The 576716-nt window shown below is 38.3% G+C and overlaps 20 protein-coding genes, 1 long non-coding RNA gene, 2 other non-coding genes and 1 pseudogene across 43 annotated transcripts; 9 read left to right on the plus strand and 15 right to left on the minus strand.

Moving 5' to 3' along the window:
• Window positions 1-624: 624 nt before the first annotated feature.
• On the minus strand, window positions 625-33053 carry LOC130552248 (uncharacterized). 2 transcript variants are annotated; one of them, XR_008962700.1, is made up of 4 exons: window positions 32985-33053; window positions 28566-28610; window positions 28367-28443; window positions 625-871 (listed from the first exon to the last, which is right to left on the minus strand). It is a non-coding gene; the product is annotated as an uncharacterized LOC130552248 (long non-coding RNA). The 2 variants fall into 2 exon arrangements; XR_008962699.1 differs by lacking the exon at window positions 32985-33053 and adding an exon at window positions 32218-32331.
• A 10589-nt stretch (window positions 33054-43642) lies between these two features.
• On the plus strand, window positions 43643-47218 carry zgc:172145 (Ferritin light chain, oocyte isoform-like). Its single transcript, XM_057329877.1, has 3 exons — window positions 43643-43989; window positions 44616-44762; window positions 45919-47218. The coding sequence occupies exons 1-3, from the start codon at window positions 43822-43824 to the stop codon at window positions 46213-46215; spliced, it is 612 nt and encodes a 203-aa protein (XP_057185860.1). The 5' UTR covers window positions 43643-43821; the 3' UTR covers window positions 46216-47218.
• An 880-nt stretch (window positions 47219-48098) lies between these two features.
• myod1 (myogenic differentiation 1) lies at window positions 48099-50141 on the plus strand. Its single transcript, XM_057330128.1, has 3 exons — window positions 48099-48792; window positions 48982-49060; window positions 49185-50141. The coding sequence occupies exons 1-3, from the start codon at window positions 48283-48285 to the stop codon at window positions 49421-49423; spliced, it is 828 nt and encodes a 275-aa protein (XP_057186111.1). The 5' UTR covers window positions 48099-48282; the 3' UTR covers window positions 49424-50141.
• A 575-nt stretch (window positions 50142-50716) lies between these two features.
• On the minus strand, window positions 50717-59229 carry tnnt3a (troponin T type 3a (skeletal, fast)). 2 transcript variants are annotated; one of them, XM_057330129.1, is made up of 12 exons: window positions 59195-59229; window positions 58878-58891; window positions 57328-57345; window positions 56502-56520; window positions 56358-56403; window positions 56144-56260; window positions 55918-55995; window positions 55718-55831; window positions 54659-54771; window positions 53390-53480; window positions 52804-52844; window positions 50717-51200 (listed from the first exon to the last, which is right to left on the minus strand). In XM_057330129.1, the coding sequence occupies exons 1-12, from the start codon at window positions 59212-59214 to the stop codon at window positions 51164-51166; spliced, it is 708 nt and encodes a 235-aa protein (XP_057186112.1). In that variant the 5' UTR covers window positions 59215-59229; the 3' UTR covers window positions 50717-51163. The 2 variants fall into 2 exon arrangements, with proteins under 2 accessions (XP_057186112.1, XP_057186113.1); XM_057330130.1 differs by lacking the exon at window positions 57328-57345 and having other exon boundaries at window positions 50718-51200.
• A 4180-nt stretch (window positions 59230-63409) lies between these two features.
• On the plus strand, window positions 63410-70356 carry prr33 (proline rich 33). The gene is made up of 3 exons (XM_057330134.1): window positions 63410-64262; window positions 64577-64620; window positions 66917-70356. Exon 3 carries the CDS (start codon window positions 66932-66934, stop codon window positions 69878-69880), a length of 2949 nt encoding a protein of 982 aa, XP_057186117.1. The 5' UTR covers window positions 63410-64262; window positions 64577-64620; window positions 66917-66931; the 3' UTR covers window positions 69881-70356.
• lsp1a (lymphocyte specific protein 1 a) lies at window positions 65476-97837 on the minus strand. Its single transcript, XM_057330136.1, has 13 exons — window positions 97599-97837; window positions 88614-88760; window positions 84088-84466; window positions 83867-84006; window positions 82339-82597; window positions 81447-81587; window positions 78881-78924; window positions 78417-78498; window positions 77880-78020; window positions 76339-76437; window positions 75713-75796; window positions 75477-75585; window positions 65476-66436 (listed from the first exon to the last, which is right to left on the minus strand). The coding sequence occupies exons 1-13, from the start codon at window positions 97655-97657 to the stop codon at window positions 66411-66413; spliced, it is 1710 nt and encodes a 569-aa protein (XP_057186119.1). The 5' UTR covers window positions 97658-97837; the 3' UTR covers window positions 65476-66410.
• A 22105-nt stretch (window positions 97838-119942) lies between these two features.
• LOC130551608 (troponin I, fast skeletal muscle-like) lies at window positions 119943-123453 on the minus strand. Of its 2 annotated transcripts, XM_057329337.1 has the most exons (7): window positions 123340-123453; window positions 122428-122460; window positions 122127-122163; window positions 121703-121831; window positions 120737-120826; window positions 120321-120497; window positions 119943-120188 (listed from the first exon to the last, which is right to left on the minus strand). In XM_057329337.1, the coding sequence occupies exons 2-7, from the start codon at window positions 122433-122435 to the stop codon at window positions 120099-120101; spliced, it is 531 nt and encodes a 176-aa protein (XP_057185320.1). In that variant the 5' UTR covers window positions 122436-122460; window positions 123340-123453; the 3' UTR covers window positions 119943-120098. The 2 variants fall into 2 exon arrangements, with proteins under 2 accessions (XP_057185320.1, XP_057185319.1); XM_057329336.1 differs by lacking the exons at window positions 122428-122460; window positions 123340-123453 and having other exon boundaries at window positions 122127-122198.
• Window positions 122428-136064, minus strand: LOC130551611 (troponin I, fast skeletal muscle-like). Of its 2 annotated transcripts, none has more exons than XM_057329341.1 (8): window positions 136005-136064; window positions 126736-126770; window positions 126611-126647; window positions 125439-125567; window positions 124654-124743; window positions 124385-124561; window positions 123340-124268; window positions 122428-122460 (listed from the first exon to the last, which is right to left on the minus strand). In XM_057329341.1, the coding sequence occupies exons 2-7, from the start codon at window positions 126741-126743 to the stop codon at window positions 124182-124184; spliced, it is 528 nt and encodes a 175-aa protein (XP_057185324.1). In that variant the 5' UTR covers window positions 126744-126770; window positions 136005-136064; the 3' UTR covers window positions 122428-122460; window positions 123340-124181. The 2 variants fall into 2 exon arrangements, with proteins under 2 accessions (XP_057185324.1, XP_057185323.1); XM_057329340.1 differs by lacking the exon at window positions 136005-136064 and adding an exon at window positions 127792-127876.
• Window positions 126736-145940, minus strand: tnni2a.2 (troponin I type 2a (skeletal, fast), tandem duplicate 2). Its single transcript, XM_057329338.1, has 11 exons — window positions 145835-145940; window positions 144250-144280; window positions 143470-143506; window positions 143213-143341; window positions 142895-142984; window positions 142647-142823; window positions 140989-142410; window positions 140635-140745; window positions 138386-138473; window positions 136005-136085; window positions 126736-126770 (listed from the first exon to the last, which is right to left on the minus strand). Exons 2-7 carry the CDS (start codon window positions 144255-144257, stop codon window positions 142315-142317), a joined length of 537 nt encoding a protein of 178 aa, XP_057185321.1. The 5' UTR covers window positions 144258-144280; window positions 145835-145940; the 3' UTR covers window positions 126736-126770; window positions 136005-136085; window positions 138386-138473; window positions 140635-140745; window positions 140989-142314.
• An 8873-nt stretch (window positions 145941-154813) lies between these two features.
• Window positions 154814-158941, minus strand: tnni2a.1 (troponin I type 2a (skeletal, fast), tandem duplicate 1). The gene is made up of 7 exons (XM_057329339.1): window positions 158878-158941; window positions 156168-156198; window positions 155947-155983; window positions 155749-155877; window positions 155548-155637; window positions 155289-155465; window positions 154814-155136 (listed from the first exon to the last, which is right to left on the minus strand). Exons 2-7 carry the CDS (start codon window positions 156173-156175, stop codon window positions 155041-155043), a joined length of 537 nt encoding a protein of 178 aa, XP_057185322.1. The 5' UTR covers window positions 156176-156198; window positions 158878-158941; the 3' UTR covers window positions 154814-155040.
• A 1982-nt stretch (window positions 158942-160923) lies between these two features.
• On the minus strand, window positions 160924-170471 carry LOC130552131 (uncharacterized). 3 transcript variants are annotated; one of them, XM_057330248.1, is made up of 6 exons: window positions 170363-170471; window positions 169840-169928; window positions 168338-168424; window positions 167229-167288; window positions 166858-167039; window positions 160924-165762 (listed from the first exon to the last, which is right to left on the minus strand). In XM_057330248.1, the coding sequence occupies exons 2-6, from the start codon at window positions 169916-169918 to the stop codon at window positions 164890-164892; spliced, it is 1281 nt and encodes a 426-aa protein (XP_057186231.1). In that variant the 5' UTR covers window positions 169919-169928; window positions 170363-170471; the 3' UTR covers window positions 160924-164889. The 3 variants fall into 3 exon arrangements, with proteins under 3 accessions (XP_057186231.1, XP_057186229.1, XP_057186232.1); XM_057330246.1 differs by having other exon boundaries at window positions 170232-170419; XM_057330249.1 differs by lacking the exon at window positions 167229-167288 and having other exon boundaries at window positions 160926-165762; window positions 169840-170418.
• A 7579-nt stretch (window positions 170472-178050) lies between these two features.
• Window positions 178051-185680, minus strand: syt8 (synaptotagmin VIII). Of its 2 annotated transcripts, none has more exons than XM_057329767.1 (9): window positions 185483-185680; window positions 183581-183716; window positions 183201-183367; window positions 182522-182617; window positions 182237-182404; window positions 181833-182000; window positions 181537-181654; window positions 181023-181156; window positions 178051-180928 (listed from the first exon to the last, which is right to left on the minus strand). In XM_057329767.1, exons 2-9 carry the CDS (start codon window positions 183684-183686, stop codon window positions 180689-180691), a joined length of 1197 nt encoding a protein of 398 aa, XP_057185750.1. In that variant the 5' UTR covers window positions 183687-183716; window positions 185483-185680; the 3' UTR covers window positions 178051-180688. The 2 variants fall into 2 exon arrangements, with proteins under 2 accessions (XP_057185750.1, XP_057185751.1); XM_057329768.1 differs by lacking the exon at window positions 185483-185680 and adding an exon at window positions 184943-185078.
• A 1698-nt stretch (window positions 185681-187378) lies between these two features.
• Window positions 187379-190297, plus strand: LOC130551650 (cytosolic 5'-nucleotidase 1B). Of its 2 annotated transcripts, none has more exons than XM_057329438.1 (6): window positions 187379-187956; window positions 188045-188149; window positions 188236-188314; window positions 188467-188589; window positions 188728-188885; window positions 189608-190297. In XM_057329438.1, exons 1-6 carry the CDS (start codon window positions 187942-187944, stop codon window positions 189881-189883), a joined length of 756 nt encoding a protein of 251 aa, XP_057185421.1. In that variant the 5' UTR covers window positions 187379-187941; the 3' UTR covers window positions 189884-190297. The 2 variants fall into 2 exon arrangements, with proteins under 2 accessions (XP_057185421.1, XP_057185420.1); XM_057329437.1 differs by having other exon boundaries at window positions 187381-187956; window positions 188236-188368.
• On the minus strand, window positions 189983-208145 carry LOC130551649 (ras association domain-containing protein 8). 6 transcript variants are annotated; one of them, XM_057329431.1, is made up of 6 exons: window positions 208033-208145; window positions 207875-207943; window positions 196836-197040; window positions 194488-195452; window positions 194025-194169; window positions 189983-191172 (listed from the first exon to the last, which is right to left on the minus strand). In XM_057329431.1, exons 3-6 carry the CDS (start codon window positions 196936-196938, stop codon window positions 191051-191053), a joined length of 1335 nt encoding a protein of 444 aa, XP_057185414.1. In that variant the 5' UTR covers window positions 196939-197040; window positions 207875-207943; window positions 208033-208145; the 3' UTR covers window positions 189983-191050. The 6 variants fall into 6 exon arrangements, with proteins under 6 accessions (XP_057185414.1, XP_057185415.1, XP_057185416.1 ...); XM_057329432.1 differs by having other exon boundaries at window positions 208028-208119; XM_057329433.1 differs by having other exon boundaries at window positions 207875-207939; window positions 208028-208046.
• A 2197-nt stretch (window positions 208146-210342) lies between these two features.
• Window positions 210343-219606, plus strand: kras (v-Ki-ras2 Kirsten rat sarcoma viral oncogene homolog). 2 transcript variants are annotated; one of them, XM_057329648.1, is made up of 5 exons: window positions 210343-210712; window positions 212667-212784; window positions 213265-213443; window positions 213563-213722; window positions 217349-219606. In XM_057329648.1, exons 2-5 carry the CDS (start codon window positions 212674-212676, stop codon window positions 217463-217465), a joined length of 567 nt encoding a protein of 188 aa, XP_057185631.1. In that variant the 5' UTR covers window positions 210343-210712; window positions 212667-212673; the 3' UTR covers window positions 217466-219606. The 2 variants fall into 2 exon arrangements, with proteins under 2 accessions (XP_057185631.1, XP_057185633.1); XM_057329650.1 differs by lacking the exon at window positions 210343-210712 and adding an exon at window positions 210751-210971.
• Window positions 219607-242292: 22686 nt separating this feature from the next.
• Window positions 242293-479417, minus strand: LOC130551831 (zinc finger protein 469). Of its 5 annotated transcripts, XM_057329784.1 has the most exons (5): window positions 479329-479417; window positions 412796-412842; window positions 337161-337235; window positions 288882-289090; window positions 242293-254955 (listed from the first exon to the last, which is right to left on the minus strand). In XM_057329784.1, exon 5 carries the CDS (start codon window positions 254768-254770, stop codon window positions 243431-243433), a length of 11340 nt encoding a protein of 3779 aa, XP_057185767.1. In that variant the 5' UTR covers window positions 254771-254955; window positions 288882-289090; window positions 337161-337235; window positions 412796-412842; window positions 479329-479417; the 3' UTR covers window positions 242293-243430. The 5 variants fall into 5 exon arrangements, with proteins under 5 accessions (XP_057185767.1, XP_057185768.1, XP_057185769.1 ...); XM_057329785.1 differs by lacking the exon at window positions 412796-412842 and having other exon boundaries at window positions 479329-479396; XM_057329786.1 differs by lacking the exons at window positions 337161-337235; window positions 412796-412842; window positions 479329-479417 and adding an exon at window positions 315914-316027 and having other exon boundaries at window positions 288886-289090.
• A 4860-nt stretch (window positions 479418-484277) lies between these two features.
• On the minus strand, window positions 484278-519678 carry banp (BTG3 associated nuclear protein). 2 transcript variants are annotated; one of them, XM_057329638.1, is made up of 13 exons: window positions 519578-519678; window positions 517883-517961; window positions 517720-517799; window positions 517417-517613; window positions 516316-516420; window positions 515711-515880; window positions 514170-514409; window positions 513658-513819; window positions 511381-511508; window positions 505266-505337; window positions 502583-502633; window positions 494998-495138; window positions 484278-485220 (listed from the first exon to the last, which is right to left on the minus strand). In XM_057329638.1, exons 2-13 carry the CDS (start codon window positions 517953-517955, stop codon window positions 485098-485100), a joined length of 1542 nt encoding a protein of 513 aa, XP_057185621.1. In that variant the 5' UTR covers window positions 517956-517961; window positions 519578-519678; the 3' UTR covers window positions 484278-485097. The 2 variants fall into 2 exon arrangements, with proteins under 2 accessions (XP_057185621.1, XP_057185622.1); XM_057329639.1 differs by lacking the exon at window positions 519578-519678 and adding an exon at window positions 518386-519568.
• Window positions 503642-503750, plus strand: LOC130552334 (U2 spliceosomal RNA; annotated as a pseudogene).
• A 1053-nt stretch (window positions 519679-520731) lies between the features above and the next one.
• pdcd2l (programmed cell death 2-like) lies at window positions 520732-524339 on the minus strand. Its single transcript, XM_057329979.1, has 6 exons — window positions 524066-524339; window positions 522749-522912; window positions 522213-522635; window positions 521370-521483; window positions 521047-521204; window positions 520732-520963 (listed from the first exon to the last, which is right to left on the minus strand). Exons 1-6 carry the CDS (start codon window positions 524168-524170, stop codon window positions 520833-520835), a joined length of 1095 nt encoding a protein of 364 aa, XP_057185962.1. The 5' UTR covers window positions 524171-524339; the 3' UTR covers window positions 520732-520832.
• Window positions 523542-523614, minus strand: trnar-acg (transfer RNA arginine (anticodon ACG)). The gene has a single exon. It is a non-coding gene; the product is annotated as a tRNA-Arg (tRNA).
• A 200-nt stretch (window positions 524340-524539) lies between the features above and the next one.
• On the plus strand, window positions 524540-524612 carry trnar-acg (transfer RNA arginine (anticodon ACG)). Its single transcript has one exon. It is a non-coding gene; the product is annotated as a tRNA-Arg (tRNA).
• Window positions 524613-530646: 6034 nt separating this feature from the next.
• On the plus strand, window positions 530647-554358 carry ces2b (carboxylesterase 2b). Its single transcript, XM_057329260.1, has 37 exons — window positions 530647-530780; window positions 531111-531300; window positions 531379-531517; window positions 531841-531974; window positions 535259-535412; window positions 535631-535735; window positions 537932-538030; window positions 538142-538288; window positions 538368-538445; window positions 538793-538940; window positions 539060-539209; window positions 539404-539476; window positions 539784-539944; window positions 540099-540288; window positions 540369-540507; window positions 540831-540964; window positions 541295-541448; window positions 542466-542570; window positions 542730-542828; window positions 542934-543080; window positions 543171-543248; window positions 543626-543773; window positions 543907-544056; window positions 545444-545516; window positions 545695-545855; window positions 546076-546265; window positions 546427-546565; window positions 548508-548641; window positions 548926-549079; window positions 550624-550728; window positions 550823-550924; window positions 551079-551222; window positions 551380-551457; window positions 551588-551735; window positions 553469-553618; window positions 553751-553823; window positions 553910-554358. The coding sequence occupies exons 1-37, from the start codon at window positions 530696-530698 to the stop codon at window positions 554091-554093; spliced, it is 4842 nt and encodes a 1613-aa protein (XP_057185243.1). The 5' UTR covers window positions 530647-530695; the 3' UTR covers window positions 554094-554358.
• Window positions 554359-554483: 125 nt separating this feature from the next.
• On the minus strand, window positions 554484-566799 carry fbxo31 (F-box protein 31). 2 transcript variants are annotated; one of them, XM_057329261.1, is made up of 10 exons: window positions 566306-566799; window positions 564827-564898; window positions 561651-561737; window positions 560138-560214; window positions 559359-559526; window positions 559153-559227; window positions 558951-559060; window positions 557569-557722; window positions 557087-557436; window positions 554484-556647 (listed from the first exon to the last, which is right to left on the minus strand). In XM_057329261.1, the coding sequence occupies exons 1-10, from the start codon at window positions 566703-566705 to the stop codon at window positions 556425-556427; spliced, it is 1716 nt and encodes a 571-aa protein (XP_057185244.1). In that variant the 5' UTR covers window positions 566706-566799; the 3' UTR covers window positions 554484-556424. The 2 variants fall into 2 exon arrangements, with proteins under 2 accessions (XP_057185244.1, XP_057185245.1); XM_057329262.1 differs by lacking the exon at window positions 561651-561737 and having other exon boundaries at window positions 566306-566798.
• A 1096-nt stretch (window positions 566800-567895) lies between these two features.
• Window positions 567896-569743, plus strand: dynlrb2 (dynein light chain roadblock-type 2). The gene is made up of 3 exons (XM_057329990.1): window positions 567896-568046; window positions 568304-568471; window positions 568572-569743. The coding sequence occupies exons 1-3, from the start codon at window positions 567929-567931 to the stop codon at window positions 568613-568615; spliced, it is 330 nt and encodes a 109-aa protein (XP_057185973.1). The 5' UTR covers window positions 567896-567928; the 3' UTR covers window positions 568616-569743.
• Window positions 569744-576716: the final 6973 nt, after the last annotated feature.

The raw sequence follows: 576716 nt of genomic DNA on the forward strand, positions 1-576716 counted from the left end.
CGTACAGCCAGTGCCCCCTCTGAAACGGCATCAGCTCTTATAGGGGTCTCCTGAGCAGCCAGACGGGTGGGCGGCAGGTGTGAGCGTGAAGCACAGATCAACTGTTGGACACTGTGACATAAATACACACACGCACATATTGTACTGTATATACACACACACTCTCAAAAGTGAAACCAAACTTGTAGTGCTTATTTATTACTCTTAGTTCTTATTTATTTATTTTTAATCCAATAGATTTTCAAAACGTATAGTATCAGCATAAAGGGGTATATTACTATTTGAATGACATGGACTTTACAAGTTTGGGCCAAATTTAACACAGTCAAATATCAGAAAATTTGTAATTTAAATAGGTTGAAAATGTGTTTAAAATAGGTTACAAAATTGTTGCAAATGTGGTTACAAATAATGTGAAACCCAACTCCCAATTATGTCTTTGTTTTTTCTTTTTTTATAAAACTTTTTTGTAAACGTTTACATTCCTCATTATATTTTGTACAACTATTATTGACGGTACATTCAAGACCTCTAAGAATGCACATCCACTGTACTCCCCTAGAGGGCGCTGCTCCATATTTGTGTTGGCTGGATTTAAGTCAGCGTGTGGTGCGGAGGCCGTGAGGGACTTTGGGACTCTCCAATTGCAGGCAGGCAGACTGGCTGGCACCCCAAGTGTAGCTTCTTCATCCTGGAGACAGCTGTTGTCTCTGTGACGACACTAGCGGCCAATGAGGTTTCGGGTCCGAGCGGGTCTGAGCGGGGTGGGTAGAAAGCCTATGGGTCTGAACATGATCAACTGGTGCAGAATCGGAGGGGGAAGTTGGCAGTAAACACCATTCCAAGGCCTGCTGCACACAGGACTGTAACTCTGCGGGACACAAATATACATCTTGACACTTCCTCCCATGAAAATACATTCTATATTTTATTTGTTCTCGTCTCATCAGGAAGTTCCTGTCAGATTCTATAAATGGAAGGGCTTATCGTGCTAAGTTTGGCATGTGCATAGTTTTACATTGACAATGCTGGACTTGTTTTGTCAAATGTCTTGACAATTTTAAAAAATCTTTTGAAAATCTTTATTTACAAATATATAAATAAAGATATAGATATAGATAAAAAGGTACTTTTTTGTAGGCGGGTGGCCCTTTCATGGGGGATGCCATGCTAGGATCACATGACCAGCCTGACCATTTTTAATGCGAGTAGTGTTTGCCACAATGCTAAAGTGTTCTGGGTGGATGCCAGGACATTTGAAGTTGGTTGCAAGGTGGTTGCCTGGTACATTTCAACTTACCTCCAACAATTTCAGTTATATTGGACATTTGTCCCTTCCCTTTAATACACCCCATAGGAGCGTTTACTAAATCAGAACCCCTACAGAAACGTTTGCCCTAATGCATTGTGGGATTTGCATGTACATCAAAGATTCCCTCTTCTCAATTGGTAGAGCATTGCATAAGTTGCACATAAATTATGGATTCAATAAGGGAACACCCATACTTATTAAATGTATGCCTTCAATGCACTGTAAATCGATTATCCAACGCATCTGCCCAATACATTAAAGTACAAGCAAATTTGGTGAATGTAATATTAACATCAGTAAAGGATCATGTCAAAAGTCCACACATTACGTATAAATAAACAAGACACTGTTTTTATGACAGCAACAGGAGGTGTAACTTTTTTCAAATTGTAAAATGTGACCCAGCCTGTGAAAATCAGGCTTCAAAAAATGAGCATAAAGGTTTGAATGCATTATGATTTTTATCTTTGTCATGGCTTTAGCCATTTTAATATTGAAGATGTCAAGGAGAAAATACATACTGATAAAAAAAAGTACAGTACAACTGAATGTGCTGTAGTTGCTTATAAGTGTCGTCTAATTACATAAATGTAAAAGGGCACTCCCAGCGTTATGGACGGGATATGAAAATGCTCAGAGAATGTAGTTGTTACGAATATATTGAACCATCTGTTTATATTTTATTAAACCATTGTGAGTCTAAATATCAGAAATATGTCAGTCTATGAACAAATATTCTATTATAAAAAAGGAAAATAAACATTGCTTTATGGATGTGACAAAAAAAGGAAAAGGTGTTTGGGAGACGACAAACTTTGTAGGATTTCTGTGAATTAAAATGCACAAACCTGAAGCATAATTCCCAATGAATGGAGTGGGATGTCTCTTTATAGAACATAAAATAGTTGCTTTATTTTAATTTTCTTGTGTCCATTTATGAGGAATATGTACCGTCGTGGATGTGACAATCCTGAAAATGGCACTTTCCTGACTATGGAAAATCATGCACTATAAATAAAACAAATGCTTTAATAACTTAAATGAGAGACCTCACATGGGTATTTGATCCACCAATTATTGATACAGTATCTGTGCAGTTACCATACTGTAGTACAAAAACCCTTGGTAAAAACTTATTTTTTTCATGGTAAGATTGACATTTTCACGGAATTGCCCAAAAGTAAATGTTTGAAATTAAATTAGTATTAGAAAAATATAAACAAATTATAAACAAACCTACATTCTGATTGGTGGCAACAGTCAAATATTGCTTATTCAAACCTATATTGACTCATGTTGGCATCAACAATACTCTACTCTCAAAAACTAATAGTAAAGTGATCCTTAAACATAAAGAACAGTGTTAAATATCATGGCTTGGCAGATGTGGAAAAACTATATTTGATTATGACAAGCACAGAAACAGCTGTTGTTAATGGATATTTGTTTTATAGTCACAGAACTCTTCCAGTACTATCACCAGACAGACACATGTGACATACATTCATACATTCCACACTTCTAAAGACTCGCCTCAGCATCCACTTTAAAGGTGTGATGAACTGGGCTTGTTTATTATTTTATACTGTTGTATGAGGTTTACTTATGACGTTCGAGTGGTTTTTACATTCAAAATCAATAAGTAATGGGCTATTTTCTACCCGGGTTTTGAGGCCGGCTTGACAAACGATCGTTTTGAATGGGCGTTCCGCCATGAAGACTATAAACGCTCACTGCTATGATTGGATATCAGTTTGCGTAGTAAACTTAGTTGGAGCCTTCTGTGAATTTGGTTAGAGACGTAGCGATCTCTAACAAAGCAATAGTGACGCATAGTACAAACATGTTTTATTCACGTAAGATTGCTGCTCCATTCCTTTCGGATCCAATATTGACGGCACAGCACTGCTTTTTAATTTTAGTCTCTTCGCAAATCCATCGTCAATCTCTGCCTTGTTCACAAAGGAATCCGTGGGGGGTTTTTTCCCACGTGAGCTGGAACCTCTTTAAAAATAAACGTCAACCACGTATTACTAATGTGGGAATCCGAAGGAAGGTTATGCAGCGACTGTGTTCTTCCACAACCAGGCACTGACTCCACAATATTTTGCGATCTTTAACGGCATGTTTATTGCTTGCTCGCTCTTATCTGGTTCCGCACAACTTGTGTTACTTCAGTGCTGTCATGCGCGAACCAGTGGGCGGGGCTAGAGAAGTAGTGGTTGATATTTTTCTGTGGAGGCGGTGTTCAACCTATCATTCCAGGACCTGCCATTCGCTGAGCCTGCTGTCAATAACAGTTGGAATTTCGGTGACAAGGGCAATTTCACTTCTGACACTTACAGGATGTTCGCTTGAATACGACTCCCTCTTATACAACAAAAGCTCGGGTTAAAAATTGTGGTCTTAATTCATCGCCCCTTTAACCTTAATGCTTAAATGCTTTGCATTAGTTTTATAGAAAAAATGTGTCTAATTTGTTTTCTAAATTAACATTGTAGATTTTTTAGACCACAGAGTTAACATTGAAGCACTTTTTGAAATAGTTGAAAAATCATCCCAGTTTGCACCTCATGAAGTCGGTTGAGATAATGCCCAAATATGCAAACATGTAATCTAAAGGCATAGGGTTGCTACTTATAAAGTAAACTGTTCTACATAATTACAACATTTTGTAATGTGTATCAAATAATCATAAAAATGTGGAAAATATTACAAAGAAAGAATTGACGTGTGTCTAAACGTTTGACATTTGTTCCAAAAATGGTTTAAATTCAATTATAGCATCCAGTAGGTTTCAAATTAACTGATACAAATTACATTTATATTTTATAAAAAATTACATTTACACTTTTAGCAGACGATTTTATTCAATGGACTTTAGCAAATTAGCAAACAATAAAGCGATATATGTGACCCTGGACCAACAATTTTTAGAAATTGAAATTTTGACATTATCTAAAAGCTGAATAAATAAGCATTTGACATCATCTGAAAAGCTTTCCATTGATGTATGTTTTGTTTGGACAATATTTGGCCGAGGCACCACTATTTGAAAATCTGGAATCTGAGGGTGCAAAAAATCTAAATATTGAGAAAATCACCTTTAAAGTTGTCCAAATGAAGTCCTTAGCATAGCATATTACTAACGAAAATAAAGTTTTGATATATTTACGGTATAGGAAATTTACAAAATATCTTCATCGAACATAATCTTTACTTAACATCCTAATGAATTTTGGCATAAAAGAAAAATAAATCATTTTGACCGATACAATGTATAGGCTATTACAATGTATAGGCTATTACTAAAAAATACTAAAAATGTTCCCGTGCTACTTAAGACTGATTCTGTGGTCCAGGGTCACATATCATAGCAAGGCAATAATAGTGCTATACCAAGTTCTACAATGCTGTAACAATACCTGTTGAGAAAGAGAAGGGTTGCTTTTATATATAAGTAAATAGAAGAGCAGTCAGTATACACTTAAAAAAGTTGTCAACTGCAGAGCCGGCCGTCCCTGTAAGCGAACTTAGCGGCTGCTTAGGGCCCGGCCTCCACTAGGGGGCCCCCAAGAGCACATGAAATTACATCTTTTTTTGTGATATATTCACGACACACATCCGTTTTCTCACATAGGGCCGTACCCACTTTTTTTCTGTGGTGTTTGTCAAAATTTGTGAAATGAATGACTAAAAGCAACATTGCAATATCAAAATAAGTGAGGTGGCCAATCAAACGAAAGGAGGCGGGAGTTGCTGTTACAGAACCGAGCAGTGACCAATCAAAATCAAAGAAGATGGAGCTACTGTCACATCTTTAGCTTTTCAGCAAGATGCTTCAATTTTAAAGTTGAAATAGTGCTGTGCAACACACGTCATTCTGTGAGTGAAAAAAAAGCATTCAATAGTTGTTGAACAACTTGCGTGATTCATGTAATTTATAATTATCTGTCAATTCAGCGTTTTATTTGAGACAAGGTTAAGAATAATTGTGTGCATATTGTAAATTAATTTAGTGGTTATCAAGTAAATACACTCAAGGGCTATGTGGCTTTAAAAAGGTGTTATAGGTTGTGGTTAAAAAAAAAGATTTTTTAAAATAAAATCTTTTCAAATAGTTAAATGCATTGAACAATAAATTCCACAACCTTTGTCTGGTCAGTGCTCAAAATTTAAAGGGACAGTCACCTGAAATGGGAAGTAATGAAATTATCAAATATTTTGACAATCACAATACACTTGTAATGCAAGGTTTATGTGTTTTTGTTTTTATGACAGTCCTACATCCCAAACACATCTACAACTAATAGAGTTGAGTGTGTTAGGTTTAAAGTGCATGCGTGCAAATAATCAAACATTGACAATAGACGATTTTATTGAGGGCACAGGGGGACCCCAAATAAAATTCTACTTAGGGCCCCAAAGGCTTGGGTCGGCCCTGATCAGCTGTCATGTTTAAAACTAGAAAAAATGTCAAGTCGTCAGTTTTGCAAACGTAAACATCCTTGTCAGTTGATGTTTTACAAACAAAACTGTCAATTTGTCATTCGTCAAGTTTTACACACTTCAAATAGTTGTCACATTGTCTGTTGACAACATTTACAAACAAAAATATTTGTAAAGTTGTCAAATAAGCGATTAATTATCCTACAACAGCTCTTTTAGCAATATGAAGTCCACAGGTTGATTCCATCAGGTGGAATAATGAAGGGAACAGATCGAGTGTGTGTTGAACCCGCACCTGCCTGAAAAACAACAGCAGCGTTCTCCCGCACTCCTCAAGCTTACTGATGCAGTCCACAGATGCCACACAACACAAGTGTCTTTACTACCCCTCTCTCTCTCTCTCTCTCTCTCTCTCTCTCTCATGCTCTGGCTCTCACTGGACTCTTTGTTTCATGGTAAGGCGTGTACAGCGCTCCCTCTGATTCCCGTGACTATAACAGCAGCTGGTCGAGGCTTACAGCCTCTGAAACTTCATAAATCTCATCACTGTAGAGTTTGCAGTCTGTAGTTCTTGAAAAAAGAACAATATTTGTAATGATTGTCGTCTGAAATGTGTCATGACAAGCACAGCAGCAGGGTTGCGTTGATATGTAAATTTTGGCCGATAACGATAACCTATCATTCTCTAACAGGAAGCCGATAACCGATATATTGGCCGATATACAGTATCTAAATATTCATATAAAATTCCTTAAGACTGAAACAAAAGACAAAAAGTGGACAACTGCTTTTATTTGAAAACATTTACTGCGGAAGACAATGTAACCATTGGTTCTCTTATTTTTTTTTCCTGTAGAAATTGTACCAAGCATACTTTACACTTGTAAACGATTCTTTAACCTTCAAACTTTTCTGGTATATTTTTTATGTAATAAACAAATTATTAATGTTCTTCCAGAGCAACCCAGAAAAGTATTCTTAATAGCCACATGTATAACAGGTCTCAAGACAGAAAGCATTCAGACAGCAGTCTGATTCAAACCATATGCTTTTGTTGCTATAATTTACACATTCATAAATACTGTACCTACATCAACAATGTTTTGCTAATAGCAGTAGGTGAATGATCATGACAGAAAGACTGAAAATTACTGTACTGGATTTGAACTGTGAGCAGCATGCACGTAAAGTGGTTTAACCAGTGGAAATTATTTATGAATTATCGGCTATAATATATCGGCCTAAATTTGGTTATATATGGCCGATAATTTATCGTGCATCCCTACACAACAATTGTGTAGAGGGAATTTTGTGAAGCCTTCAGTGTATAATATATATGCAGTACTGACATACTGATTATGAGAAATAATAATTATCATCGGTTAAAGAGTAAATATTACAATGTCGTTTAAATTACATTTCATGCAGTGTGTAATGTTGCTGTTTGTGAATGTAAGCAGTCTGCCAAGTTGTAAAGCCGAAAGTGAACAAATAACAAAGTTATTGGCTTGGGAAAAAATGTGTCGATTCTGAATCATGCGAACGAGTCGTCTGTCATTCTAATTTCAGTTCCGGGTCGGATTTGCGTCAGTCCGTGTAATGTCTGCCTACGTTCCATTTACGACACTGCATGTGGTAGACCAATCACAGCAGACTAGACCATCTGACCAATCAGATTAGAGTAAACTGACAGAAAGGGGATTAGACAGATGAATCGCCGAACGAATCATTTGAGAGTCAGTCAAGAAGTAAGGTAATAATAACTGCCTATTATTAGAAAATGAAAGTGTTTTTACACCTTGTATGTACGTAAACTTGTTGTTGGACACTCCATAAACCAAAGTAGGACCTCAAAAATCACAAATTATTTACTCTTTAAGTGAAAACTACGTTGTTCTTAAGAATATATCGCTATCACTCTTAGGGGCTAGGGGTGTAACGATACTTCGTATTACGATATTTCTGGATGTAACAATGTTATGATGCACATCATAGCGAGATGGGGATATTTTACGATATGTTTAATTCTATTCGTTCAGCGGTCAAGATGCTACCTACTCTGCGCCAGCACGTCACGTGTGCTTATCTCACATATGCGGTAGAGAGAGAAGTCTCTGTGAGAAGGGGAAGCACAAGACACAATCTGTGTCTCCACGTGATTTACAAAGCGTCTTATTTGACTTCACAATCGGCTGCAGGCGAGTCACACTGAAACTCATTACAAAGGCAGCACAAACGTTTTAAAATGCCAATGTTCATTTATCCGCTAACGTGAGCTGCTGCATAACGTGATATGCAACATAAAGTAAGGCAAAAGAAACCAGCGCTGTTCCGATCAGAGAAGCGATGAAGTGACTCGTACTGTAGATTAAAAGATCGAATGACATGCTAAAAATGAAGTATGTGATTTGCATGATTGAAGAAATGTAATACAGTTTATGTAATATGTCTTTTTGAAAGATTTGTCTCATTCATTACTGTCTCAAACAAAGACAGCGCAGCTTCAAAGAGACACGAGCCAATAGCGCTTGAGCGTGAGCTCTGCCAGAGCGTTTCATTGGTTGAATGTACTGAATGAACACACCCTTCACTGAACGAACGAGTCAATTGAGTCAAAATGAGACTGAATGAACTGCTACATGTCGTTCATGGTCTAATATTCTCTGTGTTACAACAATGCATATCCAGTAGTTACTCAACTTTTCTGAAAAATAAAGGTAATGACCTGGTTTAATTTAATTCCAAGGTAAAGTAAATTATGTCGAAACAGTTAAATCTTTGTATGGAACATTTAATTACACCAATTAAATGAGTTAATCCAGATAGATTTTAGTAGACTAATATAATGTAGATTTCGTCGACTAAAAATAAACTAAAACTATGATAAATTGGGATGACTAAAACTAAATTGCATTTTAGTCAAAAGACTATGACTACAACTAAATCAAAATTTACTGTCAAAATTGACACTGATCTTAATTCTAATTTCAGTTAAGCCTTAAAATGTTAAAATTCTTTATTAATTTGTATGTGCAACAAAATAAGTTACTGAAATTGTTCATCTTTTGAAAATAAATGTTATTTGAATTTCAGTTTCATTTTTGAATTTTGTTAAAAATATCGAGATGTGTATCGTATCGTGAACCCAGCATCGAGATATGTACCGAATCGTGAGCTGAGTGTATCGTTACACCCCTATTAAGGGCGGTTCCCTTTATGTCGGTCTCTCGACGTTGTGTCGAACCGACAGATTGGGGTTTGTCTTGAGAACCTATCATCTTCTGAGTATTTAGAAAAGGCCAATGAAAATTGGCGAATGAAATTTGCATGCCGGACTCCTCCCCGGATGTCCGGGTATAAGAGGGAAGCCGGCGTGCTCATTCATTCACCTTTTGTTCTTCAGAGCCTACGCATCTGATGAGCTTCTCTACGGTCTTTGGTGATCATTTTTCTGCTGGAATCTACGACGTGGTACAGCGGACGGTCCCTTCCTGCAGTGACTCTCCCCTGGGCGTCTCGGCAGTTCCGGAGGTGTTCGAGCAAATTTCCTTTCTAAAAGAGCTAAATTTCTCCAGCGTGGCTTGTCCCGCTGTTCTCATGGGTGCAACACACTCATCGAGGAGGGGGACGGACACGATGCCTGCTTCCAGTATGCTGGGGCAGACGTTGCGTCATGGGTGGCTGTGTTCCCACGGGACTCAGCCACCACCTCGTTTGCTCCCCGTTCCGTGGCGGCAGGACTACGGCCCTGCCGTCCGCTACGGCAAGCAGCGAGGGTGATATGAGGATCACTGTGAGCGATAATCCGCCAGCCACTGGCTCACGGACCGTTCGCACCTCGTCTCGCTTGTCTGACCGTTCCCCAGGAGACGGTCCCACCGTCTTATTCCTCAATCACGTATTCGGACACGATGCGTGATGATGAGACGTCTCTTGCAGCATCAGGGGGTGACGTACTGCCATCCAACTCCGACGATTCCTCGGGCTCCCTCCCTCGGGGGGTCGAGCCCAGGAAGAAGCGGACGTCGAACTGTCAGCCATGCTTTCCCGGGCCGCCGTGAGTGTTGGGTTGCAGTGCCCGCAATGCCTCTCCCGGCGCTTGTGGCTGGCTACATGGTGCCTCGGGTTTGAGCGCGGCTCCAAGCCGCGCCCGCCCCCAGTGCCGTGTTTACCGGAAGTGCATGAGGAACTTAGTAAGACCTGGAACGCCCCCTTTCCGGCACGTTTCACGTCAAGCAAAGTTCATGAGGGGCCCGCTCACCCCCCACCTGTCAGGGGGCGCGAGACCCGTAACGAGGAATCCCGCGCCCACGCGGCCTCCCAGAGGCACTGCGATTGACTACAGAGCGCGCCCGATCAGTGTTGAACTGCCTGAAGCTCTAAGGCAGTCAGCGGTCCCCCTGAAACAATTTCAGAGGCTCCTGGGATACATGGCATCCTCGGCGGGAGTGGTCCCCCTCGGGTCGATGCACATACGACCGCTCCAACACTGGCTACAGAGTCAAGTTCCTTGGAGAGCGTGGCACACCGGCAGCAGGTGTAGGACGCTTTTCTGCCGACCCACCCTAACCCCTTGGTCTCCCATGGCAGGCACGTCGTGGTGATGACGGATGCCTCCCTGCAGAGTTGGGGTGCCGTGTGCAACGGGCACGCAGTGTCGGGGCGGTGGACAGGCCCCCGCCTGCGTTGGCATATCAACTGCCTAGAGTTGTTGGCTGTGCTACTTGCACTGAGGAGGCTACTACCTCTTGTGCATGGACAAGCACGTGCTGGTCCAGTCGGACAGCACAACTGCCGTGGCGTATATCTATCGCGCTCACGGCAGCTAACACGACTCGCCCGACGCCTCCTTCTTGGAGTCAGCAGGTGATCAGCTCCCTGCGAGCCACACACATCCCAGGCGTCCTGAACCAGACAGCCGATGCGCTCTCTCGTCAGTCGACTCCTTGCGGAGAGTGGCGACTCCATCCCCGCGCAGTCCGGCTCATTTGGGAGCAGTTCGGCCAGGCACAGGTGGTCCTGTTTGCCTCCCCGGACTCCACCCATTGTCCGCTTGGTACTCCCTGACCGAGGCACCCCTCGGCATGGATGCCCTTGCGCACAGCTGGCCACGGGACAGTACGCCTTCCCCCCAGTGAGCCTCATTGCACAGGTCCTGTGTTAGGCCAGGGAAGAGGAGCATCAAGTGGTACTAGTTACGCCCCTTTGGCCTAACCAGGATTTGGTTCTCGGAGCTAAGGCTCTGACAACAACTCCCCCCTGGCCGCTCCCCCTGGCGAAGATCCTGCTTCCCCAGGGGAAGGGGCACGTTACGGCATCCCAGGCAGGACCTGGTCTCCATGTCTGGACGGGACGAGGAGATCCTGAGTGACCCACCCCCGGTCTGGTTGGGACGTCACTCAGGCTAGGGCCTCGGCCACTGGGCGGCTATACGCCCATAGGTGGTGCCTCTTCTCGTCCTGGTGCTCTTCTCGGCGAGAAGACCCGTGGAGTTGCTCGATCGGGTACGAGCTGTCCCTTCCTCAAGAGAGACTGGGGAGTAACCTCTCCCCCTCCACACTGGGAGTGTATGTAGCCGCCACGGCCGCTCATCATGACCCAGTTGCTGGGTAGCCTCTGGGACAGCACGACCTGGTCATTAGGTTCCTAAGGGGCGCGAGAAGGTGACCACCTTATCCGCGCTCCGTACGCTCTTGCGAACTAGGTGGCGGGCCTCAAGAGGCCCCGCCCCCTTCGAGCGTCTCGGAGTTGCCGCTCTTTCTCACTCTTGATAAAGACTGCTTTCCTGATGGCGCTCACCTCAAAGAGGGTAGGGGATCTGCAAGCACCCTCCGTGTCCACAGATTGCCTAGAACTCGGGCCCGAGATTCTCACGTTATCTTGAGACCCTGCCCCGGCTACGTGCTCAAAGTTCCCACCACTCTCCCGAGAGACCAGGTGGTGAACCTGCAGGCGCTCCCCACCGGGGAGGAAGACCCAACTTATCCATGTTGTGTCCAGTATGCGCACTGCGCCTCTACTTGGACCACACGCAGAGCCCAGAAGCTCTGAGCAGCTCTTTGTCTGTTTCGGAGGTCAGCAGAAGGGAGGGCTGTCTCCAAACAGAGGCTGGCGCACTGGATCGTGGATGCCCTCGTTATGGCATACCGATCTCATTTCGCCCCTGCCCGTTGGGAGTGAGGCACACTCCTCATGGGCACTGGCTCAGGGCACCTCTCTAGCAGACATCTGCAGAGCTGCGGGTTGGGCTATGCCCAACAACTCCATGAGGTTCTAATACCTACGCGCGGAACCGGTGTCAGCCCGCGTCCTGCAGGGCAGTGTGTAGGATTGGCAGCCGGTAGGGCGTACGCCTGCGAAAGCCCTTCCCCCTTCCTCTAGGGGGATCAGCGGCTATTACGCCTCCCCTCTTTCCCCCACTGGGTAAAGAACAGGCATTTTATCCATCACTGGCACCTTCCTCGGGGCAGGCTGGGCAGAGCAGCCCTGCCCCCTTTGGCCGGGGAACAGTTGAGTTATCTCCCACATAGCTCTAACCGGACCTAGTGCTCCAGACGTGGTAACCCCCCCTCCGTGGGCTGTTCCGTCTGATGTATCCTCATGAATGGTTCCCACCTCGGCAACCCATGACCTCCCTAGGTGGACTCCCACCTTGCGGTTAACTCTAGTCTGCACATTTTCCCATGAGTTCTCCCCTGATGGTGAGACCATGTGGTGTCTCCACTAATTCCTCCCTACGGTAGGTAGTGGTCTCTGCAGCGTTTTTCCCCCGGGGGGGAATAATGCTTACCCAGTGGCCCTTACGGTGCCGGGCGGCTTCTCGCCGTTAGAGAACTAGGCCTCCGTCCGTGACAGCCGGTGGCAGGGGCTTCCCAACTTTTTGGGAAAGCTCTGGGTCCCCCTTCCTCTCCACTGGATGGTCATAATTTCGCGTTAGCGCCTACGTCTGACTCGCCCAGGCCAGTCAACGTCGCTCCGCTAGAGATTGTGACGCGGCTCAGTGCTGTGGCGTCTTCCATAGGAACCCCAATCTCTCGGTTCGACACAACGTCGAGAGACAGACAGAAAGGGAACGTCTTGGTTACGGATGTAACCTCGGTTCCCTGATGGAGGGAACGAGACGTTGTGTCCTTCATGCCACAACACTGGCCGCCCACCCCAGCGGTCGGGGGAGGATGCTTAAGGCTCCTCAGACCAAAGGTGAATGAATGAGCACGCCGGCTTCCCTCTTATACCCAGACATCCGGGGAGGAGTCCGGCATGCAGATTTCATTCGCCAATTTTCATTGGCCTTTTCTAAATACTTAGAAGATGATAGGTTCTCAAGACAAACCCCAATCTGTCGGTTCGACACAACGTCTCGTTCCCTCCATCAGGGAACTGAGGTTACATCCGTAACCAAGACGTTTCCCAGATGGGGATTATTTTAAACCAGGACTACGCCTTGGTTAAATTAGGATATTTAAATTGTTTTTAAAAACATACTTTACAAAAAAACATTGCTGGTGGGCATCTTGAGACAACACAATCGCACTGATATATTTTAAGATGTATCAAGTTGTTTTCAATTAAGACACCTCTAACATTTAAGGTAGTCGGGACTAGGTTTAAACCCTATCTGGGAAACCACCCCTTAAAGTATAATTTAAGAATGACGTAGAGTTAAGAGGGTTTCGGGAAACCAAGCCCTGGCCTTTATTCTTGTTTCATGGTCTGTTTGGCGGGTATGTGAGTCGCTAATGCAAACTTATATACCCGCCAGATCCCTACGCTCTGCAAACGAACAACGTCTTGTGGTGCCATCCCAAAAAGGTAAAAAATCTCTCTCACGTACCTTCTCGGGATCGGTTCCACTTTTATGGAATGATCTGCCCGCTGCTACAAGATCAGCAGATTCTGTAGCCATCTTTAAGAACCGTCTGAAAACACATCTCTTCCGTCAACACCTGACTGATCAGTTCTGACTTCTATCTCTTTTCTACTTAGCTCTGTATACTGTGGTAGGCTATACAGTATGAGACCAGTTTTTTTATTGCACTTTGCTTTTTATTGTCCTTATGTTGTTCCAATTGCTTCCATTGTTTCCCTCATCTGTAAGTCGCTTTGGATAAAAGCGTCTGCTAAATGACTAAATGTAATGTAAATGTAATGAATACTCGATTCTGATTGACTGTAAGGTATGCATTCAAACCAATGCACAGGGAGTTCCTGTCAGTTTGTTTAATGTTTGAAATCAACTGACAAAAAGAACTGTCATTTTAACCCGTCTGATCAAAAATTACCCTGTAAACATCAATAACAGCTTTAACTTGGCAAATGACCATGGTATAAGAGGGATACTCCATGGGTAGCCATGCATTACAGGATTTTAATGCACTTCGCGGAGGTTCTTGGCCTCCATGTGGTGCATTAAAATCCTTTCATGCATGGCTAGTCGTGGATTATCCCTTACATAGAACATGCACATTTACATTGTAATTTACAATCGAAGAGTTCGTTTGCAAAAAAATTCAAAAGTCATGTTTGTTTATAGTGCAGAAATGTCAATCAAACTGCAGTTGGGGTGAGTATAACTCGAAAAGTATAACCAACACAAGAAAACATAATAACATAATTAAAACAGTTAACAGTTTTTGAAAATGAACTCTTATTTATTTAAACACATTTTATAGCCATTTTCAATTAGTCATTGCCCTTAATGTTTTTAATAATATTTATTAACCAGCTCAGTTAAATTTACAGCTATTATATCTTTTAAACAAATAAGAACTAGTGCATTCTGTTTTTATTTCAATTTTAACATAATACTTTAAAATGAATGAAATTGATTAAAATGAATAATAATAAAAATAATGCATGTAAAAATTAAAATCCTCTCTCTCTCTCTCTCTCTCTCTCTCTCTCTCTCTCTCTCTCTCTCTCTCTATATATATATATATACAGTAGTTATATATACCATAGAGGATATAAAAACAAAATAATAATTTCTATCTATAGATTATTCTATCTATGTCTCTATGGTCAATACGATTCAAATCCAGAATAAATAACATCTTAAACAGATCAATCAGCAAGCATGTAAATAAATGGCCTGACACGTGCATTAATGTTTATCAAGTTTAGTTGGTTTTCCTTACAAAGCCAACAAGTGGAAAATCCCCTAAATGACAAGTGACTAATCAGAGCTCACTTTCACAGACCCTAAAAGTGCCTGATTGGGGTCATTTACAAACAGGCAGAGGAGGGGGTCAAGCGTGGGAACACATCCTAATGTTAGAATCAGGTGTAGGCTGGGCTCTCTAATGACCCGAGCATGGACGGCACTGAGAACATCAACCCTGCTGTTGTCAGGGGAAAGAAAAGTGACTGACCATGTGACAGGAAACAGAGTGCATGACATCTGTCACCTGTACACCTTCTGAGGAAGTGACCTGCCACCTCTTACGCACCCACAGGACAAGTTCCTTTTTGTGGAGGTCGTCCTTAACTCATTATTTGACAGCAGGAGAGGCAATGATGATCTGTGAGCGGTTAGGTGGGCTTTTGATCTCCCCAGTCTTTGTTTAAGGGCGGAGGAAGGCCAGTGAAAATCTGAAGGCTGTGATTTGCTAACAACTCGAGTTTAGAAGAGTCCGAAAATTATAGATATGATAATATAATGTAAGGTATTTTGAATAAACACAGGTAACAACATTCTTCAAAATATATTTTTTTGTGTTCTGCGGAAGAAAGAAAGTCATACAAGTTTGAAATGACAAGAGAGTGATTAAATGATGACTGAATTTTTATTTTGGGGTGAACGGTCACTTTAACAACACCACATAGACGTATAAAAATATTAAAAACTTGATTTTCTCCTGCCATAATGCTTTATTTAACAACAATCAGCAAGCAACAACATTTTATTATGCACTACATGTTGCATTTTCTCTATTGCAAAACAAAAACAAGCTGCATCAGATGAAGTTCGACTCGCTCCGAAGCATCCGACACGTCCTGAAAATGCTTTAGTTTCCTAAATAGGAGATTTGTTTATTTTCCAGGGTCAAATCCCCGTTTCATTTGCAAGAGGTCGCGGCGTCTAGTTTCTTTCTTGCTGCATGTGTTTCTGATGATTTGTGCAATTAGCTCACTGTCAGTGTTGACAGGCCTATGACAAACTGTCATTATACAGCCAATATAGAGGTTTCAAAGAACACAGCAGTACACGAACACTTCAAAACTGCCCTGTCTGGTCTGCTTCCAACATCGCGCAAAGTGTTCATGTTTATTGTTCGTCCATTAAGGGAGAAGATTGGGAAATCTGAAACTAATGATGCTGGAAAAGTGGAAATATAAAAGACTGGAGGTTAACATGCAAAACTATACAATAGTAATACAACTTTTTGACATGTTTTGTTATTTATTTGCTTTCAGTTGTTTAAATGTCTAATGTGTCATTTTTGGAGGATCTACTGACAGAAATGCAATATAATATACATAACTATGTCTTCAGAGGTGTATAAAGACCTTACGTAATGAATCGTTATGTTTTTATTATCTTAGAATGAGCTATTTCTATCTACATACACCGCGGTTCGTCTTACATAGAATTCGCCATGTTGTTTCAACAGACAAACTGCTCTACAGAGCGCGTTTCGTAAATACGTTTCGTATCTCCTTCGGCAAAGAAGTGAAAACGTGACGACATCTTTGTCCTGTGTCAGCCACCGTAGCGCTTCCAAAGGGAGGGGTGAGGTGTTGGTGTGAGCCGTTGGTTGCAATTCGCAACCTCACAGCTAGATGCCACTAACTTTCATACACTGGACCTATCTAAATCTGAATTTTCTGCAGTTTTACAGATAAAATATGCCTTTTAGGTCCAGCCTGTCCCATGGTCACTTTTTCCAAAAGCAAAACTGATCTCAGGTCAGTGTGAAGGGTAATGTAATGGCATCATGCAGAGGTGCTAAAAATGCCATCGTTTTGGCTTTATACCACCCACACTATAACTAACTAGCATGGCAAGATCTGAAAGCCCAAAACTTGAACCAGAACATTTTGAAGCTGCGCTTTTAATGTGTTTCATCGCAATTCTACACACTTACTTTACAATGCTATTCTTGAACATCAAAGGGAATATCAGAGGGTACAAGAGGACATATATTATTGTTTATCAAAACATTATCAGATATGTCAGTGCTTTTAGAGACATTATTGGAATAGTCTAAAAATAAAAAACATATTGTGGTTATTTATTCACCCTCATGAGGTTTAAAACCTGTATATGACTCTTTCTTCTGTGGAACACAAAAGAAGATATTTTGGGAAATGTGTCAGTGGTTTTGTGCCCATATGGGGGTCAATGTTGTTACCAAGATTCTTCAAAATATCTTCATTTGTGTTTTGCAGCAGAAAGAAAGTCATACAGGTCTGGGATGACATGATGCTGAATAAATGATGGTGAATTTTCATTTTTGGGTGAACTATCCCTTTAAAACAGGATCAAATGCTAATTCACACTGATGCGATGAACGCCAACAAACACCAACATTCTAAATTAAAATCTAAATTCTAGATAAACATCTAAAAATCTCACAATCTAGTTGTCAGGGTAATGCTTTGAGGTTGCTAGGGTGTCATGGATGGTTGCTGGAGCGTTGTTCAGTGTTCCTCTAACTTCCAAGTCAGAGGGTCATTTGTCAGTATTAACACGGATCATGTCACAGACATCAGGGATAGCACACAACAGTTGAGTAAATAGTGTCTGGAATCGTCTCGGCGTATCAATTTCAACACTTAAATCATGGAACGACTGAGCGTCCTTAAAGGTAAACAGAACAGTAAGAGAAAGGAGCGCGCATGATTTCCAAATTTTAAGAAGCTTCCATTCCTTTTGCATGTTTTAAAATATTTGGTTGCTAACTGCTTGTTAATCCTGTGCATTTGCTTTGAAAAATATTTGTTTACCGTTGCCTTTGTCTTTTTAAAATTACACCTATTGTACATTATTGTACAGAATTTTACTACTGCACAGTAAAATCACCAGTGTTAAAAAAGGTCAAATGAACACTCACGGTGTATATACAGTATAATCATATATAATGATAAATACTGTGAGAGTTAATTTGACCTTTTTTAACACTGGCGATTATATTTTTTTCAACTTGTGCAGATGATTAACTTTTCTATCGCTTGTACTTAGATTAGCATACAATAAATTGCCTTTTGAAATATATAAATTTGCCTGAACCCAATCTTTATTCAAGAGACACTTTTTATCTTCATGAAGTCGGCGGTTTTTTGAACTTGAACTTGATGATTCAAGTGTATTTACAAGCAGATTACAAAGATTGTGGGGCCTCAATCTCTCTCTGGTTCCTGCCCGGGAGCGTGACCCCTCTCTGACGCCCTGATCCCGCCTCTCAGCGGCTTTCTCAGCTGCTGATATCTGCATTATGTGAGAATGCCTCCACCGTGGTCTTATTTTGGCACATCACTATCAATCAAACTCCTGGATGAGGAGGCCAACTTGACCCTGATGCCCCGGGTAACCTGAGGCTAAGTGAACAGGAATATATATATTTTTTTCATGCCAACTAGACCAAAGAGTGTCTTGAAATAAACTTGGAACTGGAATGGACGAGTATCATGTAATGTAGTTCATTTTTAGCTGTGTACTTCTTTGGGCCCACAAAACAGAATTTACACTTAGAACTTCTGTAAAGAGACATCATAAAACAATATTTAATGTGGATTTAAATGGATTTTGTGTTATTTTTTGCTACCAGCTTCACCAAAGTAGCTTGCAAAATATAAGACTATAGAATTAAAGGGGATAGTTCACCCAAAAACGAAAATTCTGTCATCATTTACTCACCCTCGAGTTTCCAAACCCGTATGAATGTCTTTTTCTGCTAAACACAAAGGAAGATATTTGTAAGAATGTCAGTAACCAAACAGATCTCATCCCCCATTGACTCCCATAGTATTTATTTTCCCTACTATGACAGTAAATGGGGGATGAGATTGGTTTGGTTACTGACATTCTTCCAAATATCTTTCTTTGTGTTTAGCAGAACAAAGACAGATTTGGAACAACTCGAGGGTGAGTAAATGATGACCGAATTTTTGTTTTTGGGAGAACTATCCCTTTAACCCTTGTATTGAATCGTTTCCTGTAATTGAATCACCTTTAAATCACATTTCAGATTTTTGATTTCAGAAACAATCGCATAACCGTTCAGAGAAAAAATATTCATTGCTTGGGTTTCTAAGCAAAAACGTGAACCAAGTTCACACATCTGCCCAACGATTATCAACATACCAGGATCTCAACCACAAGCAATAAGGGTTTGGACTTCATCACACAATACCAGACTCGTGGGACTTATTTATAATGTGTTTTGTGCCACAGAAGGTAAAAGGTTTTTCACACTTTCCCTCCAAGTGTTGAAAGTGTCCTGCTTTAAATGGAGTAGCCAGACGGAGCGCTTAAATCAGGTTTTCAACAACCTTTGCTGCGTCTTCACCTCTTGGGTCCTCGCTGTTGATAGCTAAGACGATCTTTAGCTTTTTTGTTTTGAACTGGATCGACTCAGATTGATGTCTTGGAGAAAGTCACTATAGTTAATTAGAGAGAAGGCTGCGTAATGTCACGGTGCACAGGGGCCCGAGGGGACGCACTGAGTGAAGGCTTTAGAGTAAAAAAAGAAGGAAAAAAAACACGAATATAGTTTTGTCTTTTTCGCGTGCTATATAATCCATTTATATTTCAGCTGGAACCATGTTGGTACATTGCGTTATCTCTCTTGCACTGGTCCACCCCATGTCAACATTTAGGTATTCAACATTTAAAGTCATTAAACTTAACATGACTAAACATTTTAATTCAATTTTTGTGTTATGAACCATTTAACAAAAATATTTATCTCTTAATTTTCTCTGTTTGTACACAATAATATTTTGTCTGCCTTAAACATTGCTGCCTTCAACTCGGTTATGCATATTTTTCAAAGAAAACATCATATACAGTAACACTTCTTTTTCATTTGTGAATTGGAAAAATATGTTTCTCAATAACTAAAGGCTAATATTTAGTCCCACATTAAATGTAGGCACAATATTCAACCCCGTCACTTTCAACCCTGTTATCCCTTCATTTTAATTGTAAAAACATTGTCTTAATTATTTATGTTAATATGTTTGTTGATAGAATAAAAACAAAATCACACAAATCAGACTAACACCGTGTCTACACCAGACGCACCGTATCCAGTGTGGACAACATTTTTAATTATAATTGAATTATATATAATATTAATTATAATTAAATTATAATATTAATTAATTATACAAATATATAAAATGAATAAACTATGAACAAAGCTGATATAATATTTAGCTTAATGTCCTAAGGGATTTTCTGAACGTTTTGTTCACTTAAAATCTTTAAACCATCTTTATAGTCAAAAATGGCAGTTATATTATGACATATTAAACACTGTAGCATTAAACTGTGTTACATTCATTGTCATGCAAAAGAAAAATGATGAAAAAAATTATTGCGTGTGGCAATTTTTCAAACTATTTCTATCATGTCAGGAATCAATGCAAACTATCCAAGAGCACACAGTAATCCACTGTATGAGCGTCAGAGATCTATTTTGGGAAAGACTGTATGAACTGACGACACATATAGTCCTCAGAGTGTTATGCAATGTTCTTTGAAGGTCAACTAAATAACTGTTCAGTTTATTCATGGTTCATATTCAGCTCAACGAATTTACTTCCTGGTTGTTTGGGGTCTTATGTACCCCTGTTCTGTATATTGAGTTTTTCCAATCGGATATTTCAGACTCAACCTGTAATATATGAAAATAAATGATACCTCAAATCCACTGAATTGAGATATAATCCGTTTTTAAAGATTGAAGTTTACCTGGAAAATCTGTAAACTGAGCTATGAAAGAGAAAACTTTGTGGTGAAGCCCATCTTAAACCACTCATCTTAAGTCAGGGGCCACGATCGAGGCCCAGCTCATTTCTGCAGACTCCTGGTAACTGAAACTACAGCACAGTTGGACAACACAGCATGATAATTGGAGAATTACAGCTGTTAGTCACACAAAATACACTGCAGTTGTAGGTCGGGGACCTGGAGGTCGAGGCACAGGAAGCCGAAGTGTAATTTAGAGGCAGCTAGTGCCAATTTCATACCCACAACCCCCTCCACCAACTCCACCTGTTAACTAGACCCTTGTCAGACAAAGACTAAACACTATCAATGAATAATTAATAACAATTCGTTTTCACTATCCTGGCATGTCTCTCGTCATTTCTATTGAGATTAATGAGACCGGGTCCTGTCTGATGTATGCTATGAAAGAAACGTTTAATGGGTCACATAAGCTTAAGCTGATCCCTGAGCGCTTAAGCTCCAAATGCCAGAGAGATTTTTTTTGTTTATCTAGAAAATGTGTTCTTACTGTTGCTCTGACATACAGTTCAATTTTCATACTATAGTTCAATGTGAATTTTTCAATTAGATTTAAAGTCCCAGTGAAATGAAAAATGACAATTCCTGCTTTCATTGTTACAGTAAAAGTTTATTAGTGTGGGTCATTCTATTTTTAAAATCCATGTGCCCTCATAATCGACATTTAAAATCAGAAAATGCACTTCCGCCCTCTAGTGACTATAAATCATAAATGACGTAAGTTAGATGGCTTGGGCGGAGCATCCATTAACTCCTCCTCAATTTGCAGTGAAAAATGCAAGCCACGCACTATTTTTCTCATTATAAATTCCGTTTCACTCGGAAATGCGTCAAAATACGGAAGTAAAAACGATTGCAACTTCCGGTTCACGGGGACTTTAACTTTATGTCGTTCTGCAGAGTACAAGTACAAATCCAGTTGAATGCAGTTAGCATTTAACTGAAAGCGAAATAGCAGTAGTATATACATATACATTATTTAAATATACAATATACGTTAAGTATACAAATATACAAACTTTAAATGTGAGTATATAAAATAAACACTTTTGTGGAGTTAGCAGTTGGACTTCTCTATGCAAATGACTATAAATACTATATATATTAACATATATATGGTGACCATTACAAGTTAATTATTAGACCTGATCTCACAGGAATTAGTAACTATTGTATGAGGTGGCTAATTCGTATGAATTTGTATGATGTGAATCGTAGGAAAACGTACAATTATTAGATAAAAGCACTAAAATGTACGGATAAGTTTGTATGAATTGATATGAATTAGCAATTCTCGATTACTAACTAGCATCCTAGTTACGAATTTCCTTGAGATTGTGATGAATTATTTCTATAATTATTGATATTAATGTATAATCACAATATACTGTATACATAATTACATCTTTTTTGTTGCATCTTTTTTTTTTACTTTGACCAGTTTGTCCTGTTTCAGTTTTCTTCAAATAAATACAAATGAAAAACAATATTTCCATTTTGAATTAGGTAGAAAAACTTATCTGTTAATAGTCAATTATATATATCTATGCATATAAAGACAACACAATCTCATGGCAAAGCGTAACTATTTTTCGATGTGGCTACGATTTTAGCTAATTTGTATGAATTCGTACAATCTCATTCGTATATTTCATTATTATCTTCTCGCGGCAGTCACATTCGGGTTAGGGGTGGGGCTTCACTATTCCTTTTATCTAGTAATCATACCTTTTTGTGCTATTCACAACGTACGAATTCATACGAGTAAGCCACCTTGTAAAATAGTTACGAATTCCCATGAAATCAGGTAGATACTGTATAGTCTAAGATTATATAACAATCTTTTCTGAGGAAAGTATTGAAGGCCCTTCATACAGGGCATGTTTGCACACTATTTTTAATAGTTCTATGTTCACATGCACACTGACGTCAATGACGCTGTTGCTGTTTTGTAGCATGATATTTTTAAGATTGGCTTAAGTTAAAAGTAGGTCAACTTTAAAAGGGTTGTAGCCTACTCCTGAATGGCTTTCAAAGTCCTCTTATTACAAAATTCATGTGCATGTAAGACTACAAGATAAAATGCACTATTTTAACACATTATTAAAAATATATATTTGCCCTAAATGATCACGTTTTGTCGCAATATTTTGTTTCTGTATTTCATAGTGAGTATTAAGCTAGTTTGTATGTGTTTCACAGATGGACAGTCAGTTTTTAGGCCACCTGTTGTGTTTTCCTGTTTTGGAGTAACCTGTCTAGTGAGGTCGATGTGCTTTCTGGTGAACAACAAAGCACAATAGTCCATAGCTCTTATGGGGGGTCTGTAAACTTAGCTCGTCAAGAACATCAAATAATCAATTTCAGAAAACTACCGATACCTAAATCATAAATGTTGGTTTTGAAATGTGTATTACAACAGCAGTGACTCAGACAAAACACTAAAAAAAAACAGACAAAAAACACTCAAAGTAAGATAAACAACTGTGCTTGGGGAAACCCCCATAGCTCATATGGAAAGTTAATCTAATGCCACCCTTCTAAAGATCCCCCCTTCCTCGCCCTTCCCTCTAAAGACCCCCACTTTTACCCCCTGCAGAGGAAGGCCAGGGTGGGGACAGTCCAACGTGATTAACACCCAGGCGGGAACAGCATGTTGGAACATGTCCCTTCCTGAGCTCGTTCCTCTGACCGACAGCGCTGTTCCGGGATCAGTTTCTCATGCCGGTTTGTTAATACACAAGACTAAGCAGAACTGATCTCAGATCAGAGAGGAAGGGCTGCTTCTTTCTCAGGTCAGTGTTGATGTGATTGGGAAGGGGCTGGAGCTGTAAGTCCTACAAAACGGGACCTGTCGAAGCTTCTGAGGATGCCCTAATTAGGGTCAAAGATTTGTTTGCAAAGCAACACAATGTGGTGGACTAATTCAGAACCAGCTCATGAGAAAGTCAAAGACTGGAAGTTTCTGAAAGCAACAGCACTAACGGTAATAAACAGCGAATTTGGACATCCGAGGTTTCGGAAGTATAACGGCGATATTTGTAATACACAATTAAACATTTTTTTATTTCCCAAACACACATTCAGTTCCTCATTTTCGAACTGATTACAGCAACATAAATAAATGCTATAGTTTAGATCAAGCAGTTTAGAACACCGTCTGCCACCCAGACTAAATACACCTGGACGTGATGCGATTCTTCACACTCGCTCTCGTTCCGCCGTACATGAGGCACAATTGGTTTAAAATGCTTTTTAGGAGCACCGTGCACACAGATATACAGGTTGATAATAAATCTGATACCCGGTGCTGTTTATCCTGCCAGACAGGGCAATGCAAAGCTGTAAAACAGATTGAGGTTTAACTACACTTCATTGTTATCCGGTACGGGACTGTGAGAAAAGCAGCGTTCAGCGTGTTTAGTCCTGAGCCAGAGCACAGTTTATGTTTCAAGTTAATGAACTTTCTGGAATGATGACGATTATAGGAAATGTCAAATAATTATGGGGCTGATATTATCGTTTATTAAGCAGATGGAACGCAGAAGCATTAATAACTTTATAATCATCATGATTTTTTTATAAATAGAGTTTACAAATAGGATTACATTATTATTTTTAATACAAAACTTCTCATCTGTGATATGTATAAAATACATATATTTTATAAAATACATATAAAATTCCAAGTCTCACGGGAATTCATAACTATTTTACATGTGGGTTAATTTGTACAATTTTACGTTAGGAGGTGCTTCAGTGTTCATTTTTTTTCTCGAATAATCGCACATTTCATTCACTTAGTAGGACTAGGTGTTATAATCCCAATATTTCTGCACAGTTTAATTGCCCAAAGGGACATTTCCCGCGCTTTATGCCTGACAGGGGAGCAGTCAAGAATATGGATAGAGGGAAAGAGGTCTGAGGCTTTACTGGGTTGGTCAAGTAGGCATCCTCTGTGTTTTTGGGGATAGCTGAGTTTAAAATACATAATATATTTATACTTACCTTTCCTCATGACTGAGACGCCTCACTCAGTTGCATTTACAGATTTGGCAGACGCTTTTAACTACTTACATTGCATTTTACTATATGTTTGTTTCTGAGTATGTTCAATTCCTGTGATTGAACCCATGACCTTGGTGTTGCTAGCCCCATGCTCTAACCACTGAGCTACCCACTAACAAGTGATCTATAGTAAAACCTAAAATCTAATACTCAAACTGTCTTAAAACAATATTACACTATATGGATTATTGACATATGCAGTGGGACCCATCTAAACCAGAGCCGCTGAAAAACAGAGTCGCGACACACTTTGATCTTGCCGTCACGTGGTTTATGGAGCTCTCAATAGTTCCAAACTGAATGGGTTTAACCGGGAGAGACATTGGAAGCAGCTGTATTTGCAACACATTGCACTAAATAACAACACAATGTATGCACTGATTACTATATGTTGATTAAATGTATAATAACATTTTGTCTGATGAGTGTTAGAGAGACAGTATTAATCAGTTTGTGTGTTTAATTTGTGTGTTAAAAGAATGCATAATGTGCAATAAATTAACAGTATGCATGCAATTATCTGTTTCTTATGCTTCTATGATCATCAGTACATACAAATGTTAAATTATGTTAATAAAAATTCACAAGTAATTTATCAATAAATAATCAATGATTGCAAGTAAATGCACCACAAAGAACGCTGAAAATTAACAAGACAAAACATTTCAGTCAGTAAGAGATAAAAAGATTTTATTATATAATTTATACAGGGAGAGGGTAGATAACATTTTGTTTAATGAGCAGTCTTTATAGAAAACCATTCAACCACACATAAAGACACATGGAAAAGCCATTTTTTTAGGAAAACAATATTTTGTTTCAAAAACATCTTTATAGACCGTTTTATAAGACGCGCACGGGCCTGACTGCCAGTTTACTTCCATTTGTGTTTGGCTAGTGTTTAATAATATAACTATTTATATGCTATTTAATTTATGTTAATATTAATTTTTATTATTATTTTACTGTAGAATAATTATATTAAATAAACAATTTGTTGAATTTTGTTGTATGTTCATTTTATTAAAAAACAATTTGTTGAATGGGTCCTGTAATTCGGTCGCATTTAAACAAACCGTATGGTACATTGACATCTAGTGGTTGAGCTTGGTATCGCAGTCTAAATTCAAAATATTGGAGAGACGAGTTTAGCCACGCAACGGTTCGTCTTGGTTTCATTTGATTGTTATCAGAAATAATCTACAGGCACCCTCTTGTTTGTGAATGTGTACCGGAAGTTCAGTTGGGGTCACAATAGTGTGTATGCGCAGTAACGTGCTGTTAAGATGAAATCTTCTATAATAAAACACCAGCTTTACAGAGATGTATTTCATCACCTTAGCAGCGAATGTGTTTGGAAAACAGTGAAATGAATGGGCTTCAATGCAATGTTTGGAACTATAGAGCCCTCCACGACACGAGTTAATTCCGCATTCCATTCTTCCAACGGACGTCTATGCGACTGTCGCAACTCTGTTTTTCAACGGCTCTGATCTAAACTATCTGAACCTGCAGTTTGCTAGTTCTGTTATGCATGCAGCTTTTATGACATCATAGTACTTGAAAACTGCATATTCATACTTACCATCGACCTAAACTATACTGTAAACTTTCTCTTACTTTTTTTATTCTAATACATTTTATGTTCAATTTAGTTCAAACATAAAGTCATGACTACAAAATGCATTGCATTATAAATATGAATAGAAATGTTATGCATCCACTACCCACAGGCATAAAATGCATAACGGAAAGGCATTTCCGAAAACACTCACGTATGACACATGACAATATGATAATATTTACAGTTGGCAAACGTGTCTCGCTTTGAGATCTCACAGGGAACAAACAGACGAGAGGTGATCACATGTTAATGGGCCGTGTGAATGCAGCATGGAGGATGGGATCGGGCATGGCAAGGACCCTTGCCGGACATCCACTGTCAACACCTCAGAGCCTTTCCATGCCACCCCGCAACATTGGTCAACTCAGTTTTGGGCTCAGATCTTAAAACGTACACTCTTTTCTTTCTGCTGTAAATAAACGTTCTTTTTATAAAATCAAATTCAACCGAATACTAAATATAAATTGAAAGATGTTTCCATTGTCCCAAATAAAAAGATAGGACGTACTAGATGAGTTCACCTAAAACTGCAATGTTAGTATGATTTTCTCACACTTGCGTCATTCTAAACACACAACGATATAATCTAACATTATTATCTTACATAGAATTACATTGATGTGTCTTAACAGATATGAACACAGCCATATCGTTTCCCTCTGTACCAAGGCTGAACTCATTTCTGACCGGCTCTGTTGGGACAGCGGTTGGTGAAGGTCCACGACCACAGCCCCTCCACATCTCTCATCATTAGGACCCGATCGCCTCTCTCCTCACATTGTTCCCTCTCCAGGCAGAACACGCTCCCATTTTCCAAGCCCGATGCCAGCGGCCAGACCCCCCACCCTGAGGTTGGCACCGTGCCCGCATTAAGTGCAGAACAGGCTGGATGGCGCCACACTTAATGTTTCACAAGCCTGTAGGAGTCAGGATTACCCTCCGCAGTTCTTTAAAGCCTGTGATGCGGGATGCTTTTTTTGCACGAGGGCACAGCTTGTTACGAGACGCGGGTCTGGAGAACGGATCGAGATCTTGAGGGATACACCTGCACCTGGCGTGGGCATGAAGTGACCAATAAAAACAGGAACTTAGAAATGTTCCCAGACATCCGATCTAACCGTGGGCTCGTTGCGTTTACATTTTCAAACTGCTTCGGAAATGATAATAAAATCTAGTTTGAGGGCCTTTGAAAGCGGGGATTGGGTCGGGCAGCCCCTTTAGATGAGAAGCTCAACATGTTGTTATATGAGAAATGACGGGACTGTGATACAATCCGAATGGCGCTGTGACAGTAAGCATGGTAGTTCTGCCAAAACTCCCCCCTCTCTCCCGTCCCGGGTCTCTTACACTTGCGTGTTCAACACAAGACGTAATCACGTTATTTCCTTTCAACTTTTCCTCCACTATCTGTACATTTTTGTTTTGAAAAAGAAACCACTCCTATTTCACCTCTTGGAACCTCAGTGTTGTCTCTAGGGTCCAGGACTTGTCCGACATTGTCTCCAGACCTCTGTTGCTGTGTTTGACCAAGGCCAGGAAAGATTTGGCAGACGTTGCAGGTGCTGATAGGACAAGGTCCGTAATGCTGCACACACACGCCAACGTTTTTAATAATGGCGCCAGCGGGAGGTTTCCAGAGGGGAACTGACATTGTGGATGACGAGACGTTTTATCTTACCAAACAGACTAAAGTTATTGTTTTATACTTGACTAATCAACTTTAGATAAATGAAAAAACACCTTTTTAGATAAAAACAAACAAAAATCAGTTATTAAGCAAGCACATAGAGATCCGTATCTGTCTGCCTACCTCACAATGGTAAGCTTATAATAATGATTTGCAGTTTGAGCTGTCGGCTTGGACTTCACAGGAAATGTCAGTTTGACGTCAATTGACTTCGCACTACAGTACGTAAAGATAAACATGTAAGCTTACCTGCAATGTCATGTTTCAAACAGAGTTACAGATTCCAGCTTTAGGTTAATGATGATATTGATTACGAATTCTTGTTTCTGCAAAAAAGTGCATAAATGTATAAACGTCATGCATTCTGAATACATTAAATAATGTTTTCTGAATTTCTGCACCTGAACGATCATTTTTTGTTTTATGTGTGTCAAGTGAATTTACCTACGTTTTCTTTGGATCATATGCCTCATAAATCATCTGAAGCGTGCTCCTACAAATAAATAATAAAAACAAATATTAATACAAATGTATTTATTAATTTCAATTAATAATTTATTAATACAAATTTATTAGTGCAAAAAAATGTGTCTTTTGTATAAATGATGTTATAACTCGGAGAAAGATATTTGTGACAAGACCACAGAACCAGTCATACGTAACACGGGTATATTTATAGCAAGAGCCAACGATACATTGTATGAGCCAAAATGATCTATTGGGATATTGCCAAAAATCATTAGGATATTAAGTAAACATCGTGTTCCATGAAGATATTTTGTAAATTTCCTACTGTAAATATATCAAAACTTTTGTGAGTGGATGCAGTAAAATCACCAACAAACATGGCCGGAAACACGCCTTCAGACGTCACTCGTTGCTGCCTGCTCTTTGAGAATCACCCACTCAAGTTTGGTATCTTTGTAAAGCTTAGAACTGCAGCTGTTGGGTTCATCTACTCTCCACAACGTCATCACATCAGCAGACCTGCCAACCTGTACGCATTTTGACCTCAAATTACTCAGGTCCGATTTGTCACTATAAACTACGCAAAAACCTGGTGACGCTCCTGCGCACGCAGTCAAATCAAACAGCAAAAGCAGAGTTCGATTAATCATAGCGCTGGATTCATTCTTGACGTGAGAGAGCAACACAAAATCCGAGATGATGGTAGAGAGAAGCAGCGCATTCTGTTGACCATGCCGCAGCTGACTCGCAATTGAATGGTACAAAACAGCATTTCCAAGCATCTTTTTTGATTGGACATATAAACATGAATGTGCACAGTTCAACTGTAAATATGCACATAGTTTGTTATTCAGACAGAAGCTTTGTACTGCATGATACAAATAATAATAAAGTAATAAAGCCAAAATCACAGCATATAGCCGCTATTTATGTGTCGTCATCCAGAGCCAGTTATTTATAGTTTTATGGTAATTTTGATTAGAAGGTGACCAGTGTTTCTTTTAAAATACTCTGTCAGATGAAGCTTTAATGATGTTCTGCGCAGAAGGGCAAAGTCACCGAGCTGTGAGACAAATCAGTCAAGAACAAGTGCCACTGCAAGTAGAGATGATGAATGATGCAAAAAATGACATCTCAACAACTGAAGTCAGATTATTCACACATTCGCACTAATGATTCATAAATGCAAATATGTTTTTCTTTGAAGGAGTTATTCTGAAAACATGTGACTGCATTGTTTTATTCCAATTTTAACCAATTTATATGTTGAAAAATGTGAGAATATATGGACCCCATCAAACCCTGTGTCCCATCCCGTCACACCCCGATGTGTACTCAAAAATTTCAAGGTTGGCCGGTCTGCATCAGTAAGCCAATAGAGAGCGTAAAAACAAACCTGTTTCTTCTTTGCAACTGCCTGCTACAGCGCCTCTGATGGACAACTTTTAAGGTGTTTTTCTCAATATTGTGATTTCTTTTACACCCACAGATTCCAGAGTTTTAAACTCTGAATATTGTCATATCCTAACAAACCATACATCAATGGAAAGCTTATTTATTCAGCTTTCATGTGATGTTTAAATCTCAATTTCAAAAAAACACATTTGGGTTATAATACAATAAATACATTAAATATCATCACATGTCAGCTTTGAATTAGATCAGATTATTTCTAATGACCAAATAGTTATAAACACCCTCTGTAGATTTTTTTAGCGTATAGACCCGAAAACCCTCATTCGCTATTGTAAGGTTCACCCTGCATGCTTGTGTAACCCAAGCTAGCCGTATTACAGGGGTCCCAACACCTCGCGTCAGGAGGGCAACTGCATATCTGGTTATAAACACCAAGGTGGTTGCTTAGCTGTTCACACCGAGCACATTCCAGCGCTTTTGTCACAGCCACGCTTCAGATTAGCATTAAATTATTTGGGCAGTAACTGAGTCACGTGGACGCATAGAGGGCGATAGCAGGAACTCGGGGAATTAAGATGTTAAAAGTATATGATTTACGTGATCATGAATGGAAAGACAATTAGTCTTGCTATCTGCGTGCTTTATTAAGGTACAATAGTGTGGTGCTGCTATAAATATGTTTCAGAGTAGAATCACTGATTTTATGTTTTAAAAAAAATGAGAAAATTAAATTGGTAATTGAGCTGCCTTAAAATAAAAAAGATGTTTATGTGTTTGATGAAATACGTCTTGAACTTTAATACACACACACACAAACACACACAAAATGTGAACATATGCTGTTGAGACCGGGACGATTTACTCCAGTGAATACTAAACTAATTGGTGAATGTGTTGTCTAATTTAATTTTTAACATATCCAAATTCCTTCACTTTAAACCTGAATGATTAACACATTAAATAATATAGTAAATAGTGTCAATTTAATTTTCTAAAAATAAAATGGACTAATTACTACTAATTTGAAATTACTTTTCTTCATTTAAAGGTGCTGTGTGTCATTTTTGGGAGGATCTATTTGCAATTTAATATCCATAACTATGTGTTCAGAGGTGTATAAAGACCTTACATAATAAAGCGTTATGTTTTTGTTACCTTAGAATAAGATATTTCTACATACACCACGGGTCTCCTTACCTGGAATTCTCCATGTTGTTTCTACAGTAGCCCTAAACAGACAAACTGCTCTACAGAACACGTCTCGTAAATATGTTATCTCATTCAGCAAAGAAGCAAAATCATGATGACAACTTTGTCCAGTTTACTTTATTTAATTTTTAATTCAACACACTTTTTTACAATTTTAATTAAATCAATTGACTTCAGTAATTATTTGTGTTGTGTTAAAGTAGCAATGCTGAAACTGTGCAGAGGATTTCCAGTTCCCAGAATGCTTTGCATGTTAAAATAAAGTGTTATTTTATGTATTTTCAGTAATAAGAAAGACTTGTAAAATGAAATAGTCCACTAATCACCGAAGAATCCTGAAAAGCACTTTTTTACCATTTAAAAATATATAATTTTCTGTAACAATTTTATGGCAGACGAATAAAAGTGTCTGCCAATGAATAAATGTAAATGTAATGTAAAAGAGTCTACAGATGTTTCATGTTAAGTATGCAGTTTTATTCTGTATAGTCTCTAAAGATTCATTTGTAAATAATGTAAAACCAAGAAAATAACACTATACTGTGGGGGTGCGGGATAAATTTGATTCTTAGATGCATCGTGATGCGGACGTGGACGATTCTGAATCGATTCTCTAAAAAAACGATTTTCTAAATGTTAAATATTTGACGGCGTGCAAATAAGAGACAACGAAGATGGCGGAGAAAGAAATCCGACCGGCTCAGTTTACATTAAAAGCACATGGAAGCATTTTGGTTTCTATGAAGCTGAAGGTAAAATGGCCTCGACAAGACCCACATATGCAATGTGTCAAGCTAAACTAACATATTTTGGAAACACGACAAACATGATAAACTATATTAAAGTCATAACAGGGCTCGACATTAAAGCTTGTCTGGGACAAGTGAATGTTTTGTATGGGCGAGTGAGAGAGAATTTTACGTGCCCGACCGGACAAGTAACTTGAAAAAAAAACAACAGTACGACATATATGTAGAATAATAAGAATATGTTCATTAGACCCATACCCAAAATGTGACCTCTGCATTTAATCCATCCAGAGAGTAGTGAACACACGCACAGCAAGTGGTGAACACACGTACACCCGGAGCAGTGGGCAGCTATCACTGCAGCGCCCGGGGAGCTATACCCTACTATACTGTCACATGACTGTCAACACGTATCAAATGCTATCAAAGACCTTCACCTCAGCTTTGTCAAAGTGCAGATAACAGGATCAAGCTCTCTTCCATCTATGCGATAAGTGACAGCCAGTAAACAAGCCGGGGAGAGGAGCGATATTCCCACCTCACTAATGACTGTAAATTAGTGTCATTAGCAAGAAGTGCCTTCTGTTTCACACTATCCCTTCTGCATGTGGTGTCCATTTAGCATCAGTGTGTTAATGCTGGAATTAGCCTTTAAAGACTAAAGATAATGGCCATATCTAAAGACTACAGTGCATATTCAAATAGTATAAAAAGGGCAAACATTTCAAGGAAAAACTCAGGTAACAGTTGATCTATCTCAAGATAAAGTAAATGACTGTTTCGACACCATTCATCACATTCCAATGGCAAACAGTTTAGACACTCAAAGGTGTGAAAATGCCACTGGTAACAGCGCACATTCCTACCATCACCAAAGACTACATATGGGCCACCCTGCATCTCAAACCCCTCCACCATTTGCATGTGACAAAAAATGTTGCAAAATGGACCACCAAGACAAAAGCAACAAAGCGGAGGTGACGGCAGCTAACTGCAACAGAGACGCCACCCCGACCCATCTCTACCTCACTGTTGGCCTCCAGTAGCTAAATTTGGCAGAAGTCGCTGTGTCTTCAGGCTGGTTTTCACACCTGCCATCTTGTCACCATCCAGGTCCCAAATTCTGAGCTCACGTTTTAATGTCCTGTTGTGGCAGGGCAGCGTCTCTGTGTGTGTTCCCCAGGACGCTCTCCATGGGATGCAAGCTAACACAGAGAGATCAAAGACGGGACGCTAGGAAAATATTGAGGTGCTGTGATCTTGGTCGGGCTGTTGAAGGGTGGACGGTGGCCCAACTGGAGGGCCACAGGGATATCAAAACCTAAAGAGAGCTCTGTAATGTTGGCTCAAATTTAAGGAACCTTTAAAATGCAAAACGATTAAAAGGAAAAATACAATTTGGTCATTTTGTTGTCATTACTACAAACCCAACATACCAAAGCTAAATTTCTTTCGTTCCTCCACTGAACACAGAGGGAGGTTTTGAAGAAAGTTACAGTGACCCCAGCTTGGCAAGCTCCAAGTAATATTAAACTAGTCAATATGACTTATGCCCTATATTCCAAGTATTCTCAAGTCATATGATAGCAGTGTGCATATAAGAGCAACAGAAACTTTCTCTCTGTAGTAATTCTTATTTGCACTTCACCTTATTCAATTGTATTGGTCACATGATGTGCAAAATCAGTGGCATTTACTGCATACCTGTCAACACTCCTGTTTTTCACTCCCATCTCCCGCCACCCTGCCGTTTTGTTATTTCTGCTTTGAAACTCCCGTATTTCCATTATTTCTCCCGTGAAAGTCCCGGAACACGATCGGCGAAAGGACATCCTTTTTTGCACTCTGAAGCTAAAAGAAAAACAAATATTAACAAAATTAATTTCTATAATTGTCCTATTTTAAATAAGGATGAAAATGATGTTTTATTATTAATGTTTTACAGTACCAGTCAAAAGTTTGGAAACACTTACTCATTCTTTATTTAGTTTATTCCTGCCTTTGAGAATAATAATAAAATCACCAAAACCATTGAGTAGCACGACAACTTGAAAGTTGACCAAAGTGCTTCACACGGCATAAAAACAACAGTTCCAAAACATAGTAAATTAAAATACAATAAATATTATGATTACTAAAACAGTAATAAAATCATACAGAATGGCAAAAACACTTCTTACGTCATTGAAAGTCGCTCAAGGAGGTGAGATTCAAGCATGGCTTTAAAAACAGGTAACGAGGAAGCTGTTCTGATGGCAACAAGGTTATTCCAAAGTGTTGGGCCAGCTACTGCAAAAGCTAAATCACCACGGTGTTTAAGTTTAGATACCTTTAGAAGTACCTAAAAACCGGGATCTAAGAGATCTTGCTAATTTGTGTGGGTGTGTAACTCAGTGAGATATATTGGTGCAAGAATTGTAACTGTGTGAATAATGTTGGGACTAAAAGCATGTCAAATAAATCAAAACATTGTTATATTTTAGCATCTTCAGAGTCTCCACCCTTTGATTAAAATTTGTAAAAAGTTCTCTTGGCATTTTATTATTCAGATTCTTAAAGGGATAGTTCAGTCAAAAATGAAAATTCTGTTACCATTTACTGACCCACAAGTTGTTCTAAAGTAGTATAAAGTTATTTTTTCTGTTGAAAACAAAAGAAAATCCTCTGAAGAATATGGGAAACTAAACAGTTCTACACCACTGACTATCACAGTAGTTTTTTCCCTACTGTGGAGTCAATAGTGCCCCAGCACTGTAATATTCTTCTAAATATCTCTTTTGTGTTCAGCGGAACAACAAAATTAAGACTGTTTTGGAACAACTAGGGGGTTAATACATGATGTCAGAATTATTATTTATGGTTGAACTATCCTATAAAGGTTGAGTATTAAAGAAGTTTCCACGGGCTCTAATTGGCTGCTTTATCTTCATGATTTTGTCCAAGTCATCTATTTTGATTTTGTTTCTTTATAAAAAATATATCAGTTTGAAAGAAACTGATATGTTGGCACAATTATAGTTTGGTCTACAAAGGTATTTTAGACATTGAAGCATAGACCTTAAGATAAGAAGATTATTAAGATCATTAGAAACATTCAAGTCAAATGTTTCCAAATATCTGAATGATACTGTATATAAACACTAAACGAACAATTCAAAAAGTTTGTGATTTATATGTGTGTTATGATTAAGTTAATGTAATATTTAATATTCATCCATCTGGATTCTTGTGTCTGAGCTGGCACAAAGAGTTTTGGAGGTCTTATGACTTGGGGACTGTGGAGAGGTGAAAGACCACACAGATAGCTCTCTTTCTCTCTCTTTCTCTCTCTCTCTCTCTCTCTCTCCGTCCTTTTCACGCGCACCTCTGAATGACCTCGTGCCTAACCTGTAATGTAACATGACGCTCATTAAAATCCTCTGAAATATTTGGATGGTGATCACGGGGGTGTATATGGAACAAAAACCCTCTCCATGAGTAACACACCTTACGCCATCATAAATGGATTCTCTCTGTCCATTGATTTGATTGATGCACATTGACAAATATCCATGCACATGATGTTCATGTCATTATGGTGACACATGCCAAAACCTTGGCGACAACGGCGTCCCATGACAGTTCCCGACAGGACTAGCATCTGGGTGGCCACACTAAAGGTGTACATTGATGACCACTGGTGTCGTTTTTATAGGGCTCCTCTTCAAAGCTCATGTTTACTGGGGTGCCAAAGATTAGGCACAGAACACCAGGGACACTAACACACACACATTTAGGGTAACACACACACACAGAACCAATTGCCAATCTACTTTTTAGCTATCTACATCTCGAAGTATTGAGTTTCATTCCTGTATCTCATAGATTTACGGTCCCATTTAAAGTCCCACTAATGAAAGTCCAACACCATCTGAAAAACATACATCCACACATTGACACTTTATACACCTCTAGTTTGTCCATAGTCATGTGTCATCTCTTCTGCCAAAGACTTGAGTATAATGGCCACAGGAAATAAGTCTATGACATTAGGTATATTTACCACTTGTATTGTCCAATTATGGACTGAATATTGATTATAAATCCAGTTTGAAAGGCAAGGCAACTATGACAGTTCACAAAGATTATAATAGGTTTCAATTTTGTGAAGACAAAACACATTTTACCCCAGCAACTACGTGGTTACCAATGGACGAAATATGATGACACTCATAAAGGGGGAAATACCTTAAAGCTCTACAATACGTTGCTGGAGTAGGTTTAGAAGCGAGATGACTTTCATATGGTACAAGCGTCATCATCACTATTCACAGAATCTGGGCTGAAACCCGAGCCTGTGATCTGGGCAGCAGTGCCAGAGTTCTACCTTCCCAACCATTTACCCCAGCCCGAGCCAGCTCTCCAATCCACAACATTCAGCATGACTCACGTTCTACACAGCCTGCGAGTGGCTCAGTGCCCGACGACTGGCATACATGTTCGCATAAAACTTCAATCGCACACATATGGGAAGATTCCCAAAAGTGATTTTGTTTTGAACCACTAAGATTTTGCTACAAACAGAAATTAAATCAAATTGTGTGGCTTCGAGAAGTTCTAATGCTGCTGACATGATATCGAAAATTTCCTGTTTGCCATGACTGAAATCGTTTTTACAAGTTTATTGTCAAAAAGAATTGGGAATGATGGAGGATGAGTTAAAATGCATACAACATTGCCCTTAAATTCTGACTAAAATGTGGTGGCCTGTTTGTTTTCAAGCAGACATTATCCGTTCTACTGTATACTGTCACGGCGCTGTCTAAATTCAGCCAGATGCTGAAAATTATGGAGTTTCGTTTAAAGTTTAAGACTTGCCCATCTCAGAAACTAAAAAAAAAAACAATCAGGCACTCAAGGCTGTGCTTTATTATGAATATAGAACACTTTGCCTTGTGCCTAACATACACAACACTGGGTTTATATGAACCCAATTTGGGTTGTTTTGCAACCCAATGTTGGGTCAAAGATGGCCAAACCCAATTATGGGTTGTACAGTCAACCCAACTGGGTTGATAATTTAACCTATAAAGTAGTTTCATTTAAAGCATATTTTGGTTGGGTTGCTTCCAAAATTCAGTGTGCATTACAGAGGTAATGTCATCTAAACTGTCCTATTTTGTATAACAATGCATTATAGATAAAAGAAACATCTAGACTTTACTGTCGTGTAAGGGGGTTTTGGAGTGTGGGTCTCCAACCCCTGGCTGTTGTCTGTAGTGCTGGTAAAGGTGTAGTTAAAAGCACTGCGGGTCTAATGCATGCCAAACCGTTGACGATCGGCATACATTATGGGGATGTGATGCTGCGAAAGGGGGTGTCCGAGGATATTTGTATTAGACACAATGATTAGGGAAAAATCTTTCTGGCACACTGGACCCTCATTAGGCCCCTAAAATGTTGGGTTGATTTGAGGCAAGAGTTGGGCTGAATCATCAGGTAACCATAGCCCTGGGTTGTTTCAGCAGTAAGTGAAAATTACCCAACCTTTAAGCCAACAAACTGGGTTATACTAAAACGCTTAGAAAATAACCCAATAACATGAACCAACTGGCTCAACCCAGTCATCAAAAACATTTTTTAGAGTGCATTATCAGACTGCCATGACTATATTCATATTGTTGCACAGCCTCTCATATTGTACCTTATTGGCCAAACATAAAGTGTTAGGTTGGGTGTAACTGATAATGCAGAAAACAACCAGGCATCCAAACATCTCAGCTCTCTGATCCATTCCACATCATCATCACCATTTATCCCCCCTCAATCCATGCCAAACAGCGCAATGGGTTTCATTACACACTGTGAAATGCACTACTCTATATTTGACTCTTTAATGAGGGTCCAGTGTGCCAGAAAGATTTTTCCCTAATCATTGTGTCTAATACAAATATCCTCAGACACCCCCTTTCGCAGCATCACATCTCCATAATGTATGCCGATCGTCAACGGTTTGGCATGCATTAGACCCGCAGTGCTTTTAACTACACCTTTACCAGCACTACAGACAACAGCCAGGGGTTGGAGACCCACACTCCGAAACCCCCTTACACAACAGTAAAGTCTCCCATAACAGTCTTTCCATCAGGGATGATTTCAGGGACGGTGTCAAATGCCGGCTATGAAATAGAGTGCCGACCCCCGGATTAGCGTTCATGTGTTATGATCCACCATTGTATTTTTCTTTACCCTTCGTTCCACCCTGTTTAGGTGGCAATTAGTGAGCTGCCAGGTCGGCCTGAGTTGTGCGGGTGACGTTACCCGGTGTTGTTTATAGACAGCTGCTGGCCCTGATAAAAGCTCGGGCTCATTGATGTATTCACCAGCTGTGCTTGTAAGCTAAAGGCTAACTCTCCTTCTCTGTCAAGAGCTCTCGAAACCGGGGAGTGACCCCTCGTATAGGGCGTCATACGAACGATTGGCCTTTCCCATTGAAAAATAGATTTACCCCGCATGCATCATTTTCTGTAAATGATTATATTCGATTCTAGAATTAAAAATGTGATATTTATGATTTAACATTTTCTGAACAGTTCTGGGGTGTGACTATGTGGTTGTCAAAGTGTTTTGAGCGTTTTTTGGGGGAATTTTTAAGTGGTTGCTGTAGGGTGTGTTGGGTAGTCGCCTAGATGGTTGGTTACTTGTCTACACTCTTAAAAAAAGGTGCTTCAAAAGGTTCTTTGATGCCATAGAAGAACCTTTTGGTTCCATAAAGAACCTTTAACACCTGAAGAACCTTTCTGTTTTACAAAAGGTTCTTTGTGGCAAAAAAAGGTTCTGCCGATTATAAAAAGTATAAGAGATGGTTCTTCAAAGAACCTTTGGCTGAATGGTTCTTAGTGGAAACAAAAAATGGTTCTTCTATGGCATCGCTGTGAAGAACCTTAAGCACCCTTATTTTTAAGAGTGTATTTTTGAAATTCTCCCCCCACCTAGGTATACGGTATATGGGCTATTTAAACCCAACGTTGGGTCCAAAAAGATGATCCCAAACATAAATAAACCTATGCTGGGTTGTTTCGACCCAAAACGCTATGTTGCTTTAACCCATTGTTAGGTCAAATATAAAGGTTTTCTGGTTTGACCAACGGTGATGGTGGGTTTGTCTCTTTCTGACCCAAATCCCGCTGGGTTTAAAACAACCCAGCCTTTCTTAAATTATATTTTAGCAAGCACAACTTTTAAGTTCAAGACAGTAGTTCACTCATTTTTTAAATGTTAAAATCCAATGCAAAGAACCCATTGAAAAGTCTTTCAGATGTAGTTCCAAAACATTCTGGTTATTGTGAGTGTAGCTGAAAAAAAAAATGCAGCTAAATATATAAGACACATCCGGTGTGTTAATGCGTCTGTTATAAACAAGTGCCACGAAAGTGTGCTAGATTCCCAAGCAGGAGTCGGTTCTTATATTTTGGGTTGTGTGATGAGAGATGGGCATTAATAGCAAAAGGCCACATTCCAATGCTGAGGTGGTATGAATTTACACAGACAAACCCCCGGGATCAACGTCCACAAAAATAGCTCCACAAATGAGACGGTTCAACTATTAAGGAGCAGACACCATTAGCATCCATTAATCTCAAATGAAAGAATAAGAATGTATTAAAAATATGAGGGAATGTCCTTTAACAATTTAAACGGTAATTGATAAATGGAGTTGGATTAGCATAGCTGGAGTAATGATCTATCTGGGACATTACACCCCCGCCCGTCCTAAAAGGAGTTCTTCTGGAAGAACATCTTGTATAATTGCTGCGACTGGCAGGATTTGGGATGGTACAACAAAGTAAGCGGAGTTTTTTCTTCAAAGCTATTTTCTTATATTTCTGTAAATTTAAATGAGGTTACTGATTTGTATTATTATTTTATTTTATTTTACATTACAGCTTTAGATTACACAGACACCATTAATTAATTGACCTACCACTTTGTCACACTGGTCTATTGTTTTGATATCATCGTGTAAAATAACAAACTGTGGTTGGTTGCTGTATATTTAAGTCAAATGGCCTTTTCTTCCTGTCAAAGTGGGTGGCTCTTGACCAGAACACACTACAGTAAAGACCAGACTTTACACTAGTTGACAAAAGATTGGTCACGTTGAACCACAGTCAACATCACAAGTACTACACCACACCCTTTAAAATCATTCGGCTTGCACTGGAAATGATATCCCGTTGGGTTAAACAGTTAAGCCCTGCTGGCTAACTCTGCTGTGTTTGGGTAACATGAAGGAGGGAGACGTCTAGCCATTATGATCCACCATAGACTATCAATAAGTAAAGACAATACTGCCAGTCTTCCCAATAACCCCACAGACTAGATGTTAGGCAAGACAAACAGCGACATTGACCGGCTCCTGTGTGACATATTCATAAATCTGTTTTTGAGTATATAATCCCCGTAATGCTGCGACACAGTAAGGCCCGCGTGTCCGAGAGAATTCATTGTCCGCTCATTGTCCTTTGTGTAATCCACAGGTAACGTAATCTAGAGCGGGGCCTGTCCAAACACAGAGTCGGGGTCGTTGTAAAAATGTCTTGTCAAGGCAATTCACCATCTTTATGGCTGAAAGCAGGTGTGGGATGTGTGTTTTGCCCCAACAATCATCAGAACATGCATTTATATAAGGGGAATGCATGCTTAAATAAATATATAATATGTTAATGTATAGATATTGGTTGTTGGAAGTCAATTTTCCTATTTGACAGAAATACTGTGTAACTGCGATGTCATTAAAGCAATGTTAATGTACAATCAATGAGCACAGCAAAGATAAACTGTCTGCCCTATACAGCCCTATACAATAAAACCCTGTAGGTAAGATGTCAAACTTTGGAAAGAAAATTAAGCTTTTCGTTTGCATTGTGACATGATTTTCGTGACAATTAAGCAAAAATATTGAATTGATTATCATAATACATGCCGTTGTTGTTACTGTAAAGCAAAAAATACGATATTATTAAATTGTAAAGCATAAACATCAAACTAATTTTATTCAAAAAATTCATAAAATATGTTGATTATTTTATTTGTAAAGTCATCATAATTATTCATCATAAACAGTTTTATGATTAATATTAAAAATGTTTGTGTAAATAGAAAATGTAATGTAAAAAATATAACATTGTGTGCACACCAAAAGCGAATCATCGCGTTCCTCACTCTAGATCGCAGGATTTCTTCGCGCATCTGGATGCCTCAAACCGTACATGTCAATAAGCACTTAATTAAGCGAATATCCCGCCTAAATCCGAATTTTTCAACTTGCCGGAAGACGCGATTAAGGCAAATATCGCACATTCGCAGCAATTACGTCACCCAGTTTGCATCATCTGCATCACTCTGTGCGAATTTGTGTCTATTCGCGTCTATCTAACACAAATAATTACATCTATGTTATGTTTAATTAGTGTTATGTTAAATGAGATTCTACAAAAATTAATACATAACAAAAATACATATATAAGGCAAAAATAATATCGTATCACATCCATGAATGATTAATAGGATACATATTGTTATCACTGGACTTAAACTATTAATTAGAGGATAGTTTCACCAAACTCTGACCAACATTTAAAGAACATTTTGGGAAACATATAAAGAGCATTTCAGGTGAGACGAGGAACAAAACGGCTGCAAGACCAGGAACAAGACTTCAAATCAAAGTCTTGAGTGTTTCTGGACAGCTGCGCTAAGAAACACACAGACCAAGACAAAACATGGACAAAAGGCAGGTGGTATCCCTGATGGAGGTCTACAGCAAACTACCCAAATGTATGACAACTCTATTGCATCGTTATCTCAGGCCAAACAACAACACACACCACCTACCACATTGTACAAGGGCGTAAATATCGGGCGTAACTAATAACAATTTGGAGATGCTGATCACATTCTCTACTTCAAATTTAAATACAAACTAAACTTTCTGAAGCGGTTTGTACCGCCAGAGCGTGTCTGTAATTTGTTACACTTAAGTTCAGTTGAGGTCATTATATACGTGTCTGAGAGGTTCAGAGGTCAAGTCAAGAGTTCAAGTCCTGCTGACCCAAGACTCCATGTATGCTAAGCGTTCGCCTTTCTTCCATCCAGCTACAACCGGCCCCCGGGGACCCTGTCCAGTCCCCTGTGTCAGTCATCCGCACTGAGGAGGGCGCAATGACACGGGCCACGGGTGAAACAGGAGACGGGTCCAGCGGGAGAGAGGGCAGGGGTTATGCACTAAAGAACCAGGAGACAAAGAGCAAGGCATGTTATATTTTCTGTGCTAAACTGGTAGAGCATCTCTATGTGCTATCTACAGAGAGGTCATGAGTTCAAATCCACAAAATGTGCATAATGTTAAAATGCATAAACTGGATGTACTGTAACATTTTATGATATTTAATATATTTGTAAAGAGACACATGTCCATTATTCATTTTGGTGGTACATTTTCATGCTTTGTGGGTGGTTGTTGTTGTATTAGTTTTATTATAACAAGGAAATTACGTTTTAACAAAGGTTTTTACCATACTGATAGTTTAGTTCAGGGGTTTTCAAACTTTATGATGCGAAATAAGATGTGAAGGACCCCCATTCTACATATCCATCTATAATTTTTATGTGAAAAGAAACATTTGTATTTTTCTATATAAATAGTAAACGTGATATTATTAAGACAACATACTGTTTCCAACTTCAAAAAAAAAGAAGACAAACTCAGTAAAAAGATACACATAAACAATTCTGGAAACTATGCATGTATAGCAAAAAAGCAGATAAACACGAACAATAATAATGTTTAGTAGACTTGTACAATTCTTGCTTTATCTTGCAACCTTCTTGAGGCCCCCTGGGGGCCCCGGACCCGTTTGAAAACCCCTGGTTTAGATGTCAATATTTAAAATATCAAGATGTCAAATATCCATCTGAGGTCTTTCTTAAAGTTTCAAAGTTTTTAAAGCATATATTTCGTGTTCTACGAATAGCCATCCTATTTGTTGGGTATTATTGCTTCTGATTTGTGCTTTTTAATTCACAGAAATCATACAAAGTATGTTGTCTCTCAATAACCTGTCACATCCATAACGCATGTATATATTCTCCTCATCTTAAAACGTGCATAGACTAATATTTTTCTGATGTCTGGACTCCATCAGGGTTTATAAACAGGAAACTATAAACACATGGTTCAATATATTGGTAATAAATATATTCTCTAAGTTTATATTTTAACATTTGACTGCAAAAGTCACACCCAAAATGCTGGAAAACATTTAAGCATTTGGCAGATGCTTTTATCCAAAGCGACTTACATTGCTTTATCCTATACATTTTTATACATAGGCATGTGCAATCCCTGGGATCGAACCCACAACCTTGCGTTGTTAACGCAATGCTCTTACCACTGAGCTATTTATGGTAATTTATATAGGCTATAATATACAGTATGTAGTATTGTCAAACCCCAAATAGAGTGACTTCTTACCATGATAAATGTAACCACAGTTTTAATAAAACAAGGATATTTGTATGAAAGAGCGAACACATGTCAACTGTAGCCTATTCACGTAGTTGATGGTACAGGACTGACACCCACACGTACTGTACCGGATGAACTTGACTGACTGAACGGGAAACGCTTGCATGGTTTCTCCTCCCCCCGCTACATTTATCCACCAGCCGTCAACTTTAAATAACAGTTTATCGTTGTTAATGTATTTATTAATCGACAATACGAACATTCATCGTCTTAAGTCGTGCTAAGATGTGAGAAACGCTAGATCCGACAGGACAGCGCCGAAGTATACTAAAGTTTCTGCTTACGACGTAAACATGTCGGAACCGCGAGTAAAGAGGATTAAAAGCAATCTTCCACACTGTAAAAGTCATAGATGTGTCGTCGGGAGTCAGTCGAGGCAAAACTTTCCGTCTGTGGTGGAGGAGAGCTTGTGTGGGGTTTCTAACTTGCTTCTGGAGGTTTCTTACAGACTGCAGGCGCTGGTAAGATAGACTTCACAGTAAACAGCACGCGCGGGACGCAGCGCATGGCTGACAGCACCCTAAAACATAAATGACGCTGCGTTATTTTACTGAATTGTATAACAGTTAAACTTGACGTGTATAAGAGAGCTGCATTGTACTGATTTATGAGTTTTATTGCGGATATTTTAATGCACTTCTTTGCAAGGTGCGCTGTATTTTGACACCTGCAAATAGTTTTGCGTCAACGAAAAAAGAAAAAATGCAGCAACAGACAAAAAACATATGAAGAGTTTGGTTCCAAAATTAGATAACTCTGTTTTAAAAAAAAATCAAAAATCATGTTTTTTATTGTTATCATGTTTTTATAGTGTTTTAGTTAGCTGTGTTTCCTGAGTTATTAGGGCTTAAATCAAAACAAACCAAATTCAGCTTGATTGATTTTAATTGGAATGCACAATAAAAAAAAACATGATTTTTGACAAATGTTAAAAACGGAGATCTCATTTTGGAACCAAACTCTTCTTATACAGGAAAAAACTTAATTTCATAGACAACCTTCTCTGGATACAGGAGAGGAAACTGTGGTTAGCAAAACCACTAGTAAGCCTAGTTTTAATTCGAGCTGCCTTGCTGTTATTTTCAAGGCCAATGTCTTCGAGCAAAGTGATCGAGCTTTACCCAGAGTAGCAGCGTTTTTTCATCAGGAGTCTGTGATGGAACAAGATCGGGCTGAGGTGATGCTGCAGTACCTGTCCCAGCGTGGAGGAACCTTCTGCAGTAAGAACATACAGGTAACACCTTTTTATAAGGTTAACACATTAGCCTTGTGGTTTTCAAGACTAAACTTTTCGATCTGAAGGCACACCGACAGTTGACGTCTTTGCTATTTATTGAAATAATATTAAAGATGTATAATGCATATTGTGTATTGTGGTGCCAACTGAAACTCAACCTTAGAGAATTTAAGGAGTCATGGCAAAAAATTACACACAATCTACATATATTCCCAGATATGCTAATTTGCCTTTTTTGCCAATAAGGGAGATGTTAAAATATTTAGTTTTGTTTAAATGTATAAGAGTTTTTTTAGTTATAACATAATTCCCTTGTTATATTTGTGTTGTTCCGTAGTTTTGATGTGTTTACCCTTATTCTAAAATGTTGAAACACTATAAACAAAGAGTGTATTAGTGACCCTAAACTTTTATATGGTAGTGTATATAACAGGGTTGGTTTGAAAATACTTCTTTAACAATAGGATTTAAGATTTTTCTAGTATTTAAAAAAACAAAAATATTTGAATATATCATGTTTAATTGGGGCTCCTGGCCGCTTTGGCTGGCTGGAGCAACAGCTTTAAGGGGGGATGGAGGACAGGGAACCAGAGAGAGATGGGGGTAAACCCACAGGGGGCTTTGCAGAGATCTCCCCTTTAATGCCTGTTAGGGTATACGTTTCCACTGAGTTCCGGGAAATTGGGGAGATTAATGTGGAGGAAGGACAGTGTATTAATTGTAGTTCCAGATGGATTCCATGGCACTTGTACCGTTGTCACTTTACACTGTCGTTTTTCGGTCCTTTTTGTTTTTTACCATCCACCCTTTCCTGTTTTTATGATTCGTGTAAAATTGATCTGGACCGGGACTGGTGAGGGTCCATCAGCAGCGATTTTGAACACCTTGTTATCCGGTCATCTGTGCTGGGTGATGGTTGTGCACTCTTTGAAACAAAGTCTGCTTTTTTTGGTATTGTAGCTTTAGTAAATATTATTTAAGGGATTGATCTAGTTACATAATTAGCATTAGTTATTTATTAAGTATAAAACCTCAAACCTGAGCACAATTATTTAGCAAATATGTAGCAGACATCTCTTTTGACCACTATTCTTAATTATCCTGTCTAGTCTCTCACTATCGGTGACTATCTGTTTTTTGTTTCTGTGAGCAGAGGCCAGGCATTCAACATGGGTGTACTGTCCTTTCTGCTCTGGAGATCATTCTGAACCAGTGGAAGGAGGAGATGGCCATTATGGTGGAGCTGAGCCAACTGGCACTCAATTATGGAGATCCACACACTGCCAGCATAATCAAAAGTCGGTTTCTTCAGCCTCTTATCTCAAAGGTCAAGCTCGTAGGTGACCTCTTGACCGAAGCTCGCAGAGCGGGATGCACCAATGACAGTACGGGTGGCTTTGACGAGTTCCTTTTCGACCAGCTACAAGGCAATCTGCAGCGCTGTAACTAGTGTAAGGGGCAGTTGATGACAATTCTAGGGGTCCACAGGTCAAGCCATTTTTAATTTGAATAAAAACAGAACTAAGGGGCCCACAGTCAGAGTCAGAGGGCCCACATTTCTATGCATCCTGCAGCAAATTGTGCCTCCATTCTTGAATATTGTTGATAGATGGGCAGACAGACGGATAGCTGGATGAATGAATAAACTGTATTAGTGCAGTAGGGAACAAGGTACAGGCATTCAAGGAGAGGTCACTCCTTTTTTAGATACTATTTTATTAGAATGTGAATATAATTTTATTTAATACTATTTTACTAGAATTCGGAATAACAGGACGTTGAGTGTAGCAACAAACTTACATTTTTTGTTGTTTGTTTGTTCTTTTTTAGTGCTGTTAACCATAAATGTATATGTATACGCATTCTAATGGAAAATTTCAGTTGACTGTGTTTTTATGTGTGTGCAGTTCATTTAATATTACTTCTGTTTGCTGTTTTTCAAACCAAATGTGCTTACATGTTTTATGTAAAAATGTTATTAAGGAAAATTTACTAAAGATATATTTGAAAAGATGTCACATATTCCAGATAAAATGTAAGGTTTAGTATGTCATTTGTGAGTATTATTTATAATAAAAATATTATTTTGATAATGTTGCATATTATCTTGAATTAGTTTTAATGAGTGATCTCTGTGTAATACAATTGTAGCTAAATTTGTGCTTTATTTAAATGTTTAAAAGTACCTGAACTTTCCAATAAAATTATATTTTTGTGTCATAATTAGCATAATGTTTCCAAAATAAATTTTGAGTGGTTGTTTTAAGGGAGTTTTGCCGTTTTTAAGGAGAACAGAAAAGTTAAAACTCTCATTTGGCTCGTTGTCGCCCCCTATTGACAAACTGATGTATGTGTCAGCTATTGTACGAAAAAAAAATATATATATAATATTTATAATAATAAAATGTGCCATGTCATAATTTAAGACAAAAAAACAAACTTTTTTTGACAGAAATTGCTGTGATTAAAAATGACTACGAATATATAATATACATATATATATATATATATATAAAGTATAGTTTATATATAAATTATATATCTAACCTTAATACTTATACTGTAATTGATATTATATACACGCTTTATTTGTGTTTGGGTTCTATTGAGATTTTTCTTCAAAATGTTATTAAATATGTTTTTCATTAAACGACCCGAGGCCGAAAGAACTTTCAGCTTCATTTCACTTTATTATTCAGTGTATGTTTTTCAAAGACGCCGAGTGTTAGATTTTTGGTAGGCTATCAACATATAACTTGACAAGACATCCGTAACAAAACTGAAACTTTCTATTATTCTAATCTATTATACGCTCAAGCATGTAATTTTAACTCATTTTTACCCAAATTTGTTTGAGTTTTTTAATTGAGAGGAAAAGATTTTAATAACAGAAATGATTTAACATCATTCTTTTACATCACTGTTGTTTATCACTTTGTCAAATACAAAATTATAAAGCTGTTAGATATACCTATTAATCAGAAACAATGTTATTTCAAAGTTCTCCTGTTCTTACAATTTTCCTATGAAAAAGTAAAACATATATTTTAACTAAATAACTTGCGGACATCTGTGTTAAGTTTTATTTCAAATAAACTCAAATAATTCCAGTTCATTTTACATCGACTGTAGTGACAGTAATTGAAGTCATTAATTCATCACTTTAACATTTTTTAATGACACGGTCATGTAGTCCTGGGCCTTCAAAGCCCCGCCCTACTCCCTGATCGCACCTTTTCATTGGTCAAACAGTGACATGCTGAACACGCCCCTGACGGGTTGAGCTGCTATATACACGAGCCATGCTCTCCAACCAGCAACAAGTACCTGAAGGGTACAAGCCAAGAAAGCTTCTGAGGATCTGCGATTTCTGAGCAGTTGTCTTTCAAGTTCAAAAGGAATTTGCCTCAATATTCCTTTTCCTACATTTTTTCGAGGTCCATTGTTATTTAGGAAGCATTGAAGACTACTTCGAGTAGGCCTATTTGCCTGCGTCTGTTTTTATTAACTCATTAAAATGGAGTTGTCGGATATTCCCTTCCCCATCCCATCAGCTGATGATTTCTACGACGACCCTTGCTTCAACACCAACGACATGCACTTCTTCGAAGACCTGGACCCCAGGCTCGTTCACGTGGGTCTGCTCAAGCCCGACGAGCATCACCACATCGAGGACGAGCACGTCCGGGCGCCCAGCGGGCATCACCAGGCCGGCAGGTGTCTGCTGTGGGCATGCAAAGCGTGCAAACGAAAAACCACCAACGCTGACCGCCGCAAAGCCGCCACGATGCGTGAGAGGCGACGACTGGGCAAAGTAAACGACGCGTTCGAGAACCTTAAGAGATGCACGTCCACCAACCCGAACCAGAGGCTGCCCAAAGTGGAGATCCTGAGAAACGCTATTAGTTACATCGAGTCTCTGCAGGCGCTGCTCAGAGGTCAAGAGGAAAACTATTACCCTGTCCTGGAGCATTACAGCGGGGACTCTGATGCCTCCAGCCCGAGGTCCAACTGCTCTGATGGCATGGTGAGCATTTTTATGTACAATATCTTTTAGCTAGATTTCGTACATGATGGCCTACATTAATATGCTGGATTGGAGAAAACGCAAGTTTCCATAATCATTATAAATAAATATTGGCAGCGTTTGACAATATTGACCAAAAAGAGACTCTAAATATTTATTTGAATGTTGTTATTTTTTCATGTTTTATAGATGGATTTCATGGGTCCCACGTGTCCGTCGAGAAGGCGAAACAGCTATGACAGTTCATACTTCAACGAGACGCAAAACGGTGAGTTGCGCCGATTAATGTCATTCTCCAAAATGCGTAAATAGTTTATTTGTTTTGTTTGTTTTTTGTGACGGGGAAGGAGTGACTCGAAGTTAAAATCTTCTTTATTGTTTTTTTTTTACAGCTGACGTACGGAATAACAAAAAAGCAGTGGTTTCCAGTTTGGATTGTCTGTCGAGCATCGTTGAGAGAATTTCCACGGAGACCCCCGCGTGTCCCGCGCTGTCAGTGCTGGAGGGGCCCGATGGACACCCGTGCTCTCCGCAGGAAGGGTCTGTCCTGAGTGACACTGGGGCTCCCCTGCCGTCCCCAACCAACTGTCCCCAACAGCAGGCTCAGGATCCCATCTATCAAGTGCTATGAAGATTCTCAACATTTCAACAAATAAAGAGGGACAATCTGACTCAAGAAACATTCAGCATAATAAAAATGAAAAATTTGATCTTAACGACTAAAGAAATTTCGTTCCACTGGAAACTAGGAGCAGGAGCGAATGATCTTTCTTTCTTTCTTTCTTTCTTTCTTTCTTTCTTTCTTTCTTTCTTTCTTTCTTTCTTTCTTTCTTTCTTTCTTTCTTTCTTTCTTTCTTTCTTTCTTTCTTTCTTTCTTTCTGTCTGTCTGTCTGTCTGTCTGTCTGTCTGTCTTTCTTCATTTCGCGTTTTCATTCTTTATTTCGCGTTTTTATTCTTTATTTTATTTTTACGCTGTAGAAAACAACAAATTCCATTGTGAAAATGGCTCGGCAGAACAGCAGAAGTGAGTTTCTTAACTATGCTTATTTATAATAATTGAATCCACGTTAAAATGTGACCATATTTTTAACCTTTGTGAATAGATTTTCTGTCACAATCACCTTTTTATTTCGTAACTATTTACGAGAGAATCGTAATTCAGATTCGAAACGTAGGACCACTTTTGTACATGTGTAAATAAGATCTGTTTTGTTAAAGCAACGAAAACGAACAAACATATTATGTATTTAATAAGGATGCCTGTTTGAAGCCTTAGTTTGTTGTGTCTTGTTTTAAACTTTATATTTATACTTCTTAAACGAGTGAATGTCGGATTAATAAAAATATAACTATTTATACTCAAATATTTTGATGCTGTTGATTTATTCTTTACACTGAAATCGTATGAAATAAAGACTGTGTGCAGTCTAAAAAAAGTAATTTATATTGTAATTTTTTATTCTACTTGTTGTACATAGTCTCCTGACAATTTAGGGTTACAAAACACTTTAATGCTGGCTTAAATTAAACCGAAAATAATATTGCAAAACCAAGCAAAGTTTGTAAACGAAAATGAATGATTTCACTGAAGTTAGCAGCTTTTAAGAAAAATACGCCTTTTTACCTTTATGTTCAGTAACGTTTTATAATGCTTTGAGTAATTAAGAAACATCTAAGGTCATGACAATTCATAATAGGTTTGTAATTATTGTACGTTTAAACAGAGCAAATTAATATTTGCAAATAGGCCTATAATGCATTTAGGACATTATTTTAATGTGTATGATAATGATGTGTAAGATACTTATTTATATGATATATGTGTCTGCACTTTTATAGTTATCTAGTCTAAAATAATAACCTGTGGTCATATTTTAATACCAATTTATTTAACCAGGCTACTTACAGAGTCTCTGACAGACATATAGTCAACAGTCCCACAATCTTGTGTTTTTGTAAATCGTATTTGCGTAGGGTTGTAAGCCCTCACATCTTGTCAATGCAACAACATCTGTAGGCTTTCCCTTATTTACATATCATGCAAAAAAGATTTCCATTTATTTTTAATAATTTGAAATAATCAATACTGGAAAATGATCAATTTAGAAATGATTATGCACCGGGGAATCTTGAACAAAATGGTCTTGGATGACATATTTAAAAACGTTGATTTTATTGATGTTTCAATAGAACAGATCTGCTGCTTTATAGCCACACTTTATTTACACGACATACATAGGAACCAAATAACAGTCTCTAGAGCGAGAAAGGGTGGGGTGATCTTTTGATCTACATCAACTATTGCACAGATTGAAGGGTGGATTTCTCATCCATCATGTTTGGAGCAGTCTTGGCCTGCAGGAAGGCGCACTTACTTTCTGCGACGAGTGGCAGCGCCCTTCTTGCTACTGTAATACAAAAGTGACAAAACAGGTGAGCAGATTTCATGGCATCAATCTAACATGAAATACTTGAATGACCCATATTGTAGTACACAACAGCATGCACGTAACAGGGTATTTAAACCAGCCATGGTGATTGTAATATGTTTTGGCAGCTCTAAACAAAGAGCACATATAGCCTACTGTTTCTCTGCAACTCAACAATGTAACCCATAGTTTTCGGAACGTAATGTTTTTAATTTTGAATTAGGCCTAATAAATTGATTACTTTCTTGGTGGTATTGTATGAAACTAAAGGGTCCGAAAAAATGTCACATGGTTCTCCGGCAGATAAAGAATGAAATAAGAAAAATGTCTGATTTTGTGTTATGTCTGATTGATTTGTACACTAATGATGGGACTCGAAAAGGTCCTAATAAAGTCACATTTTCTCCTGACCACATAGAAATTTAGGAAATTAAGAATAGGAAAAAAACATGAAAGTATAAGATCACTATGCATTCCTGGCACTATTCATTCAGTACTATAAATTTATATTTGTATTCCATTTTTAATCAAATAATGGGTAACACAATGTTTTCTTTTTTATCTTTGACTGTAATGAAAAATCAAAAACGGCACTTCAAATCAACATTTCTAACAAAAAACTATTTTGATAGAAAAAAGAAATCTTTGAGAATTTTAAATGAAAAACCTAATAAAAGTATATAGTAATATATATAAAGAAACCACACAATCATGTAACAATGGCATTGCACATGTTTTATTCAGAAATTTGATTATTTTCTATAACGCATGAATTGTTTTCTAATAATATTAGAATTAGAATATTATTAATTATTTTCTAATATTATTGAACAAAGATTGCAATGATTTAACAAAAAAGTCCCTCAATGAGAAGCACAAGAGGGTTAAATACAAAAAATAAAGAATGGATTTTTGTTAGGTTGAGATCCATCGCGTTCATTTGTTTACAGGTCATTTAAAGAAAATATTGATAATATTTGGAAATGTCAATACTTACATATTTTGGTAACTCTTGTTTTGCATTAAATTATAGGGCAACTTGAGTCAAGTTTCTCGTATGCTGTTCTTGGTCGTCACGAGACACGCGAGAACCAATGAGGTTTGAAGTTAACGCCGCCGCCCGCCATATCTGAACGGATCGTCGTTGGAAGCTGTTGCAATGTCGCTAATAAAGCTCGAAATATTATTTGTTTTCACAAAAGTATCGCTTCCACCAGAAGATAACCCACTGGAGTCATTTGGATTGGTTTGATGGCGGTTGTATGTGCTTTCTGAGCATAAGGTTACTCGTTTGTGCTCTTCTGAAGAAAGCTTGTCGTCCGTCTGTGTTAGAATGACGGTGAGTAAATTATTACCTGAGAATAGGCTATTTATGTGAGGGTGAAATATGCCTTAAATGATTCATATTCACAGGTGATGAACTACCTTTTGAGTCTGAATTTAAGTAAAGCCTAAAACGGCCATAAATGACTCTTTAAAGTTATAAATGTATTGCTGTTCTAAGATGTGTAGTTGTGTCGCACACACAACATGCACAGCAGGGGGCGCCAATTTCATTCATTCAACATCCAACTGTACTTACAACTTGCTCAGCTCCTCCACTCTTTTGCGCAGGGTAGTTATCTGCAGAAGAAAATAGATTTATTAAGATCTACAGTTTTCTCAAAATAAAGCAATGAAGCCAATACAGTGACCCACTGTACAGTGCTCTTCATTGGGTGCACACTTATGACTGAAATGATGGGTGATGTGTTTGAATATTTGCAATTGCAACGATTTTGCTGGAAAACTTTATCAAAGGTTCAACTTTAACAACACATTGAATATAGGATGACAATCCTTTAAACATGGGTCAGTAGATTTGACTCATTTCTGTGAATCACTTTTAATGAACTGATTCCAAACTCTGATTCAATGATTCGTTTGCATGATCACTCAAATAGGCCAGTTTTGAAATAATATGTCAATAACAACATTTGAGTTGGCAAATTTTGTTGAATTGGTCTTATTGGTGTGAATAAATGAAAACAAGTATTTTGATAAAACATAGCAAGAGCAAATAACTGGATATTCATCTCAAAGAATCGAAAGCTATTGAGAGAGGGACGTTGAATTTTTGGACATCGTTGATTTATTTCTAGATCGTTTTTGCGCTTTCATTTTCTCACCTCATACTTCTGTTTCTTTAACCTCTCCATATGATCAAACTTCTCAGACTCCAGGGTCTTCATCCAGTCAGACAGTTCCTTTGCCTTCTCTCTGAGGTCCAGGACACAAGACACAAGTAAGTGAGGCCCATCCTGACTATGTACAGCAGGGGTCTTCAACTACTTTTCTTTGAGGGCCAGATTCCAAAAGTATAAATAGGATGCGGGCCACTTTTTTACCATATCATAATTTCTTGTTATTTTGTATTTCTGTTATTTATTGCATTTTGTTCCTTTTATACTGGTTTTGTTGCTGCTACTTACAGGTCATATATTAAAGCATGCACACATATATTGCATGCAGTATACCTGTTCTTGATAAAAGGGATATTGTCTTTTTAATTGTATTTTATATTCCCTAATACGCTGAATTAAATTGCTGTTAATTTACTCACCCCCAGCCCCCCAGCCAAGATGTGGGTGGTATTATTTTTTTTCAAGAAGATATTTATGAAGATATTGAATTAATGAAGTTAAATTTAAAAAAAGTAAAAAAAACCCTAATACATTCAGCACAAAAGTAATCCCTGCCCCTTGACGTTAAACTGGCGTCTTATAAAGCGAATCAATAGGTCTGTGCAAGAAACTGAACGCTATTATCGAATCATCGGGTGAATTCCAATCGCATTCATGTGACGCACTTATAAGGGCAGATCCTTTGAAGTGCAAGTTCTGGAGGGAGATGAACAGCTGTTTTCGTAATTTTTTCCTTTTTTAACAACAGTTCACGTGGTGTAGTACTCTTCCTGCAGTTACTTTCAAGGGCACAAGAAGCATTTTGAAACGCAACCTATCGCGTGCACAAAGCCGCAAACCGACTGCCTGTGGCTGTGGATTGCCGATTATAACATTGCAAATAACATAAGTTTCTTGGACAGACCGATCAAATCGCTTTATAAGACGTCAATCGTTATGTCCCGCGGGAATTACTTTAGTATTGAATGTAGCAGCGTTTTGGACTTAATGGCGTCTCAGGACGCACATTTCTAAAAGCACACCATTCTTAAAGTCTCTCCACTTATTTGAAATGTTAAGGTGGGCCAGGTAAAGATGATTGACGGGCCGCATTTGGCCCGCGGGCCGCCAGTTGACTAGCCCTGATGTACAGTATATGACGATGTAGATCAGGGCTGTTTTGAGGACCCCTGTCCTGCAGAGTTCAGTTCCGGTGTGTTTGGTGGTTCAAAGCTAAACTCTGCAGGTCAGGGGCTGTCCAGGAGTGTAACTCACTTGAGTTTGTCCTCATTGAGATGATCAACGTTGAGTTGTTTGCGTCTGTCAGCCAGAATCTTCTTCTTTTTCTCTCTCTCTGTCTGTTTCTTGCCACCTTTCTTGGAGTCAGCCTAAGAAGGTCATAGAACAAGTTTGGAACCATGAAATTTTAATAACCATTTTTAATTCTATGACTCACAGATTTTTTGCACCCAACAAGGTGGGAACGTTAACCCTTAGGCCGCATAATAGTTAAAGTGGAGGTAACATGCTATTTCTGACTTCTTTACACTGGTAACCGTGCTATCTTCTCAAGCTTAACATGGTCAACTTGTCAAAAAACGAGTTGAACTAATGACGTAATATTTCTGTGCTCGATTCACTCCGCCGGGGTACGTACAGGTTTCGGAAAGTTTTTTTTCCCGTTTCGTAGCAAGGGTTCTTAGACCTTTATTGGACAATTCTCCCGGAAAGAGCATGCCCACTCGCGAGCGTGAGAGAAAGAGCGCGCCCACGTGTCAACCAGCAAACGTGAGAAAGAGCACGCCCATCACTCGGCTGATGGAAGTTTAGCTGTGTTTGTTTGCTCACTGCATTTCAGTGATGAATATTATATAAACGGTGGATAATAACGCTGGATTTGGATATCGTTTGAAACTGATAGATGGCGCGGTCCCAGCGCTCAAAGAAGCCGGACTTGAAAGGGAAACTAAGTCATATGTCTGTGTTTTGTTGGCAATCGGCAACAAATGTAATTTGTGCAAAGTGTATGTGCAATATGTAAATACCACAAAATTATAGTGAATGAATGCGATGATGTATTGTGTGCTTGTGCTGTAGTCCCGCTCCCCCTGCACGCCTCCAGGCGCTCGTCTTTTTCCGGAAATAATCGTACAGCTGTATCCGTCTTTTATAAAGTTGATCAAACTAAAGACTCTTCGAAGATACGATGTATGCAATACTACTGTATAGGTACTCAAGATTAATATGAGATTGGCAGAAACTGCGTGTGTTACCTCATCTTTAATCATTTTAAAGTTAATAACACTTTGAAAAAAGGTTTTCTGTAGAGCTGACCTTCTGCAGATAGCTGCTGTAGTTTGCGCCCATGTTGGACAGAGCTGATTTCTTCTTTGCATCTTCATCTGCCCTCTTCTTAACATCTGCCTCCTCTCTTCTCTGCCTCTCCTCCTGAAGGAACCAGCAGGACACAGGATTATTAACACACAACCCGAGGATGGACACATGGAAACCAGGTTAGAGAAAAAAGCACACACCTCACGTCTCGCCTGACGCTCCTTGTCCTTCTCAGCCCGAATCCTCTGCTGCTCTGCCCTCTCAGCTCTGCGTTTCTCCTGTCAAATGAAAACAAAGCATACTTTTTTTCAGCATATCGCCTCTGTCTGTATGTTCTCACCTTCTGAGAAGTCGGTTTACGACTCCAGTGTTACGTAGCCCAAATATTAAACTAAATATAACAAACATTCTTCCCGGGGGACTTACAATTCTCGCCTTCAGGGCAATAAGTTCTTCTTCTTCCTTCTTTCTGTGCTCGAAGTGAGCATCGATGAGACTCTGCAGCTCGACCAGATCCTTGTTCTGACGTTTCTTCTGGATATCCTGCATTTAGACACATCAACACCAAACCCCCTTATCACACACCACACTGATAGACACATGGCCATTTGTATGTTAATGGGTTTCTATTAGCGCTTACATCAAAGTCCACTTTCTCACCATCTGGGATCTTGGGTGCTGATGGTCTTTAATGAAAAAATTAAAATCACAATGTTGCAAAATCAATAAGTGGATGTGTAAATATAGTTCCCAGTGACGTTTTAGTGAGATAAAGGGTACTTACTTAAACTTTGGCTTCTCCTCTGTTTATGAGAATAAAGAAGGGACAAGTACATGTTATTGTTTTTTTGGAAATTTACTCTGGGCAATACAGGAAACAAACTGATGTTATTGGTCAATATTCAAACTTTTGCATCACACAATTTTTTTTAAGTAGTTTTGCATCTACAAAATTAGAAGGAAAAAACATTTAAATTATTAATAAATTAATAATTCATTCTTAAACAATTAATTGATTAATCGTTTTCACATTTATTATTTCCAAAATCAAATAAATAACAGTAACAGTTTATAATAAAATGTTAATGTAAGAAGAATATACCAGGTATCAAGATACTATCAGAACAAGATAATATCAATGTGTAAGTCTAGGTCTGTCACACAATATATATTCACAGAAACCCAACCTATTTTTTATTAAATGAACGTTTTCGTTTATTGTAATTTTTATAACCCCCCCAAAAAGGCTTTATGTAATTATAGATTTAACCCATTTGGGGCTAAAGAAGTCCAATTCAAAAGCTTTCCCCAACAACAAAAACCTAATCTTTACAAGAATCTAAACTTAAATCTTTACAAACTTCCATCCACACCAATTTTCAGTAAAGTCCGACGCGGTGCAGGCTCCTCTAACCTAGCGTCTAAACATCAAAGTCCTTGAAATAAATGGATCGCTTTTCAGCACATGCCATGCAGAGCAAAGTCAAACAGCAGGTCACGGAGCTCCCGGATCCAACATGCCACCCCAGACTAGAAGGGACAGCAGTATAGATATTTTCCGCTAGAGGGAGACTACAGACAACAGAACAGAGGACACCAGATCGACATACCTCCCTCTTCATAGACCTCTGCATGCATCAAGCATTGATCAAGAACAAAAGACAAGAACAGAATTGACAGCATTAACGGTATAGCCAATACAGTACAGCCAATGATAATATTCAAGATCATACAATAAAGCGTAAACCGCTAGCGATGATACACGTGATAACAGAGATAACATTCGTCCACTGCTTTTTTTGCAATTTAAAACTTTCTTTTTTTGTTAAGTAGTATTTTTTTCTTTTTTCAACGAGTATCATCGCTTTATTCTTGGCAACGACACAAATCCTTAAAAGGGGTGAAAATTTAAGACAAACCACAACATATTTGACAGTGTTTATTTCAACAGAAACCCCCTATTAAGGAAGAGGTGAATGCCATAGGCTTTATTCAGAATGGATTACTGCTCCGGCTTCTCCACATGATATACAGGCCTTTATTCTTGTTTTACAGTGTGTACAGTAAGCATTATGTAAAGCCAAATATTTCCAGCGTAGTGTAAGACATTTTGTCACATCTTACGATATTGCATTTTATTAGGCAAGCTGTGTCTGGTCATCCAACTACAGTAAAGAAAAGACTTCTGTTGTATACTGAACAATTTGTATTACGATGTCCTATGCATATACAGAAAATGAGCACACTGTTTACTGTATATCTACATACTTACAAAGAAATATACAGTAGTAAGAAGAATAGTATGATGGTATGCCATTATGTACACAGCCAAAATGTTCTAGATTTAATTTTTAATATTTAAGAATGGAATATCTAAATTCAATGTATATTTTTGTGTATATGTATATTTTTACATGAACAGCCTTATTCTGCTGGAGTTCAATACACAGGTTAGACAATTCTTTGATATTCGGCAAAATATTAAATGCTCTTTCATTTGTAAGTCACTTTGGATAAAAACGTTTGCTATGAATACATGGCCTCCTTTACAGTCCGTGATCATTTGCATCATTCTCTTTGTCATCATTGTGCTGCTGTGAAACCATCTGTGGGATTTTGCGAAAACCGCACAAAAATGGTACAATGTGGATGTAGTGTATAAATTGATGGTTCAAATGGGTGCAGACTGCAACTTGTGAGCTTATGCAGTCGATTGGACAAGATAGCCACTGCACAAAGAATTTACTAATTTATGATTAAATTATTTTCTAAAAACATCAGTTAAATCAATTGTTCTCAACTCATTATGAAAAAGGCATCAAAAGGGCATAATCAAAGATGGAGGATGCCGAGCAGTATGCGGTACATAAACATAGGTGCAGAACTTTTTACTGACAGATTTAAGGTCACCCTCATGCAGCAATGAGAACATTGATCAGTGCAGCAGTGTCATGCATTAAGAAATACTCCTGCACCCTAAATATATTTCCCATGTACCAAAATCCTGATGAATTCCTGCATTTACAACCTTACCAGCAGAATAAACAGGAGAAAATGTGACTTGATACATAACTGACATTTACAATGCTAAGGATAAGAAATGTGAAAAAAAGTGAACAATTGCAAGATTGTAAAAGAAAGCATAAAATAATGTACTCACCCTCGACTTGCTCACTGTAAAACAGTAAGAAAACAAATCGGATTATGGCCTGTTGTGCCCTTGCACTCTGTACAAATCCAATCTAATGAGTGGATCTGTTTTCAAATAAAAGGATGTGTTCTTGGATCTCTGCTGCTAAAATCTACATGCATGCACACTCTCAAAAAGGATGTGGGAACACATTTTTTAACACAGTGGTTTTGACAGTAGTCATTTGGTGTTGATTTTGTGTTCAATAAATAAAAGGGACAACACGAGGTTTGATTCAAAAGTAGCACAAAATGTTGTAAATGCGTAAGCGTGATGTAAATACTTACACGTCTTCTGTGTCTGACATGATGGCTGTGGACTTTGAGACTAGAAGAAAATGGAAATGAGACGGTCAGATCAGAAGATCTAAGCAGGACTGCGGGGAGTCTAGCGAATACTTCCAATCAAAGACTAAATATATATACAGAGACCTCCTTGGAATGGTGATTCATAAAACTCTCCCCTCCCCTTTCCAAGTTGACTTTCTCCTCTAAATGCTGAACCAGTGTGGCTTCTCGCCAAATACAATATCCAAAACAAATTCACAAATGTGATCTAATCATTTCTTTTTTCCTTCTATAATAAGGTGGAAACTTTCATTAGGATTTTCTGCCAAGACTGAGCTGAGATGTCAAATGTAAGATATAGGCTATCGATATAAAAACATTGCCATTTTCTATTCTCTTCCATTCATTTTTTCATTCTGCCAAATAACTGAGCTACTAAATTATCATGGTTTCAATAATGCTTTTACTGTATATCAGCAGCTGTCTTTATTTTCTGTTCAATTTAAGAAATTGAAGACAGAGTTGATACAGAGATGAAACTAAGATCTGTATTTATTGTTTTGAAATAGGGTAATGAGATCAATATGGCACTAATACTTTCACAAAAAATACACTCCCACATTTATTTCCGTTAATCCAGAGCCAGGTCCAAGGTCCCAAATGAGACACGAGCATTAACCAAAATGTTTTATTATTAGCTATAAAATTCAAGCTGACTTGGAAACTGGCAGACACATGATAAGGGAGAAGTCAGCCATACTTAGATTTATGTGAATGTTTGTTTTCCACTTCTGCTGAAGATTCATGGTCTGCTCAGGACAGTAAAGGTCATTGAAAGATCAAAAGTCATTCACTTTTCCTTAGAACACCTCCTTGGGTGAACTTAAGCCTTTAAAATCACTTACGCTAATGTTTTCTTGTCACTTACTTTGTATTGTTTTACAGTTTCAAAGTTTCCTTGCTGTATAATTGATGCAAGAATACAACTCCGAAATAATTGAAGGGTTTGATGACTTTAAATAGAAATCAACATCGATGTGACATCCTTACAAACATCTCAAGCCTTAGAATTTGACTTGAGACAGCTGCACTTAATAGGCTCAGACATGGTTCAGGATCTAGTTTCCACGTTCCAGCTCAGGTTCTGTCTCTTGAAATAGTATCTATAAGGTACATTTCCCCTCCATATCTGGACATAGAACCTGTGGACAGTTTAAATTGGATGAACCGATTTCTTTCTCATTTGAACAATAGCAGGTGTCAATAGAAATGACTTGTATGCAATCTATGTGCTGTCCTTTTGTAGCAGAACTCCAATATCTAAGCAATGCATAATGTATACACAGCGAAAACGTATTAATTAATTTTACATAACTTGTATAGGTATTTCTAATTTACTGCTAAAAGATTTACAATGTATTACTGTCTATACCCTTTTACTCTCAAAAGCTTGTAACATAACATTTTAAATTAGAACGTGTTGACAAAATGTTTTGATGTTATTAGCAGCATTAAAATACACTTAATAATGTTTTGATTATCTCAAACGGGTAACAACAGTCAGACAAACCAAATGATAATCTGACTGCATGAATCCACCTCAAACAGCAGATCCAGCAATGGTTTTCCATTTTACATCCCAAGTTAAGTCTCAGATACTCTTATTCTCAGTTATTTGCTATTTTATTAATTGCTGATTCATGATTTGTCTTGAGACCATGAAGTTAAAGTAGCATTGACCTAGAAATTGGTGACCTAGAAATTTAGCAAACATGCTGTATTACCTAAGAATTTTTTATTTTTAAAGATCTTAAATTACAGCTTTCTGTATTTTGAGATTTAAATTAAAAAATATTTTATAAGATTTTAAATGTTTGGACCCCACTGTACATACAGTATATACACCCTACATCTCTGCCTTTGACAGCAACATGAAGCTACACCAAGGAAAATACGAAAATAGAAAGTATAATTTATAGGCAGATTTATTAGTCGGTCAACAGATATCTCTTCCAAGCCTACAGTCTCAGACATAAGAAATTCTGCATACTGTGATTCAACGCTCTGTTATGCACTTCCTATGTCGTTAATAAGGAAAAAAAATTTTTTTCCTTGTTTTCTACATTTATGTGTTTCCTAACATAGTTGCGATGCTTTTGGCGCAGTTGTCTTCATATGATGTGTGGGGGCTCTGACCTCACTCATATCTACGCACAGTCTTTCCCTCCCTCAACGACCTATCATCCGCTCTCATGCCCTCTCTCACCCTTACCTTAGAAAAGCTGAAAGAGGTGAGCTCCCTGCTGGCGGAGACTGGCTTCAAAGTTCTGAAAACATGCAGGCCTAAAGAAGTCAGTCTATTATAGTGACACCTGATCCTTGGAGATCTGCCATTGGAGGAAATTTTGTTGTGGGTTAGGTTAAGGAGGGAAGGTCCAGATCTTGACCCGGGCGCTGAAAAAGGAGATGGATGAGGTTTTGAAAAATGTGTCATATCCATACATGTGGAATGAGCTACAAGTTGAAACATTGTTGCTATATTTGCTGTGAAACTACACCAGCAAATTAAACCCTTTTTCTGAATGGGATAAAAGTGAGTGTGATTGGCATTTAGTCCTATTTTTAATGTAATTGTTGTATGTTTTGGCCGTGGTGTCCCACATGGCTCACACCCAAGGCCGCTAGCGATGTGTTTTGAACCACACAGTGATAGGAAACTGTTTGTCCAATGATATGAGTAAGAACCTAAATAACAACTGACGTATGTAAGAGTGTTTCACACAGATGTGTTTGCTTGAGTTCCTTAATCGTCCAATAATTTGCATAAAATATATTGTGATTCAGTAGCTCATAGCTTTATTCTGTCACTAAAACACATTCATATATCACAAAATCATTTCCTTTACAGCCATTGCAATGAGGGTAGAGTTGTAACCAGGCATTGTTTTTGTAAAACATAATACAATATTTGTTTTTATTGAATATTTAATTTGATTGATTCTAACAATTGCCCTTATTTGAGCTTAGTGGTACAATGCAGATATATTTAGTTGCATGTATGATGTAAGTGAGACTATGCTTCTATTCACAGTGTTCATCGCTGCTGACACACTGATCAGGGACATTCATTTCAGTGCATGCCCTTCACTCATCAAACAACACTTGAGTTGGGTAGATATTTTGTTGATGATATTATATTATGTATTTGACATCACATACCAAATGAATATAAAAATAGTACCTTACTCTCATACATACAATCCAAAAATGTTCCAACCCATGACCAAGATCAAAAATAGACAAACTTCAATCGTTGGTTTAAATTATACTAGAATGTTTACATTTACACTTTATGCAGAGTACAATAGTGAGAGACAAACAAGCAATCCATCTTTAGGAGGCAATAATACAAGAAGTGCTGTGTAGAGTTACAGTTTCAACATTCTTTTGAGATATTGCTTGTTTGAGATGGTAGAGAGAGAGGTTTTATTTATATATATATTAGAGATACAGCAGACCAGACAAAGTTTGGAAGAATGAACAGGAGAGTGATCTGGTGCCCTTTTGCGAGGGTGCCACAAGGTGCCGCTCATTCGCTGCCTGAAGGGTTTTGGACGGGGTGTGGGTGTGTAAGAGCGAGTAAAAGTATTGCTGTGCAGAGCCAGGGGTTGTTTTTAATGCAAGCAGCAATGAATCGAACGTGATGCGTGCATGAGCTGGTAACCAATGGATAGAAATAAGGTGAGCTGTGACTTTTGTGTTCCTGGAAGACTAGTTAAGCTGCTACCTATTGAATCATTTGTAGAATCATTTGTTTACCTGTGCTAGAAGATCGGCTAGAAGAGCATTGCAATAGTCCAACCTAGACATTACATGGGTCTAGACAAGGAGTGCTCCGATAGATAAGGACTGATTTTCCAGATATTATGTACAGTAATGCATCAGGCTGTTATGGTTGTAGAACCTTGTTGGATGATGAAGACAAGAATTTTGTTGTAGCTGAGTTGAGTTTGAGGTGGTGTCATCTTATCGAAGCTGCGGTGGGATCTAGATTCATTGAATGCCATTTGTACAAACAGTAACCAAACAGTTCTTGGCCACCATTGACTACCATAGTAGGAAAAATTGCTTTGTAAATGTCTTTGTTCTGTTGAACACAAAAGAAGATATTATGAAGAATGTGGGAAGCAAACAGTTCTGGGGCACTTTTGACTTGCAATTTTTTCCCACTATGGTAGTCAGTGGTGGCCAAGAACTGTTTGGTTACAAGCATTCTTCCAAATATCTTTCTCTGTGTTCATCAGAACGAAGACATTTATACAGATTTGAAAAACGACTCAAGGGTGAGCAAATGATGACAGAATTTGTATTTTGGGGTGAACTGTCCCTTTAAGAACCAAATGTAAACTTCGCATGGTACTAGGTGATTTCCCGGACAGGGATTAGTTTAAATCAGGACTAGGCCTTGGTTAAATTAGGATATTTAAGTAGTTTTTAAAATCATACTTTACAAAAAATCATCACTGGTGGCCATCTTGAGACGAAACAATCGCACTGATATATTTTAAGATGTGTCAGTGCAAGTTGTTGTCGATTAAGACACCTCTAACATTTAAGTTAGTCTGGCACTACGCTCAAGCCCCGTCTGGGAAATCGCCCCTTAGACACGTATGAGAACCATCTCCAAGGTCTTACGGGTAGGCCTGCAACATCAGTCCACCAAAAGAAGCACCCTCTATGTCTTACCTGTAGATGGCGCTGCGCTTACAGTTTGTGTTACCAAGGTTTGGGATCTGTTGACACGGGGAGGGGGAGACTTGGTCATATCTAAGGTGACCTGGATGACCCCCCACCCCGGCGCTCCGCTGACGGATCCCTGCAGGCCGTCACAGCACAGCGTGCATTCTGAGTAACGGACTCAGGGTTTTATTTTTGGACTGCTATGGAGCCTGTGCCTTCCATTTGAAGGAAGGGGGAATAGTTGAACTCAACATGAGTGTCCCGTTCTGACAGTCTGAGCTGGGACAAGCAGGCAGCGGCCGGACACCCCTGAAGAGCAGACACACAGGTACAGAACAACAGCTTTTTGTCTTTTTAATTGTTAACATATGAGTGCCCATCGTGGGCCAAGTTTAAAGCGAGTGGCATGTTTGTTCTTTGGGAAAAGGTGTTAGCAGTATTGTAGCAAGCTTGGCAGTTTTCAAATGTTTCTGCAACATCGAGTGTAATAAAGCCCAAGCAAACTAGGATTAGAACTACCTTCCAATGCAACCGTATTTGTAACTAGGATTGTTTTGATTGTCTTTTAAATTATATTGCAATGGCTTTTTGCAGACATGCATGATCAGTTCTGACTAACCTGATGCATGGTCATATTTACAGGAGACATCTGAGTGTCTTCATCTGTCTTCTACGGTCATCTCTTGGTAAGTTATCGCTTTTTAAGCATCCACATAAAGTATATGCACATCTAAATCTGCACATGTACAATGACTTTTCCACCATTGGTAGTTGCTAAGAAGCAGTAAGGCTGTGTGTGATTTTCCTGCTTGGCTATTCTTGCCCTTTCCTCTTTTGAACTACGTTGGAAGGTTTCCAGCCAGCCCAGCCTACCAGGGCCTTAAAAGGACGACCTGCTCTCATATGTTTCTGTGTGTCACTCTGTGAGCTGAAGGCTTGTTTTACACACTCTTACAGGTGGCCTACATTAAAGCCATGGTTAAAATAGACATTTTTTATGCAATACCAGTGCAAATAATCACTTTAACTAATAAGAAGTGAATTGTGGTGTAGTTGTTTTTCAACCCATTGGTTCTTAATAGTAAATTATGATCTTTATCAGTGCCTAAACAAGCCAGCAAGTGTAATTGGTCTACATGGTAGCAATTATTGATAGACCATGAAAAAAATAATCTCTTTTTTTAGAGTCTGATGATTGCTTCGGAAGTACGCCACTTTGCATCAGTAGTAGTACAATATTAAAGAACTCAAGAGCAATACTTTGGATATTTGATCACAGTCTGCAGGTCTTTGGTGATTTATTATGTAATTGAATGAAGTCGCACCACCTATAGCTAGAGCAGTAACTGCAGTAACCCCAGATCATGAGGCATTGGTTTACAGTGAGAGTGGCACCGCACACTGTGACATGGGGCAGATGACTTGCTCGGCCTAAAATTAGGCCAAGGAGGCATTCTAGATGAGTTGAGCCTTACTGCGTGGAAAACTGGCATAAAGTTGTGAGAGTACTTGTGAGACATCATAGCACATGATAAGATGATGTTATTAATATGTACAGTACAGCCAATTTTAAGAATTACACAAAATATCAAATTTATTGAAAACAGTAATAAAAAGCTGCTATGACTACATCACATTCTTATATTTTAGCACCTCTGAATATCATTGGGTGGCAAAATGCTTATAACTAAACAAACATGTTTGTTTTAATAATATAAATATGATACATGGACTAATTCCAGTGTTTTCTTGAAAACCAAGTGTAGTCATTTTGCAGAACTACAAAGAAAATATACAGAGAAAATTAACGATATATTTGTATAACATGCATCAGAAGATAATAATTCAAATGGCTTGAAAATAAAAATCAGCGGTAGAATTTGGAGGAGCAGAGTTCGTTTTTTTTCATATTGATCTTTGGGGTTTAAATTGTTTTAACTACATTTTATTTATTTGATTCTTATTTATACAAAGGTAAAATATGTCAGGGTATTTAAAAGCCAGCATAGATAATCGATACAAAATATAGGTGAAAACATCATGTATGTACTATGACTATTTTACATTTACATTCAATTCATACTCATTCATTTATAATCAATAGAAAGGCATTCTGTAATATCAACAGCAAATAATGCAAAAAATACTGAGGAAAAATAAAAAAAATATTCAATGGATTATGTATAGGACACATTTCTGAGAGTAAGTTTGCTAAAACGTTGTATATGTGACTAAAATACTTTTTCGTTTAGAAGGAAAATGTCGTAAAACTGGACATTACAACAACAAGAAAATGAACATTGTAAAAATGTAAGGCAGAAAAGTGCATACAATAAATTGTAATTCATTACTCCTTTGCATTTAAGGTGTTTGTCATACTCTGGTATATATGTTATGACTCAAAGTAACAAACAAGTCTTGGTGGATAACCCTAGAGAAATGAAAAGGTGTATCCGAAGTCCTCAGATACGAGTCCTCAAAGGTCTTCAGAGGAAAAGTCAACTGAAAAAAGGAAAACCCTGTTATTAGCGAATAAAAATATGCTTTAGTTAGTTCTATTATTTTAGGATAGTTTACACATGTTAACATTGACCCTAAAAGCCTAATGTTTTTTCCAAAATAGAATGATTTTCAATCTATCATGTAAAACAAAATCAAGACTGTGCTAGTTGACACTTCTGCATGTAGTTTTTAATGATAGGGACTCAAGCTTTCGACTTTCAAAAGTGCGCCAAAGCAGCATACAATGGCATAAAAAGAGCCCAAATGAAGCCAAGCGGCTTGAAAATCCTTATTGCAAGAAAAAGCGACAAGCATAATCTTTAGAATTCTTCATTTTGGTTTTCACAGAAGGAAGTTGTGTGAAACAGTGTGAGTGTGAGTGAATAATGACAAAAGTTGGAATGAATTACATTTTTTGTAGAGTTGAGAACATTCAGCATTTTCAAGTATATATGACACTTTCTTATGTATCTGTTTTAGGGGGCTAAAGATTTCATGGCTGTCAATATTGGCAATGCTGGCCTGCTTTCCCAGCAGTACCCACCACCTCTGCTCCCCAAACCTGGTAAAGAAAATGTCCGGCTTCAGAAACTACTAAAGAAGACTGCAAAGAAAAAGGCTGCCGCACAGGCCTTACAACAATCCGTCCAGTTCCGCTCAAGCCTCTCCCCAGTCAATGAAGCAAGTCCCGACTTGGAACACAGTGACCACTCAACTCCTCCCAAGACTCCAGAAACACCTTTATACCTTGGTACAGTACACCCACGTTTCAATGTCAGACCATTGTATCAGCATGTATCATCTCCCTACCCTCATCACAGAGGATTCTCTTTTGGCAAGACAGCAAGGTTTTCACCTCAACAATATGTGGGTCCAATCCACACCATCCCTCAACAAGTAGCTCCAGCATTTCCATACACACCATCACCAGTACATGCTCCAATCAGGATTTTAGTGACCGAAGAAACCATACACATGAAATCCTCAGATACAGTGCTACAAACTTCACAAAAAGGGGAAGTCGGTACAACTCTCACAGCCAGTTTTATTACCTCTAAAGCTTCAAGCCCTACTTCTAGAACAGCAAAAACATTGTTTGAGGTTCCTCAAATTAGCAACTACACTGCAAAGACAACAGGGTTGAGAACATCATATTCATCATCACCAACAAGGAGTAAAACACCTATTGCAGAGTTGTTGAGAGGCCCAACACCAACATTTGAGTTTAGAAAGATTGTAACACCAACATCAGAAATAAAAAGAGATAAAACACCAACCAGAGAAATCAGAAGGGTTAGGACACCCACATTTGAAGTCAAGAGGATAACAACACCAACTTTAGAAATTAAGAAAGCCCCAACTCCAACAGCCGAAATCCAGAAAGAGGCAATTCCATCTTCCGAAATAAAGGTCAGTGCTCCAGCCCCAGAGATTAATCCAGATTCAATACCTACATCTGTTGAGACTAAACAGGGTTCAACTCTAACCCTTGAGACAAAGGTGGTTACAACTCCAGCCAGAGTAAAAACACCAACATACGACTATACCTTAGCAAAAACACACGCAGGGCGGCCCAAAACCCCCTCAGAACATGTATTATGTGTTACAGTACCTGTGATTCAGATTTCAAGACCAAATCCACTTTTATTTGCTGTATCTCCTGTACACATGGATGGCAGAAGATCTAAAACACCAACCTCAAGCTTGACTGGGCCACATGATGAAATTCACAAAATATCAGATCATGTGAATGACATCAGTCTTCAGAATGGGGATATAAATGTGAAATCAGCTGAGCATTTAATAGAAAAAGTGGGTAAAACCCCTATTGAAAGCCTGTCAAAACTTGAACCATCAAAAACTCAAAAACAGGAAACTCAAGAACTAGAATCCCCAAAACCTATCGCAGAGGAACAAAAAAAGCCTAAAACTCCATGTATACCTAACATTGAACCTGCACAGCCCGTTTTATCTTCAGCTGGGCATCTAAGGCCTAGAGTCTCAGCATTTGCAGGTCAAAGACCTAAAACACCAACAACACCTAAATCCAAATCAACATACTATGGATTGACTCCTGCTGAATATGTTGCCCACGGAGGAATAAAAGGTTATTCGCCCACTTTTAGCATTTCTACACCAACTACTGAGGCATCTCAACTTCCCAAACAGGAACCAGTAGTACCTCAACCAGCTGAAAGTGTGACCATGAAAGTTGATGCTAAGCCTGAGGTAAAGCCCAAAGAGCAAGCTGAAATCCTGCCACCTCAGGCTGTTGTTAAAGAAGAAACCACCGTAGCTCCTCCACCTTTGGAGGTTAAAAATTCAGCATCTGAAACAAAAGCTAAATCTGTGGGGGACATTCCCAAAGGAACTGTGCCACCAGAAGTTAAAATTCCAACCATTGTGGTGACTGTAGCTGACACACCACCATCAGAATCACCAAAAGCAAAGACAACTAGCATTGTAACACCAAGAGTAAGAACTCCAACTTATGGATCTGCCAGACTTTCTCAAATGAAATCAACCACTCAAACTTTGAAAGAAACTTCGAAACCAGAAAGTGCCATAGCTCTGCCATTAGCTGACCAAGATGTGGTAAAGCCAGTGCTTCCAAAGGTGACGGAAGATAAAATTGCTGCCCAACCAGCAAAAGTGTCAGAGAAGCCTACAGAGAGTAAAATGTCTTTGTTAGACAGAATTAAGAAACAGAACCTTGCATCTGGTTCTGTTGAAAAAGCTCCTGAAAAGAATGGAGAGGTTAAGGCTGGAGCTCAGTATCTGGTTAAACCAAAAGAAGACCAAAATGACAAGAAAGTAGATGGAGTCAAGATGAAACCTAGTTCCCAACAAGAGCTCAAACCTGTAGAAAAGGAGGAAACTGATGGGCCCTCCCTACCTGCAGAGCCTCTCTTGAAAGTGATACAGAAACCAAAAGGCGTGAAGTCAAAACTCAGTGGCTGGTCTCGCCTCAAAAAACATATGGTGGTTGAGCCCGAGGAACCCACGTTTCCAGAATCGCCATTGGAGAAAGAAGTCCCTGCCAGTGCTGATCAAAATTCAGTCGAGATGCAGAACAAGTCACAAAAGGAAGCTAAGATTAGCCAGGACACCCAGGACACTCCTAGGTCAAGCAAAATGTGGGATGCTGTCCTCTTTCAAATGTTCTCCACCGAAGAGAATATAATGCAACAGATTGAAGCCAATAAAACTGAGGAGCAGAAAAAAATTGAAGAACAGGAAATGCCAAAAGAAATTCCTTCATTTGCACATCGTTTGCCACTTCTTCTATACAGCCCACGGTTCGACGCCAGGAGACTAAGAGAGGCAGCTTCACGACCAGCAACAAAGATTGCAACGGTTTTCGAAATGGGACTCATAGGCCGCAAAAATAAAGAGGAAGAACCAAAAGACTTTAACAGAACAGCCAAAGGCTTTAGCACTTAAAGTAAAAAAACATAAATAATGGAAAATAATGTTGTTAGCTTTAGTCATGATGGTAGTGTATCCAAACTATTTTCTTCATACCATATTTTATAACTTTATACCAGATCAATTGGCAGGTAAAATAAACTACATTTTCTGTCAAATATACATTGCAGTCCCAAAGTTTTAAGCTAACTGCAGTAATGAAAAAACAGAACATGCTTTTATTTGAGACGTCATTTTTAGATTAAAGTGTTAACTGGTTAAGAGTTTCCAAGATCATCTTTTTAATCAGTGACAACAATTTTTAAAGCATGTTAATATTAAGGTTTTGATAATTATTACATCCTCAAACATTTCTATTTAATTAAAGGGATGTTATGATCTCAGCTTGCCACAAGACATGCATAATCAAAGTTTTAGGCATCTGAGAATATTCAGTTACAGTGACAGCATTCTTTTTTCCTAATATTATAAATAAAATAAAATACACCACCTTTTTCGCAGCAACATTTTTACAGCCTAGAACAGTGCTTAATAAAGTATAGTAATTATGTAAATGGCTTAAAGGTTTTTTGCTGCTTCTCTATAACAAATAATTCATTTTTCTTTTTGCTTGCTTAACAAAGATGATGCTAAGGAGAGCTAAACTCAACAAAAAAAAATGCTGGGTTATTTTCAGCCCAACCGTTGGGTTGTAAATAAACTCATACTGGGTTGTTTTAACCCAAAATGCTGGGTTGTTTTAACCCATTGTTGGGTCAAATATGAACTTTTTGGGGTTAATTTCACCCAACGACTGGGATCCTATTTGACCCAATGCGGGTTAAAAATAACCCCGCATTTTTTTAGAGTTTAGGGGCAAAGGGTTAATTGTATGTTTTTGAAGGTGAGGGAAGTATGAGTTATGGGTTGTCAGGTGGGTAAAACTTGGTAAGTGCTGAAGAAAGAATCAGAAATTGTATATAGAAGAAAACTTGAAATTGAAGTATGTCAAACTCTAGAACTTGTGCCGGGCCTGAACACAAGGCATGATGCACTCTGCAGACCACAGCATGACTGCGGGGAACCGAGTACTTTAGGTACTCAGTGTTGACAATTAGTTTTTACTGATGAAGATCAAAAAAGGGGCTTTCAAAACCACTCATATAAGTGAATCAGTGAATGCTAACTGTCAAATCGCGCATGTTCTCTTTCAGGTTATGTGAATGTAATTTTGTAGGCGTTGCTTTTTTTGCATGTTTGTCTTTTGTCGCAGAAATTGTCAGTCTGAGAACATTTTCTCTTGACTGATGGTGATGTGTATAATGCTTTGCATTCTAATGTGCACTGTACTCTATTTAATATTTTATATATTTTTCTAATAAAACATCTGATTTTAAGAGAAGTATCATTATTTTTATCACATCGCTTTAAATCTGCATTGGATTTGCAGTTGTTAACTGATTTAAATATAAAACATGGTCAAATAAATGACCAAGAATGCCTATAGAGAACCTGCTGATCACAATACTCAAAATCAAATACTGCATCTGAATTTAGTTTCAATCTGTCCTGTCCTCCCAGGTCAGCAGGATCTAAACAGTTCACCCAGGTGTTTCAGGGGGCTACATTTCAGAAGTTCTTATCCTGTTCATTTTATCTATGGATATGTCAATTTTTTTATTGATTTAAGTCAGAGGTGGGCAAACTACGGCCCGCGGGCCACATCAGGCCCCCCCAAGCAATTTCATCCGGCCCGCCAGGCGGTTTTTAAATGTATTTAATAACATTGCGTTTCAGTTAGGATTTTGGTGAAAATGACTAATTTGATGCAATACAGACAAAATCCATTAGATGGCGCGAGTCTGCTATGCAGCATACTATAGTAAAAATGAAAAGAGAGGGAGACATGCGCTATTGCGCTAGCTAGACGGACATGTTTAAATGCTGCGATCGCGTCTCGTGTCTTTTGAAGCGCCTCGCGCTGAGGCGGGAATTTCTGTTATCAAAAGCGCATCTCAAGACACTTGCGTCCTGAGCGCTGAGAAAGAGATACGGCTGTGACGTAGGGTTCTGCTGTTCTGCAATCGGTTACTATTGCTGATAAATGCTCTAAGAGAGACTGCTTTTACTTTAACTTCTTATAAGTCCGACTTGTGAGATGGTTACCGTCATAGATATATGTGACCCTGGATCACAAAACCAGTCTTAAGTAGCACGGGAACATTTTTAGTAAAATACAAAAATACATTGTGTGGGTCAAAATTATCGATTTTTCTTTTATGCCCAAAATCATTAGGATATTAAGTAAAGGTCATGTTCCATGAAGATATTTTGTAAATTTCCTACCTTAAATATATAAAAACGTTATTTTTGTGAGTGGATGGTCTGCCACAGTGCCCCTGATTAACAACTTCAAAGGCAATTTTCTCAATGTTTTGATTTTTTTGCGCTCTCAGATTCCTGAGTTTTAAACGGTTGTATCTCAGCCAGATATTGTCATATTCTAACAACTCATATATCTATAGAAAGTTTATTTATTCAGCTTTCAGATTATGTAAAAATCTCAATTTCGAAAAATTGACCCATAAGACTGGTTTTGTTGTCCAGGGTCACATATAAGAGTTTGGTTCCAAAATGAGGTAACACCGTTTTAAAAATAAATCTAAAATCATGTATCTTTATTGTGCCTTCCAATTAATATCAAAGTGCAGTTGCTTTTTTATTTCAAGCCACACTTACAAAAAAAATACAGCTAACTAACGCAATAAAACACAAGAAAAACATGATAACATAATAAAAAAACAGATTTTTTAAAAAACGGAACCAAACTCTTCATATGGTTCCCGTAGTGATACTGGTGAATATGGCGTAGCTCTCAACCAATCAGATTCGAGAACCAGAATAATTGTAAATATGGCTCACAATGGATATAAATTAAATTGAGAGCGGTTTGTAATGCCAAATGTTTCACTCGTAGTGTAATATTACAATGTTTTATTTTTTTAGACATGTATATTACACATCTGATTTCACATTAGTACATGTATAACCAGTGATATGCACAAAGGGTAGCGGTGCAGAAAAGTATTAGTGGTGGTTTTTCTTTTTTAAATATAAAAGAGTTAGATCAGTTTAGATATTTATTGCATTTTAAAAGCCATAAATTAAGCATTGAGCAGAATTAAGTTTACACTTTCGGTTCAGCCCTCCACTACAGTCCCATTTCTCATGTGGCCCATTGGGATTAATTGCACACCCCTGAATTAGAGGAATATTTGAAAATGTCAAGAATAAAAATTATGTATACTGTAAATTATTACACTGTAAACCCGGATAAGTTGGCAATACTCAAATATTTTTTGAGTTTTAGAGATTCTTGGTTTAAGTAAGCAGAACCTTTAAATTTTGATTACTGTGAAGTTAAAGTTCTTCCAAATCTTAGTGCGACTTAAATATTTAATTGATCCTTTTTATGAAATTAAGTGGACAGAACTTAACAAATAAGTACCAAAATTGCATTTTTAAGTTAACTAAACTAAATTCTTTCAGTTTCTTTATTTAACATATTTCTTAGTCTTAATATGCATAAATAAAACACCTTGATTTATGCAATCCAAAATGAGCAAGAAGAGACTGATCTCAGAACTGGCATTAGCACAGTCACTGCTCACTGGTAACATAACACATGTTACAGGTCAAATGTAGCTTCACAGAGACTAGGCACATGCACCACTCTTCTAAACAACGGTAACCACAAAACTGAAAAATATGTCAAACTCTTCTCAATATCTAAGAGAAGTGAACATTAAACACTAACAAGTCTTTAACTTTAGTAAAAACATAAAATAATCATATTTTTTAAAATTTACTCTCCTAATGCAGTCTGACGCAAAGCATGCTGGGAATTGGAAATCCTTCTTGACCAATTGTTGAATTAACATGTTTAAATTAAGTAAGGAGCCAATACAATTTTTGAGTTTTAGTCAAGTTAATCAAAAATAATCATTATACTTTACTCAAAAGTAAAAAAATGTTTCACGAACTTAAAATATTAAAGTAAGTCGAACGTTTATAACTTTTTTATAAAATTAAGTTTACATTACTTAATCTGTTTGATTATTTTGAACATTTGGGTTTACAGTGTATAATAATGTGTCGTTGCCATTTTTTTCAATATAAAAGTATTTATAAAATACAGGGTAGAAGGAATTGCATGTACACACATACAGTAGTTATCAAATTTCAGTTTGGAATAAATAAAAAAAGATTTAATTTAATGTGCGAATAATATGCGGCCCTTAACAAGGATTCGAAAACTTTATGTGGCCCTCGAGGTAAAAAGTTTGCCCACCCCTGCTTTAGACGCATTTTAGCACGTAACCCGACCCCTACACCTGAACCTAACAGTTTGTATATTATATAATATAAAACACAACGCAGATACGGCTACAGATACTTTTTATTCAAAAAGTGCAATTATTATAAGTGTTCTGAGGTCCGCAGTAAAACCGGCTCCGTTTGCGCTCAAAAATTGCCACCAGAACATCAGCTTCGATTGTGAAATGGCACTGGCTCCCACGTGACTGGTTGCGTCATTATGTTCGCCTACGTTATGAAACGCCATTGGCTGTCCTGCTCCAATTGCGTCACACGTTAAACTTGAGAGTATACGCCACAGCGTGTGTTCCTGGAGCGTGGTTGTCGTGATTAAAACCTACTGTGCTCACACAATCGTACGGCTATAAAAGACTTGGAATGCAGCGCGACCTGTTCGTAATGTTTTTATACTGTTTTTGCTATGTGTTTTAATAAATGCCCGTGGCTGACTTCTATTTGCTTGTTGCGTGTTGTTTAATTGTCGGGAGGTGGGTAGGTTTAGGGTAGGAGTGGGGTTAAGTAGGCTACTCTGAAAAATCTATTATTTAATAATATTTTATACTATTTTATAAATAATATGTATTTATAAAATAGTTTCGGTTTTACAAGTGCAAAGAACTGAGCGTGTCATGTTCACGCTTTGGCGTGATACTAGGTTGTTGTAGTATAAATAGTGTGAGTAGTGCGTTCACATTGAAAATTCTCAAAAAAAGAAGTGCACTTCAAGAACCCGGATGATGCACTCATTCAACTGAAAGTATGAAGTGTGAAACTCTGGACATGTCACGCACTTAATGATCGCAGTTTCGCTTATGTAGCGGAAGGGAGTGTGGAGTGATTACGCTTTAATCTGATGGTGACTGAAGTCATGCTGGGAAATTACATTAAATTTACGATGTACAAATTGATTATATTGACTCCCGTTATGTTGTGCGATTGACATCATTTGCCCTCGTCTGGGAAACCACATATACTTCCGGTTAGTATAAAATCGTTAAGTATTTCATTTGGGACGTTACTGCCCTTCTTAAATATATACACTAGGTGGTTGAATGCATAGTGCATAGTTTAAGCGCATAGTGTATAGTATATTTGGGACACAACTTTGGTGTTTTTTGGCGTGTTTTGGATCAGTATGAATTAGCCTTTAGCTAGCTTGGTGGGTAGCTAATATTTAATAACATTGCCTAGCAAACCGCCGCTAATCTGCAAAAGGTTTAAAATAAAGAACGAAGGATATAAGACATTGTCTCACTTGATTTTCCATTCGGGTAGACTATGTAATGATCACCATCAATGGAAATCTTCTCGTATTTGCCATGTCCCGTCACAACAAACTTGTACCGTTTACCCGAAGAGGAGCCCTGAAAATATAAAAGTTGTAAATATTTAGATTCAATAGGAATCAGACCCATGATCCTTGTGTTTCTAGTGCAGTGCTCCAACAGGAACATTATTCATTCAAGGTTGTTATCGCAGTAGGCTATTTACCTTTCCTCCCAGCCCTGATTTCTCGGCTTCCCCGATAACTTCCCACATGTTCTTTTTCTGCAGAACATCTCCAGGTTTAACATCCTGAGGATGAGCACAAGGAGGCAGTGTTTATTATGCTTAAGCTGCTGTTTGACCCTCATCACACAATTTCACATAAACCAGAACATGTCAGAGTGTTACATCACTGACTAATACAAACGTCAAACAACAGCGGTCCATCAGCATTGTATACTACGTTTATCCTGGACTCTCAACAGAAATTGCTTGTAATGTTTACTTATTTGTCAATTGCTTTGGATACATTTTAAAGAAAATTATGATTAAGGAAGTGAAGGTCATTCTACCACAAGGGGGCACAACACATGAGGGATTGGTGATTTTACTGTATTTATTTAGCCATATTTAACATACCTGATTATCTGTTTTATTTAGAAACACCTTCTACAGTCTGTCAAGACTTATTGCGTATGTCATTATGGTATGTAATTTAGCAATTCATTGTTTTGCTTAATTAAATTCAACCATTTTCCACTATGTGATGATATAGATATTTAAGCAAAGCAGACGTCCAGCACACTATATTAGTTATGAAATGTAGCGAACAGGTTCATTAATAGACTTACAGATGGTGTGGAAGGGGAGTTTTTGTTCCCGTCCTCTGGACTTCCTTTCACCCAATGGTTGATAAGGGTTGCCACACCCACTTTCACACAGTCTGTGTCCTAAAATGTTTAACACACTTGTTTAATGCAGATTTTGTCTGTTGTGTCCCTATAAAAACAATACTCTATATTACACAATAAAATACATAACACACTAAGGCTGTGTTCACATATGACTTCTTTTTTGAAGCTGCTAGCGTCTGTTTTACATTATAATCCTATGGAGTAAGCCGTGTTTTCAAAAAAGTCCTGAGCACTTTTTTAAGCGCCGGCGTCTTTTTCTGCAGCTCAGAGCGTTTTTTGAAGTTGAAAAACGTCAAGCACCTTTTTCACAGCCAACCAATGACAAGCGAGTAGCGGGACCTGTCGTTTCCATAACAACATGCGAGGAAGGTGATTGCACGATAAGCACGAACAAATAAAATGGCAGCCGAAACGCCGGTTGGAGCATAGTTTTGTATAAATGTGAGTTTAATTTTCACTTTAAATAACTTTTGATTTCATTTCTAGAGCGAAAGTTGTATTGTAGTTATTAAATAGGTTATTAGTTATTGCAAAGATGCTCGCTGTTTTTAATTCAAATAGACTTCCGTTATGCTGCCCATGAAGCCTTTCTCTCTGCGCTGCCTTCTTGCACTAATGCTGCCTCTGAACGTTGCCGGCTGCTATTTGTAACCACAACGCTGCAAGCTTTTTTTTATTGCCAACTTTTTCTTGTCCAAAAAGAAGTCATATGTGAACACAGCCTTAGACTATTGGCTACTTGCCATGTGAAAACCTTATCAACTTGCTGTCTATGAACAGCTGCTCATGTAGGCACTAGACAGTGAGTCAAATCTGTAAGTTTTGTGACACAGCCACTTTATCATTATCGTACAGTTAACAGCTGAATGTGATTCATGAAGCCAACGTTTTCCAAGAATTCCTACGTAACAGCTTTCCATAGAGTGCCGCGGGACCTTTATATTACAAATGTCTCAAACTCACACAGATGTAAGCGCTGAGAACAGATGTTACACACTACATGACTAACATGACCTATCTCACGCTGTTTTTGAAACTATGAGGGCTGCCTTATGACCTCCATACTTGCACAATCTGATATTCATTCACAGTCATAACAGAGGTGTGGCCCACCACCCTTACGTCACTGTTTTCCCTCATTCATTAATCGAAATAGCTAATTTCTTATTACATGCAAAGACACTTTACTTTACTCTTTGCTGAAACTTGTAGCATAATGCTGCTGTCCTTCTGAAACCTTGTATCTCCATATTTCATTATTTTTACTTTTAGCCATAAACCATTATTATTAGTCACTCTTTATGTTTGTCACTGGGTTTTGCAAATATCAAATCAATAAAAAGTAGTAAAAAAAGTGCATGTCAAGTGTTTATTCCATTTCCTGAAAAACTGTGAATTTGGACATACGAGGTTCCAAAAGGACAGCGACGATAATCCTGTTGCTTTTAATGAATGAGTGCCCATGTCTGATATCTGACCTTCGTCGGTGTGCCTTTCAGGGTGGTTTGATTCCAGGCCTCCCCTGCTTCAAACAGATTCTTCTTAGATGCCACCGGTGCAGACACACATGACATATCCACCGATGCTGCTTTGTTCATCTTTATTTCTTTGGAGGAGATCTGAAATACGTGAAGGAGAGCAAGCGGATCAGAGCCATAAATCACTTCGGAGAAAATATTGAGCACAACAAACGGAACAATAAACTTCGAAGAAATTGTCCAGGGGGGTGTAACTCAAGAAATCCCATGTAATGTCTTAACATAAACCTGCTGCCAGAGAGACCTGTCAGTTCTTTAAACAATGGTCCAACTGAGAGACGTTTCCCTGCGGCAGGTACACGATACTCTTGCTGGTTTCTGAGAGAACTCACTGTTCACATTTTGAGTAAAGTCAAGATATATGATCCCATCAGATAGCATAAAATATTAAATACAGCAATTCTGTCTAGAGGCAATGAATCCAGTGTGACTTCACAGTGTCTTATGGCTCTTTAAATATTGTAAAAAGTAATTCACCTCTATTGCCTGTGTGTATTGCTCCAGTTTGTCATCAATCTTGGGCAGCAGCACGGGTCTCTGGGTCTTCTTAAAGCTGTTACTGTTTTCAAAGAATAAAAATGGATATGAATCATTACTCAGGCGAAATACTTAAATCATACCCAAAAAAGGCATAGACATAATGATGTGAAATATCTGTGTATGACAGCACACTTGTTTCATTTCTCCAATATCTTACAATCTATCTGTGGAAAAGCATACACTGCACATCTGTTAGCTGTTAGCTGTCCCATAAATCATGGCTGACGAGGCGATCCAGTAACAAAATATCAAAGTGACCTGTGGCACCTATGTCAATATTTTCTTTCACACAACTTGCCTGTATATTTGAAGTTTTGTTATCAAGAATCTACCATTTATAGAAATTTGAATGTTTGCTGTGTCTACGTGTTTTTTTTTTTTTTTTTGTCGAATGAACTTACCTCTTTTTTAAAGATCGGTTCAGAGACTCGGTTCTCTCTGTGATCTGGAATAAAAACAGGCACATTTAAGAATTTGAAGAACGTGAACGTGTAGTGCAATGGTTTTCAAACTTTTTTGTGTAAAGTGCATCGTTTTGCGGCCCCCCAAATAAAGACTTATAATCTTATAACTTTATTTTAATTATACCGAAACATATTTAGTTATTCAATGCTGGAACATCAGTTCTTTTGGTTGGTGGTCTTATTTTTCTTAGGTTTGATTGCATAACATTTATGATACATTTCTATAATTCATAAAATACCACAAAATCTGTGGCCCGGCCCCCGGGATCCATCTTGCCAAACACCCTCCCCTGCCCCCGAGGGGCCACGGGACCTAGTTTGAGAACCACTGGTTTAGTGGATTATAATAATATATTCCATTTCGACTCTTAATTGAAGGTTTCTTTCAGTACCAAAAGGAAATTATAATTAAGCTGTCTATAATTGTAATAATGGTAGAGCTTCTCAGACTTTTCTCACTTACTAACAGTATGTTAACAGGTTCTCATTTCAAACCCACAGAAGTCTCCCTTGTGTTGTACTGCAGCCCTCTGGCTTTTTAACCTCAGTTGACTGAGCAATGTCAATCTCGCCTTTTCCTCAAAACATACACAGGGAGACACAGGAAAGAGCTTTTGAAACCAAACAATCTGCAAAAATAAACAAATTATTACATTCAGTACAAGTCAAAAGATTAAACACACTTGGCTGAATGTTTATTTGATTTTTAAGTAGCCTTACACTGTGTCTACACCGGACACGGCACGGCTTGATGTCCGGTGTGGACAAAAGTATAATGGGTTCTAATGCTTCTATTGTCTCTTGTCGAATCGCGCCTCGCCGCATCCGGTGTAGACACGGTGTAAAGGATGATTTGTTTTATTCCAATGTTTTCATGAATTTTGATGACTGTACTAAAGTTATTGTAAAGAATCAGTAGGTAGGTATAAGTAGTTCGACTGGTATTGTTTGTGTATGACACCAGAAATACATGCATGGCTTAAAAAAGTGTTTCTTAATATGTTATGTTGAGGTTAGCTAAAAAAAGTTCATTAATTAAAAATCATTACAGTTCATTTCACACCTTCAGTAAATAGCAAACCAAAACAGCATATCCTACATTCTAAATACAGCAGGAGGACAAAATAATGGAAACATTAAGCCCTGTATATACTGTTTAAGAATCAGTAGTGACTATTCGTCTGCTGTTCTCAGAACAGTGCTTTCAATGCCCTACTGAACAAGAATGGAATATGTTTGTGGGTGAAGAAATCGTTCATTGATGTTGACTAGTGACTCCAGGAGCAATAGAAAGTGAGTTTCCATCACTGGAATGACTCATCTGTAAGACCCAATTATTCGTTCTCTGTTCCTCAGGGGGTCCATTTGTGCTCCTCACACTATGTTCTGCATCTTTGTGGCTTGACCCTGGATACCAGTGGATGAAAGCCATCTTAGATATGCATCCCAGCTTTTCACGACCTACAGATGATGTTTAGACCTCTTCGACCTTTAGACTGCAACTCTTAAGGAGCACATTAAGGATTTGTAGATTTGAAGAGAAGGAATTTAGAGACTGCCTATTTGCACTCTCTAGACATCTGCTGCTTTGAAATCTCAAATATTATAATCTCAAAATTTTACTGATCAACCAACATGGCTTTTAAGCCACGTTTCTAATTATAATTTTTTTAACTGGCATACTTTGTGGTTTTCCATTATTTTGTCCACCCGCTGTTGTGTTTGATAGAGATGGTTCATGAATGCATGTTTGCTAAATCACATCACAGATTTGCTGGTATCTTTCAACATTGTAATTTGGCTCAGAACCGCAGTACATTTCTTCACCATTGAGTACTAATGCTAGCTGTTTACCACTGTAGCTAGGTAACAATAAAAACTGAAATCAGACTCCTGTGTCTGGCAAGATTCCTTAAAGCGCACCTGTGTTCAAAACAGCATTCACACCAACCAAAGAACTGAACTTTGCCTGCAAATAAACTTGCGCCTGCACCAAAACTCATGCTTGAAAAAAGTTCTAACAAATCAGTTAAATGAAGTAAAGTCATGTAAACTCGAGATGCACCGATATATCGGCCAATAATCAATATCGGTAGATAAAAGCTATTTAAATCCTGTCAATCAACAGAGGACAGGAAAATTCAATGAGTTTGTTCATTAGCCTATATGAATTAATAACGTTCAGAAACTTAAGAAATATTAATTTAATCTTCAGAATCAGTATCGGCAGATATCACTCTGAAGTAGTATCGGTGCATCTCTAATTTAAAGGTCAACAAATGTGAATATGCATGCGTGTCACTTTAGTATGTGCCACTGCAAACGTGTTTGATCGCTCACACAAGAAAATCACAAAATCACTTACGAAATAAAAGGAAACTTGAAATCTGAAAAAGGAACAGGTTTATTTATTATGATATAGTAAGTATTGACACCGTGACTATACCTTGCTATTACCACCTTGCTATATGCCACAGGCATAAAATATCTACTTTTACTGTACCTTAGCAGTTGGACTTTTGGGGTTCAGAGGGTTAAATGGATCATCGCCATCTGTGATGGAGACGTTGAGATTCTTCATTCTTTTCTCTGCCGCCTCCATCCTCCTTCTCTCAATCTCCTCCTTCATCTGCTTCTTCTCCTCCTAGATATCCAAAATATTTCACATTACGAAATTTCGAAACAGGCATTTATAATCTGTCAACACATCAATTCTGGCACTGCAGCGAAGGCATAAAGCAGAGCTGTTTGTCAGGAAACGTCTGTGTTTATATGGAATCTATGCATGTGTATTTTCTCAGCTATGCGGCGAAGTTCCAAAGAGTTTGGTTAATGTTTAGCAAAGGTTGCATAAATGTTAGGAACCAAGCCTCTTAAAATAATGTTAATGGAGTGTTGTCGTAAAGTTGATAAATATTCTTACAGTGTTAGTCGAAAATGACACATTGTTTGAATGTCCTTTAAACATTAGATTTTTGAAGATTTAAAAGAAAATGTGCTATTTTTTCAACACGTTCAACAAGATGACTCACTACTTGAAAATTATGAATTAGGATCTTTAGAATGTTAAGATGTTCAAGACCACACGAATGCAAAACTGGAATTTTGTGGCTTTTGTTTTCAAAGCAATCTATATGCTTTTGTACTATATACAAACTTTGACAAAATAAACTTTTTGCAGATTTACACATTTAAAAATGATTTGCACCTATGGAAAATGGACTAAAAAGGCTCATGACTCATCCTGCACTATGCAAGGTTTTGTCCAGTCAAATGCTCATGATAATAGAAAGGTCCCTCCCCTTAATTCTATTTGCAACCAACCAAGAAGCAGATTCATAGCTGTGATGTGCGTAAAGCCTATTGAATATTGTGAAAATGCAATATTTGCCTACTTCTTTTTTGTTTAATTTCTGCTGTTCCTCTTCCTCCTTTCTCTGTTCCTCCTCCTCACGGAATCGACGGCGTTCCTCTCTCTTCTTCTTCAGTTCCTCAAGCTCCAGCTCAGCCTCGGCCTGACGCTGGCGAAGTTGCTCCATCTCCTGACTTTCCTTCTCCTGATGGCTGCGTCGAATCTTCTCGAGCTTCATTTCTGTCTCCAGACCAGTGTCCATCTCTTTTTTAGACTCAAGGGTGTTGTGCACACCTATGCTTCTAGATGAGATGAGATGAGATGAGATGATGAGAAGTGAAATTGAATAATGGGGTAATGATGTTTATTGCACATAAAATAGGAACGCCCCTATGAATCTGGCAAGATTTAATTTGATTGTCTAGTTCAAGTGTTTTCAAATATCTCAAGGTGTAACACGTAAACTAGATATACACCAGCAGAACTTGAAATCCTACTTTGTTTCCTGAGATGTCTGTAGAATAATCAGTATTTTTTATGAACTGTGGTTGGTTGGTTGCTTTATTTGTCGGACAGAACATCTTTTCTTGTCTAGCTATGGCTTTGGGCCACAATAAGACTGCAACGTGGACCAGACCTCATGCCAAAGGTCTTGATACATGAGACTAGATATTAACTTGCTCCCTTTACAGCCATTTTGGAATTTCTCTGGCATGCCTTTTTGGCAACAACAATATTAGGTCACATCTGTGACATAAGCATCTATATTTAACTGGAACATATTTTATACAAGTGTTTACTTTCTTCCATAAGTCCAGTTAAAATGTTAGTCAAAGTTTCTTCAGAAAAAAAAACAGTTGGAACATTTTTTATCTTGTTGCCAACATAGACGGGTGATCTATCCTTTTAAGACTTCCATGTGTAATGTTATGTTACATTTTTTTACAATGTTATGTTTGTTATGTATTTCAATGTAAAACGAGAACAACAATAGCATTGAGCATCAACTCAAAGAAAAAAATACATTATATGTCTCTTTTAACCAAATATCTCAGAATAATGATTTGGATGTAGGGATGTATCAATATTATCGATATGGTGTTATCGCAATAGCAAAATTGTCTCAATATTATCGTGGTCACATGACTGTATGAAACGATAGGTGTTCCGGGCCTAACATAGAGAATGTTAGAAAAATAATAGATGTTGCCTCTGGCAAGGTCCATCTGGTGCAATGATTTTATTTTATAAAAGGGATTTTTAGGTCATTTGACCCATCTCGTTCTATAACTCATACCTCTAAGCAACAGTTATGATTATAGGATAAAGAAAAGATGATGCTTATGGCACCTTTCCAAGTCATCACCTTAAATACCGCAAAAACATCGTAACGTGGACTTTATACCGAGGTATTATCGTACAGTGATACATCCCTGTTGGGACGTGTTTTATATCAAAAGATAAAACAATAATTCTGAAAAAAAGAGGAAAGAAAACATGACAATGCAAAAACCTTAATGATCCTAAACCATTTTCCTCGTTTCTTTATTTCACGAACAGAAATATGTTACCTTGGAGATCTTTTGGTTTTGACCAGCCGTGATGTCACTTCCTCTACAGCTGCTTCTTCATTGCCATTAGGCATCTTGTCTTGCTGTAGGAAGACTTTAGAAGTGTAAGACACTTTCACCTCACTCCTTGCCTCTTTCATCTGTGAATAATAGTATTATTTTAGACAAAGGAATATCTAATTCAATGCTGTACTTTCAGTAGTCATCATTTCTCCTCCTACCTTGTTCTCTAGTGGTGTTTTTGGTTCCTCTTGTTTTCCTTTGATTTCTCTGATATCGTGACCTTCCTCTGGTCTCTGACTGCTCACCCTCTCGATCTCCATACGCCTCTCGACGCTTCTTCTCACTGGTCTTTTCTCCTCGACCTCTTCCACCTCCTGCTCCCTGTCTGGGGTTTGTTGATGCTGTATCGAGGTGGTCAAGCTTGTCTTCTGCATAGATCTTGCGAGAAGTCTTCTGTCCTCATCTGGTGACTCTTCTGCGCAGCCGTTCTCTTCCGTTCTGGCTCGTGTTCTTCTGTCCAGCTTTTGGGTCCAGTCGCTAAAGCCCTCATCTTCGTCGAGAGCTGTAGGGTTGCTGGGTTTGAAGTCACTTTCGTAGCTGCAAAACACATACGATCATGAAAGACTGCCTTTATCTTCTTATAGTACTTCAAATGATCAAGGTTTGAAAAAGCACATCCATCCATCATTATGGTAATCCAAATGCACATCAAAGCAAACAATTTAACCTGGCAGATCATACAAGTTTACTTTATTGCTGATCATTTTTTTACAAAATGAACAAAACCTGGACCATTCAACTTTTTTTATTCTAGACTCTGTTAGTTTAGGGTGGAGCCACCAGACCCTTTTACAAGACTGACGCAATGACCTATATAACCACATTCATAAGGGACCTGGGCAAGTTAACAGTCAGTCAGGCATGAACGGCTCCAGTCAGTGAGACCGCCTGGGCCCACACACCTGTATCGCTGTTACTTTGACCAGCAAAAGTATGCAATGATGTCACTGTGCCAACCCATTAACACCAGAAGCAGACATCAAACACGATCCTTGGAAAACAGATGTTTAAGGTGCGTGTGAGGATTTGGAAAGGTGCTGTTTGTTGTTGTTTCGTTCATTCGCCAAGAGCAACCAGACATGATATATTCACAAAAATAAAGCAAAGGTAATTTAATATAACAAACAAGATGTGGGGTAGTGCAGTGGTTCTCAACAGGGGGGCCGTGGCCCACAAGGGGTCCCAGCTGACTAAAATTAGACAAAATGAGCATTGAAATACATTTTTAAAAAGCTAAAAACCAATATATTTCTTATTACTTGGCCATTTTTATAATGAATAAACATTTTTCTAGTTAATGACAAGCTCTAAAATATTTTATTTGGTAAAAAATATGAGTTTTTGTGAGTGGGAGGGGGGACTTTGAATATTGTTGAATACAGTGGGGGGCCTCGGAGTAAAAAGGTTGAGAACCCCTGGGATAGTGTGTAATTTTTGTGCAACATTGCAGTCTGTTAGTTCAACCCAGACTCGCGCCAGTTCATGACATAGTCACGAAATTTAGAATCTATTGATTCGTGTTCATGTACACGAATTCCCCCATTTTTCTGTGTCAATCAGCAAAACCTTTTCGTGTCACTTAGCACGACTTTCAATATACTTATATATTTTTGCATGTATATACATTTACATATTTATAACCTGATATCAGAGAAAGTTGTACATATTTTAGGAGGTGGCTGTAAGCAATTCCTAACCCCACCACAAACCTTAAAATCACAGGCGCAAAGGTTAATTTTGCTAAAACGCACAAATTTTACGAGGTGGCACAGCAACTATAAAGACTCGCCGTAACCCCGCCCCTAAACCTAATATCACAGGGGCAAAGTCAAATCACAATAAAACGTACGAATTCACACAAATGAGGCACCTCATAATATAGGTATGAATTCCTATCAAATTAAGTTGATATAGTACATTTATACATAAAATACTTTAGATGAGAAGTCTTGCTGAGTTACATGAAAAACGTTGAAAAATGCGTGTCCATGAACACGAATCAATAGATTCAATTTCGTGACACAAATTCCTGTGAGACCGTGTTGGCTAGTTTGAGGCGAGACTATCTGTTTGTCCCAATGGCAGACAGAGGGAGTTATTTTTGCAGTTTTGCAAGTGGCGAAAGATCAGAAATGTTTCAAGAACAGCTACCGGACACAGAATGGCAGGGTTTCGTTGACATATTTGAACCCAAAATGTTTATATTTATTTGTTTATGTTTATTTGTAACGTTCGCATCTGAAAATGCTTTGCTTGTGTTATGTTGATCAGACATATCGGAGATGTTGGCTCAGAGGGACTTGGTTTTGGGTCCAACCCAGGTCATGTTCCGATCACACATCATCTTTCTCACCTTCTATTCTCCTTCTATTAAAATAAAGACAAAATGCCCCAAAATTAAGAGAAAACAACAAAAAAGAGCTGTCCCTTGTGCACACCTAAAAGTAAAAACTAAGCGCAGACTACAGTAGACGATAGACTGATTGTACGTTTTTGTTTATAGTTATTCAAAGGGTTCGCAGAAAGTTAAAACAAACACAACTGCACTCTAAAACCCTAAAATGAAGATCAAAAAGATCTATATTTAATGACAACTGCACCTCTGACCGCTTCCTTTTCATTAAAAAGCCCTCAATTAAAATCTGTTTCATCCACGCAAAAGCTGCCTGAAAGGAATGCAGAGCACATTCCTCAACATTATTAAACAGATTTTCAACAAAGCATAGCGACTTTAACTGAACAATAAGTTAATAGAAACCAATCCGTTTGAAAACATGTTTGTTTAATGCACAGATGTTTAATTGTGTGAGACTACTTCTGTAACTCTTTTACAAACATTAAAGACCCTTTCCACGTTAAACACATCTAACACGTTTCCAAAAAGATGTATGTGTCTCTAAGCAGAGAGTGAACTTCTAGTTCTTCTATGATCATGGATAATCACAGAGCGGCCCTAGACGACCCGTTTCAAACAGTCAGCTTAAAGCTGTGTTTAACTTCACACATATGAAAGATGTGGGATTGACGATAAACAACGTTGCTGTGATTAAAAGCAACGTGCCCTGGTGATGGATATGACATAAACCCGTTTCCAAAGGCATTCCCAGCTGAGATTCTTCAGAGGTTAAGTCATGATGAGAGGGCAGCTGTACATACTGTGTGTACGTGTGCAGGTTTAGACATAAGCCACTTGTAAGGACCAAAATTTGTGAAAGTGGTCCTCGGTGTTTAAATGCTTATAAAATGGCCAAATTATGTTTTGTTTAGAACACCAATACTAACAAGCTTGTATAAGGTTTGGGTTTCGAGGTAGAGGTAGATCTTAAAAATAAGGGAGGTAAAATCGCCGTAAGGGAACCTTTTATCCCCTAAAGCAGGGGTTTTCAAACTTTGGGATGCCAGGGACCCCCACACATGATGAAACTTGTGAGGACCCCTTCCTACAATACATATCCATATTTTTATAGATTTTTTGCATACAAAACATTTTAACTATGTTAGATAAATAATAAGTGTTATAAGACACAATATTAAATAATTGGCTATAATTAGAGTAATATTGGATGTAAAAACCTGAAACATTTTTTATTTGGATTTAATTGTACTGCAGCAACTTTCGCAATAAATAATAGTATAATAAACACATATTTATAAACAATTATAAATAAATATGAACACTTATAATTGAAACAGTAATAATATTCAGTAGACTTTCACAATTTTTGCTTTGTCTTTTCTTCTGAAATTTTCTGGGGACCCCTTTGAGAACAGGGGTCCAAGCCCCCTCGCTGTATTCAACAATATTCACAGGCCCCCCTCCCGCTCACAAAAACTCAAAATTTCAACCCAATAAAATATTTCAGAGCTTGATATTAACTGAAAAATTGTTTATTTAATATAAAAGTGGATAAATAAAAAGAAATCTCTTGGTTTTTAGTTGTTTTAAAATGTATTTCAATGCTGATTTTGTCTCATTTTAAATTGCGATTGGAAGTCAGCTGGGGCCCCCTTGTGGACCACGGTCCCTTCTGGAGGAAGCGGACCACTATGCAAACCCCTGCCCTAAAGAAACATATTGTTTACCTTTTTTTCCCCCACTTCATAGCTTTGTGCAACTAAAATATTCTGTGGATGTTAAAGGTTCCTTATAGAGGGTTTCATCGGACGCAAGCGATGGCCCGACATGAACTTCTGTGTTTGATTATAATATAACAAATTTTTATATTTAATTTAGATTAGTATTAATTAATATTAATATTTTATTGTATATTAATTCATTTAAACCTACTCAGCAGTTATTGATTCTTTGTGGAGGTCTTCCTGAAGTTTGGGCCACATAACGTTTGTTTATGTTGTTGCCGCTGAAACAGTCTATACTGTAAAACCATACGGCCTGACATAAAACCATTTGGGAACCTTTAGTTTTAAGAGTGTAACATATAATAAATGTTATTATTTTATGAATCCCACCGCATCTACATATCACTTTTTATTAAATGAACAAATAAACAAAAATAGTAGCCGATAAACAAAATAGTGGTCGATACTCTACACCATTCAGTATATGTACTAAGCTATTTCATTTCAAACATTACTCGTTCTGTGTATTTAAGATGGAAATCTGCCATGCAATAAAACAAGCCTACCAAATACCAGGCAAAGTGTGAGGCACATAAACACTTACGGGCTGGCGTCGGGCGGGGTCACGCTGTCCTGAGGGGACCCCGTGGATCCAGACAGGCTCTCTTGTTTGCGGAAGGCTTCTCGGGCCCGACGTCGTCTTTCCCTCTCGATTTCTTCTGCATCTTCAACACTCCGCTGGGCCGTCACTCTGCCAAAAGATATGTGTGAACAACCATTTTGTTAGACCACATGATCATTTTGGCACACACTGTATGAAAAGCATGCTCGAATGATAAATGACCCCCTAGCCCAGGAGAATGATACTGACTGTGATACATAGAAGCTCTTAAAGACGCCTCCAACAATAGTTTGTTTAGTCCCACGGTTGGGATTTGGAGCCAGTGGAACATCTGCTTTGGCATTCGACACCACCGGTGATTGAGTGATGGAGATTTGGGACCCATGTAACCTCACACTCATGACACTAAGGCATTATTGTGTTTATTCAGCCCGTAAACACACGCGAAGACTGACAGGGTTGTATATCCTCTTCATCTATCTGGTTTTGAGAAGAGACGTGTACTTTCTACCCCCAAAAAATGCAAGCTAAAAACAAAAAGCTGTATTCGCTAGCGCTAAGCCCTGATCATTTTTTACAAATGTTAATGGTAGTAAGCATTACCAACGCTTGTCCCCGGAGCCTAAGGGGTCTGCGTCATATGGCTTATGATCTTAGTTTGGATTTTGGGTCAATTAAGGGTGCATGCAGGAACCCTCGAAAGAGTTTCAAGTCCTTCACTGAGGTCACAAGCTGCTGCAATAGCTTTACAATAGTCGTAAAAGCACAGGTTGATAGACGACATTAGTCAACGCTCTAAAGATAAGACTCCAAACAGACCCACAAAGGGTTTTACAGCCTGACGGCATGAGTAATTCCTTCGTTTCAGGTTAAACAAACAATTTGTTTTTCTGTAGTCCTAGAACACCTATGTACTGTGCTTTAAAAACATAAATATCAAAACCCTAGAGAACCTATGTAACATCAAGAACCAAAGAATAACTCTATATACAACAAAAATGGTTTTCTAAACATTGTTCTTGGCTGAACCTAAACTGCTGCAAAGAACTAACTGAAGTTCTTCTGGCTCTTAAGGCTTTGTTCAAAAATGTGACTTTTTTGCATATACCACTGAAAGCTGTTTAGTTCGTATTGTAAACGGAGAAAACACATAAACCCATTTTTTATCATTTGTCTCAGAAATGGTCACACCCATAAGAAAGAAAAACCACAGATGAGATCTCTTTAATATCTCAGTTGTTTATAGTGGATATCAATGGGATTAAATCAGAGGCGGATGCAGAAAGTAGATGATAGGTGGGCCTGTAAAATTGTGGGTGGGCTGGAATAATTCGCATCTCCCTTTCAACCGGAGTAATTTTTAAGAAAAATTAATGGACCGGTGTTCTGTCCCATTGTGGCGTCAAATGCAATTCACTAAACTTCACTCTGCAAATAAAACGGCAACATCGTGCAGTTGATTTAACAAGGTCCCACGGCTTGGCGGTGCATGGCTTTCCCTGTATGCGTCAAAAGTCAGCGCAACTGCGTGTGGTTTACTAGACTCGTGTTTGTTACAGGCCTGTCAGAGGAGTTTCCAATTTTTATAACCGTATCTTGTGAAAGTAAACTCGGTGTGTCTCAGGAAAATGTCTGCATGCTTTACAAAACGCCATCACCTTTTGTATTGCTATATTCAATCCATTTAAACTGTTCATACCAATAAGAACTGAAGGAGCGTGGCTTTCCATAAATTACGGTAATCGGATATTTTCTGTTCTTCTATCGCGGACTAATCTGGAGGTGGACAAATTTGATTTACTAATTCGGAAGCCGGCTGAGTGAGAATATCAGTGAAGGCTGAAGCACAAATGCTGCCATTAGCACTCGACTCATTGGATGTTACTGTGTGTATTTCACCTTCATTTCCAGGTGCTTCAGTGTGTGTTTCTTCAGCTTCTTTATCTAGACGTGTTTTTTTTTAATTGCCACATGGATAGCTGTTTGTTTAGCCATGTTTACATGATCATTGAAACAGAATCAGACAGCGATATTGGCGCGCAGCGTAACTGCCGTAACGTAACTGATGTCACGTGAGCACATTCTTAATAATATTTGGATATTATTATTAATAAACAAACAATTAAAATGTTTTCATTTCATTTATACAATTCAAATTTAGAATTAAGGTTAAAAAAATAATATTTAATAATATTAAAAATAATTTTCTTGGCTCTGACTGGGTGGGCCACCTGTCAATCTGTAGCTCCGCCCCTGGATTAAATAGTGACCATGAAGCGTTTATGGAAGTCGTCTGCATTTTAGCTATTTCTTCTGAGAAAGTGAGGCAGAAATCTCACAAAAGTCTATATTAGATTTTCAATGGAGATCTCAACAATGTCACAAACTGTCACAAAAGTCGATATTATTGAAGATCTCAATATGAACTAGGGATGCTCATATTGACCGTTTAACCGTTAACTGATCGTTAAAAATTTGACCGGTTAATACTATCAGTTAAACGATTTAAAAGGTATGTTTGTTTTAAGTTTAATAATATTAATAATATAATAATAAAAATAATGTAATAATACGTTTTTAAATGACTATTAAATCGTACATGTTTTTAGTTTTCTGTATGGTGAAAGAAAAACATGCTAAGCATGAACTCACGGAGCGTGCAGACGCGTGCGACTAGGTGTAAATGCCCTCCGAAACGTTTTCGAGACCGATTAAAATCCGATCACGCAAATCACTTGACGAAGGACACGTGTAATTCATCTGATTGTTGAGGCCACCTTTGTCAGGGCTTTACTCCTCCAACCGGAGTGCCACTGGCAGCCTTGCTCAAGTTCTTTGTTTTAAATGTAGACTGTGACATTCTCTGTCTTCCCGGCGTGTCTACGGCTCAGCAAAGCTAATAGCGGAGCTACTGCAAGGGAATTTCGGTGCTAGCCATCAATTTATCCTTTACATAAACTTATCTCATGGATGCTTAGCATCGGCTGCCTGTGCGCTTTGGAAAGGAGAAGAAAACGGCGCGACCGGTGCTTTCCCTGCCTTCTTTTAGACGTGACATAAAAATACGAATGTGAAATATGAATAAGTAAAAAATAATGTTTGTATTTTGGGTGGTATAGCAGATCGCATTTATATATGTTTAGCTAAGACTGGCTGGTGGAAAGCAAATGTTGACGCGCTTCCCGAGGTGTTATCTCTACATTCCCGGGACATCCGTGCCATCTGAAACGGTGTTTTCTGCCTCGGGTCTAATTGTCAACAAGCTCCAGACTGTCACCACAACACGTAAACATGTTACTTTATTAAATAAAAACTCCAAGCTTTGGATTGAGGTAGGCCTGCTATTTTTATTTGATGAAATAACTTTCTGATGGATATAAACTTTGCCGGTTCTTCTGTGTTTTCGTTTTGTCATATTTTGTTAATTAATTCATTTTTTTTCTTGCCTGTTTATTTTATGCTTTGGATTTATATATTATTTTAGTTTTTCTCCATTGTCCAAAATGCCGCAGGTTCGTGAAAATGTGATAATATGTGAATGCAGGTGCTGTGCTGATGCTGCTGTTTGCATGTTAATATAAATCCGTGAAAAAAATGTTTGTATATTTAACGTGTCACAGACCCTCGTCAGCTGTAGCTGTGTCTCATTTCGAAGTCTGCGTCCTCCGGATGTCACATGCGAAGGCGTATGCGGCAGACAAACGCGACCTCTGGAGGACGCAGCCTTCGAAATGAGACGCAGCATGTATTTTTTTAATTCCAGTTTATTATTAGAATCTTATCGGTTAACGGTTAATGTTCGGATAACGAGTGTTGGTTTCCGAAATGAGCATCCCTAATATGAACTCAATGTCACGGTCCCACCGTCTTGTTTATGATATTCTAGTCGTGTGGTGGGATCGGGGCAGAGTTCTTGGGTTTTATGTGGGAAGGCCATGAGATGTTTATGTTTTTACCTCTCATGTGTTTTCCCAGTGTCTCGTCTCTGTTCCCGCCATCTCGTTTCCTTGTTGTCCTTCCCTGAGTGTTTAATGTCCCACACCTGCCCCATGTCGTTATCCCTCTTTTGTGTTTCCTATAAATACCCTCTTGTTTCTTTGTCTTGTGCTCGGTCATTGTATTCAGTGCGTCTTGTTGCTCGTCCAGTGTGTTCCAGTTTTGCCTGTTCCTGTCGTGCTGTTTCAAGTCTTAGTAAGTGTTTGAGTTTAGTTTATGTCAAGTGTTGTTTTAGTTCAGTTTAGTGCAAGTTAGTCTTCGTCCCGTTTATTCTGTTTCCCTGTTATCAGTTTTCCCCCATCGTGGGTTTTGTTTTGTGTTTTTTCAAATAAATATTTCTTGTTTAACCCCTTCACCACTGCCTGCCTGCATTTGGGTTCTTCCGCACACGATTCGTGACACTCAATCATTTCTTATGTATTCACATTTACTCAAATCCACATTGTTTGTATTGCATAAATGACTGTCATCATTTATTCACCCTCTTGTCAATTCAAACTTTTATGACTTTCTATCTTCCGCAGAACACAAAAGAAGATATTTTGAAGAAAGTTGGCAACCGAACAGCACTGGCCCCCATTCACTTCTATTGTATGGACACAAAACCAATGCAAGTCAATGGGGGACAGTTAACAACATTCTTCCAAATATCTTTTTTTTGGGGTGAACTGTCCCTTAAGTAGTTATTTTGTACCAAGTATATGAAACAAAAAAGTTCATTCAAACAATGTATCAACAAAATGTATTATACAAAATGCACAATTTTCTCTAGAACTGTTATCCAGTATGGTTTTATATTCTCTCTCGGTGTCTTTTCTGTCCTGTCTGCAACCTCTTTGCTTTTTTTGATTCCTTCTGCAGTTTCTTTTATTAAAATCTAGTGCTGGATGGACTCAGACAAAGTGAAAGCCAGCCTCCACATTCACAGTGCAACTGACACCAAACCACATCTTGAAACTACACGTTCTGTTTCACAAAGGCCTCACAGCGGTTCCGTGCCTGTGATTATTATATGCTGTTAATCACTCAGAAGGAATTACTTCACTTTTTGGCAGACGACACTTGAATGATGTCAATCCTGCCAATGATGTCATGCACATCTGATTTATTTACCACTATCAGTCGGATTATGCAGCCTGCTTTTCCTTCATGTGGTGTGGAAATACCGTCTTCCAAAGGTCATGAAAGTAAAAACAGATTACTAGTTTTGGTAAATCTGTTGTCAAACACACATTTACGAAATGTTTCTCAGGCCTATTTTTGAAAGATGAAGTCTGGCTTAAATTCGTCTTGTATCACCTCCCCTGACTCTGTTGGCTAAACTTTTACGGCCTGGTGCCCGGAGGCAGAAAGGATTTGAAGGGGTTGACAGATTGGAAATGGGATGGGAAATGTTTTTTGCCCTGCCCTAATTTACCACAGCCAAGTCTGGTCTTGCGGAGGCCGAGCTGAACAAGATGGGTCAGTCACACAAATGGGTCATGTGGTGCTTGACCTCTGACCTGGGTTTCCCTTTCCTATTCTTAACCTTAAAACTAATGAGTACAATATGTAAGTACGTATGATGTGACAATAATAATTGTCTGACATGCAAATCTGCAATCTTTGTCTGCTTAGTTTGGCATGTTCTCAACATTTACCATAAATTTTAGCCTCCGATGAAATTCATTTAGTGTTAGAAATGTACATTTTGATTATGATGTACATTTTGCTGTATGACTGTTGATGTTGAATAGTGTGCACCTGACGATCTAACTGAGATTATAACCTGCTGTACCACCTTGTTCCTTCAACTGCTGTTTTCTGATCCTCTTTGCATGAAAGAACAAGTCATTGTTCTTAATTGAAACCATCGAAATGTTCGCTTTTGTTCTTCTTTGTGCCTGTTTACAAAGAAGCAAATCCCGGTGTTTGAGACGTGAATGAAGGATGTTGTTATTTCCTCTTCTCGCTCTGTAAATCTGTATTAAAGGGCAGCTGTGGGGTTTATTGACTCTGATACGGATGATGTCATCACAGCGAGACAGATTTAGACGGTAAAGGAGAGTTATTGTACCAGACAAAGACAGTATCTGCTGTCAGTGTGTGGCCACAACTTCAGATTCTCAGCATTCCTTGAAAAGCTGAAGGAATTTGAACGCATTGATCTAAGCCGTGGAAGGTGTGTCATGTATCATGAGGACTATAGTTTAATCTTCACATTTTAAAGGTCCAGTGTATGAAATTCAGCGGCATCTAGCGGTGAGGTTGTGAATTGCAAGCAACGGCTCACTCCACCCCTCCCTTTCGAAGCACTACGGTGGCTGACACAGGACTAAGATGTCGTCACGTTTTCGCTTCTTTGCCGAAGGAGATAAAGTATTTACGAAACGTGTTCTGTAGAGCAGTTTGTCCGTTTAGGGCTACTGTAGAAACAACATGGCGAATTCCATGTAAGGGGACCCGCGGTGTATGTAGATGAAATAACTCATCTGAGGTAATAAAAACACAACGCTTCATTATGCAAGGTCTTTATACACCTCTGAAGACATAGTTATGTATATTATATTGCATTTCTTTCAGTGGATCCTCCAAAAAATGACACACTGGACCTTTAAAGAAAAATACTATACAAAAAAACCCCATAAAAGTTCTTTGTTATATTGACTGTTATATTTACACATTGTACTTCTATAATTATTTCCTAACGCTTTCCTTTTTGTAATTATATGTTGTCGAAGTGTTTTTAAAGCGAGTGATCATTGTTAAATACATTACTGTGTCCGGGGCCAAATGTCACCATATGACGTGTCACTCGAACCTCATTGAGTGCAAATGAAACATGGTTCATTTCTAAAAGCCACAAGGTTAAAATGTGCCATTATGTCTTGGTAATCCACCGCAGCTACAGAGACTTTGACTAACGTCTGGTGCCGCTTGAGAGACAGCACCGCAACATCACCAAAGAGACAAAATGACTCTTGTAATGCTTAGCTAAACATAACAGCACAGAGGTGCCCTGGAGTGTTTACTCTACTGCGCTCCCTAAATCGGTGAACCTTGGCAAAGTGCTCTGCAACAGGGACGGTAAAGTTTGTTCCCCCTTTCAGTCGAACAGCTAAGCCCCCTGCATTCCTGCAGTCCTTATCAGAGTATCGTAAACAGATCGAGCGGTTTATGTAAAGCCCCTGGATTACAGGGTCACGGCTCTGACCACAATGACAGGGAGGTTTCATGCAGGTTTAAGATAAAAGCAGGAAATCATTTATACCACCAATTCCCCCGATCCTGTTGTATTTATTTTCTCCAAAAATGTATTTGTCTCTTTGAAACGAGGAAACTGTGTCCAGCCTGCCAATTCTGAAATGGTTTGGCAGTTCTTATTGCAAGTTGAACAGATTTTTTAAAAACCCAGTAAATTGCCTGATCATTTTTTAAACATTTGCCTGTTGCTATTTGTTATAATCAGTGACATATTTGGCTTTAGAGACATTGGGATATTGGGTAAGACGTTCTAGAAAGAACTTTATCGGACAGAAATGTGCATGCACCCTATAGTGCAAGATGAGTCATCAATGTTTTGGGTCTTCGAAGTGTGTATACAAAACATTGCGTACACAGAAATGTATTTGACATATCCGGTATTTGTCTTTGCAAACCACAAAGCTGTTCTGGCTGAATGGAGCCCATTAATAGAGAAAGCTGCCGGGTGAGTGTGAGAAAAAGCTGTTTTTGGCAGCGCTGAAAAGCCTTGGGAAATAATTCCACCCGATCTGTCATTAATGTAACCTGTGCGCTGAGTGTTTGACAAAGCACACCTGATCTACCTGAAATCCTGTCTGAAGAGGAATGAATACAGTAACGGTGTGGACATCCTGAGAGCTTACTGTATTGTTTTTATCTCTGTCGCATTATTCATGTGTTGTTTAATGGTGCTCTTCAGTGAATGGACATGTTTATGGTAAACACTTACAAGAAAGCAAGGTATTTTATGTATACATTGTGTTAGTGTGTGTGTTTCTGGGAATCAAACCCATGACCTTCGAAATAACATGCTCCACCATTTGAGCTACAGAAACACCAGTAAAAGCCTTTTAAAAGCATTTGGTAATTGAATTAGTTTACTGCACCTTTAGCAGTCATATCAAGCTAAGTTACTGAAACGCAGGTCATTAGGTTAATTATGGGGCCCAGGTGCCCTTAACTGCCCCCCGTCCCCCCCTCCAAAATCCCACAGCACCTCTGGAAGAAAACAGTAAAGTCTCATCTGGAACCCTGACCAAATTCCTGCTCATAAAATCACACTTAACCACACATGACGTGTTTTGTCTATAAAAACAACAAGGTGTGAAGTGACAACTGTTGGCGTTCATTTGTTGTCAGACGTAGTAAACTGTGCTCAGTTAATTGTATTTTAATAATCTGCAAGTATTTTTAAAACTGTTATCTTCTTGGTACCAACGAAGGTCTAGATTTATCGACCTTATTTAACATTGCAAACACGATATTTGTGATCATAAAAATGCCGACAGTCGACAGTGTACATACATACTATAATTCATCTAAAGCTAATTTGTACAAAAACACACCAATTCTATAATTAAACTTGCAGTTTGTATAAAATGTCAAATTCACACCACAAATTAACAAATAAAAAACTAACAAAAAGGGTTAAAAACTTAAAAGTAATGACCAAAGATATAGCCTACAGTAAAGTTACTTTAACCAAAACTTTTGTTGAATTCAAAGTGGATTGGTTTATGATTATGTCAACTACTCAGATTTAGACAAAACATTTGTCCTTAAGCTAGAACAAAGGATGACAGGTTCTTCATATAGTTGTAAATAATATGAATAGCTTTTTCTCACAAACAAGAATCACAAGAATATATTATATCAACTGACTGAGAAAAGCAAACATCATCACACCTGAGCAGCCGGCTTCAAACCTTAAACTCCTCGTTGCAGCTAGTTTTTAAAAGCACTTCTCACCTCAGGAGGTTCTGCAGCCCCTGCTTGCTGGAGTTTCGTCTCATGATTGTACTTGACATTGTTGTTTCTTCTCCCTTCAGTGTTTTTGTGGAATTCTTGGAATTTTTGTATTCCGATGAATGCGTTTCACAAAGACTCGCACACGCTGGCGCTCTTTCCCGGACGCTTCTGAGGCGAGATCCACGCGGCAGTGGCTTCTGTCTCACACACGGGCTTCAGTCACACACTTCCCCTCCTCTCTCTTCTCCTCCTCCCTCTGTTTTTTTCCCCTGCATGTGGTTCTCATTGAGCGAGCTCAGACCATAGCCCAACATCTTTTTCCCCTCCTTTCGCTCATTTTGCAGGCTCATGTGGCCATCCCGGGGGAAAATGTAAGTTGATACCCCCCCACCCCATGCTATGAATCCAGACCCCCACAAACCCCCTGTCCTGAACCCAGAACTCAACCTTTCTTTGCCTTTATTTACACAGTCAACAGTACTTACTTAGACAAAAACTTACAAACAAACATTCAGCTGGAATTTTATCTCTCATTGTTTGTAAGAAGGAAAAGTCAAATGAGAGCTCTTAAAATATCTCTATTGTTTCTCCTTGTCAGCAATGAGATTAAACGCAGAACAAATGGCAGCTTTTGTTTTAATCTCCTCCTTCATACATGCTTCTGAGAAAGAGACCCCCCTGTAATTTTGTAAAATGCAATTTTGTAACTAAAGTTTTAGAAGAGATCTTAACAATGTGATTTGTAAAAATTCCAATGTCTTGAAATGAAATGATGTAATATATGATATTTACATTAATTCAATACTCTATAGTAGGGATGCACCGATATGTAAATTTTGGCCGATAACGATAACCGATAATTGTTCCGCATTGGAGGCCGATAACCGATATATTGGCCGATATACAGTATCTAAATTTTAATATAACATTTTCTGTGACTGAAATTTTTTTCTTCACCTGAAAATCATGTACCAGCCTTCTTTACACTAATGAAAGATTCTTTAACTTTTTTAACTTTTCTGGTATAATGTTTATTTAATAAACAAATTAAAGATGTTCTTCCAGAGCAACCTCGAAAAATGTTCTTAATTGTCACAAGTCTAACAGGCTCAATCAAGACGGCAGTCTGATTCAAACAATATGCTATTGTTCCTATAATTTACACATTCATAAATATCTACATACTACATCAACAATGTTTTTCTAATAGCGGTAAGTGAATGATCACGACAGAAAGACAGTACTGTATTGTATTTTAACTGTGAGCAGCGTCCAGTTGAAGTGGTTCAACTAGAGGAAATTATTCATAATTTATCGGCTATAATATATTGGCCAAAATTGTAGGGATGTAACGATTCACCGTGAGCCGGTTGAAAATCGGTTATAATGAGTGACGATTCAAATCGGTTGAGGTGTGAACTGAATCGCAATACATTTTTTGAACAGCAGGGGCCGCTATTTTCACTGCAAATCTAAACGTGCAACGACATGCTGATATTTCTTAAATGCAAAAAAATCCAAGAAAAGCTCAGACAGTATTAGTTTGTTTATATTAAAGAGACTTTTTCTATTATTAATTTGTTATAAAATCGCAGTTTAGTTTTGTTATTTGAAATAAAACATTATTTTAATATACAAAGAAATGTGAAGCATTTAAGAAATAATGCAAGGGAAGTTGTTCATTTCTAATTTGTTTCAACTCATTTTGTAAAAATAAATCATGAGTAAATTGTGAATAAATCGCATCGTGAGATCAGAATCGTGAATCGCATCGCATCGTGAGCTGAGTGAATCGTTACATCCCTACAAAATTGTATTATTATTCAAAATGACCATTTATCGGCCGATACCGATATGGCCAATAATTTATCGTGCATCCCTACTCCTATAGTTTTTTAACAGTTGTCCCATTTGTGTCTAAAAAGACTATATTGCTACTTTAAAGAAACATCTGAGAATTCAATTATGTTTTTGAGCTCCTTGTATTTATAGTAATTAAGAGATGTGATATCTTTGTATAAAATTAACTTGTCATACCACATTTAAAGTGATAGATCGCCCAAAAATGAAAATTCTATAATCATTTATTCACCCTCGTGTCATTCTAAACCAGCGCGACTTTCTTCTGCAGAACACAAAAGAAGATATTTTGAAGAATGTTGGTGCCCCCACCAATATTGGCCCCCATTGACTTCCATTGTATGGTTACAAAACCACTGATACATTTCTGAAAATATCATCTTTTGTGCTCCACAGAAGAAAGAGTCATATACAGGGTTGAACCTAACGAGGGTGAATAAATGATGACAAAATTTTCATTTTGGGGTGAACTATCCCTTTAAATGAACTGTGAATGGTGAAAAAAGTACAAAGAAATGTTGACCTAAAATATAGGCCTGCCGTCGGTCACACAGCAAGTCCTGCTCCAAACTGACATCATTGGTCAAGCCGATCAAGCTGTGTAAACAAACACAACGAACTGAAAGCGCCACAGTGTCAACCTACGAACGGCATACTCCCAGTTGTCTCTGTGCATTAAATCAGAACACGACACACTTCACCTTTAAGTGTCGAGCAATCAAACCAAAGCGGCTTTCTTTCCATTTGTTTCACTCACGTTTCCATAGCAACATGTTCGCACCATCCCTCAACTTATTTTACTCCCTAATTCACCACACACAGGCACATTCACACACATAAACATGCGGCCGTCTCCATCTACTGAAGCAGTCACATTGTTAACTCTGTTACTATGGTGAACTACACACGGCTCGGGCAGCGGAGCTGTTACGGTCATACTTCAGACAATAAAGGCACTCAGCTCTTGCAGTGCTCAGCACTTTACTGGGCCTTTACTGTTCCTCACTTTAACACGACTGCCCCACAAAGAAAAAGGGGAATTTGAAGGGAAAATTCCTTTAGAAGTCCTTCAGTACAGTTTGCTGACTTAGTTTCTGTTTGAGTTTCTGTTGAAGATGTAGTCATCTAGTTTTAGATTTTGTTGATGTTTTACATGAAGACGAAAAAGATGACTATTTTTCTGCTGGAAAATATGTCTTAAGCTATGTGTTTTGAAACACTACATTAGTTAGTCCAGCTGGAAGAGAAACAACAAATCGGCTACTAGTCAGCTTAAAAGGATGGTTCTCACAAAAATGAAAATTCTTTCATAAGTTACCTGTCATCGTGTCATTTCAAACCTGTTTGACTTTCTTTTTTCTGCAGAACACAGAAGAAGATATTTTGAAGAATGTTGGAAACCAAACAACATTGACCCCCATTGACTTCCAAAGTATGAACACAAAACCTCACAAAATATCTTCTTTTGTCTTCCCAGAATAAATAGGTATATCAAAGTTTTGATTTTGAAACTATCCCTTTAAAATGGTTGAGCTGTTTTTGGCAAATTAAACCAGCCAATGAACAGCTTGGTTGAGGTAAATTTGGGTCAAAATTGAGAGATTTCTGTTCATTTGTTAATTATCGGACCAATGTGGTTTTTATCGGACCAATTATCGGGCCAAAAATGTGATGATGTGTGAACATAAAAGGCATTGCTTAATTCTGTTTCGGATGTGAGGCGGGGGTCTGGAGGGTCACATGAATTGTGGAACCTTAAAAACAGGGCCACGACTCAGAACCCTTCTGGTCTAGACGAGTGACTCGTGTGACACTGGGTATGTTTGTGAGTTAGTCACAGATAGCACATAAAGATAAAATCACACCTGATACTGTCAAATCCACATTAGTGTAACTTTAGTCATTATATCATTACCCAAACATTACCCAACCAGTGCTTGTTGTTCACCATCTCCATTGGCTTTTCTACTGAAAGCAAAAGTTGAAATTGCCTCCAGGATGTTGGCCCAGATCTTGTAAAACATGTCAATACTGTCTCACAGAAGACCAGCTGTACTCATTTCTGTATACTGGCAGACTCATCAATTATGAGTCATATTATGTGAAGCGCGAAACGATACTGTGACAAGAAAAACCTCTCCAATAGTCCAATTTGGCAGCTTTTACGTGAACCTGTGAGGAGGAAAATCAATGGCACATTAGTGTCACAGTGTGTGGAGAAGACACATACTAAGAAAAAAACATGGCTGTATAACAATTACTGAGGCAAGTTATGCTATAGGATAAACAATTAGCAACGTGTGTTAGCGATAGACGGTTTCAAAGCAACAACATAAATAAACGTTGTGACCCAAACCTAACTTCCGGTACACATTTGCAAAGAATAGTCCCTGTAGATTATGATTACAAACAAAAGAAATAAGTAAATTACATTAGCTAGCAAGTTAAAAGTATGTCTAGCCAGTATTATGGTGGGTTACCAGTAGAGGAACCATTACTTGGTTAAACTTAAATGTGAAAGTTACACGACCCATTCAACAAATTGTTTTTTAATACAATTATTATACAATAATATATTAATATAAATCCAATAAAATATATATAGTTATATTATTAGCCACTAGCCAAAGACAGACCGGAAGTTTACTTCGGGCCAGGCGTGTGCGTCCAATGTAACCGTCTTTAAAACATGTCAGTCAATTAACACACTTTATGTTTGACAACATAAACAAATCTAGACAGGCCAAATTATCAGTCACGATAAAACGCTCAACTATTTAATGGGTCATTAATGAGCCTCAAATGTTTTTACGTAGTTTTGGTAACGTTTGCAAAATGTGACTATGGTTTTTGAATCGTGTCCAAAATGCACCTCCTGCTAAACATTATGTTTTTACTGTAGTGAAGCAGACCAACAAGCAGTCTGACAGTCTACATCAAACAAAAAATTCCCTGGAAAATAGAGATGTATCCTTGCCATGATATTCAGTTTAGCTTTGCTCTGGAGTGCTGTGGTGTAAGTTTTGGCTTTTAGTCAACACAACTACAGAATTTGCATTAGAATTTACAGCGGCGGACAAAATTAAGAGACCATTCCAAATTTTCATTTAATCAGCATTTCTAGATGTATTGTGGCCATTTCAGTCCAGTGTCTGTTGAATTTGAACAAAATTAAATCTCAGGAGTGATATTAAGTCATCCAACAGCAATGTGAAAGACTGACAGCATGAAAAAACACATGAAAACTGTGTTAAAATCCAGGTTATCACATAAAAAATTTTAACTTTTTTAAAATACATGTACAAATATGACTATAGTATTGCTTAAACGTGAAAATGAACTCCGTGCAGTATTTGAGGTCTTAAAAATACAGAGCATCATTTGTTATTTTGACCCGTTTCTCCAGTTTTAATTTTCTGCAAATGCAAATAGAAACAATATTTGGGAGAAATATTGTTGTAATAAGATGATTGCACAACCAACCTATGGGATTGTTTGTGGAGGAGGACATGCTCAACCTACAATCATTGAGTCATAAAGTTTTGATTCAAGCACTGATAACTCATGGCTGTCATCAGTTTGGGGGGCGGGGGCATTCATCTTGAGATCGTGAGCCGTTGTGGCACTCAACTGTGGGGCACAAGGAATCATCATTTAAAGTAACAAATGAAAGGCATATATAGAATCCCCCTATAGCTAAAGTTGTACAACATGGTGCTTGCAGTACCAAGGTCATAGGTTGTTAAAGTCCCTGTGAAATTATAAATGACAATTCTTATTTGTTCATGAAATATTGCAGCGTTTATTGTAAATAGTTTATCAATGTGGGTCATTATCTTTTTTAAATTCGTGTGCCCTCTTCAGTTAAAATCTGAAAATGCACTTCCTTCCTGTAATGACTATCCATCTTAAATGACATAAGTTAGATGACTTGGGCGGAGCATCCGTTAACTCCTCCCCTTCACCTGTCAGTCTGCTGCCAGTTCCATTTCAAAATGCAACGGCTGTTTTCATGCATCCAATCAAATCACAGCGAAAGACGCAAGCCACGACCACAATTTTTCTCATTTGACATTCCATTTCACTCTGAAATGCGTCAAAATACAGAAGTAGAAACGATCGCAACTTCCAGTTCACAGGGACTTTAAAATAAATTTAGCATTAATGCATTTGGCAGATAGGTTAGGCAGAAGTAACTGATACTGTCAAACTGCCAAAAAGACAAAACAGCACATTTCACTTTTGTACTTTTACTTATTCAAACTTTTCATGCAAGACAGACAAGAACCGATATAGTTTGGCATTGTTGACATCAAGCCTGTCTCAGCGAGTATGAGTATGATATTTGAGAACTACAGGAAAAAACAAAAGTAATTTGAGTTCACATCAACATGAGGGTGAATATGCAATGACAGATTTTCTTTCCCCTTTAATCTGATCTGACGTGATATTTGCATACACAACACACAAACATGAATTGGCGTTGTTATATTGTTTGTAAGGATTGTTATAATGGCTGTAGTTGTTTTGTTTGTAGTTCTGTGAGATTTGCTGGGCTTTAGGGCAAGAGATGACCCTGTACTGTATCTCTGACTCCATCTCTCTCTGTTTGCTGGTCGCAGCTCACAGATAAAAGAGAAAGTGCTGATGATCACAGGAAATAACCCTTTTTATCTAAGGGCTGACCTATGACTCAGCATGGGAATACGCAGTCCAGCACTCCCTCACACACACACACACACACACACACACATGCAAGAGTTTTAAGCCACGATCCACATTCCTATCACCTCCCACTTATGCTGTCCTATGCGTTAAAAACAAATAATAACACAAATCGGTCAAGAAACTCGAAATTGGCATCCATGATGATGGCAAATGATAATATAGGTGAGCATTCGTTGAACACCAGACACAGAAAAAGTAAATGAAGCTGTCAGCAGGCATAGCTCATTCTTGATGTTGACTCACACTAAACTAAATGTATTTTATTTTCTAATCACACAAAACAAACATGTAGAAGTGGAGTTGAGTACTAAGTTAGGAGAACCTGCGAGGAGAGCAAGCGTCTCTGCAGGACGTCATCAGTCATGAAGTGGTTGGATGGAAGTTAACTGCCTGTGTGTGAAGCTAATGACAAACCCCCTGGAGTTTGACAAATGGCCTTTATATGAGCCTCAGAGCAAGAGGAAAAACATTCACTGCCGCGAGGAGTCAAGAATTGGGGTCTTCGAGGTTAAAAGTGACTCAGTAGACTTTAACTTTCATTGCTTTCATTGCTCACAGGGCCAGGCCCCACCGTAAATTCCAAGGCAGGAGATTTTTGTGACGCTGTCCTGTGAAGTGTCCATTCCTGTTAGTGAAATCTGACTAGCAACAACTTTTTTCTAAACTGAACAAAATGATTATGTGCCTTAGATTTTATGAAAAGAAATTATTAAAATATACTGAATATAATTATGTTCCTGTTTTCAACTAAAAAAATGTAAAATCTTGGGAATAAAATCTACTAATTTTGGTTGTTAAGATTTTAATTATTTTGTTTGAGTAATTTTAATTGAACAAATTATTACGTAAATCCAACTCAATTTTATTATGTTAAACATTTAAATTGGTCAAATTAAGTTTACTTATTTATTTTGTGTTGAGAATACATAAATAACCTTGGCAGTTGATCTGTAGTTCCCAGCATGCTTTGTATCTGACTGCATTAGGGGACACATTTTCCAGATTAACTGTCATTTTAAGTGTTTTTCAGTAAAAAGAAAGACATCTTTGTGTTTTTTGTTGATTTATCTTTGAGACTTAGAAGAGTTTTGGTTTTATTTTTAAGTTTGGGTTTTTTAAGTTGTTACCGTTGTTCAGAAGAGCGGTGATTGTGCGTAGGCTGAGGGAGGCACGATATCAGTCATGAAGTGCGTTTCACTAATTGAGAAGTACATGTAACTGTGCTAATGTCTAGTGATGGGAAGTCCAGCTCTTTTCTGCGAACCGGGTCTTTCGGACAGTTCGTTTCAATGAACTGGTTCAAAAGACCAGTTCACCGATTCTTTTACGTCCTGACGTAATGACGTCACTCGCCCTGGCATAACGTGTCTAGTCTTTCATCCCGGCTGGCTGGGATGAAAATACTACACGGACCCTCAGACTCAGCACAAAATTTATACAGTAAATCATTAATCATAACTTCTGTCAGTTAACAAATCATCATCATGATCTGACACGTTTCTTACATATAAGTTTAGCAACTAAAGTACCCAAATACAGGCACAGTGATGTGCAGAAAACTATGATATTTTAAGTCTTAAAGACATGAAGTACATAAGTGAAAAGTGAAAGTGACCTATTAGTCAGATATGGTGACCCATACCCGAAATGTGACCTCTGCATTTAACCCATCCAGAGAGTAGTGAACACACGCACAGCAAGTGGTGAACACACGTACACCCGGAGCAGTGGGCAGCTATCACTGCAGCGCCCGGGGAGCAAGTAGGGGTTGGTGCCTTGCTCAAAGGCACCTCAGTCGTTACCCGCCGGCCCTGAGAATCCAACCGGCAACCTTCTGGTCACGAGTCCGACTCTCTAACCATTAGGCCACGACTGCCCATGAATAATTAATCTTCATCAGCGTTTTACAGAAACCATATGATCCATGCATAATTCAATACGATTTATTTGTTATTATATAAACTTACGCTTTGCCAGATTACTCTCACGTGAGCTCGTAGCATTAGGACAGCATCCGTTGTCCACACTGTTCGGTAGCCTCACGGTGAATCACGCATGCTCAGTCACTATCCAGCTCATCGGTTCTCAATTGAACGTATCCGAAAGAAACAGCCTTCGATTAGTGTACTGCTGAATCGAAAACTGTTGCAACCGGTTCTTGACTCGAGAACGAGAACCGCTCTAGCAGTGGCACGAACGTAAACGGCGCTGCAGATTGGTGTACATACAGTGATAAGACAGTAATAGTCCTAAACATATTTCCAAAGTGTTTGTGGAGATGCAAACTGTTTAGAAAGGTTCAGTCCGATTTGGTGAACCGGATCGACCGGTTCATTGAATTCGATTTGTTCGCGAACCGGCCATCACTATGTCAGAACAGAGACCACCAGTCTCTTCTTACTTTACCATCTGTGTTGTATAAAAAAAGGTATATTTCAATATGAAAGTAAGTGATCCGTGAAGTTTGAGTTAGACACATGTCTTCGTTCAGCGTATTGTTTTTTGTTTACTTCAAGTAACATTTACTTGATATTTGAACAAAACCTAAATGTATTTAATAAGTAGAATTTACTTTATTCTGGTTAGTAAGTTGTACTTGAATTATAGCAGCAAAATTTACTTAAAAGATGTTTGTCCAAATTGTTATGAGGATTTTGTTAAGTAAATTCTACAAGTTATTTTTTCAAGTGAGTTTGGATTTATTTAACTGACACAATTTTTTTTTCTTACACTAATGTCATTGTTTCCAGTTTCATAAACAACACTTGTCCAAAATCACTTTCTGTTTTTACAGCAACACACAAGCATTTGAGCAAAATACAACCAACAGAACATTTAAAACTGAATCAAAATGTTACTTAACGTCTTAAAATAAACAATCGTATATAATTTTATATTTGCTAAATATAGAAAATATATTTTATATATGTTAAATAAGTTACAAAAAAACAGGAAGTGATTCTGGGCCATATTCTTTACTTCTTGCTAAATGGTCTATACCCATAATCTGATCTTATATGTTTTCCCTTATTTTTATTTATTTGTGATTTCTTGCATCAGTTTACTATGATTTAATGAACAAACTTTTCTCAAGTCGCATAAATGTTCTGAAATTACAATTAAGCTATACTCTCATAATTTTGCAAAACTTACCAAAATAAATGGATCATATAACATGTAAAAATGAAATACTGGCTACACATTAGTAAGTGTAGTAGTCTTTAAATAGGCAGGATAGACTTTCATCTGGATCCTTTAAGGATTCTGGCAACTTTTTTTCAACAGGTTGCAATCTTGTACACATTTACACACAAACTGAGAAGGTGACATTATTAGAACAATAATCCAATTGTTATCCAATACACAATGTATCAAGATTCCTGAACATATTTGGTTACACAAATAAAATTAAACAATCCAAAAAAGTAATATTTGGTCAACAAAAGTATAAAATAGTTTTGATGCCTAAGGTTTTGTCTTGAATTGTTATTACCTGATTTATTATAATTCCTTCATAATGCGCAATATAACCGGTGAGTTTTATTTATGTACTAATAAAACACTAATACAAAAGTAAATTTATTTTTTGCTAGAAGATGAATATTCAGTGATATTAAAGCAACTGTTACTATGGGTCAACTTCACTTGAAATGGACCTTGATGTAGATGAAAACAGATGGATCTGCTTTTACTTCCAAAAACATTCCTGCTGTGTCTCATGACATCATGGGCTCCAGATTCAGAGATTGTAGGCCAATTTCATGATGAATTTACACAACTGCTCTTTATTTTTCCAACAGTTCCAGCTTGTTCAGTCAATGCAGCAGGACCACTTTAAAAAAAGGTTATAAAACAAAAGGGGATTCAATCAAGTTCAGTTGAATGTTCATCAGAGATTCCAAGCATAACACATCCTTATTTGTATCTCTCGGCAATATCCTTTGTATCTCAAGACTCTACTTCCCACAGTTCATTTCAAGATAAAGACACAGTGTGGTACTTTTCAACACCTTGATCAGCGCTATATCCTGCAATTGCTGTAATGTCAGGGTACCAAAAAACTCAACGATCATCAATGATGTAGGCTAGAAGAGACACCGAAAAAGAATCAGATACGGTATATATAGAGAGCATTAAAAACAAACACGTGTTGATTTTCGGAAGTATAAAAATATAAAATGAGTATACATCATTCTGCATGCTTAAAGGTCCTGTGTATAAATTTTAGCGGCCTCTAGTGGTGAGATTGTGAATTGCAACCAACGGCTCACTCCAACACCTCCATGCTCACTTTTGAAGCACTACGGTGGCTGACACAAATGATGTTTAATTAACAAAGTTCGGGAGGAGCCGGAGCATATAATCAGCACAGCTGGTCTACTATCAGCAATCACCGCATCTACACAATCAGCCCTAGCGAGCTCGCTTATAAATAGGGAAACCATCTTACCTGCTCTATCTCTTAAGATTAAGCATCCCTCCTCCACCCCGGCTCCTCTCCCTAACTCATTATTCCCGGGGGGTGTGCTCTGGGCTCAACCGGTTCCGAGCTCGGCGCACTCACCCTGACCAAGGTGTAGAGTGTTTCGGGCTCGGATAGATCTGGTGAGCTCGGAGCCCGCTTCCCAGACAGCACGCCAAATACGCATAACTTTATAACCACGCTCTATCATTATTTCCCTATCAACATCACTGTTATCTGCGCAGGTAAACTCGTGAAAACTAAGATGTCGTCACGTTTTCGCTTCTTTGCCGAAGGAGATAACATATTTACGAAACGCGCTCTGTAGAGCAGTTTGTCCATTTAGGGCTATTGTAGAAACAACATGGCGAATTCCATGTAAGGGGACCCATGGTGTATGTAGATATAAATAGCTCATTGTAAAACGGTCAGTTCTGGTCCTTGATTCTGATTGACTGAGCGGAGTTCTAAGCCGTTATAAAATACCCCAATATATAACGGCTGACCGCACCACATAGCCTAAATATCATTTTATTTACTTCATTTTATAAAACCTTGCTAAGCATATGGAATAACCATTTTATAAAAGCAATAAGCCCCGCGAAGCAGTGGGTTACAGTGCATTATATAACAGCTACAGGGTTTTAGGCACTCCGCTTCGCGTCGTGCCACAACGCCCTTAGCTGTTATAAAATGCACTGTAACCCACTGCTTCGTGGGGCTATTGCTTTATTCTAACACTGGGTTCACACCAAACACAAATTAATCGTTTTGTGCGAGTAAATTACATACAAAGTCAATGCAAAGGCAAGTACAGACGCAAACTCGCGGCAGGCGGTGCGAATGACGCGAATCGGGCGGCGTGATTGCTGCGTATGCGGATCAATATTGTCTTCCGGGAAGGTTGAAAATATTTGTCATTTCGCGTCACTCACGCGAAAATAACGAACTTTTCCTGCGAGTAATAAAGAGCGTGGAACGCGATTGTTCGCGTTTGGTGTGAACCCAGCATAAGGTAATAAAAACATAAAGCTTTATTGTGTAAAGTCTTTATACATCTCTGAAGACATAGTTATGTTTATTATATTGCATTTCTGTCAATACATCCTCCAAAAAATGTACACACTGGACCTTTACATGGGATTTATATCATACCAGTAAATAAGACTGTTTTTTAGCTTGTAGTCTCCAAATTAATTCCTAACTTTTTCCCTATTTCTCCTGCTCCAACTTAAATGTCTACAGCACAAAGGCAAGACGTCATGTACTGACAAAGAAATGCTACAATAATCTGTCCTCAGTGTGGGGAGTTGTGTTCTGCAGAGGCTGTTAACCCTGCTGGGTTTTGGGAATGGGAACAGCGGGCAGGCACATTCCAATAGTCTGAGACAACAGCTCAGAGGTGATGCTTCTTTCTAATAGGCTAATCACATGCCATGTGCCTCACTTATGCAAGTTGGTGAGTGGGTGCAAATAAAATTGACGTCATTGGATGTTTACAACAAGCGTTCATTTGTTTGCTAATCAAGGCCAAACCTGTGTAATAAATTTGGCATATTCCAGAAAACCTGAATTTTGGTGGAACAGTGAAACACAACCATATTTGGATTGATGGAGTCTGAGGACGTTTTCACACATAAGGGTTTGTTTCGGAACCTGGTGCGTTTTCTCTCTTGGTTTGGTTCGTTTAGGCATATGTGAACACGGCAATCGCGCTAGGATCCGCCCCAAAACAATCGCTCCGAGACCGCCTGAACAAGGTGGTCTCGGCCTGATTGCAAACGAACTCTGGAGTGGTTCGTTAGACGTGTGAAAGCCATCCGACCCAACGGACCAGACTGTTGCGTGATGCAAAAGGGATTGTTTTGCTAATGGCTCCCTGTAACAATGTAACAAGTAAGGAAGGAGGTGGGAACCGGCGAACGTTAAACCAAACTTTTAATAAAATAAACAAACAACAAAACGAAAGTAAAGTGCCGACAGCTCCCTCACGGTCGACTTCCGGCCACACAAACATAATAAAACAAACATAAAATCCAGGCCTGGTTCTCTCTCATCCTTCACTGCTGTCGCGCCTCCTTTTATGCTTCCCGAGCTCCGCCGTGAGAGATGCGAGACCGGTGAAACGCGCAGCTGCCTCGCGCCGTTCCCTCACGACCCTCGTCCCGTTCAGCTTGTCGCACTCCCAAAATGAACCGTGGGCTCACTTGGAGCAGGGAAGAAGTGAAGTGTTTGATTGAAATTTGGTCAGAAGAAACACATTGCCGAACAGCTCTCCAGAACTCACAAAAACACAGAAATTTATAAAGTGTTTAGCGAGCGCTTAAAACAAATGGGATTTAATCGGTCGGTTGAACAGCAAAGGCAAAGAAACTCCGTAACAGCAGTAACCAAAAAAGCCACAATAATGCCGCGTAGCTGCTGTCTGTCCATCGTGACAGATGACATCTTTGAGCGGCATCCTGGAAAATAAACAGATGCACTCTGACCAATCAAAGGAGAGTTTACTCGCACGTGACTTTTATTAGCAAAGTTTGGTCCGTTTGGAAATATTGCCTTGTGAATGCGAACCGAACTAAAATAACAGCAAAGGCAAAGAAACTCCGTAACAGCAGTAACCAAAAAAGCCACAATAATGCCGCGTAGCTGCTGTCTGTCCATCTTGACTGATGACATCTTTGAGCGGTATCCTGGAAAATAAACAGATGCACTCTGACCAATCAAAGGAGAGTTTACTCGCACGTGACTTTTATTAGCAAAGTTTGGTCCGTTTGGAAATATTGCCTTGTGAATGCGAACCGAACTAAAATAACTTGCAACATTGTAGCGATTTAACCCCTGGTTTCGTAACAAAGCAACCGATCCACATGTGTGAAAACGCCCTGAGTGAACAGGAGAGCATGTCAGGTTAGGGGCCTGCTTAAATTCACTGTCACATCCTTGAGTTTAGATGGAAAATGTTCACTTTTTGGATCTTGACTTGACAAGCATGGGTGTCGTTGAATTGCTAATACAAGATGATTTATTAAGAAAATAAACTGTTGCATTTACTTTAACCTCATCTTGCGATGAAGCAGCATGATTAGGTATGATTAAAATTAATTCAACATAATAGCATTTTTAAAGGAATGTAAGGGTAAAGAGCCAGAGAAATTGTTTGAGTTTTGGGATGAGAGAAAACAGGTTTCTTGCTTAATAACTCTTTTTTGGGGGGGGGTATTTTAACAGCTTTAGAAGCTTGTCCACCCACATCAGATATGCATATCAGACGTCCCACTGACTTTTTTGTAACAATGAAGGGGTCATCTTATGAGATAAACATGTTGAGATTACATTTCCAAGAAAACTCATTTTATGTAAGTACCCAGGGACATTGAACACTTTTGCTTGCTTATGGCCGGTATTGCACTTACATTGCTTTAGCGTTATGCTACATCCACACCACTAGGTGTCAGTGAAAATGTGTTGGCCAACGCAACTGAAGGAGAGTTGGGAGAGTTCACCCAAAAGTGAAAATTTTGTCATGAATCACTCACCCCCCCCCTCAAATTGTTGCAAATCTGTATAAATTTCTTTTTTTTTTCTGTTGAACACAGAAAGATATTTGGAAGAACGCTTGTCACCAAACAGTTCTTGGCCACCATTGACTACCATAGTAGAAAAGTTTACTTTATAAATGTCTTTGTTCTGTTGAGCACAAAAGAAGATATGTTGAAGAATAAGAAAGATTTCTGGGGCACTTTTACCATTGTAATGTTTCCTTCTATTGTAATCAAGAACTGTTACAAGCATTCTTCCAAATATCTTTCTATGTGTTCATCAGAACAAAGAAATGTATACAGATTTGGACAACTCGAGGGTGAGGTTTGCGCAAATAGTCCATTATTTATTGTAAAGGTGTTAAGTGCACCTTTAAATGCCTGTCTATTTGGAAATATGCAGAAGCCAACAGCTGTAGGCAAGGAAATGTTGAATATTATTTTTAATCCTCGACCAACAGACTTGTTAAAAATTAGGAAAAGTCCCATGACATCAATGCCCAGATATTTTCCAGATTTACAAGAATGCCCCCAAGTATTTGTCTGTCTTTGATGGCCCAGTTTAAACCCATGTAATGTTTATTTATAGTCTGAGATTCAGTGTGAGCAAACAAAAAGTATTTGTTGTTTTATCCAGAAATAAAATGTATTTTTTAGCTGTCTACAAGATGTTAGACAGATCGACATAAACTAAACAAAGTGCATTTGATTATTGTTTTAATTGTTTGCTTGTTCACACATACCTACCTATTTGCCAGTGTTTACCGCTTAGGTAGTATGTAGTAATAGTAATGTGTTTGATTTAACTAATGTTGTGACTCCCAAATGTGGTAAAGAAAATATCAATGACGTGAGTCAACCAGCCCTCTAATGGCCAAATACACAAACACGGCAAAATCCAGGCACATTCCTGTGGTGCTGATGTCATCATAACTGTTTTTCGTGATCTCTTTTTGTGTTCCCATCAATTGCAATGTCTACATGCAGGATATAAAGAGACATTCTCATGGCCTGAACGATGGCACACATACCCGTGCACGAACGTGCTGACCAAGACCAAGTGGTTTAAAAAATATCTCCAGGATATAAAACACATTAGCAGTAGATCTCTTTTGGATTATCAGATAATGATTTTATGTGCGTGACAAATGTTGTTGACCAAATAGATTTTCCTCGATTATTCTGCAGAACCTTTATGATATGCATACATTTCATGATCTGGTGTCTGTATGAATGACCAGACTGTGGGAGAGTTGACCTTTTTTTTCACATTATAAATGAAAAGTACTGTATCTCAAAAAAATATTTTTATGGTTATGGCCTAATATCATAAATGGATTATACCTCTTTAGTCTGGATTGTGTCACAGAATGGTTTGGCAGAACCCAGTCGCAGACAGAAGAGTACAAAAAAATGTTTTTATTTAACAAAAACACAAAACAAAACCCACGAGGGGGAAAACAGGAAAATAATACTCACTAAAACAAAACGAACACTTCCCACGTGGGGGAATAACTAGGAATAAAAAAAATAACAAACACCATAACAAAAAAGGTAGAAACAGGGCTAGACTAGGGAAACAGATAAACATGAACAACTCGAGACTTACTATATGAACGACACGAAGGGGTTGACATGTAGTATACACGACAACAAACCGGCAAAGGACAGAGAACAAAGGGGCATTATATGTGGGAAGACTAACGAAGGGTAATTACATACAGGAGGTGATGGGCAGGTGACTGGGATTAACACTCAAAGTAAGATTACGGGAGACAGGAAGGCGGGGCTGAGAGACAAGACAGGATGACATGCGGCGAAAGTGACAACAAAGCCACGTGTCTCCACACAAAACGCAACATAAACCCGCAAGACGTGGTTCTGTCATGACTCCGTCCAATGAGCATGAGAACTCGTAACAGGAAGGACAGAGTCCTGACAGAACCCCCGCCCCAAGAGACGCCTCACGGCGTCCCAAGGGTGAAACCTCAGCGGGCCAAAACAGAGAGGCACAAAGACAGACACCAGAGACAAAGCACAGAGCAGACTAGGGGGAACATGAGGGAGGCCAAAATGGGATTGGGGTGGGCCATCAAAAATAACAAACAAGGGAGGGGGGGTGGGACAACAGGAGGCCAAAACTTGGGACCACTAAACAAGGGTGGGACAGTGGGAGGGAGTCTTAGCAGTGGGTGGGGCCGGCTTGGCTGCCAGCCGGATACGGCTAGGGGCCGTGCGGACTGCCGTCTGACTCGCCGGCTAGGAGGCCAGCTGAGTCGCCGGACTGGACGCCGGCTGTGCCGGACTGGACGCCAGCTGGAATGCCGGACTGGACGCCGGCTGCACCGGACTGGACGCCGGCTGCACTGGACTGGACGCCGGCTGCTCCGGACTGGACGCCGGCTGCACCGGACTGGACGCCGGCTGCACCGGACTGGACGCCGGCTGGAATGCCGGACTGGACGCCGGCTGCGCCGGACTGGATCCCGGCTGCTGGGCCGGACTGGATGCCGGCTGGAACGCTGGCTGGGGTGCCGGCGGAAAAGGCAGCAACCCCTCTTCCTCTTTTTTTTCCGGGGCCGGACCACTGGGCACGTGGCTGGCTGCGGAGATGCAGATGGGAGTGTAGCCATCTCCGAACCGGAGGAGTCAGATGGGGAGTCCCATGACTCCCTTCTCCCACGCCTTCCACGGAGGCTGGGAGGGCCCGGACCTGAGGATGCTGGGATGGACGGGACTGAGAGCCCCACGGCCCCGGTGACCAGGACGTGGTCCTCTGGGACAGTACCCAGGCTGAAATGGGAGGAGTCCTGGGGGCAGCTGGAAGCAACGCCATCTATCCGCTTCTCTCGAGAGTGCAGCTGATCCACCAACCGAGAAAACGGCAGATAAAAATCAGCTCCTCCCGTTCAGCTAGGGGTGGAGGATTATCCATCCCGGCCACCAGATAGTCACTCACCAGCACCTCAGGGAAGGTACCCCTCCTCGCCTATAGCTCCCGGGCGTAGTCCTGCAGGGGACGATGGCCTTGAGCCGGGAATGGCCCATTGCCGGCGTGGGATTGGGAGGCAATGGAACTCCACCACTCCCGGTTCGAAGCACACGGCCACCACATTGCGTTGTGCTCTCGTCCGCTGGGTTCTTTGTTGGCCGGTTTGTTCTGTCACAGAACGGTTTGGCAGAACCCAGTCGCAGACAGGAAAGTACAAAAAAATGTTTTTATTGAACAAAAACAGAAAACAAAACCCACGAGGGGGAAAACAGGAAAATAATACTCGGGGGAATAACGAGGAATAAAAAAATAACAAACACCATAACAAAAAGGTAGAAACAGGGCTAGACTAGGGAAACAGATAAACATGAACAACTCGAGACTTACTATATGAACGACACGAAGGGGTTGACATGTAGTATACACGACAACAAACCGGCAAAGGACAGAGAACAAAGGGGCATTATATGTGGGAAGACTAACGAAGGGTAATTACATACGGGAGGGGACGGGCATGTGACTGGGATTAACACTCAAAGTAAGATTACGGGAGACAGGAAGGCAGGGCTGAGAGACAAGACAGGATGACACGCGGCGAAAGTGACAACAAAGCCACGTGTCTCCACACAAAACGCAACATAAACCCGCAAGACATGGTTCTGTCACGACTCCGTCCAATGAGCATGAGAACTCATAACAGGAAGGACAGAGTCCTGACAGATTGCACAGACATTGTGGTTACATATTGGCTGTGTTTCTGTATATGTGTTTGGTTAAAGACAGTTGTTTCTCATAAGGTCATGTGACTGAAAAAGCCCAGAGACTGCAGATATGTCATGTCGTGAGTGACATAACATGTCAGTTCTTCACGGGTGTGCCAGAAAACAAGTCTTGGCACCATAATACCTTCAGATATAAACATAAACTTCATTTGATTCTAATATACTAATAATACATGTGAAATAGCTATTTTTAAAATGAAGTGTCGTTCTCCGTGATGGCATCTTCCAAATGTTACAAGCCCTGTTTTAGGTTTCAGGGTGCCGAAGTGGCCGTGGAAAATTATGTGCTCTCCGCATAGTTTGGCGTCTTCTTGCGTTCAACGCTGCAGGGTCAGATATACTTAGCAAGTCCAGTCCTTTCAGTTTAACATCTGAGCTCCTTGAGAAACCCAAGAGGGACCACACAAGCTATTAAACACAAACAGCCCTGACCGTACATGGAGGCGCTGAGTAGCGTGGAACCAGGAAAAAACCATTGGGTGTGAAAGTGCAAGCCTGAAATGATTCGGACCTCATAGTGAAAGTGCTGTGGGTTCCTGGAGGAAAAACCATGAAGTTTGTGAAGTGTGTCGTTAAGGAAATAGAAATGCCCAAGGTGTTTGTAAATAGAAGCAGCCGGGAAGAGGGATTAATGGTATTTAATGTCAGTGGAAGTTTAGTTTTAATAACATATTAGACTTTATTGTCCAACTGTATAATGTCAAAACTAAATAGTAATAACTAAATAGTATGCAACATTCACCATGAGACAGATACCATTTTATTAATTGTTAAGACTTAAATGAGTTAGTAGTGCATGTGAATATTTTACTATATTGCCATATACAACCGCAGAAAAAATGAAGAGACCATTTTTCGGATTTTACAGTTTACTATTTATAAGTATGTGTTTAGGTAAAATAATCATTTTCGTTTCATTCTGTGAACTACTAACAATATTTTTACCAAATTTGAAATAAAAATATTGTTTCTTTTTGCGTTTCTTTGCAGAAAATGAAAACTAGAGAAACGGGTCAAAATAACAGAAAAGATGCTCTGTATTTTTCAGACCTCAAATACTGCAAAGAAAACAAGTTCATATTCACTGTTAAGCAATACAACGTAAAATGTATTTAGGAAACGTTAAAAAAAATGTTGTATGTGATAATCTTGACTTTTATCACAGTTTTCATGTGTCTTCTCATGCTGTCAGTCTTTCACGTTGCTGTTGGATGACTTTGTTACTTCTGAGGTTTGATTTAGTTAATATTCAACAAACACTGGACTGAAATGACCACAATACCTCTAAAAATGATGATTAAATGAACATTTGAAATGGTCTCTTAAATTTTTCCGCGGCTGTATATCTGGGAACACTAGATAAATAGGGATTCTTTTACACAGTAAGTGCCACTAACAACATGTAGTATAATATTTTTGATAGCGTAGTAATTACTTAAAGAATTAGGAATCAATAACAAAAAAGTATTTTTACTGAAAATAAGTGTACTGTGATAAGGTATGACATGAAATACTTAGACTCTGATGTTAATACTGTGGTATATCTGTAACATCTGGTAATCATTCAGTACAGTATCTTGTTTTTAGTTATCATGGCATCTGATACTACTGTATCACTGTACTGTGGTGCCACAGTACTTTAATGGCTGACAAAACAAGAAATGGCCATTCTTTTATGCTCTTTGTGCACCTTAAACAAAGCATAAAATGTACTTCTTAGTACGGAAATCTGAGTTAAAGGGGTAGTTCACCCAAAAAATTGAAATTCTTTCATCATTTACGCACCCTCGAGTCATTTCTAACCTGTTTGACTTTCTTTCATCTGCAGAACACAAAAGAAGATATTTTGAAGAATGATGGTTTTCAAACAACAATGGACCCCATTGAATTCCATTATATGAACACACATTTCTCAAAATATCTCCTTTTGTGTTCCATAGAAGAAAGAGTCATATAGTATACATGTTTTATACCAGTCTTTTTTGTAAACTATTCCTTTAGCTTTTACTAAGTCACAATAACAGAGACTGAACTAACCAAAAACTACAAGAAGTATCATCATGTTTTTTGGGTATAGTACAATCGTATTATCATGGTACAGTGAGGGAAATAAGTATTTGATCCCCTGCTGATTTTGTAAGTTTGCCTACTTACAAACAAATGAAGGGTCTATAATTTTTATGGTGGGTTTATTTTAACTGATAGACACAGAATATTAAAAAAAATCAGGGGAAAAAAATGTTATATAAAGGTTATAAATTGATTTGCATTTCAGTCAGTGAAATAAGTATTTGATCCCCTACCAACTAGCAAGAATTCTGGCTCCACAGATTGGTTATGTGCCTATATGGACCACAGATTAGTCCTGTCACTTTAAGAAAGTACTCCTAAATCAGCTTGTTATGTATATAAAAGATGCCTGCCAACAGAATCTGTATCTTCCAGTTCAACCTCTCCACCACCATGGTCCATACCAAATAGGTTTTAAAGGATGTCAGCGACAAGATTGGAGACCTGCACAAACCTTGAATAGGCTACAGACAGAAGCTTGGTGAGAAGGAGACAACTGTTGGTGTGATTATTTGGAAATAGAAGATATACAAAATAACTATCAAATGCCCTTGTTCTGGAGCTCCCTGCAATATTTCCCCAATGGGGTAAAGATGATCATGAGAAATGTTAAAGATCAGCCCAGAACTACACGGAAGAAGCCTGTTAATGATTTCAAGACAGTTGGGAACACAGTTAGCAAGCAAAACATTGGTAACACATTGGTAACACGCTATGTCACAGTAGACTGAAATCCTGAAGCACCCGCAAGGTCCTCCTGCCCAAGAAGGCCCGCCTGGCTCGTCTTAAGTTTGACAATGAACATAAAAATGATTCAGAAAAGGCTTTGGCGAAAGTGCTGGCACTGCTGTGAGACCAAAATGGACTCCTGTGTTTGGAGGGAGAGAAATGCTGACTATGAGCCCAAGAACATCATGTCTACAGAGAAGCACAGTGTTGGAAACATTCTGCTTTAGGGATTTTTCTCTGCTACAAGTATACAGGATGACTTCACCGCATTGAGGGGCTGAGGGACGGGCCCATGTACCGTAAAATCTTGGACGAGAACGTCCTCCCCTTAACTAGGTCACTGAAGATGGGTCATGGATGAGCCTTTAACATGACAAAGACGCAAAACATATTGCCAAGACAACCAAATAGTGGCTTAAGGAGAAGCACATTAAATGTCCTAGCCAGTCTCTAGACCCTAGTCCTATAGAACTTCTGTGAAGGAGGCTAAAACTCCAATTTGCTGAGCGACAGCCAAGAAACCTTAAAGATTGACAGAGGAGTGGACTAAATGTATCCGGACACATGTGCAAACCTGGTGACCAACTATCAGAAATGTCTGACCTCTGTGCTTGCCAACAAGGGTTTCTCCACAAAGTACAAAGTTATGTTTTGCTTGGGGATCAAATACTTATTTCACTGACTGAAATGCAAATCAATTTATAACCCTTATATGAAAATTTTTCCCCCTGATTTTTTTTAATATTCTGTGTCTATCAGTTAAAATAAACCCACCATAAAAATTATAGACCCTTCATTTGTTTGTAAGTAGGCAAACTTACAAAATCAGCAGGGGATCAAATACTTATTTCCCTCACTGTAGGTATTTTTTAGTACTTTGTAAATATGATGGCACTCCTTTAGTATTATTTCGTGTATTATTTTTATCACTGTACCATAATACAGCAAAGTGCTTTGTTGTTTTTTTAAATGTTTTGGTAATGCAGCAGGTTTTTTTTTAAAGCATCCCCTATATGCCTTTCAGTTCATTAAATTGATATGATTTGAATTATTTAACATTTAAAAAAACCTTTAAAAATAATAATAATGTGGTGTTAGTTACCTGCACGCTAATGCTACAACTAAGCTGTTTAGTAAACCTTAATCATGAACAAACACACGAAGGCACATATACAAGATATACGTACACTTATCTTTAATGCCAAACACTGTCACCATGTAAAATGTGCAAAATATTCCAGAAGAAAAAAACTTTTATTTAAACGGGGGAGTTCACAGGACAGAGAGATGTTTGCCAGAGAAATATTAAGACATATGGAAGAATAAACATGACACGTCTTAAGCCTCAGACTCGAACATCTTCTTTCTGCCGCCCATGCCAGCCTTATCCTCAATGTTCTTACGCCAGTCACCGACCTGTTCTGCGCTCTGTACAACGCAAAAACATCAGACAATAATGAGCTTGACGATGAGACCAAATACATCATTGTCGAGATTCAAATGCATTTGACGTCAGAATTGTAAAGAAAATGGCCAATAAGAAACGTTCATGAAACTCACCTCCTCTTTGACCTCCTTCTTGACTTGTTTCAGGTTGGATCTGAGATCCATAGAGACCTTGTGCTTGGACCCCAGAAGAGCCTGAAGCATCTGGTCAGCAGACATACGTACTTTCTTCAGCGCTGGTTTCTTGAACTTGCCCTTCAGGTCGACCACCTTGATCTTCAGATCATCGATCTGAACGGATGAACAATTGGTAAGACATCGAAATGTTCTGATTTACAAAAACTAGCAATGACGGAAAAATCAGGACTGAGTTTTCGAAAACACAGCGAATGAAAGTTGTTTAAAGTGTCAACTTAAAATGCTCTGAACGTTGATTTGAATAAAAGCGTCTGCCAAATACATCAATGTAAATGTTGGCATGTTAGATTATGTTATGTTAGTTGTGTTGTAGTCCAGTAATGACACTGTACCTCTTTGTTTGACTTGGCAACCTTGGCCTCCATGTCATATCTCTCCTCATCAACCTTGTCGATCTGTTGGTGCAGCTTCTTGCACAGTTCCTGAGGGCAAAAAACACGACTGTTAATGCGACATTGTGTTAATGTAGTGTATGTACACTACCCTCCAAAAGTTTAGGGTATACTTGACTGAAATATTTTTCATGATCATCTGAAGGCATGGTTCTGAATGTTTGAAAAAATGTAATTGCAGCGCCAAGACAATAATTTCGGTTACACTTTTTTGTAAGGTGTTCTTGTTTTAGTGTAAATATGCATTAAAGTATTTAGTAATAATAATGAACAACATGTATTTACTATAGAGTTAGGTTAAAGTACAAGTTCACCTTCAAAATGAAAATTCTGTCATCATTTACTCACCCTGTTGTCATTTTAAACCTGTGTGATTTTCTTTCTTCTACAAAACACAAAAGAAGATATTTTGAAAAATGTCATTAACCGAAAACCATTGGTCCCCATTGACTTCTACTGTATGGGACACAAAACCAATGCAAGTCAATGGGGTCCAACGGTTTTCTGAAACCAACTTTTTTCAAAATATCTTCTTTTATGTTCTGCAGAAGATAGAAAGTCATACAGGTTTGAGTTGTCATTAATAAATAATGACAGAATTTTCATTTTGAAGGTGAACTATTCCTTTAAGGATAAAGGATTGTTTTAGAATTGGTTGCACGTAAAGGTAATTATGCATAATTTAATATTTGTATTAAGTATTAGCATATTTTTTTCATTACAGAATAAAAATATTATTTATAGAAATGTTGTAAATATATGTGTGCATAGGCAAGTAGGTTTTTTATATTACCAGGATACCGAAGTATGTCAGGGCATGTTTTCACGTGTATTTTAAATGTTACACGCATATACATCTAATCATTTACAAAATCTGTTGACCAAAACAATAGTTTGTGCCCATACCTGCAGTTCTTGTGTGGATCCTGGCAGATTCAGAGAAGGGCAGTTCTCGCTCATGTAAGCCTCCTTATCGACCACAGCCTGCTTGGTTTCAGCCTCCAGCAAATTGAAGGCAATGGAGAGCACCAGGCTCTAAAAACACAGAGAAAATGTTAGTTGAAAGTATCGACCTCCTGTAACTCAACTGGTTGGGTATAAAGTTAGCGATGTCGAGGTCTTTGGTTCGATGGTTTTTATTTAAGCCATAATAACTCAAAAAGTGCAGCTAACCAACACAATAAAACACATTAAAAACATGATAACGTTTTTTTAAAACAAACTCTTCAAATATACCCGTGCTACCTATGAGGTTTTATGGTCCAGGGTCATATATGCATGCAAACAGATAAAAGGTATGTTATCTTAATGTATAAAGTGTTTATCTTACCTTGAGAGTATGCCTGCGGCTGGAGGTCATCTTTTTTCTGTTTGTGAAAAGAAACATTGAACAAATTGAGGGTTGTATACATCAATACACATGGACAACATGGCAAGTCTTAACCAAGACCTAACCATAACATTAAAACACATATTTTGGATTATAATCAACCTAAACCTATTTTGAATACAAGAGACTGAAACGAGACATGAAATGACATTCAGGTCCACATGGTTTTGCATTAAACTTAAAAAAAAACACACACAAAAAATGACAAAAATTACAACCCCACATAAATCAAAACACTTACTCTGACATTGTGGCGGTTTAGTGTGTCTTCACCCTGCACAGGACAGAATTTAGTCATTAGATTTGACTGGAGAAATGTAAATAAATTAAACTCAGTCAGCAAAGAGTTTAATTTTAGCGCAACATTTGGATTTGTATCCTCTGACACTTGATTTGACATGTGGCATTTCAACCAATTTGATTTCCAAAGGTCAGTATGGATCATAAAACCAGCTGTGGCAATGAGACGCCATTAGACAATGTCAATCAAAGATGATAATATTTAGAATTACACTTCATTCATTATTATGGTCCCTGTGCATGTTTAACTGCAAAGAAAATATGTTTGCATATTTCAGTTCATCACAATTTACAGCAACAAACAAATATTGACAATAAGCACTGTACAGTTCAACACAACGCACATTCCAGCATAAAATGAATATTTAAAACCGTGTAGTAAATCCAGTTCAATAACTTATACTTAAACAAAAAATATTTTCATTCAATTTTAAAGACTTCCATTAGTCATTATAGATCGAATAAACAGACAGAGAGCAAAAACAAAAGTATCAGAAAACAAGATCCTTAATACAGAACGCTAAATTAAACACTAAAACTGAAACTTTTATCTGCTAATTCCTAACTATGTTTAAAGACACGTGACACAAATTGTATTTGCTCATTAATATCAACAGAAAGTCTGTCTGAGCAAAAAAATCATTGAGTAAACAAGCTCAAGCTTGTGGCTCACAGAACCAGGACGTCTGCATGTTGCCTCTGTGCTGACACCCATGATCTCTACCTCACTTTTTGATTTTCTTTTCTCCTTTCGTATCGACATTTCCTTCTTGAATCATTTAAACCCATGCATTGATATGTTTGAGTTTTGTGTCTTTTACATACAGACAGAGTTCAGAGGGTTGAAGCTCACCTATCAAGAAGAAGATGGTATCACGCACACTTAGATGAAGAAGTGGAAGACCGGTAAGTCCCAGAGACAGAAAAATTAAAGAGGATATATATGTTGTGCTCTGATGGCTCAGCAGATCTTGGGGGTCCTGTTTATGGAAGTAGATTCCACCCCAGACCAATAGGCCGGCGAGCTCCTGAAATATCTCAGGCCCTCGTAAATTTCCTTCAAGACGCTGCTCAGCTGTGTGCCGTGAACAGAAGCAGTTCCTCAGAAACCAAAATACTACAAATCAATAATCAAAGTTGAATGGCATATCAAGACTCAATAACATGAGAAAGATTTGAGCAGAATATAAAGATACTCACCATGTTGGACAAATGGGCTCAAATGGATTTGTTTCTTCTAAACATTGTGTGTTCAGAATGTATCTGTAACACTTCGCAACTCTTTGATATGTTAAAATAAAATATAAATAAACGACTAAAAGGAGAAATGTAGAAAAGGGAGTAATAAAGTAGTAAACAGAAGTCGTAAAGATGCTCTAGTGGCCCCTGGTGGTCACATTATAGCATGACAGCATCTTCTCAATCAAGTCATATTTGTTTATTTAATCTATAACTCAAATATCATACAAACTCCAATAATCATGTAGCAGAAGAAAGTGAAACAAACAAAGTTTTTCCTCAAAAGCATTCATTTAATGGCAATGGCTCTGCAACGATACATTTCTATTTCAAGATATTATGAAACAAATACTTGTTTGAGGCACCGACTGAAAAACAACAACAAAATCTATTCCAAAAGGTCTGCGCAGCTCTGAAGAATTCCTACCATAATGAAACAAAGAAATGTAGAAGAATTTAGGCCTCGCCTTCAAACATCTTCTTCCTGCCGTCCATGCCGGCTTTGTCCTCGATGTTCTTACGCCAGTCGCCGACATCTGCAGGCTGAATTGCAAGAGAGAAAGATGAAGAGAAGCGTGACGGTCAGACAACAGTCTGGTCTTCCAGACTGAACTGGTCTTGTTGGAAGACCCCGTCGAACAAAATGATGGCGAACCCACCTCCTCTTTGACCTCCTTCTTGACTTGTTTCAGGTTGGATCTGAGATCCATAGAGACCTTGTGTTTGGATCCGAGCAGAGCCTGAAGCATCTGGTCAGCAGACATACGTACTTTCCTCAGGGCGGGTTTCTTGAACTTGCCCTTCAGGTCAATCACTTTGATCTTGAGATCTTCAATCTAGACACATTAAAACGGATCAAAACCCAATATATAGAATAAATATATATACATTTGCATATAGTGCAGTTGGTGTTTTTAGGGTTGAATACCTCTTTGTTGGCCTTCTCCACTTTAGTGTTCAAATCATATCTCTCCTCATCAATCCTGTCGATGTCCTGGTGCAGTTTCTTGCAGAATTCCTAAATGGAGATTTGTAAAACGTTAATAAAACGTCCCATGAATGTTCAGATAAATGACAACACAAAGGCACACCAAGACATTTGTGCCATCAGTTACGTGTCATATTAGCATTTTTACATTCTATGAGTTGGATAATGACCGAATATGTTCTAAAACATGAATAGCTGGAATGAAAACATCCGCGGAAAAAAAAAATGTTATTGCAACAACTGCAAAAAAGTTTATTTTTACTTAGTATTTTTGTCTTGTTTTGCAGTACAAATATCAACTTATTTTTAAATCGAGATACATTTTAGAAGCAAAATGATATATATATACTTAAAACAACCAAAATGTCTGCCAGTAGGGTAAGAAAAATACACTTCTATTATGTACTTAATAAAGAATTTTATTTAAAAAATAATAACTTTTCCTGCCCCATTGGCAAATATTTTTCTTGTTTTTAATGTATACTTAATGTATTATATATAATTAATACAGTATATACTAATATATATTAATATTTTAATTTTTAGTATTTATTTAGTTAATAAGTGACACTTTTTCTTGTAAAGTATAGGTATATTCTTATTTGATATCATCACTGTCTTGGTGATGTGCACGTGCTATAAGGCCATGTAAAGCCTTATTTTCTGTATTTGCTGGGATTGTGTGATGCATTTGCCATTGTGAATATGTATATTAGACATTAGACCTGCAGTTCCTGTGTAGATCCGGGCAGGGACAGTGGAGGGCAGTGTTCAGCCATGTAGTTCTCTTTATCTGTAATGACTTGAGCGGCTTCTTTCTCTAGCAAGCTCTTTGCGATGGCCAGCAGCACACTCTGTGTGAAGGACAAAGTATTTGAATTTCACCTTGAATTGATGGTGTTTAATTGCAGCAGAGGTGTAAAGAGTACCTGAAAACCATACTTAAGTAAAAGTACAGATACCTTGCAGTGAAAATTACTCCATTACAAGTTACAAGTCACCAATTTCAAAACGACTTCAGTAAAAGTCTTCGAGTATCTGATTTTAACAGTACTTGAGTATTCTACTCATACTGAATGTAGGCTCAAAGCAGCACTAGTTCTCAACACTTAAGAGACATGTCAGTGAAAAACTAGAAACAGTCGATTCATGAGGAGAGCAATCGCATTTATTTTCTTAAATCATAATAAGACTGAACACCTCAAAATTGCAACAAATCATGGTCGACACCATAACCTACTGTACGTCTATTACAAACACCCAAGTGTCATTTAAGCTCAAGTGCTCATAATAAACCAAACTCCTTCAAAAAGGTCTCTTCAATATAACGGATAAATAAAGTAATGTTAAGTAAAATCAAAAAGTCAAAGCCTTTTTGCACTGGACATGCTGGTTTGGGCCTCATGGCCAGCTGCAGTCATGTCCTCATTTCACATACACTGTTAGCCCTTACCTGCCATTTCTACAGTCATACATTGGCAACACTGTTGCCTGCTAGTTACTGTAGGTGTTTTACAGTAAACTACTGCAATGGCTGTTTGAAGATACATTATTAAAGAATCTATTAACGCACTTAAGTCACACATCATATTGCAGCAAACAAACGATCTGGTACAAATGCTATCTTTGAACATTGCCGGCTGTCATTTGCAACAACAACGCTGCAAACTTTTATTAACTAAAAAAGCATCATTGTCGACTTTTTCTAGTCAAAAAAAGAAGTCAAATGTGAACACGGCCTAAGCTTAGCAAACCAAAGTTATGGTACAGTCCATATCAGGTTTAATTATTGATCGGAAATATGCTATTTAATTGTAATTGTTTTAATTGACGACTTCTGTAAACAGATTTGGAATTGCTCAACGTTATGCAAATGAATATAAAACGTATTATTTACCTTGAGATTATGGCGCCGACTCGATGTCATCTTTTTTCTGTGACGAGATAACATAGACATTCATTACAAATCAACAGGAAGATTTTTGCATAGGGAATACACAATGGAGAATATCGTCTACTCACTCAGACATGTTGGCCACCTATTATTCTCTCACCACCTATGGAAAATTTTAAATCAAGAAAGTGAGTTTCAACACGTTATAAACTTAATTTGCTTTTTAAAACAATTTTTTAAAAGGTATGCCGCATTTAGCCAAGCTTGCTATGGCAGATCCATTACAAGCATGATATGATATGGGCTATATATCCTGCAATCCTAATTCAAGACTACTACTTGGAATCAAATTGGATCTCTGTTTGTTAAGATGCCCACTGCAAGCAGGTGGGGTGTGAATTTCACCCTTGATATTGAGTATCATATCTTCCAGCTTCTGGAACTATCTATGCAGATGCCAACAACATAGACCATCTGAAACCATGTCTACTGACAGCTTTATCGATCACTGATATCTTATTCTGTTGTTTCACATGCTTTTACATTAATATACACATTCTAACACACTCCAATAGTGATATCTGGAGAGGGTTCAAATTCTACAAATCTGGAATATTGTATACAGTACATATGTATTGATGCTATAAGCACGAAATGTATTAGTTAAGGTAAATATATAATTCTGTCACCACCTAGGAGGACGTTTTATCAATCATGCTCATGCTAGTCACTTCAAATATTTACTTTTGTGCCAGGGTCACATAATGTGCATCAGAAGGTTTAACATATCCTAATGTCACATACCATAATTCAGCAGCGAGAAAAGAAAAATGGCAGGAATAACAAATAGGTAAGCTAACATGAATGCATGTGCAATGCATTTTTAATAATATTATACAATATTTATACATTTTACACATATTATTGAATTAAAAAAACAATAATAAATAAAAATACAAAATCAACAATTTTGTCTTGAAGCATGCTAAATGCTGATCTATCTGTGCTTATTTCATATAATAACTGCAAACTGCTTACTGAAATACATTTAGGGTGAAGTCATCGTAAATAGTAATAATAATAATAAATCATTTTTAGAATTTCCAGGTGAATTCAAGCAGTAAAAATGCATAAGAATAAGGAGAGGAAAAAATAAAAATCGAAATAAAAAACATTCTTCTCACCTATATGAGAATATAAAGCAGTGGTTCAGACCGGAAAGAAGAAAGCGCTAGCAGCAGGACTGTGCTCAAATGCACGTATTTAAGCCTGGCATCATCATACCTCTCCCCTCTTTATGGTAAGGCACTAAACACAGTTGGCTTGCCAGTCTCTCGAAATATCCACTTCGAATGTCTGCCAATTACGCTCCTTAAAATAGACTAATGAGAATAACACAATTTCCAGATGTCTGTAAAATAATACTATCACAACCCATTTGATCAAATATGGACCGCAAGAAATGTATCTACCTCAAAAAATTGTTGATATGATGCTGGAGAACATCACGTTGTTGTTGTGAGTTTGCTTTGCGGGGTGTTTTGTTTTAAAACCCCTGATAGACTGAACATAGTCATATGAAATGATCAAGTGTCTGGTACTAGTGGAGACAATCTTGGAGATTTAAAGAGGCGTGTCTTTGCTTTGACTTAACATGATCCTCCTGTCGTAAGTTGTTAGGTCAGCAGTGGTGACTAATAAACATCAAAGATCATTTACAAATACTAACACAGTTGTTAAGAAAGTGGTATACTATTTTCAGCTCATCAAGACTAAATGTACAGCTGTGGTAAACGTAAGAGACAAATATCCATTTCAAATCAGCATTTCTAGTTGTATTGTGGTCATTCCAGTTCAGTGTCTGTTGAATTTCAACAAAATCAAACCCCAGGAGTGACAAAGTCATCCAACAGTAATGTGGAAGATGAAAAAACACATGAAAATTACATAAAAAATACAATTTGAACTTTTTCTAAATGCATGTACAGATATGACTGTTGTATTGCTTAAGAGTGAATCTGAACTTTTTCTTTGCGGTATTTGAGGCCTGAAAAAATACAGAGCATCTTTTCTGTTATTTTCACCTGTTTCTCCAGTCTTCATTTTCTGCAAATAAATGCAAATAGAAACGTCTTGGTTACGAATGTAACCTCAGTTCCCTGATGGAGGGAACGAGACGTTGTGTTGAACCGACAGATGGGGTTTGTCTTGAGAACCTATCAACTTCGACTAGACTTAGAAAAGGCCAATGAAATTGGCGAATGAAATTTGCATGCCGGACTCCGCCCCCGGATATCCGGGTATAAAAGGGAGACGGCGTGCTGCATTCATTCACCTTTGGGCTGAGGAGCCTGTGAGCCTCTCACAACTGCTGCAGCGGGCGGCACGCGTTGTGGCATGACGGACACAACGTCTCGTTCCCTCCATCAGGGAACTGAGGTTACATCCGTAACCAAGACATTCCCTTTCTGTCGGTCTCTCGACGTTGTGTCGAACTGACAGATGGGGTTCCTATGGAAAACGCCACAGCGCTGTGCCACATCACAATCTCTAGCGAAGAGACGGTGACTGGCCTGGGCGTGTGAGCGCTAGCGCAAAATTGTAACCTTCCAGTGGATAGGTGGGGGTCCCAGAGCTTTTGGAAAAGGTGGGAAGCCCTTGCCTTCAGCCGTCACAGGCGGCAGCCTTGTTTTCTAACAGCGAGAAGCCGCCCGGTACCATAAGGGCCACTGGGTAAGCTCTATTTCTTCAATGAGGGGACGCGCTACAGAGACCACTTCCTACCATAGGCAGGAGTTTAGTGGAGACACCAACATGGTCTCGCCGGTAGGGGAGAACTCATGGGAGGAATGTGCGGACTGAAGGAGTTTACAGCAAGGTGGAGGTCCACCTAGGGAAGGTCATGGGTTGCCAAGGTGGGAACCAATCATGAGGATACATCAGACGGAACTGCCCTGCTGGGGGGTTACTACGTCTGGAGCACCAGGTCCGGTTAGAGCTATGTGGTAGATAACTCAGCTGGTACCCGGCCTAAAGGGGCAGGGCTGCTCTGCCCAGCCCGCCTGCAGGAGGTGCTTAGTGATGGATGGAATGCTTGTTCTTCACCCGGTGGGGGAAGAAGGGAGGCGAAAATAGCACGCTGACCCACCTAGGAAGGGGGGGTGCTTTCGCAGCCATACGCCCTACCGGCTGCCGGTCTTACCTGTTGCCATGCAAGACTCGAGCTGACACCGGTTTTACGCGGAGGCTGTAGAAACCTCTGCAGATGTCTGCCAGAGAGGTGCCCTGAGCCAGTGCCCGCGAGCAGGCTATACTCCGGGTGGAGTGAGCTCTCACTGCCAGTGGGCATGGGCGATCTTGGGACCGGTACGCCGTAGTGACGGCGTCCATGATCCAGTGCGCCAATCTCTATTTGGAGACAGCCCTCCCCTTCTGCTGACCTCCAAAACAGACAAAGAGCTGCTCAGAGCTCCTGAGCTCTGTGTGCGGTCCAAGTAGAGGCGCAATGCACGTACTGGACACAACACTGATGGGGTTGGGTCGTTCTCCCCGGTGGGGAGCGCCTGCAAGTTCACCACCTGGTCTCGAGGGGGAGTGGTGGGAACTTTGGGCATGTAGCCGGGTTCAAGATAACGTGAGAATCACCGGGCCCGAGTTCTAGGCAATCTGTGAACACGGAGAACGCTTGTAGGTCCCCTACCCTCTTGATAGAGGCGAGCGCCATCAGGAGAGCCGTCTTCATCGTGGATGCCATGTGTCCCAGGAGCCTCTGAAATTGTTTCAGGGGGACCGCTGGCTGCTTGAAAAGGTTCAAGCAGTTCAACACTGACTGGGCACGCTATGTCATGGAGACAGAGTCAAGTTCCATACCGAGAAAATAGATGCTCTGTACGGGGGAGAGCTTGCTCTTTTCCCGGTTGACCTGTAGCCCCAAGCGATCTGGGTGCCGGAGCACCTGGTCCCTGTGTGTACACAACAGATCTCGCGAGTGTGCCAGGACAAGCCAGTCGACGAGATAGTTTAGTAACCGCACGCCCTTCTCCCTGGCGGGAGCGAGGGCGACTTCCACAGCCTTCGTGAAGACTCGTGGGGACAGTGACAGACCGAAAGGGAGGACTCTGTACTGATATGCCCGCCCCTCGAAAGCGAACCGTAGGAACGGGCGATGACGAGGGAGAAATGAGATGTGAAATTATGTATCCTTCAGGTCGATTGCCATGAACCAATCCTGACATCTGATAGACGGATAGAGAATTTTTTTCGGGTTCTTCATACTGCTGGCGTGATAAAGCATCTGCTTTAGGTAACAGAGAAGTTGAAGTGGGTAAAGAATAAGGCCCATCTGGCCTGATGCGAGTTTAGCCGTTTGGCCTCCTTGAGATACTCCAGATTGCGGTGGTCGGTTATTACCATAAATGGATGTCTGGCTCCCTCCAGCCAGTGTCTCTATTCCTGCAGGGCAAGCTTAATGGCCAGGAGTTCTTGATTTCCGATATCATAAATGCGCTCCGCCGGGGACAACTTCCGTGAGAAGTAGGCACATGGATGAAGACAACAGAATAAAACAACAGAGCAAAGCAGAAAATAAAATAAGATACTGTATATATACCTTTTAAGGTAGAAATGGATTAAAGTAATCAAATAAAACATAACATTGCATATGTACAGATGAAATAAAGATGAATCATAATTGAAGTTACAGAAGCTATTGAGTCACAAGCAGTGAGTGATTTTCTTGACTTTTAACAGACAGCAGGAATATGCTGCTGTCGCTTTAAGAGGAATGAAACCAATCCAGTACACTGATACTGTACACATGCGTTGTTTTTCGTCTGTTTCATCCATTCACTTAAGACATAACCTACTATGTTTGTTAAGATACTCGACAAGAGGGGCATGTTGACCTACTTCGTGTGTGAATTTGTCTGTCTAAGCGCTTCAAAGACAACTCAATATTTGCGCCATGTCTGAGACTTTCCTTATGCGCGCTTCGGATCTTCTCACAGTGCCCAAGCGAGTTTTCTTGTGCATCATCTTGCACTTAAATGTTTAAATTGGCAAGGCTTGAATGAGTGTAGTTTAAACAGCAACATGTGCTGTTCAGGTCTCACCTGCACTCGCGCGCTCACAACACCCGGGTGATGAAAGCATAAATGACTGTACAGCATACGTCAATCCTATTGAAATTTGTCTACGTTGTTTGATTTGTTGTAGGTATTAAATGTGTATCCATCGACAAACATACATTAGCTGAACTTTGTCTGTTTTACGCATTATAATTTTTAACGAACCACATTATAAATGCGTCGTCCGATTTAAGATGAGCCACAGTCCAAGCGCGTTGGACCGCGTGCCGAACCGTTGGTGGAGAACCGTGCGGTTCAATTTTTTACCAAGAACCGTCACACCACTAGTGGATACCTTGGGGCTCTCAACAGAAGTGGTACTCGCAGGTAAATTTGCAGCGGGGACGGGTGTTTGCTTAATGTTCGGTATACAGTCTCTGAGACAACGGTTACTCCACTTTAATACTTTTCCTGACGCCCAGTCAATGTGAGGTTGATGTACCTGAAGCCAGGGTCGTTCCAGGATGATGTCCATGGTAGAACCCTCCAGAACCCAGAACGAGATCTCCTCTACATGAGTGTCTCCGACCCGAAGCGAGATAGAGGGGGTGTGGAAACAGACACGGCCACCACCCAATGGCTTTCCGAAGACGTTCTGAATCCTCAAGTTATTCTCGTTGCGTCTTTTAGGTAGTTGGAGCACATCAGTGGGAGTCAGAGGTGCAACAGCAGCCGTAGTCTGAATGGTACTCACCGCGGGTCGTGCCGGTCGGACGGGACAAGAGGCAATTCGGTGGCTGGAATAAGTAAACAGGTACTTAATCCACAGGTAAACAGGTACTTAATCCACAGGTAAACAGGTAAGTAATCCACAGGTAAGTAATCCACAGGTAAACAGGTAAGTAATCCACAGGTACACGGGTAAAAGATAACTACTGGGTCGGCACTAAATGAACATAAACAACGAGTAGACCTGACAAAGAACATGGGCAGAAATGCGTGTATAAATAGAGTCCGGGTAAATGGTCTACAGGTGTGTGTGCAATCATGGACGGTGTGGCGTGCAAGGGATTATGGAAAGTGTAGTTCAAAAGTCCGGGGATCGTGAACGGGTGAATCCGGAGAGGGATGCTGGTGCAGGGGGCGTGGTCGACATAGGCACGGAGTCCGTTACAAATAGCATGTTCAAAAATGTGTATATTATTATAATATATTGTTTATTTTGGGGCTAAATTGACTTGGAAAAAAAGTCACTTTTTATTTTTTTTTATGTCATGAAGTCTTAATTGCATTTAGATGCTTTAATAATCAGTGGAAAATCTACTCAAAATGTCAACCCTGTTTACAATCCATTTTTCTCTTCAAATGTGACATTTTCTAATGAAATATGATCTCCAATTATAAAAAATGGTGGACACAGTTTCATACATCACAAATTGGTTGGATCTTGAAAAAGTGGACCTTCCATACAGATTTGGGGCCAGATTTATCATATTTCATTTTGAATACTGGACAGGTTTTAAAAACGAGTACTCGATTAATTGGGAGCGGGGCATGTCCCACATGGTGAAAATGAAAAGATTTTAATTACAACACTGATTCGAAAATTTATGTTGTTAAAACTATGACAAGATTGAGTAAATAATTAAATCAACACTGTTAGATTATTAAAAATTGACTATCAATGATTTTGAAAATACAGTAATTTACACAGTAATACAGTAATTATACAGTAATAAACATTACAACAAAGAAATATCAGCATGAGGTGAAGCGTCATCTCTGCCCTGTCGCATTTCTGTCTGTCAGTTTCTGACAGTAAAGTCTCTTGTGCTCGTCTGATAGTAGTGATCTCACCTGACACCTGAACTGACATGTGTCCAAATATGGTGCGGAGCAGGGCAAGCGTTTTTAATCCATTTTTATGAACTGGAGTGCATGTTCACGCAGAGGAATGCTCGCTTTTTCCGCGAGCGTCATGCAAACTCAGCTTCCATGGGAATAGATTGAAAACTCTGCTCCGCGAAGGGCACGAATACAACACTAGAACCCATTATAAACAAAAAATCTGTGTAAGATAAGACAGTGTAAAATGATAAATCAAACTTGTAAAAGATTTGAAAGTTTTGTATTCAGCTTGGCGCTGCACATTTTGCACTTGACTGTATTTTAGTCAAGTTTCTGTGCGCTTTCAATACGCCCTTCTGTGCTCTGGACTTGACTCTGGACCCCAAACTCTCGCAATGCAACCAATCAAATCTCTGGATACCACCCGAAATGCCAGCATAACCAATCAGAAAGAAAGAAAATCATTTTATTTGAAAAATAGACCCAAACGATCATCGTTTTCATCATTGATCGTCGGTGTTGCGTCTGAGTACTCGTGCCCATCCCTATAAGTAGGTAACTGTTATTTGGACATATGACATGATGACAGTGATATAATGGGGTTGTTTCTTATTCAGTGCTTGAAGTGGGCAGGTGCGCAGTCTATTTTAATCTTTAGCGTACCTTCACTTTTTCTTGCGTACCTGCACTTCTCACATGTTGCCGGTAAATTACTTTGTCACTCCGAGTCAAAGCGTCATTGTATGAGTGATTAATAGTGATGACATCCCACTACGGTAAGGGAGCGCTTATGCTACGTTCCAGACAACTGGTATTTCGGATATTTCCACCTCAAACCCAGAAAGAAATGTCTGGAACGGCACTCGAAGTCAGACAGTGGACCTCTGAACTCTCAGATCGTTCAACCCTGGCCTCAGGGAGACGCGTTATTTTAGGGCCCAAGATGCTTCCAGTTCCAGTGAGATTAGCGCGGAGCCAGAGATACTCTTATTACAGGGAGATGGAAGGGTCTGTACTTACAGTTGGAGAAAGTGTAACGGCTAACAATTCCCATTGACACCCCTTAAAAAGCTAGCCTCTGGTCTCCCTTCCTGCGTTTCGCTGGAGCCATGGCGTTAGCATCAGCCGTTATGCTTTTTTGGCTAAAAGATTGCAGGCTTTCCATCTAGTGTCTTTGGCGCAGAGCAACCCAATTTCAACAGATTGACCAATCAAACAGGGTTTAAGGAATTCTAGCCAATCAAACAACCCGGTATCACGCCAAAGCATGTAATAGACATGCTGGTCTACCTGAAAATGCGTGTCAGTGTCACGCTTTGGATCCTTTAGGTGTGAACATGACACACTCAGTTATTTTCACTTGTGAAACTGAAACGATTTTATAAATACGTATTATTTGTACTTAAATATAAAATAATAGATATTTTAGAGCACTTAACCCCACTCCTACCCTAAACCTACCCACCTCCCAATGATTAAAAACATGCAACAAGCAAATAGAAGTCAGCCACGGGCATTTCTTAAAACACACACCAAAAACAGTATAAAAACATTACGAACAGGTCGCTATTTTTTATTAAATAGCATCTGTAGCTGCATCTGCCTGTTATGTGTTGTGTTTGTTTTATATTAATACAAACTGTTAGGTTTAGGTGTAGGGGTGGGGTGGGGTCGGGTTATGTGCTAAAATGCGTCTAAAGTGTGCGCCAATCAAAAAGGAATAAACGGACACAAAATACCATGTACACCAGTACACATCATGAATTATAAAAACATTAGAAAGCCCCATTCTGCTAACCTTACTCCACCTTCATAAATGCGTGTCATGTTCACGCATAGAGAAGGCAGAGCGTGACACTAGCCAGGTTAACATTATAGATTTGCACAAAATTTAAGCAATGTTTTCTAAATGTCGATCAAAACAATATCGCGGAATGACTGCGTTTACATTAAATGATGTTATGCGATTAAAGGCCATACTTTGTACGTTTTATGGCTGGTTGCAAATGAACTTTAGTACATAGTGCCACCTACTGTGATGAAAGAGTGAAGAGAAATGTCTATATTTCCTTATATATTTTCATATGACCTCACTGTTCCTAATAAATCTCCATACTACACTCACTCGTTTTCCTGCATTTGAGCCATCATGTAAGATATTACTTAATGTGAATTCCTTACATCCTATCTTTCCAAATGTTCTGCCAAAACATACCGCGAATGGTCATGTGACTTTTTTATTTGCCACGTGAGTTGTAAATACGACAAAAAGTGTTTCCATTGCAGTTTTGCGAAATATGCCTTTATCGTATTGCCTGAAAAAACACCTCATATGAGCGTGAGAACATTTTTGCGATACATGGGAGTTTTCGTGAAATTGACATGTTTCCATTGGGAGTATTTTCAATGCACATTTAATTACTCTAAAAAAAAAAACGTACACATCAGAATACATTATCTAAACATAGACTGATCAGACTTACCATCAGTTTCAAACCATCTTGGCCCGTTTCACTGATGAGTTGATGTTTGTTTTGTCATTATCCGTCCGTTAGTGCTGCTGTCTATAGAGTAAAAGCAGTGATGAGTGAATACAGACATCATCTGGTGTGTCTATAAACCACTCAACCATCTCTTTTAGCAGCAATGACGAGGAATGTTCCTATAAAGGATGCAAAGTAACTCTCCACTTTCAAGCCACGTCTCAAAATTAACCATGCTTTACAGTAACCAACGTTTTTTTTATGGTTATCTTAACTCACCACAATAACCATACTCTAACAATTTGCAGTAAAATTATGTGTGTTTAGATAATGTTCTCTAAAACATGTAATGTCATGTTTTAATCTGCTTGGTGTGGATCACCCCCTCATGGCCACTGCCATATTGACATCTCTTTAATTCCAGATTAAGAAACGTAAACAAATAACTTGTCTATTTAAAATATACATTTTTATCTAAGTAATGCCATTACATAATCAGGCATACATTTCTTTACACTTAACAATTAACATTCAATGTTAATTGTTAGACATATTGTTTGGTGTTCACAGACAGCATAAATCATATACACAGGCTAAACATTGTAATGTATCTCACAATGCACTCAACAGCTCTTTTTGACTGACTTTTGTTACAGGACCATGTATTTAAATGGCAAAATAACTATTTCTGAGATAATAACTCGATGTCGCTTGTTAAATTAAAAAAATACACTGTGGTGAGTTTACCTGTATGTCAATTGCTTAAACCATATATGTTAAATTTCTTTCATTATGAAGATGTAGTTTATGAGAATGCTTTTAAAACTAATCTTTGCTTCTTAGTAGTGCTTATAACAATTTTGTGCAGATTTGTAATGTTGTTTATTAAAACCCATCATTGTTATTCTGCATGATATACTCAAATGGTTTCCACTTAATATGAGAAGGCATCGTCACTGGTCAAAATTTATATTCAATAAATGTGTACACTTTAAATACCCCAGATGTCTTTAATAGTATTTGATACCATATACTTCACAATATCAATTAAGACTATCTTCCTAATATTTTATTATACTTCCTTAGTCAGGACAGTAGGGGAGAGTGGGGTAAGATGAGCCAGTGGGTAAGTTGATCCACCCATTGTATCTCAGCTAAACACTTTTGTTGGCATTTGACCATGCATTTTGGAATGACACGTTATTTCTGACAGAATGTGAAAAGGTGAAGCACACGGGAGAATTGGACAGCATCGATTTACTTTAAAGTATGTTTTTGGCTTGTCAAAGTCAAATGTTAGCATATCAGATATAAAAATATTTATGATGCATGTCCAGCGTATAAAACCATGCACTTAATTTGGCTAAATATCTTGTATCATTTTAATGTAATATTACATAACTGGTTAGTTTATCATGTTTATGGACTGTATACACCAAAGTACACTTAATATTTTCTGATTAAGAAAAGCATTTTTACAGATTCTACTCATACAGTACTGTATATCTTTCCAAATGTACTCACTATAATGGCCTAACACGGCATTGAAAAGCAACTGTATAATGCCAAGAATCTACAAAAACAGACATAGAGAGAACAGAAATTTGTTTATTTTTATTCATCAACTCTCCATTTAGTCTGTTTTTCGAAGGTTATAACTTTGCTGTTCCAGGTTATTTCAGAAATGCAAACTGAAAGATATTGCAAATTAAAGATATTGAACTGTAAAGTTGATTATTTTGTAAAAATAATAAAATAATTATTAGCTCAAATTACTCTTTTAGAAGGTAAATCTTTAACAACATAAAAACTGAACATTAAAATTCAGTTACATGCTTAGTTTATCCATACGTACACCTATCATGGGGCAAATTGAACCACAGGAGCACTTTTTAATAAGACCATATTATTAAAACCATATGCCATCTTTAGATGTGTTCTTATAATTTAGATTGATAGGAAACATCCTCAAATTAAATGAGATACTTTTATTGCACTTATGCCTCTTTTTCTTTCATCCTGAGGACCAAGTCAAAATGGCTCATCTTACCCCACTCTCCCATATTCGAGAAGAAAGCTCTCTATCTGTAAACTGTAATAATTTACCTTCACATATACAATCTCTAACATCATTTCATACATGTGTTTAAAATGGTTTGTTTATTGAAACACGCTGTACTTATGATGATATTTTAAAATGATGCATTTCAGGGGTTTATCCCTATAAGAATAAATGTGCTTTACAGTATTTATTAGATAAACTTACTGTCTATTTTAAACAGTCACTTTATACACAGCAATACTAAGTATTAAAATGTAATGCAAAGTAAGTGCAAAGTGAGAGTAAATTATGAAATGAATGGAGCCCATGCATTTTTTACCTGCAGTTCCAAATGCGACCAATAGATGTCTCTGTAGACTCTTCCACTTTTCACCCCATCTCTCTTTCTGCACTCACATGATTAATCTCTAAAGAGAAGCATCAAACAAGAACTTTACATCATTTCATTAACCAAGTGATCACATGACTCTTGTTGTTTCCTTCAGCGTTCACATTCAAAGAGTTCAGTGACATTATGAGGGCTAAAAAACAAACAAAAACAGACTAACTTACAAAAACAGATTACAGTCATCTTTATTAACATATTATATTTTGCGTATATTGTGTGTTAAAAAAATCCTTAAAATTGTCTGTAAACTGAAAAAACAGACTGTAACATATTTTTTCGCTGTAACATTATAGGATATATAATAATTTGTTTTCCCCATTTTTCTAGTAAATGTGTTGTCTAATTCTGTTATTTTATAGTTTTTGACCGTATTTCAAAATTAAACTGTAAAATTACATTTCCCCTGGTTTTCTTGTAAATTTGCGGTCTTTTTCTGTAATTTTACGTATTTCAACACATACATAATAATCTGTAAAATACAGTAAATTTCTTTTTTTATACATTTTACGTGGAAAATCTGTAAAAAAACAACAACAACAGAAGAATTCTGTAAAATTACAGTTTTTTTACAGTGTATTGCTCAAACGAAATGTAATTAAATGTATTAATAACTGTTTAATACAGCAGCTTTAAATGCATATTCATTTACAAATATTTTTTTACAGTTTTACATTTATATTTTTTGTTTTATACATATTATAATGTCCTTGATATTTATAAATGTCCATAAGATACAGATTAGACAGAAAAGTGATAGTGCCATGGTACAGTGATGCTATTATGGGAATACCATGATACTTTGATGCATAGAACTGTACTTAATGATAGCCATGTTCATCATGTGTCATGTATCTGATGACATATAAGATTGCATTACTATGGCAAACATCCAAACGTACAGCATTAGCTTGATATCATAATCATCTTTCTAGGTCATGCACAGCAGCTGAATATTCAAAAACAATAAGTTTTTTGGTGCCTTATAAAGATTGCCTTTGAAACCATGAAACAGTGATTTGGCCAACTCTTGAGCTACACTAGAATTTTGTGTGTTTGTACTTTCTTAAATTATACTGTTTTGTTAAGTATATGTTTATTGTCATAAACGTTTAAAAAGACAATTGAGAAAAAATTATGAAATAAATGCAGTCAATAATGCTATTTAGCAGGACTGTATACTAAACATGCATAAACGATTATAAATTATTACAATGTTGTTATAAATAATATATATTTTAATATATAATAAACTAATACAATATAATGGTATACCTTTTTAAGATTAAACATTATTAGAATTACAATGCTAGCTTTAGATTATTGAGCATTTTCTTTAGACCCTGTGATATGTTTATCTTGGAGGAGTCGTTTTAACATTGACTTGTGATTCCAAATCGGTATCCTCCAATGTCACTGGCAAGTATGGCTTTGTCATCAGCTTTTGACAGCTTTGAAGAGGCCTTAGAGAAGCCTAACAAGCTGTCCGCATACAGTAGATGATGTTCTTCACCCCCATTTGAAAATTACACTTAAAACAATACTGTAATAAACACTATTAATTCTTTAAAAAAAATACCAGATTCAGTCATGCAAAATGTATGCAAGTCCCATAAATTATAAGCAAAAAGAAACCCAGTGAAATCATATCCCGAATTGGCTGCTCACGGAGGGATTTGGTTTCTAAGTGTCAAATCATCAGTACATAAATCATCGAGCAGAACGCAAACTGCACTGAACCAAGTCACAACTTTACTTATAAACTTTACTTATTATTTCACGGGTATTCAAAGTACTTTGAAATAATTAAAAGTAATTGTGATAATGGCATGCCAACATGCTTATAACTCCAAAACACTCATATTTTACATACACACTTTCACATGACATGTCTTGAGAAAAATCATTACAGTGGCAATAATAAAGTATCTTTATTATCGCAGAATTAGTATTCGTATCACTCCAGTAGAAAACACAAGTTTAAGGTTTTAAAACAACGCTCAGACAACAAGACATTTCTCAATGTTGAGATGCGTTAAATAGGTGAATAGCAAAGTTACAGGTTTAATCCAGAAAACTGATGTTAGATCCAGCACAGAAAAACGTTAAATCCTTCAGATCCAAGGAACGGTTCAGAGAGAGAGGTGCTCACCCAAAGAAGGTGGTGAGCAGGATAAACTCACCGTTGAAAGGCAATGACGGGTTTTAACGGCATTCTTTGATGGCTCAGCAAACCTCAGATTTCTCTGTGAGGAACTGCCATGTTGCTAATACCAGTGGATCACAGCACACATCTGAAATTCAAGCCACAAATACCTTCCATGTTCCCTTCTTATAAATAACTTAACCTTTAAGATGTCTTATTATTTCTTTATTTGTCTAGTTGGTGGCTTATTAAAAAAATAGTACAACCTAGAACTTATAGTTGTTGCTAATGTCTTCTTCCAGTTAAATAAAAAATGATTCAGTACTAATAATATTAATATTATTATATTAACTACTATGAGGACTGAAATAAAATGTAAGAATAATCTTACCGATAGAGTCAGACTTTAGTGCACATCTCCCAGGGAGATTTTTTGCATCTCGGCTTCACTCATGAAGACATACATGACATCATTCTGCAAGAATGACAAAATATTGCAATCATATTTTAACATGAGACTGGATATTACCTGTACATAGATTGAAAGACTTCTTACCTTTATGATTATGAAATTGTGGCTATGCTAGCTGGTGACATCCACCGAAATATCGTTTTTTTATCATTTTATAAATGTCCTTCCTGTCCTTCTGAAACCTCCTATTTCCATATTTTGCGATTTTGATTTTTCGCCATGAATCATTATTATTACTCACTGTTTATGTTTTTTACTGGGTTTTGCAAATATCCAACCAATAAAAAGTGCTTGTTAACTTTGACAACACAGTATTTAATCATTTAAAAAGTACAGTGTTTTTTGCCATTTCCTGAAAAATAGCAAATTTGGACATACAAGGTTTCAGAAGGACAGTGACGATATTGTTTAGTTTTAAGCCATTTTTAAAAATATATACATTTAAGGAGGAAGTGTGTCATTTTTATTTTATTTATGTGTATATGAAGAGTTTGGTTCCAAAATGACATAACTCCGTTTTTAAACATTTTCAAAAATAATGTTTTCTATTACATTATCATGTTTTTATTGTGTTAGTGAGCTGTATTTTTATGGCTTAAATCAAAACAAACCAACTGCGGTTTGATTGATATTAATTGGAATGCAAAATAAAAAACATGATTTTTGAAAAATTCTAAAAACTGAGTTATCTCATTTTGGAACCAAACTCTTCATATAATTATTATTATTTTATTATAGTTTTTTTTATTTTGAAATAATTTCACAGATTGATAGATAATAATCATAGATTAATTTTCTAACTGTGTCCAAAGTGTCTAACTGAGCAGTCCGACTATAGGCCACATTGGCTTAACCAATGGTGTGAGACGTGGGTGTGAGATGTGAAAGACTAATGTTAGAAGTGTTTGATTTTTTTCGGTTTCTTTGATGCCACTATAAGCGCAAAATATGACACACTTTTCCTTTAAATTCAATAAAAAATTTGCAAAGACAATTGTTTTAAATATTAAAAAAACAATTATCTGTGTTGAGTTATTTATTTAGAAAAAGCATCATTTTGACAAACATTTAATCAATGACTACAATTGTACAGTTCCCTGTTCAGGAAGAGAACATAATGTGAACATAATTCGTTTGACAATGATTTGCATGTCTATGGACTAGATGTGGAATTGTCCATATACTGCAGAAACTGTGAGTAGTACTAGAGATGAAGGACTCATCATCGACTGTCACAAACTGTCTTCATGCTTCAGATTCAAACATCTTCTTCCTGCCGCCCATGCCAGACTTATCCTCAATGTTCTTACGCCAGTCACCAACATCACGCAGTTCTTTATCCTGTGGAGAAGAAAACAAAGATGATTTACTAGTCCAACTATTCACCATCATCTCCTTTAACAACCTAGAAAAATGTTGAGCTCAAGGAGGTCTATAATATCCGGAGAAAGCAAGCTACCATTGCCATGGAATCAAGAAACTTTTTTGAGCCATTCATATTGGATTCACAGAGAAATGATGAACATGAGAACGTGAACATCTCCAAGCTATACAAAAGCAAGCCCTAAAGTCCCCACCTCCTCTTTGACCTCCTTCTTGACTTGTTTCAGGTTGGCCCTCAGGTCCATGGACACCTTGTGTTTGGATCCCAGCAGAGCCTGAAGCATAGCGTCGGCCGACATGCGGACTTTCTTCAGAGGAGGCTTCTTGAACTTGCCCTTTAGGTCGATGATTTTGATGTTTAAATCTATGACCTAAAACACACAGACGGACATCTAAAGACGACCACATCATTGAGCAAATACAAGGAGACAAACCAGCTTACCTCATTGACGACCATGATGGCTTTGTGCTCTAGAACATATCTCTCCTCATCCAGAACATCGATTTTTTCATGTAAGTCTCTGCAAAGGGCCTGTTGACAGATACGGCTTCATCAATAAGCACCATGATAGAAATTATTCTTTTGAGAGCCTTTTTTGGGTTGTTTAGGGAACCAAAAATGGTTCATCAACAAACTTCTCTGTAAACTGTAAAAGTGTTCTACATAAAACTACATATATGGTTCTTTTAAGTACTTTTGACTAAAAGGTTCTTTATTGAGCCAAAGAGCAAGAGTGTTGTGCAAATAATAGAACAGGACCTGGAGTTCGTCTTTGGAGCTTGGGTATGATAATGGTGGGCAGTGTTCCTCCATGTACCTCTTCCTCTCCTCTTTTTTCTCGATATCTTCTGCATCCAGCAGGTCTTTTGCAACCAGGAGCATCTGGCCCTACCGGCACATGGGATCCAGTAAGACTCGTGAGCATATTTTTTGTGGTTGTTTTCAGCTTTTCTGTACTGCTGTTGGTGTGGTTCAACATGAATGAACTTTATTCAATAAAAGACTTGAGCTCCTACCTTAAGGGCATGTTTTTTACTGCTGGACATGCGTTTACTGAAAAAGAAGAGATACAAGGACATTTTTTACTGTTTTTACATATTATTTTACAAACACATAGTATTGCCCTGTGCAATTTGTTTATAACAACGAGGTGCAACTATATTTAATAATTAATACTAAATATAGTATTGTATTGTATTACTTGTATATTATTTATAATATACAGCCGATGAAAAAAATTAAGAGACCTTTACAAATTTTCTTTTAATCATCATTTCTAGATGTATTGTGGTCATTCCAGTTCAGTGTCTGTTGAATTTGAACAAAATCAAACTCAGAAGTGACACAAAGTCATCCAACAGCACTGAAAGACTGACAGCATGACAAGACGCATGAAAACTGTGATAAAAATCCAGGTTATCACATAAAAAAATATTTTTGGAACTTTTCCTACATACATCGCTTAAAAGTGAATATGAACTTGTTTTCTTTGCAGTATTTGAGGTCTGAAAAAATACAGAGCATCTTTTCTGTTATTTTGACCCATTTCTCTAGTCTTCATTTTCTGCAAATAAATGCAAACAGAAACAATAGTTCAATTTGAAATTTGTGCGAAATATTGTTATTATAACTATAAATAGCAAATTCAGATAAAGTGGAAATAATTTTGAAATTATCTCTTAATTGTCCCCCGGCTGTATTATATTATATATTGTATATTATATTATATCATCAAAAAATTGCATATTTACAACAACATGTTTTAACTTAAATTAAGGCCTATATAGCCTACTTACTCAGACATGTTGCCAACTTCTCTCTTTACACCTTTTGAACAGAGAAAAAAGAAAAATCAAGATATAAAAAGGCTGTAAATATTATCTTAGTAGCAGTGGATCTCAACCTTTCTGACTATGAAGACCCCCCCACACACACACAAAATGTCTACCCGATAAAATATTTTGTACCTTAGCATAAAAAGATGTATATTTATTATAAAATCTTGATTTTTTCTTGTTTCAGCTTTGTTAATGCTTGTTCTGTCTTATCTTTCTCAGATCATTTCAATTCAGAAATGTGCCAGTTCAGACAATTTATAATGAAACACAATTTCCATCACCACAAGGGGCACTGTAGCACATTTTCTACACAAAATCTATTTTCTCTTGCAGTCAAGGCCGAGAAGAAGTCTGAAGATGATCCCCCTTAATCTCCCAAAGCGTTCATATTATTCCATAGCACCTAATCCGCAGATATTCTGATCGTGTGACCTTTAAGCATCGCCATCGCCGTCCGGAGGCCTGTCAATTTAAGAAGGCCACGCGGTCCCCAAACCCTCTTTGAGGCTTTTCTCCGAGTGGTCACTGCAATACGATCTGAAGGCCAGCACATCAGCTGCAGACACATCTCCATCCTCAAGAACATCTCCGAGATGGCAAAGATATGACAACACAGCGCCGATGTAACCCTCCTTTATTCCTCGCTAAACAACTGTCTCAAATGTCTGTCTTAATATACCCTAAGAGACAAAATGGCAAACCTGGCTAACCGATGAGAGAATGACACGCTGATTTAGTAAACTCAAATGGACTAACAAATTCCTCAAGGGCATACTTAGGAAGCTGTGAAGACAACAGTCAAGTCACGTATAGGGCTATTTTGAGGGAGGACTATTCTCAGGAGCAATGGAAGCAGACATTGAGGATATATTAGGAAGGCTCTTGTGTGTTCTGTGAGGGTCTGGTAAAAGTCCAAGTGAGGAACTCTCAATAATAACTTAGATTTGAGACGTTTAAGACATTATGAACCATCACACAAGATGCTTGAGAAGATCTTTTCCGTAGACATTGCTGGATTTTGGAGGAGAGAGTTGCAAGTTATTCGTTCCAAGTCTGCGTAAATCAGTTGTTGTTATGAACCAAAAGAAGGTGTTGACGGGTAGAGAACTACTTTAGGATCAGTCTCAAATTTATTGCTCATGTTGGTGTTAACTTTCAAACGACCACATCACCAGTTAGTATATCAATCCTTGACCTCCCTCAGCAGGTCTGCTTTGAAAACAGTTTCTCTGTTCTTAACCGTGTTGTTCTGATAGAGACATTCTGTAAACACTGACTTTATCAAATATAAAAAGACGTGTTAAGATTTTATTTTCAGATGTGTCACAAAACTGAACATGATTTATCTAAATCTATACTGTTGTTGCATACAGTAACCAAGCATTAGCGAACAGTAAGACATTCCCAGCCGATGCAAAATGATACAAGAGTCCATCCCCATGACTACTGCCTCCATCACTTCCTCCATCTTTTTGTCATTTTCAACAAATCTAAGACTAACTATATTTCTTGAATCTAGGCATAAAAACGGAACTGATCTCACCTGCTTTCTGAAGAACAGAAGAACGTCTTCCAGGCTGTCTGCTGAAGACGGACGTGTTAAGAAGGTATATATTGCATTCTGTGATCTCTCTGCAAATCCTTGCTTTCTCTTTATGGAAGTGGATTAACCACCAAACCAATGGGCTAACAAGGTCATGAAATACAGCACTATCCCTCCTTCGCCGTTCCTTCAGTATAAATAACCCGTCCTTCACGCCACTTATTCTTGAATGTCTTTTATTCTGAGTATGACGTCTCTATCTATCTATCTATCTATCTATCTATCTATCTATCTATCTATCTATCTATCTGTCTGTCTGTCTGTCTGTCTGTCTGTCTGTCTGTCTGTCTGTCTGTCTATCTATCTGTCTGTCTGTCTGTCTGTCTGTCTGTCTGTCTGTCTGTCTACAGTATCTCTGTCTCTCTGTGTGTCTGTCTATCTATCTATCTATCTATCTACCTGTCTACCTAGCTGTCTGTCTGTCTGTCTGTCTACCTTCCTACCTACCTACCTATATGTCTGATGAGTCTTTTTGTCTCCAAAAGTAATTTTAGAGATTAAGAGGTCACCTCATGTCCAATTTCTTCATCTAAAGTATGTTAAAAACAATAAAGGAGGACAAAAATCTGATTTTGACTGGAAAGGATTACCTTTGATAACTTGTTTTCATAGACAGTTTCATCAGACGCATACACCTGGCCCGAAGTTAACTTCCGGTCTGTGTTTGTTTGTTGGTGTGGCTAGTGGCTAATAATAACTATTTATATTATATTTATATTCATATTAATATTTTATTTAATAATAATTGTAAAATAAACAATTTATTGCATTTTATTATATATTAATTTTATTAAATAAAAAGTTTGGTTTAGCCAAGTAATGGTTCCTCTACTGGTAACCCAACATAATACTGGCTAGACATAATTTTATCTTGCTAGCTAATGTTATTTACTTGTTATTTCTTTTGCTTGTTATCATAAATAATCTGCAGGGACTCTGTATTGTTTGCGGCTATGTATCGGAAGAAGGGCCACAAAAGCGTGCATGCGCAGTAAAGTTTGTTTATGTTGTCATCAGAATAAGTGTAAAATGCTTACCTGAGGACTTTGAGGTGTTAGTTTGTTACGGATGAGGTCACAGAGGGGAGGAGTCAGAGTTACCTGTTTTGAACAAAAAATCATAATGTATAATGTTATGTAATGTTTATTAAACCCATATTACCATATGGATAATATAAATGGAAAATAAATACTTACTTGTACCAAAGATTATGGCAGGAGTGTTATGAGATTAGTGGAAGTTAGGGAAAATACATATTGATATGGGAGCCGTAAGAGAGCTGCTGACTGGTAGGCGTGGCCAGATGTGAAGTAATGAGTCACAGGTGAAATACCAGTGGTGTGGACATAGAAGGAGACGGCAGTACAATGGCGGGGTGCAGCCTGGCATGCAGCAGGGTGTGAGCCTGTCGAGTCTATGGCTGTTGGATGTTCAAACCTATCGCCCTCCCCTGGACTTACTTCCCCCAATGAAGAGAGTTTCTTTTGTTTATTTCGTTTTGTTATGTTTTGGTTTCCAATTGGACTTTATGTTGCGCAAGGGATCGTCGCGGCGAGTTACCCTCTGATTCGCACGTGGATTCGTGGGAAAGACGCGAGGGCTAGCCGCTATGAGGCAGCAAGGATTGGGCTCGCCCAGAAGGCCGAGAAAGATCGTCGCCACCAGGTAAGCGAGTTTCTCTGGTTGGTCTCCCTTAGCATCCATACATCATTACACACATAACTGATATAGTCACATGGTCAAGTTCGAACACACACCGCAGGGAAAGTTGCACGCAGGGAATACCTCGTTAGGTTGTAAACTGTAACCCCTAGACTATGTATTTTGCGTATTGACGGTTTAGCCTAGCATTTCCGGTAACCTAGGTGGAGGTTAGGACTGAGGGTATCGCGTTTCACCGAGGCTGAAGCACGGTAGGTTCTCCGGCGTGTAACAAGTGGGGTGCTCGACCGGGATTTGGAATCGTACGGTGTATCCTGTGGCGTGTGTTTGGTGATGACTATAGGATTATATGTTTCGCCATTTATGTAGCGTCATCAAGGAATATTTAGTGTTTAGTGGTTTACTATGTTGTTGGCATCATTTCGGAGTAGTTTGTGGGGATCTTTTCTGGCAGATTGTTGATTTGATTGTTGTTTGTATAGTAACCGTATTTTCAGAAAAAAAAAACTTTCCGCTTTCAGCATCAAAATGTCTGTGTTTGATGTTGATAAGTTTTTTGAAGAGGAGGTAACGCGGGGTCGTTTACTTAAACTCAATAAGCCTCAGTTAGTGAGATTTTTTGAGTTTGTGGAAATTGAGTATACGGATAGTATGAAGAAAATGCAGCTTATTGATGGCTTAGCAATACAGTTGGGACTGAAAGATGAGCGTACGACTGAAATTCGCAGAGATAAGGAGAGAAGATTTGAAGCAGAGCAGCGGGGTAAAAGAGAACAGGATTTGCAGACGGAATTGCAACTTGTTAATGCAAAGTTGGAACAAGCTAGGAGAGAGACTCAGGATCGTCAATGTCAGAGGGAACATGAGAATAGGTTTGATATTGACAAATGTTTACAATTAGTGCCACGTTTTTGTCGAGAAGCACCAGAGATTTTCTTTGAACGCTTAGAGCGTATTGCGATAGAGCGGGCATGGCCGAAGGAAGAATGGGTTGCTTTGATTCGGAGGGACCTCACTGGAAAGGCACTGGAGGCCTATATTGCATTGGGTTTTGCGGATAGTGGTGACTATGAGCGGGTGAAGAAAGCTGTGCTCCGGGCATATGAATTGGTGCCGGAAGCCTATCGGCAACAGTTCCGAAATGCCAAGTTAGTGTCAGATCAGAGCTATGTTGACCTGGCTAGACACCAGGAGGAGTTGTTTGATAAATGGTTACGGGCTTGTGAGGTGCATACATTTGAAGAACTGCAGCAGTTGATGATGTTGGAACAATTTAAAAAGTAGCATGAGATCATGAAAATTACATTTCATGCAGTGTGTTATGTTGCCGTGTTTGAAAGTAAGCTGTCTGCCGAGTTGTAAGTCCGAAGGTGAATAAATAACAAAGTTATTGGCTTGTAAAAATGGGAGTCGACTCTGAATCATGCAAACAAGACATGAGCTAGTCCGAGTCTCTAACCGCCGCGTATCTACGTCACTACACATAGTCCCCGCCTACGTTTTGCTGGGACTGCCGCGAAAACTTCACTACTAGTCTCTCCTCACCCAAAACACTGTCGCTCGTTCATGATGCGTGTGTATCATGTCTAGAACCTGTGTTCTACGTTGTGAAACTAAGTCCGTCTTATTTCAACTTCCAAAGGAAGAACTTCTGAGTGAACAATGGTTACAATTCATTTTTCAAACGATACCAAAGGAGTATAACCCCAGGGTTTTACTGTGCGCGTGTCATTTCACCGAAGATTGCTTCAATAATCTTGGCGCGTTCACTGCAGGATATGTGAAATGAATATCCTTGAAAGAGGGGGCAATACCAACCTTAGTTGGACCTGTTAGCTCCACCGAATCACAACCTGTAAGTGTGACTATTTATTTTTGTCTTGACTTCAAGAAATATTTGTGTAGCTTATGTCTGTGTTTAGCTAATGCATGTAACCCTATCATTAGGATGTACCTTTATTTTTGGGGTATTGCAGTTTGTTTATCTTGCTATTAACTCGGCTAATTTAATTGTTCAATCTATTAACTCTAAAAGTAGTACTAGTACGAGTCTAGTACTATCTGTATTGTAATAACATCTGAAGATACGAACACCGTACACTGTATGCCGTGTCAACTAGTCCAAGTATAATACTGTTACAAGAGAATTGTAAATGTCTTTTTTCTTACTGGCATCTGCAGAAGGATCAATTAATTTTCCAAATACTTTCAACGTTTATGAACTTAATAGAATGTTTTATGAAATAATGTTTATGACATCCAACCACCTGTAAACCGTAATCCAGTAATGATGGTAGGCGTTCCATTTGCGACACATGATGAACACGTTTGACCAATCACAACAGACTACACCATCTGACCAATCACATGACACTAGGCTAGCGGATAGGAGGGGACTAGACGGATGAATCGCGGAACGAATCATTTGAGAGTCAGACAAAAGAAGTATGGTAAGAATAACTGCCTATTATTACGACATAATAGTGTTTTTACACCTTGTATGTACATAAACTTGTTGGACACTCCATAAACCAAAGTAGGACCTTAAAAATCATATGCTACTTACTCTTTAAGATTAGTGTTCCCTGTGCGATAGAGGTCCACCTTAATGAACAACAGGTGGAGGGGCAGCGGAGCTATCTGATAATTATGTGTTAGTCCACCGTGAGACATGGAAGAATCGACCTTGTGCCATGAGTAGGAGGGAGCGGGGTGATGAGAAAAATAATGTGGATCTTCCTCCAGTATTTGGGAACTGTCCAGCTAACATGGTGTCTTCTGTAGGTAAAGTGTCTCGTCCCTTGACCCAGTCGTCGGAGATAGTATGTTACTATTGTAAGAAACCTGGGCATATGAAATCTCGATGTCATGTGTTGATGAAAAGGGCACAGAATCAGTCATTTGACTTTGGTGTCAAATGAGAGCAAATCTCTTGCGGGAACCGAGTTGGATGTAACTTCTGTTGGAGTTAATTCGGCGATTTATAAGGGTTTTGTGTCACCTGGGTTAGTCTCTGCTATAGAAGGAGAGGCGGGATTACCTGTGACCATATTGAGAGACACTGATGCTGCTCAGTCTTTGATGGTGGCTGGATTAATGCCATTGTATAGTCAAACCTCCCTTAAAGCGTCGGTTCTGTTAAAAGGACTGGGGGGGGGAATATGGTGCTGTACCTCTACATAAGATATTTTTGAAGTCTGATCTGTTTACTGGATATGTCAGTGTGGGTGTGGTATCCTCGTTGCCTGTAGAGGGGGCTAGTTTCCTTATGGGAAATGACCTGGCAGGAAATCAAGTTTGTGTAAATCCTGTGGTTTGTCTAGAGCCGTGTGAGTCAGAGGATACTGTAACTTTAGAAAAGGAGTGTCCGGGTATTTTTCTGGCTTGTGTAGTTACTAGGTCTCAGGTGAGGCACTAGAATGATTTGAGAGATGTAGAGAAGCCACCTGTAGAGTTATCCCACACTTTCTTTGCTGATAGAAAGGGTCTCCCATCTGTCCAGCGGTATGGTCGTGAATCTCTCATAGCTGGGCAGAGGGAAGATTCAGCTTTGGTGTCTTTACGAGAAGGTGCAGTTAGTTTTGCAGAAAGTGCGTAAATAGCTCAGGGGTTTTATATACGTGATGACGTGCTCATGAGAAAATGGAGGCCAGTTGATCGACCGGCTACAGTAGCCTGGGGTGTTTTTGATCAAGTAGTATTGCCAGAGAGTTTTAGAGCTGAGGTGTTGCTGTTGGCTCATGAGAGCCCGATGGCGTGTCATCTAGGCATCAGGAAAACAGAGAAGAAACTTATTTGTCACTTTTACTGGCCTAAGTTGCATAAAGATGTGGTAGTCTTCTGTAAATCGTGTCACGCTTGCCAGATGGTGGGGAAGCCCAACCAGAGTGTTCCTGTAGCACATTTGAGTCCACTTCCGGTGGTGGAAGAACCTTTTTCACGGGTAATGATAGATTGCGTGGGGCCGTTGCCTAAAACTAAGAAGGGAAATCAGTTTCTTTTAACAGTTTTTGACATGGCCACAAGGTTTCCTGAGGCTGTTCCTCTTAGGAACATTAAAACTAGGGTGGTGCTGGATGCCCTAGTTAAATTTTTCTCTTGGTTTGGGTTACCGCGGCAATTACAGTCGGACCGCGGCCTGAACTTTGTGTCTGGATTATTTCAGGAGGTTATGAGGGAACTTGGGATCGAAAAGAGTGTTTCTTCAGCCTATTATTCTCAGTCGCAGGGGGCGATTGAGCGATATCATCAGACCCTCAAGACTGCTATTAAGACCTACTCAGTACAGTATCCCGGGGATTGGGATGAAGCCCTTCCTTTTCTTCTGTTTGCAATACGGGACAGTGTGAGTGAGGCGACAGGGTTTACTCCTTTTGAGCTAGTGTTCAGACATGAGGTCCGTGGACCTTTGAGAATTATAAAGGAGAGACTCGTGAACTGGTCCAATGGGGAATCTGTACTTCAGTAAGTGGCAACCTTCAGAGACCGCTTAGTCACAGCTTGTCGAGTGGCTCAGGAGAATTTGAAGAAAGCTCAAGTTCGGATGAAACTGCAGTATGATAAGAAGGCAGTGGAACGATCTTTTAAGCCAGGAGACAAAGTGTTGGTGCTTCTACCTATGCGGGGAGATAGTCTGAGCACCCGTTTCTGTGGTCCATATGTGATTGAGAGGAAAGTGGGAGATCGCAATTATGTGGTCAGTACTCCAGATCGAAGGATCAAGTCCCGTCTGTGTCATATAAACCTTTTGAAATTATATGTAGGGAGATCAGAAGTGAGTACTCCTGTAGCTTGTATTACAGCGGAAAGGGTTTCTGATGTGGTGGATGATGGCCTTGAGACTGTTGGACCTATTGGTTTCCATCTGAGTAATTCGGAGGCCATGCAAAATCTTGCTCAGCACCTTACGCACTTATCGGCTACCCAGCAAGTGGACATTGTAGCTTTGATAGCAGAATATCCCGAATTATTCCAGGATGTCCCTGGGCATACTAGTATAGCCGTTCATGATGTGGATATTGGAAACACTCTTCCCATTAAGCAACATCCCTATAGATTGTGTCCTGTGAGGCTGAAAAGGGTTGAGGAGGAGCTGGAGTATATGATACGAATAGGAGTGGTAGAACATAGCCAAAGTGAATGGAGTTCACCGGTGGTGCTAGTACCAAAATCAGATGGCACTTCACGGTTGTTTATTGACTATAGGAAGGTGAATCAGGTCACAAAGACTGATGCGTTTCTTATCCCTCGTATGGAGGACTGCATTGACCGTATGGGGAGAGCAGAGTATGTAACTAAACTAGATCTGTTAAAGGGGTATTGGCAGGTCCCCCTTTCTCCTAGAGCTCAGGAGGTTTCTGCTTTTGTGACCCCGGGAGGTCTTTATGAGTGTAAAGTTCTTCCATTTGGGATGAAAAATGCCCCAGCAACTTTTCAGAGAGCTATGAACACTCATTGTTGGATTGACGAATGTTGTTGTGTACATTGATGATGTGGTGGTATACAGTGGCTCATGGAGTGACCATCTAAAGCATCTGGAAGAATTTTTTTGCAGATTTCAACAGGCCAAGTTAGTGGTTAACCTAATAAAGTGTGAGATAGGTAAGGGACAAGTGACTTATCTAGGACATCAGGTGGTACAGGGTCAAGTGTTTCCTAGACAGGCTAAGATTCAGGCCATTTTGGAGGGAGCTCATGCGAGTGTTGGGAATGTGTGGGTTTTATCGGCGATTTGTTCCTAATTTTGCCTCGGTGACTGAACCTTTGACCAATTTGCTCCGGAAGGGGTTAAGTTTAAATCATGTCATGTCAGTCAGTCATGAGTCATGTCAGTCAGTGTTTGAGCAGGTGAAGGCCATTCTTTCCTGCGAACCTGTGTTGAGACTGTCGCACTTCCTTTTAAACTGGCTGTGGATGCATGTGAAGTAGGCATCGGGGCAGTTTTGTTACAAGCTGACAATCAAGGTTTTGATAGGCCTGTGGCTTACTTTTCTAAGAAACTTAGCAGACCACAACATGCTTATTCTACTATTGAAAAAGGGGCCCTGGCATTGGTGTTGGCTGTACGACATTTTGAAATTTATGTCTCTAGTTCGAGTGGAGAAGTGGTGTTTTTTACGGACCATAATCCTCTTACCTTTGTGGCAAAGTTTCAAACCTCTAATGCCAGAGTGTTTAGGTGGAGTCTTGTGCTTCAACCGTATAACTTGGTGGTTCAACATATAACGGGAAAGGATAATGTTATTGCAGATACATTGTCACGTGCTTAAGTGGATATTTCTGTATTAGGAGACTTGTATCAAAATCCCTGGGTTTCCTGCGTAGTAAATGGCAGATGTCTAAAGGGAAGGGTTTATTTGTATATTTTCTACAGTTATGTAAAGAGTATTATTTAAGGTTGGATGTCATTAAAAAAAATGTATATGTATAATTTTTTTGTTTGAGGGGGAGGAATGTTATGAGATTAGTGGAAGTTAGGGAAAATACATATTGATATGGGAGCCGTAAGAGAGCTGCTGACTGGTAGGCGTGGCCAGATGTGAAGTAATGAGTCACAGGTGAAATACCAGTGGTGTGGACATAGAACAAGACGGCAGTACAATGGCGGGGTGCAGCCTGGCATGCGGCAGGGTGTGAGCCTGTCGAGTCTACGGCTGTTGGATATTCAAACCTATCGCCCTCCCCTGGACTTACTTCCCCCAATGAAGAGAGTTTCTTTTGGTTTATATCATTTTGTTATGTTTCGGTTTCCAAATGGACTTTACGTTGCGCAAGGGATCGTCGCGGCGAGTTACCCTCTGATTCGCACGTGGATTCGTGGGAAAGACGCGAGGGCTAGCCGCTATGAGGCAGCAAGGATTGGGCTCGCCCAGAAGGCCGAGAAAGATCGTCGCCACCAGTTAAGCGAGTTTCTCTGGTTGGTCTCCCTTAGCATCCATACATCATTACACACATAACTGATATAGTCACACGGTCAAGTTCGAACACACACCGCAGGGAAAGTTGCAAGCAGGGAATACCTCGTTAGGTTGTAAACTGTAACCCCTAGACTATGTGTTTTGCATATTGACGGTTTAGCCTAGCATTTCCGGTAACCTAGGTGGAGGTTAGGACTGAGGGTATCGCGTTTCGCCGAGACTGAAGCACGGTAGGTTCTCCGGCGTGTAACAAGGAGTAATAAAAATGCTGCCGTTGGTTTATTTTCATTGACTTCATGTGTCATGTGACTTCATGTATTAATAAATGACTTTTTGCTCAACATTATACTTAAATGTTTTTATTGTTATTTGTGTAAGACAAGTAGTACATGGATAGAGAATGCTTGTTTCTGAATACTTAACATGCAACTGAGCAATCAGATTTATAACATTTATTCCCAGAACCAAAAAGTGAATGAAGGGCCTTCAATATTAGATTTTTCTGGCACGTAAACATCTACGTTTTATGCCAGTTATACTTGAACGCACAACTAAATTGAACAGAATTTATGCCTCGGATTCAAACATCTTCTTCCTGCCATCCATGCCAGCCTTATCCTCGATGTTCTTACGCCAGTCACCAACATCACGCAGTTCTTTATCCTTAAAGAAAATAACAAGCAATGTCTATATCTAGTCTTAAGGTTTAAGAAATATTTAGATTCTGATAAAACTTTTGTAGGGCAAAGATTTGCATGTACTTCAAAAGCAATGCATTAAATCCAAGATGCTTGTGTTAAAGATGTGATGCCCACCTCCTCTTTGACCTCCTTCTTGACTTGTTTCAGGTTGGCTCTGAGATCCAGAGAGACCTTGTGCTTGGACCCAAGAAGAGCCTGAAGCATCTGGTCAGCAGACATACGCACTTTCCTCAGCACGGGTTTCTTGAACTTGCCCTTCAGGTCGATCACCTTGATGTTCAAGTCCTCGATCTAGAGTCAGTAAATGTTCATGCCATCAGTACAACATACAAATGATGACACATCGTGATTATAATAAACGCAGCTATCACACCTCTTTTGCACTTTTGTTCACTTTCAATTCCAGATCGTACCGCTCCTCATCGATGACATCGATCTTATGATGAAGTTCCCTGCATAGTTCCTGTTAACATTCATGGAGACAAAGAGTAATTCTTGTGTGACTACATGATAGGACAACCAAGAAAGAGGTTTGGCGTTCATCTATTCTTGTTTTGTGTCGTTTTATCTCTACCTGTAATGCCTGCATAGATCCAGGTAGAGACAGAGCTTGGCAGGTCTCTGCCATGTATCTCTTCTTCTCCACTTCTCGATCTTTTTCTTCTTGTTCTAGTAAACCTTTAGCGATGGCGAGCATCAAACTCTGGGAGACAAAGAATGCACTTATTATTATTCAAATACAACTTCTCTCTCTCTTTATATAAAATTATACCTTGAGATGATGCTTCCGACTCGAGGACAGCTTCTTCCTGAGGGGTTTGGAAATGTTGAGGTTGATGATCAGAACACATTGTGTTAAACAAATGTATGCAACTAACAAAAGCACACAACCTTCACTTTGTTAACTCATTACATTACTGTGCTGTTAAACATACACAAACACATGAATCAGCGCAAAAACGGTGAAAATCAATGAAAAAACGGTTTACTCACTCCGACATCTTGGCAGATTTTTTTTAAAAACCTGTGATATAAAACACAATTCACAAATAAACATTAAAACAAATTTTCTGTAGTACTGCTCATAATTTAAATCACTGCAGTAAAAGAGAAACAATTTTTAAAAATTGGATTTAATTAAAAAGTAAGTATATATAAATTTACATAGATTATTTATTCATAGATTAATAAGTATATATTTAAGAAATATGGGCAATGTATATATATGTGTGTGTATGTGCATGCGTGTGTTCGTGTGTGTGCGTGCATTTTTGCATACACATGTAAATATACACAATACAGGCATACCGTATATTATATAAACATAAACATTTATTTTGCAATTGATTCATCACGATTAATCGATTTGACAGCACTAATTCAAATCGTTATCGTATTTTTATTTTTATCTGATAGGACTTGATATGTAACATATGATATATTTTAGCTCAATACAGTATATATATTAAATGGATTCTTTCTATATGTAGTGTTTAATGTACAGTCAGTTTAGTCAGCTGCGGAATACATGATTCTGATTGGCTAGTCGCGACTTTCCAAAGTCAGTTATCTCCTGATAATGACCATGCAAAACTATTAATGCAGTCATCCAGGTACTGTAAGTCATTTTGACAGATGTAGTTTAATATTACACACAAGTTAAATATAAATATGCATTTTTTTAATAACATATGTGAGATTATATTTACAAATAATTAAACCAAATTGTGTGTTTGTCTCGTTTGAACTGTGTGTTTTGACTTAAAGGTGCAATGTGCGATATTAAAGAGGATGTATTGACAGATATGCAGATGTCTTCAGATGTGCATTAAGAACTTACATAATGTAGCGTTATGTTTGTATTATCTTACAATGAGCTATTTCTAGCCATGTTGTTTCTATAGCAACCCTAAACGGACAAACTGCTCTATAGAACGCATTTCGTAAACATGTTTTCTCCTTCAGCAAAGAAGCAAAAACTTGATGACATCTTAGTTTTGTGTCAGCCACCGTAGTGCTTCCAAAGGAGGGGGAGCGGTGGAGTGAGCCATTTGTAACCTCACCGCTAGATGCTGCTAAATTTCACATACTGGACCTTTAAAAACAAGGCGATTTTCCTTCACTTCGCGCTGGGTCTTGGTCACATCACTGTCAGGGTTTATTCTGCAATAACAACTGGCTGCCCATACATTATCACTTACATAAAACCTGACAGGGTGACCAGATCCTTCTGAAGGTGTTTATTTTGAAATAAATATTGAATAAAACACTTATTTTAAAGTAAATTTACAAGGTCACTATTTTGAACTGTACAAACAGTTGAAAATGGGCACTGTAGGAGTCAACTATTTTATGTGAAGATGCGTTCTTGCATTCATTGAGATGGTCTGTGCTAAGTCTGTTTCTGGGTGACGAACAAAACATGACCCCATCTCTATTCATGCCATCTCAGATGACCACTTAATGATGTTTTCATGAAAACAGGTTTGCTTCCAACTATTTAATGCTGACCCTTTTGAACTTGCAACAGTATTAAGTCGATGTATTTCTGAAACACAATCAAGGAAATACATTTTCACAAATGGCTTTTTGGAGGACAATAAAAATGCATCAAATATGTTTTGAATGCTTACAGTTGTTTTAAGCCCTCATACCTGGAACCCACAACAATGCACATTTTGGATTTTTTTTGGTTATATAACACCCGCCAGCCTAATTTCATAACTTACGTACTTCATATTACATTCATATAATTAAGAAAAAAGCAATAATTAAGAAAAAAGCAATAATGGAGGCCCACCTCTAAACCTTAAAGCCGTGAAACAAAGGCAGATTTATCTACAACTTATATGAATTCATATGAAATATCCACCTCATCATTTTTATGGTAATGGGTGACATTACTATATTATCAATATCATTCCAGTGAAAATACTTATGTTAAAAAAACATTTTAATATGATTAACATGATTTTTTTACTGATGAATAGTCTCAACTTATTAGTTCAAAATCAAACTAAATCGCTCTGATCTATCTTCTAGGCTTATGTACATCTTAAGTTTTGACTATGTGAATCATGGTGTTAATGTGAGCAAATAATGGGCATTTCATCTGAACAAAGCTTTTGGCAAAAACCCCACATTTAAGCCATAGCAGCATTACGTCGTCCAAAGCACCAAAGATATCTCTGTGTCATTCTGAGCATGCCAGTCCAAGCCTAATATTAATGCTAAATTTTGCCTCGACACCAAAGTAAACATTGTCATATCACACTCCGAATGTAAAAGCCCAAACAGATCAAGTTTCCATAACTCAGCTCAACACATTATCTATCATCTACCAAGTGTTTTTGCCGAAGTAACTATTAGAGTAGAGGATTTTCCAAAAGCAGTTGCCTATTTTCCCAGGATGTGATGTTAAAGTCCATGACAAATGAAATTTGAAAAAGAGAAAGCCAGATGTGTATTTTTTCACAAAATCCAACACACATTGAAATTATGCTCATACTGTAAGAACAAAATCACGATCCGCAATATATCATCTAAACCCATCACAAAAAGAAAAATTCTGCTAAGAATTCAACTTTCAAGATCAACCATTGACTGTATTTAAAGCCACAGTGCCGATGGTTAACATAGGTGCTAATCCAAAAGGATAAAGACATGAATAATAGGGATAAGCAGAGAGAAAACAGGGTCTCACCAGTAAGATGAAGCAGAGAGGAGGGATAATGGAGGAAGGATAGGATCTCTGCGGGGTGCTGGCATCTTAAGTATATATCGCATTCCCAAATGACCAAGGATATGCCATCTCTCTCTTTATGGCAATAGATTCATTCGGAGAACCAATGGGCTGTCACACCTGAAACACAATATCAAATCCTTCATCCCTCCCCCATCATATAAATAACCTCTTTAACATTGTGTGAGTGCTTTCTTAACCCACAAAAGAGAGCTTCTTAAAGAAACAGATTTATGATGAATGAAAAATGTATTTTCAGATTTTTTGCAAAAGTGTATTTTTTCATAATCTAAAAAATAACTCTTGCACATGAATTAATACCTGAATTTATATTCTATTATTTCAATAGTGGCTATGAATATTAACTATAACATCCATTTTGTGACGCCTTAGAATTTTTGACTAAGCTTTATTTGAAACAACAACTATTTTTAGTATTGTTTTTATATTGTATGTATTGTTTTTAAAATAACATTATTATTATAATTATTGTAATTGTGTTATTATTATGCTATTATTAAAATTGAAACAGTTAAAAATGTTTAATAAAAAAGTCTCGGTTCATGAATAACTAGCAAACACTGATGTCAGGAACGCTTTCTGGGCATGTGTCATGTACAGAGTTATTATTTTAAATTAATGGTTAAAAAAAGTTTTAAATTCCTGCCTAAACAAACAAACATGCATTTTGTGGTCACGTGACATTTCATTTTTTTATGTTGCATAACACATCCTGTAATATAATGCACACACTTGCTGCGTCCCAGTTTGCCTAAAAGTATGTACTCTTTTTGTGATAAGAAAGTACATTTGAGTGTGTTGCAGTTACAAATATCAACATTGCAATAGTGAACAGTCGCACACATCTAAACACAACTTATTGCATTCCAGATTTTTTCATTCACTATTTTTATTTATTTTTTCGACATAATTGATCAATTCCATGAATGTACTTAATTTGACTGAAATTTTCCTGTTATTTTTTTCCACGTAAAATATGTGATTCTCCATGTAAAATGTAAAAAAATGGAATACTGTTTATGGATTGAAATACATGGAAACGTAGAATTACAGAAAAAGACAGCAAATTTACAAGAAAAACGGTGGAAACATGTAATTTACAGGACAAAAATGTTATTTTACGGTTTATTTCTGTCGCTTTAGCTGACAGAAAATTTCAGATTTTTTTTGTGTATAAAATCATTGCAGCATCCCTAAACTCCTCACAATGAGTAGTTGGTAACATCAGCTGTTAGAGTGTTAATGGATCTGCATTTCAAGCTTTCACCAGAAACCGTAGACCATCTGCACACTTGAAGGATACTCATTTCCACACACAAATAAGAACACAATTTGGTCCTCAACGACTTTTCAAAAAAGCCAGTAAACAATACTTCTCAGTATGCGGTGCCCTAGTAGTTCATTCTGAACATGTAATTATTACTTTCTATGCCACTATGTTAAGATCTCTCTCAAAATAGAGCAATGGCAAGCAGGTCCAGAGAGAGAGAGGGGAAACCCTTTTGCTCCTGATAAGCCTTCAGGGAGATGCAGCTTTCTTAATGTTCTATTTCTGTTTGGAAACGGCTGGTTGGGGTGCTGATGGTTATCTGGGACTCTTCCACCCCAGGCACTCGAATCTAATGGTGTAATTGGCTTAAGCTGGCAAACAGAGAAAAAGAAGAACCGGGGAGAGTCTGAGAAATGTGGCAATTAAAGAACCAGAATAGAGCGACTAGAGAATTTAAAGGAACAGGTGGAAACAGACGTGATCCTAAAAAAAGAACAACTTTTAAAAATGTATTTCATTTAAAAACATATATTGGTTTTATATAAAAATTCAGGTCAGGTCACCCAAATACACAAAAGTACTGTATGCCATAATATACTTACCTGGAAGAATGTTGATATAAGTTAAACTAAATCTTTAGCTGTTGGAAGACATTGCTTAATTTTTTTATTTGCTGTATAACAGACTGAAGATTTTTGAATGTTGTAACATCATCACTGGCCTCTTGCATGTGCGGATATACAATGGTTTACAAGAATTTCATTGCAATTTAGTATAACACCTGCTGTAAAAAATGTATTTGCAACAACACAAAAAAACTGTCTAACAGATATCACTTTGAAGTCCTAAAAAACTTTGTCTATAATAGTCATATTTTCTGTAAACACAATTCCAGTGGTTTGTGGCAGGACTATATAGTTTGCCCAAATAATGGAGGACAAATAGAGCGGGACACCTTTTTAAACCTTCTAGAAATTGGTTGAAAGCTTTAGATATAAAAAATGAAGTAATAGTTACCTCAAGAAAAACAAACATTAAAAATGATCAGTGCATCAGTTTCTCTTTAATATCAACATATTCAAATGCATTGTACTCCAAAACGTGATAGGGAAAATACATCGTCTCACATTATTCTGCTTTCTACCTATTTGAGAATGTTTTCTAGGCCAATAAGTTAACCTGAGAGTTTATTTTGTTAGACCTTTACAGGGCGAGACCAACCATCCAAAAATATATTTAAATAGGCTACACTGTAAAAAAACAGAGCCCAACATTTTCAAGTGATTTGTTGCATCTATTGAAAAAGTTAAATGCAACAGGTCACTAGAAAGCTTGAGGAGTGAATTTTTTACAGTGTAATGAATATAGTAAAGCCACAGTAAATGTTCCATTTGAACCTAAATATAGCTTTGCTAATATCTGAAGCCAATAGCAGGCCTGTAGAAGAGAGGTCATGATTACATTGATTGACATCACCATCACGCCAGATGAAATACAGGCACTGTTCACTGCGAGCACTGTAATGGACCTTTATACAAGAATTATTCAGATGGACCTGATCTCTGCCACACGTCACAAAATTACACCAACATGAAGCATTTCCTGAACATGTCAAAGCATTAAGACGACATTTTGTTCATACCTGATGAGTGCATACAGTGTGTGCGTGTGAATGTCACAATAATCACACTGGACGAGTTCAAACAAAAGGCACCAAAACCAAAAGGAGGTTCTTTCCACACCAAACCACTAAATATCCAAACATAATGATCACTGCTTACCAGTCGAATATTAAAGAACCAGCGAGCACACGCACGTCACTTATAACGGCAATAAAAATGTGCATAATATGGAAATTTAAAAAAAATTGTAGACAAAAACTATTTGTGGGCAAAAATCTGTAAATATCTTCAAATTAGCAAATTTACATTCTTCGAAATCATTAACGTAGTCCTGTGAATTATTTCATGTTTCATTACAATGCACTGGAAGCAAGCAGCAAAAGTAAACAATTAAGTTTTATAGTTGAAAACTCAATGTTTAACTTTCGTAGACATTTCCGTTGATTATAACGTTAGCGATCTAACATCAAAACACACGCCGGGGGTAAAACACACCAGGTATTATCGCCACCGCATATTTCTGATTAGCTAGCCTATAAAAATGTATCTTGTCTGAGTGTAAACGAAATTTTAAAAAAAGTTAATCTCTTGGTGACATTCGTGTGCTAGCTGGGTTGTTAAATTTTTCTAAACAGCTAACCAAAAAAAAATACTATAGAAACCATGAACAACAATCATTATAGCCAAGCATAAACATTACCGTCATCAAAAAATAATCTGATCTATGTTCACTGCGCAACGTTAAATCAAAATAAGATACGTGTGAAAAAACTTAAACTACTGCCATGTGCATTTTCTTTGTGGTTAGTGCAATTTTAAACCTGCAATTCAGCACTGCTCCACAATTCAGAATTCAAATACCAACACTCCATAAAAGTTAAAAGTGGGGTGTGTCAATGCTTACACAATCACAAAATTCACATTTTTCCAAGCACTGAAATGGATAATTGAATATTACATTGAAAAAGACACTCCGCAAATGTAAAAGACACGTAGTAAATGAAATAATTCCTCACAGAGGACTACTCTGTTTATCTTTTCCACCCTGGTTAAACGCAGAGAAAAATTATATCACCAGTTGCCAATGAATAAGGAGCCCAACGAAGGCGACATCATGTCGACATCTCAATCTGTTATGAGAACTGTGATTTTTGTGTCTTCAAGGTTGATGTTTCAGTTTCAGTAGTGGTGTTTTGCATTCAAACGTGACATCATTTGGTCTCCTGAGAGCTCTTCACGAAATTTCCTTAGCATAATTCGGTACTGCTGTACATTAAAACAACACTTCACGATATGGTTGTATTTGTTAACATTAGTTAATGCGTTAGCTAATACCAACTAACAATGAACAATACTTCTACAACATTTATTCATATTAGTTCATGTTAATTTCATCATTTAATAAAATGTTTTTTTATCAAACGTAAGTCATGCACCATGAAGTAACCTGAATAACTGTATTGATTTTAACAAAGATAAATAAACGCAGAAAAATAATATTGCTCATTGTTAGTTCATGTTAGTTAACACTAGATCCGCCACAGGGTAAAATTTACCCGTGGATGTTTTTCAAATGTACATAACAGATTATTAATAAAATATCCAAGTCTCCCAGTCATTGACTTTTACTAAAATTGTGTTATTTACAATCCCGTTGTTAAAAATTGTTTAGATAAAACCAGATTAAAATGCAGGGCTTTTATACCAATAAGCGCCATCGGGTCAAATGTACGTCCTGTCTTTATGTTTATGATTACCCCATGTTTTGTTCTCTTGTCCGACTTATAAATGATATAACTAAACAAATTCATATTTATTTAGGTGAAACTGTTGTTTGAATTTATCGTTGCACCAATTATTATACCGCTAAGAAAAGTGATTTTCTTACTTTACATAAAAAAGTCAACAGCACAAAAACATAGCGGATAACTAAAAATTATAATTTCATGTCTCTAGACATTATTTTGTGATGACAGTCACATAAAACAGTGACATAATAAGTTTTTTAGCCATATCAACAAAATATTCATGTGCATGGGTAAATTTTACCCGCTGGCGGTTTTAGATATACAGCGAACTCTGGCGGTTCTAGTGTTAATGCATTTACTTATGTTAACAAATCCAACCTTATTGTGAAGCGTTACCAAAAATTATATTCCCAGACACATCCCATTGTTTAGCAGCTGCATAAAGCATCTCTGTGTTAGTTTGTTTTCTTCAGTTCAATAGAAGCAAAACGAATTAATGAAAATGTCCAGCTATGTTTTCTATAATGGCCACTGAATAGCTTATTTTCACAGTTAGTACTCGCACACCTTGACATCCAGTTCAATTTAAAAGCAACAGCTCACACAAAAATGAAAACTGTATGTTCCAAACTCATATGACATTTTTTTCGTAAGAGACAGATTTTTTTTAAGAATGTACTGGTCTTTTCTATTTATTTGCAATTACGCCTGTCAAACGATTATTCGTGACTAATCGTATGCAAAATAAAGGTTTGTGTTCAAATAATACATGTGTATAACAACTTGTTTTTGAAATCAATAAAATGCTCAAAAATAGGGGCGCTTATATAAGAGGTTATATAGAAGTTATATATAGCTATAAAATGTATTTACATGTAAATATTTATTAAATATATACATGTATGTGCGTGTATTTATATATACACAATTATCATACACAGTACACGAACATGTATTATAAAATAAACATTTATTTTGCATACGATTAGTGGCGAATAATTGTTGGACAGCCCTATTTGTGATTTTACGAAAACAAGACAAAAATGAATGCTTCTGAATACTTTCTAAAGCTTTCCAAACTCTTCACTCTTTTTAACTGGAAAACAAATATCATTACTTTCTTCAAAATTCCTCCTTTCTTCAAAATGTTAATGTTCAGTTATAGGAGTGCAAAATCATGAGGGTAAATGTAAATGACATCATTTTTACTTTAGTAAACGATTTAGTTCAACCACAAACAAAAGCTGCCTTTCACCGTTCAACGAAATAAAAACACCAAGTACAAAACTGTGGTTCCCCAGCGTACGTTCCATCAGGACCAGGCCACTTTCCGTGATATGGCCTGTTTAAAGCACTCTGGGTCCGTGTTGCCACCCGGTCTGAGAGCTCTTTCCAGACTCACCAGAACGTTCTGATGGGACTCGCGAATGTTGACGGGGTGTTTGGCTCTGAGCAGCTCGTAGGCGGCGATGAGCTTCATGTTTTGTTTGACCATGAGGTACTGAATAATGCAGGTGGGGGCGAGCGAAAACCCGTCACGACAATGCACCAACACGCGCTTCCTCTTTTCCGTGGAGGCGTCGATGCATTCGTTGATGTCCTCGAAGCAGCGGTGTTTGAGAGCCAGGCCTTCCTGGACGGCGTCCGGCAGATCGCTCATGTCCACTTTGAGTCGAGACCAGCTGTGCTTCACCCCTCTCGAACAAGTGCAGGGAATAAGTCTCAGACAAGTCTCCCCGGGAAGACTGCTCATGTCGATGATGCTGTCGATGTTGTTACGGCACAACGTGCGTCCGCTGTAAGCCGCGTTCAGGTTTCCAACATAAATGCAATCTGTGACTTTGGATATGACTGGTTCTGAGTACTGGAAGTGCTCAGAGATGTTCTGCTTGGGTTCTGGGGTCTCGGGGCCCGTCTTTGCTCCGCAGGGAACTGCCCTGCGGCTGTAGTTACGCATTTTCTTGGATCCGGAGCGGGAGGGAGGGTTGGAGTCGGATTCGGAGCTGCTGTTCCATGGAGGGGAGAAGAGAGAGAAGCGACTTGAAGACTTGCTCTTGGTGAGATGCTCCACTGGACTGGAGAGGCCAGAGCTGGAAGCAGTCGTGGAACCTGAAGCGCAAAAGAGCGACGCTCTCTCTAGGGAACCTGTGCTGCTGGCAGCGCCGGCACTGTGGGCCTGTTCCATCTGTCAGCAACAAACACAGTATTTCATCACTTGAAAAGAATGTTTGCACATGGAACCACATTGAGATCCCCTTATATTTGGGGTTGTACCATATAGAGCCTTGTAAATGTACAGGAGATACCAAAGTTTGAGATATATTTAGTGCTTCTTGAATGACAAGCATGCAAACTTTGGGAAAAGACCACAAAGTGTTTTTTGGAAAGATATTTGGAAGAATGTTGACATCATTTACTACCATAGTAGGAAAAACTACATGGTAGTCAAAGGTGCCCCAGTACTGTTTGTTTTCCTAAATAATTTAAATATCTAATTTTCTGTTCAATAAAACAAACAACATTTTTTTCCTACTATGGTAGCAGATGATGTCCCAGAACTGAAAATTGCTGACAATCTTCCAAATATCTTTCTCTGTGTTCATCGGAACAAAGAAATGTATAAAGATTTGAAACAATCTGAGGGTGAGTAAATGATGACATCATTTTCATTTCTGGGTGAAGTATCCTTTTAAGTCCCTGTGAACCGGAAGTTGCGATCGTTTTTACTTCCGTATTCTGACACCTTTCCGAGTGCCATGGAATATCGACTGAGAAAAATAGTGGTCGTGGCTTGTGTTTTCCATTGTGATTCGAATGGATGTATAAAAACAGGCATTCCATTCTGAAATGAAACTAGCAGCAGATTGACAGTTGAAGGGGAGGAGTTAACGGCTTTGCCCTGCCCAAGCCGTCTAACTGACGTCATCTGAAACGGATAGCCACTAGAGGGCGGAGGTGCTTTTTCAGATTTTAACAGAAGATTATGAGGGCAAATAAATAAATAAAAAGTGACAGGCAGTAGACGGCTAGTCAGCTCACTACTTTTGAAACACATCTTTCTGTGACATTTCAATCAAGGGCCAACATTGCAATTTGTGTCGCCCACATTATACTACCCACAATTCCACACCTCAGAGACCAAGCAACAGTAAACGACAATAAGACAGCACTACCAGCTGAAATAAACAGAACTACACATTAATGCAATACAACAAAACAACAATTTACTGTATTTTCCCTCCAGAGCTCTTTGCTTACTGTCGACTGAACGTCGCCTCACCTGAGCTTTGAGGTTGTTCTTCCACTCCTGGGTCTCCAAAGCTTTAAAGCGTCCATTGCTGTCGGAGGACACAGAGAGACACAGGGGCCGATGGGTCCTGGGGGGCAGCTGGGGTGTGAGGGCCATGGCAAGCGGCCGGGGGTCAGGCTGCTCGTTCCTACTCATCAGATCCGGACAGGAGCCTTTATAACATAACAAATAGAAAGAAAGAAGCCAATGATTTCAACAAGCTTCATGTGACAAGAATTGCAGTCAGTCCCTGAAAAAGATAACACCTCAGTGAAAGAAAAAAGACTTGTGGTTTATTACCAAATACAACACTTTAGACAATATAAATAAAATAAAGCTTTAATGTACTTATAAATATTTACCCTCGGTATGAAGGGAATCATAGTGAAGGTCTCCTATCCAACCCAACAGGAAGAGACAACCTGTTGGTTTCGGGTCAGTTTTCCATTGATAACTGGGGTTGGGTTTGCATTGGTTTCAGCTTCACTGAATAGCTCACCCAAACATGAAAATTCTGTCTTTATTTACTCACCCTCAGGATGTTCCAAACATGTATACAGTTCTTTGTTCTGATGAACACAGAGAAAGATATCTGTAAGAACGTCAGTAACCAAACAGATCTCATCCCCCATTGACTGCCACAGCAGGTCAAATAAATACCATGGGAGTCAATGGGGGATGAGATCTGTTTGGTTACCAACATTTTTCCTAATATCTTCCTTTGTGTTGAGCAGAACAAAGAAATGCTTACAGGTTTGGAACAACCTGAGGATGAGTAAATGATGACAGAATTTTCATTTTTGGGTGAACTGTCCCTTTAAGCCTATAAATTCAAATGTTTTTAGGAGCATGAGAAACAAATTAATTGAAGTAGGAAGCGTAAGAGAGATTGATTTAAAATACAAAACCAACCTTTTATTTTAGAGTAGTGAACTCATTTTGGAAAACCTAAGAAATGAATGTATCAAACTTTAATATGAGGACTTGTAAATTGCTGTAATAGATGGACATGCTGGTGAGGGGGAGCCCTTTACATTTCCCCTATAAGGCACCTGTCTGCCATTGAGGGTCAACCAGGACCCTCATAAATGGAGCCGAGAGTTTTTTTTATCCACAGCAGCACGACTCGAGCATTAATACTCCCACATATCTCACTTCAGACAGCCATTCCGCTGATTTACAGTTACGCTCAGTGACTATCTGCATGTTGGTTAACACGACGCAAGCAAACAGCTGTTGTGACAATATCTGACTGGATTTTCCTCCGGCTGCTGCTGAACATGAAGTGTCTGCACATCAGCCACATCAGGAGGTGCAATATTAAAATGAAAACAAACGCTGCGCACGACACTGAGAAAACGCTTACATGGAAACAGCAACACTTCCTTTCTTATTTACATTTCATTATAACGTATTTTATTTAACTCTGAACATATTACACAGCATGCTGAATAATCCAAACAGTACTTACCAGTGGCACATGCTGAACGAGAAATGGGTTGCAGCTGCAAACGATTGCGAATCTTGAGAGAGTTGAGCAGATTTTTGGCAATCATGCCTAGATTAAATGAACAATGAAATGAATAAACATCACTCAGTAACTAATATTATCCATAGCCAAATTTAATCCCTAGTTGTTGTTTTTTTAAGTGAGTTTTTGAAGTCAACAAAACAATACAAACAATTTACCAAATTCCAATTATTGTAGGTTAGTTATTTACTTTTTAATATTTACTTTGAGAGTGTGCATAATAGACAGTAATCATCCAATCTCCAAACATTCATTTGTATTCAGGAAATGTTGGGAAACTGTAAAACATGACATGAAACGTTCTTCAGAAGTAACAAATCAATGTCCGACTGTCAGATCTGATTCAAGAACTTTTGTGCTATATTGTTTCCACATTCTGTCAAGCAAGTAGTAATGCAAAATGATGTTAAGTGTATCTGAAACGTAAACTTTGAAATTGGACTTTTGGTACCTAAATGTAAGTTTGTAGTTGATGTGAAGAAAGTCTGAACTGAACAATAAATAGTATCCCATAATCATTTTTAGACGTTCACGACTAAAGTGAATATTTTTTTATTTACAAAAGCAATTTCTATCATTTCCTTCTGTATACCTGATCATAACTAGATATCTAAACATATGAAGAGTTCATGTGCAAAAACAGAAACCTGGGCTGCACGATAATTTATCGCGATACCACTAAATCCTATTGAAATCAAGCTGGCTGCGATATGCAATGTGTCGATATTTTTTTATGCGTCGCTTGTCCGTGAAGCACGGCTCTGGGATCAGTAGGAAATGCTGCTCGATCTAAAAGCAGTGCGAGTTTGAGTCGCTTATAGTGTGCTTTTGAAAAAGCAACACCCGTCAAACATGATCATTATAAATATACTTTATTATCATAAAAATACCTGATGAGGCTTGAGTAACAGTGATAAAAAGACGTCCATAGGCATTTCCTAGATTCTAGAAGGTGTTATGGTCTTCTTCTGCAGTTGCGCATTTGGAGTTTCCGCACGAGAGCGCCCTCTGGCTTTCGGATGCAACAGCATTTTCCCGTACTTCACTCAAAAGATGTGCACAACTCACGTGATATTTATCGTCGGTTTATCGACAGCCCTAATTTTCATAATCATGTTTTCTATTGTGTAACGACGATGTTATTGTGTTAGTTAGCTGTATTTTTATATTATTTGGAATGCACAATAAAAACATGACTTAAAGTGATCTGTTTTTGCAAATAAACTCTTCATCTTCATATAATTTTAACTTCTTCATTTTTATGACTTTCGATCAATTTCCATGATTTTCTCAGGACTAACCATTTAAAAATTCCTCAATATTTCTACTTATTTGAGACGACAGAAAGCTTGTTTTTACATTCCACATAACATAAAGACCGATAAATATATTTTTGCTAGGACACAAACACTTAATTCTCAAAAAGGCAAAAAAAATCTCACCATTTTGTCTGGAATGCTCGATCTTATCCGGCTGATGTGATGCCTTTAAGTCTTTGCTCAATTTCTCCAAGGTTTCCATCTTCCACCCCCTGTAAACAATGAAGTAACATGACTGATCATATAATGGCAGTGAGATATGATGCACATGTTTTTGTGAGACTGCAGTGAGAGGACAGACAGACACCCCCGCACTGATGCATTCCCGCACTCTACTTCTTTGAACACACTCGTGTACAAATGCACGGCGTGATATCACGATCAGATGTTATTCATCACAAACATGTTTATAAAAACACACAGTGTGACAATGAATGGCACGAATAAGATCATCGCTGCGTTAAATCAGCGCCTATATGTCTCATCAGAAGTGTTTGTGTAGCTCCATTATCCACCGGTAGTTTTCTGTATTTTCTTCATCCGTTTTTACGATCGCCAAAGTGTAACGACCATTAAATCCATATGAGAGACAACCGTGACATTTGTAGCTAGAAGAACATGCAATATGTGAACGTTTTAAACCAACCCCAGCCTTTCATCTTTGCAGCGCTCAGCTGAAGAAGCTCACGTGGAAAATGTCGTCACGGAAGCGACGAGCTAAGCATGATGGGAAATGTAGTGCACGTGTGTGCTGCTTGACGTAGACGGCCGAACACGACGAATGAGTTTAAAGTCCCCGTGAACCGGAAGTTGCGATCGTTTTTACTTCCGTATTCTTACACATTTCCCAGTAAAAGGAATTTCAAAGGAGAAATTAGTGGGCGTGGCTTGCGTTTTCACTGCGAATGTGTAAAAACAGCTGTTGAATTGATTTTGAAATGAAACTGGCTGCAGACTGACCGTTGAAGGGGAGGAGTTAACGGATGCTCCGCCCAAACCGTCTAATTTAGGTCATTTGAGATGGATAGTCATTTCAGTGCGGAAGTGCATTTTCAGATTTTAACTGAAGATTATGCAGCCCCCACAGGATTTTGCGGAGATTTTTAGTGATTTCTGCGGCCAAAAATGCTTAATTTTGTAGGGGCTTTATTCAAATTTTGCAATAAAAATTGCAGGGGGGTTTTACCGAGTTAAAAATACTACTTGAATTGGCAAATAGGGTTCTTTTTTTAAACTACCACCTGTGAAAACATTATTTATGCATTTCCTATGATTAAAAGGCATGCAAGCAGATTCATACGGAAGGTATGTTTAAGGCCCTCCCAAGAGGCCATTTTGACTGACAAGTCTAGCAACCAATCACGTTTCGCTTCATGCCACTTCATGTTTATGGTTGTGGAAATGTCTCTGCGATAACATTTATGAGTTTATGCCATGAACCTCGCATAATTTTCAGAAATCAGCGTTTAGTTGATTGTGATGACAGCTTTCTTCATAGATTAGATGGCTTTATGTTGTTTCCAGGTGTGTTGTTTAAGAACGTGACATACACATCGGTGAGGCTGACTTGACTCAAAGCCACTAGCCTGCAACCTTCAGCCAAATGGCTAATGCTAACGCCTTCAACGGAACGAAGGAAAGGAGACCAGAGGCTAGTTTTTTTTAATAGATGGCGATGGATGTTAGCAAATTGTAAGTGTTACAGACCCTTCTATCTCCCTTCCATAGCATCTCTGCTTGACTTTTGGAGCAGGTTTTGACGAAATGCGCGATGTGATGATGTCACATAGGGCGCGTCTTCGGCCAAATTATGCAGAAAATCTACGACAACCTCTAAATTTTGCAAATTGCCACAAATTTTGCGAAGTTTGTTTGATTGTGCACTAAATTCTGCGATCGCACAATCGCAAAATCCTGCAGGGACTGATTATGAGGGTACATTCATTTAAAAAAGAAAATTACACACATTGATAAGATATTTACTATAAACGCTGCAATATTTCATGAAAAAATAAGAATTGTAATTTTTAATTTCACTGGGACTTTAAACAAAATAATTTTGCAAATTTAATTCTATGAGCTACTATTGTAATTAACCATATGACACGTTACAAAATGCGTAACATCCAGAAATAAGGAGAATTTAAATTTAAAGTTTATCACAGTCAGAGTAGCTTAGCTTTGTACAGTTTTTAGGCTACACAGTGAAATTAAACGTGCTACGTAATGCTACATAAAACCAAGGAGGAAATTGTTTTTCCTATATGGGAGTCTATAGGGGGCAAGCTCTGTTTCGTTATAAGCATTCTTCCAAATATCTTTCTCTGTGTTCATCAGAACAAAGATATTTATACAGATTTGGAACAACTCGAAGGTGAGTAAATGATGACAGAATTTAAATTTTTGGGTGAAGTATCTCTTTAATGTGGGTTTTAATGACAGATCTTAAATTAGCAGAAGTTCACCCCCTAATATGATTTATAAACATATTCTCAACTCCTGAATAATAAAGCCGTTGTATGCACCCTGCAGCAGTCCATCGCTTTCCTAAATGGTGTTAGTCTCATAGATTATATTTCATACATTTTAACGACAATAAACAAACAAACATACAATGATTGTTAAATGTTCTACGTGGATTTAAAATTATTTTAAAATTTAGTTCATTCACATTGCAAAGTATTTAAAAATATGAGTATTTTAAAATTGCAATGTGTAGTAACTGCGCAAAATTTTGTGGCATTTATCCTTAAACGTTATTTCTACACTTTTTACATACGCCTATAGTTATTGACAGAAATTGCATTTACTTGCATTTACATTGATAGCATTACATTTGTCAATAAAAAACTACACAACATAGTGATGATCCAAACAGTTAAAGGAGTCATATGACATGGCTAAAACTAATATTATCGTTTGTTTTAGATGTAATGCAATGTTTATACTCGATTTAAGGTTCAAAAACGCTGTATGTTTCACTACCGTGCATGTTTGTATCTCCTCTTTGCCCCGCCTCTCTGAAACGAGCAGATTTTTTAAAAAGCTCATCGTTCTGAAAAGCGAGGTGTGCTATGATTGGCCAGTTAACCAGTGCGTAGTGATTGGTCGAATACTGCAACATGTGACGGAAATGTAGCGCCTCTTACCATATTTGCAACATTAGGTTCCAAAGCAATTGTACTGACAGGTACGCCCACCTCACTTGTGTATACATTTGGGCGGTCTTAGTCAAATCATACCAAGAACTGACGTAGATTTGTGGGGGTGTGGTTACACGAGGCGTTTCAGGCAGGGCTGGGTGAGCATTCGCTTTTAGATAGAATGCATCTTTTGTTCCGACACTTTAATTTTTGCAATTTTACGTGTCTAATACATGCATGGGCAACTTATAACACACCAAAGACACAGAAATACATGTATTTGCACCATATGACCCCTTTAATAAAAACGTATTGCGAGTGTTCGTCAGGTCCCTGCTCTCTCACGCATGAAACACTGCAGTATTTGAAGTGTGTAGTGGTTTAATCCAAACAGTGCTGCTATGATTCCCTGTTAGTCTTCTTCAGCCTCCTGTGATTTGCGTTCGGCGGTTAAATGTCTGCAAAGGAGCTGTGTGTGAGGAGAAAAAGTGAAACGCTATCGTTCACCAGCCATTGCTTTCTCAGATCTTTTGAAGATTATGTATCTAGTGATGTTTAGAATATTTCTTCTTATGTCGCTGATTAAGTATGTACGTAAAAATCTTATTTTTAACCATTTAGGTTTCACAGGGAGCAACGCCCCATAAATACATGACTGGAACCTAGTGAGCCTGAGATTTCAAGTCAGAAGTACGTCTCAAGGCTACGTGCACGTAGTCCATTCCTTGAACTATAGCCTATAAAGCTTGTTAATCGGCATCACGCCACATTGAATGTTGCGCTATCTTGGGAGGATGACTGCTAGGGCGTTCAATCCAGTGGTTTGTTTTTCTAGTTTAATTAGGAAATATAACTATGGTAGGTCGGTCTTGCTGTGTTAAAAACTGCAATATCATTACGCGGAGTCATTCAGGAAAAGCCCCTGGTTCTTTCACTTTCGATTTCTCCATATATCAAACAAAACCAGTAACGGTACATATCAAAACAATAATAGCAGCGGAGTATGATCCTCCCAAGATGGCGGCTCCACTGCAACATAGGGCATGACGTCAGATTCACATTCTCTATAAAAAAATAGTTAAAAAAGTTAAAAAATAGAAACTAAGAATGACAACTAAAAAAAGTTGTCATTACACAAGACTACATAAAGTGCATGTGTGCAAACAACATATGACAGGACAATTGACAGTCTGTCATTGTAATGCAATTTATTACAATATGTTTTGATCAAAACAAGAGTTTGAAGTGTCTGATATGTTATCTTTTACACTAGGTTGTATACAGATGGTTTTTTTCAGGCTGTTTTTGTTTTATAAATCATTTTATAGCTAGTTTAACTGTTTATATTTTGCTTTAAAGAGTCAGATTGTGACGACCCTATTTAGTGTAAGAACACGGATCGCTATAAAGCATGTTGTCAGACCGACAACCATGTTTAATAAACTTTAAGGTATAATGCATATTGAGAAAAATAACCCAAAAATATTTAAAATATATATAGAAATATACAAAATATTAAAAATAGAGAACAAGTCACAAATTTAAAATATACAAAAATCAGACCCCACTAAACTGAAGAATTATGGTATATACAAGTACCATACATCAAAGAATAAATATCATGATGCCATGTGCAGAAAAAAACATGATATTTAATTAGTGAACTATTGTTCTTTTCGAATGGCAAATCACTACAACAAACAAAAATCTTCACATATAAATCTAGATAAAATCTAGAGCTCTCATATAAAACAGATATGCAAATGGTTATAGAGAAATCATACCTTTAGATATCTTGTGTTGTTGTGTAGATGTTAGAAGACGCTTGTTGCCGAGGACAGCCAGAGAACACAATCACTTATGAGACTCACTGTCTCTCGTCTCACTGTTTAATTGAACAGCTTCAGGTGGCAGCCGGTATCCTGGAAACCCCTCCTTGATGATGTCACACTTTTTTTTATTAATAATAGGCCTACTACACAGTTCAATTTAGCTGCAGTAAATTTGCAGTATATTTTTTTTATGATTTTTTTAATGTGTCTTTTACTGTAGGCTTATTGTTATTTATTTAGGTCTATAATGATATAGGATTTCAATGTTACAGTACTTGTAACTGTATATGATGAATTAATGTTGATTCATTCATGATTTGATCATTCAGTCCATGTTAAGTTGAGCAATGAGACATGGTGGTAAGAGACCTTCATTAATGCAGGATAAAGATGCTCCCTATAATGCCAGTGGGTGATGTAACACTTTATTTACATAACAAAGGTCTGTGTTCCTCCATCATTCAATTGAAGATAAGATCTGAACTACTTATGACCTGATTCTCTCACCAGCTTCAGTCCAGCCCTACACAGTTTCAGTGGTCTGGTCTGATGACCACAAAGAACAAGATTTCAATTAGAGACATGAGACATGTAAATGTAACCATCGGGACTGAATCACTAATGAGAGTCGCTGCATATCCATTTATGGTTATGTTGTCAATATGCAGTAGTTAGTGTGTGCGTGTGTGTGTGTGTGTCAGAATATAATTTTAACAAGTTTGTGTAAACATAAATGTTTATATGGAAAGGTAGCCTATTCCACGTGAAAGTTTATTGGTGGCCATGCCATAAGATGCATGCATTACAGTGATTTTACCATGTGTAAATAATATTAATTATTAAAAATGAACAAACAGTTCTTCCAGCAAGCGACACGGGTCCCCATTGACTTCCATTGTATGGACACATTTCTCAAAATATCTTCTTTTCTTTTCTACAGAAGAAAGAGTCATACACAGGTTTTAAACCTCATGAGGGTGAATAAATGATGACCAAATTTGTACTGTCCCTTTTAACAACGGCTTTGAATAAACCTCAGAAGTCAGAACTCCGCTTTTATAAATACTGGAGATTTTTTAAAGACAGCAATGTTCATGTTTACAGTATAGTGTAAAGTATTTATCTATACTTGTAAAAAATGTGTGTTTTATCGGCTATCCTGGTGCAATGCCCTGCAGATTTCTGTTATGTGCATATACTGTGCTTTTTTTTTTCAAACTGCGAGGCTACATGAGATTCATTTCTGCTTTTCTCTAAAAAATGTTACAGATCAAGGTTAAAGTCTGGGTAAAGAGAATTCTGGGAATTGTTTCTAAACACATTATAGATGAAACACATTACAAAGACTCAGAAGTATGTAGTACTTAATAGTGGAGTTAAACTGTTAAACAGTTTTTCACCAATTCTCTGTTCAGGAATTTTTGGGCGGGGCTAAAACGGGGGATCGATGATGCAATGGAGCGTCCGAGCATGCATGGCCCCTCCCCAATCAGTAGAGCGCCTAGCATCAGGTGTCTGCTCAATCACCAGCTCAGGGTTGTAAGCTTTTCGCACACGCTTTCAGGTTCTCACTCTGCCCAACTAAACAAATGTCTCACGCCAAATAACAAACAAATGGTAACGCAGACGCGAATGGACCGGGAAGAATATCACGAACGTAAGGAGGATCACTGTGCATGATCGCGACGTGCTTCAGTGAATGATGTTTAACTCACAAATTTCAAGACGAGCACGAGCATATAATCCACCCGGCTGGTTCGCTATCAGCAATCTCAGCATCTACCTTAACAGCTCAAAAGAGAACCACTATAAATAGACAAAGCTGTCTGTGTTCACTTCTTTTTTGAAGCTGTTGGAGTCTGTTTTAAATTATAGTCTTATGGAGAAAACCGTGTTTTCAAAAAAAGTCCTGAGCGCCTTTTAAAACGCCAGCGTCTTTTTCTACAGCTCAGTGCGTCTTTTGAGGTTGGAAAAAGTTCCCTTTCACAGCTAACTAATGACAGAGACCTGTCGTTTCCACAACAACATGCGAGGAACGTGATTGGTCGAGAAGGGTCAAGCTCGAAAATATTAAATGGGGGCCGAACCGCCCGTTGGAGGATAGTTTTGTATAAATGTAGGTTTAACTTCACTTTCAATAACTTCTGATTGCATTTCTATAGTGAAATTAGTATTGTAGTTGTTAAATATGTGATTGATTATAGCAAAGACGCTCTGTTTATAATCCAAATAGACTTCAGTTACGCTGCCTATGAAGCCTGTCTCTCTAAGCTGCCTTCGTGCACAAATGCTATCTTTGAACATTGCCGGCTGCTATTTGTAACCACAACGCGCTCTGGGTTCGGGCTTATACTGGGCCCGGAGCCTTCTCCCCAGACAGCATGCCAAATACGCATACCTTTTAACCTGCTCGTGAATGATCTATTGATGATTGTGGCGCGCATTGACTCGCGCGTGTATGAATTCAAATCCTCCCATAAAACGTATTCAAATATAGCCTACTGGGCTGGGCACTCAGGTTGAGCGATGCGAGTGGGCGTGGCTTCAGCGCCAACAGTATTTGAGAGCAGAGGGTCCTGCTTATTTTTCCAAGATTTTGAGAACTTATTTTATTTACTTGGATGTTTTTTTCTCCATTCAAATTTGGCTGGGTGGTTAATAACCCACTTTTCTATTGTGTGACAAACTCCGAACACATATTTCAATGTCACTTTTCTCGGACTTTAACTTCACCTAGTATGTCAAATGCCTTATACAGTATGTACTGCACAGCATGGTAAACTGGTAGGAATATTCCCTTGATCAGAGATCAAAGCCCCACTGTGAGGAAAGGTCATGTCAACTGTGTTTACCACCTCTATAGATCATAGACCTGTTCTGTGGTTTCCCATGTGAAGGAGAATGGAGATAATGTTCATAAATCAGCTGTAAGTGGCAAAATTGTTCTTTTCTACTGGGGCCACTTTTATTCTGAAGTAGCTTAAGGGAAGACATATGCATAAAGAAAAAGTAACTTTGGCTCATTACGACAAGATGCTTTGAAATAAAACTAAATACGATTAATTGATGCTGTGATGTACAAAAGTATGTTGATTTGGAGTAGATTACAGAAATGACATTTCTGGAATTCTGGGCTTCTAAGAGATCTGACTTTTTAAAAAATGCAATGCATTATGGGTAACAAACAGATGTTACACTAACCAGACACGATGTGTCTCCGTCTCTTCTTGTTAGGACAAAATCTTCAAATAACATGGAAAATATACTTTTATTTTAATGTGTTGTGTTATCACATCGTGGTTAGGACAGGTAAGAGTCAAATTGCAAGCCATTTTACACTTTCAAACCTTTTTATTTGAATTTTCAACAGGAATGTTCAACAAACCCCCCTTTTTTAAAGAAAATTTTCAAAGCTTTTGATTTCTTCAGACAAAGAACACACAAAAATACAAAAGTAACCCATGTTACTTTTCAGTGTCCATGTGCATATCTGCTTTCGAAGCCTGACGTCACGCACCACCATGTGTGGAAGGTCATATACCGTTTCCCAGTCCAAGCCTTATATCATACGCCATAAGAAAATTAACAAAACATGTTGATATACACTGATGGTTTGCTGTAAAACTATAAAAAACACGATTCTAGCCTTTATGTCCATAACAAAATCCAGATGTCCAGATAGCGGATCATTTTTACAATTTATTAAAATATTGATTTTGGAGATTCTGTGAGACTGTATTGTACATCGTGAGCTTGTAAAAGTTTGTGTAAATGTGTGATATAAATAGTTACCTCACTTGAAATAACTGGAGCTTAACAAGAGGATTGAAAACACAGAAGCTCAGATCATTTTAAATGACGTATCGGAGCATTTAAAACATGACTGTGCAGAAGCACCTAATGAGTTCTCTGTCATTTAAAGCATTCTGTACAATTGCCCAAACTCATAGAAACCTCATTAAAGTGTTGTAATTGGGCCACTTGTGTGCTGACACACTGCTGTTCACACCCTTCTCTCGTGAGCAATGAAATCACAAGAGAAATCAGTGTCTGTACATTTGCTTGCGTGTGTGTGCGTGCGTGCGTGTGTGTGTGTGTGTGTGTGTGTGCAGATTTTTAAAACCACAGCACTTCACATATGATCATTTCATCTCTCAAGCTTCAAAACCAGAAAAGGTTCAGAAAAGGCTAAGCTGGTTTAAAATGTCTCCATAAAATACACAAACAATACAAGTTTATTTTAAACTTCTCTTAATACAAATCCAGGATAGGAAGAAGAAAATATGCCTTTGCACAGCAATCAAAAAACATTCAAAATAGAGCTTGATTAATGACATAATTTCATCAAGAATCAAAACATTGCACTTTCAATACACTAAACAAATAAACAAGTGAGGTAATAAAATATTTCAGAATGTGATTAGACAAAAACAGGCCCGGGGGGGCATTGGACGAACTTTTGTGCATTTTACAGTTTACATACTCAAACGTAACCAACAGTATTTAGCTTTAAGAAACAATCATCTATTTATGCAACGGTAACTTTAAATCAAATAAACCCACTGACGCGAATAAATGAAATCAACGCGCGAAATAGTCTCTATGTTTATTCTACCATTTGATTCCACAATCAGCACAGCACCGGCCCTCTATCTTTCGCTGAGCCCTGTTGAGCATCGGCGTGTTCCTCCCTGTTAATGCCCGTGGTCTGCGTCGTGCTGAGCTACAGAGGTCGCTCACCGGAATTTGCCAAAGTAAAAACATTTAAAAGTTTTTCAACAAACCCAAAATCGTTAAAAGTGGCCCATGCTGCACCAAGAGTAGACTTATAGCGGATGCTAAATGTACGCGTCCGGTGTACCTGTTGAGTTGTAGACGCGATGCGGTGCTGCGCTTCACGTCCGGTGCACACTAACACTTCAAAGTCTAAAGTAATAATGAGTATTTGTTCATTTCCAAATGATGTCATTTTAATCCACTTCAAACATCAAATGCTGTTTTGCTCTTTAAAGTGTGTGCGTATGTTAGACTCAAGATGGGTCTTACAAACGCATTATATCGAAAAATAAAGACGAATGAACATCTGTCGATCTGTAAAAATAGAGTCTTGCTTACTGATGTAACATCTCTCACGTAATAGCCTAATCAATGTTTTAACTGCAAATCTCCAGCGCTTGGTTCTCTCAAATACTATACAGGTTGTTATTTTGGTGAATATCTGAAGAACATAAAAAGAATGCCCGCTATGAAAACGAAATGCCCCCCCGTTCTGTACATTCTGGCGATGGCCCTGGACAAAAAGTACTTTGACTAAATGCTTTTTTTGTATAGTATATAACATCCACACAACAGTCAGTTACCAAACAAACCTTGTTTAAATACTTTAAAGATCACCACCTGTGCAAATATTGTCATTTCACTGATAAAATACAGACAACTAAAATAAAGGGCTGGGACGATATATCATTCAATTCTTATGCTCAGTTTCTCAATTAATTAGGGTTAAATGCCGCCACACCCGAAAGCCAGAGGGCGCTCTCGCGCAGAAACTACGAACACGGGCCACAGAAGAAGTATGTTTTATGCACATAGTTCCAGGAAATTCCAATGGTCATGTTCTATCGCTTTTCTTCAAACCTTTTAAGGTATTTTCATGATAATAAAATATATTTATAATGATGATGTTTGACCAGTGTGGCTTTTTCAAATGCACGTTATAAACGACTCAATCTCGTAATGATTTTAGATTGAGCAGTAAATTACTTCCTACTGATCAAAGAGGAAGAAGTGCGCATAAAACACAGAATCGAAGATTTCACAATCGCCTTAGACAGGTATAATTAGTTTGAATCGCGATATACCGCCCCAGCCCTAATAAAAGCGTTGAAAAAAATACATATTCTTATCGGTCCACGATCTGGTCAGCTTGCAGAACGTCTGTTGAATTTGTAAGTGCTGTAGTTATAACATAAAGGAATGGTTTGCTAGACCTGGTTTTCAGAAGGTTTTATTTATAAATGGGATCTTTAATGTGTGTTTCAGGGCCAGCGTGGTGTCCACCTGTTCAGCAGACAGTAACGTGTGCCACTGAGCAACAGGCTTGCGTGGATTAGACAGCATATCTGCCCAATGTCGCAGCTGGTTTCCTGTAGCATCGCAGCCCAGGTATATCTTACCAATCGCATCGTTCTTGCTCATTTTGTCATGGTCCCACACTGAGATGACAAGCTGAACTTTCTGCATGAAAGATGGAACACGAAACCAAGAACAATTGGTTAAAGCACGAGGATCAATGTTGTTGCTAGCCGGCAGATATCTGAAGGTTGCTTACCTGAATTTGTTCAAAAGACACTTCAAATGTGATTGATTCATTGAAGTAGGGATTGAGTGTTTGTTTCTTCACCGACGTCTTCTTTTTCTTCCACTTCTTTTTATCCAAAATCAACTGAACTTTGACATACGGATCTACAAGAAATGCATTTATATTATTGCATTTAGCAGACACATTTATCCACGACAAGTGAGAGTGCATTCGGGAAATACGTTTCATCCGTACATGCATAACTGTCGGTATAGTTCACCCAAAAATGAAAATTCAGTCATCATTGATTGACCCTCACGTCATTCTGTGGAACACAAAGGAAGATATTGTGAGAAATGTCTCGGTGTTTTGTGTCCATACAATGGAAGTCAATGGGGGTGAGTGTTGTTTGGTTATCAACATTCTTCAAAATATCTTCTTTTGTGTTCTGCAGAAAAAAGAAAGTCAAACAGGTTTGAGAAAATGTTCATTTTTGGCTGAACTCTACCTTTAATAAAGGGCATCTTACGTAGGAGCATCTAACCTGAAAAACCATCATGATCCATCTTCTTCAAGTTCTTGGCTTCAAGTATGATCACAGTAAGTTTACTGCTAGTCGGGACGTAGCGAAGAGAAAAGCAGATATCTCCCAGATGTTCTTGCTGTGATACGGTTACATGATATTAGATGTAAAGTAATAGACATACATATATAAATAACGAGCACACCTTGTTAAACTTGTTCATTTCGAGTCTTATTTTAAAAAAAAGAAAAAATAATCATTTAAATATAAGCCAAACTTTCCCTATATCTTCTGACCTCATGGTGACCTCCCCATACCTCATTTTTGGATGCTTCAGTCAAATCGCTCCATTCCTCAATCACATGATTCCAGTCCACAGTGGACAGATTCATTCTGATCTCGCCGATGATGTCATGTTTGGAGAATCTGTTAAAGTCATACACCTGCATCACTAGTGTGGACTCAACCAACTCTTTCTGAGGGATCTACAAAACATGATAACACATCAGTGACAATTTAGTCAGTAATCAGTAATAAACGTTACTTTGATAAGCGTAACCAGCCCAAATGTGGTAAAATGCAGCAAAAAAAAGTATTTTAGTAAAAATACAACACACTTAAATATTCACTATAGTACATGCTCCTAAATGCAAAAATGTTTTTAGTGCAAACTCTAAAAGCAAAACTTCAATCTAAAGCCTATTGTAATAAACAGATTTACCTGATATTTAAATTGTTCATTGAATGCAGGGTTAAGCGTTTTTCTGAAGACTTTGGTCTCACATGTTTTGGTCTTGCTGGGGAGGATATAAACCTTTACATAAGGGTCAGACGTTCCGCCCGAATCCATTGCTTTCAATGAAGCCGCTTCTTTTATTCCCACCTTCAGCTAAAAGAAAAGTCATCAGTTGTGACATTAAGCAAAAACCTGTGCTTTTATAAGTTGATCTGTTTTATGTCAACGTAAAACATAAAACAAGCTCTCAGATGAGCCGTGAGCTGGCACCTCTGATCTGGATGCATTAAACTCAAGTGAGTACTGCAGTTTTCCTCTCTGCTTATTGGTTGAACCTCCTTCAACATCATCTGCACCAGGCTGCACCTGTCAACACAAGCAAATGTTCTCTTAGTGCATACATTTTATTGCTTAGATTGTATTTCACACCTCACCAAGTCATTTCAAATTTGTAGAAACAATGTTTTAAATCATTAATATTTCAAATTAAAAAAATCAATAAATAATGAAAAGGTAGTTCATATATATTATTTTATTCAATTAGAAATAGCCAACTTAAACTGGCACGAGTTTGGACAACAATCTGTAGATGGGGGAACATTCAAAGAACGTTGTAAAAATGTTACTTTTGCACTTCATTAGCTAAACACATCACACAAAAATTGACAAAAACAAAACAATTATTTATACAGTAAAGCAGCTATACACTTGATGTGCATAACAGAGCCTGAAGAATTTCGTTTTGGTAGAATTTGATGAGAAATGTTTGGGTTCACAGTGAATCAAATCTCCGACTTGGCAAATCTGAGCACAGTTTGAGACATTGTTGAAATCTCTTTTGGAACTTTAGAGAAGACACATGTGAGATTCTTTTGCTCAGGATAAAATATGACTTCATCTGTCATCTACATTTGTTCTTTACTCAACCTCACTGAAGCCGTTGTCTCACCAGTGCTGTGGTGGTGGTCCCTGACATCCCCTTCATGCTGATCTTGTGTTCCACTTTCTTCCTCTTCTTTTTCCCTTTGCAGCAACATTTTACGCAGCAGCACACCACGCAGATCAGAACCAGCAGGATGACGGCAGCGATTATAGTATAGATGGCCCATCTTGGCACTGTTGTAAAAACACAGTCATTTTATCTCCTACATCAAAGTAGCGGTTCTGTATAGCACCATGACACACATCTAGAGATGAGGCTAGTGCCCAGGCAGGAGACTTAAGGGAAGTTAAACTCGTAACAAGTGAAAGCTGAGAAGCGAGACATGTGCGCAAGGGGTGGAATTAGATAGGGGCATCACGGAGCAGGTGCTGAGATGATATACTCACAAGGAATTTTGTCCAGTATGGAGGGCAGGAACCCAGGAGCAGCTGTTGTGCTGTTGGTGTGAGGGCTTGTTTTAGTGGGTTTTATTTGGGGAGGTTTTGGTGTCATGGTTAAATGGATGAGAGGGTCAGTGGGTCACTGTAAATACACACAGAAAGAAAGTGGTTGGCAGTTGTGGTTTGGTTAGTTGATGGTTGTGTTGTTGTGTGTCGCCCTCTACTGGTTTTCTCACTGGTATTGAAATATTTAAGAAAGCCTGAAACATAATAGGGATTTATTTACTCGCTGTCATGTGGTTTCAAACTCATAGTTCAGATCTTTCTCACAAGAAAATAATGCATATAATGAAGTCATACAATGGCTGTTAAAGTGATACTTCACCCAAAAATGAAAATTCTGTCATCATTTACTCACCTTCGAGTTGTTCCAAAGCTGTATAAATGTCTTTGTTCCGATGAACATAGAAATATATTTGGAAGAATGCTTGTAACCAAACCATTCTTTGACACTATTGACTACCATAGTGGGAGAAATGGCTTTGTTCTGTTGAACACAAAAGAAGATATCTCAAAGAATGTAGGACAGCAAACAGTTCTGGGGCACTTTTGACTACCATTGTCATTTGTCCTGGTTCTCAATGGTGGCCAAGAACTGATTGCTTACAAGCATTCTTCCAAATATCTTTCTCTGTGTTCGTCAGAATAAAGAAATGTATACAGATTTGGAACAACTCGAGAGTGAGTAAATGAAGAGAGAATTTTCATTTCTGGGTTAGCCGTCCCTTTAAGTGAATTATTCCTTGTTAAAAAGAAAAGTAAAATGTAGAAACAGCTTGACGCAAGAAGAAAAAGGATAGTTACAGTAAGTAGATGCTAGACGATTTCGGTTAGTATTTAACCACCCTTAACACTTGTACGACAAAAAGAGGATATTTCGTCACCACCAAAGTCAAATATCAAAGAGGTGTTGACAGCCTTCTGTAGCCCATTAAAACTGGGTGTGCTTAAAGTCTACAGATAACATTCTTTTCCAGTGAAACATTGTTAAATATATGGAATGGTGTTGCCTTAGGGATACAAAACATAAAGTGAAATGATTCTAAAGTAGAATTATTGAGAAAAATAAAACAATCAGTAGTCTGGTATACCCAGTTTAGAGGGTTGAATAAGAATTAGCTTATGCCATAATTCAAATTTATCTCATAAACGTAATTAAAATCAGTCAACATTAACATTAATGTTGAAAAAATGAAAACAACAAATAACAACAACAAAGACATAATGGAACTAGGAGAAAACCGGCACACAAAGCTCAAGTAACCAATAAGCGCTATATAAAAAACAGAATGTTACGGCAAAACTCACTGTTTTAGAATAAGTTGGTTTAGATCTTGATTTCTTGGTTGAAGTATAAAAATAGAAATAATATTCCCAATAGTATGAGCACATTTCTGACTGATGTGAATTACTGTCGAAGAGTCTCAGAGGGAAGGAAGTTACTGCCCACAGCAGAAGTTCAGTCAGCTCAGGAAAGAGCCATTAAGACCCATTTGCTGGTCAACAATAACACATATCACGCTTCTGTTTTTTATTTCTTATTTATTTGATTCATGACATTCACGTTGTTCATTAAAATGGTGGCAGGCGTTCACAACACAATGAGATGTGATGAAACTATGCTGTAAAACAACTTCAACTTAATTGGAAATGTTTTAGTTGAAAATTGTTACATTTTGTTTTATAAAACCAACTTCACAATCTTAAGCTTCTATGACTACAGTACATGATTTGTTGCAAATAAAACCTGCTATCACTTCCGAAACACAACTCCATAAATGGATTATAATTCATAAAAAACTATGAAATGAACATTCAAGAAGACAAACTCAAAGTAGTTGAACTTACCTTTTTGGTAGGTATTTTTTCAGACAGTAACTCCTTGGGTTCTCTTGTCCAGTTCCACTCAAAGAATCAAGTCATTTTTGTAATCCAAAAAGATCAGAGACTACAGTGCATATTCCTTCAATATGAAAGTTAGGCACCTGCCACACCTCAATAATACACAAAACTGACACGCGTGTGCTCTTGTTACACAGCAAAGCTTTGTAAAGTAAAACAGGGGTGTAGTATGGGGAATGACAGAAGGCAAACAAAAGTTTTCCAAATACATCCTCAAGTAAGAGAAAAATGTAAAATTCTGAAATTAATAAGGCAGCTTCCATAGTGTAGTACTGAACTATATAATATAAATGACTATAGTAAGTACACAAATATGGTTATAAATTATAATAGATACCAGTTGTACAACACTGCTGTGTAAATATTTGTGATAACTTGTGACTTCTGTATCATGTATATTTAATTGTTATCCATTTATCTGTATGTCAATCAGTCTCTGTGTCATCATGTTAGGAAAGCTTTTTAATGAATTCAGCATTAATGAATTAATTTCAGTTTACCAACTGTAGGCTGCGTTAGAAAGAACCCTTACACAAAATAAGTATACTTCAAGTTCATTTGATTAAGTATACTTGAGTGTATCAATATCAGTGTTACTAATAGTACACTTGTAAGTGTACTATTTGTATATCTACAAGTCTGCTACTTGACTAAGTTGGCCCACCTTTTAGTTCATAGAAGTATACGTTTGGTATACTATAAGTATAACAGTAGAACTTTAAGTAGACAACTAGTTTACAACTACGTCTTTATGTTTGAATAGCAACTACAAGCAAACATATATGTATACCAGTTTGCTTGTTCAATACTTGAACATTTTAGTCGAATAAATAATAAGACACTTAGTATAAGACACTTATACTCTAAGTAAAGTACTAGTTTAGTAGTGTTTTTGCTGGAAGCTCACTTGTCATTTTTTAAGTGAGCCTGACATTTATACAGTAGTTTATAATTTATATATTATTTTGGCACTTTAAGTATACTGCTATGTTTCTATTTACAGTAGGTATTGAAGCCAAATACTTCATTATAGAATACTAGAATATCTTCATTAAAAGACTGATAGGCCAAATATACTTAGTGTCAAGAATACTTTAGTGTCATTTTAAGTATACTGAGAAAAACTTAAAAAGTAGACTGAAGAATAGTTAGGCTAAAAATATTTTATATTAATATTTTGTTGTATAATAATTGTATTAAATAAACAATTTGTTTAATTTTATTGTGTTAATTTTATTAAATAAACAATTTGTTGAATGGGTCTGTAACTTTGTTGCATTTAAGTTTAGCCAAGTAATGGTTATTCTACTGGTAACCCAAAATAATACTGGCTAGACATACTTTTAACTTGCTAGCTAATGTGATTTACTTGTTATTTATTTTGTTTGGTATCAGAAATAATCTACAGGGACTCTATTCTTTGCGGATGTGTACCGAAAATTAAGTTTGGGTCACAAAAAGTGTGCGCCGTTAACATTTATTAGGAAAAATAATTGTATTTTGTTGTTGTTTTGTTTAACACAAAAGATTATATTTTTAGTAATTTAGGAAAGCAAAAAGTTCTGGGGCACCTTAGACTACCATTTTATTTTTTTCTACTATGATAGTCAATGGTGCCCCAGAAATATTTGTTGCTAGCATTTTTCCTTTCAATGTGTACAGCCAAACAAAGAAATGTATACAGGTTTGGAATAGTCTCGCGTAGCCAGAAGGTCTTGAATTTATCGGCGTTTTCTTTTGCCAAGGTCCGCTCAAGAGGCCATATGACTGACAGGTGAAGCAACCAATCACGTTTCGTTTTGTGCCGTGTCATGTTTAGAGGCGTGGTAATGTCCCCACAGTAACACACTGGTGTACATTCACGAACGTGTCAAAAGTTAACAGCAACAACAACGATTATAAGTTTATGAAGAATTAAGCGTTTAGTCGATCCTGATGGATTCTTATTGCAACCGTTATAACACGACAGCTTACTTCTTAGATCAGACGGCGTTGTCAGATGATGACTTCGAACGTGCTGAAGTGTTTCCAGAAAAGCGTGCCTTGTGCACCCGACGTTTAGCCAAGGGTCCGTGGGCGTGACGTCTGAGGCCGAGACTAGGTTTGGAACAATTTGAGTGGTAATTTCATTTTTTGGGTGTACTATCCCTTTAAGGGATCCAAGCACGCGCGCATGTTGTGCCGCTCCACCGCGCAGGGTGGCAGCACGTGACATGAAACTCATTGTTTACAGACACTGTTTTATGCACGGATTGTGAGCAGACGTGTAATAAAACTTTACACTCCCTTACATAAATTGCCTCTTGGGAGTGTCCATGTCATGCTAAACCACGCGCAGGATTGTTTTGTTTCCGGTCGCGATACTGTCCCACACTTCCGCGTCTGTTAACGTAAAGGACCAGAATATGGAAGATACAAAGGTAAACTCAAGTTACAAGATTGCTCGTAAAGTGATAAAGATATACATCAAAGATTGATTTACACTTGTGGCTGTGTTTGTTTGCACAGAATTCTCTGATAATCGCTCTGCAACATCATGACATATTTGATCTGGAGTCACCAAACGCAGATACAGAAGTGCTACCCAAAGGCATTGCATTCAGCTTTATTAAGGTAGGAGAGATCATTTTCATTTGATTTATGCATGATGATCATATTTAGATATTAATTCTGACTTTTAGTTATTTCTGTGCCTATAGGCTGTACATGCAGTGAATCAGAGACTCGTGAGTCACAACAGCAGCGAGTCGTTGGGTTTTGAAGTGATTCTCATTGCAAATGAGTGTTCAGAAGAAAGCAAAGTCAAGATAGTTGAGAATGTCAAGCATTATGGTTAGATTGTTTTATAAAGTTATCTTCAATATACAGTTATTGTTAAAACATGATATAGGTTATATGTTAAGTGTTTGAAGCATATTTTTTTATACCAGGTATGGAAATCTGCAAGTTTTACTTCTGCAAAAAGGATGAAGTCATCAAAACTCTTCAGTCAAACAATGTTAAGCTGTTTCTCTCTACAGATAGCGATGAAATCTATAAAGCCCTACATGCAGGTAAGCAACTTAACGTCCTAATTAATGTATTGCATATGTTTATGTTGTTTTGATATTTGTTTTTAGTGCTCAAACTGAAACTCACATGCTGTCAGTACTGGTGTGGTGTAATGTTTGCTCATGTGTTGTTGAGTCTAGACGTTCCAGCTGCTGTGCTTTATGATCAGACTGGTGTTTTGGATCAGCTAAAAGTTACTTTCTCAGGAGATATTATTGGCCTCCCTGAAGATTCCCTTGATAGTCTTGCAGATTTAGGATTTAGTGAAGCCCAGATAAAGACCTTCAAATCAGCTAAGGTAACTCAAGAAATATTTCTATCGCCCGATATAAATTGCTACTGTGTATTACTTTTTTGTTTTTATAAATCATGATTTTAGCAATAATAATAGCCATATGATTAAATCAAGAATTTTTTTTATTTCATTTCAGTTCCCAAATTTGATTTAGGGTGGAATCGGAAGTCGAATTTTAATTTGAGGCAATTCAATTACAAAAGATTTAAATTCATATAATTGCGGTCTAAGCAAGCAGGCTTCACCAAGTATATAGTTTCCCCTATGTGCTTATTTTATATATTTATTTAATATTTATTATATATGGTCGTAGTGCAATGTGTACTGATGTCAGTGATCATTTTTACATTAAGAATAAAATAAAACATAGAAAATATTAAATGTCATTTTTTTGTTCAATTTCAGTGTAAATGGTGTGAATTGTTATTGACCCCCCAAAATGGATTATTCAGTAAATTCAGCTATACCATTTAATATTTTGGCTTTCTTCTTCTACTTTGGCTTTCTACGGTCATGCATTTCTTTAAATACAAAAATCACATATTTACCCATGGACATCTCAATGACCTGTATCTTAAAAATTCTTTATTGTAACTAGAATGAACAACTGTGGATTTGTGAATTGAATCTGAGATGAATGACTTTTCCTGTCAGCATCTAATGTCATTCCAGTCTCTCATAAATTGAAATGGAGACATCTGCTAAATTCATCCTTCTGTTGCCAGATCTGCATGAAAGAGTTTGCCGGTCTCATCGGTGAGATGAGGAGGAGGTTTGGACATGAGAACAGTCCTCTCTGCACGTGTCTCATAACAGTGTGGGGCTCTAGAAACATCTGTCTCTCTGCTCTGAAAACTCTTGGAGGATGGGGTCTGGATGTGGATGAGGCGTTTTGTATGGCTGGAGCTCCCTGCAGCCCTATACTGGCCCTAGTGAAACCACACATACTGTGGGACGGTGGGCTTCACAATCTAAGAGATGTGCCCAATTTTGAACTATAAGTGCCATTTGCACACTAAACTCTTTTAATTTGGTGCCAATTTTCTTACTGTTACACATTTGTTTGCAATTCATACGGCTTGTAAAGAAGACCAGTCATACAGGGTTATTTTGGTTTAATGGTAGTTCACAGCACTGTGGTAAAATATACAGCTGTGCATATAACTTCTATGTTTTTTTTGTGGGGTGGGGGGTTGTACTAGAGTCTTGACAAATAATAATGGTACAGAGTTAACGTTAGTAATTATACCATTAGCAATGTAAAAAACAATTAAAACATGTTTAAATACCTCTAAAAGCTACTGAAATAAAATGCAACTGTAAGTACAAAACGGTGACATCTGAGCAATAGCACACAATATGATAACAGATTTTATATATACACTGGTATTAAAATGCATCATTATTAAACATAATCCAAACATGGCTTCAATTGAACTTTTGTAAGGCACTGCTTATGTAATGTGAGCTAAAGACTTTTCAAGTCATTCTTTGGCTAAAACACATTATGTACAAACGTATAGCAACACGATTAAAAGAAAGAATGCATTTCAAGCAATACTACATCTGCATTTGTTCATGCCAGTAACATTTTATGCATAATCCTTAAATCAGCAACAACATGCTTGGCAAATAAAGCAAGGAGTATTCAGACATTTTGCTGCTTGCATGCGGTAACATCTCTACAGTACCTAAAATAAGAGTTCATCTTTGGCTCAACATTGTAAAACACTGATTGATAGATGACAAAATGAGGCTATAAACCAACCACAACATAAAATATGAAATATCACGGGTATGTAATCTCGTCATAATACACATTTAAAAGCTGCACATTCATACAGACACAGGCTAAAATAATGAAATGAGATTAAAAATATATATATTTATGTTCTTAATTCATCCTTCATCCAGCTGTAGTAAACGCTATACGTATGAAAACCAGCATATTTTCTGCTTAGATTTGAAACGCTATCCAGCTCATTGTGTTGGACAGCCGATCAAGTATTGTCAAGGTGAATTGCTTTGAAAAAGTACTGTCCATTACCTCAGTCCAATACTGGATGCAGTATCGGTTACTGTAGTGCTTTGACTTGTAAAGGTTAACAAAGAAATCCGCTGACATCTGTGGAAAGCTTAATTTCTGCTATTTCAGTGATTTGAGGTCCTCACACATAGATGCCTTCAGGATTTAAAGCTGAGGAGATGGGACACGGCAATCCGCGAATGCTGCCGACCACAGGGTGAGACGAACCCGGACGTTTCAGTGAGCCAGTTAATGCAGCGAAATCTGTGGAAAGAAAATATTCAATTCCTTTTTAATAACATGTTGCGGAATTTCAAATGGGAATCAAGCGTTATGATTCCGGGTCTTTTCAACGCCAGGTTTTACGGTTCCTTGACATTACCAAAAATAGAATAGAGGGAACATTTTTACTTTGGGATAACAGTACATGCGAATAAAAAAAACTAAAAACAAGTCAATAAGTGTTTTGATGTGGTCCTGAGCAAATATTTGCAAACAGCTTTGTTTTGTTATAATACAAGACAACAACTACATGCTTGAAATGCCGTGTTATACAATTCTTACTATTTTTGTAGCCTAGTGTTTAGTACGAATACTAAACACAGAATACACATACTGTAGAAACTATATCTGCATTATGTTCAACTTGGCCTTACATTTCCAGTTTGAATCAACCAGTTGTAAGGCATGAATTTGTCTTTTTGTTCATCATTATTTGATTGGACTGCGTTTCATAACGTTTCGACAAATTTAACTAAAAATGCAAAATAGTCATTTTTATTTCAAAGCGAGTAAGTGGAGATCAAATAAATCAAAATCAAGTAAAACACTGGCCAAAAAATGATTGGAATAAGTTAAATAAATGAAAAATTAAAATGTTGCCTCAGAAATAAACTGAAATAAGTTTAATACACAAGTTATAATAATGAAGACAAACAAACAAATAAATCGTATATAGCAACATAATAAATGAATAACAAAATGGAAAATGCATATAACAAAATAGCTAATCATTTAACTAAAACTAACAAAAACTATAAATAAATGCTCATTTAAAATATTAATAAAATGACAATAAAACTAAAAACAAAACTATAACTCTAGGTAATATGCTACAATGTTATATCGTAGTGAAATGTGTGCTGTTTTATACTTCATTTTTGAATAGTAAGCAGTTTTTAGTGTATACTGCGCTCACAGTGTGCAGTATAAAATATAGTAGTTTCTCATTCCGACCACAAACTTCCGGCCGTGATTGCAGATATAACATCCGCGATATCAACTCCAACCACACGGTGGCACTTTTGATTAGTAATATAAAATACGCCACACTTAAGGTCTTCTGTAAACAGAAGCGTTGTAGAACTATAATTTTATTTCTCACTTGTCTAGGATTGACGTCATTAACGTCAAAAATAAAAGATAGATTGCCTGTAAGTCTCAGGTAAATGAAAGCGGTGAGAGCATTCTGCGTCGACCACAGCAGCAATAAACGCGTCACTGCTCGAGCGGGACCCCTGCAGTGCTCTCGAGTCACTCTCAGCATTATGACTTTACAGGTATCACGTTTTTAACTACATTGTCCACAAAAGGTGGTCTTTAAAAGCTTTTTTTTAAAGAAAATATTGGATAATTAATTAAGCTGCGGTGAATATAGCGCAGTCTTGCCAATGATTCATTGAAACCAAATGCGGCGGTCTTGCAGCTCATGTTAGTAATAAAACACTCATTATTCATCACGATTGAGGTCTCGTCATTCCTGAGTGTAAAAGCAAAGTGTGTGAGAGCTGCATGATACCGCCTGGAGCGAGGAGCATTTTTTGTAAACCCGAACCATCACAATTATAACGGCCCAATATGCAATTGCATGTTGCCACATGTTCAACCGAGTGTTTACACATTTTGTTACTACTAACAGTAGTATAAAGTACATTTACATGTATCTATTTGGCAGGCGGATTTATCCAAGCTGTTTTTACAGTGAGTTCATGCTACATATATTTGACAGAATTTTTATTTTTGGGTGAGCCATCCCTTTAACGCTGCGTTCAAGACACCTCTGGGTTAGTATACTTCCCACCTTAACCCCGAAAATCATTTCTGGAACGGCGCTGTTTACTGTTATTAATTCATTGGTAACTTTAATGTTTTAATGTAACTAATCACTTTTAATGTTACTAAGTACTTTCAATGTTACTAAATCCAGAAGTAAGTTCCATATTTGAAGTGGGAAATATCCTAAATCCAAGGTGTAACGCAGCATAATCCAATGCTCTACTAGTTAAACTACAGGAACACATACTATAAAATAGACAACAATGAAAACTACCAAAAAAACGAGGTGAATGAAATGAATATATATTGAACAGAATAATTTTTGTTGTCAATATATTTCATATACAGTATAATTTGAAAGTGTAAATTTAAAGGGCTTCTTAGATTATGTAGTCCAGTGGTTCTCAAATTTTTTTGTCATTATGCCTCCTTTGTGGAGATTGCATCGCTTTGCGGCCCCCCAAAAAAGGCTTATAATCTTAAACTTTTTAATTAAACCAAAATATATTCAGTTATACAATGCTGGAACATCAATTCATTTGGTTGGTGGTCTTATTTTTCTGATGTTTGATTGCATAAAATCTAAGATAAATTTCTATATTTCATAAAATGCCACGGAATCTGTGGCCCCCCTTGGATCCATATTGGGGACCCCACTGATGTTAGTCAAATTATTGTGTTGGATTAACTTGCTCACATACATTGGTTGCAGAAACACATTTTTACATTTTGCGGGCAAACATAAATGCTTTTAACAAAATATAATGAAAGAACAGTGCTGTCACCTTGGGAGTGGGAAATGGAAAATCAGGAGTGGAACTGAAGTGGAGTGACTTCAGATTCTTTGAGTGGGAATGGAAAACCAGGAGCAAACCTGGAGTGGAGCGACTGCAAAACGCTATGTGTGGGATGAGGGACAAGTATCTACAGAATGCTTTGGTGCAGGGAGGGGATATTTCTATCTCTCCATTACACTCACATACTTTGGTACTGACACTATTTGCACACAATGTGAATAGGACATGTTTTGGCTTCGTTTACTGTATTAATAAAAAGGGTACCTCTGTTCTCTGTTGTATTGTTTGAGTCTTCGTCGCTGGGCTCCACAGGCAGAACTGTGACTTTGGTGCCTGTCTGCTGAATGAACTGCTGTAGGTTCACCTGCCTCAACTCTTTGGTCAGCTGTTCCAGGTCGTGCTGACTCTCCTGGGAAAAAGGGTGGAGAGGTGCTAATGAAAATTATTGTCCAACACTGCAACTGGCAAATTGCCTGCCATTGTGCAATAACAAATACCTATAAACAGTAACAATGCTGAATTACCTCACAAGTTACCAAACACATACGTCATTTGTAAGTTTAGTTTACGAGCCACTGCAGCGAGTGAGAAATGTTTACAGTATTTTTCACAGAGCAAAGCTGAAAATACCAGCTTGGACAAGCATGGATCTTTAAACCGTACAACCATGGCTGGTCATGACCATTAGGTTGTTTCGCAGTGTTTTAGTATGTTAACCTTGACACACCTGCAGTCTCTTGCATGACTCTGTCAGTGATCGGTCCACTGCTCGACAGCTGTTCTCAAGCTGTGCCGTGTGCTGAGCTTGAGCCTTAAGTTCGGCTTTCACCCTCTGAATCCTTGCCTTCGCTTCACCTTCACTGGCCTGCTGGGTCTCTCTGATCTCTTTATGCTGCCTTTGAACCTCCAGCCCCGCCTGTACACCCTGCAGGGACATAAGCCGCTGTTCCAGATCCGCCTCGCAGCTGCGCAACCGATCCCGCAACTCCTGCAGCCGCTCCTCCAGCTGCCTCTCGCTCTCCCCTTCGATCTGAAGCTCGGTGGCCCAGAATTCCTCTTCCTCGACCTCCACCTTGTTCCTGCGCACCTGCTTCTCCATCCTCGAAACTTCCTCCCTCACCTTCACGAACGTATCATCGTCCCTGCCTCTAATTCTCTTCTCATTCAACATGCGAAGTTCCGCCTCGTACTCCTCCATCCTGTGATCTAGAACCGTAAGGGTCTCTCTCTGCAGCCTCACCAGTTGGGTGAGATCCTCCATGCGGCTGCCCGACAACCGAGGGGACATGGGTGGTGGAGTCTGGACACCGTTTACTAAAACCACCCGGTGTCTGGTGCTACTGTCGCTGAGCCTGCCTCCGCTGAGGATGTCCCTGAGGCTACGGGGCACACCGGTGAAGGTCAGAGATTTGCGGCGTGGCTCGCGTCGACGGAGCGAACGGTCACCTGGAGCTCGGAGCTTGGCCATCAACGGGAGGCTCTGTCGATGCAAGCCGCGCTCCGGGGCCCGAGGGGCAAGACCCTCGGTTGAGGGGTACTCTTTGAGGGAGGGGCCTGTGCGGTGCAGGATGAACTGCACGTCGCCGGCATACTGCCCCCAGGTGTTGAGGGACGCGACGGGACTCTCGTGCGGAACGAGATGGCGTTCGGTGTCCCTCCATTTTTCGATTAGCGTGTAGCGTCCTGTCCGACCTACAAAAGGAAATAAAATTAGCTCAAGAATATGGTCTTAACCGTGGCCTAGGGGTTAGTGGTGCTCATGACAGGTTTGAATCCAATCATTTTTACATTTTTCTCACAATTTTAACCATAATTTTTTTATTTAATTTAATTTTTGAGTTTTGATGAATCCTAGAAAATATTTTTTCCAACTTGCAAGGACTTGCTGCATCAGGTGATGTTATTTTTTTGTTTTATCAACTGTTTATATTTTACAGTGATGATCAATGAAGGTTGATATGTTTCTTACCCTGCAAACCCAGACAGATTGCTCCTAAAAGACTGAAAGAGCAGTGCAGTGTTCATAGTTTTTTTTTCTCTAGAATGAGTCAGATTTTCCATGTCAGCGGGCACTTTAAGCGCCAGTAACTATATCACTAGTAGAAGAGGGGCCCTGCTGAAATTATACCAGTCTGAGTGCAGCTGAAAATAGTTTCATACGATGATGTCAGCTAAAAACAAACTGATGATGTCATTACTGTAAATCTGATTCTTAGACCATTTGTGCATCTCCTTATAGTAAATCTGATGTTTTTTGACATCTCAAGATGTTCAAAAGCCAAAACACTCAAGCGCTTAATCTCTTTTTAGTTATTTGGCAGGTAAAGATTACTCAAACGTCCTGGGTGCCAGATGGTTTCGGCATTATCTTCGATCTTGCGGCGAATTATAGCTTCAAGATTGAAGTCTGATGTTGGGGAGGAACTTGGGGAGTTTCAATGCACTTTTCAAAAGCGTAGGAGGGATTTTGCTTCTTTTTTAAATCTTGTGACTTTTCCACAAACCTAATGTACTTTTCCCACCAAGCAGTGACGTAATGACAGAAAAAGTAAAAAATTAGCACTGTTCAATTCACAAAAACAATGACACAATGGTGCAGAAATGACACTCATCCTTTAACACCGTGTCTACACCGGACTCGGTGCGATGCGACGCCACACACGGCTTGTTCTAATGGAACTGTCGCTCACATCGCGCCACGTCCGGTGTGGACAAAATTTTAAATTATAATGGGTTCTAATACGTTCTATTGTCTCTTGTTGCGTCACATCCGGTGTAGACACGGTGTAAGTTTCCTTTTTTATTGATTGTTATTTAGTTCAATATTATAAATCACCACGCTTTCTATTCTACTCTTTAAATTAGCTTGTTTTAGTGGAAATGTGTTCAAGTGAGATAAAGTCACCATAATTGAGATCCTCATTGTCGTTGTGTCAGATAACACTTTTTTTTTAAGAATAGCTTGATCGTAGTTTATAACTTGACACGCTGTTTTCAAAGTAGCTTTCGCATACCGTCTAATACAAGCTATATCAAAAGAACAGCAAATTTCCTGGTCATACTGAGACTCCTCACCAATAGCTTGAGCCAGAGCGATGACCACTTCCTGGCAAGTAGTGGCCTCTGTGACACCGCAGACCACACGCTGAACTCCATCAACCCACACCTTTAGCTCCATTCTGGGTCAAACACTGCAGGGTCTGGGGCTTCTGGCCTTCTATGTCATTCCTTCCTGCTCCAGGGGTCCGGCGCTACAGCTGCCATCCCCCTTATGGCAATTCTGTATAGCGAAAGTGAAAAACACGACGTTAAGAAACACTTTGGAAATGGGACACATGGAAATGTTTCAGCTGTGCCTTTCTGATTTAACCTTGATTTCATTTAGTTTTTGGTTATCATTTCCACCATTTTTATGTGTGCTCTCTACAGTATGTGTGTGGCACTTTTAATTTCATTTTGACAGAAATTGCCCTCTTAGCAGCAACTGGGGCATGTTCAAGCTCAAACCGGTGCGCAACGTTTTGCTACGGTTTCCCGGGTTGAACGACATGTTTCCTGGAAATGGTGTGTTTGAGATACGTTTTCTCTTGTTTGGTGGGTATGTCAAGAATTTCAGCCCAATCAGCAGCAACATGTGTATAACCCACGCGGTGTTAAACCCACGCGGACGCAGCTTAGGTGTCTTTTTTTAAACCTGCGTGGATGACGCGTTTGACGCACATTCGCACCGGATTCGCGTCATTCGCATCGCTCGGCGCGAGTTCGCGTGTTTTTGTGTCTTTGCATTGATTTTGTATGTAATTTACTCACACTTGATTCACGTTTGGTGTGAACACAGCATTACATTTATTTGCATACTGAATAGCCATCGTCTTGCACAGTTGACAGAAAACGAAATATACCTGTCATGACAATTACAAAGCTCCTCTTATGTGGCTTTTTAATTACAAAAACTACAAAATAATCTGTTCAGTCCTTTTTGTTCTCAACTGAACTTTTAATGACATTCCCAACATAATTTGTTGTTAGAAGAACATTTTTAATCCAAATTTCAAAGTCTTTTTGTTGAGCAAACAACAAATATCCATTTACATCCAATCTGTCTGTTAATCAGGAAAGCTTTGTTAAAGGAAATTACTGTGTTTCTAGCAGGAGACCTCTGTTTTTCCAGATGGGCACGTTTCCTTCCTCTTATATCCGACTCGTTAAACGATAGGCTTTTACTTTGTTTTTAACAAAGAAATAAGACTGCGTCCACAAACAAGTTCAGTCACTGTGAAACAACAGCTCACGCGCGGCCTCAAAATAGCATATTTTCCAAGAAATAAAGTGAATCTGTGCCTGTTGTGGAGGTGTGCTGAGGGTGCGAAAAGAAGGAGGAAAACAGATAAACAGTTGGCTGCATTAAGGATGTCCTGCTGGATACAGTGAGACCAGCTGGACCTGACGTTATCTTCCTCCCACTTTTGCGAGCAGGTACAATTTTAGGACAGCGAGCTGGCAAGCCCATGCCTGAGCAGATCTTCAGCTTTAGAGAAGACTCACAAAGACCACGATTGATTCTATCATGATGAAGAATAAAAAAGGGATTAAAGGGATAGTTCACCCAATCATTTCTTTATTTACTCATCCTCCTGTCATTTCAAACCCGTATGACTGACGTTCATCTGCAGAACACAAAAGAAGATATTTTAAAGAACGTTAAATGACCTTCTTTTGTCATAGGTTTCAGTGCCAGAAAATACAAAAACAACTTGAGAATATACAGTATATATATATATATATACAGTATGTGTATATACAGTATGTCTGAAATGTGATTTGGATAGAGGTTTCATTTCTATTTTTTAGGTGAACTAACTTTTTTCATAAACCAAGAAAAACTGCACCTGTGACACTCTATGTATTTTATAAACCAGGGCGTATTTAATTTCAACGTTTGAAGCATAGTCTGTCATGCTATTTCTGCAGTTATTTAGTTTTTTTAAGCTAACGTGAATATAAATTCTCTCTTTTTCATATCGGCTCATAGAGCTGTGAGTTTGGCTGCAAGGATGATTTATTGTCTGTATGGGGCATTGTGCTGGAAAAGTAAAGCTTTGCTTCGGCCAAACACCACAGCATATGGACAAAGCCTCTACTCTCAATGAAATACTACACCCGCTCTAATAAAATTTGCAAGCACACCAAATTATGTGCTACTTAAAAAATGAAGTGTAGCCCTCTAAGGACCATTCTGTCCAAGCTTGAAAATCAGGCTGCTAAAACAAAGAGCTTGCCAAGTTTTCCTAACCAACATTTTCAATTGAAGATTTATAATAAAGATGACGATATATTATTATAATTGAAAATAAAACCTAATGACTTCAAAAAACTATTTTTAACAAGCAGTAGAAACTTATATGTAATGGCATTAAGCATAGAAATACCTGAATATGGAAATACAATCACATTCAAATATTACAACACACTATCTATACACACTTAATACACACTAGTCTTTATTTACTTATCCATTCATTTTTTTCATGTATTTAACATCAGCAACAAAATGGCACTCTTAAATCACCAATTACCAATAAAAATAATCATTGATAAATGATTTTGAATGTAATATATCAGCCTGATGTCACAGGAATTCCAATCTATTTTATGAGATGGTTCGTTCGTAAGAAATTGTACAATGTGAATCATACAAAAACGTATGATTATTAAAAAAAGCAATACTGAAGCCCCACCCATAACATAACATCATACTATGAGTACCAATTAACATGAATATGAATGAGTCATCTCCTAAAATAGTTATGAATTACTGTGAGATTGTGTCAACGACTATACAATTATAGTCCTAATATTAGTGTACTTTGTTTGGGCCAAATCACCTGGTAATAATTATTGCATAAATTGTACAATTTTGACAGCCTAGATATAAATCTCGCAGATATCATATCTTCTTAACATATGAACCAGCTATGCTGAAATCTCTCATTGTGAATCAATTCCTCATCACGCGCAAAAAATGATTACTCCCTAATTTCCAAGAACAAAACATTATACTCATCTTAACACGACGCTGCCCTTCCGATTCCATTTTAGTCAGCCTCATAGACCCCCGTAAGACATGTTACATTGACTTGACCATCTCTGGTGCAGTATATTGACATATGGTACAGTGGAACCCCTATAAGTGTGCTCAGAAGTGTGAGCCAAAATAATCCAACACAACCAAATGAACTGGAGTCAATATCGGGCTCCAGCCAAAAGTCTAAATTTGATTTGATTTATACAGGGTCAGGAGCAGTTCAGCCAAACCAGAGAACACAGTAACATTCAAAATACAATTCACATTTATGCATTCCACAAATTTATATCAATCATACTTAAGTTTCTTGTTGGCTGCAAATTATTTCTCTGCATTTTTACTTTATGTCCTTCTTGAGCAAATGAGCTCTTTGTCCTTCATTCTTACTGCCCTTAACGTTCGTGACAACAGACTGAGTCCCGTGGCATATGTGAGGCATTGTGGGGCATCAGCCCGGACCATTTTATGTGTCCTCTTATAAAATACACGAAAGTGGTGTGTGGCCTGCTGTATTCTGACATTTTTCCACGAGTGCTCACTGAAGCAAGGAAGTCCAGTTAACGGATGACTTCACTTCCTCTGCATACTGTATGTCTGACTAAATCGGCCAAAACCAAGGGCAAGCAAGATCTGTGTTAGATATGAGATATAAACATATGTATCAACAAAATTCTTCCTTAAGAATTCCCTCAAGAACTAAATTTAAAAAATGTATAAGGCCCAGTGTTTCCCATTCATTGACGAGACTATGGCGGCGCGCCATAGACTATTTTGTTCCGCCACAGTCTTAAAACGAGCCGAATTGTTTTTCTTACAACAACATAACTATTTGTAACTTTGAATTCTGCACCGCTGTTTCGTTGTTGTGCCATTGTTCACGGCTAAAAATGCGTCCCCCTCTCTGTTGCTTCAGCGCAATGTGCGCAGCACACACACAGACACATACTGTACATACGAACGCACGATCGCTCGCTACTGTTTCAGCTTTCTCGGTTGAAACGCAGACACGTGAACTGGCCAGGATTTAAGATGTCGCCAAGCCATACGGAATACAACATCGTTTGAGGGAAGTAAAATCTAATGTTTCAGTATTCACTGCAGTTATCCACAGTACAAACATGATTTTATCCGTGTAAGGCACTTCGTTTAACCTTTTCCAAATCGCCAAAATAGTTCCGTTTTGTTTTTAATGGCAAATTATTCATGTTTCGTTTCATTTCGATATTAAGTTAATTTAGAAAAATGTTTGGAGTATTTTTTTGTTTGTGGCTCACGTGCAGAACGCATAGTTTGATAGCCAAATGTGCTGGAGCACGAATTTGAATTAATGATGTGAATGACACTGTTTAAACTGTTTCTTACTGCCGTAAGTAAAATAAATGATATGGGGGCGCGCCACACACGATTACATGCTGCCCTTTGTGTCACCATGTCCAAAACTTGTCAAAATATTTGGTTTGTCGGACATCAAGCAGCGCTGCTCAGACCGATAGGCGTGTACCGCAGGAGAAAGCGTCTGTCATTAATTGCTCTTGTGTTAGGTCTGCGCAACGTGCGCATAAAGTTGAAAACATAATAAATCACAAACTTAACATTACTCTGTTGTGCTGAGAGAGTGTGCGCTTTTCTTACTCTAAACAGTCGCCGCATCATAATAATGTATGAATGCTCTGGTCCGGATAGTAAAGTGATAGGCCTACTGCAATGCGGGGGAGTGGGACAATGGCACTGTGAAAAAGGCCTGATGCCCAGCCTGCGTTTTAATATATGGTAATATATAAATTAGTTCAACTGTTAAACACTTTTTTGCTTCATTTTTTGATGGCTCATGCTCTACACGTTTTCGCCTTTTTTTGTTTGTGAACTCTCATTTTACCATGTGTTATCCCCATTTATATCTATGGTGCCAATGATTAAATTACTACTATAGCTATTGTATTCTTATAGATTGAGTCACTTAATTTTACTCTTAAAATGCACCAGATTGCAGCATTTACCTTTAAAATATGCTACATTTTCTTACGGGGGAGCATGCCCCCGGACCCCCCTAGAGGAAAATATGTTTAGCCCCCATAGTCTCATTCAAAATTTTGTAGAAAACACTGAGGCCGTTGCACATTGAGTTAGAAATTTGCGTCCGAAATTTCCGCACGTCAAAAAATACATTTGACCACACGTTGTGTCAATCGCGTTTACTCACTTCCTCCGATATTTTCGTCCGTCACAATTTTTTTTTGACTGGGTTCGATGCGTTCTTTTTCGCATCCGTAGCAAGCACAAACGAGCGCCAAATATGAAAAAACGCATACGAAAATTTTGGACTGTATGTGCAAAGACCTTTAGAATTGCACGTTAACATGATTGCACTTAAATGTCTTAACAGTGTTATTTGGGCCATTAGCATGAGCCATATTTTATTATTGTACATACAGTATGTGATCCATTTAAAACTAGGTGTACAAAGGCACCCTTTGAACTTTTTGTATATTTATTACCAAAGCAAAATATTGGGTTGATAAATATGGTTTTATGGCGAATTGTCTGCTGAGCCCAGTGTGCGACTCGCAGCAAATATCACCCCATAAATCAACTTGGATTGCTTCTTTGCTTGGAGTTTTAATACTATAATTTGTAAATATAAGCTGATGAAATAAAAACACGCAGACAGGATTTGTGAAACAAGCCTTACAGTATATTCTAACCTAAAAAGTGTTGCAAATAAACGTGACAGCGACAAAAAACACACTATAGCACAGAGGATAAATTAGTCTCTTTTTTCTTAATGCCACAATTACATATCTGGGACATGAGTCATGCATTGCACAAGTTGCAAAAATGTATTTTTTAACTCATTTGACTTTAGCTTTGACCAGACTCGCCAAACCTGATTTGAACTACAGCCTCTGTTGAATATAGACAAATCACCGTGCCTTAGAATATTCATTCAGTAGCTAGCTAATAACATGCTACTGTACCTGAACATTAGACACAACATATGAAATTAACTGTGTCATGTGTGTTAATATGTCAAAACTGTTTTTGTCTAGACCTTCCTGAGTCATCGGCAAGATACCAAATTCGATATCTTTACAACAGGACCTAGATGTGCTCTTCATAGGGTTCAAGGACACCTAAGGAGCTCTTGTCACTAATACCCTGTCCCCATCAAAAGGATGTTGATGTCCAATTTAGACCCCTTCCACCAAAGAAACTGCAGGTTCTGGACTGAAAAAGCTGGCCTTGAATCGGCCCCATAAATCCGCTGAACCACTAACATCTAACGTCTGTGTTAAGTTTTTAAAACAACAACAAGTCTAGCTAGACCTATGAGAAACAAAAATAAATCTAAACCGCTCCCGACACTGTTGTTTACTGGAAGCGCCAGATGTGTCACATTTATTTGACAAACACGACCCATTTTTGCATGCTTGCTTTAGCCACTTCATGTCCCACAATTATTTTACCTTTGACTTTTATAGCTTGCGATGGCATAAAGATGCTAGATTACTTAAATTGAGCAATTAGCAAAACTAGCAATAAAGCTTACAGGCAAAAACTGCATCATTTATTCACCCTCTTGTCATTTCAAACCTGTATGATTTTCTTTCTTCTGCAAAACACAAAAGAAGATATTTTGAAGAATGTTGGTAACCGAACAACAACAGCAGTACCTATTCACTTTCAATGGGTACCGCCACTGTTCAGTTAGCAACATTTACTTGCTTTGCAATATAACTGATAATATTCCTGGTAACCATCAATAACACTCCGTTTCAACAGAGAAGAGGAAGAAACAGTCAATCCTCCCAAGAAGATGATATTGATTGCGCTGTTTTTAGGAAGAATCCCTGTGATCTTTCCAGATTTTCTCAAGCAGGAAGCCATTGGAGTGCTGACTGTGTCTGAGTCAGACAGGACACACCATATGCATGTTTATCCCACTGGGCTCAGTGCAACATTGAATCACTTGATGTTTATGCTGGCCAACTTGATATAAGGGGTTTACTATTGCATTTATAAGCAATCTGACTTAAAATGTTATCCCATTGGACGATAAAGTCGATGTATTTTGGGGTTTCTCAAAGAATCCCAAACTGAATTTCAATTCCAAACAAATTGTAGAGGGAACCTTAACCTCGTGTTTTTTTCGTATTTGCTGCTCGTCTGTATGGTTTCTCTGAATTGTCGCAAATTTCCGACTCAATGTGCAATGACCGCATGAATAGTCATAACCACCACGTAGCAATGTGGTGTTGAGTTTTGCATGGGCAAGCTTTTCTCGATCTAGTTATTTATTATAGTGACTCAAAATATGTCTAAAACAAAGCCTTTATAAAGGTTTATGCAGAACAACCTACCTTTATAAAATGATATAGGAAATGAACACACAGCATGTCCAAAACCTTTCTTTGTTCGTTAGGCTATCGGGTTAGCTCTTGACAGAGAGCATAAATTAAAATCTAATGATACAAGATTCCAGGCCCCGTACCAGTATCTATCCAAAACCAAAAAGTAATAAAAACTAATTTCTCAAGATATTATGATGTGGTGTAGCTATTGCTGAGCTATCTTGGATTCAATTTTCATTATACTTGCGCTCAAGCTAGCTGCCATGCTCTGTAATTACTAGCAATTCATGCACTCTTCAGTAATTGGTTACAGGCCTCTGCTGAAACTCTTGTCAAGAGTGAAAGCATTTGAGAAAAATATACGCACATAATAGCATTTATAGCTACTTTTGATAATTAGATCAAAACAATAAACATACTAACCAAAAGTAAGACAAAGTATTTGGAAACTCTACGGTTGTCAAGCATTAGTGCAACTAGCCATTGCCGAAGAACCTCATGAAAATTCATGCTAAGTATATTTTCTCAGAATATTAAGATAGAACAAAAGTTTGCTTGCAGACGTCATTTGATGTTTTTGTTGTCTAATGCTACAACATTCGTACATTTTAGATGTAGCTTAAAGGGACAGTACACCCAAAAAATGAAAATTCTGTCATCATTTATTCACCCTCATGTCATTTTAAAGTCCCAGTGAAATTAAAAATTACAATGCTTATTTTCCATGAAATATTGCAGCGTTTTTTGTAAATAGCTTATCAGTGTGGGTCATTCTCCTTTTACAATGCATGTGCCCTCATAATCTTTAATTAAAATCTGAAATCTCATGCACTTCCGCCCTGTATAGTGTCTATCCATCTTAAATGACGTATGTTAGATGACTTGGGCGGAGCATCCGTTAACTCCTCCCCTTCAAATGTCAGTCTGCTGCCAGTTCCATTTCAAAATCCAACTGCTGTTTTTATACATCCAATCAAATCGCAGCGAAAAACGCAAGCCACGTCCACACTTTTTCTCATTTGACATTCCATTTCACTCGGAAATGTGTCAAAATACGGAAGTAAAAACGATCACAACTTCCGTTTCACGGGGACTTTAAACATGTATGACTTTCTTCTGCGGACCACAAAAGAAGATATTTTGAAGAAATATGTTGGTTTGTTGGCAACCAAACATTCCGCCATTGACTTCCATTGTATGAAGACAAAACCACTGAGACATTTCTCAAAATATCTTCTTTTGTGTTCCACAGAAAAAAAGAGTCATATACAGGTTTTCAACAATGTACGTGCAAGAAAATGATTTTATTTTTTTGATGAACTATCTCTTTAAGACCACTGTCAAACTAGCTAGTGACTGAATCATTGTTGAGCCGTACAAACATGCAGCAGGATATCTGAAGACATGGGCCTTGATGTAACCCCATGGAAACTGATAACATTGAGGTTACACATTCCACACAACTGAGCATTCTGTGAGTCCTGAATGAGATAAGACATTTCTTGCCTTCCCTCTCTAATCAAGGGACCGACAATGACTGTCATCATACGTGGTTTAATGTTGTTTTGGCTTCACACAAAAGCTAAAATAGGTGTTTTGTGAGTCAGAGGAGCAGCGGGGTGTGTTGTTTTCCTCATATTTTGAGCTAAACTCTACTTTCTAGTTAAAGACCGTACGTTCATTCTGTTGAAAGATCTATGAATTGTATAATCCCCAACTGCTCTACTGTAAACCTCAGTGTTGCCATTGATTTGCGTCAGGAGACCATTTTGAGTGGTTTTAAAACTAAGCAACCAAGTACTAAAACAACAAACCTGATCTGTACATTTTTTAAGAAAATGTGACTCAATGTCTTGTCTTATTGCATTTGTGTTACATTCTAGCATTTGAGAGATGCTTTTATGAATTCAAGCTACACATTTTTATTTTGCATTTTTATAACGCATAACCTTTGCATTGCTATAACTTTGCTGTTGTATGTGAAGCTTCATATACTGTACGTTGTCAATTGAAAATGCAGGTGCAAATCAAACGCAAAGTTCACAAACAACGCCGCTGCATACGCACAAACACGCCGGAGCTCCCCATCAGCCAAACACAGGAGATCTGTGTCCTCACCAAACCTCCCAGCTGGCAGGAGAAAGGAAGAAAAACAAACCTTCTTTCCCCACCCCAGTAAAACAATAACCTAAGGTACAGAACATTTGGAGGAACGTGAGTGAATTCACAGCGAAATCTTGACTTCTAAGTCCCTTTGGTGTCCAAATGTACTTTCCTATGTTTGATTCTTTCACATAGTTTGGCACATTTAGCCTCAAAGTGTAAAGGAACACAGTGCAAAGCTTTCACGGAAGGTAACTGGCGGACAAAAGTTTGAGGAACTACATAAAACCGTGCCAAGTTTTAAACAAAGTTTCCGCTCTAAAGAGGTCCAAAAACAAGACTGCAAGAACAGACTTCCTACTGTGCTATTTAAATGAAGGACCAGCGAGAGCTGTCTTCTTGTAAAACTTAGTAGTTTAGTCTCAGCTGAGGTGCTTTATTAAAAAAGCTACACCCCCCAAAACCCACCTCCACAACCAGAGTCAGGACGTTGAGACTGGCAGGATCGCTAACATCTGGATGGCACGTTTAGCTGGATATAATGCTGCCTTTGTTCTTTTGCCCTGGTTGGGATCAGCAAGCTAACTTTGAAGAACCAGCCAATAACTGAGTTACCGAGGTACTGGATGAAGTGTCGACGTGACTAAGTGGTTTATTAATAATCTCCAATCTCAGCCCTTTCAGTGTAGTTATGCATAACCATAATGAAGAATGTGGACACTTTTCTGAGCTATTATAAAATAACACTCACACAAAAACCATTATAGCACTGCATCTCTTTGCAATGTTTCAGTCCAAATAAACCAAATAATATATAACCAAATAAATACTGTGACTACAATATCTCCTTTGTAGGAGCCACAAATTTTAGTGATTTGTGTGTCTGGCTTTCTGTGCATGACAACATGAGACTTTAATTAATTACACAATGAAAAACATTGTTTTTTAATAACTAGATAATATAAAATATATAATGAAAGTATGACTTTAATAAAAATGGTGTTTATGCTTAAAACGACTACAAATTATACCACACAAGAACACTAAAATAGTCCTTCCGTGAAAAAAGGACTTGAATTGATCTTTCAAATATAAAAATGAAAACATAATTACCTTTAATGTAAAATTATTGTAGAACGTCTACTGTATACCCCTAATTTAGTTGTTAAAATGGAGTATTGCTGTCTGCAACTACCGAATATAGTGTATTTCTCAAAAATTAGGTAAAATTCTGATATTGTAAGTGAAGATCATACTTCTGTTCCAATTTGATTGCAAGCATTTTGTTCATACTTAACGTTTATAATGCTGTTTGTGTTGTACATTGTTGATCTCTATATACCGTGTACTCAATAATAAAAACTACCACCGTAATAATCATAATTACAATACAATCAAACATTATTGTATTTTATTAAGTCAACCACCAAATCTTTATAAACATTAAGATATTACTAATTTTTCTAATCAAATGCAAACATTAAACTTCTCAAGTTTCATATAAGACAGAACTCAAATGTTTACTGCTCATACTTTTCATTATTAACAACACATTTGCAAAATCGTGGCTTTCTTACCTTTCTGTATAAAATCAAGATCTATTTTGTCCAGATTTGTCCCAGGAGATGTTACGTTGACCAAACTTTCTGCAACACAGTACTGTTAGACTCTATTCGAAAGCATCATCTAAAATGCATCATCTAAAATGAACTATCAGATCTTAAACTAACGTTACTTTCTTTTCTTCCGCGCAGAATATGAGCGGATTTCTTCTGAAGAGCTCACCGCCCCACAGGAAAAGTTTTCACGCTGTGGCTCAGTCCGTCGATCCTGTGTGGAAAATACAACCATTTGATCTCGCTCAAAATCACAGAGCCCGTTTTTTTCACCCATCAACGTCCCGCCCTCAACCTGATCACTGTGCAATCATTGGTACGACTACGTGTATGACTTACCAATCGTCCAATCAAATGTATGTTTTCAGGATTTCACAGTAGCCCAGCCCTCGGTTGCAGGCGGGTCTTGTTGGAGTACGGGTGGGTAAACATTGTGCGGCAAATGTTGCCGGATGATTAGTTTGCTTTTTTAAACATATATTTTTTAAATCCAAATATAGATAGATATATAGATACATAGATTTTTTCCTTTTAAGGCATATTTGTATAATATATAATACACTCATTTAATTTATGAAATTGAAATATTTGTACCTATGACAGGAATCCGCTCAAGCGACTATTTACGGCTCTCACTAAATCCTTGGTGTTTCGAGTCTGACGTCATCACGCAACAGTGTTTTTTTTGTTTAGATGGTTAGAGTAAGGTTAGGGTTAGGGTAAAGGTTTCGTAAGACTTGAAACACCAAGGATTTAGTCAAAACCAACAAGCCACGCCCACGGATCTGACTTGAAACACCAAGGATTTAGTCAAAACCACTATTTACACAGTAACCACCACAAACGATTCCGATTGGTCCATCCTGTGGCCAGCGCTGAGAAAATGTCACTGACCACGTGAAGAGGGTCTTTAAAGTGATACTTCACCCAAAAATGAAAATTCTGTCTTCATTTACTCACCTTCGAGTTGTTCCAAATGTGTATAAATGTCTTTGTTCTGATGAACACAGAGAAAGATATTTGGAAGAATGCTTATAACCAAACATATCTCAACACCCATTGATTACCGTAGTAGGAAAAAAACAATGGAAGTCAAACGTGCCCCAGAATTGTTTGCTGTCCTACATTTTTCAAAATGTCTTCTTTTGTGTTCAGCAGAACAAAAATATTATAAAGTAATTTTTCTACTATGGTAGTCAATGAGTGTTGAGATTGAGATTATAAGCATTATTCCAAATATCTTTCTCTGTGTTCATCAGAACAAAGACATTTATACACATTTGGAACAATTCGAAGGTGAGTAAATGATGACAGAATTTTCATTTTTGGGTGAAGTATCACTTTAATGACACTACTTTAATAGGCATTTATTTGAAAAAATACACAGTGAAAACTTAATATAGAAAACGTATTATCTTGACCCATCGTACCTTACAAGCTTGGGACAACCACCTTCTTTTTTGCAGCCATTTGTAGCGTTTACCATTTATTACCCTTTTTAAAATGTCATTCCCACCCACTTTATCTTTTTCTATTTTCAAAAACTGTAACAAAAAATATGATTATAAATGGCAGCGCAAGGTATCATTTGTTTAATTTTTTCTGCATTTAACGGCTTATATAACATAAATATAATTTAATACAAAAAATAAACGGACGTTTTGACAGTAAGTTTGACAATTACACGGATACTACATTTATTACCTTCAAATAATAAAAATAATTATTTAATTACTTGGATCATTCTTTATAACATATTTTCATGGCGAACGTGAATAACACAGAGACAAACGCTTGAATATACTGACCCCTTGTGTCTTTCTTGTTTTGGAGTTTACTCCAATACCTAGATTTATGTAAATGTGCACAATTGTTTAATTTAAAGAATCTATTTATAATACAAATACAATGCAATCTTATTTTCCACAGTCTTTTTATTTGTAAGATCAATTATTTAAAATAGGCCTATGTTTCTGGTCAAATAATTTATGTTATAGTATATGTCGTAAATCTTAGCTTTTTATGTTAACTCCTATGGCATTATGTAGTATAATAAATAATCAAATTACAAAAACTTCCTTTACTTCAGTATTGTGCTTACGAATCAGAAACCTTGTGATTAGTGTATAGTGAAACTAAACCATCTTACTCATAGTAAGAGATATTTATAGCTACACAAAACAAACGTAATCCGCCCCTGTCTTTTTATGACACTTTAAATAGAGAGTGAAGCATCAAGTCAAACGTTTAACAACTAGGTCGAATAATTCGTGTAGTGTTTTGATAATCGCGTGGGATTGGCTACTTGCACGATGTATGCAAAGTCAGCTATTTTGATCGACAGGAGAAACGCCCAATAAGAATCTCCAAACGCGATGACGTACGCACGTGCACGTTCCGGTTATATTTAGGGCCTATTTAAGCACCAAGCCAGTCTCAGCCAAAACTGCTTTGAGCGCTTGTCAAAAGCCGGTCGCTTTTGAGTGTCGAATATGTCCTAGCACATTGTCGTGTTGTATCACATTGCAGTTAAGTCACATTTATTTTATTTTCATTAACGAAATTCAACTTGGAATTGGCGGTGTTTGTTATCGATCAGTTATTGATCGAACCCTCCGCCCTGCACATCTCATTGAACGGACGCTGGACTATTCGTCTCTACAGATGTTTCAACTCTAATAATGCAAGATGCATGCTGATGCTCGAGAGAGGTTGCTTGACTCCGCATTACTCATCATTTTAAACTAATCCACCTACTAAAAATAATCGCAAACAGCCGAGAATCGTTTGTATTCTGGGGTAAGTGTATCCGCCCAAATTTATGTAAAGCACAGCCTCCGAGTACAGGCCATGTAGCCTGGGACGGACAGACGCATAGGTCTTTGCGCCTTGTTATTGTTTTACACCGATCAGAATAATCGATTTTTTATTTATTGCGATTGTCAGCGGATATGAGGATTAATGTTTTGTATCTATGTGTATGCGTTATGGCAAGGTCATGATAAAGGCTTGAGTCGTTAAAGGCTTTTCTGACGCGGAACTTAAAGCGAACCCACAGGTAAAAACAACGGAAAATGCTTACAAGCAGATATGTTGACAATCCTTTGTGATGATTGTAATACACACAAAAAAAGAAAATTCGGTTTGAGTTGACATTTCGTTTTAATGTATGTTTTATTTTAGTATATTATTTTTAATAGCACGCCCAAGTAAATGCAGGCCCTCCGATAGAATGGCGCTTGAGCACGTAAATGTTTTAAATTATATTGTCCCTTTAATATCACCTTTTAAAAACGCTTTAAAACCATTTTGGGGTGAAATGACAATATAATTTAATGGGTAAAATGTTTGTGCGCTTTAATCAATGATTTGTTAAACCAGTTTTGTAGTAAAAGTGTTGTAACCCTGTTTTTTGCCAGATGTATTACAATTTTACTGCCAATGCTATGGTTATTTGGGTCAGACTATGGTATATTTGTGGCTATTATGGTTTTACTCTAATGAAACCCAAAAACTATAGTTATTATTATATTATATAAACTATAGTAATTTTTGTAAGGGAAATGGGTTTTATACTGTATACCAATATGGTGGTAAAGGGTTGGTGGAAAAATGAAAATTCCCTCATTTATTCTCTTGTGTGATTTACCTCTGCAGAACACAAAAGAAGATATTTTGAAGAATGTTGGTAACCAAGCAACACTGACTCAAAACCAAAATGTCATCTTTCGTGTTTCACAGTAGAAAGTCATATAAAGGTTTACAACCACACGAAACAATTGTAGTTTGGCGACATCCCTTTAAATCGTGGTATATTGTTTTTGTATGGTTTGAGAATTGTTATAAAGTCGAATTTGTCTGTAGAATTTTGCTTCATAGTTTCAAATCAAGGTCTGATGTATAAGCATCTTACGCACAAAATAGGCGTTGAAATGCTCGTATGCAGTTTCTCACACGCACATTGGGATTTATTAAAAAAGTAAACTTGACGTGAATATGTGCACACCCTACAAACAAGCGAAGCGACTGTGTGCACACTTTAGGAATGCAATCTACGCAAAGTTTTATACATTAGGCCCTTGCGCTTGAACAAGACCCTTGAACCCAGGGTGCTCAGGCACTGAGCTTTTGATGCTAAAGTGAACTGTAAGGTTCTTTGGATAGCACAAGTTAGTTGAGATATTTGTCTTAAAATTTTCTGAACTGTCTTCACAATAACCCATCAATATGAGTGAGATAGCAGTGTAATGAAAATGACGCTATTATTTAGCCAAAAAGTGAAAACGAACAACATGCAAGATGAGGTTGACTGATGTATTTATTTCAAAGAAAAAATGATAGCTGTCGTAACAAAACCGGTATTGTGAACTTTGGGCTTAGACATATAGAGAAAGTCTGGTTTCGTGATGGCCCTAATCCTAATAGAGAATGTGAAGCTGACGTCACGCCCTATGTTGCAGTGGCGCCGCCATCTTGGGAGGATCATACTCCGCTGCTATTATTGTTTTGATATGTACCGTTACTTGTTTTGTTTGATATATGGAAAAATCGAAAGTGAAAGAACCATGGGCTTTTACAGTTACAGTTTTTAACACAGCAAGACTGACCTACCATAGTTATATTTCCTAATTAAACTAGAAAAACAAAACACTGCAGTGAACGCACTAGCAGCTATCCTCCCAAGATAGCTCAACATTCAAGGCGGCGTGACATCGATTAACAAGCTCTATAACGTTTCAATCTACCCTAACAGGTGAAAAATGACTGAATATAAGCTTGTGGTCGTGGGGGCTGGAGGCGTTGGGAAGAGCGCACTTACCATCCAGCTCATCCAGAACCACTTTGTGGATGAATACGACCCAACCATAGAGGTGAGGCATGTGTCTGAAACAGATCTGCTTCATACGGGCTTTACACAGCCATGCAAAGCTGTGAAACTCACCCACATGTGACTATGCAAAAAATGTAGTCAACGACGCAACAGCGTAATCCAGTTTTTCTGGTTTTAAAGGAGGTAGATTATAGATCGCGTTTATTGTTTTACAACTTTCTCTTTTTCTGTCATGGCATTTTTTAATCGTTATGATAAAAAAATATGATGGCAAACTATTTGAAACAGTTTGTGGTGAAATGTGCACCTGTCTTTTAATGTTAAAGTCAACGTTTTTTTTTTGCTTCTGTAATGTAATCTGAGGCTTTTGGTAGGGTCAAATAAACTGTACATCAGGAAACGATTAGAACTTTTGAAAATGTATCATACAGGTGTTTAAAGAGGATGAAAAATGATCTTTTTAAATTTAAATATTTTGTTTGATTACTTCAAATACTGAATACCTTCTTCACCCATGCAGGACTCCTACAGGAAGCAGGTGGTGATCGATGGAGAGACGTGTCTACTGGACATCTTGGACACTGCAGGTCAGGAGGAGTACAGCGCTATGAGAGACCAGTACATGAGGACGGGAGAGGGCTTCCTCTGCGTCTTTGCCATCAATAATACCAAGTCCTTCGAGGACATTCATCACTACAGGTGCGGGTTTGCTCGAAACCGATTTGGGGTGGCAATCAAATAACATCCAGCTTCAGGTCTGTGAAACCACTCAATTCACGTTATATTGTAGTCAAGTTATGCTGCGTTTGCTTTGACAGAGAGCAAATAAAGAGAGTCAAGGATTCCGAAGATGTCCCAATGGTCCTTGTGGGGAACAAGTGTGATCTTCCGTCCCGCACTGTGGACACCAAGCAGGCTCAGGATTTAGCACGTAGCTACGGCATTCCATTTATAGAGACCTCAGCAAAGACGAGACAGGTATGGAAATACCAGTCGATCGCGATGTGAAATACTTTATTATACGTCTGTTTTGATACAGGTCATTTTAAACGTTTTGTTTAAATGTATGAAAGTTGATTTGAAGACGAAATGAAATTAATATTTTACAATTTGCGTAATAAATGACATTTCATGTCGTCTTCAACTGCTGCCACAATATGTTAGTACGACATTAAAGTTAAATGTGTATTAAATATCGCTGCTGTCCTTCTGAAACCTCATATCTCCATAAAACATATTTTGTTTTTTTGCCACAAATCATTATTATTCACCCTTTATGTTTGTCACTGGGTTTTGCAAGTATCCAAAAGTGCTTGTTAAAGGGATAGTTCATCCAAAAATGAAAAATCTGTCATTTACTCACCCTCAGGTTGTTTCAAATCTGTATAAATTTCTTTGTTCCAATGAACACAGAGAAAGATAATTGGAACAATGTTAGCAATTTTCAGTTCTGGGACATCATCCACTACCATAGTAAAATATTGTATTTTTTTTGTTCTGTTGAACACATAATGAGATATTTTGAAGAATTTAGGAAAACGAAGAGTTGGGGCTGCTCGATTATGACAAAAATCATAATCTCGATTATTTTGGCCAATATTGAGATCCCGATTATTTAACACGATTACTCCTTAACGTTTGAAACAACAGAAAATTTTAAAAGCTTGGCTTTTAATATGTGAATTCAACTGAAAAATAAATGTAAAGAAAATAGCACAGTTGAACCACTATAAACGAAAACTGCGTGCTGTGGTTTTATACCACAAGAAAAGAGATGATCCTTGCAAAATGGAATGCGGCACAATAATTGTTTTACCTCGATTATTTTGTTTTTGTAATTGTTGAAGGCCAAAATTGCCGATTACGATTAATTTTCGATTAATTGCACAGCCTTACGAAGAGTTCTCGGGCACCTTTGACTACCATTTAATTCTTCCTACTATGGTAGTCAATGATGTCCCATAACTGTAAATTACTAACATTCTTCCAAATATCTTTCTCTGTGTTCATCGGAACACATTAATTTATACAGGTATGAAATTACATAAGGGTGAATAAATGATTACAATATTTTCTTTTTTGGGTGAACTATCCCTTTAACTTCTGCAACTCAGTATGTAATCATTTAGAAGCTAGCGTTTTTCCATTTCCTGAAAAACAGTAAATTTGGACATACAAGGTTTTAGAAGGACCGCAACAATATATTGAAGTTAAATATAACCAGAATTTTAAGTAACGTAAGACCCAGCTCAATTTAATAGTCAAGTCGGTAGTAAGCTGAGAAACTTTCAGGAATATGTTTGGGTCATATTTCCCCCCAAAATAAAAATTACATTTAAAAACACATTTAATAATACAATTTTGGTAACACTTATAACATAATATAGTTGTAATTGTTAATGCATTAGTTAACATGTGATAACAATGAAAAACACTACTACAGCATATATTCATTAAATTTCATGTTAATTTCAGCATTTGCGAATAATTTTTGAAAACCAAATGTTGTAACTTTTAACTTTAATGCACAATACACTATGAATAATAGTATTGACATTAACTAACAAAGATGAATAAATGCTGAAAAACAATATTACTCATTGTTAGTTCAGGTTAGTTAATGCATTTACTTATGTTAACAAATACAAACTTATTGTAAAGTGTTACCAAAATAAGTTCTTTAGTGAACTACAAACATTAAAAATTGGGGTGGCGCATCTGGATATTCAATAAAAAAACTGTGTAATTGTATTAGTATTAGACATTTTACCACACCAAAAACAGAATATACAGTATATTATTCTTCATTTCATTTATGCAACGTAATCTAGTAATGTAGAGAATTTAGGGTGAGATGTATGAGCTGAACGTAATTTACACGCTATCTTAAAATGATCATCTCAGCTGGATGTTTCATATTGTTACACTGGGTTTATGCATGAGCTCATTCTTGGTTTCTAATGGGCTGTATGAATAATCAATCAGGTGCACAACACAGCTGATCTCACTCTGGTTCATGCCTGGTCTCTCTTGTCCATTCACCATAATGTTCTTCTGTGTTTGATTTCACCTTACCATAAATGAATCTGTTATGAGCAAAGATTGCAGCTTAAATTGATTTATCAAGGGTTTAAATCACTGTAAATGTTGGAGGAGCTGAACTGCTCTCTGTCTGGACCTCTCAAGGCAGAAACTGTATCTCTCTCTGCAGTGCTGAAATCACAAGTCCTTTAGGTGCTGGGATATAATAAAAACTACTGATTTAACTTCTTAATCTGCTGCAAACACTGATCTCCGGTCCTCCACCACCCCCATAGTGCCGCATTTTAATACCCATAATTCCTTCTGGCTCCTGTTAATCGCATTGCGGTGACTTCAGATTCGTTCCTATTTATAATTGAATTCATTCAAAAGTGTCTCTTGTGTTTTTATTTCTGTGGTGTGGTTAATTAAAACTGGAAATTAGTTTTTTGTGTAAGCCATCTAGATTTTTGTAAACTTCCCAGAAATCATGAACTTGGATGAATCTTTAATGGTTCTGCTAGATTCTTGACATCCCATTCGGACTGGTTTCCCTTCTCAGTAATGACATCTGTGCGTATTAACACTGAAGGGAGTTGTGTTTTGCACTGCAGAGAGTGGAAGATGCCTTTTATACTCTGGTACGGGAGATAAGGCAATACCGGCTGAGAAAACTCAGTAAAGAAGAAAAGACGCCACGGTGCATCAAGCTAAAAAAATGTGCTTTGATGTAAAGAGGGGTAAGTTTGGGCAGCACTGCCCATCTGCAACCCAGGTGTGGGGTGCAACGTCTGTGCAAACGCTTTTGACCTGCTCTTGGGTGAACTGGAAAACTGTCATGTCGTATTTTAGACTCTAAATACATTTTCTTGAAGATGTTGAAGTCTTTTTGAGCTGATTTTGGGGTGAATTATAAGAGTAACCCTTTTATCTCAAATAGTCTCCTGGGAACTTCTAGGCAGGGTTAAAGGGACAGTTCACCCAAAAATGAAAATTCTGTCATTTACTCTCCCTCAAGTTGTTCCAAATCTGTATAAATGTCTTTGTTCTGATGAACACAGAGAAAGATATTTGGAAGAATGCTTGGAACCAAACAGTACTTGGCCACCATTGACTCCCATCGTAGGAAAGATTGCTTCATAAATTTCTTTGTTCAGTTCAACACAAAAGAAGATATGTAGGGAGAGCAAACCGTTCCGAGTGCACTTTTGACTACCATTGTCATTTTTCCTACTATGGGAGTCAATGGTGGCCAAGAACTGTTGGGTTGCAAGCATTCTTCCAAATATCTTTCTGTGTTAATACGAAAAAAGGAATTGATACAGATTTGGAACAACTCGAGGGTGAGCAAATGATGACATAATTTTCATTTTTGAGTGAACTGTCCCTCTAAATGTAAAGAATCTCCGTAGCACCAGATTTCAAGTTACATGTACTCTCTTGCTAATGTTGCTAATTCATTGGTAAGAATATGTTTTTAGATGTGCATAATAATAGGTCGGTCTAAAATCATCAGCATTGTCATCTTTGACATTGTCACCGAAATGCCTAAAATTGTTTTCCTTTCTCTTTTCATCCTAAAGGGCGTGGATGACGCGTTCTACACGTTAGTCAGAGAAATCCGGAAACACAAGGAGAAGATGAGCAAGGAGGGCAAGAAAAAGAAAAAGAAGTCCAAGACAAAATGTGTACTAATGTGAATGAACCTCTCCTGTCATGGACTCAAAGTTCCACAGCTGCATTTTGTACATTACACTAAATTATTAGCCTCCTCAGAGTACAGAATGAATCCCCCATTTTATCCGCTAAAAGAAATAAGCTGTTTCTCGTTCAGTGCCAGCTGCCCCAGAAATATTGGTCGTTTGAGACATTTTAAGTGGCCTGTTTTATCGGGTGGTGGTTCTGCTTTGCTAGTTGGTCGACCTTGAATAGTTTTAGAAGATATTTGAAGAAAAGTGAACAGTATGTGATGCAAATCAAGATGCGCTCTTTAAAACTAGCCTGTTAAAGGGATAGTTCACCTAAAAATGAATGATGTATGACTATCTTTTTGACGTTTCTCAGTATCTTCGTCAACTTCAAATATTTGTTTTTAACGACAGAATATCTTTTTTGGGTGTACTATCCCTTTAAGATAAAATGTCATGTGGTTTTACAAGGAACCGAAACCTGAAACCTAAGGACCAACACTTTTCGGGGTAATTTTTAAAATATTTACCACTGTGTATGACCATGCCTTCGGATGTTACTCAAAAATCCAGAAGTGATCTGCATGTAAACTTTTATTGTAGTGAGATTATTACAGCCCCAGTCTAAAGCCATGGTAATGTATATATGGTGATATCTAAACCTTGTTAATCTTTGTTTCCCTGTTTGCATGCGGTGTTCTGTTCTTGAAACTTCCAGAGAATGGTTCAACAATGTTTAATACTGTATAAAAGGCGCTGTTGACCGTTTCGAGTGGGTTTTCCCAGCTCAGATGCGGTTGTGTCTTTACAGCCAATGTGACCGATGTCATGTTGGTTGTTTTTTATTTTTTTTAACCGAATGCTCTGGATGAGTGACAACTTCCACTATGAGCTTCAATATTTTTTCAGTCTGGTGTAAGGGATGTTGTACATTGAGGTCGGAAAAAATGATGGGGAAATAAACACTGACAGGGTGATCGGCGCACGGTTATTTTATTGTGTGCGGGGAACGATACTAGTATGAAGTTAGAATGTTGGCCTTTCTTAGAAGTCAATGTACTGTTTTGACCAATCAGAAACAAGTATTTTTCTCTGATGATCTACACTAGTGAAAGCCGCATAGGTTCAGATTTACTCTCTTGCCCAGCCAAACAGCGCCTTAGATGTTCGATTATGTTGAAATTTCCTTAGAAGAGTAGTTTTTGAATGGTGATTATAACCTACCATTAGTTATTGTGATGCAAATGTATGTAAAAGAAAAAACAAATGCCTTGTTTGCTAATGCTGCCATGAAGATGCTTTCTAAAGTCCCAATTCATGTCAACTTGAAGCATAAATTCTTGTACTCTGATAGGTTCCCAAGATGCAGTCTCGAAATATTAGTTTACTGTGGTAAAACTTGACTGTAAAGAAAGCAAATTTCAGCCATCACTCAAACCAAAGAGAGTGATATAAAGATTCATTTTGTGTGGCAATACTGGTGATGTCATGAAATGATGTCATTTATAGGAGATATTGTAAAAGCAGATGGTTGCTTTCACACTTTTGGTAAACTGTTGTAGCATGCGTCCTTAACCATTACTAGTTTTACTTTTCTGATAAATGTTAACACGATTTGACTATTACTAATACTGAATTTAAATGAGATATTTGAAAGGAAAGTGAATCGGGATGGTGCACTCTTATGCAAAGTATTTTCAAGCGATTTCTGTTCCCTTTAAATCAAGTTAATAGCAGACTGTAATGCAAGCAACAAGGTTTTTTGATATTTTTGGAATGGTTTCTACATCATCCTCTCTCTCTCTCTCCATGTGCCAATTGCAAATGTTGCTAAAATGGTTCACATGTATAAATATGGACCTTGTTTTAACAACCTTTGTACGGTTGTGATAAGGAAGATGAATATTTTGTAAATTGTGCTTTCATTTTCATTTAATGAATGACGCTTACTTGTAATTAAGGGTCGTGTGTTAACGTCTCAGAGAAAGTGCTGATCATGGATCAACTTTCGCCTCTTTCTGGTGAATATACGATTACAATGAGGGAAGCTGTTCTCAGATCAGCACAGTTTTATAAATGCAGCGCAAACCTGTTTTTTCCCCATTAATCTCACCACTTTTATTTAATGTGTAATTAAAAAAATATAAAAACTACACGAGTTGCCTTGTTTGTTAAAAAGAATGTCTGAAATGTAAAGTTAGACGAATGTTGCTTAGAATAACATGCAAATATAACGTCGCGCAAATAGGTTTCCTTTTGGTTGTGTTTGTTTATTTATTGCTAAGTTGAAGTCTTTTATGCTTTCAACGAATTGATCTAGCAGTCTCAAAAACCTTTTGCAATGTGTATAATACCATATTTGTTACCATGATTGAAGATGAAGCTTGTTTGGTACTTTAAAAGGTTCCCTGATAGCACACCTACATCTTGCCAGTGTTGAGTGTAGTTCCTACGTAATTAGTTACTGTAATTTAATTACTTTTCCCTTGAAAAGTAAAGCGATTACTCTTATTTTTTCAGTAATTTAATTACAGCTACTTATGATTTAGTTGAACTAAATACTGTGTTATATATTCAATAGTGGAAATGACATTAAAATGTTTGCTTTAATGTATCCTTCTCACATTTGTAAACTTTGGTCAGTTACTAAGAATAATTTATGTAGTTATTATTTATTTGAATGAATTAAATAAGCCGTTTCATGTCTATCCTAGAATAAATTCTCATCGAGGTTGATGTAGAATTATAGAAAGTAATTAGTAATAAGTAATTAAATACTTTTTGGAGAGAGTAATTTGTACAGTAATGTAATTACACAATTGAATATGTAATTAGTAATTAATTACTTTTTCAGAGTAACTTACGCAACAGTGCATGTGGCAGACATCTATTTGTGCATTTACATCTGCAAGACGCTTTTTTTTATTGTTGGCTCATTTGCAATGCGTCTAGACGTCTGCTGTCAGATGTCATATAGACATCTAGAATCTGTCTGTAAGATGTTTATGAATTGGAATGTATGTAAATAAGACGTTTATTAGATGTTTTTACACAGCGGATGTTTTCCAGATCTTTAGCAGACATCTTACAGATGTACCTGTGCTGTCTGGCTTGTGTACTTTTTTGTATAATTTCCTATTTTTCATTTAAATGACAATTAAGTCCAGTGTTCATAACACATTTAGGCCCGGTTTCACAGACACGGTTTAGCTTAAGCCAGGACTAAGCCTTAGTTAGATTAAGATATTTATGTTGCTTTTATAAAAATGCCTTAGAAGAATACATTACTGGTGTGCATCTTGAGACAAATCATGGGCACTGATATATTTTAAGATAATTCTGGCCAAGTTATATTGAGTTAAGACAGGTCACACATTCATTTTAGTCCGAGACTAGCCTTAAGCCTTGTCTGTGAAACCGGGCCATAATTACTGTTTTACATAAATAAATTTACTAAGAAATAAAGGACAAAACTAAAATAGACACCACATTTGGAGACTTAGTTTATTTTCATTACAAAAAGTTCAAAAAGCAAAATTGTTCCTGTTTCATGATAGACTTTTATTTCAAACAAATTATGTTATGACATGTTTTGAAAAATGTCACTCCTATACCTCAACATATCTGATGTGTGCCACAAGGGGGCAGTGTTCTCTCATTCAATGCTATCGTTTCTCAGAGGGTCTTCTGTAATGTCACACTAACAGAATTAAAATTACAGGCGCTCTCAATAACGCCCTGATTTAATCCAGGGCACAGTATCATTTCTTAGACATAATTACATTCACCGCGCGAAATTAAATATCGAGCTTGCTGTGGATTTGAAACCATCCTTTGTCTCTGGTGCCAAGATGAATAGGTTGTTCCAGATTAGTTTACGTCTAGGCGAAAAGGATGCATTTCATTGGATAAGCCTTTAAGGCCATTATTAGTGCCGGTTTTAAAGAAGCCTCATCGGGAGTCTGTAATGTAATTTTAGAACTAATACCAAAACATGCATCCATCATGGAATTATGCTGTGTGAAATTACCCTGTGAAAAGTGAACACAGCTGACCACGAGCAAATGATTCAACCTACATCGAAAAATGTATTGTTTTGACCGTTGGCTGCACATCTGAGCGGTCCTCTTCGACTCCGAACCAATTGTGTCCCAATTCTTGAAAAATGTGTCCATGACCACTGTTGATCATTTTACATGTCGTGTAGTGAAACGAAGGTGAACATGACTCTTGGCTTGTTGTGGAAAGGTCTGCTATTGTTAAATCGACAATAAAACAGCTGAAAAATATCACATGAACTGAAGGCCATATATTTAGGCAACAGATTATAAAACGGGCATTCTTCCATGTCCTAGAATACTTTAACACCATCCTGGCAAATTCTGGTCCTCGGTTGGCCTAGATAGAGTGGAAGTTCTATGGACAGTTTTTGCTTAACTCGTGTTCAACTCTATCTTACCTTAGGAATCAAGTCCAATATTAGATGTTCCTTACTAATACATTTTCTGTTAACTCTCACACCTTAGCCATTCAATCTTTGTCTTGCCTAAAGTTTATTATGATATTCATGCGTAGCTTTTCCTTGTGCGTATTAAAAACTGCATCTATATGCTACGCCTGAAAGCTGACAAAACACTTTAAGCAGATATACATATTTAAATTGTAAATTTCTAGTTTTTCTCTTCCTGGAAAGAATGTTGATGACTTGTTCGCATAGTCTTCAATTGATCATCCAACGAAATGCTCTCTACACTCTTAAAAATGCAAAGGGTTCTTTACAGGTTCTTTTGGTTTTCCAAAGAATCTTCCATTCAGATGTTCTTAATAGAACCATTTCTTTCTTTCTTTTTACAGACTAACCAGCAGTTTTCCTCTACAAAGAACCTTTTGTGAAACAGAAAGTTTCTTTGCATGTTAAAGGTTCTTTTTGCAGTCAAAAACACTGCTTCTATGGCATCGTGAAAACGCTGGAAAATAACCTGCATAAGTTCAACTATTTCATTCCATCTTTAAGCAAAGAAGACACACGCCTTCAGACAGTAGCCTGCTTCTTCAATTACCTCATAAACAGTGTCATAAACAGACTGTCTACCCACTTGTTAACCTTTACCAGAAACAATGATGCCACTTCTTCAGAGCACAAACATTGAGAGAAAGAGGATGATTAAGAAATGCTTATGTATTCGCTGGACCATAGACCTGAGTCCTGACAGGAGACAATGGTGAGGAAAATAAAGCCAGAATAGTCAATGTAAGTCCGCCTCGTGAATCTCCTGGGTCCACCTTAGGCCAGACTCTGTCAATCAAACCTCCTCCACACAGCTGTTATCTGTGGACAACAGTGAGAGGTCTGGATGACTGATATACTGCTGAAACTGAGCAATTCTCACGGTACATCTGGTGGGCATGGAGTGAAATGAGGAGTCTGTTCAAATTGACAGACTCCCAGTTTCAAAGATTCACAACTCCCTCCAACACATCTGTGAATTTGTGGATGCTGCACAATGTGCCTGGATGCAAAGTGAATTGTGAATGAAACCTTCAGATGTTTTGACTTTCTTATATTGTCGAGCAGACAGCAATGTGGCCATTATGGAGACTAGGCGAAGATTAAGGTCCTAAAATAAATCTAATAAAACATTTATTGATTCTAAAAACACCTGAACGACATAACAATGTTCTTGGGCCTTATGCAAATGTTTGTTAAAATCTATTTGAATTGCTGCTCAGAATCCATTTGACTTCTGTTTTGCTATTCAGTATATATACATGCTTCACGATGCCATAGAAGAACCTTTTTGTCTAAATGGTTCCATAGAGAACCTTTAACATCCGAAGAGAAAGGTTGTTCAGATGTTTAAGGTTCTTTATATGGCATCGAAGAACCTTTTGAAGCACCTTTTTTAAGAGTGTATATATGTACTGAATACATGCCAGAATTAAATTTGTGTTGCCCGTAGAGTACTAAAATTATCCAAAAGGCAAAAACAAAATGCCATAAAGATAACTGTATCATGTTTTATAAATAAATGCATGCTGGAGTTTGTAAATGCTCTGTACCCTTGCTAAGTGAAATTCTTTATTCAGAGAACTCTGGCCAGTTAGAACATAACCTAACATTTGAGGAAGCGTTATTCATCGAACATTTAGGCTGTTTTTATAGAAAATCCCTTTTCACAAAGAACATTTTTTAGTTCCTGGGACTCTCAAAGCAGTTTTTTTTGTCTTAACACATCGCCAAACCCTTTATAGGGTTATAACTTTCAGGAAAAGTAAATGAGGCTAATGTTACAAAAACACCATGCATTTTTAAACACCTACAGGCAACAACCATGTGAGCATCTTAGATAAAGAGATCTAAATAAGGATCACGGTGACTGCTGTGAGGATAAGAAGCCCAGTCTTGTCAAGATTAAGCTTGTTTGATGAATATATTTGATATGTCACAAGAACAATACAGAGATCTGTTCTGAGATTGTGGAAGGAGATGTGGACAGTAGTGATAAGAGAATCATTTAAATCACATTATCAAAGTTCATATGGGCAATTGTAAGGGTAGTGCTTCCATAGTTTCTGTCATGATTTATTTATTTAAGATTTGGCAAAGACAAATATGCGTAAGTATGAAACTTTTAGTCTGTTTATTTGAACTTTTCTTGTAATACTATTCAAATCAACTATTCAATTTCTTCACCACTAGCGGCACCAAATAGAACATTACAAATAAGGATTTTCGCCAAACAGGTTTCCCAAACACTAATGTAAGTGTCAAAAAAAGACATAAGAGAGTGAAAAGAACAAACTGTGTTTTGCAGTAAATGGCATACAGCAGATATGCACTATGGTAATTGCAATATTTACAAAGTAGCTATTGTTTTATTTTATGCTGGTGTCTAGTGGACAGTATAATACATTAGCCCTATATTTTAGCTGTTTGAACATAAACTAAAAACTAAATATTTTCAACAAAATAATCTTTCAATTTTGAAGGGGTCATTTTTAAACGAGATTTATTTTCATGACACCAAACCACGCCTCCGTTACGCTGACGCTTTCCGACAAACCACGCCTCCAAACAAGTCCCGCCTGTCGTCACTATTGCTCCACACGCACGAGGCTGTAGCGTGAGTGAAAGTGGTCTTTAGAGACATGATTTTAACCGTTTATAATTATCATAAATGCTTTAATTTAAATATAACAAACGGCGAATGAGCTGTTCAAATATATATGACGTTATTTATTTGAAGGGACAAAAAAAATCGTGTTTTGGTAAGTTTTGTATTGCAAAAGCACAAATGCAAATTGACATGTCAGCACTTAGCAGGTGTTACAATTAGCTTCTCCATTTACCGTTTACATCAACACTGTAATATTATTGAGAGCAGTGACATAAATGTAATGTTAGGTAAATTTCTGAAATATTATTTTTACATAATCATGTTCGAGTTTTGATTAAAGAGAAGCAGATAATGTCTATAGAAAACGCACTAGCTAAGCCAAACGTTGCTTTTGCTCATTTCAGTTTGCAACACATTTAAATACACTCATTTTGAATAATAATGTGAAAAGCACAGTTTACAGTTTATCTCTAGTTGTATTTATTGTTTGCCTTTATTCATGAAAAAAATTGTACATGCGTTTGTTCTTTGTACGTGTAGTAGTATTTAAAATGATGTAGATATGAGAAATTTATATTAGCGTATTCTATAAAAGGTTATAAAATATAGTGATAGATCATGTCCTACAAATACAGGTAACTGCTTATGAAGACCCCATCCATGTTGAAAAGAGGACACCAAAATAAGCCTGGAGATAGATACACAAAAGCTAAGGAAGATGCATCTCTTGAATGCCAATACCTGACCAAAAGTGAACTTCAAGACCTGCGGTATGGTAGGACTGTTTCATTCTTGCAAAATAATACCAACCAACACAATTGTTGCGATCTATTGGCTGCTGTCCTTCTGAAACCTTGTATCTCCATTTTTTGTGGTTTGTATTTTTTGCCATAAATTAGTATTATCAGTCACCCTTTATGTTTGTTACTGTGTTTTGCAAATATCTAGCCAATAAAAAGTATCAAAAAGACTGTGTCAGCTTTGACAAAACAGTATTTAATCATTTAAAAAATATAGTGTTTTTTCCATTTCTTGAAAAACAGCGAATCTGGACATTGGTTTCAGAAGGACAGAGATGATTTGCTCTTGTAAACACAATTTCAGGGCATATGAACAAAAATGTATTTCAAAGACTTTAAGTTGTTTTGTTAAGTGTTGTTTGGTATAGATATGTTGGCAAAAATGAAGATGGTATGAGCGATTTCTGCCATTTTGGTTATCTTTTCCACTAGCCACAGAAATATACAACCCCCATCCAAATCATACACCTTTTCCAGGACCTCACCCTCCAATGACATGTCAGCAAATCTTAAAAATTAAAATGATTCACAGACATAGATCGATGATAATTGGTTAATGCTGGCTGTGATTATGTTCTTTGTTGTCATTTGCGGAGTATATGGCTGTCAGAGCGAATTAAGTCTCAGTAAATTTTAGTGAGGTACACAACTTGTGTGTAGGGCTTTACTTTAAGAACCTGGCTTACATCCCATGTTTACTCTCTGCTCACAATCATAAGTAATGTCAAAACATTTCTAAACAGCTTGTCACCCCATCACAGCTCTATCAGTCCCATTACCGCCGTATCACTCAGACAAGCTTAAATGAGGACGGTCTTTTTGTTGTTGTCTCTTTTGAACCATGTCGGTTTGTTGTGTGGCAGTTTTGCTCTGATGCTTTCAAGTCATGACTGTGAGTTTGCGTCCTCATGTGCGTCTCATTGTACTGTATGTTTGTGCCCGCGAGGCAGGTTTGGCCTCTGCTCTTGCTCCGTGCCGCCTCAGATGGGTGATTCATATTGGTTCCTCTCTGGTAACAGGAGGGACATCCAGCTCTTTATTACTCTCATCCGTCACCATCACAGTTCATCAATCCAAAAACCATGGGCTCTGTCCACTGGCTGTTCCTCCCACGTCTCTTGTTGCCTCTTTCTGCGATGAATGGGAAATTTACAATACCTCAGATGCGCACAAATATTGAGGCAGAAGTCTGTCAGCCTCCAGACAGTGTCAGCGATAAGGTCCCACAAGATTTGAATGTGAAGATTCCTGCCTTCATACTGGCTCTTGCTTTGTTTTCATTTCATATCAGGCTAGTTCATTTCAGGTTCAGATCAATATTAGTTATTAGTTTAAGTAAATTAAAAAAATTCATAATTTACTGACCCTCATGCCTTCCTTTTATATGTATATATATATATATATATATATATATATATGCCTAATTTTCCTCATTTAAACAAAAACGAATAATTTGTTAATAACATATTATTTAACTTGATTAACATTTATAATACAAAATAGCATATTTATCTTAATTGTTACCTTTTTTCAATTCTAGCCATCACACCACTGGACACATTTACGGTTTTGTTTCATATTCATACATACGGCAACACTTTGATAACTTTGAATCTCCTTGGTTCTTGCATGTCTTGTGACATGTTGTCATGCATATGACAACTAATCACGAGCATGTTAATGGGATAGTTCATCCAAAAATGTCTCTGGAACAAAGAAATTTATACAGGTTTGAAACAACCCGAGGGTGAGTAAATGATGACAGATTTTTCATTTTTGGATGAACTATCCCTTTAATATTTGGATAAGCTGATCCTTTAATATTGCAAAATCAGTTCTACATCCTGTTGCTTTTAGAATCTCAAATTTATAGTCATTATGTAGTGCTTAACAATATCTTAAACTTAAGATTTATTCTGAAGAATAAATGAGGTGTGCAGCATGGTCACGGTGCCACAATACTGGAGAGGATAATGGAGTGGATAATTGGCACATATGGCTCGGGTCCCTTGTTTAATTCAGGTTCAGGGGATTTTTCCACCTGTTTAATCATTCACCTGAGAAAACTTTATCGGAGGTATCATCAGTTTTTTCCCAAATCTAATCCTCAGTATGAATAATTGTAAGAGTGGTGCTTGCTTGGTAAATTAATTATATTATTTCTGAAATCATTAAAAACGATTCACCTCCTGTTATGATGCCTCAATCTCCCTTTGGGCCTCAATAGTATAAGCTTCTAAAACCACACAGGAATGCCTGTCAGTGTTGGTGTAATATCAATGTCTGCTTTAAAATTTGAGAAATATTTTCATCCAGTTACTGAAACCACTGATGCAACTAATTATGCATTTGGTAAGACAAGAGGCTAATAAGATGAATCAGGTGCAGTCACTGAGATAAATACCTGAAGGACACCAAATCCTTGAGGATAAATTAGTTCTTTACAAACATTTCCATCATCTTGTGACATTCTTGTGACCTGAGCTTGTGACGGTGACTGGAATAATAATGCAAATATTGTTTTTATAAAATCTGTCTTGTGTTCGTAAACTAGATAATCCTGCATATTGTTCTGAAGGCGTATTAAGGTCATATTTAAAAATGTGTTGGAGGGACAGGTATATGTGCATCATTATAAATTGCAAATCCATTATGTTTTGCAATGCAAACTTTTTCTCAGGGCAGGATATGGTAATGGGTTCCCACTATGGTTTTAGACTCAAGAATAAGGGTTATTATATAAACATTCATCTTAATGTGTGAGTTTTGGATAGTGCTGCTGAGTAGTGCATAAATACACATAAAATTGTCATATGCAGTGTTGCCCGATGTTAGAAAACAAGTCCGAGCATTGAGCCAACACATTTGACATGCAAAACCAGATAAACAAAGCACATTGCAATCAATGAAATAACAATTAAAGAGCTTAAAGTCTAGAAAGTAATATGTAAGCAAAGTTTCGAAACTTTTCTTATTTGTTGTCTGTTAAATAACAGGCTACTTTGAATTCACATAGATCACCTATTTGTTCCTATGGCTCATTAATCCCAACTGATTAACTTGAGTGAACACTAATTAAAGAGGCAAAATAAGGATCTAAAACATGCAACCTAACATTTTAATCAACAGCTCCTTCATTTGCAATTCATAAGCTCGTGTAAATGGATAGTTCTCACTTTTTTTCGCCACGTTTTTGCCAGTAATGGTTCGTAAGGGCATCGATCCATGGAGACCACAGTGTAGCAGTGCAGTAGACTGAATGTATAAATTAGGAGCTGCATCATGTTTACTCAACTGAAAGGCTAGTGGGGGCAGAGCCAGTGTGTGTATCCGCCAGTATCCTCTCATGGGGAAAAATTATGCTTTCAATGCGAGTGACAGCCAGTGGAGAGTGAATTGTGGATGCTGGTGGTTACCTTAGCGACAATGCAGACTGCATACACGCATGTATGGATTATTGCTCAACAGTGTCTAAAGCCGGGTTTAGATTGTACGATTTTGGGCTGTCCTAGATGAAAGATGACAACCATGCCGATTTCTGTGGTCGTGGCTCCTAAACGCTGGTCCTATGTCATACAGTGAGAAAAACGGCCGTTGTCAGGGTCTTACGATCAAAGACAGCCGGGATCATTTTCTGGCAGTGTTAGAAATTTAGCTTGATCGTATGACCTACGCCTACTGAGTAGCCAATAAAAATTCAACATGAAATGACGTATTGATCAACACTACATGGCAATGAAAGTTAAACACCATGGAGGCGAAAAAATTAAAGCATAATATAATAATAATATTGCTCTCTTCCGCTGCCACCTCTTCTTTTTTTCCAGCACACATGAAAAGCACAACTGCCAAAGTATGATTCATGTTGCTGTGTTTGTTTACAATTTGCGCACGCTGATGACATTTCTAACTTGCTCCTTTGTCATGAATTGGAGGTGAGACACAGACAGAGGACCCAGGTGCAGACAGCGGGTAAGGGGTTAACAGACTTTAATAATAAATAACAGACAAAACCAAAAACCCACGAGGGAGTAAAACAAGAACAAGGGAATTACAAGAAAAAAAAAAACTTTACAGAACTCCTTGTGCATTGTTGTACAACGTAGGAAACATTGCCTGTATAAAAGAGGGAAATCTCCCAGAAAACAAGAGCTTATACTGTATTATATAGGCTGATCAGATACTGCTACACTAAACTAGACAGGACTAAAAAATAACATTTACCATATATTACAAAAAGACTATACTACACTAACAAGACAAGGACTCACCCACATGAAACAAGTGACAATGAACCAGCACAGGACAGAATACACAAGGGCATTATAAGGGATCAAAATCAAGAGGGGACAGGTGCGGGGCATGAACTAATAATTATCATTAACGAGGAAACAAGAGGGCAGGAACAATGAGGAGACCTGGAGAGTATGGAAGGCAATCAGTGCCAAAATGCCCCTCTCCACATGAAACAAGAGGTTCTGTCATGGCTCTGCCACTAGATCTAGAAAAGCAAGACAAGATGGGGCAGAACCATGACAGCCTTAGCCAGATTCAGTAGGTGTCATCTTTGTATAGTGTACATTTGTCTCTTCTCTCATTCAAGTCATGTCACAGGCTAGACACTCCATTATCAAACGATGCTTTCATCTATCGGCTTCAAATATGGCTGTCATCCAGTCCAATTATACACAGAGAAATAGGTACCATTACACCTAAAGGATTGATTGAAGACAAAATAGAAAAGGGAAGAAAAGGAATGCCGACTTTGATTCAAGGACACACACAGCTAAAGAAAATAAAGAACTCTGCGAAAGTTCTTGTAATTTGTTTTGAGGTTTAGAGCATACACATGGTGTCTTTATTTCAGATGGTAGTTGATATAATGATCAACTGAAGGAAATAACTACAGCTCATATAATTTACAGAACAAAAACGTTACGACACAACACAGGCACTACTGTAAAAGACAGACAACATGCACTTATGTAACTCTTATGAAAGGTTCGGAAAAGCATAATTTTAAAGCAAGTGCCAGTAGAATTGACTTTCCATTTCTGTAGCATTTTACAGAGCGATATGGAAGGCCTTTTATTTTTGCTGAAGTTAGTTGTTTAATTAAGTCTTATAATTATTGTATTTTATTGTGTTTTTGTGTCTTGTTTGTATTGTATAGTTAAAATGGCAATTTAATTTCCTAATAGCAAAGCTTTTTAATCTAACCTATTTGTTTACAAATGAACCAAGAGCATGTTCTTTACAATTCTTGACTCTTAGAGAGATTTTTTGTTATACACGTTTTAAAACATTTTAATGTTTTTCCCTGAAATTATAATTGGTCTCCATTTACTGATCAATATGTAGCAGCGTATATGTTTTTGAAAGTAGTTGGCAGTATGCAACACATTCTATGCAGTATATCTTTAGATGTGGCTAGTATTTTATTCTTACCATGGCATTAAAAAAAAGAGCCCCATATATTTAACGATGCACTAAAGATGTGGTTACAGATCATCTCATGATACCACCTGATGCGCTGTGCTCATCCCTTTTGGCCATTTATAATCATCACAGACATGCCACTCGCTGGATTTAACGTGTAATGGGCATGAAGAAAACCCATTTGAGTTGATTTACTGCCGTGACATGAATGAACAGATCTATTCATAAGTCTCCAGCAAAAAACCCTTGCTTTTTGCCACGATGATACCAATCTAATGATACATACCTCTGGTATTGTCAGACCTTTTTGTTGGTGTTGATGTGGGCGAGTGCTTCCATCTATCACTTGTCTGGATAGCAGACATCTTCGGGTTAGTAATAGGGGTTATAGTCTCCACTAATATTTTAGATCTCTGAGATCTGTTTTAGTGATAGACCAATTGTTAGATCGTGGCCTTTACATATTTGAAATTTTCTAATTATTGGCCAATCTTTTTTTAATTTTTGGCCCTATATAGCGTGCTAGCATTTAGCACCTAGAAAAGTCCACTCGGATGTAAAGCCAGCAGAGGTGGACGAAGTATACAACTTCCTTACTTGAGTGAAAGTACAGATACTACTGGTATATATATTATACCAGTAAAAGTTGTAAAGACAGATTCTTACTTCTGAAGCAACCTACTGAATACACTGAGTAGCTCACAGTATCAGTTGTATTAAAGGAGTACTGTAGTTCACTTCAGTTATGTGATGCTTATTTACCGTTCAGCCGTTATGCCGATCATTTACATGACAATGTTTCTACGATCTTTGACTGATCGTAACCCACAGATTAGGGCTGTGTATTGGCAAGTACCTCCCGATACGATACATACCACTATAGATGGGTCACGTTACAATATATTACTATGTATTTCGATACGATACACATTTGCGATATATTGCAATACTTTAAATAGAAAATGTAAAATGTAGAGCTAGAAATACAACATGCTGTGCACCACCTACTCAGGTAAATTTACTTTGTTACTGTCCACTTCTGAAAGCCAGCATTTGACACGTGGTAAAATGACCACAGCAGAATGGGCTATGTGAGGTGGATGAGATACAATTATTGTATAATAACTACCAAGACATTTACATACCTATATATTTTATTGATAATTTAGCTGCCCAAGATTAACGTAATGTCATGTCTGTACCTTTTCGTGGTTTCATGTAATAGAGGGTATGCATTGATGTTTCTTTCTCACGTGAACACGCCGGAACATGCCCCCTTGGGTGGCAAAACATTCAGCGAAATGGCTGTTTACAATAGGAGAAACAAAGAAACCTAGACTAAAACACGCATTTATTTGATGAAATTAAAAGCAGTTGGAATCGACCGTGATCCTTACGACTAGGAACCAGGCGTTCTTGGACACTGAAAAATATTGCTCGGAATTGTGTTTCCTTATATTTATTTTGTGCCTGATTTCAACTAGGGATGTGCACGAATGTTCGAATATTAAAATTGTATCCTCGATATTAAAAATGCTATTCGAATATTCTTATTTTTATAAGAAGAAAACCGCGTCACCACAAGGTTAAGATACCGCTACAGAAGACCTATTAGAGTTGTCACGTCTTATTTAACGCTTCTTCACTTCATCTGTAATGATTTTATAATATACAGAAAATATAAAAATCATTTGTATGTGCTCCTAAATCTTTGTTCACTCAAATCGCAAGCTAGTTTAAATATTTTAAGTTTACACACCAGTGGCCTGCCCGGATCGTGTTTTATGCTCGGCTCACATCACCATATTACAATGTTGAAAAATTGGTGAGCTACAGAATTAATTAACATTACTTACATTAGGTATAAAATTACTAACGTAATACTAAATGATTAACAATAATTCATTTATTACCATAACTTTTTGGGAGCGGTTGTTCTTAATATATTTTTAACAAACGACTATGAATTTACTAAATAATGCTAATTTCAACAACTTGAAACATGAAAATGTATATTTCACTGCAACTAATGTTAATGAATTTGGCCTTAACATAAGACTGATATATTTTTCCATACCTAAAAGCCTGAATTTTCCTTCTATAAGTTCAAATGGGTCGTCGCCTTCAAGTTACATCCTGTAAATAAATTTGCACGGATGCTTTTTCTGTTTGTTTTAAAACGCGTGATTCCTTATCTTAGTTGAAATAAATAGGCCTACCTTATTTATTGATGCAAATACAATGCAAAGCTAAACAAGACAGACACTGACCGTGAATGACAAAGAAAACAATTTTTATATGCGGTGGTGATCAGCAGGAAATATCTTCCTCAGATGACGGTCACATAATAAACAGGGAAATGAGCACCAGGGCTCCGTCTTTGTTGCAGGGTATTTTTTAGGATCTTAACAGTCGTCATGGAGGTATCAAGCCCGTTTACTTTATTTATTATCAACATTATAAACAATAAAGCCAGATATTCTTGTCAGATCTGGGTTTTGATACCGGGAGTTAGAGAAGAGTAGCGTGTTTTCTCCGCAGTCAGCTTGTTTACCTTCGGCTTGTTGAACAGACAAAGTCTGTTTTCTTTTTGTCTTATACCGTTCCGCGCAGGTTTAATTGCAGTTTTATGTTTTTTTCTTTTTTTCAAATTAAAAAACCTATATACAGGATATAATATTAATCCGTTATGAATATTTAATGGTAATTATAAGCTTGATGTGAAATTCTGACTAAATAAAAACGTAACAAATTACGTCATTATTAACTTAATTAAAATAAACTAATATTCTAATATTAGGTTTTTATGAGCTCAAATAATCAAATATGAAATTACTGAAAAATGCCCATCCCTAATTTCAACGCCGGGGGAAATACACAAAGCAAAGCCTTAAGCCTTAAACATTTTCTACTTGAGCAAAACATGTTTAGTGGTTTAATAAACCGAATCGTACAAGAATCGTACAAGATTTACATTGCAGAATCAGGTCGTCTACGAGTCATTTGGCACCAGGTCTCACAAACTTGCGGTGCGTGTCAGAAGAGGGAGGGCGCGTGTCAGGCCTCTCCCCGGTCCCATCACATCAGGCTCTCTGCCGGGGGACGGGCCCCTGGCTATCCGTGGCCTATCGAGCTTCCCGCGGCGCTGCGGTATCGCAGCCTTCAGGAGGCGTTCAGTCGTAATCCCGCAGACGGTAGCCTCGCGCCAGTGGCTCCTCAGCCAAGCGCACGAACCAATTGTCTGAACCTGCGGTTCCTCTCGTACTGAGCAGGATTACTGTCGCAACAACATGGCATCAGTAGGGTAAAACTAACCTGTCTCACGACGGTCTAGAGCATTGCTCAATGTTTACAGTGTTGACAATATGTTCATCTTTAAGTTTGTATGAAATATATCTGCTTAGAATGTTAAAAGAAATACATTTACGCAACATATAAAATTGTAAAAAGTAGGTAGGTAACTTTATTATGGTATGGTTCAACAAAAACAACTTATCTGAGCTGAGTCTGATATGAAATCGCTAGCAAGCATCTACATTTCAGTATTCCATTTGTTTCAGCAAACTGCAGCGATTCATTCACTTTTTTCTATTCTTTGTCAGTCTTTAAAAAGAAATCTCTCTGATTTCATGCTCAACCTGTATGAACAATCAATCACACCTTTTTCCCGTTTTGAATAGAGAACAGATAACGATAAACACAGCTGCATTCAGTCTTTCTGCCACTCAGTGGGCATGACTCACTTAACTTCACGTGACGTTACGTGTGCGGTGACAACACATGCATACCCTCTATACACAATAATTCTTCATTTAGTTTCACCAATTTTTTGTTTATGTCTCATTTACTGTAATTGCATTTGTGTTTTATCAGCCTCTTTTCGGCCAATTTGCTTTTTAAATATAGCTATTGCCATTTGCCATAAAAACCCATATCGGTCGACCACTAATCTGTTTTGATTGATGGCCAGTGTAAAGCTATTGTATGGCTTGCAGTGTCCGCGTGTATAACAGTGTCTGTTAAGCAACTGAATGTAAAGAGAAAGCATTATTTTGTTTATTAGCGATGGTGATTGACAACTGAGCTGCTGCTATTGGAGATGAATGGGAATGCTAATGTTTCGCTCTCTATAGGTATTGTAGATTAATTAATGAGTCATTCTCATATTACTTGCATCAGCTGTTAGCCACATCCCTTGTTCGATTAACAGCGATTTCCCCCCCTAAATCTGCTAACAGTCATGGCTGTCACATTTTGGATATTTTAAGTAAAATCTTAGCAAATATTTTGGAAAATAATTTATCATGTGGAATTGTTAAATTACATACATTTTCACCTGCCATAGAAAAACCCGTATCAGTGCAACAGCGCAATTTAATTATACTACAAGATGGAAAATTGTAACTGCCAACAAAAGAGTCTTTCACTATTTGTGAATTCATATCTTATAACTATAATTATCGTAACTCTCTAAATGGTTTCATTTTAATTAGATTTCAGATGAGCCAGATTGCCGGGAACATGAGCCCAGGTTTTTTTTTACTTTGAGTTGTAGCATTCCCCTTTGAGGCAGATTGTGCTCAAATCTTTACTGCATGTGACATTAATAATTAATTAAGCTTTACCCCCAGGCTTTACACTTTTTTTTCTGTCTGATCTCTTTGTACGAACAATTTAGGAGCTCATCAATAGACCTGCTTGTTTGTCTTGAGGTGATCAAATACTTCCATCTACCACCCACTGGTCTGGATAGCAGCAACACTTTTGGGTGGGTAATAGGTTTGCAGTTTTCACTGTGAGAAGTTGAATCTCTGTGCAGTAGCGGATGCCCTCTGTATTATGCAGCATCAAAGCACCCTGGATACTCTTCATGATCTCATTTAATATGATTGCTGGATGGAGTGAAAAGAAAATCGTGTATTTTAGTGTGGCTTTTATCACTAAGACAGTAATTATGCAGATTTTACAGAGTGATTTAATTAAAGCCCAAGATGGGAAATAATAGTAACAGCCTGTTAATGAACGGCGTTTAATTGTACACACGGTAATTAACACCAGCATGCGCGGCCGCTCCTCACTACCAAATCCGTTTATCCACGGCAACGCGGGCACGAACAGTGCACATGCTTATACAAAGGAGGAAAAGTGTCACTATGGAAACAAGAGAAGGAATTCTAAATGCAAGTAGTCTCCTGAGAAACTGGAGATAAAAAAAACGAGCTTAGTTGTGTCTGCCACACGGGCATTGTAATTTACAATGTCGTCTCCATTTCTGGCTTTGTCTGTGACATAAACAACTGGATACAACACACCTAACAGACTTTCATCTTTTTCCATACTTAATGTCTGCGGAAACACTAATTATGCATATTTATACCCAAATTCATGTGTACCCAGCCGCGCCGCTACAGCGCGCTCGTATTTACCGTATACGTACGCAGGCAGCCGTGACAATGTATATGCAGCTCTCGACGCAGCCCACATTACACCACTTTAGCAGAGGCAATCTATTTTAATAACAGCTGCCACAGTCTTACCTTACAATGATAAATGAAAATCTAAATGACTCGGGACAGGACAATTCCAGCGGGAGGGAGAGGTGATAGAGATATGCGCGTGTGTGTTTGCGCATTCGTACATGTGGCACCCTTCGCGAGGGTCTCCCATCGCAGAATTCAGTCACTGATCTTTAATAACCTTGTCCAGAAGTGTGGACAGCACACTCTCCCTAGTGCACATAACCTGCTCGCACGTTGAGCTCGCAAACCTGTGGCTGCAGGGAGCAAGCTAATGCTACTCGATCCTGCAGGACGCAGCATGTTAGGAGACTTTGAATATAAAGCAGGTTGCGACACAAACGACCGCGGCAGGTGAATTTGCTGCTTATTTTCTGTAACCAATCTATCTCTTTTACAACAGAACCACTTGGTGATGACACAAGTGGGGGTTGGGGGAATGGAGAGAGAAAGAGAGAGAGAGAGTATGGGAGGGGTAAACCTGCTCTCCTGTACGGATGATGTCAGTTTCTGCAGCTGAGCCCCAACCGGTACCTCACTGAGCCAAAGACTTACCAACTCATTCCCCGTCTCAGATGGAGAGAGAGAAAGAGAGGGAGAGAGGATGAAAGACAGAGAAAGGACACAGAGGAAGGAGAGCAAGACAGGTGCTGGTGTTGGATGGCACAGGTGTGTATCGATGGTCCCTTTTTACTTCTCAGCGAGTTTGTTTTGTGTCAGTGTCTAAATTGAATTTGTATTTTTTTCTATTTTTTGAGTGTTATCGATTGTGAATCCTTTTTAAGCGGGAACTGATTTTAATAATAAACCACAACGTTGATATATGAATGATATGCTCATTTCACAGATAAAGCATCAGCGTTCACAAATGTTGCTAAAAATACTTTCTAAATGTTTGTAGTTTAAGCATGTCGTCTTGTGGAGTATTTGTGTATGTCTGATACTCCTGTGACATAAGTCATTTGATTTTAGAAAGTTGTTGGCTTTTTTGTCTTAGAAAGAGAATTGGTTAAACAAAAAGGCCTTGTTTTAAAAGGCAGGGGTCTTTCCTGTGAGTTCTGCAAATATGTATTACGGTTATCAGAGTCTATCTCCAGGGATGTCTGGGAATGTATTCAAGAATTCAGTCCAGCCCTCTAACTCTTAAGTCCTCAAATTTAGAAAAGATTTAATGCATAGTCTATAGTCAGTCAGTGAATAGCCTTGGCATGCTAACAGGTATCCCTGGGTTTTACCATTAGAGCACAAGTACGCAGTTTTTTAGCATGTAGGACTATTTGCTACAGAAGCAAAAAGCTACTTTTTGCAGTGCTGGTAAGATAAAAATGATTCAGATTTGTATATTTATATACTAAAATCTGACTTATTTTCTGAAGTGATGCTTGTATATCAAGTGCAGTGCAATTATTAGGTGTGTTGGGTAAGTTAAATCAATAAAAATGAAGTCATATTTATCAGAATATTTATTACATTTAATATTTTTTTTGATTAAATATTTGTTAGAAATGGTATATATTGATAAAACAGGTGGATGCTTTCTTCAGTTTCGGATGCTAGCATGGCAAATTTACTAATATTAGTTCATCAATAGCTGTTTATTGACTCAAGATTCTGTCGTTTTTTCTTAATTGATGTAATTAAACGTACGTTTGTCTTAAGTGGCGTGACGTCTGCTCTTAATCACATCGCCGATCTGAGTGAGTCACGAGCAGCACTGGGATTTACCATCATATATGACAGCGCCCGGCCCGTGTCATTTTTGAGACGCTTGACAGTCGGATTCCCTGACATTTTCACTTGTCTGTCAGCAGGCTCATCAGTTGCACACACACACACAGATGCAATGCAAGTGCAGACTACTCTACAGCTATTCACACCGGGAGAAAAATGCCTTAGGGGTATGACAGTTAAGGAGAGGATGTATACCACTGGTGAAATATGAATGGTTGCACTGTTTCGGGCCATGTCTATTAAGTATTAATGAAGTATTACATATTACCTCTGGGAAGAAAATAAACTGCACTGCTAACAAGCCAAAAACGTCTGAAGGTCGTAAATGGCCATTTCACCAATTCTGAATAAATCTTATGCAGTTAAAACTCTCACAACCCTTTCAAACTGAGTTTTTAATTGTATTCCAAAATCACGGAGATCCTGAGCAGAGATATTGTTTTTAACTTTGAGGTACTTAGAATTTCCCTTCGAGACAAATTCGTATCTGGTTCTTTATGATACGCCACATTAATAGTTAATTGAGTTTACCCCCAGGCTTTAGTCTTGTTTTCTACTGAACTTTTGCAGGAACAATTTGAGAGCTCATCAACTCGTATCCTGGCCTATCTAAATGCAGAACCGGTGCTAGATGATGGTGCCAGGGGTGGCAGCTCATTACGGCGATGATACTTGGTGTCTGCGTTGTAATCACCTCAATCTCAGAGGTCAGGTGGCCTGACATCCACCTGGTTTATTTTGGGGGGCATTTAAAAATCAACCTAGAACGTTAAACGGCGACCCCGAGTGACGTCTCTGCCACTACATGGCCTCTTCAGTAGCGTGTTTTGAGATGAATGACAAGCACTCAAGATCTCTTGCTCTTTCTAGAAGATCAAGGGCTGCTTTGGATTGCAGTGAGCGCTGACAGCAGGTTTCATCTAATGCAAACTGCGAGACTACTCGAGATCTCAAAAGAACAGTGTTGTAGTTTAGATGCGCCTTTCAAAGCCCTGTGATGCCTACACAGCCTCTCAAAGCTGTAGTAAACAGCGAGGAATGGTTTGACTACGCGTTGTGGGACCGTCACTTGTGTTTAAAGAGTTTTCCTCCTGATGCTGACAGCGAGTGTAAAACGCGCAAAGGAAAGAGATCATATGGGTAGGGCTGTAGAGCATGAGCATATCACATTTAATGAAGCCTGTATACAAAATGCATAGGGTCAGAATATTCTTAATGCATTGAATAATCCCTTATATCACATTCATTGTAAACTACTGTATTAATTTGGTAAATTATTGTTAACCACCGTTATAATTGTTTATAATACCTACCCATTGTTACGCTTGATTGTCATTATTTTAATTATAATATGAATTATATTTTATTATAAAAAGGTATTCTGTATACTACAGTATATACTATATGAATATGAATAGGTGAGTATAACAATTTTGTATTCAGTATATAACAATGTGGTGGTAGTTAAGTATATACCATAGTATGAAGAGAATTGTAAGACGAAAATTAATAGTTGTATTAATGTATAATGCACATTTTCTGTTTTCAAATGTGTTTGTTGAATTGGGTAAAATATGTATTCATATAGCTTGATTTTACCATTTTTGTGCAATAAATAATACTTGTATAATCTGTCTTTTATCGGCTATAAGCCACCTTCATTTGTTGGTTACTAAAAGGAGAGTTTTCTCAAAAATAAAACTTGTCATTTATTCTATCTTGTGTCATTTAAAACCAGTATATTACATCTGTGTAACGCAAAAGAAGATTTTTTGAGTAATGTCTCTCTGGTTTTGTCTATACAGTGGAAGTCAATGTTGGTGAATGTTTGTTTGGTTACCAGCATTCTTCAAAGTATCTTCTTTTGTGTTCTGCAGAGGAAAGTAAGTCCTACAGGTTTGTAAAGACTTGAGGGTGAATAAATGAAATTTTCATTTATGGGTGAACTCATTTTAACCAGCAATAAAGGATGTTGTGAATAAATTTATAAAAAGTAATTTATAAATCCAAATCAATTGTGCAAGGGGAAAATGCTTCAAATGCTCAACTAGGGCTCATATTGATTTTTCTTTGCCTGTCTTCCATACAAGAATTTCATAATTCGTTAGATGCATTTAATAATTCTATCCATTGATTTCTTAACACTGAAAAACAAAGCATGGTCTCCTGCTGGTTTGCTTCCATCATTTGAGGCATTACCTGCATGGCATTTCCTGTTATTCTAGCACTGGGAGATGTTTTTTTCAGCTCATCTTTACCGGTTACTCTCATAAATAGATGGCAGCCTGGTACTATCCCCCAAATGAATCATAAATTAATAGCAAAATGACATTTTTCTATTAAATATTGTGTTGTGGTACAGGGAGCTGACATCTCTCCCTGATCCAAATAGAGTCACATTTATCACTTTCTCTCCCCTGCCGTCTCTCTCCATCTCTGACATCGTGGCAATGTGATGGAATGCCCAGTAATTTTCCATCAGTGACAAAAGCTGTGAGTGGCACTATACGCTGCTGAATGGGGGATGCTGGGATTGAAAGGTGAGATTGGAGATGGCCTCTGTTCCCTTTAGACTTCATGTCATTACCGCTGACCATTCGCCCATTTCTATCTGGCCCTGATCTCCAGCCCTCCGTGAGTGGCAGTATGGCGAAACTGATGCTATTTTCAGGGCCAGCCGCAGTGATAATGTCACTCCACTTCAAAGAGCAAAGCTGTCCTGTCTCGCAGGAGGTTTCGCTCGCAGATGAAATGATCAGAACAGCCGAGACAAGAAGCCGTACAATTATTGCTTGGCACCAACAAACGACGTTGAGAGAATATGCAATAAAGATTTATTTTTCTCGAGTGATTGACAGTCGATAATGCAAATCAGCCGCCCTGACCATTTGTGGCGCTTTTTTGCATGTAAATTCATTCATTAGCATTTGGTTATTGTAGTTTAATGAGCACCTTGCATTGTGGTAAAATTGGCTCTGAATAATTCAACTAATCACTGTTTGCATAATTTAATTAGCATTTAATCACAAGATTCACGGCATATTTGGTTAAAACCAAAAGTTTAATCAGTGGCAATTACAAGATTTGTGCCTACAGAAGCCTTTCTGTGTATTGCATAGTGACATTTGTATTGATTAATAAACGCATTAGACCTCACAGAAATGCATCTGTCTTGGAAATGCCTTGCTCTCGATGTCTACTGTGACATTCATTATGAAAGCCACTGAGATCAACATATAAAAATTTTAAAAATTTCACATCGTAATATCTTTCTTTCTGTCTGCCAAAGCTTAGCAGGTGAAGTTAGCAGTCCTTTACCTCCCTCTGTCTTTCTTCTTCCAGGTACCGTCAACATATGTTGAAGCCAGGGAGCGCTCCCTGCTGTATCCCCATGAGAGCTGTTGTGTCTTATGGCTTTTTATTCCTATGTGAATGTGAAAGAGGCTCATGTAGGGATACAAGCCACTAAACACACAGTGAAAAAATCAGCCTGATACGAACACTTAAGGGTAAAAGGTTGACCACTTCCCATTGAAATCCACCAACTCACTTTTCTGCTCGGCCAATCGGCAATGATACTTCTTTTTGTGACGCATAATCAAAAAGCCAAGTTTTGGATCATTATTGTGTCATTGACTGTTTACGCTTTAAAAAACATGTCATGATATACATGACAAAAGGGTTTGTTAGATCATAGTTGGAGGTAAATAATTAAAATTAAATTTCTTTAGCCTAAAACTTGACTTATATCCACGTTTTCAATGTTTTTAAATGCTTGAAATGTGAAATCACCAAACCTGAGATAGATTATATAGAACTATTTGAGATTCCTGTTGTAACTATTTAATTACTGTGTGGTTTCAGAACTTTGCCACCTCATATACTTTTGTATTTTTCATTATTATTTCACAACTGTCCTATTCCTGATCAAAATTGTCCAAATTTTCTTTCTGAAAAAGAAGATTCCTGGTTGTCAACCTCTGAGACCACTGTGATCATTAAACATGAATTCAAAGGATATGGTGCAGTATTTGACTGATTAAAACATCAAAGCTGTCTTCTCAATTTCTTATTCTTGAATTATGATGCTGCACATACTTTACATTCCATTTTGCAAAAGCACCTCTTGATTAAAAATGTTGTAGGTTTTATATTAGGCAATTATGAACGTGTTGCATGCCAGACAAGTCAATATAAGACAGACCAATATAAGACAAAGAAGCAAGGGTGAATGCAAAGAAGTTTAATAACAAAGTTTATATGATACACTTTGTGATCCACTCAGGAGCTTTAAGTAGGCTCTGCATTTCCCTTTCTTTACTCTTCATCTTTTGCACATTATTAAAATAGAACTTTGACATTACGCATTGCACTGGAAACAATCTACCTACAATATTATACAATATACGATACATATAAACAAAGCACCTTTTGTTCTCGTAAATAGGAATTATTAAAGAACAGGGGGACATGATCATGTGGAGGGTTTGTGAAAACATCAGTGCATGGGAAAAATTCCTAAGGGTTTCATGCGCAATAATTGTCCTTGATAGCACCTGAGTTCATATTACATTTGAAATTTAACTTGCAGTATGTGAAAAGTTTGTGAAAGAAAAAACTATTCCTCTGCCCTCCTCCGAAAAGCTCAAATTAGGACACACATGAACCATTTCTTTTGATTGCTCTATACACAGTAATGTTTTTGTCCCTTTCTCCAAAACTGCTGAGTACCAGCAATGAGTTGATTAATAATTGCTACATGTTCCCTTCAGTTATAAGACAATTGTGTTCACATTACGCAAATAATAATAATAAAATAGTATAGCACCAATTAGTGTGGATAGAAAAGCTAATACTTATGAGTGTCTCCGCAATACAGTAAAGTGAAAGATTATAAAAGAGTAATTTTCTGAAGCATATAAAATAGGCACACTGACACCGATGTCAGATTTACGATGTCCTTTGGTCCTGTTGCTAGGAAAACATCTAAGAACATGTAATGTAAGTGTCATGCATTTTTTGGAAAACAAAATAGTCTCAGTTCATTTTCAAGTAAACTTTTTTCCCAAACATTTTTCTTTGCTGATATGAAATACAGTCTCTTAGAGATAATGCTTAACTATAAAATAGAGAAAAAAATAAACTTATTTGTAACCAACAAATTCATCTTATGTTCATAAATTTTGTTGTTGGTCTTCACATATATGTAAATACACATGTACAAGAGGAATGCAATAAAGTGACTAAACAAAGTGAAAATAAATTATTTCACAGAGGAGGGCCATACAATCCTAGTCTCATGAATAAATTGCCATAATCACACGCCTAGTGGATCACTTAATCATCTCCTCATTAATTGCATCCATTTAAACCTTAATTGATGGATTCAGAACTGTCCTTCCTTAAAGGAATTTTAAAGCTAGTAAGTCTTTGGCCAAACAGCTGATTGAGGAGGTTGTTTTGTGACTCTGCAGTACGATATGACTGAGTCTCTATGGATCTGACCCCTGGTTTGGGCCGTGATTTATTTGCTGAATTGTTTATGGTGGACATCCTTGAAGAAGGGGAATGAATGGGTTTTCCAGGAACGCTCTTTTTCCCTTTGTAATCCCCATTGAAGTGACGTACAATGTCCACCTTTTTAGGCGAAAAGCTATCTACAGAACTTTTCTTTAATTGAAGGCCAAGAGTGGAAGACCCTATCTTGTTCTTGGTGACTATCTTATTACTGACTGTGTCATCCTTAACCGAGGTAAGCACTGGATATTCATTGTGAAGATCTGATTTTCGTTGTCCATCAATATTTTCACACCTGTTGGGTCTGAACTTCTTTTTTAACCTTGGGTCAATGCCAAGATTTTCTCTAGCTGTTGGGGATGGTATTCTATGAGAACTGTGAGGTGTCTTTAATTCTTTCCTCTTCTTCTGTTTGGTGTCCTTGTCTTCACCTGTAGTTGAGCTGTGACCAATGTTGGTGTGACGTGAGTGACTGAGTGCAGCATCAGTGCTACTGAGGCACCTTGGATTGTTTTCAAAACTTTGTTTCGGATTGTCCTCAGACCTGACTGCAGTTATGTACTTAACCGAACCAGAAGTTGTCTTTTCATTGTTAGGTGTTGTGTGAGCATCCTGTTTATTCTCATTACTTTTGACAGAGAATGACTCCTTGATTGTTTGATCCTGATTCAATTGGTTTGTCTCACTTGAAGACTGCCTCACAGATGAGAGGTCAAAGCCAATGCAAGATGAGAGTCCTTGTATGTCTTGATTTGCCAAGATGTTCAATTGACTGCAGACTGGTGTAGTGCATAGACTTAGATCCTGGATTTCTGTTTGTTCAGATGCATTTTCCAGGATTACTGATGAGTTTTTCTCCACATTTTCTCTGCTGTATTTGATATTACTCTCAGTTATGTGATTTTCTGAAACTAATAATGTAGTTGGAACTGCACAACAGTCATCTTCTATTTTAACATCACAAATCTCTGTCAGAGCTTCTTTATCAATTGTAATGACCTTACAAGTCTCACTTGCTTGAGACTGTGAGCAGTTATTGTCCTCCTCCTTTACCTCGGTTGTGGAAAGAGTCTGTTCAGTAGAATTGTTTTGCACCAGGCACTGTGTAATGTTCCTGGCAACATCAAGGAAGTCCTCAGTTATATCTTCAATTTTCACACTGGTATTTGCGTCTGTAGAATGCTCATCGAAACTACTCTGTGCAGTGTCATCTATGATGTTTAACACTGATTTTATACCTTGCATGCTGTCGTTTAAATTGAGTGACGGTGTGTCATCAATGGCATTGTCTGAGTTGCTTTCAGTTGCCTTCATCTTCTTGCTTGGCGGCATGTCAGATTTATCATCTCTTGAACTAAAAGGCTTACAAGGTCTTACAACCCCTCTGAACTTGAAGATCTTGTTCCCTCCAGCAAGGTGTTTCTCCATGTGGCGATCAAACTGCTCCTTTTTGGAAAAGGTATAGTTGCAGGTACTGCATATAAAGGACTTCTTGATTACGTGCATGACATCAGCGCAAAGTTCACAAGTATAGAGAGTAGTGTGCTTTGAGTCTGGCTCATCTGCATCCTCATGCTCATTTTTCAGGTGATCTTTAAGCTCCTTTGCCTCTTGGTAAGACACTGGACATTTGTGACATAGGAAAATCTTTTGCAAGCTGTGAACAACAAGATGGCGCTGAAGCTTAAAGGGCTTTGGAAACTGCTTTCCACAGTGGTGGCAGTCCCTTGAAGGGTCTTTGCAATTAGGATGCATCTCAGCATTTTTTGAAGAAGTTTCTGCTTTAGGTAAAACCTCAAGCGTTGTCAGTGTGCAGTGTTTACCTCCTCCGATATTTGTTTTATTCTTCAGAGCTGTGGAATCAAACCCTTCGGTAATGTTTGGTTCGTGGCTTTTACCATCTAAGGAAGACATTCTCTCCACTTTAGATTGTTTAACATGGTCTGCTTTTGTAGATCTGCTGGGTCTATGTTGCATTATTGATGATATAAAGTTCTTCACTGCATTTTCCTGCATGAAACATCCAGGCATGTCCAAGAGCGAACTCTGTGACTGGCCTCTTCGTGCAAATTGTGTGGCATGCTCACGCAGGTGTTCATTGTACATCCAGACGTCTGAGATTTCTTTCAAGCACATGCCACAAGTCCAAACACCTGCTTTGTTCTTGGCGTGTTTCTCCCTGAGATGATCCCGAAGCTGTTCACGCGAGCTAAATTTGCGCTGGACGCACATATAGCAAGTTGGGGGAGGTGAAGGATTGTGAGAGAGCTTATGGAAATCAAGTTCGCCTAAAGTGAGAAACCATGTGAAACACACTTTGCATTTATACTGCTTATCCTTGGGTTTCAGTCCAGGTTCAATGCGTTTCCTACCCTTTCGCTCAATAGGGTTTTTGTCAGGTCTTACAGGGTCTATCAATTCAGTGCTTGCAATGGGCTCAATCAATGGCATATCCCTCCCAGGCTCAAAAAAGGGTACAGGAAGCTTTATGGTAGCAATGTTTGGGATCTCGATGCTTGGGGAGTGAGAGTCATTTTCTTGTACACAGACTAGTTGGTAAGGGGAAGCTGTGCTAGAAACTTCTGGTTTACAATCTTGTTGCGAAACCGATGACACTGTGTTTTCTTTGTCAGTACCTTGAAATTCATCCTGAGGTACTATAGGTTGTGTAATTGTGCCCTCAGTCTCACACAGGAATTCTCTTATGTCAGTTTCTGCATTTTCCTCATAAGCAGTCTGATGATCCATTAGGTAATCTTTTGAGGGACATGTGCTCTCTGTAGAACTCTCAACTGAGCTTTTGTGACACATCTCAAGCATGTTAGCATCATCAACTGATATGGTTTCAAATTCACAGTGGTCATTTGAATCATTGGTAAACATCTTGCCTATCTTTTTCTCTTTAGACTCCACACATTTATCCATAAACACATTAGAGGGAGGATAGTCTAAAACTAAACAGGACAGTTGTTTTTGCTTTTTGTTGCTTTTACCATAGACTCTTGCACATCTCTTCCTTTTCCTGTCATCATTTCTTGGGAATAATTGAGAAAAAGTGCTTTCATCATCATAGAAATTGTTAAGATCAGGTTCTAGTCCTGAAGTACCAATAAGCGTGTGGCTGTCTTTGGGAGAACAGGTGTTTTCACACTTGATATCAATGGAAGAATCATCAGGTGGATAATGGACAGCTTCTGTGTGAACATATGTAGGATTAACATCACAGTATGTTGTCACAACATCATCATCATGGCCAACTCGTTTTGTAGATTTGTCCTTTTGCTCTTTGGTGCTGACAGTTTCCATGTCTTTCTGTTCTTCGCTCACTTTGACTTCATGATAGCTCTGGCTGCTCTTTAGGCCCTGCTTTTCAGGTAGCTTAGGACAATTTTGTTGCATCAAAGAGGGGAAATTTGGAGAGATAGCCTGCAATATATCTGCTTTAAGTATATTAAGTATTTCATCTGAAAAAGAGTCTTGCTTTACCATTTTTGGAGCAAACAGTTCATTGCTTATGTCCATATTGTTATTCTTTGCTGTTTTATTATTGTTTGCTTTTGCATTTACAACTGTGGTCTGATTCAGATCATACTTTACTGGGATGTTTGACATGCCAGCATCACCAGTTCCTTCAAACATCAAAGGTGACTGTACTTGCTGTCCTTGTCCAACTGAAATTTCATCTATCTTTGGATTCAGAAAAGCAGCTGGATCCATAACATCCATGCTCTCTTTTAGAGCTCTTTCCATTGGTTGTGACGCATGATAAGTGGGCACGAAGTCTTGACTGCTCATATTTAGATTTTCAGTAGTTGAAACCCTTCCTGTTTTTACCACATGCTTCATGGCTTTGTGTCTTTTAAGTCCAGGTAGAGTGCGAAAGAACATTGTACATATTTCACACTGAAATTTCCCTTGAACTGCATTATGTGTGCTACCCTTTTTAGGTGAGGTTTTTGTCTCATTTTGCTTTAAAGACTGGTGGACAGATGGGCATGTAAGATCAATGGATATTGGTTTTAAGTCCTTATCCAGCACAGTGGATCTTAACAATACATCATGCTCAGTGGGGATCATCAGATTTTCCAGCTTCTCAGAATCTGTTTTCTTCAGAAGACTCAGGTGCATATTCATGAAATCAACTGTTTCAAGTGGAACATGACAACCATTTATCTCATTTTGGTTAAGTTTTGTGAACTGTACAGAGTCAACTGGAGTGACTTCTTCAACAAAGCTACTGCAGGAAATTGGAATACTTGAATATTTGACATTGTGATTCATATTGTCATTAATAGACATATCAGGTATGTCAAGTCTAGCCAAGTGGTCCTGTATAGTTGGCTCATTTTCACTTGGATTATGAGGTGGGCTGGATGTCAATGTTTTTTCAAGGGAGAGAGCACAGGCATTGAGAATTAAATTGTCTTTGGAGCTTGATTTGATATCATACTGGTCATCATCTTTGTTTAAACATTTAGAGGTAAAGTTGTAGTCATTGAAACAGGTTTCACTGTAATTTAGAGGGCTTAATTTCAAATCATACAGTGGACTCTTTTCTTGAGAGCCATCCAATTCCTCGGAATGCTCAGGAGTCTCACTTGAAGGCTGTTCTGAGATGCTGTCCTCCACCAATAGTTTTCTTGGGCTAGACATGTTCCTTTCTGAGATTTCTACCAAATCCAGAGGGGGAATAAATGAATTATCGAACCCTGTTGCTGGTGAATCAAATGTATCTACTGATGTCCCAGTATTTATGTCTTTTGATTTTTTGTCTTCTAATGCTGGTCTGTTTTCACTCTTTGCAGGGTTAACTGTGCTAACATCATTCAAACCACCTGGAAGTATACTGTTATCTCTTAGCTCAGAAGGACTTTGGACAGAGTTGCTGGAAAACTGAGGGGACTGAGTCATAGTTGGAGGAATATTTTGTTGATTCTCTTCACATTCTGATTTAGCAGGAAACAATGAGATATCAGTCGTTGCTTCTTGCACACTGCCTGTACAGTCATGGTTATTGTGAACCTCAGAATGCTCTTTCGGAGAAGGGACCTGTTGTGAATTCATTTCAGAAATTCTATTGTGTTGTGAATGTGTTGACAACTGGTTTTCACTACAAGGAGACTTGATACTTGAAAGGGGTACCCGGTTGACCATTTCAGAGGGGTTGTCTGTTGCTCCCTCTGTTATGTCAGATGTGTGTTCATTCCCTTCAGAAATAGGTTCTAGTGCTATATTTGATTCCTTAGCATCATATTTGTGTCCTTCTACAGCCATGATGTTTTCATCTTTTGATATGGCTTTGTATGTTGAAAATGTAGCAGTTTTGTTGAGCAGTAGTCTGTGTGTAAAATTCATGGACTCTTTTACATCAAAGTTTGTTTCACTCTCAGCCTTTTCAGTCTGGTCAACTAAAGAGTCACAATCATTGTGTTTATATATGGAGACTTCAGGGTCAATTTCGTTTGATGAGCCCTCAAAGCATTTATTTTGAAGACTCTCGAAGGAGCCCTCAGCAAGCTGTTGTTCATTAACAACTAATTCTTCAATATGAAGAGTGACATTACTATCATCAAGGCTCTCTTTAATTACATTGTCTGATTTTGTTCCAGCAGTGTCAATGGTTGTTAACTTATCTATTTGACCTGAAAATATGTTTGTGTCCACTGAGAGCTCTGTCACTTCTGGTTTTGAACTTGTAGATTCCACTTTTTCTGACTCATCGGTGCATTCTGAGTGTCCACTGTTTTGTTTCTCATGTTCCTCAAGAACCCTGCAATCTTGATTAGGAGATAAATGAGGTGACGTAAACCCTGAGGACAAAGAATCTGAGATCACTTCCAGGCTCTTCATCAGATTTTCTGTGTACATTTTTTGTTCAAGCATCTCTTCTGACTTGTTGGTGGAAAGGTCCAAGAACCTATTCTCTTCATTTTTGTCCTCTAGATGCAGAGATGAACAATTTTCTGTCTTTGAATCACTGAGCCGTGTGCTGTCCTTTAAATCCAAATCATCATGATCTGAATCAATTGGTGTGTTGATGGCAGAGGCATGCGTTGGAGTATGAAGGCCTTGCTGTCCACACATTATGCTAAACTGGAGAGGGCTGCTCCAAGGTAAATCTGGATCTGAGAACAGTGCAGAATCTGATTCTACAGGTGGGTCAATTGGTAATTTATCTGAGGGACAATTCATCTCCAAACTGCTGTCTTCATCTTCACTTTCAGGGTCAAGTCTAAGTGGAGAGAATTTGCTCATGGTTAGCTGTTTAGGTAGTTCACTGTCTAATGGCGGAGGACTGCTCAGATTGGCTGTTTGGAGCTGACTCTCAAGCTCTGTAACAATCCTTTTTATTTCCAGATCATCAACTGACACAGTGCTGTTGAGTTTTTCATTGTAGTCCATTAATTTCTCTGGCAAAGAAAAGGGTACATGATTAAAATTGGTCTTATTCTCATTCGAGTCTGAGTCATCTTTGTACTGTATCTCATCTGGTAGCACAGGAGTAACATCAACCATCAGATTCCAATCCTTTTGCTCAAAGAATGGTGAGAATGGGGATTCAAACAGTTCCTTCTTATCTGCTGTGGTTTCCGAAGGGCTAAAGCTCTCTTTGGAAAGCTGAATATCTGGATAAAGATTGTTCTCAAAACCTCCCACGGAAAGGTCACCAAACATTGATGTTGTGTCAAAAGAAAGTGGTGACTTTATAAGACTCTGATCATGATCTGAAGGATAAGGCATTAGACATGGCCCATCTTTCTGTGGTGAAACATCATGGATTTTTGAAGGTGATGAACAGACTTTTTCCGTGGAAGAACTGCAAACAGGTGGGGGTTCAGAAAATGGATGACTTGAGCTTCTCTTGGCTTCTTCACTGGACGGATTGTCATTGCTACTTTTCTCCAAAATTGTTCCAGAGGATTCAGAACTGTTTGTTCTCTTTTTGTGGGCTTTTCCCTTTGATGAAACATCTTTTTTGAGTTTAAAAACATGGTTGGATTCTCTGTTGTTGGTGGGTTCTGTTGTATAATCTTTTTTGAAAGGCTCTTCTGTGGTGGAAAGAACTTCTGTCTCAAATCCATAGTGGTCCCCTTTTTCCTCTATTTCCACTCGAGTTGTTTTGAATCTTGCAAGGCTCACAGTGCTTTTGGTCATTGTACGTTCAGATGCAGTCTCTTCAGTCTTGCAGAAAATACTTGAACATTTTGAAGTAGTGAAACTGTCCTTGTGTTCAGTGAGTAATATTTTATCAGTGCTGTACCTTTTTGTATTTTTTGTGAAGGTCAAAGCCAGTGATGTACTAGACTCTTTCCGTATCCTTGGCGGAGAATCCTCATACCCATTCTGCTGAAGTGATTCTTGATCTTTTCTGTGTATTTCCATTCTTTTCTCAGAGTCTGAATCCGTATGATCAATACTCTTGGGGCTACTCATGCTATCGCTACAAATACTTATAGATGTGCTGAGTTCACTGCTTGTGGAAGACCTACTGCTTCGTCTTCGCAATCTCTGGTAACCAGGGCTTTCTTGCATTAAGGAAGGAGAGGTGTCTAAAGCTTTTTTAGCTTCAAAGCACTCATTTTTGTTTTGTTTCCATGAACTTTCCCGGCTCTTGTCGGCACGTATCCTACCCTTGCACTCTTTAGTGTATGTGTACTTGCAGCGAATGCTCTGACTAAGGCGTCCCTGACTGGCTATCTTGACAGGCTCACAGTCCTCATCCGAGTCTGAAACATAGTCATACTCCCGGAAAGTGGGTGTCTGTACTGCAGGAGTCACTCTCTCCATCACAAGTGAGAATTGCATGTTTTTAGTGCCTTTTACATGGAGCTTGTGCAACTTGTTCTTTTGTTGAACAATTTTGTGAATGAGCTCTTTGCTCCAGCTTCCACCACCACTTCTTTTCCTTTTTCCCTCTGTTGCTATTGGTTTGTGAGTGGAAGAACTTTTGGTGACAGAGGTGGATCTGGGACATTTAACGAATGATGTGCTGTTTTTCAATCTGTTAAGCCCACATCTTGCAGAAAACTTGCTTGATAAAAGGAACTTAGAACCATAGTCATTTTCCTGTTCTTTTTTCTCTGACTTTTTTGTTTCCCACTCAATTAGTTTGAGGGATTCTTGTGACTGGCACTCTTTTGGAGAGGTTTCCTTATTTTGCACTGATTGATGTTGGTGTTTGTTTGTTTGTTTTCTGTCAGACCTTAGGCTCTCCAAGTCTGAATCAAATGGATATTTGTCATGTGCTTTGGTCGTTAATTCATTGTTAGTTCTCCCGTCAAACACTGTGGAGTCTTTGATTGTCAGACCTTGTCTTGTTGATGTGCATTTGGTAGTGGTGAGGTCATCGTCAACAAATGCATCAATAAAGCTGCTGTCAATCTCTGCATTGTCAGACTGATAACCTAGTCCATTTAAAGCCTCTGTGATAAGGCTATCCAGTTTAGGATCTTCCATCTCTAAATCAGGCAGGGGTGCAGACGGCAACATCAGTTTCATTGGGTCATCTTTTATATCTCCTTTTGTTTCATTATCTGGCACTATCTCCCCATTCTTGTTCAGTCCAAGCAGAGACAGATGCAAATCAGAAGAACTGCGTACAATTGCATAACTGGATCCAGATGACACAGCTTTTGTGTGGTCTGTCTGAAATTTCCTTATGTCCTCCACTTTTGGCAAATCTTTTAAGTCATTTTGTGCAAATGTATGCTGTCCACAGTATTGCTTATGGTCAAGAAAAGAAGCAAGGTTGTTAAAATTCTGATCACATTGCTTGCATGTCAAAAGCACATCCAGCTGGTCAAGGTTTGCTGTGGCTAATGATAGTTGGTGTGCAGAGTATGGAGGTGGGGGAGGGTGTTCTGTTCTGTAGGTGTCTAAACAGCCCTTTGCATTGTCCATGTTGGCCTTTGAGTGCCTGTTATTTGGTATGAAACCTAAAATGTTCTCTTTGGTTCTTTCTTGTTTATAGTGCAGGCCTTTGGAAGCTTCTGAATGGTAGTGATGCTGGCTATTGTTCAGGATATTGGATGATATCAATGCTTTATCCTGTTGCTGTTGATAAAACTGAGGTGATAGAACTTTGGAAATCTGGCTGTCATCAGAGTTACTGTTAATAGAGTTTGTGGATGCTGGGGAGAGTGAAGAGCATGTACTGCTAGGTGTTGGATTTTGAGTAGGTGAATGTGTAGGAGAGTCATATGGAGACACCATCCTCAGCCCTACTGGTGCTACATGTAAAGGAGGGTAGCTAAAGTTTCCTGATGATGTCACAGGTCCTGAGTGGTTAATACCAAAGTATAATGACTTGTTCTTGGAATTACCCACCTGGCTTTGATTTGTTTCTACCTTGTTTGTAAAATGACTCTGTGGAATTGTGTTGCAACCTTGTTTGACATTGTCTTGCCTTTGGTGTGAGAAGCCCTCATTTGTCGTCTTGTTAATAATATTGTTAGAACTTTTCTGGTTGCTATTTTTGTTTGGCTTACTGTCATCTTGCCAGTCTGATGGGCCTATCAAAAAAGTGAGCTGCTGATTGCTTAATTGCCTGGTAAGATCAATCCTATTCTGGTTTGGCATGGCAGTTGTATAGCATATTTGCTGCCATGGCATACGACCGCTAATGCCAGTGTTTTGTTTTTGTTCTGGAGAAGGCTGGTACTGAAAAGGGTAAGGTGTCGGGGTGTGATCTATAAGTGGTGGTTGAAAAGATTTGTTTGGTCCCTCCCATGGGTGTGAAACCCTACTATGGTGTTTACTGACACCTTTGTCAAGAGCCATTGAGCCAATTTGAATACCATGATGTGGAGGGCTAATTACATGTATCTGGGAACTAGGACCTTGTGCAATATTTCTGATATGATGTAGACCTTGAACAAGAACTCTCTGGCTAGTGGAGCCATTTTTATGATGGCAGCCTGCCTTGCCCCCTACTGCGAGGCCTGTGTCTCGGTTGTCTGTCGGATTAAAAGAATCTGATTTATCTTGAACACTCTTACTCAGCTCTGATTGGTGAATACTTGATACCGAGCTTTCATCATTGGTGGGGACAGAAGGTGGCACACCATGTGCTGTCTGCATGTATTGGGGTGGTTTAGGATGTGATGTATATGACTGTTTATCCTCTGTCTGATCATTACCAAACTGTGTGCTAGTTTGCATGACCTCATGACTCTCTGCAGAGGATTGAAAGGTAAAAGAATTATGGGAAACCTGGTTAGGGGTAAGAGAAATATCAATGTAGTCATGCGACTGGGTATTCTGATTGCAGGTAAAAGAATCTGAGGCTGAGTCCTCTAACAGTGGGTACCCATACTGAAATGGTGAAGGCATAAAACCACCATTGGCCTTGTTTAAGTCCACAAGGTTGTTTGGCTTTTGTGAAGGTATTCCAAAATTAGAGTTTCTAAAAGTCCTATCAGGAGACTGCCACGTGTCTGTTTCACTTAGTTGAAAGTCAGGAAATACATTTTCATTGCCAGGTGTGGTGGTGGTGGTCTCGATTGAGCTGGGTTTCTGTTGTTGTGGGGTGGATGGTGGATTCTGTTGAGCAGGTCCTACAGAGGTGGAGCCAATTGCCTGTGAGGTATAGCTTTGAGAGGTAAGGTTGGGGGAGCCCTCCTGGAAACATCTGAACTGTAGCTCCTCTTGCTGCAGTTCTACCTCTCGCTCTGGAATACTTGGCACATGGAACCTGTAGCTGCCTGAGACAGGGCCCCTGCTGGACTCGATCTTCTTTGGAGGTGAGACCTTCTGCTGAGGATAGGCTATCCCGATTGTGGGATTTGAGCGTGGATTAGTAATACTCAGTCTGTACAGCTGCTGCGGGTTGCCACGCTCTCCTTTCCCCGACTTTCTACTCTTATCTCTATTTCGACTTTTGCCACTTGGAGACTGAGGGCTGTCCTTGCCGCTAGGCCATGTCCTGTTGCTGTTGAATGAATGATTCTGTAGTGACTTAAAATCGATCTTTCCAGCCTGCTGTGGCCGAATAACAGCCTCACGTTGCTGTGTGTTGTCCCTCTCTTTTTCAGCAAATTTAGCAAGATTGTTCACTGCCTGTGGCTCCAGACTCCTATTTTGAAAGTGCTCAGGGGACTTTTTTAAGCTTTTGTGCTCCATAGCAGTCTTATCTTTCTGTTTAGACTCATTATCCAGCTCTTTGGCAGCCAAGGACTGTTTGGTCTCTTCAGTCATGATGCCGGTGTGGCTAGTTCAGCATGTCGGTCCTTATCTGCACAGTCTGTGACATAGACACATGATGTTTCAGTCAGAATCAATGAGCCTCTGGTAACAGAATCTTGAAGCACAGGATTATTTCCCTCTCTTTCTTATCTCTTCATTTGTCCGACGACTGAATGCTCATCCGTCATCTTGGAGTTCTAGAAATGGAGGAGAAAGGATAAATATCAGTTTATGTGTATATCAGCATAACATGTAAATATGCTGTAAAGAATGCTGTAATCCACAAAAATCACAAAGTTTAAATATATGAAATTACACACATCAAAGCAGAAGTTTTTTTTTCAAAAAAGTTTTAAAATGCATATTTTCTGTATTATGTATTATATATGAGTATTATATATGTTGTATTTAGGAGCAATAGAAACAGACACTAAGCAATTCCATTTGTAACCTTAAGAGAGCAGAATTGCATTGTTTTTGCATCAGCCACTTACAATGAGCTTCTACCTCATTCAGATAGATCAATCAGTTTAAATCATGAAACTACAAAGTGTACTACACAGTAATTTATAAAAACGTTTCTTAACCCCAGTTGAAAGATATATAAAATATTTTGGCATTAGAGTTATTTCTCCACTTACAAAATGTATGTTATGTAGTAACAATATAAGGACTAGATGCCCAAGGAGACTGTAATTAATTTTTGAAGCTCATTTAAACCAAATTAGGGATGGAGTGATGGATAATCAATACTTGCCTCTGTCTCTCTCTCTCACACAATCAGAGAGAAAGTAAGTGTAACTCAGAAGTTGTTTGTAATGTATTATTTGTAGTTTGTAATGTTGTCCAATTTGCAACTGGCTTAAAACAAAAAATCTATTTTAACAAGTATTTATTTCAAACAATATTAAATGCCAACATATTACCTTTGGCCTCCCATAGATTTTATCAACAATCATTACCTTTTCTGTAATATTCTCAAAGTGAATGCTGTGCTACCTTGACATGGCCACTGGGTGAAGTTCTGGCCTTATCTTTTAGTAACGTGCCCAGGTATGAGAGCTTTGCTGAGACGCATATAAACTAGGCATTATAACTCTTTGGGGGCAAATAGGGCATTTTTAACTTTAAAATATGTGAATATTTCGCTGGGAAAGTATGATAGTATGACTGTTACAGGTGTGGCACAACATACCTGGACCAAGTACAGATCCCTGAGGATCTCTGTAAAAACATATACACAGACTCTAGCCACTCTAGCCAAAAGAGTTCTGGAATTGACAGACCATGTAAATCAATCTCTCTACTGTTTTACTCCTAAGAAAGCATTTGTTTAAAGTTGGCTTCTTCTTCCCAAGCATATCAGTCTTTGCCATTAGATAGATAGCATAATAGATGTTTCCTGTGGCTGAGTGGTTAGAGCATGGCTAGCAATGCCAAGGTCATGGGTTCGATCCCAGGGGATTGCATATAGTCAGAAACAAATGTATAATACAATGCAATGTAAGTCGCTTTAGATAAAAGCGTCTGCCAAATTCATAAATGGAAATGGAAATAGATAACACTCATTTGAACACAGAATAGTAAAGACAGTCAAAAATGTAATCTTTCAAATTGTGAGGCAACTTGAAATTCTTTAAACAACAGGAACTGTATTCTTCAATTTTGGCTGCCTCAGGACCATCCTTACCTAAGACTACAATCACTACATAAAACTTCAGGCTTAACATATCAAAATTAACATACCATTTCTTTTTTGTTTCTGAAGAATTAAAATTCATCTTGATATTTCAAGTAGGGAAATAGTTGAACCCAAGGTTGCTGAGGTGAAAGGAATGCACTAAACCGAATTCTGCGTTGAAGTCTTATCTGATTATATTCAAACTCTGAAACTGATCAAATTAGTTCAGAACCCTGCTTCTCAGATTATTTTCACTGTGTCAAAATAAACCGGAGCCCCACCCCTTGCAAGCAAGGTTATTAAATTATTCTAAAACCAAAATGTCATAATTGTCGTAGCTACCAATGAGAGTATAACACTCTCAGTTATGTTTAATCCATTTCACTATGGTACAAATTCAGTCCAGAATAACATATGTGCAGAAACAAAAATCTGCTTTCATCTAGGTCTAGAAATAGAAAATGAAATGTACAGTTCTGAAATAACACTAAAAACTGACAGAACTAATCTATTATCCCATTTCATATAAAAGCAAAGTAAGACTTCAGCCATGTAATTACTAAATTGAGGTGAACAGTGGGACCACTAAAGGGGTCTTTAATCACATAAATTTGATTGCAGTCAACATACTCCAAAGAGATGTTTACAAATAAACTACTCTTGTCTTTTACTCATGTTTTTGTTGACCCAAACCCATTGACTTGCTTTCTTTAATGAAAGTAGAAAAATCTCTTTTTTGAAGAATGTCCTGACTGCTCTTTTCGAAATAGTATAAGTGAAGGGGTTCGGAGCTATTAAATTGCAAAATGAATAAAAGGATTATACAAGTGTTTATATGAGAAGTGCACTATATTCAAAGTCTCTTAAGTAGTTTTGTGTGACCAACAGAAGAAGATGTGTTGAGCCCGTTTGTTGTGCCCGTTTGCTGCAGCTCAGAAAGCTTATATATCAGGTGTCCGTTTTGACATCTATTATATGTTTTTTTTAGTCACAAGACACAGAATTATGAGGATCTTGACTTCTCATAATTCTGACATTAGAAGCACTGTTGAACTAAACAGGGACATTTTCTACAAGTCTATGTGCAGAGGCACACTTCTCAAAGGCTTTATCTCTTCCATCCTGTCCTCCACCTGGGTCTGGTATTTAGCAGGTTGGTCTGGAGTCCGAGTGCTGCCTGGGTTTGGATCTGACTGTGAAAAGTCACATCCCCCCTTCAGCTCCCATCACAGTCAATGCTGGAGTGTCTGCCTTTTTCCCTTGCGGCCTGGAAGATGACTCTACTCTGCTGCTGGGAGCACCCTGCAGAGGCGAAGCTTGATCTGGCCTGGAGCCATACATCACGTCCCCCTCTGTGTTTGCCCAGGCTGGCCAACCCCCCTGAAATGGCCACAGAGCTGCCTCTGACAACAGAGACAGCCTTTCCAGGGATCGCAAGGGCCTACTAGAAATATCATCAAAGCCAGAGCTGTCAGCGTACAAAGAACGCTGGGTCATTTATATCCTCACAACTGTCAGTTTGACTTCCCCACCTTATTTCCACTCTTCCTGTAGCTAACCTGTGCCACACGCAGACACTAAATTAATGCCTTTATAATGGCTCCATACACTACGTAAAGGAATGTCCAGATTCAGAAAAGAAAAATTCTCAGATCATATCATTCCAAACCTGTATTGTTTTCTTTCTGTGGAAGACAAGGTTGTTTCACCCTTAAAGAGACTGTTCACCCAAAAATATTAATTCTGTCATCATTTACTCACACTCGAGTTGTTTCAAATCTGTATAAATTTCTTTGTTTTGATAAATGCAGCGAAAGATATTTGACTGCATGTAACCAAACAGGTCTTGGCCACCATTGACTCCCATAGTTGGAAAAATTACAAAATTTGTCAAAAGTGCCCCAGAACTGTTTGCTTTCCTACATTCTTCAAAATGTCTTCTTTTGTAGTCCACAGAACAAAGAAATTTATAAAGCAATTTTTCCTACTGAACAATGAGAGATGGAGTGAAAGTTTTTCAAAAATGTTCTGTTAAACACACAAAGCCTATTTGACCTCAAACGCCTTGGGATGCACTATAGCTGTTGTACACCAACAATTTTTATGATACGTTTATGCTGCTTTTTTCAGTCATTTTTTGAACTTGACAGCCTCTGGTCACCATTCAAATTGATTGAAAAAAGCGTGAAGATCCTGTCAAACGTCTCATTTTACGTCTCAAGATCGTATGGGTTTGGAACAACATTTAAACAATGATAGAATTTCCGATAACTATCCTTAAAGTACACATTTAGTGAAACTCTGGCTATTTAGTAAGCTGGCTTTTTTGTAAACACATGAAAGATTCAAGTTTATGAGAGCTTGGCCTAGAAATACTGTAAAGTATGGTTGTCACAAATTTCATTGCGTACTATGACTTGATATCAAATCCCGTGAGAGTTGTCTGAAAACGGCTCCATAAAACAGCATTTTAGGCAGTTTTATAAGTCAATTAAGGCAAGTTTGTGTGTTCCACAGCCCGGGTGTCAAATCAGTTTGCCCACACAAACTACCGAAAGCTCCATATGGCCGTACCACACGAAGCTCGGGCCGAGGGAGGGATGGGGGTTATGTTTATGTGTGTGCATCGAATTATAAATATAAACGTCTCAGCACGTAAGCGCTATCTAAAATGTTAATGATGCTGCATTTTTCCTACATATATCCTGCTTGTTTTCCTCAGAGGAAAAGTAAAACTGGTTAAATATCTTAACCGTGACGCTTAATTTCCTGAGATCTTTCCTTTTTATCCCCACGCAGGATCTGTGTGGTCTACACTAGAGCAAAAATGCCATTTATCCTGTTAGATATCATCTTAAATTAAACCTTTATTAGTCTTCTCTTGTTTTTCCCTTGGCGCTCCTTCTATTTAATACAACATATGGCACCCAAGCAATTACCCGTCCATTACTCTGGCTTAAATGAATTATAAATCATCTTTATAACCTTGAGGTGTGGGACCTGGAATTATTTGTTTGTTACTAGTGGTATTGATTTTACTACTGTATGTGTAAAAAAACTAAATTCTGATTTTCATGTACACATGCAATGCTCCTTTCTCGTGGCAATTTTTTTTTATCTCATCTTAGAACCAAACTTCTGTGTAGGGGGTATGCCTATGATGCCTTTAAATGCTGTTTACGTAGGCAGCTCACTAGGTTTTGGAACAGAGCCAGACACTATTATGGGCATTTATTTGCCATCTACAGGATGCTCTACGGGGGTTCAACTGGCATTTGTAGAAATAGTAAGCAGTGTTCCAGAGCGTGCTCCAAAAACAAAGAGGGGTCCATCTGGGACAGCACTGCTCAAAACAGCACATCCTTTAGATCCCTGGACCTTTACACACAAAGGCTCCTTGTATCTCTCTGTAAGCCAATAAGGAGTGTTGGGTGGCCTCCCTGACACTGTTGGCTTTTTCCAGATGCTCACTGTGGCAAAATATCTGCTTATAGTAGCCTGCCAGACAGGAGAATAAGACAGACAAGAGCAAGAAGATAGACAAAGGTTTGGACGGCAAACCCTCTTGGGATGATGCGACTGCTTCTCATTTCGCAGGTAGCAGCTAAATCACTTGGTCCACACTGATTATGCCAATTACATGTCAACTAGTGCCAACGTTTACGCCCACATACTCTGCTTTTTACCAGACAAGACTATTGGCCAGACTGACCTTCAGAGGGGGAGACTACTATGTTTGTGTATTTATAAAAGCAACTACTTACGTAACAATTTAAACGTCAATTATTAAAGCAATTAATGTTAGAGTTAAATGTCAACAGTGGTAGGGTGGCACTTTTCATTATGCTGCATTTCGATGTAAGTAAGGAGAAATAATTTTTCATGACACTTAAAAATAGTTCTCGTTTGGTCGAACTGATGTGTTTCATATGCAGATATTAAAGAACTTAAATAGTAACTTGGAAAGTAAACACAGCTGCAGTAGCTCGCAAAACCACTTATTTTAAGCATTGGCCATGCTAGCAAACCGGTACCAGAAGGAAGTGCATGAGATTTTGTCTCTCTCAGTCAGGGAGTTTCTTTTCGATTATATTTCAGGATACTACTGGCACACCGTCAGTAGACGCTTGCCTCATTACGTTTTTTCTCAGAAATGTGTTGAGTAACATGAAAAGACAATTTAGAGGACGGTATGAGGTTGCATGTGTGCGTTTGTATATGTCATAGGGGTGAACCAAAGTGTTATTCCAGAAGCTTTCCTTGTACCCCCCTCCAAACTTTCCTTTTCCACCCCCAAGTTTGACCAGACGATTTTTACTGCTATGTTATTTTTGCCTTAGTCTGTTTCCATATTGCTAACCACAGCATTCCATAAACATGATGGAATCTTTGTTTCAAGCCATTTAAAAGGAGATTTCTTCCCATTTTTTGACACAGTTTCCCGAAGGCCTGTGAAGATACGAAACATTACTTATGAGTCGCGTGTGAGCAAGGAGGAAAATGTCAACAATAGATGGTTAAACTATCTGAGACATTAAGTTAAGAAGGTCAGTCTTCTAGTTTTCTTGTGAACCCGTTGACCTTAAACATTATCAGCGCTGATAAAGGCCTTTATAATATTAACCGCCATTGCTCTTTTCATATGCAAGAAGTTTTGTCACCGTTTGGAATAAGCTTCATTTTAAGAACCGTGAAATGAACTTGGTTTAATGACAAAAGGATATACGATCACCACTAATGACCAGAACGTCCCCAAATGCTCTGAACTGTATACATACAATAACTTCAGTTACTTAGGTACAAAGAACTCCATCTGCACTCTGCATGGGATGATATTTATTCATTAACATATTACAGCTGTTTCATTCATATAATATGTACATTCTCCACCTCTTTAACTCTATATCATAAAAGACCTCTGTTTTCTGAGGAAATTCTCTTAATAGTTGGTCATTTATTATGCCAAAATCCTTTTCAAATAAAGCTAAGACTTATCCATTATGATGATTGGCTTGTAGCCTAAGATTTTGCTTTCTCTGCTTAAGAGAGCGAGAGACGGTGGTAAAATGTTTGCCAGTGGACATGAGTGTAGAAGCTTGGCTCATGCCAAAGATAAGTACGTTCTGGAAGTTTGGCAACAACTGGAGTTTACTTCCGCTTTTCTTGCATATCCTCTCAGCAGCTCTCAAAGACAGAGGACAGGCCAGCACCACATGAGCTAAACTCCCTTATTCTTCGGCTCAATGCCTGTATTAACCGAAAGGCTGTATGTTCAAATGACGTTGAAGTTCAGTTAGGGCCAAACGGAGGGAGACTGGCAGGGCAGATCTCTCAACACCTTGAAGGGGACTTCATCACTACAAAGAGTATTTAAGAACAAATCTATTTATGGTGTTTGACCCGTTTATTAGACCGGTATAGATTGGAAAGAGAGGGTGAGGAACATAACTCAAACCTGCGTTACCCACATAAGCTCCAAAAGTGAACATGTTAGGACATGAACAACCACTGCACAGTGGCTTAAATAAAAGTAACTGGTTGACTAGGAATGCACAGACTCTGGCCATACAACTAGGATAGTAAAGTAAATGACAAAAATGTGAGTGGTGCTTGCCATGCTATAGCGTGCTAAGTTGTTTGAGTGGTTTAAGCATTTTGCTATGTTACAAGTGTGATTCGGGTGGTTTCTAGTGGCAAGTGATTGTTTACTGCCCCTAGTCAAATGATTCCACCTGTAAGCCTCTATTGTGTCATTAATTGTTTAGATCCCTCCTTGAGTTTTTGTTTTATTGTCTGCTAGGTGTAAATAAGTTTGATCATATAGTAAAGTAAAGAACACCTTTCTAAAACAAGCCACACATTTTGAGAAATTCATGTATGTGAGGACAATAAACAAAGTGCAGTCATAGCTGAACTGATGGTATTTGTGTTCTCGGGTGTTGAACAGGGTGGAGATATATAATGGACTCCCTGCCCACAGGGTAATGATCTCTGTCCCCCAGAACTTGGAAGTTCTGTTTTTAATGAATAAAAGGACAGGACATATTTGTATGAGTTTCAATGCATGTGACAGAACAGTATGAATGATTCCGAAGTATAGGTGGTTTCATCCATGTAGGTCTATTCAAAATTAAACACAGCTCAATATAACAACACTACACTCATATACGTGCAAACAAGCACTTCAGGTAGATCCTATGCCTTTCTGTGGTACCTGAAAGGATTGATGAACAGGAAGTTAGACATTTCCTATAAAGTCGGCATCATCAACTCTGATTAATGACGTGGGATGAGGAACAGGTAGAGAGAAATAAATCTGCACCCACTGTGGTTATAAATTTCTCGATTTGACTATTTCTCCCTTGGCACAGTCTCACTCAATCATCCTATAGTTAATATTTCCATATTATGCATTCTGCTGAGAGCCACAATCTGTCATTTCAGCTGTTGCACAGCTGATCTCTGAATTTTGATCAGAATGCTATACAGCATTATTTATAATTCCATGAACAAATTGTTTAAATTGTTTTAAAAAAATCCTCTAGAACCTTATGAAAGTAACATGTCAGTTATGTTTGGATTGGCTACTGTTTTGTTTGCTTTTAGATTAAGAATTTCCCCTTTTTAGGGCTTTCAGAGTTAATTGAAACCCTTCCCAAATTTCCCAGACTTTTTACATGTTACAAAAGAGATTTTTTGACTCTAAAAGAAGCGTTCCGAGCATCTCAGTGCAGTGATCTTACGCAAATGAAGTGGGCCTCATGGTCAGTCTTCTCCAAAGGAAAAGTTAAGTAGAAAATAATTGTCAAAACGATAGTTATTTCACATGCTGTTGAAGGTTAGGCAGCATAGGAAGGTAGTGAAGTGTAGGAAAATGGGACATTTTAAGGAGAGAGAATTAGAAAAAAGAAAAGGACAAATGAGAATACAGGAATAGGGACAAAAAAGACAGATTGAGGTCCACATATGGCTGTTGTATAAAATTGCTGGCCTGCCACTAAACAGTCTCTGACTCCCTAAAATAAAAGATGGGCGTCAGTGTGACGAGCGCCTCATTCGGCCACTTGTCATTATTCCATTTATTTGTCACATACTATTTAAACTTTCCCTGCAGGCCAGAAAACAGTAGTTGGCCAGCAAACAGTAGAAGGGAATTCCAGGCAATGAACGGGTGAGTCAGTTTGTACCCGCATTTTCCTAAAGCATGCCTTCTTTAAATAGTCCAAGGAAATGTCCAAATGACCTAATTACAACTCAGCCTTTTTTAAGTATACCAGTCGATGTGTGACGCTTTATTCGAAGGAGACGAAGAAAAAAACACAAAGACAGCCCTGCAGCCACCTAATACAATTTATTCCAGTTAATTTTGGAACGACAGATCACTGGAAGAGTTTATGAGTGCTTTTCTGTCTGAGGAGTGTCTAAGACTGGCGAAAGCTTTTTTTTTCACAGACTGTCTTTGAACTTTGAAAGCTGCTGAATAGTAAATCTTCTCTATGTGGGCACAGACAAATATGTTCTGTGTGTGTGTATATGTGCATACAAACTCGCATGCTCACAGGCAATACGAGATGTAACCACAAGGTAGGTTAGACCTTTAGCCGCTGCTGGAAACATTAACAATTCAGCTTTACAAGACTCAGTCATACCACACCTAACAAGATCAGTTTCTTTATTTTGAACACCGTTATTTATAGAATATTTATTTTATTCTTTGAATAAAAAAGTTACGCTTAGGTAGACAAAATGGAACAGAAGTTAAGTTTAGGTCACCAGAAACTGTATGTTGCACTACAGTGTTTTTAGCAAAGTGTGTAGTCTGTGACCTCTTCTACAAAATAAGCATTTTTATAGATGCTATATAAATACAAACAGGAAATGGATAAGCACACAGTTTAGACCCTTTCAAATGTCCGGTGTGAGTGAAAGATGTTTAATTCGTGGCTGAATATATAGTTTCTCCCAAAAGGTAGTTGCGAAGCTGTATATTTTGGTGACGAGTTTGCCAGCTCTACCACTGAATGTCTCTCTTACATGTCAAGTCTTTGAGGCTAGCGGTGGGGTGCTGGTGCATGCTGGGATGTCCCTGGTGTGAGCTGCTGTTTATGTGGCCCGAGGACTGCCTGATGTGTCACTGCGATGGAGTGAGAGAACGCAGTTGAAAAGAGGCTCTGTGCAGTGCGGCGAGATCACCTTACACAGCCACTTCCTGCTTCCGCCCCCTTTCCTCACAAGCAGCCCAGTGTACCCACTTGGCGAGTGAGGAAAACATAAAAACAGAGGGGTTCAGTACACATGGCTGTGCAGCACAGGACCCCATTCATCTTCTCTGCTGCTCAGGATGACTTTATTTTTTAAATTTACAAATATTTCCCTGTAAAAGCCCTGGAGATCCAGGAAAGAGCCCATGCTTGACTTTCCTCTGTGCCTCAAATCTTAGGCCCCTGAGGCCAGCGCTGCTTGGCTCCTCAGTGTGGGTGTTATAAAAATCCTGTCGTGTTGGTAATGTGCAGTGTCGGTCACCGTAAGGGGTCATGAGGGTGCTTAGAAGGTTTTTTAAGACCTGGGAGGTTGCCTTTTTCAATAATGAAGAGGACTTTTTAATAAAGTCGTTCTAAACCTGGTCGTCTTTTGGGGAATGTGGGTGGTCACCAGGAAGGAAGTGAGTTCTGAAGGACAGGTATGAGAGTCTGTCGGAAGTGGTATTAAGGTGCTATTCTTGGAATTATAGAGCACCATCTGGGTCCTACCCCAGCTTGAGACAACTGTGATAGCGGGGTTCCTTTCGGAGGCGTATTTGTGCAGAGTCCCATGTCTCGGTGGAACTCCTAGCCAGAGGTGTTTAAGATTTCTGGGGAAATGGCAAAGTGGGCGCATAACTGGGAACACAAACAAACCCTGGGGCATTAATGAGGAGGCCCTGGATGTTTTTCCTTCTCTACTTTGCTCATCTAATGGGAGTAAGGGGGAATGGGGAGGGGTTGAAAAAAAGAGACGTTTTTTAACCTGTTTTTACTACTGTACTACTTTGCCAATCTCCCTGTCAATGGACACAGCTTGGATTTCTTTAAGCTTAAGACACATTTACACAAAACAGCACCCGATATGGTTGCTCCTGACAGGGGGATAGGAAAATGTTCACCCGGCACTGCTGGCTTCCTCCCTGGGCAATCCATTGGATGTCAGCCCCCCATCACCCAGAGAAGAATGACGCTCTGTACAGTGACTGCATGAGGCCATTCATAGCCAACAACCTGGCCACCGACAGCTCATACGACCAACTCGGATCTTCTGGAACAGAACTGGTACTGATCCACTCTCAGTAGGACAGAACTGGTATTGATGGTCCGTTCAACACAGACAGACCACGCAGTCAGTTTACAGGCTGGTTTAAGGTCAGAAATGTTTGAGACTGCTGGCAGAGACCTTATTCAGACTGTCCTGGGTTCAGTCATAAGTGGGCCTGTTTCTTGACAGTGTGACAGGATTGATCAAGTCTATAAAAACATCTCACTTTTAGTTCCTTATTTGTCATAAGCAAATATTTGTCCCCATTATGCTAATATTGCACACTAAAAAAATATAGGAAGGTAACAAACAAACAAACAAACTGGGAAAAACTCAGAGCTAGTCAATAGAATAGCTTTCCCGTAGCTCAGTGGTAAGAGCATGGCGCTAACAACGCCAAGGGTCGTGGGTTCGGTCCCAGGGGATTGCACATACTTGGAAACAAATGTATAGGATAATACAATGTAAGTCGCTTTGGATAAAAGCGTCTGCAAAATGCATAAATGTAAATGTTAATGTAAACGTAAATGTAGAAGGTTATTATGTCAAAGTTGTGTCATCATTAACTCACATTCGAGTTGTTCCAAATCTTCATAAAGTTCTGATGAACACAGAGAAAGATATTTGGATGAATGCTTATAACCAAACAGAGCTTGCCTCCCATTGACTCCCATAGTAGGAAAAATTATTTAATCATTTTTTTTTCTGTTGAACACAAAAGAAGACATTTTGAAGGCACTTTTGACAACCATTGTACTTTTTTCTACTATGGGAGTCAATGGGGGACAAAATCTGTCTGGTTATAAGCATTCTTCCAAAAATGTTTTGGAAATTTAAATTCTTCATTTTTGGGTGAAGTATCCCTTTAACTCATTGCGAATACACATACTAATAAAAATATCTACATCTTTAATTTACCACAAGTTGCATACAACCATTTGTCAAATGCATAAATGTAATGTTACTGAAAATGATGCAGCATTGTAAGTCCGTATGTTGGTGCTCATGGGTGTGGGCAGCTCTGGCACTGTTTGAGTACAGTGAGTATGAACCTGGTGCCCGGCTGCAACAAGTGTCCTCTGTTTGTTGTACTTCTGTAGCCTGCATGTGGCTCAAGAGAAGCAGCCAAACCAAAGCAGGACCTGGAACTTGACTCACTGTAGATAGAGCGTGACTGGCTAATTCATACTTTTCATATTACACATGCCACAAATAGTACATAATCCTGTGCATCACTCAGCTCTTTCATTCTGTGGTGTGGCCTAGTGGTTAAAACTGAGTTGGTATCCTAAAGGTTGTGTTCAAACTAGTGTTGGGCGATGTTCTCTATAGTCAGATCGTTCCATCTCCAGCCTGTGGATCGCCGATACACGATAGTATCGAGGGGCAGGGCAATTTACGCATTTATCTATGTCAAGCTGGATTTGTGGACAAAAACAGAAGCTTAAGTGGCTAGAAAATGCTCATGTGTGACTGCAATTAGAATTCTGTCAGTGTAAGTTCGGTGCAGTTGGTGACATTGTTACTTCCCACCGCAACCTTTTAAACGAGAGAAAGTAAACTGTTGCTGTAAGTCAATATCATTAATTCAAATGCGTCATTGAGGCCCACGTGCGCTGTTATTACTTGATTGCTAAACGGGAACAACCTGTGCACTGGTTTTAAACCCTCACGCACATTGCAATTCCTAAAAAGCTCACAATCTCTGTCGTGTGCGTAAAACTCAAAGCCTGCACATTAACTCTCTGGCGCGAGGAAAAGCCGTGTGCATGGCAAGCTCTCTTGCACGAAGAAATGCGCAATGCGCGTTTATAATATTAATTTGCAACATATGTTGGCAAACACCCAACTATCGTCTAAGGAATCAGCTATCGACGATATGTCCGAGTATCATCAATACACGATAGTATCGTCAATCGGAACAACCCGGAACAACCACAAACCCCACAAGGAGCCATCGAAGAAACGGTACTACTGTACTACCAAAGAACTGAAACTTAAGTAAACTGCAAATTGTTTTGGATAAATAAAACCTGCTAAAAGTCTAAAGGTACCATTTGTTGTACCAGTTTCATTTGGGTTCCTTTGTAAATGTTAGCCCTAACAAGACATTCTTTGTGACCATTCCAGAAAACAATGAACAAAGCACAAAGTATAATCAAAATAAACCCTGTCACCAATTGATTTTTACAGCCACCATGATAAAACCTACGTTTTGGAAGTAACATTCTGTTTCCATGAGGGAGCGAGAGATAGTCCAGCCTGTGGTTTACTGATAAGGACTCTAGGGCCTCAGGTGGGAGTCATCAGACCACTTCTACCTCAAAGAGATCTGTGTAGCAGGCTGTAATCCAGTTCCACTGCACATTTTTCATACTTTCCTCTGTTTTAATGCCTACGTTTATTGCTGGACAATACACCATCTGCTCGAGTACTTGAATAATCTAGAAGACCAGCTACAAAAAGTTTCATAACTTCACATTTTTTGTCCAGAAGTACTGCCTAGGATGACACAATCTGGGCTATTCCTACCTGCAGCTGGTTAAGTGCTTCCATATATGGAAGCACATAATAAACAGTGGATGTTGGAAAAACAAAAAGAGTTCTCCAGAACTTAAAATACAACAAATAAAGCTAATTGAGATATTTACAGGCATGGCTGAAACGCTCATGGTCAGTTGGCCCATGTATTTAACAAGCTGTCAAGTCAGTAACCCAAACACTAACCATTTAGGCTAGTCAGCTTGACAGCCAATTTATGGGACACCTTTCTTCTATGTTTTATGTATTTCAGCAGGTACAGATGACTTAGTAAAGGAGATAAGAACATTCAAGCGTTCAGTCCTGTTTTAAGTTAAGATCTCTTGTCTTAAAGAAATAGTTCCCCCAAAAATGGTCCGCATTGACTTGACCATAGTGATTTTTATTCCTTTAATCTATATTGAAGAGGCATACGTGGGCACAAGACACTGTGTCGCACTTTGCCGAGTTTACACTTCCCTAAATATAACACTGTGCCAATTTATTTATAGACATTAGCATACCACAAGTCACGTACCTATTAAAACGATTTGGTCTAGAAGGTAAACTGTTGATAATTAATCCATACTCAAGCTTAAGGATATGCATTATGGTATATACTAAGAACTAAACTATGTTTATTATTGGGCAAATATAGCTAAACATTCCTTCCCAATCTTACCATCTAAAGCAGCAGTCTTCAACTAAAATTGCTTGAGGTCCAGTAAACGAACCCTCCTTACCAGACGAGGTCCGGACAATTAAATACCTAAAAACATGAATTGATGGTTTTTGGCAGACAAAAGAAATAAACATGTCTTTTCATATCTATACGACGGCATAAAATTTCTGACAACAATATAATGAAGGAAAATGTGCAAAATGCCCTAATCTCTAAACCTGCACTGAACATACATTAATTTCAACATTAACAACTTTAAAAGAAAACTAAAGTGTTGTTTTCTGCTGAACTGAGATTAACAAATAGTAGCATCAAGTTGTGACTGATCATCCTCTGATAACATTTCAGCTCTTCTTGTGGCTGTTGCAGCTGAAATGGGGGGTTGTTTAATATTTTCTTTTAGTTCATGTCTTTATTTTCCTTATAAAAGTGTTTCACACGCAGCCTCCATGCACTCTTTTACTATTTCCCATCAGTAAAGGGCTTGTTATGTTTTCCTAAGATCCACTGTATTCTTAGTGAACATTCATATGCTCGTTGTTGGGCGGTAAGTGAGTGAGGGAGGACCTGTTTAGATCGCTCCTACTGGGCTTTGAGCTAATATATTTCCGTGTCCTTACCTTGGACTGCAAGTTTCTTCAAAATGTCTACATCTAGTTTCATAATGCCGTTTAAGGTTTCCAATTTGGACAACCGCAACAGACTCCGAGCAAATGAGACAAACCGGCCTCGTGCATGTCATGCAGGAAGAATAAATTAATCTCGGAAAAAATGGTTTTCAGCGTCAACTTTTCTAACTTTAGAAAAGGACATTGTTTTTCAGTCACTGACAGTTACATCTGTCTGCACGCTGTGCAGCGAGTCTGTCTCGGCTCTCTTCACTCATCGACGTCTTAACATAACAACAGTGCGCACATATGTTAAAGAGCAGGTTTCCTAATGTTGTATTAGAGTCCCCAACAACATGTTCAAATGCATCAAAGGTAAAAAAACGGTGCTATTTTCTTAAAATAAGCATTTAGTATCTAGCCATTTCTCAAAGATTCCTAAACGATTCCTCCGAAGCTGTTCAAATGTTCCGCTTCTCTAAGCTTCTCCCTACCGCGAGTCCAGTGTGCTCCGATTGGCCAACTGGCCCAATCAGTTGTGATTGGTCTTTCTTCATACACTGCGTGTCAGAAACGAAACGCCCATTACCACAGTTCTTATCTCAGGAAGGTTTTTGTAAACAAAGACGCTGTGTGTAAAAATGGCATCAGTATTACCATATCACAAGTTTTTATCTTCATAAACTTATCTTCATAAACCATTCAGACTATTGTTTTCTGTTGATCTTTTTTCGTCATAGTTGTGGGAGAGCAACAACGGCTCTATCCAAAAGTTGATCATTACTTTGATTATACAGAGAGGACTAACTTAGCAAGTTAGCGAGAGCTTCCAAAGATAATGCACACACCTTTACATAATAAAATGATATAGTGCTGCAGTCCGTTTTTAAAATAATGACAAGCAAACCGTTTTGTTTGAAGGGGATCGTGACCACAGCTAAACTTGGCACACTTGACAAAACCATAATGTGAGACACATTAGCAAAGTGCTACCGTGACTAAACGATAAAGGGATACAGTTTGTATAATACTACGACATGTAGAATGACAACAGTCTACAATAACTGCCACATTATTAGGTAAGAGTTGGATTATTAAAACTGTAACACTGTTAACTTATACGTTGTTTACCTGGAAACCTACAGCTGTACTAAATATACAACACAGATTAGCACAATTACTTTAACGTATATTGTAAGCACTCAATTTAACATGTACACATAACGTATTTATCATACTTACAGCTTGTGGTTCTGAGACGCTTGTTAGTCCAAATAAAGTTGGTATTGACTTATCTTTAAGGGTCTAGAGGCTGGCAAATCCCGCGTTGAACTCGCCAAAATTTGAGAAGCAGTTGTCGGTAAAATGACGAGCACATTACACAAGGTTGGAATTGTACTGCAGTGGTATCGTGGGGAAAAAAATGTAACCACTGATCCTTCACATCGTCATCCTTTGGCAGCGAAAACAAAGTACATTTGCGTTCACAGCACAAAACACAGCGTCCCCTCGACATGTTGTATACGCAACACTACCTGAAGTGCTAGTGGGCAGGTCAGGTGTTCCTGTTTCGCGGGAAGGCGGGGATTGTGCTGATGCATTACACTGTGACGTATCGATGTTACACTCAAAAGATTCGAAAGCCTAACGATTTGTTTGGGCGGTTCGGGGGCGACTCCTTACTTTGGAAGCCAATATCATAATTTATCATGGACTTTTTGAAATAACAACTTTGCAGATCGTCAAAATTGAAGGAAAGCTATGTTACACACTGAAATGCTGGTAATTTTATGAGATTCATGAAACCTGCTCTTTAACTGTCCGTGGCGCAGTAGGACCCAAACTGCTACTGAGCGGACCTTGATGTGCCTGGTATAAATTTGATTGCATTAGAAAATAATGTTAGGCGTTCATTTATTTATTATGTCAAAAGGCTTTGAGGTCCGGACGGACACATCTCGCGGTCCGCATTCGGACCGGAGTCCGCTAGTTGGTGACCCCTGATCTAAAGCAAGGAATAAAATTAAAGAAATGTATAAAGAGAGCAAAAACGAGATTTGAAGATGTTTTCCAACACTGAGGAGAGGTTAGGATAGGGTCAAAGGTTAAAGGTCCACCTAAAACAACATAAACATAGAATTCAGCAAAAACATTGAAACATCACAGAGATATATGGATCTCAGCAGGTTGGTTAACATTCTATATTATTGTATGTATTGCAATAAATCAGGGCAGTTTCTGCAGTCATTGTTGCTCAAATTCAAAGTAATTTGCACAGTTTTTTACGACGTAAACCCTGCGAAAATAAACAAATTGGACTGTCCGTCCAAACAAAAAGGAGAAGTATGGAATTGTAGTATGAGCAAAGCTTGCAGCAGTCGCACCCTGGAGCTCTGCTAATGAATAAACCATTTGCCTTAGGGGGCCGCTGAGGAAACTCTGTCACAGGCCATTACAGGGCTCGGCAGCAGGGACATGATTCCGCTGCTCTCAAACTCTTTTCCTTCGTACCGACCCATACCTCTCCATCCGGATCAGGAAACCATTCCTGTCTCTATAAGCAACTGATTATGTGACTTTGTTTCCTTCCTGCGCACTTTCCTCCATTCCCTAGGCTACTGTCTGTCCATTTGCATTGGCAGCATTGGAATCCCACGGCAATAAAGTAGAATACCAACTAGAGTTAATTGGATGAGGGTGGGGCCAGTGCTGTGCCAGCTAAGGGCCAACACAGTCAGGCCCACATCCAGAATAGATCCTTTCAAGTCTCTGCCCTTCAAATTTTCTACATTTTCCTTGCCTCAGTTGGACAAACAGCTTTAAATTTCACACGCAAGTTTAGTTGCTGCAGTCTGGGTACAGTGAAAGTACACTAGTAATTCTAACCTCTGGTTTAGAGCAAATTTGATTCTTGTATTTGTGGTTGTGAGACATGAAAAACAGTTTGTTGTTCCTTTTGTACTTTTAAAAAAAGGGAGGGATGTAAAAAAAGATAACTTTCAAGAATCCCATTTCTAGGGGAGTCTCCAAACCACAGTCTCAGTTCTTTATCAGGCACTCCGACTCCAAATGGGAAGGGGATTAAAATGATATACAAGCTCGTAAAATTTCTTTGAAAGGTTTCTGAAATCTTAAAAGTGTCCAGCCACCCTGGAGAAATAAAGAATCCTCCCAAAGGCCCCTAGCAGGGAGAGAATAACAGCTTCACAAGACTTAAGGTTTGTTTTCTCACTTGGGTTTAATAAATGTTACTAAAGATCATCAATGGAAAGCTGGGACTGGATCTGTTTTGGTTGTCTTTGTCAAGAAATTCATGAAGCACGTCTAAGCGAGTCGCTCACGTGCCAGTCAGGGTTCTGTAATCCCTGCCCATCTGTGATGCAGTTGCTCCGTTCAGCTGGTATTCCGTTCTAAAAGAACCTAGATTCTGCACAGAGTGAATTACGCTGCGCCGTTATGAAAGTGCCATGTCTGACCTGAGTGTCTGGAAGACAAGGAATGTTAGCATAGCGCACGTACTTTGTGCTAATGCCATTAAACACATTTATCAGCTAAGCTATGCAATGTCAGACTGAGCTACGCTATGCACTGTAATTGCATCCTCTGTAATCGAGTCCTTGGCAGGCGATGCGCTGCTCTTTAAGTCTAAGCAGACGTCTGAGGCCAATGTAATTGCTGGCAATTGCAACACCACACAGAGGACGGTGAGGAGGGGTGGAAGAGAGAGAGTGAGTGAGGAAATGAGGAGTCCTCACCTCAGCAGCTCCTGTTGAGGATGGAATGTTAGGCTTGGTGTGAGAGCGGCTGCCAGTACTGCTATGCAGGTCAGCGGGGAGAGGAGGGAGGGTAAGAAGCTGGGTAGATCCAGTGTTCCTTCCCTCAAAGTTTCTTTCCACCGGCTCCCTCGCTTTCTTTTAGTCTCTCTTAAAACCAGAGGTACAGTCAATAACGTTTTACTGGTATGACTATTATAGGTATACCCTGTCAAAGTACTTGGACATAAACTGGGTATAAAAATTAAACACAGCATTTGAATAGAGTACCTAGCTACTATCGAACATGGAGAACATTTTCCAAAATTATTCATTGTTGAGTTACATTTCTTAGTAGGGAAGAGTATCTCTGCTCTGTTTGGTGCTTCGTCAAATGACCGCAAATCCTTTCTTCCTTTTGGTTTGCACGACTTTCTGTGTCCTAAACCGTGATCGCTTAGTCTTGGTCACGATTTGTCTATGCCTGCTATTTTGGTAATGAGATACTTTGCCAATTCATCTTCTCATTTCAGGGTCTGGCAGAAATTTAAATGACTTTGGTTTCACTTTTCCAGTGTTCCATGTGCTTTTGGTTATTTGGATAATCTGGTTGATATTTATGGGTGATTCATTGTTAGTTTTAATAGGAGCCTGGTGTGCATACACGGGTAGAGTGTTGGTAACTAAAGGAGCTTTAATTCAGTTTATGGAACTTTTTGTTAAAGTCATCTTGTGTTATATTAGGTTTGAACTGTCACCAAAATATGTGTCAACTTTTTCAACACAGTTTTAGTTTAGTAAGATTTTTAATGCCTGCTGGTTTTAAACACATGATGTTGTGGGGGTCTTTGGTTTTGATGACACTTGTGTTGTAGTTGTGACAGTTCTTCATGAGTAATGGAAAAATCTGGTTGCTCCTAACAGCGTGTTCTGAACAGCTGTAGTTTTTGTTTGATGTGGCCATGGTTAGAACTTTGGTTCTTCATGGGGATCTCTTTAAAATGCCTTTTTTTAGAAATCTTCATTTTAAACTGAAAAGTCTTGTGGTGGGCCCATTGGTTAGTGTAGGCTGGGGGTTGACCAGATGTGCTACATCTGGACGTAACTTTCTGGCCAGGTAAGAGCTAGGGATGTGCACGAATGTTCCAATATTCGATTAGCAATAATTATTCGAAAATTAAAAATACTATTTCAATATTTGTATTTTTCATGAGAATAAAAAACTGCGTCACTTTTCACTGCGTCAGTCTTTGTTGCGGGGTATTTTTAGGCTCTTAACAGTCGTCATGGAGGTGTCAAGTCCGTTTACTTTATTTATGATCAACATTATAAATAATAAAGCCAGATATTCTTGTCAGATTGTTTTTCTTATCAAGAACATGTAAATCAAAATAAACAAGATAACCATTTTATCACAGACTGTAAATATACATTGTGTTTTGTTTTGTATGTTCTGTTTTTGTATGATTTCGCTCCGCGCATGTTTTTTATGTATTTTTCTTTTTTTTGCTAATCTTTTCAACATCAAAATAACCTATATACAGCATATAATATTAGTGCGCTATGAATATTTAAAGATAACTATAGGCTTGATGTGAAATTGTGACTAAATAAATATGTCTTTACTAACTTAATTTAAATAAACGAATATTCGAATATTCGTTTTTTTATGAGCTCAAATATTCGAATAAGAAATTATTGAAAAATGCCCATCCCTAGTAAGAGCTAATGGGTTTGCTGGGGTTGGTGAGAGTTTATCACAGTCTATATTTGTGTGTATATGGTTGTTGATGCTCTAGGCCTAGTGCACATCTCTCAACCGTGTCCTGTGGTTTCTCTGCTTTAATGTACAGCTGATGGATGAAGGTCTTATTTGCTTTCAGTTTTACCATATGTGCGTATAGGTTCTGGTTTTCTTCTTGGATGTTTTGTTAGGGCTTCTCTTGAGTAGTCTGCTGACAGAGTCGTTCTCACTCAACACAGTGGCTAAACGTCAGCTTTGAGCCCTGGATAGAAGCTTAGCTGGTGGTAAGTTTATGGTTGGTAGGGAAGATTATATTACTTTTTATACTTTCACCATTTGTTTGTATATAGTCTGAAAACTGAACATCTGGATATATCATTCATTTTTGGCCTGCTTGTTTCAGAACTTTGCAGGAAACATTTCCTGGTCTTTGCTCAGACTCTGGTTTCAATGGCAACTCTTTGGGCTCCATGAAAGGTTTGTTGTTCTGAGAAATATTTGGATTGACGCCTTATTTACAAGTACATTGGTACATTATCTGGCCAATTTTAGACCACTTACTGATTGATGTTGTATACGATGCTGTCATTGTTTTATAACTTTTTATCTCTTGCTGGTTTCTGTTCATTAACTGTTGACTTGTTTAGGTTTCAAGCTAATCTGTTAGCTAAAACTAATTTTAATAAAACAACCAGCGTGTTTTTAATGTTCTGGTATCAACACTGAGTATTTTTTTGTTAAGTCGAGAGTTGTGCTTTAATAAGCAATAATTCAAGTTAAAACTATGGTGTAGATTTTGTGCGCACTTTGCTATGACCTCATAATGCTCTTGCTCACTCTCTCGCTATCCATCTTTTCCGTCTCTCTGTGTTTTTATCTCTCTCCAGAGACAAGCCCTGTGGGGGCAGGCCATGTTTATGTCTGTACAGGGGTACTGAGCTTTGGGATCTGTAACCTCAGATTGTCACAAAGGTTTCCAAGTCCATTCAACTCAGAAAATGCTCTGCTGGGAGTTACAGACAGTGTGTCAAAGATTCCAAAGGTATTCTTTCAGTATCTTAACAGCTTAAGGGGGTGCAAATTATTGGTGGGGGTGACGGAAAGAGTAAACAGTGGAGGGAAAAGAGAAATATGACGTGTAGTAAATAAAGCAGACAGAGGAAATCAAGCAGACCAAGATTCATAGCTACTTAGGGAGGTAAGATTGGGAGGTCGAGGGAGATGAAGAGAAAAACGGCTATGCCATTGGGTCTAATAAAACAGTTTGTTATTGCACGTTTCTAAGCAATGGATGCTTTTACCAGTGTTGAAAGACTCTCAAAATTTGTGAGTGGTGCCTGATATTGCTCATCATCTTGCTCTTCATTTCCCAAAATGTATTAAGTGACAAAGTTGGTAAATTTAGGTTAAAATATGAATAATTCCCAAATGATTTAACTTACTCTAACATGGCAAATACAAATACAGTAATTCCATATTATTTCATCTCATTTCTCCTTGACTAAAGGACAACATCAATAAAAAGTGATACTGCTCATCCCACTCTCCCCTCTCTGAGATTTTCCTCTCTGTACTCTGTATTTCTGACTGACACACACACACGCGCCCACACACACGCACCCGCACGCACTCACACACACACACACACGCACGCACGCACGCACGCACGCACGCACGCACGCACGCACACACACACACACACACACTCACAGAAGCCAGACTTTAATAGGCATGCCCAGTGGGCAGCTGGCACAGACGCAGACTGCTATTTTTAGGCCTAAATGCAGATTAAAAGTGGAATTTACTTTTTCATTCTTGTAAATAAAAAGCCCGTCTCTTTCTTTCAGCTCATTCACAGAATCTGTGTCTGCCATTGCGATCAGGGCCTCTGAGGTGCTTCTCACGTTTCCCTCCATCTCTGATCCGCTCGCTTTTTCCATATTTTCCACACATTCCTGTTTTCCTCCCGCTCTCCTAACTCAGCCCCTTTAAATCTGATGTAATGCTTTACCCCCAGATACCCTCAAACTGTTTAAGGAGTGAGCCGGCTGCCAAGACCCCTGCACGAGCCTGCGAGTGTGTCGGATCCATTCTTGTCACTCAATTCAAGAGCAAAGTGTCAAAATAAAAGGTGGTCGTTTTTTTAAAACTAGGTTGTGCTTGTCTGTAAAAAAGTGTAAGAATAAGCCCCTAACCTAAATGGCTTATTCAAAGATATGTCTTAGATCCCGTGTTTAATATCCATGTATGAGCAATAGTGATGTTTGGATTAACAAATGCAATCGGCAGTACAACTTTAGCATAAACAGATATAGTCATCGGTTATTGTGAGCTAGAATTGTGATTAGACCCGCTCACATTAGCATACACCACACGAAGAACCCGAAAGTTATATAGCTGACTTTACTTTTAGCACTTCGGCCCACACACACATCATCACTGCCATCATCCTGTCCCAGGTCCTGCAACGGAGGAAACACGCTTCTTTGGCTTTTACAGAGCCTCTCGTCTTGACCCGTGCCGCTTTATAGGAACACAAACTCCAGCTACTGTAGGGCTGCAGGCCCAAGCGAGCCGCCCTGTGATTCACAACCGCAGACGATAACCTGCCAATCACAATCAACTTTAGCGGAGAAAGTAAAGGTTTAACTCGATGTAAATAATTGAGAACACATGTCTTCATTTTTTTACCACTGCAATTATTTGGGAATGAGCTGCAATATTTTGCTGAGCGCAAAGCGCAGAGCTGGCCTTGAGAGAGTGGAAAACTCCGCCTCAGCAGTACCGGTACACATCTCTTATAATGACACGGGCGGGATAAAAAAGGACCGCTAGCATGTTATTTAATAATCAGATGGAGGACAGAGTCTTGTAGGATCTCTCTTTGTCCTAGCAAGCTGCACTGCAGAAGCCTACAGTAATAAAGCCCCTTTCCTTTAAATCTAATGCAAATGAACCTGCTTTAGTCTTTTACAGACTGACAAGTGAATCTGGGGATTGAGAGTGACGGAGAAAGAGATGACAAGAGATCTGTTTGCCTTCGATAAAACACACCCAATGAGTCTCTTGGCAAGGGTGTATGTTAGTAACTCATAAGGTGTTCTCAATGGGCTTGAAAAATGTCATAAAGAGCACAAACAATAAAAAAGGAAGGTATGCACATCAACGGCTCCTTATAGCTATAATATGGCGATAAGGTATATTCAGATGGTTTGAATGCTGGTTTGAGGAATAAATGATAGATATCTGGCAATAGCAGGAACGATTCATGATGATATTTTAATAATTCAATACTTTGAGAAGAACCTAGGGCAAAACATTAAATGCCTACCCTTATAGATGAATAAATATGGCAATGCAAAGAAATATAATGATGCTGTTTAAGTTCAATTATGTAATTTAAGTGGATGAAAAAATTCAGGGAGGCACAAACATACCATAAATGGTCATCTTACTGGCTGTCTTCGGACTAATCTTAATGCGTCTCCAGAAACGGCCGCAGGCATGCGCACTCAACATTCAACTACACATGTTGACACCCACTTACACGAGACATGTGGGACAACCGCAGGCTTATGTACCAACACCTTGGAATGTCATAGGCGCAAAGAATAGATGACATCTAATGAATGAATGTTGTTGGTTCACAAATGAAAGTGTTGATACCGTGGCAGGGTCACGTGACAGCCATTAAGGTTTCTCTCTTACCAACATCACGTGATTGGGAAGTTTTAATGCCCATGTGTGTCTTATCTTGAGCCATCTGCGCTGAGGACTCACAGATGGTTTAAATAACAAAGGCTTTTCCACACATATCCTTGGCCATTCAGAGCCACACATTAGAAGGGAAATAAGACTTATAGGGATTCTTTAGAGATTGAATATTAAAAGATCCCGCATCGATGGAGCTTAGGAGAGGGCTGAACTGGGGTCAGTCAGAGTATTTTGCTAGTAATGATAAAACTGTATGTTAGACATTTTGATAATAGATTAAGTCTTTGTATGACGTATGATGAAGACTTTGAAGTAGTATTTTATGAACTTAAAAGCCAGAGCTTGGCCAATGAATTGCAAGTGTGCCGTTCTGTTGTGCATACTTAACAGATGTTCATGCATTACTACGGAGGTAATACACTTTCACAGTAACTTAAATTAGTTCCTGTATAGTCGAGCTTGTGTAGCAAGAAACATCTCTCCTCACTGAAGATCTGGCGCCTCATTTATAACCGTTGCGTACGCACAAAACATGCCCTGAAAGAGGCGTACGCCACTTCCCACGCAAAAGATGGGATTTATAAAAACAAACTTAACGGAAAAATGTGCGCACCTGCACGCAAACTCTGACCCATGCGTACGGACATTTTGGAGACGGAGCAGTTTGGCGACACCGATGGTGAGTTAGTGAACTCAAGTTATATTGCAAAAGGTAAGTGTGATAAAAACTCTTATAAGTATTATTCCCTCGCACACATTTAATGTGACCTTAAATATCCTCATTATCACGAAGATTAAATCTGCAGAGTTATTTGCGCTTGTATTGAGTGATACTTGTTTCATGCAGCTCTTGTAAAATCAAACTCAAATCTTAAATAAAAATTAAATCTAAATATTTAATCATTGCTGTCTCACCATCACACTATGAGCGCATGAGGAGGAGATGATCCGACTGCATAGAATATAGGACAGCATCAAATAACTCAGTGTAAATAAATAGCTAAATATATTTTCCTTACTGTGCATAATCATTGAATGTCAAAGTCTGGAAATACAGCCATTAAACTCTCGCACAATCGTTTCTCTAAATGTCCTCGTTATCGGTTCTAACCAAGTTCATAACAAAACCGGAATGAAGAAACATTCGTCTTTAACAATTATGTCTTCAAATTTGATCTCAGGTGAAGGACACCAGTAATTAATGAGGTGATTTTAATGAGGTGTTAATGATCAGTCTAAATGCTGTAAACATATAAATGCTGCAGAGACCTTCTTTGGCTTTAATATAATTATAATAATAATTATAACAATTATTAATGTGGAAATCTCAGTGAATCTCATGTGTGGCCATTTGTGATTTCGTTACGGAGATAAAGGATTGGGGGTTTTACATAAGTTTTTGTTATTTTTCTATGGCATCTGATAGCGGTTGAACCCGAAACGGTATACGTCCATAATGGTGCGTGACGTCAGGCTTAACAAGCGGATTCGATGTCAGGCTTATTAATATATGAATAAGCGTTCATGAGGTGCTTTGCATTGACTATTTATGGGTAAAAATGGGCGTGTACAGGGCGGGATATGAGGCTGATTCACGTACGCACACTTGCAGGTGATCTGTGATTTATGAAGGGAAAATTGCGTGCAGGTGTGCGTGAGCAAGGTTTTATAAATCTCAATTTTTGTTTGCGTACGCCCTTTTCAGCATTCTGGCATAAGTTCACTTTTAGTAAGCACAGTTTTATAAATGAGGCCCTTGGACCGAGATATGAACGGTTGTAGGTTCAAATCACAAAAGTTGTAGTTAGTCGATGAGTAACAGTAAGATGTTTCATTCACACGGTCACTGGTAAGTGTAATGTCTTGAATGAAACTTTTTCCAGACAAATAACTGTAAATCAAAAGCTCAAAGTTCTTAATAATAATAATAGGAAGAAAAGGAGAAGGAAGGAATCAAGGACTCAACCTTTCGTGACCTGGCTAACCCACCTCAGGGCACTCCACACATGGGAGGCTTTTCCAAGCAAAAACCTGTCAGTACCTGTCATAAAAGCACCTACTTGGTCTCCGAATGCTTGCTTTCCTTCTACAGCGGTGGGCAGACAGAGAAGGGGATAACTCGCCTGAGGTAAGAGTGAAAGTGAGGGGGGTGAAAAGATTTAAGAAAGTGACCTTTGTAGCCGCCACTCCCTTCATCTGTTATTAACCCTCCATTTTTACAATTTCACCCCTCCCTCTGTTGGTATTCCACCCCTGTAAACTGTTTGTTCCTCTCCTTTTTTGTTCCACCTCTCCTACCACCTGTTCCTTCTTTTCTCCACCTGTGATGCTATAAAAACAGCTATGCAACTTTTCCATCCCTGCTTTCAGCTGGCACACAGCTGGAGCATCTCGAGTCACATCTTCATGTCCTTAACGTCTGTACATTCCAGAGCTCATATCGTTCCAACCATTGAGTGGCAAATGTTGTCAAGCAATTTACAATTGGTTGCAGTTTCTGTGGCTTCTCTTAGAAAGATATTTCATACATGGTACAACAAGCGATTTGTTGTTTAAACCATACATAGCTGAGCAATCAGAAACAATCCTTTTCATTTCCTATTGGAAGACCTATTTCTGCTAATTGCCATTTTATCAACCTATTTCTATATGCGCAGAGACAGAAAATAATGTGACAGCTTCAAGTAGAAAGGGAGTGATAGGCAGATGAGAAGACATTGAGAGGGACGTGCAGAAGCTAAAAGTTTAGAGCATTTGGAAGTAAAGGTTCGAGTCTTTCCCACAAAATCACTGGCGCTGGTGTATGAAGCATGCTGCACTAACACTCCAAATATATCACCCAAGTCATAGACGGATGAATCACTTCAGCCAAGAACCTGCCTTTTGAATGAGTGAATTGTGTGCGCTGATGGAATGTGTACCTATGGCTGAACGATTTTGAAAAATAATCGAATTGCGATTTTTTTTACCAATATAGCGATTGCGATTTAATATGCGATTATTTTTTAAGCACCTTATATTCTGTATTATTTAATAAAGAAAATCAATAAATCATGGTAACCAATGCAATATTAGACAGATTAGCAATAAACTTTAGGCCAGGATTAAAATGATATTAAGTTGAGGTAGCATTAATGTTAGCACACACACAATACCTGACAATGCACAGCATCATCCACACAGAACAGCCAAAATAGTCCCACACAACTATTGCTCTTTACACTAAAGTTTCCACAGTGTTCTGTCGAGCGTTAGGCTATTGTACAACAGGTCAATGTACAAATTCATTATTTTAAATGCAGACGCACGGGTGACGCGCTAAAATAGAGACAGGAGCAAGCGCCGCGCGAATGTGGTGCAACGTGCTCATCAGCCTCGGCTCATGGTTCAAATACAGACACACGGCAAGCATGCTGAAATAGAGAGCGACGCGAATGAGGTGCAACGCGCTCTCTTCACTCTCAGGCAGTCACCACGAGAGAGCAAACTTCCGTCCCGAGCATTTTGGGGAAAAGGAGAAAGCCGCATGCCACACATTGCATTTTAATGCTTTTGAGATGGTACTGGTCAGCTCCGAGCAGGGTCGCATCAAACTGTACATCCCCATAATTAATCGCAGTCTTTGCGGTTAGAAAATCATGTTTTAATCGCAAATGCAATTAATCATTCAGCCCTATGTGTACCTGGCAAAGACTTCTGATCTTTACAAGTGTCAGATCTACACGTGGGTAAGTCTCACGTAGCCAGACTTTTGACAACTGGCATAAAGTCGGGTCCACATTTGAGCTTATTCTGGCCAAGAACCCATTTATGCAAGAAGTGTCCGTATATGTGTTGTATATCTTACTTGCTACTAGGTATCTCAAGTCTGTGCACCCTGACTCTGTAAATTGTAATAAAGTCAACCAATCAAACTGGAACCTGTAATTTTGGAAAAGCTCCTGCAATTTTTGAGATGGCATGTGAACAGTCTGGGAGTGCCGTCTGGAGGTTAGAAATGAGTCAAACTTGTATAGTTATCTGCATATATGTTTATTTATTCAGATGTCTGTGGCTAAACATTCCCATTCTGTCCTTAATATAAGCTAACTAGTGGTGCTTGCTCATACTCAGTGTTAGGGATTTGAGCATGCACCTAACCTCAGACATTTATTCTCCTGCATTGTTTGTGTCACAGATATGAACTGTACAACAAATTGTTCAACTTTCAAAGTGATTGGGTTCATTTAGAAACCAATTTGAAACCCTAGCAAAAGCACAACACTGCCAGCCACCCGGAAGAGTTTTGCACTGCCAAGAACCACTCATCTAAAACTAGTTCTTTTTTAGTTTTTTCACCTAACTATAATTGTAAAATACAACATCCTTAGTTAAACTGTGAGACGTTTTGTTTCTTTGTTGGATGTTCCAAGTAGGTAGTTTGATCAAACTTTACTTTTCTCCAAGGGACGTTTCTGGATGACAGAATCTGGCCACACACACAAACCCTGCTTCCTCTAATTGACTGTGTGGATGTTTATGAATGAGACCTTCTCTAGGGTTTGTACAAATACGACAAAATGTCTTGTCTCATGCCAGTGTTTACACACCCTCATAAACAATATGACCAGGCTGAGGTATTCGACGTAGATGTGCTTGACCTTTTTACCAGCTGACTGTGCCATTAAGAGCAAAATGTGTCCTATAGTGCTGATGCCAGTTTTTGTACATGTATGTTTGGACCACTGATGCTGAGGATGGGAACTAACTGTCTCTATCAGCAAAGCCACAGCAAGAAGACCACATACAGTACATAGTACACGTCAGATAAATTAACCACGTTTAGCTCCATTAGACACACTCCATTTGCTGCTGACAAACAATATAAACAAATGGATCATTCTCAAGGACGCTGAAAGAATATGAAAAGCTTCTCCGTGGCCGACTGGTTACTTCATGTACTCGGAAACAATCTGGCTCATGTCATTTCCAGATTTCCCCTGTGTCATCTACATATTTATTGTCCTCAAGTATCAACTAAAATTGTACAACATTTATGGAGAATTACGTTATGGCAATTGCTTAGTTTGCTTTTTCTGTTTTGCCTTTGTACCGGCTGTATGTCACATTTTAGATGCTCCAAGGTCACTCTCGCTGTAAACAATTAGATAACCAACATTTTTACCGACATCAATGTGGTACATCAAGGTTATGCTCGGAAACATTTCCCACGGATTACACCTGAAGCAGCCATTTGACCGTTCATGCTTACTCTAACCCTGCAAACATGCGTGTTTGAGGTACAAACACTGCAGCGCCTGGGCACACCCATGGGGAATGTGACATCAGGGCCAGACTATAGCAACTGGGTTCCAAGCTGCTTTGACAGGTTAAAACAGTGCCACAGTAGTTTCCCAGACATAGAAGAGTTACCCTGGTGGCAAAGACAAGGGCAGATGCAGGTGAGTTTACAAAAATGAAACTAGGATGCAGGACTGTGGATGGCTGCAAGTGACATGAGGTCAAACCCTACTAAAGACATCTGCCATCTAAGGCAGCATCCTGGTCAAAATGTATCATCATAAGTGACTCTATAAACTCATTGATTGCCTAATCCATAAACAACATGCTGCCTTAGATTTTGGCCAACATGAGGTTTCTTATAAGACAGCATACCTTTTGCCTACAATTTGTACATTTGGATAGAAAAATAGTCCTACACAGCAGGTTCAAGGTAGGTAAGTATGAGAAAGATTGTGTTAGACTAAATATAAATATACATTAATGCTGTCTGCTAAACAAGTGTTCTCATAGACATCTGAAGGAATGTGCAAACAAATCATTGAATACTAAATTAAGCGTTTGCGTAGTCTGTACAAACACACGCACATCCACACAAACTACTTCACATTCCTCTTCAGTGTGAGGTGCTAGGTTCATTGCACCAGTTTAAAATAGTATCTCTCATAGTATGAGCCAGACCATATCCATTGTAGTCAATCAGATCTGCTCAATAACCATTTCCACAGGCTTTGGAGAACGAAAAACCTTGAGTTTTCCCCCATGAAATGACTCCCAGTTGACTAGAACTTATGGTGGTTTTCTTCCTTAAATAAAGCATGACATCAGCTTTGGGCAGGTCAGCTGTCTGCCTGCCTGAGCAAAACAAATGTGTCTAAACAATGCCACATCTGGAGAGGGGTGATTGAGAGAGCGAAAAGGAGAGAGAGCGTGCAGAAAGGGAAAGTCAGTATACGTGTGAAGAAACAGTACGATAAAGAAAATCAAGGGAAGGGAGATAGAGTAGAGAAGGAATGTGGCGGAAGAAAGTGGAAATGAAAAAAGTGGAAGCACAGCCAGCTGTTTTGGGCAAGTGCCAAAGTGTCTGGAGATGTGCGACGCTCTAATTTATGGGAGATTCCCTCAAATGGGCCTTTCTGAACACTTAAACCCCCCACCATCTGCCTGAGAAACGGTGCTCTGTTCAACCTTCATTTCTTAGTCGCACTTAAATTCAAGTAAATACTATAAAAAGCCCAACAGTTCATTGTGTGATGTCCCACTGTCCCTGTACTTCTCATAATGAAATGGACGAAACTACACCCGGTCTCCCACACTTCATGATTCCGACCTACAAGCCACTATAATCTACTGGTGCAGTCTGAAAGCTAGAAAATGTGACTTGCACATTTTCGCAAGTAACTGCTTGTCTACACAAAACTCACTCTTGCTATGCCAGGCTGTTTGAGGGGTTGCCAGGGTATTGCAAGGACGTTCTCAGTGGTTGCTTACCGGCCAAAAACGTCAGTAAGAGCCCATTCCTATGATATCCTCATCCCTACATATGGCTTGATCCTTCCTTCAATGTAAATATATTTTTTTGTAAATATATAACCTTTTGGTTACCAGCCCAGATCTTTAAACATTACACAACATATCAACATCACACACCATATCAACCACTTCTGCGATATTCAAAGAATAACCGAATACTCTTTAACCACTAGACGACACTACTCTCTCATCATGGTCTACGTTGTCTAACAGTCTGTCTTGTGCCAGACGGCTTTTGCACTGACTCACTGTTGACTGGGCACGAGCCAGAAATAGGAGCACCGTCACTATACTCCTGGTATCAGTTTGGCACTGTACTGTTTTGTCTGAGGTCATAAATGCAGACCCCAAGAGCGTCTGGGATGATGGTATCTGACTCACTGAAGGCACAAAAGAAAGCCGGATGAAAAGAGAAAAACAGACTGAGTCAGTGAGTAAACGAATCCCTGAAATTGAGGGATTCCCCTGATTGTATGTGATGCTTTTTACATTAGTTGTAATTGCAAGTAGGAAGTGTGTGGGTGCATTCAAGTCTGATTTTATGTCTGGATAAGTGGAGAGTGTTCATACACAGTTAGCTGAAATCAGTAAAAAACTAATAGACCTGCATTAAAAAGGGACATGAGCCAACAAACTAGAATATCATACACACATTAGGGTGGGCTATTTTGAAACAGGGCAGTTATGAACTACCTAGCAACTATCCAGATCACTTCTGTGTGCACACTTAAGATATCTTTGTGCATTAATGTGTGCTTTACTTTATGCTTGTGTGTATAATTGCTGGTGTTGTACTAAATGATCTGGAGAAATATTTACCAGGTGTAATTGGTTGAAACTAAGCAGTGCCTCAGTTTTTCACACTTGCACACAAAAATACAGACTCAGCAAGAGGTCAAGCCCCTAAACTGTCATTTCACTGTGTACACTTCCCTAAAAATACTTCTCATTCTAATGCCCTGTTAAAAAATTTGAGAGCAGGTTTCCCACAATGCTTAGTTTTCCCACAATACAGTCTGGTTGCAACACAAGTTTTTAAAACAGTTGAAATGACAAATACTACTACTTCCTGTATGACCCTTGACGACGCCACTGTATCTTTGTATGTTTGTTTTGATTTGCAAATGTTTTTTCAATTTAGAAGAACAGGGCACGAATTTTCAGTGTTTTGTTTTAGTGTGTTGCTAGATAGTTGCTAGGGTGCTAATAAGTAAAAGTCCACCCCTGTCTGTGTAATATTGTAGTGTCTAGGCCATTTTTTATTGACTGTGGTAGTGGTGCTTGCCACAAAACAATTCCACTACAATTTTGTTGGAAGGTTTGCTAAACACACTAAATCAAGACCGGTTTTATAAGCCTCAGCACCTAAAGAAGGATAAAATACTATTAGAGTCTAATGTTCTCTAACAGGGAGCCCGCTATTTGTTTTTCTTTTAAGAGGAATGATGCATTGGTAACTGCTGATCTACTGAGCAGTAAAAGTTAAGAGCTTTGCTGCTGATTCCATTACAGCCTCGACTTTGTATGTGTGTCAGTGCGTTTGTATGTGTTTGCACGTGTGCACATGTGATGGCTTTAGGAATCCCCACTGGAACGGTTAGAGTTACACACCGTCAGGTAGTGGTCAAGAGGTCAGTCTGGATTTTTATGTACCCCCTGCCGACTGCATGTCCCTGGTAACAGTGTTAACAAGGAACGTGTGAAACAAACAATGATATGCATAAGAAATAAAGAGGGAAAGCTGTCCCCAACACCCACTGTACTGTATATATACCTTATATAGATTTCCACAAAATGGGCTGGGGTGGTAAAACTGGAATGTCGAACAAAGAACCACTGTTGGATGTAGCCCAAGAGGCTGCTTGGCATTTTGCAGTTAAGATACCACAAATCCTATATAAGCCCTTGGAAGACGTCGGCCCGTGTCAGGACAGGCCGTATTTGACTCTGGGATATTTCGCATTGCAATGGCCTGGCCTTTGGGGTCATTCGGAAGTCGGAAGAGGTGTGGACGGGTGGAATGATTCCAGAAAGATCTTACAAAGGTTTTTACTGGTATCTGGTGGGGCTTAGTAAGAAAATACCACAGTAGGTCCGTCTCCGCTCCGCACGTGTTTTTTCAATTAGCTGAGGCTCCTGTACACTATTCAGGAGAAACCATAATTCTCATGGCCCTGCGCAAAACTAATGGAAACTCACTTAGGATTTTTCCGGGGGAGGTTTCAGAAAGAGCCATTACCCCAAGAGGGGAGCGAGGGGTTTGCATTCATCCCGCAGCTGAAGGGATGATTTGCGGAGATGGTTGGATGAAGGAACGGATGGATTGATTGATGGACACTGGCATGACGGGTATATCGCTTCCGAAGCAAAAGAAAGCAGACAGAAGTAGTAAGATACTCAGGATGGAGGTGAGTGGGGGGGGGGGGTTGTTGAACGAGTCAACCGGTGGAGAGATTTCCTTCAGAATGCGGATGAAAGCTGGCCGGTCCGGATCCGGAGCGTGCCGCAGGGAGAAGGGACATGTCCAGAGGACTAGAGATAAAAGGAGAATGGTGGCTCAGAGACATATGACGGACTGCCCCCCCCCTCCATCTCTGAGTCTCTATTTACACAGATGAGTTTGAAAAGCCAAGACTTCGGCTATCAGCACAGCAAATAACACACATACTAATAATGCACAACCTCGCATAAACACGCAAATGCAAATTAATTTACTCACACACACTCGACAGTAAACCAACAATAACAAATGTTTACTTTTGCACACACAGGCAGAAAGTGACACGGTAATATAAACTCCACATTTTGACTCATACGCATCCTATATATATCCTATACATATAATATATACTGTATGTCAAAAGTACAGACATAAATACATATATAGTAACCAGAGTTATATGCACACAAAGTACAAGGCTTATATAATTATAAATATAATACAAGTTAGCTGACATCTTCCATAGTGACATTTGTGTCCCTATTGCATATGCTTTCTACACAATAACCCATACAAAATGAATATGCACAAATAATTTTCTAATTCTGCCTGTCACACTAATTTACAATCATAAACAAAGTCTCCCATCTGTTCCTATTTCAAAGACGTTGGTATAAAACAGACGAACCTTCTATAAAAAGTGTTTAAAAAGCTGTCTAAGTGTGTATGTTTCGAGTAAATGTGTGTATTAATGTATGTGTTAAGTGTCAGCAAGTCAGTGAGCGAGGACACAGACCCCCCACGCTGGCAGACAGACAGTCAAATGCCTACTTTCAAGAACAGCATAACATTGGCATTAGAATGACAGCAGTGGTTCTTACCTACACGCTTGTGAAGTCTGGACAACTGAGAGGTTCATATCTGCCGCTGCAGTTCCTGTGTTGCACGTTTAGACCAAGCACTCATGCGAGGAGAGAGAGAGACAGAGGGAGAGAGAGAGAGAGAGAGAGAGAGAGAGAGAGAGAAAGAAAGAGGGAGAGAGTGCAATGGAGCAGTGCAGCCCCCAGTCTCGGCACTCCAATTCTACGTTCTGAGGATGAAAAGAGAAGTCTTCATTACCATCTGGAGACCACGCCTCCACCTCAACCCTCGTCCCTCCCCTCCCACCTTGCTTCGCCCTCTCTCTCTCTCTCTCTCTCTCTCTCTCTCTCTCTCTCTCTCTCTCCTTCAGCCAGTAGCCTGACTCAAAAGTTTGTCCCAGCCAAGAGAAGGCCAGAGATCTGCCAAAGCAAACCTTCAACCACAACCGGCTGCCAGTACAGTGAAAAGGAAAGAAGGCTGTGACAGATCTAGTGGAAGCGAGCAAAATAAAGGAGGCAGACGCACTTTTGATCAGTGTTGTTGAACTCATTTTAATTAAGGCTTGCTGTAGGAAACGACACATCAAACAGTCTGTTGGTTTATGGGAAGGCTCGGAGCGTGCCAACTTTTCCGTGCAGTCGCATGAACGCAAAAACGAGGATATTTTGCATTACTTGTGCATCGACTTTGTTTCTCTGCTCTCCTGTCATGTACATCCTGCTTTCTGTCGTTGCCAAAGTGAATGTTCTCCGTGGCAGTTGAGAAAATCACTCTTTTTAGGAGAGCTGCTCGCTGTCTGTAATTATAATTGGGGTTGGGCATGAAGTCTGCCTACAGTCCCGATGCCACAACACAGATACACACATGCGTGTCCTAATGGCAAGTCAAGCCAAACCGAGGCAGTGTGCTCTTGCACTCCAATGCACAGCGTGACGGTTGAGAGTATATAATTGAACATAGTCAAAACCTTTTTTATTCACATAAAAGTGTCGTGGGGGAAAATAATGCTTGCTTTGAAAAGATCAATCAATGACAGCATTCAAAAGAGAAAAAAAACTCTTTTTTTCTATGTACATGCATCACAGGGCTATTTTAAGGGTGATGTTAAAACGCCTTGGATTATCCTAATTGGGTTTCTGGTATGCAAATGAAGTCTGGTTTGAAATGAAAGCAAGTGTTTCTCGCTACCACATCGTGCCAGTGCTGCGGCTTTGCCTGCAAAATGCTCTTTTCATCCGAAATGCACGCAACTGTTTGTTTGCGCTGCTGCCATGGAAACGCAAACTGAATCAAATCATATAACTTTTCAGAATAGAAGTGAGAAGCCAATAAGGAAAGAGAGATATAATTATCATTTATGTTGTGTTTTATTATCTGAAAGATTTAGCAGTGTTTGGTTTAAGGTTGTGGCAGTGAACTACATAATGGTATGACATTCAATTAAAAATAATGACAATGTGAGATATCCAGTAGGCGGCCACAGGAAATACACAGAAATACTACATAAAAGTCAATAAAAAAAGAATGAAAGTGTGTTTAACAAGGTGCAGAAAGAGAGATAAAACCGTTGTACGGTTGAAAGGTAAGTCACTGAATGACCCTGTAATTCATTAAGAGTGTAATTCCTCTCCTCACCACAAGAGGACCCCTTGAGCATTTTGTGGATTTAAAACCTGTCTGAAAAACCTACTGTTTGTACTGTAACAGCTACTTGGCAGTAAAAGATAAAACAAACCAAATAACAAAAAGAGCAGACGGTTATATTAAACTGTCTCAACCTCTTAGGAAAAAGACTGAACTGTATGTGTAGGGGACAGTAGACTTCTGACTACTGAGTAAAATAAATTTCAAATGTATAGTTTGCTGTTTATATTAAGCTATACGGCAGTATAACAATGCCCATCGAGATGATGCTATACCAAGGTAACGCATGGATAGTTTCTCTTTAACGAACATGATGGCAATGATGGAAAGAAGTGAATTTTGGAATCCATAAAAAGGTTACGTTTTTTCTATGTTTCCTATGGATTTTATTTTTTAAATAAGAATAGAATTGAATAGAATAGAAACTATGATTTCTAATAACCAACACAATGGTAACTGCACATTTTCGCTGTGTATTGAATTTTGGATATCATAATTGGTGTACTTGCTTAAAAATCCTATTGTGACAACTTACCCCACGGAATGTATTGGATACCAACATGCATCACTTTTGCAAATGGTCAACATTTCTACAATCGTTTTCCCGTGGCAATAACAATGATTTTGTTTAAAAGCTCTTTCAGTACACAGGGTACAGTATTATTCTATACAGAAATAAATGTTCAAAAATGAACCCTGAGAAACATCCTTAGTCACGTGTGACAACTTGCCCTGTTCTACTCTGATAATGGTTGGCTCATTGGAAGTCGTGATCTGCCGTGAGCGTAATCATTTGAGTACATTGAGTACAAAATGATTTGAGAGCTAGAGACAGTATATTTCACTGAAGCAGAAGGATGCAGATAGTGGTTGATTTATGCAGTTATAAACTGAGATTGAACGCAATTGTGACATTTTCCCTCCTAAGCCGTTCACTTTTCCTTGAATGATGGTTTGACCATGTGTGCTGCGTGACTCATTTGTGGTCACGCGAGGCTATGTTGATGCTAGGATCGTGCATGTGTGCATAGAAAGAAATCAAGATCTAAAATGATCTAGAAAGCCTAGCAAGGTTCACACATGATGAAAATCCAGACCATCAATAAAATGTGAGAGCTACTAAACACAAACGTCCATTGAGTTTTATCGGCATCTGGTTCGACTCTTCAAAGGAGTGTTTGTGTAATGCGGCTGATTTCATGTGTGTCATTTGGGAAGGTGTGTCTGTTATGGAGTGCATATAAACAGATGACAGTGAGTTAAAGATGGAGTGCCGGAGGTATTTAGAGGTTAGGATGTGTTAGGATAGACTGTTTGGATTAGGGACGTGCAGAAGTGCTCATTTTCAAAATTGACTAGTTGAGTCTAAAAGGAGGCCTGATCAATGAGTGTACTTCAGGTTTTGACCCTGATTAGAACTCTGAGGAACAAACCAGGATTTATAACCAGAGAAACCAGAGAGACTTGACATTTTTCACATTAACTTGATTTTCTGATCACTATTGCTGATTGCAATTGGTGCAAACGTATAAAGTAACAACCGTGTTCATGTGCATAAGAATATTTTAGTATTTGGTCAAAATTTGGTTTTCAAACATCAGTTGTAACAGAATATTTATGACGATCTCCATCTGTCCATAGAATAATTCTCAGACCTACAAGATAGCAGCCAATTGCAATATGTCAAGCACACATTTTTTTGAGGCAGGAGGAAAGAGAATTGTTTACTTCCCTTAAAACAAACGAACAGAAATCAAAATACACTTCACTTGATTTCTTAGAAGCACATTATGAACATACACCATGAACGAATAACTTGCACATGCACTTTATTTGCATTCTGATTAATCATATTAGGATATTTGTTGCCGTTTCTGTGAGCACAGCCCACGCAACCGGTGCAACCGGACCAGTCATAACGCCGATATTATGCGCCCCTGTTGCTATTCGCCATTTTGTCCGACTATCAAACCATAGAGTTTAACCGGCTGCGCATTTTTATTATGCATATTTTATTTTATGCGGTTTTAAAAAGTCCTTTACGATTGTTGCTGGCCGTCACACTATGAATATGATCCCAGCTAAAAGTCATGTCACTGTGGTATCTTAGTTGTCATAATGTGCAACAATAAAGACTTCTTAAAACAGACTCATACAAGAAGACTTGTCCGACTGTCATATGAGCGGCGCTGAAGGACTGCATCTCATCAACACTGCCAGAATTTTATCGGAGGTAAAATGTGATCTTTATGGTCATAATCACAGTTTCACTCGTTGCCTAAACGTGTCAGAAAGCAATGGCGCTATCCAGACGTTATGTCGTGACAGCAAGCACAGTACGCAGAGGCGTATTAAGACCTCGTGGTGCCCCTGGGCACTTGCCCAATTGCCCATATGGTTAATCCGCCTCTGACAGTACGTTAGGCTAGACCTTCGATCTTTATTTTGTTTACTTTATTCCGAGTCACTTTCACATCTTGAATATATACTTCAAATGCATATTGCAGACTTTCTTAATGCTTTTGGCTGAAAGTACATGTCATTTTTCCCCCAGAAATGATTATTTCACGATAAATATTCTTTAGTGCAGTGGGAGCGCTTTGGCTGATGTCTGACATAGCAAAAGGGGCGGGCTTTGCGAAGGGTCAATTAATCAATGCATTTACAAGTATTTCCTTGTGTGAACAGGCAATTTTGTCATCATATAAAGAACCATTTAGACAATTATCACATTCTCTTTATTATGATGCCCGGTCTTGACCTTTGACTGTGAACTGCCTCTGCAATTTCACCAGCAGCTGAATATAATAGATACTGTCCATGGCATTAGAAGACTAGCATTAGCTGGGCCATGTTTGCCAAACCCTGATAATCGAGAAAATATGGAGTTACAGCACAAGGCAGAAAAGGAAAAGAAAGTTATATGTTTTAAATGCTACTTAGTCAACTATCTCATTGTTAAGTGTGTTTTTCTGCATTATAGGTGTTGCCAGGATTTCTGAAAGAATGCTGGACATTTGATTTTTCCTAACTTTGATTTCAGTCGTTGAGCATTTAGAGAGTCAACGAAACCTGTTGGAGAACCCAACTAACTAGCTCAATCTATTAGCATTGACTACCTGGGCTGTACTTCTGCCTTCCAGGGAAGGTAAATGTGATCCTAATATTTGCCCCAGGAACCAATCAGATTTCCTGAAGTGGTTGTTAGTGCCCTCATTCAGTACGTTTGAGCAAAATCATTTCAGGAGAAAAAAATATTTGCATGGACAACTCTTGCAGGACATTCATGAGAGAGACATTCTGATTGTGAGGGAGATTATACACACAATCGGTCCGTATCTCCTGCAAATGGAAGTCAATGGGGTGTAATGTTATTTGGTTATCAACATTCTTCAAAATATCTTTTATGTGTTCTGCAGAAGAATATCATACATGTTTAGAATGACATGAGGATGAGGCCGAATTTTCACTTTGCGAAATCAGGAATCATACCTGTTGTAAGTTCCATGTACAGACATTGAATAACAAATTGTTACAAAATAAATGCAAAAATCAGATATCGTCGCTGTCCTTCCAAAACTTTGTATGTCCAAATTGACTGTTTTTCAGGAAATGAAATTTTTATGATTAAATACCGTGTGGTCAAAGTTGACTTTTTAATTCCTTTTATTAGTTAGGTATTTTCAAGCATAAAGGGTGACTAAAAATAATGATTTATGACAACAACAAAAAAATCACAAAATAGCAGCAGTGATAAACTTCTACTGTTTAAGTCCAAGCTAAAGGCTTCGTGTCATACACAACCATAATCACACCCAAACGCAAACCACAGAGATGCAGACCGAGACTAAGACACGTTTTATTGAACTGAGGTAAGTACAAGCCGACCCTCACTCAAGTTTGTTAACAGTGTTATGATGGGTTGCCATGGTCTCGGTCGGCTCTCATGCTTGAGTTGCCCCCTGCCTCACGTATATTGCTAGGCTGACATAATTAGGTCTGCTGGAGTTGTCCTGCCGCACTGCTGGAGACCCAAACTAATGAATTGTCTTGCAGTCTAATGACCTAAACATCTCACCACATCTCCTCCCTTCCCTTTGGGAAGTTGTCCTTGAGGTCCGGCCAACCTCACGCAGCTGGCCGAACCAGTAACATCAAGCGTGCTCGAGTTGTCTTCTTGATGCCAGCACCCCACACATTGACTTGCTTGCTCGGTGAAAGCTAGCACTATCTCCAGCCACCAAAACACACAGAAATAGACTAAATAGCAAATGGCCCAACAGCACTGTCCACAAAATGACCTCTTCTGAAATGTCTAAACATCAAGTCCGCTCCTTTCATTGCCAATGACTGCACACAATCAACTGCTCAACACATTACGGCTAAAATGTCTCAAGAATGTATTTTTTAAATGTTAAAACACCTTTTATACCCTGGTTGAACACACAGACATTGAAAATTGTGAACATGGCACATCAGTGTTGCCATCTCTCACAAGACAAATAAGCCCACGCAGCTTCAAAACAAGCAGTATTATTAGATTAGATTAGATTCAACTTTATTGTCATTACACATGTACAAGTACAAGGCAACGAAATGTGACCTCTGCATTTAACCCATCCAGAGAGTAGTGAACACACGTACCCCCGGAGCAGTGGGCAGCTATCACTACAGCGCCCGGGGAGCAAGTAGGGGTAAGGTGCCTTGCTCAAGGGCACCTCAGTTGTTACCCGCCGGCCCTGGGTATCGAACCGGCAACCTTCTGGTCACGAGTCCGACTCTCTAACCATTAGGCCACAACTGCTTATTATCTTCGATATTATTATTTATTCAATAAATGTGCCTGGAGCACGTTAAACTTATACAAAGTTGGAAAAGCAAGAACAGAAACAAAGCATCAACACAACACTTTTCGTTCCTTTTCACTTTTTATTTTAATCACGACGGTCATAATAGTTTTGCAGGCAGGGGAAAAGGAGGCAGGACATTTGAGGATTACGCATGTGTATTATTGCACTGATTGGCTGATTTTTCTAACAAGCGACCATATTTTTTTAAATAAGCCCAAAAACCCATGTAGAGTCGTATATTATAAACAGATTTGCAAACTCTGGGCTCTATTTGCTTGACTACACCAACTAGCCCGCCATAGCAGCAATGGCTTAACCAATAAGGTGAGTTCAGGACGGGACTATTTGTTTGTATGACCAACAGAAGACAAGGTGAGTGTCTGAAAAAATGCTAGTGGTGTGAACATTCTAAGGGCGCGTGCACCTTTGGGGGTGCCCACCCCCTGGATGGCGATCGCGAACTGATCAAGAGGGATCCCCCGAAAGTCGAACCGTCCAATGGGGCAATCGCGACCAGACCAAGGCGGACCAACTTACAATTTAGATAGGGGGCCTAGAACAGCTAATTGCACCCCTCAAAATTGCAACAAATGCTGAATGCATCAACACATTCATTCAAGTCCTTTTTTTAGATTATGCATTACTTTATGAATTTCCTTTGTTTCAAAAAGACAGTTCATTTTCTATTATTATTTTAAATTTGCTATGTCCAGTGTGGTCCATATGAACAACTGTTTTTAAAAATGGATTAAATCATGTTAAAGTCACCATGAAACGGAAGTTGCGATTGACTTCTTTTCTGTATCGTGGCATGTATCCGAGTGAAACGGCTTCTGAAATTAGAAAAAAAGTAGGGCGGGGCTTTATTTTGCCCTTCCCTTTTTGATTGGTTTGTTGTAAGTTGGGCCTAGAGGGGAGGGCTAAAAATGCCTGGCCATTGGACAGTCAGTATAGTCCTACCTCTCTTTTTATTGCTGACGTCATGTGGTGAAGAGTTGTTGTTGAGAGGGGGAGAGGAGCTTAACGTTTTTGGTTAAAGATAACACGTGCAAATGATTTAAAAAAATAATGGTGTGCACGGATAAATCATTTATAATAGTCACTGCAACGCTGTGTAAAAAACACTTAGAATTTTCCTGTTTGATTTCATAGTGACTTTAATTTCTAGTTTGCTAGCTCAGCCGTGTTACAGCAATCAAATAAAAACATACTCTTAGGACTTGTGCAATACTTTTCTATTAGGTTATGGGAAGCAATATTTATTTTGAGTCCGAGATATCACGATTATATTGTCCCCAGCCCAAATTCCACCCCTGCTATCATTTTAATAGCTTTAAACTGACCTTTCAAAGCAAACAGCCTGTTAAAAAAATCACAGAACTACAGTAATAATAGCTAGCCCTGACCACTACTATAAAACACAGCGCCATGCACTCACTCATAAGGCATTTAAGAAACATTTTCAAGATAAAATAAACATAAATCCAATAATACATTCCAGTGCTGATAGAAAACAGGTTTTATTGATTATTCTTAGCAGTTGAACTGCAGGTGACAAGTGTATTGCTGTATGATTTAAAGAAGGCGCTTGACTCCATTACTTTCTCACTTTAATGGCAGCCTGACACTTCAGTTTAACGTCAAATTTGCTCAAAGGTAACATGGCAAGGTGGAAAACCAGGATCTCTAATACACATTATTGATTTGGTTTGGACAGTCCCAAATATGCCTAGCTTGTTTTGGCATGTGTTGATACAAACCAAATGCTATTGGTGCGATCCAAGTAAAATCGGTATTAAAGTTAATAAGCTGTAAGTTTTGCTTTATTAAAGACATCACATCGTATTTGCATTTATTAGAGGATTAAATGCACTAAACTTTTTTACATTCACTTAAACTTTACCTTGGCCTTTTACATACCCAGCAGTACAGTGTTTTGGGTGGCATTTGCATGTGTGCAATGCGTCCTGCACAGATTTGTTCAGATTGAGAGAGCTAGAGATGGGTGTTGAGTAAACACTGTCCCCCGTAAAAGAGCCTATTCATGACAGGCCGTCTTGCATTCTGCTGCTATTTACAACAGTGCCGAGTTTCTTTAAACGCCCGTCCTCCCTGCAGTTTTCACAGTAACCTCATCCCACGGTAAACTCGCTCTGGAGCACTTTGCACACACATGCTGCACTATTTCCATACTGGATCAGTTTAGTCTCAGTATTAACCTAACCATAATGTCAATACTGCCTAGAGGACGCAGACCCGCTCCCTTCACTACACATAATTCCAACATTATTGGAAAATTTTCACTCAAGCGTGACTCAAATAACAGCCCTTCCCGGATCAAATTTTTCAGAAACACGTTATAAGAAGCCTGTGTACACAGTATCATGCTTTATAAAGGAATTATTATTGCAATATAATGCCTTGAAATGTATGATCGCTTTTATATTAGGTTATTATATCATTACAAATAATTATGATTGTATTGAAATACATATATTATACTAAATTACATGAAAAATATGATATAATACATGTATAATTTAAAATGTGGTGTTGATCTGTGAATGTATAACCATGAATAGGTTAATGTTATGGTTGTTACGATTGTTTATGAGGATAAAATATTTTTCAATGTCATTATAATGCATTATGTACAGTAAACAGGCCTCAGAGTAAGTAAAAAAAACAAAGAGGATGGTAAAGACACAAAGATAATGCATTATTGACAACGCAAAGGCCCTTTGCGTGACTTGTGACAATATTCTCCAGTTGACTGAGCTTCAGCATTACCACCGTTGCTACATTATAATGTCTTAAACTTTTTAAAAGTCTTAAAAAGAAATGTTTGAATTTAAAGACAAACACAATGATGAAGACAATAAAGTGTCCAAATTGTAAGCATAAAAGTTATCTGCTTTTCATGATTATCTTAAATTTCAGCATAATGCTCAAAAGCACAAATAACTGAGAATAATAAACAAATCAAATTAAACCTTGATTTTGTTCTCCTTTAAGAAGCAAGAGCTGACTTTTTTCATATACTATATTGGTACCTGTTCGGGCGTGCACAAGTACATCCAAACATTTTTCTCCTCGCTAAAAATCCATGACAATCAAACTCAACAGCAAATTCTTTAACTCCTTAAGTCTTGTTTGTTGGAGTCTAATCTGAATCAGCCAAGTTAAACTATTACAACTCGAGATTTCAGAGGACAAAGAATCTTATTTTTGGCTGGGAACAGCTGCTAATCTTAGCTCTGTAAACTGCAGATTTGTGTGTGGCCTAAACAAGCCAGGAGCGTGTTAACCGTTGGATCCGTTTCAAGAGTTTTTTGGATTTATTAGAGCCCACGGAAATAATAGACACACAGTAGGTCTTTGAATTCCGCCACACCCAAGCGCAGTCGAATCTAGACTGTGCCTTCGTGTAAGAACTATGGCCTTTGACAGACAAGTACATATACACACCCCAATAAATATATGCTTTCAAAATTTATCGAGGAAAAAGGCATGTGCTGTACTCTGAAGTTTATTGTGCTTGTCGGTGGGTGAAAAGAAATTCTGTTTTTGCGACTGACCTTACGGACAAGACAACAGATACATTAAGCCGTTAAACAGCTTGCGGGAGAAATGCAAAGTATGTTTACTTAGAGCGCGTGTGTATGCATGAGAAGGTGAAAAGTAGAGTCCAGATATGAAATTTGTATCCTTCCTCAAACTCTGGACAAAGTTTAAATAGAAATCAGATTTTGAAGATTTACAGTTCATTTTCCTTGGATACTCACATCACACCTGAATCAGAGACATATCTTTAGGGGAATAAGTAGGTTTGTCTCTGCATATCTGCTATAGTCTGTACTTCACTACTTATGCCTGTCACATATCAGAACAAACACTAGTTGACAGAATGATTCATGATCAAACAGGCAACATTTCTCCACAAAAACAACACAACCCATACGTATGTGAACTCATTTACTCTATGCATCTCAGAGAACGGTACAGGATGTGTGTGAACTCAGAAACTCCGCCTCTAGAAGGTCTGTGTGTGGGTATGCGGTAACAATGGTCTGTGGGTTTCTGACGGCAGCTCTACCTCGTCATCCACATAAACCTTTAATATAAAACCGTTCAGCTGCAATCCACCATCTCAAGTCCCGGCACCCTGTAATTGACCTTAAAAATACTTTCTGAAGAGGTCGGAGGCGATGTCATTGGCCGAAGTCCCACGCAGCGGCCACGCTGCCAAAGCCCGGAGGAGCCTGGGAAGGCACGGGAGTGTATATTTAGTGCCCTGTCCTTTGAATGAGAACAAGAGTTGTACAAATAATGCCCCTTTGAGCGTATGTCCACCCCAGTTTGTCCCCTGTGGAGATATACACTTGTGTTCATCCCAGGGGACACCGCATCTATTCTCGAAGCATGTCATTAGAATTGAGTTCATCAAGAAAGTGGCCTTGAGGTATCATAAGTCAAGTAGATGTTTCATCATTTTTAGTTTCTTCATTTTAATAGAGCGTTGTTAGCTTCTCCAAGCCACAGGGGGTAAAGCACGGGTCAGCCGAAGCCTCATATCTCTTCGACGACATGTGCTAACGGGACACCTGATATTTGCCAAAAACAAAAAGGTTTTTAAATTTCCACCAAGCAAGAGAGACAAACCACACCTTAAATTCCATAACTTCTCTGTCAGGCTGTTGTATTATTCTTCGTGATATAATTCATGGAACAGCTTAGAAACTTAAAGAAAGACAGTATCACATCACTGTGTTGAATTGCACTGTGGTTAATAACTGGGTAAATCTCACGAAACCTGTCAGGGAAACAAGGGTTGTATTTCACCCCAAAACCAAGTGCAATTATCCATTTTTAGGGCCGCTGAAGTCGGCATGAAACCAAAATGTACTATTTGTACTACTACACATTACACATTTTGTGGTGAACAATTATGCAAAATTATCCATCCAAGTCAATCGGAGTAAAAAAAATATCATAATTTGGAATGGCGATACTTCTCTGATGATGTCAGTTTGGCTGCAATTGTCAGTTGCGTTTCGAAATAAAATGCCTAATTTTCTAAATGCAATCAATTCGCAGTGGAAAACACAAGCCACACCTTCTGTGTTTGTCATTCAATATTCTGTTTCACTCTGGAATATGTAACGTCGATCGTGACTTCCGAATCACAGGGACTTCAAAACTAAAGTGCATCACGGTAATCCCAAAGGTCTTAACCAGGCTTCATTGTTTCCATGCATTAATATTTTATTTTGATTTAATGGTGAAGTGACTTGCACCATGTTTTTGTGAAATTCACCCAAGCACATTTTCCAGTGTCATAACAACTCACTGACATCATATGTAATTGCTTAGCTTGCTCATGACAACAATGCCCTCATTTGATTGGGTTATAATTTCGCCTCAAGATAGACAATAGGAAGAGTGATAGCAGATATGATTTATAAGCGAGGAACTTTCCAAAATCTGGAAAATGCCCAAGTTACATTACCCTTGAGGCCATGTGAAATGACAGCAACAAAAACCTTCTACACTTCTCTTTGATCCTTTCTCAAAGACTTCAAGAACTTCCCAAAGCAGCGCTGCAGGTTTTCCACGCTCTACGGTGACAGTTTTAGTGGACCGGCACATCCTTGCCCATATGGGCCAAACAGGGCTGTCTGCCCGCTCTCCAAGGACTCAAAGTTCAACTGCGTAATTTGGTTCAGATGAGGTAAAGCAATATTTCTAGATTAATACAAGCCATATTCCAGTAGAAACTTTTCCCCCTTTTTTTCTCCCTGCTTTTTTGCGCTATTCCCCTTCATCAGATGTCCAAAGACTTTCTTTGGCTCGGGATGAAAGGAAGGACAAAGACGGAGACAGAGGAATAAAATGAGAGGGAGCGGAAGACGAACGCTGGGCTTTTTGAAGGTTACACAACACATCCTGTTCACCAGCATTACGCTTTTCTTCAAAACACTCTCAGCACAATCATGCTAATAGCTTCGTTGACAGCTAACGAAATGGGATCATGCATCAACCCTGAGACGCTTCAATACAATGTTTTACACTTTATCACTTTGCACTGCATCCTTGTGACATCATCATTGAAGGACTCCATTATCTGCACTTTTTAATCTAATAGTTAACACAACAGTATTTATTAATGTCTGTTAATGTTACTTATCATTAATAGCTTTTATGAAACCAGCTGGAAAGAACTACTATCAGTTGGCTGAACAAAATACGTAATTGAATCCACTGCATAAATAATCTCTGTTCTTTGCTTATGCTTCCTTGTTTTCTGGAATTGATGTGGCCCTTCTTATTAACACATCACGTCCCTAAAGTTGTTTACGGGTGGGTCGCCGCTACCCAGGGCGATATCATTTAGGGCCATAATGATCCCTTCTCATTACAGAGCCTGAAACAGCATTCTTGGTTGTCGCCCACAGGGACATGGACCTTTCCTGAACTTTGGCAAAACTGCTGCAAGTTTACCATCTTTAGTAATCCTCAAAAATGCATTTACCCATTAGCTTTTCAATTTGCAATATCTGAAGTATCTGGAGCGAACTGGTCAGAGTGTTTCCTACACAGTCAGCACAGTCTCAGGCCAAACCTCGGGCTGTCCATCCATCTGCCTGTGTCAAACCAAAACATGAATTTTCCAATTGCTTTTTATATTTTGATCAATTCTAAATTGTATCATATTTTTTCTGGATCCATTCTCTGCTCATGGACCCCATAGCTGGACTGTGACATCAGGCCCTCTTGTTGGATTAAAGCTTTTACCCGCAGCAGTGATGCTTCAAAAAACATAACTTTCTCCTTAAAACAGGAACATACAATTAGAGGTAAATCAGCACTGGCAACTGTGTTATTATATACTTTCTCCCCTTTTTATACCAGAGAGATTTGAATTGATCTACATTTCCATGAAATCAAACCGAAGTCTACATGACTCCACATCTTAAAGGCGGGATATCTAACTTACCATCTAACAAAATTTGAGACCTCATGTTTTTTTCCTCTCTGTCTCTCTCTGGTGGCAAAGCTGTAATTTTTTACATGCATATCCCACAAAATTGCAGAGAGATGTTCCCATTTTTTGGTTCGTTGAAGAGACATATTAAAAATTAGAGTTCCGAAAACATCTTAAACGTCTTCGGAAAGACATCTAAAATTCTGATGTTCTCTTTCATGTAATGTGTGCTAGGAGTACATTACAACTGTTCCAAAGCCTAAAAACAAAAAAGCGCAAAAGAGACGACTTTTGATAGACTTTTGCTGTTAGCATGTTGCTAAGCTAACTGTGTAATATAGTAAAAAAATTAAAAATATTTAAAGATACACCAAATATTTCACACTTTTCATAACACATGTTTCTCAATTGTCAATTATTAAATTAACTGCATTTATGACGCAGTTTTTTTCACTGAACTCATCCCAGTGCCTTCTGGGATTGCTTTTTTCAAAATGAATTTGCATAGAAAATGTTGCCTTAGAATTCAGTGAAGTCTTTTAAATGTCAGAGCAGTTAAATGCCTGAAGTGCTTTAACGTCAGGAGTATGTCCATGATGCCTCAAAATGCTGTCTCCATAGGCTGCTAACTAGGTTTTGGACCAGAGCCTAGGTGTTGACCTAGAAAATGTAACATTTGTCCACTTAGACTTACATCAACCGAGGTATGAAAACAATCAAGCATTCGTTCACGCTGAACTCCTGTCATAGTGTAGATAATACTTTACAGATGACTCACAGAGCAGTTCAACTGTCTATCTGTACCTCATTCTGAGCCAAAACAACACAGCTTTCCCACTTAAATATCCACAAGCGATGAAAACCATTTGAAAATATAGAGCTGGAGAAGGTCATTTGTTATGTCAATGACTATTCCTTTAGGTTTCTGTTATTGCAGGAATAATGTATTGTTAATTTCAATTGGAACCTCAAATGCTTGACTGAAATCCTGACAGCAAAATGATGAATCCAGGCTATTTAACAAGTTAAAAAAGAAAATCAGTCACTTATACTAGCTAAATAGCAAGAAATGCAATGTACAGTAATCTAAATGAGCATGAGGACAACCAACAGTTTAAGACTGGTGTTCTAGCATGACTATACCTGTGCACAAAGTGTGGTCTGTAAAACACAATGATTTACCGAACAAGAACATGACTGGTCTCCTCAAAGCCCTCAAGACCTTTGGAACGGATTCGGACGCCGACTGTGAACCAGACCCTGTCATTCAACATCAAGACCTGACCTCACCGAAGCTCTTGTGTCTAAATCCCTGCAGCCATGTTCCACGATATAATGGAGGTGTGATATTCGGGTATCCACTGTACTTTGTGTACTATATAGCCTACAGCAGTGGTCACCAACCCTGCTCCTAGAGATCGACCGTCCTGCAGACTGCAGCTCCAACCCTGCTTCAGCACACCTGTCCGTAATTATCAAGCAAACCTGAACACCTTGATTAGATAGTTCAGGTGTGTTTGATTGGGGTTGGAGCTGAAATCTTCAGGACGGTCGATCTCCAGGAGCAGGGTTGGTGACCACTGGCCTACAGTGTACTTGAAGGATAAACGTGACTGAATATGGTTTACCGTTATTATAAACCTTCTTTAACACAGAAGACCGCAAAACGATTTCAGAATCTCTTCAAAAGACACAAAAAATCCTGGAAAGAAACCTGTCTGTCAGTAGATGTCGAGGCAACAGCATTGGCAGGAATTGAAAGGCTCATTTTTGAGCCCATTTGTGCGGTCGACTCACTGGAGCTAGTGTGCTAACATAATGCTCACTTGAGCTGTGTAATCGCTCCTAAATCTCCTGCATTTAAACTCACCTGGAATCAAAGCCAAATGCTGTTAGATCTCCTATCACGTCATCTGAGATCAAACTCATGTGCCAGGTATTGTTACTGTGCTTTCAAACCAACATAGTTGGTTTGGTCCTTTGTCTTTTCACAAACTTCTGCAATGAATCCAGTATTTTTTGTTGGATTCAATTTATGCACCCACACTGGGTCCTAATCAGATGCAATAGGATGATTTCCAAAGATGGACTTCAGATTTATGCACTTGAGAAGCAAACGACTTGTTTTCTTTTTTTACTAAACAGAAAAAATACAACCTTACCTCAAGATATATTCTATATATGGTCTATATAATATTAAATGGTCATTTTTTTATTTAAGGATGTTTAGGTTACTCTATTGTTACCTTTGAAAGAAGAGAGGTTTCTTAACAGATATGGAAGTCGGCCAGTGTATCTGCTTCTATAAACTGATAATCATCACCAACACAGATCGGTCTGAAGATACTGATAACAGCTAACAATCTTCATTTTATTTTCAAGATAAGGATCTACATTATAAAAAGTAATTGAAAACCACTGTGGAACAAAGGAAAGCTGTGATTTGTAGCCCGCACGGCAGCAGACAGGAGATGTGCGGCCGTATATGTGCGCACATGCTCGGAGGAATCTGCAGGCACGCTGTCATTATGGCTGGATATGTGTGTAAACATGTGGCAGCAGGGAGAGTGTCGGCACCGCCACGAACATCTGAGCTGTCAACAGAGGCTTCCAATCACCGAGAGTGAGATAGAGAAATAAAACAGCTGGCATTATTACGGCATTGTCAAAACACAAGTGTTCGCGGGAGGATCTCCAGCAGCCGTCAACGCAATACAGGAAAACCCAAATCATCTGCACGCTGCCCCAGGAGGGTGAGGTGTTGACCTCTTTGACCCCGGGCGGGGGAAGAGGTGACTGATTGGTGGGCTGCTTCAACTGTGTACAGTGTGTGTACAGAGCAGCAGGGGATTATGGGATACACAAGGTGGCCCGTTTTCATGGAAGATGCAACTCCAACAAATTAAGAGAAAGAAATGTTATAAGGGCTGGGGCTGATGTCATAGTAGAGTTTCAGGAACTCGTGCTGAGGCTCTCACTAAATCCATGGTGTTTCGAGTCAGATCCGTGGGCGTGGCTTGTTGGTTTTCACTACTTTCTTGGTGTTTCAAGACTTACGAAACCTTTACCCTAACCTTACTCTAACCATCTAAACTACCTATGATTGTTAAAATCACCAATAAAACACTGTTGCGTGATGATGTCAGACTCGAAACACCAAGGATTTATGTGAGAGCCGATGCATACCGGCCAAAACAAAACATCAAAATGTCAGTAATTGTTAGTGGTGTTCAGCCCTATATGTACGAACCGGAGTCTGACACTGATGGAAAGACACAAGAAGTGACAACCTTAAGAATTGAACAGGACGTTTCCGAATGGTTAGTTGTAATTTTGCAGTTATTGTGAAATGAACGTTCTTCAAGTGATCGATAAGCATTAGCATGGTCCGTCATGATAATGTATAAATCGCTGTGCAGGTGCTCGTGTGGGAATTGCAGTAAAATGACTACAGAGCCAGAGAATTAATGCTGCATGGAGGTCGAGCAGGTATAGTTTAGCGTTACTACAGTTATACTACGCTTTCAACGTTGTTCTATCGTGTACTGTCACACTTACTTTACCTATTGTTTACGATAAGCCCGACAGCATGTGAGGGCAGTGTCAAAAAATCAGCAACAATATGAGGTGTGATACTTAATGTTACTGCTTCTGCTGGATATGAGGACTGGGCACGAAGTGTTAGTATTGCTCGCGGTTTCAGTAGCAACCTTGTTGAAAGTCCAGCGTTGTACTGGCCCTCATTCGTGAAGCAGTCCGGCGGAAACGTGAAATACTTTACCGATTCTCAGCGGGACATTGCCTTCATAAATGAAATTGAACCATGCTGTTCTCTGTAACTCAGCTTGCGGGAGTCTATGGAGACAGTTATGCTGGTCAGTACATCCTAATACAGAACAACTGTAGTGCCTCCGTGGTGCAGACATTGTGTAGCTCCAGTGACGATCTAACAATGGCGACTGTTGTACTTCCCACATGGGACTGTCTAAGCAAATAGGGCAGATCGTCACCACTGCTGGGCGGGCTTTGCCATTGAGTGACGACATTAACGGCAGAATTCAAATCTTTGCTTTTACCAGCAGGGTTTTTGAATTACGCAAATTGTTAAAAAAGGAGTGAGCACATTTTTAACTGTTTAGACTGCTTGTTTACAGACACTGTGGACACGTATTAATGTTTTAACACATTATAAAAGTGAATTTTGCAAAATACGTGCCCTTTAACTAACGTTAACAAATACAACCTTATTGTAAAGTGGCACCATTCCTCAGAAAACCGAGTATTTATTGGTGCTTCATAGGGGATAAGTTCACGGGACGCGTTCTATTGAAATTCAATGAAATGCCAAATTCAATTATGCCAAAGTTTAAGAGCCAGACAGTTTTGATAAAGCCAAAAACAGTAACCTTGTGTTGCTTGGACTTTGAAGAGCCCCCTAAGCTTCAGCATCAGTCTAGTTGTGGTTCTTATTTCTTGAGTAAAGCATATGGAAACGAAAAGTAAAGCAAGTGAATTTACTTTCTAGCTTGTACTTGGCAAATAAGTATATTATAGATCGTTCTAAGGAAATTGTGGAATTGAGTTTCTGAAGAGGTCAAATTTATATAAAATATGGTATTTTTGGAGACTTTGGTATCTCTGCAAATCTGAACAAAAGGAGACTATTTAAGACTCCTCTTGAAGCGATAAAAAGAAGAAAAAAACACTCTCCATTTAATCTCCCTCACATCTAAAAGAAAGAATTGAGAATTGAAATTTCATTTGTGATTTTCTTTCTTACGGTTTTCAAAATTGTAAAGCACACTTGTGTGCTGTATCCTCTGCACATTTCGACCGGCGGAATGTGACCTTGCATTGTTGAGTGCATCTGAGATTTATAGAGCTTCAACAGGGGTTTGCATGTGGCAAACAGATGAGGGCATTGTGATCTTCTTCTCATTCTCTCCATCTCACACAGTCTGATTCTGGGTGACCGCTCTTAACCTCCCCCAACAAAAACATGTCACTCAACTACAGTATTAACACACACAGAGACGCTTGATCCAGCAAACTCGTCACTCAGCTTTCCTTTTTGTCTATTAAACATCGCCTTCCATCGGCGTTACCCTCGGTGAACCTTTTAAACAATCCCTGTCACCTCTGGCTCTCTCGTGGCACATCCAGCCACGCCACACACCGTGTGACCTTTCAGTCAACCTCTCAACACCTCCCAGAAGTGAAGATTTCACACTGATCCTGTGTCAGTTTCCTCTGGCTGCAACTAAGATCGCAGACCTTTCAAACAAATGTCAGAGCTGATCTCAGATCGGCAGAACGTTGGGAAATTTGATCGTCGGCGTCTGAAAAGCTTCCTTCCTTCCCATCGCCTGTGTGATTGGCCTTAACTGCGTTTGACAGCTGTTTAATGGCACAAAGTGAGACGAGCCATTTGCGGTTGTGCAGATCGGGTTGTGCAGGCTTCAGTGCTTTTCAGTTTCATATCTGTTATCTTTTTAGTGCATCTAAGTGCTGTAGACGGACAAACCCACCCGAACGCATCCAAAGCGCCTTCTGATTTCAATTTAGTGCCATTCTTTTCCCATTAGACGCGGTGATCTGCAGGCTGAGACGTGCGGACTCAGGCACGTACTGTATGTGTACACACGCACATACATAAGTGGAGAGACACATTTACAGTTCTTTTATAAAGGTAACTTTTGGCAGTCTTTGCACAGTAGTAGATTTGTGCATATTTTGGAATGATTTTTGAATATTTTTGGAAGTGGGGCTTACTTCTGAAATAACCAAGTTCAACTGAGTTTACATAGAAGAGGTTTTATAGGGTCATTGAAATTACGTTTCTGAAAAAAAAATCTAAATTAAAGGGATAGTTCACCCAAAAATAAAAAGTATTCAAAAGTATTCGAAGTATTCAAGTAATCACTCTCACATCATTCAAAACCTGTATATGACACAAAAGAGAACACAAAAGAAGATATTTTGAGAACTGTCTCAGTGGTTTTGTGTCTCATGACAGTTTTCATTTTTGGGTGAACTATCCCTTTAAGTAAGTTTATGCTTAAAACAAGACAAATATCTGCCAATGGGCTGAGAAAAAAATTTGAAATAAGAATCACCCAGTATACAGCAGCACCCTGTCGCAATTCACTATAACAAATTCAAAACACATTAGCAATGCCCCGACAACCAATCGCAGCCATAAGCATCATTGTGGCTCAAGGCTAAAGTTTGTAAGGGAAAGCACCATGTTCTTGAGAAAAGATAAAAATCTCCTTTCGTTTCTACTTAAAAAGTAAATACATGGACACGTACACATATAAACTCGACACGTATACACATTTACTCACACCTAGAGAATTTTGAAAACACTGAGGATGAAGACAGACACAACAGAACATGATCTTCCTGGGGTTGTTTTATTTCAAGTTGCCAGTCACCATCTGCATTGCGGAATTACAGGAGGTCACTCAGGCCAGACCAAAATGGAAACAAGACTGGTACAGGCTGGAAAAATTTACATTACCCATTCTCCATGGCCACAGTGCTCAGCCGGGAAAAATTGTCAATCAAAGTACAGTGAAGTACAAATACCAAATGGAATATGTTGTACATGTCAACCTGTCAGCGTTTTGACAAATTTAGATGCTTTCAAATCCAATGTGTGCAGAGCTCAGACAAACACAAACATTCTCTAATTCATGTGCACGGTTTTACATAAAGCACATTTCATTTTCCTCCCCATAATTCCACAGTTCAAAGCTCGCTCGCGCGGTATTTCAGTGCGAAACCTGCATTTTATTCTACGGTTGCACTAGACTGATATTGAATCATTGTTCTTCGTAGCGCAAACTATTACCACCAGCTGAGAGCATTTAGGAGAACTGTTTGTTTACATTTTCTATTGATCGTGGCATCAGATGATTGAAAAGAGCATTATAAGCGGGCATACATCCTAACACATGATGCAGTCGAGTGCATTTGCGGCATTTTAAACTCTTTCTGAATTCTACAGTTACTGTCTGGAATATGTGATGTCTATAGTTCCGTGTGTGTGTAAGAGAGAGAGGGAGATACTGGGCGTGCTGCCACAGGGACTCACCCAGGGGTGATATGGGGAGATCTCCACTGGATACACCACAGAAGCAATGACGACATTTACGGTCACCGCAGCGGAGCTAGCTCAGGACCAACACATGCCAAAGCATGACATCTCATTTTCCATCCTCAAATGTGTGCGTTTGACAGACCTGCAATCTGTTTTGCATTTTCTATATGAATCGTTGAGGGTAAGAATTGGGAAAACTGGACCTTGATCATTGCGAAAGGCTAAAAGTGCATTTGTTAAGCCTGATAGTTTGAGCATGTGATCCGACTTACACCTGTTTGGCCGATCGTCTCAATGTTATGGAAGAAAGCAAGTTTAAGTGTTCAGATTAAAGTTCATAGAAGTGAGTCATTCATCATTCTGGCTTCAAAATGAAATAACAATTACAACTGCACATACTTGGGTTTAAGGGTCTTGAATGACTCCCTGACTTGATGTTCCTCCGCTTAGAAAAGTAGTCCCACTTTAAAAGGACATTTCTGACATCACCAAATAATTTTACTTAAGAATCACGTAAGCGCTTAACAATACTTTCCTTATGTTTCTGTTTTCATCCTTTTAGACCGCCTTCCCCCTAAGCTTCCATTATAAGTGTATTTATTGTAAACACGTTTCCAGATCATTTATACACACCGAGGGACAAATCAAAATTATGGTCTGTGGTAATCAACAACACGCCACCGATACGCTACATAAACATCAGCTTGACTCCAGAATATTGTATGAACTTAAGGTTTTTGGACCGTATAAAAGTTTGACGCAAAGAAAATTGCACCAGACCTTCATTGTTTCTCGGAGAAGCCTGCAATTTCTCAATCTAATCTCCCAAATACACAAACGAACGCTCGCACACAGCTGTGTTTAGGCCAAGAGAGTGTACGCTTATGTTAACCGTGGCTGGTCTGTCTTATGATCTCAGCAGGGGGGCGTTAATTTGGGTGAGGATGCCGTCTGGAGGCAATCTACTAGAACTTCTCCGCTTCCGCCTTTCTTTCTCCTCTCGTTCTCCTTTGGAGCAAGGCGGGGCTCATATAATTTTATTACTATCATAATAAACATACAATTGATACAGGAGGTTGGCCGGATGGTGCTTGATGCTTGAACATAATAGTTGTAAAGTCAAGCGCCTGCGGCAGACAACAACCGTAGCAATCACAAGGCCCCCCCACATCCTCTTCTCTGGTAAAGACCGACCGTCTGAATGTATAGATGAACCAGACATGATCTTTATGTTTATCACGCTTCACCTGGAGCGGAAACTTCCGAAATCATACAGACGTGGCTAAACGGATCTACACGCAAACATTCACACATGTCTGTAAATGGATATCTCCAGGCAAACGTACACATGACAACAACATTAGGTTAAAACTCAATGGAATGAACCTGGATGAACAGGAATGGAGCTGAAACATGAATAAAGCTGCTTTATGTGTAGATTGTTTGTAAATTCTTGATTTAATTGAATGGGAATAGTTTCAGAAACATTTAACAAAAATCCGTTCGGCACATATTCAATGAATGACGCCCACAAAATCATTGTATAGATTTACCAAGATAGTTGACTACGTTCACACAACACAACAACTTACAAAAGCTCAGATAGCAATAACACAGACATCTCGGGCCGTGTCTCAAAAGGCACATGCAACATGAGCTTTTAGGCATGCAGCCTTCCCTCACTCGTGCAATAAAGCCCACAAGACGGTACGGTGTTCCATTTGACATTTTGGGTTTCAGAAGGGTGCTCACATGCACCTCCTTTGTGGCTTCTATGAGGGCTTGATGCACACTTTTGTCAAACCTGATGTGGACTTTAAAGTGAACTACTGCCCAAGAGTACATGCAGCAAAGAGTATAGTCATGGGGATGATGATGCTGGCAAAACTGACAACCATCATAAACAACTCTATATTGTAATCCTGTCTAGCAGACAGTTTGAAGACTGGCAGTTTTTTTGTTAAATCTGATTGTGGATTAGCAGTAAATGTGTTTGTATCAAAGGTTTTGAATCTTTTTTCAGAGAGTAACATTTGCTTCTGAGCAATGATACAAAGAAAGAGTGCTCGTGTTTACTGGTGACCTTAAAAACGGATATGAAGTCTGCATGTAGTCTATACAACTCCAGAAATATGAACCACTTAAAGGAGCACTTATAGTCTTAACTTGTAGTTTAAAGAAAAGCAGAATATAAAATGACACATTTACCATATTAAAGGACCAATGTGGAGATTTTAGCGGCATCTAGCGGTGAGGTTGTGAATTGAAACCAACGGCTCACTCCACCCCTCCCCCTTCCTTTCAAAGCACTCTCACAGCTCTCACAGGACAAACATACTGTCACGCTTTCGCTTCTTTGCCGAAAGAGATGATGTATTTACGAAACACGCTCTGTTTCGCAGGATGTTTGTTTAGGGCTACTGAAGAAACAAGAAGGTGAATTTCATGTAGGGGAACTCACGGTGTATGTACACAGAAATAGCTCATTCTAAGGTAATAAAAACATAACGCTTCATTGTGTAAGGTCTTTATGCACCTCTGAAGACATAGTTATGTAAATTATATGATATTGCATTTCTGTCAAAATATCCCCCCAGAAATTACACACTGGACCGTTAAAAAGCCTACAAGCTTTGCTAATACACTATAATACTAGCATATATTAAAAGCAGAGCCTGGTTACCCTTAAAGGCTTTAGACAGACTAAAGGCTGAGGTCATATGTGGGTAATAATTGATTTGAGGTTTCGTGAAATTTGGTTGTTGATGCACCATGACTGTGAATTTGTGGCCCTGATAACAACTGTTTCTCATTTTTGTGAAATCGCTAAATTCAGAGCAATCCATTACTTTGTAATAGCTGTGCTCGTGACAGAGGAAAAATAGGAAACAAATAATTGGCAGCTCTGGTCTAGAGGTTCACGAGTCTCATATGAGGTCACTATCTTTATAACCACAGCACATCAACTTTTGACCAAACCCACCCAGCTAACATTTATCTAAAAAAAGTTTTTGTTTCAGAGCACACAAGAATCCTATGTCCTGAGGGCCGACTTAAATTTATTGGGCAATGCTAATTTATTATTACGTATTGCCCCGATTCTCCATAAATAACACGCGAGAACAGAGTACTTGGCTTTTTTACAGCAGTAAGAGTTCAGTAGTCTGTTATCCTGCGAAAGGAAAGATTAGATACATCTAAATAGAAAACACAAGGCAAGCCAAATGAGGTGGTAGTTGGATGAGTTCACTTTTGGAGGCCAGAATAGAGCTGGAAAACAGTATTAGCATGTCACACAGCTCATTTATTTCACTGGTACCTAACCTTCCAGCGGATTATCTGAGCTTTGTGTTCACTAAATGTTTCTGCAAAGCTTGTCATTTATTTGACATGAAAATTTACCTGTAGGCTTTTGAGTCCTTTTTTGTCCTTTTGGAGTTCCACAGTTTGAAACACCATTTTGATTTTATGCAAAAGATCAGCTTCAACATTTTGCAAAAACATATTTTTTTGTTCAAAGATTTACGGATTTCAAGCATCATTAGGGTGAATAAACATTGACTAAATCGTTCATTATTTCTTAAAGTTGATAATTTCCCGTTGACTTTAAAAGAATGTTTGACACTGATGATGTCATTGTAATATTTGCATATACTGAATTGGGTCTTTTCCTCCATACATCTATGCAAAATGTTAAGTGTAGATGCTTAACCTTATAAATAACTTTTAGAGAGAGAGAGAGAGAGAGAGAGAGAGAGAGAGAGAGAGAGAGAGAGAGAGAGAGAGAGAGAGAGCTTTTAAATGGGAAGCAGACAAGCTAAGGGTAGGTCATGTGATGAGTTCAGTCCAGAGGCGTTAATTTAAGAACTATACAGTGAAAATATTGGCACGGGCCTGGACAGCTGACAGAGAGAGGTTGTGGTGGGGGGGTTCAGAGGTCACATAAGAAAACAGGACTGTTTGGACACGAGCTTGACTCCATATGTTACATTTAAAGGGCCATCTGGTGGCCACAGTCTCAAGCGCGACTCTCTGTTCTCCATTCTGTATGCAGAGTCTGTTTTCCCTCCCTTGTGCATTTTCCTAAAATCTCACCTCTAAACACTCTTGTCATGTACTGTCGCAGCGATCCAATCAGCATTCAAACCACCTCGACCCCACCCTGTGTGGCACCACTACAAACAGTCTTCTCCTCGACCTTCCCTTGATCTGTTATGAACGTCTGCGTCTGATCAGACACACATTTTTCCTGTTAAATACCGCTGTAGGAAATCAGACACTTCTCCATATGGATCTCTTTTGTAAGGTCTATTGTTGTCCTTTATTTGGCCATTTCTGGTCACTTAACATGGCTCAGAGAATCTGTTAATATAAATGTTTATATATGATCAACACCAGGACTGTCTTTCAATATACAGAATGAGTGCATGTTCCAAAAACAGTGCATGGCAGTGCAATTGTGACAAGTGATAGTTCACCCAAAAATAACAATTCTGTCATTATTTACTCATCCTCTTGTCATTTCAAACCTGTATGAATTTCGTTCGTAGGCAGAACACAAAAGAAGATATTTTGAAGAATGTTGTTAACTGGCACCCGTTCACTTGCATTGGTTTTGTGTGCACTCAATAGAAGTGAATGGGGGCCAGTGCTCTGCGGTTACAAACTTTCTTCAGAATATCTTCTTTTGTCTCCTGCGGAAGAAAGAAAGTCATACAGGTTTGAAATGACAAGAGGGTGAGTAAATGATGACAGCAGTGTCGTTTTTGGGTGAACTATCACTTCATAACCACATATGATGAAACAAACTTGCACGGGAGGTAGTATTAGTACAAATGTGTGTTGTAAATGAATAAATATGTAGGTAACTAATTAAAAAAAAAAACAATCATCAACCAGATATGTTATTTGCCGACATTTTGATGGGCATTATTCGTTTTCTCATAAACTTGTATGCGGTTTCTGTAAATCAACCTCAGAACTACATCTAAAGAATAGATGTGCTCAAAACAGTCAACATGTCAGGGTGACTAAGTTTCAACAGACGCATGTGCTGTTTTAGATTTGAGAATGAGTGATCCTGCTGTTGGAAATTTATTACTCATATTAAAATTCAGCGATTAACTACTTCTATTCATGCAATTATGATGTGTAATTACACACTACTGTACTGCTCCTACAGCCACAAAACTAATGCATGACATCCAGGAAGAAGATTTTCAACATGCACCATCCAATTTAAAAACCAACAAATAAGACAAAATCATTCGCGAAAAAATATCGCAATAACAGTAACTATGATAAATAGAGGCGAAATGTTCCAAGACTGCGTGTCACATGCAGGAAGTTATAAAACCACCCATATTAAATCATGAATATTCCAATAACTCCACGCAGAACATGAATTAACACAGACGCCTGGAAATACACACAAAAAACCTCCTGCGTGAAACCCGGCCGGTAGCCAGTAAACAGTAGCCTTCCCAAAACTTCCCTGCCATCTGCAGGGAAAATAACACAACTGCGCGTCTATTAAATCTGCCACTGCCAGCCGTTTACTTTCCACGTGCAAACGCACACCAGACACCTCAATGAACCGTCAGTGACAGGACCGAGCACGCATCCCTGGAAAATGCCCAGGGGAGAGCAAGGAAGATGAATATCTGAGATTCCATTACCTGGCTTGACCCGACCCCTGCCAGTGACCTCCCAGCATGACTTACCTGGGAGGCTTTCTTTATGAGCGGCCGAGGGACTGTAAATCTACAGAAAAAAGGTTGGCTCTGAGTCATGTACAGGGATTCTGGATCCCGGGTGGTTTACGGCCGCAGCGCCGAGGTGCGCGTACTGTAACGAGTTGTGGAAGTTATGGGAGCGGGCCAGCATCATGATATAGATGCTGAATATATGAAGTCTTAATAGCCGTGAATCATTTTGCCTTTCTACATTTATTCGGAGTGTGTACTGCACATTAGAGCTGTGCAAAAAAAAAAACCTGCGACCTCAACCACCTGTTTCAATGCTGCAAAAAATCAAAAGCTAGTGTAGATGGTTTATCATGAGCATAAAAGCGAAATGAAAAAGTTAGTGGTTGTTCATGCATAACTCTCATCACAACTGATTTTGTCACTTGCCATGTCTGTATTACAAATAAGATAAATCTATTGCAATACAACTATTACAATTCTTAATTTCACACATTTCTATCTCATATTATCATTAAGTCATATATAAATCTATTTGCATATATCTGCATGCAAACTCAACTTATGCGCTCAAATTTCCAATTGACAGGTCACACTTGTTGTTCATGGTACTCTCTAGCATTGCTGTTTCTCAAAACCACGTGGAAAACGTCATTACAAAGTTTAACCAACTGTCAGCTGTGTATGTGTTCTGATAAAGCAGAAAAGCACATGTGCGTTAATTCATGCACAGAAGCATCAAGTGGATAGATCGGACCCTCACCTTGCGAGCAGCGCTGAAACTCCCAGCAGTTCAGTGTGTGCGCGCGTCCCTCACGCGCTCCTCGAACTCTTACTAACTCGCGGCTCTCATCCACAAGTCAAGGCATGGCTCTTATTACACTCGAATGCAAGGAGAGGGCGAGAGAGAGGAGGACAACTAGTGAGAGAGAGAACTTAGCCCAACCCAGAAAGATAAGTGAAGCTGGTAAAACTCTCCCAAGCTTGACAAAACTGGAGCGTTTCAACTTTTTTGTAAACTTTCCATCCTCTCCTGAAACTTCTATTAAAGGGAAAGTTCGCCCCCAAAATTAAAAATCTGTCAAACTCACTGTTCATGTTATACCAAACCTGTGATTTACAATGAGAGTAAATGGTGACAATTGGATATAAAGCCTTAAAAATATCACTTAGATTTCGCTACATTTCAAGTTAACAGAAGTCAAACAATATCGTGAAAGTACATTTTAAGTATTTTAATTCACAGAGAACCTTGTTGCCTATTCAATGGCTTCAGAACACTTCTGAAAATAGAATTGATGAAAAGAGATTTTTTGTTGCTTTTTACTTTTTGGATCTGGGGACAGCCCCGGTCGCCATTCACTTTCAATGTTTAGACAAGAGTAGCATTAACAATCTGCATCACCTTTTGCATTCGACAGAAGAAAGTCAGTCATACAGGTTTGAAACGACATGAGGGTGAGTAAATGATGACGGAAGTTTCATTTTGGGTGAACTATCCCTGTAATGATTTTTTCCATTCTAAATCCACAAAGCATCTGGTTCTTACACTACCTATCAGATCTCTGAAACAGCTTTTTCCCTCTAAGATCATCTGCATCAAGTCTTCACTCTCCACTCCCGTCCTCACCTTTTCTCTCTCGCTGCAGCTGTAAAAGGGAAACACACCTGTACGGCTCTTATTAAAGCAGGTGATGACTTCTCGTGACGAGAATTTGCTGAAACCTTCTTCGCTTTTTTCCTGTTCTTTTCACGAAAACTGATGACAGCTCCCCATTATCACGTCACAGAACAAAATCATTCACTCTGTATCTCTGTTGTTCATCTTCTCTTTCAAGAGTTTCATGAGCAATCAGCATTACATCATCTTTATTAAGACTGAGTTAGACTGTAAGTCAAGAGGGTGAATAGTGGGCCTCTGGGATGACTCTCTATTACAATATACCAATTGAGAACAAGCCTGGTGATATTTAGCAAAGACCTTAGCCAAATTTAAAATTGGCCAAGGCAATTTTGGATGTCAGCAAGCAGGACCGTTATTTGATAATGTCACCTAAAGGTAAGCATAATAGCAATGAAAAGGAAAGGACCTAAAACCGAACCCTGGTGGACAACGTTAGGGCGTTTTGTGTGGATTTCTTTGTAATTCTGCAGAGAGACGTTCCAGTGAAGCCAAGAGCTGAAACAAACGGGAATAAAATAGGAGAGGACCTGAACCTTCTTAGAGAACAATGTCACTGACATCTTGCATGAAAGCTAAGTTCAGTTTAGTGGACTGGAAAGACTCGTAGTGTCAATCAAACTATAATGTTGAACTGTGGAAATGTGGCATCGTCTTTCTCCAGAGAGTTTGACCAGGTGGACGAGATTAGATATCGATCTGTAATTACTGACATTTAATAGGTCTGAACCAGGTTTCTTGAGAACTCTTGCAGCTTTGATTTCTACTGGAATCATAACAGGTGAATTCAATTTATAACCAAAGCATATTGGAGAAGGGCCCGAGTGTGAGGGTCTCTTAAAATATCAGTGGATTGATGGAGAAAAGGTTGATGGAGAACATGAAATATTTTTTACAATCTTATCGGACGTAGCCGTGTCAGAGGTCTGGAGGGTACAACGTTAAAGAGTGGCCAGAGTGAACCAGCTCTTATGAAAGGCAATCTCCTCTTGGGCTTTAGGAATGACATCATTTTAGCTGGAGAGGATCTGGAGAAGGAGATGGACAGTAGGATTCAGCAGAATCAAGGAGATGCAATGGGATTAGAGAGTGGAGACTCACTGACCAACTGTGCCAGAAAACGACTGACAAACATGGTCCAGAAATCTTTGGTAGCGTGTAAAATCAGAGTCTGGGTAATAATTAGTTCCAGAAAGTGCACCTAATCCAGCGAACCCAACCTCAGGCACTAATACAATACAGTACAAACATGAACAGCACCGGTGAAACTGACTGACCCTTCCTGGCACTCTTGTACCGGACATAATGCTTCAGAAAAGAAGCACTCGCTTATATGATTCTATGGAATACAGGCCAAAATTTTGAGCAATGTTGCAGTGCTTTTTGGCATACAAATATATATATATATAAGGACTCAGTCTGTGATTCTACATAATATCTCCCTTTGCGTTCCATAAAAATGGGTATGGGTGTGTAAATAATGACCTGTTGCATAAAGCACAAGCAGGCCTGGTGTTGCATTACAAAAGTAATACTGAAATTTAAACGGCTTGAAAATGTTACCTCTCGTGTGGTTGGTTATTTACACGGAAGAAGGCGTATTTCATTCCTGTTGCCTTTTGAAGCAAATTTTGGACAAAAAGAAATGAAGATTTTATCATAACTGTAATGAGAGTATTCGTTATGCAGTGATTTGAACCACTTTAGTTGTTACACGCTACATTGTTTACACGATTTTAAGTAGGCTCAGCCTCCTCTGGATTGTCCATGTCTTTGGACAAAAGCATCTGCTATCCTATAAAAATGTGGCCTCATGCCATGGGCAGCAGATCCAGAGAAGCAAGGCTATCATGCACAGGTGGCTCGTCTACGCCGCCCCTATTCCTGGAACACTCACGTGTTGTCCAGGTTAAGCAAGGCAGAGATGCATGGTGGGCTTATGGCAGCAGTAACTGGGGTGCAATAAGCTCCATATGTGCCCTAACACTGACTGCCAGCGAAGTTCTGTTTTCTCTTGGCCATGTGCTGCCGTCGCGAATCTGACCCCGGGTTGGCGATCAGAGGAATGGAACTGGAGTAACTGAAGTTTCTCCAAAAAATCATTCTTGATCATCGTGAACTTTTGTTTTGAAAGGTACAAAGCTGTTGAATAAGTGTTTATGGTCACTTTTATGAGTGATTTTAGGCTCATGTAATTCCCACATAGGTAAACATGCCATTGGTCATATAAAATGCTTACAAAAGATAAAACAGTGATTCCGCGCTACATTGTTTAGTGAGCCGGGATCTGTTCCATTTTCAAGCGGAATGCAAAATTTTTCCTAAGAGTCATTTTCGTCTTTAATTCCTTCCAATATTTATTGAACTTTCTGGAGTGCTAAAACAGATGAGATACCGTCAGATGCTAAGAACATGGCATATTTCAGCAAAACAAATGAAGAACTGTTTAACAAATCCAAAGCCAGGTTGGTAAAACTCAATTATATGCAATTCTGCTTGGCAGCCCATAATACATTTCTCATTCGGATCAATTACGAAACCGGCTCAGTAATCGCTCCGTTCTCTCGCTGACGTTTTTACTCATTTCCACTCACAAATTAGATTATTTTTGCTGGAATTAAAGTAGCAGTGATTCATGTGTGTTCAAGCCAGTCGCAAAACCATAAATTCGAACAGAACGTGGCTCTGAGATTGTGTTTGGGATTACATGGGAAAAGACCCTAAAAACACGTGTCCGGGACAAAAGATGGATATAAAAATATTCTGGATATGAAAGCACATTAACTCCTGGTTTGACCCTAGAGTGGTTTCTCTTGGATTGACATCTATTCAGCTTGCTAGGGCCATGTTTACTAAAACGGGCCAATGATGTCAAAAGCAGGTCCTGCGTTCATGAAAAGCAATCATGGACAGAATGTGCGCTTCCTTTCTGCAAAACTGAGGTGCTCATGAATGACTTTAGAGTTATGTTGAGGACACTTTGAGTCCATCATTGTTGTTTACTTGTTATTTTGCTATAGTGCAATTTATTCTTAAACAGGTGGATGTGTAGATGAAACTGCTGTGAACTTAAGAGTCATCAATGTTGTTGATTGGGTTGCTTGTTTCGGTAGTGACGTCTTCAGTTTTAACCAACTCATAATGTGATTGCTGCAGTTGGTAATCAAAGCCGAGATGCTTTTATTTTTAAAACCTTTGACTTTGGAAGTGTGGCTTCGTTTGTTGGGTTTCAGCACAGTTCTGCTCTCATATTATTGTATGTTGGTGCTCGACGTCGCCACAGATTCTAATTAAAAACAGACAGAGGCCCGTATTGTTTGCTATGGAAAACAGTGAGTCTAGCGCAAAACTGAAGAGCGTGGTGGGACCTTTATATTCTGTTCACCGCCCTTTATAAAGCAAACTATCTGGACTCTCTCTCTATCTTTCCCAAATAAACATGTGCTGTCCATGTGCGCACACACGGTGTATAGTCTGCTGTGCATTAGATGGCAGATGGGAGGGTTTATTCAGCCAGGTGGTAATGTCAGAGCGCATCAAAGCGTTGCACATTCCATCAGTGCACATTAAACATACAGGGCATTTATCTTGACTTACTGTAGACTGGAATACATTTGGAGACAAAGAACCCATAGGCATGAAGCAAATTTTGATGCAAACAGTTGGGCGTAGAGTTCTGGGCATGCTCAAACCGCACAGACTAGATTTTAATGTTTATAAATTTAGTTTGATATTAAATAATGTACATTCGTACTGCGTGCACAATGTAAAATAACGTACAAACATTTACTCATCGACGCTCATCTTCCTGCTTAGCAAATGTTGTATAAGTGTCCAAATTATGACAAACATGATATGTGGGCCCTTGGAGAAAAATGAAATGTCAAAAAAACGCAAAATATGACGCCTCATAAGCACATCTATACAGACGCTGTCTTTGTACACATCAATAATATATAGGACAACAACTTCAGGTGAAAGCGTGAACAATACATCAACCGTGCACATAAAAACAACCAATCTGACATATTGTCATAGCACTATGTTGAATATTCCGCTTGAGTCCTGCAGATTCCGCTGAGAATGGCCCATACTGTAAGCTTGATTGACAGGTGGAAGATTAGATCAGTGATTGGTTGAAAAGAGCTCCGAAGAGGGTTCTCCCAAGGGTCAGATTTTCAAATCACACCTGCTCCCCTTAATATCGTAGCCCTCGGCGAAAGCAAGCCAGTCAAGACAAGCAATAAATGAGCCTTGAATTGTAATTCATGGTCCTGCTTTCATAGCACATAGTTTTTACTGTACACTTCTGTAGATTGTGTGGGCATGTGGTATACTTAACCATTCCTTCAAGTAGCTAGTATACTTGTTTTCTGATAAAGCAAGGATAGAGATAAAAAAGACAATAACCATAGAGAAGTTGACTTCATTTTTAAAGAAACTATATGTGTGTATGTTACACATATGCTGGTGTTTTTCAAATACAAAAAGAGGAGACGTGTATAACAAGTTGACTAATATATCTATCCTTGATGCATATCGTGCTCTGAACTTTCATTGAAGGTCTCGACAAGCCTGGTGGGGTTAAGGGCGGAACGCCAAACATGAATCTTCATTCAAATGACATTCGTAGCATGCGTCACTTAAGGCAGGTGGCGTTTTTCAGTGTGGTTATGTAAGGCCAAACAACATGCCTTCAAAGTTATTTTCAAGCACAATAAATATTTTCCTTCATGTTTAAACCAGTTTTAGATGTGGCTTGACTTTCACCGCTCATATTGGAAGTGATTTAAGCAAAGAGGTCGAAAAACAATTCGAAAAATCACAGTTTTTTGCAGCTGTGAGGATTGAATTTCAGGCAATTTATGGATATCATCTGTCTTGACCTTCTGGCAGCAGCAGAAAGGAAGTAGGCTGTCATCAGCTACATTGGTTTGTTTGCAGTATGAAACCAAACTTACAATAGGCTAATGAAGTGCAGAAGCTGTTGGAAATCTAGGTGCGTTGGCACTGCCGTGCTGCTGAGGTGGCATTTTAGGCACGAGCGATTCATAACCACTTACTGAATTATACTTCTCACAGCCTTGTTTGGGAACCAGGACCAAAAAAGCTAAACCATCATCTGGACCTCAGCGTGTCTCGGCATCAGACGTGAACGAGAACAATGGAACGCAGACATGTGACCGATCTGCTTCCATTTAGGACCAAGAGAACATTTGGCTTGGAGATAAAGCAGTCCCATATGACTTGTTCTCCTCTGCCTTTAAGTTATTCATTGGATCCAAGTCAACTGGTCGTCATGTTCTAAACGGTCATGGATCGTTGTGTGCTGTGTTAAAACCTATTCACACCTAATTTACAAATTTTCTGTACAGAAACCAGGCAAGACTGGAATTAATGCGAATTTCTATGAACTCTTTCACACGAAAAAGATGTTTATTTGTTTCATTCGAGTATCCATACGAACATTTAGCATTGGCCTCAACGGTAATCCTTTCTGTAATCATTTTTTGTGCAACTTATAAATATGTATGTATATCATGTATATGATGTGATTGATTTAAAAAAAACTTTTGGAAAGTAATTCCTGCAGGATTATTTTCAAATTAGTGGAAATTTGTTAGAATTAGTGAAGCATATGCATCAGGCACATGATTTTCCCAAGGCGACATTGAATTACTTCTGAATTAATAATTCAATAATTTATTGCAATGGATTAACATTTATTCATTTTGCTGTCCCATGAAATCTGTAATTCTATAATTTATCGTAAAAAAAGGTGTATAGTGTGTATTTTCAACATTCAACAAAAAATGTAAATAAATATAACATTATAATATTATGTCATTGTGTTACATATAATACATTATATAATACACATACTGCATATTTTGTATTAATACATTAACATTTCTTTTTTTAACATTTAATAATAATAATAATAATAATAATAATGATGTAATTTTTTTGTAAGTAGAAAAAAGTAACAACATAAAAATTAGGCAATGGTAACAAATAGTTTTATTTTTGTTCAAATTTTTTGTTTTACCATTTGAACACCTTCTGTGGTCATTGTTGTATTGTTGGTTGGTAAGAAATTACTATGGATGGTTTCAGCGGCAACAAGATAAACAAGCGTTACTGTATGTGGCCCAAACTTAACTTCTGGTAGACCTCCGCAAAGAGTCAATAACTGTTAAGTATTTTCATTTAATTTAATACAAGACATGAATATGAATATAAATTAAATATTAAATAAATAGTTATATTATTAGCCACTAGCCAGTTAACTTTGGGCCAGGCGTGTGCGTCTGATGAACCCGTCTTTAGTCTATGATCCCAGATTTAGGGTTGAGGCCAAAAAGTCAACAAATAATATTAGTTCATTACAATTCTTCAGGAAAGATTCCACAGCCTTGAAATGATGAGGAAAAGCCTTTTCCCGTTCTCCAGCATAAATCACTTGACCTGGTCTCCTTTCAGCTATCAAATGATCTCTATTAATCACATATGCTAAATTCTGCAGTGGAGGATTTATTATAGTTCACGCCACCCAGAATAAACCAGAAAATTCTGAATAAATCAGCTCTTTTGATATAGCTTCATAGATGCAACTAAGAGTTCACGAGTTTGCCTATGCAGACAATATCAATAGAGCAAGAGTAGAAAATGGTATGCGTATTTGGCGTGCTGTGTTTCTACCGAACCCGGAGCACTCCCGAGGAGAGGAGCCGCGGTGGTGGAGGGATGCAGAAAGCAGTAGAGAGAACGCAGGTAAGACAGCTTTGTCTATTTATAGGAGAGCTTGCGTGAGCTGATCAGGTAGATGCTGTGATTGCTGATAGTGGATCAGGCGAGTTGATACTTTAGTGTAAGAAAATGTGACTTTTGGATAGCAGCAAACTCTGTAAAACATCACTTAAAACAAATCGCTTTGACCTGGAAGAGAAGCGTCCATCTTACCTCAGAGAGCAGCTCAAGAGCAGGTAAAGCGGGTTGTTATGCACGCCTTGGCAAATCAGATGTTGTGTTGTTTTTGTACGTGGAGCGCGGGTGCTATCTGAGTTTACATTATAGTTACAAAATTGTAAAACTACAACAGAGTATATGGAGTTCGGGCCTATTGTGAATATATTCAACGTTTTGATTAAAAGTGCCATAGAATAGAAAACTGTATTTACCTAGGCATTGATGAATAATAAGAGGTCTGTACATGGAAATGACATATCGTGAGCCTCAAACACTATTGTTTCCTCCTTCTTGTGTAAATCTTGTGCATGCAAAAGACCACTGAAAAAGAGGCCAATCCCAACATAACACTGACTGTGACGTTACAGTCGGGATGTACGCCCCCAACGTTGCATATACCCGCCCATGTTCTAGGCCAGCCGGACCTCTAGATCATCTAAAAATCACCTCTGAGGAAGTTGCTTTGATTCGGATCAGTATGTGAGTAACATACTAACATACCAAGATATGTTGTTGTTGTAATATTAGCTGTGTGACGGAGAAGTTTTGAGCATGTTTATCTGGAGCCGCTTTAATATTGTACTCGTCCAGATGCTTGAGAGAGAGAGCAAGAGCGCGTTGGAGCTGAAACTGGAGAGCGAGCGAGAGCGCGTATTACTCTTTTACTCAATGATGAATAAACTTTCACTTAATCCGCGGGTCACATGCGTTCCGAACCGCAGAGCACGATCCGTTTCACCACAATACCGCAGCGGAGAGGAATAGAAAACGCGCGTTGTAGAGTTGTTTGTCCGTTTAGGGCTGCTGTACAAAACATGGCGGCGAATTCAATGTATGTAGGCCTGCTCTGTATGTAGATATAAATAGCTTATTCTAAGGTATTACAAACATAACGGTTCATTACGTAAGGTCTTTATACACCTCTGAAGAAATAGTTTTGTATATTATATTGCATTTCTGTCAATAGATCCTCTTAAAAATGCCATATTGTTCCTTTAACGAGGTAAGATACTTTTTAGTTAACCAGTTTCTTTGCTTTTCTAGACTATAACTCATCAAAAAACATCAATGACATTATACAAAGCAACCTCATTATGTGACTATAGTTTGTTTTCTCCTTTAGCTTTTTACCTCACAAAAATAAATAACCGCCATTTTCACACGTATTATGTTTCCACAAAATTGATGGGCTGTCCTTTTTTAGTAAATGTGCCACATTTTTTCCAGTTACGTTAAGGCCCACTGCACACTTAAATACCGTTTAAATCCTGAAACGTTAACGCCATTTGAGCGAATGGAGCAAATCCGTCAGAATGGAGATAAACTTGTTTCAGTGCTAAATATCTATTCAGTGTCAGTTTAACTTCTAACCCAGTGTGACTTCTAACCCAGCTAACACAGTATCGTTGTGACAACGTACCTGGACCGGACCATATTCGTTGCCACGACGTACCATAATAACGTTCCAGCGACGTAACTTTGTGATTCCCATATTCGTCCTGACGACGTAACATTGGACGTTGTTGGGACATGGTGATTACCTCCTGAAGACATACCTGGACCGTACCATATTCGTTGCAGCGACATACCAAAAAATGTTTCTGGGAGGTGATGAGCACGTCCTAACGACCAAACAGTCACGTTGTTAAAATCTTTTTATTTAATTTAATTTAAACAATTATCATCCCTCACATGGAGGATTAAATTAATTTGTGATTTAATCTGTGCGTTAAAGATTACATTTTATGCATAATTGGAGAAATTCTCTATTCAAATTTGTATAAAACACAGTATAACGATAAATAAAACTCAACACAGTACTGTACATCACAATCAGATATTTTATTTAGATACTGAAGTAAATGACATAAATAATCAAAGACTTCAACACAATATAGAGGATTTAAAGCAGATATTTATTGACAGAGATGAATAAACATTATGTTTAGGCTTAACATTATGTTCTTACCACATAAGTTTAGCAGGTTATCCGTTTTTAGAAACAACAATCAAAAGCTTCTTTAGTCACACTAAAATATGTGTTTACTCTCACATCTGTAAGGTATAAAGTAAAGAAAGAATATTAACAAACTGCTAAAGTAAAATCAGGCAGTGAGGTAAAAAGAAATGACTGTTAATGTTTAAATGATTAGAGCGCGCGGCTCTTTGCAGAATAAAGAAGGTGAGTGCGTGCTGGAGACGTGGACGCACATATCAGATGCGCACGCACAAAATAAATAGTTGTAATTGTGGTATCGAATTAAACTCCAGTTTAATAGCTGTCAGAAGTCAGATTAATAGCATTCGTCTTGACATTATAAGAGATTTTACTATGATCATAAATTTTCCATACAATAACAGATTCATTAATCAAATGACCAGTGTTCCAGGTCATCTGAAGACGAGTACATCACGTCGCTACAACGTTCTCAACGGAATCAATTCACGACGTTATTTGAGGACGTGGCTCAGACGTTTCTGGAACGTAAGCAAAAATGACCAGTGTCCAGGTTATCTGAAGACCAGTACATCACGTCGCTACAACGTTATCCATGGGATTAATTCACAACGTTATTTGAGGACGTGGCTAGGACGTTTCTGGAACGTAAGCAAAAATTCTAAGAAATGGAACGTTGCCAAGACGTCCTGAGAATGTCGTCACATAGTAATGTTACGGTGACCAAATGAAGACGATCTGGCGACGTTGTCAGGACGTACTGTTTTAGCTGGGAATATAATGCTCTGTATCTTTCAGGTCATTCTGGTCTGTTCGTTCACTTCTCATTACAGTAAGTGAATATTGTAACGCTACTTGAGAAGTTTTAAGTCACTCAGATTGACCCAAACCAATGCCATGCACACACTGATGAAAACTCACTTCCCTTACACTTAAATATGTCTGGCTGCACACCCATAGTTTATATACAACACACAACAAGTTATGCATTACTACAATACGTCAACCAATAAGGATGTGTTTGTGGGGGAAAGGGCTAGCCTATTGCCCTAACAGTTATCTGGATATAATGCTGCCAAGAATTCAGTTGCCAGTTTTATCTTTATGGGGGCAGAGAACTATAGAACTATACTGTATCTTCTGGAATGTTGTCTGTAGAAAAAAATGAAATGAATGTGTAACAGTGGGGTTCATTTTCTTTTTTGCCAAGGTAAAAATAATACATTGTCATTTAAGTAGTTTATTACGTTCATCAGTTCCTTTACCACTTTAAGCAGAGTTCATCGTGGTTGTGAAATCACAAGTTGTGTCAATAAATAAACTTACATTTCTTCCATTTTAGCTGTAGTTTGGACCATAAAGATTGACCTTATCAACTGTATTTGTTATTCACAATTAATATCAGTAAGTCCATTTTGCACATAAAAATCACCCTAAAGTCCTGTTATCGTTATCATTTAAAGGAATATTTCACCAATAAATGACAATTTTCATAATTTACTAAACCTTATGTCATTCTAAACCTGTACGTATTTATGCGGCAGAACACAAAAAAAAGATATTTCGAAGAATGATGATCATCAAACAATATTGGACCCCTGTTGTTATACAATCTATGGTAACAAAACCACTGAGACATTTCTCAAATTACTTTTTTATATACAGTCATAGTTTCAGAATGACATAATGGTGAATTAATCTATTGCTACTTCTGTTGCTAAACAGGCCTATACATAGTCTACATTTTTGCAAAAGTGGACTTAAGCTAATATGCAAATATGTGCTTGTTTTTCCAGTAACACTATCTCCTCGATTTCAGCAAAAAGAATGTTTAGCCATTTTGTCATAATACAATGTATAGTACATAGTACAATCGAGTACAATGTAACAGGTGTTAGTATTTATATTTATTTTTGGCTTTGTTATTTTTGACAGGACAGTGGAGACAGACAGGAAGTGATGAAGAGGAAAGAGGGCAGCAGGATCGTGAAAGGACCACGACCCGGGTCTTGAAATCAGGTCGCCCAAAGCGCAGTTGCACCGCATGTCTGTAGCACAATCCACACGACTACAGGGTCTGACAGGTGTTAGTATTTTCTGATGTAAACTATGGCTACAGTTTTGATGACAGTTATTTAAAATGCACAAGGCTGCATGTGGCATATTTCAGTTTCAACAGTATAAAGGTTGAATAGGATTCACGTTCACAAGGATTCACAAGGGCTAGCTCAGGGATGGGGAACTTTGATCTTGGAGGGCCACTGTCCTGCACGTTTCTCTCTCTCTCTCTCTCTCTTTCTCTCTCTCGCTCTCTCTCTCTCTCTCTCGAAATACATCACGAGTCATGTTCGGTAAAATTTATTCGGCCACTTCACATATTCGGCCTTGCATTTTTTGTTATTTTCGGCCGAACATTTTCGGTGCATCCCTATTTTTTTGTTTAGTTCATAAACACGTTTGTTTCGTAGGCTACTTTACACATTGCATAATGTTTTCAACAAAAAAGCACAGGATAAGCTTGTTCTAAAATGGTCACAAAATCTTAATTAATTAACAATATCTATAACTAATGTTAAGTGCACCCATGGGAGAAGTGTAGGCTAGTGCGCTTAAACAATATTTTTAAGAAGCTGTTCTGTATTTAAACGGCAAAATTGCATGTTGTCTAGCTAAGGCATTTATTAATTTAATTGTTTTATTAGCCCACCCTCTAAACTGTTAAGCCTCCCCTTAGCACCCCCAAGAAAAAAGTCCTGGCGCCGCCCCTGATACAGAAGCACAATGTGGATTTAGTGCTTTAGTCCATACAGTGGATATTGGTAAAGAGTGAGTGTTTCTATAGTCTATATGAATAGAAAGAGCGGAAAAGATTTGGACAGAGGAGACGGTGCTCCTAAATGTGGATTCCGCCACATAGATACCCTTGGCCACATAGAGACAGAGAAGAGACCTCAGACCACAGAAACATACAATTATCCCAAACAAGAAGGACCGGCCAAGCTCTTCCCACTGCAGTGGACAACAACAGCACATATATACCAGCATTATGTGCAAACGTGCACACACGCAAAGAACATGGGTAGCCACTTGTTTTGAGCTTTAAATCATCACCTCTTTAAATGGCTTTTAGAATGATAAACAAATAAGCAAAACAGTTCTTTGGTACACAGAGTTTACAGAATTGTCTATTGTACGGAACTGAACAGAAATGTCATTGCAGTGTGTAACGTAGCTTTCCTTCAATTTTGACGATCTGCAAAGTTGTTAATCCAAAAAGTCCATGATAAATTAAGATATTGGCTTCCAAAGTAAGGAGTCGACTCCGAACCGCCCAAACAAATCGTTAGGCTTTCGAATCTTTTGAGTGTAACATCGATACGTCACAGTGTAATGCATCAGCACAATGCCCGCCTTCCCGCGAAACAGGAACACCTGACCTGCCCACTAGCACTTCAGGTAGTGTTGCGTATACAACATGTCGAGGGGACGCTGTGTTTTGTGCTGTGAACGCAAATGTACTTTGTTTTCGCTGCCAAAGGATAACGATGTGAAGGATCAGTGGCTAAATGTTTTTTCCCAACAATACCACTGCAGTACAATTCCAACCTTGTGTTATGTGCTCGTCATTTTACCGATGACTGCTTCTCAAATTTTGGCGAGTTCAACGCGGGATTTGCCAGCCGCCTGACCCTGAAAGATAAGTCAATACCAACAAGCGGAACCACAACCTGTAAGTATGATAAATACGTTATGTGTACATGTTGAATTGAGGGCTTACAATATAAAGTAATTGTGCTAATCCGTGTTGTATATGTAGTACAGCTGTAGGTTTCATGGTAAACAACGTATAACAGTGTTACAGTTTTAATAATCCAACTCTTACCTAATAATGTGGCGGTTATTGTAGACTGTTGTCATTCTACATGTCGTAGTATTATACAAACTGTATCCCTTTATCGTTTAGTCACAGTAGCACTTTGCTAATGTGTCTCACATTATGGTTTTGTCAAGTGTGCAAAGTTTAGCTGTGGTCACGATCCCCTTCAAACAAAACGGTTTGCTTGTCATTATTTTAAAAACGGACTGCAACACTATATAATTTTATCATGTAAAGGTGTGTGCATTATCTTTGGAAGCTCTCGCTAACTTGCTCAGTTACTCCTCTCTGTATAATCAAAGTAATTATCAACTTTTGGATAGAGCTGTTGTTGTTCTCCCACAGCTATGACGAAAAAAGATCAATAGGAAACAATAGTCTGAATGGTTTATGAAGATAAGTTTATGAAGATAAAAACTTGATATGGTAATACTGATGCCATTTTTACACACAGCGTCTTTGTTTACAAAAACCTTCCTGAGATAAGAACTGTGGTAATGGGCGTTTCGTTTCTGACATGCAGTGTATGAAGAAAGACCAATCACAACTGATTGGGCCAGTTGGCCAATCGGAGCGCACTGGACGTCGCGGTAGGGAGAAGCTTAGAGACGCGGAACATTTGAACAGCTTCGGAGGAATCGTTTAGGGATCGTTGAGAAATGGATAGATATTAATGCATATTTTAAGAAAATAGCACCTTTTTTTTACCTTTGATACATTTGAACATGTTGTTGGGGACTCTAATACAACATTAGGACACTTACAAAAACCTTTAAACCTGCTCTTTAATTAAAACGCACAAAAAAATAAAAATTTACACCACAAAGTCACAATTAAAGTCGGGTATGTAAAATGAACATGTACACTAACACTCGAAAAATGGTATAGTGTTTACCGCTACAGCTACAGCTATATCGTCACCATATAGTATTACATATGGGCAGAAAATGCGTTAATTAATGGATTAAGTCCATATACAGTGAGCCTTGTTACTTAAACAGCTATTATTTAAAGGAGTAGTTCACTTTAAAATAAGCCCTTTTGACTTTCCATAGTAGGAATAAAAATTACTATGTAAAGTCAATGGGGGCTTATTTTGAAGTGAACTACTCCTTTAACTTGTAGGCTAAATCATATGTGCATTATTTTAAAAACAGACAGTATGTATAATAAACAAGTATATCTGCATAAACATGCAGTTAGAGTAAAAAGCTGACAGACTGATGTCTGATCAGAATGACAAGTTCTCTAATGTTTTAAGTAGCACTTTCACTGCCTGCGTCTCTCTCATCTTTCGTGTCAAATGCATTACTGTGTTATGACTGAACTCCGCGTCAAAACTACATTCATCTAGTTTTGATAGACAATCCGGACAATCATCTGATAGATGGAGCGGTCCTAAAAGATGCCTGACATGAACCGCATGCGGTAAGTGAAATTAAGTCATATGTCTGTGTTTTGTTGGCAATGGGTGCTCACGTGCTTTAATTCCGCCTATCCCCCCCCCCACACATGCGTTGTATGTTTTTTGGAACTAATCGTACAGCTGTATCTGTCTTTTATAAATGTGATCAAACTAAAGACTCTACGGATATTTGAAGGGTATGATACTATTCTGTAAATGCTTAAGATTAACACGAGATATGCAGAAACTGTCTGAGAAAACCTGAGGGTGAAAAATGATAACAGTATTTTTCTTTTGTATTTTATTACATATTATGTTATTATAAATTTATCATATATATTTTTGGGTGAACTATGCATTTAATAATAGTCATAGTATCTAATAATATTTAAAAAAAAAGATAAAAAATACAGTATAAATAAAAAAAATCTAGCAAGTAAACCCATATTTAAGAAAGTCTCAATTTTTATGCGCACGGTAAAAATATGGAAAATGTTTTCTCCATCCTTTATTAAAACGGCCAATTTATTTTCCTATCATAACCACTATTTTTTCCAGTTAACTGTATTTTTTTGCATTCGTCTTATTTTTTCTCTGCTGGCCACAGCCCTATCAGAAGAGACTCACCGGTCAAACTAAAACACGCACACAAATGTTTTTTTCAGAACACGGTCCAGTAAGCATCAAACTTCAGCCACACATCCGGCTCCAGAAACCTAATCGCCAGCCTGCGAGCATATGTGATTCCTGACATTCCAGCAGGGATGCGAGTGCCTCTCACCTTTGAGGTGCGCATTTGCGATGCTGTAAGACATACTGTGCTCCTAGACGCTGTAGATTACCGTGATATGTTTCATCATCCCTGGACGATGTCCAATATTATCTGCGCCAGCTGCTCTCAAAAGGGCTCGCCCAAAGAGAGGGAGTTTAGTGATCAAAGCGAGGAGAAGAGAGAGAGGCTTTGGGTTTCTTTAATCGAGGGTATACGCAAGCTCACATATTTCAAATAGAACCGCGGCTGCCTGCAAGCTGGATACTAGCGAGTTATCAGAACAGGATGAATAAATTCCATCATGATCTGCTTTGTTTATATTATATATGGGATATGGCATCCTGGTGAAGGGGGATTTTGGACCAGTGTGGTCTCACTGTGGGTGGAGACACCCGGCGCTCATAAATAAAAGTCTCGCAACAGATAATTGCTAGTTAGGAGATTGTTTCTTTATTTCATCATATTTAAAACATAGTGTCAGCATTTTATTACAATAAATACAAGGCATTGAATTGTTTTGATTGATATGCATCTCTTAAAAAAACGCTTGCTTTCATTCAAGATAGATTTATTGAAATTTTCCCATCTACTCTAGTGCACTACAACATACTAGAGGTGTTGTTCGGCTGTTTTACTATCTAAGCACGTCTTTTCTTGCATGGACATTGCGTTCTGCGCTATGGAGTACAGCCAGTTCTGTGCAGACTAAGTGTTCCACATTCCGTCACCTTTTTAATGATAGAGAAATAAAACGCTATCGCACTCCTCCGACAATTCAATTTGCATTCCGCGACTTGGAAAGTGTCTAATGGCTTTGCCGTTACTGGCATGTTTGAGGTACATAGTGTCAGAGTTCCTTGCGCTGATGAGTGGCAGAAATTTTCGGTTTAGGACGACATAGTTCCATGCTGTAACGCAATAAAACGTGAAACAATCCACATGGACTGAATGCATTTTATTGGCATTGTAGTAACGGGTTATATAAAGTGTGATCTCAGAGCTGAGTCTGAGCCATCGTTTATCTAAAGTCACTTCAAATGAAGATCTTAAGACCCTCAAATGAAATGTAAGGCTGTGATGTGTATTTTGAAAGGGTAGACAAGGTTACGCTAAAAATAACCTAAAACGGCAGAATCCAAAGTGAGTTCTGACTGAATGCATATGATTTTGAAAAATATTTCTGTGTGTTATTAAAAAGTTGGATAGACCTCATGTGGAACGATTTTATGAATAATAAATAAACATATGTTTCATTATGTCTTTTTGAAATATTTATTAAGTTGAATAATTTATTATTTGTCAAATCTAGCTGTTGTTAAAAAAATCTGAGAGAGTCATGTTTATGTGCACAGCGAGTATATATATAAATAACTAGATAACTAGCCGCATTAGCATCTGTTTCTATGGGCTGCTATACGTAGGTCGTCCGCCATATTGGAACGGTGTGAGCCGGTCGGTGTTGCCAAGTCTGCTGCTTTCCCGTGGAATTGGGTTACTTTGTAACTGTTTCTCCGGTTTGTTTCATCCACAGGTTAGGAGTGGAAGGATTTCGTCAATCTCAAGATGATTTTATTTATGAATCTTAAGTTCTGTTATTTGGAGTAGGGACATTAGGCTTTTGGTGAAGGATTTTGTTTCACAGATCTGGCAACCCTGCCAAAGCGGTCTGTTAACACTCAAGAGCAAACTGATTATGTGTGATTATGAAAACATATTTGTTGTTGCATAAACTCAAACGTTATATTTGCTACACTAACACATCACAACAACGAAAGGGTATACAATTTTTCGGGAATTAAAATGTGTTGTGGCATTGTAGCAAACTGTGAGTGACATCAGAGGACCCTTCCAAGATGGCGGACGCGGCTACATGCCTGGAGCGCTTGAATGAGGCATCTAGTTATTTATATCTATGATGATGTACTGTAGGTTATAAAATGAAGAATTCCGGTCCTACATCCTGATTGGTCGATCGAGCTTTTCACGCTTCAAAAGCAAAGCACATTTACGAGCATCTATCCTAAACTATATGTTAGTTCCAGTCCTCGATTCTGATTGGTCAATAGCTGTGCTTTATTCAAGTAATAAAACAAGCCATCACAAGCCAAATGTCACAAGAACCAACAATATCAATGTCAAGGTTTCATTATGAAGCTGCTGTGAAATGCAAAGACAAACACTTATTGTCTTGCTGACATCACCCATCAAGACTAAATACTACATGCTTGACGTCTCTATAGTGACAGACATAATAAGGTCACTGTCAATTATTCCAATCATCTAATATCAGCACATCCACGTCTGCGTGAATGCCTGCATTAAACTCCATGTGTAAAACCATGCAAGTTTTCCTTCAATGTTTCCTGCTGAATGCAGAAAGACAGAGTCACGTTTCAAGCGCTTCAATAACCGTGGCAAATGGTTTCAGGGTTTACATTGATCTCCGCCTCTGTGGAGAACTAATGACATTTTCTATCCGTCAGTAGATGCAATAACAGTAGGTTCTCACTCAGTACTGTAGTTCTACCCTCCTCATGTCCCTCCGCTGACCCTGGAGCTTCTAGACCCGTCAATAACCCTTGAAGAGGGGGAGAAGGGGGACTTTAAAAGGTGAAAGACAAATATCTCACCCAGCTTGACAGTGAGTGGTGGGTTTCCCGTGTGTACCTCTCCATCTGAACGTCTACATTAATCCTCAGAACAACAGAGCAGTCAATAGTTACAAGAGCTTAGAATGAGGGCCTTTGGGTCATCAGAAACACAAGCAACACGTTTTGGTTGTTTATGAAAGACTGGAACGATGAAGGTTGATGGAAGGTTGAAGCTGTGTAACTTGAACACGACTGGGCGTCCGTTAACCACTTATAGGCTTATAAAATGAGACTAGAGAAGTGGGGTGAGAATGGGGGAAATTCAAAGTACGCAGAAAGTTAGACTTCCCAGCAGGTTTTGAGGTGTGTTTCTTTATTCTGAATTGAAATGTATTGCTGATATGATCAAATAATTTGTCCTGTTACCATTAAAATAAGTTACACATAGGATGTGCAAACAACACTACATTTGTCTATCTAATTGACTGTCCCAGACAGGGGCGGAGCATTCTGTTTGTCTTACCAATGGAGGACGGTTGGAATGTTTGGGGAAACAGTCCTCATATTTCCAATTAATTTTGTCAAGAAATCAGCACAAAAAATACACAAAGGGTTCTTCTCCAAGCCTGTGGTCTCCAAACGTATCAAATAACAGGAGAACTCTCACGAGTGTTTATTTCCCCCTTAGCAACTATAGTCACTCAAAACCTTCTGAAATTCCCAACAAAGCACCTGAAGTTGCAATCATTTAAACTCTAACCCTGGTTTTTACAGCACCACATTTCTCAGACTGTCAACATGAACGTCCCAGCCTCTTCACACCCACCCCAACACAGAACAGCACACATTTTATTTTCTTCCCAAACCACAAGAGTACACCAATGTACCCAGTGGAAAGCCTGTTTTCTTAAGCCTGATGTTGACGTTCTGCTTTGAAGCCTGTTTTCTTACCAAAAAGTCAGAGGCACCCTAACTAGATGTGACACATTATTGGTGAAATAGGGTCCCCAAAAGGGCACGGCTTATTAATAGACATTTTTCATTGCGCTCGTCTCCACTGCATTCCACAAGCACAAAGACTTACTGTTAAAAGAAGATGGATCGCGGCGGATAACTGGACATATTTGACATGCGGGAGACAGATTGTGTTTCGCAGGAGCGTGAATACGCCAATGCATTTATCTGATTCTTTTTCAAGCGAGAACCGCTGAACTGGACAAGATGGAATCAGGCACAATCCAAATACAAAGATTCAAAACAATTACACATACTTGTTTGATAAAGTGCTGCGTTCATTCAATGGCACAGAAAGGTTACTCTTCAATGTTTATTACATGGTAATAATAGTATAATAATGCTCCTGCCACTGATGTCAGTATCACTCTGTCAGCGGACAGCTTAACCTCTGGCCTCACTCTTTGATGATTTCTCTGGGGTGTGTTCTGCAGATCTCTCAACCAGACTTTATTAAGAACTTCGGAACATTGAGTACCCCAAGCCTGTTGAGGTAAAAAAGGCTCCCCCTCTTAAAACTTAATCAAACCAAGTCTGAATCTTTGGCATTAAAACGGCAAACGAATACATATAGGCATCACTCCTAAATCCAGAGTATTGTTTTGCAATGATCAGTGTTTTCTAGGGATGCAACAATATTATCAATTTCATGGTATCGCAATAGCAAAATTGTCTCAATATTATCGTGGTCACATGACTGTATGAAACGATAGGTCTTCCGGGCCTTTAACATAGAGAATGTTAAACAATATGATTAGCTCGATTAGCAATATGATTAGATTACCTCGGTCAAGGTCCAGGTGGTGCAGTTTTTTTATTTTATAAGAGTCAAGAGTTTTGAGTCATTTGACCTATCTCATACTATACCTCATAGCTCAAAGCAACAGTTATCATTAAAGGATAAAGAAAAGAGGACAGAATATGAAATGGTTCATTTGGGCATCACTGCAATGTTCAATAATCGTTTATTAAACACTTATGGCACTTTTTTCCAAGTCTTCATTTGTCTTTTTAAATACCGCAGTAAATATTGTACCGCAGACATTACACCGAGGTGTTATCGTACCGTGAGATTTTGATATCGTTACATCCCTAGCTTGATTCAACATTTGCTTGGATCTTGAAGAATTAATTTGGATATTTGAACTTTTTCCAAGAATTGAAGGAAGTCTGAAATCATCTTTTTTATTTAGGGGAGACTAGGTGGCGACAGAGTTACCTTCAAATATGTGCATATTTACACCGAACAGTTTATATCTACGGCAAAAACGTAACGATTTTACGAGGTGGCTAATTTTGGCTTATTGGTATCAATACCTTCTTCACACCGTGTCTACACCGGACCGTGTTTTGTACGATTCACAACACACAAATTCATACGAATTAGCCACCTCGTAAAATAGTTAGAAATTCCCTGTAAGATCAGGTTGGCCATGACTGGACTTGACCTAATAGAGAAAACAAATGCAGTGTACTACAGCGCCACTTGTGGCAATGATAAACATGCAACACATGCTTGCATTATAAATTATGATCAAATACATTTACAGCGGAGTGACACAAAACCAAGCCACCATAGTGAGATAGCTAAAGATTTTGGCACCTGTTGTTAACTCTGATTTTACAGGGACTTTCACACAATCAGCATCCTTTGAACTGGCCAAGACCGGAACACAATATGTAAATAAATGTAAGATGCATAATCTTTATTTATCAGATCCACGGAGAACAGATGGAGACCCACCTGGGAATTTTGCCAGCTGACCAGATGTCGACGTCTGCAGGCCAGATCCAAATGAAAAGAGGCATGAGGTGTCTCCTAAAACACACAAAACAGCAATGAATATTTCCCTTCATTAACCAGTGGGATATTACTTCTGCAAAAAATACACACAATACAGCAGCAGCATGTAAGAAACATGGCATTTGTTGAGAATTACTAGAATAGGAAGTTGATAAAGACCAATTTATGAATATCCAAAGATCTTATAACAAGTCTCAAAACAGTAAAAAATCTGAAACTTTTACCTCTATATCACCATCACTCACATTCACAATCACACATTTTCCGCAAAATCATACCAGATCGCTGATAAAAATCAACATCAAATAAACAGTTTGTTATATATTATGTTAGTGTATGGAATCCAAATGTTTTGAAACTGTGAATCACGTAATGTCCCCTGTGGGTCTGAAGTTTTTCAAAGTCCTTCCGTGCTTCCAAACCCCATGTCTCTGGCCTATACTCACACTCTATTTATGTCAGAAAATGAAGTTGAACACTTGGCCCCTCCTAAATCTGTAAACTACAATTAAGATAAATTCCAAGTTTATTTCCAAACGCCATCCTTGTTCCAGACCATGTGAAAGACTAGTGTCTAAAATTATAACACTTTGGTTCAGGCAACCATCGGGTCAGCCAATTCCTCTATCATCTTCTCCTGTGCGCCTGACTGCGAGTATGAGAAGTGGTTAAACGCATTTGTATCGTCTGTCACTCGTACACACACATACGCCCAGGAACTTGATTTACAATATGTATATACAGATGATGTGATTATGGCTGGCGTTGGTCTTCTTTCATCAGTAGGAATCATTTCTGCATTTGAGTGACAGGCGTGTAATTGGAAATCAGTTTCACTATGTCACTTCACACAATGTCGGGCCTCTTACAGAGGCCAGTATTCAAAAAGGTGAAAACAAGATTTACATTTGACAGGGGAGTCAGGGAGTATGAGAATTTGCCTTCATCGCTGTGGTCGGAATGGACAGTTGTGTAAAGACGCACATATGCGCGGTCAAACTGTCTGGTACACTAAATTATATGGATTTTTGTTGCGATAACTGCTACATTTTTGGTGATTTTGGGTTTAAAATGTTAACCGCCACAGTAAACATGACCATTTTAAATGGTTTGAAAAGTATTATGCAAATTTATACAAATGGTGCTATATAGCACTAAAAGTGGTTCTTTGCTCGTAATCATAGGGGAACCACTTTAAGTGCTATATAGAACCAGATCTTGGTGCTTCGGTGGTTCTTCAGAGGTTCTTTGGGATGACTGAGTTGCTATATAGCACCGTTTCCATATAAAAAACCTGTTAAGCCCCTGTATGGTTCTTCAGTGGTTCTATAGAGCACCTCAGTCATCCCAAAGAACCGCTGAAGAACCTCTGAAGCATCAATATATGGTTCTATATAGCACTAAAAGGGGTTCCCCTATGATTACGAGCCAAGAACCACTTTTAGTGCTACATAGTAGAGTGTCACGACTCTGCCTCATCTTGTCATGGTTTTCTTGGTCTTGTGGCAGAGTCGTGACAAAGCCTTTGGTTTAGTGTGAGAAAGCCATGGGGTGTTTATGTTTTGACACTCCATGTGTTTTCTCGTGTCCTGTCATTGACCCCGCCCCTCTCGTTTCCTGTATTGCTTCCCTGCTGTGTTTCATTACCCTCACCTGCCCTGTGTCATTATCCCTCGTTTGTGTTCCCTTTAAGATGCCTCATGTTTCATTGTCCTGTGCGCTTCGTTTTGTTTTGTATGACCCGTGTTCCCGGTTCTCAGTCTTGCCTTGTCCGTGAACCTGTTTCTATAGTGAGTTGTTTAAGTGTTCCTTAGTTTCTGTTTTGCCCCATTGCGGGAAGTTTTTCTTTGTCTTTTAAAACATTTTTGGTTATTGTGTTTGTCCCCCATCGAGGGTTTCTGTTTTGTTATTAAAGTCTGTTGTGTTTACCCCCTCCTTCTGTCTGCGACTGGGTTCTGTCTGCCACCAATCGTGACAGTAGAGATCTGATGTTATTTACAGCTGCAATCCGTAATAACGTAAAAACTTTGAAACCGTTTCTGTTTATTGACATCAAATCAAATATTATAAATATATATAGTAAATACAGTGAAAATATATTGTTTCCAATATAAAATATGTTCTAAAATTATAATATGATTAAAACATGTTGGAAAAACTTAAACTAAACGAAAACTGAAATTATAATAAAAACAAAAACTAAATGTATCTTATATAGCTAGATAAAAAATAAGTAAATAAATAAAGCATAAAACAAAAAATAAATAGTTACTTGACGACCACAGATTTGGTTCTGCTTATTTAAAAAGAGGCACAGTCTGTACAGAGAAGCTTTGTTATTGTTCGTGCTAAAAATAAAGACTGTAATCTGAATTCATTTGAACCAACAGAAATTGTGCTTGTCAAAAAGTATATATTTAATTGTAAACAGTGTTACCCATTAAAGCAAAATGAAAGGTCTCGTGTTATTACATTCTTACGATGACAATATTGTGTATTAAGGACACTTTTCCTCATGTTCACACAACACATGTAAATATAACGTCAAATAAAACTTAACAAGAGCATTCGCCTGTCGTTCGTTCTTGCTGTGAACGGATTTGAAATGATCCAGCGCTGTTTCAATTAATCCACAGATAAATGACGTTTCCTGAACTCCTCCGCGGTTAGTTTCGTTTTAAACGTCTCATATATCAAACCATTCGTCCTCCACATGAAATAACGACTCGAAGAAATTCCAAATTCGCAGGTCGCGCATGTGCGAGTACTAGTTCAAAATGCGACCATTTAGTCCCAGTCTGGAGCCCTATATGTGTTAAAATGAAATTATGTAAAAATGAATTTTCCCAAGAAATCCAAGCAAACAGCTTGAGTTATACAAAATATATAAATTTAGCCAGAGCAAAATTATTTAAAAGAAAAAGCGGCATCTAAAGACAAACTCAGAAAATGTAAACAAACAACTGCAAACAATTAAAAAGTATGAAGAATTCTGATACGAGGGCTCATGTGTGGCTATCAAAGAACTCAGAATCAAAGCTTTTTGAACAACAAGAAAAAGCTATTTTTCACACACGTTTTGAGGATACCACAAACAAATGAGTTTTCCATCCAAATGTGCCGTTTTATTGCTTTATTCTATCTTTTACGATGTTTGCTGTTTATTCAGCATTGACATTAAAATGCTGAACCTCCCAAAAGCTCTTACGTCCTCTGTAAGGAATTTGTGGGACCAAAGGCTCATATGCACATCCTACAGATGTGAGAGTATAGGTCCGCTGTTGCCCTAGCGATTAATTACACCTCCACCGGCAACCCCAAAAGGGCAAAGCTTCATTGTGAGGTCTGTTTTGACTGCGCTGTGATGTAATGAATATCAAAGCGTTTTCAGATAAAAATGAAACACAATACTTCCGTGCTGTAAAACCCACATAGTACTGCAGTAATCCCAGTCAGATTAAAGGCGTGGACCACATGTGGTGCAAACCTGCATGAACTGGATGTAAACTTAGTCCTCCATTTCAAAACTGGACAGATGGAAACCAAGTGGAACAGAAGGACAGAAAGATATCAGTTAGTCCAATGTGTATCAATATTTTTCGTCCCACCCACATTAAGTCTTGATCTTCGAAAAGAAATGTAAAACATCTTACATAAGTGAGTTTAATGAAGCAAATCTGAAATCTTTTCAAGGACGCTCGCTTCAGTCTACAGTCAGGGATGTTTGACAGATGGTACTTTCGCAAGAAGTAACTGAAAATAAACGTGGGCACATTTTATGCAAGCTTTAGAAACTATCTATCTGATTCAAATTAGCCTGCGAAGATGACCAGACAATTGCTAAGACAAAAATACCCACTTCAAACAAAACAGTGCAAACAGGTTACAGGTTTTCAGACGAGAATGATTTGCGTAAGTCATTCAGTATTTTTACGCCAAAAATGAAGACCATCTTTCACCATTTTCCGCAGGCGTTCATGCTACACAGATGTGGTCAGATTAGAAAACATGCGACCAAATTCAATTGGACCCGAAATATAGCCTTGCGGCACTCGTGTGACTGTGGGAACACGTGCGTCATGCTGTCTGGAATCACCCCCCCCCGACTGCAGTGATTCACTTATATGAGTCATACCAAGAGTAATTCCCACAAATGCAGATCATGCACGTCGCTGTATGTGGGAAAACAGAGGATTCCCATAATTGTTTTATCACATTTTCTCTGTATTCGTATTAATAAGACAGTGGAGATGAAACTATGTGAATACATGAACTGGACTTGAACCCACAACATTCCTTTTCTCAGGTGATCAAATACACCATTGCTTTAACGTTGTAACTTTCTCTCTTTAACTCTGCAACAAACACTCATGAAACACGCTAACGCATGTCTTTGCATTCAGACGAATGTTTGTCTGCATCATTGTCGTGTATCTGTTTGTGCACATGTGTTGACTTGGCATTAAACCTCATTGTCCGTGAGGCAGTAGATGTGTGAAGACAAACAATCCTGCTGCAGCAGTTGGGCTTTTGTTCTTCATTGAAGGCCTAATGGGCCGACACTAAATCTATCCATAGGTGTTAGTCTAAAGCTCCGGATAGCCATCAATCACAACATGTCAAAGACAGAAGACATTTCACTTCCAGGGGTTACACCGCATCTTGTTCGTTTACTTCTCTAGTGCTTAAAAAGCTACTACTGGACTATGTATAATGTTTTACACCATTTTAATATTAAATTATATACATTACGCCTCAGCTAACAACGGGAATGTAGACAGTGGTGCAAAAAAATCTGCCTCCCAATAGAATAACGCATACAAGTAGGAATTTAGTAGGGCAAACATAAAACAATCCAGTCAAAAATTACTGTTAGCATAAACTGAAACTATGCATTTGTGGCATATCTGTCTTTGCTTGCAAAGATTTGACATTAACTGTAATGTATCTCTAAACACAAGCAGTCTTCCTGCTGACTTAAATCATGTATGTGAGCTAAGCTTAAAAGTTCTTTTTTTTGCAGAATTATAATTCATCAGGTTTAAGTGCAGCGGATGGCACACTGTGCTAAAAAACACAAGGAAAACATCAAGCCGATATGATATATGAGGGGTTGTAATATGACCAAATCACAATTTCACAAGGTTGACATTATATAAATAACAAGTTACTCAACCGTGGGGAATAAACTGAATCATAAATGTCAAAGGAAATACAGGAATACTGTGAAACATCCAGTGCTCAATGCTTAAAAGCACATGCTTATATTCAAGTGTGTGTGTGTGTGTGTGTGGTCCTGGTAAAACCTGGAAAAATGCAAGGACCAAACCAGTCATTTTTGTCCTTGTGGGGACATTTTTTTGGTCCCTAGGAGAAAAACAGCTTATAAATGAAGCTAAATGATGGGTTTGGTGAAGGTTGTGTGTGTGTGTGTGTGTGGTCCTGGTAAAACCTGGAAAAATGCAAGGACCAAACCAGTCATTTTTGTCCTTGTGGGGACATTTTTTTGGTCCCTAGGAGAAAAACAGCTTATAAATGAAGCTAAATGATGGGTTTGGTGAAGGTTAGTGGATACAATATATAGTTTGTGTGTGTGTGTGTATTCAGCACACTTCTCTGCAAGAGAGTGGCTGACAGATTGATGCGATGAAGATTCTTCAGTGAGGGTCAACCATATTTTAAATGACAAAGACAGGGAAAGGAAGTGGCATTTATTTGCACAGGCTGTTCGCATTGTTTTCACAGCTGATTCACTACAGGAAATGTGCAAATCAGGTAACTGCTCAACTCTGGCAGGTCGATTTGAGTGCTACCGTTGAGGAAATAGAATACCGCAGTACTTAAAAACTGACATATTTCACTCAGACTGTACAGCATCACACACACAAAAAAATGTTGGGCTACTTCGACCCAACATTGGGTGAAAAAATTGACAAACCCAACGGTTGGGTTAAATTAACCCAGCAAATGGTTTATACCATATTTGACCCAACAATGGGTTAAAACAACCCAGCATTTTGGGTTGAAACATCCAAACATAGGTTAATTCATAACCCAACGGTAGGGTTTTGTCCATTTTTGACCCAGCGCTGGCTTGAAAATAACACACCATTTTGTAGAGTGCACCACATGTGTGTTCTGTACAAAAGAATACGATAACTAATTTATTTAAACACAATTTTTGCACATCTGGTCAAACCGTGGACGGTCCGTGAATAAGGCACAGGACAGGTTTTTGTGCTGTAATACCGCACCCCCCTAGAGTGTAATGAAAGAGAAGAGAAATACATCGCTGAGACAAAAAAAGCAAAAAACAACAGACACAAGTGGAGGTGAGAGAGCTGGGGAACAGATGACTAAAAGACGAGACCATATTTTCGTCCACAGACAAAAAATAAACAGCTCTTCCTAAAAAGCCTGTTTATCCTCGGACAGTCCCGGCATCCCATGTTTTCATCTTTAGCCCAGTAAAACAAACACTAGCCTACCTAGACACTCATACTACTGCTTCTTGACCTCAAGCTACCTCAGCTGAAGTCTTGAATAGACACACCTTTGACTAAATGGCAAAAGGTCTGAGCCACATTGCTGCTTCTTGAACAGCCCCATTTAAAGTTCCCGTGAACCAGATGTTGAGATCGTTTTTACTTCCGTGTTTTGACGCATTTCCGAGTGAAATGGGATTTCGAATGAGAAAAATAGTGGGCGTGGCTTTCGTCTTTCTCTGCAAATTGATTGGAAGTATAAAAACAGCAGTTGTATTTTGAAATGGAACTGGCAGCAGACTGACAGTTGAAAGAAAGGAGTTAATGTATGCTCCGCCCAAGTCATCTAACATACGTCATTGAAGATGGATAGGCACTACAGGACGGAAGTGCATTTTCAGATTTTAACTGAAGATTATGAGGGCACATGAATTTTAAAAAGAGAATGACCCACATTGATAAACTATTTACAATTAACACTGCAATATTTCATGAACAAATAGGCATTGTCATTTTTAATTTCACTGGTACTTTAAATAGGAAGTGATGTTTGACTGACATGTAAATTGACCAATCACTTTCATTTATATTTTGTTTAAGGCAGAGCCGTTGAGATCAAGAAAGTATTTTTTGCTTTTGGTGTGAAATAGGCATCAGACGGTCAACGGACCTAAGGCCGAACTCACAATTCACACACAGCCGTTTTTATTCACACACATTCATAGTTCAGCAGGGGATGAAATGAGGCAATAGCAGATTTCTTGACTCATTCCAAGTGTTTACAAATCTGAGTAAGCCTTCAGTCATCTCTGCTGACTCACTGTCTAAGAACATTAAGATATCTGGTGACTCTCAACAGTCGACAGACGGATGCCCAACTTTTTCCAAGCCTTCGGTATTTTGTATGTCAGTATGTCAGGGCGGTTGAACGAGGGTTGCGAAAGAACAGCAGAACGTCCAGTAAGAGATGATTAGAAGATAAAAAATTGTTGGTCAGCTCTCCAAATACAGATCCATTACAGATCACGTTCATATACACATTTGTCTGGAACGGAACGGTGGATAACTCCCCGTTGAGCGGGTTGGATACGAACTGTAAATGCTTGCTTACAGGAATTCCGCAAACTTGAGTCAAGTCGAGAGGCTTTCTACAAATTCCGATAAATGAAATGAAAATCTTATTTGATGTTTCGATTACATAATGTTTCCCAAAGAGAAGGTTATCCCGGTGAAAATAGTTGTGACGTGACACGTGTACAGTATCTGCGCATCCTGGATAAATCTCCAGACGATCAAAAACGTCACACGCTCATTCTTTTCCAAATCACGGTTAAAGTCGATCCATCAGTGCCGCTTGAAAATGTGCCAGTCTCAAAGCATTAAGTCTAAAAAATGTCTTAGACAAAGTGTTTTCACTTATTATTTGAAGGGCGAAGGATTTTGAAAGCTTCCAGCAGGATCCTTATACTCTGTGAATTGCTTTGACTTCTTTAAACTCTCTTAACTCAATGCAGAGTCAGTTCATTTTCCATTTTCCAGCCGTGCCTCTTGTGAGACCTACAGTACGTTATCTCTTGCCTTACTGTAAGTCATTCAAACCCCTTAACTTAAAAATCCTTCTCTGAAGGACATATTGCCAGAACTCAAATGTTTGTACTTACGCTTTTTCATGCTTCAAGGTTTCTAGATGAAGAAAGGTTTGCTTGGGAATCTAAGATAAGCCAAAGTGATAATCTTGGGTCTGTTTTTGATTCAACAGTATAGCTTTTTTCTATAACCAAGTGTACTGCCCAGACAGTGTTTTGAGGCCTCATAGAGATGTAAAGGCTCCAAGACTATTAATGAAATATAATGCTGACTTCTAAGATACCTCACTTGGGCCCAGATCTAAGGCAGCAATGAGAATGTGTTTTTCTCAGAGACGATTATCCCAGAATGCACTGCAGCGAGTGAGAAAAGGTATCCATCCGGTGTGCTTTGTATGAGCAGTAATTGTATATCTGCAGTTAATATAAAATAAATCTCTCATTTAAATCGAAGATTCAGTCGGAATTCTGCTTAACAAGTAAGTGCCAGCTGCCTATGTGGACAGATCACTAGGTTTTAGAATAAAGCTCTGAAATGAAGATTATGTGAATCAGAGATGAAGACTGTATTCATTTTGTAAGCAAATTTTGATTTAGTTCTAGTCTTTCGTCAAAAATGCTATTTAGTTTTAGTCATAACTTAGTCTTCTGCATTGTTATAGTCTAGCATCAAAAGATTGTAGTGAACTAAAACTAGCCTAAAACTAAAAACTAATGTTGTGTCGCAATTCGACTACTTATACTTTGCACTAAAAGTATGCACTGTTTTTGTTATGGAAAAGTATATACATTTTTGTGCGCAGCAAAACAGTATGCACGAACTGGGACATACTAACGCAAAACGGAAGTGGCTGCTGTTGCCTAGATGACACAGTGATTGTTAACAGTCACGAACATCAAAATACAGTCCTTCTTTGCCAATAAGTATTTATTAATTTATTATTTCTTATGTAATGTGTACTGTATACTTACATTTACTAATTCAGCGAAGCATATCTTATTCAATTAAATTAATACAGTGTAGTGTCACTAAACTCCACCCTCTCGCGGTGCATTGTGGGTAATATCAGCCGTTTAAGTGTCGATGGATCTGCACTTCGAATTTTCACCGGAAACAGTAGACCACCCTTGTTATTTAAGAGTACTCATTTCAGCATACTATTATTTGGGACATACTAATTCTATTTCGAATACTATTTAGGACGGAAATAATACGAATTGTGACGCACCGCTCGTCTAGTTTTAGTCGACTAAAATCTTTAGATTTTTAGTTGACTAATACTAGACTAAATGTAAAACAATCTACATTGCATTAATTATTTGTAAACGAAGTGCAGACTTTTAGTTGGTACAGTTACTAAGAGGAAGCAACATCATTGTGCGAGAGACAGTATTCCTGGTGAAAGACTTTTGCCCCGTTCACGCCCCCAGCGACTAGCAGTCAAGCGATCTCATTCATTTTAGTGGGAGCTTAGCAACTTCGGGCGATACGAGCTAGAGTGACCTTACAGGCTACAGTGTGCAATCCAACGTATTTATAAACACCAAAAACATAAACGTGTGTATATATATTTAGGAAATATTTAGATGCATTTATTTATATTTACTAATAATTTTAATTTTACATATAAATGTTTATTTATTTTTGAATTTTATATTTTTCTAGCATGTATGTGTTTATAAATAAAAAATGCACAGTATACAGACATATATTATGTTAAACAAACTTTTATTCTGGATGCGATTAATTGCAATTTCAGCCCTAGGGTTTAGTGAGGAAGCCTGGTGAGTTTGCCAGCACTTCATACTGTGGACCAGAATCTTAAACCCAACCGTTTCTGTTGCTTTAAGACAGTTCTTTAAACGTCTGTGAGGAAAAGAAAACAAAAAAATAAGTCATGAAAATATATCTCCTTCGCTTTAATATCGGTCACACTGACAACTCTGTGACCCAGATTCCCTGTTGTTGTCAAAAAATGCAGGTCTCATGTACTTTTGCAAGACTGTGAGAAAACCGGACATGTTCTGAAGGACATCACGGATCCGGAGACTCTCACAGGCTTCGTGCTTTTTAAAAACCCCTCTCGATCCAAAGAGACACTCTTTCCAAAAATGTGCACAAGAGCAAAATTAAACACACTGCCAGGAACTGGGTTAGAGAAACAACATGTGTTTTTCAATGGAGTAAGTCTACGGGGTAAAGATAGTCACTACACACACACAACCTCCCCTGTGAAGACTGACTCATGAATCTGTGATCATCATTAGACGTGTGAATCAGTGTATGACAATGTACCACATACTGTGGTCTGAGATCAGTTTTACTACATTTACATTATGCATTAAGCAGATGGACATTCAAGGTATACTTCTATCAGTTTGAGCTTCAAACATTGTGCCCATGACCAGAGCAAGAAAAATCAGAAATCAAATGAAGACAGACGGACACTAGTGATTTAGTGTGCATCATACGTCAGACACGAATGGTCAATGTGCCATCTATAAATGTGCCGTCTGATGCCAAAACTACAGGCTTGGCCACCAGAAAGCTTCTAGCTAGATTCCCACAAGAAGTAAGACGTGACTCATCATCAGCAATGTGTCCCTAAGCAAAGATTTTTAACCCGGATGGCACCACACGGATCGAGCCAGTACGTTTAGGAAAACTGCGTGACAGCCATGGAATTTTCACATCTCTGAATAATGTCGATAGATAGAGACTCTAATATATTTCTATCTGTCAATCTAGCGATTGTCAGTTGCATATCTGCCCGTTGATCTCTCCTTCTATCTAGATTCCAAAGAAAAATAATCACATGCTCTCACACAGCTGCATAATGTCGATAGTAGCCAATTCTGTAGAAAAGTTGCATTGGAATCAGATACAAACAACGGCATCAAATACTGTATAAGCCCCGCATTATTAAACACATAGTTTTATATAGCTCGTAAGGATTCAATGGATGAGAATAAATGGATTCTTTTTTATATGAATTAAACTATTTGATGAATGCAAACATCTGTGCTATTGCTGCATGTATAGTGCAAAATTGAAATCTATAAATACATTTTTTAAGGATCTGTGAACAGAAATTGGGTTAATTGAATTGACTTTTAATCATTGAAAATTTACTGCTTATATTTAGTTAAATAAATAAAAAAATAATGTTAACATATATTTTATATTTAAATAAATGTGATTTTATATGTAAATAAACTTGTCAATTTAAATGTATTGTACTCACACTAAAATAAGCAAATTTGTATAAAAAAATCTACTTATATAAATTTTTTTGTTATTAAAATACTGACATTTTAGTAAAAAATACATTCATTTTGTTAAACTTCCTGAAAAATGTGGGTCAATGTAATACTATATTCAATGTATTAAAATGGGTGGGGGGGCAAATTTACCCAATTTTAATATAATTTAGATAAGTTTGATTTCAATGAAAATGACATTAGGACAGTGTAAGTTTTGGTCTGAGGAAAATCACATTAGATCAATATGATTGTTATAATCATAATAGAGAGACTTTTAATGCACCCAACAAGCATTTTTAGACACCGCATTATTAATATAATAATATTACATGGAAATCTTTTTTTTATTTAAACTACTTTCAACTTTTGAGACATTTATTGAGTGAACTCAAATAATTTTAATAAAGGTTGCTCGATATAATAAAGCTCATGAAGATCATTCAAGTAATCCAAACAACCTCCAGTGGAGTAATACATGTCTTCTGAAGTGAAACAATAAATATTTAGAGTGACGATGCGTAAATGTACACAGATTTTTTCAGTAACTTCTGACGTCATTGGTTCTCACGCGTCTCGAGCTGTCATACGCATGTTCTCGAATCTGCTTGTTTACACTGATACATCCGTCAATAAGCTCTAAATAATAAGCACTTCTTAAACCATATAAGATAATACTATGGAATTTTAGTCTTGTACTTAAGAGCTCTATACATCTGGGATGGCCTGATCACAGAATTGCCATGTTTGTGTGAAGTATTCCTTTAAAAAAGCCTGACGCTGTTTTTATTCAACCTTAAAAAGTCAGACTTTTGCATAACGGACATGAACTGACTTGCTTTTTGTAAAGACGAATGATTATTTACGATAACATTTATTATAGGGCTTTGGCAGGTAAACTGGAAACAGCTTCGCTTTCAATAACAGTGAAGTGTTCACCCTATGGGGCAATGGCTGTGATGTGGGTTTCCTGTCCTCATGATTCAGACTTTCCCCCGGCTTGTCAAATGGGTGAGGGTGTCGCTTGAAAGAATATAAAGCCTGTATATTTAACATTGTTGGTTAATGACATCTTTACACTACGTACAGTGAAAATAGCTAGCATTACTGAGTTTTTTTAATGATTTTTTATTTATCTGGGGATACGCAGTAATTATGACCAGTCAACATTTCCGTCTAAATGAAAATTATTTTAATCATTTATTAGGCCTATAAAGTCATTAGACAACCACATCCAAGGCAGAAAGTGCATCAAAACATCAGAAAAAGCAAAACATATGCATTACGACAGTTATTCAGTAGACACTTTATAAAGCATACAGGCAAGCAGATGAGGCCAGAACAAAAATACGACAAGTAAAGCTTCACATTAGGGGGCGGTTTCCCAGACAAGGTTTAGCTTAAGCCAGGACTAGGCTTTAGTTAAATTAGGATAATTAAGTTGTTTTAAAAAACATACTTTACAAAAAAATATTACTTTGTGCATCTTGAGACAAAACAATCACAGTGATATATTTTAAGATGTGTCAGTGCAAGTTGTTTTCGATCAAGGCATCTCTCACATTTAAGTTAGTCTGAGACTAGGCTTAAACCCTGTCTGGGAAACCGCCCCTAGGTGTTTTCCTATAGAAAACTGTATATAACTCATTAAGGTTAAATGAAAACAAAATACTTTGATAGAAAGGAAAATGCTTTTATTTCATCGTAATACATTGAACATTTTAAAATGTCTCAGATTATGTATTTATCAACTTATAAGGTGCTAACATTTACTGTAGCAATGTGGGCACTCTGGTTTTTCTGTCAGTTGGTCAATATCTTGTGCTATAAAAGATGAAGGCTTTATATTACAGTATTTACTATGACAATGAACAGCATAAAAACAAGCAGTACTTGGGCTCCGTCTTGGTTGCGGGTTGTTTTTAAATCATGCTTTTTACTTCGAATAGACAGCAATAAGGGATGGTATTGTGTGTCAGTGGACTGGCGCCAATCGGCCATGCAACAATGCATTATGGTCATATCGCACAATCGTCCATATACTACAGACAGATCACATTGGAAGACATGGCCCAGATGATGCGATTAGTCCAACTTCTCTGGTAAAGATGCAGCGTGGTGTCAGTGGTTGATGCTCTCGATTATGATTGCTGAATGACAGGGCCGTGATGATGATATCTTTTCTGCCCGTGTATGTGGTGTCCTGACTTGACATGCAAGTTGTTTTGAGAAGTGTCATTTGTAAAAACATGTCTCTGTGTGATGGGGTCAGAATGTTCTTAGCAGCCCCTGACATGAACGTAATCTTTGACATCGACCAAAGATTCCCACCGATTGCAAATACATTCTCAGCTACTTGCACGCCATTCTACATCACATTCAAACTGTAGGAGGCTTTTACAACTTTACCCGACACTGTTTTTTTACTAAAAACGTTTTATGCATTTCGGACGTTCGCTTACGTGGTGGCCTGAAAATATCGTGTCGTGGCCTAAAAAATGTAAACTTTTGAAAAAAGGTTTTAAAGTGCATTTTTTAAATGATACAGTTATTCTGTCCAAAGGCATATTTGTGAAAATGATGACGTCACGCCCATCCAGACAAAATATCATTCATCTCTCTGTAGAATAATGAGCGCAGGTGTGTAGTTTCGTTACAAAGTGACAACCAACTACTGGCCTTGCATGCATAACACAGAATGTATAGGCAATTTAGCAGATCTGTGTGAAACGTTTTAACAACGTTGTCATTTGTATACAAAACTTTTAGAAAACGCAAAGAAAAAACCATTCAATTTTTAGTACATTGCCATGTAAACATGGCACTCAATGATGCAAGGCCATTGAAAAGTGAATTAAAAATATAAAAAACTAAATGCTTTTTTTATTTGTGGCTGTATTTACACATATGCTCACTGGCCATATTACTGCTCCGTGTGAAAATGAAGGAGATCATTATCTGTGTATTACAGAGAGAGTGAATAGAGAGCATGGACATTTTAGGGGCGGTTGATAAAGACCAGGGTGAACGCATTAGCAGCCTGCTATGACAGGGATTCATACCACACTTCAATAACTCATTCTTATAGGCCTTCGGTGCTTTGCTACAAGCTCCCCAGTACTTAGTTCAGTGACATAAGTGATTAAAAGCCTAATTCTTGAGACAAAACATTTCATCCGCCATTGCCGTTGAAGATAGCGACATATTAAAAGAAATCCGGAAGACCATGTATCACACCAACCCAGTATCACACCAAAGCGTGTAATACACACACCGGTCCACTCGAGGATGCGTGTCAGAGTCACGATTTGCCACCGCATGTAAGAAGGTTGAGTACCAGCAGGGGGCGATAATTTCCTTGATGCCAACAGCCATAACGTTAACAACAGCATATATTATATGAAGAGGCAAAACGTGACGCTGACACGCATCTTCGAGTGGACCGGCGTGTGTATTACAGACTTTGGTGTGATACCATGTTTATCATAAATGAATCATTTTAGCCAACTAGATCAAAATTATGATATTACAAACAAACAAATATGTCTTAAACATATTTAAGGATAAAGAATAAAGAGGTTAAGTTTAAAAAATAGATTTTATAATGATTTAAATCTCTCACATTATCAGATGTTCATGAATTTATGAAATCAGGTTAGAGGTCAGCCTGCCTTTTTTAAGTTAATTTACCAGCTATCAATGTCACGATGAACTGTGTCAGTCAAATGTCAGTGCAATTCCTCTAATAATTGTCTACATTTTAAGCAGGTCCAGCTACTTTTGAATGCCCTCCAAGAGTTTTGGCATCTACAAGATGGAGGCAAACTACTAAAGCGCACAAGCCAAACCTTGACCCCCTGTCTCAAGTATCAGTAAACACACCTAACCACAATATTGCACTACAGATGTCTCAGAATGAATTAAATTTACTCAACAGACATCCGACTACAGTCTGGGCTTGACAGAAAATATTAGATTATATGTACTTTGAAAATGTATACTGACGGTATACTTCAGTTTGTGGATGCAGTAAATACTGGCAGTGGTTGATACACATAGTGAAAGAAAACTACTATTTCGATACAAATTGTCTTTTATAAAGTTTGCAGGATAAAGCAGGAAAAGACACAAGAGAGTAGTTGAATTCCACCAATGTGCCGCCATAAAATTGACCACAGGTTTGAATCAGCACCTCTTTGACCCAGTCTCAACAAATACTGAACGCTCTGGACATCACAAAGCTGGAATTTTGGGCAGGGCTGCTTCTTTGGAAAGCATTTGTTTCCAAAGACCAACCCACAAAGACCTACTGTATCACCTGGTGCACAAAAAGTGGATCCCTGAGCAATGGAAAAAATAATTTGGTGCCATGAGTCATCCTTCTTGCTATTTCCTTTCCTGGACAGGTTTGTGCTTGGCGAATGCCAGAGAATGCCTTCGACCCAAATTGTCTTGTGCCAACTGTTGGCAGAATTGAGAAATCTACCTTCTTTGACTTTCAAAGAATGAAGATGTTTTTCCTTTAAAGTAAAGGGCAATTTCCCACTGGCTTCGAAACCTGAATGACACAATTCCAAGTGGACAGAAAGTACCGCAAAGGCAGGCTGAGGCCTACTTTATTATTTGCTCTGTGCGGGATGAATAGCAGAACTAGATTTGTACATTTTCTGCAAAAATAATTGTGCTTTTCCACGCTGAGAGGAAGAGAGTATATTACCTGGTATATGCAGGAAAAATTAAAATCGTTTTTCTTCCACTTTGGCGCGGGTTTACGCTCAAACTCAAAGTTCATTACGACTACTAGTGGGTGAATTTCGGCAGTTGTATCTAAATGCCATGTTTAGCAAAACAGGGGTTAACCCTGACCTCAGAGCCATCTAACACTATCCAGGGTCAAAGGGAAGATTCTGCGTACAAACAAAAGTTTTCAGATAAAACCACGCATAGGCCAGAACCTGCACACAATTAGCTTTATAAATCCTTGACAGGAGAACACGTGCGTACGTGTATCTCCACCAGTGTTGGGTAATTACTAGTTACTAATTACATATTCAATAGTGTAATTAGATTACTGTACAAATTACTCTCTCCAAAACGTATTTAATTACTTATTACTAATTACTTTCTATATCCTATATCAACCTTGATTAGTTAAGTGATTCAAGGAAAGACATGAAACGTCTTATTTAATTCATTCAAATAACTACTTAAATTATTCTTATTAACTGACCAAAGTATACACACGTGAGAAGGATGCATTAAAGCATACATTTACAATTTTGATGTGATTTCCACTACTGTATATATTACACAGTATTTAGTTCAATTACATCAGAAGTAACTGTAATTAAATTACAGAAAAAAATAAGAGTAATCCCTTACTTTACTTTTCCAAGGGAAAAGTAATTAAAATACAGTAACTAATTACTTAGTAACTAGTTACACCCAACACTGATCGTCACTACTTTTTGTTTAACTTTTAGATGTAACTGTAGTGCTTAACTCCATTAATAAGAGCGAAATATTTAATCAAATGTGTGTATAAAATAGAAAACAGAGTTTAAAATTATTCTGCCTGTATTACTTCACTCAAACCAGTAAAGGCGGCGTACAGTAGGCTACGCATGGTTCCATAGTGGATTAAATATTTAGATAGAATTTTGATTTAAGATATGAGTTAAATTTTACAAGAAGGTGTTTTTGAAACAATTATCACTCAATACAAGCGCAAATAACACTGCTGGATTTAATCTTCATGATAACGTGGATCTAACGTATGATATGGAGATGAAGTTAAATGTGTGTGAGGCATAAATACTTATAATCGTTATTCTAACATTTACTTTCTGCAATGACTTGAGTCATTTGTGTCGCCAATTCCCCTTGTCTCCAGAAGGTGCGTATGCATGGGTGAGAGTCTGCGTGCATGTGCGCAAATTTTCCCGACAAGTTTGTTTTTATAAGTCCCATCTTTTGCGTAGGAAGTGGCGAACGCATCTTTCAGGGCATGTTTTGTGCATACACACCGGTTATGAATGAGCTTTTTCTCAGTTGTCCGAGAACCTCTTGAGCAATGTCTGGTAGTAGCAGATAGCAACCGGCACAAATGAGCATTTAACAGCCTCACAGTTCGACCAGACTTCCCCGTAGATTCGACCCTCGGGGCTTGAGGGTGTGAATGAATGCGCTCAGCGGGGTTTAAGAAGGTAATGTGCCTTCTGGGGTGAAGGATGTTGTGAATTGCAAGCGTCCCAGTGGAAGGCAAGCGTGTGTGTGCGTGATGGATTGGTTAAGAGCGAGAGGGTAGACTCCGGGTCTACGTTGATTTGTGCATGTTTTCAACTCAATATCTATGAGTTGTCATGACAAAAATGATTCAAGGCAATATCAAAATTAAGTTAGAAGATGTTTTTGTCCTATACTGCCAGACTTAATTTAAAAATTTTTGATTATAATATTATGATATGCACTATTACTATAATACCATAAAGAATTTGGTGATTGAGGGAACCAAATGTGGTCAAACACAACATTTGTTTTTCAAACTAATAAATATCAAAATGAGGAGTTTGGCTCTTGAGGCTAAAGAGCTCCTGCTTTGTGGTCCTGAAATCTCCAAAGCTGAGTAACCTTGACCTGGAACATTAAATCCTGCTGTAAATAACTAATGTTTTAATAACTTATATAACCAATAAAAAGAAGGCACATGGGAGACTTCAACATTAACCAAAGTTTGCCATAAACCATGACGCAACAGTCAGGCTCTAAAAATAATTATATGTTCTGAAATGAATCTTTCAGATTGACACGTCAGTGACTTCTGATTGTCCTGGAAAAACTGAACTGACAGGAACGTTCGCTCCTCATAAACTAAACAGTGTTCTGCTTCAGCTCCATGTCCTCATATTACCAATCTCACTCCAGACACACACATTTCTCTCTTGAATACTGGATCAACAGAAAGTTTAATTCAGTTATGCAAGAAAGTGAAGCAAGGGCAGACCAGGCGCACGAAAATATCAAGGCTAGGTGGGACGATCCTGACACCAAAAATATTTTTTGGTGTCTTGTGTTACCAATGAATTTTAATTGGTTAATTAATTGATCAAATTCAAAGAAACTAAAAAAATATATTTAGCCATATTTTGGCCCCAACAGAGGATTGGGGTTCAATTAAACTACACTACACAAAAGTGACAGTTTGCAACATTCTTATCTCAGCTAAACGGTTATCTGTTCTGCACAAAACAATACCTGATGGCTGACCACAATGATATTTTAAGAGTTTATAGGTTTTTATCTCATTTTCGAGCACATCTGCTTAAGTGTCAAATAAAGAAGAACTAGTCACTATAGTCAAAGATAACAGATATTAACAAGATACACAACTGCAATTAATAAGGAGGGAATGCAACGCTCAATATGGCCGCTCAAGTGAAGGAAGTCCCGCCTACCAGTAAAAACAGCCAATTGATAAAAACTGACAGTTCTCTGGGGCGGGGCTTGTTAGCCAAATGTGAGCTTATGAAACAAAAGTTATAATACAGTTAATGTCAGGTTTAATTGTTGATTGGAAATATGCTATTTAATTGTGATAGGACTGTGGTCCTGTTTGACTGAAACAGCTGCCGGAGGCGTTACCAACATGGTCGCCGACTGGCGTGGCATGACTTCCATAGTCACTTTAGATTTAGGCCTGATTTAAACGTTTCATTATGGTGAAATTTGCCTTTATATCAAACTTTTTGACTTCAAGACCCCCCATTGTTTTCAACAATATTCAAAGGCCCCCCTCCCACTCACATAACCTCAAAATTTCTATCCAATAAAATATTTAAGGGCTTAATATCATCTGGAAAAACATCTATTAACTATACAAAACTGACAAATAATCAGAAATGTCTTGTTTTTTTAGCTTTTTAAGGTTTTCAATGCTAATTGTGTCTAATTTTAAAATATTGGTCATTTTGAGGCCCCCTTGGAAGTCAGCTGGAGCCCCCTTGTGGGCCCTGGCCCCCGTGCTTTAGGCTATATGTTTGCTTGTTGTTAGTGTATCCCACAGGTGTATGTGGATGCTACGAAATAAAAATAAAAGATAAAACATTTATTTATAAGCAAGCTCTGTGGTCGAATTGTTTGTGTTGTTTGAATGCATATAGTTCATATTTCAGTACACATCATTGAGGATGAACAGAGCTGTTATACAAAGTGTTTCCACTTCTGAACACATACAGTAACTGTTGCGCTGTATTTAATACGACCCATTGCTAAAGGCAATGTAATAATTGGGCAGTACATAACTTTAACAAGGTTAGCAGGCCTTGGGGGGCCATGTCTGACGAAAAAAATCTGGAATCGGTTAGAGCCTCATTCTGTCAATGTTTACTACTGTAACAACATGCTTGAACTGTACATGGCCTTCAAAACTGATATCAGCATCTACATTCAAATCATAAACTATTTCAGGCTGTTTCTTTAGCTAAATTGGTTTATACAATTATATATTATATTTATAGTTCTGTATGCATTCATAATTTGTGCATATTTGTATATCTGCAAGTAGTCATGTAGGTTGAGTGCATGTGTGAGAAAAGTATTAATGTACAGTAAGTACTGTATATATAAACGCATATGATTTTTTTGACTTAGCTATGTGCGCAATAGAACTTTTCTGGAAAATGAGCGTAGGGGGCAAGGGGCTACTTGTTATCATTTAAAATATTATCCTTCTACATACCTGGGTCGAACATAAACAAATGGCTTTAAATTAGATTAACTGAGGCCAACGACATTGAGAGCTCACAGACGAGAGATTGCTCCATCGTGAACAGGGTCAAATATTTCATAATTGCTTTAAATGCAGTGTCCTGGTATCAATGAAAAGCTACGTAGACGTAAGTATGACGGTAGTGTAACTGTGAGCTAGTTTTCAGATCTCTGACCTGTGATCTCCGATTTCGTTTCTCTGGAAAAAACTAGAAGGAAGCTGAAAACAATATGTTAATATCTCCTGTAAATGCTGTTTGTGTGTGCTGGTAAACAGCAAAGTAGCTATTAATACAAACCATTCAACATCCTGAAGGCTGACCCATCAGAAGTGGCGTGTTTCCCAAGGAATGATCATTTCTGTCATTACGGTTTCATGGCCATTGTTGGCTAATTGGACAATATAAAGAGTTAATTAAACAGCAATGTGTATTTCTGTCCATACGTAAATCTTACATTCTGATAAATGGACACACGTGCCTTTGGCCACCCAAAACAATGCCACATTCACAACTTCGACCAACGTGTAACTTCTTGAGCTACTGTACACAAGACTAACCATTTTACTATTATCATAAACAATATTGCCTTTCATGGTCTGAAAACAGAGGATCACTTTATGATAATCTACAGCACGTGAAAGGGCGCGTTAGAAAGGATTCCACCCAAAAGCCCCTGGCCTGGACGACGTCTACCGCTGTGCGCGCGAGAAATGTCCTGTCCCGTTCGCATGTGTTTTTACTGAAATATTCAACGTTTTATTAGTCCGGGCTGTTGTCTCAACGTGCTTTCAATCTAAACTCACTTTTCCAAAAATCTTCAAAATTGAACGCGAGTGAAAACCACCCACTACCACAGACTGCTTTGAGAGTTCAGTTATGGCACATGTTAACTCTTCCGTTCAAGATGATGGAGGTTATTGACCATCATGCTATTTTTGACCATCTAAAGGTAAAGTGTGTCATTTTATTTATTCATCAAACATAGGCTATCACTGTTATCCTTCTGAGACCTTGTCTCTCCATATTTCGTTATATAAATGTTTTGCAATAAATCATTAGTATTAGGCACGCTGTATGTACAGTACGTCGCTGGTTTTTCAAATATCTAACCAATGAAAAATGTCAACACAATATTTAATCATTTCAAAAAACAGCGTTTTTTCCATTTTCGGAAAAACAGCAAAGTTAGACATTCGAGGTTTCGGCAGGACAGCATTGATATATTATGATGGGCTGAGGCAACTACAATGTTGTACTGTCGAATCACTTACAAAGAATGATTCGTAATTTCGTCAAATTTATTTGAGAAGTTTGACAGCTTTCAGCATAAATAATGATGTCAGTTTTTTATGAACAACTGCTTTTTTTTATCATTTCAATTCATTTACGGTTAAGTCTTTTTTCATTTAATTGCTGTTTTCATTGCGGTATTAGTTTGATAAATTGCATGTAACATTCCTCACTTGCAAGTCATTTTTGATCAAAAATATCTTCTAACTGACTGAATCAAAGCAGTTTGGTTGAAAATATAAAACAGGACCATATGACAATCTATCTTTACGATGAATAAATTAGAGGTAAATCTGGCACATTTATGAGGGCAGCTGTCAGACCTTATTAACAATAACCTTAAATATTTCATAACGTTTTTCATAATTTCCACCCAAATCAGGCCCATGTGATCATCAATCCTAACATCATCTGTCACGCACAGTAGCACTTAAAACCAACATTACACTCTCGCAGCAGAAAGGGTTAAACATTCTTTTATTGAATCACTTCAGCAGTCTAATAATCCCTGCAGACAGAAAGTGGAACTCAGGAAGTCTACGTTTTGAATTCAGTAACATGGCCTCTGATCAAATGCGCTATACGGTTTATATGTCTTGCTAATAGAACGTCGTCTGGGACTCTGTTTTGTCTTCGGTCAGAGATCGACAGTCCTAACAGTGACTTGGTGGAATTCCTCACTGTGTTTTCTTTACGCAGGTATAATAATGTGGAACGTTCAGTCTGTGGCCCTCAATTTTGGAAGGTATTCATCATGATAGGAAATACCAGGTGTAAACTCTGACCCTCATTGCCTGAATGGTAAATGCCAGCTACTGTGAGGGATGTGTGATGATGAACATAAAGCATAACTTCTGCTTCTGGACTTTACTTAGCATTTGACTAAAGGACTCTACATTTCTGCTGCTTTTTGTTGTATTCGAACATTTAACCGAACTGGTGTTAATTTATATTAAAGCTTTAAAAATCCCTGAGATTGACACTGATGGGAGGCCCAAGTCATATACTGTATACAGTAGGGACCAGAATATCACAGATGGGCTCTTGTTGATGGACACTTTTGGCAATTATTTAGCAACTGCACCACAACTACTCAAACCACTCTCATATCAAAGTGGCTAATTTGGCAATGTGAACACCACACAGGTGTAATACAAGCTAGGTGTTATGACGAATGTGCAAGACTGTCCGTCGCAGGTTATATACGTCAGTGTCCGAAATCGTTCACTCATTTTTATTCACTTCTCCGCCATATAGTGGACTATTTAGCATTCGCTAAGCTAGGTAATATTGAATGAGTGAACAAGTAAGCGAATTCGCACGCAGCTATGGACCGCCAATCAAAATCCATTACAATTTAAAGAGCTTACGTATTTAAAATGTGAAACTGCAGTGTGCAATCTTAAAGGTCCAGTGTGTCATTTTGGAGGATCTATTGACAGAAACGCAATATAATATACATAACTATGTCTTCAGAGGTGTATAAAGACCTTACATAATGAAGCGTTATGTTTTATTACCTTAGAATGACAGATTTATATCTACAGTACATACGTACACCGCGGGTCCCCTGACATGGAATTCACCATGTTGTTTCTACAGTAGCCTTAAACGGACAAACAGAGCGCATTTCGTAAATACGATATTTCCTTCGGCAAAGAAGCGAAAACGTGCCGACATGATTGTCCTGTGTCTGTTTCCGTAGTGCTTCGAAAGGGAGGGGTGGAGTGAGCCAATGGTTGCAATTCGGAACCACACCACTAGATGTCAGTCAAAGCCACACATTGCTCCTTTAAAATAAAGAACATTATCACTGGTGTATAGACGCTAATTTATCATTACAGTTTCTTTACATTTAGCATTATTGGTGTGAATAGGCCTTTATTCATTTAAAAATGAAGTAATTCAATAAAATTCCAGCACACGATCTGAATGAATGCTCGAAAACGGGAAGAAAGAAAAATGAAAGTGTGAAAATATGGCAGGCCACATGAAAAGCAACAGAGAGCAGGCGCCTCTTCCAGAAGATTAAAAGCCCTTTTTCCATTCTACAATGGAGCGCAGGGGTTGAAGGACCACAGAGACGATCTCATTACACACTAACACACAGCAGCTGCCCTCCTCTCTCACCATCTCTCGCTTTTCACTTTCCAGACGCTCTCAATGCTTGCTTTAAGTGTTTTAAATCAGACACTTCTCTGGAGGCAATGTGATTGATTTTATTGTCCCTCAGTGTTCCTCCGACTGTCTGAACCTCGGCGATCGCTGCGGCTCCCCCGTTGCTATGGCAACACTCTTTGTTCCCGGCCATTACCCAGGGTCTCTGATCCCAGGAGTGTGGAATATTGTTAATGTAACAACACAAAAACATCTGAGGGGTAATCGTGAAAACTTCTTCTATGACCAAATCTTTCAGTCTGAGATAAATAACCCTTTCATGCTTAGAGGAAGTACACTGAGGCCGATAAATATTAGATGACTTATTATTGGTGGATAAGGTGCGTATGAGATATGAGGCGTTAAATACCGCAGATATGCTGAATGGGTCAGGAATTTCACGTGTGGGAAACACAACCACGCATAACTTTAATCTCAGAGGGATGAGGTGGGACACTAGGCCGATATTTTGAAGAGGAAAGGAGTCTCATGAGCAAAGTTAAATATGTTTTCAGTCTCCAAATTATTGGAAAACAAAATTGGCCTCATTAAATTTCTCAGTAAGTGTCCCTGATGTTATTCTAAAAAGAAAAAGGCATCAAGGCGATATATTAACTTTGTTTGCCTCTGGGATTACTTTTTTGTTTTGTTGAGGTAACCAAGGCCCAGGAAAAAACTATATTAATAATGCATAATGTACAGCCAGTCATTATTACCCCTAAATAAACTCTAAATGGTTGATCTGGACTCTACATTTTTTAACTTATTTCAAAGCTACTTGTCAAGCTATTTATAAAAAAATCAGTACGTATGTTTATTTCAGGGAAAATAAAGTGTCTTGATAAGATTTAAATAAGATTTAAACAGCACAGTTACGTTGGAAACCAGTTGCTTGCTTTATTATTGTCCAATTTACTTGATCTACTGAATTCTCCATCTGAATTAGCTGTCAAAACCTAACATTTTATCCACACGATTATTGAGGCTAAACGGATTCATAATCATGATTAATAATAATAATAATAATCTAATTCATATTATATTTAGCTTCCTCTTTTTGGCCAACAAACCAAGTACAATTGTAGAGGTCCGTTTTTAACCTTTATTTGTAACAGTTACGCAAAATGATAAACGGGTGCAATACCGCCACGTTTTATATTGGAAGAAGGAATTAAGGATGCTTGATTTTTACAATATTATCAAATGTTTAGAATTAACAAAAAGTTACATGTTTTTATCTATTTAAAAAAATTGAATGTATGTTTATTTAAGGGAAAATAAAGATAAAATGTGCGTTAAAAGAGATTAAAACTAAGCACAGTTACGTTGGAAACTAATTGCTTACTTTATTATTGTCCAATTTATATGACCTACTGAATTCTGCATCTGAATTAACTATTTAATATTATATTATATTATATTATATTATATTAAGGATTAATAATAATAATAATTATTATTATAATCATATTTATAATCATGTTATGCTTGTTAATAATAACAATCATAATCATAGTCTGATTGTTGTTATTATTAATATAATACTAACAACAGCAACAACAATAATAGTCAAATTCATATTTTATTTTGCTTCCTCTTTTTGGCCAATAAATCACTCAAAGTACGATTGTAGGGGTCAGTTTTCCCCCATGTTTTATAGTTTTATTAGAGTTACTGATGCTGGATTTTTACGATATTATCATATGTTTAGAATTAACACAATATCAATATTCACAGTTATTGTCAATACTGGTATATTGTGACCCCTCTAATCTAAATCAAGCCAATCATGTGACTTATTGCTGAAAATTGAGTCACACTCCGAAAGGTACATTAAAGACCTTATAAGTGTTGTTTGATGTGGCATGATGTTAACAAGTATCCACCGAAGCAAGTGTACATCAACATAAACTGGATTAATTTTTGTTTTTACAAGCATTTAAATTGATTCTGACATTGGTTGTATTATACTGAACACACTTTAGCACAAAAGCAGCAACAGTGTGCAAATGGAGCATTTGAATAACTCCCGGTCAATGACATAATGTACACCTAACAGTCTGGAAATTAAGAAATGGCCAGTATGACCTAAGACATGAAAGCATTCAAAGGAGGCAATGACGTACTAACTTTGAACACTTACTTTTTCTACTAATAATTGAATGAAACATTCACTGGGTCCAGTATATCTGAAAGCACTTTGGAATGCAACCTCGCTTTTCAAATTCTACGTCGTCAATCAATTTAGACAAACTGGTCATCTTTTGGTTACCATCTCATGTCTACAAATGACCTTTACGCCCACACCAGCCCGGAAATCCGCAGGACTTTCTCAAAACCAGCCCAAGTTCCGACTACAGTACTTCATAAACCGGCCACAAACACAGGGTGCACATCCACTGAATGTGCAGACACCACATTGGCTACTTTCACTGTAGACGGCTATGTTGATTATAATAGAGGGATCTAGTTTTGTTTTGCATGAGTCTAGCCAAAGCGATTTGTTGTAGTACTGAAGACCTTACGCAGTGAGGACATTATCCCATTGACTGACGTTAGCGGTTCCTGGTTCGGGACCAGATTTAAGGTGCCAGCGCAGAGCCAATTTTTCCGGCCTTGTCTTTGGAGGAACAGCGCAGAAAGGGCCAGACTAGACACAGCTTCTGGCATTATGGGATGTTATTTAATGCGAATGGAACAACATTCACATTTAGTTCTTTTTAAAGGGAGGAGTGATTCTGCGGACTAAATTAAAAAGGAATTGCAAACTGCATTTGCAAATGCATTTTCTATTTGTTCGTGTCAAAATTGTGACATAATTCAAATGCAAATGCAAACCGTTTTCATTTGCATTTACGCGAACGTACAATGTCTGCCAAATTTCAAAAGGAAAAGCAAAGTCTATTTGCAAATTAATTACCTCTGTCTTACGAGTTACAACCCTGCCATATTTAAATCGCAATAGCAATTCCCATATGTTATTTCACTTCCTCTGGCGTCGCGTATTAAGCCTGCCAAAACTCAAATGAAATAGCAAATCCCTTTGCATTTGCGTTTCCTCTGACTTGTTCAGAAACCTGTCAATCAATGGAGGGGGTTGGCTTATTCAACGAGGCGTGTTTCGCTGTAGTCTTGTTCTGAGAATGAACATCTTTGAGCACATGGGGCCGGTTGCACGAGCTGGACGTACACCCGGTCGCAAGACAAGTCTGGATGTAAAATGCGCTTTAAGTCCTGCATAGAATTTATACCTGTTGCACCACCAAGCAGCGTACGTCTGCGTAATGTCGCGTCTATACAGACTACACAGCGCGGAATCCGCAAATGCGTTATCTACAGAAATTTTTTTTATTTTAAAGTGTATTTTAGCGCTCTTCATTGACAAGTGAACATAAACGTTTTTTTCTAGTTTCTTAAGCATTTTGATTTGTTTTTACTGTAATTTTTCTTTTCTTTTATCTTCTAACTATTGTTACTCTCTAACATTTTTAATCATTGGATTAAGAATATTAATTGCAGTAAGAATGTCACTCTCAATGTGGTAGAATGTGGCCGCAGGGACACACATAGTCTAAGATGAGCATAGCTGCGCCTGGTCGTAGTTTTAGATGGTGCAACAGGTGTAAATATTTTTGGACTTAATAAGGCCCGACATTGGGCTTACGCCTAACTTTTTTACGTCCAGCTGGTGCAATCAGCCCCAGAGCTGTAAATGCAGTGTGACTGGTTATTCTACAGCCGCAGAAATAGATGTCATGACATATTAACAGCCCTGATTGGCCGATGGCACCACAAGAACACAAGGCCGTCACCAGGGACAATTCTGAGCTGTGATGTCAAAAACTGCAAAAAAAGGAAAACACGAGTCCATTTCATGCTTATACGAGTCCAACAACACTTGTTGTGAATTGCTGTCTCAGGTAAAACCTATTGATATTCAAATATGTTGGATTACACAACAGTAGTTCCAGAATATTAACTATTTTGACCTCCCTTGTCTTTAGTGATTTGTCTGTGGAGAAACTTCTTGAAATTCAAACTTTTGAACAACAGCTTGGGACACAAGAGTCTTTGCAGTTCATTGTCATGGGTTAACAAGATTTCCATAGCCCCTCTACGTGATTTGAAGTAAAAAACAGGGGACGCAAAGCACCCCGCATCGAAATTTAACTGCACGCGGCAAACTGATGGCTTCACCAGATGGACCGTTCATATGAGAACCTGCAAGAGATTTACACCGAACGAAATCGCAACACTGCTAGAAATGACCAATACAGAAAGCAGGGAACCCGACACCGCTACTTGCACCCAAAAGAAGAAAATACACGGAAACATGTAGCTCAGAATAAAATATGTTTTTTATGAAACAGATGAATCTAATCTCTTTTCATCAGTGATGAAAGCAATGCAATTTTTGACAGTATTACTGTGTTTTCCTTCTGATGGCCACTGTCCAAAATCAGCGCCAATGTTCCGGGCTAATAGGATTGAAGAAAACGCTGCACATTTGTCTGGGGCGAATGCTGTCCAGCTGAACGGCTGTCAAGAGCAGTGTGGAGAGCCATCTTTAAAAGTCCAATGGGGACAAGCTGTGCCATTTTTGCTCCGACCACGCGGAGGTTGCACGAGAGGACGTCCACAGCGCTTAACGTGCGCGGTGTGTGGCGTGATCCCCGGCCACAGATGTGTTTGTATTGGGCCGTTACTCGCACGCTCTGGTTTGCCTCTCTTCTCCTGTGCCATTGCATGATGGGGAAGCTCCAGTTAGAGCGATGCAATGAGCTTATGCGCCCTCTCTTCCAAGCACGTCTCACCGCAAAGCGGTAGATCTGATACGCCCCGTGATGGAGGGTTTGGAGGAGGCTTTGTTTGGGGTTAATGTAACGCCGTCTTCCCGGCATAAAGAGATTTGTGGGCCAATCGTTTGAGCTGAGCAGAAATGAGTCATCGGCTGATTATTGGAAGCTCAATTTTGGTCATTGTATATCAGACTCAGCGCCAGTGTGATATGGATGTATTACCGTCATTGTTGAAGGGTCTTTCATGCCAGGCCATGTGTAATATTTTGTGGTTGTAATTTAAAGGAATAGTTCCTCCAGAAATGAAACATTTTTGAGAGTGCTCATGGTTTTTCCAAATTTACACAGAAGTGGAATTCTTTCCATACAATGACGTGAAGGTCATGGTGACCATGTCTGTCGAACTAAAAAAATACATATTCAATCACCATTTATTCACCCTCATGTCCAACAAAATCTGTATATGGCTTTTTCTGTGAAACACAAAAGAACATATTTTGAGATACGTCGCAGTGGTTTTGTGTCCATACAATGGAAGTCAATGGGGGTCATTATTGTTTGGTTATCAACTTTCTTCAAAATAACTTATTTTGTGTTCTGCAAATAAAAAGTACATCTTTTTGAAGTGACATGAGGCTGAGAAAATGATGGAGTTTTCATTTTTGGGTGAATTATCCCTTTAAGGATGTATTTTGAAGCTAGACAGTTATAGTCCTACTGTATATACAAAGCTGTGTGCAAATTCTTCCAAAAACGTCTTCTTTAGTGTTTAGTTCATATGAATATAAATAAATGAACATGAGATTTGATTCATATGTATTCATTGAAAGAAACATGATTAAAATGATAAGGTTACTCACTTAACCCTGGATCCCTGAGATAACGGGAACGAGCATTGCGTTTAGCAAAACGCTATGGGAAAACTCCTGTTGTTTAACGTCTGTGAAAATCACAGACCAATGGCGTTTGGGCCCGCCATTTTGGGCGGCACCGCTTGCCTATATAAGTCTGGGCAGAACGCCGTTCAGTACCATATTCGACTGAAGTGCGATGTCAAGACTCGCTGCATGGCATTGTAGCACGAAATGCTACGCAATGCTCGTTTCCGTTATCTCAGGGAACCAGGGTTATGTGAGTAACGCTTAGAAAAACGCTATGGGAATCATATCCCATCACGCCGTGCTACAACAGACTTGAAGAATGCGTGCGACCTAGAGATTGTGCACTCGTAAGGGCCCTAAAACCTGGCAGCGGGAGCTCAGGCTCACCGGAGCTCACCATGTACACTAACACAGCAGTATAACCAAATAATATGAGCGCATACAGGGGCTCATAACATTCAGTGTCCAAGCCCACATCAGGCAGATAAGATCTGCGTTTGCAGGGTAGGCATGTCCAGACTGTAAAATCTGGTTAAGGTGGACGGCGAGGACCAACCGGCCGCCGCGCAAATGCCAATAGAGATATCCCCATAGACCATGCCCTCTGGTAGAGTGGGCTTTCACCCCTAATGGACACGGCAAATTCAGGGATTCGTAAGCCGCCATGGAGGCATCCACAATCCATTTGCATAATCGCTGCTTCAAGATTGGCAAACCAAGCATGCGGTCCACGAAGCTTACAAACAGATGTTCTGACTTTCTGTACTGAGCAGAGCGGTCGGTGTTCACTCGTAGTGCCATGACTGGGCAGAGCGGGTGCGGTGACTGCTCATTGTCCGCCAAGGGGAGAGCAAGCAGAGAAACGTAATGATCAGATCGTGCTTCCCGATTTAACGACCGTCCATGGGGGCGTGATTCGTCGCTATAGCCGCCGTGTAGACTTTGAGGGTGGAGTAATCCAGCAACACTTGGAGAAAAGACAGAATGTGAACTATCTCACGGCTTAATGGGTTTATGTTGCTTGTTTCGTACCAGCCGATGAAGATAGCGAATTTTTGCGAGTATAGGTACCTTGTGGAAGGGGCTCTAGTCACGTTATAGCAGTACTAATGATCACATTTGTCCTCCCAAATCCTGCTAATGACCTGCGGCAGCAGTGCTACAGGGGGACAAGCATAAAGGCGGCGGGACGGCCAGCTCTGGGCTAGGGCGTCTTTCTGCCTCGAGAAGTGCAACGGGCAGTGAGCATTCTCTGATGTGAACAGGTCGATGTCCGCCTGACCGAAAATGCTCCAAATTCCCTCGACCGCCCGGGGATGGATTCTCCATTGCCCTGGCGGCGTGCCGTTGCGAGATAGCATATCTGCCCCTGTGTTCTCTGTGCCCAGGACGTGCGTAGCTCTGACCGAGCGGACATTCTGCTGAGCCCAAAAAAGGAAGCGACTCTCCAACTGTTCAATTGGCGATATCAAAATCCCCATTGGTGATTATAATTGAAACCACTGTCATGTTGTCTGATCGTACCAGAACGTGGTAGTCTTGGAGTTCCAATCGGAAGTGTACAAATGCTAATATCACCGCAAGCATTTCTAGGTGATTGACATGTAGCTGTGACAGGGGGAGCGTCCATGCACCTGACTCGGGTTTGCAGTCGCACAGCGCTCCCCAGCCCGTCTTCGAGGCATCCATCATCACCACTTTCCTTCTGCATACTGAGCCGAGCTCTGTGCCTATGAGGATTAGGTGAGGGGATTTCCAGGGCAGCATAGTTCTCGTGCAGTCGTGCGTCACTTTGAGCATCAGCTGTCCTGACTTCCATGCTCGAGGCGGGACTCTCGCTTTCAGCCAAAATTGCAGCCGCCGCATACAGAGCAGACCCAATGGAAGGAGCGGGGATGCCACAGCCATGAGACCTAGCATTCTCTGAAACTTCTTGAGCAGGAAGAAAGAACCTGCTCTGAACGAAGCCGCAGAGTGCTTGACTAACGAGGCGCGTTCCGGCACCAGTCGAGCATCATGTCCAAAAATGCAATTTGTTGAGTAGGGGTTAACAAACTCTTGCCGAAGTTGATTTTGAACCCCAGTTTCTCCAAATGCCAGAGGACAGTGGACCTGTTCGTGCATATCTCCTTTTCCGATTGGGCTAGAATAAGCCAGTCGTCGAGATAATTCAGAATGCAGATGCCCGCTTGTCTCAGGGGGACAAAAGCCCCATCAGCACCTTGGTAAATGTATGCAGGGCGAGAGAAAGCCCGAAGGGAAGGACCGTGTACTGGTAAGCCGTCCCCTTCAACACGAATCTCAAGAGCGGTCTGTGGCGGGGCGCTATCAGGAAGTGAAAATAAGCGTCTTTCAGATCCACCGATATAAACCAATCCCCCGGGCGAATTTGGGCCATAATCTGTTTGGCAGTGAGCATTTTGAATGGCCGTCTCATAAGCGAGCGATACAAAACACGTAAATCTAGAATTGGTCTCAGGCAGCCGTCTTTCTTCGGGACGAGGAAATAGTGGCTGTAAAACCCTGACTCGCTGTGAGCCGTGGTAACTTTTTCTACAGCGCCTTTCACAGGCATTATTTTCAGAGGCGGCATGCTGCACTGGGTGAAGCCATCGACAGCTGAGCAGAACAGACCAGCCAGGGATACTGTAGAATCACAGTCCGTCAAATTTAACCACAAGTGGCGTTCCAACACCACCAGGCTGGCCATGGTTCGTCCGACTGCTTGGGCGGTGTCTTTCATGGCACGCAGAACCAGATCTGTTGCGCTGAGCAGCTCGCGGAATAACACCGGGCCGGGACCCGGGTTCATATCGCGGAGAAGCTTCGCCTGGAACTTGGGGCACCGACATTGCATGGAGGGCAGAAGCATCTTGGCCGTCGGCGGCATAAGACTTTGCTGCCAAGGCCAATGTCAGGCGGCATGGCTTGGACGGGTGGCTGGATCTTGCTTTCAAAGATCCAGCCACCTTGGACGGGTGGCTGGATCTTGCTTTCTCGCTGGCTGAATACGGGCAGAGGTGGGCAGCTACGAACTCCTCCAGAGGTGGGAGCTTAGTATAGCCTTTGTTATCAGCGCAATCAACCCAGGAGAGCATGTGGGTGACAGAGCGGATCTCTAGCGGGGAGGCTGCTGACAGTGCCCTGTCTGCAGGAACCACTCATCCAGGCAGCTGTGTTTTGGCTCGATAGGAGACGACCAGTCGATGCTGAGCTCCGCAACTGCTTTGTACAGGATTCTGATGAGGATGGGCGTTGCAGGATTCCTCTGCCGGCAGAGCAGCATCTTCGTCCAAAGCGGCTCAATCGTGACACTCTGTGGCGGGGGACAAAACTTCATTTGACCTCATAGGCAAAGCGGACAGGATCGCTGCATTGTGGTGAAGAGAGAGCACGCCGGGGCTCAGCCGGCGTGGGCTCATCTGCATGCTCGCGTTCTTTCTCCGTCTCTGTTGGAGAGGCACTGGCGGGGGAGCACAGGGAGCAGGACCACTGAAGAAGGCAATCCGGGCGCAAAGCATGGCAAGGGGAAGGCGCTCGCAGTGAGGGAGGTCTCGGGCATGGGTCTGTCCCAGGCAGACGACGCAGCCCCTAAGCACCATTTGAAACAATGCGCTTATGCTCTTTTAGAATCAGAATCAGAATCAGAATCAGAAGAGCTTTATTGCCAAGTGTGCTTGCACACACAAGGAATTTTCTTTGGTGTTGGAAGCTTCTAGTACAGACATTCAACACAATGACAATACAATATAATACGATTTACAGTCTAAAAGATTCTAAATTGTGCATATATAAAATAAAGACTATTTTACAGAAAATGGGGGATAATAACATATAAGAGACATTGTACAGGGTAGTATATAGTAGAATAAACATATTAACAGATTGTATGTACACTTGTGCAAATGGATAATTTAGTAAGTAGAGGTAGTGTTATATACATGTATACATAAGATGTAGATATAATAAGGCACTATAGTGCACACTATAGGAGTAGTGGAAGTGGAATATTGCTCTTAAGGAGCAGTTATCTGTTTAGGAGGGAGATTGCCTGGGGGAAGAAGCTGCTTCTGTGTCGAAGTCCTGGTGTTCGGTGCTCTAAAGCGCCGGCCAGAGGGCAGCAGATCAAAGAGTTTGTGTGCTGGGTGTGTGGAGTCAATGATGATTTTTCTTGCCCTGTTTTTCACTCTGGAATCGTACAGGTCCTGAAGTGTGGGCAGAGGAGCACCAATAATTTTCTCAGCACTACGAACTGTCCGTTGTAGTCTTCGTAGGTCTGATTTGGTGGCCGAGCCATACCAAACAGTAATTGAAGTGCACAGAACTTTTAGAGAAATATGCTCTTTTAGAGAAATTTGCTCTTCGGAAAGCTGCAGGGGAAGCGCTCGGGAGTGTAATTTCCGCTGCAGGGCTCGTTTCCATAGACAGTGAGGCTTCTTCTTCTGAGCAGTGAGATGATTGCGCTGAAGGAGAAAATAGTACTGAACGGCGTTTGGCCCGGACTTATATAGGCGAGCGGTGCTGCCCAAAATGGCGGCCCAAACGCCATTGGTCTGTGATTTTCACAGACATTTACCAATAGGCTTAAGTCTCGGATAAAACAGGAGTTTTCACATAGCATTTTGCTACACACAATGCAAAGTGAACCGTATCGAAAGGGAACTAGAAATACTTTCATATTGCATCAGCCTTATGTCAAGTCCCAATGCTAAAAGCCTCAGTAAACACTGAAACGCTTACTGACTATTGACTCTTTCTCTTGAGATGAAATATAATAAATAGCACACACGCCAGAGGACACAATCTTGAAATATGAAGCACACTACAATGAAGCAATGATAAACAGCAGGTGCAGACCATAAACAGTTGAATAACATTTTTGGGATCGACTCCCATTCAGTAGTGGTCATCCCAATGGCCCAAAACAAGGAAAGTCATATAGAGACTGAGGGAATAGGGATCACACATTGCTGTGGTTTGGAACTCGCTCCAGTATGTCCGCATTTCCATGGAAGGATCGAGATAAAATTTCACAGTGTTTTGTTAAACACTCTGCCAGTGGTTTTTACCATTATCTGTTTATATTTTTATAGTTTTGTTATTGCATAATTTTTGCATAATTTATGTAAACACCTCTTAAGCTCATAGTCTGGGAAGACAATCATGGCATTGTGTAAACGGAAAGTTTCCAAGGCCTGAACGCTTCCGTATGTTTATTTTGACAGACTATTTAGAGTGAGTTGCTAGTACAATATATTGTGGATGATGTAGTCCGTGTAGGGTGCTTAACAGAGAATTTGGTCCACAGCCATAATGTGAGGGATTTCACTTGATTAGCTGTTTTTTCTGCATGGAGACTAATATAGATATTTAGACTACTTCGTTATATCAAAGTGTGTGAAGTGTAAACACTGCTCCAGCAGAACATCCGGTTTCATTTTATTATATACAGTTTTTAGAATAGTACATATATAGTTTCATTTTGAATACATTTTAATTCAGTTAGAAATGTTTTGTTGGTTGTATTCTTTTCAAACGTTTGTGTTGTGTTAAAAAACTAAAACAGGAAGTTTTTCTGGACCAGCAATGTTTACATCTTCTGAAGTGCTCTATAGAAAACATGTATCTTATTTGTATCTACAAAGTGATAGTTCACCCAAAAATGAAAATTCTGTCATCATTTACTCACCATCTTGTCATTTCAAACCTGTTTGACTATCTTTCTTTGCAGAACACTAAAGAAGATATTTTGAAGAATGTTTGGAACCGGCACCCATTCACTTGCATTGGTTTTGTGTCCATACAATAGAAGTGAATGGGGGCCAGTGCTGTTTGGTTACCAACTTTTTTAAAACTATCTTATTTTGTCCCCTGCATAAGAAAGAACGTCATACAGGTTTAAAATGAAAAGAGGGTGATTTTTTTGGAAAAAATTACCTTTTTTTCCACTGTATTTACGTATTCAGCTGGTTTAATTGGTTTAGCTCTACAATAACATGAGGTAATAGACATGGTTCAGGAGCTGCTTAGGTTTAAATGGGTCTCTATCTGTATGGCCAGATGCCAGTTTGAGGTGACTGGCAACAGCAAGAATTTGGCATCACTCCAGCCTATAACATGAACAGCTGGCCGTGCTCCAATCCAGCTGGGAAGGAAAAGTCAAATGGTATTCTAACCTGGGTCACCACTAGCCACTGCAATCTGCTGAGAGATTTATCAACACGTGCCCGGTCACTGCAGTTTAATGTCTCATACGCATTATTTCCTCTCTTAGAATCCACTTTTGAATTTATGGCCATTTGCAGGAGTAACTGGAATTGAACATCTGCTGAACTCAATCTTAGACTTAGAAATTAAATGTAAAGATTACAATGAAGATAACAAGTAAAGACAACAATAACTCTATTTGCATCCACACCAATGGACGTAACATTATGTTTAACATTTATGTTTCCTATGTTTCCATCTCTTTAAACCCATTTGTACATGCACTCAGCTGATGTATTTACACTAAAAGACTTGTACCACCATAGCAATATGAAGCAATCTTGGTTTTGGTTCTCAAGCCAGAGCACTTCTAAAATGACTAGAGATGTTTCCCCTGATTTTAAGACTGCCCCACATACCTTTCACAAGCAATAACTTTTCCAGCTACTTAGTATGCACTAGCCAGGCACCACAAGACATAACCAACTAATTACACATCATCTCATATAGGAGGATTGTCTACAGCACCCTGAGTAGTGTACAGGAAATATACTTAACTACTCAATACCGCAGATGGCAACCAATGGAAAGAAATGAGCAAAAACACATGACTGTGACTTTCCCCATGACTTTCTTTTTCTGCAGAACACAAAAGATGATATTTTGAAGAATGTTGGTATCCAGACAATATTGGCCACTGTTGACTTCCATTGCATGGACACAAAACCACGGAGACATTTCTCAAAATATCTTGCAGAACTAAAGTACAGTTTCACAGGGGTATTTTATGTGCATGCGTTGAGACATTCTGAGCTGTTAAATGAGGCCTGAGACGAGAAGAGATAAATTGAGACAGACGCAGGAAAGTTGCTGTGTACTGTGGGGTTCTGTGGGGGTGAACAGTGCACCTGCCCGCTCTCTGACAATGTCCTCATTGTTCCTTACTGCTCACCTGTCCGTGGCTGGAGGGGCCGAGCGACAGACTTGACTTACCCTGGATTCCTGTGTCCCGCCTCTCCGGCCCGTAGCCTCTCCCATAATCCCTCCATAACAACATGTCAGTACTTAAGCTTTTGTTCTTCACGGCACCCTGATCACTGTCCATCATCCTCCTCTAATAAAGGGCTTTATTATTATTTGAACCAATCATTTTTGTATTTTGGCTTAATACAATATAGTACTACATGTAATGTACATCATGACAACTAAATGTCACATACTGGTCTAGGTCACATGTCACTGTAAACTTGTAAAAAGACGTATAAAAGACAAAGTACTAAATAACAACATTGGCCCCCGTTGACTTCCGTTGTATGAACACAAAACCAATGCAAGTCGATAGGTACCACCTGCTTATAACATCATTCTTCAAAATATCTTCTTTAGTTTTCTGCAGAAGAAATAAAGTCATACAGGTTTGAAATGACAAAAGGGTGAATAAATAATGGCAGAATTTTCATTTTTGGGTGATCTATCCCCTTAACTGACATATGGCACTGTACTTAACTGTCATGTTACAAATCTTAATGGCTCTAAAAATATTCTTCTTAGCATTTTGGGGGGGTAAATACAACCTTACAAATTCTTGAAAGGTATAGAGATCTTTATCTCTGATACTATAGTTGCACAATGTTGCAAAGTTTATCCTGTGCGTGTTTTTATCTGAACTCTATAATTAAGACATCCCCAGTTGGACGCTAGTTGCCACAACAGATGTTTTCTTAATGTTTATGATTTATAATGTATGCATTTCCGCTCATGTTACGTTCATCAGATGTTTATGTGCATACAACATGCTTAAAATACATCACAATGCTTTCCAGATGATTCACTCTTTCGCAGAAGTCTTTTTGAAAACGCATCAAAAGAAATGATGCATGGACTTTTAAATATAGCCTATGCCTAAAAACCTTTTTACATACGGTACAAAGAAGCGTGTAAGAGTGTTTACCATCTGCTATCTTGACAGACATGTGAAAACACACCCACGCCAAGATCCATGCGTTCACACACAGCGCACACAGTGAGCACCTCACGTCCCCCTGACCGCAAGCCCCCCTGCATCCGCACCCAGTGCCAAGGTCCACATCCTGGGGTTCCTAGAATCCCCCCACGCCCATAAAGACTATACGGCTAAAGGCTCCAGGCACGCGGCCAGCAGCAATCCGTCGGCTTTAACTACTGCTTGAGCGGCGTGCCAGGCTTAGTGCTTTATTGTTTGTACCATGAACGACTAGGGTCCTGCAGATAGGATAGGAAAAGAGAGAATTCCAATGTAAACGTCTCTCCTTCCTTCCACTGTGTTCCTGAGCCGAATCCAAAATCCAGCCCTGCACTGATGGTAAAACCCTTATCAGGACCCTGGATAGTGAAGTTTTGGTCTCAGTGGACAAGGCTTGGAATAACGCCCATACTCTGCCATTAATATTGCAGCTGACAGACAAACGTACTACTTTTTTGGGCTAATTCGATTTGTGGAAAATATAGTGAAGTGGGAAAAATACCGAGACATAAACACCGTAAGGGAAATGTTTCAAATGGTAATGTATGAGATGAATTAAACGTTTATTTGCATTGGACAGAAATGTGTAACGCAGCTATTGTGTATGATGCTTTTATTATGAGTTTCATTCTGCACTGTGTCATTTCCACTAACTGTGACTAAGAGCATGTGTACGTTGTGTTAATTACACACCCACACTGTAGGAAACTCGACGAAAGACAATTTTAACAACTAATTCATTTAGAAACCAAATCCAGATGGGAAGTTTACATAATTTGCAGACGGTGTATCGCAGAATTCACTCATCATCGAATCTCAACAAGTATGAAATATCGGCAAAGCAATTTGTGCGCATGCAGTTGAAATGCGAGGAACTTTTATCATTTTAATGATGATAAATATAGTTTTTTTACAGTCTACTTTTGAAATACGGTCGAAAACAATTATTCAAAATTTACGCTTTTGTGCTCCACAAACAAATCGGCTTTGGAACAACACAAGGGTGAGTAAAAAACAACAGACTATTCATTTTTGTGTAACTATCCCTTTAGGAACGTAAACAGGGTCAATTTTGATTTCATGTTGACTTTAAATGGACTCTCCTGGCATCTCTCTGTTTGCATTGACGTAAGTCTACTGCTTAGCTAGCGCTGCAGTGATCCAAAGAACCAGTGGCCTGTAAAAAATCACTTTAAGTTTTAATTATTTTACATTTTCTCAGCCCTAAGACTCTTTCACAGCTCAAACCCAACTTTAATACAACATACAAAAGCTTGTTCAATAGCACGGTTTTCTACACGGATTGGCGAGAGGAACAAAAAGTGACCCGTTGAAAAGTGTCACAAAACATCTGCCGCAATTTTCCAGCAGTATTGTTAAAATCCCACATTTAAAAACGTACCAGCTGTGCCTCTGACCAGCGTCCAACTGGTGTCATAATAACCGGGTCCCACTGTCAGTGTTCGATATTAAACCAACGCACCACGTTAAAATTATACAGACCTGCAATAACTTATCACATATAGGAAAAAAGCGCTATATGAGACTGGAAAAAATGAATTATGGCGGGGGGAGACGTAGAGATGGAAAGACACGATTCTTTCTCACTGGAGGGGGATATAAACTCTGGCTCTGTTAAAAATGTTAAGAACAAAGGGGATGGAGAGTGTTATTACAGTGCTCTGTATGTCTGCCATGTTATTGGATACAAAATATAGCATGTGTGCTTCAAATAAATAAAAGATTAAATAGACACGGTCATATCTACTGTAGCTGCTGTGGTAAAAGCTTGCCACGCTAACAGCAAGTTACCACCCATATTTGACTTATTCACAAGGGTTTGGAGCTGTGGTTTGGTGAAGACACAATGGCACGTGGGACACTTTCAAACCAGACGAGCCAGTTTCTAATATGAATTTAGACGCAAAAGCAGTAGTTTGAACAATGTTCTCATTGGCTCTGTTTGGAATGGAACAGTGCTTCTGACTTCATACTACAGAGTACAGCATACTAATATTTAAAGCCGGCATGAAACGGAGGTTGTGGTGGTGTTTTCTTACGAATTGTAATTTGAATTATAATTATAAATGCCTAGAAAGTATATGCTTATATCTGAGTGAAACCACTTTTGGAATGAGGAAAAATGTGAGGCGGGGCTTAATTCAACCTTTGGGAATTCATTGTATAGTTTTATAAGTTTAAACAAAAACTATTATTTGGGAATAAAAAATGCAATACTAAAGTTTATTCAACATTCTTCAATCCAATAGTGATGCTTGTCCTACAAGCAAACAACACTAAACAGAAGTACAGTTTTTACAGTATTTCAATATAGTGCATTCTTGAAAAGTAGTATATGGCAGATTGCCATTCTGAACTGTCTTTCATTTTCTTTGAAATGTCAGAATTACGACTCTGGCATTACACAGGATTTAAAAGCATCCTTTGTGGATATTGCCAGTCTCACAGAAAAAACTGAACTGATGATAAATCTTTGTAAAAATCCTGTGACATGATCTAAGGTACCTGTAATAACAATGGTTGCAGATGGCAGACCATCAATCAGGAGCAATCAGAAGCTCCTGTACATTTTCATAAAGACTTCCCCTTAAAGGCAAAAAATGTGATACTGTCCAGAAACATTTTTTGTCACGTTGGTTGGAAGTATCTTAACATTCTGCTAGCAATCAATAAGTAAAGTGGTCAACTGATATTTTTATAATTACACTGACCAAAATTATAAACGCAACACTTTTGTTTTTGCCCCCATTTTTGAGCTGAACTCAAAGATCTAAGACTTTTTCTATGTACACAAAAGGCCTATTTCTCTCAAATATTGTTCACAAATCTGTCTAAATCTGTGTTAGTGAGCACTTCTCCTTTGCCGAGATAATCCATCCACCTCACAGGTGTGGCATATCAAGATGCTGATTAGACAGCATGATTATTGCACAGGTGTGCCTTAGGCTGGCCACAATAAAAGGCCACTCTAAAATGTGCAGTTTTACTGTATCGGTCCGGGGGGTCCGAAAACCAGTCAGTATCTGGTGTGACCACCATTTGCCTCACGCAGTGCAACACATCTCCTTCGCATAGAGTTGATCAGGTTATTGATTGTGGCCTGTGGAATGTTGGTCCACTCCTCTTCAATGGCTGTGCGAAGTTGCAGGATATTGGCAGGAACTGGAACACGCTGTCGTATACGCCGATCCAGAGCATCCCAAACATGCTCAATGGGTGACATGTCCGGTGAGTATGCTGGCCATGCAAGAACTGGGATGTTTTCAGCTTCTAGGAATTGTGTACAGATCCTTGCAACATGGGTCCGTGCATTATCATGCTGCAACATGAGGTGATGGTCGTGGATGAATGGCACAACAATGGGCCTCAGGATCTCGTCACGGTATCTCTGTGCATTCAAAATGCCATCAATAAAATGCACCTGTGTTCGTTGTCCATAACATACGCCTGCCCATACCATAACCCCACCGCCACCATGGGCCCTTCGATCCACAACATTGACATCAGCAAACCGCTCACCCACACAATGCCACACACGCTGTCTGCCATCTGCCCTGTACAGTGAGAAAAAGGGATTCATCCGTGAAGAGAACACCTCTCCAAAGTGCCAGACGCTATCGAATGTGAGCATTTGCACACTCAAGTCAGTTACGATGACAAACTGCAGTCAGGTCGAGACCCCGATGAGGACGACGAGCATGCAGATGAGCATGAAAAATGGGGGCAAAAACAAAAGTGTCGCGTTTATAATTTTGGTCAGTGTATATATCGTCTGATAACGAAAATAACGTTCGCCCAATCATTACATTCGGGCTGAACGCAATGATAGGTCGTGTGTACATTTTCAGTCAACGTATTTTGCATCCCACTGCGCACCCTGTTCACGCAGACACCATATGTCATCAGCGCGGTCACATATGTTGTGCAGACACAGCGGGAGAATGGCAGGTAAACAGCTGGAACCTAACTTTCCCCTTTTTAAATGTGTGCAAGTTTGCAAGTGGCACTGGCAATGGACGAACAAAAATAAACGCCATCTTAAAAACTGCCACGACTAAAAACGTCTAATCAGCAAAGAGGTGAAAGCAGAATTCCATTCGCGAATGCATTCCGGTCCCTGATGGTCGGTTCGCAGCCGGTTTCCGGGGGTTTCCTGTTCAGTCTGTTCCCGATTTGGTTCCGGAGGTTTCAACAGGAGATGGGTGTGAAAAATGGGGAAATCCTTGCCAAAACGGGAGTATTGACGGGTATGATTATAATCAGTGTTGCTTTTCCACGCTGGGAGCAACTACGAGGGTTTCAAAGATGATGCTATGGTAACTTCTGGACAGGTAGGTATGGGTTTTGATGCTGTTGCTTATGTAGTTTGTGGACCTTTATGTATTACATCGTTACCCAGCTTCTAACGGGAACTATGCTGCGTTCATGTGTTTTGGAGTAGGCATGGCTTTGGACGGCGATTCGCATGGAGGGTGGGATCATGATTTCAGTGCTAGCAGGCTAAAGTTAGCATCTTACCAAATGTTCTATTCCCCCTTTAAGGTTAAAGCAACAGTAAGTGCTGGAGTGACAGTGATGTGGTCTCGGCACATATGGAATGTACATTCTATGTTACAAGTGACAAGCATGCTTGTAATTACAGGACACTTGTGGCTACTGCATTGGTTCTAGAAATGACTACACTATGAAGCCAAACAACCAGTTCAAAGATGAACCGCAACATTACAAACGTTGACTCGAAGCATGGAAGTATTTCAAAGTCAGTGTGGTAGAAAAATTATACTTGTAGTCTTTTATGAGACACATCTACTCATGAACTACTTGTCCTATGAAGCATTGTGAATAACTGTCAAAAACAACAATACATCAAGTTCATTTTACAACATAACATATGGATGATGTTAATTTAAAAAAAGCCAGGTGATGGCTTTACCCAGAAGCAATCACACATGATCTGCTAGACTGCCCTGAACGCGAATTCAGGAACACAGTATGCCAGACCATCAGCCCCACGGCCAGTCATCTGTACCCTAGAGACCGTGGTAAAATGTACAGACTCATTCTAACCAGGAGATCTGTCAGTACGCACTCACGAAAACGTGGGCAAGCAAATATGGTTCAGCTCACTTCTCACCACTTATCCAAGCACAATACAGTCTCACCCCAACATCCACCCTTGAAGTGCGTTGTGGCACATATCGCATGGCACTAAAAACACAAAAGTCTATTCAGATGTTTTTCTTTGTTTGAACAGCTGTTATTATGCCTTTTTCTCTTCAAGATTGTTTGAAAGTAGTGCAGATGCACTGTGCTAAAAAGAATTTGGCTACGCTGAAAGTCTAAAAAGAGCCTGGTTACGGTAAAATAGCATAATGTTAAACCTACTGGCAATTTGTACAGAAAACAGCTCTGGACAACAGATGGATGTTAAATGATTATACATTAGTTGGCATCTGTTCGTTTAAGGCAACTCAGTTCACATGACGATCATCTTGGCATCGTCTCCGGGCAGAAACTTTCTATCCAGGCAATAGTACGCAAGTACAGCTCCTAGTTATTTGAATGGGCAATGACCAAAATCTTCAAAACTGATTATCAAGCATGTTCTGTAGTTCAATAAGATCTCAAATCAATAATGGCATAAAACTAGGGATGTGATGATATATATCGCGATTCACATTAATTATACCTGTCTAGGTCAATTGTGAAATCGCAAAGACTTAGATTCTGTGTTTTATGCACAGCTCTTCCATGAACTACGGCTCTTTGATCAGTAGGAAGTACTGCTCAATCTAAAATCACTACGAGATTGAATCGTTTATAATGTGCATTCGAAAAAGCAACACTCGTCAAACATCGTCATTATAAATATACTTTATTATCATGACAATAACTGGAAAGGTTTGAAGAACAGCAATAGAATATGACCATTGGCATTTCCTGGAGGTGCAGCTGTGTCCCAAATGACATACTATGCACTATGCACTTAAACTATGCACTATGCACTCAACCATGTAGTGTATGAATTTTAGAAGGGTAGTATCATCCCAAATGGAATACTACAGGGTTTAATACTAACCGGAAGTATATCAGTTTCCCAGACGAGCGCAAATAACGTCAATCGCACGGCACAGTGCGTGTGAATAAAAATCAACTTGTACATTGTACATTTAATGTAGTTTTCATCTGTTTTGCCCAGCATTACTTTAGTCATCATCAGATTGAAGCATTATCACTCTACAGGAGAGTTTTGCTCGAGCAGCATCTGATAGCCCCGCCTCCCTTCCGCTACGTAAGCATAACTACGTTCTTGCAATCTTGAGGAAAAATAACATTTCTATAAAAAGGCCCACCGTTTACCTGACGATCGTCTTGGCATCATCTCCGAACAGCTACTTTGTTTCTAGGCAATAGTACACAAGCATGGCTCCTATTTACTTGATCAAGAAACGACCAAAATCTTCAAACCTGGTTATCAAGCATATACTATATTTCAATAAAATCTCAAATCAGCAATAGAACTGCATAAAACGTTCTTGCAGTCTTGAGTAAATGCACAAGCTCTATCAGAAATGCAACGGGCAAGAAATTAGCAGACATTTTTGTACATTTTGTGAACCAAAATGATGCCAACGTAATTCATTATGAATATTTTATAGACTTAATACTGAAATGAAAGTGGAATATACAATTTTGCTTTACAGGCCATCCAAAGTTCTGAATATCTTTCAAAGATTTTATGTTAACCTGGCAACCTTTGACAAGTCCAGTAATTGGCAGTTCTCCCCCAAAAGCGCTCATTATATCAACCTGTTACCTTGTCAACACTTCATTTACAGATGTGTGTCTGGTGTGTGTAAAAGCCCGGACAGTGTTTGCTGGTTTTCTGTACAATATGCACCAGATGGACTGAAATTGAACCACGGAGATGTCAACTCAGATTGAGACTAGAGGCTTGTATACGTGAGGACATCATGTACTGTATACTGTTTATCTGATTACACAGCTTAAATAACTGCTTCACAATACCCACAATGGATGGTAATCGAAGCCGTGAGACCTTGGTGTCAAACTGCAGAAACACTTGACCACCTGAATATTCAATCAAGCCACCTGCACTTTTCACTACATGGCAAAAATTCAATACTTAGTCGTACTTCAACATTTGTCCTTGACATTTTTAACATCAAGATCCAAAAGACCTAAAGCAACTTCAGTAAGCACTTCAAAGAACTTGTTACTCAACCCTTTAAGAAAAAGCATGACATCACTTGGCCAAATGTCTCCCATCATTATAATTCAACACATAAATAAAATCTCACAGAGGTACAGAATCGATTTCTGGACGTTTTAACGTGCTTAAACCCTTTGTTTCGGAAAGCTGGAGTCTGCTCTGTCTTTCAGTGTGACTTTTGAACATATGGACCTTATTCTCACGGCCAGAGACATCAAATGAAGTCCCACTGCAGTTATTTGAAGCCACGTGTTTTGTTTGTAATATCAAACATCAAGCACAAAAAACGTAAAGCTTGATAGAAGACAGTCTCGATCTGGAGGACCAGACAACTTGATATAAATATCCTTTTATGATGTACTTCACAGTAAAAATAAATCCAGACAGCATTACGCTCCTTCAATAAATCTGCAAAAGAGGTCTATTAAAAATGCACTGATAACATGGATGCATCACCTGTAGTTTTAGCCAATGTCTTCGAGACAGACGCTACGAAGACTCCCAAAGCGGAACCACATGTCCAAGCGTGTGTGTTTGTGAATCCAAGCACCTCAGGGAATGTCTCGGTGGTTTTGTGTCCATACAATGGAAGTCAATGGGGGGCAATGTTGTTTGGTGACCAACGTTCTTTAAAATATCTTCTTTTGAGTTCTGCAGAAGGAAAGTCATACAGGTTTGGAATGACATGACGGCGAGTGAATAATGAAAGAACTATCCCTTTAACTCAAGAGTTAAGGGTGTGCTGATAGGGGATAGTGATTTACAGTCCAATCACAGACAGATCCTTCATCCCTGTGGTCCAACAAGTCTCCACCTGTCTTATTGCTGACAAACAATGATCTCTTTTCCCCAAAAGCGCTTGGTCCCATCTACAACTTGGCTGCTACAAAGGCCTCTGAAGTGGATGATATGAAGGGTGTTTGTAGTCTGTTATTAATGGTCTCTCGTGCAAATGAGCACTTTAACTGAACATCATTCCAAACCCTTCAGGAGATCCATTATTATTATTCAAAATACTGAGGCCAATATCATTTATCAGGTGTTCAGTGAGCAAAATGGGAAACCGTACATCAGGTAGGAAGAATGTGGATGATGGGAATACAGGTAGCAGGTAAAGGAGCAGCTGGGCCGTGTGTGTTTGTGATTTCCCATTTAAAGGTTCAATCTTGGGCTCTTTCTTGATGACAATGGTCCTTTTCACGACATCTGTCACCCCTGGCCCGAACTGAAATTACTGTTGAAGGTCCATTCTTCAAAGGGCTAGTTATTACTTTACTTTGGGAGCATGCACCGGTTAGCCGACAGCCTGAGAGCAAAAGATTATTAAACAAGCTGAAGGCTAGTATACAGTATGCCACATGAGATGCCAAGTGAGACAAAGCCAAAAACCACCAGAATGATGTTCACATGAACAAATCATGACAATTGTGATTTGTTCATGTTAACAGATATAATTAGAGCTGCACAACGATTGGTTGCGACTAATCGTTTGCAGAATAAAAGTTTTTTGTTTACATAATATACGTGGGTGTACGGTGTATGATAATTATGTATATATAAATTAAAACACACATGCATGTATCATTTTAAGAAATTAAATATGAATATAAGAAATATTTATATAAATTATATATAACGAATGCATTTTGTGTAAAATGTTCTGATCTTCTTGCAATCAAATGAGTTATGAAAGGTTGTAATATAAAGTGTATGTACAATATCTAAACAGAACATTTGCATACCAGCAAACCAGACCAACTAAAACCAGCAAACCAGTTTAGACTGGTTTAATCTGGTTAAAAAAGGGCTGCACTATATATGTGATGTGAACCGAAAGACTATAAAGCCATTTTAAGAATTACCAATGCGTCTAAGAACAAACTCCCATCACATTACTTGTGATCATCACTGCTTATAAATCGTCAATGTAACTGAGCCAAGAGCCGATCCATTATCACAATTTTCCGCTTGTTTGTATCAAATAAATGTATTGTGATGATGGATTCCTTTAAGGTCTATTTTTAAAACCCCACAACTTTTGTTGCGTCGTAAAAGTCTCGCACCGGCGATTCTGAGTTCATCCTTCAGTTTCGAGATCTAAACAGTGGAAAAATCTAAGCGGATCGGCCAATTACAACACAGATTCTGTAGGCTCTAATTCAGAAAAAGCCACACGTCCAAGCGGGGTTCAGTTTCATCATAATAAACATGAGAATTGTTGGTAACTCCATACAGATGGGATCGTTTTCTACACCTAGTGCTGGAGTTGATGTTTTCCCACCCAATCCCACCCTATAATGGACACTAACAGTTGCCATACCATAAGCTTATAAGGGGATTTAAAGTGACAGTTCACCCAAAAATGAAAGGAATAGGTCATCATTTATTTATCTTCATGTCATTTCAAACCTGTATGACTTTCTTTCTTCTGCAGAATACAAGAGAAGATATTTTGAAGAATGTTGGTAACCAAGCAACATTGACCCCCATTGACTTCCATTGTATGAACACAAAACCACTGACACGTTTCTCAAAATATCTTCTTTTGTGTTCCACTAAAGAAAGAGTCATATACAGGTTTTAAACCACATGAGGGTGAATACATTTTCCATTTTTAACAGATTGACCTTTGTTCACTTACAGTAGGTACATTTCCTAAAGCAAAACAGTATTCAACAGTTTTATATACATATTCATCAACTCACGCTCACATACCCAGTGCATACATGCATAGTGATTTGTAACTGTCATACAACATATAAATTCCAACATATACACAAATAAATCATTAATGGCTTTAAAATAACACAGCTCGCTCAAGTCTACTCTAAGCTTTTACCCTAAGCTTTTCTAAATGCGTTAAGTATAAAATCTCATTCATGAACTCTACCAAACACAGTAGATGTATTGAAAAACAGTCGATTAATGTGTGTTTACAGTACGTGTGCTAGCCGGGGGAATGTAAATGTGCGCAAACATAAACATCATTCACATTAAAGAAGTCAAATCTCACCCGCCATCTGCAAAAACACAAACACGCCTCCATTCACAAAAAAAACGAATTTAATAGATTCTATCGACTTATGAGAAAATTGTGTCAGTTAAAAAAATATATATCTTTGACATATTTAACCCAAATCTGCCCGGCTTACTGTAAAAAATGAATACAAAAATAAATAAAAAATCTAGTTTCTACATGGTGTCTGAATTATTAGTCACATTACAAGGAGTTAAACAACTTCACATATAGAGCATAATGCCCAAAGCCCTATAATGGACCTGAATGATACATTTGAACTGTCAGATTCAATGCAGGAACATGATGCATGAAGGAGTTTAGGAATGTTGGACTGAATGACTGTTTTCTATATATATCATGAGTGAAATGAAGAGAGAATAAACTGGTTGACCTTCCTTGAGCTGAAAATACTGCGAGGGATATTAAAGGATTTAACACAGCATTTGTGGATGCGCAGACATTAATTTCAAGCCGTTCCTGAGGAAAAGAGAACTGGAAGCAGGTTTACAGTCTAGATTTGGAATGGAAGCCCAGCAGACAAGCAGGCCTTGAGAAGCGAAGAGCATATTTTTGTTAAAGCACTTTCAAGATTCTTGGCGAAAACATTTCAGCTGTAAACACGGATTCCTTAATAAAAATATTCTTACGCTGTAAAAAGTGAAAAAATGCAGTTGTTACCTTAAGGAACCACTTCTACCTGAATTGACTCTTTAAGATTACTTTGCCGGCGTAGGCTATAATGTAGTCAAGTTGATATAGTCATTAAAGGGACAGTTCACACAAAAAGGAAAATTCTGTTATCATTTACTCACCCTCAGGTTGTTTCAAACCTGTATAAATGTCTTTGTTCTTTTATAAATTTAAAATATTTGGAAGAATGTTAGTAATTTTCAGTTCCGGGACATCAAACAAAATTGTGTTCTGTTGAACACAAAATGAGATATGTTGAAGAATTTAGGAACACAAACAGTTCTGGGGCACTTTTGACTACCATTGTAATTTGTCACTTTAAAGGGATAGTTCATCCAAAAATGAAAATTCTGTCATCATTTACTCGCCTTCGAGTTGTTTCAAATCTGTATAAATGTCTTTGTTCTGATGAACACAGAGAAAGATATTTGGAAGAATGCTTGTAACCAAACAGTTTTTGGCCACCATTGTCTACCATAGTAGGAAAAATGACAATTGAAGTCAAAAGTGCCTCAGAACTGTTTGCTTTCCTACATTCTTCAAAATATCTTCTTTTGTGTTTAACAGAACAAAGAACTTTAAAAAGAATGTTTTCCTACTATGATAGACAATTGTGGCCAAGAAATGTTTGCTGGGAACCAGAGCCCATTACAGAAACTCCATGTGTGGCAGAGCTCCAGGAGTCAAACGGAAGCGTGGGGCCCATATTGTGAGATGAAGCGCATGGCCTGAGTTGTACATGAAGGGTTTGCCACATCCAGTGTGAAACCCTGCGGCGTTGATGAGGTCATGGATGCAGAAGCCTGAATGCTGGGGAGACATAAAAGTCAACCCGGCCCCACCAGCCAAACCGAGTCTAAGAAGTCAACAGTCACACATACATCGAGAAGGCAGCAATCAACTTCAATAGCATCTCAATTACAATCACACTTAATAGGGCTTTTAAGCAAAACTGACGTTATAAGCCCTGTCAGCCCTATGGCACTGCGCGGTTTCGTGGTGCTAAGACCTTGAGAGTTCCCTCTGGCTGTTTGATGTCTTTAATTAGCTTCTGTCCTGGTACAGGAAGAAAAATAAGACTCTGAAACGGCTGCGGGCACAAAAATATAGTGCAGTTCGCTGAACTTAAAGGAACAGTTCTCACAAAATGAACAATTATTTACTCAGCCTCATGTTGGTCCTCATGTTCTTGTCACCGATTAAGGGTTTAAATTTTATTCTGAATGTCAAACAAAACTTTCATGTGGTATTGGAGAACTAACGCAGAGTCGAATTGACCATAATTGTTTAAAGTGTCTTTTTACTGTCTCCACCAGCGTTTCTAGAATAAAGTTGCCAGCCAGAGCCAGCATTTTTTAATCACAACATTTTTATGGCCCCCACATGTTATATTAATTTGTAAATATACAGTTGTGGAAACAATTAAGAGACCACTGCAAATTTTCATTGAATCAGCATTTCTAGAGGTATTGTGGTCATTCTAGTCCAGTGTCTGTTGACTTTCAACCAAATCAAACCTCATGATTGACAAAGTCATCCAACAGCAATGTGAAATACTGATACCATGACAAGACACATGAAAACCTGGATTCTAATCACAGTTATCACATAAAACATTTTTTTGAACATTTCCTAAATACATATACAAATATTACTGTTGTGTTGTTTAAAAAAAGTGAATCTGAACTTGTTTTCTTTGTCTTTCTTTGGTCTGAAAAAATACAGAGCATCTTTCCTGTTATTTTGACCTGTTTCTCCAGTTTTCATTTTCTGCAAATTAATGCAAATAGAAACAATATTTTTATTTGAAATGTGGGAGAAATATTGATAGCGGTTCACACAATGAAACACAAATGATCATGTTACCTAAACACTATAAATAGTCCGAGAATAGAGTCTGAGTCTCTGCTTTTAAATAAAAACAAAGTAAACATAATAAAAAATATACATACATTTAATAAAATGTATAAAACAATTTGGATGGAAACTCAGCCTTAAATACTTTTAAAGGCGGGGTAACAATTTCTGTATTACGCTTTAGACAACTGAGTCGGGCAGAGTACCAAAACAACCTTGTAGCCAATCAGCAGTAACGTGCACAATGCACAGGACGGACATTAGCCGAGCGCTGACGAAAGCAAAAGATGTGTTTGTTTTGGTTATTTGAACATCAACAACAGCTAAGAGAAATCGGACACCCCGCCTTTAAATGAAAAAAGTTTCAATCAAAAAATTTGCATTTTTTTCCAAGACTTCGGCCAGACTGGATTCCAAGCAATAATTTAAATGGATTGAGTGGATCGGATCCGTCAACACACCCAGTTTGTGATTTTATTTAGTTTACGCACTTTATCATATTCGCCTATTTTACATCCCCAGATGTTGTACTCTTCCAGAAGATGCACAATTGCACCCCCTATCATATAACGGTGAATTCATGGAAAGCCAGAAAATCATGCCAAGCATTTTAACACAAATATTGCAAAATCTTGTCCATGGCGGGAAAGGAGTTTATTATTTTGTATTTTAACAGTTGAAGTCAGCTACATGAAGATTCTTCAAAAACTGCCTTGGAAAAATAACAGCATGTGGGCTTGGAGGGCGAGTAAATAATGACAGGCATTTAATTTCAGTGAACTAGCCCTTTAAATTTCAAGGGAAGGAGCAGCACGCTGTTGACTGTTGTGTTTAAGTTTGGCCTGAATGCAGTTCTGTGGTTAAATAATTGGCAGGAACGGGTCTAATCAGTAAAGTACATGGAGAGAACAGTGGTGGCTATGGGCTTTACAGGCTTTCAGGAGGACGGGTCTCTAAAGCTCTGAACATAACTCACGTTAAGCATGCTGTCAGACCTCAGGACATTCCTGTTTGTTTGGGGCATTTTGGGAAAGTGACAGTGGTTTCAAACGCAAGGTTCACAGCTAGAGAACACTGTGCTGCTATTGTGAAATGTATCTCTGCTAAAGGTGTCAGAGACGACCGCTGTTGATATGATGGAGCTTAAAACTAAGTGCACATTTTATGGAAATGAAAATGTGCTGAGCGGCATGGAAAATGTATTAAGGGAACATTATGTAAAAGCTTCTGCATGTTCTTTGAAATAAATCTGTGGATTGTGACGGAGATGTTGTGATCCAGTATGACTGTGTGCTTAACCTAAAAAACATGTTCTTTTTGTACCTATTATCTTTTAACCAAATATCACTCCTGTGGCTCAAATGAGGGAGCGTTACTCAGACAATGCCAAGGTCATGGATTCTAATGGAAAATTTGAATATATAATGTAATAAAATCAAATTATGACCTTAACACGAAACGAAAAAACATTGAATAAATTATTTGTTGTTTAGTTAAAGGTCCAGCGTATTAAATGTAGCGGCATCTAGTGGTGAGGTTGCGAATTGCAACCAACGGCTCACTCCCCCCTCCCTTTCGAAGCACTACGGTGGCTGACACAAAACTAAGATGTCGTCACGTTTTCGCTGCTTTGCTGAAGGAGATAACGTATTTACGAAACGCTCTCTGTAGAGCAGTTTGTCCGTTTAGGGCTACTGACGAAACAACACGAATTCCATGCAAGAGTGCGATAGAAATATCTCATTCTGATATAATAAAAACATAACGCTTCATTATGTAAGGTCTTTATACACCTCTGAAGACATAGTTATGTATATTATATTGTATTTCCGTCAATAGATCCTCCAACATATTTTATTTCGAAAGGTCAGCACACACTCACACAAGGTCTAACCTTTACCTTTTTTTTGCATTCTGTGAAGCATCATTCAACACACGATAACATGAGAAGACACAAAAGACATGAGGTTAAATTGTACCAAAAGATGCTTTTCTTAATAAACGTCACACAGCAACTTAGCATCCCCAAACCAAATCGCAACATTTAAATGGAAAATTGTACACATTTTAAACCACTCCCATGATAATCCCATGGTCCAAATTCAAGTCATTGGTTGAGCCCACTGTGTGTTGTTATGCTTCCCTGGTTATGATAACCCCCACCCCCCCCCCCTAAAAAAAGCGTATTGCTGTATTAATGAATGTATATTGTCATTGTATGCGTACAGTAGTACAAGACAACAATATGGAGTCAGCAGCTATTTAAGACGCCTCACAATTAGATACTTTCAAAATCTTGCCAAGACAAAAAGACGTTTGATCCAAATTGCTCCTTGACTTTTACTATCTGCATGTGTTGAACTAAGACTGACATGCAATTATGTCATTATTGTATTTTATCTGGTCATCGCTTTTTCTGGTTCCAAACTCTTATCATATTAAAAGAAAAGAAAAAACAATTGAAACAGATGCTGGGACAGAACGTTCTCTGGAAAGTGATCTGGGTTCAATTCTCATGTGAACAATGAATGTGTGTCGTGATCATCAGTAGTCAATGTGCCTGTTTTCTGTGCAGTACCATCCAACAAAACCAACGTATTGGGTTGCTTTGATTTTAAAACTGCTTTTAATTAAAGGAAAACCCTTCATTCAAATGTTTTCGTTTGTTGTGCTAAGCAGAATGTTTTGTTTCTGTAAATGACGACATTGAACACAAATGAAATATACTGTACAGTTCGTACCATGCTTCTCTTTGTTTTGGGCCTTCTGTTTTTCTCCTTGACTTGGTTCCTTTAGGGAATATTATTAGCTTGGAAAGTACTCTTCATGTTGATGATACTCCGTCTTATATGTCCTCCAGACCAGATGAAATTTCACCATTTTCCAGAGTATCATCTTTGTACAGATGTTTATTCATTAAAAAATGTCCTACATCAAAGAAACAAACTGTCATCCCCCAATCAAACTGTATCAATCGAAATCTACTTTGACCACATTTGGCCTTCTGCCTCTGAAATGTTTAGGAATAACTACCATTACAGAAAGCGAGAAACAGGATTTTTTCCCTCACAGCTTGGGGAGTCAGAGATGGAAAAGTCTAAGTAGATTTTAGTGTGGTAAATGGGTGCTAACAACGTCTCATTGCATGCAGTTAATTTCCAGCACATTAACCCTTCTAATAAATGTCAGTGTTGAACGGGACTGGCACAGACACGCACAGCCATTTCCACTAGAATTGTTACAATCTCATGCCAGCTAATATGAAGGCAAAAAATAAAAAAAGTTAACTGACACTGACACAAAAAAAACGCCATAACTCAAAACTTTCCGTCAACAGAGCTCTGCAGGATGGGCGGTCAAAATGAATATCTTAAAGTGTTTATAATGTGGTTTTCGGATCTAAATAAAGGGTCTTCCACATCAAACATGAGAAGATTAGAAGTAAACACTGAGGTGCCCCTGAGAATTATGCCCACAAAATGTGCGCTGCAGGCAATTTGTACAGCGATTTTCACGGTGGATTCCTGATTTTGTGGGTCGATAATTGTGAGGACTACAGCAGACCACAATCTGCCATGCTTTGTTGGGACTGCATTGCTACACCAGTGCAGTCCAGGCACCAGAATCGAGTTTTCTAAAAATGTTAAAAGCATGCTCATCTATATATACCTCAACATATTTGTTAGGTTATTAAAGCAATTCATAACGTTTGCCTCTATATCGCCACTTCTGTTTGAAACATAAATTGCAGGTCACTTGTGGATTGAAGTCAAGTGACTTCAAAATGACATTTTCCGCAAAATCCTATCTAACACTTTAAATTATAACCCATTATAAGCTTACCATTGTGAATCAGGTTAAAATAATACACGTGAAGGCTGATTTTTTTGGTTTAATGTTTTTATCTTCCGTTTTTATGTATCTGTAGTTTGCTCATTTTCAAATAAAAAAAGTTTGCAGCTTTAAGCTCATTTTCGATCATTAATATATGAATTAGCCTGCCACAGTTAACAAAAAATGAAAATATTAATTTCCCCCTTTTCACACAAGTGAAAATAATGTAATGTTTCAGCAGGAAAATGATGTTTTATGGTTAAAAGAACTCAAAATTGTAACAGATTAAAACATATGTAACATATTGTTTTAAACAAGACCTCATTACCGTAACGATCTAGAAATGTCAATACCATAGCATGCTTTGTTTAAAAACAGAGTGGCCATGATGTCTAAGCAAGTTTTTATTCATCATAAATTAGACATTAATGAAGTATATTTTTAAAGAAAATTATAAATGCAACCTTTTTTATGTAGAAAACTACCTGTTACGGTAATGACAATTAATAGAGAATAACAATTTAACTTAACTTTTATCCATAGAAATATATAGAAATCTGTTAAACTAGCTTTAAATCCTTTAAAAAGGTTACAGAGGATGTGACACCTCTTTTCTCTAATATTTTTTATTTGTATTATACATTAATATTTTGTCAATGTTTCTTTTTCTTTTTTGTCATTTGAGGACATGTAGTAGCACATCCAATTATTTTCCAGAATTTTTCAATTTTAAATGACAACATAGCATGCACTCAACCATAACTGAACATGTTATGGTAATGAGATTTTCAGTGGAAAATACAATAAAATAAAATATTATTAATTCCTATGTTAAAATGTGTCGTTGTGCAAAGTAGATAACACAGTTGTCTTACATATGATCATTGTGTAACTCAATTATCTTTTATATAAAAAAGAATTACTGCCATGATGTTTTTATGGTTTCGTGAGAATGACCCAATTAGACTAACTATCAATCACTTAGAAACTCCATAGATATGGAAAGACAGGGTTAATGTCCTTTTCTGTCCAAACTGAGAAATTACTCATTAAAGTAAAGTGGGAAAATAGTCTGGACCACCATGAAACGCAGCTCTCTACTGTAGAAATGGCAGACACGGTGAAAGGCCAGAAACAACGGAGTTCATAAAACTAGCAAACTAATTGAAAGTCTATAAAAAGCACACACACACACACACACACACACACACACACACACACACACACACACACACACACACACACACACACACACACACACACACACACACCACACACACACACACACACACACACACACACACACACACACACACACACACACACACACACACACACACACACACACACACACACACACACAGTGAGCTAATGAGTCTAAAGCATTTCCGTATGGACATGTACATATTCTCGTATGAGTGTTTTTATGTTTTTATGTGTGTTGTTGACAAGGGCAGTCCATCTCAGGAGGTTTGTTGTTGAATCTGGTTTGGTTTATGGCTCACTTTTAAGATTAGCCTCAGTATAAACCTGCCCTCACACAAGCTACACTTTATTGTTTCCAATTGCTGGAATTATGGGATATTATATAATACAGCATAATATTGGGGCTCACCGAGCAAAATGGAAACTCCAAAATGGAGAAATTAATTGAAACAATACCCAAATGGAACGCCGGTCTAAAAGACTTAACCATAGGGAATACTTCAAAATATTTCGCAAGCCGCAAACAGTTCGCACGGAGACAGATAAAGAAAATAAGATTGTTGGAAGGAGGCAATAGAACGTCATTCATTATAATGAGGTCACTAATTACATTTCGGCATATGGACATTCGGTTTGTCACGAAACAAGTAGGAAAACATCTACGACCTCTAAAAGACTTAGGTCTGAATCACTTGTCTTGATCTGGATGAAGTATTTGGCGCGACCATGCCTAACAGCCATTGACCAATATGGAAATAATCAGCGAAATTACGAAAAAACATTATTTTTCTCTGGTTCTCCCACTGGTACAGATGTGAGGTTCATAAAATTGCAGACGGGTGCCATGGCCTGGGCAGAGAAACAGACAGAAAGATGGATGGAAAGAAACCGAGTAACCACAGCGAAAACAGTAACAGGCGCTCTGTCGGCGTGACCATTCGACTGATGGATCAACACCTCCTTTGTTGCAATTTCGTGTGGTGGGACGCGCCGATACGTAACTTTGCATCACATTACAAAATAATGCAAAAAAAATCCTTGTAGTAGAATTGAAATGTATTGTGACTAAACCCCCCTAACCTTTCCGAAGCTCAACTAGCAATGCTGAGGTCATGAGTTCCATGCCCAGGAAATGAAAGTTTTCGTTTCTGGTAAACCCAGTGTTGCATTGAGTAGTACACCGTGTTTCCTCGCAGTTCATATGATGCATGAAAGCATGCGTATCTTCATTCCCAAATTCATGCTGCCTCCATTGTCATAACAGGTACAAAGTCACGTCCCACTCGCTTATTGTTTCAATCAGACATTTGATTAGATTCAGAATAGTTTGCAAGACTTCTGGCTCTCCGAATGAGAACATGTGCAATACGGTTCGCTTAAATCATGTTTTAACTGCTTTCTGAACGCCAAGCACTCCGGTTTGTTTTCACTCTTGTGCAATTCCAAGTGTATTTGGCCGTTGCAGGTGATTATACACAGATAATGACACACAGTTACACTCGAGAGCTTTTCGTTGAACGAAGAACTTTCCGCCCGTTGTTGCCATACCTAGAACAAGCGCTTTGCTATTTTTTAGCATATTTTATTACGCGTGGTACGGATTGACTTGAATGACCAATAACATGATGCATTGACAAAAATGTTGCCGTCGTTGCAGGGTAAACTATTTCTTTAACTTCTATATACTTTTTACGAAGCTTTGATAGATGACTTTCGACTTTTATTCTGTGGTTAGAAAAATGCGAGGCTGTTGATTAAAAGTCCTTGAGCTGTGGAGAGTTTAACCATGGCCTGCCAAACTGGTGAAATGTGGTGTGTGTGAAAAGCCAGTGTTATTATGGTAATAATTCAGAGTAGACTAAAATTCTAATGGTGGCCCCGTCTTAAAATATGTGCAGAAATAAACGTTCTCCTTGAACAACTTCAGGGTTTTTCCTGCATAGAGAAATTGGAGGCGGCCGCCTCCGTCAAATGTCGTGCCGCCTCAGGCTCTCGCCAAAATTATGTTGTGAGTCTTCACAAGAAATGCTGCATGCATTTAACAGTCATTTGTAACTGCAGTTGCGACATTACACCACAGTGGAGGCGCTGTTTCGTTATCAGCACACTGAGGCGCTAAAAAGAGTTGCAGAACAAGAGCCAGCCTGTGTTTCACGGCTGTTTGTTTTGCATCCAAGTACGTTTAATTTCTTCAAATTTATTAAATTAACATGACGTACATCATTGTATTGTCTTTAGCTGTGCAGTTGGATCGTTGAATCAGCGTATACTGTACACAGCGAGTTCGCCAGTATGAACGCACATTGCGTTCAGAACGACTCGCACATGAATGACTCATTTGAACCGATTCATTTAAACTATTGAACTTTTCAGTCACTAGCGAATATAAGAGGTCATTGAATCATTTAAAGTGAACCACTGAGAATGCAATATGTGAATGAGCTTTGCTCATTTAGTAAGACTGGTTAATTCAGTTGGCTATTGTGGGCTGAAAAGGTAGTTGAAATGATAAAAAAGCTTTATTTGATTAAAAAAACATTTCTGTTTGGTTGAATAAATAAAATAATGTTTTATATAATAATTGTCATTTTTATCTAATTTTATTAGAACTTTTAATATGTCAAACTCAAAGTCACTTTGGTTAAGCCACTTAAAGGTACGGTAGGCCTACGTGTGTGTGTACATGATCAGGATGGCGCCACCTCCGCCTCATTTTGAGCCAGGAAAAACCCTGGACTTATCGCTTCGCAACTCCCTCAATCTTTTTGTGCTTTTCACGAAAAATCTGTAAATAATATAGCACGGTTCACCTCAATTCATCCCTTAATAGGCGTCTCAAGTTAACTTCTAAAGTTTTCCTATTCTCTAATCATGGCATCATTACTCCTGCAGTCAACTCCATGCAGCGTGTATTCTTCAGTCGCTTGGATTCCCGTGAATTTTACAACACCATCGCACACCGTAACAAAGCAACAAGTGTATGTAAATAAAACAACAACCAAACAAACCTAACATGTTCGATTATTTCTTATCTCAAAGTTGACGTTTGGTTTATTCTGTCGGCAAAACAAACTGCAGAGCGTCCGTTTAGCTCTTTATGAAATGACTTTGAGCGAAACAAGTGGCAGAGGATGTTATCTCAGCAGGACTGTTCTGCTGTTGCCCTTCACTGACACAAAACAATCATAAAACGCTAAGCCATAAAACTTCCACTGCCCACATAAAACCTGATATCAGCACTAAAAGTTTGAGATCGTTATTTGGAAAACAGAAGCTCTGAAAATTTGCTGGTAACTTTTAACAACGAGAAAAAAAGAAGTTTAAGGTGTTTTTAAGGTGAACGTGAAATGACATTAGCATCAGAAATTGTTCACAGTTAGAACACTTAATGTTTGTTTCCATTTGTCCATACTTAACCCTGGTTTAAAAATGAACCCCGAGTTTAATGTTCTTGGGATATTTATAAGGTCAGACAAAGTAATAATTGGACGAATAAAGCTCACGAAGGGCACACAACACGTTCTAATACCTTCTTATCCATCTGAGGACACATCGCCACATGCCTGCTTTAAAAAATTGCAGCTGTTTTAATGTCAGCTCAGTTAAATATTTTTATTTCAAGCAGGACAGTCAATGAAAAAATGAACAATTGGGAATTTTATCATGAAATATAGGTGCTATACAAACCCAAATGAGGCCAGGTGTTTGGAGAGAGGGGTTCAAACCAAAATCGAAAAATTCTGTCATTATTTACTCAGCCTCTTGACATTGCAAACCTGTATGACTTTCTTTTTCTTTCTTTCTGCAGAACACAAAAGAAGATAGTTTAAATAAAACGTTGGCAACAGATAACTGTTGGTCCCTCTTGTGCGTTGGTTTTGTGTCCACACAATAGAAGTGAATGGAGAAGAAAGCAGAAGACAAGTCATACAGGTTTGAAATCACAAGAGGGTGAATAAATAAGAGGTCCTGGTGACATTTTCTTAAATGCTTTAACGTCGTTACATTTAGATGACAACAAACACTTTTCTTTGGCATAAATCACAACAATAAAACATCCATGACAAGGAACCTTAATAAAAAAGTAAACGTGGTAGTCTCTTTTGTTGACTTTAAAATTCTCCTGCAGAGAAATTGGATATATTGGTATCTGTTCTGAAATATCTTTTCGACATCTCCTTTATCACACCCCATCTTAAAACCTCCGTGCCCTTATTCAAAATGATATTTACAGTAGCCGAGTCTATCACAGTAACAGACGCGACCTCCCGATGTGACAGGAAAGGAGGCTTTCTCGGGCACGTCAGTCAGCGCGCTTGGGTACAAGCTCATGTCAGTTTGTGTTCGAGTCTGGAGGTGGGGGGGAACACAACATGTCTTTTCTGAAGACCACTCAACCACACTTTGATCGCCGCATGACTACTTTGATTGATGGGAGTCGCCGCCAGTGGCCTCTTTCTATATTGAAGGCAGCATTCCTCATTCTGAGAGACAGTATCCCTCTGTCAGGGTCTATTAGAGTACCTGCATATATGTGGGTGATGCTTGATGATGGAGGCCCTTGACTATTACAACATACCGACAGCAGATAATATTTATCAGTTGGCGTCCTGTAGCTCATCTAGTGGTGCAAGCAATGAGAAAGTCGTGAGTTTGATTCCTTTGATATTAAAATAAGAGCCTGTGACAAGTACTTAATAGAAAAGTTATTCGGGAGTTCGGGCCTATTGTGAATATATTCAATGTTTTGATTAATCTGCACTTTATGGGAACACGTCGTGGTCTTTGATGAAATAAGCGCGTTTTACTGCGAATTCTATTTCAATACAAAGAACAGAGGAGTATAGCACTGATCAGTTTGCTTTTAATAAGGCTAGCGAAGCACCCTTAGTGAAAGGACTTGAACCTTGAGCATGCGGATATGCTATTTTTTCTTAACAGAAACTTGTGAAGTAATAACAAAACCATACGCCGACTGTATGCTGTATTCTGCTTCATTTGCCTTTTCTGTTTTTTTTTGTTTAGTTCATAAATATGTTTGTTGCGTAGGCTACTTTACATATTGCATATTTTCAACAAAAAGCACAGCATATAATGTAAGCTTGTTCTAAAATGGTCACAAAATCTCAATTAATTAACAATAACTATAAAGTTAACTAAATGCACCCATGGGAGAAGTGTAGGCTAATGCACTATAACAATATTTTTAAGAAGCTGTTCTTTATTTAAACGGCAACATTGCATGTTGTCTAGCTAAGGCATTTATTCATTTAATTATTTTATTACCCCCCCTAAACTGTTAAGCCCCCCCTTAGCACCCCCAAGAAAAAAGTCCTGGCGCCGCCCCTGATCTGGGATGACATGCGGGTGAGTAAACTGACAGAATTTCCTTATTTTACTTTAAACGCGTGCAAAAAATTGTAGATACACATACTGTATAAAGAGAAAGATTGAAAGAGACAGACAGACAGACCAAAACAAACAGATAAACAAAATTTATTAGAGACTAGAAATCATTTTAGGGATGGACTACGTCCATCGGGATAATGTTCCTGTTGCTGTTATATAAAGCATAGGGCATTAAATTAAGCTTTTAAACCAAATCTCTCTCTCCCTTTTTCTGGACTTCATGACATTTTTTACCTGAGATTTATCGGTTAAAGCATCCTGACCAGGCCAATGGCGTGAATACGTTCGATTTGTTATCATTTTCACTACCGCAGTTTATTCCCTAAAACCAAAACATCTGCCTTTAAAAAACCCACATCGACTCTAATCAGCAGTAATGTGAAGATAAAAGCACTTCATAATCTTCATCAAACAAAACCGATCAATCTCACGCTGGAACATTTCTTCAAGCCCAGAAAGCCGGAGAGACAGGAAAAAAACAGAGAGTCTAAAAGCCAGTTCTTTTCTCCAAACTTCGGTTTAGAACCGTCAACAACAAAAAGTTCAATTCACTGCAATATTCATAAATCATTTACGGAGTGAAATTAGCATGTTGGAGTAAATATAGGTTCTTGTATTTTGCACCACAGAACACTGTTATACAGACAGAAGATCTAGCTATTTTCAGCTCAATAGGTCTTCATAAAAGTTCGTTTTATTTTCAAACTTTGGTGCAAACTGCTATTCAGAGACATGCCAATGCCACAGAATATATTATCTCAGCAGTCGATTTTATTCGTCAGACTGGGAACTATTTCTCTCCCCTGAAAGAACAAACAAAGAATATTGCATAATCGCGAAAAAAGTAGAAGCGACAAAGTCAAATAATGTTATCAATGTGTATGGTAAGGACAAAATGATCCAGCAGTAGTATCCGTAAATATCAACTGTTTCTAACCACATGACTGAGTACATTATTAAGTGAATTGCCTTTTTCAATTGTCACGGTAGACAAAACACAGGAAACTATGACGTTTCACAAGCCAGACTCAAACTTGCATTCCCCACTTGAGCACTGAAGCTCAATGTCTCAAAATAAAACCCCTATTTATATATTTACATACTCTCTCTCTGAGCGGTCAGGAAAGCGTAATAAATCTAATAGACATTGATAGAATCTCCTTTTCGCTCACACCACTCGCGCAAGAGTCTGAGAGGGCACTCTGCTGGTCTCTTCAAACACACACGGGATTTCTTAAACACACTCGTGCTCACACATAGACACATCCAGGCAAACACACGCTTCTCATTCGGCCTACAGTTCCAACATATCTACAAATACGCAGGATATCCCGATAAATGCATAAATAATTCAAAGCTGTTAGCCTTGGCAGGCCGGCGTGTTTGAGAATATCTTTGTATATTTTAACTGCCACTCGAAGCTCCTGCATGGCTGGTTATTTGAGGAGAAATCTATACCATCCATTCACAGATGTAGACGACAGGCACACAAGCAGGAATGAATCGCTGCCTTTGACAAGGTCAATCAAATCAGCAGGAAAGAAGAACAACATAGGAGGTCGGTTTAATATCTCAATTGTTTCTCCAAAACATAAAAAGTTGCTAGTAATCTTAAATAAAGAGACAATGTCTTATAAGTCTGCATTCGATTTAAATCACCTGCGTTACAGTAGGCTACCCACATTAACTTTGCATTGATATTCCAAGTCTATGAAACCTGTGCAGGGTCTGTGGTCACTAGAGTTCAATTTGTGTCTGCGCTACAGCCAATCAGAAAGCAGCACTATAATCCAGCATTAATGCTTGGGGCTTTATAAGCGGCAATAATAATCGACACATTTTCCGTTGAAATATCCTGCCAGTTTTCTTGTGATTTTTCTCTGACTGGACCAAAGCACGACGAAGAGGGTAAAATCCCGATCCAACAACAAAGTCCAGGAACATGTTTTGAATTAGACTGGTGTGTTTTTGGAAGTGAGGGGTAGGACCATATTAATGAAGTAAAGAGAAGCGGACGGTGAAACCACACGGAGGCCAAACCTTGATAACTTCCCTCAAACCACCTTGTGGTAATTACTTTTTTCCTAAATGCAAACTACTTCCTTGTTGTTGGAAGAAAATGAACCTCGACTTACTCTGCACAGATCCAATATGAGTTTTGGTGTGTTTACATTGAATGAGATTAAATCTGACTGTGGTTACACTGAAGTGATAGTTCGCCCAAAAATAACAATTCTGTCATCATTTACTCACGCTCTTGTCATTTCAAACCTGCATGACTTTCTTTCTTCCGCAGAACACAAAAGAAGATATTATGAAAAAAGGTTGGTAACCAAACAGTCCCGGCACCCATTCACTTCTATTGTACAGTATGGACACAAAAACTATGCAAGTCTGCATGGTTCGGTATGCTGTTCGGTTAACAACATTCTTTAAAATATCTTTTGTGTTCTGCAGAAAAAAAGAAAATCATACAGGTTTGAAATGTCAAGAGGGTGAGTAAATGATGAAAGAATTTTCATTTTTAGGTGAACTATCACTTAATATCCAAGCAGACAATGCAAAACTGGCCTGTTGCTGTCAGTGTGTCTAAGAAGTAAATATGTTGCATAGACATACACTTGCATAAATTGGTTAATCATCACAGTCCTAATTGAATTTATATAATATTTAAATATATACTATATATAAAATGGATACCTTTCACCATGCCATTAAGAACCATGGCTGGTGAGCATATACAGAAACTCCTTCAACACTGTCCCAAGAAGATATTTTCTCAAGATGATTGATGATAAAATGTGATTTCTTTTTTGTCACAACATAAATTCCCATCATTACATTTGATTTAAACCATGTTATTCTAAAATGTAGAGAAACTGTATAAATAAAGAAAAAGTAAACCTTTATACTTATTGGTTGTTTTTTAGACATTTAAGATTTTTAAGTTCATTAGAAACATTTAAACAGATAGACAGACAGATAAGTAGATAGATGGACGGACGGACAGACAGTCGGACAGACGGATGGATAGACATTTACATTTATGCATTTGGCAGACGCTGTTATCCAAAGTGACTTACATTGCATTGTATTATACATTTGTTTCTGACTATGTGCAATCCCCTGGGATCGAACCCATGACCTTGCCGTTGCTAGCGCCATGCTCCTACCACTGGGATCTGTATGTCACGTTAGTCAAGACACACCTCCATCCTATCCTGTTCCACATCACTACATGTAGTTGTTTATCAGCACATGGACACACATGTGAATGAGCCTCTAAACCCAGCCCTACAAAAGTTGTCAAGATAAAGTGCCTTCCAGATACCACAGAGTTGCCAGCATTTAAAGCGTCTAGAATTAATTTGGAAAGTTTCATCCAGAATTACATAATCATCAATATTTGCCAGAAGCATCTTTTATCGGCAGTATTTTTCATCAGCGAGGCAATACAGCAACTTTAATGACGCCCATAAATAAAAAGCCAAACTTGTATTTTGAGCGCAGAGCTCGTAAACATTCAAAGAACCTAAAGCTGACAAGTCCAGCCAACACCGACTCCAGCTTTGAGCACGATACAGTATAACGTCTGAGATTTATGACAAGAGATACGCTTGAGCTGGAGTCTGTCTAATACCAAAATGAAGCAAAACGTGTTAAGACCCCTGAAGTGTGAGGAGTTCCTGGATTAATAATGAACACATGTCCGGAGCACATCAGCTTCTTCCAGTGGCTACACTTTAGGATTAGGAGAAGCAGTCTCATGGAAACAGTTCTGTTCTTCTTCCACTCACCCCTCGTAACTAAACCTTATCCCACTTGCCTCAAATCAACAGTCACATATTTCAGCTGCTATTTTTCTGTCGACGGGTGCAATCTAGACTGAATGATAAACAAGCTGTAAAGAACGAAGTGGGAGAGAACGTTGGTTTCTGGCTTTCGAATGAAATTCAGACAAACTTTCCACAACAAACTGGACACACCACACCGCTGTCTCCACTAAATGGTGTCTGGGGTGCCACAGTTTGTCTTTAAATGCATTTGGGCCGCCCTGAAAAGATACATGACCGCATTCGTAACGTTTAGAAGTGTTCGTTGCGTTGTCTGTTTAAGAGATCAAAATATGTGCTTTCGGACGCCTAGGTAGAAAAATCTCTTCTCTATAGAGACTGTCCCAATCCATTTTAGCATCTGAACACCGTGTTTCCATTTCAGGGCGTTTCTTTCGACCGGGATAACACTTCATTGAACTGAAAATAATATTATATAATATATTACTAGATTTCATAGCTCCATTCCGGTTTCTTTCCTCAGCGACTTTGAAACTGAGAGTCCCAGCGCTTATGGAAGCCTCTTCGCCAACAATACAAGAGACAGAAGCGGGTATTCAATTGAAATACAGCCCCAATGTTACAGTGTAATCTATGGCCAATCCACTCCTGGAAAGGTTTGCTTTGTCTGGTGTGAAGAACTGTGAAGACAAACTTCTCTTTGTGCGATGAATCTCACACACAGAACGAAGGTTACTGCACCACAACCAAAAAAAAAAGAAGCCACTCAAAAACACCAAATACCCCCTACAGCATCAGACAAAAGATGACCCTAGTTAGGAACCCCTACTATATACAAACCATCAGTGGTTCCCAACCCCGTTCCTGAAAGACCCTTAGCATTGTACATTCCGGATGTTTCCCTAATAAAACACACCTGATTCGACTCGTAAGCCCATCAGGAACAGGACCGGGAACCACCAATCTAAACTGTTTACCTCAAGTCAGTCCATTACTTAAGATTTCAAGTACATAATTTAATTTGTCCCAATTTCACAAACCCCCTGCAGTTCCGGCATGAACTTCCAGAGCAGGCCTGCTGAGATTTTCTCCTGGAGGGCCACAATGCTGTTTATCTCCAAACCTACCTGAAGAAGCCCTTCAAATTCTGTTCGATTATTGGAAAATGACATCTGCGTAAGAGCAAAGTCTGAACTAAATTTTGGAGAACAATGGCCCTCGAGGAGCAGATGTGAAAAGTCCTGTTCGTGCCCCGTGGTTTCATAAACTCGTCACGCAACTCCGTTCTACCCTCAAAACTCTGCCCACCTTTAGTATTACTGTCTTGGGTAAGCCGTAGATCAGAGTCCTTCATTTATGAGTCCTTAAGGGCATGATCATTGCAGCGTTTGTTTTGCCTTCCTCCGTTTTCCCATGGGTGAAGGACCATTTCCAACTATTCACGGCACATCTTTGCCCAGCAGGCCTTCCTGTTCACAGAAGTCCGCTCATAGGAATAGGTTCATCTATCGGTTGCCCATTCCCAGCCCTGAAAATTTGTCACTTTCCATAACTTTTAAGCTGCTTTGTATTTCATTCAGACGGAAACAGGGTAGGGGAGACATGTCATCCAAGAGCATCTTTTACGGATTTGACATTTGTTCGCTATGCGTATGACATTTAGTATTTATCGAAAGCCAAGAATACCTTGCGTACGATTAGCAGAGCAAAAGAGACAGCGGGGCTTAAAACTTGAATGGAGTTTTCTTTCTTTCTTTTCCTCTAACTATTATTTATCTTGGTCTCCTTGAAATAAAAACGTAGCCATACGGACGTAAGCATGTCGAATAACGCTGCAGTTCATTCAGTATAGAACCCACAATCTGGGTGCCAAAAACGGTCCGGAAATTTTCCACCCAGACTTTTTATTTACTGAATCCCAGTCTGACTATCAAACATTATTCCACTTTTTTGCAAAGAATCTCCAAATTTTCCCCTTGCGTAATATCCCTCAATAATATGTTCTCTTCCCACAGCACTCCCCAAATATCCCACAACACACTTAATTCCAGAGACGAATCCAATGACTCCATCATATTTACGTGACTCTACTTCAGAGATTCTGGTTAGCTTCTTCTGCCCCAGATTTATGCCCCGAAGTGGGTCCTTCACATCATTCACCAAAACATCAGAAGAACATCTGATGTCACGACGTGTCCACACTTCTCGTAACGCGTTTCACATAAACATACATTTTTTTCCATACTCTGAGAAAAACGGTATAGTTTTAAAGCACATCGATTCCCATTCGCTCTCCAAAAAGGGTCATGGAAAAAAAACACTTTCTTCTCAGTGTGTTCAGCAGTCATAACAGAAATATTCCACACTTCAATAGCTCCATATGCTCTAAATAACATCCCATTCCAGAGACGTGTGCTAACCGAGCACCATCTCCGTGCATAACGGCTCGTCTCAAAAGCATTGTTTATAATCCCTGCGTCCCCCATGTACGACGTTAAATGTTTGATGACCACAAGCTAACGGGTGATGTATTATTTTGGATGACATATTGCTCTGTTTCCTGCACAACCTCTATCAGCACCGGTTCGATCAACCACAACATGGGGGAATAGGTGGTAAAATGTAATTGTGGAGCATCTGGGCTTGTTTGTTCAAATGTTCGAGACCTCGTGATTCATCCACAGTGTCGCCGCGAGCTGGGGATTCCATCACGTCAAAAGCTCATCGCTCCATGACATCCCGAGACTTGCGGATTCGCTTTGGGAATTGAGTGAATCACGCCGAGGTGTGGCTGTTATCACACAGACTGAGCTGAGCAGACATGAAGACCAGCTGCAAGCTCAGCTGCGGCGGCTGCTTAACCGTAGGGAAAAGAAAGTAAGCCCAAAAGCCATTGTAAATTGTTCTAAAATACAATTATTGTCCCCACAAATAAGGTCTGTACAGAACACTTCTGAAAACTGTCATTCCCAATGCAACAAATATTCAGAAATTCTTAACTTGGTGAACAAACTTACTGTAAATGTATTCAATTATGAAAAGCTCTGTTCACAAACCAAGTAAGCGGTCAGCATTTGTGTTCATGCAACTGGAAGACGCTTAGTTGAGGTGACAGTACGTCGCATTCAAGAAATCCATTGCCTGGTGGCAGCACTGAAATCAAACATATACCGCACAAGAAACTGACTCACAACTGATTTCAATGAAGGTGATTTGAGACAGATGACACAATATTCTTGAGTAAACATACGCTGTATGGATCTTGTGGAGATCTTATAAGCTTCCAACGCTCTCCATTCTTGTATTATCATTATTATCTCTCAAGGGACACTGCTGCTTTCTCATTTACAGTTCTTTACTGTAACACAGAACAGGACTTCCTCAATAATATCTTTGAACTTACATACTGTAGATCCAATAGGTGTCCAAAAATGTCTTTTGGGGCCTCTCTAATGACCGTTTCTGGGACTTTAGGAGCAAATGCCCATTTGATGATGTAACCGTTTTGTGTTTTCGGGTCAAAAGGTTGGCTTTGATATTCGTGCTGTGATTTATTGTTTTACGGCAAATGAAAATGCTCAGCTGTAAATGTCAAGATTGAGGTGTGAAGAAGAACCCAAGCGCAGGCAACGGCAGTGAAGGGGTTAACAGATATATTTATTTAAACAGAAACAGAAACAAAACACCCACAATGGGGAAAACGGAACTCAGAAATATATATATAAAACAAAAGACTTCCCACGAGGGGGCAAAATGAAAACAAGACAAATAACTAAACTCAAGGTACTCGACACAACGTCTTAAACTAAAACATGGCAGGATAAAACTAAAGCAAAAAACACAAGACTCACAGTTCTCACACGACACAGGAACACGGGCGACGGCATGAACACATACACACAGATACAATCCACGAGCACAAGACAAAGAAACAAGAGGGTATTTAAAGGGAAGACAAACGAGGGATAACGACACGGGGCAGGTGTGGGTAATCAAACACTTAGGAAAGGATAACGAGGAAACGAGAGGAATGGGGCCAATGACAAGACACTGGAGAGAACGTATATTATAATCAAACAGACAATAATATGTTTCTCTCCACACATAACCAAAGACTTTGTCATGACTCTGCTACAGGACCAAGAAAAACATGACTAAGGAAGCAGAGCCATGACAGTAAAATTAACAAAAAAAAAAACAGCACCACCCACCAACCCACAGCATTTGTACAGCATGTATCATAACCAGCTGCATGGATAACTGAGCCGTGCAAGTCTATGAGGCCTATTCAATTATTATTATTATTATTAAGTTCCATTATTATCAACCATTATTATTTCTTCCAGGTTCTTACTGGATACTAGTTGCCACACAGAGGTTGTCTGTTGTAAAATTATACCAGCATTCATTTCCATTTTGCTGGCCTACCATATATTTTTCATTTTTAGTGCCTATTTCTGATTTGCTAATAGGACTAGGTGTTATATGCTGTTTATCGCTTATTCCCACTAATATGTTAAAGACACTCTTTTATTTTGATTTGTCTTGTGTCTTTGTCTATGTATATTCTACAATGTGTTTTCTGTAAAGTACATTGTAAAAACCATTATGTAAATAAACTTGAACAGAATTGAATTAATCTTGGAAGACTCCTAATACTTCATTGTCTTCCTAATCGAGAAAACGCAACCATTCCACAATCTTCTATTTCCATCTTGAAAAACAAATCACACTGTTTCATCCTACTGAAAACATTTCTTCATCTCAACGTTTATTATGGAACACTGTACTTTAAATAAAGTGAGTAATCTTTCACGCTTTTATTATGGATGCATGATGAACTTTTTATTCTCTTAGAAATACTTCTTGAGAAAACTGTAAAGAGAGAGAGAGGGTGAGAGCACGACAGAAATTGAAGGACAGGCTCTCTTGCCAGATATACGGCAGCTTTATAGCTGTTGGCTTGTGTTCTACTTAACGCTTTAACTTTTACACACACAGTATATCAGTCATCTGCCTAACAGCCAGTGGAGTCAGTCCTGTGCCGAGGCACTTCTGAAACCACCCATGTCACCGCTGCAGAGACTACGAATGGACCCCTGGCGTACCCCAGACGCGAAAAACAGGGTTCGGAGCTAATGAATGGGTATTTTCAGCACACAATGAGGTTCAAATTATTCTGATGTCATGGAATGGTCAAACACAATCAGTATAACATATACATTTCAACAACATTGTACACATGCCGGATAAATGGTGTGACATGCTAACAACTTTCTAGTCTACAGGGAAATAAGCAACATTTGGTGAAGTCTAATCTGCGCTTGGTTTTGTAATACGTGAATTTATTTCTTGTAATGGACACATCTATTGATTTCGGTATGTTTTTACCAATGAATAAATCTCTGAGGTTATAATTCACGTTGAATTATTCACGTTTTTTTGTACATTATGCTGTGTTAGTATTTAAAGGTGACTATACTGTGTCGGTCAAACATTTTCACTTTAATCATGGTTAAATCCCAGTTTAATTTCGAGAGATGAATAGACGGTTTCAGCAGCAACAGCATAAACAAACGTTATGTGGCCCTGAACTTAACTTCTGGTAAACCTCCGCAAAGAATGAATAACTGTAGAGTAGTTTTAATTTGGTAACACTTTATTTTACAGTGCCCTTGTTACACGTTACATGTATTTACTGTAGTATTTACGATAAATTAGGCATAATTACATGCAACTAACCCTAAACCAAACCCTAATCCTATAGTAAGTACATGTAGTTCATTTTAATTACGCAGTCCTTAAATGTATAATTACACTGTAACACGGGCACTGTAAAATAAAGTGCAACCATAAATTGTTATAATATAACCAAACAGACCGAAAGTTAACGTCAGGCGTGTGCGTCCGATATAACAGCCTAAAGGTCAACACAATTACATTGCTATTTATTTGAGTGGCTTAATATCAATTCCGGCAACTAATTTCAACCAATGACAACGTGATAAGGGCGGAGCTACAGCTGAAGGTTTAGCACAGGGAGGCGCAGAAATAAGACAAATTATTTACAAATAACAATCGCTTTTGGTGCCGCCAGATGTGCATAAATGACGCAGTTCACCTTACAACTGCAATCCCATCAGTTATTGAGCAAATACACAAACAGTCAGTGTTTAAAACTGAATTGAGCTGTCAAGTCACATTTTGTTATTTTTCAACACGTAAAGTAGGGAAAGTAACCTGTAATTTCATGTTTCAAACAGATATGGCGATAGAGAGACAAAAGTTACAGATTGCTGTTTTAACAGAATAGACAATAAGTTATTTTCATGATGCAAAGCCATGAAACCACTACACTCAAGAATACATTAAACTGCTACACGGCGATCTGTGACTTCTGTCCCAAACCTGGTAGGGAAGAACACAAAGCACATATGCTAAACAGCTGAACAAACAGACAATACATTGCAGAGCGGTTCATTGAGACTGCTGTGCACACTGAGGTCTGATGTCATTTAACGGAACCGCATAACATACAATGCGAAAACTCTGCTGATGAATCAAAACTTGGCGAAACCCATTTTTTCACTGCCTTACACGTTTGCCAGAGCTTTCTTTGTTTTCCATTCGCTAGCCTGTGGCATTTCTTAATTTTAGTGTGGACGTATCAGGTTTTGCCCCAAACCAAAGTCATAGCCCGTTAGGGCATATTAACAACCTCACACCTTCCAGTGCTGTGATAATCCCAGGCAGCAAAAAACAGCTCTTGGTCTTTAGCTCGAGCCCAGGAAGGCTTTAAACAACACAGGCAGGTTCTTAAATAACCATAGTCCCCATTAACCTTCCCTCGTAAGCAAGCTATCCGATTCTGCTGCTCAGAACGTGAGCAGGCCGCAATTGCACCCCAGTCGCAGATAGATGTATGCGTTCCCCATATGTCAGCCTGTAGATGTGGGCGTGTAAGAATTCCATTAGGAATAATAAGCATTAGGAATAACGTCTTTTTGCGAGCTGGGGGGATTGAGTATTTCTAAAAATTAATGTTCCTGTCTATAAAGCGCACATTTTAGCAAATGTGTTTATTTACAAACTGTAAATCTGCTGGTATACCATATAACTTGTTGAAATTGGCTTAGATCTGTGTCAACATGAGCCACCACCACTGCAGTGTACGCTAAGTGACCCCTTTACACACTTCTAGAGTAAGCATACTACTGTAGGTACAAATCCCAACATTTACAGTGGGATACACCATAAACTCATCTCAGATTAAGAATGAATAGCAATGAAATCCTGACACCTACAGCGGGACTGCAGTTTTCAATTCTCAAAGAATTCTAACTGGCATTTAACTGTTTTGAAGGTCACTGTATCTGCTGTCTGTCTTGCTTTAAGACAGTGGATTCTGGAATGTGCTACTGTACAGACAGCTTTAAAAACCATGTGTAGGATGAGCTACAGTACCTGACTATACACAGGTATGGAGCGGTCTGAAACAAGAGGGTGGTCCGGTTTTTATCTTCTTAACTTCTTAAAAGCAAATTTATAACCTCACTGTAATGATAAATCCAACTGTATTTGATTAGTGAGAAGGCCAAGACTTAGAGACAGATCATATAATAGTTCTGTGTCAAAACTGAGTAAGCTTTCCTACTATTTAACCATTCCTATGAGTAATAGTCAACATTAATGGCAACCTAAATATACTTCAATAACGCAAATACATTACAAAAACAAACTTTGTTCAGGAGTAACAGAAGCTTAAAGGATCAAACTATCAAGCCAGAGACGCTCAAAAATATTTCCATGGTCCACGTTAACTGAAGAAGAACCCCCAGAGGAACCAGATGAAATAAGCACGGTCTTGTTGAAGCTGGGTCAATGATATTGGGGGTACGGGTTAGGATGAGAGCAGCGGTTCCGAATCAACAAGCAAAAACTGCTTGGTATCCAAGTCTGTGGCTGACCACTAAGGACTTTTTTCTTTCGTTTGGAAACACAAACAATGAAGCTTTAAACCCCAAATGTTTTTACCAGCTCTGCTACCAGCTACGCCAAGCTGGGGGTGTTTTCCTGCCTGCACGCTCGACACAAAACACTCTTCCAAAGAAGGCCACTGTTGAGCATTTAAAATCACATACAGTACATAATGTTGAATGTGCTTATTCAGCGTCTTCTGACTGGTCAGGTCAAACCGCCTTTGTTGTCTTAATGCACAACGCACATGGTGCAAGGTTCTGCAGAAACAGCAACAAACAAAAGCCAATGGCACGTGTGCATGGAGCAAAAGTGTGTTCTTCTAGTGGGGTTGGAAAGCATCACAGACTTACCTCTGGGCCAGTAAGCCTGTGTGAGACCAGGGCCTCTCAAAATATTACAGATATACTTGTATTGGTATGCACTGATATTGTGTGCGAGTGTGCGCGTGTCTCTGGAGTCGCTGCTAAAAGCTAATGCGATTTGCTTCATATGGCTTTACTTTCCCTGTAAGCTCTTATTGCAAGAGAATATCTGGCAACTGCTCCTGAAAACAAGAGGACTTATTTCCCTCTGTTTTCAACATTCTGGCTCAAACGTCAGACAAAATCCACGCAAACCCCTCTGTTTAGCGTATGGGGTGGATGCATCACTTTGGTGCAAGATTTGATACCTGATTGCTCTGGCAGGGATCATGCGGATATATGTGATGGCCCCATCCCAGTTTCCATTCAAATCCTGAGTTACAGCTATAACGGAGCGCTCGGTACACACATGCTCCTCGGCCCTGAGATTTGGGTTGTACTTCTCAGGCTTTTTTATGCAAATGCACCAACCCGGACTCAAATGTTTTGTTCTGTTGAACATACTATTTCTGTTGTGTTACGAAACTTGTTATTTAGTTATTGAGTTACCTTCTTGTGATTTACCGTTTTCTACATAAAATAATCCCACATAAAGTAAAGAACATTCTGCGAAAATATACAGTAATTGATGTCTTTAATATTGACTGAGTAAATTCATGTCAAAAATGTAATGCTTATTGTCTCATTAGATTATGAGACAGACAGTCAATTTACATTTTCAAATGCGAAGCTTTGCAATTTATTTTTGCTGCCTTACATTAATCAAATAAATTGTGAGTTTAGGGAAGCTTTTTAAATTGTTATTAAAAGTCATAAAAAATGCAATAAAGCAATGATTCTAAAATAAACTCTTCTGCCTTTCGCATTAATGTCAATTTATGGACTGAACAAACATGGGACACTTGATTCCTGCACTTTCAATTCTGGAAATTCTGGAATGTTTTGATTCAGGATTATATTAATACATTTGCGCAATATTTTGTATTTATATTATTATTTAAATTTATAATAGTTTTGGGGGAATGTAGGTTGTTAATTACAATTGTAAATGGTAAAGTGAAATGTGACCTGGGTGTTTCTTCTTCACCCACCTACTCCTAATATTACCCTTGAGCAGTACGGTTAACCTCAAGTTACTCCAGAAAGTTGTTTTAGATAAAAGCATTTGCTGAAAGACGAATAACTTAAACTAATCTCCATGCGATTTCGTCTTTCGGTGCTGAAATATTAAATCATTCAGATCAGTGCAAACCTGGATGTTTAAACATGCTTACAATTTTAGAATGTTCCTTTATTTGTCTTACCTCTGTGTATTTGTGGAAAGATGTACGTTTTATTTTTTCATCAGTGATAGTTCGGTTTATTTGGTCTTGAGTCTGTCTCTCTCTCACATTGGCTTTCTCTTTCTTTTGTCTTTCCGTATCTGTTCACCCTGGACAGAATCTGTTATATGTGTTAACTATTGAAAGTTGACTTAAACAGAAAACGCATCAAAACTAATTGTAACTCATTTTATACACAACTCTTTATTCAATAAATTGCTCTCTAGAGTTCACCCCATCTTACTGTTTCAACAGGAAATATATCCGTAGTAAATCAGTGTTACATATGGGACACAAGAATGGGTTTTGTCAGTCCACATCCAATTATTGGCTCTATTTTCTGGTCACTAGTGTGCCTTTAAACTACACACATCCCATTAACTCAAGTGACTTAACATCTAAAAATATGAGTTTTCCCTGACCCCAGCATCAAACGTACGCCAGCACAAACCGATACAGGGCTTTGTGTGAAGTGAAAGTTTCCAAATCAAGAAGTCAGTCTCCTCGTGTGACCCAGACCTCGATCATCAACATTACCCCACAGTGGCCTCCAAGGATCGAGGTTTAACAGGACTAAGAGGAGAGCACATTGATTGGGACAGATTGGCCTCGTAAGCTTATAGCAGCCTACAGCCAAATCTTTACATCATCAGTGGTGACTACTGAAGGCGACGCCAACCGCTCTGGAACACATTTACATGTTTGGATTACGAACGACTAGGGGGTTGAAGAAGTCAGCTCAATATTATAGCAGATTAATGAAAACATGCACTCCTAAATCTGCCTCAACAAATGAGCTTGCAATGTATATTGTTGCCATGGCGACAACATTAAAGATTTTTAATGATAAGCTGATAAAACATATGCATTATAATAATAAATGCACATAACACGATAAGATTTCCTATACACCAAACCTAACCCTGACACAAACATGTTGACGTTATCAGACTAGACGCCTTTCAGATAGTTACAAGTCTTTGACATGTTTCACTACAAATTTAAGACCATCTCGAAAATGTGTCCCTCACAAGTGGAGCCAAACCCATACACACTTATCCAATGGCAGGCAAAAACCGCAGCTGGAGAAAATACACAGACGAACAGAACATTCGAATATACAAATGACACATAATTGCAGAGAATTTTTCAATTAAAAGTACAATACAGACTCGTATGCATGCAATCTGTGGCAAACAGAGAAAAATGGTCAAAACAGGACACTTGGTTGGTTGGTTGGTTGCGTTAATGCAAATTCAGACAGAAACCCACAAAATTAGATTCACTGCAATGACTTACAGATGTTGAGAAGGAATGAGATATATTGCTATGAAAAAAATAATAATGTGAAACCAATAGTAACTGCCCAGAGAGGAATTGCATATTGAAATAAGTAGAAAAGACAAACTACCTGTAGATCTATGTTGTCTTTGGGATCCTACAGCAAGAAACCAGGAACTAAAAAGTAAACAGAAAGGTCAGTGATGTACAAAACATTCCGTTTCTAAATGAATCTAGATCTAAATCTATTGTAATCTATTAATACCATAATAGTATACTATTATTTTTTTAATATTATGCTTAATCATTATTTTAAACAGAAACTAAATCATTTCCAAGAGTTTGAATGCATAATTTAGAAAAGTTTTGGGAAAAAATGGTTTGTAAATATTGTTGAACTGTTGAACGCAGCTGTGCAGTCTTATCGGACTTGGTGTTAACATATGTTTACATGTCAGATTATTAATCACTACAGATAAATGTATACATTACAGTATATGCGCAACAAAGTATGCTTCACAGTTTGCTATTTACTGAAAATACCATTGCAAATACCAAATAATATGGTCTACAAATCAGATTCACCTTATAAACATAGCACTACTCATTCCCATTCTCTATGGCAGCTACTTGGCTGACCCTTCGTTGATCAGGGTTTTATCAGCCAATCATCTGGGCCATAAAGGTCATATGATGAATCACTCTGGAGCAATTGATTGGCTAATGGCACTACATAAAGACCCAAGCCATTTACTAGAGACTCTCCTGAGCTGTGATGTCAAAAACAGAAGACAATTCCATGCCTCAAAATACAAGAACCGTCCAAAATAACAAAGAACTATAATATTTATATATAATATAATAGTGATTTATACGATTTATTGCTTTTACTGTTGCTCTAAAAATTGTATTGTGTCAGACTACACTCAGGCTTTTGAATGGCCGTCAAACAAAACAGATGCTCTTGAAACCAGATGTTGTAGTTACAGCCATGCTAACTAGCCTAACACCTGCCGTTGACCGCACACATCCATCAATGTCTCATTGTCATTACCGATTAACATAGGACAATGTGGCCTGAGATCTTTCCATTATGTGTGAACTTGGCGCGTTCGGTGAGCTTGGGTGAGACACAGTAGAAAACAGTAGAGCGGTCAGTATGAGCTATGAACCTGACATCTACAAAAATATGAATAACTATTATGAATGCATTTGCACTTTTTTTTATTGCACACAAACCTTTACTTTCCCAGGCCAGATGCACATACGCTACAGGACGAAACAGCTTGACTTGGAAGCCTGTGCGCCATGAACCTTGGACAACACATAAGGGATGGGTAATTGAATTCGAACAACAGCTTCTCTTCAAACCCCGACGTTTTTTTGGCGGGAAAATAGATCGGTAGATTGGATGCAGGTCGTATCGTTTCTGCGGCTTTGTTTTTCCTGTTCCACTCTTTTTTGGTCATTCTTTTAGCATTTCCCCTGAAGCCACGGCACGTGTAATGTCATGAACTTTCATCATTCAGTGCTCGACAGAAGAAAAAAGCACTCAGATGTATTGTGATATAAATGGAAAGAGTTGCTCATCTAAGCCTCTGGCTGCGGCCGGAGATTTGCTCCAACTTTGAGACTTCTGCCAAGTTTAAGGAGCTGTAGAAAATCGTATCACTCCCCACCTCACATGTCCAGAACATCTCCAGGCCGGTGTTCTGGTGGGTCGCGATTCAGAAACAATGCTTCAGGCAAAAACACAGCGTATATGAACAGATAATCTAATACACTTAGCAAAATAAATACGCTTATCAAATGAGAAAAGGGTTACCATGAAATGAAACTCTATTTATCTTTTGAGTTAGTAAAAACTAGTCGAATTGAGCAAATGGCTGTTTTTTACAGTTTACAAATATAGTGTAATGTAATGTAATGTCAGATAATAATTTAGTTAATAGTTTTGCCGATGACATTCTTGGTCATATTAGTAAATAGCAACAAAAATATTTCGTGATCTGAAATCAACTTATTCCATATAAGCGGCTGCTAAATGACTAAATGTAAATGATATAAGTTGCCCATGCATGTATTAGACTCGGAAAATTGCCAAAATTAAAGTGTTGGAACAAAAGATGCATTCTATCTAAAAGCGAATGCTCACCCAGACCTGCCTGAAATGCCTCGTGTAACCACACCCCCACAAATCTACGTCAGTTCGTGGTATGATTTGACTAAGACCAATCATAGCACACCTCGCTTTTCAGAGCGATGAGCTTTGAGCGTTTCAGAGATGAGGGACAAAGAGACACAAACATGCCAGTATGTGGAAAATAAAGCGCTTTTGAACCTTAAATCATGTATACACATTGCATTACATCTAAAACAAACGATAATATTCATTTTAGCCGTGTCAAATTACGTAAACTGTACCATAACGTTTGTTTTCTATGATCAAATTGCGCCTAAAAACATTATTTTCATGTTGCTTTAGATACTACGCTTGCGCACAGCTTCGCTAGGGCAGCCATATTGAGCGTTGCGTTCCTCCCCATTCATTTCAATGGCAGTTAATCTTGTTAATATTAATATCTTTGGTAATGTATGTTTATATTTATGCATAATGTAAATTATAGTTAAATATAAATGTATATTTATTTATGTACATACTTGTCATACACCTGTATTTGTGTGCATTTATTTATACATATACACACCATGCGCATATACTGTACTATATAAACACAAACATTTATTTTGGAATCAACTAATCGCAATTAATCGTTTTGATAGTTTGAATTTATTAATTTATTACTTTATGGCTTACAATTCTATTGGGTCTTAACTTGACATCCAGTGTAAAATCTGGGTCTTGAAGCAAAGCTAGAGCTACATTTAAAAGGAAAAGTAATGAACAAATAAACCATGTAAACATAAATGCGCATAAAGAATGCGGTTCATACATGCCGTGACTTTCTTATAACAATCGCATATTGAATCCCAGCATGTTATGCTTCATTTATAGTTTACCAAGCCGATTACTGTCAATCAACACAGGGACGCTTATTAAAATAACACTGGAAAATAAGATCAATCTCTGTGTAAACTTAAAAGAACGCGCTTGTAAAAACACGGCCGACTGCAAGCTAAAACATGTTGTTCATATTAAACAAAAAAGACAGACTACTAGAGGACCCTTATGAAAACATAAACACATTTGCGGAATTAGCTATACTAACTAAAATAAAAAAGTTCAGAATGTCAAACTTGGCAACGACTGAACAATGAAGTTCAGTGAGTTTACCCTTTTGCAGTTTTTGCTAATTTGGCTTTTTAAAACAAAATCAAAGATCTTTAAAAAAGCAGTAAGGTGTTTTAAGGCCAAGTTTCTGCCAAGTTAGGGCTCATCACAGTGTCAGTCAAGTAAATATTTCTCTAGATAGGTCTATTATTTTCAAATCTATTTCTGGATGGGCACAGACTTCAGTCTTTGCTACTAAAATACTTTCCTTTTAATACATTTTTATTTATTTTAAAAAAAAGATTGATTAACTACGAAATACTTATTATGAAATATATTATGAAATATTTCTAAAAATGGCAACAATTTTTTTTTAAATCACATGAAAGTAAATATACAGAAAAAAATCAAATATTTATCTTATTTGAAAATATTGTTTGATTGTTGTAATTGTTTGTTTTGAAAAAGGTGTAAACCAACCATCTTTTGTTTTTTGTAATGGTTGGTTTACACCTTTTTCAAAACAAACAATCTCTTGTGTAAATCATGTTTATTTTATGTTATTTATTGCACGTTGTAATGCCTAACACCATATATTATGCAATGATGTAGAGTGCGTTTTGATGTTTAATGCCAGTATGTTCTGGTTATCTTTTTTCACTCACTAAAGCGCAAACCCACATGAGGCAATTATATGACGTGCCGTGTGTCTCTTCTATACACATAAACTCTCTTAACCTGATATACAAAGCAAATCATTTATAAATCTTACACACACTAAGCCTTCAGTTTTGTGCGTTTGGAAACAAAAAACCTGTCGGTTAGAAAAGCAGTGGAGACGTTTAGAATGGATCTGCCTCTAAATGAACGCAGTCTTTTATATGTAAGATTAAATTGTGTTTATACAACCTCAGATTTTCCTTTCTGTACTCTATAGTTACTCAAAGGTTTGTGTTACAGTCATGGCTCTCGTAAATCACTGTCACATGTTTAATGTTAAACACAGAAGGGCAAAATAAAGATTTTCTCAGAAATGCTCAAAAAATGACATGCTTTAAATTTATTGGTTGGTTTTAATGTCGCTAATATAACAGTAGTCAGTAGGTTTGGCAAAAAGTTTGGATATTGGAAGTTATTTTTCCATCGTGAAAGTACATTTTGGAAAAGGTTTGTTCAACAATAAGGTTTTATTAGTGTGGATGAAAACAGTAACTTGCAACTTTATATTAGAAAGATGATAGAAATTTTACTTTTACCCACATTGGTAAAAAGACATTAAACAAACAATTCACCGAAATTCACTTAAAAATCTAAATCCTGCCATCACTGGCACTGCTTTTATTGACCCTTATGTTGTTTAAAATCCATATGACGTTAGATAAATAAGACATTATTTTTTGATAATCTTCCATTCTTCTAAAACTTCGAAATGCCATTAGTCAGAAAACCAGAAAGTCCCGCCCCAAACTAACACCCTGGTTCATCCAATGTTACAAAGAAATCAACTTAACAATGGTTCAGTTGTCTTTTCAAACTAAGATAGGATAGGAGAACGTATTTTAACATCCAAAAAAGACACGCTTCAGCTTAAAGGGCAAGTTTTTGAACATCAGCCAACCAAACAAAGTCATAACCTGTGTTGTTTTACCGTCATATAATTTGACATCCATCAGCACATCACTTCACCTAAGGGTACAATATTCAAACATGTGTCTCCCTCAATCAAACACTCCCCCCTTTTACCCTGATAGGAAGCACTCCATCACTTGTTTAGCGTACGTCTACACGTCTTCTACATCATATTTCACCCCACATCTGAGAGACGGTGAGTCTCATCATGGGCTGCGTCCGTGAGAAAGCACTTCTGCTTCAAGCAACACTTCTCAAAATAATACAGATGAGGACGGTCTGACAGCTTCCAAACAGCTCTTCCAACACAAACAAGCACCATGACTCAGCTCCGGCCAACTACATATTAATCTCACTGACAAAAGCAGATTCCCCCTTCACAAAGCAAAGTTTGGAGCTTTCTGCGGTAAACCAGAGATATCACTTATATGCCAGCAGACCAGCTAAACTCCAGACGCGAATGACACAACACTTTCCGAACCTGAGGGCTGAACCAAGACACATGCAAAATTAATCACAAATAATCGCGGTAAACAGAATGGAGCAATAAACTCCCTTTTAATGCTACTTTACATGTCGTAAAGAAAAAAGAGGAACCAAACAAACAATTAAGCACTGCTGCATGTGAAGAAATTGTAAAGAGTTTACTGTAATGTGTTAAATGTCAAAATAGACTGTGGCTAGTTGTCAAAGTTTCTACAGTGATATTTCTCAGGCTACTGAACACTGACACACTGTACTGGGGTAAGTTGTCACAATGAACAGCACACCGGGGCTAGTTGTCACAGTTTTTACAGGGATATTTCTCAGACTACTGAACATTGACACACTGTACTGGGGTAAGTTGTAACAATGAACAGCACACCGGGGCTAGTTGTCACAGTTTTTACAGGGATATTTCTAAGACTACTGAACATTGACACACTGTACTGGGGTAAGTTGTCACAGTTTTTACAGGGATATTTCTCAGGCTACTGAACACTGACACACTGTACTGGGGTAAGTTGTCACAATGAACAGCACACCGGGGCTAGTTGTCACAGTTATTACAGGGATATTTCTAAGACTACTGAACACTGACACACTGTACTGGGGTAAGTTGTCACAATGAACAGCACACCGGGGCTAGTTGTCACAGTTTTTACAGGGATATTTCTAAGACTACTGAACATTGACACACTGTACTGGGGTAAGTTGTCACAGTTTTTACAGGGATATTTCTCAGGCTACTGAACACTGACACACTGTACTGGGGTAAGTTGTCACAATGAACAGCACACCGGGGCTAGTTGTCACAGTTATTACAGGAATATTTTTAAGACTACTGAACACTGACACACTGTACTGGGGTAAGTTGTCACAATGAACAGCACACCGGGGCTAGTTGTCACAGTTTTTACAGGGATATTTCTAAGACTACTGAACATTGACACACTGTACTGGGGTAAGTTGTCACAGTTTTTACAGGGATATTTCTCAGGCTACTGAACACTGACACACTGTACTGGGGTAAGTTGTCACAATGAACAGCACACCGGGGCTAGTTGACAGTTTTTACAGGGATATTTCTAAGACTATTGAACATTGACATACTGTACTGGGGTAAGTTGTCACAGTTTTTACAGGGATATTTCTCAGGCTACTGAACATTGACACACTGTACTGGGGTAAGTTGTGACAATGAACAGCACACCGGGGCTCCGACTCCAGGACACTATCGCGAGGGTTGGGTACCCCGCCGGGTTCAGCGTAGCATGAGTCTCGTCGGGCTCATTTTCTGTAACACCTGCTGCAGTTGCAGCATCACCCGAAGCGCCAGTAGCTTCAGGTTCTGGCTTACGAAAACACTGAGCAATAGTGTAGTTTAAATGCTTGCCTTTCATGATCTCCTTTTGTTTCATATCTCCCGGTTGCACCAATGGTCCAAAAGTCAGTGCGTCGCACTTTTCTGACACAAAACGATGTTGTTACGTATCCTAGCGCTTTTTGAAGTGGGTATACGGAAATTCTTGATCTTTTCTAGTGGGTATACGGCATATACTGCGTATCACGTAGACTACACAACTGCTTCACCGGGAGAAAAACATTTCTGTAATTGATCTTTTTCCAAAAAAAGCATCTAAGATACACTGTACAATAGCCACCCATGAAAACTTGCCCCAGACTTCCTTTTCTCTTGAAAAAAGAGGCTTGTTTTTGTTCCTGTTGGCTTCCCCCCTCCAAACAGACTTTCCAGGCTATCGTGACCTCTCTGGTCAGTGAATAGAAAAGAGCTAATGAGCGAGGCCTGTCTGCACGTCTAAAAACAGAAAGTGGAAAAGAATGTGATGTAATGTAAGCACAGCCACAGAGAGGCTGTTCCTTTTGAACTCAAATCAATTGGATCCAAAACAGGGTGACCTATGGAAGACCTACAATAACACATAAAAACACAACTGGCCTCCTGTGAACCCTTCATGAAGTCAAGGGGGGTCCAGCAGTTCTGGTTTTGGATGCTGGAGCTTGAAAAGGGTCCAAATAGAGCTTATGAGTCTAGGCTTGTTTTTACAAATCCCGTTGGTTTGGGTTTGTAATGCATATAAAATGTCTATTATCATAATACATTTTTAATTTTAACATAACTTGGTTGCAGTATTCAACTCTGGGTCTGCATCTACTCACAATGTTGTGTTTGGGTCTGGTTTGGTCTTAAAATGTAATAGCACTAGGTTGGGTCGGATCACAGGCCAGGTTTGGGCTTAAAATTTATTTTAAATTTAAGATTAAGCAGATCTCTAATTTTAAATCATATATATTTTTAAACGTTGTTGTTACTGTTACACAATAATTATTTATACAAGAGATTTCTAACACCGCATCCTAACCAAACGCGACGTGATGAGATTCCTGCGATAAGTCAAATAATTTTAACTGACATTACACACAAAATCCAAACTGAGTTCCTTTACATCATTTACTGTTGCACATTAGGTAAGGTGAGAACAGTTTTGAACACTATGTACTTAATAAATTAGTTACAGATTGCAGCTTTAAAGTCCCAGTGAACTAAAAAAGAATTCAATGCCTATTTTTTCATGAAATATTGCAGCGTTTATTGTAAATAGTTTATCAATGTGGGTCATTCTCTTTTTAAAATTCGTGTGCCCTCATAATCTTTAGTTAAAATCTGAAAATGCACTTCTAATGTATGTTAGACGGCTTGGGCGGAGCATCCGTTGACTCATCCCCTTCAACTGTCAGTCTGCTGCCAGTTCCATTTCAAAATACGGAAGTAAAAACGATCGCAACTTCCAGTTCACGGGGACTTAAAGGCGGGGTAAGTGATTTCTGAAAACTGTTGTTGTTATTTAAAATTGACAACAAAAACACACTACTATGCAAAAGGATCACGCCCCTTCCTGCATTGCTCCGCCCTCAAACGTGCGGTGCAACGCTGATATGAAATGCTTATCTTTATCATAGCTTAGACCATGCAAAGAATAATGCAAATGAATAGAATAAGCGAAGACGACAAGTATATACAAGCAACAAACTGGTTCCAGATAAACAATTATGGAGTTTATTCAGACCCAAAACTTGCGCTAAAAACCGCGCGCCTGTGATTTTAGCACGCTGAACAGTTCCACAAGCGTAAACACACCCTCGCGAGAGCGCATTTATACTCCTCGAGCACGCAGAACAGGATCCACCCCGGAAAATAATCCTTGCGAGAGCTCATTTCTGCTTCGCATGCAAAAACGCAGTCCGAGAGCAGAGGCTTTGACGAGCGCGCACAATTCTCTCTATGCTCTCGCAACTGCTGAACACTTGCTCGCTCGTCAAGTTGACTTCTGAGACTTTGGAGGCGGGACAATGGCAGACTTCTCCGATCCTTTGATTGGTCACTTTTAACATGCACTCACCTACAGTCTCCGACCTGTATCTTACCCGTTGTACAGACGTCATCATTTGGCATAACACAATACTTTTTTTCCGTTTTTAAACTTGGGTTACAGTGTTATGTATGCCCTTGGCTTTGGATCTACATATTTGGCATCTTGACAGGAAGTTAAAAATAAATAGTTCGTTATGTGTATTCATAATTGCTTTTGTATTGTTAATAATTTTCATGAAATTGTTATAAAATGAGAATTAATAAATGGCTACAACAGTATAACTCAAAGCACAAGTTATTATAAATTACAATATGATGTACTCTCTAAAATTTAATTTAAATAATTTATTTGTTTTGCTTTATTTGTTTTGAAAATATTAAAACGGGCTATGCCAGTAAACAGATATTAGATAACTCAAATTTAATGACTACAGGAGACATTTAATTATATTATTATAGTATGTTTTAAATTGGTCACACATGACATGTAAGTTTAACTGCTATATTATATAGCATAATTTTTGTTGACAGATGTAAGAAATCAAAATGTCACTTGTTAAAACAATAACACATAGCTAAGGCAAGGTAATACACTAATCATTCGGTAGTAAGACATGTAATCTGTAAGTGACTGCATGTAGGTGAGTGCATGTTAAAAGTTACCAATCAAATGAGCGGAGACATGCAGATAACCCGCCTCCAAAGTCTCAGAAGTCAACTCAACGAGCGAGCAAGTGTTGAGCAGTTGCATAGAGAGAATCGAGAATCGCGCGCGCTCGTCAAAGCCTCTGCTCGCGGACTGAGTTTTTGCTCGTGGAGCAGAAATGCGCCCGCGCGAGGATTCTTTTCCGCTTGCGGATATTGTTCTGCTCGCTCGCGGAGTTTAAATGCGCCCTCGCGGAGCAGCTTTCCGCGCGTGGTTATCATTATGCGCGTTTGCATCAAGCGTGTGCGCGCGGATTACATGCGCGTGAGTTTTAGGTGCATTTAAACTCCATACACTTTCACTTATGTAGGTGAGTGCATGTTAAAAGTTACCAATCAAATGAGCGGAGACATCTGCCACTGTCCCGCCTCCAAAGTATCTGAAGTCAACTCGACAAGCGAGCGAGTGTTGAGCAGTTGCGAGAGCATAGAGAGAATTGCGCACGCTCATCAAAGCCTCTGCTCTCGGACTGAGTTTTTGCACGTGGAGCAGAAATGCGCTCTCGCAAGGATTCTTTTCCGTACGCGGATAATGTTCTGCGCGCTTACGGAGCATAAATGCGCTCTATGCTCTCGCAACTTTTCTGCGCGCGCGTGTGGTTTTCATACGCGCGAGTCTGAATAAACTCCATAAAACAATGATGCTTAAAACTGCTCAGTTACACAGCTAATATTATAACAACAACATATCTTGGTTCTGACAAACAGCAAAACCAATGTTACTCACATACTGATCTGAATCAAAGCAATCTCCTCGGTGATGATTTTTAGACAATCTTTCTCTCCAACGTCTCTCTGCTGGAAAGCTGCGTATCTCCGCTAAAAGCCTTCGCCATAGCGGGTCCTTTATAATATTAACACTGGGCCTAGCTTCTGCCTGACGTTATGCTTCTTTCTATACTTAAAGGGATAGTTCACCCAAAAAATTAAATTCTGTCATCATTTTTACTCACCCTCCAAACAGATCTCACCCCCCCCCATTGACTCCCATAGTATTTATTTTCCCTACTATGGCAGTAAATGGGGGATGAGATCTGTTTGGCTACTGACATTCTTCCAAATATTTTCCTTTGTGTTTAGCAGAACAAAGAAATGTATACATGTTTGAAACAACCTGAGAGAGTAAATGATGACAGAATTTTCATTTTTGGTTGAACTACCCCTTTAAAATCCACAGACCCTTTACTTTTATGTAATAAATACGGCATCGCTCTTTCTCTTTCTAATGCCCGTTGGCTCTCTTCCCTCCGTCAACATGAGGGGACTCGCCCCTTATTGCTGATTGGCTACAAGTTTGTTTTGGTTCTCGGCCCGACTCAGTTTTCTTAACGTTTTTGAAAAAATACTATACCCACCTTAAAAAAAATAACTATTTCATCTATAATTTATAATAATTCAGTTTCCTTTGTCCTTTTTTCCATTCTATTACTAACAGGAAAAGAATAGAACAAATTACTTACAGAAATTTGAATATAGAACAAATAAGACAAATACATTTTGTCTTCTGGTACACCTTCAGGTAGCTGTTATGGTATATAAATCAAGTTTTCGAGTCACTCTGGGATTATGTTTTCAACAATGTGCTGAATCTCTGCTGCAGTCTATGCATCTATTGAACAAATTCCCTGCGCGTTACACATCTGAACATTTTTTAAGGAAAACTTTAACTTTTAACATCTGACAAGCAGACGATCAAAGAGATGAAAAAGGTTTGCCTCCATATTTATTCTCTGCCGAAAGCACCCCCTAAATCTGTCTAGCCAGGCAAGTGTTCACAGAAGAAACAACAGAACTATGAGAAGCTGAACAAAGCATCACACACCAGGAACTGAAGAGGCAAACGCTGCATGTGGACATCACGGCCGTAAACCGCACACTAAACCCCAGAAGCACCATAGACTCGATAGCGCACTAGAAACATCTGGCCTCGCAGCAGGAAGACACCGCCACTGGATCTTCTATCGCAATGTCCATCAGTGAATTGTAACAAGGGAGTTAAATACAGTAAGTGTGCGATTTCCACCGTGACCGAATGTTTGCTTTGGAATACTGGAAACCACAAAAATCTAAATCCCTATTATTGTGTGAAGTAAAGTTTTGGATCTCTGTTGGTGCTTAACAACACAAGAAAAATGATAGGCCGGAGTGTGTTTTTCAATTTTTCGTACAGTGTCCTTTTATTTGTGATGCGTCTTCTCTACCTCGCGGTGCGGCGTGAAGGTCACAGGTTGAGGGTGACGAAGACTTTGAGGTCTCCGTCTGCCAGGAGCCAGTTCTTTCAGGTGGTTGTCACTCTCCAGGGTGTAAGAGTGGGACCTGGGGGCTCAGCCCATCAGCTGGTGGACAAAGGGTCAGTGTCTCAGCAGGGATGGTCAGGGCGTACTGTGATTGATGCGGTGGTGTTGAAGGATGGAGGTATCAACCAAACAGACTGTCTTTCAGAGCCTGACCATGCCAGGGGCTCGTTGGGGGGCTATGCTTCCCGTCAACACCTTTAAGCTTGCCGGGCTTCAGAAAGTGTGGCCGTTATATGACGGACCAGAATGATTTACCCAAAACCTTCACAAATAAGCAGCAGTGTGGAACATCTGTTAGACTTGGATCAAATATGAAAATAGCTGTACTCACATTTGAACAACTTTGACACCTCGAATGCGATTGTTTTCAAGTGTGTGACAGAGCTGGATCTCTCTCACTTTTCACAAAGAAAAACATTTGATTGTAATAAAATGGTCATATTTGATCAACTTAAAAGTAATTCTGCCTCAAAACACCCCCTGACCCCGAGAGGGTTAAAAGCAACTAGACCTTCTCATTGAAACTCTTAAAGGGATAGTTCACTCAAAAATGAAAAATCTTTCATCAGTTACTCCCCTTCATATTATTTCAAACATGTGTGACTTTCTTACTTCTGCAGAACACATGAGAAGATATTTTGAAGAATGTCAGTAACCGAACAACATTGACTTGAACACAAAACCATTTCTCAAAATATCTATTTTTGTGTTCACCAGAAGAAAGAGTCATGAGACATGAGGGTAAATAAATGATGACACAATTTTTATTTCTAGGCAAAATATCCCTTTTATTGAGAACTTTAAACCAACAAAGGATTGATGTGATCACTACCCCTTGGTAGATCTCTAGTTGTTTGCTTTTCTAGTGTATTTTCCATTCATCCATAGCTATCTGCCACCCAAATCTCAAAAGTGCGGAAAGATGAGATGAAGGATAAATTGCTCATTGTTTCTGAAGCATTCGGCAACTGGGTTAGGGAATGGAGATACCACATTCCCCCCGGGAAAAGACAATGAGCAGAGCGTGTAAAATCCCCCTTTTCCGACTTCCAACTTTCAGAAATAGGTTTCCCTTTCAAAGGAATTCATCTGCAATGCAAAGCAAGAACAGAAGACCACAGTGTCAAACACAGTCAAATATGCCACGAATTATATTACGGTAGATATTTTGCAGAACAAAAACTGTACAGCTGTATAATTATGATTTCCAATGATTACAACACTCTGTAAATGATTGATGCCAACTACCTCATGAGGTTGTCATGAAAGCGTTGAGAAACTCGGAGAAGTTTTGTGGACAGGAAACAGTCCCCGAGGTCATGAGTTGAGGTTGGGTACAGTCTGAAATGATTTCTCTGTTGAGCATTACCCATGTTGCGCTTTAATTTGAGCCCTGAAGCTTCCCAAACGCTAAACTTCAGCCTATAAACTTAAATACCCTCGAATAAGTGATTGCTCCATTAACCCTTTAGTTCCCAGTGGAGATACGACTTTAAGGCAGCCGAGACATTTGCATCTGATAAAAAGAGTCAATAAGCAGTGATATCAACCAGACCAGAGCACATGTGGAACCAGACACAATCCATCAGCTGTGATCTAAATCCACACAGGCTTGAAAGATCTCAAACTGACTTTTAATAACACAAGAGTTCACTTTTGATCGGAGAGATATTTCCTTTATCAGAGAATCTTTTTTATTTTCACATTATAGTCATTCAAGGTGAAATGTGCATTTTTTAAATGGTTCAAAAACCACAACAACAACTTAAGGCGGTCATAATTAGATTTTCTCAAAGATTGTAAGCACCATGGCTTTGTGGTGCTTTTAAAACACTGCTTTGTTTTTTTGACTGGTCTGACACAGAAACACTTGGCCAAACAATGGTGTACGTTTTGGGCGGGACTTCCTGTTTATGAACAAAAAAGGCTGGATAAAAACAAGCGAAAAAATCTCATAAATTTATTTTTATTTTAAATAGTTTTTTGGGCTGTTTATTGACAATTATTTTCAAGGCTGTCAAACGATTATTCATGATTAATCGCATCTAGAATAAAAGTTTGTATTTACACAATATATGTCTGTGTACTGTGCATATTAATTTTATATTTATAAACACATACTCATACATGCATATATTTAGGAGGAATATAAATTATAAATTTAATAAACATTTGTATATCATTTCAATTATTGGTAAATATAAATAAATACATCAAAATATTTGAAGAGTTTGTTTCCATTTGTTTTTTATTATGTTATCATGTTTTTATTGTGTTTTGTTGTGTAAGTTGTGTATTTTTTAGTTATTGTGGCTTAAATCAAAACAAAGCAACAGGAGTTTGATTGGTAGTCATTGGAATGCACAATAAAAAAACATGATTTTTCTCTCATTTTGGAAATAAACTCTTAATTTCCTAAATATATACATGTATGTGTGATTTGTGTTTATAAATACAAAATTAATATGCACAGTACACAGAGATATATTATGTAAACACAAACTTTTCTTCTGGGTGCGATTAATCGTTTATCACGATTAATCACCCTCAATTATTTAATTATTATATTAAATATATATCATTTTAAATACTGTTGTGGTCAGAAGTTTACATACACTTTACAGAAAAATAAGAGTTTTGAATTTCGTTGAATTTAGTTATTTCACATAAGACATTTATAAAGTCCACATAACAATTTCTAAAAAGTGATTAAAAATTGTATAAAAGTTTGCATACAGCTGAATCTTAATAGTCACAATAAGTGACAGTTTTTATGTTCATAATAGTTGTTGAATTTTTTGTCCTGTGTACAGATGTGACAATCAAAGCTCAGGTAATCTTTAGCAAATACAATATAATGACGTGATATAAAATAAACAGAATTGAAAGAGAACATAAAAGGTAATATTTACAATAAAGATTTGCAATAAAAATATGTAGACAGGTACAGTATGTTTAAAAATATTTTGAATTTGTTCTTCATCTGCGCAGTATTTGGAAGAAAAACCGCATGTCTAGTATCGACCTGTCATTTTAAAATACATTTGTTTCCCAAAGGTCAGACCTCCAATTCGCTGAACATGTGCATATCAAGTCTGATCTTGCATTGGATCTGATCTGGCCTACTCTGGTCTCTGTCTTGGTGATGGGGGGCTCTATCCATAAAACCTACCCAGAAATGTTCTTTCTTGAAAGTAATGCACCAAGTGTTCAAAGAGTGTGTGACAGCTAAAGGATTGCCTTGTCCTGTCCAAATCTCCATGGGGCTCTTAACCGAACACAGAACCAGTTTGTGGATGGGAGCACTTGAGAACGTATCCATTATGAGAAGGCTGTTGTCCAAATGTCCATGTGCGTTAAAGAAAAACACGATCATTATTACTCTTTCACATTTCCATATGCAACTGGCCGAGTCATGACCGCACAGCTGACGATTGGTCCCATAAATCTTTGATGAAAATGGGCCTGAAAACAGTTTACAGTACTTCTTTATGGCTCTATATTCAATTCCAGAAAGCCCCGGGAAAAATGCAAACATCACAAATGATGAAATGCTCGAATTTAGAGCACTTAATATTCCCCGCTTTCAAAAGAACAGAAACGCTGTACGATTGATCAAATGTGAAAGTAATAAAAAGCATGAGGCCAAACCGACAGACCGATGAAGAGGCTTGGGTTCATTGCACCGGACCAGACCGTCTTAAAGACCTGGAACGAGATGTTGGATTGAATTTATTGAAACAGGCAAAGACAGGTCTGGAGCCGCATAGCCGAAGGAGCAAACGTGTTGTTTTGAGACTGCAGCCCTGAGGAGAGCTGATGGATGAAGAGGCGTGTAGAAACTCGCCGTGAGGAGATAAGAATCAAGCGTTCGCCCGATAACACCCCAGAGGAGCATCTGAAATGACACTCAAGCCAGCGATCAAAAATTGTAACATCCAAAGGCTGCATTGATGTGACATGTTTTTCGTGGTTCTCGTTTGCATGAATCAAGATGCATTAAAACAGTTTTTGAGTTTGGAATGCACAAACCTTTTTGCAGTGAAAACGTGGTTTCCTTTGTAGTGAGCAGTCCGACTTAAAGACGCAGGGTGTCCGCGGGGTCTTAAAAAGTATTAAAAGTTGATAAATAAATTTAGCGAAAACTAAGGCCATTAAAAGTATTAAAAAGTCTTAAATGCTATTTTCCAAGGTATTACATTTTTTTTTCATATTTGTCCAAAGTAGGGATGCACCGAAAATAGCAAAAAAAGCATGACGTGTGATATGATCAACCCGCGCAGAGAGAGAGAGAGAGAGAGAGAGGCTCTCTAATATAGGCTATTCAAGAAGGGAGAGGGCTCAAATTTAGTTTTAATTTAGCCTACCCCTGTTGAAAAAAACAGCATATGCTGGGTTAGGTATGTTTTGATGCTGGTTTGACCAGCTTAAACCAGCTAAGGACCAGCACATGGCCATCTTAAACCAGCATATGACAGCGTGAACCAGCATCAAAACATACCAAACCAGCATATGCTGTTTTTTTCAACAGGGACTTGTTTTGCTCAATTTTATTTTAAGTTATATTGTATTATAATGAAAAGCAAGACAAAATATAAAAATCACATTTCGACCATTCAGTTTATGTAATCGTGAAAAAATTGGCTAAATAAATGAAGAAATAAGAAAAGCCGTGTTCTGTATTCGGCCAAGTGTTTCATTTTTATTCGGCTTCGGCCAAGAATTTTCACTTCCGTGCATCCCTATTCCAAAGAGGTCATATGCTAAAGTTTGCCTGAATTTAATCATTTAGTAGGTAGGCGAATAGTGGGAGGTCCATTTACACCCAGTTGTTAACAACATGGTTGGAGGATAAAGAGTTGGAACCGTGGCTGAGGGCCGTCTCTGGGAATAACCGTGAGGTGTACTGCTCTGTGTGTCGGAAAGCATTCAGCGTAGCCTCGTTTCTCTTTCTAATAAACCTTGCATTGGGTTAGTCACTCAATTCATTCTCTTGTGCTTCGTTCCCACCCTTCTGAATTATTTTTAATTAATAAGGAGTTATTACAAACGAAGACTGTTTAGTTGTGCTATCTTACAATCATTATATATTAAATGTAAGTTTAAGTGTCGCCAATGTAACCGATTAAAACAAAAAAGTGCCGATGAGGTCTTATNAGAGGTCATATGCTAAAGTTTGCCTGAATTTAATCATTGAGTAGGTAGGCGAATAGTGGGAGGTCCATTTACACCCAGTTGTTAACAACATGGTTGGAGGATAAAGAGTTGGAACCGTGGCTGAGGGCCGTCTCTGGGAATAACCGTGAGGTGTACTGCTCTGTGTGTCGGAAAGCATTCAGCGTAGCCTCGTTTCTCTTTCTAATAAACCTTGCATTGGGTTAGTCACTCAATTCATTCTCTTGTGCTTCGTTCCCACCCTTCTGAATTATTTTTAATTAATAAGGAGTTATTACAAACGAAGACTGTTTAGTTGTGCTATCTTACAATCATTATATATTAAATGTAAGTTTAAGTGTCGCCAATGTAACCGATTAAAACAAAAAAGTGCCGATGAGGTCTTATCATGTATGGAAAGAGTCTTGAAAAAGGTCTTAAAAAGTATTAAATTTAGCTCCATGATTCCTGTATATACCCTGAGACACGATATATATACGATTATCTGCACAAAAATTACATTTTTTTACTTTAACTTACATTATCCCATATGTTTACAACGTTTGTAACGTTTTTTTAATAGCACTATGTTCAGGTTTCTCCTCGGTTTCCGCTTTTCCTGCTTTATAAAATCATGGGTGTGCTTGAAATCATGCTGAGCAGACCAATTGTCATGAAAGCGACTTAAAAGCATTACTGTTGAGTTGTTCTCGAGACCCCCATTGACTTTCAGTAGGAATGAAAATAACTATGGTCACGTCAATGGAGACCATTTTTGGTGAACTATCCTTGTTCGTATATATCATCCATGAACATGATTTGTGAGTCCTGTCTGATTGATTTCCATTGGCAGTGGAGGTGAGGACTACCACTCACATCATTCCATGCTCCTTCACATCATCATTGCCTTTGGCATTGTTTTGCAACCTCTAGCAGCAAAAAATAACCTACTTTGCCTTTAACCCACAAAGTAACCTGTAAGTTCATGTTTCGAATAAAGATGGTGGTTTTGAGGCAAAAGTCACGTATTGCAGCTTAAATGTGGCTAATAAATGTTTCTTACATTTTCTACTTGCAATAGTAACATAAAAGGGATACTCCACCCAGAAATGAGTGTCATAATTTACTCACCCTCAAGTTCCAAATCTGTATCAATTTCTTTGTTCTGTTGAACACAAAGAGAGATATTTGGAAAAATGTTAGCAACTGAAATTTCTGGGACATCCTTGACTACCATAGTAGAAAAAAAATATTATATTTAAAATAAAAAAAGTTGTTTGTGTAAAATTATGTTTTTTGTGTGTATTTTAACGAGCTCCAGCTTCTGAACTGGAGCTCAAGAAAAGCTAAACTTATGACAGGAAAAGCTATTTACCCAATAAAAAACTTAATTTTTTCAGACGCAATGTAAATTAAACAATATTTTTTGGTATGTTTTGTTTGATGATTCATATAAAATGCTTCTCTGTACCATCTCTACATGTCGGTTTTATTCTCGATTAATCCGTGAACATTTTCATTTATTTTAACGTTGTTTCTCTTGCATAGTCATAACATATCCTGTATTTCCAAGAAAAACAGGCACAATTAATGAAATCTTCTAAAGTCTAAATATTGAGATTTTAAGTATCTAGAGACATGATGTATTTGTGCTGCACATATATCCTAAACCATTGACATGTGTTAAGAAATGTAAACAGCAGCTGACGAAAGCAGCCAATGCGAGGTCTATGTATGTCTATGCCTTTGACTACCATTGTAACTTTTTTTTACTATGGTAGTCAATGATGTCCCAGAAATGTCAGCTGCTAACATTTTTCCAAATATCTTTCTTTGTGTTCAACAGAACAGAGAAAAGTATACCCGTTTGGATGGTGAGTAAATGATGACTGAATTTTCATTTTTGGGTGGAGCATCCCTTTACTGATGATAGTATCTCATCAGAATAATTTCAATGGACTTCTTTCAAAATGTCCTTAAATGTTCCTTTATAAAGAGTGATCAGTTACACAGTATATGACGTTTCAAGAGTTTAGCCTGTAATGTGTCAAAATAATCCTCACATCAGTCATGGAAAAGCTAGCCAAGAGCATGAGTAATACATCTATAAATATTAATATATAAATGTCAATCAGCCATATGGTAGTACGGTCCTGTTGGCTGGAATTTAATAGAGTTTAAATCCGACACCGGCAGTTGCCTTTTGCCATTGAAACTTCAGACGTGTGAGAGCCTTTAAAAATCTCTGTCAATCACACTGGTACATGACTCCAAGAGTAATGTGAGAGATATTACAAAGCCTAATCTAATGAGAATAAAAGACTGTAACTGAAACAGCAAAATGATCAATAAAAATAATAACTATCAAAATCAATAATGTGCTGCAACTACACACCATCTATGTACAAATCAAACAAGACTACAACAGAGAAGAGAAGTTCAGATGTTTTACAAGAAATACAGTCATCCATTCATTAGCAAAATAAACAGAGAGAGGATGATCAGATATTGTATCACCCTACAAGCTGATGAGGATCACCCAATACAACCATACCACAAATAAATGGCTATGACATTGATTTGATTGATCAATAATGATATTAAATCCCTAATGTTCGCCTCTCTATCGCCCTCTCTGTTTCATAAATTAAATTGCAGGTTATTTTAAATGCTTATCTTTGCATGGATTGAAGTCAAATGACGTCAAACTGACGTCTTCCGTGAAATCATACCACACAGCTCAACTTATAAACCATTATTATATGCTCACTGCTAGGATTCATGATAAGATAAGGTAATGGTTTTCATCGCTGATTTTGCTTGCTCCATAACTGAACGTACAACAATCAGTTGTACGGTCAGTGTACAAGAAAAAATTAAGAGACCATTGCAAAATTATTTTCAGTTTTTCTAAATTCACTCTTTATAGCTTTATGTGTTTTGGCAAAATTGTCATTTTAGTTTCATTCTGTGAACTACTAACAATATTTCTTCCAAATTTCAAATAAAAATATTGTTTCTATTTGCATTTATTTGCTGAAAATTAAAACTGGAGAAAGAAAAAAACTGCATTTTGAAAACTGAATATGAACTGAAAACAAGTTCACATTCACTTTTAAGCAGTACAACAGTCATATTTGCACATGTATTTAGGAAAAGTTCAAAAAAAAATTTCATGTGATAACCTGGATTTTAATCACAGTTTTCATGCGTCTTGTCGTTGCTGTCAGTCTTTCACATTGCTGTTGGATGACTTTGTAACTCCTGAAATTCAACAGACACTGGACTGAAATGACCGCAATACATCTAGAAGTGCTAATTCAATGAACATTTGTGTGTTTGACCGCAGAATTCCACAAATCACGATTGACCAATCAGAATCCAATATTGTAGAATGACGTGTAATTAATATGTGCAACCACTAGAGACGATGCGATTCATCCATGCAATTGCCAATGCAACAAATATAACAGCATGTCTTTCATTTTTGGCTCCAGGCTAAATGCAGTACAGTGTACAGAGAACAGGCACAGAAAAAATAAATTCATAAACTCGCTATTTCATTTCACTGTGTAGAACAGTATAAACATTCTTTGAAATTACTTGTGTGTTCCACAGTAGAAAGACATTGAGGATGAGCAAACAGATCATTTTGGATAGTTTACACAAAAATGAAAATTCTGTCATCATTTACTCACCCTCTTGTCATTTCAAATCTGTATTACTTTCTATCTTCCGCAGAACACAAAAGAAGATATTTTGAAGAATGTTTATAACCGAACAGCACTGGATCCCATTGACTTCTATTGTATGGACACAAAACCATTGCAAGTGAATGGGTGCCAGTTAACAACATTTAAAAAAATATCTTTTGGAATGACAATACGCCCTTTTCACATGACGTCACGCATCTTCCGTTCTGCCGCGAAGCAGTGTATCGTTACTTCCGCTAGCACTCCAGTTCATAAGGTGGCGGTAATGCACCTATAAGCTGGTTTGCCAACCGCCAGTAAAACTCAAGAAGAAGTTACTTCCGCTAGTGCCTCAGAATGGAGTTTACCAAGTCCCTTGCACATCTGCCACAAATACGGCTAGATGATGTACAACGTCTTGCAGACAAATTTTCGCTTACGACAAGATCAAAGCTAGAGAAAGGATACAAATTCTTCGTTGAACAGTACCTGTTTGATTATGAAGGTAATTTCTTTTTGTGTTAGCGAAGGTGCTAGGATAAGTAGGTTACTTGAATACGTGTTCTGTCAGTTGTTAAATTCAATACAATACTTTAATACGTTAAATACACTGCTTTGCGAAAAGGCGGAAGTTAAGTGACGTCATTGTGAAAAGGGCCTATAGGGTGAGTAAATGATGATTTTTTTGGGTGAACGATCACTTTAAAGGAGTAGTTCACTTTTAAAATAAGCCCCCATTGCCTTTCCATAGTAGGAATAAAAATTACTATGGAAAGTCAATGGGGGCTTATTTTGAAGTGAACTACTCCTTTAAGATCTGCTGCCATTTCTGCTCAATACAATATTAAAACATCTTCGTTTGATTGGCTGATGATTGACAGATGAGGATCCAGGAGGAAAAAGAAATGGGACGTAAGATGAGAAGCTGCAGAGGAAAAGCACTCTGTAGATAAGGGCCGTTCCTCGAGGGCAGTTGTAAATCGGAGCTCTGATAGACAAACACAAATACAGCATGCATAATCGCAGTAATCAGCTGATGATAGACCTGAAAACACCTAACGGCGAGCGCTCGGGATCCAGCCGCACTGTGTACTTTGCAATCAGCTTCCCCCCCAAAGCAGTAGCAACAGATGCTTACACTCAGCTGGGCGCTGTAGACTCGGGACCTGGCCTCTATCACATGCCACTAGGGGATTGTGGAAGATCACGGTTTGGTAACGTAACCACGTATTCCAGGCCTCAAAGGAAGCGCAGAGTGTTTGGGAAAGCGCTCGGGTTAGGAAGTCTGATTCTATCTTTTTTTCTAGAAAACACACCTCCCTCTGTGCGTGATCACTTCCATGTGTCCAGCCCAGACGGAAAAAACAATACTGAGTGAAAAATGATACACGATACATGTCATCATGTTACGTATCATAATTGTGCATGCAGAATTTCGACCGAGCGGTAAATTTGTTACATACAAGGCAGCTTAATCAAATTTGAGAGAGTCGGGTTGATAATAAAACTGGTGACACAACATGCCTCGGGCGCCAATAAGCGATTTTTATTACCAGCACACGCACAGAATCAAAGCTAGCAAAATAATGCAGATCAGGCCTCTGACAAACTATGACAGACCAGTCAGAATCAATTTACACACTCGGGAGAAACTTTCATTAGAGACTTCATTATAACAAAAAATACCTTTCTGGTGGTTCTGTAGCTCTAGAATAGGGCCGTCACAATATTATATTATTATCATGATCAAAAAATTCTACTCAACATATGAGTGTAAGGATGAGAAGAGAAACATACAGTAGTTTGCTAAACCTGCACTTACTAAATATGTTTACTAGATACTGACACTTAATTATTAATGATATTATTGTTTGTGTAAGACAATATCAATAATCATTGGTATAAATATCAATTTTATATCAATTTTTTGCTGCAAGCATTTTATTTTATTTCAATTTATTTTATTCCTTTTGATCGTTATTTTTTCATTTTACTCTAGCTGCAACAATTTTATTTTATTCCTTTTATTCCTTTATGTTATTTTATTTTTTATTCATTTATTTTTATTCTTTTTCATTTTATTTGTTTGTTGTCATTTTATTTAATTTGTAATTAATTGTTTTATTATTTTATTTCATTTAATTTTATTTTTCTGTAAGCATTTTATTTATTTATTCATTTGTTTTGTTTTTATTTGAGCTGTACGCACTTCATTTTATTTTCTATTTTGTAAATATTTTGTAAATATTTTCTATTTTCCATTTTATTTTTTATTGATTAAGTAATTTATCAAAAAAGTCAGTAAGGCCAGTAAGCAACTACCAAGAAACTGTTCAGAACACCATAGCAACTGCATAAAAACACCTAAGCAAATGACTAAAGCTGCATTCAGACCGACAGCAACGGAGACGGCCGACCTGAGCTTATTTTCCTTTGCATTGTGTACCTGCCATTTTTCCACCTGAGGTAAAATTGAATTGACTTTACCACAGCCTATGACGAGTGACACTAATTTACGATATTCAACCATTTAATGCCATTCTTTTTAATTCCTCAGACATGTAAAGCTCAAAAGGCTGATGTAACGATGTAACGATGTAAACGATGTAACGTTAGGACATAAATTGTAATCTGTTCTGAGACCAGGTTTATGCAGCCCGCGCTATCCTTGTCTGCAGCCTGTGTAGTGCTAGAATGCTAGTTCCCATTACATTTTAAATACGTTAATGTGTTCTTCAAGAACCTTGTTTTTTTACTGACAATGTACATCATATAACACGGATTTGTTGTATTTGCTTTGTTTGCGTGATATTTCTGGTTCGTGTAGTGCTAATTATAAATGAAAAGCCGTTGAGGGTTCTCAGCTTAACGTTACCAGAGAGTGATTGACAGCACGATGTGATAATGTCCCACCACTTATAACAATGTATTAAAATATGGGTGCATTACTAAAAAGCACAAATCTCAGGACATGACAAAATTTCTCCAGGATTTAAAACCACTCGGACCCCAGGGTGGTTAAATGATTGATCTGCACATAGATGCAGCATCTTTGCCTTCATTATGCAGACTACACATAACAGATTGTTCATAAGAGTTTATAGTATATACTGTACTTGTCAACTAATAATTCTGTTATTGTGAGGTGATGCATTTTTTAATTGTTTGACATTAAATTGATAGCATGTAGAGTACTCATTTGTGCTGTAAACTATGTGATGCTGGACATATCAAATGACTGTATTTGTGTTCTTCTGTTACAGGTGTGGACTGAAACCACTGGAGCACGAGACAGGGGTGAAAAAGAGCCCTTAACGCAGTCTGGCACAAAACATCAGACTGTCAGCAGTTTAAGCTTTCAAAATATTTTTTGTTCATTTGAGTTTAAAGTACCCTTTCTAATCTGAAATCTATCTAACTATTTTTAATGAATTTAACATTTAAGACTGTTTTTAAGGTTGAGTTAAATATTCTGTGTTAAGGATCAGAAAATTATAATAAATTTGATATTGAACATCCATGTGTTTTTCATTTTCAGAATGCACCTATTATGTTTATGATGTACAGGCAAATTTAAAGTAGTACTAGACTAGACTAACATCTAAGAAAGCAACATCCAAATGCTGCAGTTATCATTTAATCAGTAAAAATTGCATTGTATTTGGTAGAGCATAAGACTGGAAAAGGTCAATTACAATTTAGCAATAACAAAAATTGTACTGTCCAGGTAGGAAACCTCAAAAAACATAATCTAGAACCACTCAAGTATACACTACGCAGGGCTCCTCCATTAAACATACAGGACCTTGGTTTAATCCATATGGGCTTTATAAGGTGGGACCAATACGGGGCTTATGCATGTTGCTCACTTGGGTCCCACATGGGCCCCACTCAGATTCTACGTAGGATTCATATGGGCTAATTCACATAGGGCCGACATGGAACCCATGGACAAACCCACTTGGGTCCCGTGCCTCAAGCCCATATGGGGCCTACATTCGCCCCACAAAAAAATGTTGGCTGGGGGGCTGCAACAACTAATCGATAAAATCGATAATAATCTATAATATTATCTTCCCTTTTAAAATTACCGTTTTAGATGTGTCTCTCCGTGCAGCATGAGCTGCGCCGTTTTAAATGTCAGACGTGGTTCTCCGTGCATGCGTCTCTTCGTGCAGCGCGAGATGCGCAGTTTTAAAGTCAGACGTGTCTCTCCGTGGATGCGTCTCCGTGCGGCACAAGTTGCGCGGTTTTAAAGTCAGACGTGTCTCTCCGTGCAGCACATGTTGCGCAGTTTTAAAGTCAGACGTGTTTCTCGGTGCGTGCGACCGTGCGTCTCTCCGTGCAGCACGAGGTGCGCAGTTTTAAAGTCCGACGTGTTCTGCAGGCATCTCTTCAAGCTGCGCAGTTTTAAAGTTTAAAGGGGAGAGGTGTTTTAAATGACAAAATTAAAGATTATATTAGTAAAACCCAATTTGTTGCGTTTGCACTTTGCAAATTACACAATAGGCTAAATACCCTGATTTGGTGGTTTATTTAGTTCAGAGGTGGGTAACGATGTACATTTACTTGAGTACTGTACTTAAGTACACTTTTTGAGTATTTGTACTGAAGTATTACTTTTACTTTTTACTGTACTTCACTATATTTGAATGACAAATATCTCACTTTTCATGGCACAAAAAAATTATTTCCTTGGCCGACCCTCCCCTCCCTGCACGTTTGGGAGAGACTATTGTCAGTTGCTTCTAATATGACACACATGAATCAACTCACCAGGTGTATTAATTATGGAGATATTCACAACATTTTGGGAGAAGGCTAATGAGTTCAGTTGTGTATACTTTTCCCATATCTGATTTACTTATTATAAGCAAAAGATGTAATTACATTTTATCTGATTAATCGATCAAAATAATCGTTAGTTGCAGCCCTACTCGTGCAGGGGTGCAGATATCTGCGCGTGCATATTAAAAAAGCTCATTCTCACGTATTTCAGAAGTCAGATTGTTTTGTAAAGCTTTAATAGTTTTTATAAAGTTCAACTTTAGGCAAGCCGAGGCGAAACTTGCATTGAAATGCGCGATGATCCTCATACCGTGAGTGCTTTGACGTGACGTGCCGCAAACCCCCATTTTGGGAGACGCGTGTGGAGTCACCAGAGACTCACAGTCCAAAGACAAGCGCAAAAACAAACAAACCTAAAGACAGAGAGTCGCAACACACTAAAAATGCTCATCTAATAGATCCTTTTTTCCCTTCATTTACAGATGTCGTGATGTATTGTTATAGAATTGCCAAGCGATATATCGATTATCGCAGAATCGGCGCATTGTGATATTATCGGTACCGTGAGCCTTGTATCGCGTATCGAATCGTATCGGGAGGTACCCTGCGATTCCCATCCCTACTCATCATTTGCATAAAGTTGAGTAAATCTCAACTTTGTTGAGTGGCTAGAAATGCCCACTTCCTGTAGCCAAATGGTCACTGTACCTTGCGTTGCTGGATGTTGCTAGGCGTAGCTGGATGTTGCTAGGCTACCATTAAAATGAATGATATCGCCTTGCTTTGTCGCTGACGGTCTGAACAGGGTTTAAGACTCACATGTTCAAAACATCACAGATCTTCATCAGAAAACGTATCAGACAGGCCAAGAGGTTAATTTACTTTTAACTGCTTCCAAATAGCGAAGGCAGATTACAGACTCGGAGAAAAGGTTAATGCCCAAAAATCACAAAAACACAAGGGACGTGGATGCCATTATGTGAGGAAATTATTCAAACCTTGTGAACTTGAGCCTGTTGGTAATTTTCTCCGAATTATCTGTGTCAAGTGATAGTTAAGGCTAAAATATGTTCATGGTCATTTACAAGCTTTTATTATGAGAATAGATGCTGAGCACCTACTGCATGCACTGCGTGAACTCACAAGTGGAAATCTAGTGACTGGGTTATGAACTCAAAAAAACGCCCAATCCTCGCTGCTATTACCCTTTAGATACCCTGAAACAGGCCATTTACAAAAGAGCCATGATCAATCACAGCAATGATGCTACAGAGCCAATCAGATACTGGAAGCTCATTTATAAGCATAGTGCTAAAAGGTAAGAAGGTGTTTTGCAAGAGGCTTGCGTGCTTATCTCCAATTCACGAAACACTATAAAGGTCAGTTTACTCATTAGGAGTCATTACAAATTGGTGTCAACCAGTACAAGGTTCATTACAGCTGGACGTATCGTTTGCCAAACAAATTGTGGTGCAATTTCTTTTTTCTTGCAAAGGAAGCATTGCATGCTAGCAGAGATGGGACGTAACGAAGTACAAATACTTCGTTACTGTACTTAAGTAGATTTTTCTGGTATCAGTACTTTACTCCACTATTTATTTTTCTGACGACTTTTTACTTTCACTTCTTACATTTTTACGCAAATACCTGTACTTTCTACTTCTTACATTTTCAAACCAGGCTCGTTACTTTAGTTTTAATCTGTATTTGATGCACAATCAATATTATTTCTTGTCATTGCGTGACTTTTTCAACCTAATGATAGGTCTGCCTTTAAGCCGAAGCGCTGTGTGAGGTGGCCACTAGCCAATCAAATGTAAGAAGGCGGGAGTTACTGTTTACAGAGCAAAGCGGTGACCAATCAAATCAAAGAAGACGGAGTAACTGTTCTCAGATCTCGAGCGTGATATTCTGCATCATGTGGTGACTCGTGAATGGTAGGGTTTTTTAGCGCCAAAGGACCAGATTTTAAATATGTAATTTAGCTATTTACTGTAGCTATTCGCATGTTCTACAAACATATACTTCACGAAAGATCTACTGTAGTTCTGTCAGAAGTTAAGGCAGCTCGTTAAGGTAAGCGCATTATTGTTGCTGTTGTTCATTAGTATGTATGAATTGCATGTTTTTGCTATCGTGGTGTGTGCGTTAAGTTCATGAACGAGTGAAAAATACCTGCTCATTGCGTTGCTTTCGATGAACTAATTATAGTGGGCACTTTTGCACAAAAATGCGCTAATTTCCTGATTGCCATTTGAAGTGGTTCCTGGACATATCCTATTAGTCTTATTTTCTAATTTTCTTAATGCATTTGCTTTGTTTGATCTATTTTCCTGATTTTTATTATATTTTTTCATCTTGTCATGATTAAAATTATAAGGAAATAAAAAACGATCCTTATCAACGTTGATTGACATTGCAATAAAATACTATCACATTATTTTGGAAGTTAAAATTTTGGGCTGGTTTTTGTTGGAGTGAGTAGGTTTTAGTGAGCCTTTGGGCTGGAAATCATCCACCCAATCTAGCAACACTGACATCAGTTTTAATGTTGAACGAGTGTAACGTACAATGTAAGAGGCTAAACATTTAATATTTTAAAGCGAGGCATAATTTCAAGAAATGTGTTTAACCAATCGAGAAAAACAGTAATGATTAGGGATGTAACGATTCACTCAGCTCACGATGCGATGCGAGTCACGATTCTGATCTTACGATGCGATTTATTCACGATTTATTTTTACAAAATGAGTTGAAACAAATTAGAAATGAACAACTTCCCTTGCATTATTTCTTAAATGCTTCACGTTTCTTTGTATAATTAAATAATGTTTTATTTCAAATAACAAAACTAAACTGCATTTTATAACAAATTAATAATAGAAAAAGTCTCTTTAATATAAACAAACTAATACTGTCTGAGCTTTTCTTGGATTTTTTTGCATTTAAGAAATATCAGCATGTCCTCGTTTAGATTTGCAGTGAAAATAGCGGCCCCTGCTGTTCAAAAAATGTATTGCGATTCAGTTCACACCTCAACCGATTTGAATTGTCACTGATTATAACCGATTTTCAACCGGCTCACGGTGAATCGTTACATCCCTAGTAATGGTTACCAAGTTAATTGACTTGCCTAATTAATTATCTCTTTATTTCTCAGTTTTCTCTTTTTGACAAGATCTCCCAAGTGTCTACAAACCTTTGTATAATGATATGTCCATGAATGGTCTGTGCTTAAAATGTAAAGGGACAGTTAATCTAAAATTGAAAGCAGTGAAATTCTGTTATAAAATGTTTTGACAATCAGAGTACCAAACAGTCATTTCCTGGCTATTACGCATCGCAGACATAGGCTAGTAGTCTAAGAAGCTGCCACGGACCAAGGCGGAATGCAACACAAAGAATAGCTAAAATTATGGTTGAGAACTTGAGACAAAGGGAATTCTGTCACAATTATTATCAATACGCTTGTCCTTTACACTCTTATCTTACATCATAATTGTATTATAAATTTGTGTTTTTTTCCACTACCTAGGTAGTGGCAAATAGATTTATTCCATCAGTCTTTTTTATGCTTGTGTTCTACATAATGGTAGTTCAGTTGTGAGGTACGAGCGTGACTCTAAAACAGGTAGTAGTATTGGCTACTTTTTACTTAAGTACATTTTAGAGCCCATACTTTATACTTTTACTTGAGTAAACAAGTTTAGACAGTACTTCAACTTTTACTTGAGTACTTTTAAACATGAGTATCTGTACTTCTACTTAAGTAAAGGATGTGTGTACTTTTGCCATCTCTGCATGCTAGCAGCGAGAACTACAAATCTACAACTCCAACAAATTGTCTACAGTTTGCAATAAAGACTTTTAGAAAAAGAAACCAATGTTCATAGTCAAGATGGCACCGCTCCTGAACTTCAGCATGAAGAGAATCTTTGTTCTGGTGACATGTTATTAAACCAGTGAATTTGTAACAGAAAACCAGACATCAAGCGATTCATTAGATGGCTGCCCTGCGGACAAAGAATATGAAATTCTGTGCTAAGAAGCCTTTTTAGGCAATATAATACCCTCAAGGCGCACTATCAAAACACAATGCCGCACTCCGTTCTACCAGAATGACGTACAGATACACAACAAGGAGCGGAACGTTTCAGGTGGTTAGAGATACAGATGAACAGGCTCAGTTGAGGTGCGAATGAGTATGACACGTCGCTTTGAGTGTAAAGTTGATCTGTACTGCGGGGACATACAAATATTTGTATGCAGAAAAAAAGTGCAGAAATGGTAATGTTTCAGTGGATGAGTTTCATCTCAAGCGATGCCTTGGATTAGTCAAAATCCATCTCTTAAGCTGTCACAGCGAAACTTCAGTCCTACCGTCTATGCAAAAACGCTCAAGGCATAAAGACACAATATATGATCCAGAATCATAGAGGGAACACGACTTGAGAATCAGACCATGAGAATCAAAAGCATGGCACACTTTAATGAAGAAAACAAACATTTATGGGAGACGGCTTCTACGGGCAGCTGGATCCTGGAACTCGGAGGCGCCCAGTTGAAGTGACACATTTATGAGAAGACAGAGAGCTAGTCAACGCTTATTCATCTGCATGTGTTAACGTCATTTACTATCAAATCCCCATAGACAACATCACTGCTCCCGGCTACAACCTGTCGCTGTCAGAACTATACGCCATTCTCTTAAAACCGAGGATGTCTAAAGGTGTGTTCACACTTGTGCATGTCCAGCATGTTTGGATCAAAATAAACTCTGGTGAAGTTTCTGTTAATATAGTTCAGTTGAAGTGTAAATGCTGCAATCTGAACCGTATCGCATGGGTCTCAGTCCTCAGACCATTGGCTGAACGTCTGATGCAAAGGCACACTTTTCTGGAAACACTTCAGCACGTTTCAAGTCGTCATCTGATTGGTTGAATTTTATAGGATTTCCGTGAGACGTGCGTGTTGCGTTCTTTAACTGTCCGCCTGGAAACAACACAAAACTGTCTGATCGAAGAAGTAAGCTGCCGTGTTTACAACGGTTGCGATAAGAATTCATCACGATCGACTAAATGCTTAATTCTTAAATGTATGCGAGGTTCACGGCATAAACATATTATCATTGTTGCTGTTAACTTTTGACACGTTCGTGAATGTACACCGGTCTGTTACTGCGGGGACATTTCCACCCCTCTAAACATGACGCGGCACAAAACGAAACTTAATCGGTTAATTTACCTGTCAGTCATATGGCCTCTTGGGTGGGCCTTGGCCAAAGACAGAAGCCAAAGGTCTGGCTACGCTAGACTACTTCCATATGAACTCTGGTTCATGTTGCGTTTCAGGTCAAACGCACCAAAGACATCTAAACAAACCAGGATGTGATGTCACAAGATACAACCCTAAAAATCATGTGGTTTGACTGTTTAATAGATCTTCAAATAAGGAATTCCTGACCCCTTTAAACATTTAATGAGCTCTTCGTGAGTTCTCGGCTGGTAAAAATACCACTGTATTGTTGGAGCCGATGGCCATGTGGAGTTCGATTCCTCGGCTCAAGGTCCTTTCCAGACCCCTCCCCCTACTCTCTGCCACTTCACTTCCTTTCCTGTCTCACAATATATGTTGTAAATTTATGTTACGAAAGCTGACCAATCAGATGTTTACCTTATCTTTACGTGAACGTCAAGCGAACCAGGATTAAAATAATAAATATTAATTTTCTTTTTAGGTCCAGACCAAAAGAACCACAAGAACTGAACTACAAGTGTGAACACATTTACCTGAAAATGAATGTTTACAATAGAGAAGCACCGATACTAAACTTCTCCACCGATACCGATTATTCAGAGTGATCTACAGATACCGATTCTGAAGATTAAATGAATATTTCTTAACTTTCTGAATGTTATTAATTCATATGACGACTATTAATATTAAACATCAAACTGGTGATGTTTCTTAACATTTTCTACAAAGAGAGCATAAATTCATTGCATTTTCCTGACCTCTTTTGATTGACAGGATCTATCGGCGGCCCTGATTATCTGCTGTTTTTAAACTATCAGCCGATAGCCTGACCGATACCCTTTATTGGCCGATATATCGGTGCATCTCTAATTTACACTATAGTTAGATAGGTAGGTATAGACCAGTTTGATGTAAGATATAGACCAGACAAGATGTAAACAACACCAGGGGTACCAGCCCAGAAGTACACAAAACACTACAAAAACATTAGAACAAAATACAATCAAAGATCGTTTAGGAAAAGGAAGTGCTTCGTAACTTTGTCTACAGTGACCTAGCTTCTTTCAACCGCATCCCTGTCATTCTTCCAAACAAGCACAGGATTCTTGGGTTTTCCCAAGCATCCGATTTCACTCAAATCCCACTTGTACTGAATAAAAGCATTGTCCTCACATTACTTTTTTTTTCATTGTATCTCACGAATTCTCACCTTGTCTGACAGTTTATTTCTCAACGTCCCCCCTCACGCAAACTTAAACAGAACAACAGCTGTGAGCGGTTTAACACACCCCAGCCAAGGGCAAATGACATCCACCACGTGTCCCCGATCCTGCCACATATGCGAGTAGTTTAACACATCGCTGGGGTCGGTCATTTCGCTGACCACTCCACCCGAGACCCCCGGCCACACATACAACCTGGTGACAGCCATTAGCGCTTCAGCTATGAAGAAGGCAAGAAAAAGATGGATGAACTTGCCCCAAACCTTTCACACATATACACACACTTTTCCTGTCAAGCTGTCAGGGCTGGATATATGAACTGGGTGCTCGGTTAGATTGGAAAACAGGGAGTGTTTTCATATCTAACTGAGATCACATTAGAAAAGCAGCTTCAGGTGAGGGTTGAGAGTGAGAACGTTGAGTGATGTGGAGATGGCGATGGTCCATGGCACTTCCACGTGAACCGACCGTCACCTCAGCGGGAACTTAACGCAACTGTATGAAAATGAAAACGGATTACCTCCCTAATTTAATAATCATCGCTCACTTTTTATGACAACATTATGAACATTGAGAAATGTACTGTATATGTATGGCGTTCTGCTACATCTGTTAGCAGCTATATGGATTTTTTTCAAATGATGTCTCGTAAATAGGCCGACAGAACCGGTTTCATTTGTGAAGCTAGAAACACCAAGGGTTTGCTAGAAGCATCACAGGTTTGATTCCCAATTCACACACTGATAAAAATAACTTTAAATACAAGAAATATATGTGCTTTACTATTATCTGCACTTAATGCTGGAAAAATTAGCAGAATTCCATAAATCAATCTTGAGAATCGAGACACATTGTTACAGTACATGGCTCTCTTCAATACTCAATTATGATTGGTCAGTTGTGCGATCCAGCAGTCTGATATTCCTTAATAATTACTGCACATCTAAGAATTGAGTAAAATCAAACCGCTCAGCTAGGATTCTTTTGAAATGCAACAAACTATTAAAATATTTTATTTAATATTTAAAATATTTTTCTTCTCATGTCAATATGAATAAGCCATTTTAGGGCATTGTATGTGGTTGCTACAATGTTCAGGGAGATTGTTAGGCCATTGGTATTGTGGGTGGTTGCTAAGGTGTTTTGGTTGGTTTCTAGTGCATTGCTCCTGTAGGTGCCCGATAGTTGCTAGGGCATTGCTACTGTAGGGGGTTGCAAGGGCATTGCTAGTGTAAGTGGTTGCTATGTTGTTCTGTGTGGTTGCTAGGGGATTGCTATTGTACGTGGTTGCTACATTGTTCAGGGAGATTGTCAGGTGATCACTACTGTAGGTGGTTGCTAAGGTGTTTTGGTTGGTTGCTAGGGCATTCCTACTGTAGGTGCCTGGGTGGTTGCTAAGGCACTGCTAATATAAGTGGTTGCTACATTGTTCAGGGAGATTGCTAGGCCATCACTACTGTGGGTGGATGCTAAGGTGTTTCTGTGGTCTGCTAGGGCATTGCTCCTGGAGGTGCCTGGGTGGTTGCTGGGGTGTTCTGTGTGGTTGCTAGGGTATTGATACTGTAAGTGGTTGCTACAGTGTTCTGAGCGATTGCTAGGTCAGCACTAATGCGGGTGGTTGTTGAGGTGTTTTGGTTGGTTGCTAGGGCATTGCTATTGTAGGTGCCTGGTGGTTTCTAGGGCACTTCTACTGTAGGTGGATGCTATGGTGTTTTGGGTTGTTGCTAGGGCACAGCTACTGTAGGTGGTTGCTAAGGTGATTTGGGTGGTTGCTGGAGCATTACTACCGGAGGTGGTTGCTAGGGTGTTTTGGGTGGTTGCTAGGACATTGCTGCTATAGTTGCTGGGTGGTTGCTAGGGCATTACTAATGTATGTGGTTGCTAGGTCACTGCTATTGTAGACAGTTGCTAGGGTATTTTGTGTGGTTACTTAAAAAATATTAAGAAAATTATATCTTAACAAGCCACATGATTTGGGGTAACAACTATGTCTGTAAAACAAACAATGTTGCAAAGGTTTTGCGTGTTTTTTAAACCATTAACTAAGTCAATTTACTGTTAAGATGCATCAGAGAAAAAAAACTGACAAAAAGGTGACACGGTGACTGGGTTTTTCCTCACCTCCCCTGGACTGTATACCTGATCATTAACACCTGCTCTTGAGTCACAACACGCGAGACCTGGCACACGAACCTCAAAAGTCTCAATGAAAAGTCTGCAGAAGTCTTCGAAGCTCGCACAGGATTCACTCATGGGCCGACAGAGGAGAAAATATTCCATTCCGTCATGACGCATAGCGTCTACGAGGGGAAAAACACTCATGGCAGAAGATTATTAGAAAGAGGACCTGAGCACGAGAATGGACTGCAGGGTCTCATAAATCCCCTGCCACATCCTGAACAGATCAGACAGGCTCTTGTGTCCCGTCGCACCTCTCCAAAACACACAGGATACTGGAAATCACGTTTCTCTGAACTTCATTCGGCAAGAACGATGTGGGAGAAAAAGTAAAATCGTAAACTTTTTGGCATCTGCATTATTTTACGCTTCTTTTATCTTCAATAAACACAATATGTGACTGCATCAGAACTTTGATGTCATACTGCTGACATAGAAGCGTCACAGACATTTAGACTGGATGTTCTAAGTTAAAATATAAAGTAAATAAAGTAAAACAAACAATATGTAATTTTGCAAATAGGGTTTGAACCCATGTCTCTCTCCATACTTAACAAAAACCACTAACCTAAAACCTCTAAAACTTGAACTACTGTTCCATGTATAAGACATTAACAGTGCTGTAGAGTCTCTCCACATATGGTTTGAGCATTCGCGACTCAATAACTCAATTCAAATTTTATCGCTCCCTAGTCAGGCAGCAGCATCTAAGATCACTAATATAATAATCTTCATATTTGAACTACTGCTTCAAATGTCTAACAATAACATCCAAGCCTCTGTTTTCCTTGCCCTGAAAAAATGCTACGAAAATTAAGTGAAATAATTGCTTTGGCTTCGGCTCGTGATGGCTTTGTGAAATGTTACGTCTGGCACAGATTTTGGCACAGCGAAAAACTGTGAAGAATCATATTTACGGCTAGGTCAAATAAAGATGGAAAACTGTCATTCAAGAGTAGAATTAAACTGAAGATGTCACAGTGATGTATTAAGAGAAGTGTCAAATCTTTTCACTTGAATACATCAATGTTTTCCCAGACTTGAATGTCCTGCCACAGGCCCAAGCGTTTTCCGTTTATCTTCATCAACACACAAACCTATCCCAATTAAAGGGATAGTTCAGCCGGAAAAAAAATTCTGTCATTATTTATCCACCCTCATGTCATTCTAAACCTATATATGACTCTTCTGTGTGGCACAAAATAAGATATTTTGAGAAATGTCTCAGTGGTTTTGTGTCCATACAGTGGAAGTCAGAGGGTGTCAATGTTGTTAGGTTACCAACATTCTTCAAAATATCTTCTTTTGTGTTCTGCCTAAAGGTTTGAAATGACACAAGGCTGATTTAATGATGTAATTGTTTCTATATTTGGGTGAACTGTCCCTTTAACTTACATTATAATGGATATCATGTAGCTGCACATTAATATTAAAGGTTAAAAAAGAACAAGAACTGTGGATGCAACATTCACTAAGTGCACACATATATTTTTCTTAATTAAACATAAATAACTAATTGTGGTTGTTTACTACGCATTATAATAAAATAGGTCTGGTTATAGTTTTAAAGCAGCAAAGCAAAGCCAAAATCCTTGTAGTCCCCCGATAACAGCCCTGAAAATGACTACTGCTGCCTCGAAGATTAATGACAAAAACATTTAAATCACGGAGATAAGAGACATACATACAGTAATAATAAACATCTTTCTCATGTGCATTGGGTTGCCTCGCTCTCACAAACTTGACAGCAAAGTTCATCAGAGTTTTATCTCTCTAATGTCTGTGATGTCATCTTCAATCACATCGAGACCTGTTATTCTTCAAGGCTCTTATCTGCGCCGCCAAAAACAGCCCTTTTTTAAATTCCAGACATTATAAAGGTTATATTTCTGTCATACTTGATATTTTCAGATACCACATAAAGAGATTTCTTGATCAGCACATGCAGTCTAAATAATAACTTTCTGATTTTCAAGAGTTGAGTGCAAATGAATCAACACAGCGATGTGGTCGCATGATTTCAGAAAGCAGGAATTCAAAGTGACTAAAACCAAACCCCACAAACATTAAACACTGTCTGGTCTCTTCCAACGTGTAAATAACCCAGTTCCCGCACCAAAAAAAAACGCATCCATCCAACAGAATTCCTTTACAAGAGCTCCAACTGTGTTTCTGGTCTCCCCCCTAGTGGCAAAAAAGCAGTATTGATTTAAAAGACGTCTGTCAAAAGGTTAGGGGACACAAAGACAAATACAGTTCCCATGGTTGGTGATTCCATTAAAACACACACACACGCCTAAAGATCAAACTGCATTCGCTAGTAAACACACAAACACAAGACCCAGTCAATGTCGTTTTGGAGCTCTCATCTCGGGCAATCTTACAACCTTCTGTCAGGATGAAATACTTTTAGTCTGATTATAAATCGGTTCAGATTTCAGAGTTGGAGCTTGTTCAAGGTTCAGCGTTTCCCACTTAAATGATACATTATTATCAGGCGGGTCACCTTGGAGTGTGTTGTTGCTCTGTTCTCTATTAAGAAGAGAGGAAGAGATAGTGGAAAAGCAGCTGTGTGTGGAAACTAACTCTAAACTGTAATTTGCCCGTCGGTGAGTCGAGGAGCGTGTCATCAAGGAGCTCGCCGTGCTTTAGATCAGGTGTTGAAACAGCTCCGTGTTCCCTTGAGGACGTCTACAAACATCCCAACGACGGAGAACTTTCCGAACTGTGGATATCTTTTTCTGAATTAGTATTAGTATATGTCTAGTTTTGCCATAATAAACAACTAAATAAAAAACTGGACAAATTTATGAATTATGAGAAACTTAAAAAAAAAAAACATTCACCCTCATGTTGTTTAAAACCTGTATCTTTCTCTTTTTTGGTGAAACACAAATGAAGATATTTTGAGAAATGTCTTGGTGGTTTTGTGTTTATACAATGGAAGTCAATGGGAGTCAATGTAGTTTGAAACATTCTTCAAAATATCTTCGTTTGTGTTCTGCAGAAGAAAGAAAGTCATGCGGGTTTGGAATGATTCAATTTAAGCACGCTAAATTTAGATTCATGCCTTTTACTAATCAACTTTCTCATAAATTTGTCTTGTTTTAAAGATATGTTTACTGGAAAACTAGACATAAATACTGATTATTATTGTTATGTTTAATTGGAAATATGATGCAGGCGTACAAATCATCACAATTTGTTAAACCGCACAACGACTGTCAACGAAAGCCACAAACTAATCATCAACCATCTGTCACTCATTTCACGACACTCATCTACTGATGTTTATTAAAACAAGTTGAAACCTTATGAAGGAGAATCTTCATTTTCATTTCACTTAAGAAAACACTCATTTAGACATCACAGATAGCAATGCGGCAGTTCAGAATGTTAAAAATCTGAGTAATTCCTGAGTATTTGTAGTTCATTCATCATCTACAAGTCTTCCACAATTATCCCGGGTCAGTTTTCTAATTTTCCCGGAAACTGGTTCCAGGTCAATGAAAAAAGTGGAGCTTTAATTATGTAGATGAATACCTCATCCTGTAAATTACCATCATACAGAACTGTCAATCAAAATCTTTGTTCAGCTGTCAATCGCTGGATTTATGATCAAACATTACCTCAGTCTAGACCGAACTGGGTAAATGAGCTGGCGCTGGCTTCCAACACCTTAAACGAAATGCTATCTCTCCCCACTAAACCACAAAGGAAAAACACAAGCGTCATTTTAATGCAATAAATCTTTCATAAGCAGCGCGCTAACAAACGTGTTAACAGCGCAGTGTTATATATACCCAAAGCTACGTTTATTTGTATGTAGGTACAAGTGTGATGTTTATGGTTAGGGGATTTTCCACAGATTTAATGATTTACCTCACCTACTGTATGATGATTTTTGTAATCTTTACTCCAATATATATATATGCCAAATTCAGTGCCTGGAGCCAGTTCACAACTATAAATTAGGCTAGACGAAAATTATAAAGCAGAATGTTTTTCGGAAACCCTCTAAATGTGTAAATGAGATAATATGCACATATAAAGCAATTCCTTTTTATGAAAGACTATGAGTTCTTCTGCTTAGTCTCACATAGCGAGACTATAACAACATAAAGTCAGGGTTCACTTTGCTTATTCTGAGGATGAAATAAGAAGACGGATTTCATTGATGGATGTGTAAGAAGGTCAATGTCTAACAGAGATTATTAGATTTTTTAAAGGATTTATTTATTTAATTTATTAGCTTTCCTCTTCATCTCGATAACAACCACTCAGCATTACCTATTTTAATTAGGTTAGGTTACACACCAACACAACACAACACAACACAACACAACACAACCACAACACACCACAACACAACACACCACAACACCAACTAGGGCTGTCACGATTATGACATTTGACTGACGATTAATTGTCTAATAAATCATTGCGATTATGATGATTAATTGACTGTTTTTGAGCTTTGACTTTTAATTCTCATACATTTTTTATTCAGCTTTGAAATGACCATATTGTTCTGAATACAAAACTATGTTTTTTTCTTGGAAATACATAGGAAAAAAATGGGTCATCATATATTTAAGGTTTAGGCTTTTACCTGTCAATAATACAACCGCCAAATACTTGTAAATTAAGTAAATTGATCAGGTGTGAATTGAAGCCACCATTAAAATACTATCAGTCATAGAAAAGCTTCTAGTCTGTTTTTTTCTCACTTGCAAGACTACAATAAAATTTTACTTCTATGTTAATTAAATTTTGGTAGACTGGTTTTCACATTGAGATTTGCTTTAATAATATTAAATTGTACTGCAGGTAATTTGTATATGTGTTTTTTTTTTTTTTAAGTGATTGTGTTGTGGTGGTACATTTTACAAGTATTACCATGCTTTAGTTACAATACATACACTAAAACATGCAATATGCAGATGCACTACAGCTCCCCCTAGTGTCTTCTATAGAGATGTGCAATAATTGCGATGATCTGAAACCATCGTGATGAGGTCAAACAATCGCGATGAGACGATTATTTAATAATCGTGACAGCCCTAACACCAACACAACACCAACACACCATCACAACACCACAACACAACACAACACAACACAACACAACACACCACACCATCACAACACAACACCAACACAACACAAACACAAACACAACACAACATCAACACAAACTCAACACAAACACAACACCAACACAATTAGATTATTATTATTTACTTTATTTCATATTTTGAATGAATGTAGTTTACCTTTTAGGTTTATCATTGCCATGAAAGCAAAAAAATGACAATTCAACTTTGTTACGTCAAGGATAGGAAATATATACACATATACTGTATATACTCATATATACATATACATCGATGGTATTAACGCTGTAAAAAGTTGAAATAATGACAGTTTATAGCAAGATTAGAGTGTTTAGATTACGGCAGAGGGGAGGAAATTATTGACGTGTAGGCTTGACTAGCTGTTTCCTAAACAGAGCCTACTGCTCCTCTGATGTGGACCGAATTGACTGATACAGTCTGTCCAGACTAGATTCCCTGAGCCGTAACTGTGGCGTTATCAAGCATAGGAAGTGGAAGTGTTATTGTTATGAACCTGCATCTGGGTGGTCGGTCAACACATGAGTATATCACACGCGCTCAAACACACCGTCACACATGCAAAACAAAAGAGATTTGTGGAGATATGCTACATTCCCTACGTACACTAACAAAGCTACCGAGGACTGTGTATTTCAACACAAAAACAACATTCATAATACTAAAGACTGTTTTTATGTAAAAGAGGCCAATATGTGCCTGTACAACATCAAAGCAAACATTGTGGGTTATGGCTTTGTTACAAGTGCTAACACAAGTAATCCAATAAGACATCTTGCGTTATATAACTTCATGTTTGCCAAAAATGTACACTTAAGACACACCCGAACGGAATGATAACATACGGCGAGATGTGTACATGCTTTTGGCTTTTGGCCTGACAGTCTGGAAGAAGGCCAGAGTAGACCTGTCCAAACTACAGGAATGCTTTGCTCCACCCAAGATAAGCAGGTAGAAGCTAAAAATTACCTGAAAATGACAGCCACGTCCCGGGACGCTGGGTGAGACGAGTTCACTGTCATTTCAGTAGCCGTTTATAGACTATTTTTGAGTCTGGAGTCCAGACTGTAGAGGACACGCCGTCTACGTCCCAGACCCCTCTGCATATCTGGAATGATTTGGCCAGCCATTAGTTTTAGTCTTTAGTCACACAAAACTGCTTTAAGTTGTTTATTATCAAAGCAAGCATACAAAACTCAAGACAGAACAAGAATCTGAGGATCCAGAAGAATTTAACCAACGCAACTCCCGGCGTCAGGAAAAGTCATGCAGCACACTTAAATCAACATTTATATTTATGTATTTGGCAGATGCTTTGACTCAAATTTTCAAGTGCATTCCAATAAATTGTGTTATTATGCGCATTGCATTAGAATGAAACCCATGACCTCGTCATTGTTTGCACCATGCTCTAGCAATTGAGCTATAAGAGACGTTCAACATTATTTTATCCACTAAAAGCAACTGTGATAAAAATCCAGGTAATCACATAAAAAAAGAATGTTAAACTTTTCCTAAATACGTGTACAAATATTACTGTTGTATTGCTTAAAAGTGAATATGAACTTGTTTTCTTTGCAGTATTTGAGATCTGAAAAAATGCAGAGCATCTTTTTCTGTTATTTTCACCTGTTTCTCCAGTTTTCATTTTCTGCAAATAAATGCTAATAGAAACAATATTTTTATTTGGATTGTGGTAGAAATATTGTTAGTAGTTCACAGAATGAAACAAAATTATTATTTTACCTTAAAGGGGTCATATGGCGCGAATACGTGTTTTTCGGTGTCTTTGGTGTGTTATAAGTTGCCCATGCATGTATTAGACACGTAAAATTGCAAAAATTAAAGTGTGGGAACAAAAGATGCATTCTATCCAAAAGCGAATGCTCACCCAGACATGCCTGAAACGCCTCGTGTAACCACACCCCCACAAATCTACATCAGTTCGTGGTATGATTTGACTAAGACCGCCCAAATGTATACACAAGTAAGGTGGGCGTACCTGTCAGTACAATTGCTTTGGAACCTGATGTTCCAAATATGGTAAGAGGTGTTACATTTCTGTCACACGCTTGCAGTATTCGACCAATCACTACGCACTGGTTAACTGGCCAATCACAGCACACCTCGCTTTTCAGAGCCATGAGCTTTATAAAAAATCTGCGCGTTTCAGAGAGGCGGAGCAAAGAGGAGATACAAACATGCACGATATGTGGAAAATACAGCGTTTTTTTAACCTTAAATCGTGTATACACATTACATTACATCTAAAACAAACAATAATATTCGTATTAGCCGTGTCATATGACCCCTTTAACACATGTAAATAGTACATTTTAAAGTCAGAAAAACCGCAGCTCTATAGCGCTTTTTACAATTCTGCATTGTTACAAAGCAGCTTTGTATAATTAGGCAGTGGTTACTATAGTAAATAAAATATATATATATGACACAATATACACTCTTAAAAATAAAGGTGCTTAAAAGATTCTTCACAGCGATACCATAGAATAACCATTTTTGGTTCCACAAAGAACCATTTAGTCAAAGGTTCTTTGAAGAACCTCATACCTTTTAATAATCTGAAGAACCTTTTTTTCACCACAAAGAACCTTTTGTGAAACAGGTTGTTAAAGGTTCTTTATGGAACCTTTATGGAACCATTTAGACAAAAAAGGTGTAAGAGTGTATGGTATTAATTAAAAACAGGCACACATTAAACAATTATTGACATATACTGTAGTAATATTTTGAAAATAATTCATAAGGCATAAAGGCCTATTCACACCAAGGACAATAACTGTAAAGAAAGTTTTAAAAGTTGCAATCTGTAATATTTGCCTCTCTATCACCATCGCTGTTTGAAACATAAAATGTAGTATGTAGTGAGATTTTTTAAACCAAAAAAAAGTTAAGGATTGCCGCTTTAACAGAAAAGTGAAGTCCACGTCACAGCTATAATGTAACAGAGAAACAAAATCATTATGATTGACACCTTATTAAAATCCATTTGAATTTAAAGGACTCATGCATTTAAAATGGGAAACTGCAGCACGCAAGCTTATAAAAAACAATCGTTGCTGTGGACGCTCATTGTTATAGTTAGCTTTATAGTTATAACTTGGTGTAAACGGGCCTTAACTCTTCAAATTTGTGAGTGATGTGTCATGAAAAATATAGTGAGTTCATATTAAGATTTCTGGCTTTATATGCAGACATGTTATCTTGACATATCTGAGCACAGTCTGGGACATATCTGAGATTTCTAATAACTCCTCAGTAGACATACAAGATTACTGGTGTTTTTTATCAGAACACAACTAAGCCAGTACATTTCTTCTGTCAGCTGACCTCAGTGCTAACAAGAAGAAACAAGTGAAACGTAAAAGCCAAGTCAAAAATAATTGACTAGATTTTAATTCCAGATCAAATATACCACAGCTGGTTGTGTAAACGACGCAATGAGAAATGACCATGTATTATTATATTTTAGGAGACCACACTAATGTGCGACCTTATCCGGAAATGTTACCCTCTCTTCTATAGACTGTGGATCCTACTGTATATCAACACAGATTATGGATGACACTCGGCTTGCCTGTGGGTGATATAAGACAGGACTGCACTCAACGGTACATGAGCTAAGCCGAGTCCTTGACAGCAAATCAAAGTACCTGCTGTTCAATGCCAAAAACAGCATTTCAAAACCCCTATTTTCGCATGTTAAGGGTACTTTGGGCCAAACCCCATGAATGACTCACAACTCTTTCCCCCTGTCATTAGCCCACATCTTGAGGAGCAGAGAACATCGCTTTTCAACTCCATCGCATTATGCCTATACAGCAAAGCACTGATTCGACGTGGCCATCTGCCAACTTGCTCAGCTATGCCTTGGCTTCTGACAAACCAACAGGGACCAGCAAAGTTCTGGCACCGCTCAAGAGAGGCTTTGGAGATTTTCCAGAGACCTGCGTCAGATCACACTTGTCCATCGATGCAACATTTCCTCGTCTCCCTCTGTTGGGTGGACAGTTGCAGCCCCTGCTGAGCGAATTCACCTCAACACATCAATGCATTTTTTGACTCATTAATTTGATCCAGCAGTCATGGGAAAGCAATCTCCAAGCAGAGCAGGTGGACTACACAGCTGTCCTGGGCCAATAAAACAGGAAGTACAGGAAATGCCTGATGAACTCACAGAAACACAACAACCCACAGGAAAGAAACATTGCAAAACCAAGATCTCCTCCAATCTCAATTGTTTCTCCTAGAGACCCAGGGAATTTAAAAGAGACCGTTCACACAAATTAAATCATTCACTTTCACTGAATGAAAAGTCGCCATTCTCAAACATTGCAAGGCCCTCTGTCACCATTCACTTCCACTGAGTCGCCATTCACAACCATTGCAAGGCCCTCGGTCACCATTCACTTCCAGAGTCTCCATTTTCAACCACTGCAAGGCCCTCGGTCACCATTCACTTCCAGAGTCTCCATTTGCAACCACTGCAAGGCCCTCGGTCACCTTTCACCCCCAGAGTCACCATTTGCAACCACTGCAAGGCCCTCGGTCACCATTCACTTCCAGAGTCGCCATTCACAACCACTGCAAGGCCCTCAGTCACCATGCAATTCCAGAGTCGCCATTCGCAACAACTGCAAGGCCCTCAGTCACCATTCACTTCCATTGAATTCATTTTTCACAACCATTGCAAACTCACTAAGTCACCATTGACTTTTATTGAGTCACCCTTCACAACCACTGCAAGGTCCCCAGTCATTTAAGTTCGCCATTCGCAACCACTGCAAGGCACTCAGTCGACATAACTTCAAGAGTCGCCATTCACAACCAGTGCAAGGCCCTCAGTCATCTTAACTTCCAGAGTCGCCATTCACAACCCCCCTCTTTAACTGGGATAGATGCCAGTAGAGAGTGAGGTGATGGGGTGGAGGAGGGATGCTGCAAAGACTGTCACAAGACAGAGGCGAGGGATGGCTTAATATAGCGTCTTCTCCACGCTGATTGGTTGGTTTACATTATAATGCTCCTCCCAAACTTAGTTAAATAAACTTCATAAAATGGGTTGCAAACAACTTTTTCACTTCTGTATTAAAAAAGCCCTTAATAACTTCAACAATGTCACAAACTTTGCTCAGATTCCCCAAGACAACAAAGCTTGCTATCAAAGGTCTGATATTTTCTATACGACAACACAAACATTTCTTATCAACTTTTATATTTTTCACATTATATTAAATAGACTAGCATTTTAAGATTTTACTGCATGTCACCAATTGTCTCATCCTTGCCCATCTTTATGTCTTGTAAGAAAAAATTGGATAAAAATCTGACGTCTCCTTAACGATGAACGATCGACCTCTGAGCTATAACAGTCCCCTGGGAAGTATCTTTTTTTTAACTGCCCGTTAAAAGTCATTGTATCATGAAATAAAGTAAATCACGTAAGGGACCGTGTGGAAAAAGAAGCCATGGGGAAACAAAACCAAAGCATAACATCTTAAAGTTACCAGTCACTGATATTACTGACCGCAAACCCGAAATAGACAGTCTCCCCAAATTCTCTCCCATAATACGAGCCAACACTAAACAGACCTTAGGGGTTGTTCTGTGTCAGAGCGAGAATAAAAGCATGTTTTTATTTATTCGCTCATTTACAGACACCACATACCCAGGAGGGCTGTGAGGAGAGATGCCAACGTTTTACTGCACTTCATAAACAGCAACACATTTATGTACGCAACACGTATGCATGGTTCTCAACCAGAAAGAAAGAAAATCGAGACAGCGATGAGATTAAAATGAAAGCAAATTGAGACTTCGGAGTTTTAATCTCATCTCACATTTGTCTCCAGTTGAAATTCCAGCAGATATACAAAGCTGAGAACAAACTACACAACCCATTACATTTTAATTGACAAAGTTCCTCAGTAAAGGTAAAAAAAGTTGACGTAGAATGGTGCCGAGAGAAAAAAATCCAACCGACAGATGAAGAAGTCACTTCTCGCCAGCAGGGTTTTATCACTGCCTTCGATCTGGGCACTGTCAGGGCAAACTAAAAGTCATTACCTCCAGACTGCAAATGCCATGTTCTTCAGCTGTTTAATTCCATCTGGACCAAAACCAGCTGGACAGGCAACTCTACTTCCATCATTTATCAATCGCCTGGTCTGCTAAAAAGAGGAAGATGGGTGGATCGGGAATCTGACTCGGGAGCAGGGAACAGTTTTATCAAAGAATAACAGTAAGAAATGACAGTCAAATACTGGACAAGGTCAGAAAACATGACGTTAAAGCAAGAGGTCACATGAGGACAAAGACAGGAGATACAAAAGAGAAACATGGCAGGACAACTGCAAAGGGGGTTGTAATTCAAAGTTTAACCCATTTGTAAATAAAACTATGAACAACATATTTGCTTTGAAATATAGTCATAGTCAGTGTTAGGGGTCTGAGCAAACTCTTAACCCCAAAGGCCGAACTTTAGACTAACATTTTATTATCAGTAAAGTCTGTGCAGTGTGTATATATATAGAACTAAAAGTGGTTCTTGGCTCATAATCATAGGGGAACCACTTTAAGTGCTATAAAGAACCATATCTTGGTGCTTCAGTGGTTCTTCTGAGGTTCTTTGGGATGATTGAGGTGCTCTATAGAACCGCTGAAGAACCATACAGGGGCTTAACAGGTTCATTATACGTAAACGGTGCTTTATAGCACCTCAGTCATCCCAAAGAACCTCTGAAGAACTACTGAAGCACCAAGATATGGTTCTATATAGCACTTAAAGTGGTTCCCCTATGATTACGAGCCAAGAACCACTTGTAGTGCTACATAGCACCATTTTTTTAGAGTGATTCTCTGACAGTGTTGGGTGTAACTAGTTACTAAGTAATTAGTTACTGTAATTTAATTACTTTTTCCTTGAAAAAGTAAAGTAAGGGATTACTCAATTTTCCTGTAATTTTATTACAGTTACTTTTGATGTAATTAAACTAAATACTTTGTGTAATATATGTGTGCAATCGTGGAATTGACATCAAAATTCAGAGTCTAATTTTAAAATCTGTGCTTTAATGTATAATTCTCACATTTGTAATACTTTGGTCAGTTAATAAGAGTACTTTATGTAGTTTAATATTATTTATTTGAATGAATTAAAAGAGCCCTTTCATGCCTATCCTTGAATCACTTAACTAATCAAGGTTGATGTAGGATATAGAAAGTAAGTAGTAATAAGTAACTAAACACTTTTTGGAGAGAGTAATTTGTACAGTAATCTAATTACGCTATTGAATATGTAATTAGTAACTAGTAATTAATTACTTTTTGAGAGTAACTTACCCAACACTGCTCTCAGATGCCAACAAAGCAACAATTCAGTACACCTTAGCAACCGCATAGCAATACACTAATAAACACCTTGCCACCACCTAACTTCGTACAAAATATGCCAACCCCCACATCTTTTTAGTACAAGCAAGCACCATTCGCATTGTCTTCACTATATATAAAGAGTAAAAGTCAAGATATAACTCTTGTTCTGGGAGTGGAGAAATGCATTCCCAGCAGAGGATCAAGGGTCGAGCTGAGAGTTTGCATATGGGGAAGTTTTGCAGCACAATCCATCATAATGCCGTCGTGTTTCATACATTGAGGTGGTTGTGTGGGGATGTACTTAGAGCAATAAAGCAAACCAGAGGTCTGATCTACAGCAGCGTAATAGTAAAGTGACAAGTGGAAGCAATTACAGTACAGTAGTTGTTGGTTACATATGCCAGCTATGCATTATACACACAGGGAACTCAAGGTGCTATGAAGAGAATTTCAAACTGTGAGGTATGCCAGCTCTCGTGTTTCATGTCACTGATTTATTGTTTTTTTTTCAGTTGTTTTTTCAGTTTATTGTTTAAAGGTTGGCACGAATTTTAGCTAGGATGTAATTGAGAGCACAATTCAGTTTGCTTGCAAACACAAACACAACCTGCTGGACAAAATATATACTGTCAAAAAATGGTTAAAAATGTACTCCGTCACTAGGATGGTATTCATTAAAAAGGTCTCAATATGTACCAGATACTGTATACATTTGGTACTGATTTGAGGTACTAAAATGTCCTTTTTGCAACCAATATGTACCTGAGATACTAATGTAGACTCTTTAGGTGCAAATGTATACTTTTTTGCACCTCAGTGAAGGCTTGGAAACATTTTTAGACCATATTTTCTGACCGTGTAGGAAAGACCGGGGCTAGTTGGTAAACTTTCTCCATTAATTATTTCTCAGGGTTAGTATAGCCAATTTATTTATATATACATACTTTACACTGTAAAAATGTAATGTTGTTGTCCTAATAATTAAAGTATAATCGAATTGGCTGTACAGTACAATTCATAATATTTGGAATTTTTACTAGTGATGAGTTGCTATAATTGATCAAATTAAGTAATTTTAACTTATTGATCACATCATTTTTAATGTGTTTTTTAAAAAGCCATTGAACGTTTCCATTCTTATTTTCATTGTGTCCCAAAGAAAATGTGTACAGTTTTTTGAATGTAATGTATGCTTTTGGGACAACATACCCCAACATTCAACAACACTGGTCCAGAACCACTTATTGTTTTATAGTTGTTTTTATACTTTACATATACAATGAGGTTTTAAAGATATTTGTTTCACATTTCATTTAAGTTTTAAATGCTGAAGTTTTAATACATTGGGACAGGAAGTACTCTTGGACCAGTGATGTTTACTTCTTGCAAAGTGGTCTATAGGTAATTGGTGATAGTGGAACCTGGCAGTAAACAACATATTATGAAGTTTTTAGCTAAATCTGAACTGCACAATTACGCAACTCATGAAACAAAAAAGTAATATTAAAAATCTCTAATTAGTTTTTCATTAGTTTGTGCCTTCTCTATAAAATCAAACAATGCCGTAAAAATTAAAATGACAAACGCTATGCCCGACCACTTGGGCTACAGAAACATCTGTACAAAAAATGACATGCGAACAAATACTTTGTACTTTAAAGGTCTACATGAAATCTGAAGAATAAAATTAATTATGAATTTTTAATGATAATACAATTTTCAAAGCTCAAAAACTGAGTAAGAGCCACAAGTATTCAGGTTCAACAGTACTCAACTACAGTACAAATTGTATTGTTCAAGAAGCAATAAAGAACAATTTCAAGTCATTTCACTTCATGTCATTCCCTTTTGTTTTAAACCAGCATGCACAAGCAACAAAAGGTTTTTCACATTATAAGTGCTTTTTACATCTGCAGAAACACCACTGACATCACCGGAAAGACTGTATTATGAGCCTATTCTGAACAACATGAACCCCTCAGATCAATGGGAAACAGTCATTCCTTTAGTCATTTACTTTGAATGGGTATTTTGTGGTTTTCTTTAGCGTGTCTGATGAAATGTTTACATGTTCAATCGCACTCGTGTCTGTTCCTGATTTTGATGTCTAGCTCAGAATCATTGAACACAATGGATTGATTACAAGAATGCTGACAATGATGTTTAATGTTATTCTCTAGCCCAACACCATTGCTTTTGTCTAGCTTGGCAACACTTAATAACTAAATCTGATGTAGCGTTTCGCTTTTAAAGATTCAACATTGCACAGATTAAACTATTTCCAAATGTCTTTTGATCTTGTTGACACCTTTCGGTTTTAGTTCTTTCAACACACATTTTAGACTAGTTGACTCAACTTTACTGACCCGATTAAAAGCATGTTGGTTCACTTGGCGGCCATCTTGGTTACACCTCCAACAGCTAACAGTGATAAAAAAGCTTGAATGGCAAAATATTAAAGTCTCCGAAATTGCTATGAAATGGTTTCAGTTTCAAAAATGTATGCCAATTCAGTAAAAAAAATCACCCAAAAATATATTATTGTTGTTTTTAAAGATCCAGCAGAATCCAAATTGTTCTTTTGTGCAAATTGTCTTCACAAGGCAAGTCAGTTGACCTGGCGGCCATATTGGTTACACCCAGACGGCCATTTTCTGTGTAGTCCACAGGCATACAGTACAAACACAGAGGCCTTATACTCACAGGGAAAGACCAAGAGCTCCTCCAAACTGTCTGGCAAGATGGCATTTTAATTTATATCAAATTAAGAATAAAATATTATCAATAAAATAAAAAATCATGAATTTGTTTCTTTAGCTAAAAATCCAACTTTAAAAAAATCTGACTCATTTAGGTAATGCACATGTATGCTGCATAGAGTAAACTAAAAATTAGAGAAGGACCCATACTAAATTTCTCCACCAATATCGATAGCCGATTATTTAGAGTGATATCTGCCGACACCGAAGATATCTGAAGATTAAATTAATATTTCTTAACTTTCTGTTAATTAATGTTATTAACTCATATAATGACTATTAATATTGAACATCAAACTGGTGATGTTTCTTAACATTTTCTACAGAGCACAAATTCATTGCATTTTCCTGACCTCTATTGATTGACAGGATATATCGGCCCTGATCAATGGTGTTATTAAACTATCGCCTATACTAATTATTGGCCTATATATCAGTGCATCTCAAAAACTGTAAATAAAAAAGTTAGAGGTACAAGAACATTTAAAGAATGAACTTTTAAAAGTAATCATATTAAAGACCTACTGGTTTTTTTATTAAAAATGGAGAGTGCTTTTGATGACTCATCTTGCACTCACACACATATACAATTAATCAAATGAAATGCTTTATTAAATAAAAATGTCCACTCATGCATATCTTCTTAACACAAACAGTAGCAAGCAGCCTGTCAATGACATCTGAAAAACAGCCAAATTCAATCCCCTCAGCGAAGACCACACAATAGTTTTGCCAAAAAGTCAACTGTCCCTTTCACTCATAAGAAAGGCCTTCCTTTCCTACATCCACCACATTGTGCAATACGTCTTCAATCAGTGTCCTGTCTTTGATTAAAGTCACTTAGGGTGGAAGGTGGTTCTAACAACATAAATGTAAGATCTATGATCAAACCTGTGTTGCGATCAGGGCTGGACACTATTTACATCTCTACATATGTTCCGACCTCATCACAATGTGGATCACATGACAAAAACAATAATAATCACATTTTAAGGCATGTGTGTGTGTCGAGCAAATAACAGACCCACAGCTTTAAGCATCTTTTAAATCCATCTGTCTTGCATCAGCACATTTTAGCGGTTATGCCAAGTACAAGCGCAGAATGTTGAAGCTGGTTTCAATATTCTCTCCTTGACACAGAAAACATTGACAGAACTTCTCCAGGTCTCTCCGTCTCACAAACAGGAGCGGACACCTCCATTTGTAAAGTCATCTTACAGGAAACAAAGCATGATTTTATCTAGCAGAATGTCTGAAGCTGCTGAAAGAAAAATGTCTTTTAGTGTCGCAGTTCTTTCTGATAGACAACAGCGAGATGAAATAAAGAATAATCAGAAACTCGCTGTAGTCTCTGTTCTGAAGATTTTTATCCTGAGACAGCTGGAGGGTTAGTAAACCATGACAGAATTTTCCTTTTTGGGTGAGCTATCTCTTTAAGAGTACACTGTCCAGGACTCTTCAGCATAATGACATCAAACTAGGTCAGGAGACAGACATGTTACAAAGAACCCAAGAGCACTGACTGCTGATAAAACATACATTTACATACAGAAAACAGACATTCGTAAACCATACATGAGGTACATCATGCTCGCATATTTTCCCAATTTGTTCATGACAGGATGCGGTATGAAGACAAATTCATTCTTTACTGACATCAACAAATAGGTCAAATAGTTCAGAAGTCTGTATCTAATCCCGGTCTGGAAGTGAATGTGTGGGGAAATAACACTGGGATTTTCTCTGTAACTCTAAACATTACCAACAGACTGTATAGTCAGTACTGTTTTTGAGAAAACAACAAATCACAACATTTGACCTCTTTTCTTGAAACAATTTGTGTGCCAGAAAAATGCATGCAAGTCAATATGTTTTTATGGCCATCGCATAAAACCAAAAATAGGTCAAACTTCATCTATTGTTGTATTAGGAGAACTGAAGTGTTATATTAGTGAGACATTACAAATTCTTACATTTTACTACATCATCACATTTAAATCTGTTGTGGTGAGAACCAATGAAATTCTTCATCTCCTCCCCTTTCTCCTTATATGGTATGGAGTGGACTCAATGCACTATGCTTACATGTCAACAAAATGTTGTGGCCTGAATCATGAACATTTGCTTTATTCTACAGTTTTTTTATGGTATCGTGGGAAATGAATAGCAACTTTGGTTTTGGTATGTTCCAAAGCTATCATATGACCTTAGATGATTTGGAATAGTGATCATTTTTTAGATACTTTCATACTAGTGATAATTACAATGACCGTCCTGTCATTCCTCATCAATCTAATTTTGTTCAACTGTTATGTTTTCAATGAAAAGTCCAACAATTTAAGCACTTTTTTTCATTTAAAAAAAACTAAGCACATCATTTGTTTTAATAAATACTTAAACTACATATAATAAACAATGGGCCTCATTCATGAAACATTTGTAAATATATGTGTAAACTGAGTAATTTGCGCGTAAAACAGACCTTCCCGTAAACTCTCATCCGGATTCACAAATACTTCGTAAACGTCAGATTTGATAGTAAAATGTGAATTAAAGCTACGCAAATTACATATCTAGGAATGTTGGCATCCTCTGGACTTCATTCTCTGGTTTGGCTACATTATATTGCATAAATGCATAAGAGACTAATAGGCAGTGTTGGGTAAGTTACTCTGAAAAAGTAATTAATTACTAGTTACCAATTACACATTCGATAATGTAATTAGATTACTGTACAAGTTACTCTATTCAAAAAGTATTTAATTACTTATTACTCATTACTTTCTATATCCTACATCGACCTTGATTAGTTAAGTGATTCAAGGATAGACATGAAACAGCTCTTTCAATTCATTAAATAAATAATATAAAACTACATAAAGTATTGTTATTAACTACAAATGTGAGAATTATACATTAAAGCATGGATTTTAAAATTAGACTTTGAATTTTGATGTCAATTCGTCTTCTGCACACACACGTTACACAAAGTATTTAGTTTAATTACATCAGAAGTAACTGTAATTAAATTACAGAAAAAATAAGAGTAATCCCTTACTTTAATTTTCAAGGGAAAAGTAATTAAATTACAGTAACTAATTACTTGGTAACTAGTTACACCCAACACTGCTAATAGGCTATATGCTTACCAATAAATTAATCAATTAAACTGTGTCCACCAAAGCGTTTTTAGCCAGCTAAAATAATAATACCTGGTGCTCTTCTGAAAACGACCAGCTGGTGGCGCTTGAGAATGCTTTGGAAGCACTGCGCATTATTCCGAAGATGCGTTGGTTGGTAGGATTTAGAATATCCGCAACAGTTAGCCTACTTGTTACTAGTATCTTATTAGGGTTCGCGCGCGTAGTGCTAGAAACCTATTGTATTTGCTCAGATTTTTTTAAAGAATATTACTTAATATGAAAATGCAGTAACCATTATTATTTACTTCTCCATTGTTGTGTATGATGGTTGGTCAATGTAGTGTTTGTCCCGTCTCTTCTCCGCTGTGATTGGATGGCTGTGTAAAGAAGGACAGTAACGAGCTCTGCGTTTTACCCAAAGTAAAAAAGTAAAAAATTATAAAAGACAGGGAAAAGAACTCATGAAATATTATTATGATACATAGATGCATCAAAATGCAGTGTCATCAGTTTGTCTAAAAGAATACAGAATGTCACGTGTGGTTTTACGCACTATTTACACGTGCTATGGAGCAGGTGTACATTTCTTTCATTACAACTAACCTTTTGAAAATACAAACATTTTCATGAATCCGAAAATTTACGTCAGAACGACTTTTCGGACGATTTACACAAATAATCGTTCTGCTCGTGTTTCATGAATGAGGGCCATTAAGTTTCTATTTTCATAACAGTTTTATCAAAAACTTCTTTTGAGTTAGTATGAAGTTTATTTTCAAAAACAGATAATTATGTTTTTTATTGTATTATCATGTTTTTATTGTGTATCATTGGGTCAGCTGTATTTTTTTAGTTACAGTATTATTACTTGAGGCCATTGCACATCGAGTCCGAAATTTGCATCCGAAATTTGCGCACGTTAAAAAATAAATACGACCTCACGTTGTGTAAATCATTTACACACTGCCTCCGATATTTTCGTCCGTCATAAAAAAATTCGGACTGGGTTCGATTTTCTGCGTTTTTTGCATCCGTAGCAATGTTTTGACAATTCAGAGACACCATACAAACGAGCGCCAAATACGAAAAAACGTATACGAAAATGTCGGACTGTATGTGCAAAGACCTTTAATCAAAACAACTGCAGTTTGATTGATATTACTTGGAATGCACAATAAAAAAAACATGATTTTTGAACATTTTTAAAAACAGTAATCTGTTACTCTTGCGAATGGTCTCATCATATAGCCTACCTTTGATTTTCTTTATTTTCTTCACTTTGCACGAAATGCATCAGCTAACTAAATAAATTCAGTGTTTTATTATTTATGTCTTACATTATTATGTTACAATCCTTTTATGCATGGAGGTGTCAGTGGACAGCTACAGTATCTCGAATCATGTTTTACATTTCCTATAGAGGGTATGCATTGACGTCACTTTCCCACGTGAACATGTCGGGACACACCCTGGGACACGCTCCCCTGGGTGACAAAACACGCAGCAAAATGGCTGATGAACAAAGAAACCGGGACTAAAACACGCAATTATTTGCTGAACTTACAAGCAGCGGGACTCGCCGGTGATCCTTACGGCTTCACTACGACTTACAAAGGAATCAGGTGCTCCTGGACACTGAAATGTTGCGCGGATCTGCGTTTCCTGATATTGTAAGCAGTCATTTTGCTGAGTGTTTTGCCACCCACAGGGGCACGCTCTGGTGTGCTCGCGTGGTAAAGTGACAACACGTCCATACCCTCTATAAGAGCAATATAAACACACACACAAAAAAAGACTGACCGAGGTTGTCATAGGACATGCATGCACTGAAGGGTTAAAATATAAATTCAAGAGTTCTTCTAGTTTCAAAGGTGGGAGCGTGGCAAATAAAATCTGAAGTGTGCATGTGTTGTGCGTCAATCAGAATGAACAAATAAAAGCACTTTACTGACTGTGACCTTGTGCGTGATTTTAGAGAACAAAACTATTCATTCCTGCTTCAGCTTCACCCGAGTTTCTAACTGCTAAAAGAACTCCAGATGTTTCCCACCTTTAGCTATTACTTCCCGACAAACATCCTCAGGTGTGGATGCTACCTCGCATTTTAGCATTTATCCTCCAAACAGACTCATAATCTTCCACTCAGTCCTTGTTGGAAACAGATTTCTAATGCCACTGCAATTACTTCAAGCTTAAAAGTGGAACACCAGCTAGATAGTTATGTAAATTCGGCACAACTTTCACCAGATCTCCATTCAATATTGGGTGAATTCTGGGTGTTACTAAAGCGTATATAGACCATCTGGTACATATTGTGCACAAAAATGGCAAGCAAACCACTAATTCCAATCTGATTGGCTGAGATTCCATGCAATTTCTCGGAGTCGGGTGCACTGGAAATCAAGTCGTGTTTGTTTAGTTTGTGAGGTTCATGACATTGAATTTTGAAAAAATATTCAAGAGGGTTGTTTGAGAAGTGTAAGAGACATTTTACGTGACGGACATTTTCATTTCCGACGGCCGCAAGTGCACCAGCATGCCAGGCTGAGGATCAACATTCAGAACATGTTAACGTCCAGGTGCTTTTCCCATCACAGAGCACGATATCTGATACTTTAGGAGTAGTAAACACACTCTCTGTTGTAACTGTAAAGCGTGGACATACCCGGGCGATCCAGAAATCCTCGGTTCAAAGGGTGCGCTAAAATACTTGGCAGGCGACCAGGTATGACTGTCCATCCTGGCATCTGTTACTCCACAATCTGTTTGTGAAATGTACCAGCGTGTAACACGATCGGCTTTTTAACATACCTTTCTGTGCGATTGATGAAAGAGAAGCGCATGCCGTTTTAACGGCACCAAAATTATGTTCTTTGGAGAAAAACAGGAACCATCTTGTGATATTTACAACTCTACTTAACACGGTTAAGATGTTTTACAATGAACATGCTTATCATGTATAAGTGCAAAAAGGCTCCACTTTCCATAAAGTCATGTTGTAAATATTTCTACATTTATGTTTGGAGGACAGCTAATTTTATGTTCGGAGCATAATTTAAGACAGTTAAGTGCCCATCTTTTAGAACATACCAAGGTGTCAAACTTTGAGTGGTTATGTAAATAATCTGACTGGCAGTGTATTTTTACACGATAAAACACTTTGCAGGTCAGCCAAACTACTCTGACAACATTCACTGTCATGTTTAATGCCTCTGTTAAAAAGACAAAATGAGGAAGTAAATAGAACAAAGTATGACATTCATTCACGCATAATTGAAAATTGTCATAATTTGTATGACTGTATGAATTTCTAGCTCCAAAAGTCCATAAAACAATCTGAGACCTTGCCTACCAACCATAAGTGTCCACGTAAGTGTGCAAGACAGCTTTTTTCAAAAAAGGCCGTTTTGGATGAGTATTTTGGTATAAATTTATGTACTTTGCCTGCCATGACATATCTGATAATATACACCTTCCATATACTTTAATGTTATACCACATTATTTCATATAAATGACCCTGGACCACAAAACAAGTCACAAATAACACGGTTACATGTTTGTAGCAATAGCCAACAATACATTGCATGGGTCAAAATGATCTTTTTTTATGCCAAAAATCATTATGATATTAAGTAAAGATCATGTTTCATGAAGATATTTAGTAAATGTCTTGCCGTAAATATATCAAAACGTTATTTTTGTGAGCAAAATCGCAAACAAAAATGGCCAAAAACACACCTACAAACTTCGCTCGCTGCTGCCCGCTCTTTGGGAATTACCCAAAGTTTGGTATCTATGTAAAGCTTAGAATTTCAAGCTGTTGGATTCATCTACTCTCCACAACGTCATTACAGCGGTAAGCCAATAGAGAGCGCTAAAACAACCCTGTTTCTTCTTAGCAATGGCCTGCAACAGCGCCTCTGATGGACAACTTTAAAGGGGTCATATGACACGGCTAAAACAAATATTATGGTTTGTTTTAGATGTAATGTAATGTGTATACACGATTTAAGGTTAAAAAACGCTGTATTTTCTACATACCGTGCATGTTTGTATCTCCTCTTTGCCCCGCCTCTCTGAAATGCGCAGATGTTTTGCAAAGCTCATGGCTCTGAAAAGCGAGGTGTGCTATGATTGGCCAGTTCACCAGTGCGTAGTGATTGGTCGAATACTGCAAGCGTGTGACGGAAATGTAACGCCTCTTACCATATTTGGAACATCAGGTTCCAAAGCAATTGTGCTGACAGGTACGCCCACCTTACTTGTGTATACATTTGGGCGGTCTTAGTCAAATCATACCACGAACTGATGTAGGTTTGTGGGGGTGTGGTTACACGAGGCGTTTCAGGCAGGTCTGGGTGAGCATTCGCTTTTAGATAGAATGCATCTTTTGTTTCCGACACTTTCATTTTTGCAATTTTACGTGTCTAACACATGCATGGGCAACTTATAACACAACAAAGACACAGAAAAACACATCTTCGAGCCATATGACCCCATTAAAAGCGGTTTACTCAATACATAGATTTTTGTGCACTCTCAGATTCCAGATTTTCAAGTAGTTTGTATCATAACAAACCATACATCAAAGGAAAGCTTTATTCAGCTTTCAGATGGCAAATCTCAATAAAAAAATTATCCTTATGACTGGTTTTGTGGTCCAGGATCTAATATTATACTTCATGTGGTTTCAAAAACAGTTTGAGATGTAAACTCACCCCTTGACCTTTGATGTCATTGTCATCTGTTCTTCCTAGTTTAGCACAGACCTTTTCAGCACAAATGTATTAGGTAGAACATAGGATTACAGCATATGATATATCTAAATTCATGTAACCACAACTCAACCTGTATTATGCATGGACTTCACAATTTTACATGCTTCTACATTTAAAGGGGTCATATCATGCCCGAATTGAATTTTCCTCTTTCGGAATAACAGTTTGATTTTCTTTCAAAACATTCTTTACTTTCAGAACTGAAAACTTCTTTCCTGCTCCAAATTAGCACTTTTCATTGAAACTAAGCTGCAAGAGTGACTCGTTCCAACATTTTCTCATCAGTCTAAAAATTGTACAGACACTTGTGGGATGTACCAACTGCAGTTTCTTTATACACCTCTGATGGAAACACTAAAGATTACTATACATAAATCAAACTAGAAATGCACGATGGTGGAGTCCATAATTACAGAATTGTCTCTCATAATGAATAATTGTGCTCTTTTTTTAGTCCTTATTTATAACCACACTAAATCAAATCTGCAACGATACTCGGTATCACCCAATAGTATTGAGCCACACATTTATATAATAAAGAACAACACAACTGTGTCTCCTTACTGGAGGGATTAAGAAAGCTCAGGCGAGCACACTGTCTTCTCAGATTATAGATCATGTCTGGCTCACGTTCAGTCTCCGTTCTCTTATAAACTCACATACTTATTGGCCAAAAGACAAAATACAGTTTTTAGTGTAATGAAAGTATGCAATGTGATTTATTGCCTTGTGTAAAATGTAATTCTCTCAACAACATGCCTTGAGGTGCATCATGGTAAATTGACAAGCCACGGAAATTTCACTGAGATGGATTAGATCAGATTTTGCTCTTGGACTCTGCCCAATGGCACTGGAGAGTAAATTTGCAAGTTAGTAACTGGTATGGTGTGCATTAAAGATGTATTAGACGGGGTTCAAAGGGCTAAGCCGTGTTTCCTCCAGTTCTATACAGCTGGATGCAAAAAGCTATCCTTAAAACTGTTACTCTTTATGTCTCCATATGGCATATTACTATACGGCCAAAACAAACACGAATCATGATTCTGAATAAACTGTTCATTTAAGTCTTTGGAAAATAATTTACGACTCCTGAACAAAACCTGAACGAAAATCAAAACGTAACAAAAATTCTCTCTCCTTGCCGGAAATCTCATACATTTCCATGAGAAACAACGAGATGTGCCCTTTCTGTTTCCAATGAAGCCGTTTGCTACAATTTGTAGCGTTCCGAGATGTTGAAAAGTTTTTGTAACTACACACAAAGTTCATTGAAAGAAGAGAAGCCCATATGATGGGAAACATGCGACAGGGTTGGCAATGGTTCACGAGAACATTTGAACAAAATATAGCCAAACAGCGTCAGGGTTCCCATGCGGGACATAATTTTGGCTTGACTTATCCCTAAAATTCACCCTTTTTTCCAAATTCAGTGTTCTCCTTTCACCAGTTCTTATCAATACTGTCAGAAGCAGAAGTTTCATTTCATTTATCACCAACTTTATCATCTTGGTACATGGAACAACCCAACCCAAAGAGAAGACTGCCTGTCTGCACTGTATATTTGCTTCATTCATTTATTTGATTATATCTCTTTTCATGAAGTATATTTATTGTATTCGCGAAATGTGCTGAAGAATGTATCATGTCATTTTCTAGAAGACAAAAATGGCATTTTTCCATACTTTCTTCACAATGCAATATGTTTCTCTGACATCATCATCTAAATAGCACCGCAGACAAACTCCCTGAGCATCCAAACACCAACCTGCTAAATAACTCTCTCCCGATCATTTACAGACAGGAAAGAGCAATTCCAGGCTGAGAAAAGTTCAGCGATAATTGATTTGACGCAGGCCAAGACCCTCGGGGGACGACCCTGCGTGTCTGTCTGCCTAACAAAAGGGAGCGTGTAAGAAGCGCTGGTCTCCCACAAAACCCAGTCCGAGAAATCACAAATATTTGTCCCGAAACACATTCCAATAATAATAATTTAATCACTGCAGCAAACGGCTGGCAGCACAGCGACCACAACGCAAAGCACTCTCGAAGACGCGTTACCCTGACGTGACCTTCTGGCAATTGAGCGTTTTGGCGTAGGAGAGAGTCAGAATTATGAAATGTTTTATGTGAAGCGTGAACCCCGCTGCCATATCTGGCGTTATCGTATTTATATCTATAGCACAGATTGGGGGAAGGAAAATTAAACACAGCTTTGCCAAACCCAGTCGAATGTTGAGTTCAAAGACAGAAGTTCAATTGAGAGTTCTTCCTGTAGCCATCAAGAAAGCTTTTCCCATGGAATAGGAACATGTTATTCCAAACAGACATGCAGAAGACCTACTGAAGAGTTTTATATCAGCTCGGCTGCCATATGTAATCGAACTGCTTATGTTAATATTATTTTCAAAGACCATGAAATAATTAAGCAACACGCAATTTGCAAAACCCTGCCAGAATAACAATGCAGATCATCCATCTTGGAGATTTTGTTGTGATGTTCTCATGTATATTGAAGTGGATTGAAATAATGCCAATGTTTGATTCATAAATGTATGAAATAACATATGGCAGCAGAATTTTGCAAATAGGCCCGATTCCACAAATTAGTAATGGCTTTTCCGCAACAGAACAGAAAGAGATAGAACACAGGCCAACGTTAATACATTTCATTTCCATTTTTTAAACAAATAATTACAGAATCCCTTTAAGGTTTGAGTGAACTTGCCAATATCTGTTTTGTCTCAGCAGGACAGCTACTTCTATTGTACTTCATAGCTAATTAGTTCAAATCAAAGAGTTTAAAAACGTACGATTCCCGGAGTCTCTCGATTGCACGGTTGCCAACTTGATAGAAGTACAGCGGGATTACCTGTTTTCCTTGTGTAAAATTCTACTTATCTGCCTCATTTGCAGAAAACACTGAATGCATCTGGCTTGAACCCGAGTGCGCCGCTACTTCATTTGGTTTTATGTAGAGGATTTTAAGGACCTTTGGAACAGAAGGAATCTTGGGATAGGATCAGTCACCAACCAACTGCTGTTTATTTCTATGGCGCTGGCCATATCTAAGACATCAGGGATGGATTATTAAATTATTAAATCAAGAGAGAAATTACCAAAGCTGCAGACTACAGTGGTCATATTACACATTTTGTCTCAGTTTATTTTACTCCTGAGGTCAACTTATAATGATAACCAAGAAGGTTTGTGCCAGAATTTCATGAATTCCATTTTCCATTCCATTTTCCACCCTCTCGCTGACCCTTAGCATTAAACCGTCTGTTTTTGTTTTTATTTGTGCAGCTGTGAAGTCGAGACTTTGATTAAACGCCCCAACAGCATCCACCTGCAGAACTAGGACCGATGTAAAGGCGGAGCTTATAAGCTGGGGGGCTGGGGCCAAAGTGGTGGGTGCCGTTAGAGACTCATCACTTCCACCTTCTTTCTTTATGGAGAAGACCCTAAAATGCACAGCTTCATTCAATCTGTTGACCAAAACAAGATTTCCATCGAAACATCCAATTAGGGTGCACTGTAAAACTTTGCTGTAATTTCGCAGCATTATTGCCAGTAACTTACTGTAGATTTAATGTACAATTTTGTTTTAAGCATAAACTTACCCAGTTCATATATTTTTCTTTCATAAAACAAGACTAAACATCTTGGGGCACTTTTCTTGTTATGTATGTATCGTAATTTAAGACGTTTTAAATATTTTTACAGAAAACAAGAGAAAAATGTTTAGGAAAAACGTCATTTTTTGCAGTGTTGCTGTGCTAATGCCAGTCTGTTCTTGCACATTTTGAATCTCAAAAGTCAAAGTGTTTTGATTTTGATTAAAGTAATGGAAAACAGCACTAATTGGAAAGTATATTAAGTAGTAATTAAATCTACAGTAAGTTACTGGCAAACCTGCTGCAAAAACTACAGCAAAGTTTTAAAGTGTGGGACACTGATTAGCTCCTCCCCCTTTTAAAACTTGATGAGAATTGAAGAATGATCTCATAAAACTTGTTGATCCATATTGGAGGAAGTGAGAGAATGTATGTTTTTAAAGGGATAGACTCTTAAAAAAAGGTGCTTATAAGGTTCTTCACAGTGATGCCATTGAAGAACCATTTTTGGTTCCACAAGAACCATTCAGTCAAAGGTTCGTGAAAGAACCATCTCTTTCTTACCTTTTTATAATCTGAATAACCTTTTTTCCAGTGGTGTAAAGTATTGGAGTAAATGTACTTAGTTACTTTACTTAAGTATCTTTTTGGCTACTTTGTAGTTGTACTGAGTATTAAAGATATTAGCAACTTTTACTCTCTACTTAACTACATTTTTGAACAAGTATATGTACTCTTTACTCCACTACATTTGTAATGACTAATGCAATTACACATTACATTTTGCATGGCACCTATCTTATAATTAATATTGCCATTTACAGGGCAATGAAGGTACTACAATCTTGTGGATTTTGCCCTAACTTACAAAAACTTGTCAACATGGCTTCTTTATATGAATATGAGTGCAGTATCAGGTAGATGTCAATCGCTGGCGGTTTATACACGGTTAGCCCTTACCCGCTATTTCTACAGTAATATATTGGCAACACTCTTGCCAGCTAGTTACTGTAGGTCACACATCTACAAAAGCTCTTATTTTTAAAACTAACTCTTCCTAAATGTGCTCTAAACATGTTTGCTCAAAATTTGACCATATGGTGGGACTATTGCCATGAAGTGATGTAAACCAGTAAAAAGAATGTATAGTATTTCAATTTTCAAAAGTGCTCTCACACTATATAGACAAAATATTAACCTATAGAATGAGTCGGACACAGAGAAATGAACAATCCACATATGAATCTCAACAATGGTGACAATCAACTGAACAGCTTCATGCTGCAATGCATGCTGGGTACATAGTACAAAACTCATTCATGATTGTTTGTCACCATTGATGAGGTTTGTATGTCAAGTGTCTAATTGTGTCTCAATTGCAAAGAAAGATTTTCTGACAGAGATCTTTCCATTATAACATGTGATCACTTTACCAAACATATCTTAATAAATCTTAAATGCTATATTATTATTATTTAATGATTGAATTCTTTCAGATGTATCTTCAGTTACTAAGCAAACATAAAGTTGCGGTTCCTGTAAAGTCCCTTTCAGTGTTATTGTATAAGTGTACATTTTAAAGCTACAAGAAAGTCAAAGAGTCCAACCAAAGCAAACACTGATCGCCATAATGGTGACTTAAAACACAATTGAACCACTATGAACTCGAGTTCAATCTCAATAAGATCTTACACAGATGACAGAAATAAAGTGAAAGTGGTGTCTGTAATATGTGAAGATGTTATTGATGTTTGTGTTTAATTCTCCTCTGGTGAAATCTTGACAGATTTATTGTGTTCATCTGTTATTTACACGTGTTCATCTAAGACTGTGTGACTTAAGTGCGTTAATAGATTCTTTATAATGTATCTTCAAACAGCCATTGCAGTAGTTTACTGTAAAACACCTACAGTAACTAGCAGGCAACAGTGTTGCCAATACAGTATATTACTGTAGAAATGGCAGGTAAGGGCTAACAGTGTATGTGAAATGAGGACATGACTGCAGCTGGCCATGAGGCCCAAACCAGCATGTCCAGTGCAAAAAGGCTTTGACTTTTTGATTTTACTTAACATTACTTTATTTATCCGTTATATTGAAGAGACCTTTTTGAAGGAGTTTGGTTTACTTATGAGCAGTTGAGCTTAAATGAGACTTGGGTGTTTGTAATAGACGTACAGTAGGTTATGATGTCGGCCATGATTTGTTGCAATTTTGAGGTGTTCAGTCTTATTATGATTTAAGAAAATAAATGCGATTGCTCTCCTCACGAATCGACTGTTTCTAGTTTTTCACTGACGTGTCTCTTAAGTGTTGAGGACTAGTGCTTCTTTGAGCCTACATTCAGTATGAGTAAAATACTCAAGTACTGTTCAAATCAGATACTCGAAGACTTTTACTCAAGTCGTTTTGAAATTGGTGACTTGTAACTTGTAATGGAGTAATTTTCACTGCAAGGTATCTGTACTTTTACTTAAGTATGGTTTTCAGGTACTCTTTACACCTCTGCTTTTTTCGCCACAAAGAACCTTTTATGAAACAGAGAGGTTCTTCGGATGTTAAAGGTTCTTTATGGAACCATATAGACAAACAAGGTTCTTCTATGGCATCGGGCAAGACAAAGAAAGGGTATCGCCATTGTTCGGTTACCAACAATCTTTCAAATATCTTCTTTTGTGTTCAGCAGAGAGAAGAAAGTCATACAGGTTTGTAATTAGAAAAAAATAAGTAAATGATGTAAGCATTTTCATTTTGGGGTGGAACTATCTATCTAAAGCTTTTATCTTTTAAATGAGAATTTTGTGCTTTATTTGTTTGTTTCATGTTTTCTTAGTGCATTTAAGTATTCAATCTAAAAAATCAGGCTATTTTGAAAAACTAAATATTCTCATGGTCTGATCCCTTTAAGCTTCAATTGTTCTTCTGACTTTATTGTTGTTTTTGTAAATGTGGTAAAATGATTAAAAAAGCAATTTGAGAGTTCTGTGTCCCAGATGCAAGAACTAAACCAAAAATAACCTAAAAAAAAAAAAAAACATTTCCACCCCAATTAAAAAAGGTGTGATGTCAGTTTAAACATACTTGTAGACATGCACGGACAGCTTTTGCTGTTGCATCTTAATGTATGAGTGTTTGCTCAGATCACACATTTACAAACAATGCTACATTAAGGGACATTCTGTGTTTCCTAACCAACTCTCCTAATGGGCTGGACAATTGTTACCTAAACAATTGTGTTAATGAGCAGACTGAGTCATATCGCACATGCTTTTGGTTAAGATACAAGTGTTAACAATGGATAGCAACAGAACGTTCTGAGAGGCCTGGGAAAGTCCCAGTTACAAAGCTTTTATTTAGGTCAAGTAAGGTACAGCTGGTGTCTCTCAGCATCCCACAGATTTGCTCACGGGCTGCACTTCAAAGACAAAAAACGATACTTATTAAAAGTGTGTTAATTAATCGTTGATGCAAAAACAACTTCCAAATGCTTCATCATGAGCCTGGGTACCAGGTGCAAGAAAGAAGGTGGTCTTTTCACACTTGAAGTCGTTAACCCCGGGTTATTCTTAACCCCAGGTAAACAGAATCCTGGGTTATCTGTTTCACACGGCTTATAATTTACCAGGGGTTAAGAAACAACCCTGGGTATTCATAACCTGACAATTCACACTGTACATCACTAAACCCTGGGTTAACATTCTTATTTGCATAGTTGCGGTGTCAACAGTCATGATTGGATAAATACTGCAGCGTCAAACTGACTGAATAAAAATAGTGCGTGGTCACTTTAAATAACCACCTCGTTGTTCGGCATCTGGTAAAAATGACACATCGCAATCCTTTTTGGCTGTTTTAAGCCTCCTAAGACATTACTTACTCAAATAAATAAAAAATTCAAAGGATTGTTTACACAGCGCACAGAGTTTCTGTGACTGTGCGCAGCTCGTGAAATGAGGTAAGTGCCGTTTAGTTTTTGATTGGGTGTCCGTTGCTAAGCGTCTGGTCATCATTCTACCCCCGCTTCGTTTCACACTGCACACGTTTGGCACCGCAATGCAGCGTTAACCCTGCAAAAGTGGTGCTAACCCTGCCCCGGGTAAAATGCGGGGATAACCCCGCTTCAAAATTACAAGTGCGAAACATTCGTTTACCCGGGGTTTAGAATGAAGATAACCCGGGGTTAAGCGCAGTGTGAAAAGCCCTACAGACTGCAAAACTGCCTGGCGAAGTGATACAATCTTTTCTTGTCAATAAATAGTCAAACTAAAAACCACTTACGCTTCAAATCCATGTTTTCTGTCATTTTAGCTAGTTCTTTTTACAGTGATGAGTGTTCGAGTGTTTGTTTTTTCTAATAAGTTTGATTTTAGTTAGCTGTTATAAAAAGGGGTGTGGCAACATGATTTGTGTTTTGTGATCGAGTCTGCGGGAATAATGGGCAGGACCTTCATACCTCGGCTCCACCTTACGATTATTACTGTACAGATATAGAGTGGTGCAGAGATTTTAGCATTTTAGCACTCTTCCGGTTCTATCGTCCCAAAGTCAATAGGTTTTTTGAATGGGTTTTTGGTTAAATGCCTAAAATAAGACCTGTGGTTAACAAAACCTCTAAATATTTTACATTTTAGACATAAAACACACCTGCTCGTGATTTTTTAAAGATTTATTGTGACTTAAAAACGGCGGTTGCTAACAAGTTGCTAAAAGCAACTACTTCCTTTGGTGGGAACATTTAAATGTCATTGCGCATAAAAGTTCTCACAAATAATGCAACATGGACACAAATCTCTAAAAAACGTGGATCCACAGAGTAATTCATTACCAGGAAACACGTTTTAATAAAGTTTGAAAAGTTGTCAGAGGCTTGGTGGTGGCTCCAAATGACAACATCGAAGCAATAATGTCAGCGGCCATTTTTGAATATATTTATTTTGAATAAAATGGTATGGTTTTATGGTCTATCTACGGTAGCACCTTTGCTGTTTGTGACTTAACATGTATGGTATGTAGTGTCATACACTATGTTATTTGACTTAAAATATTTTGAAGGTACCCAAAAAAATCCTCCATCTAAAATAAGGATTATTGAAGTCACCACAAAAAATCCCATCCTTGGGGTCTACGTTATCCTTTACTTACTGTATTAAAGACCACAAGTAACAATTTACCAAGCAGAAAGTAAATCTTATTCTGAATATTTTAACTAGTTGCATGTGTACAGTATATGAATTCAATGGTTCATTTTCCTGATAGATAATATATAGATAGCCTGAAAGATGTCAGATATTAATTTCACGTGCTCTTTAAACATCTTTAGTATGTTGACAAGATTACCAAACATTCTGTGCGCTTTTACAAAGCACTTTGACTAACTTTCATGAAGATTTGTCATGTTTAACAGCTTCCAAATGTACGAAACTGTTTGTTTACACTACAAATTCACCAGAAAACAATATGAAATCTCTTTAAAAAAAGTGAAAGAAACGGAACATATTTCACTACTTTAGTATTTAGGCGGAAACGACTGTTGCTATAGTAAATCTGTCCAACAGCATGTCGATAAAATAATCCATACGTGTGCTTTTACAAACATCTTTAGCTCACTCTTGCACACATTTAAACAACTTTCTTGCATAATTAGTCCAGAACGAGTTAGTAAACTGCCATTAAATAAAGTAAATCTCCAGTAATGACTTTCAATGAACCTGTCAGATGAGGATATAGGCTGCACGTGAGGTCCATCGTGCGGACGCGCTTTGTTACACTGACGTGTCATTGGAAATGTAAGAGGAAGCACCGGACTCACCCGTGATGTAAAGTTTCGCAGCAGGGTACCGGGCAAACTCACAGCTGTTGGCGGGAACACCGGGGAAAGCTCGGCCGGGACAACGGTCTTCTCTTGGAGGTGTTGCGCATCTCTGCGCGTTCCATCACCGCGCGCAGCGGCTGCGCGCCTGCCCAACCACCAGCGCGTAATTTACCAGTTAACCTCTGACTGACCAGAGCTTCGTGTACAGAATTTCTCCAAAGCTGTACAAACGTATTATTATTTATAATGATATAGACTATTGTTATCAAATAATAATAATAATATTAACAGAAAGATCCCTAAAATATACACTGTGCTCTTGAAATTCATTTTTATTTATTAAATGCCATTGCATACGATAAGAAAAATATAAAATCTATAGCAGTTATTTAAAGAAACATAGCACAAACACGTTTCTCAAGCAAAACATTTCAGAAAAATAAGTTTGTCTGGTTATAATCACAAATTATAAAACAATAGATGTATTGTTTAAAATGAAAACGAAGAATTTGGTCTTTTTCTGGGTGTCAGTTAGTGGAACATGTACAAAAAAATATTGACGAATTTCACCTGTAGTTACTCAACAGGACACCTGTGTGCATCTCATGTTTTGTGTCAATGCATGATGTCTGGATCTTAACTCTCATACTTGTATTGGATTTTGTCCTTGGTGGACTCATACTCTGGATCTTGTCTGGCTGGGAGCCGTTATATCTTCATGGTGCCATGTGCTCCTTGTCTTATTGTGATTTATGATGGAGCATGGAGTCTGGATTTCACACTTCTTTACCTTGGTTTTGTTCCAGTTCTGTACGCCCCTTTTGGTTTTGTGCCCTGTTCCTGTATTTTTGGTGAATAAAGCTTTTTTATTTTGTTTATATATGCTGCATTTGCTTTAATTCTGCCCTTGCCAAAGTGTGATGACATTTCCACAAAACGTGTTCTTCACGGATGATTCGTTTTAGTGACCCGGTTAAAAAAAGTGATTTATCGGTACATCATCACTTAACGACATCACAACATAATTTTACCGCTCAATGTTATGCTGTATCAATGAAATAACGCATATTGCATATTATTGGCTTTCGTTTGTGGTCAAAGTGTGACCATGTACTGTACTGAAAACCAGCTCAAAATAACAATTTGCTTAAAGGCGCAGTTCTTAATTAACAGCGGCCACTAGCGTTGTATTATAGATTTGCAAAGAATCGCTCAGTCCAAACACGACGGTGGCCACCACAAAAAGATGTCGTTCTCATGTTGACGCAGGGAAGAGATTTTGCGGGCATTAGAAAGACTGTAGAAAGAGCTATGACTTATGTATTACATAAAATAAAAGGTCTGTGGATTTTACGTTTAAAAAGAAGGATAAAAGTCAAGCAGGAGCTAGGACCTGCGTTAATATTATAAAGACTTTCCAGCAGAGACACGTTAGGACCCGCGGTACTAAGGCTTTTAGCAGAGATACTCATAGATATCTATGGAGATACTTTCCAGCAGAGAGACGTTGGAGAGAAAGATCGTCTAAAAATCACCCCAGAGGAGGTTGCTTTGATTCGGATCAGTACGTGAGTAACATACTAACATACCAAGATATGTACTGTTGTAATATTAGCTGTGTGACGGAGAAGTTTTGAGCGTGTTTATCTGGAACCGCTTTAATATTGTACTCATCCAGATGCTTGAGAGAGAGAGAGAGAGAGAGAGAGAGAGCGCGCTGGAGCTGAATCTGAAATGAAATGAACAGTCATCCATTTTAAATCCAAGACATTCTGGTGTAGAAATTGTTATGAAAAGTGAAAAGATGAAAGTGAATAAATGTAATTAATGTGAATAAAGTGCTAGTTTTCCATTAGAGGTTTCCATTCCAAAGAGAGATAACTAATATGATTTTTATGTTTAACAATTCGTCGCCTTAGAATTATAAGGTTCTATCTGACATTTTGGTCAAAATTGAGATATTCATATATTCTTATTTACATTATGCCATGTTTGTTTTTTTAAATGTGTGCATTTTGGGACTTCTTTTAAGACAACAAAAAGGTTCTATCTACAAAATCGAATTATAATTCGACGCTATAAGGTTCTATCTGCAAGAGCCAATCAGCACTTTGAATGCACACGAGAGGACCAATCAGGATCAGCTTTCTTTGTCATGTGACCAGACTCCTCAGTGACGGGAATATTTGAGGAAACAGTGCAACACAAAACAATGTTTAAAAGAAACCTCAAGGTTGACCTTTTTATACTCGCCAACGAGAGCAACTCACAGTATTTTTTGTTGCGTTTCTGTGTTACAGGGGTGTCCAATGTCGGTCCTGGAGGGCCACTGTCCTGCAGAGTTTAGCTCCAACTTGGCTCAACACACCTGTTTGGAAGTTTCTAGTCTGCTTTGTGAGACCTTGATTAGCTGTTCAGGTGTGTTTGATTAGGGTTGAAGCTAAACTTTGCAGGACACTGGCCCTCCAGGACTGACTTTGGACACCCCTGGTACATAGACTCTCATAATGCATGCCAAATAGTCAACAACGTCAAGAGTCTTAATTACAACAATAAATATAATTATGTTTTTTCAGTCATACTCATCTCTTAAAAGTAATTTGATTACTTTCATGCTCAACTTGAACAAGAAAAAAAGCATCCTAAAATATGAAATAAGTGTCATAAAAACTATTTAAATGTACCTTTTTTTACACATCATTATACTCAAATTTCATGTTTTAACAAAAATTATAAGTAAATTGTTTGTGTTGCTTGAAAATGTATTGCTTTAATTAATGTTTTGCAGATACAACCTTATTATTCTAAACTGAAAGTGATTATTCAGAATCAGAAGGCTCTGTTTGACCCGTTCCAAAAAACCTATTTACACATTTCAGAAAATGTTGATATTGTACATTTGGAACACATTAAGGGTCTCTGTCTTTTTCATGTAGAAAAGAGATTTGTTCCTCATATCATTTTTGCTATATGAAATGCAAAATCTTTAAAGCTCAATATCTCAAAACTACTGCAGACCTTATCATTCCAAGGCGACGAATTGCAAGTTTAATATTTTCACCTGATGCTGTAAAGAGGACTTGATAATAATCGATAATGATTTCTATAACAATAGGTTATCAGGACCCCAGCAAACGTTCTCCAATCTAAAACGTCCAGACTGTTATATTCTGGTATATTTTGTCCATCATCTGGTAGAGGGGAGCAGTCGACCAGGTCCCTTTAGAATCAAGGGAGGCAATGTGATTTTGGATGGGGGAGCACAGTTCCAAGACCTGACAAAACCAAACACAGAATCTGATGGAAAAATAAGGAATAACAAAACAGAACAGACAAAACTAGAGAAACGTGTGGGAGGGTGCGAAAAACAGATTTATGAAAAAAAAAAACATTCCTTAGGGGGGATAGATGGATGGAATACAGAAGAGAGCTAATATGAGACTTCGAGACTGTAAGAAAACAAAATGAAACGGAGAAATGTTTTATCAGCGATTATGCAGACATACACCATTGTGTTACAGGGTGCGTGGGAAAACTCAACAAAGTTCCAAAAACTCTTTGTTTTCCTCGCCCCCCCCGTGCGTAAGATGCAAATAACCATTCACATCTGATTAAAACCCACCGGAGCAGCGGGACAGGACGAGTTAGCAAGTGCATCTTGTACTTTTGCCATGACAACCACCCAGCGGTGCCTGTGTTGTAAAACCTGGAGCGTCTGTTACAGTTCGGGATATTCCGGCCATGTTTTGATATGGGGAGGGAGAACTTTGCTAGGTCCCATTAGAAGCAAGGGAGTTTCACAGAGAATGTGTTGCGATGCGAGAGAACTACAACAAACTCTGAACTAAAAATACGATATAAATCAAACACAGCGGGGCGGAACTCTTTTAACAGCATCCAAATTGCTGTCAGTCAAAGGCGTTCATTAGTTTGTAACCACAACACCTGATTACTGTTCAATCACCAAACACTGAGTCATATTGTAATTGTGTGAAATAAATCAATCCCTTTATATAAACCATAACACATGCTTTCAATATGTCGTTTTTTAGCATGCTGTGCATTTATTTATCATTGTCGCTGCTTGTTCTTTTATTAATCTTCTTTATTGGTACTTTGCAAAGCCATAACCACATTAGAAAAGGGTGGTCTATGGATTTGCATTTGAAAGGTTAGTTCACCCAAAAATAAACATTTGGGGATTATTAACTCACCCTTGTGTCAGTCAAGTCTTGATGGTTTTGTTCTTCAGAATACTTTTTTGTACAATTCAGGGAAATTAAAGGGACAGATGATGAACCCAAAAATGAAAATTCTGTCATCATTTACTCGCCTCCGATTTGGATAAAATCTGCATACACGTCTTTGTTCTGATGAACACAGAGAAAGATATTTGGAAGAATGCTTGGAACCAAACAGTACTTGGCCACCATTGACTACCATAGTTGGAAACATGACAATGGTAGTCAAAATTGCCCCAGAACTGTTTGCTGGCCTACATTCTTCAAAATATCTTCTTTTGTTCAACAGAACAAAGAAATGTATACACATTTGGAACAATTTGAGGGTGAGTAAATGAAGAGAGAACTTTCATTTTTGGGTGAACTGTCCCTTTAACACCTCTCAAATGTAGATACAACCAACCGTGGGGGCTCGACCAATCACCGTCCTCACACATAGCATTGTGGGACATTGAAGGCAACGAAGGATACATCTACCAACTGCCTGTAGGTTGTGGCAAACGTATTAGGTAATACAAGTATTCTGTGCATAACAAAATATTAGCATGTAAGTTACACACTTACCCATAATCTCATACAAATACACACAGCTTTTATATTCACAGGAAGAAAAATTACACTGACCTGCCAAAAACCGGGTCTTACTAAAGTCTGTCTGGCAGATGCTGTCTAGTTGATGTCATAGTCAACTCAGGACACATTGAATGAAAACAACGATCATTTAATAATCTTGAAACAAATTCTTCATACACAAATATATTTATATATGTATTCATACAGTATATATGAAAAAGTACATATTTTATATACTACATAAACACGGTTTATTGTTGTCATATTTTGCTGTGTTTTAGTATACTGCCCTACAAAAGCATCACAAAACTTTCAGTAGTTTTTTTTTGTACGATAAAGGTATTTATTCGAGCTAACCATTATGAAAACAAATCTCATATTGATGAGGGAAGAATGGGCGGTCCTTAAATATTGTCCTGGCACTCCACCCGTTCACACAGCAAATAAAAAAAAACATCATAAACAGAGAGCGGAACTGAAAATCTAAGGCTATCAATTGAAGCGTTTCCTACAATGATGCTGGTTTGTAATATCAGTTAAGCAGATAAGAAGTGACAAAAGGAAAGTCTATTTAAAACGTTCAATTGCTCTATTTTAAAAAGATCATGGAAACATCTTAAAGCTCAACAGCTCGACATGCTGTTCTTCAGAAGAAAAGGTCTTTCCGTTATGCTTTGTGACAAGATCCAGATAGATCCGATGAGCCAGCAATGAATGCAACATTGCTTATACGTTACTGGACTGGATGACTGTTGAGTAGGAGACTGCCAGTAGTTTTCAAAAGAGCAGACACGTTAAACCAAATAGTTTTTTGCTGTACTTGGGTTGAGCCGATAGCTTGTATTCGTTTAAAAATGGAGAATTCAGGTGTTGGCTCTCCTCGGTCGAGACTTCGCTGTCCTGCTGAATATTCACGTTCGCTTGTGCGTGAGAAGGTCTGCCTGCAAACGTCTCATGTGTTCACGGTGTTGACGGGCATCTGGATTTGGACCACCTCTCCGTTCTCGGCTTGCTGGAGCTGAATGGCTTCCTTCACGTCAATCTCCGCCTGCAGCGCTGGAGTCAAACCTTCTGCCTGCAAACAAAGAGGGAGTTTTATTTTTTACCGTCAGGTTTACTTATAATTTTAGAGAAGGTTTCTTAGCGTAACAAAGTTGGAATTTCGCTTTATGCCTGGTTCAGATGACACAAATTCAGCCCGATTTTGGCAAGATTTGTGTGTCGTAGTGATTCGTAAATAGTGTGAGCACTAGAAGCATTAAGCTAGGAATTCATTCATTCTGATAATGCGACACCACATCAGTAGACATTGTTTACGTTCTAGTTTGTATAAGTTACTCGCTTGTTCCACCTTCTCGATGACATAACACACGTCTTTAAAAAACGAAAAGCTATTACTTGCCAGAAAGCAACGTACAGTCTGACATTGTTTCTTTTACACGATGTGACAAGAATTTCTTCGTCAAAATCACATAATCTGTCAAAGTGACTATTGTAACAGACAAAATATTGTGCAATCTGAACTAGATATTACATGTGTATTTCCTTTCTAAAATGTGTCAGTGGCTCTTCACAAGCAACGTGATTATGCAGTCCCACCAGGAATTCGCGATTTTTTTTCATGATTTTTGCGATCAAAATAGCCGATTTTGCAGCGGTAATTTTCAATAATTTGCAGGTAAATTTGCAATGTTTTTATAACTGTAAATACTTAAATAAATACTTAAAACTATGTATATAAATTAGTGCTGTCAATCGATTAAAAAAATTAATCGGATTAATCACACATTTTCTGTGATTAATCACGATTAATCACACATAATAATAATATTTTAAAATATACTTCTACATTCTAATAATTTCACATTAAATCTTCAAATTGATGTAGAAACAACATATTTCTTTAACAGCGTCATTTTATGAATGAAAGAAAACATTTTGATATTAGTACTGTAACAGATGTCTCTATTAAATGGATTATTTTAACATTAATTATAGCCATTCAACAATATAATTGAGAGCTATCATGAAATATACAGAAATTGAAGGAAGTTCTCAAACACTTCACAGTCTTTAATGCTAAATTATAAATTAAATGCAGAAGAATTCTCATTAAAGCTACAAAATCACATTGATTTCTTCTTTTATTTTGTTCTTTGATTAACATTCGTGACAGGAGTCACAGCAGCACGTTTAAGAACGTGGCCCCTTTAAGAGCTGTCTCAGTACGCAGATCTGACCGTCACCGCACTCCCATTTTCACAACTCTTTGCATTCATTTAAGATTTTATTTTACACTTTGAAGTCTTGCTTAAGAAAATGCTAGACAAAACGGGCTTTCTGACGTAATCTTGTATGGCTTTATCCATTCAAGCACGAAAGAGAACTTAACATGGATGCGCTGTCTGACAGAGATTCACCGACGCAGCCTTCAGCCCGTGACTGTTTACACCAGACTGGACCTCGCGTTGCGTTTTGCCGCGTCCCACAGTTTAGAAGCTGTCTATCTTCATTGAGCGCGTCAAAGCAACTGTTTAAAGTCACGCTTAAGTGGTTTAAAAGCCTGTACACCAGGGGTCTTCAACTACTTTTCTTTGAGGGCCAGACTCCAAAAGTATAAATAGGATGCGGGCCAGTTATTTTTACCATATCCTCATTTCTTCTGTTATTTATTTCGTTTTGTTCCTTTTATACTGTTTTTGTTGCTGTTACTTATAGGCCATATATTAAAACATGCACACAAATATTGCATCCAGTATTTGTGCCTTTTCATGATATTAAATTAAAAAGGAAATTGTCTTTTTAACTGTATTTTATATTCCTTAATGCATTACTTTACCCAAAAACTGCTACTAATTTACTCACCCACAGTTCTCCAGTACATCCAAGATGTGGGTGGCATTGTTTTTTTCAAGAAGATATTTTGGTTGAATTAAAGTTAAATCAATAAAAGTAAAAAACGCAAATACATTCAACACAAAAGTAATCCTTGCCCCTTGTGACGTCAAATACGCGTCTTATAAATCAGTCAATTGATCTGTGCAAGAAACTGAACGCTATTATCACATCTTCGGGTGAATTCCGATCGCATTCATGTGCCCCTCGCACTTATAGGGCAGATCCTTTGTATAGTGCGAGTTCTGGGGGGAGATGAACAGCTGTTTTTCGTAAATATAGCCATTATTCATAATGAATGCAGTAATAAAAACAACACCGTTTTCCCCTTATCTGAGACAACCGTTCACGTGGTGTACCCTTCCTACAGTTAGCCTACTTTCAAGGGCAGAAAACGCGTTTTAGAACATGACCTATCGCGTGCGCAAACCGATTGCCTGTAGCTGTACAATGCATTGCTGATTATAACGTTGTAAACAACATTAAGTTTCTTGGACTGACCGATCAAATAGCTTTATAAGATGTAAATCATTATGAGCCGCAGGAATTATGTAGCAGCGTTTTGGGCTTTTAAAGATGTGGCGTCTCAGGAGGACGTGGATTTAAAGCACACCGTTCCTAAAGTCTCTCCACTTGAAATGTTAAGGTGGGCCAGGTAAAGATGATTGACGGGCCGCATTTGGCCCGCGGGTCGCCAGTTGACTAGCCCTGCTGTACACGAATAAGAGCGTGATTACATAATGTAACGCTAGACAAACAATGTCAAAACAAACGGATGCTGCGTTAATTGCGTTAAATATTTTTCACGCGTTAATTTGAAAAAATTAACGCGTTAACGTTGACAGCCCTAATATAAATACAAATACTTAATAACAATAAATTATACAACTTCTCTAATTTAAATTAAAAAGTTTTTAAGTATTTTCTTTTAATAACAAAGTAAACCACTAGTAGGGTCCTGTCACTTTAAGATCTGCAGCAATGCGCTGATCCAGTAACATACTTCCAGTTTTCCCCTCATAATGTTTATTCACTTTATATAGGCACGTGCAGAAGGGGAGACAAGGGGGGTTGAACACCTGTCCCTTTGCCTAAAGTGTAATTTTTGATGCCCAAAGTGCCCTTTTTGTGAACAGAAGGAGCGGAACCCCAGGGGAGGCGTTCGAGACCGGTCGAATGCGATAGCGGCCGGACGAAATAGACGCGTGATCAAAAATATGTTTTGAGCACCCACCTGCCCATCTTAAGGGCTTTGCGCTTAATACATAACTGTTAACCGATTGTGTTTACATAAATACTCACTAAGTGGATATGTTGACTTAAAATTATGTGTGCGCACTGTCAGACTGCATGCGCAAATGTTTGCTCCCGCTGATGGTAGTTATAAGTAGACGCTTTTGTGATTTTGAGATTACAAGGACTACAAACCAGTTTTGCTCCACTAAGTTACCCTGTAACATCAGGATATTGCTTCACCTGTTCCTTCGCCCGTATGCGACGACACGCAACATTTGTACAATATCTTAGTGAAAATAAGGCATTAATCAATCAAATTAGACATAATTAGATCATTTTACTTTATTATTTTGCTATAATTTTGAAGGTGAATTGACAAATTATGCAGGATCAAGAAAAATGCAACATTTTGTTGGTTTTGCAATTCATGCCGCGATCGCGGAATCGCGAAAAACTGGAGGGACTGATTATAGTTTACTAAAATTAAAATGGAAAATGTGTCTATTTATTGAAATCAAATCAAATATTGGCCTAACATTAATTGGAAAACTTAAACTAAATGAAAAATGTAAATGTTGCTTCAGAAATACACTGAATTAAGTTTAAGGCACTAAAATAGTAAACAAAAAATAAAATAAATTAAACTTGAATAATAACATAAAAAATAAACAAATAATTAATAAAATGACAGAAGCATAAAGCAAAATTGCTAAAAATGAATGAACTAAAATTTACATAAAAGCTCATTTAAAATAATAATAAAACTACAAAAAACTATAATAACTCTTTTCACAAGACCCCAGAGTTTTCATCCAAAATGACAAAAAAAGGAAATTCTTTTAATGGTAAAACTAGTTCAACCAATGACATGAATTTGAAGGTGGGACGACTATTTATCCAACCAACTAGATGGTTTAGGAAACCTGTCATTTTCTTTACAAAACACACATCAGCATTTTTGTTTTCTTTTTTCCTGATAAACAATTGCTGGGTCACCACTGGACATCCCATGCAAAATCCTGGTCCTGAGTCAGGTATTTCTGCACAGCTTGTGAAACTATGCAATATTGATGGCGGCACGTTAGAAACAAAGAAAACATTGACAGCTATATGGATTGATACGACCAAAACAAAGAGTGGAAAAAACAAAGCGCTGGAAAGAGTGAACGAGGGGTCAGATGAAGGCTACGCTTCATCTCAGTCAACGAAATAAAAACACTCCCTAAAATACGCTGAGGGGGTGATGGAGGAGTTGGACAACGAGGGATGAGTCACATCAGAGTATGTGGAGTGAGTCATTCCTTCCTCAACGGGCGCCAGGGGAATGCACACCTGCACGCTGAAGAGATTCAGGAGTTGGGCCTAGAAGTGCCAAGAGTCTTAAAACATGTCGATTTGATACAAGACACTCGTGAGGTGCTGAGCACAAGGCCCTCAGGACAATTCTCATGTGCAACTACAAGAGGGCACTTATAAGTTAGGTCAAAATAAACAACATGAGGTGGATGTTCGTGGTTATCGGGTGCCTCCTGTGATACTAAAATCACTTTAAAGAACAGCTAAGCGTTTGGTCTGTCAGAGCATACAAAGAACAGACGTTTCTGGATGGAAACATCTCTTTATTTTGGTCAATTTTTATCAGTGCTGATCAAATGTGCGACATGGAAACTATTAAATAAAGAGAAAATCGGAAAAAAATGAAGGGGTGTGTACCCAAAAAAGCATGTGTAAACGCTACCACATGTACCAGATGAGAGTGATTTAAATAATCCTGAAATTCACACACAAAGAAGAGCTGTGACCTCAGAACGGAGGCTGAGCGCCAACTGGGGCATCTGAGCATCATCTATCTGAGGCACAAGCAGACTGTCTGAAATCATTTTGGTTTCAAATGAATGATCGACTTGCTTTAAGCTTCTCTATAGCTTAAAGCCAATGGCTTAAAGGAACCAAGCCATTAAGTCACCTATATGATGTCATTTCCTGGATTCTTACCTCATCGTGTGGTTTAAATGGATCATGCCATACATTTTTTCACCTCTTCTGTTCAACAAGCTTTCTTGAAGCAAAAACACAGTTTTGTTTTACCATTATGGCACACCCTTGACACCATGTGCAGCCTCATTTTTGAATGAAAGCAATTTGTCCACAATCACAGCCAATCAGAACGTATTCGTAGCCCTGCTCATGTTGAAATCTCATTGGTCCACAATCCATGAGTAAAATACAGCTATGAAGCTGACACGTGGACCAGTGAGATTTCAATATGGTTGAAATGACATCACAGAAATAAAAACCAATAATGCGGAAACAGTCTCAGTTCTGTTGGGCCCTTGTGTTCATATTTAAAGGAATAGTTCACCCCAAAATTAAAATGCTTTCATCATTTATTCACCCTCAGGTCATTTCAAACCTGTATGACTTTCTTCTGCAGAACACAAAAGACATTTTGAAGAATGCTGGGGACCAAACTACATTGGCACCCATTGACTTCCATTGTATGGACACAAAGACATTTCTCAAAATATCTTCTTTTGTGTTACACAGAAGAAAGAGTCATATACAGGGTTTAAACCAGAAAAGATAATTTTTATTTTTGGGTGAACTGTACCTTTAACTACAGCAGTGGTTCTCAAACTGGGGGCCGTGTTGGTTTAACAAAAAATTCAAAGTTTAAGATTATAAGTCTTTATTTGGGGGGCAGCAAAGCGTTGCGCACTACAAAAAGGGGGCCTTACAACGAAAAAGTTTGAGAGCCACTGAACTACAGGGCAGAACTGGTTAATCAAATTGGTGATCACGGCATTGTGTTGCTGCTCATTTGCATAAAAAGCTCTAAAATTATTACATTTACAGAAACAAATTCTGCACATGAAACCAACTGGTTTGCAACTAGCTTGTCTTCTCAAAAACAGTTTTTCTATCCCATCATCTTGTTAAACTGGCTTAAAGTGATACTTCACCCAAAAAAAGAAAAATTCGGTCATTATTTACTCACCTTCGAGTTGTTCCAAATCTGTATAAATTTCTTTATGATGAAAAAGTAAGAATTTGGAAGAATGCGAATAACCAAACAGATTTTGACCCCAATTGACTCCCATAGTAGGAAAAATGACAATGGTAGTCAAAAGTGCCCCAGAACTGTCCTACATCCTTCAAAATGTCTTCTTTTGTGTTCAACAGAACAAAAAAATGATCAAGTAATTGTTAATACTATGGTAGTCAATGGGGGGCAAAATCTGTTTGGTTATTCGCATTCTTCCAAATATCTTTCTTTACTTTATCTTTCATCAGAACAAAGACATTTATACAGATTTGGAACAACTCGAAGGTGAGTAAATGATGACAGAATTTTAATTTTTGGGTGAAGTATCACTTTAAAACTTCCCTCACTACAGAGAAAGCCCATGCCATAATAGTTTATCATTTCCTGATCTGAACAGCTGTTGGATTTATTCCCCGTGTCACACCGACAGGTGTTTTGTCACAAACTTCAGTTTTCTCGAATCGATTTGCAGAGATTTCCTATGTTGGTTTATGCCAAAGCCTGTATACACAACGCTCTGCTCAAGCGTCAAAGTCTTTATTACCATTAACAACCTTCCCTGACAGCTTTGATGTGTTCTGCATAATTGCAGCACCGATTTGGAAGACGTCCAGACCACCAAGCAAAGCGACAAGTGGGGCTAGAAGTAAATTTAGGATCCTCTGATGGTGGGATGTCTGGGTAAGGAGGCACTCATCAAACTTTTCCCACAAGCTTGTTTCCTGGGTTTGGTGAAGCCCGCTTAGATGAAGATGTGATGATGCATATTTGAAGGATGGCCAAAATACAAGCGTGTAGTGTGTGTGTGTTTCGTGAGAAAATGGAGAGAAAAATGCTGGTCAAGCAGCACTGAGACTATACAACCAGAAAGATGAAGAACATAAGGACACTGGAAAGAAGAGCAGAAACGCGTAAGACCAGGGAGCAGGTATTAAGAAACTAAAAAGGTCCATGTTGAATTCACGTCCTGATTTTTAAGCAGTGCCCAAAGGTCTCTTGCTATAAAAAGGTTTTGGTTGAACCATGTCTAACCACTTTAAAGAGCAAATGTGGTGAAGGCCCAGTTCTCCTCCCTGTTACCGAATAGCTAGCATTCCCCTGTGCGCAAATGACATGCTGGGGATGCGTGTTAGCGGCGGCACTGTTTGGAGGGATGGTCCACAACAAAGAACATTGAATTGGATTTAAAGAGGATGTCTCTAAACACAGCGTCTATGCCTCAGGAACTCAAGAAGCACACTGATTCATGAGAGGAATGAAAAATAGGAACGGTTTTAAAATGATCTGTTGAACAGAAGCTTTCAGAAGGTGTGTTTTCTGCTTACATAATGGGTTTCCACAGAATGGGTCAATTGCAAAATTAATGTCTACTTTCAACTCCAATATTTATTATGAAGTGACAAATCCAGAATTTAATTTGATTAATAACCGAATTTTCATCTACTGAACTGCTCTTGTGTGAATTCAACGGGGACTTCAAAATATTTTTGCAACCTTAAGAAAAATGTATACTTATTTTTTTCATTCAGTCATTTTTTTGCCCCGTGTCTTATAGATGGTTTCAGCGGCACAACATAAACAAATGTTATGTGGTCCAAACTTAACTTCCGGTTGAGTAGTTTAATTTTAATTCAATACAATAAATATACAATCAAATATTAATATCTATTAAATATCAAATGAACTGCAATATTATAACCAAGCACAAACCGGAAGTTTTTCATTTACTCACCTTCGAGTTGTTCCAAATGTATATAAATGTCTTTGTTCTGATGAACAGAGAAAGATATTTGGAAGAATGCTTGTAACCAAACAGAGCTTGCCCCCCCATTGACTCCCATAGTAGGAAAAATTTACAGACGCAATTGCTCTTTCCGCCATATAGTCTTGATGTCATCCAAAGCACATGTGTAAGCACTCTACCTCCTATTTTGCATAAGGGGAGGGGAGCAGAAGCTCATTTGCATTTAAAGAGACACATAAAAACGGCACGTTTTCCATTGCAGCCACAAATGGCCATGTTCAACATATTGTAATGAAAGATATGTGGTGTATTTTGAGCTGAAACTTTACAGAGACATTCTGGGGATACTAGGGTTGAACGATTAATCGAAATCGAATCGCAATCGCGATGTGAGACGTTGCGATTTGCTAATCGCAAGAGGCTGCGATGTGGAAGCGATGTGAAAAATAGGAAACGCGTCTGTTCCAAGCCCGCTTTGAGTGGCATTCTTGCTAACCAACTGAGTGAGCGAACCTCCGTTATGCCTAATCAGCACTGCCCCAGCCAACTGCGTAAACGTCCGTCATTAAAAAAACAAACAAACACAAGGCAGGAGAGAGAGAGAGTGTGTGTTATTATGGCATCTGCAGAGTCAGATCGATCATATTAGGCAAATAAATATTAAAGAACCGTCCAATTCATAAGACCGCACACACAGCCTGTGTCATACTCGCACGTCTCTGCCCCGCGTTGCGCTTCTCCTGCATCTCGCGGACGAGCCGTTTAAACTTGACGCGCACACATAGCCTGTTTCATACTCGCGCGTCTCCCGCATCTCGCGGACGAGCCGTTTAAACTCGACGCGCACACACAGCCTGTTTCGTAATGATGTTTATAGTACTTGAGTCCGGCTCCACACGGGCATCTGGCAATATGGACGAGGCTTGACGCACGCGCGCACCCTGTGTCAACTCACGCCTAGCTCCGCGTTTCAAACAAATGTAAATTCTATCTAACTGTTTTGCTAATTTCACTTGGATGAAATTAAACATTCAGCACATTTTCTACTTGTTTTAAAAAATCCCACATACTTAAAAAATAATAAATCTGCCTATGTAACTATGTCTATGTCACTAATAGTGTACACTGGTATTTGGATTCTATTGGTGTGATGTAATCGGGAAGTTGGGAACCAATTGAACAACAGTAAGCCCTATTTGAATAATGCCCTAAACACACTACAAAAATGAATTTTGTAATGGTTTTAATGGAAACATTTTTTTTGTTTTCTTTCAGCAGGGTAACTATACCCATACTGTGCTCCACACAACAATATTGAGCTGAAGCTTCAATTAGAAAAGTTAAAATCGCAAATCAAATCGCAATCGCAATGTCTGTCAAAAATATTGCAATTAGATATTTTCCCCAAATCGCACAGCCCTACCACTGACTATTTTTACATTGCATAAAACACCTGGATTAGCGGCCCTTTAACATGTAAATCACTCGCGCTTAAGGCTTCATTCGCGTCTGGTGGGAATGCAGCATTATTAAATAAAAAAATGTATTATGAAAAAATGTGCATTGAAGAAAAGCAGATATGGTTTTATATACAGTATACTGTCAACAATCGTTTGTGGATAGAAAATTGGAATCGGCAGGTTTCACTTATTATATAATCGGAAACCAGAATCGGCCAAGAAAATTGCAATCGGTGCATCTCTAGAGGAAACAAGAGCGAAGTAGATTAACATCTCTGCCCATGGTCTTACACCATAGGGACAGCCCACTAAAGACCAAAGTAGAGAAAAATACAGAAAAAGTACAAAAATATAGAATAAAATGATAGAAATACATGACACATGTGCGATGCTGGTGGTCATTCGGAGACAGTAAACATGAAATAAAACCGTTAATTGTTATCTGTGTGCGTGTGTTTTGGCTCATCTTACTTGTACTCCTCCAGTGTGGTCAGTCACTGGCCCAAGCTGCACGTATTGGACCTGAATATCATTAGCCTGGAGAGGAGATGCGTCAACCACGCCGTTACCATCGGCCGACGCCACGGCTATCAGTTGCGGCCCTCTCAGAACCTAAAGAGAAAGCAGAAAAAACAGGGCTTGAATGGTCGATTTACAGTAACACAGTTGGAAAGCATTCACACAGTCATGTGTTTGTTTATGTACGTGTTATGTACACTACTGTAATTTCCCATCATCACTGAACGTGCATCAGTGTGCATAATTATTTCGATGTGACGACGTGACATATTTCAGTAACTAATGCTGTGTAATGTAAAAGTAGGGAGACTGTCACACTGCAGTCATGGACCCTCGTTTTTTGCAAACTGCAGCATGCGATCTGGGAAAACTCGTCAGATGTCATAATGTCAGTGTCAATTTTTTTTCAGCAATTATCTACTTGCTAATATTGAAATAGTAAAACTAAAAGTAACAGCTTGATGCCGAGTTTGACATTTTGTGACACATGGGATTTTACGTTTGCGTGCCTGGGCAAACAAATCCCAGCTTTTTTACACAACGCTGCATGCACTAATGCACGTGATGCTGATTTCGTCTCTTTAGTGACATATGAGGTATGTTCGCCCATTTGCCATGTCATAACCCGATATCTAGCTGAGCTCTCACAAACGCAGCTCCAACCATGCCAAACTCCTACTCTAATCTGAAAACAGGCACATGCAACAATAAACACATGCATGAGCGCATACTCTTGCGCATCATGTTCAATCTTTGATTACACATCGTGACCACTTAAGACGTTCTGTTGTGGTCACGATGGTTTTGGAACCTCCGATTCCTCTTCAATTACTGGCGCTGGTCTTAAACCCGAACATGAGTCAGTAATTTCTCGCTCGCAGCAGTTGACCGTTTCCACATGGTCAACATTCATTCAAACACGGTCATCCAAGATCGAGATTTGAGATTCAATGAAACGTGCAACTTTAGACTAAACCACTGCTAATCATTACGGCTCCACGAGCAAAATCCCCACGGCGTGACACCTCTCTGCCTCATCTTGGCGACATCAGCGCCTTTCAGCACCAGTGTGGCATAAACAACCGAGACTCCTCAACTAGGAACAGGACTGCCATGCACTCCCAATTAAGAGAAGGAAAATCTGCTGTACTGCACAAAATCCCACACTAACCCCACTTTCAGATCCAGTTCGCCATCACCCCCATCCTGGTTTCAACCCCAGACGTTGGCTTTGAAGTTGCAGGCCCGTGGCATGCCTGAATGTTGTGTCGAACCCATGACCAGTATGTCTCCGGAGGCATGGGGAAACGGTGCCGATTTCGCCGCAGCGTCTCCAAGACATCGCTGCCAGTCAAATCCTGCGGTAATAATTAAGGCGTATGGTGACGGCTTGGTCTAAAAGAGACGACACGTGATCGCATGAGACTAGAGGAAGGCCCGGCAGGTCTTAAACTCAAACACATGCACCAGTACAGGGATATGTGCACAAACATCTTATGGTTATTGTGACGAGGGTAATTCACAGTTCAACTAGAAATCACAACTTCAAAAATAAGATGCTTGAAACTTGGACGACATCTCATTCACACCATCGTGAAGACTATCCAAATAAGTATGTACTAGTCTGTATATCAAGTATCCTTAGTCCATTCTGAAACCATCCACCCGGCCTCATAAAGATAAAGAAATGCTCTTTATCCGCATTAAACTGCATGTTTTGGGATTTAGCCCTTGACTTATATCGGTCAAAGGAAACATGACTACGACAGCAGGAATTTTAAATCAGCAAGTGAGACTTTTTTACGTGCCCAGCTGTGAGACTCAAACACAAGTTTTATTATGCTGGGACGACGTCTGCGATTTTAGCAATGAAAGCCCGTTCTCATTGACTCTTCTCAAGAAGACTCTCGGCTCTCTTGCCGATATAAAGGGCCTGGGAACCTGATTCCAGAAGAAAATGTGAAGCTAATTCAAAACACGCATCCCACACAGAACGCACACAAACACTCATCCAACAGGTTTTGCCGAAGTGTTTTTTATGAGACTTTGCTTGGATGGAAAGAAGCGGAATCCATTTGTGATGTCACAACGTGCATTCCAACTGGTGGGATTGCATGAGGCCTGCTGACTTTGTCAGAAATGAAAAGGCTGGTTTGAGCCATCAGTTTTCGATGTTCTGTTTGTCATTAACGTATAAATCAAACTCGCAGTCAACAGGTGGAACCGAGTAAATAACCAAACCGGTTGTTTGCCTTCTTCCTCATGGCTGGATTGATTTCACATAGTAAGGTAGTTGAAACTGAAATGGATCGTGCCCTTTTCTCAAGGCTTCTCCAAGATCCGTCAGCTAACAAACACGGTGCCCAGCCCGGCTTCTTCGGAAAACAGATGAACGTCAAGTCTGCTATCTCTATACAGGCGAAGCGCCAAACAAATTGGCAGAGAGAGCTGGGATCCGCCGTCAGCTTGGGTTGATGGGACAGAAAATAAGCGGCAGAATAAATCTCTCGCTTACGTCGTAATGCTTTCAGCAGCAGAGCGGGACGGCGAACACATTGAGGAACTGGAGCAAAGACAACAAAGAACAAAACAACAGCAGCCTAATGCGAAAAACATTTCGTTCGGGCCCTCGCTGAAACATAACAATCAACTGTGCAAACAAGTTCTCCTCCCAAGCTCCATTTTTCATTACTGACGTTCGAGTGCCGTATGGAGTGCATGAGAATCTCGACCGGCCATAAAAGTAGATAATAAAGACATGAAACCATACATTCAAGTTCCTTTTGCTGTAGAACAAGAAACCAACGCTTTCAAGGCAAACACTATGAGTCTTTAGAATTAGATGTGAGAACCTAGATAGGACAAGGCATATTTCTTTTCACAGTTCAACAAACCAGTAAAGCCTCAAGAGTTGTTAGTATCACAAAAAGTCTCGTTGGAAAGGTAAACACTTCTGCCCCGATTCCAACAAAACTGTGCATCTGGAGCAGGACAGACCTAAGCCAGGACAGATGTGGCCTAAGTGCACTGAGAGAGAGAGAGAGAGAGAGAGAGAGAGAGAGAGAGAGCAAGTGAGACGGAACGAGAGAGAGATAAAGAAAGAAGGCCAAGAGAGCATTGCACAAACTGAGTGAACTCCCAAGAGTCCTACATCGCAAACCCTCCTACAATTCTACTATCAATTCTAACGTGCCACCCATAATAGACAAAAGATCCACATTTATAACTCAAGTCAGTTTATTTCACCCCAAAAAACATTGCTACAAATTGAACGTCTGAACAAATGTCTATGCATAAACAAGCGAGTATTATACTGAACACACATGGATAACAGCATCACCGTTGTCTTCTAAAAACCTCAAATTTTCCTCTCATTTCATCTTTTAAAAGTTAAAAGGCTTTGGTTGTCATCACCAACAGTACCGTATTCACAAAAAAATTCAATGTAGCCTTAAGTCTTGGAAGCAGAGCTAGGTTCTAATGGATATGTTGGTCTATGCAGTTCCAAGTAATTATGCATTGCATTACTTCACCAAAGCTGCAGCAAAACAGGGTTTAGCAAAGCCATCCCTTCAATTTGACAATCACATGGCCATTGATCATGGGCTCCACATGATGTTCTCCTCTGGTGATGGCTGGATGAACATTTTTGACAACTGCCAAGAGTGTCCATGTGCTGTCGGTCTGCGTCAGCGTAGACTTGGATCAACTGTGTATTAAGGGTGCAGAAAAGCGACAATGTGGGTGTTTGCGTGCTTCTGAAACTTTAAATGAGAAATGGGACACCTAGCAGTTTCATGGACTTCATGGGTAAACGGCAGCCATTATAAGAACTTAAGTGCGCATTAAGTGGGCCTCTGTTTAAAAAGTGTGAGGACCCACTTAATATGCCCCACCTCAACTGTTTCAATAGAAATTTCGTCAATGCTACGACGCCACTTCAGTGGGTTTTTAAATATTGCCAACCACATCTTCTTCCAATCTATCTATAAAAGAGGCAGCCAAGGGACCTTATAGACCCAGTATGACTTATTCAATAGACAGGCGCCTGATTCCAGATTTGATGGCCAGCCAATCATGGAAAGGCAAATGCCCAGAAATAACAACTCTAATTTGAAACAAATTTAACATGCAGATAAGCCAAGCTGCAACGCTTGATCTCAGGAACGAAAAATTCATTTCAAGCCAATCGTCTTTATGTCAAAGCACTGTAACCGCAGTGCCTTGTCTTTATTATGTTTCTAATTAGACGGTTGATCTGACAGGCTACGGTGAACCACTCCATGTGTTGTACACCTGTAAAATATCTGTGTGACCCTGGAGCAACCTCCGCGTGGGAGACGCACAGTACAGTCTCGCCTTCAAACCTTGTTGTTTTCCTCAACGTTTCAATGTTTCTAATGGAGAGCTGTAAATGTCTAAGTGTCTAAAAAACACTATACCTGGTATCACATGCATCACTGAGGTGAGACAAGAATTTGTTGGTGTACCAGCATCCATCCATGCAATTACCACATAAGCTTTAAAAACTTTGCGATCACAAAATTGTGATAGGATAGTTCTGGAAACTAATACAGTTGAGAAAGCATCATCATGCTTTAAAATACAGTCCCTTCCATTTGGACACAAGGATCGTTGGGATCACAAAAAGCCTTGGACCATTTTATGCAGCATTCTTCATTTTATACCTCGGAGAAAAACCTTCCCCCATTGTAAAGGAGGTAATAGGGTAAATTCATTTAGGAGTATGAATGTTCTCTTGTGACAAAAACTGGATCGCAAATTAAGTCCTGGAAACATTAGATCCTACAGCAGGTACTTAATGGATGCACTCTCTGCCCACATCTGGTTTCAATACTGGGATAAAGAAAACATGACGTTCTGGATTGCAAATGGGCATAATTGCATACATACCAATATAAATATACACACATTTACAGAGGGAAAAAGTTACATCAACTGAACGCAACACACAGATTCAGCTTACAATTCATGTGATCATTTTTGTGTTGTTCAAAAACAGTTTTTTTGTGCTGTACAAACTCTTGAAAAAATGATGCCTCTAAACCCCATCACTTTCACTGCCAGGTGGACCACACTTTCAAAAGTCAGGCTCTGCGTGAGCTCAAAAACTACGTAGATACAGCCGCAGCTCCTGTATATATATAATTCAGCACTTCAGGGGCTTCACGTTCTGACCATCCAGTAACGCACCTGGAATTACCCAACAAGAGCCAAACCTTCCTCCCTTCCTAATTCATTTCTTCCTATCTACCTACCGCAAAACTGGCCAAGGTATGGACTGCAGAATTGTGCAGAAGGCCAAACTGGTGAACAGCTGCGTACCGTCCCCTTGTGGAAGTGAAGACTCCAAAAAGACACAAGGACTAAAAAATCAAGTTTCAGCAGACCTCTGCAATATCTGTCTGGAAGAATTTGCGAACGAAAGAACTCTCTGACAGGTTTAGGATTGACAGAGTGTTTAAAAACTAAGTAACGTAAACCAAAGTTGGATATAGACAGAGTATCTTCGCTGATTATAATTGCAGCAATCTAGCTTTGTTTTCCGCCAGTCTAGCCAGACTAAATTGATGTTGTTCTCAAAACATTTTGTGGTGAGGACGTTATTTTGCCCCTGGCAATCGATGTTAGCGGTTCCTGGTTCAAGACCAGCAAGTTTAGGGGACACTGCAAAGTCCGTTTTTCAGCCCAAACACCAATTTCCACTTTGGAATTGAGTGGGATGAGGTGAAATCGGGGCAGGTAACTTATGCACAATGAAATCAGTTTCGTGAATAATTAAGTGAGAAACCTTTTAAACAAAAGGACTGAAGGTAGCTTCTTGAAGCAGGTTGTGCCAACAACAAAAACATCATATCTCTTCAGTCTTTTGCCCTTATCTTTTCATTTGTACTTCTGTTGCTGTTTGGGTCACATCAGAGAACAGAAAGGAGGGGGCATCAGATAAGAACAGCTGAGTGGTCTTGACCAACTCTCACTTTCTCTCACGGAACAGGACGTCTTTCATGTGCTGCCTGTGCTTACTTTAGATGGCGGGGATGAATGATATGGCTTGCCGTTATATACCGACAAGCTATAAATCACAGGCTCTTTTTCTTTATGGGGTCAGAACGTCAAGCTCCAAAGAGGACCAACAAACACAAAGAAAAGCACCCTAAAATGAGCTCCATATTATTTGCCCTATGCCATCTTAAACCCTACCAAAGGTTACAAAGAGGTGATGTGAGATATAAATAGATTCTACACATCTCCTATTCATCTACAGACATCTTTAGTTACTGTCCCAACCATCCCTGCTGAAAGCTTTGAGGTGCCTGGAGAAAAACTCTGCTCTGAAGACCTCCTGACCTCAGCCTGAATGAAGGACAAACCTCCAGCTGGACAGGACAGAAATGAGTCCAAGACCGACGAACTACAACAGATGAAAAGATGAAGGAGGGACCAGTGTGAAGAAATCCTTGGAAGGGACAAAAAGACCTGATGCAGAGGGAGATGTGGAAGTGAACCAGAGCTATCATCCGAGCTCATTTTCTTTCACTCTTTGCTTTCTTTCCTTCAAGCACATATACATGACCCATCAAGAGACATGCCTAGAAATAATAGCTGGCAACCGACAGCCAACACATCTCATGCGTAATAACAAATAGATGATGGGTAGTTAATATTACAGCGTTGGACGTTTTTGGAAACGCTTACAAATTATGTTTACGTGCGTGCACTGGCCTAGCGGGTACCTTCATATCTACAGCCATCTGGCCTACATCAACACCACAGGCAAAAGGCCAGGAATTACATTCTTAAAAAATTGCTTACTGCTTCTGTTTAAATGAAAACGATTATGTTATGGGTTTGTGGGTGTGCGTGCAAAAGCTAGAAGCAAGACAACGGGACTAACCACACAAAGCACTTACAAACAGCAGATGCCATCTTAATAGCGAGGTAAAAAGTCGAAACTTATTTTATTGTAAGTGAAACTTTCATGTGTAAGATATGTCAGGCAAAAAGAAGCATTTTCATGAGCAAACTCAGATTTTGGACCCCACTATATACACACCTCAGACGTGCACCACACAGAAAATAATTCAAAGCGACAGTGAAGTGTTCACAGCAGACGTCCCAAATGTGGTATGAGGAAAGCTCTTATCTCTCGCTTGGTCGCAGGGTCAGAATTGAAATAAAATGTGCGATTTAAGGCGAGAGACAGCAATGCCAAACATACCGACCTCAAACACCCGTCCCTTTCTCGCTTTAACACGCAGGCCATGCAATACCAAGCTGTAAGTCAGCGAGTAACATAAACGTGGATGCAAAATGATGAGTTTGAGAATGTGTTTGGATGAGAATGTGCTTTTGATCTGAAGTTTCTCTCTGATCTGACGGAACAGAGATGAGAAACAGGAAGTACCCGCTGTCCCAAACATCACAATCTCAGATCAAAAGAAGAAAAACACAACGACAATGAGAAAGGAAGCAAAAAGACTCGCATGGACAGAGAGTGATGGTAAAGGGTACTTACGTTTACCTGTCCGTCTTGACCAACGTGCACTTGGTGGATCTGTAAGTTGCCCTGCAAGAAATAAAATCAAATATAAGATTTTCACAATTATTATTATATGTTAAATTTAATATATGATTTATAGTTGTAACTAGGGATGTAACGATTCACCGTGAGCCGGTTGAAAATCGGTTATAATTAGCGACGATTCAAATCGGTTGAGGCTTGAACTGAATCGCAATACATTTTTTGAACAGCAGGGGCCGCTATTTTCACTGCAAACCTAAACGTGGATGCTGATATTTCTTAAATGCAAAAAATCCAAGAAAAGCACAGACAGTATTAGTTTGTTTATATTAAAGAGACTTTTTCTATTATTAATTTGTTATAAAATTGCAGTTTAGTTTTGTTATTTGAAATAAAACATTATTTTATCATACAAAGAAACGTGAAGCATTTAAGAAATAATGCAAGGGAAGTTGTTCATTTCTAATTTGTTTCAACTCATTTTGTAAAAATAAATCTTGAGTAAATCGTGAATAAATCGCATCGTGAGATCAGAATCGTGACTCGCATCGCATCGTGAGCTGAGTGAATCGTTACATCCCTAGTTGTAACTATGCCAAAAATTCAGTCTACATTGAAATGTAATGCTCTTGACGTCTGACAAGATATTTATTTATGATTTTCATCACCATGTTATTGGAAAAGTTCATTATTATGATAAATATTAAGAACTTATACTAATAATACAACAAAACAAAAACACATAGTTTTAAAATATAAAAAATCCCAAATGTTTTTAAGGAAATGTTTGAGTTATTTGTAAAGTTCATTACTACTATAATATTAACAACTTGAATAATAAAAAACATAACATAACTAAAGCAATTATATGAACTACTATTAAAATTATTTTAGAAATCCCAACATGTGTAACATCGATTAATAAAAAACAAAGGGATAATTTTATCACTTAAACATTGTTCAGATTAGAGATACACCAATATATCGGCCAATAATCAGTACTGGTCGAAAAAAGCGTTTTTCACACTATCGGCTAGTTTGATGTTCAATATTATCGCTTCTCGGCCTTTTGGCTAAGATCAAGTGTAGTATCTGTTCTTATCAGTTTAATATCTGATACGTCCCCTATATGTGGCCTAATGGTTAGAGAGTCGGACTCATGACCAGAAGGTTGCCGGTTCAATTCCCAGGGCCGGCGGGTAACAACTGAGGTGCCCTTGAGCAAGGCACCTTACTTGCTCCCCGGGCGCTGCAGTGATAGCTGCCCACTGCTCCGGGTGTACGTGTGTTCACTACTCTCTGGATGGGTTAAATGCAGAGGTCACATTTCGTTGCCTTGTACATGTGCAATGACAATAAATTAAATCTAAAATCTAAAAATCTAAAAAATCTTAAATTAATAGTCAGTATATGAATTAATAACAATCAGAAAGTTATGAAACTTTAATGTAGCCTTTAGATAATTTAGATCGAGTTATTATAACCACCAAACTATCGGTATCGGCAGATATCACTCTAAACGGCTATCTGTATCGGTGGAGAAATTTTGTATCTGTGCATCTCTGGTTCAGACACTGAACTGAGTCGATACCTTGTTATACCATTTTTGCAGAAATATACGGAGACAATTTTGTATTATTTCAATATCGACTTGGTAACGAAGAACTGATGCTTTTAACATCCCTACTTGCATAACAAACAATCTCGAAGCATTTCAAAACAAGCATAAAATCACCGCAGTGCAACAAAAGTTGCAGACGTTCTTCAGCTCTGACCCTAAACTAGAAATACACACCCGCAAAAGTCATGGACAAAGAGGAAATAATCGCACGATGGCTCATTTCCTTCTCAAAGCCCCTCAGATAAATAGTTTTGATGAGCCGGGCCAAATATATTACAAAGACAGTCTTTGTGAGTGGCAGTTTGATGAAACGGTACACTGTTGCTAAGCTCTGGACTCAAAAAACAAACAATATCATTGAAAAATGACCAAAAAATTAGCAGCGAAGAACAACACGACCCTTTCAAAAAAGCCAGGATGCGTTCTGGAGGTCTCATATTCTCTTTGAATGATGGGTGGAATCGATCAAATAATGTTCACATATTTGCGAGTGCCTTTTCATATTCCTGTTCAAATCTAGGACGCTGTGAACTCGAGAGCTTCTCAAATAGGTGTTTTGGAGGATTATCTCTGCCAAAGATCCCCCAAAAAATGATGTTTAGAAAACTCATGGATAAGTGTAGTTTAATGGACCACTTGAGATCTTCATTTCTAAATAATCTTTCATTCCTCTTTTTCCGAATCCAAAAGGATTTGTGTTAACGTTTGTGGTTCTATAGGGTGTATCATTCTCTCTGCTTTCCAAGGTTTAACATTTTTTTCCTCTTAATGTGCTCCCCAACCGGCCAAACAAAACAGGATGCCAGTGTTTGAAAATGGGAGTTAAAGGAGAAATCCTCTTGGCATAATCAAAGATCTGCCTCTCGGTGAAATGCGGCAGTGTGTGGCGTGTCCAGTAATCCTTATTTCACTAACATTTACACGATAAAGAAAACAAAACCGTTTGGACGGAAACAGAAATATAAAGCAATGGAAGAGAGGAGCTGAGCGTCTAGGAGAGGTCAAAGAGGACAGAATGAGGGAGAGATGAGAATCTGAAAAGAACAAGACGTTTACCTCGCTGTCCTGAGTAATCTGCACCTGTTCACCCTGTGGCACCTGAGCGATGTGGAGGTGTCCCTGTGGAATCTACAAAAACAACATAAAAAGAGTAAATGATAGTAAATGATGAGAAGTGTCGGTCTCAGCTTTCCTATTCCTTTAAGAGAACTATGGTTCAATTTTGCGACTTATGGCTGGAACACACTACAAGACTTTTCAAATCTGAACAGATTTTCTTTTTAACTAGACATTATACACTTGCAGACTTTTTGAAAGTTTCAGATAGAAACACACTAACTGATCAAATCTGCAGACTGGCACAGACTTTCTGCAACAAGTCCAGACTGAAAATCTGAGCAAAAGTCTTGTAGTGCATTTCAGCCATTAGTGAATCTGATTGTTTGTGTAACGTGAATTAAAATAAAGGCTTTTGTTTTAAATGGCAAATGAAGTGTCACCCTTAAAAAAGCTTTTTTTGTGCTTTTTCTAGCTCTTCGTGTTTGTTATGACAAGAATGGGAAAACTATGAATGCAATAAATTGACATCTCTTATCTTTGTACTTCTATCACACAACTATTTTTGTTTTTAAGAAGTTTGTTTAAAGAAGTTTGTTTAAAGAAGTCTGCGTTAAATTTGGACATAATAAATGAACAAAAATGATAACCAAGACGTCCAACAGAGTTTAAAATAAATCGGTTTGTTTGGAATTTACACTGCTGTATATCCGGCCTGCACCTCTATTTCAAATCTCATGCAAATCTCATGTTTAGCATAAATTTCTATCATTCATTATGAAAGCATCTTAAAAATTATACATTTATGCCCAACTATATTACAATATTGATATTAAATATAATATTTACACATAAAACACTTCAAAAATGAACATTTACTAAATCCTTATCTACAAGGAAGAAAATACAGTGACTATGTGAGCCTCCTGGTTGAATTGGTACACATTTATCATTTTGTAATTAGCTATAATTGCATTTCTATTCAGGATATGTATCTAATATGGTTCATTTTTACTACGACTTATTAAACTTGACCTCAAATTTTGTGAAGCCTTTTCTATCATAATGACGTACAAACTACTTAATGTCACTTATAAAATACATGCAAGTTAATGTCGCTATTATAGTAACTCAGGCGTACGAAAAATCATAAATTAAATATGATTTGTAACATTACTTCTATCACGTGAAGTCTGGAACCCCCCTTTGTATTTATAAACACAAACATGTACAATATACATTATTGTAAATATTTAGGAATTATGTGCGTGTATATATAAATATTTATAATTAATTTAAATTACATATTAACATTTCTCCATTTTTATATATATATTTTTTAATATATACATGTATGTGTGTGTGTTTATAAATACAAAACTAATATCAAGAGTGCACAGACTTTTATTCTGGATACCTAATTGTACTTTAATACAACTGCTAAATTTGAGGTAGACGTTTCTACACGTCGTGTGCATTGTACACGTCGTGTGCATTCAAATCTCCCTTACCTGTCTAAAATACTAGAAAAAGTAGTGTCCACTCAGTTGTGCTCTTTCTTACAAAATAATGACATACACGAAAAATTCCAGTCAGGCTTTAGACCGCATCATAGTACTGAAACTGCGCTCGTTAATATTACAAACGACCTGCTTATAGCATCAGATAAAGGTAACATCTCACTCCTAGTCCTGCTTGACCTTAGTGCTGCGTTCGATACTGTAGACCATAAAATACTTCTAGATCGCTTACACAATTATACCGGTATTCAGGGACAGGCACTACAATGGTTCAGATCTTACTTATCAGACAGACATCAATTTGTCCATTTAAATGGGGAATCATCAAATCTAACGCAAGTAAATTATGGATTACCTCAGGGATCGGTTTTAGGACCCTTGCTATTCTCCATATACATGCTGCCCCTTGGAAACATTATTAGAAAACATGGAATTAGCTTCCACTGTTATGCAGATGATACTCAGCTATATATCTCATCAAGACCAGATGATTCCTTCCAACTATCCAAATTGGCAGAGTGCATCGACGATATAAAGCATTGGATGACTTGTAATTTCCTTCTTTTAAATTCTAATAAAACAGAAATATTACTTATCGGACCAAAGACACGTGAGCAGAATATTTCGGATTATGACCTGCAAATTGAAGGCTGCACTGTTACTCCAACAAATACAGTTAAAGACCTTGGCGTTATATTAGACAGCAACCTGTCATTTAAAAATCACATCTCAAATGTCACAAAAACAGCCTTCTTCCACCTTAGAAATGTTGCCAAATTGCGAAATATTTTATGTGTGGCTGACGCAGAGAAGCTTATTCATGCATTTGTGACCTCAAGACTTGACTACTGTAATGCACTGCTTAGTGGTTGTCCTGCAGCATCAATAAACAAACTACAGTTAGTTCAGAATGCAGCTGCCAGAGTTCTAACCAGGTCCAGAAAATACGATCACATAACCCCAATGTTATCAACCCTTCACTGGTTACCCATTAAGTATCGTATTGACTTTAAAGTTCTTTTAATTACTTATAAAGCCTTAAACGGTTTAGCCCCTACCTACATAACAGAGCTTCTACCACACTACAACCCATCACGCTCTCTAAGATCTCAAAACTCCAGACTTTTGATAACACCTAGAATAACTAAATCCACCAAAGGGGGTAGAGCTTTCTCATACGTAGCACCTAAACTCTGGAATAGCCTCCCCGATACTATTCGAGGGTCAGACACACTCTCCCAATTTAAATCTAGATTAAAGACACATCTTTTCAGCCAAGCATTCACTAATACATAGCTAATGAACAGCAGCTACGCTAATTATTCTCATTCTGTTTCTGCCCTCGCCTCGGGATGCCCATCCCGAGGTAGGGAGAGATTCCGCCAGGCCCAGATGAACGTCATATGCCCATCCACAACTAGAGATTACGCCAGCTACATCGGAAAATCCCGTGCCATCCTCCTGCGAGAGCCTGCGGACTGACTGACCATCCAGCTCCATCCAAGGCAATTCCATCACCACCCAAGAAAAAGGCGACCATCTGGCCGGCCCAGCTCAGACAATTCCATCCCCAACCGAGAGCAAAGACGGACTACCTGTCACATAAATGCTAAATTTACAATACTTGGTATTTAATGCTAAACTTACATCACACGACAGCAGTTTGAAGTTATGGCTGCACTCAGTGACTTTGATTGGAGGTAGCTGGGTGGGTGTTGTAGGGAGTGGGGGGGCTTGTTGGTTGTGGTTCGGGGCGTTTCATTTGTTGGGACTGTGTGGGTCTGGTCTGGTTGGTCTTGTTTTGTGGTCGATGTCGGACAACAGAGGAATAAAGTTAATTATGCCATTACTACTTTTCCCTGGTTGTTCCTCTGTTGTCTGTTGTTGATCGCGGAATGGGACCGGGTTGGACCTGCACGGTTTCGGCGGGTGGGGCTTCCTGGGTCGCGGCTCGTGGGCTCTCCCTGTTCTTCGTGGACGTTGCTCGGTGGCTTTGGTCGGGGTCACTGAGTGCAGCTATGACACGTCAGAGGAGATCTGGCCCTCCCGGCTGAGCCTGGTTTCTCCCGAGTTTTTTTTTTCTCCATTATTCATCATTGGAGTTTGGGTTCCTCGCCACAGCAGAGCAGTGCAGTGTTGGCTTGCTCACCGGGAGACTGCATTTATTTATTCATTTATTTAATAGATATTATTTATTATAATGATCTTGCTTGGTCTATAAACACCATGCACTGTGCTGTGTTTTACCTTTCTGTGTTTTTCTTATTTGCTCCTGTAAAGCTGCTTTGGAACAATGCACATTGTGAAAAGCGCTATATAAATAAAATTGAATTGAATTGTAGGTGAATCCTGGCTGACTTTTCTTTGTTTATTCAAAGAAATCCAGTAGTTCAGTGCTGCAGAGTAAAAACAGCAACGCTTCCATCATATTTGTTGCGACACATTCCCAAACATGCAATATTTTTGCCTTTTATTACTCATTAGCATTTGCTGTTCCATATATCGCAATACCACCAGATGAAAAGTTGAATTAAGGAAAGTTTATAATGAAGTGATCGTTCAGGCCCTAAAAGCACTTATTGTTTGCTGCATTTGACAGGCGAAAATGATCAATTACGTGCAAGTTACGAAAACTGAGCTTGTGAGCGGCCAACGGGGCTCGACATAGCTGACCAATGAGTTGTTTCCTTAGAGTACGACTATTATGGTTCAGTTCACAGAGATGATAAGCAAACAACAAATGACAGATCCGTTTCTAAGCCCGGCCGGTGCCAAGAACTCCTCCGCAGCTTTGACTCTCTTGATAGTACATTGTGTATTCTGAGTTTGGATTGTGCTGTCACAATGTATGCAGCTGACGATTGAGATGGCGAACGTGTTGTGCGTGTAGGGGTGGAGATGACCTCAAACAGCTGTGAAAGTCAAAGATCACGTTTAGGTTCTCAAGAGAGTGCGCATGATTGAGCAAAGCGGAAGTTGTTTGCTAATAAATCTCCATTAAACCTTTCTTGAGCGCTTGCACACGAGCACACAAAGTTCAGAGTGACCCAGACCACCTAACAGAGTGAAAACTAGGGGACGGATTCATGAAACTTGTTAAGACAAAATATAAGACTGTTCTTAAGATAAATTGTAAGAAGTTTGAAAGAATGTTCCTAAGTGCAATTCTTAAACATTTCTTAAGACGTTCTTAAGAACATCTTCATTTTCTTCGTAAGAATAAATGACATGCTTTGTCAATGATTACACTCGTCTGCTCGTGTGGTAACTGTATATATATATATATACATCTATACCAGGGCTGGGCAAAAAGATCTAAAAATCGATGAATCGTTTTTCAAAATGCGGTCGTTTCAATATTGATTCTCAAAAGCTGTGAATCGATTTTTTTTCTTTCATATTTCCGCAAGTACTGAACATTCATTAACGTGAATGTTATTGCTACTACTATCCACTAGATGTCACTTTTATTTTTACAATGGGTGGATGTTACAATAGGGATCATATCGTTCATTCATTGCTTAATTAACATGGCGGATGTGGGTGTGTCGTGGAATTTAACATCACCTTCATAAAAAATGCAGCGGTTCGTATGATTGCAGCCCATCTTTACAGCAAATTTTGTGAATTTTTGTTTGTTATACTGTATCTTATATGTAAAATAACCTGTTCTGTTTCAATATACCCAAGTGTGTTTAAAGTTTAATATACAGGTTTGTGGCTCTTCATTTCATTTTTTAATTCACCATTGTAATGTGATATTTACTGATCTTTTTTAGAGATATCTATAGGATTTGTATTAAATCTATAATCATTGACTCGAATCGAGAGCTTGTGAATCGGAATCGAATCGGAACATCAGAATCGATACCCAGCCCTAATCTATATAATAAACTTTATTGAAAATTGAAATTATATTTTTTATAATACTTTTTGTGTGTTACTACACCAACACCATAATATTTGTGACGAAAGCTAAAGTAAGGGCGCTAGACCTTATCATTATTATATCAATATAAAAATTCCTCAGTGGCAAGTGAATGTCAAAATTACGATTCTGGCTTAATACAATATACGTCAAGTTTTTTTATGTGAAAAAAAACCCGAATAGATGTATTAAACGTCTTACATTTTGAGATTAAAGACAACTGTGAGTATCTCAACCTTAAAATGATATGTACGACAGCTTTTGTTTCGAAAACTTAGTGGCTGATCACACAAATGCGTTGGCGCAGCAGGTGGCAAAAGCCAACTGAAAACAATTCAAAAGAGGCGCGTCTAAAAGCAAAAAACGCAGTGGGTATGATCGACCCCTTAAGAAGTTTTTCAGGAATACATAACATTTGTAACTTTTTTCTTAAAATAGAATGCAAGAAAAAATATGACAGTTGAGAAGAATTTTCTTCTTAAGAATGTTTTGTGAATCCGGCCCCAGGAACCTTAAAGTTTATGCAACACTTTTATACGTTATACAAAATAACTACAAGTATGAATTAATAAGTTTGTTCAAATCCCTATAATTGGTAGTATCTAAACGTATGTGTGTGTGTGTGTGTGTGTGTGTGTGGGTTTTCCTCTTATAAGATGATACTCACGACTTGCACCTGCCCGTCTTCTCCTATGCGGTGGATCTGGACTTGTTGTGTGGCCCCAGTCAAAGCGTAATGCAAAGCCTGCTGGGTAGAGGTCTCGATGGCCGACGTCTCTCCGGCCGAGACTCCATCTGCTCAGAGACACAGATAAACAAGTTCACAACACAGACCGACTATGTGGGTCAAACCAGAAATGAGAGACCAGGTCAAACAACTGGTTTCAATAACAAAGATACTCGATTGGAACTGCCAAAAACGCACACACTTAAGCGAGACCGCACTCTGTTCTCGGTCATGACAAATCTTAAATTTCGGCGTTATCAGACGAACGCCCTCGCGTTCATGACTGTAGGTCGCAGGCCCTTCAGGATTTGTACGAATCTGTACAAACTCGAACCCAAACAAACGCAGAGCAGAAGTAGTTCACATACACACACCCTGAACTTTAGGAAAATCCCTTCCGACTGCTCCTGGACTTGATCCAGTGCATCTGCCAGATTAGAGCTTGTTTATACAGTGTAAACGGTCTCAAAATACACAACAAGGGCTCTTAACCTAGCAGCCCAAACACTCTCGTGCCCCAAAACTGTACGTAAACCCAACCCCCTTAGTCTAAACAATAAGCATCGCCGACACACAACAACAGCCCAAACAGACTTACAACACACGCTTACCGCATTTCTGATTGAACGTCGTCAAGTGGGCTCTGGCAAAACATTGCGGTGTTCATTTACAAAGTGGATGTGATTTTAAATCAAAGTGAAAAGCAAATTTGCAGGATAAAATTACTCTAAAGAGCAGTGTCACGTTTTCAATTCTTTCCTCCTTTCGGACGAAACGCGATCGTAAATGACGTGAATCTTGCCTAGACCGCGGCTGAAAACTACTGCAAATTAAATTTTAATGCATCTGAAAGGCTCCTCCCACCTGATATTCCTGGCTATTACTGAAGTTAAATACCAGTGTTTCATGAGTGCAATGTTCTAAAGACAATAACGTTAAATCTACACGCAAAGTACACATTCCATTAGCGCCTCTAGTGGCATCGAATGGAATTGTCAAAGAAGGTTTACAAATATTTCGCCAGGTGTGTTGTACTTCAGCCACCGAAACCATTAAAAATATCTGTCAATTGAAATATTTATATTGTTTGAAAAACGTAAAGAAAAATTACACCGTGTCTACACCGGATGCGGCGCAACACGACAAAAAACAACAGAACTCATTATCATTTAAAATGTTGTCGCGTTGCATCGGTTGCACCCGGTGTAGACACGTTGTTAGAAACGTTGGCTCAGCAATAAACTGAAATATGTTTACGTTGAGGAACTAAAATGAACTGAAAATAAATCAAACTAAACTGAAATAAAATACATTGAACTTATATAAAAAAGATAAATGTATAATGAAATAAAAAACATAAAATATTTGTTTAATTACTAAACTAAAATTACCATGAAAACTAAATATATAAAAATTTAAGTTAATTCAAAATATTAACAAATCTACGATAAACTGAAAAGAAAACTTTGTTTAGACATCATTAAGAATAAAACTGTAAAAAGCAACAAAAATGCTACGGCCACAAGAGTTTTATTTACTGCCTACGCATCAATAATGAGTATTCTCTGATGCACTTTGTTCCTCGCTCGGTTACAGGCCACATGTTCCTCTCGCCCTGGTCGTGGTTTTGAAAGAAGGCCAAGCACCAGGTGGCTTGTTCGTAAACGAGTAACAGTTTGAGCTACCGCGCTGGGAGGCCTGATCCAGCTGGACCGAGAAAACTACACGAGGTGAAGCAATCCTAAGTCTATGGACCATTGTAGTGGACTAATACAGTATATTTGGGTTAGTCCGAAGCGGGTCAGAGATCAGATCCTTGTATCTCTGCGAGGAAAGGACAGGAAATGAGGCATTGTCCTGCGATTAGAACCATCTGTTACGTTGGACGCATCATTCGTAACATCTTTTTCCCGCACACACACATAAGTGCGCAAATATATACAGAGGTGCATGTTTACATAATGTATACATTGCGCATTAAAACGCCCAATCAAAGTAACAAAGTACGTATACGCGGCTAATTCTGTGCCAAAACTACCACACACGCTCAATCTCAACATCTGTTTATATTTGTTTTTCAGAACACAAACCAGCTGGGTTCCATACATTCACGAAAGATATAAAATATACTAGAAATGTCGAAGTGCAGGTATTAACTACCCGTGTAATTTCAATATCCTGGTATCGACTACCAAAAACAATTGTTATCGTCTGTACCTGAACTATTCTGCGAGGAACGGGTCCGTCGGGAGAAACTCTTAACCGCCAGACTCTGTCCTCGTTGTTTTCGGCGCCATGCGGTGCGACACTTGGAGTCGATGCTCTGCTTGATGCGGTACCAGTCGGACTCTGTGATGCTGAACTTGTGAAACAGGTGACCTGGTTGCACAACAACACAAAACGCACAGTGAAATGATAATACAGCTTTGGAAAAAGGGCGGAAATGCTGATGTAATGACATTTAATGCAGCAAACAGTTACCATCCTTTAAACAGCTCCAAGACGCATTCCACTATCTATCGATCATTATACATGTGTTGTGTTTGCATTAGCCAGAATCAAAAGCCAGGCTTGTTTGTGCAACACCGATCGTAACACTCCTCAACAGCGGTCATGCACACCAACTCGTTCTTTGAGGACTTATGGAATGCTGCATGAATTGACCTACAAATAGATCTGACACAAGATTTGCTGATTCAGAGGATAGATAGACAGACAGACAGACTCACATCGAATGCCGTAGATCATGAGAGGGTCCAGCTGTTTTTTGCCATGCTTGCCCTGTCCAGAGAGGTTGGAGACAGCTTGCACCTCGCGGTGGAACAGGTAGTCCAGCAGCGTCAGCGCCATCTTCTCCGCCGTGCGGCAGTTGGTGCTGATGTGCAACATGTCGGATGAGGACACCGGGGAGCGCACGCGCATCTCAGGGTTGTTCTCATCACCTAACCACGTTCCGGTTGGAAAGTCCTCTATAGGGATAGAAGAGAAAAGAATGGAAGAGATATAAGCATGTGTACTCTGCAGCACACCCATGTTAAATAGTTGCTTTTGCAATATGTATAAACTGATTATACAATTCTCAGTGCAGGGGAAAAAAAGGCATGTATCCCACAGCAAGTGTTGACTGTAGATGACAATGGAAAAAATAATGAATTAAATGCAATATTTTAAAAAGTCACAGGTCACATCGGTCAACAACTTAACAGAATTTTGGGTGAACGCAGATCTCTTAAATCTGTGGTGGTTGAGGCTTTACATTCCCATGCATTTAAACCCAGTCCAGCCACAGTCACATGAAATGCAAGAGTGCCCCCTAGTGGCCATCTCTGGTCGCTCCACCAACAGAGCGACCAGAGTACACAGAGCACAGAGCACTACTAATGATCTGCAAAAAAAATCTGATGGCATATTTTGTCTCCTGAAAGGTGAATTTCTTATTAGGGTTTATCATTAACGCACATTACTGCATCTCACCAAGGAAGATACAGAGGTGGAGCTAACAAAGGTGGGATCAAAACAAATCACTCCTTGATTGACAGATCCAAAAAACATGAAAAAACAGCACATTTGCAAATCGCAAAAAGCACACGCGATCAACAAGATCAACAGAGTCTCATTACATAAAAACCACGGAATGATGACAAGATTAAAGCGAGGGGAAAATGAGTAAAACGCAGAAAAACAAAAGCAAAGCCTTTTAAAAACCAAATGTAGCCATTTGATGACTGAATGTCATCACAAACAGCTGCGAATGAGGGAATATTTGTAGAGGAACGCCTTTGAAGTAACCGAGCTGACCCAGACGCCACTCCAAAACAACCCAGTCAACAAATAAGAAAAGCAAAAGCAGAAGTTAAACAATCAAAACAAAGCCTTTAATCTCAGGACTCGTCCAGACTGAAGATACAGCTCTGAATCAGATGGCCAGACGCTTTACGCAAGACCAAATGACCTGATGTCATGGGAACGTGACTTTGATGTGTCCGGTAGTGCCATAGAACTTAAAATAATGAAGTGTCAGAAATATTCGTAATATTAATCGAATTGAGCTTTAGTTCAGTATACTTTAGCTTAGATTTCAATGCAGATGAAACTGTCTAGTCTCATGTTATCGCATGGTTTTAAATCTGTGACTATTTACCCAATGCAGAGAGCATTTTATTGTTTGTTGCGTTGTCCCATTTACTTCCATTTTAAATTCCCTTCAGTATTGTTCCTTTAAGATTTTTCTTATAAAAGCGTTAAAACACACGGCTCTTTTGAATCATACCTTCTGAGTTCAGCGTGATGAGTGTCACATTGTTGGTGCTTTGAGATGACTGCTGACCGCTGTTAGACACGGAGTCACTCGTTTCAGAGCCGCTTTCCTGATCATCATGAATCTCTTCGTGGACCGGAACCTTCAGCACGATGGTCTTCTGTCTTCCTCGCCCAACAGTACTGCAGCGAAACATTAAAGTGGCGTTACATTTAAGATCAAAATATTCTCCTGAATAATAAAATACCTTCACGGCTAATTAAGGTCTGACTGACGTGTTTTGTCTCTTAAAGGTATAGTTCACCCAAAAATGAAAATTCTGTCATTATTACATTATTTCTTCCGCAGAACACCAAAAAATATATTTTAAACAAAGCTGGTAACCGAACAGTGCCGGCACCCATTCACTTCTATTGTATGGACACGAAACAAATGCAAGTGAGTGAGTGCCGGTTATCAACATTCTACAAAATATCTTCTTTTGTATTCTGCATAAGAACGAAAGTCATACAGGTAAAGGGTTAGTAAATGACAACAAAATTTTCATTTTTGGGTAAACTAGCACTTTAAAATGACTTCATGACGTCATGATTCCCTCTTGTTTTTTGATCACTCACTTGCTTAGTAAGTTCTCCAAGGAGTCTGCAGGGCGTGACACAATTTCCTCCTTCATTGACTTCGACCTATCTCCGCTCACTATGACGTTTGTCTGGGGAACAACGCTGAGAGCAAAAACAATCCATTAACGTGTAAAATAATACAGTTTATTATTAATACTAGCAGTTTACACCTTTAATAGTATTCAGGTCCATCAGCATAAGTTAATACTTATTAAAACTAAATTAATAGTGTTAAAACTGCGATCTGTAACGTTTTTGGGGGGGGTTAAATTTGAACAGTTGAATCAGTTATCGAGCAAGTCAATAAAAATATCCGCGCTTAATTCATAACGGTAAGCTTATATTAATGCTGCTTGACCAATGACATTCTATTAACGCAGGCTTTTTTAAAGGAGCTGTATGTAACATTGACACCTAGCGGTTAAACTTGGTATCGCAGTCCAAATTCAACATATTGGCGAGGGTTTTTCCTTCTCAGACTGGACGCTCACAGGAGTTGCCAGAACACTTACAGAAGTTTAATGGAAAGCATAAACTCTTACACAAAGTTTATCTGATAATTTACACATTTGCAGTGGTTTTGTTGTTCTCAAATATAACTCAATCAGCAGCTCGTTTCAGAGGTTGCATCCTCCGGAGGTCGCATTTACGGGCCATATTGCGGTCTCGTTTAAATAACCATATCAAAATTGTTTATTACTCCTCTTAAGTTGTAAAATAATATAGTTATTCTTTCTAAGTTTGCAACGTAATAGTACCGGAATCTGCTCTGACCCAGATCGTTTGTTTGCTGCAATATGCTGTGATTGTCACCAACTGGCAATCGAGCTGTCGAAATACACTAGTGGGTAAATCGTCAGTGGGCGGGGTCACATGGACCAAAACATAAACAGACATTACGGAACGCACATTTCAGAGTGGAATAACTGGCTATAGAATTGTTTTTTGTATAAACCAATATATGAACTTAGCATGTTTCCTAAATGTCTACGAACTTATTAAGGTATTGTTTTGATTTAATACAGTAAAATTATTACATACAGCTCCTTTAAGGTTTATCTGATAAAAAAAAATGAGCATCATCTTTGGTTCACTCACCAGCGCACTTTGTCACAAGTTTGAGTGGCTCCAAATGGAGAGCCGGCGACCATGGGCACCTGTATTGCCCCCTGGTTCCTTCCCAATGTGTCCAGTTTCTCCCCCAAACCTCGACAAGTTGCTTCTAGAAGCTGCAGCTTGGTCTCCATGCTGTCAAGCCGCTGGCAGATAGCCTGGCTGACCGACAACAGCATCGCCTGTGGAGGGTTAAAACAAGTAAAGACTCGGAAAACAATCATAAATGCAAACTGTATAAAAACTATTCATATTCTGAACAACATGAAGTGAAATAAAAAAGGCTACTTTGAGAGATGCCTCTTGACCACTGTCCATTCTTGGACGTTTCCTTCCTGGATGATCAGCTTCATCGTTGTCCAGGTCGTCTGTTAAAAACAGTGAAGATATTGTGGTTAGGGAATTCTTAACCATATTAGCCCCTGTATTTTGGCACCTGAGCAGAACTCACCTCCATGACCCTCGTGATTCAAATCATCCACTGCGATCTGGACTATCTCCACCAAATCTTGGTCAGACATCATTCAAATCTGTCATTTAAAGAAAGATTTTATTTAACCGTAGGGGAAATCCTATTGTTTTATGCTGCACAAATTGTTTCCAAAGAAGAACATTGGTATATGAAAACGAGTAAACATGAAATGTAGTGCCTGCACAATCGCATATCTTTGGAACGCTCATTGATTGGTGAAATAGCGAGTTATTACAGAAATTGGATATTTAAAATGAAAGGAACTCCAGAAATAACAAATTTTTGTGCAAAACAAAGCAATATGAAATGACAAAAAATAAAAAATAAGTATTTAAGATCCTGCATTAATTCTGGATTACTAATATAACACATGTGCAACACTGATTTAATAATGCTAATGAAATCTTACTTCCATTCATGCATATTAACACATTACAGAAATAGTTCACGCAAAAATGACAATTATGTCATCATTTACTCACCTTCAAATTGTTCCAAAACCTCCATACATTTTTTTGTTATGTATAACACAAAAAAAGATATTTTAAATAAGGCAGGAAACTAAACAGTTCCGGAGCACCATTGACTACCATAGTAGATTTTTCTCATACTATAGTAAATAGTGCCCCAGAACTGTTTGGCTACAAACATTCTTCCAAATATCTTTCTTTGCGTTTAGCAGAACAACGAAATGTATATACTTGAAACAACTTGAGGGTGAGCAAATGATGCCAATTTTATTTTTTGGGTAAGCCATTAATGTCAACCACGGTGTGGCTGGCTTTGATATTAATTTTTTAAATGATCTACATATTTTGTTCTCTTGATTCATGGATATTTTTTAATTGATAAAATTATGAAAAATATTTCTAGCTATGCACTAAGAGTTGGGCAAAACAACATTTTTTTTCCATTTCATTTTATTCATCTCCACAACTTTGCAGGTCTGAAATGTAAAGATTTTCCGCACAAGGAAACCTATGCTTAAAGACGACTAAAATTACTATTATAACACTCACTGCAGACTAAATGTACCCTTACAAAAACGTTATCACCTTACAAAGAGTAACGTTAACACCTCTAACTTATATTATAAACATGGTACTAAACATTTACTATATTCATACACAATGTATTTACATAATACTTTAAATCGTGAAACGATTTCCATTGTGTAAGGTTATTTAAAAAGCAAGCAATTTTCATGACACTTTTTGTAGGTGGACTGAAAGGAGCATTCATGATTTGAACAGTAACAGTTAACGTAAATGTAAAATTGCTGGCGGGATTACGCTTGGTTACTCAAGACTCATCTAGCTTCAATATAGCTGACCAAAATGGAAAAAGCAACTTTAGAAATCAACTTAGACTTTTTAAACGCTATTGATAAATTCTCATAAACCCCCGATTAAAATAAAAAATATTTCTTCAGCACAATTAGCACACTGCAGCTAACATGCTCCATGTAGCCCGTTAGCTCGCGCCTGCTAACAGCAGAAAGGCATTAAGCTGCAGCAGTGAAACGCTTCTAGGCCTCATTTCTGCCCTTGCTAGTGCGCAAGAAACTACTGGCACAAAATATGCAGCATAATTTCTATTTCTTGAATGCACAGCGCCGTATTTTGAAGAACACAGAGAACAGGATGCGTTGCGTGTCAGGATGGTTTATATTACCGTGTGAATGACGAATTCTCGTGTTGTTTGTGAGGATTCCGATAATGGCGTCCTTCCTCGCGAGAGAAAAGCTTGAGCATTGAACCGCGCTCGCTGGTCGGACTGCGCATGCGCACAAGCCGACGACTATTCATCAAGCTCAAGCTGCTGCTCGAGTTACACTGGCATTAAGGATTGTTGTGTTATTTTATTTACTGCATAAATCTTTAGGTTTTCTGCATTTGTACAAAATATTGGATCTAAATATTGTGAATATTGGAAGGCACTAGCTAAACAGTAGCCAAATATTATTATTTTAAATTATTAGAAAAGTGTAAAAGTTGAGGATAATTGACTTGTTATATATTTAAAGAATAGTGAACTCAAAATTAATTTATATTTTTATTTATGAATTACATTATATTTTAGCATCTACAAAGCAGTCACCCTTAGAATCGGCCTATCCAAAAATATACTTTTGGATTTTATTTATTGTCATTGCACATGTACAAGGCAACGAAATGTGACCTCTGCATTTAACCCATCCAGAGAGTAGTGAACACACGTACCCCCGGAGCAGTGGGCAGCTATCACTACAGCGCCCGGGGAGCAAGTAGGGGTAAGGTGCCTTGCTCAAGGGCACCTCAGTTGTTACCTGCCGGCCCTGGGAATCGAACCGGCAACCTTCTGGTCATGAGTCCGACTCTCTAACCATTACCATTATATTCAGGGCTCTTTTTTCAGCTGCCTTTTCTTTTTTGGTCTAAATCACCATTTAAAAAAATAAAAAGTAAAATTTTAGCTTTGTAATGAAAAAAAAGAATTTTGGCACAATTATATTTTTGTCTAAAAACTCATTTTGAACATTTAAGCATATACAGTACATTATGGCCCGGTTTCACAGACAAGGCTTAAGCCTAGTCCTAAACTAAAATGAATGTGTGTCTTAACTGAATATAACTTGCCCAAAAACATCTTAAAATATATCTGTGCCATTGTTTTGTCTCAAGATGCACACCAGTAATGTATTCTTCGAAGGCATTTTTATAAAAGCGACATAAATATCTGAATTCATCGAAGGCATAGCTAAACCGTGTCTGTTTAACCGGGCCTATAAACAAAACTTCAGAAGTGACCCTAAGCTCATTCCCTTTTAAGATTTATACAATTAATTTATGGATGGTTAAACCTTACGTCAAATAATTTAGATACAAAACAAATACACTTAAGAGAACAATATATAATAAATTGTGTTTATTTTGCTTGTTTTTTATTGTCATTTGAAAAGTTTCTGGTCTGGGTCAGGCTGTACAAAGAGAAACTCCTCCACTGCAACTGCTAATCCAGATTTCCAGCAACTGTTTTTGCAGGTGTACACCAGAACTGTTCCAAACTCCAGTGCACTCTCTAGAAAGGCAAAAACAAATGTTGATCTTATTTGTATAAATGAGCACAAATGTAAATCATCATCATCATCTCTACGTACTAACCTGAACTTTTGTCTCTGCTACAGAGCAAGCTGACCAGTGCGGGCATAAGCTGAAACTCAAAAATTCTCGGCCCGCCGCAGTGACCACAGCATGGCACCATTTCTTTAATATTGGAAGGTGGATCTGTGATAAATAGAGGTGTTCCGCTCCAACTGTATCTACAGTATAAGTTAACAGAAATTAATTTGATTAAATAAATAAATGTATTTTTAGCATTTCAGGCAGGAAAGAAATTTCTTTTTTGGTAGGCAGAATTTATAGTTGAGTAGCCTAAGACGTTCAGCATCTCTTTTCTTACAGAACAAAACACTAGGGTCAGTTACCGTAACACTTGTTCAGGACAAAGACAGATTTTCTTCATGAAATTTGTGAACACTTCATCTCCATGCTTGGCTTTGGCCATCTCATATTCCTCTGGTGCTTCCCCGCTTTCACAACTGGAAAATAAAATGATAAAGGCATATGATTTCATTTTAAAGCTTAAAGAAGTTTTGGTCTCTAATCGAGCAGTGGTTCTTTACAGGGGGGCAGTGTCCCTCAAGGGGACCCCAGCTGACAAGGGGGCCTTACGATGACCAATAATTAAAAATAAAGACTAAATGAGCACTGAAATTCGTTTAAAAAAATGAAATATCAAGACATGCCTTATTATTTGGCCATTTTTACTATAAATAACAGTTTTTTTTCAGTTAATGTGAAGCTCTAAAATATTTCATTTGGTAGAAATTTTGAGTTTTTGTGAGGTTGAGAACCCCTGCTATAGCACAGTGACCATCCAGTGGTTTTCTCCTATTTCTTTCCCTTTAAAAAATCCTCAATACATCATCATGTTATGAAGTCATGATTCAAACCTACAAGCTATGAGATAAATCCCAACATTTCAAACTTTGATTCAATGCAAAAAAACAACAACAACATGAAAACAAAACAAATCCTATAATATACAGTAGATCTAAAAACTATTACCTTATAGTTACTGACAACAATACAGAAACAGTGTATTGTAAATGTATTGATTAAATCATATGCAAAACTCGGTGGTTCATTATTACCAACTGGGAATGTTTTTAAAAATAATATAAAATAATTATTTGTTTATGAAATTAATGGGATTTTTACAGCCATAACCTTTCTGTTGTGCTCCATTGCGCCATTTCGATTCTCACCTCCCAGTCTCCCCAACGATCACTCCCTCCCTTTCCTCATACTGTCTAAGCAGTTCATTTTCATGATCCGTATCACGAAATCCATCTAAATCTGTTTCCTCCATAACGCTTATGTAGAATGACTTGAACGTGGGCACATCTGTAGGCTGTAGGGCATTTTGATGATCCACTCCTCCATCAATGCACAGGCCCTGAAGCTTGCTGCTCACATCCATTCCCGCACTGATGCTGTCAGTCACGGTTTGAACTGGATCTGAACAGGTATGTGTGTTCTGTTCATCTTCCACCCCCCAATCATCAGCTTCATCACACCAGTCTGTTCGGGACATTGATGATTCTTTACATGGTGCGCTTTTGTTGTCCTGTCTCCCTGATAAGGCTTTGATGTCATCATCCAGGCACTGAGAGCGCAGGACAATCCAGCTGGGTATGTAGAAGCCACATGGTCAGTGCATTACAAAATAAGAAGGGTAGTATAAAAGTATGCAATGTAGCATGCGATACGATTATTCTGCCAAACAAACACAAGATTTGACCTTTCTGATTTGCCATAGCACTGTGGATTGGTGCAGGCAAATACATTGATTGTTCTGTGGTAAGGAGATGCGGCGATGGGACAGTAGACTTGCACGACATGAGACAGGCCTTTCTGGCACAGAGTGCATGTGGGATATTGGAGAGTGATTACCGGCAGTAAATCCTGGAATTATTAAAAATGCAATGAAATATATATGTTAGGGTGGTTTTGCATTGCAATTTTTGTTTATCTTATTGTAAATAATACCGAATTAGCACATGCACTGTATAATAAAAAAATCAGTAACAAAATGTTTTCAAGCAACATAAATGTCATAAATCAACTTATTGACACAAATGTTATAAAAAAAGAATTAAAAAATATAAATACAACATGTTTTATCAATTAAGCTTAAACAAATTAAACTTTATCAATTAAAAATAATGTCACTATAAAAACAACATATTGCCAGATTTGGCATTAATAAAATGTACTTATACTTTATAATTTAAAATATACTTATACACTGTATACTTTATAAATATTTACCACTATGCTCGTTAGCAGTTTCACACTATTGCACTGATGTAAATAACAAATAGGTGTTGGGACAATTCTAAATTCAAAAGAATCGAATCAGCCAGGAGTCGAATCTAGAATCTTCTGATCCGTAGTCAGACGCGTTATCCATAATTTAAAATATACTTATACAGTGTATACGTTATTTACCACTATGCTCGTTAGCAGTTTCACACTATTGCACTGGTGTAAATAACAAATAGGTGTTGGGACAATTCTAAATTCAAAAGAATCGAGCCAGCCAGGAGTCGAACCTAGAATCTTCTGATCCGTAGTCAGACGCGTTATCCATTGCGCCACTGGCCCTATGCATTTCACAATTGTTTGTAAAGGAACTTGTTCAATCCTAAAGTGTCTTACTCTTCTTTAATTCGAATAGAATTTGAAATGTACTTTATTGTAGAATTTACTTTATTATTAAACGGAAAAACGTTGTGACCCACGTACGTCGGCTCACATTAAGTTAATTTAAAGTTAGCATGGCTTGCAGCTTAGCTTACTTAGCCATTCTGGCCAACCAAAGTCTTCTTTGAAACGCTTGTTAAACCTATTCTTTAATGTTCATTTCAGAAAGCAAATCACCTGACAGCATTTCGCTCATATGTGAAATCAGTCTAAACAATAACGCGACAGAAGATCAGTAAACAGCGAGCCGTCATGCGGATTCTGTAACTTAGCTTTGATTAGCATGATACATGCCTTCTGTATACGTATAACTTATATAACAATTAACTGAATATAAATAACACTTCTTTACCGGAATATCTCCAATTTTGTTCGTACAATACGACGTGTTCTTGTCAATGGCTCCATCACATATTCCTATGAGAACTGTCTCATGTGCTGCTGTTGCCATTATCATTTAACGTTAGCAAAGAACTGCAGGCAGCTGTCCATGTGCTTCTCTAAACACGTGGAGACTAAACTTGACTAATTAGTTTAACCTTAATGATCATCTACATTTGCATTCCTTATCTAATTCACACTTGTCCATAATAGACAAACAAAATGTCTATCCAACATGTCAGATTATAAAGAATTAGATGAAGCAATTTGTGAGAATAATATGAAATGATTACAAACAGCATATGATTCATATGTTGACACTCATCACTCATCGTATCACCAGTTTTGAATGTTATTGTAAATATAAAATACAACGAATACATGGCCAGCCTTTTTCGGAACAGTTTAAACTCGGATTTCAGTATGTCAAGGTGCTCGCAACGTCGGGCCAGTGGCGCAATGGATAACGCGTCTGACTACGGATCAGAAGATTCCAGGTTCGACTCCTGGCTGGCTCGATTCTTTGGAAATTTGATTCTAACTACAGTCAGTCATGGATACAGGACGCACATATTTGTTTTTTGTTTTCATTTCAATTAATTTTCAAGTAGTACACTTATAATTAACCACAATAAATAATAATAATAAAATAAAAATAAATTAATTAATTAAAAATAAATAAATAAAAACATATAATTTAGAAATAATATGGTGTCGTCAGCCAGCTGGCTGATTATAATTTGTCTGTCGTCAATTGTAATACCTTGCAAATTACTACTGGAAACATGAAGAGCTAAAAGTTGAGAGGCTAGTAAGAATAAATATGGAGATATAGGACAGCCTTGTCTTACTCCGCGTGATAAATAGAATCTACGCACATATTTGGGTATAAATTCAAAGAACCAATTCCCCGAAACTTTTTTTATTAAAACAAAAATAGGCGTAGAATTCCATTTCTAAATATACAAATTACCAGCAACATCCTTGGTTGAGTTTAGCAAAAATAAGTACAGATTAATAAACTAAAGAAAAAACAAATAAATACATAAATACAAGAAACGGATGAAAAGTATTTGGATCAATCAATCAATCAATCAGTCAAGGATAATAAGCACAGGGCAAGTGTTAAACTGAACTGTCATCTCTATAACCTCTATAAAGACATCACTACCTGGATATGGAGGACTAAACCTGCAAAAATTATAAATAAATGAATGTATAAATAAATAAATATATAAATGTAATAATATGAAAATAAATACAGGAATGAATGGTTTGATAAAACAAAATAATTCGTTTTAGCTATTATTGATCTTAGCTTTAACTTTTCTTTTCATTTTTTAAATTGATTTATTATTTTTTGTGTCCATTTTTAATTATTTTTAATTATTATTATTTTTTATTTTTAGATTATTTTATTTATCCTTTCCTTTTATTTTTACATTTATTTATTTATACGTTTATTTATTTTTATATTTATTTATTATCGCATGTATTTATTTCCACTTTTATTTATTTATTCTTGTATTTATTCTTACTTTTCTGTGTCTTGTATGATAATTAGATGGGTTGGTCTTGCCTACTATTGGTTCAGCGTAGATTGAAGCGTTTGATCGATTACTCTTGACTTGTTTTGGACTAACGTCACGTCACTCACTGATCGTTTGCTTCGTGTATAACGTTAAGTAACTATGGCGGGCGCACAATTAGCTAGAGAGTTACAGCATTTAGCCAATGAAGTCGATAACCATGCATCAAATGACTATGTGTCATTCAGATTAGATGCATTTATTGAGGATTTATTACAGATTGACGGAGAGATAAATGACAAAGTTCTTCAAAATCTGTGCGAGTCAGGGGGTGCTAAGGTGGTGACCAAGTTCCGGTTACAGGTCCTCTGCCAAAGAGGTGCATGAACGACCTCAGCAGATTCGTCGATTCTGAAAGCACAAGACGACTTGATATTAAGATGTCTAATAAACACAGACTTTCTTGTTACATGATTTTGACATTCTTGTTAAGATTGCAAATTATTGGTATGATCGCCCGTAACGGCTGAAGCGAGGTGAAAAAATAAATAAAGCGATTTGACACGGGATTCGTACCCATGCAATAAAGCGAGGCAGCGTGTCACTACGGTAACAATCACACTAAACTATTTCGCAATGCTAGCTGCTGCGGATCTTTGCAATAATATCAAGATGTCACACAACAATATGCAGCTGGATGAATCAAGGGAATATGCCCGTCTTAACTTGTGACCTCTGTGTTATTTATCTCTTATGAAATGTAGTTTACGAGTACCGTTTAGTAACCACGTCTTTTTAGAAGGAATGGTTTCCATTTGATGGCCCCTGTAGTGAAAGAACGATGCTCATTACTACCGTGTTAACTTGTGACTTAAGTTCACTATGTCTCAATTCATTTACATTATGTTACATCATGTTACATTAAATCTTTACGCTTTTTCTAACCGAAAGGCTGCTTATAACTATCACTTTGACAAAGCGTTAGCTTGCGACTTCGGTTTACAAGCTCATCTGTGTAGTTAAACCTTATTACATTTTGTGCTTTATGATTTTCACCAGTTGAACTGTAACGCCACCATAGCATAGCACCCTCTGACTCGCACAGACTTTGAATGTGCTGCAAAGAGGCTAACAACCGAGGGAGAACTTTGTCATTTATCTCGCCGTCAATCTGTAATAAATCATCAATAAGTGCATCTAATCTGAATGACACACAGTCATTTGATGCATGGTTATCGACTTCATTGGCTAAATGCTGTAACTCTCTAGCTAATTGTGCGCACGCCATAAACGTTATACACGAAGCAAACGATCAGTGAGTGACGTGACGTTAGTCCAAAACAAGTCAAGAGTAATCGATCAAACGCTTCAATCTACGCTGAACCAATAGTAGGCAAGACCAACCCATCTAATTATCATACAAGACACAGAAAAGTAAGAATAAATACAAGAATAAATAAATAAAAGTGGAAATAAATACATGCGATAATAAATAAATATAAAAATAAATAAACGTATAAATAAATAAATGTAAAAATAAAAGGAAAGGATAAATAAAATAATCTAAAAAATAAAAAATAATAATAATTAAAAATAATTAAAAATTGACACAAAAAATAATAAATCAATTTAAAAAATGAAAAGAAAAGTTAAAGCTAAGATCAATAATAGCTAAAACGAATTATTTTGTTTTATCAAACCATTCATTCCTGTATTTATTTTCATATTATTACATTTATTCGTTTATATATTTATTTATTTATACATTCATTTATTTATAATTTTTGCAGGTTTAGTCCTCCATACCTGGATAGTGTGATCTCAAAATTGTATACCAAAATTTCTTGAAATTTCACAAGATGTTACACTTCTGATTTGCAATTAACGTTACACTGTGAACTGATGCACGTCAACGTTAATCAGACTTAAACGAAGCCACGAGGGGGCAGTAGAAGTCTTGAGCAAACTGAGCTAATGATTTACTGTGAAAATGTTCCTACTTATGTTTTAATACTACCAATACTACTGATGCTAATAGTAACAATTTGTGACGAAAGTGTAAGAACAATCAAACTCAAAAATATGCGCGTCCCTTATCTATGCAGTGGTGTAGTTAGGACAAACAACCGTAAAGCTAATCAGAATTTCAAAAAATCGAGCCAGCCAGGAGTCGAAACTAGAATCTTCTGATCCGATAAACGTTGAAAGATAAAAAAAATAGGTGTGTTGGATTTAATGTCCCGCTGCGCAGCAGAACGATCAATGTATAACACCAAAGTACCGCGAGAGCGACTCAATAAGCAAGTTGCTCCATAATGAGATCGAATCACTCTCGCGGTACTTTGATGTTATATTTCGTTCGTTCTGCGCAGCAAACACACATTTTCTTATACAGCTAATCTACAACATTTACTGAATCACATAAACGATTCACAGCAAATAAACCAACATTGCTAGACATCGTTTCTCAAATACCTGATCAATTAGTATGTTATTGAGAAGCTTTTAATTCGCTTTTAAAATGTTAACAATGGTACAAACGTTAGAGAGCCATAGCAAACTCGCTTTAGAACAAACTCGCTTGTTTTGTCAATAGGCTGTAGGCTTGAAGGTTACATCTGTTGCAAATGTGTATTGCAAATAGATCCATGTAAAATAAACAGAGGTGTAAAGAGTACCTGAAAACCATACTTAAGTAAAAGTACAGATACCTTGCAGTGAAAATTACTCCATTACAAGTTACAAGTCACCAATTTCAAAACGACTTGAGTAAAAGTCTTCGAGTATCTGATTTGAACAGTACTTGAGTATTTTACTCATACTGAATGTAGGCTCAAAGCAGCACTAGTCCTCAACACTTAAGAGACACGTCAGTGAAAAACTAGAAACAGTCGATTCATGAGGAGCGCAATCGCATTTATTTTCTTAAATCATAATAAGACTGAACACCTCAAAATTGCAACAAATCATGGCCGACATCATAACCTACTGTACGTCTATTACAAACACCCAAGTCTCATTTAAGCTCAAGTGCTCATAAGTAAACCAAACTCCTTCAAAAAGGTCTCTTCAATATAACGGATAAATAAAGTAATGTCAAGTAAAATCAAAAAGTCAAAGCCTTTTTGCACTGGACATGCTGGTTTGGGCCTCATGGCCAGCTGCAGTCATGTCCTCATTTCACATACACTGTTAGCCCTTACCTGCCATTTCTACAGTAATATACTGTATTGGCAACACTGTTGCCTGCTAGTTACTGTAGGTGTTTTACAGTAAACTACTGCAATGGCTGTTTGAAGATACATTATAAAGAATCTATTAACGCACTTAAGTCACACAGTCTTAGATGAACAAGTGTAAATAACAGATGAACACAATAAATCTGTCAAGATTTCACCAGAGGAGAATTAAACACAAACATCAATAACATCTTCACATATTACAGACACCACTTTCACTTTATTTCTGTCATCTGTGTAAGATCTTATTGAGATTTAACTCGAGTTCATAGTGGTTCAATTATGTTTTAAGTCACCATTATGGCGATCAGTGTTTGCTTTGGTTGGACTCTTTGACTTTCTTGTAGCTTTAAAATGTACACTTATACAATAACACTGAAAGGGACTTTACAGGAACCGCAACTTTATGTTTGCTTAGTAACTGAAGATACATCTGAAAGAATTCAATCATTAAATAATAATAATATAGCATTTAAGATTTATTAAGATATGTTTGGTAAAGTGATTACATGTTATAATGGAAAGATCTCTGTCAGAAAATCTTTCTTTGCAATTGAGACACAGTTAGACACTTGACATACAAACCTCATCAATGGTGACAAACAATCATGAATGAGTTTTGTACTATGTACCCAGCATGCATTGCAGCATGAAGCTGTTCAGTTGATTGTCACCATTGTTGAGATTCATATGTGGATTGTTCATTTCTCTGTGTCCGACTCATTCTATAGGTTAATATTTTGTCTATATAGTGTGAGAGCACTTTTGAAAATTGAAATACTATACATTCTTTTTACTGGTTTACATCACTTCATGGCAATAGTCCCACCACATGGTCAAATTTTGAGCAAACATGTTTAGAGCACATTTAGGAAGAGTTAGTTTTAAAAATAAGAGCTTTTGTAGATGTGTGACCTACAGTAACTAGCTGGCAACAGTGTTGCCAATATATTACTGTAGAAATAGCGGGTAAGGGCTAACCGTGTGTAAACCGCCAGCGATTGACATCTACCTGATACTGCACTCATATTCATATAAAGAAGCCATGTTGACAAGTTTTTGTAAGTTAGAGCAAAATCCACAAGATTGTAGTACCTTCATTACCCTGTAAATGGCAATATTAATTATAAGATAGGTGCCATGCAAAATGTAATGTGTAACTGCATTAGTCATTACAAATGTAGTGGAGTAAAGAGTACATATACTTGTTCAAAAATGTAGTTAAGTAGAGAGTAAAAGTTGCTAATATCTTTAATACTCAGTACAACTACAAAGTAGCCAAAAAGATACTTAAGTAAAGTAACTAAGTACATTTACTCCAATACTTTACACCACTGAAAATAAATAACAAACTCATTACCACCTCATCATTGTGAATAGGCACTAGGGTAAAGGTGCACGGCGTTTGATGAATTATAGCCATCGCAGATTAGGGTGTGTTGCCAGATTATACGAATTCATGCAATTTATGTTAATATCAATAGTGACCCAATGTGATTATTGTGTGCAGGGAGGGGAGAGGGAGATGTTGCCAGTATCTACATTGTGATTTTGCAAAATCGTCATATGATGAGACGTAGTTTGAGAAAGTTTTTATTTGTTAAAATAAAAGTTTATTCCAGGTGACATCATTTTATGTCATGCTGTCAATCCAACCCCAAATGCACCGGGTTTTAAAAGCGTAACAATTCGTGAAAGGGTTTTTATCGAGGTATCTGGCAACCACAGTTCCTCAAGCAAAGTTCAGGTTTTATTCAGGCGAGATTGCGCAATTCACCGTGACAAAACTATTCACAGATCGCTCGTAAACGTCCGTTCTTCGGCTGTGCTACAATGAGCGCGGTCATGCGAAGATCTGCCGTACTGTTACTGTGCGTAACTGCACTGACTTTACAAAGCACAGTGAAAGCAAGTGATGGTAAGTGAGTGCAATGTTTCCTAATGTTAATGTCTTGCACTGTTTGATTTGATGATTTGAAAATGAAAATTGTAACATAGTAACATGTTGCATAATATCAAATAATTGTTTTGGGCAGAAACAGGATTACAACACACAACCATGTGACAACTTGCTTCAACCTGTAATAAATGAAAAATGTTGTAATAAATGCAAAATATGTAAAAAAATTATTTGGCCTGATATTCATGATAATACTAAATCCTGAAACCTGCTAGTGTGTTTTGTGTTCACTTGTTTACCCAACAAAAGACCAAGGGTTTAAACTCTCTTTCTACTGAATGTACACAGGAGCTGTCGTACAAACCAAATCTGGATCCCTGAAAGGTGGTCATCTTACTGCACAAGGGAAGGAAACAGTGATTTATACTTATCTGGGTATTCCTTTTGCCAAGCCGCCCTTGGGTCCATTGAGACTGGCTCCACCCCAACCAGCAGAGACATGGACTGGAGTGAGAGATGCTACAAAACAGCCACCCATGTAAGAACAAAACATAACTGATCCACCTGTACATACCGGAAATGAGAATGAAATTAAAGTCTAACTTTTCTGTTTCAGGTGTGTGCAGGAGAGACAAGTACTTGTGGATTTGTTGTCGAACTTTTCTCAGAGTATGGAGATTCCTGAAATATCAGAGGATTGTCTTTACCTCAACGTTTACACTCCATCCAAACCTGGAGACAATGCCAAGTTGCCTGTAAGTATTTCATCCAAAAGTGATAGATTTCAGATCTTTTCAAATCTATATAACTTTTTCTGAGGAACAGTATAGGGCTTATTTTCTATATAATGAAAGTAAATGAGGACTATTGTAGAGCACAAGCACCAAATATTCAAACAAAAATCAAAATATCATAAAGGTGTTTATACAAAAGACATGTCTTCTATGTATCTAAATAATCAGCGAAATTTCGGTGAACTGTTCCTTTAACTGGGATGTTCTGCACATTATGTGCAAATATGTATTTATGTTTAATATTGCTGTTTAAATCAATTGATTTATTGTCTGGTGTGCAAAAGGTTATGGTTTGGATCCATGGTGGAGGATTGGTTATGGGGTCTGCGTCGATGTTTGATGGACATGTTTTGGCCGCCTATCAGGATGTAGTTGTGGTCTTAATTCAATACAGACTCGGCGTCCTTGGATTTTTTAGGTAAACATCTCAAATAACTTGTCACAAGGCTGTCTATCTATCTATCTATCTATCTATCTATCTATCTATCTATCTATCTATCTATCTATCTATCTATCTATCTATCTATCTATCTATCGTCTGTCTGTCTGTCTGTCTGTCTGTCTGTCTGTCTGTCTGTCTGTGTCTATCTATCTGTATATATACATCAGGGGCGTAATTTCCACTGGGGACAGGGGGGACATGTCCCCCTCACTTTTCAAAATCCCGTTCGTGTCCCCCTCACTTTCAAATTTGTTTGTAATGATTTTTTAACCACACGCCGTCATCGCCACGGAGAAGTAGACCGAGCAGGACACAGAGAGTCTGCCTGTGTCGATGCCCGCGTCTCATGCACACGGTAAAAAAGATCACTGAAAGATTGTTTTCAATCACATGGTTTCGATTTGAATTTCATAGAAATTATTTTTTACGTGGTCATTGTTTCGGTAGGCTATGTTAAGCGGTTTCCTTATAATGGACTTCTATGGGGAAGAAACGCAACGTGTGATTTATTACTTTTTTCGTTTGATAAGGACTCGTTCTTTTAACAGGCAGTTAGTGTTTATGACAAGGCTTGACCGAAACGTGGGCTTCCCTGGTCATTGTTTATATACGTTAAACCTCGTTAAGCATTTTAGAAAGTCATCCGGCTCGTCCCCTTCTGACCGGAGATTCAGATTTACAAGCCAAGTTTTCCTCCGTTTCTCAGTCAATACTCGCATTTTCCCCCTTTATGAACATCAACTTTTGCTACACAATAAAAACACCTTTCATGGTTTATTCAAATTTAAACAATCAAAAACAACGCAAAACATAGGTATTTTTAATTTGTGATGGGATTCAAATCAAAAACATTTTCCGCCATTTTGTGTCCCCCCCACTTCTCAAACCAAAGTTACAGCCTTGATATACAAACTAGGGATTCACTATATATACAGTATATATATATATATACTGTATATATACAGTGTTGTGCAAGTTACTTCCAAACTGTAATACATTACAGATTACTTGTTACTGTTATTTAAAAGTAATCCCTTTCCTTACAATATTACTGTCTCAGAATTGTAATACGTTACATGACTCCTGTATTACTTTTGAGCTACTTTCACCAAAATAACTATAGAAGTAGAACATTCTAAAATAAGTCTTTGTATTTTCAAAATACAAAATACTTTTTGCCAATCAACCTCTTTAGACTGCTGATTTCTTGAATTAACTAGGCTATACACAAATAAATACAAAAAATACTAGATTAAATGCATTCAAATTCAAAATACTATTACAAAATAATAGTATTTTGTATTTCAAATGGATGTACTTGAAACACTGCCCATCCATGCAGTCTAATAAGGAGGTTGATTGGCAAAAAGTATTTCAGTTTGAAAATACAAAAATACTAAGATTAAACACATTTAAATACAAAAGACAATACATTTTTTTCAAAGGTATTTAAATACAAAATAGTCCCATCTCATCACTGAACTAGATTATATAGAATTCTAGCTAGTCATCATGTAAACGTTAGCATACCTTGTCATTGCTGCTGGTCACAGGGATCTTGCTAACTAGCTTCCTGAAAGCAGCCCAATGACCCCTCAAAACCCGCCCAAAAGGAATGAAAACTAGCCCAATTATTTTCCGGTGTCAAATCAAAGTTAACAACTGCCAAAAGACGTTTCTATTGCTATATTTACTTATCTGAATGGTTTCCTAGGTATTGTATGTATTTTTGTTCTGATGAACTCAAAATATGTTTTGGGGGATTTAGGAAAGCAAACAATTCTGGGTCACCCTTGACTACCATTATAATTGTTTCTGCTATGGCAATGATGCCAAAGAATTTTCAGTTGCTAACATTCTACCAAATATCTTTGTGTTCAACCGAACAAAGATATTTATACAGGTTTGGAACAACTAGAGGGTGAGTAATCCATACCAGAATTTTCATTTTTGGGTGTCCCTTTAAAAAAGATCCCATGTGTGCTCGAGGCCACGCACGTTAATAATGGACGAGAAACTTGTTTTCTCTTCGTAAGACATGCACAAACTTGCTTAAGAAATAAGCACGGTTAAATGTATTGCATATGTATAATGTGTACAAGCACGTCAATGTTTTAGTTGTTCTAGACTGCGTATAGCTGCTCAAACGTGATATTTGGCAGCCGGAAGAATCAACTCTTGAACACTCACGCATGATTTCTTTCATTGTGCAACGTGACATGCACCTTACGAAACATTGGTAAAAGCATAATTCGGATGCATTGTCTAATACCACCGGTATATTTTCCTCTTTGGTTGAGCTGAGCTCCCGCGTCCCTCCCTGTACTGTAACCTGCCTGTCAGACACTCGTTGTCCTGGAGTTGCCAGGTATTCATCTGAGTATGAATACACATTAAGAATCTCATCAGTTAACATTTATCCTTATAATATAAATAAACATTTTTGCGGCCGCAGTACATTATGAAAGTAGTCCAAAAACCCGCAACTCCATAATTTTTCCCGCAACTGCATTTTCAAAATAGCCCAATTGTGCGGGAAAATCGCGACCCTGGCAACACTGGCGCTTACAGCGAACCGGGCGGGGCCAATAGCCTCGGACCTTTAGCTCAGAGACTGAAATCATGCCGCGTTACAATACAAAATAGTTCCACCAGCCAGAGGGAGATGAATGACGACACCACACGAACAGGAAATAGAACTTACTTGCGGGATTTTTGATTTGTTAATGTCTCGCGGGCGAAAGGTTTGTTGTAACGCAAGCATTACTGAACATGTACCGAGTAAAATATTACTGAAAATTGATTAGTAATGCCTTACACTACTGCGTTACAGCAAAAAGTAATAGCCTATGTTACTGTAATGCATTACTTTTGCAACGCATTACTCCCAACACTGTATGTATGTATATATATATATATATATATATAGGCTTACTATATTATATATATATAATATTATATATATACTGATATAATATACATATACATAACATATACTGTAGTCATCAGATTGTTGTAGAATGTTGTTATCCAGTGTCACAACTTCATTACCGTGAGTGCAAAACTGTACTAAACACTGATCTTTGAACACTGTTGATCTGATCAGTAAGATACAGTACAGTTACAGATACAGTTAAGGTCTAAGTCTAATATGGGCAGACATGATAAATAATAATTTACCCAATGAAAGAGCCCTCGAATAACGTCATTACACTGTCCAGCTCTCATGTGTAGTTTTATGATGAACTTCTGTCCTTTAGCACAGGAGATGAACATGCAGCAGGAAACTACGGCCTTCTGGATCAGGTGGCTGCACTTCAGTGGGTTCAGGAGAACATTCCCAGCTTCGGCGGAGATCCTGGATCAGTCACCATCTTTGGAGAGTCTGCTGGAGGAGTCAGCGTGTCCTTACATGTAGGGATTCAAAATCCAGAAATATACATGAATGACTTTATAAAAAGGGAGTATCAATTATTCTCCATAGTAGCAGTTTTGCATCTTCTAGGATGAGTTGTAATATCCAAAATGATGAAATTCATTCATCTTATAATAAGTTGTCCAACCTTAAGGATGCTTTCGATAACATTATTTATCAGAAATAATTATAGATTCCCTCAACATCTCTTTCATAGGTTCTTTCACTGTTGTCTACAAACCTCTTTCATTATGCCATCGCAGAGAGTGGCACAGCGGCAATGGACGCTATCATGAACCCCTACCCTCTGTTCACAGCCAAGGTAAAGCATATCTTTTCTTTATAGATGAGGTAACACGCGCAGTTTCTGCCAATCTCATATTAATCTTGAGTACTTCTATAGTAGTATTGCATACTTTGTATCTTCGAAGAGTATTTAGTTTGATCAAATGTATAAAATACAGATACAGCTGTACGATTATTTCCGGAAAAAACAAGCACCTGGAGGCGTGCAGGGGGAGCGGGACTACAGCACGAGCACACAATACATCATCGCATTATCTCTGCATAAGTTTGTGTTGTTTACATTATGCAGTGGGGGGGACACAAAATGGGGGAAAATGTTTTGATCACAAATTCAAAATACCTATGTTTTGCGTTGTTTTTGATTGTTTAAATTGATTAAACCATGAAACCAAAAGATGTTTGTATTGTGTAGCAAAAGTTGATGTTCATGGAGGGGGAAAATGCGAGAATTGACTGAGAAACGGAGGAAAACATTTGTAAACCTGAATCTGCGGTCGGAAGGGGACGAGCCGAATGACTTTCTAAAATGCTTAATGAGGTTTAATGTACATAAACAACGAACAGGGAAGCCCACGTTTCGGTCAAGCCTTGTCATAAACACTAACTGCTGTTGAAAGAATGGGTCCTTATTAAAAGAAAAAAAAATCACGCGTTACGCGTTTCGTCCCCATACAAGTCCATTATAAGGAAACACCTTAACGTAGCTGTAATAAAGTTCAATAGAAGGGAAGGAAGGAGGCGGGAACCGGCATCATTCACAAAACTTTAATCGTAAATAAACAATAATCCAACAAATAAAAGGCCGGCAGCCACCTCACGGTCGACTGCCGGCCACACGAACATAAACAAACTTAACTGTTTCCGGGCCCGGGGTCCTCTCTCTCGATGGTCCGGTCGCTCGTCCTCTTATGCTCCCGAGCTCCCCCATGAGGCATGCGGGGACCGGCGGTAACACAGCTGACACACGTTGCCACTTACGCCACCGGCCCCACCTTACCCGCCCCACGGCTCTCGCCCCGCCTTCCTCGCTACAGTAGCCTACCGAAACAACGACAACATTAAAACTTCTAAAATAAACTTAAAAAATGTATATTAAATTCAAATCAAAACCAAGTGACTGAAAACAATCTTTCAGTGATCTATTTATACGCTACGCGTGCAATGTTGCCAACTTGGCGACTATGTCGCTAGATTTAGCAACTTTTCGACCCCTTTAGCGACTTATTTTTCAAAAAGCGACAAGCGACAAATCTAGCTACTTTCTGAAGAAGCCTTGGCGACTTAGCGAAACATTCTGCTTCACTTCTACTGCCCCGCGAGATCGAGTTTGTGCCTTCCCAGCGCAGCACCGCCTCTCTCTGTCTTTACTCTGTTCAGTGAGCGGCAGGGAGAAGCAGCAAATTCAGTTCAGACCGCACTGACACAATGAATGAGTCTCATTCTCAACAAATTTGAAAGTGAGGGGGACACAAACGGGATTTTGAAAAGTGAGGAGGCCATGTCCCCCCTTGCCCCAGTGGAAATTACGCCCCTGCACGTACACGCCGATAGTCAACAAAACACAGACATATGACTTCGTTTGACTTACCATGTGCGGTTCATGTCCGGCATCTTTTAGCGTGGGGGCCATTTCATCTATCAGTTTCAAACGATCTCCAAATCCAGCGTTATATCCACCGTTTATGTAAAATTCATCACCGAAATGCAGTGAGCAAACAAACACAGCTAAACTTCCGTCAGCCGAGTAAAGCGGCATTGATGTGCGTGCTCTTTCTCATGCTGGCTGGTTGACGCGTGGGAATGCTATTTCTCTCTCGATCGCGAGTGGGCGTGCTCTTTCTCTCTCGATCGTGAGTGGGCGTGCTCTTTCTTTCGCTGGATGATGCGTGGGCGTGCTTTTCTGGGAGAATTGTCCGATACGGGACTAAGAACCCTTGTTATGAAACAGGAATTTTCGTAAAGAACTTTAGGAAACCTGAGCGACCCCTGGCGGCATGAATCGAGCACAGAAATACTACGTCATACTTTCAATTCGTTTTTTGACAAGTTGACCATGTTAAGCTTGAGAAGCTAGCACGTTCAACATTGTAAATAAGTCAGAATGCATGAAATAGCATGTTACCTCCACTTTAAATAGGAATAAATCAAAGACAAATAACAGCTCAGGTTGAACATGACTCATTTACGTATATTACCACATGTTTCTCTTCAGGCTGTAGCCAATGCATCTGGCTGTGATGTTTCCAGCACAAAGGAGATTGTTGACTGTGTCAGGCAGTTGTCAGAAGAAGACGTCTTGAAGATAACTCATGTAGGCCTCTCTCTATTTAGCTGTCTATCTCTCATTGAGTTTCACTAAATGATTTCTTTAAAATTTACAAACACTACATACATTCTTGCATGTGTTTGACTTATAAAACAGGATAATCCAATTTTTCGTTTTGGAGTGACAACAGATGGTCAGTTCCTTCCTAAATCTGCAGAGGAGCTTCTTCAAAGCCACAAGTTCAACAAAGTGCCTCTCATGACTGGAGTTACAAATGATGAGTGTGGATACATGCTGCCTAATGTAATAAAACATTTTTTATGTCAAAATGCCGAAAAATACAAACCTGCAAACATATTAAACAACAGTTTTTTTCTTATAGTTCATGGCAGGTCCAGGGTGGAAGGATGGCATGGACAGAGAGCAAATCGCACAGTTTTTACCAATGTTTAATCCTGATGTAAGACACAAAATACTTTCGATTTCTGCATAATCTATTGTGGCATAATGCCATCAAAATGAATTAAACACAAGTACACAACTTTGTGTAAATAATTTAATTTATATGACCATACTTGCCTTCAATTTATTGCAACTACATTTATGTAGGAATATTTTTAATAACAATTCATACAAATAAGCATTCAGTTTATATTTCATGAATAAAGCCAAGTGACCTTTTATTTGTAGTGCACTTGTTTTAGCTTTGAATTAATTTTTTGTTTCTACATGTTTTTTAATAATTAACCAGTGGAAAAAAGCTCGTATTTTTTGTGGAAGGAATCTATTTCTTTATATTGCCTTTAGCTTCAAGATCCGTTTCTCGCTGAGCTCGTGTTAAATGAATATCTGGGCACATCCAGCGACAGGATTAAAAACCGAGATGGTTTTCGAGAGATCTTGGGCGACCTCTTTTTCAACATCCCAGCTCGCAAAACTGCGAATAGCCACAGAGGTGAGACTTCCCTCAATATTTTCACTTGATTGACAATCCATAAATGTTATTTTAGAATAGCATTTCTCTTGGCTATGCCTTTTAACTTAAAACCTGTTTAACTATTTTATTCATGTCAGATTCTGGTGCACCAGTTTACATGTATGAATTCCAGCATCCTCCCAGTTTATTTCAAAAGAAGAGACCCAGTTTTGTTGGCTCTGATCATGGAGATGAACTTTTATTTGTCTTTGGATACTGCTTTGGAAAAGGACATATTAAAATCGAAGGTACATTTAATGTAAACATGTTATTAGAAAAAAATTGCAAATGATTTAAGTCTTTACATTAAAAAAAAAAAAAATCTGTTTCATTTAAATTAATCTCAAAAGATTTATTTCACTTTTAATTGTTTTTTACACATTGTTTAGATAGAGATAAGCGACAGTTAGCTCAGTGTTTCTTTTTTTCTTTTATACTTTAGAGAAACTTACAGAGGAAGAACATGAACTTTGTAAAACTGTCATGGCTTATTGGGGAAACTTTGCTCGCACTGGGTAAGCTAAGATTTCCATATGTTGCACCAATGATACATCGGCGCTTTAAGATTAAAGGAACTGTTTGTCAAAAAGTCATTATTATTACTTTTATTCCAAATGAATATTTATCATAAAACATACAAGAAATTATGATAAATAGTCTTCTGCATAGTGATAGTCCACATAGACTTCATACTGAGTTGCATGAATGATTAAATAAACAGCACAGGTTTACACAGGCATCTCGGAAGTATCAGTTGTCCAAATATTATCAAAATAAAACCAAATTTACTCTTAACTATAAGCTGTTTGGAACTGGTTGCAGGTCTCCGAATGGTCCGGGTCTCACAGAATGGCCTAAATACGGAGCCGAAGCTGAATATCTCAGCATTGGACTACAACAGAAACCTGCCAAAAATCCAAAAGGAAAACATCTTACTTTTGTGACCGAAACACTTCAACAGATCATAAAAGAACGGAAGGAAGGCAAGTGATGCGTGCCAGAATCGGCTTCAGAATTCAGAACCTGTTTACATGTGTGTGTGTGTGTGTGTGTGTGTGTGTGCGTGCGTGCGTGTGTGTGTGTTCACTTGTTTACCTAACAACAGGCAAAGCCCTTTAACTCTCTGAATGTACACAGGAGCTGTCGTACAAACCAAATCTGGATCCCTGAAAGGTGGTCATCTTACTGCACAAGGGAAGGAAACAGTGATTTATACTTATATGGGTATTCCTTTTGCCAAGCCGCCCTTGGGTCCATTGAGACTGGCTCCACCCCAACCAACAGAGACATGGACTGGAGTGAGAGATGCTACAAAACAGCCACCCATGTAAGAACAAAACATAACTGATCCACCTGTACATACCGGAAATGAGAATGAAATTAAAAAGTCTAACTTTTCTGTTTCAGGTGTGTGCAGGAGAGACAAGTACTTGTGGATTTGTTGTCGAACTTTTCTCTGAGTATGGAGATTCCTGAAATATCAGAGGATTGTCTTTACCTCAACGTTTACACTCCATCCAAACCTGGAGACAATGCCAAGTTGCCTGTAAGTATTTCATCCAAAAGTGATAGATTTCAGATCTTTTCAAATCTATATAACTTTTTCTGAGGAACAGTATAGGGCTTATTTTCTATATAATGAAAGTAAATGAGGACTATTGTAGAGCACAAGCACCAAATATTCAAACAAAAATCAAAATATCATAAAGGTGTTTATACAAAAGACATGTCTTCTATGTATCTAAATAATCAGCGAAATTTCGGTGAACTGTTCCTTTAACTGGGATGTTCTGCACATTATGTGCAAATATGTATTTATGTTTAATATTGCTGTTTAAATCAATTGATTTATTGTCTGGTGTGCAAAAGGTTATGGTTTGGATCCATGGTGGAGGATTGGTTATGGGGTCTGCGTCGATGTTTGATGGACATGTTTTGGCCGCCTATCAGGATGTAGTTGTGGTCTTAATTCAATACAGACTTGGCTTACTTGGATTTATGAGGTAAAAGATCTCAAATAATTTGTCACAAGGCTTGTGAGCCTCCTTCAATACATCAAATCCAATAAATAAATAAATAAATACAATGATGTAGTAATAGGATGATGTTACCCAGTGTCACTGCTACTGCAAATGCAAAAAAATACTGATCTTTGTACACTGTTGATCTCATAGCAGTATATTGTAGTTAGAGACACAGTAAAGGTCTGATATGGGCATACGTGTTAAATTATTTGTAATAATGATTCAACCAGTGTAATGAGCGATGACATCATTAATAATAAATATTCCACACTCTCATGTGTAGTTTTATGATGAACTTCTGTCCTTTAGCACAGGAGATGAACATGCAGCAGGAAACTACGGCCTTCTGGATCAGGTGGCTGCACTTCAGTGGGTTCAGGAGAACATTCCCAGCTTCGGCGGAGATCCTGGATCAGTCACCATCTTTGGAGAGTCTGCTGGAGGAGTCAGCGTGTCCTTACATGTAGGGATTCAAAATCCAGAAATATACATGAACGATATTATAAAAACGGAGAGTCGTTTATGTTCCATTATATCCATTTTGCAGCTTCTAGGATGAGTTATATTACCCAAAATGATTAAATTAATCCACCTTAATAAGTAGTGCGACCCTAAGGCCGTGTTCACACTTGACTTCTTTTTTGAAGCTGCTAGCGTCTGTTTTACATTATAATCCTATGGAGTAAACCGTGTTTTCAAAAAAAGTCCTGAGCGCTTTTTTAAACACCAGCACCAGCGTCTTTTTCTGTAGCCCAAAGCGTCTTTTGATGTTGAAAAAAGTTCAACTTTTCTGAAAAAAGCCCTACATCAAGCACCTTTTTCACAGGTAACCAATGACAGAGAGCTGCCGTTTCCATAACAACATGCGAGGAATGTAATTGGTTGAGAAGGCTCAAGCTCGAAAAAATAAAATGGTGGCTAAAACGCCCGTTGGAGGATAATTTTGTATAAAGCTAAGTTTAATTTTCACTTTTCAATAACTTCTGATTGCATTTCTAGCGAGAAATTAGTATTGTAGTTTTTAAATATGTGTTGGTTATTGCAAAGACGCTCTCTGTTTATAATTCAAATAGACTTCCTTTACGCTTCCTATGAAGCCTGTCGCTCTAAGGCCTATTCACATTTCACGATTTCTCTCTTCAAATGACCCGTGGTGCGTGCGCGGCACACCGAAAAGTTGAACTATTTCCATCTTGATGCGCGCCCAGAAAATGGTGTGCCCCCTATTTGCATCTGCATTTAAAATAACGAATATGCGCGCGGAAACGACGCAAAATGCGTATCGGGCCTAAGCTGCCTTCGTGCAGAAATGCTATCTTTTAACATTGCCGGCTGCTATTTGTAACCACAACGCTGCGAGTGTTTGTTTTTTTTTACTAAAAAAGCGCCATTGTCAACTTTTTCTTGTCAAGTGTGAACACGGCCTAAAGGATGCTTTCAATAACAAAAATTTTAGATTCTCTCAAAATCTCTTTCATAGGTTCTTTCACTGTTGTCTACAAACCTCTTTCATTATGCCATCGCAGAGAGTGGCACAGCGGCAATGGACGCTATCATGAACCCCTACCCTCTGTTCACAGCCCAGGTAAAAGAAAAACAACAGCTCAGGTTCGCTTAGGTGTGACTATACTGACATTTGATCCCTAGCAGGAAATTTGTATGTGGCTGTGATTCAAGTCATTGAGAACCTTGTATTGTGCTTGACAAACATGATTAATTTACATTATGACATGTGTCTCTTCAGGCTGTAGCCAATGCATCTGGCTGTGATGTTTCCAGCACAAAGGAGATTGTTGACTGTGTCAGGCAGTTGTCAGAAGAAGACATCTTAAAGATAACTCATGTTTGCATCTCTCGGTTTATCTGTCTGTCTCATTGAGTTTCACTGTCTTAAGGATTTCTCTGATATTTATAAACAGTTCATGCATGTGTTTGACTTTTAAAACAGGAGAATCCAATGTTTCGTTTTGGAGTGACAACAGATGGTCAGTTCCTTCCTAAATCTGCAGAGGAGCTTCTTCAAAGCCACAAGTTCAACAAAGTGCCTCTCATGACTGGAGTTACAAATGATGAGTGTGGATTTATGCTGCCTGATGTAAAGAAAGAATTCATAATTTTGAAATGTAAAAATGCTTAGGCTTATTAAAATACAAGCCTGTGTACATATTCTGTTTTATTCCCATAGTTCATGGCAGGTCCAGGGTGGAAGGATGGCATGGACAGAGAGCAAATCGCACAGTTTTTTCCAATGTTTAATCCTGATGTAAGACACAAGATACTTTTGATTTTTACAAACTTTATTGAGGCATATTAAAAACGATGCCTTAAAGGCGTAGTTCACCCCAAAATAAAACCTATTTTATAATGTACCCACCTTCATGCCATCCAGGGTGAGAAATTAAATTTTGGGTTGAGCTATTCCTTTATAAAAGAAAGGCCTTATTCATGAAACAAGCAGGACAAAACTTTGTTTATATAATTCATAAAAGCATATATTTTTCATGAAAAAGCGCTTTTGTTTTAACTTTGAAGCTTTTACCATTTTGGATTGTAATTATTTATTTAATTGTTTTGTTTTTCTTGTTTTTATTTGACATTATCATCACTTATTTATTTATTTATTTTTATCTACTCCTTTAGCTTCAAGATCCGTTTCTCGCTGAGCTCGTGTTAAATGAATATCTGGGCACATCCAGCGACAGGATTAAAAACCGAGATGGTTTTCGAGAGATCTTGGGCGACCTCTTTTTCAACATCCCAGCTCGCAAAACTGCTAATAGCCACAGAGGTGAGACTTCCCTCAATATTTTCTCTTCTTTGTCATTTAATGAATTGTAATTTATTTATATTTACATATTTAACTCGTATTATGCGTCATAACTTGCATTACAAACCTGTTGAATGATTTTTTATGATGTTAGATTCTGGTGCACCAGTATACATGTATGAATTCCAGCACCCCCCCAGTATACTTCAAAAGAAGAGACCCAGTTTTGTTGGCTCTGATCATGGAGATGAACTTTTATTTGTCTTTGGATACTGCTTTGGAAAAGGACATATCAAACTAGAAGGTACAGTATAAATGTTGTTTAAAAATAATACCTGATTTTAGTCCTTAGTTTTTTCATTTATTTAAGGGTGCGTTCATATTTGTAGTTCGGTTCTTTTGGTTGTTTTGGTTCAGACCAAATAAACATAATTAATTTAGTCCTGGTTCGCTTAGCAATCAGACTGGCATTTTAACAGCGAACCTAAAGATATCGAACCTAACAGCGTACGTGTAAAGTCGCAACGTGATTGGACAGCTTTTATGATTTATATTTTAAAACGGAACTTACCGGACATCCAAAACAATGCTGTGTGCTGGGTCACACATGCTCAGTGTATGACTGCGCATATCAGGGAATTTTTAGCAAGCCGGTAACTCACAAAGACCTCGTGAAGTGTTTAGAGCAGTCAAACGGCACCAGGAATTCCTCCGTGACATGCACAAGCGCAGATCTAATAAACACTCCTTTTATATTACCAAATCGCTTGATTTTTGGGTCATATATTGTTATCACTTCCTGTTATTGGTTCGGTTCGATGCTTTTGGTCTTTGTTGCGTTCATATTTCAATCGAACCGCGCCAGAGTTCGTTTGAAAGTGGACCGAGACCCATCTTTTCAACAGTCTCGGTCCGCTTGTTTGGTGCGCACCAGGGTTCAGGTGGCAGCGTTCACACTTACACAAATAAACCGCACTAACAGAGCAATCGCACCAGAGTTCGTTTTAATCGAACCAAACATGGCGTATGTGAACACACCCTAAATCTAATGCTGCGTCCCAATTCGCATACTCCGTCCTAAATAGTATTCGAAAATAGAATTACGTAGTATGTCCCAAATCGTAAGATTATTCCAAAGATTCCCGGATGGTCTTCTTCTTCCGGTAGAAATTGGAAGTGCAGAACGATGCACACTCTAACGGCTGATATTACCCACAACTCACCGCGAGTAGGCGGAGTTTAGTGACGCTCCACTGCATTAATAAAACTAAATAACCGATGTGTCACTAAATTAATAAATATAACTGTAGAGTTAACTTTACATATGAAACCATAAATGAATAAATACTTAAATGGAAAGCAGAGCTGTATTTTGATGTATGTGACAGTTAATGGACACAATGTTGTCTAGGCAACAACGGCCACTTCCGTTTCCTGTTAGTATGTCCCAGTGCGTGCATATTGTTATGCTACAAACTTAAATGTATATACTTATCCATAACAAAAACAGTACATACTTTTAGTGCATAGTAGAAGTAGGCGAATTGGGATACAGCATATATCTGATTCAAGTCAATCTCAATATTTTACCACATTCATCGATTTCATTAAATTTTAATTGTGGAATAGATTCTGTAGATCGTCAATAGCGGTAATTGAGTCCAGTGTTTTTTTTTTCTTTCATACTTTAGAGAAACCTACAGAGGAAGAGCATGAACTTTGTAAAACTGTCATGGATTATTGGGGGAACTTTGCTCGCACTGGGTAAGCCATATTTGCCATGTGATACACCAATGATACCCCATCCCTTTAAGATAAAAGGAACAGTTCATCAAAAAAAATCAATATTGACTACAAAACCTTGTCATTCTCTTTACTATTTTATACACATTTATTATGCTATAACTATAAGCCGCTTGCTTCTGTTTGGAACTGGTTGCAGGTCTCCGAATGGTCCGGGTCTCACAGAATGGCCTAAATATGGAGCCGAAGCTGAATATCTCAGCATTGGACTACAACAGAAACCTGGCAAAAATCCAAAAGGAAAACATCTTACTTTCGTGACCGACAAACTTCAACAGATCATAAAAGAACGGAAGGAAGGCAAGTGATGCGTGCCAGAATCGGCTTCAGAATCTTAGATGTTCATTTAAGAAGCTTATAGATTCATAATAAAACCCATCAATTTTGTGCTAAGAAAGGTTTAAAACATCCATACAAATCTACAGGCTAAACTGGAACTTTACACACAAACAATACCAGATCACATTACTCCAGAGTCATAGAAATGCGCCTCACGTGATCTGTTTGGTCTCTTGGGCAGGACCTGTAGTTCATACCAAACTAGGATCTCTAAAAGGTTCCCTTCTGACCGTGAAGGGGAAGGAGACAATCGTGTATAGCTATCTAGGCGTACCGTTTGCTAAACCACCTGTGGGACCCCTCAGACTGGCCCGAACCCAACCCGCAGACACATGGGAGGGAGTGAGAGACGCCACGCGACAGCCACCCATGTAAGATGTCACAAAATCATATTTTGCTTACAGGATGTTTTACCCTTCACATGATAGATATTGTCTATTTGTTTATGAAGATAAAACATTAACTTGCATTCAATAAATGCATTTTAAAAGCTTCTTCTTTTCCACTGTTAATGGTCTTGTTGTTTGTTCAGGTGTGTTCAGGACAGGGAAGGAGTTTTAAGCGAACTAGAGTTTTTCTCGATGAGTCTGGAAGTTCCAGAGGTTTCAGAGGATTGCTTATACGTCAACGTTTACACTCCATCTAAACCTGGAGATAGTACCAATTTACCAGTGAGTTATGAAACAATGCCTGAGATCGACCAACTGAGACCATCTGTGATGCAGATATGGTTGTTGAATTATGATATTACTGTATATCAACCGTGTGTTTTTTTAAAGCTGCAGTCTGTACACTGTAAAACTTTGCTGTAGTTTTTGCAGCAGGTTTGCCAGTAACTTACTGTAGATTTAATCACTTAATATACTTTCCAATTAGTACTTTAATCAAAATGAAAACACTTTGACTTTTGAGATTCAAAATGAGCAAGAAGAGACTGGCATTAGCACAGCAACACTGCAAAAAAATGACATTGATTCTTATTAAACATTTTTCTCTTGTTTTTTATTATTGTTATTACGATACATTTATATAACAAGAAAATTGACCCAAGATATTTAGTCTTGTTTTATGAAAGAAAAATATATGTACTAGGTAAGTTTATGCTTAAAACTAAATTTTACATTAAATCTACAGTAATTTACTGGAAAACCTGCTGCGAAATTACAGTAAAGTTTTACAGTGTAGTTTTTGCCTCAGTAATTTCTCAGTTTGAAACAGAAGAAAATGAAGGCATTCACGGACATTTTCAGTTTCCTGTGAAACGTAACCGGGCAGCATAATTTATAAATCATTATTATAATTTTATTGGTTTAAATTGGGGTAAGGGACTGTTTTTAATACTGATAAACATATGAAGAGTTTGGTTCCAAAGTGAGAAAACTCCATTCCAATTAATATCAATCAAACTGCAGTTTTTTATTTAAGACATAATAACTCAAAAAATACTGCTAACTAACACAATAAAAACATGATAACATAATAAAAACATGATTTTTGAATTTTGTAGAGTTTGGGAACCAAACTATTCATTGGTTCCCAAATGAATATATAATACATATATAATATATAGATATATACGTACGTTAACGTACGTTTTCCACAATTTGGATTAATATTAAACCCATCAAAATTATGAAATAACACAGCTGTGGAAATTATGTTGTGACTAAAGGCATCCAAAATAAATGACCTCTAGCATGAATATTTTAGCATCTTTAAAGTACACTTCGCATTTTATCATCCAGCTTCTTGAGGTCTCAGCCTGGGAAGCTTTTTATACATCTATGCTGGACTCTTATGTACTCCTTTTATTTATTATTCGGTGCAAATAATCAATTTCAAAAATCATTTTTTAATAAAAATTAGGTTTTCTAATAAAATAAATTAATATGTTGGCACAATTATATTTTTGTCTACAAAAGTGATTTCAAACGTTGAAACGCACACCTTCAGATTAATAGATTTTTAAATTCATGAGAAACATTTTTTTCAAGTGATCTAAACTTTTGACCGGTAGTGTATACACCTGCTTAAAAACTCATTTTTTGATTTTTTAAAAACATTTTTACATATTGCAGCTTTAAAGTTTTTTTACTTTTTTTTTACTTTTTGTGATTAAGAATGACATACATAAAGGGTATGAAACACACTTAAATGATCAAAAATGTGTAAAACAAGACAGTTTATAGTCTAGGTTGTAATATTGACCACTGAGTACATGTCATTTTAAAAATAATTGGTTGAAAACAATTGGTTTCTTTTTACAAAGAAGTGCAAAAACATCATTCAGTATTAGATTTTGAGTCAATGCAGTTTTTAGGGTGCATCCTCGCCACAACTCATTAGAAAAACACACTGAGGGAGAACGAACGCATTTTTATTTATGCTACGTTGTTTTTAAAACGAGCATTTATGTACATTATAGTTGAAAAGCAATAAAATACACTTTTTTCATTTGTAAAACAGATATATAAGATCAAATGGCATGTGAATATGTTTCTGCTTTAGTCTTTAGCATCTCAGCTGTCTCATTTGTCACCTTATTGTATTGACCGATGATCTTGACGTTCCCTCAGTAGCGAGCGTGTCAGAAAGCTTTCTGTTTGTTCACAGGTCATGGTTTGGATTCACGGCGGAGGCTTTAGTTTTGGTGCCGCCTCTCTGTACGATGGCTCGGTTCTGTCTGCGTATGAGAATGTTGTTGTGGTGCTGATTCAGTACAGATTGGGCCTGTTAGGATTCTTCAGGTATGTCCCAAATAAACACAGCTGATGTTTCGCACAAAGTACAACGCAGGTTTAATGTCAACATCACTTTGTTCTTTGCCAAGAATTTGTTTTGCCTTCAGCTATGGTCGTCCACATATAACAGCAGCTCCTTTATTATCAAATTTCTACAATAACAGTTAACATTCAGATGACTAGGTTTTGGGCAGAGCTGTGGTGTTTTTGTTTTTCTGTATGGATTTAGATGAAGATTTTCAATTCAATTAATATTTTATTTATTTCACAATGTGCATTTTGTCTTGTAGCACAGGAGATGAACATGCAGCAGGAAACTACGGCTTTCTGGATCAGGTGGCTGCACTTCAGTGGGTTCAGGAGAACATTCCCAGCTTCGGCGGAGATCCTGGATCAGTCACCATCTTTGGAGAGTCTGCTGGAGGAGTCAGCGTTAATTTGCTTGTGTGTTCATCTTTTCTTTGCATATGAAGTGTTTTTGTAAATACACTGTACAACTTTGCTGTAGTTTGCAGCAGGGTTGCCGGTAACCTACTGTAGATTTAATTACTTTACTATTAGTACTGTTTTCAATTCGAGTTCAACTTTACTTTAATCAAAATGAAAACACTTTGAGTTTTGAGATTCAAAATGAGCAAGAAGAGACTGGCATTTGCACAGCAACACTGCAAAAATGACATTCTTTCTAAGCATTTTTCTCTTGTTTTCTAGTAAAAAAGAATTAAAACTTCTTAAATTACGATACATTTACATAACAAGAAAAGTGACCTAAGATATTTAGTATTTTATGGAAAAAAGAAGAAGAACTAGGTATGTTTTTGTTTAAAACGTTTTTTTATTATTATTAAATCTACAGTAAGTTACTGGCAAACCTGCTGAAAAACTACAGCAAAGTTTTACAGTGTAAATATAAAGTGTATAAAGCCAAATTTCATACATATGCAATCTTTTTTTTACAAATCTTAAAGGAATTATGGCTAAATTAACCGAATGACATTATGTAAGAGAAATATACATAGTTCAAGGAACATTCTCTAAAAACAATTCTTACAGTTTTTTTTTGTTCTTACTGTTAGTATTATAAAAAATAAATAACCCGTATTTAATATATTTGCGTTAAAGGGATAGCTCATCCAACCAAAAAATCTGTCATCATTAAAGCGACGGGTATACTTGACTTTCCACGTCCGTGTCCGTCTCGCCCACAAATGTGTCCGCACAGCTTCTTTAGCATACTCATAACGGATTAAGCGCGGATGTCCGAGTTCAACACATGCGCAATACAAATGAGTATGTGTGTTCTACCAGACCATCAGAGGGCAGCGCTGAGTCGCGTCGTTGCAGTGAGTGTTGTACACCCACTGGAAATGAATGATTGAGGAAGTCATTCGCCATTGCCAAACAGCAAGACAACAAGAACAACAACCAAACCGTATGGGTAAGGATATGCTTCTTAGCTTACTGTTCTTGGTTTCAGCGTGTCGGTTTTGTATCATTCTTCTTTGACAACAGCATACTGCACACTTTCTGCGTGTGTATTGACCCCTAGTGGACTAGTGCACTTTTTTCGTGCATGCGCTGTTGTACGCGGCACGTCCGCGCGGTCTCAAAAAATGGGCTGCACGTGGACGGGGTGTGCGAACGCGGACGGAGGGACTATACTTCAGCCTTTATTCACGCTCATGTGGTGTATATGACACTTTCTTCTGCAGAACACAAAAGAAGCAATTTTGAAGATATTTTTCCATACACTGGAGGTCAGTCTGGTTCAGTGATGTTTGTGTTAATAACATTCTTCAAAATATTTTCTTTTGTGTTCTGCAGATGAAAGAAAGTCATACAGGTTTGGAATAAGATGAATGTGAATAACTAATGGCAGAACTTTCATTTTTGGGCGAACTATCCATTTAACTGTTTTTGTTGTTTATAGTATTGCAGATTTTGACAGCCGCTAAGAAAATCTTAAGTCGCTTCTTTTTGTTTTGAAGATGCTGTCCCCGTTGGCCTCGGGTCTGTTCCATCGTGCCATAGCAGAGAGTGGCACCGCTGTATGGCCCGGCCTTGAGACCTCCAATCCTTTAATCTCAGCTCAGGTATTGTTTATTTTCCTATTCTTCTTATATAATATTTTATTATTGTTTTTATTTAATCAACCTTGCTAAGCCCACACGTTGATCTGCATTTCAGAATGTTGCCAAATCATCGAACTGTGACGGCAGGACTTCATCCAGTATTGTGGAGTGCATCATGCGCTGGTCCAGTGAGGAAGCTGAGAAATATTCCAGTCAGGTGGGAGAACGCAGAAACATGTCACATGACATCATGCTGCAGTATTCACTAAACTGCATAATCTTTATATCATACATTGTATTGTAGGAAATGTGCTCAGTCTCTTCAGCACGTGCTTTTATTTGGTTAATTGTTACGATTGTGTTGCTTCTAGTACAAAATGCTGCACTTCAGAGTTGCTGTGGATTCTTATTTCTTGCCCAAACCTATAGAGGAGATCATAGAGAAGCAAGAGTTCAGCAAAGTTCCTCTTATTACTGGCATTACTGATGATGAGTTTGGCTTATTATTGGCCGCGGTGAGTAAACATTTCATTTGTTTTATGACAATAATAATATCGACAGGATTTATTCTTATCCACACAGAGCTGTATTGTATCAAGAGTAGGTTTAATTCGATATAATTTATTGTGTGTATATGTTACTTATAGATGTATGAATGGTATTTCTCCATAGTACTTTGAGGGTCCAGGTTGGATTGATGGCATGACAAAGGAACAAGCTACAGACGCATTGACTCTCGGGTATCCCGATGTAAGATTCAACACAAAATTACAATTCACATGATTATATTGTTTTTTGCAATATCATTTGTGTTTCAATCATGACTGTCATTCTGCAACATATTCTTCTACCATCTATTTGAAAACTTTGCTCTCAATAGCAGGAGGATCGATGGATCCGTGAACTGGTGGCAAAGGAGTACATAGGTGCCACCAAAGACTCCATACAAATCCGAGACAGTTATAGAGAGATGATGGGAGATGTGTTTTTTAATATTCCTGCTCTCAAACTGGCCAAATACCAAAGAGGTGAGAACTAATGATTTTTTCGTATTGGACTTTATCGATCATATAAAGGCATATTTTTAAGAGACTATTTTTAAGAAATGGGGTAGACTATAGAGTCTGTAGAGGCCAAATGGTTAAAGCGGTTGTAACGTATGCAGTTTCTGCCAATCTCATATTAATCTTGAGTACCTATACAGTAGTATTGCCTACTTCGTATCTTCGAAGAGTCTTTAGTTTGATCACATTTATAAAAGACAGATACAGCTGTACGATTATTTCCAAAAACAGGTGAGCCCTGAACGCTTTCAGGGGGGCGGGACCACAGCACGAGCACACCATACATCATCGCATTGATTCACTATGAGTTTGTGTTGTTTACATTATGCACGTACACGCCGATTGCCAACAAAACACAGACATATGACTCAGTTTCACATACCGCGTGCGGTTTATGTCCGGCATCTTTTAGTGCTGGGACCGCTCCATCTGTCAGTTTCAAACGATCTCCAAATCCATCGTTATATCCACCGATTATATAACATCCATCACTGAAATGCAGTGAACAAACAAACACAGCTGAACGCAGTGCTCTGTCTCTCCCGCTCTCCCTGGTTGACACGTGGGCGTGCTCTTTCATCTCGCTCTCGCGGGTTGACGCGTGGGCGTGCTTTTAGGGGGGAATTGTCCAATAAGGGACTAAGAAAAGTTTTTACGTAAGGGAATTTCATGTTCCGAAAAAACTTTCGGAAACCTATATGAACGCTGGGGGAGTGTATCGAGCACAGAAATACTACGTCATACATCCAACTCGTTTTTTGACAAGTTGACCATGTCAAGCATGAGAAGCCAGCAGGTTTAACAGTGTAAAGACGTCAGAATGCATGAAACACTGTGGCACACCACCTTTAATGAAATTTAATGAACAAATTCAGAAAAAATCTGAATAAAAAAAAAATGTATTAAAAAAATTCTAAAGTATGTAAATGTGTAGCCATATGCACTTGAATCAGTTAAGTTAGAAAAGCAACCGAAAAATAACATAACACATAAAAAATTGGTAACGCTTTACAGTAGTAGATGTATTAGCTAACATTAGCTAACAATGAACAATTTAGTTTTTCAGCATTTATTAATCCATGATAATGTTATAGTTAATGTCAATACAGTTATTCATGTTAGTTCATGGTGCATTAACTAATGTTAACAGACTCAATGTTTGATTTTAAAAATGTTTTAGTATTAATAAATGATCATTGTTAGATCATGCTAATTCACAAACTAATTGTTAACAAATAGCACCTTATTGTAAAGCGTTATCAATTTTTTTATGTGTAATGTTATTTTTCGGTTACTTTTCTAACCTAACTTGATGCTCGCATTTAAGTGCACATGGCTACACATTTACATACTTTAGAATTTTTTTAATATTTACATTAAAAATAAGTAATGCAATTTGTTACTTTTTTGGGATGTAATGCAATATTGTAAATTTCCCCAACACTGTTAATTACTAAATAAAAAATAAGACGATAAATCGAATAAAAATAACAAAATAATATACTTCCCTTAAAATAAGAAAACCATAAATCTAACTATATTATGTGTGACCAAAGTGTTAAAAAAAAAAAATAATAATGTTACTCTAGCCTCTAATTTTCATGTGAAATATCAACTTTCAGTTATTTAGTCATATTTTTAAGTCACGACTGTTTTAAATGTTACTATTAACCCAATGCATACTATTGTGATTGTAGCTTCGGGAGCGCCTGTGTACCTGTACGAGTTTCAGGATGCTCCAAGTGTGATCAAGAAGAACAAGCCAAGTTTTGTTGGCGTCGACCACGCAGATGAGATTCTCTTTATTCAGGGTAGCTGCTTCACAAAAGCCCACATCACGATAACCGGTAAGACAATCTATCTGAAACATCCACCTATAAAAATATGATTCGCACTGCATGGAAAAACACAGACTTCTCCTGAAAGGTTTTTAAAAAGCGGAAGATGGTCTGTCATACTTCATGTTTTAATCCTTAAAGGTGCGTTCACAAAGGAAGACGATGAACTGTGCAGAACAGTGATGGCCTACTGGGGGAACTTTGCTCACACTGGGTAAAATATCCAGATTTTTTTACCTGAATATATATGCGCACATAATAGTGTGATTTATTGTTTCTGATGCATTTCTGGATCTCTAGGTCTCCTAATGGTCCGGGTCTCCCGGCATGGCCTGAATACGGAGCTGAAGCAGAGTATCTAGGCATTGGAGTGCAACAGAAACCTGGCAAAAACCTGAAGGCAAAACACGTCAAGTTCCTGACAGAAACACTTCCAGAGCTTGTTCGTCTCAGACGAGAGAAAAGTGAGCATTTGGAGCTGTAGACAGATCGCTTGCCCCTGTTAGAAACAAACATGCACTTAAAAAAGACATTTAAAGGGTGGCGCTGAAAAGGGAATGATTGTGATGAAGTAACTGTAATTTTGATCAAATGAATAATAATAATATGATTGCTCTGTAAAGGGACCACCTGAGAAGGTAAACATTTTTTTTATGTATGCCAATTGATTTGATCAACTGATACATTGACAAATGTTCTTATAAATCTAATTCACACTTATATATGTAATAAAACACAGAATCAGACAACATAGTTTTTTTTCTCCATTTTATTGAGAACAAACGAAGGCTAAAGCTGCAAACCTCCCTGAATTTGGCTGCATACTAGTCATGAATTTAAAACTGGCAAACATACACAGACAGCTTTTGACAATATTAACACATTGCCGATGTGGAATATGCTTTATCGAATTATTGTGTAGTCCTATAGTTTGCTTTATAATCGGAAGGAGAAAAAAAACGTTTACCAATCGCTTGATTCTCGAATGTCATTTAGAATGGAGTTAACATATCTTCATTTTCATTTCAATGAGAACACAAAGACCTCAAAAACGGCACAAATAAAAGTTGGAGGCACAGTGTTTTGCGCAAAGCTACATCACAGTAGCGGTACGGGAGAAACAATGATATAATAAATAATGGAGGGAAAGTCAAAATGAACTGTCATTTGCAACCCATTGTACTTTTATAAAGCAACACATTTATGAATGAAACAGGATATCAAGTGGGCTTTTCAAGAAGACCTGGAACCAGACCTAAACGTGGTTTCTATTTTGGAGAGCAAAGGTAGCCAATATTAGAGAGGATTTTCACCCTCAAGAGCTTTTCGATATCGCACCTGTTTCAAATCAAACATTATTGCTGTAACTTAAATTTGTGCACTACGACTTGGCAACATTTTAGAAAGTCTGCGTTACATAGAACAATAATCTCAAACACTTCCTCAATTGGTATTGGTGATCATTAACCAATAGGAGGTGTGGTCTTGGTGACATCATCAAAATATTAACGTAGTTTCCAAGGAAGACAAAATTAATACATTTTAGGAAGACGAAATGTATATTTTCGGAAAATTGTGCACAAATTAATTTGACAAAAAACATCAGGTGTGTGTGTTAAAGTACAACGGGGCAATTTACGCCGACTTTTTTTGTAATATTGAAGGATCGATAATACATGGGAATATAGTTGAAATAGCAGCCCACATAAACTACTCAAATGACAAATCAATAAATCAATTCAATAAAATCAGTTGTCAAAGTCAAAGCTATGAGAATAATCCACTGGAAACAATTCTAGAGTTTGTAAACACAGGCGACATTCTTAAAATTAGTACATGGTCTTATATACAACCGTCCCTAAAACAAAAGGCGAAATATATTCATCAGTGTTTAAATATTTTTAACGCATTTATATTAATATATTCAGTTTACATTATACTGGTTGATGATTTTCCAATGCAAGTAATGCTGCAGTCAAATACAAAAGTAGAGGAATTTTTCCTCGGATAAACATCTACGCTGCGTAGGGAAGAGCACTTGGAAGAGAGCTGCACAGCTAGATGAAGAGAATCGCGGTGACAATGAAACAAATGCTTACACATGGGCGTAAAATTGGCTGACAACTCAGAACAGACGCTGAAATTGAACTGAACCCAAAAATGAAGCCATTGTAAAGCCAATAAAATTGTTGTGTAAAAATGTGTGCGCATTATAAATAAATTAAGAGTAATTGATTATTAGAACGTTTACTCCGGACAGAGTACACATTTATGCAAATGAGCAGTGATGATTAAGAAAACTTGGAATCGCTGAAGCAAAAATTAGTCAAGAAGCAAAAAAATTGACCGTTCATTTGTTTTTTTGTCAATGTGAATTCTTTCAAGATTACTACTCTGATGACAATACCAAAAAACTGAAAGAGCACTTGCATGTCACGATGTTTGTCAAATACAGTCTGGATTTTACAAATAATGTTCCCAGGAAAAATAAATAACATATATTACATTGATTAAAAGATGACGAACGCAGCTAACGTAATCTAAAACTAATTCTAAATCACAAAAGCACAGGATTCTGGGTATAGATGAAATCAGAGGCACGCTCAGCTTGTTTCAGAGTACACGGGTGAATTTTCACATCATCGTATTCATCATCACCGTTTTCCGGTTACAAAAATAAATTAATTAAAAAGCTGATAAGAAAGGCTTAATATAATACAACCTGTATGTGCATGCCGCCGTAAACACACCTGTGCAGGTGCATGCAGGAGTGTGTGTGTGTGTGTGTGTCTGATGGTGGAAAAAATGAGTGCTATCAGGATGTCCATGACTGCATGTTGCGGAGCATGGCCTCGAAGCGCTCCATGTCGGGGGCCTGAGCGTGGGTCAGCTGATCCGTCAGGCGGCTGTAGAAGCTGAAGGATTTCAGCTCCAGCCAGATGAAGCCGAAGCGGTCGTCGTCAAACAGGACGAACAAACCTGGCGTGCGCTCCGGGCTCGTGAAGCCGTGGCCGGCGATCAGGCCGGTTCCGTAAAAACTGAAAGGTAAAAACTTTTTTAAATATTTTTTATATTTTAGAGGATCTGTTTAATATAATAATTTAATAAACAACATCTATAAGACAGAATCTATAATATTACGTATAATAAACAAAAAGCATGAAGGCATTTAAATAAAAAATATATATAATTTGTGACAAATCAGTAATGTTTAGGGATGCACCGATATGTACATTTTGGCCGATAATGATAACCGATAATTCTCTAACATTGGAAGCCGATAACCGATATATTGGCCGATATACAGTATCTAAATATTAATATAAAATTCCCTAAGACTGAAACAAAAGGCAGAAAGTGGACAACTGCTTTTATTTGAAAACATATATATATATATTTATCCTTTTACTATTCTGTTGTCCTCTACTCTATAGTTATTAATGTTTATTACAGAAACTATGACACTAGCACACTCACCACATCTTACAGGTTCGAGGGTACACTTCATTACGGGCCATGACTCCCAGAGGCAGCACAAACGGTTGTGTTTGAGGTGTGTCACTGCACTCAGCCGCTACTGCCCCGGCGCTCTCCTCTACAGCAGGGGGAGCTGAATCTGAGCCCTCTGCATCCTGAGACGGGCTCGCCTCTGCACCCTCTGGCGGAGTGTCCCGGTCCTGTGAACCCCTCTGGGCTTCCTCGTGCACCCCCATCACCAGCCGTGAGAGCTCGTCCATGTTCTTCTGGTGCTCCAAGTCTGGCAGACGCAGCGGGCGGTTCAGGTCTATTTCTAAGGTCAGCTGACCTGCCGGTACGTTAGGATCACCCTATAAAAGTCATAACGAATCAGAACAATATATATGAAATAGTTCAAAGTTTACAATACAAATGTAGGATTGAAGATGTAATATATGTTATTTTATATCTTTACGGTGATTTTTTTCGACAATATTACTCACAGTAAGTTTGGTGGCTTTGGCCTTGGAGCCATGGAAGCTTAGCATTATAATCTCCAGGCCGTGACTTCCATACGTCCCTTTGAAGAGACCCGGCCGTAGGAGATCTGAGGGGAGGTACGGGGGCAGATAAATCCGCCGATACGTCAGGCAATTACTAAAACCAGAAAACGACATTCAAACACACAAGAGTTCAGTTAGCACTGCAGAAAAATGACAGTAGCGTTGTGCAAATCTCAAAAAAGATGTCATGTTAGCATGTTGCTAAGCTAATTCTATGATTAGCATAATGCACAATGATGACCAGTGTTGGGTGTAACTAGTTACTAAGTAATTAGTTACTGCAATTTAATTACTCTTCCCTTGAAAAAGTAAAGTAAGGGATTACTCTTATTTTTCTGTGATTTAATTACAGTTACTTTTGATGTAATTAAACTAAATACTTTGTGTAATGTGTGTGCAATAGTGGAATTGACATCAAAATTCAAAGTCTAACTTTAAAATCCTTGCTTTAATGTATAATTCTCACATTTGTAATACTTTGGTCAGTTAATAATACTACTTTATGTAGTTTAATATTATTTGATTGAATGAATTAAGAGAGCAGTTCATGTCTATCCTTAAATCACTTAACTAATCAAGGTTGATATAGGATATATAAAGTAATTAGTAATAAATAACTAAATACTTTTTGGAGAGAGTAATTTGTACAGTAATCTAATTACACTATTGAATATGTAATTAGTAACTAGTAATTAATTACTTTTTCAGAGTAACTTACCCAACACTGATGATGACACATTTGGTTAAGTAGTCCATTTTGATGTGATTTACATACTTTTTCGTATATAAAAATATATTTTATCCTAAACCCATCACAAGGCATTCTGGGATTGCACTGTCTGCATCATAACGTTGCAGTTTAAGAATGTGCAGCTCAATTGGTTTTGTTTGTTTGGAGTTTTTAATGTTTATGTTTTCTCTGTAGACAGATTCAGCAGCAACAAGATAAACAAACATTATTTGGCACGAACTTCAATTCCAGTAGACATCTGCTAAGATTAAGCTTTAAGTCATTTCAACTGATTGTTTCAAATACTGACCAGTGATGAATTGCTGTAACTTCTAAAAATAAGTTGAAATTGCTCATTTGGATTAGTAGAATTAATGTAAAAACATTTGTTTGTACTTGAACATTGACAGTATTGCCGCCAAAAAATGTAGTGTAGAGAATATTTGATTTGGTAACCTTTTACTTGTAAATATAAAGTACTCAAAACATATAATAAAGACACGATTCATGAATTACACAACGTAGTTATTTAAAAGTATTGACATATAAATGAGTCATAAAGCTCATTTGACTGTTCATCTAGAAGACTCACTCATATTGGCTGGTGTAAATGAACTTCATGAGGATCAACTCCTGCATGTGCTCGTGAAAAATATCCTCCAATGTTCTTCCCCATTCCTCCTCCAACCATGTCCTGAACTCCTACATACAGAAGACCTGGAGCTCAGTGTGCATCCAAACATTGCTTTGCCATCTATAAAGGACTGAAATGCAAATCGTTGGGAAGTTTCTACCTCTTGTCTGCCCCCAGGCATACGATGGTGGTCTGTCTGGTTGCACTTGGTGGAAAACTCATCTTTCTTCACAGTCTGAGGAACAAAAGTTGCAATCTCTTGAATTATTTTTGCAAGTCGCTTAGGATAAAAGTGTCTGCTAAATGTCATTATGACGTCAAGTCATGATTTAAGGTGATGTTGACTAAAGTCAAGGTTTCGTTTACCTGAATATCTCCTTTATGAGGGCCTTTGTGACCGTACATACATTCTACCGTGGCTTTGTTTTTCTCCCACATGTGGATGCGGAAAAGGGGCCGTCTGCGCATCGGGTCCTCCACACGGGGGTCATGGGGTGGCAGATACATCCAGCCAATGATGAACAGCCCGTCAACCTAAAAGGTTTTTATCAGAAGATGAGAAGATGGAATGATTGAAACAATGAAATGATCAAATGTTGGTATCTGTGATACATATATATTGTATAATTACCGTATTTGATATAAAGCTGCACTCAGTAACGTTTTTGTGACCAAAAATATGTAATCCAAACAAAATATGATTTTGGTGTCGTTTAACTTTAACCTCGTAAAGTCACCTGCAATTCTATGTTTCAACCAGAGATGGCGAGAGAATCAAGGTTTACGGATTTAATCTTTTTGTAACTGAAAAAATAGATACATGAGGATACACAAACGGCTGTTGGGTAAATATTCATTTGTGTACTATCAGTAACATTTTCTAGGTACAACAATATCTTTAGTACTTTTCTGGATCTTGACAACAACTATAACCATGATGTCTCTGAGGAGGCCTGGAAATCTCTCAGATGTCACCTAAAATATCTTTAATTCTGTTCCGAAGATGCCGGGAGGTCTTAAAACATGTTGAACGTCATGTGGGTGAATAAAAAATAACACAATTTTGATTTTGAGATTAACTTTTTCTTTACGTGATTTAAGACTATAATGAATCAGTAGCTTTTGTCAATAACGCAGGATCTTACCACCACATTCAATAATCCTCCATAGGGGCCGATATCAGGCTGCCAGAGACCAAGGATGTGTCTGTATGGATGTAGCACTGAAAAACACATGTAATATATGCATTTAAAATGCTAATGCAGCAGCAACATCCCTAACACAACCGCAGAAAAATAAAACTGTATATGAGATGAGATTCAAATCATGGCGCACAAATTCGTGAATGCATATTAGTGCGAGTGTATGGATCTTATAGGCCATGCAACAACTTTTATCATAAATAAACCAAACAGAATTCTGGGAGTTCATAAATTTCTATGTTCAATTGCTAATTAAATAATAAAGGGTTCATCTCACATAATCAGTTCATGTAAGCGCTGCTGATTTCTTTTGCACCCCAACTGACCTGTGAATATCACACACGCATGCAAGACACACAGCCGTGCACAGCGCTCGGCAGAAGTTGCCCTCGTGCTGCTCCCAGATCAGTTTTTTCAAGTCCTCCCAAAAATGTAAGGATTCATCCCAATCCGCATACTATTCGTTAGTATGCCAGATTGCGTGAATAGTATGAGATTAGGATGCACAATTGAAGAAAATTAACAATTCATTTGTTTGGTGATAAGACACATTTGTGACTAAATTCGATAACATTTCACAAACAAATGACTAATAAACCGATAGCAAATTGCGAAAAAGTTGATTTTTAGGTTTAACTGTGCAGAATAAAATTCTAACATAAAATTAACCAGGGCTGTTCAACGATTAATTGCGGTTTATTGCATCCAGAATAAAAGTTACATAATATATGTCTGTGTACTGTATACAATGTCTTGTATTTATAAACACATACACACTGTATACATGCATATATTTAAGAAAAATAGAAAATATAAACCGAATAAGTGTTTATACAATTTAAAAATGATATATAAATATAAACATATACATGTAAATATTTCCTAAATATATACATTTGTGTGTTTTTATATACAAAATAAATATGCACAGTACACAGACATATATTATGTAAACACAAACGTTGAGAAATATGTAGTAAAATATGCCTACGGTGTGACAGCAAAAATTTAGAAAACAAACTGTTAATAATATATCATTTTATTATTTCTCATTATTCATATTTATAAATATGAATAATGATTGAAAAATGTATTATTGAAAAGAGATTTATCTTCATTGTTAGTTTTTTCTAAATTTTTGCTGCCACATCATAGGACACGTGCAGTTTATTTGTCAACTACCCAAATAAATACATTTTTCGGTCACAAATATGTGATAATACAACAAACATTTTATTAAATGGTTAAAAATACGATTATTAAAATGGGTCCGATATTAAAACACATATGACAGGGATGAGTAGGAATGACCCATCAATGAACTTTTGATTCCTGGTGATACAGTAACACCCCTTAAAAGTGAAACTGTCTTGAGATCAGCAGCTGAGCATCTCCGACCGGCAACTTTCACAGGCAGCGATCTGATTCTTCCACCACACGCGCATACAGTACATACAGTGTGTGTACACGTCCCGATAGTCCATGTGCTCATAATCGGGGAGGAGCTTCATAAAGCGCCCTGACTTCACCTGCGGGTTCACACCTGGAGAGGTACACAGGTGGGTGTGCCACAGGAAGAGAAGAGAGGCAAAACAGCACAACAGCTGACCACACAACGTGGATTTACACTGCGTGTGCTGCTGTCAATTGTCAAGAACTACAAACAGTAGGGGTGTAAACATTCGAGAATACCTTTTAAACCAACTGAATTATATACAAACAACACTTGAATTGATGCATTACGTAATAAATAATGAAACAAAAATAGGACACTAGCATTATTAGTTTGCCTTTGTTTGTTTAAAGTCTGGGTAAAGAGAATTCTGAGAATTGTTTCTAAACACATTATAGATGTTAGAAATGTATTGCTGAAACACATTACAAAGACTCGGAAGTATGTAGTACCGAATTGTGGAGTTAAACCGTTAAACAGTTTTTCACCAATTCTCTTTTCAGGAATTTTTGGGCGGGGCTAAAACGGGGGATCGATGACGCAATGGAGCGTCCGAGAATGCATGGCTCCTCCCCTATCAGTAGAGCGCCTAGCATCAGGTGTCTGCTCAAACACCAGCTCAGGGTTGTAAGCTCTCACGCACACGCTTTCAGGCTCTCACTCTGCCCAACTAAACAAATGTCTCACGCCAAATAACAGACAATCCACCCGGCTGGTTCGCTATCAGCAATTTCAGCATCTACCTTATAAGCTCAAGAGAGAACCACTACAAATAGACAAAGCTGTCTGTGTTCACACTGGATTTCTTTTTTGAAACTGCTAGCGTCTGTTTTACATTATAATCGTATGGAGTAAACCGTGTTTTTTAAAAAAGTCCTGAGCGCTTTTTTTTAAAACGCCAGCACCAGCGTCTTTTTCTGCAGCTCGAGTGTCTTTTGAGTTTGGAAAAAAGTTCAACTTTTCTGAAAAAACATTTTTCACATCTAACTAAAGACAGAGACCTGTCGTTTCCATAACAACATGCGAGGAACGTGATTGGTCGAGAAGGCTCAAGCTCGAAAAAATAAAATGGCAGCCGAAACGCCTGTCGGAGCATAGTTTTGTATAAATGTAGGTTTAATTTCACTTTCAATAACTTCTGATTGCATTTCTATAGTGAAATTAGTATTGTAGTTGTTAAATATGTGATTGATTATAGCAAAGACGCTCTCTGTTTATAATCCAAATAGACTTCAGTTACGCTGCCTATGAAGCCTGTCTCTCTAAGCTGCCTCCGTGCACAAATGCTATCTTTGAACATTGCCGGCTGCTATTTGTAACCACAACGCGCTCTGGGTTCGGGCTTATACCGGGCCCGGAGCCTTCTCCCCGGACATGGGGAGAGTACTCCGTGTTCGGAAGAAACTGCAGGGCTCGGAGCCCTCTCTCCGGACAGCACATACACAGACACACATACCTTTTAACCTGCTCGTGAATTATATATTGATGAATATCGCGCGTGTATGAATTCAAATCCTCCCAAAAAACGTATTCACACAATTCACATATAGCCTATTGGGCTGGGGACTCAGGTTGAGCGCTTCGAGTGGGCGTGGCTTCAGCGCCAACAGCGGACACGCCCCGAGCGTTTAAGAGCAGAGAGTCCAGCTTATTTTTCCAAGATTTTGAGAACTTATTTTATTTACTTGGATGTTTTTTTCTCCTTTAAAATTTGGCTGGGTGGTTAATAACACACTTTTCTGTTGTGTGACAAATTCCGAACACATATTTCAATGTCACTTTACTCGGACTTTAAACCAATGATACTAACTTCCTGTACAAATAAAACAGACCAGACCAGTGTCACAGAAAGCTAAAGTGAACGTGAAAAATGGCATCAATGGCGATTAAAGGGATAGTTCACCCAAATTGATCATTGTGTCATCAGTTACCCACCTTCATTGTTGTTTTACCAGTATGACTTTTCATATTCCTGTTTTGGTTACTTTCTTTAAGGTTGTCACGGTTACATAAACATATGTTACGATACTATACCTTATGAAATATCATGATACCAAGTAATATTGCGATGCTGTGTCATGTTCATAATTAAAATCTACAAAATAGACCAAAATTCCTTACTACACAGATCTAAATGAAACATGTTGTATTTATTTAGTGAACTGTATTATACTGCACACTACAATATTTGTAGTATTAACTGTAGTAATTGGACAAGTTTTTGCAAAAACTGTAGTATACTATGATATTTACTGTGGTAAGATTTAAAAACACTAGTGTCTAGTAATTTTAGCAACGTTCACTGTAGTAACTACTAAATATTTTTTTTAACATTGGAACTAATTCAATCAATGTGCGACACATTGCATTTATAGCAATGCTTATAAAGGAAAATGTTAGGCTTACTTTAAATGTGACTAAAACAAACAAACAAAAAACCTTAGCTTTGTATACTGTGGTAGGCTATACAGTATGAGACCAGTTTTATTGCACTTATGCTTTTTGTTGTCCTTATGTTGTTCCAATTGCTTCCATTGTTTACCTCATTTGTAAGTCGCTTTAGATAAAAGCGTATGCTAAATGACTAAATGTAAATGTAAAACGGCCAGTATGTGGCGGCAATTTTTTGTGTCAGTGAATCATTCAACCAACTCATTCAAAACAGCCGATTCGTTCAAAAACGAAGCAAGTGTCTTGATGAATGACACACTGAATCATTATCTCGTCCGAGTGGTTCAAAACACGGATTCATTTAGGAGAGAAACACCGCAAAATGACAGATGAGAGTGTTCAAATGAACGTTAATGCGCCAATGCAAAGTTGGCTACGGCACTACGGTTTAAAAAACAGAGCGGCATCGTGGGAATTTTGAAGCTTTAGCATCACGATGCTACCGTAGCAGCGGTACAATAAAATAAAAATCCATGGGGGAAAACGCCTTCTCTCTGCGCTCAAGCATATACAGAACAGGTGTAAATGAAAGGGGTGTGATTAACATTTTAAATGTTCTCTGATTTGATTGGTTGGTTGAATAAATACCCATCCTGTTTGAAAACTGTCATTTACTTTTTTTAATACCATCTAGCAATATAGTTGCACAGAAAAACACGCTTCACTTCAATTCAGAGGGAATGACATGGTCAGTGACTTTGTGATTACTGTAACTTAAAATGACTTACTTTTAACATAAAGCTCTCGGCTTGACATACCCACAATCTCCATCTTCCGCAGGTCATCTTTCATACCGAATTCTAAAAGAAGACAAAAACCAGTGACAAACGGCTACACAATACAGACCAAAAAATATCCTACATCTAAACAACTTTAAAACACATGCACTGGTCTATTTTGTTTACAGTTGCGCATCTTGAGTAAACAGGTTGGAATGCCTTCTTTTCCTTTTGAGATATTTTTGAAGGTGATCAAAATAAGCTAAAACCATGTCTGTGAAACCGGGCATAGTTTTAGCTATTCTCGTGTCAGAACGTGCATAGAGGCTACAGATATGTAAATGTGGTTATACACAAACTGTATCAGTCATGAACCAGAAGTTTAAAAACACACAAGCTATAAGTGACATCACTAAAACAGCTAAGGTACAGCTGCATAAAGAGATGATGTCATCACAACACAATGCCATCAATGTCTTCAAATGACAGTAATTTTATTTTATAATGTACAGTATATATAAAAAACATATTTACGTCATTATATTACAGTGTGGTACTGTTTCTCGAAGAGTAACGTAGGGGGCTAAAAAAATTGTAGAAATTGCTGTTTTATCGAACAGTTAACTTCTGGTTTGTGTTTGGTTATAATATAACACTTTATTTTATATTAATATTAACTAGTATTCATGTTTTATTGTATATTATGAATTGTAGGAATCCTCAACAGTTATTGATTCGTTGCGGAGGTCTACCGGAAGTTACGTTCGGGCCACATAACGTTTGTATTGTTGCCACTGAAACCGTCTATTAAATATTATATATATATATATATACTGTATATATATTACATGCTGGAAATGACACTTTCAAATTCTCTGCTGTTAAAACGATTATTGTTCTAAGGTTATATTGCCCGACATGTTTTACATTTTCTCAATAAATCCTCTTAATTAAAACGAGGACACATTTGGCCATGTTAAACAGATGGTTAAACAGATGGTCGTTGTGTATTAACTGTGGGAATTACGATAAAAGCTGAGCCCCCTCGCAAGGTCACTTAAAATGTATTTGAGCTAATTTAAACACGTTGCCACGTTTTAACAGCTTGAATTATGAATACGAATCTCCAAATCTCATTCATATGCAATACAAGTTATGTTCAGGAGTTACTTATTCATTTGAATGTTAATAATTCACCTGCAACATTCACCAAAACGGCAACTGTTTTCAGAACCCTAGTAAGCTATACCCACATTGACAGCCGCTTTAAATTCGGGTGCCTATGTTGCCCATAGTGTTGCCTATAGTGTTGTCTATGTAGGAGGCACGCGCGGTTTGGAACCTCGGCCTTGTTCGAGCTGTCACCGCACACACAGACCCGCGCAGCTTTTTGTCCTACTGTAATCCATTGATATACATTTCTGTATATATTGTCCTATACTGACTGTATAAGGCACTAATGTAAACACAGACATGTCATGTCATTACCCTCTGTACATCTCCTCCTCCAGATTGTTTCCGTGTTCAGGATCTGCCTGAATTTCTTGCACACCAGCGCCAGATTCGGCAGCGACGTGCCCGGTAAAGACGAGAAGATCTCCACTAAAATCTCCGGGGGCAAATCCAGCAGCGACTGCGGATGAGGCGGCCCCGCAGAGGCCTCGAGTCCACCGACCCCACCGCTAGGCCCCGCACCGCGGGTCTTATGACAGCTGCTCCCATCGGGGTCGTCTTTCAGTTTGCCCACGACCCTCTCGTCTTCCTCCTCGTCCATGTCCATCTCCGAGTCGCTCTCTCGGTCCGCCTGGCTGTGCCTCTGCCGCCGCCTGCACCGGCGAGACTGACCCACTCCACATAGCCTGGCACACACCGCCATCCGTAGCAACATTACATCATCACCGTACACCGCTGTGACACCTGCAGTGCCCCTCTGTGGTGCGCATTACGTGACCGGGCGTCTGCTCGTGATGTAATCACGTGACGCCATTTGGCCGCACCATGTACGTTTGACGTAAACCTTACGGAAGAATACGAATCGGTACAAATTCGTGTGATAGATTGTGTCAGGTATTACGTCTGGCAGCAGAATATGTTAACTATGTAAAAACACATTTTAAACCTTAAAATATATATTTGCCTTATTATTTTCGTCTCAAACACCGCCCCCTGAGGACATCTGCTGGTCACATGTGTAATTGCAACCAAAAGGTGCTAGGAGACAGCAGTATATTTAAATAACGTGAAATTTACTATTTTAGAATTTTTTTGAAGGACAATGAACAAGCAACCTTTTAAAATATTTAATCGGCTAAATATTAAACACACATGACATGTTTTAAAATAAGCTTTTATTAGCTTAATAGGTCGTGGGGGTACAATTAATAAATGGCAAAATATATGAATCAAAATCATATAAAATGACATGAAATGTTTTTCCAAACCATATCCACTCTTGCCTGTTTTTATTTTATTTTAAACCATAAGAGACTACGTGTTTTGCTTTTTTTTTTAAGTATATTTGGGAGTATAAACAAAAATGAATTAAAAAAAGTCTAATAATTTAAATACCACTTTGTAATATCTGATTACTGCAATGCAATAAAATAAAACATTTGAATACGCTAAATATGTACACTGGAGTTTGTAGTTGTAAACATATTATTTCCTGTAGGGGGAGGTTGTCGCATGACGTCTGGTAATACTTCAGCTCCCTTTGTCTTACTAAATTGTAAATTATAATTGTCCTTAAACTCTGCAGATGCTCGTTTATTATTAAATATATTTGTTTATTGATGTATAAAATAGAATAAAGCCGTTGGACAATTATTAGAACATTGCAGTACCAACGGGACTTTTAATTTGTATAGACACGTCAGCGACGAGAAACGTGACACTAATCGCAGGACTAATTTAGCAATTTTCTGCCATTTAATTTAAAAGCTAGAATCATTATTAGAAAAAATATAACAAAATTAACTTGTTTAATTTTTTCAATCTTTTATCTGTTAATCGCGTTGTTACAAACATATGAACTTCCGTTTCCATAGCAACGGGTATTTACTTCCGATACATCTTTTGTTTAAGTTTGCGTAGTTCTTGTATATTGTTATTATGATAATTTCTCACGTCTGCTGTCTTAATGCTGTTTTTCAGGCTGAAGTCGAGGACACTTTAAAGAGAATTCAGAGGCATACGGGTGTTATTGGCACAATAGTCGTTAACACAGAAGGTATCCTGCATTTACTATGGTTTACTGTATAGGCTTATGCATACTAGCTCTACACCATTTTACTACCCTCATATCTGTAGTGTAGGCTATAGTTTGTTTTGTGTTTTGCTTTCTGTTGTGTTTAGCTATTTAGATATAAAATATACCACAGACAACTGTAGTTACTAAGCTTTTCAGGGTGTGCACATTCGGATAGATCTGTAACAGATCTACCTGATATGAATATATGTTTGTTTGGATTTGTTGTGTGTTTTTAGGTGTTCCCATCAGAACTACACTGGACAACTCGACCACAGTGCAGTATGCAGGACTGCTGCATCAGCTGACTATGAAAGCCAGGAGTACAGTCAGAGACATCGACCCTCAGAATGACCTGACATTTCTGCGCATCAGATCCAAGAAACATGAGATCATGGTGGCGCCAGGTAGGTCTCCGCATTATCAGATGCCTCTTGCTTTTCAGTCTTGCTGTTAAAAACATATGAAGCTCCCACCTTTCTCCTGTTTTTTTTTTCTTTCTCACAGATAAAGAATACCTGTTGATTGTCATCCAGAGCCCAAATGAATAGTTTATTGCAATGAAACGAGAACAGACGTTTTTTGTTCTCATGTGCATACTAAATGTGAAATTGTTTTGAACATGCTCCTGAACATTTTCTGTTGTTGTTTGTTTGTCTTGTGTATACACCGTTTAAAATAATAGACCACAACATTGCTGTTATTAAATTATTTGCACAATAAAGATTGATTTTGCAATGTTATTCAGTCATAATGTTATGGATAGAATATTTTAATATAATACACAATTTAAAAACGTTCTTAAACTGGCTTAAGTTTTTGAATTAAATGAAATGACAAGTCACTTGAATATAAATAAGATTAAATGCCTAAAAAAATCTAGTATAACTGAATTAACTTGAAATTGGTTATTTTGTTGAGTTAAAGTAACGGAAAACATCGTATTAACATGACTTATTGAGCAAAACATTTTCATCGGTGTACTTTAAAATTTTATTTATGCTTTATGACAGTTTGATGATTTGATAGATTTGTTTTTTACAATATGGCTGAATTTGTTGTTTTTATGCATGCTGCATATGCATGTGTAATTCATATAATGTCCAACAGAGAGCAGTATCTCATTCAGAATCTGCAGATGCACTATTTGGTTTCTCTCAAAAAATGCTGGTTTAACAAGGGGTGACAGCAGCAATCTGGTTTATTATGCACTTTTGTTAGCACCAGGGTAATGGGGCCTGTATGCGTTTGCCTGTTGTTAAACCGATTTGTTTCATCAGCAAATTAAAACACACATTTAATACAGTAGAAAAATTCTGGATAAATAAGATGTCTGGTACAGTTTGGCCAGTGTGGTTCATACAGAATGCTGAAATGACACAACCCCCAGAACCTTTGAATGAGTTCATGCTATTGAGCTGATTTGCTTGTTGTTTTGTGTTTCAGTGGCCCGTGTGTATTTGCCTGCGGGTGAATGTTGTCTTTTGAAAGGAACAATGTAGCCAGAACATTTGTGCTCTAATTATTCTTTTCCTCTTCTGCCTCGAGCTTCTTCTGGTATCTGGATCTGGCGCATGTTAAATTGATGACCCACTGCATTTTTCAAAGCAATAAAGTCATAAATGTCACATTCTGTAAAAAGAACTATAGACGCAAACAAATAAGACCATCAAAATAAACACATGCATGAGAAACAGCGGAGTCATGAAGCGGCCTCGTGTCCTTGTACTTGCACAATTAAAGTCAAATTATAGTAAGCTGAAATGTCAAAATGTTGCCATAATATGATAAATCCAGGGCTGGGTCAGGGGGGCAGTGCTCCTTCAGATTTTTCTTGGGCCGCTTCAAAAATATCCGGCTGACAAGTAAAATATTTTAAAATACTTATTATTTCATTCTTTATAAATACTTATTTGTATGATATATTAAATAATGATATGTCAATTTAATCACAGAAAATGTAAAAATTATGCATGCAAAGAACTATGATTATATACCTAACCAACCATTGCCCCCCAGTCAAGCCATCTTAATACCGGGCCTGGATAAATCTATATTTATTTAATTGTAGGGTCGTGTTTTTGATGATATTTTTTAAAAACACTGTCAGAAAAAAGGTACTGTAAAGGCAATTGTATTCTTTAAGGGATCAAAACATTTAACTGTACATATATAGTTCAATGTACACAATACTGTACAGTAGGTCTTTGGGGTACACGTACGTACTCAACATTTTATGTTTTCTGTTGAGGTACACACCAATATTACCCTTTGAAACGTTTCTGTTTACCCAGTCATCATCCCCTGCAGTCGCATACCTGGAGTGTGTTTGCTGAAATGTGAAACCCTAAAATGATACCGAGAGGAGGGTCTGGTAATCACCTGCTCGAATGAGCCTCGTTTGAGTTTCTCACTGCTGGACTGACCTCTGTTCGGCTTCCATCTGCTCTCTGCTTTACATGCCCAGCGCTGCCAATTGGCACTCTCAGCATGGGGCAAGAAGCCAGCAGGTGGGTACAGATCTGATGTTCTGAGACCAGCTCTCGTGCCGAGCCCTGTGAAAGAGTATCTCACCGCTAGATAATTACACAGAATAAATGATTGGGTCAATAGTGGCGTATTAAGGTGGAGACCATGGTGACTGTGGGGTTTTAGTGGGGGGCAGTGAGTTAAATACCGGCAGTGCATGATGGTTTTCTATTGCTCTTTATTTAAATAATACTTTTATTGTTTTTTTATGTATCACAGATGCAACAGATGATGTTTTTGTGATGTCATAATGTACTGTATCAGTAGGAGTGTCAACCAACCACTAGGGGGCCTTAACAAACATCCAATGGGGCCTAAAGAAGATTTAAGATGATTTAAAATATGACACAAAACAAAAAATAAAAAGGAAGACATTTCATACATCTTTTTAAAGCTCCAGACTTTTATTAGGTTCAAACTGTGAGTGCTGGGACAGACTTCAAATGTTGTGGACAGCGGGGGGCCTTGAAATCAAAAAGGTTGAGATCCACTGGTGTAGACTTTAAAAGCCGTCAGAAAGTTACCAGGGGTTTTATGATTTAATAGACTTTCACAAGGGGCTTTGTATCTCAGTCTTTTTCATTTTCACAATTCAGTATCTATAATGAAGTACCCACCCCTCTTCATTACTCCGATCTCATTTGCAAAGTTGGTTTTTAAAGGGATTGTTCACCCGAAATGAAAATTCTTCCTTCATTTATTCATCCTAATGTCATTTCAAAACGGTATGACTTTCATTCTTTTGATGAACACAAAAGAAGATATTTTGAACAATGTTGGTAACCGAACAACACTGACCCCCATTGACTTCCATTGTATGGACACAAAACCACTGAGACATTTTTCAAAATATCTTCTTTTGTGTTCCACAGAAGAAATAATCATATACAGGTTTTAAACTACATGAGGGTGACCCATTAACATCCTAACAACCACCTAGCAACGCCCTAGCAACCGTACAGCATGACACTAAATCTAGTTATAACCACACTGTCATTTCAACCAGCGAAATAAGTGAACAAACAAACATTAAGTCCAACAACAATCACACTTTTGTTGACTGGTGTAGGATTCAGCAGCAGCTCTTGTGTGATGAGTTTATAGCAGCCACTAATCTGACAGCTGTTATGAGAACAGGTGATAGTCTACACCCCGCAGGACACACTAGACCCCTTATCTAACAGTGCTCTTACAGGATTAAAGCTTTTGTTTGGTCAGTGGAATATATGATGTGGCTTGGGTGGGGCCATGTTTTAATGTGTATCCTAAACATGCACACTCGGCTTTGTTTGATTTTATTGTAACATGGAGAAAGTTTTGTGTTCTTTAGAAATATTAAATTTCAAATGTATATCATATATATATAATATTTTTATTTTCGATTAATCATTTAGTGCATTTATTTTTATTCTAATTATTTATTTATTGGGTAATGGAAAATCATGGTCATTTTGATATAAGCATAGTGTTGATTAATTTAAATTGTACTCCAAGGTACTTACAACAATACCATAGTACTATTAGGGTATCATATATATGAAGACTTCAGATGCAAAAACCCTCTAAATCCGTCAGCGACTTCTCGTTTAAATGAGCCATCTATTAATCGGTCGGTCGATCGATCGGTCTGTCGGTCGGTCTGTCTGTGTATATATATATATATATATATATATATATATATATATATTACATATTACATAAAACAAATAATCCTATAGATCATAATCCTACGGAAAACGTAAACAATGATGGTCTAGACGAACTTCCTGTTTCTGTTAGCACAATACAAAAGTTGGACAAAATATAACCAACAGAACATTTATAGTTGAATAAAAATGTTAAATGAATATCTTTAAGATTTAATTATATATGTAATATTTAAAAGGAAAAAAAAATTTTAAACAGAAGTGCTGCTGGACTCGTGTTTACACCTTGCGAAGTGATCTATAGTGTATGGTATGGTGTACCTATACTGTACTGTTTGTACATGTACACTGTTTTTATTTTGCAAATTTTTGAATAACAGAAAAAGACAGCAAATTTACAAGAAAACACTTTATTTTACATTATTTTACTGGTGCCCCAGCTGCCGTAAAATAACAGTGTTTACAGGATTTTAAAGTGTAAGTGTTTATTTACAACAAAGTTCTGTGATTGTAGTAGATGGTAAAACCATGATACTTTGATATACTATGGTGCCATGTCCAAAAACCATATTAGTATCAATGTAAAGTTGTCTGTTACTCGGCTTCCCACTTGAAACTGAATTTCTGTGTATTTTTATAATTACAAACAGTGTTTTAATGCCCATCCACTTTATTACACCTACTATACATTATTCCCTGCTGAGCCGGCACTCTTCCATACTCACCAACTGTCTAACAGTTATCATGTTTATACTTTCACAGTCTGTCTAACAGCTGTCATGTTTACTTACATCTCATCCAACTTACAGTTTCTTTAAACAGTCTCTTTATAGTCATTACTAACCATATGGACCTTAGCAAGGCTGATCTAGGAAATCAAAACATAGCCATTAGTGACCTGCAAAGTTAAATATAGACTAAATGCACATATTTTCATCACACGCAGTTTATATGGTTATATTGCACCTGATTATAATTTGTTAGTTTCATGCCTTATGCCTTATAAAAATATAATTTTACAGAATTTTCTGTTATTTTTATAGATTTTACACGTAAAATGTAGAAAAAATAACAGATTAACAGATTTTTGCGTGTATTTTTGAAATACATACAAACGTAAAATTACAGAAAAAGACTACAAATTTACAAGAAAAACAGGGGAAATGTTATTTTACAGTTTATTTCTGGCGCCCTAGACAGAAATGCTAGAAAATGTAAGTTTTTTTTAACAAGATTACTTTTTACAGTTTATTTTTGAAATACGGTCAAAAACTGTAAAATTACAGAAAATGACAACAAATTTACAAGAAAAACGGGGAAAACTGTTTGTTTCATCATGAGACATATTATGAGGTTATCAACTGTAGAGAAACATTCATGGTGTAATAAGGTTTGTCACATACTGTCATGATTCTGCCGCATCATGTCATATTTCTCGTGGTCTAGTGGCAGGATCATGACAGAACCCCATGTTTCATGTGGAGGGGGTAATTTTGGCCCTTGTGGCCTTCCATACATCCTCTCCGATCTCGTCTCTGTTCCTGCCCTCTCGTCTCCTCGTTATTGCTCGTTTATTGTTTCATGCCCTTCACCTGTTCCCTCTTGATTTATCCCCTTTATAATGCCCTTGGGTTTTCTGTCCTGTGCTGGTTCATTGTTATTTGTATGGTGAGTTCCTGTTCTGTGTCCAGTCCAGTCCAGTCTAGTCCAGTTAATTGTAGTCCTTGTTAATGTTATCTTCAGTCTGGTTTCAGTGTAGGTAGTCTTAGTCCTGTATTGTCATGTTGTGATATTCCCTTGTTTTATTATGTTACCCCCTCGTGGGTTTTTGTTTTGTCTTTTATTAAAATGTCTTGTTAACCCCTTACCCGCTGTCTGCGACTGGGTCCTCTTTATCCCTGTATTTCACCTTCCCCCCGGTCCGTGACACATACTGTATATTTCAAACTTTACTATATTAAATGTGTAACCCAGTCACCCCCACCCCAGACACAGGCCCGCGTCTTCCCCTGTTTTTATTGGCTCAATATTATGGGTGAGGTGTGAGTCGTACCTCCCCCAAACTCCCCAGGGAAAGACACGGACGCTCTCCAGCTGTTCTAGGAAGAAAAGCCTGTGTGTTGCTATGTTTATATAGAACAGTGAATAAAGGGCTTTCAAAGGTCACAGGTAGGCAAACAAGTTAAATAATATACAATCGAAAATGGCTTGTATAAAAATAAACTATTAACAGAAAAAAAGTTAACATTTATACATAAACATACATATTTTCTTGGCCCCTCCCATTTGACCCCATTATGTTAATGTTTCCTCAGTAAAGTGAGTCTTTTGACTGGCTCTGTCTGCTGCATTGTTCAGCAGATGGCGCATTAACATCAATTAGCCTCAAATCTTCACCATTGCACACTATATGACATCTGGACATGAGCACGAACCTGAGGCCACAACAGCCAATTAAAACAGACAAACACAGATGCAAGACTTGTGGCTGAAGACTGGACATCATTATTAGAGGAAACATGTGTAAATCAAAATAAGGAAGAATGTAGATACCTGACCTGCAAGGGGTTGTTTTGTGTTAAAACAGCAATAAGTCCAGCTGTTACTTAGTTGAGGATAACTACTGTTAACAGAAGTAAACATTACTAACTTTTCAAAAAGCTCTGCGGTGTTCCAAGGTTATCACAACAGTTCGTATATGTAAATGTATATGTAGGTCCTCAATTTTTACATGCAGAGATGCTCTTATATAGGGAGATGGAAGGTTCTGCAATACTTACTGAAAAAGCGTAACGGCTAACCTGGATCACGTGGCACCCTCAACCAATCATATAATGGCAGTGGCATCAGTAGCCGGAGTTCAGTTTTACAGCAGTTTACGTTGCACAGTTTCGTGTGGATTTGTTTGTTCATATTGTCAATAAATATTGTACAAGAAAGAGATTTTGTTGGTTATCCTGATATCGTTATCGTTTAAAATAGACCACATGACCGTAATTGTAAATGTAATTTATTTGTTTAAATCTGCGAGTCAGAGAAACCACACCTTTATATTTATTTATTTGTTTATTTTACATTCAATTGCATTTAATGTCATGATCAACGCAACAGTCAAGTCGTTACATTTCAAATGCATTTGTTGAAACATTTAATTTTCAAACAACAACAATATAACAATATAATATTTTACATTACTCATGTCCTTTTTCATAAAATTGCATCAGCATCATAAATGCATACGTGCAGTTTTAGTTATTACAGTTCAAGTTTTCTCATAACTGCTGAAACCCGAAAGCCATCCTTCAATATTACATTTAAATCTATGATAATGCCGTAAGTGAGTCCTGCCTGTCGCAACATAAAAAATAACATTTTTATGATAGTAAAATCCACATATTGTTGTGAAACATGTTGAACATTAATGGACAGGCTGTCGATTCCTTAAATGAACAGCTGTTTCCTCTCAAAAGCGATTTATTCAGTGTAGTGAAGCTTATCTTCCATTGACATCCATTCAAAAAACCTGCCTCCTTTCCTGCGTAGGCCTACCGGCGTTAGCATTAGCCGTTACATGTTTTTGGCTAATGGTTGCAGGCTTTCCTTTTAAAATGGCTTTGTTTACATGCATACGGCCCCAGATTGAGAATTTAGTTCTGGAAACCATTTTAATTTCAGCCAATCAAAACGGCCGTTTATGTCATGTGACCAATGACGCTCTATTAGGACTAATTGCAGAAGGCAGGGAAATATAAGTCAATCTCACAATATTAAGAGCTCTAAAAAAATGAAATATCTATTATAGGCCTAATATTTCACAATATTTCAAAAAGTATTGTGATTTATGTCTCTTGCAAAAAAAAACATTTTTAAGAATATATGACTTTGTTTGAAGGGTTGTAAATGGAGAAAGATGCTTTTTGTCTGCCAAATACTACAGATCTCACTTGAAGCTCCATTGAAGTGCCTTCAAATTTGCAGCTATATGTTTACGTCATGCGTTGACATTATTTTCATTAAAACAGGAAGTTAAGGCGGGACATTCATAGTGCCCCCCTTTATAAATAGCCAATGACCTTACAGTATAAAATTTAGCTGCATTCGGGAGACCTCGGTTTGTGATTTTTCCCACCACAAACCCGGAAGTAACGTCTGTCTTTAGTAACATTAAAATGATTGATTAACATTAAAACAACGCCGTTCCTGAAGCTGAAGTGCAAAATGATGTCGTAAAACGTATAGATCCGATAGCGGAAGATCGAGACTGTAAATTTTGAATGCTTATTTCATAAAAATGTGAATTTTGTCAATGTTTTGTAATACAGTCATTTATACATATATTGAAAGCTAACAAATTAATACTAAAAGCAAAAAACTTCAATTTCATAGAGACTTTAATAAGGGTTTCCCATTCTGAGTTTGTTGACATTAAAGTTTACTTTACTGACATTCTTCAGAAAAGAAGGCTAAAATGAACCCT

Source organism: Triplophysa rosa, linkage group LG3 (genome assembly GCF_024868665.1).
Source record: "Triplophysa rosa linkage group LG3, Trosa_1v2, whole genome shotgun sequence".
Lineage (NCBI taxonomy): Eukaryota > Metazoa > Chordata > Actinopteri > Cypriniformes > Nemacheilidae > Triplophysa > Triplophysa rosa.

Bases quoted from the DNA above. Each gene is read 5' to 3' on its own strand.
- banp (XM_057329638.1), bottom strand. From the start codon at position 517,955: ATGATGTCTGACCAAGATTTGGTGGAGATAGTCCAGATCGCAGTGGAT. The intron at 515,881-516,315 runs GTGAGTGATCAA...GTTTCGCTGCAG, and splicing joins TTGGAGAACTTACTAAGCAA to TACTGTTGGGCGAGGAAGAC. The intron at 505,338-511,380 runs GTGAGTATCATC...TTGTTTTTGTAG, and splicing joins AAGACGGGCAGGTGCAAGTC to ATTCCACAGGGACACCTCCA.
- pdcd2l (XM_057329979.1), bottom strand. From the start codon at position 524,170: ATGATAATGGCAACAGCAGCACATGAGACAGTTCTCATAGGAATATGT. The intron at 521,484-522,212 runs GTGAGAATCGAA...TTTATTTTCCAG, and splicing joins ATCGTTGGGGAGACTGGGAG to TTGTGAAAGCGGGGAAGCAC. The intron at 521,205-521,369 runs GTAACTGACCCT...CTTATACTGTAG, and splicing joins TGTCCTGAACAAGTGTTACG to ATACAGTTGGAGCGGAACAC.
- LOC130551611 (XM_057329341.1), bottom strand. The intron at 125,568-126,610 runs GTAAATAATACG...TCCTTCACACAG, and splicing joins GTCGGCGCCATAATCTCAAG to AGTGTGCTGCTGGCCATCGC. The intron at 124,562-124,653 runs GTATTCAACCCT...TAATGTGTCTAG, and splicing joins TGGAGAAGGCCAACAAAGAG to ATTGAAGATCTCAAGATCAA.
- LOC130551831 (XM_057329784.1), bottom strand. From the start codon at position 254,770: ATGACTGAAGAGACCAAACAGTCCTTGGCTGCCAAAGAGCTGGATAAT.
- tnni2a.1 (XM_057329339.1), bottom strand. The intron at 155,466-155,547 runs GTGTGATAGCTG...TACTGACTCTAG, and splicing joins TGAACAAAAGTGCAAAAGAG to ATCGAGGACTTGAACATCAA. The intron at 155,137-155,288 runs GTGGGCATCACA...ATTTTCTTTAAG, and splicing joins AGAAGGAGGTCAAAGAGGAG to GATAAAGAACTGCGTGATGT.
- kras (XM_057329648.1), top strand. From the start codon at position 212,674: ATGACTGAATATAAGCTTGTGGTCGTGGGGGCTGGAGGCGTTGGGAAG. The intron at 213,444-213,562 runs GTGCGGGTTTGC...TTGCTTTGACAG, and splicing joins GAGGACATTCATCACTACAG to AGAGCAAATAAAGAGAGTCA. The intron at 213,723-217,348 runs GTATGGAAATAC...TTCATCCTAAAG, and splicing joins CCTCAGCAAAGACGAGACAG to GGCGTGGATGACGCGTTCTA.
- dynlrb2 (XM_057329990.1), top strand. From the start codon at position 567,929: ATGATAATTTCTCACGTCTGCTGTCTTAATGCTGTTTTTCAGGCTGAA. The intron at 568,047-568,303 runs GTATCCTGCATT...GTGTGTTTTTAG, and splicing joins AATAGTCGTTAACACAGAAG to GTGTTCCCATCAGAACTACA. The intron at 568,472-568,571 runs GTAGGTCTCCGC...TCTTTCTCACAG, and splicing joins TGAGATCATGGTGGCGCCAG to ATAAAGAATACCTGTTGATT.
- fbxo31 (XM_057329261.1), bottom strand. From the start codon at position 566,705: ATGTTGCTACGGATGGCGGTGTGTGCCAGGCTATGTGGAGTGGGTCAG. The intron at 564,899-566,305 runs GTAATGACATGA...GTCTTCTTTTAG, and splicing joins GAGGAGGAGATGTACAGAGG to AATTCGGTATGAAAGATGAC. The intron at 557,723-558,950 runs GTGAGTCTTCTA...TTCTGGTTTTAG, and splicing joins ATTTACACCAGCCAATATGA to TAATTGCCTGACGTATCGGC.
- syt8 (XM_057329767.1), bottom strand. From the start codon at position 183,686: ATGACACCAAAACCTCCCCAAATAAAACCCACTAAAACAAGCCCTCAC. The intron at 182,618-183,200 runs GTGAGACAACGG...TTGTGTTGACAG, and splicing joins GGACCACCACCACAGCACTG to GTGCAGCCTGGTGCAGATGA. The intron at 180,929-181,022 runs GTAAGCAACCTT...TCTTTCATGCAG, and splicing joins TGTCTTTTGAACAAATTCAG to AAAGTTCAGCTTGTCATCTC.
- LOC130551608 (XM_057329336.1), bottom strand. From the start codon at position 122,183: ATGTTTCTTTTCACAAACAGAAAAAAGATGACCTCCAGCCGCAGGCAT. The intron at 120,827-121,702 runs GTATGGGCACAA...TTTTGCCCTCAG, and splicing joins GATCCACACAAGAACTGCAG to GAACTGTGCAAGAAGCTGCA. The intron at 120,498-120,736 runs GTACAGTGTCAT...TCATCCGTTCAG, and splicing joins TTGCCAAGTCAAACAAAGAG to ATCGATGATCTGAAGATCAA.
- tnni2a.2 (XM_057329338.1), bottom strand. The intron at 143,342-143,469 runs GTAGGAGCTCAA...ATGTGCCGGTAG, and splicing joins GTAAAAAACATGCCCTTAAG to GGCCAGATGCTCCTGGTTGC. The intron at 142,411-142,646 runs GTGGGGACTTTA...TCTTCTCCACAG, and splicing joins AGAAGGAGGTCAAAGAGGAG to GATAAAGAACTGCGTGATGT.
- prr33 (XM_057330134.1), top strand. From the start codon at position 66,932: ATGGCTGTCAATATTGGCAATGCTGGCCTGCTTTCCCAGCAGTACCCA.
- lsp1a (XM_057330136.1), bottom strand. From the start codon at position 97,657: ATGTCAAGTACAATCATGAGACGAAACTCCAGCAAGCAGGGGCTGCAG. The intron at 75,797-76,338 runs GTAAGTCTATTA...GCTCATCCTCAG, and splicing joins ACTCCCCTTCCACACCATCT to GATGTTAAACCTGGAGATGT. The intron at 66,437-75,476 runs GTGAGACAATGT...TCCTTTTTTCAG, and splicing joins CTACCCGAATGGAAAATCAA to TTGACTTTTCCTCTGAAGAC.
- myod1 (XM_057330128.1), top strand. From the start codon at position 48,283: ATGGAGTTGTCGGATATTCCCTTCCCCATCCCATCAGCTGATGATTTC. The intron at 48,793-48,981 runs GTGAGCATTTTT...CATGTTTTATAG, and splicing joins CCAACTGCTCTGATGGCATG to ATGGATTTCATGGGTCCCAC. The intron at 49,061-49,184 runs GTGAGTTGCGCC...TTTTTTTTACAG, and splicing joins CTTCAACGAGACGCAAAACG to CTGACGTACGGAATAACAAA.
- LOC130552131 (XM_057330248.1), bottom strand. From the start codon at position 169,918: ATGGAAACCTTGGAGAAATTGAGCAAAGACTTAAAGGCATCACATCAG. The intron at 168,425-169,839 runs GTGAGATTTTTT...CATTTAATCTAG, and splicing joins CGAGCATTCCAGACAAAATG to GCATGATTGCCAAAAATCTG. The intron at 165,763-166,857 runs GTGAGGCGACGT...TGTTGCTGACAG, and splicing joins AGAACAACCTCAAAGCTCAG to ATGGAACAGGCCCACAGTGC.
- tnnt3a (XM_057330129.1), bottom strand. From the start codon at position 59,214: ATGTCAGACACAGAAGACGT. The intron at 54,772-55,717 runs GTCAGCTCTACA...TGACCTTCTTAG, and splicing joins ACAGCAGCTATCTGCAGAAG to GCTGACTCCAAGAAAGGTGG. The intron at 51,201-52,803 runs GTAAGTACAGTT...TTTGTATTACAG, and splicing joins GTGGAGGAGCTGAGCAAGTT to TAGCAAGAAGGGCGCTGCCA.
- LOC130551650 (XM_057329437.1), top strand. The intron at 188,150-188,235 runs GTAGGAGAGATC...CTGTGCCTATAG, and splicing joins TTGCATTCAGCTTTATTAAG to GCTGTACATGCAGTGAATCA. The intron at 188,590-188,727 runs GTAAGCAACTTA...TGTTGAGTCTAG, and splicing joins CTATAAAGCCCTACATGCAG to ACGTTCCAGCTGCTGTGCTT.
- zgc:172145 (XM_057329877.1), top strand. From the start codon at position 43,822: ATGTCGGAACCGCGAGTAAAGAGGATTAAAAGCAATCTTCCACACTGT. The intron at 43,990-44,615 runs GTAAGATAGACT...GTTATTTTCAAG, and splicing joins CTTACAGACTGCAGGCGCTG to GCCAATGTCTTCGAGCAAAG. The intron at 44,763-45,918 runs GTAACACCTTTT...TTCTGTGAGCAG, and splicing joins TCTGCAGTAAGAACATACAG to AGGCCAGGCATTCAACATGG.
- LOC130551649 (XM_057329431.1), bottom strand. From the start codon at position 196,938: ATGGAGCTAAAGGTGTGGGTTGATGGAGTTCAGCGTGTGGTCTGCGGT. The intron at 195,453-196,835 runs GTGAGGAGTCTC...TTCCTTTTGTAG, and splicing joins CGCTCTGGCTCAAGCTATTG to GTCGGACAGGACGCTACACG. The intron at 191,173-194,024 runs GTACCCTTTTTA...TTCTTTCCACAG, and splicing joins CAATACAACAGAGAACAGAG to ATTTCGCTGCATTAACTGGC.
- ces2b (XM_057329260.1), top strand. From the start codon at position 530,696: ATGAGCGCGGTCATGCGAAGATCTGCCGTACTGTTACTGTGCGTAACT. The intron at 538,031-538,141 runs GTAGGCCTCTCT...CTTATAAAACAG, and splicing joins ACGTCTTGAAGATAACTCAT to GATAATCCAATTTTTCGTTT. The intron at 551,736-553,468 runs GTGAGAACTAAT...TTGTGATTGTAG, and splicing joins ACTGGCCAAATACCAAAGAG to CTTCGGGAGCGCCTGTGTAC.